This window comes from Lepisosteus oculatus, chromosome 5 (genome assembly GCF_040954835.1).
Source record: "Lepisosteus oculatus isolate fLepOcu1 chromosome 5, fLepOcu1.hap2, whole genome shotgun sequence".
Classification (NCBI taxonomy): Eukaryota; Metazoa; Chordata; class Actinopteri; order Semionotiformes; family Lepisosteidae; genus Lepisosteus; species Lepisosteus oculatus.
In genome coordinates, this window is record NC_090700.1 from 36,024,659 (window position 1) to 36,462,265 (window position 437,607).

Below are 437,607 nucleotides of genomic sequence, written 5' to 3' on the forward strand. Positions count from 1 at the left end.
TACCTGCATTCGTAGCACGTATTTCTATGCATTCCTGTGTTTACAACGTTGGCATTGTTGCAAAATCACGCACATTCTCCTTTCTCCCTATTTGCTGGAGATACAGTAGCTTTTTTAAAATACAATTGGTCACTTGCATCCATAGCATGCATTCCTATAGAGTGGCATAGAATTACAGAGTGTCTCTTGTGTCCACTGAAGTATTAGCGCACAATGTATCGTAGCACGTAGGCTGCGTATTCGACACGTATTAAAATAGAAAATATGAAAACCCGTCCCAATTTTTCAACGCACATGACACAGTTCCAGGGTCATTTGGCGTACCACCTGGCGGCACTCCACGTACTACTGCCGGTATGCGTACCACAGTTTGAGAACCACTTCTGTAGCAGAACTGTGTCTTCTTCTTTTACTGAGGCAGACAAATCTTTTTGACTAATAGTTTTTGACTAATTTCCTGAATGACGGCTTTAATTTCTAGATATGCCTGATGTTTACGTTCAGAAGGGATGAAGGCAAAGAGATCCCCTTACCCAGGTGTTTATCTTTCGTCCTTTAGATGTTACCTGCATACTTTTATCTCCAAGTAGGTGGCTGCGTCAGCATGCGTAGGCTGCAAAGGAACATTTAAAGCATGGTTTATTCCATGCTGAAAAGAGAAGAAAGGAAACACAAAAAGAAGGCTCCACGGCCAAAACGTAGTGTTTCCTTTCTTCTCTTTTCAGCATGGAATAAACCTATTACATGTTACTTTTATCTCCAGTCATGCAGTGCTTTCATCCACAGTTGTGCAGTTTGAGGGGCTCCAACCCTCTTTGAGGTCGTTAAAAGAGGGTGCTTGTTGTTTTTCTGTTGTAGCTGCCCGAGGAGCATTGCACTCCTCCTGCGTGAAAACAGGCGCCTGACGCTCGGTCTGCTGAACTGCCCAGCCGGAGCAACGGCCTTCCGGCAGGGAGCGCGCCCAGCAGCGCTGTCAGTTCAGCGAAGAGTCCTGCGTGTTCCAGCTCGCAGCCCCACAGACCGTCGCGGCTCGCATCGCCTGCAGGTCCGCTCTTTAGCAAATACTAAAGCACTGGCAGAGGGGTAACAGCTTTTACTTATACACATGCCAGCCTAGGCAAACAATTAGGCCTTTAATCGGATCGTCCTTTTCTGGGAATGTTTTTAAAAATGCCCGTGCTGTTCATAACCCTTGCTTTCAGCAATCGTTCAAGGGAAAAACCTGCACAGTCTCTTTTTCAAAATCTCTTCAATATGGTATTTACAAGCATGGGTAAGTAATGTGTAGATCATCAACCCCTCTAAACCTCGCATGGAGCACCTTTGATCAGGTACAGTCATAAATGCACTGGGAGAAGACTAAACACACAATTCTTTCCTTATAAAATGCTACAAAAAACAGCTGTGATTCCCTTTTCCCCAGCTGCTGTAAAACTACCGACTGGAAAAACTTACATGTTGTTTCCGGCTAAAGAAAACATCTGAGTTCTGAAAGCTTTATTTAAACGTAATTACAACATAACAACGACATGCTTTTAAAACAGTCTAGACAGGAACAAGTGTCATAGCGCTAAGAAGGTAAGATGCTGTTTTATTATCGTTGTTTCTCGTATAGGGAACTCATGATTTTGTAAGCGAGTTTTTTTTTCTTCAGTTGCTGTCTTCGAGGCTGCCGGAAGTCTTCTTCGCGTTGGGGTCCACGCAGATTCCAAAATTGCTGTTGGTGATTGATCCGCCGATGTTGAAGTTCACGTCACACTTCAGCCCGCTTTCACACGTGCACCGGTAGTAGGTTCCGTACAAGGACTGTGAAAGAAATTCCCGAGTGCCCTTGTAATTAAAACTCCTTTACGTTTTAATGAATACATTTAATATTTAGCTTAAATGTTAAAATAATTTAGGAGTAAAACTCTAAGCCCGGTGATGCATGCTTTCTAAGGTTTAATTAAAGAGGTGGTTTAACTAACCTCTCTTTGCCAGCAGGCATATCACCCTGCAACTCACAACTGGAACCCATTAAAGCTAAGCAGCTGTGAGCCTGGTCAGTACCTGGATGGGAGACCTCCTAGGAAAAACTAAGGTTGCTGCTGGAAGAGGTGTTAGTGGGGCCAGCAGGGGGCGCTCACCCTGCAGTCCATATGGGTCCTAATGCCCCAGTATAGTGACGGGGACACTATACTGTAAACAGGCGCTGTCCTTCGGATGAGACGAAAACCGAGATCCTGCCTCTCTGTGGTCATTAAAAATCCCAGGGCGTTTCTCGAAAAGACCAGGGGTTTAACCCTAGTGTCCTGCCCAGGTGGGGCTGCACATTGGTAGTGGTAGAGGGGAGTCCCCATTACCTGTAGCTTTGAGTGGAGTGTCCAGAAAAAGTGCTATATAAGTGTAAGCAATTATTATTAATATCTGAAACTTCTCCATGCTTTGCCCACCTAAATAGTGTTATTTAATACCAGCCACTGGGTGGCAGTGTTGTCTGTAACACGTGGTTTTCGCACCTCCGCTGAAGATATTGCTGCTTTGGATAAAATTATTGTGGGGGTGGGAGATTTTTTAAGATCCTTAGTTATTTTAACGATGCAGTTTGATGAACTTTACATATTTTGCTACCAACAGCAGAAATGCTGCTATAACATCAACCTCATAATGATTATCAGCACAGATTTCATTGCTAGCTCTAGTACCTCTCTCTGCTGGTGATATTTAAAATACCAACAGAATAAACCCAAGTAGCAAAGCGATCACATATTCAAGTGACCCAATTTTCCTAATACTAATGGCTCCTGATCAAACACTGCGTTTTACAGCCTTTTGATTGCGCAATGTGAGATTTACTTTAGCTGACTCACATGAAGTATTTAACTGCCCTTAACATGAGGCAGAACCAATTACAGAGTACTGCTGCTCTTATCTCCTGGTAACACCTATCAAACCTGCTCTGTGTGTTTTTCATCGCCTCTAACAGGACTGCAGGTTATCTACTGGGACAGCAGATAGAAGCTCAGCTGCTTGGCTGTCTCTTGTTTCACACGGCTCACTGTGAGAGGAGTGTTGATTAGTGGCACCTCTTCTTAACGGAGCTGGAGTGGCACACTGCTTTCTCCTCACCTCAGCCCTAATTTGGAGCTAAAGAGTTGTGGCAAAAAAAAGTTTTGCGGCATCCATAGCAAAGTGAGAGACAGAAGGAAAGTTAAAGATGAATACAGACCCTCTGCTTCAGGCAGCTGGTTGGGTATTATTGCTATTATTTTTAATCCGGTCATGCATTTCCTAACAAACTTTATCCAATATAGGGCTGCAGGGAAGCCAGACCCTGTCCCAGCAAGCAACGGGCACCCAGACGCATGCAAATCAGGTCATTGCAAATTTCCCCAGAAGCTAATTATCCTACCAGGTTGTCTTCGGACTGTGGGGGGAAAACCCACTGGAACACGGAGCGAATATACAAACAGATATCACCCCAGGTCCAGAACTGATCCCTGGCCCCCAGCTATGTGAGGCAACAGTGCTAACTCCTGCTCCACCGTGCTGTCCTGTTTTAATCCCAACCTCTTGAAGATGTTTTGGAATGTGCATTTGAGAATAGACCATGCTGTTTTTCTTATGTGTATTTTGTTCTTAACGTTTTGCCACCTGTCCGGCCCCATGGTAATGGTGGTACTGCCCCAGCGAAGGCGGTTCTGTAAGTGGGACCTACCTTTGGGGAGCACTCATCGTTCTCAGCCGCCCGGGGGGCACAGCGCGCCAGACTCAGCCCGTCACGGCGGTGACAGCAGGAGCTCTTGCACTGCATGCTGATGAAGCACAGCTCGTTATTGTCCTGGGGCAGGAACACAGCCACAGGTATGCAGAGGGGAAGGGAGAGAGAGGACAGAGACACGCTGTTAATGCCAAATCAAAGCCCCCAAAACTCCATCAGCTGTCCCATTAGCCCCGAAGTATTAGCAAACGCTGAGAAGAAATGCCAGCTTGTTTTAAAGAGAAGTTGTATGAAAGCTGAAAGCTGCAAGAAAATGAGGAGCAAATCAAATTTTAAAGACAATCTAATAATATTTTTGCACCAGGTTTGTGATCAGCCCCTTTCCCTGTGGGGGTGCTGCCAGTGCCACTGATAGCACACACACGCCAATCAGCAGCAGGGTCCTCATCCTGGCTCTCCGATACACTCTTCTGCGCTGGCACCCAGGGCCCAGCGGCACTGTCTTATATAGCCTCACTGCACCCTATTACACAACATCACTCCCTTATCACAAGAACTCCCCCTTCACAGAGGAAACAGAACAGCACTCCAGACAGTACAGCTCACACCAGCCGCACCTGCTCCAGTCTCACAGCAAGAACGCACCTGTTTCACTGGTTAGGAAAGTCACAGTGCATGTGTCTCAGTGCGTTCACCAGTTCCTAGATTTTTTGCCTGAACTACCTCCTTTCGCCGTAGTGTAAAAGTCCCAACCTGTACTAACCTTTGTATGTTTTTCAACCCCAACCACAGAGGACACTTGTTTTAGAAAGTGGCCCTTGAAAAATGCTTGTTTTTCTTCACAATTGTATTTGCTATGGGCATATAATATTTAACCGCAGGGATAGGAAAGACTCCTGTTTGGAGAAACACTTCCCACAAACAACATTTTTTTTTGCCTTAAGGAAAACAGATCCATTCCATATCATCTGCTTCCTGACCTGCAGTATTAATACTGCACACCAGTACTTTTTGCTAGTGGACGAGTAGAAAGCACTCTTTGCACTGGAGAAGAATTTCCAAACCAATTTCCAACAAGGTAACAGGGAACATTGTATAGCAGAGAGTGTCATCCTTTGAGTGACGTTTTAGAGGTCTTGATTAAAATAATCATCAAAGATCCCTCTTTGTGAGAATAGGAGATTTAACCCCAGTGTTCTGACTAAGCCCGTCTACAGGCCCACACACTGAGGCTTCCCTACACGTCCCCCTTCATTCAGACAGCAAAGCACTTCTCCACCTGATCTACTGTGCTGGTGCACAATGGTTAGCAGCTGTCACCAGTGTGGTTGCTCCATTCCAGTTTTAAAAGTGATATACAGATGTTATTCTTATTATTAATAGTGTGCACTCATTAATTTCAGAATTAGAAGGCAGTGCACAAGATCATTCTTTCTTCCAAAAATATACTTGTATCAATGAGATGTTACAATATAGAACATGTAATTTATTGCATTACTTGGGATAATTAGGAATTTTTCTAAATTCATTGGAAATCCTGCAGTGCTGAATGTTTCTTTTATGTGATGGTGAATGAATAGCTAAGCTAAAAGCACTTACTAAGCTAAGCATGTTCACCATCACTTGCAGTGTTTCCTAGAAGAATGAGATCATATTCAGTGGTAATTATAATTCATAGGTATGGTTACCATTGATTATGTATTTTTTGTAAAGGAGTCCGTTAACTCTGATAGGATTCTAGTACATTTCTAAAGTCAGATACCACCACCACGGCAGACAGACGGACACAGTATTAACTGTGACTGTATCTGTTCATGTCCATTTAATACACTACTTACCTGTTCATACACGTGTAAGTCTGTGCTTACAACACACTAGATTGATAGGCTTCCTTTTCACCGAGAATGTACTGTCTACAGTGTGCACACGTGTCTGGAAAGATGCGAAGACAGCCAGTTCCTGGCCTTGCCCAAACGTTCGAGTACAAGCGCCACGTCACGAAGACGTCAGCAGCCCGGGGAAAGAGCTGTCCGCGGTGCTGAATCCCTGGGCAGCTCGTTGACAGGAGCCGAGAGGAGGGGCAGAGCCGCAAGAGTAACAGCACGCCAGCAACAGATGGCCTCCGGTATTACCAAAGTGGATAAGGCGGCGTGCATAGCCTGCTTCTGTCAGCTTCGAGTAAAAGGAAGTAGCGTCTTCGGTGTCTATGCATAGGCACTGTGCAAACTGTTGTCGGAACGATGAAATGAAGAACGGACAGTCGGGTTGGAATAAAAGGCTATTTTTTTTACTGTTCTTGAAGACCCGCAAGACTAATGAGAGAGAGAGGGAAACAAAAGAGTGACGGATCAAACAAGCAGAGCCAAGATAATTCAAATCTTGCACCGATCTGCCGTAATAAAATCTGCCTTCACCTTCTTGCATTTGTAGCGTACAGACCGGCGGGTGGGTAGCTCAGGGACTCGACACCACAGAAGAAGAAATAGCGAGTCACTCTCGACCACCTGGGCGCGCTGTGTTCGCTTTTGTGAAGGGGTTGGGGGAGTTAATTGTGCGTACTTGTGTGTATTTCTTTCTTGTCTCCAACTGTGTCTGAGCCCCCGCTTCCCCAAGGTGCCGAGATGGAGAAAATGCTACCTGCCCAAGAAGCTGCCAAAATCTACCACACTAACTATGTCAGGAACTCTCGGGCGATCGGAGTGCTGTGGGCGATCTTCACGATCTGCTTTGCCATTATCACTGTGGTCTGTTTCATCCAGCCCTACTGGATTGGGGACAGCGTGAACACACCACAAGCAGGGTACTTCGGGCTGTTCCATTACTGCATCGGCAACGCCCTAACATCCGAGCTCACCTGCAAGGGGAGCGCTCTGGACTTCGGCTCCATCCCGTCGGGGGCTTTCAAGACAGCAATGTTCTTCGTAGGGATCTCGATGCTGCTGATCGTGGGCTGCATCGTCTGCTTCTCCCTCTTCTTCTTCTGCAACGCCGCGACAGTGTATAAGATATGCGCCTGGATGCAGCTCGCATCAGGTAAGTAACTTTGCGTCTTTCAGCCTTACGACGACCCCAACGGCACATGCGGAATTGAAACGATTCTTAATTCGCATTCGAAAGTTCAGCCTGAGGTTTCTCAGAAACGCGTTGGGAGAGTGCTGTCGTAATTTGAGACGATGGCAGAGGTTAAATAAATTATTCGCTCATTTATAATGCATCCTTATCTTGAACTTCGTTTTAAGTTCCAGAAGTTACCCGAGTAAATGTGTTCCAAAACACTGAAAAACGTTCTCACTGTGGCTGATGCGTTTTGTTTTTAGTCACTCATATAATAATGTTCTAAAAGTACACGTTGTAGACAGACACTGCGCACAGAACAGCGTTCTTAATTCTCCTTTATTGCAGTGCGTCGTGCTTCTTCCCAGAACACTTTAATACTCGTGTCATCAATATGCTTGTGCATTTCAACAGCACAGAGATGACTAGCAGGATCAGACAACAGCGAGAACAGCATCCGAGTCTTACATGAGGTCCTGCAGGGCCCAACACGGGAACCAGAAAACTAGGGACGATCAGAGCGCATTCCCAACAACATTGGGAAATACGGTTTGATAAGCAAGAGGCCACTATTATTTTATAAAGGTAATTCACCACTAACAAAATTTGTACACTTTGAAAACTCAAACCTCACCATCTCACGTCTTGACTAATATTCAACTAACAAAATGCTGAAAACTAACATATGTTACTATGCTCTATCATATTAAAATGATTTGCCTTGTTAGAGACCATTTCTGTGGGGCACAACACAAAGCACAAAATGGAGCACACACACTGGTTATATGCTATTTTTTCCTTTGAACCGTATATAGAGCATTCGAGCGGGTTGATATTTAGGGGTCACTGAATTATTTGTAAAAATAAACAGTTGCGCAATGGTATATGCAATTTTCTCTTTAGGATGTCAAAACATGTAACGTGTCTGCACACTAGTTTCTCCACTTAGAACACTTAACTGTTTGATTTGGCATATTCAAAAGCATTATTTTCTTCAGAATAAGATTATCTTGTTTATGGATGACCATGTGTGTACCTTTCAAGCTTGTATTTGCCACACTGTTCAGTTTGGGTTCCATTCAGTCTGCAATCCACACACACCAAGCCTAATCTTCTCACACCTCTAAAAGCAGCTTGCTCTCTTAACTGCCAGGTCAAAGAGTTCAGCATTATGACACTGAAAATATGCACGAGTGAACGATAAAAATGTAGGTAGTAGGCACAGTATATCGATATGATACAAGCGTAAAACACATGCACACACACTGACTGTTCTATGTCCACTGCCCACAAAAGCAATCCACTGTGTAACAGCATTTTTATAGCAAGACCATGGTCAAATTCTCCTCTATGTGCACTTCATGGCTTGTATTTTAAATTATTTATCAACTGACTATGCCTTTGTAAATCTTCTTAGCTATACAAGGATACACTGTCTTTATTAATATTCCACTTCAAAGCACAGAAGACATCATCAAAGCTCCCAATTAGCTGTACTGTTTTTTGGTCTGCTTTGTTCCAAAACTGAGAATTAATTACACTTCCCCCTCTGTTAGACAAAAAAGAGAGATATGAAAGAAGCCTAAAAACGCAGGCTGCATGAGAACTGTTGTTAGCAAAAATGAGGGGTAGGCACACAAAGACTGTTGTACACTGGAGTTCGGGAAGATGGGTGTAGATACAGACGCAGATAGATTGGGAAACAATTGTTTTGGGAAAAATGATTTCATCTGCAGCTCTGGGATATATGCCCATTAGCTCGGTTGGTAGCGCATGAGATTCACAATCTCAGGATAGTGGGCTTGTGTCCCACGTCGGGTGCCAGATCCTCCATGTTGGAGTTTGGGCACAAGGCTAACAACCCTGTCCTGAAAAAAACAATTGGAAAAAACAGGATGTTGCTGCCCCTACATGCTGAAAGGCATAACAGACAAACACCCATCAATCTGGGATATATTACATCTTTTAAATATTGAGAACTGTGAGCCTTAGATGTTTCTATCTTAAGAATGGTTACAAAGGACCAAAATGACTGTTTGATCCATCTAGCTCTTTTGGTTTTTTAGTAGTTTATTTATGAAGGGGTACCATCCTGATGTTTTCTGAAAGAAGCCAGGGTATCAGCTTCAACAGCATAGCTGGGCAGGTTATTCTATATACTTACAACTCTTTGTGTAAAGATAGTTGTACACAGTTTAAATGTACTTGAGTAGTCTCCACTCATGTCGTCCGATTCCTGTTTGAATGATGATTTTGAAGAAATACACTGCCAATAAATAATAATAATAATAATAATTGCTTACACTTATATAGCGCTTTTCTGGACACTCCACTCAAAGCGCTTTACAGGTAATGGGGACTCCCCTCCACCACCACCAATGTGCAGCATCCAAGATTCTGAATCAGCTGCCCTCAGAGTCTTCTCAGGTATGAGACAAAAAATGTTCAGCTATTCTGGCCTGGCAGAGCAGGCCATTCCTACAAGCACTGTAATGTATCTAGTTACTCTTCTCTGGACTGATTCCAGTGCTGTACTATGCTTTATTGTTACATGGTGACCAAAATTGTACCCAATATTGTAAATGACATTTTACTAGTACATTACACAATTTGAACTTAACACCCTTTGATTTAAATTCTGTGCTTTTAACTTTACATCCTTCCATTCTGTTTGCCTATTTTATTGCTTTGCCACATAATTTAGAAAATGAATATAATGTTCTCAAATAGCCTCTTGAAATTCTCATATGCAAGTACAGTATATATTAGACTGAGCTACCAAGACTTAAATATTTGATGGCCTTATAGAGTTTTTACTGTGCTAATTCAGGTTTAACATACATAAATTGTTCTAAAAGCACAGTGAAAGATAAAAAAGGATAAGGGGATAAGAAAGCACCACGGTGGTTAGATGTTTTGACAAGAATAAAGTCATAAAATAAGTATGGAGTGCAGTGAAAAGACCAAGTACATTCAGTGCAGTACTGTACACTCACACACGTACAGAAACAGCACACCAATACTCAAGCACCGAACTGCATTGCACTGATCAAAATCTAACCTGTGTGCCTAGCATTGACAGCCAGCTGCAGCAAACCTTTGGGAATGTGAAGGTGGCCATAGTGTTAATTAGGTCCCGAAATGTGTCACCTGGCTGTCTGGAAGAGTGTGCTGAGACATCCAGGAACTGGTCTCTGGGCACGCCTGGGTGTAATCGCTGGTTACGAGGTTTTAATTAAAGGCGATGAGCTGCTCCATTAAAGTGCTGTGAGAAATTCATGGTCCATGATGGGAAACAGAAGGGTTTCAGTTCAAAGGTATTGGGCTGAAAGTTCACAATTTGTAAAGATTTTAGAAAGAAATTATTCACCTATGGTGGGATGTGTGAACCCTTTTTAAGGATAATCTTGAGGGAGATGTACTGTACCTGTAAAAGGAATATCTGCACGTATATACATTTTTATATTTTGTGGTTGTTTTAAGTGCCGGTCACAATGTTATCCTAAGAGGTTGAGTTTAAACTCCCAGTGTGGTGACTTAAGGGGTTTTATAAAAAATCTTTTTATAGGGTGAAAAGATGTAGTGCAGATGGAGCAGTTGGGACTCTGACGGTGATATTTTTCATTCTCATACCTGACATACCCTGTGTGGCTGTGATTTCAATACCTGTAAGAACAGCTGTGAACATACAGTACTGTATTTTGTATAGTTCACACAACACACAAAAATGCTTTAAGTGCAAATGTCCTTATGGGACCAATATGTGTGTGATCATGTAAAATCTCATCTGACAACATCCATATTTGAAGGTAGGCTATAGTCCTTTCAAAGAAATTATTAATAAAGGCGGACTTGTGTCAGGCCCAGGGTGTAGTTCGGCCTTGAAACCTCTTCTTTCTTATGCTATCTTCACCAATTCAGAGAGATGGAAATTTCGTTTCGTTTTTAACACTTGTCATAGAAAAGACAATCCATAAAAAGTGTTCAAAGACTTCTTCGCATTCGGACACTACATGTAACAATAGTCACAGTGGAACATGCAAGATGATATCCTCTAGGGAGGCCTAATTTAATGGACTTCAGAATCCTCCTCACTCCACACACTGCTCTAACAACACAAAGAGAAACTGTGTCAGAAAGCTAACTCCTCTGAGAGCCTAACTCTGCAGAAGGAAGACACCATTTTCCGCTTTGAATTGCTCAATTAATTATTTAACCTCGGAGCTTATCATGGAGATGACAGCCTTCTTACTAGACCATCCCACTGTTACCTAATGCCTTTGGAAGGAATTGTAAGTTCTAACTTCTAAGAATTTCAGAAGACAATGTTGAGCCTCTGTGACTATTATTCTGCACATCTCAGTTGGTAAAAGCCTGCAGAATGATTATAGACAAATAATATATAAGAATGTCAGCAGCAGATTTAAGATTAAATGGATTATCTACATCTAGATCGCACAAATTCATTCTTTTAGAACCATGCTTTTCCAATTATTCTGAAATTAAACAATAATTCAAAGCTCTGGTGTGAGCATAATAGCACTGTAATTAAGTTTATAGTAAGTGAAGGCCCCAATTATAATTCCAGGTAAAGAATTAACATTACGCACTGTGCAAAGTAATTCCACAGTGGAAACCTTGCTCAGTTTATGTGATGTCTTGGTCAGAATCATAATAGAAATAGGATGTCTGACAGTGCAGACAGCTCTGTGTGAATGGGTTTCAGATGGTGAATGAGAATTGTCTCTCTGGGAGGTTTGCCACCTGTTAATTAACACTAAATGCCTTCCCAAGTGGCTAATCGTCCTGTCATAATGCCTAAAAGCAATTTAATACTTTTAAAAGCACATATGGCAAATAATTACATTCTCAGAAGACTTCATCTGAAAATGTAGATGCCTCTATGGAAATCTAATGGAACTTGTAAAATTTACAGATGGTGAATGAAAGAACCTTTTATTTCAAGCTCAGCTACAAGTGGGTGGGGTCTATAGGGAAAAATATATAACAATCAATACAATAATCAATGCCCTGGATGGTAACTGTGGTGAAAAACTCTGCTTTTAAAACTTTGTTCTGTATTTAACATGTTTCTGGCACCTGAGGAGTAAGAATGGAGGATTATCCTCTCTCTCTTCATATTTACATACTCACCTAACCTCTCTCTTTCTCTAAAAGCTCCCTGTTTGCATATATAAAGTTAGTTCGCCGATTCAAACAGCTGTCATTAAAACGTCTCGCTGAGGGACAGCGATATTTTCTGCAAATTCAAATGAGACCCTGTGGGGATATGTTACTCCTTCACAGCCACAGTATACGCCATTAAGGAAATATTGACTCTAGCTAGTTAGTCTGTGATGGCTAACATGTATTGTCTGGTTTCTGGATTCCAGTAACATTAGAGGCCTCTGGTGTGCCCTATTGTCACACTGTCATTTATACACACACCAAATGTGCAGATCACTGGTTACAGATGTGACCAGTTTTGAATAGACAAAATGCCTAACTTTGTAAGATAAGATAACTTTATTGTCCATATACAATTTCTTGTATGAGGAATTTGTCTTTTTGCATACCCCAGCTTGCTCTCCATGAGACACACAGACAGGGAGAGAAGCTTGGGGTCAGAGCGCAGGGTCAGCCATTGTACAGTGCCCCTGGAGCAGCTGGGGCCTTGCTCAGGGACCCAACAGAGTAGGATTCCTCTGCCGGCCGCAGGATACGAACTGGCAACCTTCCAGCCACAGGCACAGATCCTTAGCCACAGAGCCACTGTTTGGAGGAAAAGTGTTTTATTTAAAATAAAATCCTAGTTCCTTTGAAACTGGTTACTTTTGTAAACATTTGGAACAAGATGGCACTATTAATTCCATGACTGAACACTAGATATGTTTATCACAGGAGTGTTCCAGGACTATTTTTCTTTTCTATTCATTGCCACCGGTGCTTGTGACCAACCTCTTACAGTGAGAGCAAGGAGTGTATTCACCTTCCCTATAAAACAAGATCATGCACAAATAAAAGCCCCTTGAAGTTGGACATTCTTCAATGAATTCCAATCTCTTCTTGCAGGGGTGTCCAACCCTAAACCTGGTCCAGGTTTTCTAAGTCTCTTCAAAGTTACTGTCTTACAGAAATCCCACCTGAATTATGCAACAGCAGCCAGAGTACACCAGTATGCTCACCACACATCAGCCATCGGTGGGAAGGAGAACATGGTAATGAAGCCAGTTCATAGATGGGGATTATTAGGCCATTAGAGTTAGGACCTGTTTTACATCTTATCCAAAGGACAACGCCTTTTTACAGCATACTGTCCCCATCACTATACTATAGCACTAGGACTCACACAGACTGCAGGGTGAGCACCCCCCTACTGGTTCCACTAACACCTCCTCCAGCAGCAACCTTAGTTTTTCCCAAGAGTTCTCCCATTCAGGTATTGACCAGGCTCACACATGCTTAGCTTCAGTGGGTGCCAGTTGTGAGTTACAGGGTGATATGGCTGCTGGCAAAAGGTAAAGTAGTAACACCTGAACCCAGAGGAGCTGTTACATGTGTCCAGTTAAGCCATTAACAATGTTTAACTTGTTAACAGTTGAGTTAGAATGAAAAACTGCACACACTGGACCTCCAGGACCAAATCTGGACACAGCTGGCATGAATATTCATTTCTTTTCACATAGCAATAAACCAGTTGCACGTTCCTTTTGCGCAGCAGTGTTTAACAGCCAGCCTTATCGAGTGAAAAGAGACTTGAAATAAAGCGTCTTAATCTGTGGGAAGCCAGTCACCTGTCTGTTGCAGCGGAGATGTTTTCATTAAAAAGCTGTGTCAACAGGAGTGGCGTAGCCGGGGGGTTGGGGGGGAGACTTTGTTTTTATTGCAACAACACAAGAGTATCTGGGAGGGAACTGTTAGCCAGCTGCGCTCTTCCCACAGTTCCCTGCTCCGCGCGTCCAACTACAATCCGTTAATGACCAGGGAGACTGAGCGGCCAACGGAGCAACAGCTTAGAAACCTAAGTGGGACTCTGCCCTCTCAGGCCCCTCTAATTACAGAGAAGATCAGCAGCGCTAGAAGCGGTTGCCTGGCAACCACAGCCTTCAGTGAGACGGGGTTTTGCATAGTTTCGCTGTGCTGGAACGAGATGAAACCCATCCCTTATGCACCCGGGAGTTTCCTCTGTCGGCCTCTGGAAGCGCAGGGAATAACTCCAGAACAAACCCGAGAAGTCGACTGGTTCCCAATTTGAATTTTAGCTAGAAGGTTCAGATTTAAGTTGTTTGTATGCAATTGAATGTGGGTCCACATTCATATAGATTTTATTTGTAATTGCCTTGTTTGCTAAAACGCATTTTCACCAGAGTGTATGAACATAAACATCCTTTTCCTACTTCTATTCGCTCTGATCCTGTTACTGCCCAGCTAGGTTTTACGTACAACACAGTACAAAGGCTTGCCATATAAAAATAGAAACCTTGGCACAGATCAAGACGCAGCTGACACGTCATCAGACATAAAACGGAACACATTCAAACACTGCTGACTTCTTAGCAGCTTTCCTCGTGCACCACAAAGTGCTTAACAAGATTTATACAAGTGGAAGTGATTCCGGAAATCCTTTCCGAGTTGACATTTGCTGTACGTTTGGGAACTTCTAATATCATAGGGTGCTGTACAATTTCCTCAAAAACAGACTCCAAACACCAGCATATATCAACACGTCTACTTAAATCCCCTAAGCGAGGTTAAATGACGTTAAGGAAGCAGCTGACAAAACGAAATCTGGATGTCATGTTTTTTTAATTACCCATTAAGATCAAAACAGTGCGTCTTTAAGAGTGTTGCCCGGGAAAAGTCGGCGTGAGATTTAGTGTCTGGGGTTTCCGTGGGCAGCCCTGCTGTGAGGAACTAATGATACCCGTGCTTCTGGAGCAAACCCATCCGCAGAACAGGACGACACGTCTGTTCGCTGCTCCGCACTGGCTCGGAGAGGGGATTCGAGCGAGCGCGGTGCGTGTTAAAAAAAAAACCGCTTCACCAGTCTCGAATGAAAGCGGTCCCCAGCGAACGGCTTGGTTTGTAGCTGAAATGTAAAACGTTAACCAGCTGGATTATCGTGCCGGCTAATTCAGTTAAAAAGATATAAGTGTCCATCAGGATAATTGCTCCCAATTTCCACGCCGGGGGAATCACGCGGTGTGCATAATAGAACAACAAATTGCCATTATGAAAAGCCTGGAGCTTTCTAGTCAAATAAGTAGCAGTTGTTAATAATGACTTGCCATCGAATGGCTAATATACTTGAAAATCACTGCGGCCCCCAACTTGGTGAATTAGCAGCGCTGCCGCCATTTGAGTAAATAACTGTTCTCCGGGATAAAACTTGGATATCAGGCAAAGGTGGTGAGGAGTTGCGAGTTGTCATGGAAACAAATCGTGTTTCTCCTCGAGGCTTGTCAAAGATGTCCATATATTTTTTTTCACTTTAAAATTTGGAAAAAAAGTGAACACTCATCACGGATAGTTCTCGTTATGAGGAGCGCGCAAGCGCACAGCAGCAAGACAGGAATTAGTAAATGACGACGCAAACGCTTTTTTCATTTTCAGCTCTCCTCTTAAAAGAAGTTTCGGCATCTCCTCGAAATGCTTTAATTATCTTATGTTCCTGGGGATACAGGGTTATGTTACAAACCTGTTGGGTTTAGACAACGAAGGAAAGAGTAGAAGAAATAAGAATACAGTAACGTATTCAGAGGAAGTGGGGAAAAGCGCAGACAGCAAGAAGTTATCATTATGTTTTCTTCAGGTTGGTCTGGGTGTAGGAAGTTAATTACTTTCGTGATCTTGTGGTGCTGAAATTGAGATACATCAGCTAATGGGTCTTACTGAACGCATCACCGCGCACCGTGGTATCTCCTTTGTAAACTGACCTTCTGTGTGCAATTCAACTTCATCTGAAAGGCAACATAATACTTCCAAACAATTTAGATTAATGTCACTGAATCGCGCTGCGCATTAAAGGTTTTCCCATACGAGGTTCTGAAGAGAAGGGCAGTTTATCAAGGTGTAAAAATAAAGATGGCGAGTTTAGTAAGGAGTATTTTTAAGAAAGTGACAGCAAAGTGGTAATAAAAAGGCACTTGCGACTTGAGGTATTCCACCGCGAATTGTATGCAGCGTCAGTCGCTGTGGATTTGCCCCACAAATTGAGTAAGGGGGACGCCACAGTAATACGGTATGCAAGGAAGACTCGAATGCACACTAACCGAAGGGTTGTGCTTGCCTCCGTATGTCCCCAGCAGCTGGGCTGGTGATGGGCTGCATGATCTACCCGGACGGCTGGGACTCGGCCGAAGTGAAGCGGATGTGCGGCGACAAGACGGACAAGTACACCCTGGGCGCCTGCACCGTGCGCTGGGCCTACATCCTGGCCATTATCGCCATCCTGGACGCCCTCATCCTCTCCTTCTTGGCCTTCGTGCTGGGCAACCGACAGGACAGCCTGCTCCCGGAAGACTTCCAGGTGGAGAGCAAAGGTAAGACGAGTCCCCGGGGAAGGCGTTGTCACAGTGCTGCGGTGTGCCGGGGCTGGGAGCCCGAGTGCTCTATGCTGGCCGGAAGCTACAGTCTGTCCCTATCCACGCTGAGCTGCACCGCTTGTAATGCACAGACTTCAAGCTCTGATTTAGATTGAAGATGAAGTCTCGCTACGCAAGGCAAACATTTTCAACAAAGTAATTACAAAGCCAGGGCACTACGAAAGCAAGAGAAAAACACCCAAGAGCAAATTCACATCGTATGGCCAAGCCATCCCCGGTGACACGGCGATCGAGACGGACAAGATTGACGCCACGTTGGCGTCAGTCCGTCATCTTCATTAGCTCAACGCAGCAGTGTCTCGGAGATTACGGGCATGTTCCTAATGAGACTGTATGCTAACTTCAAAAGACTGCCGCTATAAAAATAAATCACAGTAAAAAAAAAAAGAATAAAGAGGATGAAATGAAAGCGGCCAGGACCTTGAAGTGACGCAAGTTTAATTATTGAACTCGGGCTAGTGTTCCCTCGGCAATGAAAAATGTAAGAGCAGGAAAGGGAATGGGTGGAAAGTACAGTCAAGCCGGGTAATTACTCCCTGCCAGGTCATGTGGAAATACGTGGCCTTAGAAATAAAAGCGGTCATTACCGTGCGCTTGTTTCTTCCCGTCAGCTATAGAGGGAGCTGTAAGATTAAGATATAAAGTAAACAATAGAGGAGAGTTCCACTCGAGCCCCGCAGGCATGGTAGTTGCGGTGAACCAGGCAAGAACCCCCAGAGGTGAAAACTATGTGCATTTGTACATAAACCCCAACCAGGTGTTGTCAGCATAATTTAAATAAATTCAGCTCATTACATGAAAAAGATCAAACTACGGCGGAATGGACGCTATTCTTAAACCTGTAAATATGTCTACAAAACTGGCACGTAAGAACATTTAAAAATGTTAAATATTATTCGAGGTTCCAGTGATTGCTGCCCTTGGTTACCATTTACTGTACTTATTCAGTATCAGTAGGAGTACATGGTGTAGCCAGGAAAAGACGCCCTCTAGTGGCCACTGCAATCCCATCACTAAGAACACGAAGGCAGCGAGAGCTCAGGCTGGCTCTTTTGTCCATCTGTTCATCTACGAACTGCTTTTCCCAGTTCAGGGCTGTGGGGGAGCTGGAGCTTATCTCGGCAAGAAAGGGGTGCAAGGTGGGGTACCCCCTTGGATGGGATGCACACGCCAGAGCCAGTTTTCCCAGTCGACATCTAACAGCACCCCAGGTGTGGCGCTCAACCCAGGGCCCCAGCACTGCGAGGCAGGAATGCTTACCACTGCATCACCCCGCCTCTCAGCCCATTTATCATTACTGTAAATCTAGTGTCATTACACTAAGTTAACCCATTTAATGGGCTGCACCGATTCTTGGAATCCAAATCCCCCGGCTGTTATAAATGTACCCAGTGGTGTACAATAGCAATCGCACAGTGAACTGTGTAACAATGACATCATGGTAAAAAATAAAGATGTATGATGAAGCACAGCAAATTGTGTGGAACCATGACGATGTAAGTATGCTGCATAAACAAGGTAACACCACAGGGCAAACTGCAATGATACAGTGCACATTTACTGCAATAACGTTTCCTAAAGGCCTTGCCCAGAGATTAGCTCAGCTAAGCAGTTATGTTACTTGGGGAGTGTTTTTCTAATATACAGTAGTAAAGTAATTTCAAGTATTTAATCCTCATCGTGTCCAGCAGTTAAAATTCAGTTCTACGCCCAGTCTGTCTCATGACATAGAGCGACAACACTACAGGAAAATGGTACCTCTGGTATAGAAATCTCTTTGTTGGTGGAACAGGTGTGACTTCACCAGAAGAACAGCAAAAAGAAATCAGTCAGAACTGACATTAGGTGGTGGATATGAACAGAGGTCACTAGACAACAGTACATGTACTGTACATCAGGTTCTTTACTAACTGCTTATTGTTACAGAAAATGTAAGATTAAATGTCTTTTTAAAATTATTTACAGCTATTAAAGATTATACTAATTCATTTTTTTTTTTTACAGAGGGAGGGCACGCTTAAGTTTGGAAAGCTCTGCGACTTTGTAGCACTTGTCTCCAGCAATATGACCCTGAATCTTGGGCTCAGCTGCAGGGTGCAAATCTTTGAACTGTTTTTATTCACTGCAGGGTGAAAGGTTGTTTTTCATTTTAAGGGTAATTTTAGTTACAAGAACAAAGACCCCAAAACCCCCTCAAAAAAGGTCAGTTTAGAAGATAAATACATTTTTCAAGATCACCAAGACAGCGCAGTGACTGGAGGATTCGTAATTCCTGGAGACTGCATCAAAGCATCCTGGGAGTATTTCACAAAACTGCTTTTATGGCTAAGAAGGTCCCAGAATAGGGTGATCTGACAACCGGAATGAACCCTTTAAAAATTCAAAAGACTCCACCTTGCTGCACACTTCCACACAGAGACAGAAGGGGGGAACAGGGCAATAGCTCTGAACTTCAACCTCAAAACTTCCCATCTAAAAGCAAGACATGAAAACTGCAGTTGTCACCTTCAGAATTTGCTGTTGTGAAGAAAAAATAATGGACAAGATCCTGAAAACATTCAACGTGTTTATACTTGGAACCTCTTTATTTAATGTGAAGGGGTCAGTGGAAATGATAAAAGGTTTGGTTTTGTGCCTGCCTGGGTGCCCGGGCTACAGGGAGAGTCCACCACCTATACATAGCAGGAACTTAATCAGAACTTCTAAACCAGTGTTCAGTTGTGTGAGCGGGGATGCTGAAGGAGGCGTCATCCTTCAGATGGAATCTTAAACTGAGGTCCTGACTCCTTGATCATGAACAATTCCTAAAACACCCTTTATAAGAGTAGTGGTGTTAACTTACTCAATTCCCTTCTGGGCTTGTACTGTCTGGCCTTTGTAAAGCTTCTTCTTAATTTAGCCGGTGAAGTAATTTTTCACTTCTCCCCTTGATGTGCGGTGGAGTGGGGCAACTGTAGCAGAACAAGAGCCACATGTGCCCCAGGTGGGTACTGTAACTTAGTGGTTCCTCTCCTAACCCACTTAAATTTCTAGTGTGTAAACACTGTGATTATAAGGCTTATACTGTAGCTCGGGAGTCTTTAGTTCCAGTTCTGGTGTGTGCTGGTTTTCTAAGCCTCTTCAAAACACATCTAGAACTGGAAAACATTGTTTAATTAGTTCAATCAAACAAATTACAAGATAATGTAAGCCCTTGAGAATGGATTAGGAGTGAAAATCTGGGCTGAGACTGGAATTCCAATTGAGGAGAATAGATGCTCCTTATTATTTTAGAATATTTATCCACAGTTTTTAAACATTTTAGTAGACTCAGTTTCTGTTAGTCCTTGCATTATTAAAATGACTGTGTGTTACTAATTTGACTTTTCCAGCTGTGATATTGTTATATTGATCCTCTAATCCCAACCAATAGTCTATTTTCAGTAAAGGCTCAGATGCAATAACACACTTGAGATCAGGAAATATGTATATTTTCTCCAGTCAAGCAAACCAAACTATTCAAACAGGTTGAGGCTTGAGGTTGTGGGTTCAAGGCTGCTAACTGTGAGCAGATCTGCCAAGCAGCAGTTGTCAACAGCTGGATGTGACCGAGCTACAGCATCTTTGTACGACTGGGCCTGCGACTTCAGGCTCACTCTGAACACCCCTGCTTGAGGGAAACAAAGCTGTTTGCCTGCACCTGTCAAGATGCACAAAACTGGCTCCATATTGAAGAGGCCATTGGGTCCTTAGAATGCAAATGTCCAGCAAATGTGCTAACCACTGCCTTTACTGGCCATCCTTGGCATGAAATAGTACAGACTATTATGATTTGATCCACAGAAAATTTAGAATATATTACATTTGTGCATAATTTACTGGAAATTGTGTAAAATACCATGTCCCACATTGTACAACTTAAGGTTAGCACTGCCAGATGTTACAAACGAGTAGTAGACACTTGTACTTGTATTGTAGACTCATAACATTGATCATATTTGCTTACCTTTGTAAATTAATCATTAACATTAAATTTAATAAACACTTTTCAAAATTGCAGCCTTTGATGCCGAAGCCCACTCAACACTTGACCTAGATCAGGCTGCTCACTATTCCTACACAGCATCATAAAAAAAGGATCAAACCCTTGTTATACTTAAATGTTCACGCTGGTTTGATTAAACTGTATAAACACAAAGCTACAATCTCACGTGTTACATCATTAAAATTCAGTTGCTCTCCAAGTTTTAAGTTACCGGTAATCCTGCCAATGAAAGAACCCCTGGCATTCAGCTGTTACTCACCAGGTCTGCCATAGGACTGACTGAACTTCATCCGTTGCGCTTAATGTCTGGACTGGGACACGGAAACCAGGTGCTCTCCATGTGGAAAAAATAAACCAATGCCATTTCAGGTAACATGACGAAAACCATAACTGTATACACGCTCACTGCAGAAACATGCTGCACTCTGGACTTTGCTTATTCGGAGGGAAACGCAACGCCTCCATATCTGAAAAATAAAGTCGCACGAACCTTTGAAACAAAAATGAAATTGAGGCAAGTATGTTTGTCGTCTTCACTCCCTTCTTTAGTGTCTAAACTGTTCCTTACTTGCTTTCCCAGAAGTCAAACATTTTTAAGTAGCAGCCTTTTTTTGCAATGATCAAACAAGAGCTCCAAAAATGACAGCAGCACTCTGGGTTCCTGGATCCAGATACCACGAGCTCCAGAGTGGAAACTGCTCACTGGGGTCAGTGCCGTCAGTGGTACGGCTCCGTCTCACACCTGTCACTCCTTGAGCGGGCAGCAGAGATCGCAGTGCATTACAAAGCAAATGGCTCGATGGGAAGTCCCCTCTGGGAAGAGGATTCGTTGCCGTGGGACAACTCATACAGCCACACCTGGCAGTTTCAAACGGGCTGTGTACAAACACAACTGCAGATTACGCAAAAGTACATTTCTAAAGACAAACTGAGGCAAAGTAAACAGAACACTAAAGCTCCAGACTCAGCCAGCTTTTCATCTCAAAATCCTCTTTATTATTTGGGAATAAAGGAAAAGTAATTTCTATCATTTAGATTAGCAGTGAACAATCAAACGCATGAAGAGAGACCGAGCGCGCTGCTGCAGACGAAAAGATGTGCACACTGAAAAGGCTGTCAAGTGCAGACGTCTTCGCCAGAGGAACAAGAAAGAGCTCCATTGAGATTCATAGCATGATCACAACCTGCTCCTTGTTTCTTTTTCTCAGTTTTCCTTTCATTCTGACACCTACCGAACTGTAAGCAACTGCATCGGTGTGAAGAAATCTTCAAAAGCAACTAGACAGGTAGCTGACAGATCCACAAGGCATTTTCAGATTAAAACAAACCACTATCCAGCTAAATATTTTAGCTAATACATACCAAATGTGGAATTTCTTACTGTACATGGCTGTAATATACAGAACAAGGCCAACTCTTTGGTACGAGTATATATATGTATACATCTCTATACATTTTCACTTTTTTTTACTTTGTCTCATCGATTCTGACAGGCGCCCGCTTAAATACGATCACTTTTTCCCCACAGCAAAACAGAACATACTCAGTCAACAATGTTTTATACTCGCACCCAGGCAATACAATGAAACACAGAAACGTCACAGGAATAAAAGATCTTGACAGATTTAAATGTGGTTCTTTATCAGGAGCCTATGTACTGCAGGACAGAGGACAGTCAATGAACGGGCTGTCAATATCACCCAAGATATTTCCAAAGACGAACAATGTGGAACCTGTGCTGAGGGGGACTTGATGTTTGTGAAGGATCTGAAGCTGCTTCCAGATGGAGACACTTTCCAGAACAACTAGCTTTCAGAGAGGCACTGAGAAGCAGTAGCCGCACGCAAGAGTCTTTGGCTACTGACAAAAAATCTGGTCATCCCTCTTTTCCAGAGGTGGGAGATAACATGCCACCCAACCCAAAACTGACCCAAAAGTAACTGCTAATTTTCTTCAGCACAGCTGCAAAAGTATTTAAGACAAAACAAACAAACAGAACAAAATTATTTGGGGGAAATCACATCACCCCACAGCCCTCCTCCAAGATAAAACAATGGTTTAAAAAATCTTGCAATAGTGTTCTTAAATACCTTTTACTTGTGCAGCAGCAACAACGACCCCACACACCCCAGTAGTCCGGTGAACCAACCAGACAATATACAAAACGTATGGAATTCATATTACAAAGATATTAAGAGAGATCCTTTCAATGTGGAACTGGAAGGTTTTGAGTAAACTGGATGTGTCCTCCTTTCCCCTCTCCCCATTCGTTTGGGCCCACAAGATCAGAAAACGAGCACGGAGGCCTTCAAGCAGGAGACCTGACCAAATCCGCAAATCCTTCTGACACTACGCTATTTCAGCGGAAAGGAAATCTAATGGAAAAAAAAGTCAAGTAACATCCAGTAAGTAAAATAAAAAAAGAAATAAATAGGTGGTAAATCAGCTAGATTGGACCGCGGTTTCTCCTCCTGTGCCGTCTCCAGCATGCTCCGGGCCTGGACAGCGGCGCCAGGTGCTGCGCGGGGTCGAGTCCTGTCGCTCGGGGCGCCTGGTCTGAAGGGGCCTGTGGTGAGGTGCGGATGGTGGTGGGGGCGGAGGTGGGGGCGTGGGACGGCGCGCCCCGTCAGGGGCTGAGCCAGGCGTGGCGCAGGCACTCTGCCGCTGTGGCCCTCTTCTCCGGGATGAGGTCCAGCATGGGCAGCAGGAAGTCCGCGAAGCTCTGCGCCTCCTCGCGGGGCCACTCGTACTTCTCCACCAGCACCTCCAGCAGGCCCCAGGGCTTCAGTTTGGTGATGTGTCGCAGGTCCCCTGCAGGGCCACAGCACAGGTGTGGGCAGTCAGGAGGGGGCAGGGGAGAGCAGGGAGGCTCAGCCAGAGAGGCAGAACTACAGAAACTCAGCCTCGCCTGTCAGCACTAGGCTACTGAAAGCCACAGGAACAATATGCAGAGCTGGAAGCTGTGCACGTTAACAGTCAGCAGAATAGCAGTTCATCTGAACTACCAAACGACCTGCTATGAGACAGCGGTGCTCTAAACACTGATTTTGACCAAAATATTTAGTTTATCAACTCTCTGCACAGAGAATGAAAAATGTCAGATTTTTTATCAGTTGTGCTCCCCCCAGTAAAAAAATCTATTTGCCTCAGATATGAAGTAAGAGGGATTATGATCTACACAGTAACAATTTCACAATAAAAAAGACAGCAACTGTGAGCTTCTAAGGTTTCCAGAGTGTCAGGAAATCTTCCATTCAATCTTCAGAGCTACTGCAACAGTTTTAAGAACAGAGACATCTGACTCATCAAAGTTTTGTTTAGAGCTACATCTTCAGCTGTAAAACTGCAGGGATCAAATTAATCCCGGGTTGCACCACACACAATAATGATGATTTCCATGTTTTTTTTAGTCCTAGCAATAATAAACTATACTGCATGAACGTCTACCAAGTCTACCAAGATTTAAACAGGTTTTTAATCTGAAGTTTAGAAGTCAAATTACATTTTCATCTTGGCAAAACTACCAAAAAAAACCTTAAACTCTTTACCTTTCTTGGTGAAAAACTCCTTGGAGTATTTGCCAGCAGCAATGAGCTTGCGTGGTACTTTCCCGAGCAATTCAATGATCAACGCAATGTGATCTGTACGTTAAAGACACCCAGAGAAAGGGGAGGGCAGGGGAGGTGGGCGACAGGAGAGGAGAAAAGACAAGACAGACAACAATTTCATCAACACAACAAAGCCAGGAGAAACAGCACCGCCCTGCTGGCCAGGCCAGCAGCAGAGAGACACGAAGAGCTGGCTGAGAGAGCAGGACATGGCAGCTGCCTGCTGGAGGCAGGATCTGACCCCAAATGGGTATAAAAAATGCTTTTTTCACTTCCATTACTAAGGCCAAATTGTAAAGCACATTCAATTCAGGGGTGTCACCTCATGAAACTTCGTGAAGTTATAGGATTGGGTGACTCCCCCTCCCCTCCATAATGTTCGTTCTACTTTCAGAAATGCACAGGGGGAGGATGTGAAATTAGACCTATGTCACCACATTCTGTTTGTGGATTCATGTGGGCTGACAAAATGCAATAATGTTCAGTGTCAAGCCAGGTGCTGCTGCACTGAGCTCTATGAAATCTGTATGAGATCAGATTCCAGGGGCGGCAGCCCAGCACACCAGAGAACAAACCTCCAGCACTCCTCCTCGTTTTCAATTCCCAAATGAGACAGACCTGGTGGACAACATTTATCAATTCATCGTATGACATGGGAGGAACCCCACCATGAGAGTATAATCCCAGCACCTTTTCTATTCATAGGCTGGAGAGGTTGATCTACTTTCTATTTTCTCTTACTTTAATTCTCTTCTCCTCTCTACAATCTATTTCTGTCTCCTTTCCATCCTACATGTGATGCAGCCCAAAATCAGATAATCTGCTGAAAAAAAGGCATGTATTAGTTCCTTGCACCAAATGTACAGAACAGCACCACACTTCTATAAACAGTCCTTATGTTCTGTGGGCCCAAGATTGGACAGACTACAGATTTTGCCTACAGGGAAGTGGTATTTCAGAAGTGCCCTGGGTGTGTGTGTGTGGGGGGGGGAGGGGTGGCCTCTTTACTGCAGGTCTTCAAGCACTCCCATGTGCTGCTGGGAGCGAACCTTCAGCTCCAGTGTGTGCGGCTCTTCTTAAGGCCCAGCTTGTGTCAATCTCTGCTGCCTGCTGTCTCAATGCCAGGTCGGGGCTTGGCAATAGGCACCAGTACTGTACCTCTACGCGTGAAGTATTCCTGTGAGTATTTCCCACACAGAGCAAGGTGTCTGGGGATTTTGCCCATGAGTTCTATAATGAGAGCGAGGTGGTCTGGAGAATGGAGGGGTCAGAGAGATGGAGAGAGAGAAATATAGGCAAAGCACTGAAGTGAGTGAAAGATTGATGTACCAGCAGTATCTGAAATCCTTAATCAATCAAAATAATCCTTAATCTGAAGACTGAATACAAGCCCCTAGACGACTACAGTCTAGCTCTGAAGTCTTATTACTTGCATCCATGTTGAGCTGACTAAAAACCAAACTGTGTTTCCAGAAAGGACACATTCAAAGCAAGTTAGGCTACAACAAAGCCTCGCAGCTAAGGAAATGGAAACCTGTCCATCTGATTTGGGTGTTTTCTGAAAACCTTTTGCTTTTGAAAAAATAAAATCCCCCGTCTCGCAATAATGCTTTCTTAACCTACAATCCTGGAAGTCATAAGGCCCTGTGAAGCACAAAACTAATAATAAAAGCTGCAGGATCCAAACCCCAAAAGAAAAATGAATACTGAAAGGTTAGCAGCAAACCTTAGGGAAAATAATTAGAAAAGCACACCAAAGTTACTTGGGCTCATGCACTTTTAAATGGCACCTTGCCTGGTTAGTAACCCAGGTGAATAAATCAGACTGTATCCAACTGTTACTGGAGCAAAACTAGTCAATCCACACAAGCACAGCTCATACTGGATGGTGTGCATTGGCGGTGTTGTGCAACCCAGAGCTTTTGCTCTTTCACGCCAGGACCTCTGAAGCTTCTCTATGATTGAGACAAATCAGATGTGGGGCTCAGGTGGCAGAGAGTTGAAAGCACCATGGCATTCTGGAAGCTATAATTTCATCTCCATTCGCAGCACAACCCTAACCTTTACAAATACAACTGCTGCAGTCATAGTAATCTGCAGCCTGAAATATCATTGGGTACTTTTACCGAACTTTCTCTTTATTATATGGCCAGTTTGCACAATCCTATAAGTGGAGACTAACAGAATTTGTTTAAAACTGTCTAGGTTAAGAGAAGCTTCCAGAAGTGTGACTGTTTTTTTGGTCAAGGTGCTATTAATCACACTTCTAGTCCCTGAATAAGAATAGCGTCAAAACTGACAAGCTCAAGTAATAGCAGTTATCATTCTGAAATAACCAAGTTGCTTTGCACACCTTGACACAAACTCCAACATTAATGTATCTGGTACTGTAATAATTCCAAGAGTGTGCAATTGGATGACAGTCCTCTGGCATGCACTTTTAAAAGGGCCTAATTAGCACAAATGGACAGCTTGGGTCAGGTCCAGAGTCATAAGCTTATCAAGCCAGGCTTCCAGTGGCGACGGGCTGAGATAAGGATCTCATTTTATCAGAGGGAGGGATAAAATGTCTGTTTAGTCTATCCTGAGTTAAAGAAGAAGCAGGTCAGCTAAAAAGCAGCCATGATGGAGAAATAGAACGGGTACAGTTGCTTTAGAGCAATAGCACGAAGTAAAGAGGGGGTTGATGTTTTAGTTCTACTCAAATACAAAAATATGCATAACCTGTGAACTCCTGTACTTACAAGAGACCTATGAGAGAAAGCCTAGATTTCCCCGCTAGACAACAGACCCCACAGGGAGGAGGGAACTCTGTGAGCTTCAGGTCGATTCAACCCTTATAAAAACAGCCAGCTCTGAGAAAGGCCACACAGCAGGTCGAGCAGGAAAGCAGCTGGGATCAGTGAAACATGGCTGGAAAAGTGAAGGAAGGCTGGGGGAGGTGTGTGAAGACAGTGTAGTTTCAGTGGAGCTGTAGAGAGATTTGTTTGCTGTTTAAGGAAATGAATTATCCAAGGTTGGGGAAATACACACAGGAACAGAGAGTGTGAAATACTGGGTAAATGTTACTGTACATGACATTCGAATGGAGCAGTACACCACAGAAACACAGGCCTCAGTGTTGTCATCAAATATTAACAGCTCAGAGAGGTAATGAAGTAGGGCCAAGCTTTCCCGTAGATTAATATTTATCAAGTTCAAATATACATATGGAATAGTGAAGGGAAGCATTTACATAACTAGGGTGGAAAGACAGTTTTCCCACAGAGTCAGAATCCAGGTCTTCGTCTGATGCACTGTTTGTAAAGCCTGTGTATCGGTGATCTAGTACAACAAGCTCCACGTTTTAAAAACATACTAAAGAACACAGACTGCCCCAAAAGGGACACTTTTGAGTCTATATTTATCAATTTCAAATCTGAATAAGGACTGACAGTCTGTATTTTACTTTATTTTCTACCCCACCAGCTTAAGCCTTCTGTCCACTGAAGCAAGAGTAAAATATCACATTCTTTAAAATCGCTCATGACCCACACTCAAAGACCTTGGAAACGTCCACAGTCTTGGTTGTCTCTGCAATACTTTAAATTCAGCTGGAGCAAACCAAGTGGACTGCCCAACATGAGACTTGCAGAAGGCATTTTTGACATTTGGCACAATATCGATACCTCCCAGGCTAACTGTAGTCCTCTTTTGAGTTGATAAGATTACAAAGACCTCCAAGACAGCCTTTCAATACTGCTTTAAGCAAAACAGAACTTAAGTTCAGCTTCCATACACTAGAGAAGGTGCGTAACAGGCAGAGGCCCTCCCTACCTTCATCTCTTGAGTAATCTTCTCCAGAATGTGGTTCAAACAAGTAATCACCCGTCGCCAGTTCAAATGCCTGAAACGATACAAGACCCACACACCCCCCAATCAGTGTACCACAGCCACAACCCTTGACCATCAATCAATATGACGAGCCATCAATTTCCCTTCGGGATCAATAAAGTCTTATCTATCTATCTTGACCCCAACATTTTACAGTGTGCCAATATGACAAGTGTCATGGTTTCGGGGTATGGGGTCAGAGGATGCTTGGGTCAACCTCAAACCCACCCACATGCCTGACCTACTGCGTGCAGCCCCAGCTGGACCACTGGTCACAGGTGGATAATGATGGATCCAAACCTGCAACATATTCTCTCTGTGACAGAGGAAAGCCTTTTCCAGGAAGGGCAACTCTGGAGCCTCTTACTTTAGCTGATACTTTCATTTGATCTGGAACTTTCATTTTAAGTTCAAGCTCCAGTTTATTGTCATTAAGGTATATGGTATAACGAAATGCTATTTAGCTAGCTCTCAGACGATAAGTAGAACAAAAAAAAACAATACAACTGTATGATAAAAGAAAGACAGAGACAACAGGCTGTTCAAAACAACAACAGATGTGCAAAAACATGCATCAACAGAATGAAATAAAGGATAGAAAATTATGGGGAGTGAGCTTTTTCACCTGTAAGGTAGAGGTAGATTTCAATGTGTGTTTGAGTTTTTGGTAAGAAAGAAGGCACGGTGTTAAGTGAAAGTACTCAAAGTTAATCAAGTAAGGCAGAAATTCTACACCTTTCTTCTGGTCCTCTTATCAATCATTAAAAAAAAAATTTAGATACTTGATGTCTTTATAAAGATTTGGAGACATGCATTGAATAGAGAAACAGCGCATTGAATCTTCACCTTTTCATGCTTACTGTTAATCAGTGTTTGGGGAGAAGGGAGTTGCTTTTTGATCTGCTGGACAGGTTGGGCTTGGTAAAGATTGTCCATATAGGTTATGTATTAGGAAAAGATCACAGTTACTAAACCCAAACAAAGAAACCAAACCGATTAGGGTAATTCCTGAGTGATGGTCTGTTGGAAGTACTGCAGTCTATTGCCTTGTCAACACTCCATGACTGATCTTGAAAACCACACTTGGAAACACATGTCCACAGTGGAGTACTAGATCCATCTAGTGGCTTACTTTGTGCAAAGTAGGATCATGCGAAGGCTGCAGTTCACATTGGTGCAAAGATGTTGAGATTGAGTACAATGGTGTATGTACGTTCATCATTACAGCCCTGCAAATATCGAGTCAATTTAAAAGGAAGATGTAGGACTAATAGGCCTATTTCAGGAAAAACAAGACCACTTGAGAAACTAGGAATACAATTGCAAAATCCCACATCAGCAATTTCACTGATCCATTTACTGGTGACGGGCATGACTGCCATCTGACCACCCTGCTTCTCAAAGCCCCACCACTTAGGCCTTCAAATTGTGAACAGAAAGAGAAGCTGAATTCATAAGAGATGACCATCAATATTTTCACATATTGGTAACAAACCAAGTGTACAATATGGTATAAGCAGCACTTGGAAATGTAAGAGTATACACTCAAGGATCCCAGCTGGACTCAGTCTGTCTCTCCAGGCCATCTAATGCCTGGTTCTTTACCTTAATACAGTTTTAAATCTGGTCATGAACCACAATTGACGCCTTCAGACCAGTTCTAAGACCATTTTGAGACTTAAAAGTGTAAAGGCCTAGTGTGGACAGGACCTACAATACACAGTGCAAGGCACCAGCAGTTTAGCTCTGGCTCTTACCATGCATGCTGTACTCCAAATGTCCGCAGGAGTGCTGTACCCAGCCCCGATCAGCACCTCCAGCGATCGATACTGTCTCGTCTGGATATCTTCTGTGAAATGCTTGTGCTAGTATAAGGAAAAAAGAGATTAAAAAGCCTTTAAGCAACTACAGCTGTGATTCACTGACTCAGGGGTATTTCAGGATCAGAAAGAGAAAGTTGACTAAAAGCAAGACAGCATTTCCTATTCTCTGTTAGACTGTCTGCAACAGAAACAGGTGAGGGGGGGAGTCCCACTAAGTCAGAGAAGGCCTACAATCACAGGGTGGGGGAATGAACAAGTAGAACGCATCAAAATCTGAGCTTAAAAAGCCATTCCGTAAGAGAACACAAAAAGGACAGCATGCAGTGCAATCTAAGGTGCTCAAAGACAATAATTCACTTACAAGAAAAAACATTTAAGCTGTGCTGTGTGACCATGGCACAGTCCTAACTGGAGGGCACACCAGTTCCTACTCACCACCCAGCAGGCGTTCCCCAAGTCAGCGATCTTCACTTTCATCTTGTCGGCGTTCAGGGGCTCTAGGGGATTCACCAGGAGATTGCCTGCTGCTATCTTGGCTGCAACATTTCAGTAAAATGAAAAAAAAACAAACTACTCAGCTTGGTTTTTAAAATAAAACATACAGAGCAGCAGGAGTAGAAAACCACTCAACTCTAAACATGGTTTGATTCGCTCCTTCTGGTTTGATTGAGGACGACTGCTCAAAAGCAGGAAGACCATCTCCATTACTCTTCCAGAAAGGATTGCTGCACTGCGGTGGTCTGACAGCCAGTTTACAGGAGGTACATTTCACACAGAATGGCAGTCCTTTTATTACCACTACTGACTGTTAAAGGTAAATTTGAATAAAAATTGAATGCACACAAACTGCGCACAAATGTATGACTCAATCACACTTTGAAAACCAATGTACCTGAACTCTAATACCCCAATACAAGAAAGGCCCGATATGAGAGGTCATTTACAACAACAGCCCGGAGACCTATTTATAAAGCAGGGCATTTAATGACACACTTAGAGTAAAGCATCTTGCTCAACAGCAGAGACGTTTATCCTGCATGTCACAGGGAGTGTGGGAAAAAACTGAAGAACCAACAAAACCTACATAAAAGTGGGGAGACCGTGCAAGCTCCACACAGACTGGATCCCTGGAGTTGGGATGCAGTTGTGCTAGCCAGTGTACCACTTTGTTAACCCCATTGTGTTTCCCCACATTTAGCAAAAAGCAAACAGGTGCTTAAGTAAGGCTAGTTAAGTAAGCAGAGGGGGGAAATGATGAAAAACGAAACATATCCAACCCGATTTCTCTTGGGAACGAAAAGGTTGTGGAACTGACCGTTCCTCAGGTTGTTCTCTATTCTGATCTGGCTGTCGGGGCTGTCTTGCGCTCGGCCCATGTCCTCCTGCGGCCCCCTGCCGGCTCGCCCGTCAGGCTGCAAGCTACAGGCCTCAGCCTGAGGCTCGCCTCTAACGCAAGGTCCATTGCCATCGGGGCCCGCAGCCTCCTCGCCCTGCGCCGTGCCGTTGCATGACTGGTAAGCGGAGTTCAGGAGCAGCATCTGGTTCTGAGGGTACAGGTCCCTGGGCACACAGTCGTTGGCGTTGTGGTGGTCTTCCTCCTTCCTCATGGTTCTCCTCTCTTCGTCTTCCTCCTCCGTGGTGAGGCCCTCTCGAACGTGTCCGTTACAGTTTAGCTCCATCCCGTCTCTCTGCCCCAGAATGACCTCCTGGTGTCTGTCCTGTCTGCCGTTGCCCTCTGCATGGCACATAATCAGATGTGGGTGACCATCAGATGCAAAACAAGGGTTTTTATTGTTGAAAATCTATGTACTTTGTCTAACTGGGCTGAACTGGCCCCCTCTTTGTTCTCGCACAACTACAAGCTACATTCAAACCGTCACATTTGTAAAAAGAATGATCCAGACAGACCAGATCCTTTCTTCCATCACTTAGCCAAAGGTGAACTTAAACCACATGACTGACAAAATAAAGCTAAGGTCACTCTGCTGCTCAAAGACCTTTTCCTAATTAAAAAAAATCAATAAAGAAAAAGTGTCCTGTGCTGCAAGACACAAACACTCAAGTTATCTTTACAATGGGAAGTCAGCAGCAGATTGTTTTATCTCCTTTAGGTTTTGTGACCTGAAGATTCATATAAAAAAGTTTTTTTATAACAGTCATAACAGCAGAACAGCATTTAGTTAGCAGCTACATCACCCTGCAACTCACAAACTGGTAAACCACCGAAGGTCAGCAGGTGTGAGTCTGGCCAGTACCTGGACAGGAGACCTCCTGGGAAAACTAAGGTTGCTGCTGGAAGAGGTGTTAGTGGGACCAGCAGGGGGCGCTCATCCTGCAGTCTTTCAGGGTCTTTATGCCCATTATAGAGATGGGGACACTGTACTATTGTCATTTCGATGAGATGTAAAACTGAGGCCCTGACTCTCTGTGGTCATTAAAAATCCCAGGACATTTCTCTTAAAGACCCTGGGGTCTTAGCCAAATTTCCAATTGGCCGTTACCAATCATGGCCTCCTAATAATCCCCATCTATGAATTGGCTTCATTACTCTGCTCTCCTCCCCACTAATAGCTGATGAGTGGTGAGCGCACTGGCGCACTATGGCCGCCGTCACATCATCCAGGTGGGGGGCTACACATTGGTGGTGGTAGAGGGGATCCTCAAGTTCTTTGAGTGGAGTGTCCAGAGAACTGCTATATAAGTGTAAGAATATTATCTTGACATGCCAATTTACTCAAGACAAACCATAAAGTAGAGATGTATATCGAATATAGTAGAATTTCCACTACAGGCTAAGGGGTACTACTGGAGACCAAGCAGCAAGTAAAAACTGAAACAGATCTAAATGCCGCTCAACTGGAGTCTCATCTATAACCCTCCATGACGCAGACCAGCCCGGCCACTCCAGTCACATGACCTCACCAGCTTCCTGCTCGTCTGCCATGTCCTGCAATGTGGCTTCTTTGAGAGGCACGCAAACGGGAGCCTCAGGGGTGTCCGGCTCCTGGCCTTCCTCCTCCTCGTCCTCCTCACCCCCCTCGGGGCCACGCTCCAGCTCCTCCAGCTCCATGATGCGGCGCTCCAGCAGCTCTGCCTGGCGCTTCTGCTTCTTCTTCAGCTTCTTCTTCTTGTTCTTGGACATTTTCACCATCTTAAGGGGGACAGGCAGGTGGGGTCAGACCAGAGCAGACGCACACCACAGAAGGGGAGCCCAGCTCCTATCCTGGTAGGCCCCAGTGTCTGCAGGTTTTCACCACAGCTCAGCTCTTAGCTGTCTAATGTCTCCGATAAAAATCTTTCCCCAGTTCTTGCAGGTGTATGTAAATAATGAGGAGCTCTGGGACTGGATTAGTGCACCCCTGCGCTACGGCCACACCCCTCTCAAGAAACACACACCCCTATACAATATACAAGAGGTCTGCAGAGCACAACAACGCCCAGTATCCACTGCATGGGCAGCAGGTATTTAAAAACAGAGGGAATGTTAAAAAAATCTTACCGGTTTTGGCTGTGGGGCTGTGCTCACTGTGAAGAGAGATAGCAGAGGTCAGTCTCAATTCCTGTGTAAACTAAAACCCTCAGCAGGTTTTAGGCAGCAGTGCTGACTAAAAATGGAAGTGAGCAATGGTGGTGATCAGAAGAACCAACATGCAGGTGTGTATAACGGCTTCACATATGGCCTGTGCCATTTCTGTATCTTAAGTGCTAAAGCTTGTCTTAAAACTGTGAAGGAGCGCTAATCAAGCAGAGCAACAGCTTTTTTTTTAAGCCCATGAGCAGGATGTGCTTCTATTATTAAAATTCTAAAAACAATTAGGTAGAATGCTTACATTAATTATGACAGCTTTTTGCTTAAGAGCTGCTTTGAGGTAGAAACTGTAGATGTTTACAGATGTTCAAAAAGGAGCAAACCCAACAAGCAGCAATGCAGGTCAAACAAAAAAAACCCAGAATACCTAGTCTCAGTGAATACAGCAGGGGTTTATATGTAAAAAGGAAAGTGGAACATTATGGAAACAGACAAAAACTATAAAAGAAATCAACTGGGTACTATTTAGCATATGGTAAATTAATAAAATGGTGAAAGATCACAAGGTAAAATTGAATCGTGGGAGCCTATGACTTGCACTTCCAGAAATCTAATAAATTCATATCCAACGTGAGGTGGAGCCACTGATCAGTAATCACTCATTTCTACCGGAGCATACGCTGATATTCCGCTACAATCATGTCAGGATGACAGCTTTCGTGAACCTCTTTCCAATCTGAGAGATTACATAAATAGATCAGACGGAGAAATAAACACTGCAGAAAAAAAACTACAAGTGAAGAGGTGTGTTGGTTGCAAAGGAATAAGCAAAATTTCATTCCACACTGAAAAGCAGAAGAAACGCCATGCTTGATTGCTGCCGACGAAGACCCTGCAGCTGAAACGTTGCTGTTCTTCTTTCACCGTGTTTCAGTGTGGAATGAACTTTTGCAGAACAGAACGACACACGTTCTCAGAACGGATCAAGAAGATCAAGGATCGATCCCATCTCCTCACTTCACAAGGGCCACACTGCCACAGGCCACCAGCCAGGGCTTACCTGCAGAGCCGGAGGGGGGGGGCGCCCCAGCTTTCTGCCACTCCGTGGCCTCAGCGGCCAGGCGCCGCACATAGGGCTCATTCACACACATTAGGATATTCTCCGGCTTGATGTCCGTGTGAATGATCTTACACTTGGTGTGCAGGTAATCCAGGCCTTGAAGAACCTACAAGAGAACACATGGAAATCAAAGACTCTTCAAACAAAACTGAACATAAATTGAGGGGTAAAAAAACACGTGGTTCAGGGAACCAGAAAATGGGGGGAAAAGCATTAAGGTACTTAGAACACCCAAAACAAATTTTAAACATAAAAGGTCACTGCTGTTACACTTTTAGAAAGCTTTGTAAAATGGAAGAACAGAAGTGCAATATTGGTTTTAACATTTGTTTTAATTGCTTTCCATTTTCTGGAAGCAAAACTTTATTACATGGTCACTTCCCAATAGCTACTGTCTGGCTCATTTGCAAGGGATGTTTGTATAAGGGACCCATGTGATCTCGGCTGTCCCTGGGTACCTGTCTGATGATGCTCTTGACACAGGGCAGGGGCAGGCCCTGGTAGTTGGACTTGATGATCCACTTGAGAAGGTGGTGCCCCAGGACTTCAAACACCATGCACACATCTTAGAAGAAAACGGGTCAAGGACCGAGAACACAGGACAATCTGGGTAGTGCCCCCATCCACACAGATAGCCTCAAAATGAAGTCTTTCAGGAGTTTAAACAATGCTTTTACTTACGACAAAACATTAAATAACAGAAGAACTGGACAATAAGGACTGCAGCAGCAAACCCAATATATAAGGCTGCTGATTTTACACATTACTAGACTCTAGATGAAGTAAGCTCCTGGACATGTTCAGCACTATTGCTTGTGTCCAAAGTAGACACAGAGGATTGGAGGAACCTGTCTGCCCTTCCACTTTCTCCTCCCACCTCATGTGGGTACAGACATTACTACTGTGAGCCCAGGTGAAACAAAATCTAAATTGGGTAGAAAAAAGTAAAAGGCAATACTACATGTACTGACATAACAGGTTCAAATATACAGTACCAGTATATTTACTGAGAAACAGCCACAGAGTAATAGGGGCAAGAAAGCTAAACTTAGAAATAGAATAAGAAATAAGAATAGTTACACTCAGAAATAAACAAGAGGGTCATCTCTATGGGATGAAGATTCCAAGAGAATTTCAACATTTATTTATAAAAAGTGGGTACAATTTAGCATATGGTAAATAAATAAAAGGGTGAAAGATCATAAGGTAAAATTGAATCATGGGACCTGCAATTCCAAAAGTCAATTGGATATGGGAATAAGATTCCAAGAGCATTTCAAAATGTATTTAGAAAAAGTAGGTCTTGTTTAACTTACTAGAGATCTTTGGACATGAGCGAACAAAACGTGATAACATGCATTTACATTTTTAGAAGACAAATATAAAGTTCTTCAAAGACTGTAAATTGTGGTTACAGGGTATTCAAGTTAATGCATGCACTAGGAAGAAACAATGCTTAATGGACAGGACATGGGTTCAGACAAGGGTGGACTGCTGAAATTGGAGTAATTAGTGGTGTACCACAGGGATCTGAATTAGGACCATTTCTCTTCCCAATTTATATCAATGATCTAAATTATGGTATAGCTAGTAAACAAGTCTGCTTCACATATCACACTAAACTGGGAGAATTAACAAAACTGTAGAAGGTACAAAAGAAAATCAAAAAGGTTTGGATCAAATTCAAGTCTAGCGAGCAAATTACCTGGCAGGTGACATTTAATGTAAAGGAACAAGTAAAGGTTTATTCCATGCTGAAAAGAGACAACGTTTTGGCTGTGGAGCTTTCTTCGGATGTCACACGCTTCATTGTCTCTGTTTTCTTCTATTTTCAGCATGGAATAAAACCTTTACGTGTTCCTTTGCAGTCTATGCATGCTGACGCAGCTACCTACTTGAACTACTTCAGACGTTTAATGAAGAGTTAAATTAAGGTAACAAAAAATGATAACACTGAGCTTAAAGAGGCTACTATTGAGAGATATTTATGTTTATATCATCAGTGGTAAAATAACAAGAAAGGCAAACTGTTCTAGGAATAAAAGGTTAGAGTATAATTCAAGTCAAGGGATGTTAAAATTATACAATCCACAATAAAGATCTTGTTTTGAACAATGAGCACTTTTTTGTTGTAAACCAAAAATTAATCATTTTGAAGACAATGCATTAAATAGTATATTCAAAACTGAAACCGGGATGCACTCCTTCACTTAACGGTTTATGGAAATATGGAGCAAACATCTCAACCATGTTGTTGAAACCAATACCCTAGCTTCTTTTAAGAACCAAATCTATTCCAGCAATGGCATTTGATCAAATTGTTACTAAAGAAATGACACAGATGAGCCGATTGGGCCCCTTTCATTTGGTTGTGCTGAGATGGCTGCTCGCACACTGTGCCCCACAAAGACCACATTCCAGGCTGGTAAACAAGAGCTGCTGCTGCAGAGGGCACCAGGACCCAGAAAGGATACGGGTCCCATTCACACCACAGATCTTAAAGTCATCCAGCAGCTGGACGACCATCTCTCTGTTGGGATCATTGGGGTCAGTGTTTCTAACCTGTCACAAAGACAAAAACAGAAGGCAATCGATTAAATTTAAAGCACAGCTCCCACCCCAGGCCAACCTAAAAAAACTAGCAGGCATGCTGAAAAGCTGGATCTCACCTTGAAGCAGTACTGCTAATCTACAAGCCCCTACCAGCTACTCCATCCAGATTTTCCAAATTGTTACGAATGGGCTTGGTGCCTCAAACATTTTTGACATGCTGCATCCTTGCAATTAATAACCATTCTGTTCCCTGTTTAAAGGTACGGCTAGCACAGAAACTTGGCCGAGCCTCTGGACTTCGAAACAACAGTTTAAGTCCACGCTGCACACACTGCTATTGTACCGTGAAGGAGGTTCTTCACCCCAGATGCATTCGCCCACCCAGCTGCATAAGTAAAGACCAGGTTTGCTAGGAGGTAGTCACTGTGATGGACCAGCATGCTGTTAGGGCAGAGGGAAGCCCATGCTCTCAGTCCACTTAATGCTACTGTAACCAGGATGTAAATGTAACTGTGTGAAATTACAGTAGTAATTAGTAACTAGTAAGTAGTAACTATAACAAAGATTACCTTCAAAACCATTTACCAGGCTTTGGTAGACCTCGGATGACCAGATCATTAAATGCAAGATACAAAAATGTGTATGTATGGCCAAATCTTAACTTCATGTGCAACAGGATTTTTTTTTTTAGGAGCAGGCAGGACATTACTAGGTCTAGTTAGCCCTGCCCCTTTAAAGACACATACAGTGACAAAAGAGAGACAACCACTCACAGATCTGAGCAGCTTGATCTCGTCCAGGGCCGTCTCGGTGTAGTGCTCTGCACTCTTGACAACCTTCATGGCGACGAACCGTTTCCCCCTGTGAGCACACAAGCACAGCTGAGGACAGGGCCTGGGCAGTCTGCACTATTCCAGCCACCTCCACACTACATGGAATTCAGCTGCAGGATCCCGATGTTGGATGAGTGGACTTCAACTCCCTCCATTCTCCGAAAACTGCCCCACATCCCACCCGACCAGCCAATGAACACTAAATTTTGTTGCATGTATCCTTATCACCGGTAGCTGCACTACCATTAGCTACTATACAACATTAGTATCAGTCAACAAAGGCACACGTCTTATGTAGTAAGAGTCAGAGTCCAAGGCTGGAACCCCTGATGAACTCAAATCTGATATTAAGCAGCAGGTGCTGACTTTGACAGTCAGCCCCGTAGAAAACAGGTTGGGAAACCTTTACAACTGCTGTGATTAACAGTTCCACCCCTTGGAAAGGCAACTCTCTTTGTACAGAATGTTAGAACATTTGCTTTATTTTCACCCCCCTTTTCCTCTTCATCCAGATGAATGAAAAGGAAATGTAAGATAAGATAAAATAAGATAACTTTATTAGCCATATACAGTATCTTGCATTAGGAATTTGTCTTCTTCACATACCCCAGCTTGCTCTCCATGAGACACACACACACAGACAGAGAGAAGCTGGGGGTCAGAGTGCAGGGTCAGCCATTGCACAGTGGCCCTGGAGCAGTTGGGGTTAAGGGTCTTGCTCAGGGGCCCAACGGAGTAGGATTCCGCTGCCGGCCACAGGATTTGAACTGGCAACCTTCCAGCCACAGGCGCAGATCCTTAGCCACAGTGCCATGAATACAAAGACAAGCGGCTACATCTGAGTAAGTCAGACGACACCTTTCTTTCCAAATAAGAACAACTGATCCCAACTGTGATACACGCCAGAGAAGATGCTCAGAGGATAGTGCTTACTGGATATCCCAAGCCAACCAGACAGTGGAGAAGTGCCCCCAGCCCAGCTTCCGAATGACATGATACCGCCCATTGAACAGGTCTCCAATCTTCACATGATGGTAGCCACCTGCGAATTGAGAAGAGGGAAGAGTTAAACTAAAATCATTTCATTACTCACCATTCATTTGCAAAAACAACAGAAGGGGGAAGGGAATTCTTAAACCTTCCTCGTAAACTTAGACTTTGGAAAAAAACGCAGTGGAGTATTCTGTTCTGAACACAAAATTAAAACGAGTCTAACCTTTTTAAACCTAGCTTATGTCATAAAATTGCACACCATGACAAAATGACAAAGCTATCTGAATTCTGTGTCTCTGTGGAAAATCGTTTACTCTGCATTGTCATGCTATAATCTGAGGGTGACCAATCCCTGTCCTGGAGAGCCACTGTTAATGCAGTATTTATTTCAAATCTGCTCTTTACAACTTGTTGCCTTAACTGGTACCGTCAATGTCCCACAGCTGTACAGATGCTATTGAAAGAAACCTGCAGACAGCATCCTTATAAGATCAGGATTACACACCCATACACAAGCAACAAAACATTTTTTTCCAAAAATATTCTTGTTTTATTATCAGCTTGCACAATGGCTCACAATACGGAAAACATCTGAATACTCTTATTTTGATGTAACCCAATACCAGGTTTCCAACAATTGTTTTCAGAACTGCTTATTGAGATTGATTTGAAATTTCACTGTGGTCAGTATTGTTGTTGAGTGTAATAGTAACAAGTATGCTCAGCACACACTAGCTATGTGTGTTAGGAGGAGAACAGAGTAATGAAGCCACAATAAGGATAATTAGGTGGCCATGATTAGTAAAGGCTGGGGAAAATTTGGCTGGACACCAGGTGACACCCCTACCCTTTTTGAGAATTGCTACCACCGAGTTAGGACCTTGGTATTACATCTCATCCAAAAATAGGACATACTTGCTTCTTAAGAATGCAAGAAAGGTTAGAAACAAGATGAGAACATCTGGCTGATCCGTAGCTGGTACAGTAGTGCAAAGGCAGCAACATGAATAAACACATGGAAGGTTTTTTTTTTGTGACCACATCTGAAAAAATGACAATTTTGACCTCCTACCAGTTTGTAAAATTATATAAGATTTTAACTGTATAGTACATTAACTACATTAAGCATTAAGAAATAAGAACACACACGCAGTGATCAGAAAACAAATCCAGATGACATGACTTTCTAAGGCTGTGATAATGATATACGGGACAGGATCTACAAGCCTGTGCTAAATAGTTCCCAATATGTAGCCACTGCCCTTCAAAGCAGGCTGCTATACATTTGAGCATGTGCCTTTTATATCAAGATCTAAATAGAGCTCAAGCTCTGCTGGAGCAGGGATTCCTAACCCTGCTCCTGGAAACCCTCACACACCTGCTGGCTTTCACTCCAGCCTGGCTTACTTACCTCATGGACGCCTTAGCTGAACTCACACGCTGCTTGACTCGAACTTCTGCACGTTTTTTTTTTCTCTACTCAAACGTTCAGGATTTTACAAAACTTAAGAAATATACAAAAAGTCAAGCATTTTCAAATGAATACGACTACTTCAACAACTGGGTTTCAATGGTGCAGCCAAGAGCTCGCTTGGAATAAAAACCAGCAGCTGTGGGGCCTCCGGGACCAGGATGGGGCACCCCTCTGTGCAGGAGCATGTGATTCAATGCTAGTGGTGGCAATACCTCTCGCTGAGGTTGTTTTAAGTACGCCCTCTCTATAGACCCTTCCTTAGACACCTCCCTTGACCAGCGCATGATGTAACTTTGCCCAGGTGGAGACCGTGAGGGGAGAGCTGGGGTCTGAGCCCTCACTCACCCTTGCAGTAGTCGTTCGGGTCCTCCTGCTCTTCGTCATCAGATCCCAGGATCTCCTCCTCCTGCTCGGGGTGCTGGGACTCTGACAGCTGGGAGGGACCCCTGGGGTGAGACTCCGGCCTGAGGAAAGATGACGACACGATGGAAGAGCAGAGCCAGGACCCAGAAGAACGTGCCAGCGGAGCGACTCCAGATATGACAAACCACAAGTGGTAACAGCTCCCTCTCTTGTGCAGGCGAAACACTCCACCTGCTGGTGCAGCCAGGCTCTCCTCTAATTAACCGTCTCTTCTAATCACTCCACTCAAGCAAGGCACTAATCTCACTCACACCTGACAACGGCACAGTATCAGAACCACACAGATATGGGACGGAAACAAATCTTTTTCTACAAAGGAGCACTGAGACTGAGAGCAGGGCGATTTCAACAGTCCTCCTCCCACCTCCCTAAACATCTGCCTTGGTGCATGCATTTCCCAGCCACACGAACCCGAGATGAGAGAACCGATTCCCCACAGCTTGGGACTGAACAGCTGGGAACGTCAGAGCTGCTTACAAAACACACTAAGTCGACACACAGGCACACAGCCAAAAATAGAGCAAGAAAGAGCCGATACTATTTTCCACCAGACTTCCATGTCTCTTTGTGGTAGCACTTCACAACGGAAGGCATTGGTGCCCCCACCAGAGACATCACACACATAAGTCATGTCCTCTCCCACTCAAAGCAGAGGTGCTATATGGGTCAGAGAGGGCTTTAAACTCGGCGACTGAGAGAACACTTTTCACTCTTTACTCCACTTAGATGAGTAAGAAGTGGGTCAGGGTAACGTCCTCATTTTCAAAGTTTAAGGAAGCAAGGTGAGTTCCTGCTCCTTTTTCCGGTGTTGTTAAATGATTCTTACTCAGGCGTCCCTGATGGACCGGGGAAACCTGCAGCTTGACCAGAGAGCTGGGTGTCCTTTCCGGATCTTACCATGAGGCAAGACAGAAAACAGAAAGCCTGTTGATCACATTCTCAGTGCTGCCTTGTAAAAATGATACCTCCTGCACAGCGACTTTCATCCAGAAGGATGTGAAAAGTCTTATAGGAAGAAACTCAAATTCGTCCTCCACCGAAGTAGAACAGTGCTAAGTGGCTGCCATTTTGAACCAGTTCACTGTGTTGCCAGTGAAGAACCCAGGAAGATCTTCACCAGGAGACTGGAGTTAGAACCTCTGCTCATACCGAGCGCTAGGAGACCTTTAACGTTTGCACTCAATCAAGCGATAGTATTATTTGAAGCACAGTGTACCTCTTAACTGTAGCTATAATATTCTTACATTTATATAGAGCTTTTCTGGAAACTCCGCTCAAAGCGCTTTACAGGTAGTGGGCACACCCCTCCACCACAACCAATGTGTAGCCCCCCACCTGGGTCAGGTAATGAAGATCAGCTGGAATGAAAGCCAACAATTATGTGGGCCTCCATTGAATCAGCCATTGTATGAAACCCAAAGGCTTCAGGGCTGTATTCCAAATAGGTTTTGTTTTTTACTAGGTCAACACAACCCTTATAGTAAATATTACGTGCTTTACTCAGTTCTAATGATGAGTTTCTAGAATATATCAACAGAGTTTGTCCGGTGGGTGGGGTAAGAGGGAAGGTGGCTTGGCTGCTTCTCAAGGTCACACACAGCAAGCTACTCACAGAGACTGGAACAAGGCAACACCCTGCCTAATTCTTCAAATCTACTTTGTGTCCTGTCCTGTCCTTCCGCTAAATTTCCCCCTGTGAATTCTTTTCACAAATGGAATGCTGGAATGTGCTAGTCTTTCCAAACATGGAGCGGCAAAACCACAGACGCACTCAGACATCAAGGAGAACCCTTTGACAAATTCTAAAAGATCGGCTATTTTTTTTAATTCACATCATTCTTGGAACACACAGAAGACCATTTGCAAGAATGGAGGACTGGATAGCTCTCTAAAACTTTAGCTAATTAAATATTAAAAGCAGAAAATAAATTCGTACTTGACTGCGGACAGCAGCAACAACAACACAAACATCATCCATTCTTCAGGCAGAGCACAGCCCCAGGCAGAAGAACATCTAATTTCCGAGATCGATGCCATCCATACTGAAAATCTTCAAACTGATGCATGCACGCACGCACACACATTCGGGTCAGTCAGGGAGAATATCACAAAAGGCTGGTTTCACACAAATCCAGTTTCTTCTTTTCCTTTAAAACGATTACAAACACCTACTTGATCACACTTTCCTGAAGCACAAATGGTTAGGAGTGTGCTTTGGAACAGAAACGGGAATTCGTTTTGGAAATTCACTTGTTTTCTCAGGATTTTGCAAAAACAAAAACAAACCGAACATTTACATCATACATCTGGGTATGTTTGAAAGTGGCAGTGCTTGTAATGATTTGTCTGTGTTTTTCTGACATTGCACAGTGCATTTTTATTTTGCATGTATTTGAAGATTTTAAAAAATCACATTTAGTCAGTGGAAAGAGAAAATATTGCACCTGTGTGTGATTTCTAAGGTTTCATGAGAATTGCAGTACCTGTTTCTAAAGTTTCATTAGAATTGCAACAACCTGTGTATAGACAGACATCGCTGTCTGTAGCGTTCGTGTAAATCTTGTACAACCTCTCTGGGAAATAGAACTTCCTGAGGTGACTCAACTGAACAGTCCATTTCCTGTTTGTAAAATAACCAAGTCCCTCCCTTGTTCATGCTGAAGTTCAGGAGAGGTGAACTCTTTCTGTTTACCAACCCAGACCACGGCAGTTTGTTTTATTACCCATTCAAGCTTGGGTAATGCAAGCTGGGCCGTGCACAACACTTTAGCAGCCAATAAATGTAGACTAAGAGTGAAAAGAGAAAAGGGGCCTAAGACTCTCGGAACATGGGGGACACTTCATTCTCCGATGGCTTCTTTCCTTGGGAAAAACAGATGGGGAGGTGCTGTAAAGGAAAGCTGGGGTGTTGGCTGGAAAATGCTGCAGTACGAGTCTGCCATACAGTGCAAAACCCTGCAAACACTCAGGCTGCAATCTTCAGGATTTACTGGCGGCAAGTTGTTTTATTGCTGTGCTGTGTGTAGCACTCAAAACCCTAGCAGAAAACAAATGACCTAAAGCAACCTAAACTGAACACCCGTGTCCCAGTGCCTCAGCAAAAACGAAAGTCTTGCAATGGTGTGCGTAGAAGCTCTTGGTTGCACCAGCCTGCGGCATTTATATCCTTCTGGTAAACAACTACGCTGTGATTCATGAGATCTGAGCAAGCTCTGCCGAACAGTCCCTATTTATGGAAAACACAGATTGCCAATACAATCAACCAGACAAAGTCAAAACTAATTACAGCAATTTGTTTCCAGAGATCAGCTTGCTCACTATGGCCACAGTCATGCCAGATCAGGAATCAGCCCCAGCTATACAGTACAGGGGAACAAGTGCCCGAGACCCCCTAGCTAGCCTGCAGCAGGGCAGAAGCCACGTTTGTTACAGAGCTTCTGGCAGGACAGATTAAAAGAGAGTGGGAGTATTTGTTTCCTTATCCAGCGCTTAACGTACAACCATATGGTTTACAGTGAAGTAACTGCCATATGCTGGTTTCAAATATAAAGAGCTTGTCATCATGCAAGACTATCCAATTATATAAGCAGTCTGCATGAGCTCACTGTTGATGATCACCTGGTAGCCATTTCATTACACTTTCTCAAATACAGTACATTCCTGAACTTCAGTATTCTGTTTATGCATCTTCTGTCAGATATAATTCTAGTACTGTTGGCTTGCCTGACTGATTAGTACCCCATCCCATTTTCCCCAACAGTACTGCCAATATACCATATTATAATCCAGGGGACTAACTGTACATAGTCTACTCCAGAGGTCAGTGGTTCTGGAGGCATGGTATGTCTGCAAGTTTTCAGTCCAGTTAGGACTGCACACAAACTGGATTTGAAGACATAGGCAGGGCGTTGCCGTGTTCCAGTCTCAGAAATTAGCTTGCCGTGTCTGATTCTGAGAAGCATCCAAGCCACCAATCATCTTATTGTCAGCTGAACTGGACCAGTCCTTCAGATTCTGCCAGCTCTTCAGGTGCTTCTGCGTTAAAGAGGCCCTCTAGGGAATCCTGATCTACCTAAAAATGTCTGTCCTCTAATGATCCTTCCTTGCTCAGGGGAAAGTGGTGCGCATCGAAAAAAGCATAAGCCGCCACACTAAATGCAAAATTAATTCAACGTAAGGCAAAACATATCTTGACACCACTGTGAGGGCTTCTAATGAGGTGAGCACAGACCCAGTAACTGAAATGTTTTAAAGCAGTCAAACTGCCATCCTACTGCGGATCCCTTCTCAAAGCAACAGTTAGTCTACTTTTTCTTTTGCATTCTAATTTTTCGTTTCCTATGGTTCCTACAGACTGTTCAGGCCATTGTTTTACTTGCCAAAGGCTGCCCTGAGCGGAGCGGAACAGAACCTTCAGGAAAACGAGGAGAACAGAGCAGTGCAGCAGCTGACTGATCAGCACAGCCCGCTTCTCAGCTGCAAGAAGGCTTCAGCTTGCACTGGAAGATTCCAAGTCGGCGCTGGGGTGAGGTTTCATCGTTACCCCAGATTGGCAGAGCAAACCCTCCCCCCCCAACACACACACAAAAAAGAGCTGTTCTCCCCAAGAGTGATGCAAATAGCACCGTGCATCTATATCACCACACATGGCTCTATTCAGACTGACTCCCCAAATACTGCCCCTGCCCTCTCCCCTCAACCAACAGGTGGCTCCTGGGCTCAGCTAGTTATGGTGCCATTGCCGGGATGCAAAATCAGCCCCCCTGAACTGACCTGGCATTCAAGACACCCCGCTTCTCGCGTGAATGTGGGGGCGATCTCACTTTCAGACCCTTTCACATGCCCTGTGCGGCAGGAGGAGAAAAAAAACAAGTCGCTCCAGCACAGTCATGACTGTCATTCATTCAAAATCGCTTCTTTTACTTAGATGCTGGTGAACATGTGGGGCTGGCGGTCACTGCTAACCGAATGTTTTTACATTTTATTTCAAATCGGAAAACCTTCAAACGATACGATCAACACCACCGCAATTCCTTCCTGCCCGTCGTCGATTCGGAGCTAATCAGCTTTTGAATGCCAAAACAACACAACCCTCCCCTTCCCCATTTCTGCCAGCAGGCTCTGTGATTGTGAACGTCTGGGAACCGACGACAACCTGCCTCTGCTTCTTCAACACACCTCAGCAGCCTCTACGGCACACCTGACCTGATGAGAAGGAAAAGAAAGCCAGCTGTCAAAAGACTCGCCGGCACAGCCACTGAGTGGGCCACCAGCAAGTAGGCGAGAGTTCACAGGAACACATACAAGAAGATGAGGGGGGGGGGGGGGGGGGAACTATGAGAGAGGAAATCAGAATCCAAATTTCCATTTCAATTAAAGGCTGCCCGTGCACCTGCTGTTCCAATCCCCTTTCCCTGCGCCGCCCACTCCCTCAGTCATCTCTCCGATTGCCCTGTCTGAAGCCCGGCACCCAAGCCCCTCAAAGCACAAGCTCGTCCTTTTTTGTGCGTTTTGTTTTGCCAGCTATCGCAAACTGCGCAGGATGCATGAATCACTTCATCAGAGTGCACAGAACGCCTCACCTCCCCTCGTACCCTCCCACCACCCTCCTGGCCCAAGATTTCAGTCCCTTTCTAATGCAAGTCTACTGCCAGCCTGCACAACAAACACCTGCCAGATAAACCGCATCTGCTCCAAAAGGCAGGTGAAATCAAGAGCTATCACAGGAAAAAGCGGGGAGACCGTCCCTGGGCACACAAAACACACGAAAAGGCAACTCCTAGAAAAAACACAAGCACACCCAGCACAACATAATATTAATAAACACGCAGTGTTACCCTGCGCACAGCTATTCACTACAGCACACAGATCCTGTCTGCTCCACACTCAGTTTTCAGTCCTGAAGGCTGGATTCAACAGCACAGGCAACAGGAGCAGGAGAAGGAGGAGAGCACTGGTGCTGAATCAGAAACAGTTTTCAAGGAAAAGCACACTCCTCGCACACAGAGACCGAGAGGGAAGGAGAGAGAGGGAGAGAGGAAGGGAGAGCAGCTAAGCTTCTTTCTCACTTTACCTGCAGGAAGCGCGAATACCCATTGCAGACAGCAGACCGGGAGAGAGCTCGCAGCTTTTGGATGAAGCCATCTAAGAGCATTTGGGGTACCAGCGCCCCTCCGGCAGCGCGAGAGGCTGGAGTGTTAGGAGCTGACGACGCTCTGACAGCCCTGACTGTCGTCAGACGAGAGAACAGCCCACCCCCCTCAGTGCTGAGCAGCCACTGGCTGGGGGAGCTCAGCACTGCATTGCAGGTAAAAGCTGAAGGGCTGGGGGGCTGCACAGCTCATTTCACAACAACGCAACATGTTTACACACGCTCACTCCAGCCGGAAGTGATGATAAAAAAGACCTTATCTGCGTCAAGCTCTTATTGGGATACAGTATGCATCTGCCCCTTTTCTTTGATTTCAATCATGTTCACGTACTGCAATTTTTCTCTGTTCTTTTGCCTATTTGTATTCAATTTGGATCATCCGTACCCTACTCTATGTCTTCAAGCCCCAAACTAGGTTCACTAAAGCCACAAGTAACTAATCCTCAAGCTTCTGGTCTTCCCAAAACTCCTTCTCCATTTTCACCCAAATCTGTGGCGCCTCTTCATCTTGAAGGTTGATTTTTAATCTTACCTATAATCTAGAGTAATATTCAGTTACATAATCAGTATCATTTAACAGATTTTCATGCAACAAAATATTAGTCTGTTAGGATGGTTCAAAGTTGTTTTTCAGCATTTTTCACAAATGTCAGTGTTCTTGTTTTCAGTAAAACAGTGGGAAAAGATATTCATATTTCAGTAATACATATAAAGACTGTGGTTGCTGTTCACTGATGCTCGCACCAGACATTGTGTACTGGGAATGATTTGACTCTGATTGGAGAAACAAAAAAGTGACTCTGCAAGCAGCACTTCCCGAATTAACGAAAAACTGTCTGTAAACATTAAGTAGTGCTTACAATGTAAAACACATTAATATACTAAAAATGTAAAATACATCAATATAAGCTTCTAACGACATGAAAACATTAGCATAATTCTTGTACAGACGAAAAACAAGAACATTGCTGGAAAGTGTGTGGTTATATAAATGCTGGGAATGCAGCCAGGTAATGGTGTATCAGAATATTTCTTTTAAGTGAGGGACAAATGACAACAAAGCCATTTTAACCAACAAAAGGGGAAAGTGGCAGGGAAGAAGGCCTACTCCATATCCTGCTTCCATGCTTTTGGCTAGAAAACGTCCCTATACTGCAGAGAGCAAGATAATGTCCCGATTGAAAAATCAGCATGGAAATATTGTTTTTTTTAAATAAACAACTCCTTTCTGTAGTACAATCTCTGTTCTAGCCAAGTTGCTTTAAAATTCAGCCTCTGTCACTTTGCACAGAAGCAACACAAACGCCCTTCACTGCGAGTGGGGGTTCAGCTCCTTCTTACCATTCTAAAGCCAGCACGTTTGCATTCCTCTGGACAAGAGCAGACTACAGGAGGAGGAGCAGACTTTTAATTAAAAAAGAATTGTTTTCTGTCGGTGCTTAGTTGTTTAGCTAGATGAAAGTGCAGTGCAGAGTTTTAATAGTGTTAAATTAAAAGGGCAGGCCTGAGGGGTGGTGGACTGATAACTGTGCTAGGAAGAGAAAGAATATGCACAATGTCACATGACAAAATTGCAAAAGAACAATATCAACCTACCAAAATAAGTTCTACAGTCTGTGCAGCACACACCCCACCCCCTTTAGAAGCGAACAATAATATGGTTCCAAGGGATAAAAGTCAGACCCTGACGCTAGCTTGCTAAGCTAATGATAATTACTATAAAAGACTGACAACAATTACACCCCTACAGTCACATGGTTTCTTGGATTCTCCGGAACAGCTGGACAACACACTAGATAAACATCTAATGGATTTTCTATTTGTACATCCCAAAAACTGCACTAACCGTTCATGATAATAACTAACATTGTAGTTCATAGAACACCCATCCCTAACAACCATCATGCGTGGAACAACCCTAATTTGTCCATCAAAATAATTAACCTCATTTTATTATACTTTGATGTGGCCCCATCCTTCTTCACTGTCAATAAGAATGTTCTTTCTAGTGGCCTTTCTGGTTTAAGAAAGTTTGGCTCAAGTGACACAACCATATGTCTCAAATTATCAAGATCAACTTTTCCTCCTGGAAATACTTGGCAAATTATGGCAGTGCAGCTGGAAGAGACAAGCAGGTGTGTCTGGTGCATGATTTAACCAGACAAAAAAGGGAAAGAAATAATTACATGACAATAAAAATGTTTTGAATGTATTTGGTGTTAATAAAGTATCACATCCTGTATCGTACTGTATGTCAAGAATAGCACTCCTGTTGTCATGTCTCTGTAGAAGAACAGTTGACTTCCTAAAAATACCTGCACATTGATGCACTATACAGGAAACAAGCATATTTACAACTAGAAAAAAACACAAAACACAATCAAAACCATCAAAAGCCAAAGATTCCAATAGGTAACTGGGAAATTAAAATAAAAACTCACAGCTTTTTCCTGGAAAGACTTCTATCCTTTGGGGCCATAGACAAATCTATAAGAAATTGATCTTTCAAAGCTACTTAGGGATCATTTGTCCAACACCCCAAAGTTTAATCATCATGCTCCAAGGGTTTATTTCTTTTTTAAAACTTGCTTCTCCAAAGATTGAGCTCAGATTAACAGATGTCACAGTGCTACCGTAGAGTCATCAGCGGATGTAAATATTTCCCACTAGATCTTGAATGACTAACCATGTCTACAAGGGATCTCGAACAAACTCTCAACTGACGCACTTCACAAACTCACATCGCCCCCATCCCGGGTGTTCAGAAGAGACACCATCAAAGACTTAAGTTCTGGCATTCTTCCGGGCAGCACAGGGAGGATCCCCAGTTCAGTCTAAAGACCTGGACTTGTTTCAGCCCAAGATTGACAGGGCATCAATTCAACAGCGCCATTGAATCAATTCCAAAGCCCTGACTGCAAATAGTTAGGGAACTGCTGAACTCCAGTATTGTTTTCATCATTTCATTCTCTGCCCTTTTAGATTTCTGCAACAGCTATTCTTATGGAATGTATATTCCACAAAGTTATATCTCCGTATAATGAAAATAATCTTTGCCATACTCATCAGAACTTTGGAAAATGGCAGATGTAAAGATCTTGTGGGCTTCAGAGATTTAGAGCCCCAAGTGTGAATGTCTTCTGCAGACCACTTCTAGAGCAGAAGAAAACTAACTGTATTCTCCCAAAACTGACCAAGAAGCATACAGCCACCCAGGAAAGTACTGGACGAATTTTTAACTTATCAGTTTAATTTTTACTGGAGAATTTAAAAAACAATACTCTTGGGCCTCCATTATTTTAACAATATTCCATCAGTCTTCAACATTAGCTCATTAATAATGAAACTGCTGTAAAGTCTTTTTTACCCAGAATCAACAGTCACAGTTAAATTCTGAAGGCTGGAAAACTAGGTGCCCTTACAAGATTAACTGTTTAACTGGATGTTTTTTTTTTCACCTAGACCAAATTGAACAAGGATACAGACTCTAAACAGAGCATGTTCTGTAAGGAGAAAATGAAACAATTCTAGTTAAAACTCAGAGCCAAAGGGCACATGGCTCTTTGCATGACTCCCAGACGGAACGCTGTACCTGCTGTCGCGCATGAGGTTAGTACTTAGCATCACACCTGCGCCCAATGCTGGGATACAGCTGTCTTCTCGTTATGGCTAATTATTTCAATGACTTTTTTTAATTTAACCAACGGGCTGAATGCAGCACTAAGACACCCATCGCAAGAGGGTCTGACAGTCATTCCCTCCTGTGTCTGCACATGATTAATGTGTAGACAATAAGAGCTGTATCGAAAGTGACATGAGAGAGAATTTTAAACCAAATGAAATCAACTGGCCTAACTATATTTCTTGAAAATGGCACACAAAGCAGAGTCGCAAGGGTGCGAAAAAATGACGGCCAAGTAAAACTACAGCAATGCATCAGTCTACCAATACATAGGATTGTCTGAACATAATCCCTGCATTAGGACACTGCATCCGAGCCAGAGATCCCCAATCCTGGCCCTGGGAACCCACACATCTGAGACTTTTCATTCAAGCTGAGCCTTTAATTTAACAGAAACCTTAACTGAATCAACAAACTGCTTGGGTTAGAAACTTTGTAAGTTTTTCTACTAAAGGATTGGAGTTTTTAAGATGTTTAATGCAATCGTTAAAGGGCAACATGTTACATGTATAGGATCTGGAAACAATTTAAGAATTCAAATGAAACCTATAAAGGTTCAATTATTTCAACCGAGTGCAGGCGGAACAGAAACCCACAGGTCTCCAGGACCAGGATGGGGTGATCAGAACACAGAGCTTGCATGCTCTCTGACTCAATGACTCTGTGTGCAACCATGAGCATTTTCACTGTTTTAGCTGGTGTCATATAGCATACAAATCAGCCGGCAGAATTTAATCTACTTCATTACTTAAGGTGTGTGCCAGTTGCTCAGCACCGTGATAACTGGCTCCACAAGCGCTGTGATTTTTGTTACACTTCTATAACATTAATTAAATCAATGCAATTACTTCTTTGGAACTCCATCGTCCTGGCTTTGCTTCAACCTTAAAAAAAAAAAAACAGGAAGCCAATCGTGTATACAATACAAGCTGGTTGTCCTGAGCTGTGTTGGCAACAAATGACATCAACACGGTAGTAGATTCACGGTACACTTCATTTTGTGCTGCACAATGAATCTTGCACACTGTCGTGTATCAGCCATCAAAGGTGAATCCATCTCTCTCAGGTCACCGGCGCAAGACGCTTAGTTTCTGAGGAACTGAGCAGTGCTGCACAAGAATGGCTGTGTACAAAGTCACTGACTGATGTCATGCCTCCGGATAGCAGCGTTTGTTTAGGAGTGTGAAAAGCACAGCAGAGGCTCGGTCTCAGCCAGAGAAGCCCAGGGGGCGATGGTCAGATGCAGAGAGACGCGGCTGTGCTGACGCCAATCACCCACACTCACCCCCCCTGCACCCCCAGGCGATAAGGAGCTCACGCTGGGAGCGCACCTCAGCCGCGCTCTGGGGGAGCAGGCTCAAGTACAGCAGCACACAGCACGCAAACCAAAAAGGGAGAGCTGGAGGGTCACTGCACAGGCCTTAAAAAGCACAACCGCAGAATGGGCCCCTCTTGACAACTCCTGCTGTGCTTTACAATCTTCCAGCACCGCAGCAGGACTGCTTCCGCAAGAGGCTTGTCACGCAAAGGGTGCAGGGGCTGAGCAAGCCATTTCAGGAGGGAAAGGCAAGAACAACCCTTCGCCATGACACCAGTAACTGTTAAAACCATCCCACTGCACCAGGCATCAGCACAGCTGTCTCACACTAGGAACCCCCTGGACACTACAGCTACAGAAAACACGAGCGATGCTCACAATACACTTCTTCTATTCGGCTTTGGTATGCATGCAGACAGCTGCAGCCCAGCACCATGGCTGTCCGGACAAGAAGTGCTTTCGGTCTATCTGGTTAATTTAGAGCAAAACTGGAACCTATTAAATAAGAGACTGTCTGCATTTAAACAACACCGCAGCTGTGAAGAGACACGTCTCCGGCATAACAACCAAGAACTCGCTTTTCAGATGAAAGAAGCCCAGTACTGGACCAAGTCAAATGCACAATCAAAGCAAGGAGAGGACAGAAGATTCAATTACACTGTCTGAAAGTCAAAATGCAGGCTTGGTTAATCAGGCATTAATCAAGGCACAGCGAGTAGGAGGAAGAGGGAGGAAGACTGCTCCCCGTTAACTGCCATCTCTAGGGGAAAATAACACTGAAGGGCTGCTCCACTTCAGGACAACATGCGCAGCAACACTGCTAGCAGAGGGAACAAAAATTAAATAAACCTGCTTATTAAAAAAAGAAAAATTCACATATCAGTAAATAAGCAGTGTCCTTTGGCAACAAAAAAAAAAACACAGCAGAGGGTGCTATACATACATTTAAAACTACAAACACTGCATGACTATAGCTGTAAATGCCAACTGCAGCTCTGCTCAGAAACCAGTGCCATTCTCGCCGAACCCCGCTCCCAGGCTGAACCCACTCTGTCGCTCGCTTGCCTTATTGAAAATGAATCAATCCAGCACTACACCTCCTGCCCACCGCCTGGCCCTCACTCACTTGCACCTCAAACCGCTGGCGAGCTTCACCACCGCCGAGTTCAGCGAGACGATCCAGTCTAGCAACCACATGCCAGCTCCGCACAGCACAGCCCCAGCGCTGGAGCGTGCACTCTCTCCTCCGAGCGCTGCTGTGCTGTGCCTTAAAAACTACAGAGGGAGGAGGGGAGAGAGAGGAAGGGAGGGGGGGGGGGTTATTAGATGAATAGTCCACGGGCTGGATCACTGGCAGGCAGTGGTGTCGTGGGACAGCAAGAAAGGTACGCAGGTGCAGGGTTAGAGCAGGGAAGCCAGCAAACACTTTCAAAAACAACATCTATATATATATCTATGCTCTCCTAATTTATGCGCACATCTCAGCAGGAACGCTTCTGTTTGTGTAGAGAGAGAGAGATCTGCAGATACAGCACACAGGTTCTGCTTACTCAATATCCCCAAAAGGCAAAACAATACTTTACAACCTCACCAGCGCTTCAGCAACAGCCTGAGCAAAGACGCTCTGGGGTACTGTGCCCAGCAATACATTTCAGGGGTGAGACGAAGGGAGGACTGGAGACAGGAGAGATCAAGCGGCATCAAATGCCATCTTCTATTAGGCCCCTTGGCCTGTGGGCAGGCTTATGTAACTCCCACAGGAGCAGTGCTCAGCCAAGCAGACAAAACGGAGAGCAAAAGAAATACACATTTCAGCTGGAATGAGGTCTATTTGGCTTGGGCTGAAGGGACGGCACTTATTATCAGTGCCCAGTGCAGAGACCCCGCAGCCTGCCCATAGCCCTACCCCCCTTATTCCCCACACGCAGAGAGCACGCTTTCGACCTCATCAGAACAGACACTCAAAGACTGCTAGCAATGCTCACTGGACCTGGAACACCGCGAGCCCTCTTGAACCTCGGAAAGCAGGGACGAGCTTGAGCCCCTGGGAATGATTCCTGCAGAGCAAAAACATTCCAGATTCCCTGCCACAAAAATAAATTTGGAGCATGACCTCCAAATGCAATGGGATTTAGCATTCTCTTCAAGCTACAAGCCTTTTATACTGCACCACACGCATGCATGAGGGATATTTTAAAATTTACAGAAGGTAAAGAGCAAGAACTAAGAAAAGGGTACCATTTTTTTTTTTACTGCTCCCACTTTATCCTCCTGTGACATTTACTTATGACCTCACGTGTTCCCAGGACGGACGTGTTTCTCAGCCCTGTCCAGGTAGAAGGGTTGCGATTGCCACACCTGCCGGAGCTCATGAGCACTGGCAAACCTGCAGCCAGAGAACGCCCACCTGCGCCCAGAGAGTGAAAAACAGGACGGGCGAGGACTTGCTGCAGCACGACCATACAAGACGCACAACGCTTGCGTAGCCGCGGCCACCGCGGACAGACCGCACCTCGGGCCTCGACCACCACCCTCCCGCCAGGGCCAGGTCTCGTGCCTTTCAAGCCCGCGATGCTGGAAAAACCCTGAAAAAGGGTCCCTGAGGTCAAAGGTTCGTCAACGAAATTTCAACAGCTTTGGGATTCATAATTCAACGGTGAAATTTGTCTTCCCATTTGTACAACAGCCAGCTGGCCATTATGTCCGTAGTTGTAGCTAGTGAGGGAACACACGCCCCTGATATTTGGGAGGTGCGCCATGCTTGTACACAGCAGGTTTCTAGGAAAAATCCTTCTTTGCCTCCAACAGAGATGGGAGGTTGGAAACTAGTTTAGATGCATTGTTGCTTCAGTTCTTGAGCTCCGCAGTCCAACATCAGCAGTGCTCTTCTTGACCTCTTTATATGCAAACTGGCCCAGTTAATTCAATAATGAAGTACAAATGGTAGCTCAGGTATAATGAAAGTGTGCAGGTACAGTGGCCCTCCAGGCCACGCGATGTGGACCCCTGATGTACAGTAACATTGGCATACATCAGACTTCCAAGGCTGTAAATAACCGGGCCCTGTCATGCTTCTCCGTACTCCCCCAGTAGGCTGCTTTCCATTCAGGCTGCTCCTTTGCTCACTGTGCCCTCCACTATACCACAGACTTTTCTCTCCCTGTCCTATTCTTATGAAATGCCCTATTCTTTGAGAGACAAATTCTTTGACTCTCTTTAAACCTTAACTTAAAACTCACCTTCTAGGAGCCTATATCTGATTACTTACAGTTTATCCTGCATGTTTTTGTTTCATTTTACTTACTTTCTGTTCTTTTTTTTCTCTTTATCACCATGTATAGCACCTTTGGGTTAGGAAAGGCACTTTACAAATAAAAGGTATTACATAAAGCACATACACAGGAATAATGTTACACAGGGACAGGCAAATAAATAAAAATATACTCTATGATCAAATGTGCTAAGCGCGTCTTTAGATCAAATCTTCCCCCCCAAAAAAAACAACCTAGAATACATGGTCTCAGCTCACTGAGTCCTTTACCAAGTTGTAGCACTAATGTAAAGCCCATGTGCAAAGTGTTCTCTGACAATCCAGTCTGTTCTGAACTTCATCTGGGCATGTATTTATCCCTCACAGCCAGTGAAACGGATGCTGTGTTTATAAGTCATGCAAGCGATTTGCTGTCCAGCTAGACAATAATGTAGCACAATACATTTGATTGGTGGTGATCTTGATCTCCCGGACAGTTAGAAAACAAATACCAGGACATAAAGCACGAGATGGACAGGTGGGATCAAAGATAACAGCGAGGAAGTGTTCTAAAATGTTCATAACATGATTTCAGCTTGAAATGGGTTTTCACATTTTGTATGGGAGCTTTACAGCTGAAAAGGGGCATTGAGTTTTCTGAAGAGCTGTATAGACCGACAGTCACTGAGGTGATTAGCACTAATGAATACGGAACAGCTGCAGCTGCAAGAACTGATATTGACTAGGGAGTCCCCAGGAGTAATAAACAAAAGACTGTCTCAACACTTGGTCACATATACCTGTGCCTTAAAGCTTTATTTTGCTTGTTGACCTCAGTCAATCAAAACAGCTTTGAATTATTTAGCATGGTATTTTCCAGTGGATTTTAAAATATAACTTATATATACTTTATAATTATAAAGTAATCCAAACAGCAGCAGTGTGGGACAGAGGAGAGGACTCTAGGCCAGGAGGGTTGAGACTTTATGCAGTAGACATATTTTAAGAAAAAGAAAATGAATAAATTGTAAGAGGGCAAACTCTTAATAGCCTATTTTTAACTCTTCTTTGCAAACTAAATCAGAACAGACTAATCGATTTCAGCTGCTCTAATAAACAGAACCCCAGAACGAGGCAAAACAGCTCAGCACCTATGGGAGCAACAATGTTTACCAAGGATTTGCAACTTTTTTTTTTCTTACAGGGCTAGTCCCGCCTTGGAGACAAACCTGAACATCGATTCAAATTTTTTAACCAATAAAAACAAGCCAGTTCACAGGACAGGAATGTCGGACAGCACCCCAGTTAATACATGAGCTAACATATTTCCACAATGTTACTTTATACGACCATCATCAATAATTAAGACTGTTTCTGCTGCCAGGCGGCCTGTCCCTATGTGTTCAGCCTCGATGCCACAGGCCTGAGCAAGCTCTCAGCAGCATGGGCTCAACTTACAGTGGCAAACGTACTATTCCAACTCATAGATGAAAAGGAGGGACAATTTGTGCCATAAGGAAAAAATGCTACATACAGCGAGGCTGGGTCTCGTCATAACCTGGTTATGAGCACCCAGCACTACACCAACACACGAGTCAAGCCTTTGCTAGCAAGGAGATAACTTTTTTTCCCTCCAACCCCTTCACAGACATAACTTTTTTTTTCACTTCCGTGCGCAACAAAAGTCGCTGGGGATGGTAGGCGTTAAAAGAGAGCGAGCAGGCACAGCTCAGCCACAATCTGAAACGCCTCTACTATTGTCTCTTGCAAAGCCACAGTGCTGAGCTGTGTGGAATCAGACGGCAGCCTTGCGCAGACTGAAAACATCTAAAAAGCTCACTGCAGTTACAACCCTCGTCATCCCAGAACCTCAGATATGGCACTGACAATGGTTCCCACAGTCCCTCGAGACCATGTCTAAGGCCACCCCAACAAGCACATTTATGGGACCTGAGAGACGTGTTTCTGGACTCAACACTTAGTGGCACGTCTCTACAACATGCTGCAAAAGCATGGATTTCAATTTCATCCCAATTGTCCTGGAATTTATGTTTAATACATTTTATCAAAGAATTAGAAACTGATTTGTAAGATCAAAGCTTTTGGTCAGAGAAATACCTAAAGCTCAAGCAAGGCAATTGTAGCTGCACATAAGAGTATATAATCCTAAATCTAAATTTGCACAGATCTACTAAGGCACTAAAACCAAGGCAATTCTCTGCAAAATCCCACATTATTCTGTACTGACTAGTCTAAAATGGGACTCACATATTCAGTTAAAACTGAATAAAGAGTAATCCAGAAAGGCTAAAAGAATAAGTTTTTCTTTCACAGATCTTTGTTTTCTAAATTGTAAATAGCTCCCATGTCAGTCTCAAGCAGGGAAAGTACATTTCATTTGTTGTTTTTTTAGCTTACAATACACTACACACACCAAAGACTGAAATAGTGTTTTACCCAGTAAAATGCAGATTGCATGCATTAAACAGGTGATCTTCTCAAGCTTCAAATAAAGGAAAAGAATCTACTCATAATCAATAAGCCACTATGGTAGTTTGTTTTGCAAAGTTATCTGTCCTCAAAACTGTAAACAGGCACTTCCTGGACTGACAAAGCCCCATGATCAGGAGCAAACACAAAACAGGGCTGTGAAACTAGATTAACGCCAAAAAAACACACACGAGTGGCTAGGACAAAAAACTAGATCATCTGTGGAGCAAAACTAATTCTGGGTATTTAAATTAAGAAGCCAATCTCCTTTATGTGAAACGGAAAAAAGGTTTAAATGAATTCAGGGACCTGCTCTCCCTAGTGTAGCACTTTTAAAAGTGCTCAAGTGGACCAGATCAACAGAAGGAAATGGAATAAGGAATACAGCAAAGTGCAAAAAAAATCCTGCCACTGCCATTAGACCTTTAGTACTTGCTGTTTTCATCACCGAGAGATTGGGCTATTGGGTGCTTAAGGGGGTAGCTCCAACACCAAATAATAAGGTGCAAATAAGCCCAACCTTTTTCTGTACAACATTCACCATTATCAAGTAGTCAAAATGACTCAAGAAGAACAGTAAGAGTGCTTATTACTAAATAAAAATAAGTTAAATAAAACCAAGACAGAACCTGCAGGAAAACTTATTTGAAAGCATTATATATATAAACTTGATCAAAACGCGTGCTGCCTAAATTAGCTCTATTTACATGCTCAACACACTCAGCCTCCCCGTTCTGGGAGACACAAGCCCAGTGTTCGCTAGTTGGAGTAGTTGCTCCCTCACAGCTGGCCCACAAGCATGCCAGCATCACCCATCCCCATGGCTACTAGATCAGCACCTCAGAATTCAATATCTGGACAAGTTTCATAGGCAATTACAGCACCTTGGGAACTGCATTCCCACCGTTACAAGCAGTCTGTTTAAATGAAAAAAGAACCTTTTGAAATGATTCAGTCAAGCAGGTTATTTGTTGGGGTTTTTTATCCAGAATGCCCATGCACATTTATAAAACAGGGCACTGTGGCAGTTACCACTACTGTCTTTCCAAATTTCATACTACAAAACACAGCTTTCAGAATGCCATGTAAAAAATCTGACCCAGCTACTTAAACGTATCTGCCTGCACTCCAACTCGAAGTAACGAACTGTATTTCTCCTATATAATTACGAAGGGGCAGGAACTATCACGATGAATAAAATGCCTTCGTATGTAGAAGTCAGTCTTAACGACAGCCACGTCCCACGCTTGTGAAACTCATGCGAAAGCTGCAATAGCAGGGCCAGAGTGCACAGGATGGAGAAGGGGGGGCTATTTCGGACAATTATACAACTCGAAACCTTATCTTTTCATTACTCGACACCTCAACCTGCCACAGCTGTAGGAAAACACGAACAGCCACCACAAAAAACGAGTCGTCTGTCTCAGTTATATAGGATAAAGCCTTGTTTTGCTTCATTTGTGTACCTGTAACAGCAAGCAAGCACAGCACATGCGCGCGTTGAAAGCACATTTGGGAGTAACCTATTAGAAAATAAACAACAATACAAATTTAAGATTATATGAAATGTCTCACGGCTCTTATCCTGACCTCAGCCTTTTTAAGCAAGTAAGACATTTTCAAAGTTTCCTAAATGGAGATGCACTACGAAGTTGTAGCTAAGTCGCGGTTTTATCGACAGCACGTCACGCTTCTGTCAAACGACGATGCCCAACACTGATGGGAAATAAACTGAGAATCATCGCTGTTTGGAGTAAAGTCGAAAATACAAGAAAAATACGATTTTAATCCGAACGCCAAACTGATAATGCAGTCTTGGATCAAATGCATCAATCGGGAGCAGTTCCAGGTCTTAAGGCAGCGCACATGTGTGAGCGGCCTAGTCACACCGCGCTCGATTAGACCGGCCAGCCGGGGACAGACGCGCACACTCCGGCCAACACGATACTCACTTCTTGTTGGATTTCTTCGCTTTGGTCCTTTTCTTCCTCGCCTGCAGCGCTAGGACTGTCAGCATGAGAAGTGTGGGGGAGAAAAAATTTAGAATTAGCTAAATTTACTTGGATAACCACTGATTTCGAGTTATTAGGAAACTTCCGTAATCAAAAGAGCTTTGTCTCATCAACAGGCACACGCAACATGGACAATTAGTTCTCGGTTTTTGCAGAAATATGCTTTCTTAATTTTATACACTGCGCTACTGTTATAACCTCCCTCCTCTCATTTCACACAAAAATAAAATATTAGAATCCAACTAGTAACAGAACAGTTTGCCATTGTTACTGCGAGCTATCCTGCCATTTGCGATAAAAAACTTTAAACGAACAAGAGACCTTTTGTCTTCACATATATTTTTTAAAGACTGTCACGACGGAGCAAGAAACAATAATCGTACGGTAACAATAATAACAATCGCACTTTATTGAAATTATGTACAAACGGGGAAATAATATTGGAAAATCAATTATTTTTGCCAAGCTATTAACAGACGATGCACAATGCCTGCGTTTTATAAGCAATCAGACAGAATGAACAAACTCTGCTATTTTTACATACATAACCTATTTACGGTAGCAATCCTAATCCTATTGCCTTCACACACAGACTGTATTGATATTTTTTCTTGCATTTAATCATTGATCGGATTACCTTTTCTCTCCATGTTGGACCGGCAACTCTGGGGATAGCCGCTGAGCTCCAGTTGGTCCTGCGCAGGCGCACTTCAGGAAACTTCCACAAACAAAACTTACTGTTAACCACACCCCTCCAGTCGTGACCCCGCCCCCTTCGCATTTGGCCACACCCCGCTCAACCTAGCATAGTGTTAGCAGTACAGTACTATTTTCTTCACCCATACATCAGACAGCGGCTCTTCCAGGATGAGGGTCACAACAACCCAGAGCTTATCTAGGAAAAGAGACGCCGGGCTAACCAGCGGGCACATAAACAAGCTCAATTTAGAGCCACCACGTAACCTAGGCAGCCCCGTCTTCGAGAGATGGAAAGAGACCCAAGAAACCCCACGGAGACAAGGGGAAGAACAAGCAGACACCGAAAGTTCAAGCGCGGCGGAGCAGTCGATTCCAGGATTGAGAAGAACTATGAGGTAGCAGCTCCTCTGTGCCATTCGACTTCAAGTAAATTAAAGCAACGTATGGAATATGCTTTGCATTTCACAACCATTTCACAAGCGGAAGCAATGTCTCAGATATGCCGCTCACATGCAGCTGAAATCCACAATTAAAGACATTCGAATCAAGGTGTAAGCCCTTCTGCCTTTTCCTGCTGATGAAGATGAAAGGGCGACTAGGGGATGTACTAAAGACTGAAATCTGCTAAGACGCAACGTCAGCATCTCAGCACCTCAAAATGTCTGTTACAGATACTTTCTTGTGCCCTGTCAAAGCCGATTACCGTCTTCATATGCATACAAAGCCTTAGCTGTGTATAGGTTTGTGGCTGAAATCACATAAACACTTCATATGTTTGTGTTCGGATCAATCGTTCATATACCGCCTGGCCCTGATTTTTCGAAAGGCTCCAAGATTAAAACTCCGGAGTCGTTGTGCTTTTTGTAGCGGTGGAATGGAGCAACTTCACTGAGCAATTGTGGTAGTTTTAGACGTGATGACGGTAGAAATATTACACTTCTAATAACTGAGAGCTTTTAGAAAAGACATTTCGATACCAGAACTTAAGGAAAATGCATAGGTTTAAGAGGAATGTCCATTTACATTCACATCGTAACTATTTATTTTAAATGTTACCGGCTCTAAAGAACAGAGGAATTTACTATTTGTAGCAAGTGGGCTATTTAGGCTTTTAAGAAAGTACCTGCGTTGGTCAGGCCCACTTTTTCTTATGCAACCAATATTAATAATGTAACGCATACGGCCATCAGGGTGTGTAAGAGCCGGCTTACCAGAGTGGTGACGTCGCCGCCCTTCCCTGTGATAGCAGGACTACAGCTACTGGGCTGTAGAGAGATCTCTCTTTAGTTCACCGGGCTGGGTCCACCCTGTTGAGTGACGCGGGAGTCCCGGGTTGCGGGGCCGACCTAATGCGGCAAGGGCGCCCTTCTTACGTAAGACGTAAGATTCTACACATAAGAAAAGCTAGACAAAGAGTTACCTTTAACTACAGTATAAGTAAACTTCAGTTTTTAGGTAGGTGCAGGCGAACATTAATTAAACATCCTTATAACGTCAGACGGGATCCTTTATGTAAGACTCGAACTTCAAGAGTTGCAAGTAAAACAACGAGAGGAGGGCGCATGTCGAGGTGTTATAGTGAAAACAAGTGTATACAATCTCAACACCATACCTACCACCAACCCAGACGCCAACAGGCCAATAACAAACTGTGAAATAGCCCGAGCGCGGATTCCCTAAGGTTATGGACGTGTTGAGGAAACACGTCTTTTGTATTGTTTTAGTGGTTAGAATATTAGAATATCATGTTATATCACATAAATTAGTGTACATCTGGTTTGAAGTTGCTGGACCGTCGTAACCTAACAGCACCAGGAGACGTTTAATTTACTCTTTCACTGTATTATCATTACTAGGAGATTAGAGACGATTTCTCAACGTATTGTTAGCCTTTAAGAGAATACGTTCTTTTATTTCCAAAATTATTTTGTTTTTGAAATTACTGTCTTTGCATTGTCGTAATTGTTGTAAGGGGCGGAGCTGTAGCTCTGTGGTTCGTATCCCGCGGCCAGCAGAGGAATCCTACTCCATTGGGCCCCTGAGCAAGGCCCTTAACCACAACTGCCCCAAGGGCGCCGCGTAAATGGCTGACCCTGCGCTCTGACCCCAAGCTTCTCTCCCTGGATGCGTGTCTCATACAGAGCAGGTTGGGGTATGCGAAAAGATAAATTCCTAATGCAAGCAATTGTATATGGCTAATAAAGTGATCTTATTAGCATTACTGTCATACATCAACAATGCACAGTGTGCAGCTTTGCTGTAATTTAGTTATCTATTAATGTTTCGCATCCCTTTTCAAACAAGACACAATTGGTTATGCCAGTTGTATTTAACTCCCTGAGACATCGTCATTTCAACGCTTTAACAACTCTTTATGTTCTTTTGCCTCCATCTAGCGGGCATTCTACAAACCTGCACTAAAAGCAGAGTAAAATAAAAATCTACTCTTTAATAGACAGATGAGATAGATAGGACTTAATTGATCCCAAGGGGAAATTGATGTGTTACAGCAGTCCAGCCCCAGACAAGCAAAAAAAAAAAACAGACATCGGAATATATGAAAAATTAAAATATGTACAGCAATACAAAATAAATAAATACATAGGTGTGTACAAAATATGCTCATAGTCACTCTTAAAAACAATAAAATATGTGCAAAATGTGCATAGGTATATACAGATTGAGTGTCCAAAACAAAGCACAATGCATTCATGCTTATTTCTTAAACATTTAGTTTTAAAGTACTATAAGCTGCTCATTTAGGTTTTGGTGCAGAGGTTTCCAAGCCACAGAAGGTATTTGCCTCCAGCGGTTATCAGTAATTGCTAACTGTACAGTGTTTTCACTTTCACCTTTAGTTTGCCAATTGCACTTGTAATGCACTTTATAAAGTGATAAAAAAAAGGTCTGGTAAAAGAGAAAAATGAATTGCAGGCACAGGCACAAAAGGATATTAGTAAGGTCAAGAGAGAGATAGGAATATTGTCTTATTATGTCTTTATGATGTAAGCTATATATTCACAATGACAACAGCAAGGAACAGTAAAGGGTGATGTTAAATGTCTCCATGATAGTAAAAGCAAACTTCTATATGATGTAATTTGCATTGAAGCTTTCTTGCTTTATGATGAATCATGAAGTGCAAGAAACGTGTTTGGTTTGTTAACACCGTGCCACTTAATCAGGGGATGTTATGTTAAAATTGTTCTATGTACTTGTAAGAACACATTTAGCATATTGTTTGGAACTTTGGATACCACTTTATAAAAAGATATTGCTGCTCTGTGGTCAGTCCAGACAACAGCAACCAGATACATTCCCAGGTTTAAAACAAAATTTATCTTTGTGAGGCCTGAATAAATGACTCTCTTAATCTTCAACAGAAATTACACCAATGGGGGCTGATTCACAATCAGAGGAGGCACCATTTACACAAAGAGTTGTGGGAGTCTGGAACAAGGCACCCAGTCACACAGTTTAAGATAATACCCTGAAAATGCCCTGGCTTCCTTGACTGGATGTAAGCTTTGTGTCAATTAGCTACTAACAATCAAATAAGGTAGATAGACTGAATGATTCTTCATGTGTATCCTTTGTAATTCAGTTCATTTGTTGGTTTACTATATCTACTAATGCTGGTTCTGCTGCTACAGTCAAGGGAAGTCATCAACCACCCTGGTCCTGGAAAAGTCTCGGTATTTCTCATTTTATGCGTATTTCAAGTCTAAAGCTTGTTTAAAACTTGATTAATTAAGTTAGTAATTGGTCCAATGAAATTATAATAAGTTGCCTGTATATCTCCAGGACCATTGCGGGAGACCCCTGACATAGGTTAATCTCTCTCCAGCGCCTCAAAGAGCGGGCTCAGTTATCTCTGCTGCTGGGATGACGAATCGTGTGTGTGAGGGTTCAGGTGGCAGAGTGTTACATGTTTTGTATTAAACTCCCATAAGGATAATATAAATTAACGGTCTTCACGTCAACAGAATAATACAGCGAACCCGGGGGAGCGCAGAACTCAATCAATAACGCCTCGCCTGTCCCATTGAACTGCGTTCATATTGAACTGTGTTCATTTGTTCATTTGATAAAGTCCCCCCAGACACGCGTAGCGGGATAAGGTGACAGTACCATCTGTTTCGACAAGAAGCTATTCTGCATAAAGAATGATGTGGTTACGAGGACACATTAAATAGATACAAAGTGTTTTCTTAAAAAAAACAGTAAAATATGCATGAAAAAGATCCCATCTTTTTATCTTCCATATTTTTCTAAGAAGATTCCATCTTCTTATATATTTTCAATACTAATATTACACCACAGTGTTTAAGCGTTGCCGAGCTATTTTGTAGCCTTCCGGAGGGCAAGCTTACAATAACTGCACATGTTATACAATGGCACATTTACTTGTATTAAGGAAATGTGACTTTGTAACGGGAAAAGAGTCTTTTTTCTTTCGGGTAACATAGATAACCATCGATGTAGTAGCAATAATTTGTTGATAATGGTAATGAATATCAGTATTAGCCCTCGAACTAGGACGGAGACTCGCTTCATTTGTGGATGAAATGGAGGTCTGGACTAGACTCCAGTGAGACGGAACATGTCTGCTTCGCAGAGAGAGCTCTCCGGCACCAAACTGTTGTCTCTCGAGAATTAAGAATATTGTGACGACGTGGACAGGAGAAAGCGCTAGCAGAGGTCTGTCAGACGGGGATACTTTTAACTGCATTTCGTACTTTCTGAGGTATCTAATATTCCATAGTGTCTGAGGGGTTTTAAAATAGCTCTTCCAAATGACAATATCGCATTTTCAATTGTCAGAGCGATCAGCTTCTTGGCTGGTTTAAATAATCGACTTACACCTTTAAAAACGTCCAAGTGATGATTCAGAATAAGCGTAGCGAGTTAGGATAAGTCAGATGTTGTTTTCTATCATGGCAAGGTTACATTTACAAGTAGGTCACAGTTTTCCTTGGTTGTTAAAAACAATGTATTCTAAACTTTCACTTCCCATCACTTGACAACAAGGCGTTGATTGTAAATGCCAAAAAAGGTGTCAGTGAGGCGCTGTAAAAATACGGACTTTATTTTTGCTGTAAGTTTGACTATGATAGTTTGCACATTTTGTAAAATGAGTAAAATGAGCTTGAGCATATGCTTGACAGGATAATGTGGTGTCAAGCACTTTCCGAAGATTTTCTTGTCAGACGTCTCTCTGATTCGAAAGGTGGAATCTTCTCCTGCTTTATATATTTTTAAACTAAAATATGGCTATTAAACTTCCTTTACATGTGTACCACTTGGGAGACACTTCGCTTGTTATATTTTATCTTGTTTTTGAGAGACATCGATCCAAAAAATAAAATGTTTTCCTTAAAGACTCCCTATTTTAAAGTGAAATAGTTCATAAAAGGATGCCTGTTACACAAATGTTCCCTAATTTTAGAATCGATATCTAAAAGTTAAGCGACCCACGTGTCAGGCTTCGTGCCACAGAGACCTGTTACGCCCACACTAGCGGCTCGGGGAGTGATAAATGCAGCCAGTCCCATTCACTACAGTTCGTTAACACCAGTCTTCCTGGCGATGCAGAGCGAGCATTCTGGCAAGTACTGGAGGAGCTGCGGTTTTGACAAAGGCAGAATTGTGCCGATTTGTTAAAGGGGCACTGCAGTGAATCTGAATCTAGCTCCCCCCCCATCAGATACCCCAAGGATCATCACGTCAGCACTGATTGCACTGGGGGCCTCACTCTTCACTCCCTCTTTAAAGTCTGAGAACGACATTTATTAAACCGATTAGCTAAATGTGACTTAACTCACATTATTGTGCCGCTGGAGACTAAATCGAGTCCAAGACCACACAAGCCTCTCTGCTTTTAATTAAGTCTTGAAAAGCCTGATATTGTAATGACCCTTTCGTTTTATCACTTCCCGTTTTGTTAACTGACTGACATTTATTGTTGTGCTGCATTTTATTATGCATATCTTCACCGAACACAAAGCTGTTGTTTTCTTTAATGGCCCAGCACTGCTAAATGCAGGCTCTTTTCCGCAGATTACAATAACGGCACACATAGATGGAGAGAGTCTAACCCGGGGCCATTCTCTAAAAAGCATGGCTTAATCAAAATCCAATCTTACTCTCTGCTGTGGAGAATCTGTCTAATAATACAGTTGATATAGGACAGAGGTGACTCCAAGGGACTATGGAGGACATCAGTCAGACCCAGAAGCGTCTGCTGTGCTCTTGAAATCTGGGGAACAGGCAAGCAGTCTGTTCTTACAGTATCTTTGAAAAACCAGCCTCAATAAGAGATGAGCTGTTTCACCAAGGCTGTTCTCCCCAGCATCCTTCTTTGGGCCCGTTTCCATGGAAACAAGGGGATGGCTGAATTTGTAAGAAGAGAAACAGGCTTCCTGAGGTAGGAGGGTTCACACGTGTCAGAGCTGACATCTGATGCGCTGTCTGCCTGTCTAACGTCTCTGCTTGTGCTCTTGTCTGCATTGTTTGGTCCCATTGTCACTCTGCTGCTTACAAATACCAGCTTGCTTATGTACTGCAAGGTGTCATTGTTCCCCTTTTTAACAATCAATACATATACAGGCGTGTCCAGTATTACTGCAGCTCATGGCATGCTCAGCTCTTAACTGATTACTGTAAACTCTCAGACTAACGGACTAATTGAGGGGAAGGGGTGTCATTTATTGCTGAATGTCTGTTAAATCAGGCAAAAAAGGCCCAGAGAAAAAAAATTATATATGCTTTCTGGATCTTTTCCTTTATATATTTAACAACTGCAATCAAGACAGTTGGTGAAAACTGGTCCTGTGCCTTATTTTATCAGACATACACAAGCTCTTTATTTCATGTATCATACATACTGTATACTGTGAAAAAAGTGTTAAAGCATACAAAGTACAAACAACACCCATCGTAAGCAACTGACCTCCCCCTTTTAAGGCACCATTGGTATTCTGGAACTCCTATGTAGTATTTATTTTTACCCTGTTTTGTTATTTGTGCCTCTCCCCGTTATGTCAGGTATTTCTGATTTTACAGACAAAATTCTCCCTTAGCAGATTTTGTTTGTTAAATCCAAACTCCGTAGAGGGAGAGTTTACTGCAATGACTTAATTAAAGCAGCTTTTTCCAGTCCTGAATGGACCTGCTGATCGAGACCTAAAGCATTAAAATAAAACCAAAACAAAAAAAAAGCTTAGACTAATGCTTTCTTTCATGGTTTGGAAATGGTTTCTCTAGCATTTGCTGTCACAAGAAATGAAACGAAGATAAATAACATTCATCATGAGCTTTTTAAAAGTTAATGACTATCCTGGCATGACCATAAGATTGTATGCAGTTTGATTCAGAAGCCAAATGCGGTATCAGTGTTTTGTGTATTAGAATTGTCATTGATTACAGACAGCAGTGATAAGACTGGCTTTTCTCATTTTCGATTTGCACAGGCTGGGCCTGTGTTTGCCTGCTCTGGTGGTCTCTGATTCTCTGAGCCCAAGGAGGTGTCCCAGTAAAAGGCCTGTGTTACTCAGCGGGATGTTGTTAAAAGCCACCTGACTGGACTGAAATGCCTTCCGGTATGCCACCCCCTCACCCTCAAGGAGTTCCAGCCTGTGATGCTGCACAGACGTGACCAATAAAAATGCCAGAGGGGCACAGGCATCCCCCTTCATGCCTGCATGCCCTTTTGGGCTCGTGCCTTGTTATATTGAAATCTAGGCCCTATAAAATCCAGGAACATATGTAACAACTGAAACTTAGTGTAGTGACATTCACACTAGGGAATTAGTAACCAGATGAAATCATAGTATTATATCTGAAGCTGTCATAAAGGATTTAACATACATCCTATTAATGATCAATCTACTACACATTTAGGTTTAATACAATGTGAATAAGGCTTCTATAGGTACACAGTGATGTTAATACCAACCCATTCACATTCTACAGAACCTCAGTTGGTGCTAAACTGATTATGAGAATTTGTTCAACCTTCATTTATACAACTTCATCTAAAGGATGACTAAAACAGCTTGTTTTTGCACTGTTTGTGTTTAAGGCCGAGGAATTTAAAACGATCATGTTGGATTGGAGCAATATTTTTATGCTCAAAATCTGATCCCAGTTTGCACTTTGGGGGCAACACAGATCTCTTCCAGACTGACTCCACACCGGCTGTGAGAGGTTTGTGGTCACACAGACAGCAGTGAAGGAGAGGTTAGAATGTGTGTGTGTGTGTGTGTGTGTGTGTGTGTGTGTGTGTGTGTGTGTGTGTGGAAGAGGGCGCTCAGTATCATCTGTGTGGTTTCTCCCAACCCGCCCCAAGGCCCCAGACTGAGGAGTCTGACCTAGATGAAGTCAGGACCAGCTGACTCTGAGGCTCTCAGATCTCACTCCGTCTCTGTTCAGTGGAGAGAGGGTTGAACAAAACAGCCCCCCACTCATCCCCCCCTTCCTCCTCCAACATGTGACACACACAGCGGTCACACAGCTCTCCTGGCAGTACGAGAGTGCCTTTGTCTGCCCCATGCATAAATCAGGGGAGACTCTCAGGAGTGTCCATCCAGCAGAGAGGAAGGAGGAGAAGAGTTTATTTACCACCTAATAAACCTAGGAAGATTAAGAGAGGCTTTGGAAAAGCCTGTTGGTAAGGGAGCCCCAGTCAAGAGAGACACATGAAAAAGCAGTGGCCGAGCTTCCACCTATTCATCAATTTTTGAAATCACCTATCAAGTACAGGGTTCTGGGGGGAGCCAGAGTGTATCCCAGCATGCATCGTGTGCAAGGCAGGGTACAGCCTGGATGGGACACCAGTCCACCGCAGGGCAGACTCACACAGACATACAAACTCACACCAGGGCCAGTTTTCCAGAAGCCAATTGACCTACCAGTGTACAGTATATCATCAACCTCTGGGAGGGAACTGGAGCACCAGGAGGCAAGCCATGCAAAGCCAGGGAGAACATACAGACTCCACACAGACAGCACCCCAGGAAGTGAAGCCAGGATCCTAGCACTGGACAGCTGCAATGCCAATCAGGCACGCCTTTTCAAATTTGTTTCTGAAGACGAACAAGGAAAAAAAAACAGCAATTGAAGCAAGATGTTCCAAAAACACTTTATAACCACCCCCTCCCCTTCACCACCTCCCACCCCAGCAGCAGTGAGTCACCTCTTCGCTGCTGATACACCTAATTGAAGGCAACACTACTTTTTGACATTACATCTCAGAGCAAAAACATCTCGTTCATCTTAGGATTTCAGTGGAAAACTGATTGGTAAGAGTATTTTTATTTTCGACATAAGAACAGTAACAATGGAGAGGAGGCCTTTCAGCCCATCTAGCCTAGTTGGTAATTAGTAGATGATTAATCCAAAGATCTCATCCAGCTGCATCTTGAAAGAAGCCAGGGTGTCAGCTTCAACCACATGAATGGGTAGCTTCTTCCCCACTCCCCCAGCTCTTCAGAGCTCATCTGTACAATACATAAGGTGACCATATGACTCTGCGCTTACCAGGATACATTGAGACAGGATGGGATTTTTAAAACTGGAATTACATTAACTTTTAAGAAGCTTCAAGGTTTACACCTTTACTAAAATGAGTAATGTACCCTAATTAACCCTCAGAGAATTAAAGGTTAATGGAAAAACGTGGTATACTTATATTGCGAACGTTTATGTGTAACACTTGTTTTCTTGCTGCTTTTCTGCCAGTTACTAATTTGGTTACAAATAGTGTTTACTATTTACAACTTTTAAGCCAATTTAATATTTACAAATATCAAGCCTAAACGACGATGACTTTCCCTAACCAATCAGTATAATTGAACACTTGTGTGCTCAGTCTGTTCGATGGCAGTCACTTGACCAACTTTCAGTGTAATCAGATTCCAGAGACTTTTTTAAATTAACAAGAAGCTGGGAAATGGCCTTTCAGAGGTTATGCCTTATATTTGTATGATAACTGCGCAGACACTACCCCACTCACTGCAACCTGATGTATTACAATTTTCTGAACAATTATTTCGTTGATTTTTTCAGAAACCGTCTTGAGCAAAATCAGAAGACACAGTAGTGCTCCAAGTAAAGTATGAGAAATATTGTTGTAAGCGAGCAGTTTACTGCAGTATAGAGCCGTGTGTACTGAAACATGTCATTTGTCAGTAACACAATCACACAGCGTTAGGATCAGGATTTTCACGTATCTGGAGTTATGCAACATTGCAGATTTACGCAGCAGGAGCTGCTTACTTATTATAGTTCAATACTTCAGAGAGGATTGAGGCTTATCCGTTTTACAGCAGAATATTAATCTGTCCAGGAATCTAGTGCGTGCATGAGAATGCGCGCCTCTGAGCTTCTCACAGGACATTGCAAAAATAACACTTTCAGCCTTTGCTGATGATACAAGAGAATTTAGGACATTTAAAGATGTTTTTCAGAGATAAGAGGGAGTGGCACTACCACAATAATGCTGTTTCATTATCTTACACTAAGACACTGAGTTTGCAGAAAGATGTTGGATTTCGACAGGAAGACTTAGGACTCTTTGGAATCCCAACTAAAGCGAACCAGCCTTACAACCACTGTACATAAAAACAGCCAAACATTACAACTTCGGAACTGTAGGCTTCATTTACCGCAGCGAAAAGCTGTTTTTCGTTGGCCTTCGACCCCGCGGGTGTTAAAACCCTGCCCTCCCGACCTTTTGTGGAGACCCTGGGAAACATCCCCCCCTTTATGACCGTTTAATGCGTCTCAGATGCTGTCGCTCATTAAAACTCGGTAGCTCCTGAATTGACATGGGGGGTGTCCATCCTGACCCCGACTCTTCTCCTCTCAGCACCTTCATGAACGGTGGGACCGTCAAAGGCCACGATTGGTTTGGGGTTTTGTCAAGGGGCGGGATCCTCAGGTTTGTATGGCTAAAGTGGCTGTCAATCGAGTGCAACACCGCCCCTTTATGCTTAGCAGCGTAGCAGTAATACTCGATGCCTGTGAGCGAGAGAGGTAGAATGAATGCTTTTGTGGCCGCTAGCTGATAAGTGCTGATGCATTTTAACAGGATGTAGCTGCGTGAGAGAGAAAAAAGACAGTCTCGTAACACAGCTACCAACAACATGACAGTTTCCACAGCTAGGGCCAAAAGGAAGACTTTTTTTTGCAGGCTGTATTATGGCTGTAATGATGCCCGCTTTTAACGCGACCGGTATTTGCTAATCTGCGCTGTTTTAAAAGCATCTCTAGAGTATTTTTTAAAATAAAACATACAGTGGCAGCCACTGTAATTAACAACATTAATCACAGAGATTAATTCTTGAAAGACGCAGGAATGGCGACTCAAAACGACTGCTGTGTGAAGGTCTCTTTAAGGTAAGACAGACGTGTGTTTCTGAATGGACGTTGTAAAATGACCCAGTGTGCTATAAAAACCTGTACAGCGCGGAATCGACCTTTGCAGTGGCATAATGCGGCTGTCGCCAATAATTGTGCCCTGGGTAATATCGTACAATAGTTTTATTTTATTACATTTCTAATATTAGCACTGGGTGGTACGAAGGCGCACTCTTTCCGCCTTTTCTCGCAATTTGACAGCTGCAAACACGCCGTGAGTCGGTTTATTCACAGCGATATAATATTGTATAGTAATCTAACGCAGTTTAACTCTTAATAGTCCCACTCCTTACTCTCATTGTTCTCAGCGGCACGATTTTTTTTGTGTTTAAACTTGCATCTTCATAGCTGCAGCACAGGTGCGGTAGGCGCCGATAGCTGCTCACAAATTTCTTTCTCCACCTTTCTATAACATCTCCTTACATTTTCTCCCTCCCGTTGGCAAAAAGAGAGAAGGAGTGTCATGCACGGATTGCTACACGGACACTTCTTTCTCTAGGGTGTAATCTCACTTCAGTATTTTTGCGTGTTCTCCATTTTAGTTCTTAAAAAAGATTGTTACAAAATATCAGGCGTTGCAGCATTTACCGTACGTGTCACACAAAGAGAGCTGCGTTTACGGCAAAGCACAGAAATGGAATATTTATCCTTTATTTAAAACAGGTGCAGGAATAGTCAATAAAAGTAGGCTGCTGTTGAATAGCAGGGGATATGTATTGTTGATGATAAATACAGGAACCGAACACAACGCTTTACGTTGTAAAGCGTATAGACCAATGTAGGGTATCATGAAAAATGTTATTGTCTTTCTGATTGGCATGTAAGAGTTATCAATAATGGCGGTTGTTCTGGTATTACTGTTTATTTTGTAATTGTAAGACAGTAATGGCAAAGCGGCGTTTTGTCTTTATCCCAGCGTGAGTCGGTATGTTGCGAATTGTTTTAAGGTGTCAGCAGTCAAATTGGGGTGGAGAATTAAACCCCTTTTTTAAAATTCGATAGGATAATTTAGCTGCTCTAGCCGCGTCTCCAGTTAGACTGTGATCTCGTAATTGCCTCGGTGCCTTCAGGTTAGACCCCTGTACTCTGCAGTGGAATATTAACTCTGAGACTGTGGACATTACTGAGTCCCGCCTTTGTCTGGAGTTGCAGTGCTAAAAATGGAGTGCACTATGCATTAACACGTATAAATGTATAAAAATCGATTGGTAACTGTTGCCAAGTCACAGCCACTTTATATTGGTTTCATTTTTAAAGCTCACCAAATTTAGATGTTCCTGAACTTGACGTTAGTGAATTGTAAGGTGAATTGGAGAAGGTTGTAGGCGTATTAAAATACGCTAAATAAATCTCTTGGTTCCTAAAACCATACAGTGCCGATAGATACTGTGCAGTAGGAAAGGTTGTCCTTTGAATGAGGTTTGCAAACCGAGGTCATTAAAGATCACGTCTTTTCGAAAGAGTAATGGTGTTAACCTCAGTGTTAAATTCTAGTGTAGGCTTGCACAGTCTGGCCTCCCTAAAGTTCTTCCTTGATTAAAATGGTGAGGTAATTTCTTCACCTGACTGCTTGTGCTCCTGATCTGCAGTGTAGCGGGGCTGCTGGCGCAGAATGGCAGGCAGGCGTCACCCAGGTGGGACAGTCTTCAAGTGGATCCATTCCTCTTTCAGCATTTTGGGGATCATTTTAAATGAACAGCGCTTTACAAATGCAACAATTATCTACAGTTACATTTGGTTAAATGGATCCCCCCCCTTGACCCCCACCCTCTCCCTCCCCCTCCCTCCTCCTACGCCCTGTTTAGACAGTTCCAGCTGAAAAACGCTCCTGTCTCAATTACTGACAGGATGTGAAATACACAACAGGCAGAACACTGATTGGGACACAAATCTGCAACCCATGGGCCTTTGGGAGTGAAGCCATTTTCATGGGAAATCCTAAGATATGGGATTTTGCAAAAAAAAAAAATTGCTTTCAGATTGAAAGGCTTTTGCCGCTGTCTACAGCCGATGAATCCTGTCCACAGTACAGTGTGTGATACTGCAAACCGACCGGGACGGCCACTTGTACCAGTATGCTCCTGTTTGTCTGCCCTCCTGCCTCCCTTTTCTCTCCTGCTGCCCTTTCTCTCTGTGGTACAAAATTCAGCGATGGCAACTCTGTATCCCATGAGCCCTTGGGGACCACAAGAATGTGAGCATTTGATGTTTTTAAAATTGATATTCTTGCTTGTCTAATTCAGTGTTGATTAATCTAAGCAAGCCTGCAGGGCTTTTCCTACATTAATGATGGACAGTCCAAGATTAATGGTAATCGGTGACCTTTGACCTCTTGTGCCTTCTTGTGCTGCTTCTCTTTGATAGCAGTTTAGCTTCCAAGGAGGGTTATGGAGTGGAGATGCAAAAGTGCCATTTGTTTGTTAATGACATTTATTTTCATTATGCGTTTGTGTTTTTGTGGGATGGAGTCGGGGCAGTGAATATTGTAGGTTAACGGGTGAATGTTTAATTTTCAGCTGCAAGAGCTGCGCTCAGACCCTGAGGGGCTGATTGGGAAACTGAGTGTGATGAGGGCTAACCTGACTGCAATGCGTTTAGACTGCCTTATAAACAGACAAAAAGGAATGAATACATTTGCCTGAAATAACTGCATATTTTAGACTGAGATAGTGGTGGTTATCTTTAGCCTGATTTGTGCTTTCTATTTTTTAATGTATGTTTCTGACATGAATCCCCTGAAGAGATGAGATAACAAGGATTTTGCTGCCTCTGTGGAAATTACAGTCGTTTACAGAGACTCGCAATGAAATGGCCTGGCCTGGTGCTATTTGCAGCTGGGGGTGCTTATTAACATTGAGGTATTTTACCTCCTAAAAAAAAGAACAGATCAAATGCTCGTGCAGTGGAAGAAGGTAAAAGTCAGATCTGAGCAGGACCCATGTCTAGAAATTAAGTGTCACTCGTGAGCTTCTTATTTTGCTTTTGTCAAAAATTGAAGACATCGCCTTGCAAGAGGATGAGAAAGATGACCCAGATTCTGGTTTCAGGATGAGAGGCATTCTAAAACTGATTTTGGTTGGGCTTACATGTGGGCACAAAGGGCATTGTGTGAAACTGCAGGAAGACGGAGTTTAAGTGATGTGATCTGGGAGGTAATTAGTTCAGCTGAGGCTTAAAACTGTCTGCGCAAGACTGCCTCAGGAATGCTCGGCTGACTGTGAGCCCTTCTCTGTCAGCCCGTCGTCTGTCCACGATTACAGGAAGTAGAGGTCAGGATGCCCACAATAGGGGTTCATGTGAAAACGTGAAACATGGAGAAACGAAAAATCTTACTGTGAATTTGTTACATAATTGTTCTTGGAATTATCCTAGAAATGTTGTGCCTAATGGATGTTGAATTATTGCCAGTCATTTGGCTGAGATACTGTTCGTTGAGTGCAAGTCCACAGCACCCATGGGGATAATGTGGAAGAAAAGCTAGGTGACTTTACAGTTTCAGTGACTTATTTGCTAATAATAGATATTGATTTTTAGCATTATGTAGTGGAATAATTTTTGTGGACCTTCTATATTGTGAATATATGAGAGCACCTGGAAGTTTTTTGACATTAGTGTCATGCGTGTGGAAATTAGAAGGTGCCCCTACTAGAGGTTATTGGCACTTTAAACATATAAAGTCCTTTGCAGCCGGGCGCTCGTGATCCCAACTCAACAGCTTTTTACCTTGTCTTTCCACCCTGATAGCCCTCTCAGATGAGGCTGAAACAGAGGGTGGATTGGCTCGTGGTGAATTGCAGGAGAAAAAATAAATCTTAGAGGCTCACCAGCTGTACTGATGGAGCAGTAAAGCAGTATATTCAGTGTTATTTCAACTGCGTATTGCTGTTTTCCTAAAACATTAAAAAGCTTGAGTTGACCCACGCGGTGGTGCTGGACCTGCTGTGAATCAAGCCGTGACCAAGCAGAAAGTCTCGTTTGGTTTCCTGCTCGGCGTGAGCTTGATGAGTCTCAGCTCCTAATGTCTTCCCCCTCTTGGTTTGCTGATGAGTTTGTTCTGGAGGGATTTTCGTGCCTCCAATCTGTGCGTTGCCACTCGATTGCTTCCTCTCGGCCACGTGGGCCGGGCGGCTCCTCCCAGCTGCCTCCTGCCGTCGCTGGGCGGGGCGCCGATGGCTCGAAGACTCTCCAGGAAGCGGCACTGGCAGGAAGGATGTGGACATGGCTCCTGTGTTGTTTTACGGCCCCTGCTCAGCCCTGCTTTTTGCTCAACTTTCCACTACGGCTTCTCACTGATGGTTGCTATGCCCATGTGCTGCGCTTAGTTGTCCAGTGTTTTTTTTTTTCTTTAACCTTTCCCTCATTTAGCGTTAAATGTAATCCGCGAAGGTGCGTTGTGTTGTGTGAGTGTGCAGATGCCTCCAAACAATGGCTCCAGTGCATGTTTGTGCAGGAAGAAGCAAATGACAACAGGGTGCAATGCCCCCATTGCAGACAGAAATACAGACGTTTCAGAAAGGATACAAGATGCACATTTGTACAAATGCTTGGATGTTATATGCATTTTCTGATTATTAAGCGCAGTTTTGCCTACAATCCCTGATTTCCCTTTAAATTCTGGCACTTACAGGGCCCCATTGCACATATTGGGCACCCCTGTATATACTGTATTTGTAGGAGAGTGCCTTCTGTATGTTCCTTTTTTATCATGCTTTTCCTTCGGAGAAAAGCATGCTCTGGCTTGTGAGCAGAGTTAGACTCCTGGCTGGTCTCTGAAGGTTGGTGGGGGGGAATTTGAACTGAAAAGAGCCAATTGACGCTGTCCGGTAAGCAAATCAATTCTCCGCTTGCTGCTGTTTTGGACGGAGATCAGATAAGGATAAAGGACCAGTTGTGCTTTAGAGAAAAAGAGGAAGAGATGGGGTGGGAGGAAGGGGGGGGGGGGTTGAGCAGGAAGTGTCCCCTTCTGTTTTAGTGTCAAAAGGCTGCTGTAGAAAATAAACATGAGCTCTCAGAGGGCCCAACAAAGACATGCATTTATTAACTATTAACATGTCGCCAAGGATTACGGGGTTGAAGGGCCTGCAGCTGCGTCCCTTTTAAAACGTGGAGGCAAAGGAGGTTGTTATCCAGAAACATCATCTAAAAGATGCAGAGCAAGAACCAGAGCCAGCACTGTTGCCCTAGCTACTGCTCTGACTTCAGGTGTCCTGGCAGCACAACAGTTATTCTGCATGGCACTCTTTCCACCCATCTCATAAAGACCTCTCTGTGGCTGTTGGATTGCTGTCTAAGGTCCTGAAGGCATGAAGTTTGGAAGCATCGTTTCCTTCAGCTTGTCAGCGTTAGATCTACTATTCTGACTCATTCTGGGGGTTAAAGGGAATTGGGATACTTGTGTTGGTCTTCTTAAAAAGAGTGAGGGTGTAGTTGTTTTTTAAAAAGACTCCATCCTAGGCTCCTTGTTCAGTGTTAGTGCAGACTGCCAGCAGGATGAACTTTGCATTAATTTCATCTGACTTTCACAGTCATTTCTTTCCTATGTTTAAGTCTAAAATGTGGTGCGGTTGTTTGTCTCCAACTTCCCAGCTGTATTCATGTTGGGGAACTAGTTATTGCATTTCATACTGTATGAAAGAAAGCGATCTTGTTCTATTTTTCTGATCTTTTCATCAGGTCTGATGATGGGTTTTGCTTGTAGGAAGCTAGAGGAAAAATGAATAAAAAGCTTTTAAAAGCCTGACCTCAAAGCACACATCCTTAGGAACATGAGGATGGCATTTAAAGTGTTAACGGGCCCTTTCTCACATTATTGAAAAGCAGCTTTGGATAAAACACACTCTGCAGAGAAATATAGTGCCTTAAGAAAATACTTTTTGTCTTTGTATGTTCGACTTCTCCCCCATCTCCCTTTTTTGCTCTCTCTGTCACCATCTTCTCACTGCTGTCAGAGTCTCACGTGAATAATGAATAAACCAGTCGTTCTGTTAAACTGATACAAAAGCTGTTCTGCTGTGTGTTTCATTAAGAGCTCATGCCGACTATGGGATAGAATGATAAATAATGATGGGCATCTCATTTATCTCATTTTATATATGGAAATATGAAGTCTGTTTGACAGCTTCAGGCATGTCGAGAATTCGTTTGCTGTCTCTTGCCTGTTAGGAGTGTAGCGGTTTGCATACAGTAGCCCAAGAAGGAGGCGGCTCCTTCTGTTAAGAGCTGCTTGAATGGAACTCCAGCTGGCAATTAAGCATCTTCTGTAGTAAGCGGATTAAGAGGTTGAAGTTGATGCATTGTCTCTAGTCTCCGAGAGGCAATAGTCAGTAGCACAATCCTACAGCCAAGGAATGGATTGTTAGACGTTTGCGGATTGCAAATTTGACAATAACAGCTCTCCCTGCTCTTGCTGGGATTCTTTCCCGGTCATTTGCGATCTCTGGGCATTCACAGCGCCACTTCATAAACAGTGGACAACTGCACCATGTGACTGCAGAGTCTTGCACTGTCTAGAATTCAGAGCGGGGATGGCATCCCTTCTGTGACTCCCTCAGCTCACTGTTACACAGAAACGCCCCAGGAAATTTCTGAACACAGAGAACAGAATAGGCGTTGGTGGTTTTACTGGGCAGGGGACCTTATTATTTCAGTCAGAACCCCCCCACCCCCCTTGAGGCTTCTATAACCTGCATGAGTGGGAATGCCTGTCCCTGTTAGTGCCTCATGCATGTTTGTTGCTTCCAGAAAACAATTCTGTCTGTGCAGAATCAATATATTATGCTTCTGGCTAAAAGGCACACATTAATAATGAATTTGTTTTCCATCTCTGCCACAACAGGAAGCTCACAAGTTTGCACAGGGGATTGTACAAAATAGTCATGAGGACTAAAAAAAAAATACATTCAAATAATTGGTGCCCTTTCTAACAAGGGCTGTTGTGTTTTGAAGAGTGGCACTTCGGGGGGACGAGAGGGATTTTATTAGCTCTCGAGCAGGGAGGGTGTTAGCAGCTCTGCGTCCGCACCACGTGACTCGTAAAATCGAGAGGACAAATGGGTAAAGCAGAGGCTGTAACGCGCATCGCTTGCTTGAGCGGAGGGCATCTCTGTTTTACCACTTCACAGTGCAGGGCCCCAGTTCAGGCAGTCCTGCAGAATGCTCATATTTTATCTTCTTGGTTTACAGCAGGACTGCCAGCCTCACTCTTGAAGCCCCCTTCTGGTTAGTCCTCGAGGCCGCCTGTAGACGTTTTCCCCACCCTTTGGAGTTACTGAGGGATTAATCAGGGAATTTGCTCAATTAAGAAATCGCTAGTCTTTGATGGCTGAAAGGTATTTTTAATTTTGGTCCCACCTGATTTTTCCTGAACAGCTCCTGGTTTTGTCTACAGCTCAGTAGATCTAAGTGTTTAGAACTTGCTGATTCTAAAGTCTTAGGGTCCCCAGGATGGGTTTTGAGATATTGTGGAGAAATTCTGCCGTTTTCGATGGGCCTTTATTTGAATGTACCTGGCTGTATCTGTACCTGCATGCTGCATTTTAAATGGTTGCAGTGGTGCTCAAAATCGGCTCCTCAGAGGCCACAGTGATCTTTTTTCCTGTTTCAGCCTGGAGATCTCTAGCTACTGAGTCGAGCTGCTGATCACTGTTCTGTTCCCAGGCATTTTGGCCTGGTGACGGAATAAATAGGCGTGCAAATCCTCTGGAGATCCAGTCCTCCCCCACTGGAACTTGGGTGCCCCTCAGCTATTGAAATATCTGGGTAAAGCACACTGTTCAGCTGAACTGGCGGTTCACTGATCTTCAACTCCGGCATTCAGCAGAATGGCGGCCCGGCTCAGATTTCCCAGCCTCACCTTGTCTGGGTCCTGCGGGAGAAAGAACACCTCGCAGAGGACACTGTAACCTTGTGTGTCGCGGGTTTCCTGTTCAGAGCTCTTGTTTCAAGAGATGCGGGGCTTCGCTGGCGTGGCGATTAATGACCTTCGTGTTCGTTTAGAACTTTGTTTCTGCAGTTTAACACTTGATTTTTCCATATTGAATTCGATGCGTTTCCGATAAAGGTGGTGGCGGGGGAGAAAAGAAGGTGCAATTGATGAAAATGTGCATTGTTTCTTTTCTCAGCATCAAGTTTAATATAGGGGGCAAACGTCAAACCTGAGTCACGATCTCTGATGCTTAGCTTGCGTAAGCCTCCTTTTCCTCTGCAAAAGAGCCCTTCCTTAGTTTATCTTTCCATAGGTTTGTAAATTCTAAGAGATATTCACTGTATACATACATTGATGTGAAAAAAAAGTACACCCCTTTCTGTGGTTTTACATATTAAGACATATCTGACCTTCATCTAGTCCTCACCCAATCCTAACAGCAGACAAAATCTACCCTCATGTGACAGATGACACACGCACATTTTACACTTCATTTATTAAACACAAAATCATCCAACATTCTGTAGCCTTGTGTGAAAAAGTAAGCACACCCTGTGATTCAGTAACCTGTGTTTTTTCACCTGTGAAGTTTTCAGTGAAGTAAAGAGGACATACTGGAAATCCAGTTTGTGTTAAAATTATTTTGTTCTTGACTTTTTGATCCGTCGAATGCCATGATGTGTGCAATCTCTGCAGGGGCTTTGTTTTTGTCATTGTGTTGTCTTGATCCCTGATATACTGACACAAACCCGGGGTTTAAATGGAGTGTGATTGTGGCTGAAAGGGGGGTCAGGTGGCCCCAGTGTTTCCCAGTGTTTCAGAATGGGGCTGGCTGTCTTGTTAGTCCCCTGGCTTTTCACAGCCGAGCTGAAAGGATGCCAGTGGGACTTGAGCTCTCTGACTGAGCTGCTGTGTGGGGGGTGTGAATGAACTCACTAGCTCCCCTATTCCTCTCAGCTCTTTGAGTCAGGGGAGCGCCATGCGTACACTTGCTTTTTGTACAAGGGCAGATACTGAAGCGATTGACTGTGGATGAAGTGGCACGTGTTGGGCCACGCTGGCGCCTAACTGATGCGGAGACGTGCCAGTGTGTGCAGGCGGAGGCATTTTTCTCATGTGGGACGCCCTTGTCTCAAAAAGGACTTCCCAGTGGATCACAGGATTGACAGGAGTCTCCCACCCTTGTCCTGGAGAAGCCCAGTCCAGTGGGTTTTGTAGGTCACTCTTAAGTCGTCACTTTCTAAGGACATGCAGCAATTGCTCTGTGTTGTTGAATTAAGTCATTCAGCGAACAGTAAATACTGACTTCTCTTCAGCCCTCGAGGATCAAATTCTCTTTGAATCTGTTCAATCTCTTAATTGAACAGATTATTTGTTTAATTACTCAGTGGCATATTGCTGTTGTCAATCTTTTACAAACCTAGTGACCTGTAACCTGTAAGATTAACAGGACTGGGGCTCTCCAGGACCAGGGTAGGAGATCCCTGAACCATTCCCCAGGGAACGGAACATTAAATAACTACTCCTGGTGCTATGAAGGTCTGTAAATGACCTATTATGTGCATCATAAAGTAGAGATTTTTGTACAGATATTTAATGTTAAAGACAGAGTTTTAGTGTTTGGCAATCCTATCCTTAATTGCATGACAGTTTTATTCCTTCTCATTGTGTTGGTCTGGAGAAGGGTTATTGAAGATATTAAGAGAGGCTTCTAGATTCCCCATTGTGAACTGTATCCGTGTAGCGTAGCTTAATGCCTGTTTCTGCCTGTAGAGGCTGTTTTACAGCTGTATAATGTCTTTAAACTACTGCAGTGAAATGAAAAAGAGCTGCTGCCTGCACTTACAAATCACGGGAATGGCACTCTGCAGGCACGCATGTGAAATGCAATTTCCCCCCACTATAATCAATTCAAATAATGTTTCCTCAGGTTTTCTGTTAGAACGTTTGCTGGAAAATTAGATTTACACCAGCAGTTCTTGCTATGGCTCTTGAATGAGTTGATTCCACCTGGGTAGAGATCTTTGTTTTGGTGATGTTGATTTTTTCTATTTTGGTTTCTAGGTTTTGTTCAAAGCTGCTCTTTTGTCTGTCCCCTGCCCACCGCTATATTAGTTGTCACCTCTGCATTGTGTGCAAATCTTCCTTTAGTTGTCTGCAATCACTAGAAACCCTATCCTCAACGGCCCCCCTGTCAGAATCGAGTTCTCAATGCCTGTGTGGGATTCTCGAGGGTCATTGTTGAGAATAGATGCTGAACTGATACTATAATGACAGTTCCAGCTGCATTGAGAACAGCGATGGTATTACGTCAGATCTGTCAAGTGCACCGAATGGCCAGGCTCGCCTCCATGCCTACATGGACTGCCTGCATGTTTCACTCAAGTCCTGCATGACCTGAGGCAGCAGGCACCGCAGCGGAGGGCAGAAGGTGTGCACTTGGGTGCAGTCAAACCTTTAATATACAGTAGGTCCTATCTCCAGGGTTGGTATGCAGACAGTGTGGTCAGGGGACCCTGATAGCTTCGGTGTCGAAACTGAAATGGAGTGGGTTGTATAAAGAAATTCTTGCATCATGGGTCACTCCAGGTGCATAGGCAATTCTGCAGGCTAATAATGTTATTATTCGATAAGATCAGAATTGAAGTAGGAAAGAGCCCACTAAGATCTTTTTGCTTGATTGTTTGCAGTCGACCTATCCAAGGATCTCATCGAGTTCTGTGTGGCCGCACAGGATCTGCTTCAACACTATGGCTTGGATTGTTTCAGACCCTGCACAGCACAGGCAGAATAGAGTGCCCGCTGCATCCGGCTTGTCCACATGGCTTAGTTTCCTCAAGGTCTGGTTACACTGGTGAATGACTTTGGAGTTATTGAGGGATTAATCAGAGAATTTGTTCAATTCAGAAATCGCTAGTCTTTGATGGCTGAAAGGTATTTTAATTTTGGCCCTGAGGTAGTGCTCTGGCCTTTGCCAGGACCGTTGCATGAAATCCTCCCACCCAAGTAGTCTCTTCTGTTCAAGACTAAAGAGATTTAGTTGCGTTATCCTATAATTGCAAATCATTACTTTTCAATGAGGAATTAACCGTGTTGCCTTAGAATTGTTTTCAGATTTGTTTAAGAATGGAATTATAATAGTGAGGATTCCAAAAGGCACAATTCTGGGCATCTGAGTACTTACTGCTCATCGAGACAAACTGACAAAGCAGGATTAGACGGACAGGAAATCTCAATATATAATTGTTTTATTTATAAATTCATTAGGGGAAGGTCACTCAACTTGCAGTCTTTACTTTATCTGTTTCATTTTGATACGTAAGCCAGCTCCTTACTTGTTATATTGATCCTGTTAATTATTAAGTAATTAAGGAGCTGGTAGACTCGTAGGTACAAGTCTAGTGGAGAGGAAGGAGCCGGACGCAAGTCGAGGAGTCCTGTATTGGAGTAATCCTGACCAGGGGGCGGGAGAAGGGATGGTAATGGAGGAACTCAGTGTTCCAGTTGGATAGATGGGAATGAAGTGACGCAGCAGGGATTCGTCTCGTGTAGCAGATGTGAGGCAGGATTTGGGCTGTGATGATCTGCCTTCTGTGTGCTTTGGCCTGGCTCTGGCGAGACTCGGATGAGGACCTGGCAGCAGGCTCTGGCAGCTCGGTACCCAGGTCGCTGGCAGAGTGCGTCGGAGATGAGAGAAAGGAAAGAAGAGTGGCAGGTGATCCGGCGATGTCCCTGTGCTCACCAGCTGTCCCTTTCGATCTAGAACTGCATCCCCACTTTATTGAGACGTCTTGTGCAGTTGGCTGACAGTTCAGTGGTAGGAAATTCTTCCAACCACAGATGCAGTAAAATGGGCAGAGAGACCAGTCAGACAGTTTTGCGTTGAGACAAGACAAGGGCTTGATTGAGTAGTTTTGTTCGTTACTTAATCTCTAGTACAGTGATTACAAGGCAGCCATTGGCCTTTACACATGCACACTTAAAATTTTGCCTGGGTAGCTTAAATGAGGAATTGCCAGATGACCATCCTTAATTTATATTGATTTTCCCAATAGTTAATTTCTTAATCCATACCCTGTTTTTGCCCACTGAGATGTTTTTGACTGCTCCTTAAGACCCATTGTATTCATGCTGACTTTACGTCCTCATTGCAGTTACAATGTCCTATTTTGACTGCATTGTAATTAAACATTAATGATCGCTCTAATGCACTGAGGCTGAAATAAAGTTAGTGGTGATTAGGAATGATTCCTAATGGAATTAAGTTCCTTTTGTTGGATCTGCATTTCTTCACTGTAATCAATATCTTAAAAAGCAGAACGAAGGGGTTCGCTCTAATTTCTTTAATGGGGTGCCCTTAGCTGTGCTGCATGGTATTTGCTACTTTTCTTCTCGGCTACTTCTCTGGAACAGCCTTACTGTACCATTATCGCTCACTGTCGAAAAGCAATCAATATGATCGTTAAAACATGCCACAGTCCTGGAGGATTGGAGGATATGGCCCTAACCTAAATGGTAAACAAAAGTCTGCTTTCATTAAGTCAGCCATCCCCTCCCCCCACCCTCTCAACAATTTCAGAAGAAGCCTTATCTCCACTGTCCACTCAGGTGGTAAAAGTTCTCCTTGTCCATGACATTCTGTAGGAGGCTTTCAATTAAAGACATGGCCCTGCTTAAAGTCTGAAGTTTATAAATCAGGCAGGAGTCTTTCTTTGCTGTTAATGTAAAGTCTTGTAATGTGACCTTAAGCTCGGACCATTCTGTCCTCCTCTGCCACAGCAGTTGATGCTCTTGGCTTGCTGTGCTCTGTGTTGAACACTTGTTAAGGCATTGCCTCGACACACAGAGCACACAGCCCTTTCAGTGGGCTTCAGAATCATCAGAGCTGTGAAGCTCCAAACTGGTCTGAACTGGGTTACTGTATCTCCGATTTAACAGGATACCATCAAATACCACCTGTGGTATATTATTAAAATAATGTAATTTAAGTCCTTCTGCAAAGGGAAGAAGGAACAGAAACAGTGTTTCTCTGCCTGTTCTGTCACTGATAGAAATCAATAGGCACGCCGGACGCAAGGCGTACAGTGTCAGACTAGGCTTTGAAGAGTGTGTGCATTCAAGTCATGCAGAAAACAGCTGAGCTACCCTTTAAATGATGAGCGATGAACAAAGAAGCGTATCAGGCTTCTTTTTATAATTGAGTTGGAGTAGGTAGCTGCGTCAGAATGTGTAGGCTGCAAGGGAACAGGTAGAGGTACTTTCCATGCTGTAGCGTAAAGAAACAACGTTCCATCTGACACTCAAAGAAGATTCCATAGCCAAAACTCCATGCTTTATTTCTTTTCCTTTCAGTATGGAATGGAGCTTTATAAAATGAACAGCTAATGAACTTTCCACCCATGACACCTGAGTGACATCACCAGACACCTGCGAGTGGGTTAACTCAAAGTGGCAGAGCATCACCAGGGGTAGGGCTGAGACCAGTGAGCCTGACCTCATACCCATGATGGGTGCACTGCTCCTCTCCTGGAGCAAACACTACTGTCAGGCACCATGGTGGGGGGTTTGCATAGCATCAGATGGCCCTGAAGGTAGGATTGTCAGAGGAGCAGCTTACCTGTTAGATTTTCTGCCCAACAACTGTGTTAGTTGTTACTGGAGAGCCAAGTCTTGAAACCGGCTTCTGATTTCTCATTCATTGAATACATAATAAAAATAATGACACGTCAAAAAAAGGTGTGCAGCAAATATACTCTTTAATGTAGAATTGTGTAATTTGTATGGGTAGTGGTGCTTTGTACCCTAAGCTTTTATATTTAAAACTGGTGCCTGCTAACTGGTTGATAAAAAAATCTTTAAAGTCATTTATCTCAAAGCTCACACCTGCCTAAAATGCATGCTGTTCCTGAAAGCCTGTAGCCTCTATTTGGTTCCAAGCATTGCTGCATTTCAATATTAATAATAATGAACTCCTTACACTTATATAGTGCTTTTCAGCTCCTTTCTGCCCTCCTCTATCATCAATGTGTAGCCCCCACCTGGATGATGCAATGGCAGCCAAAGTGCACCAGTACTCTCATCACACACCAGCCATCAGTGGGGAGAACAAAGTGATGAAGCCAGTTCATAGATGTGGATTTTTAGGAGGCCGTGACTTGTAAAGGAAAGGGTGAAATTTGGCCAGGACACTGGGGTAACACCCTTACTCTTTTGAAAAAACACCCTGGGTTTTTAATGACCACAGAGAGTCAGGTCCTTTGTTTTACATCTCATCTGAAGGACAGCATCTTTATTACAGCATAGTGTCCTCATTACTGTACTGCTCAGGGTATAGTGGACTGCATAGAAGGAGTGCAGGGTGATCGCTCCTTACTGGTCCCATTAACACCAATCCCAGCAGCAACCCTAGCTTTCCCAGGAACTTTCCCAGGTCCTGGCTAGGCTCAACCCTGCTTTTAGCTTCGGTGGGTTGCCCGTTGTGAGCTGCAGGATGATATAGCTGCCATTTTAGCCCTTTTAAAGTCATTGTTATCCCGCAAGTCATGAACTTGCAAGATCTGCCTGCGTTGTCACTCGCAATAAACCTGCCTGAGCTCTGCTGATTCTTCTAAAGCGTGGCTGAGCTCCAAATGCAAAGATCAATAGTAAGCACAGCCACCTCCACTCTTGGCTCCTCTCCCTTGGCAAGGTTTATAGCAGACAGTTTGTGATGGTTAAAAACATTATTGTATTCCCTGCAAGCATGTGCCAAGAAAAGGGTGATTGTTCCAAGGGAGGAGAGGGGAGGGGAAGATTGACCTGATTTTGATGAGCTTAGAGGCACTGAGCATGTTACAAATGTATGTCACCCCTTTGATCCCCAGACAGTGCCGAGTTCTCCTGCTCTGTATGTGCTCTGAGCCCAAGAGCCACTGCAGTCTAATCCTGACAGCAGTGGAGCTGCGCTGCACCCATCACAGGGGTTGTGCACATCTGTACACGAGATCCAGCCATTCAAACCATCTCCCTCTTTTCTGTAGGAAGGTGCTGCATGCTTCCCGTGCAAGAACACATTGCTGATATACCTCCTGAGGTCTGCCCAGTCGCATGCTTTTGAAGTGGCTATTGAGCCTTTAGAGTGTTTAAATGGTGCTCTTTTTTTGATGAAGCCTGACCTGTCATACTGCCTAGTGTTGGCTGGAAAGCGTGCACGTTAATGATATTGGCGACATTGTGTTTGAGTGGCTGCTGCCGGATCAGGTGCAGGTGTACTGGACAGCTGGTGTTCCGATTTGTTGCAAACGCTACTAATCCTAATCATGCTGCTCTCCTTCCTGTGGGTATCACTGTAATGTCATGGGCCACGACACTCCATAACGTCTTGGTTACTGACAGTGCTGGGTCTGCCTTACACTGGCATTAAGACATCGCTCAAGTCACAAGAGAGGGTTGTGCAATAATTTGGTGGCAAATTGACTGTTGAAGTTTACTGTGGAAAAGTGCATTTTTCACTTATTAAATGAAAGACGTTGACAACAGTCAATTCAAATTCGAGGTTTATAAAAAAAAAACATTGAGTATCGTCTTGCTTGACAATTTAAGTTCAAGTTTACGTTCCCTGCGCAGTAGAGCATCAGCCTGTGCAGACACTGTTTTAACCCTGATTACGCTTTGGATTCTGAGTCTGCACATTGGGCCCCGCCAAAATTCAGACTGCACGATTGAAGAGGACATCGGCCAGAGTCTGGCTTCCAAAGTCAGATGTGAATTGTGTGTCACTAAAAAAAAATAATTGTTGGCACATTCCAGGTGCACACTTTGAAAGGTTTTCCTTTGTGGGGATAGGGAAAATACTGCCTTTTTATTGAACGTTTGAATTATTGTAGCTAAATCATTATTCTGTGACGGTATCTCACTTATCCTTGAAAGATGAATAAAATGGATAATATCATACATTTAATAAAGCAATGTGGAAATTGGAACACATTGCATAAACCAATCATCAGTCAACTTAATAATCAGAATGTTAAATATGGGTATAGTCAAGAGAAGTGCAGAAAGACCTATCAGGACGCTGCCTTTAAATATTGTTGTACAACATCGTCCGCTTTAATTATTTTTATATCAAAGGAAGCATTCCTGCAATACATGCACACCTCTTGATATTCTTTTACACACGACCAAATTCAGGCAATGAAGGGTTAAAAGAAGAAACTATGAAAAAGGGGAACTGCCGAACTGTTTACGACACCTTAAAAATGTGTCCTGACAAAAAAAAACTACCGTTTCTTTAAAAAAAACATGAATACGGAAAAGTAGAAAATGAGTGTTGTTGAACAAGGGAGTGGATGTAGCTTGCTTTCTCGCAGCAAGCACGCAGTGAAATCGTGGTGCTTTGATAATGGGACGATAACTGGGAGCACAGAGCGACTTCGGGTCTAAATGAAAAAACAGCGCGACCACGGCCACACTGGGCCTGTGTCGTAGCCCAGAAAAAAAACAGGCTGCTGTCAAAGCGAATCCTTTCTTACCGGCGCAGAAGCAAACATTCCCCCTGCTGTGGCGTTACACCAAAGGCACAAAGCCTGATCTGTCACATGGTCTCCGAGCTTCGTTCTTCCGGTGTTTACCGAAGCCCCTGCGCGGCGGAAAAAGAAAAATAAGCAGTCAAAGGGTCTGCCTCTGTCGCTGTCCTGCCCACTGGGACAGGGCAGGAAACAGACTGGCAGACGAAGAAAGAATTGTGTGGGTTTGATCTATTGTTCTTGCTTTTGCCTTTTTTATTCTCTCCCGCTCAGTGAAGGGATGGTCGGCGTATGTGGCGCTGCGCAATCGTCCCGGTTGTACCAAGGCGCAGACCCAATGCAAACATTAATGTGCATGGATGAAATACAGTGAAGCACGTTGTAAGCAGAAGTGCGAGTTGGCTCGGTAGAAGAATCCCGCTAATACAAATTTCCCACTATTTCGGAAGACAAAATACATTGTACCATCCCCCCCAAACTCGGCTCTCAACACGCTGTGAAGTGTCTATGACGGGGCGAAAGCCATGTGAATCTGTAAGAGGCTTGGGGGAAGTTGGGGTTAATACTGGATGGAGTGAAGCGAGATTTGCTGCTAAAATTTATCAGCTCAATTCTGTGCTCGGCTCTCCTCCGGCGGTTTTCTAGAGACCGCCCACTTTCACCAGCAGAAGTCTTTTGTTTCTGTGTGTTAAATGACGTGAGAGGAATCAACAGCTCGATTGCTACAACAATGTTGCAAGGCGTTTATGACGGAAGAACTCCTTGTTCTTGAAAACAAAGCACTAGAATATAGAATGAAGGTGAATTTTGCAGATGTCCTCCCTCTCTGCTCCCTCTCAAAGTGTCCTGTGGCCCTCTTCCTTAGAAGGACATGTCCAGGTGGTTTTCTAGGACCATGGTGGTTTAGAGTGTTAACAGACGAGCATGCAAAGCTGATCTTCTGTATACAGGATGGAAATCATGCAAATACAGGAGGTGAAGCTGCTGGGAAAGACAGTAGTATATGGAAAATATTGTAGGCTTCTGTAATCAAAAGCCAAACAGGGAAACACTGTTCTCACCTATGATTAACTTCACTAAGCAGATAAGTGTCGGCAGGCTAGTTGAGACAAGTCATGCTCATCAACTGTGACTTGTTAGACCACCACTCCCACCCTTCCCCCTTGTTCTCTGAGGCAGTGGGCAGTGCCCAGGCCTTTTGAGAGAGAGAGGGTCATGCCACTTAGTGATCATTGTTTGAGAGAATCTTTGCCTTTGCTCTGGGATGTGCTGGAGCTTTACCAGCCACATTTGGCAAAAAAACCCAAGATAAAGAGCACAACAGTGCAGCATCTCCCATCATCAAGCACGTTCCTTCAAATACTACTGTTAAATGGCCTCCTGCTGCCCTGGTTTGTCTTTGGAGTCAATGGAGATCCCAGAGAAATGAATGTGTGCCTTGGTTTCTGATTCGTTTTAATGCAGGCAGATGTATATCTTTATTATCCAGAGGGTTGTGGCAGTATGGTCCAAGCTTTTCAGTCCTGCTGTTGGAGCTGTCAGTTTGGCGTCTTTCAAGAAGAGGCATGAACGATATCCTGGGATCAAAAGGGGTCTAACTATCCGAGGTGTCACTTGGGTCAAATGGCCTCCTCTCGTTTGTCAGCGTTTCTTACCCTCTGTAGCGCGGTCTGAAGGAAAGCCTGGATTTTTCCACTGGCTTTTCACACTTCTCTTCCTTGGCCATGGGGGTGGGAGACAGGGGGCGCCGTGGCTGGCCAGCTGTCCTGCAGTATTAGCCTCTTGGGGTGAGTAAGGGAGGGAGGAGAGATGAAGTGTCTGGGACCGTCTTGTGCTTTACGAGCCTGGGCCAACGTGGGCTGAAGAAAGTCTGTCAAGAGACACATAAAATGAACAGCCTTGCTTTGCTCAAGTACATACGCTTGTGTCCTGTTTTGCCATGTGAATACTCCATTGAAATGATAGAATCTGCCCTGATTTTTGGGCTCAGCTGGCTAGACGTATTGTGTAAAAATGAATTGATTCCTATTTTTCTCGCAGGCATTGTCAAATGAAAGGTCGACTTTCCTTTCGTTTTTTTCCACTGTGTTGCCATTTAGTCCCAAGGTTTAAAATGTGTTTCGTGACCCTCAGATCTTGAGTTATGTGCAGTCTTGGAGATGGCTGCCTGTTTTCCTAATGTGCCAACTGAAGGCTTGAATGCAAAACAGTCAGAGGAAGTGCCTTGCAGAGTCTGCTATCTCTTGGAGGGGAAATAGACTGAGTCTATTTCCTTTGCAGTTCCAGTGACCCAGTACATTGTTAGTTCAGATGTCAGCAGTCAGACTGAGTACGAAAAAAAATACTAGACATGCAGTAACTGTTTTGGTTAAAATGGATCTCCATTTAAATTTGTTCAAGAAGAGTCTGTTAGGACCAGCATTTCCTTTTAGCTTTTGGCTGACTATTTTATCAAAGGTGCTAAAAGTACTGCATACAAATACATGCATGACTTTTTCCAGAATGGAGAGGAGTGTGTCCATTTGCAGTGCTTTTTTCACATGTAGGAGGAATCTTGTTAAAAGGCCGTGACCTAGGTTAGAGGGAATCGGGAATCATCAAATTCAGTCTTGGTCCATTTGCCACGCTAAAGACTTTTGCGATAACGCAGGAACATCTTCTCTGCAAGATAAGATTCCACAAGTGAGATCCATTCAGGACAGTGTGTTGCAGGTTTCATTTGTGAAAGTTGATGTCATGTTGTTAAGTCACATTTTTGACCCTCGTCACTTGCCAGTTCTGTTTTTTGACAGCCCCTGCAGTGTAAGGAAATTGTTCAGTCGAGTTTGCACAAGAAAAAATCGCTTGCAGTTTCGATAGCAAAAAAGCCATGTGGAATGAGCTTGCGTTTCCTACCAAGAAATGAGAAGGCAATCTGTTTGAGTAAAAATGTTGCACTTTTGAATGTGTAGCCCATCCTCCCTCAGTAAGACCCAGTGTCGTGACCTGAGATGGATCAGAGCTGCCCAGCTTTCAGTGCGGTCAAGCCCCAGAGGAAGTCCAGTTTTTACTTCTATTTCAGTTTTCAGTGACAGGCAGGTGACAGTGCTGAGTGACGCCACAGGTCTCGAGGACATTACACCGGTCCAGGCCCTCTGTCGAGCAGCAGAGATTTAATCTCTGAGGTCTAGTTTCAAGCAAATGTAGCCCTTGGAGCCAGTCCCAGTTGAGATCTCCTCTTTAAATGTTGGCTTGTAATTGCCCAGCCTCACAACTAAACCATTGTCCTTTCCGCCAGCATGGGGATACAGCACGAGAGGAGACATTTCCATAAACAAGACTGTGTGACTGGGGCTGTTTCGGATTATTAGTTTGCATGTTTCTGTGGCTGGATGTGTTGCTATGGATATCTGCGTTTCCGACCTCTGACTGTAGTGAGCAGAGTTCTGGCAGCAAGAAGACAGGCATACGTTTCAAGACGATGATCCCCCAAATTAAAAAAAAAAGTTAGTTTAAAAGCACAGTGCCTCCTGGAGGCTCACGTGCTGTTTGTTTGTCTTCCGTCTCCATGTAAGGCACGAGAGCTCTGCCTCCTGACATTGTGTAGTCGACCCATGATGCACTGCGTCTGGTTGGTCTCACAGGCCCTTCAGGAGTGCCTTCAGGTTTTCTAGGTCTTGAGAGCTGGGAGAAGTTGGTAAATTGGTTCATTTAGCCCAATAATCTGTTGATTTCAGTCATTAAGAGCAGAAATGTAATGAAGTGCAGGAAACACAAATACTGCTAGGATTAAAATTGGGCCACCCTGCATTCCACCAGTCTACCTGGTCCTACTGTGCTAGTGACTTGTGCATGTTGTTCTTGTTTGTTGATTTGCTTAACTTGGTCACATGCATAAGCTACTAAATTTAATGTAGCAGAGGTCAGTAAGGGGCTAATTACAGCCTGTCTCTCTCAGAGGCTAATTTCCTCTGCTTTGAGAGTTTGTCTGTTCCCTGATAGCAGTTTTATCCCAATAGTAAGAGGTTGTCATAAGACAGACAGAGAAAGGAGGCCACAGTGTTTTTTTTATGCGCTTGCAGACGCTGAAGTTCCACTGATTACTAATAACTGTTAAGAGATGTGGTTTCCACTGGAGCGCGACCTCCTCAAGACGTCTGCGGTGAGAGGAGTGTGGGTAACAGTCCCCTGAACCTACTCATAGCCCACAGAGAAACGAAGACATTGGTGGAGGATGGTTTTTAATCATAGTGCATTATATGTTTCACTTGCATGTGAATTGAAATACTTTTTGCCGCCTCCTGCTTACAGCATCTTTACCAGGATAACAGTCTTAGCTTGTTCTGTTACTTGATATTGGCTCTACTGGTCTTGGATGTGAATGGAATTATGCATGCTTTTGGCGCTTCTGTGAAAACTAGTTACTATATGGTTTAGACAGCTGTGTACTTATTTCACTGGTAGGATGATTTGAAACCGTGGAGGTGAAAGGTGTAAGAGTGCTGCATGCAGCACTTGTCCCTCTACTGCGGTCTTTTTTAATGCTCCTTTTCATAGCTTGTCATTCCACATTCCCTCAAAGCTTTACAGTACTTCAGCAGTTCTATCCATGTCTTTTCGTTGTCTTACCTTAGTTATTTTCTCCTTCTTTAAGTGCTCTAATGTCCAAGGCATGCAGTAGTTGTCTTTCTTCAGCTAATCAATCCTATAGATTTGGTTGTGTAGCAGCTAGCAGTGATTTAAAAATAGCAGCTGAGCCTGCTGTCCCAGGAGCACAGTGAACTGAATGCAGATCAGCAGGCAGCAGTGGTACTGGAGAGATTGCTGGCAAAGATATCCGATTAGCTTTCTTTGGTGCTTTCAGGCTTTCTCAGAATCCCTGTGCTGATCTGTCACGATCAGATCCTAAAGCAGGACGCTTCAGTCCTGGGTCTGCTGAGCCGGGTGTGTTCACCAGTTTAACTTCCCTGAGCTCCACCTCCTCAGGCTCTTGTGCTTTAAAGAGACCTGAAAGCTATACCAGCCCAGACAGGGTCAGTGAAAGCCTTTCTAGGCTTTTTTAAAGGAATTGCAAATTATTCTTTTAGTGTTCTAACAAATTTGGAATCTTCCAGTTGCTAAGGATGTGGTAGGACTGGTGTCCGGAAGGGTGGGGGGCTGGGGTGCCTCAGTGTATGAACCTGAAGTGTAATACTCCAGCAATCACTCTGCGTGAAGAAATGCACTAGGAAAACCAGAAATTAAAAAAAAAATCTTGAGGAATATACACTAGGTATAAAAAGGTCCAAAAGTTCCAAAATAAATTCCCTCATACACTTGAGACACTTTTCATCGCCCTCCAATCTGGAGATGCTGGTTGTTAGTAGACTCTGTTTTCCCCTGACAAGCTCACTTCTCTGAGATGGCTGCCATCTCCCTGCTGCAGTGATGTGGCTCACCCAGGTAGCACCGTGGCGACACCCAGCCCAGATGGTGTTTGGTCAGCTGTGCATCAGCTGGGAGCCTCGAACCCGAGCCAGGGGTGTGGCTGCACTTCCCAAGCTTTTACATCGCAGTGGTGCCACACAATCAGAAAAGACTGCATTTCAAAAGTGTGAGGGCCTGTTCTGTGAAAGTAGCTCCCATTTCACATGATAATTCACATTACATATTTCTCATTGTATTTCTAAACTGTTCCAGTTTACACAGATCACTTAAGTTATTGGAGCTGTTTTTTAAAAGTAATTTGCTGTGCAGTGAAAAGTTTGGGTATATTAAGAATGTGCCGCGAGTTGAAAAAGATTAGAAAATGCTGCTGTAGATTAGAGAGTTTCTTGGGAGTATTTTATCTTTTATTAGCAGCAAAAAATGGAGAGCTCAGTTTTTTTCTAAGTATGGCTGTTACTCGGACAGAAGCTGCAGCAGTTCAAATGCAGTCAGGATGGTCACAGCCCCTCTGTGGATGTTTTCTGCAGGATCCGGCCACAGATGGCGAAGGAGAAGATTGAGGGCTGTCACGTCTGCACGCTGGTGACGCCTGGGGAGCCCCAGGTGCTGCTGGGAAAGGACAAGGCCTTCACCTACGATTTTGTATTCGACATGGATGCTCAGCAGCACCAGATCTACTCCAACTGTGTGCACAAGCTGATCGAGGGCTGCTTTGATGGCTACAATGCCACCGTCTTCGCTTACGGTCAGGTGAGTCCCTGCATCCTGTGTCTAACGAGTGCATATACATATGCTCCAAGAAATGTGTATATTAACAATATTGGAAATAATTATGCAAACAGGGAATATAATGCAAATCACACCCTATCGATAGCTTTTCTGTAAAAATGAAATGTAACCTAATACTGTAGCATGTCAATATTATAGTGTATGACTGTTTGTTGGGTAGACATCAGTAAGTGCACACTGTCTCATGGCCTAGATAAGTGTAAGCACTGATACCATTATAGAGTGTAAAAAATATCAAAAATCATTCCATCTTGGAAGAGCTGCAACAACTTGTGGGACATGAATTACCCAATTGATTTTTGATGTATTTATAGATAATGCTGTTTTTGAGTATCTTGTTCAATGTTAGCCATGTTTATTACATCTAAATGAAGAGGAACAGCTATAACCAAGAAATGTGTATAATCTTTACATGCAAGTGGTTTGTCAGTGGGCTACAAAGGTGCTGCCGACCCTCTGATTTCTTTTTGTTGTTGTTTAGGAAAGCTGACGGGAATGTGTCCCTTCAAAACTGGGACACATTTCAAATATGTGCATTTATGCACCCCTTCCTCCCCCACACACACACTTTACTTATTCCTCACTGAGCATAAAGGGGAACCGCAGCCTCAATTTCTCAGACAGGTTATTAAACCTCTATGACAAAATAAATTAAATGAGGGAATAGAACATTTTTATGAATTTCAAATTAAGCACAAATTTGTGAACTTTGTGAAAGTACTGTATGGTCACCATTGTTGTCATAATCCCCTGGTCTCATCAAGGGCCAGAACAATAGCTCATGCGAACTGCGATTCGTAAGCCTGCTTGCTGACAACTTTTGTTGCCTCTTTCTGAATTGCAGAATGTGGCGCTGCACATACCTGGAGATTTGCTCTATTTTGTGGTGTAAACTGCAGGTTTGACAAGTTACTGTGTACATTTTGCTGTCATTGTGGGTTGAAATGCACTCATCAATTCTGAATTTATTAATAACCCCAAATCTAAAAATAGTGTTGCAGTTTCCCTTTAAGGGTGTTTTTTTAGTTCCCCTTTGGCCATTTTTCACACTTCACGATCAACTGCCATGGTGTACAAGCAAACCTGCATCTTGAAGCTGAGATGACTCAAATCAGTCTTGACGCCAGGAGTGTGCAGGTCCACAGAGGCTCTTTACGACGTGAGAGCAGCGGCAGATAGCATAGTTCTGAGGGCAGCAAAACACCATAACAGGAGCAGAAGCACTTGGGGGAAAACAACTGAGATGATGGGGTGCACATACATTCTGCAGTCCCTCCTAGACCCATCAGCAGCTGACCTTTACAGCGGAACAGAGGACTAACGCTAAAGCACTGTGCCGACCTCAGTGCGCCTCTGTGCATTTAACCATGAACACTCAACCAGGGGGTTCCTAGGGATCGAGAAAGCACTTGAAAGAAGCTTTGATTCCTTGCTGTATGCCCAGCGAGGCAGTGTCTCCGCGCCCTAAAAGCAGTAACGAGTGAGAAGTTTTGATTCCTGTTTGACCTGGGCGTCCATGTTCTCTTCGCAGACGGGTTCTGGGAAGACGTACACTATGGGGACTGGGTTTGACTTGAGTGTCTCTGAAGAGGAGCAGGGCATTATTCCGAGGGCTGTCCGACACTTCTTCCAGGGCATCGAACAGCGCAGGAGGGAGGCCCAGGAGAGCAACACCCAGCCCCCGGAGTTCAAAGTCAGTGCCCAGTTCTTGGAGGTGAGGATCTCTTCTCTTCATCCCAGCAGAAACGATGTAATAACTGTGGGGTGCTGCAGAGCGACAGTGTGGCAGACTGGGAAGAAAGGGGCTGAGGGTTTTTTACATTCTTGGACATTAAAGGTTTCTTTATAAACTTCTTTTTTTTATGTACCGTGTTCCTGTTTTTCTACCCTTCCAAATGTGGGGGTTCACATTGCAGGTACTGCCCTCCCAACATACACTTGTGCTGTTTTTCATTCCACGAGTCTTGCTACACCTTAAAGGAGATGCCATTACCTGACTGACTAACCCTAACTGAATCAAGCCCATCCATCCTCCAGGGCCCCTGTGCCAATGATGGGCCTCCACTTGAGGATCCCCAAACCCCCATTTTAATGAGTGGCGTCAGGAGTAAAGGATTTGGGCTGCAAGAACCACATGCTAGCCCCTTCATGGTGTGCACCTAAAGACAGAAATTGTCTGCTGCTGTATTATAACTGCCTTTTCAGGGTGTGTGATCACCTCAAGACCATAATCGCAGATCTGATATCTACTCTGAAGAACAATAAATCTTAAAGAAAGGGATGGACAAGCTCCTGTTTTTTTACACTGTCCATCAAGGCAGTGTTATTAGCACAGGTGTGTGTTTACGTGTGTGTCTGAGCCTGGCATCTGAACTGCAATATCTGTCTGCAATGCCCTAGCTGTCTATTGGGCTACCACCCTCATTAATTTACTTAACTTCTGTTTCTGCAGAAATACAATCTGAAAAAATAGAATTAGGGGAAAAAACTAATTGTCCACTTAAGAGCCAGACTGCAGCACTCCAGGAGGAGCGTGTCCAGTAGGATTCACTTGAGACTGTTGGCATAAAGAGGGGAATAATTGAGTTTAATTTTGACAAGCTGGGCAGTCACTGCTTCGCAGTGCCCTCTGGGAGCAAACTAATATCTTCTTATTGTCGGCTGTTCACACTGGATGTGGTGTTCAGCCTACATCTGTGGAATTGATCAAACTCATTTACCTTGTCTCTCTGCCTTTAGTCTTACACCAACTATAACATTTCATGTACTGTCTTCTCGGATAAATGTCTAATTTAATTGCAGCACTGCAAGAAGGGTGGTTTTAGTTTCAGTGATGCTTATTGCTATTTGTAAGACCTTTACGCTCTTTAGACTATCAAATATCACATTCCAGGCATATGATCAGATTGTTACTGGGCATTTCATAACACTGCTGGATCCTGCATCTATCTTAGGGCCTCATGTTGTTCAGTAGCCTTAGATGGGTTATTTCTGACTGTGAGATTAGAAATTCTTCAGCCAAACTTGTAATAATTTTTCATTAAATGTTGTAAGATTAATATCAAGCCTTCAATTATTATGCTTCTGTGCATGTGCTCATTAGCTTTCAGTATGTCCGTATGTTGTTTGTTTGCACCCTATATTAGTTGCTTGTTAAATTTTAGGGTTTTTAGGTAGTAGATGGACAAAAAACCTTTATATTCTGTTTTTTGTCCACTGCTGTTACTCTTATTTTTCTCCAGGCATTGTCCATAGTATTATAACTGTTTGAGCTAGGATTATGGTAAAGCAGTTCAGGCTCCTTGCTGGTGATGAAAGGCGATGCAGACCTATGTGTTGTTGTAGTCATTCTCTGCAGTGAGTCTGCTTGTTTTTCCTGCTTTCAGCTGTACAACGAGGAGATACTGGACCTGTTTGACAGCACGCGTGATCTTGACGCTCGGGGCAGGAAGTCCAATATTAAAATCCACGAGGACAGCAATGGGGGAATCTACACCACGGGGGTCACTTCTCGGTTGGTCAGCTCAGAGGAAGAGGTGAGTAGGGAGGCAGTGCGACAGGTGATGTTCCCCTCTGGGGTCTTCTCTCCACTGACATCTTTGTCATCTTGTACCCGATGGGATATTCTTCTGCTGGTTCTCTTCAATCTGATTTCTTGTCTTCGGGCAAGACTCAAAGCTGCATTTAGGACTAATTTCCCCGTCTTTTTCTTCGTCCTATTCAGCTGCTGCAGTGCCTGAAGCTGGGAGCCTTATCCCGCACCACAGCCAGCACGCAGATGAACGCCCAGAGCTCCCGGTCGCATGCCATTTTCACAATCCACCTCTGCCAGATGAGGGTGTGCAAGCAGCCGGAGATGGTCAGTCATTTGCTCTGTGCCGCAAACCCCAAAAACGCAGACACCAACATGTCTATATACACTATATACAGTAGTTCATACGTAAGATCAAGGAATGTCCACCAGCTCTAAGAACTGTTAGTGTAGCTTGTTCCAGCCTCCCGTAACTGTAAAAGAGTGCCTCCTCTGTTTTATATGCACATCCATGTAGATTTAGTTTGTGTCCTAATGAATGTCACATGTATTGAGCATGGATGTGAAAATGTAAAGAATATGTATAACTGCATAGTAATTTCATTATTTACCCCAGACTAGGATTTTACTCTTTCGGTACACGTTTCGGTACTGTTAAGTACACTTAACTACTTAAGACGAAGCAAGTTGCTAAACTGTTCTTGTTTAAGCTGGGAATGAGTTTGATTGATCCAAAAAAACGAGGGGGGCTCTGTTTCAGGCAGAGCAACACTTATGTCTGAGAGGCATTTGCTTTCTTCTCCTGCTGTGATGTCGGTCTGATTTTCCGTGCTGGGGTGTTTTTCAGATGAACGGAGAGGTGAACGGTTTGTCCAATGGGCCCATCGCGCAGCCCGAGTACGAGACGCTGATGGCCAAGTTCCACTTTGTGGACCTGGCAGGATCTGAACGGCTGAAACGCACGGGCGCCACGGGCGAGCGTGCCAGGGAGGGCATCTCCATCAACTGTGGCCTGGTAGGACCCCCTTCCTCTGCCCTCCCCGATGAACTGTGTAGGAATAACACACCAGGGCAGGGAGTTAGAGGTCCTGATTCTGTGTCTGACTCTGTGCACCTGTGCCTTGCAGCTGGCCCTAGGTAACGTCATCAGCGCTCTCGGGGACCAGAGCAAGAAGGGAGGCCATGTGCCATACAGGGACTCCAAACTGACCAGGCTGCTGCAGGACTCCCTGGGAGGAAACAGGTACTGCACATTTAAGAAACACACAGGCTGTGGGGCCTCTTGGTTGCCATGACTGAGTGCAGGCTGAGCTCTAAGAATGTGGGTTCAGGTCTAGGAGCCTGGGGCTTGTTACTACCCGACTGTGACTGGGATTTGTTCAATTGGGTTTATGCCACCCGGGGTAGGGTGAGGAGCCATTGGGCAAGAACTCTCTTAGCAGCACAGTAACCCCTGCAGCCTGATAGGCACGAGAAACGTACGGTTGTGGGGGGAGGGGTCTGAGGGCTTCAGCGACCTGTTCTAGGTCGACCTGTGCTGTCTGTGAGGGTTGGGCCTCTCCTCCAGACACCGCTGAGCCTTCTCACTGGGTGTGTGTTGCCTGTCTCAGCCGCACTGTGATGATCGCCTGCGTGAGCCCCTCGGACCGGGACTTCATGGAGACACTCAACACTCTGAAGTACGCCAACCGCGCCAGGAACATCAAGAACAAGGTGGTGGTGAACCAGGACAAGACGAGCCAGCAGATAAGCGCCCTGCGGGCCGAGATCGCAAGGCTGCAGACAGAGATCATGGAGTACAAGACGGTGAGGGGTGAAACATTGCCATAGTGTTGGTGATAGTGTGCTTCTTATCATCTTCACTTATTGAATTTGCATGCTGCCTGTTTGCTCCCGTTAATGCTTTTAGTTTTTAATTTAAAAAACTTTTGATTTAAGTTAATGAACCTGTAATTGTTTAACTGTAATAATAATTAATAATTGCTTACACTTATATAGCGCTTTTCTGGCCACACCACACCACAGGTAATGGGGACTCCCCTACACCACCACCAATGTGTAGCATCCACCTGGCAGCCATAGTGCGCCAGAACGCTCACCACACATCAGCTCTCAGTTGGGAGGTGAGCAGAGTAATGAAGCCAATTCATAGATGGGGATTATTAGGAGGCCATGATTGGTAAGGGCCAATGGGGAAATTTGGCCAGGATGCCGGGGTTACACCCCTACTCTTTTCGAGAAACGCCCTGGGATTTTTAATGACCACAGGGAGTCAGGACCTCGGTTTTACGTCTCATCCGAAGGACGGCGCCCGTTTACAGTATAGTGTCCCCGTCACTATACTGGGGGCATTCGGACCCACACAGACCGCAGGGTGAGCGCCCCCTGCTGGCCCCACTAACATCTCTTCCAGCAGCAACCTTAGTTTTTCCCAGGAGGGCTCCCATCCATGTACTGACCAGGCTCACACCTGCTTAGCTTCAGTGGGTTTCCAGTTGTGAGTTGCAGGGTGATATGGCTGCTGGCTGTAGTGGTCTAACTGTAGTGGTGGAGAGGTGGTTAACTGTAGATTCGTGAAAAGTTTTTATTTTACATGTATACCTGGCTTTGTTTTTCAGTTAGGATGTTTCAAGTGATCACGAGTTAGTGAAGAATGCTGTGCATAAAAATATTAATATAAATTGCCTGTTCTTCCCTCCCCCCTGCACTTTAGGGGAAACGTGTGGTCGGAGAGGATGGGTCTGAGGGCTTCAGCGACCTGTTCCAGGAGAACTCCATGCTACAGAAGGAGAACGACACTCTACGGATGAGAGTAAAAGCCATGCAGGAGACCATTGATGCACTCAACAACCGCGTCACGCAGCTGCTCTCCAATGAGGTCAACCTCCTCTTGGCCAAGACTGGTGAGCGCCCCCTGCAGCCCAGTAAACCACATTACAACAATCTGAGCTGTTGCTGGTGTGCCGCTGTGGCTAATGTCCCTTGAAATCACTCCAGGCTCACCGAATTAGACTAGATGTGTTGCTCCTGTTCTCTGTGAAGACCCCAGTATACAAAACTTGAGTTTGTAATGTTTTTACCTCTTCAAAAAATCATTTTAATTCCTGTTCATAGCAAAACTTAACATTGAAATAACTCCTACCTTCAGGCGCTTTAAGAGATTCACAGTAGAATGGTCACGTCAAAACCTTTTCTTAATGATATATTCTGTGCATGACAATTACTGGTGTATCGTCTGATCCCTGTCCCTATATTCTGGAATAGTGTCGGATAGTAGTTGTGGCGCAGGCACACTAATTTTCCTTCACTTCCTTAAGAAAACAGACCAGGATCCTTTCATCACAAATCTGAAAGAGAAAAGGGTGCCCCAACAGGGGCAGTGGGAAAACACCTTTCTGCTAAATGGTGCTAAAAGTTTTATAAATTCACGAGCTGTCTCCTTTCGTCTTCAGGGGATGGAAATGAAGAGATTGGAGCCCTCATCCAGAATTACATCCGAGAGATCGAGGAGCTCAGGTAAGTCTGTTCTAAAAGATTTATTTGAGCTGTTATAATTCCTTATATTTTTTGGTGAGGGGGTAGAACTCACAAAATAGCACAAAAGTATCAGTCTCTACCTTGCCCTGTCACATGCGTGAAAGTAACTTACCCTGTGAAGTTCTATCGCTTTTGAAAAATCATGAAGAAGAGAAGGTGCCGGGTGCCCAGTTTGTTGAAAACCTGTTGTGAAAGGCAGCCATGTCCCACAGTGCCAGCTGATGGAGGCTCTCTCTGTCTCCGTGCGTCTCTCTCTGACAGGTCCAAGCTCCTGGAAAGCGAGGCCATGAACGAGTCTCTGCGCCGCAATGTGTCGCGCCTCTCGGCCCGCTCGCCCTACCCTTCCTCGCAGGGGGCCACCCCCGGCCTGCCCGCAGGCAGCTCGCCCTGCGTCTCCATGGAGACGGAAGTGTCCGATGTCATCCGCCGGGCGAAGCAGGACATCGAGAGGCTGAAGAAGAAAGAGCGAAAACAGAGGAGGAAGAGGTATGGAGCCCTGAACTGCAGTGGAAGATGTTAGGGAATTGGGGTCCCCAGACTCTCTACTGGGGTACCTCTTTGTCAAAACTGACAACCAATGAAATAACTTTACATACACCTTGACACAACCCAAACATCACTGTATCACCCCTGCAGAGTCCCAGATTTTCAGTTAATGACTTTTCCATGAGAGAGGACCGATGATAGATTTTCCTGTTTTTGGGGGGCTTTGTTGGTTGGCCTTTTAAGAACCTAATTACTGTTTCCAGTTTTGGTCACCAGAATATTTAACTGCCAAAAGCATTAGTGAAATACAGAATGACTCTCTTTCGAGTGGGGTTAAAAAGGAACCCTCTAAAATGTGTGCTTCTGTAAGCACAAATCTAAGCAGGGGAGTGTATGGTGAGTGTAAGTCTGCCAATTCAAACTTTAAGTTGGAATCATTATACCTGGCCTGATGTGCGAACAGCATCATAAGGGATGCAATCTGAGTTCACTAAATGTACAGGGCGTGTTCAATATCTTGAGCATTTTTCTGTGACAATATGATGGAGCACAGGCAGCCCATTAGAAAAACAAAGGAGTATCATTAAATTCTGAACTCAATGCACTGCTCCTGACTCGGCAATACATTTAGTCATTAACAGTTCCCAGACATCACCCCCTGTCTGATGTGTGAGTTTTATGATGAGGCGTAATGTCAGAGCGCATAAACCTGTCTCTGCTCCAAAAGATTAATAAGAATGACTGTACCCATCATGCTTTAAAAGTGCATTTGCGAGTCTGGCTTATGTGCAAATGGTGCACTGTAAATCTGCACCGTCCCTTAAAGTATCGTTGAAAGGTGGTAGATTACAGATCGTTTAAGTGTAATTAATTCTGCTGTTATTGCGAGAGGGCAACCTACCGAGTAGGGGGTGCTGGGAAATTAGCCTGCAGAAGCTTAGATTGTGCAAAATCACTTATACACTTAAACACCCTTCCAAAGTCAAACTTGCAAGCTCAGTACAGAATAGCACTGCAGTTAGTCAGGCAAGCTGATATAAAGTGTCATACTGCACTGATTTAAAGATCAGAAATGTTCCCTATGTTCTATAAGAAAATGAAGAGGAAGATGATAAAAATCAGAATATCTCCTACATAGGCAATGGGATAACAGTGCATGGGCTGTGTGTATTGTCTTTTTGTCTCTTATGATTTGAACAGCATGGAGACGGGCTGCTCCAAATGGGTATAACAGGGGTGGAATAGTATGGTAAACAAGCATTGACATTTGTGCACACTGTGCATTTGTGTTAACATTTACCTTGATTATTCTGTGGTAGTTTAGTGCCCACAAGTGCTGTGTCTGGTCAGTCAGTAAACCAGCCCTGTTCTGCTGTCCCCAGTCCAGAGAAGGAAGGGCTGAAGAAGAGAGCCAAGCTGCAGCCACAGGAAAACGGGGAGGTGGACTCAGATGACAACGACCTGGAGGTCAGTGCACTGGTGATGGAGACAAGGAGAATTTCATTCAGTTTTAATCCAGGCTAGAAGAACACAGTTGATTGATATTGCTTTGGGTGGCGGAAGTGAAGAGTGTGTGCGACTGTGGAGGCATCATTCGTGTGTGCTGTATCTGCCCCCCGCCAGGAGGAGCAGGAGGAGAGTGGCTGCGACGAGGAAGAGGAGGAAGAAGAGGGCCGGGAGGACGAAGAGTTTGAGAGCGAGGAGAGCCTGGAGGACTCAGATTCCGACTCTGACGAGAAAGGTCAGCCATGGGGGACGCCTACTGAGGGGGATGAAACAGAGGGAGTGGGGGGGGTGTCTGCTCCTTCTCCACCTTTGCTCATTAAATTCACAACTACCGTCACTGCAGTCGAATTTGCCCATTTTCGACATTCTCCAACATCTTCCCCTGCCTGGTGTTTTGGGATTTTAGATGTAATTGATCTATGCACTGAACACCTGGTCAGAAACGAAACCTGATGTTCTGATAAGCGTTATTATAGACATGCATTTAGTAAAATACACCCCATCTGTGAACCATGCAGGGTTGCTGTTGCCCTCCACACCTTCCTATGTTTAGCACTTAGTGATATAGGAACGACAGACTGTGTATTAGGTTCTGTTTTGTCCCAGCCTGCTGTGAACAAATGATTTAACCAAATATTCTCTCTCGTTGGGGTTTCAGCGAATTTCCAGGCGGATCTGGCAGAGCTGACCTGTGAGATCGAGATCAAGCAGAAGCTGATCGACGAGCTGGAGAACAGCCAGCGCCGCCTGCTGACACTGAAGCTGCAGTATGAGGAGAAGCTGATCCAGCTGCAGAACAAGATCCGCGACACCCAGCTGGAGAGAGACCGCGTCCTGCACAACCTGAGTAAGGGCCACGGGATAGGGACCAGGGTCCAGGACCATGTCGGAGAAACAGCATTGCAAGGGAAGGGCAAAAGAGAAGACGCATCCCATATATGAAAAAATAACACAGTCTGAGCTCCATGATCATAGCTTTAAGGCAGGGTTGTGACACTAATCGACTGTGACTGGGATTGCCCTAGCAGTAAGAGTGCTGACAAGTGTAGGGTGGAATTAGTTTGCCAGAGCTCTTGGGTCTTTGTGACCCCTGTGGCTTTCTAGGTGATTTCAGGCATGCGGTGCCGTTGGTGAGGGACGCATTCCTTTGATTGACAATAAACCTTGGTGCTGTGTTGCCTGTAACGTGTTCAGTTGACTTAAAGCAAGTTGGAGGAGTCTGCCTACACTTCCTCCTTTTCCCGTGTGCGGTTGCAGGGTTTGTAGCCCAGAGTTGAGATGTCAAAAACACTCCACTGGCAATTGCAGCAATTTTCATTTTTAGATACAAGAACTTAGTGTAAGGGATAGGGAAAGTACGCGTCTTGTTCACAGACAATCGTTTATGCAAATAAATAATGAATAATGCAAAGGTTAAGTTCCCAACACACTTTGTGGAGGCTACTGCATAGTGATTCAGCATGCAGCTCAGCTCCAGACGGCATCTGTTACTTACAGTTTGGTCTGGTGGGAAGCTCTGATTGGGACTCTAGTTGTAATTGCACGCCTCTGCCTTCCTTCTCTTGCAGTGTCTATGGAGAACTTCACAGAGGATAAGGCCAACAAGGTGAAGTCGGAGTATGAGAAGCGCCTGAAGGAGATGAACAGGGACCTACAGAAGCTGCAGGCCGCCCAGAAGGAGCACGCCCGGCTGCTGAAGAACCAGAGCCGCTACGAGCGCGAGCTGAAGAAGCTGCAGGGAGAGGTGGCCGAGATGAAAAAGGCCAAGGTGAGGGAGGCCAAGGCAGCAGCAGGTCATTCTCTCATACAGAAATGGGTATATGGCAGAGACCATTTTCCCATTGGAACTGTATCTGATTTGCCAGACTTGCAGTGTTATAATTGTACACGAGTCCCCTGCAGTCCAGAGCACACTACTTCAGCTGCCCCCTTCGAATTCCACCAATCCAAGAGGTGGTATTTTCCACTGAGATATTTTAGTTGGCTACTGCAAAGCTATAATCTGCCGTGTCCAAGTCGAAACAGGGAATACATAAGTCAGAGGTAATGTGTTTCAACTGTCCTTTTTTTGTTGGTATTTCTGTGCATAACCATAATGCATTCAGTCAAAGCCAGTACTCCAGGCCTGAAATGTGAGGGTGATTTAATGCGTGGGGGAAAAACAATTCCCTGGTACATTATCTGTGACTCAGCCCCCAGAAGCAAAAGCAGCTGTATCTCTTGAGAGCAGGAAAATTGTCCAGTCTTCCCACAGCACTTCCATCACTATCTGTGCAGATATCAGGTGTGGTGCTCAGTCACCAGATACAGCTCTTTCTTTTCTGCTCTATCTTGACTTGTTGCGGTTATTTTGATTGTATATTATTGAACTGTGGCATTGTGTAGTCAGGGTTGTCCTCCGCATGAAAAGCTTGCCCTGCCAGACTTGGAAGTGGTAGCATGTGTGGAGATGTCTGCCATGTTGATGGGTTATTCCACACGGTCCTCCACCCACAGGTGGCGCTGATGAAGCAGATGAAAGAGGAGCAGCAGAGGCGGCGGATGATCGAGGCCAAGAGGAACCGCGAGATTGCACAGCTGAAGAAAGAACAGCGCCGCCAGGAGGTGAGCTCTGATACTGAATATGCATCTCCCCAAAATGCATGGGGGTTATTGTCATTTCAGACAATATTAGTCCATGTAACCCCTTGACACTTTTTTCAGGCCACAATTTGGAGTTTTAACTGTTGGACCTTTCACCTAAGGTGGAGTGATGCTGCTTTACAGTAAGGAGCTAGAAATCGTTGCTCTGTCCTGATGTGTATCTTTTATACATTTATAGTATCAAATTCGGGCCCTGGAGTCACAGAAGAGGCAGCAGGAAATAGTGCTGAGGAGAAAAACGCAGGAGGTATGTTGGAACTACAGCTGACCTGTAGTATTCCATATTTTCTGTACTTGTTGTACTTCAAAAAGACAATTAGCAGCCATTGTGACTTAATAAATCCTAATGTAACAACTAGGGTGTAATACGTTCTTTATCGTTATTCACCATAACTAAATCATTTTTTAAACTAAATCATTTTTAGTATTATAATTTATAATATAATTACATTCATGTCCAGTCTGCTGAAAAGAATATTGTGTCTTTCAACTGTTAGTGAAATGCTCTGTCATATGTCAGACTTGCACACACATCGGTAAACTGCAGCCCAGAAATGCAAGTTAAACAGGCTCGGGGATTAGTGATTAGCATCACCTGTGAGCTCTGCTTGAGGGATTGACGAGGGAAAACAAAAGCTGTTGCTTGTAGTCTGGATTTGGTGTTTTCAGCAGGGAACTGTAAGGGGTCAGAGTTTTGAGGGATATCACATGACTTCAGGTAAACCCCGATAACACAGAGCTTGAGTGATCTCATAGCCCCGCCGTCCCCCTGTCCCTCGCTCAGGTGACGGCCCTGCGGCGCCTGGCCAAGCCCATGTCGGAGCGCGTGGCCGGGCGGGTCCCCCGGCGCCTCCAGCCCCTGGACTCGGGCGCGGAGCTGTCGGCCAGCACCACCTCCTCCGAGCCAGAGTCGGCCCGCTCCGTCTCCAGCATCGTGCGGCAGTGGAACAACAAGATCAATGGCTTCCTGGGCGAGAGCGAGCCGGCTGTCAATGGAGCACGCACGCCCAGGTCAGACGGCCAGCCCAGTGTGTGTATGTGCCTGCGGCTAATGTCTGTGTGCCTCCAGTTGCGTTATTATACCCACGGCAGTTTCTTTCCTTGCGTCTTGAGTTCAGTGCCCAGGTTTCCAGTGCCTGTATTGGGTGTACTAACAGTTAAGGACAATACTTAGTCACCAAGTCTGTAAATCAATGGTATTAATAAACAGAATTACTTGAAAATGTGAAAAGGAGCCATTTAAAGTAATTGCTTATAAAAAAGAATGAAGTTTGAGAAGTCTCGGCTTATTTACAAGAAAATATTTTGTGAAATGTGTGGGTGCTGGTGTCTTCCGTTGGAGTCGGAGGCTGTAGAGCTTGTGCCCTAGCAGCGATCCGGGTGGGGTGTGACCGATCGTTCTCTCCGCCTGTCGGCTCGCAGGAAGAAATTCCAGAGGAAGGGGGTGGCCGGCAGCTTCTCCAAGACGGCTCGTCAGAAGTGGCAGGCCCTGGAGCGCAGGATCATGGACATCGTCATGCAGAGGATGACCGTCATCAACATGGAGGCTGACATGGACCGCCTCATCAAGGTACCGGCCCTCTGGCGGCTGTCTGTCTCCTGGCTGGGAACGTCAATGTGCCCTTTCCTGCTTCTGCCCTGCATACATTCACCTCTAGGCGTCCCTGATCATGAAGCTGTTAGTCACATTAGCACCCATTTTTGAGGTTTTATACTTTTAAGTTATTATCTATTATCTATTATCTATTATCTATTATCATTATTATTATTATTATCCATTACACTTATATAGCACTCTTCTGGAAACTCCAGTCAAAGCGCTTTACAGGTAATGGGGACTCCCCTCCACCACCACCAATGTGTAGCCCCACCTGCATGATGTGACGGCAGCCATAGTGCGCCAGTACACTCACCACACACCAGCTCTCAGTGGGGAGGAGAACAGGGTGATGAAGCCAGTTTATAGTTGTAAGAAACATTAATATCTGCTGGACAGATTGGTACAGTGCATTAAGTATGCAAAAAGCTCATAATGATGAAATAAGTTAAAAGCTGGCTCGAGTCCTCCTGTGTGTGATCTTGCTGGAGTGCTCTTTGTATTGGGAATCTTCACTGTTATTGTCTGTTATTTTTACACAGAGATTGTCAAAATGGCTGTTTGGCACGATGCGATTGCAATTCTGAGAACCCGCCCTGGGTCCCGCTGACGTTGTTTCGTTCTTGGGCGCTTCCTCCTCCCTAGAAACGCGAGGAGCTGTCTGTCCAGCAGGAGGCGCTGCTGCGGAAGCGGGAGAGGCTGCTGAGCGACTCCCCGGAGGAGGAGGAGAGGCTGCTGCAGGAGATGAACGAGGAGATCGAGGTGCTCAACGCCAACGTCGACTACATCAATGACAGCTTGTCCGACTGCCAGGCCACCATCATGCAGATCGAGGAGACCAAGGCAAGGGCAGCGCTGGTTCCCCTGTAGCAGCCCGACTGCAGCTCTTCTCACAGTATGCATGAGCCCTGTCCTGCTTAACTGCTTAACTTCAGCAAGTGCACAGTCTCATTTCTTCTCTGTGGAGTCTTTATTAGTTTATTTGTTAGTTGCAAATCTGCCCTTTTTCTGGGGACAAAATATGAGCTAGCAGGCTCTTACTGTCTTATAGACTCGACTCTACATCTGGGTAAAGTGTAATGTCAGGAGAATCTTCCAGCATGCTTGTTTGAAAGACTCTGCAGGCTTTTTTTCATTCTGGTCTCTTAAAATGAAGAGGGAGACTTTGAAGGGAAAAAAAGTGGGAAATTTAGTAAAGCCAAAAATTTGCGGAGAGAATGTGCGGGCTGGGTGTCGGTTGACTTCTGTGGAGGTGCTGGGTTGAAGGTCACCAGGCGCCGTCTCAGTGCCGTGCTCTCCTACAGGATGAACTGGACTCTGTCGATACGTCCGTAGTCATCAGTTCCTGCTCCCTGGCTGAAGCCCGCCACCTGCTGGACCATTTTCTGAAGGCCTCAATTGACAAGGTGAGCAGACAGGAGACGCCGGGTATGTTCAGACTAGGACAGGCACTAGGATCCAGTGTTCATAGGTGTGCGATACATTCTGCAGTATAAAAGATACCGAATGTCTTTTGGAATGCTTCCCTTTAGCATCTCAAAAGGTGAGGAAATGTTTATTGGTGTAAATACAGTAAGGGCATATTCTTATAACTAGAGGAGAGAATTCCTAGGTGGCACTGCATGGCCAAGTACTGCCAGGACATAGTCCAAAATTATTTCAACTTTTCAGAAAAAATAATAAAATATGCACTTAGCTAAGGTTTTCCCCCTTGTGGTGTGTGCAGGGACTGCAGGTGGCTCAGAAGGAAGCCCAGATCCGGCTGCTGGAGGGGCAGCTGAGACAGACGGATGTGATTGGCTCATCTCACAACCACGTGATTCTGGATGCTCTCAGAGAGAAGGCTGAGTGCAACCCTGAGCTGCAGGCTCTCATTCACAACGTCCAGCAGGGTCCGTCTTCTCAACCCCTTCAGCTTGCTTTTCTGCTCTCTACCAGATCTCCTCTTCTACTCTTTTAATTCTCTTTTTCTACCCCTCCTCCACTCAAAAATGCTAGATGCAGTATGTATTTTGGAGCCTACTGATGCAGGCTATACTGTTATGCCTTTGTTTTAAGCTGATCTGGATACCAGGAGATTTGAGGAAGCAAGTCCAAGGCAACTTAGTTCAATACTTGATTGCTGTTACAATCAGTTGCATGGAATATGGTTTGATACAATTAAATACATCCAATACAAAAATACAACATGTGCTTTTAAATTCCTTGTGGGCACTCACGCCCAAGCAGTTTTGTCTGTGTATTACAGTGAAAGCCACTTGGAAACCCTGCAGAGCGATTTACTGCCAGTGAGACAGGAGTCTATCACCATCTAGTGGTCAGCTTTGAGAGTATGTGTGAGAGAAAGTAGACACTCAGGGAGTGTTTGTGTCTCTCCACAGAAAATGGCTATGCCAGTACCGATGAGGAAGTGTCAGAATTCAGCCAGGCGTCCGAGGGCAGGTGAGCAATAAGAGATTGTTTTAGGAAATCGGATGGTGATGTTTAAAATTCTTAAAGGGATCACCAAAGTGAAGTCAGACCTTCTCTTCAAACCCAGGGTGGAGACCAGGACTACAGAGTGTTAACAAAGATTTAGTGCCTTTACAAGGTTTTTTAATGTGTTCCTGTATAATGGACAGCACCTTTCTGACCAGGTGTCATTTAATGAGTGACCACCAGCACTTTCTCTGTTGTCTAAAGTGCAAAGAGTTAAATGGAAAGAACTGAATACAGCGTACAGAGATTGCTGTTTCTGTTTAATAGTATATTAATTTTTGAATTGAATTGACTTGACTGAATAAACATGGAGCTGATTCTTGATTCTCTAATCAAGAGTTCTCAGTATAGTTTTGAACTATATTTCGAATTTATTTGACATCATTCGCTCTCAAATTACCAACGTCTTTTAACTTTCTGATTAAATGTATGGAAGAGATTACCGATGTGTCATAGTCAGCCTTTTGGAACGGTCATGAAGGCTTCTGACATTCTTGAAAACAGTTTCTTTGTCAAGCAAGGGCTTGATTGGAAATAGCTCATCAACACAATATCCAGCGATGGCTCAGCTTCCATCCTGGGAAAGAGCTCTGGATTTTCCTCCCTGGTGCATCACTGTCTCACTGCTTCTCATACTGTCATGACTCTGGAAGATGTCAAGTAGTCAACTTTATTCCTGCCAGAGCCCTGAACCCATCAAACCATTATACAATTCTTTATGGTTGTTTTGTCTTGGTTTGAGGAAATGCAATGCAATCAAAATGCAATGTGTTATAAATACCTGTTTTTACATATTATATTGATATTATGTAAAAACGGTTTAGCATAAATTACGAGAATATAATGCTTTGCTGTAAGGGGTGCAGGACCTCTAAAAGGTTAAAAATCTGTGCTCTAGACTGCTGTTTCAGTAAAGTGTGTTTGGGGGTGTAGAGGTGGATTTTTGAGCCTTTCTCTTTTTCAGTTTCTCACAGTCATACCAAATGAAGGTTTCAGCCAGTCAAGATGACTTCAAGCAGAAGGTAAGTGCTTCAGGCCCTTCCAGTTTGAAGATGTTTGGCCTGTCTGGGCTCCCGTGGTATTTCTTTGTGATTCTTGTCTTGTTTTCTCACACCCTTATGAGGGTGCGCCGAATTAGTTGCCGCTGCTTCAGCTTTTCCATCAGGAAATTCCCACTTGATGTGATTGTTGTGTTCCTCCCTGTCTTGGCTTGGCTGTCCCTTCACTCCAGCAGTTTTCTCTGACCGCTGTCCCCCATACTCCGCAGGGGGAGCCCCGGCTCTCTGCCCAGATGAAGGCGGTGTCGGCGGAATACTTAGGCCCTTCCCTGGACATATCCACCAAGAACATCACCAAGTCCCTGGCCTCGCTGACCGAGATCCGGGAGAACGGCATGGGCTTCTCCCTCCGGGACCCCTACTATCGGGACAAGGTGTCGCGCACGATCAGCCTCCCCACTCGAGGAAATACCTTGTGAGTGAACAACCTGTCTGCACAGAGAAAGGCAGCTGTGGTATGGCAACAAGCACAGGACAGAGCACAAAACGGACCACCTCCAACACTTGACAATGTCTGCACATTGCAGGTGTATGAATATGTGTACTGTGTAAAGACTTGTGCTGTTGCAAGAGGATGGGGATGAGCTGCCATTGGAATTTTTCTCATATTGTGGTATACAAAAGCTATTTCATGCTCTTTAAGCAGGACTGTTTCAATCATTGACTTCTAATTCTACCAAAAGCTCTACAGAACAATACCACCCCCTCTCTCCCCCTGCGCTCTACATTGGGCCAGCAGTCTGTGTGATGTCCTGAGCTCACTGTCTTCTACCTGTGTGTCAGTCCCAGGCAGTCCAGGGGCTCTGACACGTCTCCGCTGATGCGAAGGAAGTCGTACGATCGTGGACAGCCCTACAGGTAACCGTCAAACCCCATCAGTCCCATCTGCTCTTTGTGAACAAAGTGTTCCATTCTCTCCCCTTGACACTCAGCGGTTAGTAGCATCTACACCCTGGGCTGCTCCAGATGTCAACACTCACTTCAAAATGTTTTCTTATGAGGTGGGGTGGAAACTAAGGGACTCTTAGATCCCACTCGGTTCCATTCATTTGCCAGCATTTTTCTTCTAGACAGAAGCACAGCTACAGTATATTATGCTTTACTGGTGCAAAAATACCCACAGTATGGACAGATGACTTCTTTCAGTCTAAAATGTTGTTCAGTTGTCTCTTCCTTTCACTGCTCATTCTTCTGTAATGTGGGAGTTCCCATTCCTTGTACCTGTTGGATTTTATATGTGGCAACACATTTATTCTTGAACAACTAATAGCAGCTGAACCAAATTGTTACTGTATATAAGCATTAATCATTGAATTACCCAGTTAATGCCATCTTCATGTCTGAAAGGCTCTTAACGTGCTTTCAATTCAGATAATTGTGAAGCCTTGGGAAGTGTTCATATTAAGCATTTTCCCTTCCATTTGGGCAAGATGTTCATTCAATTTTAAGTAAATTAGATGGCCTGGAATTTGCCCAGAGGGAATATTGGGCTCTAAGCATTTATGGATGTTTACCAATATAATTCTTCTTAGGATTATCTATCAGACACTCTTTAATTTTCTGGTATTTTGTACTACTTTTTCTGAGCACATATGTTTTAACTGTGCGTTTTAGACTCGCTGGGAGCAGAATCTTTTTTTTTTTTTTGCACGGACCATTAATGCTGTCAGACATGATTACATCAGTGTCTCGAGTTCCCAGACCTCCGGCTGATTATGACTCCTCAGCTTTTGCCTCCTCGAGGCTCCGCTCACTTCCTGCTCCTCCTCCTCCTCTGCTCCTCAGGCCTGCTGACGTGGGGTACACCCCTCCTTCCTCCCCACCTCTGAGACCCCGAAATGACCGCAATGTCTTCTCCCGCCTCACCAGTAACCAGAGCCAGGGCTCGGCGCTGGACAAGTGAGTTTGTGCGGCCTCCTCTCCCCGCTCCTGCTCTGACGCGCGCGCCTAGGAGTGCCCTTTGTGTGACGCGCAGTAAACCGCAGCGGTAGCCCATGCCAGTATGACTTCTGTCACCTTTGTTTTTCCAGGTACCAAAGCAGTGGGGGGGGGGGAATTGTTTTATTGCTGAAGCGACTTCCTAGCGAATGCAGGAATTGAAGTTATTTAAGCAGACTTGTCATGAAGGGCCCATGTCTCCAATCATTAGTTTGCCATGCTTGAGGCCATATCAATAGATCTCCTTAGAAGTGGATTTTTTTTAAATGCATTTGCTGACCATCCAGTCATGCATTTAATTTTTTTTTGGCTTTGCCTACTCGTTCATTCTTTTTCCTCCTTTCCCTCACTCACAGTTGCCTACCAGATGATGGAGTTTGGTGCTGTTTAAACGGGTGGGCCAGCAACATGTCTGGGTTTCTCTTGTCTCAGAGATGCTGGGGTTAGGAAGAGGCAGATGATCTAGTTGTGGGTGGAGAGTATTATACCAGCTACGTGACATGGTTACATTTAAGACAAAGTCTCTTCAATTTCACCCTTTTTTATTTTATTTAATTTACTTTTAAGTTTTCTTCCATCGCTCAGTTTTGCATTTATGAGGGTTTGCTACAGTGGGCACTGGATCTTGTTGAACAAAGGGTTCAGGAGCTTGCGGTTGTGATAAACAAGTTGGCGCTGCTAAGTTGATTAGGAACTGTTGGTTTGGTGTCTTGGTGTCTTTCTTGCATTGTAATTGTGGATTAACTGAAAGGGAACAAGAGTGTCTCTCTTCATATTTTCCCTTTTCTATCTTGACTTTTGTTTAAATAACCTAAAGGGGTTGGGTGTCTGTTAGATAAAATGCTTGTTGGAGACTCAGTTGTTGGGAACTTGGAATCTTTTTATTTGTTGTCCTTTAAGGTAAGTGGCAATAATATGGAGGCTAGTCAGTTCTGTGGCTAAGGTAATTGCTTTTAGCTTTTTGTATCTCACCTTGTACAAATTATTCACCACCTTGTGTTGTCTTCTTGAGGTGAGATGTGAAACCTGAGTTCCTATTGGAAGCGCACCTGTAGCAGTTCTTTTGATATGTTGTTTTTGTTCTCGTCTCTGTAAGCATTTTTAGATCAATGCTGGTTTATGATTTGTGTGTTAACACTGCATTTTATATTGAAAATTAATACTAAGCGACATGAGCAAGGGCAGTGATTTATCATATGAAGGTACAGTCACGTGGTGTTGTAGTCGAACAGGGATGTTAAATTAAAAACAAAATGCTTTCTCGTTCTTGCATGTTATTGGGAAGCATTTCTTCCTTCATGTGTTCATACTGTATGTCTGTCCATTGATTTCCCTGAGTAACCAAAATAAGTGCTTCGTCTCTTGGGTATGCCAAGGCAGAATCTTTATTCAAGACCCAGGAGATATAGTTTGCGTGTGTGATATAGCAACAGTTCATACCAATTTCAGATTCTTCTCTGCACTGTAACATTTTGGTTTTGCTCAGCTTAACATTATTGCACATAGAGACACGTCATGCCCTCTGTTCTAGACTGGAATGCAAAGATCATGTTTGAAAGACATCAAAGACCCAGCAGAGTGACATCCTGTAGATTTCTCTTATCTATGCAAATTTCCCGTTGGATCAAAGATTAGAGCTAGAAAAATTAAGGCGATGACTGAAATGTGGTTTGAATGTATTAAGAGTGTCACAGTCTTTTCTTATCTATTAATCAACCAGAAAAAGGCTATTCATTACCCTAATGTGACTTAAGACCGATTGCACTGTTGCATTTCCACTTGAACCAATCAAAAGTCAATATTGTTTCCCACAATACTGTACATGACTCATTATGGGGACTGTGTGTGATCATAATTTATTTTAAGGTACTAAGTTCAGCAGTACTGAATAGTCACTTTAATTTACATCAAGCATGCCTGCCATTAAATATTCTAAATTAGTCACTAAGCGGCGAAACACACAGCAGCAGTAATGGTGTCACCAAGGTCCCCAAGGAAGAAAAGGACATTATAAGTATTGTGGCAGCTGAATCAAAGTGATGGCTTTTGAACCATGAAATAGGTGTGCAAAAATTCCTAATTTGAAAACGGCTGCATGTGACTAATTCTCTTTTCATGCTTGATGAACGGAGGTTTTGACTGAATCTGTATAAGAGAAGGGTGCTCATATAAATTTCCTGTTGCCTTTTTATATGACAAAATCTCCAGGAATGTTTTGCAGAAGTTTCTGATGAATTCAGACTTGAATTCCCTGCTGCCAGTTACAGGAGGACTGTTGGAATACTCTTTTGCAAGGGGAACCACTTGTGCTCATGTGTTTCCTGCAATGATAATGGTCACTATTTGGACTCCAGATGTTATTAAATACGTTTATTTTTTTTCCCTATTTAAGCGTTTCTGGAGCAAATCGTACAATATCACAAAAGGTTTTGCAGCTCCTCCTGTGATTGGTCAGGGTGATCCACTGGTGACCTGTAATAACCTTCCTGATCTTGGCATACCTCCTTCCTGCTAACCCAACCCCTGTCTGCTTGCTTCCCAGACGCCTTTCCCTGTCCATCCTGTTTCCGATCTCCCCTAATCCTGCTGCTGTTCTGTCCCTAGGTCTGATGACAGCGACTCCTCTGTCTCGGAGGTGCTCAGGTATAGATCTCTCTCTGTCTGTCTCCAGTACTCCAGCCTGTGTTGTCAGCCTGCCCCTCGCTCTGGGTCTGAGCTGCTATATGCTGTCTGCATGCCTACCTGAGTGTTTCCCCTCCCCAGCTTCTTTCTCTTCTCTGAGTTCTCTTTTCTCCCCGTCTCAAATAATAACTGAATGAACCTTATAGTTTAAGAATCCTGGTCAGGTAGAGATCAACAATAGGATGCCACATTTAACAGAGAATGGTTTTAGGAGTAGCAGAAAGCATGACCTTCCTTTTTAAGCCAAAAAAAGAAAACATTTTATCCAAAACCACCCTGCATGAATTCCCCCCATGGACAAGTTGCAGATTTTTTTTCCCCATATGTTTTATCCAAAGTTTGTATCAAAATACGCTGGGACAGGCACGCTGATCCAAGTATCTGTTGTTTTAAAACAAATGCCATTTTTTTTTTCCCCCCAATGAAAAATAAACACACTGAAAAATAAAGTCAAGATTATTGTCCGGATTTGCAAAGAAAATTGAAGCTTGAAATTCGCAAGTGTTTTCGTTTAAGAAAAACTCTTAAACGAAAGAGTTTCTCCGGGAAGCCATTTTGTTTGCAGAAAAACTTTTTTAGATTATCAAGCACTAAGGCAGCCACTACTGGTTTCGTCTGCTGGCTCTTGCCTGTTGTAAAACGCACCAGCATCCCATGTTTGATTTTCAACTTCCTATCTTGTTGTGTTACAGATTGCACTGAAGTCCTAATGGACTTCATTACCTTTATTACCTGTATTAGGCGGCAGATGAGGCCATCAGTGGGACACATGCAGTTTGAGGATACAGAGGGAGGTTTCACTTTTGGAAAGAAGCATCTTCAGCACTGGTCCATTGGAGTCCTGGTCTGACAGGATGTCTGGGTTTCCTTAAGTGCTCATTGAAGGACTGTGCAAAGGATTGATGATTTAAAGAGAACAGACCAGGCTACTGGAATGTGGCCCTTGAAAAGCTATAGTGGAGTCACTTGATTTACTGTGGTTGAAAGATGCTCCCTTGTGACTAAAGACAATGTCTTTTATCCCACTCCTTGATGCTTCTTGTTCCGGAAGCATACAAATAAAAACACCCACTGCGTTGCAATTTGAGCCATTTCACACTGGCCCTTCTACTTAAGGCAGAAACCTGGGTGGAGGATATTTTATGTTTCTTTGCTTATTTTCAATTAATGTGGATAGACAAAATGCAGTTAAAATAAACTTGTGCAGTTAAAGAGGCACAAGTGAGAGGAATCTGTTAACGGTTCGTTCTGTCTCATTTTAGTCCCTCTTGATAGTACTTGGAACAAACCCCAATCCAGAAAGGAACAGCAGGGCTCCAGACTAAAAAAAATACTTGGCAGCCACTGGTTCCTAAAATGAAATATTTAGGTGCCAAACGACTTTTTTTAGTCGTCAAATTACAGATTCAAAATAGTTCGTCTGCAATGCACCCAATAAACATGGCACATGCGGTGTTGTTATCATACGTCTTTGATACATTCATTAGCAAGATTTGGGAGGCATATTTTGTGAACAGTAATTCCTCGCGTGCGGTCATGTAGACTGCATTAAATTTCATTTTCAGTTCTTGAAAGTCTTTGTCACAATCGCGAGACACACAGCCCGGGCTGAAGGTGTCGGCCTTCGGGCACACTTCGAAATTCCACAATCGCGAGCTTCAGTGTTCTATAATGTACGGAACTGATCTTATCAAATGCAGTATGCTTCTGACTCCCGTGTCTTTTTGTCGTTTCTTTTTTTAAATGGTTCATCCTTTGAAAAACTCAGTTTTCCCTTTTCTGACCGGTTTTAGAACATAAGTCACAATATATCATTTGTTTAACTTTATCATACCTAAGCCAAGCAAATTCCTGAAGCCACGAAGTTCTGAAACGTCGATCAGGCCTGTTGACGCATTAATCTTACTCTAAAATGTCCCAAGTCTGTTTTCAAACTGCGTTCATGTGGAACGCTTGCAGTAGCCTGTGTTCTAGTGCTTGGCTTCTTAGCTTGATACCTCTTAACCAAGTCACTGCCGTGTGCTGTGATGAAGGGACGGAAAGGCGTGCACTCTAAAAATGTAATTAAGTAACACCTCATTACTGTGTGAAATTTGATCACATATCGACACAAAATAACGGAGTTTTGGGGTCTGTCGCTAATGGCGACTAAATTTTAAATTATTGTCGCAAATTCTTTTTTTGTCGCATTTGTGAGCATTTCAGTCGCAGTCTGGAGCCCTGAACAGTTTAATGCAGATACGGATACCCAACCTTACACCAGTTTACTACTTTATTTTGTGTGAATTTCATTACTCAAGAGCACAACAGCAGTGTCTTGACTGAGATTTAAACCTACAACCTACTACTCAACAGTCCAGAACCTTAACCACTGTTTCACATTGCTGCCCTGCAGGCAATATGCGGGTTGAGGAAAGGGAAAACCCACTATAACAAAAAGGACAGGTGAGCACCCCAAATGCATGCACCCCAGTTCTCAGGGGGCAATAGTGCTGACCGCCATGTCACTACACCCCTGCAATCTGGAACAAAATTTGGCAGCTTATAAAGTCTGAACAGGATCAAACTGGTAAATATAGAGAGAAAGCAGAAAATCTTTTTGCAGTAACTGATGCAGTAGCATCAGATTTTCACCAGATGTCATAAGCATCACGTGAATCGCTTCTAAAACTCTTCTTTCTGCTTTAATGTGCCTCTTACATTAATTGGTGTGTTTTTCAGAATAATTAATTCATCCCCATCACTGCAGAAAACCTTCAGACCACTTTTTTTACAGCCTAAAAAATCCTTTTGTATTTACTGGAAAGATTCCCTTTGTTCAGCTGGTAACAATGACCATGTTAACATAGACAAAGTTTGTTTTTGTTTTTACAATGAAAAAGTTAATTTTTCTATATGCAAAAGGTCAGACGATAATAAATGAAGAACACAACGATTATAAATCATAATCATACCGTTATATTCCCTGTAGCCATAAGGCTCAATCCAGATGCCTCCTTGTACTTCATATTTCACAATCTAATGGAATTGCAATAGTGTTAGCTAAATTACTGAGCTCATGCATCTAGCCTTTCACATTTCTTGGACACATTTGTTCCAGTTTTGGTTTTTACTTTTTAATATGTGTCACATTGATTTCATTATCTGAAGATTGCTTCAAAGGAAAGAAATATAAAGGGTTTTTTATTGGCTTTTTTCCTGTACTTTGCCTCAGTAGGGAACATATGAACAGAGCAGTATCCCTCACCTTTTGTCCAGCATGACAAAATGAGAGAGTAGACAGTCTTTTTTGGTGTTTTGTTGAAAAAGCAGGTTTTTAATTGCACAATCAGTCATTTCGTGGGTTGTGAAGTAGGTAGGCATTGTCTATAAAGTTACCGTCCTTGCTCAGCGGGGTTTGCCATCACTGCAGTGCGGTAACAGAACGCTGCTTCATTTCTGCAACAGAATAAAAATGTAGCACTTGAACTATCTCCCAGGATGCTCTCCTGCTTAAAACCCGTCTCCTTCCAATCCGTTTAATTGCTGCCAGTGCTGTCATCCCAGAACTCCAGAAACATGCACATGGGAAAAAACCCAAGGAAAATTAGGAAAAAAGCATGCTGTTTTCCCTCCTAACTGTGGGGATCTTCAGTGGGAGAGCAGTCTGAGACCGACCAGGCTTGGGAACACCTCCGATTTTTGCCTTACATGGGGCAGACCATAGTCTGTATGAAGGTCTTTAAAACAGCATGATAAGGTTCATTCAGAACACTTCCCAATTTTTTTTCTTTAAGTTGCTTAGTGTAGTCCCTGTAACCCTGTAAAAGTTGAATCATCTCAGTTTTTTTCTTAGTTTTCCACATCCAGATTTAGGAGACCACCTTAGGCCAAGTCTGTGTGTTGGCACTGGAGATCTTGACTGAGCCCTGTAGTCGCACACACCTGGGAACGCCATGGACCACCATAGCGATCTGAACAAATATTGCATGTTGACGTTTTTTTCTGTACTGTCTCTTGTTTTAGCTCTGTGTGTCTTTACAAAGCTTTATCTATAGTCTGTGCTGTTCTGGGTTTGGCTGATGTGATTTTTTTTTTCCGGTTTGGCTTACTTGCATGTAGCTTTCCTCCATATTGTTTTGGGGAGCTTGGGGGTGTTGTATCTGAGTCTCCACAAAGCCATGGTGCCGATCTGCGGACTGTGGGTTGAACAGTCCACGTTCTATGGTTGTATTTTGACAGTACAGGAGCACACCTGCTGCGGGTAAGTCAGATTCCTGTGGGGCTTGTGGAACGCTAAATAAAGTCATTCTTCTGCTACATTTAAACTCTCTGTTAAGTTCTCTGTTTCCCTTGTTAGCATATTAAATACTTTAGGTTTCCTTTCCTGTGGTGTTCAGATGTTCTGACTGGTTTGTTGTATCCCTCTATAGACTGGGCATTTAATTTTTTTGCCTTGTGATTGATTATGTATTAACCTAAGGAATGTCCATGCTAATAATAGCTTGTCTTTGGTAAGAGCAATTGGAGCAAAAATTATTGGCATGACCACAGAGTGAATGATGGTAAGGAACAAGTGCTAGGAGACACACTGGGTTTTTAAGGACAAGGAAAGCCAAAGCACCAATTACAGCAAGATGGTCAAGATGTCAATAGAGAAGTTATGATCTTCTGTGCCTCACTGCTACACATTTAGCTTAGTAAGTAGATATTAAATGGTTTACGTTAAACACATTTAAAAACAATTAAAAACATTCTGGAACATGTTGAAAAATGTAGCAAGATTTGGCCTTTACAAACCGCTCCGAAGGCTGACTGCCCACACCCCGCAGGAGAGCCTACTTGAGAGTCCCAATGAGCATTGTCCATATTGCACCCTATCCCACTCCCCAGAAGCCTTGATGACTGATGGTGGGGACAGAGATCCCACGAATAACACCAATGTAACATTGGTGGTCAGTAATGGAAATTGATCTGCTGATTTCACGCTCATACAAACAATGAAGAAGCTCACTGTGCCAAAAGCCGGCCCTCCCTCCAAACATGAATGCACTTTGGGTGTCCTTAAGAGTGCTTTCCACTGTGAGATCTATTACAGAAAAAAAAAGAAGTATAGCAAAATGTGTATCCGTAATGAAATTGTTCAACAGGTTTGTTCTTGTTTCTGTATGCTGGAGATAATTTACATTGTGTGCTTGTAAGTTATCTCCTTAAATGTTCAAGGTTTGTCCATTTAATTAAAACTGTGACAGAACAGCCATTTTAGTTTTTCCTTACAGTTTTAAATCCTGTGCATATTGGAATGCTTTGGAAGATAAAGCTTGCACCTGTCTTGACCCTTGCTATGTCCTCATTTAGGGGGCTCTTGTTGCACAAGCCCAGACCGTTCCCTGCAGTATCCGTGGTGATTGTCAGTGTTTCAGAGCTAGACCAGTTTTGTCTTTCATCCTGTGCTCTGTTGAGTTCCCACGGCATGCTCTTCTGTCAGAGGAACCACTGTTCAGAGTGAAGGCAAAAAACCTTCAGCTGTTTCTGGGGTGGAAAATGAGTTATAATACCTAGGGAAAAGTGTCTGGCGAAACCTCATGGAGATCTGATATTCTAAATAAAAAGCATACACACATCATTTCAATGTCAAGCAGTCTTAGTTGATAGAATGTGTCCTGTACTGACTAGTATGACAATTTCTTTCCTTTAGAATCAGAGCTGTGGTTCACTTTCCCAGCTTCTCAGTTGTCTTTGTACAGTTCCCCAGCAGGGGGAGCCATAGGGACAGGAGTCAGACATGGGAGGCTGCATTTCTCCACAAGCATTCAATTTCTTTGTATGTCATTTTTAGCAGACAGAGGTGGTGGCAAAAGTCGCAGAAAGATCGGCAAAATAAGAGCAATAGGTTTTGCTTTGAGCTTTTGTTTTGGTGTTAGTCCCATGGCGAGCTTTGCAATTTGAAAAAAGGAAAAAAAAATCTTTAAAAACACACTTGTTTTACATTGTGTTATGTCAGAGCCTGAAGGCAAAATTACAGAACATTAATAAAACAACCCGCCGAAAAAAAACTAATCTCAGGCAGAGGTTTTGCACAGAGGAGGATATTTTTTTTTTTGTCGTCTATAAATACAGCATCTGAGATCAAGGATTATATGTAAATATCTTCGATCTTCCCTCTTGCATCTGTGTGTCACAGATTCTCCTTACGCGACACTTCTGAGCATTAAGTCCCGCACAACATTTTTTGCCGAGGCTGTTTGAAGTGCCTTTGGGGAGCTGGGTACTGAAGCTCTTTGGTGTTTAATTGGGAAGATCTCTCTTCCCATTAGGCAGACCCCGGCACAGGGATCTCGTCAAGTGAAACAACTCTGCCTGCCTGACTGTGCCTGTGTTTGAATATTTATCAGGGAAAAAACAGCCAGCCAGTCAGCCTCATTCTCTTCTCCAGCAGCTTTTATGCTGTGAAAAATTGCAGCACTTTGGTTTATATATTTATTTATTGCAGTTTTTAAAAAGTAGGACACACACACACACTTCCCATCCCCACACACACTCCTCTTACTTCCTTAGTCCCAGAAATAAGCAGAATATTTTTTGTGCCATTTTTTTAATGTTGGATTTTAACTTTTTTTAAATGTGTCCTATTGGAACTAAGTGTCAACGATGGAGATATTTGTCAGTCACTAAAATTGATATTATTGTGACTGTTGTAGAACTTGTGTGCTTTATTACTATAACGCTTATTTGTAAGTAGGTCTGACTCTCTTGAGCCCTTCAGTACATTGTTATAGATGTAAATGTGAGCCCTGGTGTTTAACCAAGTTACGCCAGTAGTGAAGATGGGCTGACTCTTCAATGGGGTGTGGACACAGCCTTGTTCCTTTGGCACAGCTGCAGACAGGCTGGCGATGAGCGCACGCCCATGCTGGGGTCTTATCGATTGATTGTGTGTATTTCTGACAGGGGAGTGATCAGCCCTGTGGGCGGGGTAAAGGGAGGCAGAACTGCACCCCTGCAGTGCGTCTCTGTGGCGGAGGGCCACTCCAAACCTGTGCTGTGTCTGGACGCCACAGACGAGCTCCTCTTCACTGGATCCAAAGGTACGGTATGGCCGCTCCGCTCACTCTTCAGTTAGGTGAGAGCTTTGGCCATTGTATATTATTATTTGCTTCACTGAGAAAGCCTTCTCCACGGAGATTTACATATTTAATTGAATCATCTGCACCAAGAGACTGAAATAAGAGAAATGCAGCAGTATGCACAGAGCAGACACTCACACAACAGCATCTGGTAAGTTGGTCTTATGCAGAGCATGCTGCAGACAATCGTGCACAAGTCTGGAGTTATTTTGATACGGCCAGCAGCCATATCACCCTGCAACTCACAACTGGCAGCCCACTGAAGCTAAGCAGGTGTGAGCCTGGTCAGTACCTGGATGGGAGACCTCCTGGGAAAAACTAAGGTTGCTGCTGGAAGAGGTGTTAGTGGCGCCAGCAGGGGGCGCTCACCCTGCGGTCCATCTGGGTCTTAATGCCCCACTATAGTGATGGGGACACTTTACTGTAAACAGGCGCCGTCCTTCGGATGAGACATAAAACTGAGGTCCTGACTCTCTGTGGTCATTAAAAATCCCAGGATGCTTCTCGAAAAGAGTAGGGGTGTAACCCCGGTGTCCTGGCCAAATTTCCAATTGGCCCTTACCAATCATGGCCTCCTAATAATCCCACTCTATGAATTGGCTACATTACTCTGCTCTCCTCCCCACTGATGGCTGATGTGTGGTGAGAGGACTAGAGCACTATGGCTGCCGTCGCATCATCCAGGTGGATGCTGCACATTGGTGGTGGAGGGGAGTCCCCATTACCTGTAAAGCGCTTTGAGTGGAGTGTCCAGAAAAGCGCTATATAAGTGTAAGCAATTATTATAATTATAATTATTTTATTTTTTTAAATTTAAAATGTAGCACTTCCAAAAACATTTTTTGAGTAGCACACCCACCCATTGCAATAGCCAGCTGTTTTTCACATTTCTGGTCACGACTACAAATCTTGCAGCCGCACACGGGAAAAGGAGGCAGTGTAGGCAGACCCCTCTGTCCTGCCCACCTTTAAGCCACTGGTCTTTTACCACATTGCAGTACCTCAGGATCAGTGCTCATGGGAGGAGAGGAGTGTCCCTCAGCGTTCATGCTGTGAGCTTGCAAGTATAGGGGGAATTCAGAGCCGAGACCCTGGCTGACCAATTCCACCTTGCCCTCGGAGGTGCTCAATTGTACACCACTGCTTGGGAAATCCTGTCACAGCTGGTTACTGACCCAGCCTGGGATCGTGAAGCTCAAGCTGTGCTCAGGCTTGAGCCTTTACTGATATGAAATTTATGCCATATGGATGAAAGCGTTTTTTGGCAAACCTTTCAGTTTGACTATGTTTTGAGGTAGTTATTTTATTAAAACATGACTCTGTGATTATAAAAGGATTTCATAAATATTAAATTTTTATCAGCGTATGTGATGTTTGTACCTTTAATTTATATTTTTAATTAGGTTGGCAAAATCTAATCTTAAACATATTCTGTAAGCTCGTATATGATTAGTCAAAAGTTTGAATGGCAAAACTAGCAAGACAAAATATGCACTGATGAAGCAAATGTCTATTAGCAGTGAACAATAATAAAAATGCTCGTAGAAAATAATAAAATTAACAGCTTGAGGGGCATCTTAATTTGAGCCTCTTTAAGAGCAGTTGGAAAATGTATCACTTGAGAGAAAAGAAATGGTTGAGAAAAATATGAGAGGAGACCATTTGGCCCATTAAGCCTGTTTGTCTGCTAGTAGAGAACTAATCCAAGAGTCTCATCCAGACCTGTCTTGAGAGAAGCCAGGGTATTGGCTTCTACAGCGTGGCTGGTTTAAGCCCACAGTCTTTTGTAGAAGAAATGCCCCCTGTTCTAAGTAGTTGTTCTGAGAACATAGTTTCCACCTGTGCGCACTGCTGAGTCTGAAGAAGTCTGCTGGCTTGCCTTTCACAATCCCCTAAGGCACTGTTGATAATTGGAAGAGGACCCTGTGCACTCTTCTCTGTTCAAGACTAAAAAGATTCCATTCTGTTCCATGTAGAACATTCACTTACGCTGCAGATCTTATCTGGCTGCTCTTTTCTGGACTGATTCTAGAACAGCAATGTTATTGTTGCAATATTGTGGCCAACATTTTACCTATATTCTGTAGAAGCTCTTATTAGTAGAGGGGAAAATGGAGAACTTCACTGAGAGGAGAAGAAGAGGATGAATAAGTTAAAACCATCCAGAGACACAGTAGAACATCGTATCTCCATCCTTTTGACCAAAAACCTTACAAGCTCTCTCCAGCTTAGCTACCTTTTGAGGTGGGTTTCCTTCCCCTTCTGTGGCTCCTGCTATAAATAAGTCTGGAATAAATTTGAAGTCAAGTGGAGATGGATATATGAAAGGTGACCTTCTGCCTTCAGTGCTTGATCAAGCAATATACCACAGTCCTGGTCACCGGGGATGGGGTTGTGACATTTTATTAACTTGGTCTTGAGCAGCTCTGGGTTTGCAGCCTGAACGAGCACCAACTGAATCATTCCCCACAGAGAGAACGTGAAGACTGATTAAAACTGAAAGGTCACTAACAGCTCCTGAAGAGACCTTTTTTCGTTTAGTGTTCTGCTTTTCGGGCCTGTCTGCTGTCAGTTTGGGAGGAGAAAAACAAGACTGCGACCACGGCAATTTCGTTTTTTTAACAATTGTTTCCAATTCCGTTGGTTATATTTACCCACCTGATTTGGGACTGCCAGCTGGTGTGTCTACACAGCTTCGAGCCCCACAGCCACACATGCGGAGAGTGAGCCGCTGTAAACGGACGCCTCCGATTTGTCCTTTATTCAGCCACCTGGCGCTATAGAATTTCTGAAAGGAAATAGAACCCCTGCTTGAACACATTGACTCCAAGCACCAAGTGAAAGGTACCTCTATTCCCAGTGGCTACAGTAAAGCAGACACAAGAGGAGTGTAAAGACTGCACTGTAAGAGTGGAAGTGTCATAATAGCGAGAGCCCTCATGAGCAGCTCTAGTCTTATAGTGCAGCATCTACACTACTCTTTTGGCTTCTTCACTGCAGATCGTTACCTTTCTGTTTACCACTGAACAATGTCTGGGTCAACAGGGAATGGTTCTGTGTGCAGGTATTCAGACAATTTCCCATGGTCAGACATTCACAGCAAGTCAGTGTTGAGGAATGAGTGACAGCCCTGTTGGTTTAGGATGAGGAGGGGAGCTGAATTACAATTCTCTTCTGCGTGTGTCGACAGTACCCCCGGCTGGACATGTCTGTAACGTGCTTCAGCACTGTAGATGGAGCTCAGTAATGACTTCTCTCCAATCTCTTTTTTTTTTTTTGCTCCCTGTGCGCTATAGACCGCACGTGTAAGATGTGGAACCTGGTGACAGGGCAGGAGATTGTCACCCTGAAGGGTCACCCCAACAACGTGGTGTCGGTAAAATACTGCAGCAGCTCCTGCTTGGTCTTCACCGTCTCTACCTCCTTCATCAAAGTGTGGGACATCCGTGACTCCGCGAAGTGTGTGCGCACCCTCACGTAAGGTTTTCCTCTCGCCTTATTCCCTTGCAGAGATATCCCTCAAGGAGTGACTGCTTAAATTCCCGCATGCTGCATGTTTTTCACTGGGATGAACGTGTCCCGTAGTTCAGAGGGAAACTTTGCGGTTGGATGCTGAAAATCAGTAGTCGCACATGTGTAGCGAGCGCAGCCGTCCATTTTCTCCTGAATCTGACCCACGTGCTGCACGGGAGGTTGATGGCATTTTGGTCATGATCCGGCCCTCTTATTTCGCCCCAACCCTCAGGTCCTCTGGTCAGGTTATCTCAGGGGATGCCTGTGCCGCCACCACAACCCGCACCATCACCACAGCGCAAGGGGAGTACCAGATCAACCAGATCGCTCTGAACCCCTCTGGCTCGGTGCTGTACGCCGCCGCTGGCAACACCGTGAGGACCTGGGATCTGAACAGGTGAGGGGGGGTTGGGGGGGCTTCCCGGCTGTCACCCACACTCTCCTGTCACGCCAGTCACGCAGTCTCAGATCCTTCACCGTGCCCCGATGAGACCTGCCACGCGCTTTTGTGCCAAAGCTGATGTCATCGCTGGCCCCTTATTACACATTCTTCATGCATTACCGTCAGTAAGAAGAAAACTCCTGAGGTGGTTTACTGATGCTTTTTGATGAGATTAAATTAAAATTCTGTTGGTTGGCTAAGAAAATCAAGTGGACGTGGAAGGCTCAGTTTTTTTTATAATAAATGATGGCTACCAGACCATCCCTGTGCCTGCCGCCTACTGTAACTCACCTCCTCACCCTGAGGAGGTCGCTGTGCCTCCCTGTGCTAAGTCACTTGGATGAGACAGGAAATTGGGGCCGCAGCAGGTCACTGTGTAGTAACTTAAAGTCCTTTGTAGCTAAAGTCATCTGTTAAATCACTTATTATGGGGTGGTGGAGATTTTTTTATATATATATGTCTGGGTCGTTAATTTGACCATTTAAGGGGGGCTTGTTGGACTCGGTTCTGGGAGGACCTTTTTTTCCAGCCTGAGCTCCATTACAGTCTGGGTCTAATTAATTAATTAACTGCCTTGGTGCAACTATTGTAACTTTGCTCCGAGGTGTTTTTTTTAAGTAACTGTTTTTGTAGTCAGCGTTTTGAGTAATGATGACTGTTGTTTGTAAAAGACCTTAAGGTACACTCTGTATATATTTAATTAAGAAAATTAGCGAAATAAATGATTGGTTAATAATTAACTAGCAGCTCGATCACCCTGCAAATCACAGCTGACAGCCCACTGAAGCTCAGCAGGTCTGATCTTGGATGGGAGACCTCCTGAGAAAGCTAAGGTTGCTGCTGGAAGAGGTGTTAGTGGGGCCAGCAGGATATGGTCACCCTGCAGTCTGTGTGGGTCCTAATGCCCCAGTATAGTGACGGGGACACTATACTGTAAAAGGAAAAAGTGCTATCCTTAAGATGTGACTGAAAACCAGACAAGTGCTATTTAAGAGTAAGAGATTATTATTATTTTTATTAATGGTTTTAATTCACGTCTCAGGTTGGAGGAAAACCCAACGGACACAAAGTTTGAATCCCCCGATTTAAAGAGTAAAGACACCAAGTCCGTTTGAATTCAGGTCTCTGTGTGGAAGTCCTCTTTTTATTTGAGGGTCCTTCTGTTTCCTCTGTATTCGGGTTTGGAATGACCTGCTGCATGCCCAGTGTTGGATTAACACACTCTGCGGTCCATGTTTTAGGATGCAGGCCATCGGGAAGCTGACTGGTCACATCGGCTCGGTGATGTGCCTCACTGTGGGTCAGTCCAGTGGCTGCAGGGACCAGGTCATCACTGGCTCCAAGGACCACTACGTCAAGGTACAGCACTGCCGTAACCCCAGGCCTCGGTCAGAGTACCTGCTTCTGTCCCGCTTCTGTGCCGTTTTCTCTGCTTGTTTCTCATCTGTGTGCAACAGCCTGAAGTTTGTAAATGTTTTGCTAATTATCACTTGGGCATCACTGTAACTCATCAATTATCCCAGTTAAGATCTTTGCAGTTTTATATTTACAACTGCAGGTGAACATGCAGTTGTACGTATGGCTGCCCTGTATCTGAAACAAGGCTATTCAGTCATTTATTTAATAAGTATGGCTTATTCAACGGTCCTCATTTTTTTCAGTGATGACTCCTCTTAAATGAGCATCTTCTCATTCACCCTGCCTGATGTCACAGGAAGATGTTCCATTAAGGTGATGTAAGAAAATGGGTGCTGATATTTGTCAATGGTGCTGCAGGTGTTTGACGTTGCTGAAGGTACGGTGGGAAATGTGGGTCCAGCCCATAACTTTGAGCCGCCGCACTATGATGGCATCGAATGTCTGGCCATCAACGGGGACATCCTGTTCAGTGGCTCCAGAGACAACGGCATCAAGAAGTGGGACCTCGAGCAGCAGGAGCTCATCCAGGTACAGTGGATGTACCGATCACTGACTGCGCAGTCAGCCATGTCCACACAGCGCCCCGCCTTTGTGCTTTTTCTCATGCCTGTTCCTCCCTTGTTGCTTCCCGCTGTCCTGGAAGTGTCAAAAAGACTTCATTTGCAGCAGGGTTATGTGCTGCAAACACTGTAGTGAAATAACATTACTTAACTACAGTATATAATGGGGAAACAGTGTACAGTACAGCATGGAACTCGCAGAATTTCATTGCCTCACAGGACCAATCTGCCTATAGCTTCCACTGAGCTGATGCGATTGCTGTGTCTATATCTATATATGTCTAGGTATGATATGGATTGTATCTATTTCTCTCACAGCACTGAGCTAATGGGACTACAGCGCCTATAGTTCCTACTGAGCTGACAGAACTGCGGTGCCTATAGCTCCCACTGAGCCCCCACAGTACAGCACCGAGCTAACGGTACCACAGTGCCTATACTGAATTTCTCACTGAGCTGATGGGACTGCAGTGTCTATACAGCAGCTCTTATATCACAGCTCTGATTTCACTCTATGCTACTGCCTTAACACATTCCAGGTCCAGAGCACAAGAAATGCAAAACTAAACTTAAGAGTGTTCTGGAAATGCCAAAGTACAATATTCTGAAGGATGTTTCTTTTTAGTTTATGTACCTGAATGAACACGCACATTATATATTTTAATATAAAAACAATAAACAGCTCTTTGCACTGTTTCATTTGCCATGGCGCCTGGGGATATGAAATGACTCAGACAGCTAATTTGATTTTTTGTCTTCTGAGCTGTTTGAAGGAAGAAAAGGATAAATAATAAGCACAGTCTGGTGCTGTCGATAGAGCTTGCACCAGCCCTCAAATGATTTCTGACATTTTGCCATTAATTGCCTTTTTCAGCTAAAATGCAACTGCTGTGCCTTTGTGGATGAGCATTCTGCCGGCAAACACTGGGGTTATAAGAACCCGAGCGTCAGCTTCACACATTGTGATGTTCATCAAGAAGAGAGCAAGCAATCACTCAATGATCACAAGGGGTGTCTGCTAGTCATTCAGAAGAGCAGGGGCTTATTTTAAAAGAAATTTCTGCAGAATTAGTGGAAGAAGTGCCATATGAAAGCTGGAAGGGTCATTCTTTTGCAAATCAGACCGGTGCAAGTTGGGACTTGTTAAGCAGGTTGCAGAGAGTGAATGCTGTATTGCTCAGAAAAAGAATTTGCTGTGTTGATGATATTTAATAATGAGAAGCACTTTGATGGACAGACGACATTAATTTCGATTTGTAGTTGATAGCTCATAACTCTGGGTTCTTATCAGTTTAATTCACTCCCCTGAAAATCCAGGCCAATTTCTAACTCGATGCTCATTGAAATTGTACAGTTATTGATGCTGCGGAGTGCTTTTTGTATTTTCACAATTCCTCATGTCTAGGTATGATATTTCAGCTAGCTGATTAATATTCTGAGTTAAATTGGCAGACTCTCACAATGGTAGGCATTGTGTGATTGAGTTAAGGAACATAAGACGCACTTCTTCCACTTCCCCGAGGCTAAATCATATCCATCCATCCATTTTTCTAAACATTTTATTCAGTACTGGGTTGTGGGGGCGCTGGAGCCGATCCCAGCAAGCAGCAGGCACAAGGCAGGATACACGCTGCGCGTCCCAGTCCATCACAGGGCAGACGTGCACACACTCACACCAGGGCCAGGTTTTCCTGAAGCCAATTAATTTACATGTATGTCTTTGGACTGTGGAAAAAAACCCACACAAACCTGGGGAGAACATACAAACTCCATGCAGATAGAGACCAGAAATTGAAGCCCTAAGGCCCCACATTGCTATGAGCCTGAAATGCTAACCACTGTGTCACTGGGCACCCCACAAAATATTTATTTTGTAAAGTGGAAAAAACTCTTGAAACATACAGCTCAGTCCCACACTGCATTGTGCCTTGTCACAAACAGTCCCGTTGGAAAGATGGAGTTGGACTGGGCTGCGAATGTTTCATATTATTTTAGATTCTTTTCCACACCCAAGCTTTTCAGACCTGGGACAAACATAGCGCTGTTATTTTTTGAAATAGTTTAAATGTTTCAGTATTTCTTCATAGTTAACATTATCATCACATATGAATGTTATTTCAGAATATTTAACTGTGAGCAAAAGCTTAAAAATAACAGTGAAAAAATATTCACCATCAACGGCAACAGGATGATCCTCTTGATAATCTGCAGTTCTTTTTCCACCTTTTAACTTGCTCTGAATTCATGATGATAAGGAGAGTTGAAGTACTGTTACAGTTTCACATCAGACCATAAGTGAGAATGTCAACATTTTATTTGTATCTGTCTCCCATTTGGAGGGGGCAGAGGTAATATGTTTGGAAGAGACTTATTTAATGGCTCTAATATACTGTAGGATTGTCTGAGCTATATTATTGCCCTGTATAGGAGAAAATGCTCCAGATTGCTTACAAGAAGTAGTCACCTTTCACACTTAGGAGGACTGAAGGCTTTCTGAAAAGATTAACTAGACACAGGGGCGTGTATGGCATGCTTCATGACCCATGATCTTAGCAACTCTTCAGTGGGTGGCAGAATGCAAATGGGGACATTGAAGTATTTTTTGAGAAGACAAGGTCACTTTAAGGTGTATGTCTATACAGTACATTCGTTTGCAAGCTTTGCATTTCTCTGACAAATGTGAGGAAGAAAAACGGGAAGGAGACTGGGAGGTGGTTTTTGATAGTTAATTTGCCAGTGTCTTGAGCTGATGGATTTCGAGACTTGGCACATGCTGGGGGCCCCTGCATTAGCTGTGCCCCCTGGGCATTTGAGCTGTGTGAAGGAGCCTGGTATCAGTGACATAAGGCCAGCCAGGGCAGTAATCATTCATGTCCATGCACCCAGGGCCAGATTTGTACAGCACAGCCCCTGCTGGGCCTGGTCTGAGCTTGTCCTAAATGGAAAAACACAAAATAATTGGAAACGCACCGATGCATTAATGCACTGGATACTGATAGTGAGCTCTTTCTTGCACTTACACTGCAGAATAGTCACTCACCTGTACCATCATACTGTACTTAAAGGGGAACCACAGTTCCAATTTCTCAGACCAGTTATTAAATCTCAATAATGAAACAAATTAATTGACGGTATAGAACATTTTAAAAATGTCAAATTAAGCACAAAATCATGAATTTTCTGAAAGTACTGGAAGTCGCCATGTTGTTACAAACACCTGGTCTTTCCACAGGCGAGAGTGAGAGTTCATGCCAATTGTGACTTGAAGTGAACCCTTCCTGCTCACTAGTTACTGTAAAAACTAATGTGTTGGAATGTACGAGCGAATTAGTGCAGGTTGTGCAGCAGACATTTCACTGCAGAAATGATCCAATGTGATCTGCATGTAGAGTTAACAAGAAGTATTTGTCAGCAAGACCGTCTCAAAGTTGAGAGTAATATCTCTATTGGATTAAAAGAGATGTACTCGCAAGCCAACTTGTTTACAATGTAATAAGGCTCTAACACGTCACCTGAAGATTGTTCTGAATTGCAGGATATGGGGAAACTGTTTTGTCATGTAAATGTGTGGTTTTACAAGTTACTCTGTACATTTTTCTTTTATTGTGGTTCGAAATTCACTCATCAATGCTGATTCTTTCTAGCCCTGAAATTAAAAAGTAGAGTTGCACTTCCCCTTTGTTTCTCCAAAGGCAGCTGATAAAAAGAAAAAAGGGTTTGATGTATTTTAAAGCAATGGGGCAATCAGCAGTTTTGATCTTTTGCACCTGTTGCCTGCCCTTCCACTTACAGTATATTGCTTTTGCACTCAAAACTATGGATTTGAACCCCCATCCCAGTGGTCTCACTCCAATTGCCCAAGCAAGAGCAGCTATGCCAGATTTATACCTGGTATTCCTGTTGGGAATTGGAGTGCCCTTCTTGCCCTTGAGGATCTAGGTCTGATTGGACACTGTGAGCACTGTTAAACTTTCCACCTCTGAACTCCTGAGTAACCTTTGAAAGAATGAAAGGCTCTTGGAAGAGGAGGAGAGTGATGACTGTGCTGCAGCCTCACTGTGTTCTGTGAGCCCCATTACGTACACAGTAGAGACCTGTTATTTTGTAATGAACTGACAAGCTTGAAAAACATGAGCACTTATGTGTAATGTGACTGGTTACTTCTTCAAGGTGGCAAGTATGTCAGTTCTTCGTAAAGGTCCCTCTTCTTTGTAAAGAGGAATCTCTCTGCTCCTGTCTCTTGGTGGTCTGTGTGTTGCAACACAAAGGAAGTCTGGGAGGATTGTTTTTTTTTGTGGATAAGACTTACCCCAGGGAATACGGAGCCTGGTAACCTTTCAATTTTAGTATACCTCTGCAATGTGCAAAGTAACAGAGCTCATTTGGCACACCTTTGCTTGTTTGCCTGCCAGTAGCTTATTGATTTGAGAAGCTCATCTGGCTGTTTCTTGAAGTCGTAGGGATCTCTGCTTAAAAGCATGACTAGCAGTATCTTCCAGACACCCACAATGTCTCCTTTTCATTTCTGAATGCCAACCCTTGTTTCACTAGCATACTGTATATGCAGTAGTTCCCTCTTTAAGAAGAGGTCCAGAAGAAGGATTTGTAATTACTTGTACATCTCCTTATAGTCTCCTTCAAGACTTAAAGAAATTCATTTTCTTTAATTTGCCTGTTTATGGTATTCTTTTAAGGCAAATGCCCTTTTTTGTAATATGGTGACCCTGAATTGAACATAATGCTACAGATGAGGTTGTTCTAATGCATGGTATGCTTTTAACATAACATTCCTTGGCTTGATTCCCTAATTGAAAATCTTCTCAAAGACTGTAGGTCCAATGGCTTTCATATTTAATGGGATGACTTGTATAATTCAAATGATTACTTCATTAAAGGGCTTAGATGGGATGTATACTGGAAGACCTGAGGGATTGAAGCTGAGGATTTTTTTTTTCTTTCCCCTAATGGGAGTTTTGCAGAATAATGTCAGTGCCCTGGTTTTGAACTAATGTGTGGTTGATTGTTGTCTTCCTTTTCCCAGCAAATCCCCAATGCCCACAAAGACTGGGTATGTGCCCTGGCCTATGTGCCTGGGAAGCCCATGCTGCTCAGTGGCTGCAGAGGAGGCATGCTCAAGGTCTGGAATGTGGACAACTTCACCCCCATTGGAGAGATCAAAGGTCACGACAGCCCCATCAACGCCATCTGCACCAACTCCAAACAGATCTTCACTGCATCCAGGTACTATGCGTGCTGGAGAGAGGGAGACAAACAAGCATGCGTAGGTGGTATAGCATATAGGAAAACACAGGTGGGAAGAGGGAGATAGAGGGTGTAGGGAGAGAGAGTGAGTTGCTGAGAAACAGGAGAGAAAAGATTGAGAAAAAAGGTGGGATACTTGGACTGAATGACATGGCTGTAGAGTCCCCCCAGATTAAAGATCATAACTGAGCATCAGTACTGAAATCGGTCAAGAAAGAAACAGGGAGGACAGCAGGGACACAGATAATAACCCTAGATAATGAGAAGGGGAATTTTACATGCAGAGATTTAATGCGTTAGACACTCTGCCACCTAAAAAGAGCACTGAAGTCGGAGCCAGATTTGCTCGTTTGGGATGGGCTGGAAGAGCAACGTACTGCACAAAGCTAATTGATGCAGGCAGGTTTCTGGCTACAGGGTTTGAGGTGGAACACGGCGACATTACTGCAGATCAGTGAATCACAATGAAGCTCATAAGAACTGTCACTCTCTGTACATCACAAAGACTTGCTCTGGACCTCATTGTTGTACAAAATCCGTGGGAGGAGAAAACGGGCAGATAGTTGAACATTAATAGAAGTCAATCCCTCTGATTCTTCAGCTAGAATTCTCCAGTTGCACTGAGACTTTGGTTCGGTAGAACTGTGTAGGAAATACTTTTTTAAGAATTAGCTCCTGAATTGTGTTCAAATGTTTAAACTCTCTGTATATGGGTGACTCAGACAGGGGACTAGTAATACTGTGAAATACATAACACAGGTGTCTCACTCAGAGACAATTCCTTTATCAGTATGGATGTATATGTTACAAGGTTCTTCTGAAGTTGCCCTGTCTGAAAACATGCATTTTGAAAACTGCACTGCAGTACAATCAAATTTATTACACTTACAATTGGCAGCACAGGGACATGTTTTTTTGAAAATCTGCACTAGAGGGCATTGACAACATCTATCCAGGAGATTAGATAAAAAGACTGCAGCATTGCCACTGCGTGGTCTCATCTCAGAAGCTAGGCAAGGATCTGGGCAGTACTGGGATGGGCGACCCCTCAGGAAAACCAGTTTACTGCTGTAAGTGCAGATGTGGAACCAGTAGGTGACCCTAAATTGGGAGTGCAAACCAACTCCCCAGTATGGTGATCAGGGATACTGAGCTACTGAAGGTGCTTTTCTTTTAGATGAGATGCCAAACTGTGGTCCTGAATACTTGGTCATTAACGCTCCCTTGGCACGGTTTGTAAGATGAAGGGTGTTAATCCCAGTGTCCTGAATAGATTCTTCTCTGGGCTGATGCATTGTGTCCTACATATCCCTCCCCCCTTAATTCAACAGGTGAAGCGAGGTTTTCTGCACCTGATCTGTGCTTTAGGATCCTTTAAAAATGAAGAGTGCAGATTATTTTTTGTTAATAACTGTTAGAAAGTCACCAGCACACATGCTAGCTTTCAGCACATGGTGCACAGCTGATTGATTCCCTTCTTGGGGTGTTGTGTCGTCTTTCGCTACAGACATTTGAGTGTCAGACCACTAATTTTATCAACACCCAGTGTTGCCACAAGTCTGGTGGAGGAGAATGATAAACAGCAGCAGTAGTGTGGCGTTGTCACCTCAGGCTGCCGCGTTTGCGCGCTCGAGCCTTCTTCCGTTTCTGCTGCGGGCTCGCTCCATGTGCGCGTGAGGAGGCCGTTCCGATTCTCTGGGTCTCCACTAACACGTCTGTCTTCTCTTCCCCGCATCCCGCCACCCCCCCTTTCTGTCTCACCTGCTTGGCCGGTGCCGCAGTGACTGCCGGGTGAAGCTGTGGAATTATGTTCCAGGCCTCACGCCCTGCCTGCCTCGCCGCGTCCTGGCCATCAAGGGTCGGGCCACTAGCCTGCCCTGAGCCTCTGCTAACCACCTCCTGCTATTCTACCGCCCTCCTCCGGTACAGTCCGTCTCTTTCTCTCTTTCTCTCTGCTCGTTTTTCTCCTTTTACTTTTCCTCTCTCCTCCCTTTCCCCTCCAGCCCCGTCTTCTCTAGTAACCCAGCTCAGCCCCAGTTTATACCAGTGACCACTGGGTAAAGCCCAGGTGTTTTCTGGTGAACCTCCTGCATGGTGTGAAACACTGATTTCAGAACTGTTTCGATTATTTGCAGTATAAACTCGCTTACTGGTAAAAGTGTAAGGTCTCCTGGGTAGATGGCTTTAGTATGTGACCCATGAGCTTAATACTTTTGTGAATGAAAACAAGGGGTAGTCTGATGGAATAATTGGCAGTGTGAGTGTTATAGTAAATATTCATGTTTTCCCTGGGAGAGTTTTTTAGCCACAGAAGTGTAGGAATCGATTAAATTGCAGCCTAGGATTACCTTGTGTGTAATATGGACTATTTGTTTGCGAACTGCCTAATTCCCCTCTGCCCCTGATTAGGTTTGATGTTTTTCTATACAGATTACTAAAAGTAAAAATATAAATGAGCTTTTTATAATCCTGCATGCCCAAATCCTTTAACTGGAACAGCATCATGAGGTTTGGTATGTGACTTGCAGTAGTTAAATTTTTAATGTGTAACAAAATGACATTGACTTGGAAAGTGTCAAGTCAGTTCTTTGCTGATGCTTGTCGTGAGTCGTGTTGTCGCAGGTTTCCGTTCTGGTGGCTGAAGTGGAGGTGGGCGGGGCCCTCTGGGTGTCGTGGTGAGGTGTTTGACTGACAGCTGTCTTTGTCTCTCTCTGTCTCCCCCTGTCTCTAGTGACATGTCGGTGAAGATCTGGCTGGCGAAGAAGGCTAGGGTGAGGTGATGTGGAGATCAGTGGGTCTCTGTGGAAGTTCTTGGGGTCTCATCTTTGGATCTGCAGCTGAGTGGCAAGGGGCAGGTCTCTCCTTGGCCTCCTGCGCTGCTTTGGGGTCGCAGTGCAGCCATCGGTTGGACGTTTCCTGAGCCTGACCAGCAGCCCATTGAATGATTCACAGCTCCATGTGGTCTCACCTGGTGGGCTCAGCTCTGGAATCAAAGGCCCCACTTCTGTCTTCATCACAAGGAATGTGGAGAGGGAGGAGCAGTGGGAGGGCGTCTGTGTAATGTCTTATCTCTTCATCTGACCGATCATCTCTTACTGAAACTGTTACTGTGGAGGAAAATTGCCTTTGCACTATTGCGTTGCAGCAAATACCTTACAGCGGCACTAGGTCGGAGCACAATGTTTCTGGAAATGAAACCGGGCAAACGGAGAAATTAAGGGGTTGGCTAAGGCAGTTTTTTTTATGCTTTTCTAACTCACAAGTGCCATCCTATTTTGACTCCTCTCGGGCAATAGAATGATGACACTGAAGAACTCGGTGGTCACCTTCATGCTATAGGGAGTAAATCCCAGAAGACTTCATCTGTAATGTCTGATGTAATGACCCGTGTCCTCTACAAGCCCCGTTAATGACTGGAAGTGCCTTTCCCTAGTTTGACATGGATATTGATGTAACACCTCCAGCCACAGCTGTTGCACTACTGCTGCTCTTCATTCTTCTGTTTTTGGAAGGGACAACCTCCCCTTTCCAGATTCGCACCATAGCAAAGCTTCTGGCCAGGGAAAGGCACATCTCAAACAGCTCGTCATGCTCCCAGCCCTGCCTCTGACAGACAGTCCCTCCCTTTTCCTCCCTGCCTGGAATTTTCCAGGGGTTTTTGAAGACCCTGACTGGGCAGCATAAACTTGAGGCAAGGTTGGTCTTTTGTTTTATCCTCTCTCCCGATCTGGGTTCACCCGTGTATTTTTGGACTTTGGATCTGTATTTGAAAGTCTGAATCCAGTTTTGGTACTGTAGCTGTGAAGGCCGGAGTCATGCCGTTGAATATTGAATGATCTCTCCTTCACCCAGGGTTGGGACAGAGGAAAACAGATTTAACCTACCTTTAATATCATCTTCTGACCGCTTTTGAGACATTGTAATGCACTAATGGAGCCAAGAAAGTCGGTGCGCTTCACGTGTGTTCTTGGGGACAAAAAGCACAAACGCGCACAAAACAAAATCGCCCTCCTTCCTGCTGACCAACTTTTTTTTCTGCACATTTTTTTTTGCTTTCTTGTCAAATTCATTTGTTAGCTACCTCAAGCAGAGAAAAAAGCCTAAGGTACTCCTAATACTTGACAGTTTAGTTAGTTGTTATACCATGTCTGATTTCAGGCTCTTTCTTGTCTCAGTCAGGATTAAGGACATTGAGCCTTTTCTTTATGGTTTTTCTCTCCTGACTAGTCTTGCTACTACAGCTTCTTCATTTCATTATATAACCAAGATGGAATCGGTAACAAAATCAAGCTTGCCCAGCTGAACTAACTCTGCTTTGCTATGAAGTGTGAGTTGTGCAAAAATAGCCAGTGATCACGTATCGGTTTGGGCTGCTTTTAATGTGCTGGTCGAGGTGAAACTTTGGACTGTTTTGCTGTTATCTTGTTGCCAAGCATTAAAGGTTTGTTTTTCCTGTTTTTCCAGCTTTGCATTTAAGGTCATTGAAGCAAGCCACTCAGTCATAGAACATTCGGGAAGAGTATGTTCTCTGGTCGAAAGCATCTGGAGGCAGGCATTCAGTGCTTCCTAGTGGGTAAAATTGCGACCCTAACCGTGCAAGGACCCAATGCTCTTTGTGTTCACTGAAAATGAATAGTTAAGTCATCGGGAGATACAAAACTAAAAACAGTCGGCGATGGACAGTTCAGACTTGGATATAAATAATATATTTGCTGGCATATCCTGCTGCACACAGCTTTTTCTCACAAATGGGACTGGTTCTTCGGAAATTGGGTTCTTTGAAGTTAAATCCCAGGATCAGGTTTTTGTTATAGGTTAATGTCCTCTGGCACATATCCTGACTTTGTATCCATATGTGGCCTAGCATAGGCTACAGGCAAATGTGCCAAAGACATATTTTTTGCTTCCTGAAACACACTATTCCAGAGGTACAGTTCAGGAAGTAATGTGGAGAATTAACCCTAGGGAACCTGGTTTTGGAGAAGTCTGAGAAAAACATATGCTTTGTGAAACAGTGTTGCAGAATGTGTGACCAAGGAATTGATTCACAGTCTAGACTGATGTCTATTTTATTCATTTAGAAACCATTTGATATAATACAAGGACATTATACTTCAGAAGTGTGTTTCCAGTTTGTTGATGGATGAGGATTTGGATGGCTTATTCTTGTGCTCAATTTAATGAAACATTTTTATGGCCGATGCAGCTGAGATGTTGTAGTTGTTCCTCAGCAGGTTTGTGCATTTTTGACATACAACTTGAAGAGTAGAACAAATGATTCTATTTCCCATTATCATGGGAAAAAAATAAAAATCAACTAAAATAGACATCTTATTTTGTAGGACCTTATAGAATTTTAAAGGGTACTTTAATGTTTTAATAAAGAGGTGTTTGTTTCATTGCCTGCTGTGAAGAGAAATTTGCAGGATTGTAGATGAAATTCTTTGGTTCTTTAATTGGATTGTATCTCAAACAAATTGTCAGTAGGTTATCGAGACACTTTTAACAGCTTCCTATTTCAATATTGCACTAATGTTTGCAATTGTTGGGGTGTATTTTGGGACTTTGGGTATTTGGAAAGTGTGACTGACCAGGCAAGGCAGAAACAGATCCTTGGTCATGCCTGATCCTTGGTGTGCCGATCTCTCATAGTTCCAGTGACTGGTTGGGCCAGGGATTGATTTAACAGACTTGTTACCAGGACAGTCTGTGCCCCAGCTCTGCCTCTGTCTCGGCACAATCTGAAACGGCGCTGCTTGCTCTCGGTGATGCGCAACATCTCGTCTCTGCGGGTTACTTTGAATGAAAGGCTGCTAAGTAACAGATTGATTTTGAACTAATTCTCATGGAGCTGCAGCCCCTGCCTTTTGACTTGTTGTTCAAAGTGACCAGAAATATGTGCGTCACTAGAAAATGCTTTTGTTTTTAACCCAGGAATCTACTTGATCTGGCTTGATAGCCATTTTTTTTCATCTGTTGATGAGGACGGTGTGTATTCAGCACTGCGCAGGTGTGCAATTTTAGGATTTTGGTCTTGATTGATTCCTTAAATCAGACTAAAGAATTGCTACTGGTGCTAAAATGACAGGAGCATCTGCTTTGCCAGATTCAAGGATGGATGGAATTTGCTCTCGGGACTGTCTTAAATGGGAAATCCCACGTCTGTTGCTTGTGCCTGAGATGCTGAGATACACTTTGACAGCAAAGCTTAGACAACTCATTTATCTCACTGTAAGAACTAGTTTAAGACAGTATCCTCCACAGGCAATGGCAGACAGATGCTAGAATGGGTTGAATAAGTGGTCTATAACCTAAATGCCTACTTTTATAGCCGTGCCAATAAAATACCTGTAGGTGCTTTAAAAATACAGCATTTGAAACACTTGAATTTTATTTTATTTAATTAGAATTCTTACTGTTTTTTAGCCTGTGATCCATTTGTACTGTAGAGGAAGCTAGCCAGAAGCTTTCTGAAAACAGCAAGTTTAAATGTAACCTAGCTATAAAATAAATCTATGTACATGTGTACTGTATTACTGTCAAATATGTATGTAATTGTTTATGTACCTGTTGTTTCTGAGCCAGAGGGAAGAGGATGGAGTTTTTCTGAATGACAGCAATGCTACTCACAATAAAGGGGAAAATAGTCCTGATAAAGGAGAAGCTAAAAGGCCTGAGAACACTTTCAGGTGATTGCCGTATCCCAGATTATTTTGCACATGAAAAAATACACGAATCTTGCTTTTGCCTGGGACGCAGTTAGCCTACACACTGCTGAAAATCCTGAAAACAACATCGGGATCCTAAGAAGATTTTTAACTGAGGCCATGCAAGGCCAAGTCCTCCAGGATGAATCTCATTCTGAGAAGATTGCACTAGGAGCTCCGGCAAAACCAACCAAAAACAGAATCAATATTGATCAAATAAATATTATCTAAATTGAAAATGTCAAATTAGGCTCAATATCATAGCCAACTGATTATAGCTGTCAAAACATGATTGTTTCTTCTGGGAAAAAGTTCCCATTTTATGTTTGTCAACAAAGGGCAGATTAATGTAGGGACACACTGTCACTGTAAACCGACCCCTTGATCTCTCTTGGGTATGATCCGACTGTTGCCGTCCCTCATTTCCACTATGAATACATAGTTCTAATTATCATTGCTTACACTTACTGTATATAGCGCTTTTCTGGACACTCCACTCAAAGCGCTTTACGGGTAATAGGGACTCCCCTCCACCACCACCAATGTGCAGCATCCATCTGCACATTGGTGGTAATGGAGGGGAGTCCCCATTACCTGTAATACATGGTCTCAGTGCATCTCAATGTTGGTACTGCTTTGTCTCCAGGTCACAGGAGCAATGTGGAATGATTGTGGCTTGCAGGGCTTGGGTGGATCACCCTGAAGTGTGCTGTAATCTGTTGCAGAGAAAGCCGGTTGAGGGAAGCTAGCTGAGGGAGAGGACAGCAGTGAGAGGGAGCCTCCATTGTTTAGAGGTCTCCCGATGTACTGGGGTCAGCCAGTGATTAGGTGGTTCAAGTAGAACCATCATTAGAAGGGTTGATGCATAATCAGGTGTTGTTGAAATCTGAGGTTGTACCCTCCAATAAGTCCTGCTTTTGATGTTTTTTTTTAACATAAAAAAACATGATAAATGCTGCTCAGCGGGAGTTTAGTGAGAAAGATGCTCCCTGCACTGCATGCACTCTGTGTTTACTGTACTGTAGTCAAGTAAAAGAGCCCCCCCAAAAAACATTTAAAGGGTTTAAGTGAAAATAAATGAAGCTGGGACAAACCTCATTAAACACCGTGTTTTAATGTTAATTAGACAAATGAATGTGACTCTTGTGCTTAGGTAACCCCTAAGCATAAGAAAAAACATGTTTGAGTGTAGATTTTTCTGGATTAGGTTTCCCTCCTGAACTTCAAAACCTCAGTTAGTTGCATTTCTTAACTTTGGTGTCTTATTTTTGTTTTACGTTTTCGATTTGCAGTGTTTTTATTCAGATCGCGACATGTTTGATTTTAATTTTGACTGGCTTCGGGGAGTAGCTGGGAGAGTTTCACACACAGGGGCGTGGCACCGATGGGTGGCGCTCCTGTGGAGCGCTTTGACAGTGTGAGGTGCAGCGCTGCGTGCCGAAAACCACGTTGGGCTCTCGAAGGCGAGGGGTGTTCTGTGAAACGGGCAGCTACAGCGCGGGCAGTGCCAAGGTTTGTTGGCCATGCTGGTGTTTTACAGTGGCAGTGAGGAGTTCCACTGCCCCAGTGCCATTTTGGAGAGTATATGTGCCATCCCAATCTCCCCCTCACCGCCCTCTTATCTCCTTGTAGGAAGAGTAGCATTTGCTGAGAAAACTAAGTGCTGTGCACTGGTTATGTCACATGGTCAATGGTGCCTTTTATAGCACAGAATTGTTTAAGGAATGTAAATGTTTGTATAGATTTTTTTTTTAGGAACCATGCGTGTGACCAAACTGTATGTAGCATATTTGGTCTGTAAATATTGTAAGAAAGTTTTATTTAAAAATAAAAAGTACTTCCTGTTTTTTTAAATGGTCATTGTCCCTGCTGTGAAATAAAAACTTCAAAAGAAATAGCGAATGGATTGGGTGTTCTTTTGTTTTAAAAAGAATAGGAAGGTTACTGTACTGATGCAATCTTTTGAGTTTCAGATGAGATATTTCTTATTTTAAGGTAGAATACCTTAAAATAAGCATGTTGTGCAGTCTGAGTGGGTTTGTCACTGGAACTGTATTGGCCTTCTTGCTGTGGAGCCCTTAAGCCTTTCAAAAGGTAAGTGTTTGCTGGGGAAGGTTTCGTTCCTGTCTTTCTACATTTGTCTGGTGTCTGACAGGCTCCGACTTTTTTGGAAGGGCACTGTAATTTATGTTCGCTCAATGTGACGTGTGCTGTTTATAGTGGATGCTTACAGAATTCCAGCCTTGGGTTTAGGCACAACAGAAGGCAGGCAATAAGGACTGTGGAAATCCCAATGGGCAAATATTGGAATTCTCCATTTATATGGGGAAAATGATTTGCAGTTCGAGACCAGGAAGCAATGAGTGTCAGCCCTGCTTCAACACTGTCCATTCTGCTTCTGAAGGCCTTTCACGAACTTGCACACTGCACACCTGTGATCTAACCTCTCTTCCTTGATAAAGTGAGGGTGGGGGGTGGGGGGTGGGGGGGTCACGTGCCAGTGAGCGTGACACTGTGAGCACATTGATTTTCGGGGACGGCAGCATTACTGAACTGTGAACCTTGCTCTCCTGTGCGATCTGTGAATCCGCTCACACACATCCAGCCACGTTTTCACACTAATCGCTTTTGTTTTCGCCCTGAGCAAAGCTCGTGAAAAAGGTGTGGAGCTGAGAGAATTGTCATATTACAAGACTCGGTGCCGGTGGTATTGCGCAGCTCTGTGATTTGTTTTGCTCAGATACCTTTAGAGTCTGCTTATTTTGTCATAGATCTCTTAAGTAGTGTGAGAATTAAACAATAGCTGTATTTTAATAGGCTGTTTTTGTCCCTGCAGCACTGGAAGTTCAGTAATATTCAATCTCTGTGATTTAAAGTGAACAAAAGTTTCCGACTTTGGCTCAACCATCTTTAGAAGAGCAGATTTTCTTGTTACTTGTGTTTCAAATATTCTTAATTTACTGAATGCTCCAGGATCACCATGGACTGCTGTTTTCTCTCTCTCATTTTTTCCAAAAGGCTACATTTAAGTACCAAGACCCAATTAGATAAGCCCTGAAAGTAATAAAAAAATGCTTAGAAATCTGACTTTCGGGAGATATGAAGAATGTTTTCCCTTTTCAATGACAATGTACAGAAAAAAAGTTATGGACCACATTATAAACTGCATGCTCAGTTATTTCCTGGAGAAAGCAGGCAGGAGTGTTCTGGCGTCTCTTTGAAAACCAGCAGTAATTCTCTGCATGGTGCAACTCACTGCCTTCTTCTGACGGTAATCTTAAAAGCAATGTAGCTTTTTTTACTTTCAAGCTGTTTTTGCCTACCTTTTCCTAGTTTTATTTTATTTATTTAATAATTTTTCCTTCACCTGTCTGTCAAAGCACTGTGATCTAAGTTACTCTACGCTGCATATGAATGCAGGGGTTGAGAAAATACCTTTATTCTTTCATACAGAAAGAAGAAACGAATAGGTAGCCCAGCACTTTTATAAATATTTAAAACAAACCTTTGTGTTCAAATTTTAAAAATCTACTCCCTGTGATGTAATGCACATTTATAGATATTGTGCACTTTTTGTCCTGCAGATTCCTGGCTTATTAAATGCATCCTCAGATCAGAAATTGTTAATTTTGCATACAGGTTTTCTCTTCCGATGATAGGAATAACTTCTGCTGGATCATCTTAGTCTGGCTCTGCATGAAACTTAAGACTGCACTGCAAGCTAAAGACAAAGGCAGCTTGTTTTTCAATAGCAGTCCTCTGTTCCTTTTCATTTCTGCTTTGGATGGTATTCTGCAAGCTGGGGAAAAAACCTACAAAGAACAGATTTTTTTATTTGCTTTTGCTATTTTCCACTGAGCTCCCTTTTCATTTACATTTTCTCTCATTACCTCTTCCTAGCAGTTTGTTTTCTGAACCTTCTATCTGTTCCACAGACTGTAAGCACACTAGCATTATGGTAACAGAGTCTGTGATGCAGCTGGAAGATGAATTGGTCAGCCGTTGAGCTGGATTGAGGTTCCTGATTTTATTTAGAAGTGGTGGAGTCCATATTCTGATCTTGCACCCCTGTCACTTCTCTGAACAGCGGGATGCCTGCTGTTCTTTACGTGTCTGAGCCTTTCATGCTTTTTAGTCCTGTTTGCATGCAGAATGCCTGACAGCCCCCCCCCTCACACACACCCTTCCACCCTAGAGACCGCAAGAACACAGCAGAACAACACTGTCGGGCTTGTTAGCTCCGTAATGGAGATTTATTGACTCGGATTAGAAGGGCTTTGCAGGAAAAGATAATATGAAGATAGCAGCAGGGATAGCAGGGGGGCTAGAGGAAAAAGCCCCAATCAAGAACCTCTTAAAAAATGACCACTCTCTCCTAAACACCAAAAGCATCTCAAGTCCAAAATCAGAAGCCTCCCAAATGGGTTAGTTATTGCTGAGATCAACAAAGAATTCCATTCTTTTAACTCCAATGTGAGCCACTGCTGCCTGGGGTCAAACACAAGAGCTACATTTCCTGGCAGCATTAAAGAAAGGTCAGCATGGGCACTGCGGGGATAACCGCACACAAAGCTTTGCCTCAGGCTGTGGAGTGGTGCTGGTGTCAGTCTATTTGTACTGGAGCTATTCCTGGTGGGCCGCTTTCACTCATAATTGGTACAAGATTGCCTCAGCTGTGCGGTACTGTGTGTTCAACAGCACAGCACAGGTCTCCCACGCTGTTTTCTGTCTGGTTGTGGTGTCCGTGAGGCGGCCCAGCCCTTGTGCTTTCAGAGTTTTAGATACAGGGACAAGACGCCACATTTTCGAGCTGGATTTGATTCAGGGTTATTCGCAGTCCTGAGTTTTGCCTCTGGTCCACTGCAATGCATCTCAGCTGACAACTAAAACAGAGATGAAAAATGATGTTCATGCATGTTTTCAATGATATAAAAGTCTTCCCATGCCCAAGAAAAGCACAGATATAGCAGAAGTTAACCAGTAGAGTCTCCCCGTGTGAGAACTGTGAAGAAAATCCTTCAGCTTCTTAGCATAGGTGTCAAGCAAGAAATCAGAGAGCAAGCAGGGAACCTAAAGTCTGTCAGCCATTGAGCAAGGAATGTTTTGTGCCTTAGAATATTTCAATTTTCCATCTCCTCTTTTACCAGGGCTTTTTGAATCTATTCTTGCAACATCGTACCTGTTAATCCTGTCAGTCTGTCTTTTTATTCTTCTTGGAAGATCCTTGGGGTTTCCTCACCTCACGCTCGGCCTTGTCGGGATTCTTCCAGGGCAGGAAGTTGTAAGAGACCAGGGCGGTTAGCAGGTAAGTGGCCATGCCAGTGTAGCCACCCAGTATCAGGCAGAGAGTCTGGCCGAAGACGAACAGACAGAATACATTGATGGAGGCGCTGTTGTCCAGCAACAGTTTGTTCTCTTGACTGGCTCGGAAAACTGCAAAAAAATAAATCAGAGCCACAGCTGGGTAAAAAGCCAATTCGGCCATGGTGTCTTAATCCACTTGGAGAGGAAGAGCTGACGTGCTTCTGCAGAGCAATCCGTCTCGGTCTGAGAGCGCGAGAGAGAGACTGGCCTCGACCTTTCATCTCCCAGGTAAAATATCGCCTGGTGTTTTTTTAACAAGGTGCAGAGTGTCACAGTCTTGATGGTGGCTTAGCTGCACACTGCTGAAAGCGAGCAACCTTTGGTCTTTACCTGCTGGTTGCAAGTACACTCCAGTGTGAAAAAGCAAATAAATGACGTATTCCTGATTCCATTTCCTTAGTTTTCTTAGAGTCTAGTATGGGGTGGCGGACGGGATGTATGATGGAGGGGGAGCCTGTCATTTGAGAGGGGAGGGGATTTTTCCTTTACTGGATTTTTGCTTTCTTAGAAAGACTGAACTGTGAGGACTGGTATGGGGCTTCTCACTTAAACTGGAGGAAGGTTACACCCTCAAGCTGTAAAGCATAACTTCTTGTAGTGAGTGGAGATTAAAACTCACAGATCACCTGTGCTTGTGAAGCCTCTCGTTTTCTAGCTATGAGCCTGTGAACTGCCCACGCTTCAGCCAGCTGTCACCTGTGGAGTCAGAACTGTGGAGGACAATTCTGGCAGCCCCTAACCCTTCTTACTGTATCTCGGGATCCCCGAAGACATCCCTCTCCCTTGTATACTTGCTGGATTCACTACTCCTGGCCTGTTACTACCCCCTCCTGAGGGAGTCCAGTGCACCCGTGCACAGTGGCCACTCTTGTGTGACCACTGCTCCTCCAGCTGGATTTAGCTGGGCCTTTTTTTTTACAGATATTAAAGTTTAATCTTTAATTCAAAGGTCCGGGTGGAATAGAAAAGCAGCTCTAACTATGTTAGCATAACCATATAATTAACGGTATTATACTTTGTAACTACCTGTACACCAGCTGGCTTAGCTCCTTTTAGATTCTATTTTTCAGGCGGTTCATAAATCTTAAGTCTCTGCATCCTGCAGGATTTTGGCTGAGCTACTGCAAAGCCCTTTTCAACCAACCATTTGGTGGCAATTGTGCAAACCCCAATGGCACCATTCTTTAGTGATGTGCCCTAGCAGGTCTGCATATCATCGATCATGAAGCTCCCTGAAGGCACGTCTGTGAATCTTCTGAAATGAAAAATAATTAAAAGTAACAGCAATATTTAAAACTCTAGTAACTGTCATGGCAAACTCTCTTGCTGTTGGTGTGTTTTTGAGGTCCGTCTCCTTTTCCAGACTGCTGGATGGGCTGTATGGTTGCATAGGCGAACTCTTCCCCTCTCTCTCAGCATGTGCTGCTTCACTGCGTGCCGTGCGCAGAGGGTCAAGTGCCAGGGGCACAGGGAGAGAGCATGTTGTGTCGCTTGGCAACAGTGGGTCAAGAAGGTTAAATGAAAGCCATATATCTTTCTTTTTTTTGTCAGGGGGACTGCCAAGCTTTATCTCTGCTCAAATCGGCGCTGTGCTTCAAATTTGAATGATTACAGCAGCCCACCAGCAGCCACAGGGCTTGTCGGAGATGATATGATGATATTAATTCGGGGTCCGTTAGGCCTTCGTACTCCTTGAATGAGGTGATGTTGACTCTGGTGGTGGTGGTTGCTCTAAGGTGCTGTCAGCTATGAGTGATTTAAATCCCTGGTGCAAATTGATTTCCAAAACCTTTTTTTTTTTACAACAAATGATACACCTTGCCTGAACGCAAAGTGTGGATAAACAACAAAAAAAATGAAGTCACTCTGCATCTGTGAGGATACTGTCTCGGGGGGCTTTCAGTGTGAGCACAAGTAAGACTGATCCAAAATCTCCTCTGTGCCACACACAAACCTCATGCGCAGCCTGTAGAGAAGGTCCTGTGTGTGTGCAGAATAATCACGTGTCTTGTAGTCAAGGACAGGACCAGGAACAATCAGGTGTGGCTGATTAAGCTGACGGTTTATGACGTGTTTACCTACTCAGACAGCTGTATTTTGAAAATCGTAGATGGCAGAGTGATGACACTTGGTACGCTTTTTGATGGAATCATGGGAAAACAGACAGAGGGTGTGGTCCACTTGGATAGCTGTGCATCATGCCTGCCTGGACAAAACTGGGGGGTCACACTGGACCAATGTAGAAAGACTATTCTGCACAGGGCTCGTTGTGAAATTGTCCTCCCGAAGCCCCAAATTTGTATGATTTGTTTGCACGTTTTTCAAGACACTCTGGTCTGAACAGGCCATTTATCCAAGTAAGTCCCCTCCACTTGAGCACAGGTCTTGATAGCATGCAGGCAGACAAAACCACTTTGACATTTTTACAGATGTATTTATTCTCTTAATGTGACACTTCCTCTCTGGACAGGGGGGTTGGCGTATTGCTCAAACTGTGCCTCTTGTCTTTCGAAAGAGGAGGGCACGCTGCGGTGGGAGAAAAACTTTGTGGAGGCAGTGCGATGTGTGAGGCGACACGTCTGTACCCACCAGTGCCTGCTCTCTTTGCTGAGCTGAATGGTGTGATGAAGAGGTGGGAAAAGCAGGGAAGAAATGGAATGTGGGAGGGCAGGAGAGAAGTGGGATTGATCAAGGATGTTACAATAAAAAAGCCACTCTCGCTTCCAAAGTGAAAAAGCAACTAAACTAATGCCAGCTGTATGCCAAAAACAACAGAAGGGAAGTCATTTTCAATGCTCAGAGGGCTTATGGTCTGATTTTAGTTTCTTTGCTAAGCAGGTTTTCCTGTTAGGAGAAATTTGGTAAGTCCTGCAATTGGGGAGGGTGGGAGTGTGTTACAGTTCTACTTTACTGTGGTAAAGATGTTGTATTGTAGAAGAGTGTGTCTGTGTGGGACCACTGTCTTTTACCAGATGTCTTGGTAAGTATTGTAAGCTTACTGGCTTTTTCCTTTCCAGTGAAACTGTGATGAATTTAGTGGTAATGATTTTTTAATGAAACCACTGTTCTGTTTTTCAACTGGATCTGTCTGAATTGTTTAGCAGTTTTGTACCTCGATTTTGTGCCTCAGAAGGAATATTAAGAGAGACTAATTAAGAGAGCTTTTGTCCAAAACAATTTACCCCTGAGCCCATTCAAGCCACTGGGTATTTTACTTTATTTGACATTCATACAGAATGGTATTTTAATCTATGGGAAGGGTACAACAGCTGGGATTTGAACCCACAGCCTTCCTGGTCATTCAGCGTCAGGGGGCTGTGATTGTTATGTTTTGTACTGCAGTAGGACTTTTTAATTTAAGAATGAGGAGCTGTGACCACTCACAGAGGTCATGAATATTCAGAAGGGATATTTCATGTCTTTTATAACAATGGCAGGGTGGTTAGTAAGTGAATGCTGGGTTTGAATCCTGGCTTGGGCATCTTCCTGTGGAGTTTGGATGTTCTCCCTGGGTTCTCATGGATTTTCCCCAAGGATCTCTGGTTCCCCCACCCCACCCCCTTCCAAAAGACATTCTGGGAAGGTTTATTGGTTGCTTTCACTTGCCTACTCCAGGAAGATGAGAAAAGGGAGACCTGCCTCATTGCTCCAGCCCATCAGGTGTGGTTCTGATTACCTCCATGATTCTTTCCTCCATGATGCACATTCTATCCACTGAAATAAGGATGTATTTGTCTGGACATCTTTCATTATTCTCATCTTATTTTAGGACTTTAGATACTGTACCTGTTGTCCATCTGGTTTGCAGAAGGCCTAGCTGTGATGGTTATAATACCACTAGAGGCTAACAGGAGAGGGCGCTGCAGAGCTGCATACAATTTTTGTGTGTTTCTCCATCCATCCATTTTCACTTATGCCATTCCACTCATCTCATTTGTTTTGGTGCTCATAAGATCTGGAAATCTCATCCAGCTGTTTCTTGGAAGAATTGGATTCAACAGCATGGCTGGGGAGCTTGTTCCAGACCTCCACAGCCCTTTAGGGAAAAAAAAAACTGCTTCTTATTCTCAGTTTAAGATGCACTACCAAGTAGTTTTCATTGATGTCCTCAAGAGTGCATTTGGTTGCTGTTTGTTTTTATGGAATCCAGAGCAGCAATCAGTGTTCTGCAATTTATCAAAAGCGTACATTATATTTCATATAAAATGCTAGTGTATTGTGCAGTTTCAACATAACATTTCTTGATTTAAATTTTACACTGCAACTATGTATTCTGATATTCTTTTTGCTTTATTTTTCACATGTTTTGATGAGAGCCATGACATCAGTGTATTTCTAAATAATAAGAACATACATAGCACCGGCATGCAGAGGAACTGTTAAAAACAGTTTATGATTTTACCTTCGTTACCTAGTTGCTCTTATTAATATAAAGTTGAAGCCTTTTTCTGTACTTAAGAAGCTGGGATTTTAAAGAGAGCTACAAACCCTGTTGGACAGTCCTGGGATGGTAACTTGTACCCAGCCCTCTTGTGTATATAAGCATTTTACAGGTCATGTTTGAGTTCAAGAGATTTTCATTTCAGTTTCAGCTCTTTTTAAATAATTTAGTAAAGGAAATTGTGCAGGTCCTGCAAAATCATGTGATCTGTGTGTTAAACTGAACCTACCAGATCATTTCTGGAGCACAGAAATTGCATTTCCTTAGCACTGGCTGCACGTTCGTATGAGTCAAATTAACCCAGCAAGTGTGCATATTACAGGCGGTAAAGGAGATCATTCTAATAATAATATAACTGAGTGCACAGTTGCTGCTGCTGTGTTCTCCTCCTCCTCACTCTTCCTCAGCGCATGCTTCTTCGAAAAGCCCTTTCTGAAACTTGGCAAAACCCAGCAAGCTTCTTCTTCTGCATCTGTTAGATTACAAAGTTTCTTCTTCAAAAGCTCCTCTTCACTTTTGGACAGGCTGCTCTTCCCAGGAATGTTTCCCTATGGGACTTGTAATGCAGGCCTCAACCATCTCTGCTAAATTACATCTCCCTTCCCTTGCAGCCTGTCATCCATCAGGCAGGGCTGAGTGATCGTACTCATCTGCGATTCTTCACACGATGTGGCAGTTTGCCTGTCCGCAAGCTCTGATTAGGTAGATATGAGATCTTAAGTGTTGGAGAGAGGTGTGGGATGATTATTACAGTAGTCCTGCTGATAACATTCTGATGGAATGGAGCTCTTGGCAACATTTGATTATGAAGAAGTGGCATCAGTCAGATTGTAGTTCTATTGTGCTTTGAAAAAGGAAATAACCAAACTTAGCCCTCCTTCATGTTGCCAAACAGAGGGGAAAAAAAGAACTGAGTGGATTGAATGTTGCAGAAAGATCAAAGCACTAGCAGAGAAATTTGAGCCGGAATGAATCTCACTTGTGAAACAGAAGCTGTTTGATTTTAAAATCTCCTCCATGCCAGCAGTACCTTCTCAGGATCTTGCCTTGCACGATAGTCCCCACAGAGATTTCAGCGCCTGAAAAATCTCTGCCTATTCACACCACAGCTCAATTAAGATCTTAATTTGCTTGACAAGACTTAGTGCTGATTTTTTTTTGTAGTTGAACACAATTATAAGAGTCTCGCAAACGTAATCCCTCCCACCAAATGCGTCAATTAGATATTTTAGTTAAGGAAACAGTCCTGTAAATGAAAAACTCTAGACCAGTAAACCTAACACTCATTCCCAGACAGCCATGCAGTCTCTTGAGTTTTTCCTTCTGCTCAAGCTCTGGATGACTCAATTGAATTACATATTGACTTGATTGGTCTTAACTAAACACGTGGAAACAGTTGTTAATTATTTAGGCATTCAAGTTCCCTATAAAACCTCCCTGTTTCTATGTCTACAAATGTCAGCCAACTCAGGTAAAGCAAACACAGGTCCTGTAGAGGTCTAGGGCTCTCTGGGTTACTTCACTGGACTAATTACTGTCTTAATTAGTCAAGGTGAATGTTATCCTTGTAAGTGAAAATACCTTTGGGGACCATTGGAATGTAATTGTGTATTTTAGAAATGTTTAGGAACAAATATCTGAATGCCCCTTTCCCTTAAGAACTATCCATTATCAGAAATTCACTTATTCCTGGCAAGGGTCACAACTAGGGACATGCCCCAAAAGCACAGGGAGCAAAGCAACACATGAAAACCTTCAGCCTCAGCACAATGTTAGGAAGATAGTTAGAAATGTGAAACATGCAAACTCCACACAGAAGGTGGCCAGGTTTGGAGTTGCACCCATGTCACTGCAGCTGTGAGACTCTAGTGCTGACCCACATACCACTGAGCTGCTCCTTCAAGGTTGAGAGTTGCTTAAACTAAACATATGGCTTTTTGATTTGTTCAGGAACAACAATATCGCATTCCTTAGGAATAGGCAGTTTGAGGTGACTTCCTCTTCTGCTCTTTAGCTGCTAAGACAGACACTGAAAGTTGAGTATATATTATCACTGTTATGCGTTACAACAGATTTTGATCTGTATGCAATTTATTTCTTTTGCTTCCTTATATCTTTTGTAAATCTTCAGCTAACATTAAAATTGCAATTGAAGAAGTAGCGTCCCGGCTGATTTTAATTACGCTTTTGCGTTATTTCCACAATGTGTTACTTCATATTTAATACATATAGACGTGGCAGTGTTGGTGACGTTTTTTCTAAAACGAGCATGACTATATCGAGTGTACTGTATGTCGGTATATTTACAAAGGCCCTGTGATCGGTAGGCGAAAGTGTCTCCACTTAACAGAAATAAGTGTGGTTTGAACCTAGCCCAGCTTAAAGCGTGGGAAGAATGGAAATATAGCAGTTCTTGATGCTCGAATAACCGACTAAATGCGATCTTTATACAAGATTAGTAAAAAAAATCCCGGGATTTATCATATGAATGCGATCTGGCTGCGAGCTGTCCAGCGAGGTGGTGCTGAAAGAGTCGCTGTTGCTTCTGGTTTGCTTTAACACATCGCAGGTTTTCCTTATTTTTGAACAGCTCTCCCCTGATTCTCCAGTTTTAACACTTAATACTTGGGCTTTAGCCCCAGATAAACTGCTAGAATAATTGTAGTCAGACACCACAACGGATTACACTGTATCCTACTCCCCCATCTTGCATTTGCGATAGAAAACAATCCCTGTCAATAACAGTTCTTTTTATTAAAAGATGCGGTTATTAAATTTCGAAGTAAAATGTTTAGTTATCTATATTTTACACAGATGAACAACAGGGCGGCTTCCCGCTGCTTACACAGTAGGTGAGCATGTTTTCTGGCAGGTTCGTAAGGAACACCTGTCTTGCCTTTGTCACTGCACACTGAAATGCTGTCAAAAAGAAAGAAAAAAGTAACAGAAATTCCAAGCTTGGGACGGCACCGGGAGGGCGCTTCCCTCCGCTGTACTCGATAAGCAGAATGGTTTATCAAATGTAAATTCACGTCAAGCACGGCTGGAACGGAAGAGAAGTTGGACCCCAAACAGATTGATTGTAAAGCGTGACAACAAGTGCACAGCTGTCCTAACTGGCGAGACTCCACAGCATTTAGCAGTATGCGCGAAAGGGCGGAGTTCCCCAGTTTTTAGTCCCTGGGCTGTTGGTTACTGGAAGAAAGCTCGCCTCGGAAGAAGACGGTGAAGTACTTGGCGCCGAGAGAGCGGGTTACTGATCCCACGCAGTAAACAGTTGCTCGCAGTCGACAAAGGCACAGTGCTCACTTCGTTTCTTGGGCGCCCCATATCATTTCACACGCCACCCAATTTTGACAAGGACCACAGCGGCTATTCTGGGGGGTGGGCTGGGGGTGCGTTATCTCTTTCTCTTTTTCGGTAAAGAAAGAAGGCTGACGTGCTTTTTTGTGACATTTTTGTGGACCTGGTTGTGGGAGTACTAGGGGACGAGGCTGTGCGAATCACGGAGCTGCCCTGAACCCCAGGCGCTCATGGAGGGAGACGTTATGGACAAACTGGGGGACATGGCTTCGATGAGTGAATTCGACCCCATTACGGGCAACATCCCCGCCACCAAAGTGGAGATCACGGTATCCTGTAGGTAAGTAGTGAGCGTAATCTTGTTTATTCCCTTACTAGGATTATCTTCCAGCTGTATGAATGGCACTTCATTCCTATTTAATTTTTACGCCTCAGCAGGCGACTGACTCTGATGCTATCGCATTCCTGCAGTCTGTATACTTTCTGCCTTCAAAAGACATTCAAGATCTTCTTTTTGCATCTTCTGTAACGAAGAAATATCTTATGTTCTCTCACCACTGTCCTGGTATGCATCGTAGTCTAGTACTAGACTTTTGTACATGTGCAATTGAATGCACTATACACGTATAAGGGTGAAGACTATAACTGTACAAATGTGTCATTAAATTGGCGAATAGGCATTTTGTATACTGTAGCTGCTTCTCCGCAACCTACACCCTTCTGTCTATACCTTAGTCAAAACGATGCAGGTTTCGAAGTTTGAACACAGCACCATGTGAAACAGAGCATCAACCGCTTGATTTTGGTTAAGAATATCTGCGATTCATCATTGTTCCTTTTCTTGTTACGTTGTTTTATTTCCTAATAGAAAATCTATAGACCAAAGCCACACAGAATGGATATTAGCTCTGCAAATGTGCACCTGGTGTTTTCAATGCCAGTTTCACAGGATTATCATTCGATTTGCCATCCTTTGGGTAGGTCCCCGGAAGACACTGATCTTACTGTATGTCTCATGCGCTTTGTTATTTAACACGTGGAGTATCAAAGTCAACAATCACATATTGCAACATCGCTCCGATTGCCTGTGTGTGTTTCATGGATTTACTTTATAAGATTAGAAGCGCTAGTATTGGGGACAATGTTCAACAGTCTGCGCATAAAATAGGTGGCTCGTTACACATCTATGGTCAGTAAGAAAAATTGCCAAAGAAATATAGAAATTCTTTTACAATTCGCGTGATATGTAATGTTATTTCTTATTGTTCCTTTGTTTTTGACCGTGAGTACAGCAGAGACTCGGAAGGGAATTCCTCACTAGTGGGCTGTGGAGAGCTTCGCAAGCAGTGGCTCAGCACACAGAGAAATGCCGTATAGAGTCTCGCACCTAGAGGGAGGCACAGACCTAGAGCGAGCAGGGCCGATTCGCTGTTTAAGTCTCTTCCTAAAAATCTCTTTTAGGAAGGAGCTGCTTCTTTCAATAGATGTTCAGTACATTCACAGAAAAGATGATGTTTGCGAGATTTCTTAACAAAATATTCTGTGCCATATGCTATGTTCTCTATGTATGCAGTAGAGCAGTCTAGTCAGACACCAGCTTTTGACAAGCCCTCCTAGAGTCATTGTTAATTGTCCCAGCCTTTGCATTCATGACCCAGTGGCTCCTTCAACACTGAAGGTCTACAATGAAAGGGTCAGCAGAGAATTAAATAAAGATCCAGGTTAGTGTAGTCATTTTTATAAAAAGCGCTGTGCTGTCGGTCTATTCTGTGTGTGAAGTCCATCCATGCTGAGTTTCTAATCATGGATTGATTGGCTTATTCAAAAAGGTATTCTTTGAAAGTTCAGGGAAGAGTGAATTAAATACATTTTTTTTTGACAGGACCATAGTCATCTCCCTTGCTTCCACCCATTAAAAATATGTTAACAGACCTGGCCAGACCTGACTGTAAAGCCACCCCAGTATTACAGTAGATTTCCTTTTACAAAATGTTGGAAAGATGCTACCAAGTCATATTCTTCTCTGTCTCTTCAGCTGTTTCCATGGATTCCTTCAAGAATTCGCTCTCCAAGATTCCCAGCTCAATAAGATACGCACAATCGGCTGATTAGGGAGGGATGAACAGCTTTGTTTCATCTATGTTGTTGTGCTCTTGCAGTATATTCATACAATAAGAGGATTAGCCGGGCTGTCCCAGTGACCCAGTCATTTTCACTAGGACAAATGTCAGCCAAGAGGAAGAGTAGTAGGAATTAAATAGAAAGTATTGTCAAGGCACCAACAGGTTACTAAAAACCTCTTGTGAAAGAGGTGCACTTTCAATCTGAGGTATTAGGACAAAGCTTCAAATAAAACATATCTTTTCACATAGAGTGAACCTGAATATTGGTTTGTAGATAGCTGCAATGTCCGGCTAAGGGTTGAAGAGTGGCGTGCCGGATTACTGTATCACATGAGAGCACCAGAGCAGCAGCTCCTCCTTGCACAGTTACCCGTTTATCAGAATATCCACCCAGCCAGGAGACGGAGAAACAGCAGCTTCATCCAGCCAATGTGTTTGCAGTGAGACCATTGAGCTGGGCTGTGATCCGTGTGAGGTTAGACAACTGGAATGGGCCGGGTGGTACCTGCTGCAACTCCAGGTGGTTGAGTGGCTCAGGAGGTACCATCCAGCAGGTACCACCTGGCCCATTCCTTGTCATTCCACGCACAGTAGGTACCACCCTCCCTCTTTTACATAGTCTGATCATAAAGAGATCGGGTGCTTTTTCTCTGAAAAAGGAACACTCTCAGGAGCACTTCTGCTGGGCTTCCATTTATTTAGCTGTTTATTTCAGACATAAAGCCTTGTATCAGTGCGAAGATTGTGGTGAATGGTGTTTTATTAGAAGCCTTGAAAGAAATCTAAGTCATATAGTGCCATCTTCCAGCAAATTATTCCCCATGGTCCTGAAATCAATGGGCTTGCTATTGATGTTTGACCCCAATCATCTCCAGAGGAAAAGGCTCATACAAACGTAAATTGCCTTCTATTAATTCCTTATTTCAAAGCAGCACCAGAAGCTCACTTAAATGACCGCCCTCCATTTTATTAACCTAAATTTCAGCAGTCTCACTTGTCAGACCACTTTCTTTCTATGAAACGTGGCAATTTATGAGATGAATGGCTCATTTTCATTTTTGTTCACAAGCTGAATAATTCTGTGTAAATGCAAAATGTATCTCCCAAAACACCACCCCAGCCATACCCAACACTCCCATCAGTCTGGGCAAAGAAACCTCTGTTTGTATTTATAATCTAATTTGTTAAGTTGTTTGCAAATTAGAAGATAATGCTGAACGTGTCAAGTAAGAAAGGACAAAAAGACAAAATGTCAAACGCTGTTCACATACATTTTAACATATTTATCTGTTTTTCCCCTTTGAAGGAACATCTTGACAATCAGATTTTCCATCTCACTTTGTTTTCCATTGCCTCCCATTGTTTTGTTTCTGCTAAGAATGAGTCTATCAGATGAAGAGTGAGGATTGTTCTGTTGTTGTTAGCTGTGACTGAATATCTGTGTGCCTGTCTCAACACATGTCCTTTACTAAGGCTAGTCAGGTAGATTGCTGAAGCAGGTGCAGTAATTTTTCTTATTGTTATCAATTTACTGGGGTCTGTCCTTGCTGTGTTGCTTGTATAAATACTGTAATTCTCCTACTGCCCCCCAACTCCTGTAACGCTGGTACATTGAGGGAATCTATTGTCTGCTGCTTGCCTTCATCTTTTTCTATTATTTGCTCCTGCCTCCTCACTGTTATGGAGGTCTCCTCCTTCACTGAATTTCTATAAAAAAAAATTCAATTCATCGCCTCCAGAAACACCCTGTCTTAGAAGATCAATTTTCTTGACAGTCTCAGCAGAGGAGGATGGAAATATATAAAAAAGAATGATTATTTTTAATTCACAGAGAAACAATAGCCATCTAGATTGTTAGGCACTGCTATCCTGCTCCAGCTCTCTTCCTTGCCTTTTTCACTTACTGTATGAAGTTCATGAGAATTGTGGAGGTGGGAGGCCAAGACAGTCGGATTGAATTTGAACCTGATGTGTGAATCCTGTGCTCAATATAGAGAAGCACGGATTTTAAAGTTCACTGCCTTGTTCATTCTGTTGCACTGCATAAACCAGTTTGTCTCCTTTTCTTTTTCTGTTTGAAAAAGCACTACTTGATAAAATTTAATAACTTGAACATCTGTCAGACCTCAGTAGAGCTGTGTGTGAAACCTATTACATGTTGGCATTTACTATCCTTTTTTTGTTGCCAGCCTATTACTAAAAACAAAGCATGAAGGTAGAGTCTGACAGAGCATGGGCAATGTTTCTGATTAGTTCTATAATGCACAGATGCATTTAGCTCGCATCTAAGAGTTGTGTTCCTGTAGATTATTCCCCGACTTTCACAGATTAAACTGTTGGACTGCCCTGCTGCCTGCACACTGATGTTACTTAACTAAGCCATATCACCCTGCAACTCACAACTGGCAGCCCACTGAAGCTAAGCAGGTGTGAGCCTGGTCAGTACCTGGATGGGAGACCTCCTGGGAAAAATTAAGGTTGCTGCTGGAAGAGGTGTTAGTGGGGCCAGCAGGGGGCACTCACCCTGCGGTCCATGTGGGTCCTAATGCCCCAGTATAGTGACGGGGACACTATACTGTAAACAGGTGCCGTCCTTCGGATGAGACGTAAAACCGAGGTCCTGACTCTCTGTGGTCATTAAAAATCCCAGGGCGTTTCTCGTAAAGTGTAGGGGTGTAACCCCGGCGTCCTGGCCAAATTTCCCATTGGCCCTTACCAATCATGGCCTCCTAATAATCCCCATCTATGAATAGGCTTCATTACTCTGCTCTCCTCCCCACTGATAGCTGATGTGTGGTGAGCGTTCTGGCGCACTATGGCTGCCGTTGCATCATCCAGTTTTGGAGGGGAGTCCCCATTACAAGGGTTTTGAGTGGAGTGTCCGGAAAAGCGCTATATAAATGTAAGCTATTATTATTATTATTATTATTATTAACCTGTGGTGACTGTCCGAAAAGAATCTCTGTCCATGGTCCTGAATTTCAATCTCTGCAGACCATCAGTCATCAGTGAAAATAGTGACTTGTGTATTTCCAGTGGTCAGAGCAATGAGGACCAGAGATCTCTCCCAGCCAATAGTCCACTGCCGAATAAGATTACACTGGCCTTTTCTGTACCAGAAAAGACAAATTAATCCCTAACCCAGGCTCACACATGCCCATAGCATTCAATGATAAGCAAGTCTTTCTACTTTCATCATTCAGCAATTCAGGTTTCTGCCTTCCACACTTTCCCTAGAATTATCAGTTCAGGTTTCACCTCTTTAGCCTGATTTTCACCTCTCTATACCCAGATTCACATTTTAATTCTTTCCTCTACCCTTTCCTTCTATTTCTGTTTTCTCTATCTTTACTTTACACACCTGAAAAGGCTTCTTTTAAATCTGTTAAGGCAGCTAAAGTAATAATTCACCTCTATGAGGTTGCTGCAGATTAAGAATGACTTTTATTATTTTCTCTTGAGCACTATGAGAGCCTGTGGAATGACCACAAAGCTGTGGAGCAAAACAAGGCTGCCTGTATACAAGATGTTGAGTGTGTTCCCAGCTGAAGCTAATTGCAATATAAAGTCTTGAATGAATTATTTTTTAATTAAACTCATTAGTGCTCTGTGCTTTTTGGAAAGCCAAATGCATCCCACACTCTGTGATTTCCTACAAAGTTAGGAAAATATGCCCTAAGCTAGCCTGTTCCAGTTGGGGTGAGCTGTGGATGACAGTCATGCTTGCTTGAATATCTTTTTCTGCACTCCTCTGATATTGGAGTAATAACATTCCAGACTGTGTGGCAGTGGTCTGGGCAGTGGATCCACAGACTTCTTTCTTGGCAGCAGCTAGTGTGTTTAATTAAAGTGCAGTGGGGCCTCAGAGGTAGACACAGTCTTGTCCTGTGAAGGTGGCAGTTTATAGAAATGCACGGGCCAGAAGGAAAAACCAATTATATCATGACCAGGACTCCAGTGCCTCCTTCGTTTGCTGTGAATGAATGATGCCTTTTCTCAGAAATGGCAGTGACAGCAGAATAGACTTCAATCTGGCAGACGGTGGAGGTATCTCCGCTCCAGATAAGATTCCATCCTCGTCACTCACAGATGAGCCCCTTCTGTCTGTATGACATGTAGAAGAAATCACTCTTTGCAACAGTTGCAAATATTTCTGGGAGACCACTTCTTTGAATGAAAAGGCACAAAGGTTTTTTCTGGTAGTGCCATACAGCACTTAAGGAAGCCTCAAGTGTCAGAACATGTTTCTTCCTTTTAAATATGAACATACAATTAACCTTATCTTCTTGTTTTGCACCCAAATACACTGATGTGGCACCCCAAGCATTAGTTTACTAACCTACACCCATAGTTTAATTCTGAATCATGTTATTCTATGAAACAGCTGGTATGATGCTAAATCAGCTCCGTGATGTTGGCCCCCCTACAAACAGCACAAATGATGAAACCCGCTGCAATCATTAATGCTGCATTTGTGCCGTTGAAAGTAGCGTTTTGTTTCCAAGATATGGCGCCTTGTTTTTTCAGGTAATCACGTGACTATCTACAAGGAAGTTTAGAGGTACCAACACAGTCAGTACTTTAATTACTGGATGTAATGGAAACAACGGGAGCAATTTGTTTTCTGAGACTGTCTGGTTGGGTTGCGTGGCTGTTTTACATTTCAATATACTCTGTGATGTCGGCACAATACAAAAACATCACGTTCATGACCACCAGATCTGTCAATTGTGATCTTTTAATCAGTTGACCCCAGCCTTTGCAATTGAACTGATTTGTGATCTGTTATCTGATGTCACAGTTCTGTACATTCAGAAGCACACCCTGTATTCAAGCTGAGACTTAGAAATCTGCAGATGCAAACAAAATATAGCCTTCATTTGTTTTTACATCAGTATTATTCATTGACTTTTATTTGTTTACTATGGAATACTAATGTAAGCACATGTATTTTATTAGGATAGTATTTCAAAGCTTTTGTTTTCTCCTTATGACTAAGTGGGTAATAGTGAAGGTTCCTTCAATAATTAACTAAACTCAGGGACTGTCTGCGCCAGCTATGGACTGAACAGCGAAATGTGACTCCTATTGGAAATCAAGCTTTCTATTGATTTACTGGATGTCAAATATCCATTCTTCTGAAATTCTCTGCAATACACAGGACGTTCCCAACACATACTGTATAACATTTTCAATATATTGATTCATGGGCTGTTTGATTGCATTGAAACCTGGCAGTGTCCATGGTATTTCAACTCCTGGGTGTGCTCTGAAGTAGTTAATATACACCATGTGAGTTTGCAGATGTCACACAAAAAATGGAGAAGGCCCCCCCACACACCCCCAAACACATCCCCACAGGCCTGGAATACTGTATAAATATACAACATAAATGAAAAAACTTTCACTGAGCTATATGGAATATGCATGAGGATTTTCTATCTGAGGAAAATCCATTTGGGGAAATTCCTATTGTGTCATTGATTGAAGCACTGGGGATGTGCTGAACAAAGCTTTATCACAAGATGCACAGAAAGGTTAACAAAAGCAAAAGTAAAATTTGAATTCTGTGACATGCCTGTGAAAAATCAATACGTTTCTTTCTTCTTCAGATGTTTTGTTCTATTTCTTTTTTTTAGTTCAGACAACTGCTGCACAATATGTTTTGGAAATTGATTCCCATACAATGAGGTTCCACAGGTTAAGACTCCAAGGATTAAATAAGCATTTTAACAGCGCAAAATAAAGCGCAAACATTTTTTTTTCTCATGTGAAGCCTTTCTTTTCCTTAAAAAAACGAATAGCATTAAAAGAAACAAAAACAGAGCAGAAGCTGTTCTTATGAAAATAAGAATACAGTAAATTATCAAACCACAGGAGACAATTCCAAGCAAATTGAAGATAAGACCTTGAAGAGCAACCAGAGATAAAGGACTTCTTTTTCTAGTAGTGCTTTGTCCTCTATCTGAGACAAATGGAGCTGAATTTGAAGTTTCTTGTTATGACTGAATGAAGTTGTGCAGCCAATGTTCAGCAAAAGTTCCTCAGGTATAAAGAACAAATAGGAATGTATTTGCAGACTTTGTTGTGCAAAGTAGAGTGACCAGTTGCAGACAGACTTGTGCTTTCTTTTGTTGTATCAGCTCCCAAGATCCAAAGGGTTAATTCTGAGCTCAAAGCAAAACAAGCGTCAGCTGCTGCACTCTGGCTTTTGGCTGTCTGGTGCCAGTGAGGGTGTGAATTTCAGCTCCGACACCGAGAAGAGTATGTCACACTGCACCTTTCCTGGGGAACACAGTTTCTCCGACAGCCAATTTGTGTTTTTTGTGTGACACTTTTACACAGAATGATTCACTTTGTAGAAAGAAAAACTGATGCTCTATTATATCTAATTACAGTAATTTAGCGGCAATTACTGTACTCTTCATTAAATCCCAGTCAGTCTGATAAGGGATCAGAATCCAGTCAATACTGTGCCAAGGGACCTCTCTTCTTTAAACATATCATTATCCCACTGTGGAAGAAAGGGGGAGAGACAAACAAAAAATGGAAAAGGATTAAAGATAATGCCTTTACGATTTCTGCACAGTGCTGTGTGCCTCGGGGGTCTCCTTCATGAAAGATTTAGAATGTAACTTTAGATTTAGAAGTCAAACAGGTTACCACAGTCCACTTCAGAGGATGATTAGTTCAATCAATAATGCAGGTCATGGAATGAATGGGACCTAGGGAACTCTCTGGCGAGGGGTCAGATGTCTCAGATCTTTTGATTTAATGATACTAATCTAATATCAAAGCTATTCCTCAATAAAAACATTACATTTCTAAGGCTTTTTTGTCATGGTTTTCCTATAACTGTAATAGGTGCCTGTAAGAATTATTGATTAGGGGCTCAGTACTCCTGAGCTATATCCAGCTGGGACATTACTGCTGTGTATTTGAGCAATATTCCTTGCCCAGACGGGCACCCGCAAACTACATCAATGGACACTATTTGTATCCGGTATATGTAATTATAGTTTTGAATAAGGGATTCATCTAAATAGCAATAATATTTCACTATGCTATACCAAGTTTCACCATTAAGTCTCTGTGTTTTACTACTCATTACAGTACTTTTACCATGATATGCAAAAGATGCATTATGTATATGTTGGCTATCCAATGTGTTTAAGGAGGGAAATGTTTGATTCTAGCCTCGCTTTACTTAGGAAAGTCTTTGTCTCATTTTCTGACTCAGTGCCTGAGGTGTTATGTTGTATGATTTTTTATAATTCTTGATGTCCAGATCGATAATTTATATAGTTATTCCATTTCATCTGAAGATTTGAAATGCTGGTTTAATGCAGGTGTCACCTGTCTTCATTCAGGAAAGCCACGGATCAGTAGGCTTAAGAGACCCCCCTTTAAATTGTCAGTTTGGTATTTCCCTCTTTGTCAGGCTGTTTTTTTAGTAAAGGAATTAATTGGTCCTTTGAAATAATAACATGAAATACCCTGCGGCCACTCATACTGCAGTCTACCATCCCTGATTTTATTGAACAAATTGCTTGTTATATTAATCAAAAAATGTTTGAAGGTTTTGGAAACTGATGACAGATAGCCACAGAATTTCTCAATCAGGATGGCCTGTCCCTGTTTTATCTTCTTTTTTTCTCATCTATCCATTTTTATGAATTTAGAGACTCTGGAAGTGAAGAGGTACTGGACGCTGCGAGGTCCAGCATGGGTTGTTGCAGTGTTTTCTCTAAGCAATCACCACCAGTTCTTGTTGATGCTAGAAACCTGTGAAGTGTTGTGGTGAGGAACAATACTGTGAACCGCAGCATATATTGCTCTGTGACACTCATCTCCTTCTCAGTGAGGTTGGTGCCAGTGCCTGTCCTTCCACGGGGAGAGATCCTCTGCACAGTCCAGCCATAGGCATCAGCTGCAGTCACGAGTGTGAGGAGTGGATTTCCGTTACACTTCTTAAATCCAGGGATTAGCCTCACAATCTGGGAAGAGTTGTGGACAAAGACTTCTGAAGTGCATGTGGAACCTCTCAAAAATAATGGGAGTTCTACTTTGGGCAGTTTTGGTAACAGTATCTGACCGTGTCACTGTTCCACACTTTACAAAGATTATAGGAGATTATTCATACCTATGTGTAATTGACTCAGTTGACATCCTCGTCCAAGACATCCTTCAAGGTTTACACTGAGAAAAATCATATGCATGGTAAACACTGTTGAGAATCCATGACTGTGAGGGTAGTTTTGATGAGCTGTGGCTATCTGGGATTTTAAAAGAGCACCTCTTTGGGTCAAACATGAAGTGGAGGGGCAGCTGCACTCATCCTTCACTGCAGAACTGTAGTCAGATGGCCACACAGAGAGTAGACCTTTGCAACACATGTGATGTGCCCTTATTTCAACACAATAATAGAGATTGTCAAAGATCAAATTAAAGACTATCAAAAGGCTATAATCCCTTCCATGCCTAGTCTCATTTACTGCGGGGATGATTGAAGATGCAGGTTTACTGCTGCAAACATCTGCAACTTAAGTTCATCACAGTCCTGTTACATTGCTCTTATTGAAGCAATGACAAGGCAGAGTATAATGGCCCACTGGTGTCTGCTGAATGTTGGGTCATTTTGCTATTAAACACCCATGTGGGGGTACAAAAATGCATCGCTCCATCTAACAAAATTGTAGGTTCGGTGAACAACATATACTATAGTCATGCCCGCATAAGCCAATGTGACCTGAACTGTAACCACATCACATTGCTTTGCTGATGCTTTCATGATGGTCAACACGAACTGAAGCAGGTTCAGTTCCACTGAATGTGACTGATGGGGTGAGACTGTTTTATGTAACAGCTAATGAAGCTGCAGAGGTCTGAGGTTTTGCATATTTTCCTCCATTTTCCATTTATCTTCTCTCTCCCTTCCATTCTGTTATTATTTTGCCAAAGTCAAAGGCAGATTATCCCAGTGTGGATTTTCTCTCTTCTTCTTTCAGTACTTCATCACTGCTTGGTGATGGGCCAGGATCTGGCCAGGTGTGTACAGCACTTGTGAAATTCTGTCATAGCTGTGCTGGAATATCTTAAGTTGGATCTGTCCCGCTTGTCCTCATTAATTCTCATATCTATCATGCCCACGGAAAATGGGGAAAAATCTGATCAAAATCAACATGCCCATTTTGTGATATTGGCATGAATACCATCTGAAAAGTGACTTCTTGGATGCATTGTGTGGGAAGCAGGTGAGAAAAGATTGGTGCTTTGTGCAGTTTTTTTTTACAATGGACACCATAATTTAGAGCAATAATAATTTGCCCCCTGCCTGTATTTCCTTGTCAAGCAGTGCCTTGTGTTCTGTAATGACCATGCAGATTTGCCAAAAGATGCAAACTGTATCCCAGAAGGCCAGAGATCAAAGATCTTCCAGACTGCAGGATTAACCTCTTTCACCTTCGATTCCTTCAGGGTCAGCTTTGCATTTTTACAGTGCTTCTGTCCTTTCTTCTCCTTAGGGCCTCTTTGACTGTTAGCGTTCCTACACGCTGCACTTGACAGATATCAGATTCCACGTGTCATGCCTGTGGTCTCAGGAGAGCACAGCTTGGCACACGGCTGTAGCCTCTTTAAGATTCAGTGAAGGTGTTTTGACACGCTCCACGCTGAGGTGGCAGGCTCACTCATCAGCAGACTCTGCACTCCACCGGCTCTCCAGGTTTGGTCAGTAGACCCTGGAGAAGATATTGACATTATGCCAGCAGCAATTACTTCTGCCTTTCCTTGAATTTCTAAGATATTGACATCTTAGTTCTCATGTTAGTTTTATTTTGTTTTCTTTGACTTTTGAGCTCCGAATGTTCTTTAAAAGAAAAAACGTTCAAGCTAAGCATTGGTATGACGATCGTGATGACCTGGCAAACTGAATGATTGATTTTGAATAGGAGAGGTTTTAGGTAACACTGTTTTATTGGAGTTTAACTATTAATCTGGCTTTTCACTGAGTGCAGCTTAGAAAAAATGGCTTATCTATAGAAACGCATTCTTATATAAACCGGTGGACATGTAGTAACTACATATCACCCTCCTCCGGCTGAGCTGCAGGCTTGAATGTAATGATCCCAGGAAAATCTCTGAATTTTGGAAATTGCTGCTCCACAGGTGTTGCAATTACAGTGCAGTTTCTGAACAAAAGACAACAGGTCAAAACTTCAGGAGTCATTAATAGGTCCTGAATTTAAAGAATTACCGGAGGAAATGACTCTCTTAATGAAGGCATGCACCACGTGAATCCCATGTTCCACCGAAGAGGCACGTCATGCCGGCAGTCTAATTGTCTTTCCTGTGCTGAGACAAATTACAGCCAATAGTTTCACTGTCCTAAAATAAATCCCCGTTCCCTGCGACTTCAGTCTGGTTGCTGCAGGCTGCTGATAACCAGAGAGCTGCTGTAAATTAAAAAAAATAGCAGTGCGTGGAAAATGGCTTTTTGATATTGTCCTGTTATGCGCTCGACTCCCTTCTGACAGAATTACTATCCCTTTCATACTCCCTTTGCGCCGCAGTTGGAGATTTCTCATTGGCGGTAATTTCAGAAATGGCATTCTTTTGTCTGATCGGATATCATGGGCGTTTAAGGGGCCGAGCTGGCATGGGGGTCAGGGAAGTGTCAGTGAAGATGCATAGCGATGGGGGGAGGTGGTGGAGGGGATGGATGATATTGCTGTTAATGGGAATTTAAAGACAAAGCCCCATTTAAGAGGGAGGCGGAAATTAAAATAAAACTTGCCTATTTACTGCGCCACAGGTATAATTCACTGCTGTTAGGCCTGATGTGATCTGTAATTGGCACCATCACAGGCTACTCAAAGAGATCTGTAATTCCTTTAGAATGCTTTTAAGCTTCCAAGTGAGGAATGGTGGTTGAGTTAATGTCCCAATCCTCCCATGAGCACAGTACCTAGACAGTAGCAGAAAATGGGACCAGTTCTCTGAGGTTTCTGCAGAACAATGTGATGTTTTGTTCAGAAATGAGGCAAAGCGTAACATGTAATGCTGCTCTGGAATACATTCAGAAAATAGGAACAAGATGCATTCCAGGGCAGGAAGGAAAGTCTGATACTGACAGGCTGAAGGAACTAACCTTTTCAGTCTTGAGCAGAGAAGACTACGAGGGAGCCTGACACAAGCATTCAAAATCCTCAAAGGTATCAATAAAGTCAGCCCAGTGGCAGTCTCTGGAATTAGCAGTGAAACATGAGCCAGGGCACACAACTGGAGACTACGTGTAAAAGCATGTGAAACACAACGGTTTTGAAACATTGTGAAATCTGTAAATAGTTGTTATTTTATGCTACTATTCGTATTTCATGAGTACATTTGGAGGGTTCTGTAAATGTGAATAAAAGATCCTCTTATTTTTATTTTTTGATAACTAAACTGTGATATTTTCTGACTGATATGCAACTCTAGGGTTATTCCAGTGCTGTAGGTACAATGTGGAGGTTGCATGCTTTTTCTCATGCTCACCTGGGGTTTTGCCAGATGCTCTGGTTCCCTTCTACCTGTAGGGTAGGTCACCTACATTAAACATTGTCTGTATAAGAGTTCAGTCCCTGTCTGGTCCTCAACAGGACAGGTGCTGGTCCCCCCATTTCATTACTCTGCCCCTTCAACACTACTCCTGGTCCCTTCACTGCCAAGAAGCAGGTACAAGGATTCATGAGTTAGAGAGTTATGGCTGTGTTTGTAAACACTCAGGAGGTGTCCTGTCCTTGGGACAAGGTTTTAGCTGGCTCACTGCATTTTCAAAAGTGATTTTCACATAAGCTAAGCAACTCAAACCAGTCTAGTTTGCAGGAACAGCCAATGCTTCATTAATATATGGTACAATGTGCCTACTGGAAACTGTTCTGGGATTTCAAGTGTAGTTAAGGTGCAATAATTCAATTCAGCTTGAAGCAAACTACTGCAACACCAGAGGGACAGGGCAAGTTATGCTGTGCATTAGGAACAAGGTCTAAGAGCTAATTAGAGCACAACTAATTCAATTAACCTGACACCTCAGGTGGATCTGAGGGCTCTATTCTTGCAGAATTGCGCTGAGTTCACACTGCACAGTCAAATCCGACTCACCAACAGGTTGCTTGTCTCAGTCGCATATAATTGCTCTTTAATAAAGCAAATTGTGCGTCTGTAGAGCTGTCAGCTGGAGGGATACACTGCTTCTGCAACAAAAGCATTCTGCCTTGGCTATTACTGTCACACAAAGAGCAGAACTCGATTATCTTTAGAGAACAAGACACTGTTCACTGGCTTGAATGCTTTTTTTACCAAATGTGGATAGGATAAAAAACGGCTAATTATAATCATTACAGTGAACGTAACATAGCAGAAAAAATTGATATGATATGCTGCATTTCTGCTTTGCTAAAAGTCGGATGGATGTGTGTGAAGGAACCTTAAATGTTAAAATTCACATGTTGGCCACTCTTGATGTATGTGATTACAGGCTTTCCCCAGAAAGGCATGAAATACAGACCAGATTCCATAGCTAACTCTGGTCTCAAGCCTTCTGTCTCTAGCAGAAAAGCCAGGTTAGGGTTTGTATCAGAAATACCAACCATCTGCAAGAATATCAGAGGTCCAGAGATACATTTTTGCAGTTTTAACATGTTTAGCCTGAGTGGCTCAATTAAAGAAAAGTGTTTGCTCGGAGCCCTTGAGTATAACACTAATCCACTGTGACTGAGTTTTTCCAGGTGGCACACCACTGGCTGTGCTGCTGGGGTTGGGCGAGGGTCAGCTGATCAGGGCTTCTAATGCACCAGCTGGCACCCAGTTAGCCATAGGAGGCTCTGGTTTGCAGAGACATCAGTGAGAGATGTGCTTTCTCCTTCTACAGCTGTGGAATTTGACATGACCAGTGGCTTTGAAGGTATCTAAGCATCACTTCAGCATGCCTCATGCTAGGGTTCCTCTGCCAGCCATGGGATTTGAACCAGTAACCTTCCAGTCACAGGCGCAGATCCTTAGCCACAGAGCCATCGCTCCATCCCCTAAGTATTAAAACTACCGTCATTTTCCCATTGAGTAGGAATTAAAACACCTGAAAGAAGTTAAATAATATTCTAAATATATATATACACCACACTGCTACTATTGACATGCAAGTGGGGGGAGTGGGGTGACCTATTACCTGACACCTTTAGCCAAGGCAACTTCCGTTCCAAATGATCAACGAACTGTAACACAACTGTAACTCTAAATGTACACATGAGAGTTACTGGTGAAAGATAAATTAATACAAGGTGGAAAATTGGCGGTATAAATCATGCAGTATGAAGTAGGTGGCAGAAGATGGCCAGAGATGGCGCAGTGCAGTTGTGTCTGAATGTGCAGAATAGATGGGGCTTGGAGGAGATCCCTTTTTCTTCTCACCTCTCTAGCTTTGCTGTGAGCTGGTGATAAACACGATTTTCACAAACATGAGATGAGCTCCCCACCCTGATGACCAGGGTCTCGGTGGAGAAGGGATGTCTTGGTGAGCATCGCCTTGGGGGGGAAAACAGAAGGCGCAGATGGAAATGCCCCTTGGGCTACCCATGAAAACCGATGCTAGAGGAAAGTCTGTGGGATACAGGTTTGTGAACTTCTGGAGATTCATCTTTGCATTTACTATGGCAGCTGTTTAGGTTGGTCTCATTCCACAGTAGCTTCTGGCTGTTGCCTGGTCTTGAATGTAATTTGCAGTTTATTTTTTCCTTCTTGGATATTTGCACTGCAAACGGCAAATGATGTCCAATAAGCTGTGAATTTAAGGGGAGATTTTCATTTGAGTGCACTAATATCAGCTTGCTAATTTGCTTATATCGCCATTTCTCTTTGTGAATGCACAGTTTATCCTGGTGGTGTTTTATACTGTATGGTATCCCTACACAATCAAGACATTTGAAAACCATTGATTAGTAGAATAATTAAGAAGTCAGTGGGAAGTGCTTCTATCACAGGAATTCATTTTGAGAATTACAGATAAGGCAGCATCTGATCTCTGTACAGATATCACAGGCTTCTTGTATTTGCGCCAAGAGATAAAAAACGAGAAGTCTTATCTACTTAAAGACCACCTCATTGTGTAATTTTATTGATCTTACTGATCTCTGAGCCTTTTGTAAGACTAAAATAAAGCTGAGTGAAGCATTTTGTAAAGACTGGTACCAAGCAAGTCTTCCTGTCTATTGCCATAGTGATTGATATATTTATGCTGTATCTGTGTAATAGGGATAGAAAGTCAGGTAAACATTCATAAAGGATGATTCATGAAATTGGAATGAACCAGGTTCTGAAATAGAACACAACTGTGGTTGATTTTTGACTGTATAATATAATGCATAATTATTTACATATAAAACATATATGTACTGTACACATACTGTGTATTTAATTAATATTGTAAATATAAGGATTATAAAAACAAAGCAACAAATTCTTAGACTTGTTTTTAATTTCTGCTAGAGAACAAATTGTTCATTTTGTGATCCTGTGACCAACAGAACTTCAACAAGTTCAGTAAGCAGAAATTAGTCTTACTGTGCTGTCTGGAGTGCTCTGTCAGGCTAATGAAGCAGATTAATCTGAAAATCTGAGAAGGTGTTGTAGTGACAGCAATGTAGTTTCAACATCATCTGTCATTTTTTTAAAGTGAAAATCAGGTGACGGGACACCTTAGCTCCTGGTGCCATGGCTCATATAAAGTGTTTCCTGACTCTAGAAACACTCCTGTCATCACTTTTGACTTGAATCTCTGCCATATACAGCGAGTGAACAGAGTGCACAAGAGGAAAGTCAAGTGAATAGCAGTATGCTCTTAATACGGTGGAGACTAAACTCTTTTTAAGGGTTCCCACTCTACTGACACTGCATCTATGTTCAGTGAATCTTAAGTCTGTGAACCAAAAAAGATTTTAAATCTTTCAAAGTCTAATGATCAGTCTTTATGATCAATACATCAGTTGGAATAAAAAAAAAAACCAGAAGAAACAGCACCAGGAATGAGAACTGTGATTTAAGATGCTGTTGTAGCAAATGAGTGAAACCATGGCAGCAGTGAAGATGGGTGCATTATGGAGGGAATTAAGACCCCTTGATATTAATATCCTGTCTGTAAGACAGGAGAGTAAGAGAGTGAGTGCTTTGTGTCATGTGGGACTATAATTGGATCGATTTGGATTGAACTTTGTCAGGACACACCGACAGGTAGAGAACTCAGACGTGTGTTGGAGACTCGACACTCTCCCTGCTCTCATTTACGAAAGACTGTCTTTGCATAAATAATTAATTGCCACACTGTTTGAAGTTACAGCTGCGAGGCGGCTTTTTACACTGCCTTCATTCTGCTCTTACTCTCTTGCCTTGAATGTGCTGTTTATCACCATAGTCCCGGGGGCAAAAACACCAGAGCTACAGTTAAGCTGGTTTTAACAATTTTAAGGTGTCAGTGAAAACAGAGACATTTAGAAAAAGATTTGTGTTTTGGTATCATTGGGAACATGTACCTACTTAGAAAGAAAGGGAGAACCTAAGAAGGTCGGGTGTGGTGAAGGATCCTAGTAGGTTGCATCATTTCAAAGCACAGATAGTGAAGAACAGTCTGTCTGATTGTATGGAGAATATATAGCATAGTACAGAATATCAGATGCAATCCAGAACAGTGTGTAGCATGGCAAAGATCCAGAATGTCAGAGAATGAGCTAGAATGATATACAGTATGGAGCGAGAGAGATGACACAGAGCATGAGTGGGTGAGGCACAACCTAGAAAAGGGAAGCAGAGGAGATGGCATCTAGAACGTTCTATGGACACCAGAGACAATCTAAAACTGCGTGTGAGATAGGACAGACTCGAGAGCGCTTCATGAAATGGGAGACTGTGTACAAGATATGATGATATGAAAGGTGCAATCTACAATGTTTCAGGAACAATCAGATTCTGTAAAGGATATACTGCACAGTATTGCTTCTTTTAATAGAATTACAAGGTCAGTTGAGTATCTACAGTAATACTTGAGGGTGTTGAAAACCTTTACCACAAGCTTCCAGGATGGCTTATTATAGCCAACCATTTGCATGGGAAGCCTGATGCATTTTGTTCCAAATGTGGGGATAAAAAAAACAACACTTAAAACAAATGGTTTAATGGAAACTGCTGATTATGATGCAAACACCTCCTCCTGTATTTAAGAGCTTTTCAAAGTGCTGACTAAATGCAATCCCTTGTAATTCGAAATAACAGCCCAGGGAAAGAAGCGCTCATTACCTGGGCGTTTGTCCTGTGTGCAGCTGTGGTGAGGGCGGTGATTACAGACATCTGCAGCCTCTGCTGCACAGGACCCCCGAGGGACAGTGTGTTCCCCAAGAGGGAGACGGACAGAGAAAGTGGAACTAAAAGGACAAAAAGAGACGCTGTTCAACTTGGATCTCATGTTTTATTCTATTTTTTTAGAAAAAATGCAGAATAACTGTAAGGTGGCCATATTGTGATGACTGCTCCCTTAGGCACAAGCTGGGTGGGTAGGTACTGTGGCTTCAGACCCCAGCAAAGCACAGAGAAACGTGCAGGTGTGATGGATTGTGGGAAACTGTAGTGAAGCTCAGTAATGTTATGAATGTTATTGCTGTGGTAAAACCAGGGGAAAATTAGTGTACATCACTAACGTGTTAAATGTGCGTGCAAAAACAGCCCTTATTCTGACTGAGCACTCTCGTGAGAATTGGGTTTCCTATTCACCTTCAAGACAGAGGGGCTGCCACTAATGTACACTAAGAGGAGGAGATTTGGCTAGGCTATTTATCAGGCATGGATAGATCTGTTGGTCATGATCTGTAACCTGAAGAGGGTCAGGGGGTGACAATGCTGTTGTACCCTTAAGCATGGTTCTTTACTCTCATTGCGCCAGTGCAATCTCCTGCACCTAACTGTATAAAAGGGTAATGCTACTGTATAACCAGCATCCAGTGCAGGGAAGAGTCATGCACTCTCAGTGCTCTTGGTGCTGCAGAAATCACTAGGCTTGAGCTCAGCCTTTACTGGTGATTTTTGATACAAAAATGAAACTCAGGCAGCTGTACGGTACAAACCTTTCTCTCACAAAGCTGGTTTTGTACAAATGTCTGGGTCTCACTTGCTACTGTTGAAGGAATTTTCCAATGCTTCCCCTTAGAAGACAGACAGGAGTCCGTCTCAAGTTAAAAAAAGTTTTTATTTCATGCGCATGGGAGTGAAACATATGCGTGGCATATTTTTCTCAAGGTAATTTAACTAGAACAGTCCATAAATATTTTTTTGTTATCTATCATGCTTCCATGTGCTTATAAGATTGGCGGTGTTCCAAAATCACACACATCTTTCTACCTCCCTATTTGCTAAAGATCACTTTTTTTAATACAATTGGTAACTTAAGTTAACACGCATTCCTATATAACGGTATAGAATTACATAGTAGCCCTAGTGTCCATCATTCTTCCAATCCTGTTCAAACCAGTTCTGAATGTCCACCTTAGAAAATATTGCATCTTCTGCAGGAAAAATGTGTACAAAGTTCACAGGGACCCTCTCAACACTACAAGTGCTAGATTAGCTCTGCTGTGTGACTGGCACTAGATCTTTGAGTGCAGAGGATAACCTGTCCTGGTTTAGATATCTCCAAATCTCAGTGGAGTGGTGTTGGTGAGGAAGAGGGATCCTAAGAAAACCTGCAAAGGAGCAAAAGTCAATGTCGAACCACGACATTCCATGCTTATTCCTCACTGCCAGGAATATTTAGGAACAAAATGTGACTTTTCAGGCGGGTGATTACTTTTAAAAAAAAAGTAAATACGTCAGCCATAATCCCTCAGAAAGAAAAGGAAAAAGTAAGAAACTTACAGATCAGTCAGACCTTTGCAGCTGCGTATCTGAGCTGTCTGTGTCTCTCTACAGAAATATGTTCTCAGCAGCATTCCGCCTTTTTTCTGGTAGTCTGGCTGCAGCCTTTAACTAACTTCCTCACAAAAAGGATCTAAATTAAACCTTAAATGTATCATATTCAGATGTAGGTTGCATAGTTGTGAAATATATCCCAGATCTTCTTGGGCAAAGTCCAATCTTACTTGCAACAGGTGGTATTCTATGTATGTGAGAGAAATAAAAATAGCCAAATGTTTTATGTTTACAAGTGAGCTAAGGTATTTTTTGCTTTGTTTTCAGTGTCACAGGATGCAACAAAAATACAATCCATTTTCCCTGACGTTTCTGTTTTTGGCATTTGACTAAACCCCTAGCAGATGATGGTTATCGATTATACTATTCACTCAGATAAAACAACAGCCAGAAAATGTTCCAGCATCCTCAGGACAGTCGATTATCGTTGAATCCCTGTTGTTTTTCCCTAACCTTTAGTGAAAGTCTCTCGGTGTGACGTGGAGTGTTTCGTTCTTCCACGAGGCCATTAATTCACAGCTGAACGGAGCTGGAGAGATCAAAGCTACCCAGTACAGGATTTGACATGCGGAGACTGGGGAGGAGATAGAGATCTAAAAAAAAACAATACTGTGTGGATTGATATGGTAAAATATTTATATTTTAACGGGAACATCCTTAGATAGGCCTCCTCTTGTTTTTCTGAGGAGAGGATGGTACTGTACATACCAAGCTAGGAGATGAAACGGAGAAAGGCAGATTCTACTGTATATAAATAGACTCTGAAATACATGACTTTGCCTGCATTAATTCACTGTTAATGCAAGCTAAAATTATACAGTACCTGTGTAGTACATTTGTAGAAAATAGTTCTATTTGTCTGTCTGCAAGTCTCCCTTTTGATCGGTCTGTCTATGGTTGGATTGTACTTCGATTATATTTTGGAATGCATAGAATTCCTCCTATTTATTCCACCAGTATTTAAAGATGCTCACATGTAATGTAGCTTGTAAACACAGCTGACATAGTAGATAAACAAATCTCACGAAAGCTTATATTGTGGAACGTCTTCTATTCCAGCTTCTGATTCCAATCCCTGCACATTACAGCACTGTAAAAATTTAAAGTAATATAATTCATTTATTGATGTATGTTGCAGGGTCATTTTTGATACCTTTAATTAACTAAAGTAGGCAATGTGGATTTTGAGGGATAATTAGGCAGAATTATGCTGGTTTGCTCTGCTCAGGAGAGACTAACTGCACCTCTTATTTCTATATTTATCTGAGCCAGAATCTCTCAATAACTGTAATTAATGTTTTTCTTAGTTTCCTTAACTGTTTCCTTCCTAGATGTCTCTAAAAAGTGAGATACTGCATTTCTCCCAGAGTGACAATTTCTGGTTGAAATGTGTTTAATGGGTTCTTATTGTACTTTACCCTTATGGTTACAAAATACAGGAGCTAATCAAGTTAAATGATTGCAATGGTCCTTAAATTGGAATTGTTGGCATGGTTTTTCCAGTTGACTTTTATAGAGTAACTTAATAGCTTCAAATGAAGAAAGAGATTTTTATTGTTACTTAGGTTCAGCAAGCCATTAATTTCTGATTAATTTCTGGATTTTTTTAAACACCCACAACTATGATATAGACTTTGCAAAGCATCTGTGCTGAATTGGATACAATGTACTCTATTTCTTGGAGAACACAGATTTTTCGTTCTATCACACAGTGAACCCACTGTTTTTCCTAATATTTCAGAAATTGAGACGAAAGTATTGCTAAAGCTCTAAAATAATTACTTTTAGTACAAAGTCTGTAATATTGCATGGATCTCACAGAGAGACCAATATGGTGTGGTAATTGTATACTTTTTTATGAACTGCCGACTCCTGTACAAATTGCACTGGAGAAATACAGTATGTTGTAAATATACAGTAGCTTCTGTGTGCACATTTGAAATACAAATCTTGGGGCTCATGAGTACATCACCCCTTGGTAGGTAGACCTCCATGGTCCAAGCGTTGTGTATCCTTTTTGCTAAATGAGAGCCGTTGGGATTCTCTGGGCGGTGGCACACAGTTGGCTGAGCACCTCTGGACGAAAGGCTAGGATTCGTTGTCCAGGACCCTCTCAACTGTCCACTCAGCAGTGACTCCTGCGACTCGTGTCAGAGGAGCACGCCTGCCCTTCCTCGTTCTGGCCAGGCAGCACAGAAGTAGTCGAGTCGAGACATTAAGAAAGAGTTTACTGGTTCCAGCCTGGGATGGTATAATACTGTGAAATAAGAAACTGGCATTACTCAGCACCTTGGATTTAGGTTAAAAAAAGGGCAGTTACCTAAGGATAGCTTGCTACTGTACACACTATGCAATGAGAATCTTCCCTTTTCCTCTATTTTGTGCATAAATGCTCCCTAAATCAGAAGTGACAACTGAAGAAATCTATTTGATTTCATGCTTTGAAATGTGACCCATTTCTGTGATTTCCAATCTTTTATGGTGACGCAGTAGTCTTGTGTGCTACAGTTTTCGGCACTTAGATATCCTGAGTGCACATTGAATGGGAAATGTCACTTCATTTTAATGTGATGTGCTACTATTTAGCATCTGTGTTTTTACTCTTCTTTTATACAGTTTTTTTTGGGCTTTCATTTGTGGGAGTATCACTAGTTTGTCTCCGTGCTGCATGCTGGACTCTCCAGTGCCCTAGAGATAAAAGTGAGAGATACAGGATTTGGTGACTACCTTGTACTCTGACCCACCTTTCCTGTGCTTATACAGTAGCTGGCAAGTGTAAGACGCAGGGAATGACGCAAGATGCCCAGAGGCACACCTGTAGGTTACTGAAAATCCGCGTTCCGCAGGAGAAAGATCATGGTGAAGGAGGGGAGGGGGCAGATTGTATCGGAGATGTCATGTCATCAGTCAGAGATTTGGAAAAGGTCAAGGCGCTATCACATTCACAGCTCTCTAACTATCTCTTCCTGAGTATGGTAGTGAAAACACTGATTGAAGAGGTCCTGCAGGCAACGCAAGAAGAAACAGACTCCTGTAACAGCTGTGGGCTACTTCCGCGCCTCAGTCAGAACGTTGTTCACACCACCCTGCAGTCAGCCTGACCGGCTGTTTTGCCTGAATTTGCATATTGACAGCAAAACAAGCAACTGTTAATTTTCAGAAGCGTCTGTGACATTAGACAGCAAGCAAAAGAGGCGGAGGTAGGAAGGAAATAATTACAGAGGTGCAAGGGAGCAGAAAAGCGGGTGCATCGAAGAGTCATAAGTAAATAGTTGTGCGTGCAACCAACAATCAGGCTAGTATTGTTTACTGAAACGCCAACAATGCACAGTAATGGTACTCCTTATCAAAATTCGCTTAACAGGAAGGATTGCGACGAGTTCTTCATTGCTGATGCCTGTGACATTTTCCAAATTGAAACCTGATTACTCACAGTTAGGAGCCCCATCTCATTAAAGGCCAGCAGCCTGTCTTGCTCTGTCTGAGCCTCTCTCTCTCCCCCAGCCAGCACTGATATTGGAAATAGCGGGGCATTAGCGTGCCACTACCACGATTCCTAGGCATCATTACCCTCAACCGGCCGAATGGTTTTCAAAGGCTGCAGGTGTCAAAAAAGCTGAAAAGAAAAGGGAAGTTCTAAGATCTTTGCCGAGCACGGTATTTGGACTGCGGGTGAGAGCAAATGGCTATTGCTAGAAAAGCAGGGAAGCTGTACAACCTGGCTTCTTGAAATTAAAAGTTGCCCAATCATCACCTGGCCAGTCTGCTCTCTCTTACCTATAGTACACATCCAAATGGAATTTCTCCCGTTTCAGCAGCGCCCTGGGACTGGACATTATGTATCATTGAGAGAACCTTTACAATTGAGAATCTAGAATGATTTGGCCAAACCCTCCCCGGGCACTCACAGTCACTCAGGGACTCTGCACAACCCACATCACCTGCTGCTAACCTGGGAGCAGATGTGCACAGGTTTGTGTCCAGGTATTGAGTGGGAAAAGTGGGAGCCCTAGCACAAACAGAACTGCATTTCTTCTATCAGGTATCTTGGCTTCTCCTTATAATCCCTGCAGTTTCCACTTGGTCTGCTCTTGTCTGTTACCAACTCCATTGACCTGTGTCACGCCTCAGCTTCTGAAAGATGCATCAGGTTGTACGAAGAAGCTTGTGATAAATTGCCTGTTGATCGGAGCCCTAACAACGTTGACTTCTCCTAAAACAAAACAATTTTCTGTAGGCCCTCCATAGCACGCACAGTAGATCAGACTTGTGCACAGCATGCAGGCTATCAGACGCTGCTGCGTTTGTGTGCTCTGCTGTCAGCTTGCTGCTGTGCCACGGCTCTGTCTTCTCCTCAGGGGTGCACTGGTGACTTCCCCTTAACCTGGGGATTGTGATGTCAGATTATGTGTAGCCACAGCTTGATTCCATGGTGTCAATTTGACATTTATTCAGTGCACTTGCTGGTGAACAAGCACTGATTGTGGCCTTTGATCTTGGTGTGGAAGTGCCTTAATAGCGACCGCTGCACATTTCTGTCTGGCTAGCCAGTGATAGTCTTTTGTTTTCTGGCAGTTAGGAGACTAATCTTAAGGCATGGCTTAGAGAAGCCACTACTCCTGCATTGTTTGTTTCGGCACTGTATTGATCCTACTGCGTGGGAAAGAAAAAGGGATTAAATGCCTTGCAAGGGTGAGAAACATACAGTATAGTTCTAGAGCTGCTTTTTGATTGCTTATAGTTATTTATCAAATAAGGTGTAGCTCCCTTTGGTGATTCACTTGCTCCTTTATGGTAACATAATGACTCTGAAATAGGTTATGATTAGGGAAGAGTGCACTATAAATTCGAAAAGAGTTGAAAACCTTTCAGTCTCTTCGGATTCTTCGTCACGGCTCAAAGATGCCTGGAGAGAAGGACTCATTGTGGTTCTCCATGTTAGACATGCTGATCGAGACATCTTGTTCCTATGCAAATGATTGCTATAATTCTTCAACGCAAGATTAACATTTTTAAGTCTCTTAAAAAACACACACAGCTCCAAGCGTTTGCTGCCCAGCTGGAACCCCCATTCAGATCAAAGATCAGCTTGACTGCCTGAACAGATGCTGCAGCAGTTGATCTCTAGATCAGCACTCATTGTTCTTTTCTTTGTGTTTTTTTTTCCAGGAATCTGTTAGATAAAGACACCTTCTCCAAATCCGACCCACGTGAGTAAAAAATAAAAACTTTTTCCTTTCCCCTGCATAAAATGAAAAGGTCTGAAATCAAGCAGTGCAGCGAATGCTTTTCAGATAAGGTGATTTTCCCCACATGTGCCATTGTCAATGTTTAAAAATAATGTGGGGGGCATGTACTGTAGAATTTGACTGAATAAAATATATTTAAATTAAATAAATTTAAATGTATTGTTATAAACGAATCATGAAAAAGTATGCTTGTGGGGCTTTTTCATATCTTAATTGTTATTGTTTTTTGCTGCCTTACCTGCTTGTGTGCTGTATTTGTCATGTATTCCACTGGATTGACATTCATTAGGCATGCTTTTCATCTTGGCTCTTCTTTACTACAGTATGCCTGTCTAGATATTACCATGCTTTTGAATGTGATTTTGACACACTATCACTTATGTGTATTTTTCAGCACAGTCATATACCGTACTGTATGACATGCAGTTCAGGTACTGTTTTTGTACTGTTGAATTTCCTTGTGGACTTTTCAACAGTTTCCATGTGCATGTAGGCTTTCTCCCTTCTCTTCCTAGTTCCACTGTTCCTTCAGGAAAGTGAAAACTTTTATGCTAAGAACATGTTACCTCAGATCACCGAAAGTGCTGTGTCTGGCAGAACTTCTCTGCTTATGATGAAGTCTTGCAGCTTCGGTTTAGAAAACAGAGAGTGAAATCCGCAGAGGATTTCAGTCATCCAGCCCGGGTTCCTTCGACAGCGATTTTAAAAACACAAGCACAGCTCCGTTTGAGAACATGATGATGAGACACCGAAACAGGAATGGCTCTTTGGAGGCCTGAGGTTTTCAAGCTCTTTCAGCATTTCTTATTCCTGCTGCTGCACAATAGTAGTAACCTTATGTAAGACTTTTACAGCAGCCCCACTCGCTTTGGCCTCAGGTTCAGCTTTTATTTTTGCAATCTCTTTAATGTCTGTTTTGAACATGGAGCTTGAGGTTTTCTCCCTTGAGGCTGTGCGGATCATAGCCAGATTCCTACTGTTGTATAAATTCGGTCCTACCAAGATACCAGGCTAGATAATGCTTGCCCTCAGATATGTGGCTTACCTCTCTCAAACAATGTTAACCCCAGCATCTTGGCTAAATTTCACTCCAGGCTCACATGGCCTTCTTAAAGGCTTCCTTATTTCAATTGAGATGGGTGCTGCACTCCAGTGGTGGGTGAAGTCAGACTCCTGTTATATAAGTGAAGTGCTTTGTGATTTGTTTTGGATGAAAAGTGCTGTTTAAACACAAGGAATTAATACTGTCTGAGCCAGTGTAGCAGAGAGAGCTCCACCTACTGTGCACACCAGTGAGCCAAAGCTTGATCAAAAGCCTCACTGTCTTTTGGGTTTTTCTCACTATTCTTCTGTCTGAACTCAAAATCACTTAATTGGACCTCTAAATACACATGTCATTAAATTACGCTTTCAAATTACTTTAAAAAGTATCTAGAAATGTCCACATCTGTAAAACCTGGAACCAACCAAACAAAAAGGTTTACTCTGGTGCAAAATGATTTAAAACCTTCTATGAAGCCAAGGGTAGCCAAACACTAGACCCTCCAGTATATTGCAGTGCATAGCTTTCATACTACCAGCTGTTTATGCAGTCCATTATTTATTTTCTTGTGTTGATTTCTTCAAATTAAAAAAAAACACAAAGCCTTTAATGTGTTAAGCACTGATGTTCAGGAGGTTTCAGAAAAGACCCCACAATATAAGGTTTCACTTATTCCTCATCCTTTTTGAATTAGCATTTTTTATTTAATGAAAGAATATTAAAGCAATATCATGTATGGCTTCATGTATACAGTATCTCTGACCCTAACCCTGCACTGATCATCTCTGACTCTTTGGATTGTTTCTTTTCCTCCTCCAGTGTGTGTCCTGTACATTCAAGGAATTGAAACCAAACAATGGAGAGAGGTAAGTGAAAGACTCAAGAAAGTTTCTCGACACAAAAAGTAAGCTGTTACTGTAAACTCAGCTTTGACCGAAGATTAATTCAGTAGGCTCTGTTGGCTAGAGAACACTTCCGCAGAGAGAAAATCAGTTTTGTACTGGTGATTAATGACATTTTAAAAAAGCAAATTAAGAAATGATTGCACATACTGTATAACAATATGAACTCTATTCCACTCGCATTGTGTTCCCCATTGGCAGTAGTATTCATAAATCCCTATTGAAGTATGTGCTGGACAACTGCAAGAATAGCCTTAACAGGCTCTGGCATGAGTTCTCCAGGATCATGAAAGACTTATAGCCCAGTCCCATTTCATCTTTGTAGCAGGATCATCTTTGTCTTCTGGGGGTGCGATGGGTTTAATGGTGTTTGGGGTTGAGCTGGATGTTCCAGACGTTTTCCGTTAAAATTTCTTTAGGCCAAGGAACATGATGGGATATAGTCTTATGCAACTCAAAGCGCCCACAAGTTGTCTGCCAGCAGGTACTATGAACAGTGGGGTTCTAAGAGCACTTGCTGCTTCCTGCATTGGGACAGTGTATGACTACTCTGACTTTGACCTGTTGGAGGCTTTTCATCTATTTAACAAAAAGATTCCAGATTACCAGTCTTGACAAGTTGATTCCTGAGGATCTTCGAAGAAGCTGAGAATCACAGTCATTTGTTTTTTAAATTATTTTATCGGGTTCTTAATGTGGTGCAGCAAGGTGGTGTGGAGGATAGTGATGCTGTCTTACAGCTCATGTGTCTAGGGTTTAGTCCTGGGCTGGGACATATTGTGCAGAGACAGCGCATTCTCTCCATGTTTGTATGGTTTATTTCCAGGTTCTAACACACACTGCCTAGTATAACTGTCATCTGTTCCCATTTTCGTGTGTGCGTGTGTGTGCGTGTGTGTGCGTGTGTGTGCGTGTGTGTGCGTGTGTGTGCGTGTGTGTGCGTGTGTGTGCGTGTGTGTGTGTGTGTGCCCTGTGATGGACTGTTGTCTTGTCCAGTGTCTAGTCCAGCCTTGTGCTCTGTACTTCTGGGATTGACTCCAAGTTTGTGCAACCCTCACCAGTAATCAGCAGCTTTCTGATAATGACAAATGGCTTTAATATGTGTTAATTTGAAATCGATATGCAGACCTCGAGATGAAAGGCACAGAACTGTGTTTTACTAATAACATTTGATTAAATTTTGATTGATTTAAATCACATTAAAAAAATAAACAAGATCTGCAATAAGGAGATTCGTTTCCTCTTTTGGTCGTCTGTGTGTGGAAAAATAGCTAGATTTCATGTCAAATGTCTGTTTGGTTTTAATTGGTGGAGTTAAACAAAAATGCTACCATTCGTGACATACTGTAGTGAGTCCTGAGTGGTGCTATTATGTTTAGAATTAAGGAAAACACTTTGTAGATTATTTGTAATCATCTCCAGTAAGAAACAATAACTGCTAGTTTATGCCTGTGGTTATTTTCTGGTACAATCCCCATAAATAAGGATTGGTTAACTGTATCATCAGACCCAGCCATCTTAATGGCAAAGCAATTCCATTAAAAATGTGTTTCTGGTCTGTTTAAATCAGGACTCAATCTGCCAATTTCTGAGCAGGCATTCCCTTTCTTCTTGGACACAGACTGAGATTTGAAACTCTTTCTTGTCACATTTTCCAAAATATTGAATCCTCTTGTGTATGATTTGTCCACATGCTCCAAGCTGTGGGCTCAATTCATTTCCTGTTTTGTGAAATTCTGGATGAGCAGCTCTTTCCGGCAACAACAGCTCTCTCTCTCTCCCTCAATCTCTGTGTGCTGTTGGAAGTGGGGCACTGGCTTGAGGGCAGAGCTTTGGCTTTTGTCTGCCTTTTGAATCTCGCTGGAACAAGCGACAGAAGAACGGCAGGCAGTGTGACACTTCGTTATGTGGCCGCGAAGTAGCTGTCTTCTTCTTTTTTGAAAGGATGTTTCATTTTTCTCACCTAGTCAAAATGACGTGCAAGGGGTGAGAGATCTCCAGTGGTTCAGCCTGCAGAAGCGCTGGTTCAAATCAAGCTCTACGGCAACAGTTGTCAAAAACCTGAGTCTGTGTTGGGGCTTGGCCGGGATTCTTCCTTTGGAGTGGATTTGCCAAAGATCTTCGATCCACTGCTGTGAGCCGTGGCATAACAAACAATTCTTGATTTCAAATAAGGTGCCAAAATAAAAATATGCACCATATCAAAGATGATCTATAGAGGAGAACAATCGACAAGTAGCCTTCATGGGCTTGCTGTTAGCATGCATGATTGTTTTTCGAGCCTCCAACAAAAACAGTGCCATTTATATCTCTGGTAATAAATATTCACTCATGTCTGTGAAATAGCACAGTCTGTGCTTCTGAGTGAGGTGTCATCACATGGGAAAAACATCAAACCCAGGACACAGCTCTGCCAAGATCTTCTTAGACTTCTGCATGTCACGAGGAAAACTGAAAACTGCATCACAGAAGCGACTCAAGCTGGGCTAAAATGGTCTTGTTTTTGTTCTCCATGTTTCAGATGGTATCACATCCTTTCTTTAAGTGATAAGATCCAACCTCGTCTCAAAGCACCATAACAACTGTAGTCCAATTATTTTCCAGCTGTGGCTCTTGACAGAACTGAGAGATATCTACCAGTAGTAGGTGTTTTTTATTTAGTTCCTTTCCATTAAGTTGTCCAAGGGATCTGATATTTAACACTTAAATGTTTAGTTATGAAACACAGGACAAATTTACACAAATATCAGCAGTCAGCCTTCTGAGCTCCTTCTATTATTCAAATGCAGAATATGGAAAACATATAATACTGTGCATAGAATACAGAACTTTTGCTGTTCTAAAATACAGTAGATGAAAGAAGTACATTCTATTCACTGTATTCACTTCAATAAAACTTCTACTGTAATATTTGGCCAATCTACTGTATATTGTATTACTGGTTCACTGCAGTGTTTTGGGTTATTTAACTTTTTATCTACTTTTACCACACAAAAGCCATGCCTGTATAAGTTAACCTTCCTAATAGGGTTTCTGGAAAGATCCTCATAAATGGGTGTCCCCAGAGAGCTCACCTCTTTATGTAATCTGCACTTAGATACAACCAAAACAGCAATAATTCATGAACAACATCCTTCCAAAACATGGAGTAGGGGATGTCAACAGAAAAAAACGAACCAGAGGATACAAGCGGAGACTTCATGGGAGTTCAGTTAAAACTATGAACTTTACTCAATGGTTGTGGGACTTTGAAACAAGCTGCTTGGCCATGTTGATGCAGCTGGATAAGATCCTTGAATCGGTTACTGTAGCTACTAACTACTAACTACATACAAAATGGACTAGATACTCTGAATGGCAGTACTGTATGCAAATTAAAACCACTAGGAAACCCCCTTTAACGTTTTAGATAAGCAAGACCCGTTTTTTCTCAGTTTTCATATTATAAAAGGCTATGGGCTTTCCTCTCTGTTTTTGGCGTACTAAAATCAGCACAAGAAGTACTTTTTTCTAGACAAAAGTGTTGATGTTCTGGCTTCAGATCAAATCGAAGCCTCCAGCCATGCCAGATAGAGATGATAACCGTGCAATGTTTTGTGGCTATATAGGAACCTTAATGACGCAGGTTACTTATAGGGTAGGAGATGTTTTTTTACATTTTTCTGCACAAGGAGCCCAAGAACACTGTCCGTAGGTTTGCACAGTCATTTGACAGAACTGTGAATCTGAACTGCATTTTGAGGCCTTGTTTACCTAGTATCTCTGCCCTAAAGCTTAATTTCTAATTTCATGTTATTTGTCCTCATAACTTAAGCTGAAGTCAATAAAGAGCTGCCTTCCCTACTGTGGTTTCCTGTTTTTGTCCTTGAAAGATGTATTTATTTCATGTTTTGAAAGCCCGGGGCCTTAGTCATCATCCATGCAAGTGGCACTACGAGAACGCCGACTGTGCAACCTGTTTTGACTCAAACAGAGAGCTGTAATGTGTGGCTGCCACACAAAGAGCTTCGAAATTTTAATAAAAATAAATTGATCTGCAAAATCACAGTATGTGCACCTCTTAGCAGAGGAAACAAATCCATTCTGCCCGGCAACGCTTTTGTTTCAAGACAACTTCCAGAGGAGCCCGGGCAATCTGAAGTCTGTCACTGTGATGTGAAGTGGACGTAAGCTCCACTGAGAGCCATTCTGGCATCACCTTTAATGAGATTCAGACTCAGAAAATCAAAAGCAAAAGGTCTGGAAAGCTGCCACCTCCAAGAGAATATTATAGCACCTGGATATAGTAACGGCACAAATTGGAGAAAACACAAACACTTCAATGCTTGGCCTTGACTATCAGGCAGGGACTAATGCTGACAGGAATTCAAAAAGTTCATGCAGTATTTAAACCGTGGGTGTAAAAGTAGGCTGTAATAACTCAGTTACATGCCTGTTACTGCCATGCATACTGTACACAGTACTCTGGATTTCCTGTACCTGACTATTTACAGTATGTGTATGCTGTGCTGTAGTCCTAAGCTTTCCTTGAGCCATCGTTCTTTATTAGTGTCCTCACTGCTGCTCCGTTTCCACAGCTTGGCAGGTATTGTCTTCATCTGATGAAACAAAGCGACAGTCGCTGAACTGGGCTTGGGGCTGGCAGCTGAGCTCTGTGCTGCCTCTCAGCAGTGGGTGGTGCACGGAGCTAGCTTGGAGATTGGAAACCATACTCACTTCTCATTAGGCTGCTCTGCTGTGCTGAAGGTGCTTCATCAAGTCCCGATTTCATTTAATTGCTCTCTCTATTTTTTTCTAATTTGCTCTAAAGATGTTTATAACCTTTCAACTGCAATTAACACTGCCACACAGTCTGCAAAATTAATTATGGTACCTTATCTTCATTTATTTACCACACACGCCCACCCCCCCTGAACGCTCTGCAGTTTTAAAATCAGTGATGCTAACATTGTTCATCTAACTTTGTGCTGATTTTAGTGGTCAATATCGATTGTCTGTGTAAGAGCATTTAGGGAAAGAGTAATTTGAATTAGTAGAAACATGATACATGCATGCGTTTAATGTATACTGTATACTCAGTACTGTATACTCTCTCTCTCTCTTTCCTAGCGTTAATCCCGCATCAGCAGGGTCCGCTTGTCGGCACACCCGTCTCCATTTGGTGGTTTGAACCAAATCTTTGAGCTGACGTTGCCATTAACTGCGACCGGGAAATACTCCAACGGGCACGTCGCTCCGCCTGCCGTCGGAGTGGGAGGGGGGGGGGAGGAGAACAAAGTAATGTAGCCAATTCATAGAGGGGGATTATTAGGAGGCACGGGAAATTTGGCCAGGGGAAATTCCGGGGTTACACCCCTACTCTTTTCGAGAAACACCCTGGGATTTTTAATGACCACAGAGAGTCAGGACCTCGGTTTTACGTCTCATCCGAAGGACGGCACTTATTTACAGTATAGTGTCCCCGTCACTATACTGGGGCATTAGGACCCCAGTACCCCCTCCTGGCTCCACTAACACCTCTTCCAGCAGCAACCTTCCCAGGAGGTCTCCCATCCTGGTACTGACCAGGCTCATACCTGCTTAGCTTCAGTGGGTTGCCAATTGTGAGTTTCAGGGTGATATGGCTGCTAGCCTCTACTGTATACTCTATACTCTATATAATATACATGGTACAAACTGAAAGGAATCAGTCAGGAGTCATTGTCTTATGCTACCTCTGAAGATGAAACCCCAAAAAATCACACATTTCCTGGTATGCTAAAATTCACAACTGACTCCTATGGCTATATGAAACATACTGAAGTCCTAAACTAAACGGCCAGGTTTGAAACTATCAGAATTAATGGTAGATAATTTGTGTTTGCTTTTGAAAATGCCGCTCTATAAATCATTTGGAAAAATGTACATGACATAAAACAACCAAAGCTGTCCCACAGTTCATAATTGCAAAAGAACGGAAAATGATCATATCGCAAAACACATTTTGACAGTGAGATGTAACATTCTGATAACAAATTTAGTCTGCTACTAGACAGCTCATTTGTGCAAAAACAGAAGATGCTTTTTAAATGCAGTTAGTTAAAAATATATATTTTTATTTTATGATGACTAGAATAAAAATGAGAAATCACAAGCCTTCATATTATGTGCAAGGGTGTTAAAGATAATTATGCACACAGGAATGCAGGAACCATTTCCCTTCTAAAACATAGTAATCCTGCTGTTTTATTTCCTCATTAAGGAAGATGTGCTGTATTATTGAGTCACAGTTGCAATTAATAATAACACTTTTTTCTGGGAGCCATCATCTGCTCAAATGATTAAAGTGCATGATCGACAGTTGCTAATTTTGCGTACATTTCACAATGCGCAGAACACAGAGTGTGTCAGTAAGCATGGCTAAAACCGCTGTATATACTGTAAGAACACCTCAGTGGTGTACTTGTGTTGTGTTTACTTTGTTCTATGTTTTAAATCCTAATTAATTGTAAATGTAAGTGTGAAATCTACAGCTGCACCAGCTGAAGGTCTCAGGATTACATCATTCACAGTCTTATCATGGAACGCAAACACTGCTTTCAATAGAACTTTTGTAATTTTGTAAGCTGAAGAGGGGAGGCTATAACAAGGACATGTGCTAGATGTGTTGCTGCAAGACTCATAACCTTTTCTGAAGAAAACGTCATTAACAGCAAATTAAGACTGTAGTGCAAAAGGGGGATAAGATCTCTTGTAATCTGGAGTGTAACAATATTCAATAGTCATAAGAAAAATAAATTACATCAATTGTAAGTTGTGTACACCACACACTTGATCAAAAACAAAACTGGCTTTTCCATTTAAATATCAGAAATTAAATATATTCATACTTAATTTACTCCCTAAACCAGTTTTTTAATATTATGATAGTTTACTGTGGCAAGGGTTATAATTCTAATTCAACAAGAAAGAAATGTAAAACACAAAGAAAATTCTGCCACAGAAATTCTGAAAGCATACTGTTGTCAGTTTTAAGACGTCTTCTATTTAGTTCAGAAAACAATATTAGTTTAATAAATGCGACTCCAAAAGAACCGAGACAGCAAAGTCAAAACTGTTATTTTTGCTTTATAGACACATTATTTCATTGTTGGGTAATGACAAATTTGATCATATTGGAACAAAAACATATATATTCTGTTTAACTCATTGGTTAACTGATTGGTTTGAAATCAGATTGAGATTGGCACTGGCTGTATGTTTTTACTGTATGTCATGCTGCATCGTGAAGCAGACAAAACAATTCTCTAAACTGCATACAGTAATTCACCCTTCTGCTGCGTTCACTAGTTATTTTATCAGTAAAGATGACTGAGCCGTTTCCAGAAGTGTCTTGACATTGCCTCCACCATGCTTCCCAGTTGAGTGTTTGTGGAGCCTTTGCAGAATCTTTCTTCTTCCAGTTCTTACCCTTCCATTACTTCAGTAAAGGCTCAAACACAACAGCAAGGATTGAGGAAGGAATCAGGGGTTGGGGGCTGCTGTGGGGGGATTGGACATATCCATTACAGCTGTGGGGTATTAATTCAGTCATGTTAGGTGTTGGGTTTGTCCATGCTGTTGTATGGCTGCTCTCAGCTGAATTGTTCATGAATGAGCTGTGATTACTGGCCTGTCCTTTGCTGGTGTTTTCAACCCAGAGTGGAGAAAGTATCACAGAAAATTGACATCTTCTGGCTAGGGAAATAATGAATTAACTGTACCTTATATGCTGGAGATTGATATCTTGCAGTGCTGAGAGTTGTGAATAGAGGTGCATACACAAATATGAATGTTATTTTGTTTGCTACTGTCAGTGAACAGTATCTCCACTTTTTAACAAAAGGAAAAAAAATACACTACCGAGTTTCATTTCCCTATCTCTCTCCCTAGTTTGGAAGAACAGAAGTGATTGACAACACGTTAAACCCCGACTTTGTCAGAAAATACATCCTTGACTACTTCTTTGAGGAAAAGCAGAATCTGCGCTTCGACTTGTGAGTTATCGCTTTTTCCCTTGAGGAAGCTGAGCTCATATATGGTGGCCCTCTCCTGTTTGGCCCTGGCCCTGTTTTACAGAAACCAATGTGGCCTTTTTCATTATTGTTTCCAGAAATGTCCTCTAGGGTTTTTCTGCTGTTTTGTAAGCATAAATATTTCATTCAACTGTTGTTTCCTCTTTGTTCCACCCTGCTTCTTTTTTTTTCCTGTATGTGGCTCTGTTTGGAAGCATAAACCCATCTTTTATTGCTGAGGTCCAATAAAGAGGATATCTTTATAATATTTGCTTTAACATTGTGCTTTTGAATCCATTTTCTTGGTGAGACAGTCAACAGTTCTATACAGTGCAAATTAGGCTTAATTTTCACCACTGTTTTGTAGATGAATACCATATGTACCGTGAAAGCCAGAACTCATTGCAAAGGCTGGGAGTGTTAATTATTAAAGCTCCTTTGTAATATGGGACAGGGCTTCCTCTTTCATGTCTACGGCTGTTCTCCAATATGAAAGGAAGACTGAAGCTTGACAATGGATTACCGAGCTGTCACTGGCTGTGGCTGTGCAATTTCTGCTTTATGTGGGTTTTGTTTTGTATGAAAGCACAAAAGTGTGCAGCCCTCAGTACTCTCCGCCTCTCAGTTCAGCATCTTCTAGATTTAACTGACTCGACAAGGGCTCATGTATGCCTGGTAAGCCAAGTGAAGAGATAAAAAGGGAAAAATGGAGAAGGGGAGAAATACTGAAAAATACAGAACTGTTTGTTAACATGTTATAAGTCAGATTTCAAGTACCTCAGCCAGCAGTAGGGAAACTAAGGCCGAGATGTTGTACAGTAGTATCGGGTCACTAGTCAGCTGTGACCAGATGGCCATGATCAAGCGTGTGGGACATCATTGGCAGCACACTGTGGCCGGACCCAAGAAAACAGCGACTGCTGCCTCTCTCTGGGCACCCGCGGCCTTGTCGCGATGTCAGCCCTCTCTGGAGAGGGTACAGTAGAAGTTGGAAAACAGCTGGTGATTCATAATTGAGTGCTTAAATAATATGAAAAAATAATTTGCAGTTCCAAACAAACATTGCTGCAGGGCATCTGTCCATGTAGTCCCATCAGCAGAAGTGGCGGTAGAGGGAGAGAAACACGAAAGTCACTCTGCTCACGGTTACGCAATAAAGAGGGGAGCACTCCTGCCTTTTTTATGGGGTGTAACTGCGGAGGGGCATAATCTGAAGCAGGCAATCTCACTTCATGTGCGGGTCTTGGAGATAAAACAGGAGTACCAGAGGAAAAGCCACAGGAGCAGGTGACTAAGATGGGAATTGTACCCAGGAGCTGGAGGCATGAGCTCCAGCAAAAAACCTAATCCTTCTGCTGTAGTGCAGCCCTCTAGATGGGTCACTCTCTGTCAAGGCTACCCTGCACAAAATAGTGCTTTGCATAACTGTGCACTGACTGTCTTCCACCTGCGTCTGACCAGTCTTTCTCACCTGGACTGAAGGAAGCCCACATGCATTCTGTTTTTTACCTTCTGCTTGGCCACGTCCCTTCCCATAATTCCACCATCCAAAATAGAGACTTGTCAGTCCTTGCAACCAGAAGATGAGATATCTAGGAATTATGAATTGTTGTTCAGCATAATGACTCAGGATTTTAAAGGTGTATTTTCTTGTGGTTGCAGGTATGATGTGGATTCCAAAAGCCCTGATCTGTCTAAGCATGTGAGTAAAAGCACTTATCCACTTCCTTGACATCTAGAATTCACTAAAATGTTCACACACTGTGCATGCAGCCCCTCCCATGTAATGGGCACCATTGTTATAGCACACAGATGATATTCTGGTACTATGTAAATTAAAAATGTAAAAAAATCCAAATATATTTTTTGGTCCCAGTACAGTCTATGTATGCTGTTTCCTAAAAATAATATTTTAGTATATCAGATTAAAAGTTTTTATGTAGACTAATATTTCTGTCTGTCTGCAGTACTGATTGTGCCATTTATTATAGCTAAATATACAATAACTAGCAAAACATTAAATTTTTTTGAGAATTTCACTCATGTTATTACGCATATTTATGAAACATTTTTTGAAGCAGCGCATATTTTTTCTTCCACCTTTTGGAAATCAATTTTGATCTTGATATTTTTCATATTATATCAAGACACTGATGAAAATTGTCCGCCATCATGGTGCTTTGCATTTTGAGGGTCACCGAAGGGTTTGATAAAGAAAGTTTCTATCTAACATAATCGGTAACACGATTATTAAAATATATTTGGATGAAAAAGATTTGCATTTTTCTAGAATATCATGAAAAGTAAATGAAAGGACTTTTCTTGGGTATATTAAGATTACTTTCCGTTCATATGGGCTTGGAGTCACTAACAATAGATATAGTTCCTACTCTTTGACTCTTCTGTCTGTACCTGTTCCTGTTCTGTTTTATTGCTGTCTGGTATCTGTGTCTTGTGCTTTCTGTTACATGATATGTTCTGTTGTATTAACGCTGCTGCCTGCCTACCCTCCTGGAAGCCTTCTGAATTCAACGTACGTCTCTACCTTCATAAACTTTATTACTGTATAAAGTGCTGCCGCTGCGTGATTTGTCTCTCACTCTCTGTCTCTGGCCTTCTCTCCCTTCTTCAATCCATTTTTCACTCTTCTGTTACTGCCCCTCTCTGGATCTCCCCCTCTCTATGGCTTGTCTTCCTTTCGCTTTTTCACCCTCTCTTTTCCTCTCCTCCACTCATTCACTCTCTCCCTCCCCTCTCCATCCCACGTTTTCCATCTCCACCTTGTCCTCTGCCCCTCTCTGTCTCTGCCCTCTCCCGGTGTCCTGCACCTCCTTGCCCCCTCCCTCTCTCCCTCTGCCTTCTCCTTCTCGCTCTTTTTCAACCCCTCTCTCTGCCTCCCGTCCCTCTGCCCCGTATCCCCCCCTCAGGACTTCCTCGGCCAGGCCTTCTGCACGCTCGGAGAGATTGTAGGATCTCCTGGCAGCCGGCTGGAGAAGCCACTGAGGTGAGTAAACAAGCATGCGTTTTTCTTCCCCCTCATTAGCGCAGAGAGTAGGAACGCAATCAATTTTGCATCTTCGGATCTCCTGTGACCTCTTGTACAGTGCGCTGAATAACATGCCACACATCTGCTGTGCTTTCCCACACAGGCTTTGCTGTTTGCTAACTCGCTTTGTTCATTTACTTTAAAAAACTTCCAGCTCATTTGCATAGAAGATATGCTTAAGAGTTCCTAAGTCTCCAAGGTGTTTTCTCATCTAGTTAGAAATGGCAAAAAAAACAACTTTCGGGCCTTTGAAACAGCTTTCTACTGTCTTCATTTACTGCAGGCAGGATTTTCTGAGGGTGGAGTAACCCATACCGAGGGAATTTCTATATCCTGTCAATAACTAGGCTTTATCTGGCATTAGCAGTGTTGTGTGAAATACAATACAATGTGGAGGAGATGTAGCAGAGACTGTATATGTTATTAATAGGGCCGCTGTTAATTGGTGAGCTTCTCTGATGGTAGAAATATACTTCCGCGAGAGAAAAGGCAAGCTTCTTGCTTGTGTGCATCAGTATTCTGAAAATGAGCTACTGTATTTATGGCTTTTCTTTCAACTTCAGATCATTCAAACCCATTTTATTTCACTTCATGATGACATTTGTATGGGATTTTATATTATATACTGTATATATTTATACTGTATATAAGCAGACAAGTACTGGAACCCAACATCTTAGTTATTATTTATTATTAATTAGTTAATATCTGTGTGTTCAGTAAAGAGAAAAGAGATATAATTGACACATACAGTAAGTCTGCTTTAACAAACTATTTATTGCACATACTACATCACAGTAATCCTTTTCTAGATACAGAGTGAAGGTATTTATGCCTGCAGCTCTGGATATGCATAGCAATGATTCTCTATGGATTGAGAAGTACTATCAAGTGATTAATTCACTTGGCTCAAAGTGCACCTCAGCTTGGAGCACCAGGTCTGTTGGCAGCAATTAAATTCACTTAATGGCCCGCAAGGCACAGTGGAGCAGAGAGAATGGGGGTACTAATAAAAGACTCACTGGAAAGCCATCAGCAGCCTGTTATTTGTCATTGTGTGAAGAGTCAGATCAATGGGTGCGCCCGCTGGTCAGTTTATTACTTTCTTTTTCACAACAAAGGCATCTCCAGGGTTTCTATTTGTAATCTCATTCAAGCATTAGCAGCGCCCACTTCGCAGGAAAGGGGGGCCCAATCACCCTCTGCTGTGCAGGAATGGCGTATTAAAAAAAAAAGGAATAATTTGATTTTTGGGATTTCCACGCCCACCCACGATAGGAATCACCAACTGTTTCAGACTTGGCTCCTCTGACCGGACTCCTGCACCCACGCAAGGGAGAAAGGGAGATGCCGACCTGTGGACCTGCCTCTCGAACATGCTTTCAGCTCCACAGAGAGCTGGGGCTGACTGCGTGAGCTCACTTTGTCTCTTGCTGACGGCACTAGAAGCCTGCATGGCCCCCGCCTGGCTGCAGGAGTCTCTCCCGTGAGATCGGTCTCCTGCTACTCCTCGTCCTGCCCACTAAGTGGCGCTCTGCCAGTTTTGCGCCTCTTCTCACATTTACATGACTCAGGCTGGATCGTAGTGCTCAGCCTGCGAAGGGACTGAGTGCAACTGCACTAAGCATCTCAGCTTGCTGAGTATGGTTTTCGGCTCATCAAGGTCCTTGAGAGCTCCCCACAGGAAGCCTTTTTGAATTCATTAGCAAGAATCTAAGAATGACTAAAAATAAGAGTGGACCCTTTGACCCATCGATGCACACTTATGCACCACAGCGTTCAAGAGGTTCCTGGCGTGAAACTGATTCATGAGGGACCCCAATGTGGATGGATTTAAGAGCTCACTTGAGAAACCATTTTAATGAGCCATTTCTCCCTGCTTTCTCTCTTTCCCCTCTCTCTTTTTCACTTCCTTTCTCCATTTCTCCACCTTTTTCTCTGAGAAAGAAAACTTGAGTTGGTACTTAATCAAACATTTTGTTTTTTCATTTAGGACCCTCATTTAGAAATTCTGAACCAAGATTTTTTAAAATATTTTTTCCCAGGACAGACTTCCAGGCCCTTTATCATACCAGAGTAGTTAATTACTTATTTTGATCTGCTCTAATTAAGCAATTTAGAAGACCGGAAGAGCTGAAATATGAAAAAGATGTGAAACAGTACCAAAAGCGCTCCACCGTATTATAACCTGTTTTCTAGGCATGTCCTCAATATGTCATAGATTATGGAGATTTAAGGTTTCCTGTGCTGTAGTGTGCTGTCGGCTCCTGTTCTGTTTCATAAACGCTTGTTTCTAGTGGTTCGCCACATGAATTCTCATAAGTGTGAGAATGACTAGGTGGAGTTGCTCTCCTGATAATCAATACCACCGTGGCACTGTCCCCTGTGGGCTGCACAAGGCTCAGTTCTCGCCCAATCAGACGCACTGCATCCAGAAGAGTTTGCATAATTAATAGTGTATTTGTGTTCAGTCTCAGTTCAGAAAATGATTTTCATCACTTTAAGCTCCAGTGTGCGTGCTGTGCAGCCCATAAGTCTAGAGAGAATAATAAATACGAAGAGAGAGAATTTTTTTTAGTTTAATTTATATCCATTAGAGAATGGTATCAACTGCAGTTCACAGCTGGTAAATCTTGCACACTCTATTACTTCTCTAGGAAAACATTCCTTCTTAAAAGAAACAAAACAGCTGTTGCATGCTGATTACTGACCCTTTTAGGTTGCACCTCTTTGTGTAACGTTTTATTGCCCCAGCTTCACAAAATATCCTCATGCCAAGTGCATGCACAGTCTTCAGCTGGCAGTCTCTAACCTGTGTCAATCACATGGAATCTGAAGCACTGTGGCCTTAAGAAAACTGGACTGACAGGTGTCGCCATCCTCTCAGTGCAATTGAGGACATTTTCAGAAGCACTATTATGCCTGTGAAAGAAGATGTGCTCCTGTCTCGATGAAATGGGGAAACGGGCGGTTTCTCACAGCCTGGCTCCCATGATAATCCCCTGACAGTGTTATCTGAGCAGTCGCCACAGCATAGGGCACTCATACTGTATTATATGGTCTGTTTGTATAATTATTTTCTCGGATGGAGCAAATCCAAACTGAAGACAGGATCAATGGGTAGAAGACTGCAGAATTGATTTATTTTGCCAATGTGTTGCTTTATCCAGCCTGAACGCCAAGGTTTGCGCTCTTAAGGTGCCAATCTGCTATGCTGCTGGCTAAGCTTAAAATCCTGATCCTTCTCAGTGCAGTACGTGGTCCACTGTTGACCACAGTACAAAATAAAAGTAGAGAACATATACAGTAGACCATTCTACATCCTCTGATGTAGAAACTCCAGAATACATTTCAGTATTGCTTGGCATTTCTGCGTCTATCTGTTTGTGCAAAACAGAAACAGAGCAACACTTGCGAGACCAGGACTCTGCTATTTAAAACCTTTAAAAGTCTTCTACAGCATCCAAGGCTGCAATGTGAACTTTTAGCTGCAGCAATTACAGTACAGTAGAACATTCTGGGGGTACTGTTTTTAACCTTAACAGTTTATTGAAGCTTTAATATAACACTTAATAACTTTAATAACACTTTGTCTTTTTTACCTTGCTGTGCTTAGATACATTCCTTTGAAGCAGGGCACTGTTTTTTTACCCATCATTGTAATTACTGTTTTAATTGCAAGGTAATTTAAATTAATTGCTGCCTCTGCTGAGAAAACAAAAACAACGCAAGAAGTTTGTTGATATGCCTGTTCAGAAGTAACTTCTGTTTCCACCATTGAAATGGCTGTGACCTATAAGTCCTTGCTAAGTTGTTCTTGCAACAAGATTCAAATTAGCCTGTTCCAAAAAAAAAAGGTATTTATGGCAGATCTTGATTAGAAAGCGGCTTGGACACCTAGGGCATTTACTGTCCAATTAAACATACTGTATACAATCCAGGAATTCCAATATTGTGAACAGATTTGCCTGCTTTGCAAGAGCCATATCTTTGGAAATAATTACGTAACAGCTACAGTACATGAAATTACACCATGGTCAACTTTAATAATGCTGTAATCACACTGTTATGGTGTCATAACGTCTGTGTAATGCAGCATATCATTTATGACAGAGGACAAAAAGACTGCAGCTTAAAGGGCTTCTGCCTCCCCGAGCCACCCAGAATAGTGCAGTAAGATTTAAATTAAGATTAGTGGCAGAAACGTTTAAGTAGGTCAGGGAGCTGTTGACCTTCTGTAATTCGGTTTTCACCAGGAGTTTGAAATGGGATTTTTAATGCTATGCGATAAAACGATGTACAGTCCAACACCTGAAGTACCAACACAAAGGACTGCAATAAATTAGGGAGCAGTCCTGCTTAGTCCTTACCAAGGAGATCATACAGAATTCTCAGTGATAGAGAGCAACAGAAGACAGGTGAGTCTTCAATCTAGTGTCAAGAGCAGAGGCTACAAAATGAGCACAAATGCATTGAAGATGAAGTCCCAGTATATCTTTCAAGAAGATCTTGAAGCTGTGGAGCTGAAAGTTAATGTCTAGAAGTGCAGACGTCCCAATGCTAGTGGCTTCCCTTTGCTGTCGTTTCTGCGTAATCCACACATGTGCAAGTAAGTTAGGCAAAAATAGGAATGACATGAACAAGGTGTCATGCCATATGAGAGGAGGCCATTTGGCACTTTTTGTCCAATTGGTTGTATGTAGTTTAAATGTGTTATGACCAGCACAAGGCACACGCCTTCAGGGGGTTTTCTTCAAAGACCACCCAGGCATGCTCTGCCAGAGCAGTCTCCTGAAATACAATCTTCTGGAAAAACTCCTGGATCCGGTCAGGATGGACTTCTCAGGAGCCACCTGGACTGGGTAGAAGGTGTCACCTGCTGACGATGGGTCTGAAGTAGAGTCCCGTCCTCTGGTCCCCTTTCGGGACACTGAATCCTCAGGACAGCACAACTGTGAGCAGAGCTGCCAGGCAAAGCCCAGGAGAGCAGAAACGCATGAAGAGGAAGGGCTCTGCTGGAATGCTGGAAGGTGGCTCAGGAGATGAAGCGTTGCAATGTCAATGCCGGATCGCTGAGGAGAGACAGAGCAGGTTTCAAATATGCCAGAGCACCTGCTGCCATGGGAATTCTTATAACAGACAGGTGTTCTGCATATGCTGTGTCCACAGCAGAGGAGATGCATGGCTGCCAGCCACTGCAACTACAACACGTGCTGCTGCATCACAGTGGGGCTAGTAACAAAATGGTTCTTCATTTTACATTTACATTTACATTTTACATTTTACATTTACTCTAATGATCTAAATATTCCACTTCACAGCCATTTTCTATTTCCTCTGTATGTCTTAGAAGAACTACCTGAACGTCTGTGCACTGGCACGTCTATTTGAAGAGATGTACAAGTCCAGTCCAGTAGGACCATAATCCAGCAAATCGTACTGGTTTCTATCTCTAATCAGTCCAATTAAGCCAATCGTTAGTGTAATTAGGTAGTTAAAAACTCAGGGTGCAATGAAAGCCATCAGACACTGCAGCCTTCCAAGACCAGAATGTTGTATTCTATGCTTTTAATGAATTGATTCTTTTAAATCATTTCACTGATTGTCAGTTTTTCCACTGTCAATCACTTAAATGATTTAACAGAACTGTGCTATCCCACACCAGCTGCCTTGGTTTTAGATAGAAAAGTTTGGTGAGTAGTTCAGCTCCCTGATACGGATTCAAAGCACACAGATGTTGACAATGAACACCTTTAAAGTGGAGAGAAACCTATTAAGCCAAAATATTTCAAAAAGAGGATAAAAGAGATTGTAGCAACACTTGCTTATCATCTGTGCTGCGTGGAGGCATGTGGTTTTGTACTTCATAGTGAAGTGGTTGATATCTGAGCAGAGTCCCACTACACACAGATATCAAGACTGATTGAGCAGTCCCATTCTCAGTCTCTTAAGGGTGTTCACATTTCACACATGGTTCAGAAGCTAGAATAGGATCTTCGTTTAGAGTGAGATTACTTTCATGCCTAGATTTTCCATCTTTAAAACCATGTCTTGTTTAAAGATAACTCTGGATTGGTCTGGCAGTAATTTTTAGTTGCTGCTCCGACTGTGCTATAACAGCCAGAGGAATCATTCTTTTCCGTTGAGGGATCCAGGGAGTAGAATCTCTCAAGTGAGCTATGGTTTCCAAGCCAGCTTTCAACAATAATAATCATAATCAGAAGCCATCTTCCACTATATTGGGAGGTCAAGAAACACACTAGACGTTTTATTGACATATGTTTACCTCTGTAGGAACCACTGGGCATAAATTTGCCTCTGACTCTTTCTCTCAGTAATTAAATTGAAGAGGCTGTCTGTTAAAGGCCTGTGCTGGGAGAGAAAGATGAGTCCTATAGTCCAGACATTGCCAGATTGACTTGGACTATGCCTGACAGCCAGCTGAGAGAGCACATCTGGCCAAATTGTGCTAGTGGTCAGGTGGGCTTGAATCAGTGGTGGTAGTCCCCTGTTAGAACACAACAGCGCCCTCTGGGCTTTTCAGGCTGTGTTGGTCATCAGTGCTCCAGATGGTACTCTTTCTCACGTGTACGAGCCGACAGACATAGAGAATTAAAATTTGTAGTGGCCTTCGCCAATTTTTTAGAGAAAAAGGTCATGATCCCTTACCTCATCTACTGGTTTGGAGGGTCATGATGATGAACAGAGTTAATTGGCATTTGGGAATTCCAGAACTGAAATGGTACAATAATAAGAAGTAAATAAACAAAATGAACCTCCTTTTTAAGGCTGCTTTTGAGGTCCATTGCTTTAAGGTGAGGTGTGTCGAATTGTATTGCCAATGGTTATTCTTCCCACAACCCAGCGTTCTTGGAAGTGTGTCCCTCAGACTGGGAGAAACCCTTTTCTCTTAACAAAACCATGAGAGCTTCAGACCTGGCCTGCTCAAAGAGAGATTTACAGACTCCACCTGACCTCACACATTTTATTTATTTTCCCAGGCCTGTATCTCATGCTTGCAGTTTGATCACAGGAGACAAGTTTTTGCTTTTCCCCCTGATATCTGTACTTTGTCCTAAATCACCAATGTTCCCAGCACTGCAAGGTGCAACGTGGGATCTTATTGTTACCGAGCGCACGTCCTACACAATGCGAGGCCCAAGATCAAACTATTACCGCTATCCCATAAAAAGGAAACGATTACAGTGACTGAATTTCAGGATGTACTCAAATGAGCTTCCTCACTGTGGCTGTCAGACTGAATAGTCGTTGCTCAAACCACTTCATACTGTTCTTCAGGTCAGTGGGAGAACTGGAAATGTTCCTAGACAATTTATTAAAGAGGAATGTAGAGGTAATAAGAAAAAAACCTTTCTCAGAACAGCAGAATCATTTTCTATCACATTCTGGAATAGTTTTACAGCTATCCAGACCTTTTTAGATTAGATAGCTTTGTACCACATGAGAAAAAAACAAAATTATTTTTTTCCACACATAGTGTGAACATTCTAAGGATATTGATTCCCTGTTTTGCGTAGCTCACTCCTATTAAAAAAGCCTTGTAATGATGATGATGATGATGATTATTATTAATATTATTATTATTATTATTATTATTACCACCATGTTAGTTGCACACTATGAGCGAGGCGCTGGGGATATATCTTACTATCTTACATACAACAGGACTGCCTTCGTTTGGCTTCTGTCAAGAATAAACGGGGGTGAGCAGAGCGTGGCGGTTCTGTGGAGCCAGCAGGAGCCTGAGAAGGCAGATGAGCGCAGACCGGAAACTTCAGTGGGCTTCTGATGAAGTCAAAGCTGACATGCCTGGCAGGCAGCTCCATGCTCCAACCCTGTAATTTGCCTTTCACAAAGGGCTCTCCGCTGTGCCTCCACTGGGGTGGGTCATTATCTGTCACTATCTCTCTCTCACCGTACCTGGTGGTCTGTGCGGGCTCTTTAGCATGACTGCTTGGGAAGATCCTTGGCACAGGAGGGGCTGTGCCACCCACTGAGCCATTAAGTGCCACTTTCAGCATCTTCTTCTGATGGACGCGGAGCCTTGTTTGCCGATGTCCTCTCTCCTTTCTCCTGTGCACCAACAATATATCGCATTGTTGGTATGGATACAGGCTTTTTTCCAAACGCCAGGCAGTCCTCAGTGATTTCCCATTATTTTTCCTATAGTATGAAGCCACACGAATGCCCTGGAACAGATAAACCATAATAGGTTCTTGTTGTGAGCTCCCTGAGTGCTTCTTCGGAAGCTGGCATTTGTGAAAGTATCTTATTTTTAGCTACCAGAAAAACTGTCTTTTCCTGTGTCTTCGCAAAGGTTGTCTGTTTTTAACACAACCCACACTGTTCTTTGAAGAATGTATCCAGTATTAGAAATAATTATGCAAACAAGTGGATATATTTTGAAATAATACATTATGAATGAATAGCCTTTGTGTAAATCATGAAATGTAACCAAATACAATATTTTACTGACATGCTACAATGTCACTCTTTGCCAGACAGCCCATCAGAAAGTCCTCCACCACCTCAAGGTCCACATCAGTGAAGTGAGGAGTTTTCAATTAGCTGTGCACACTGTGACTCCCAGGGAGGAACTCTCACATGATTGGAACATATAAATCAAATTTTTAGCAATTCTCATGGCCACATCACATACCTTTCAACCAGTGATTAATAAATGACTTAAGGGGGTTGTGAAACTGGTGCTGTTGACTATTGAAGAGTCTGAGGAAGAAAAAAAAACTCTGAAACTGATGTCAAGTTCCTCAGTGTAAATTATCTGCGTGACATGTGATGATCTTGAGAATAACCTTTTTTCCTTGTCTTTTTAAATACTATATTTCTTCGAGAACAGTTAGATATTATTAATATTAGCACAAAATCATCTTGAAGGACATGTACTGTAGCTGCTTTTAAATCTTTGCTTTCATCATTTAATCTCTTCAGCAATGGCAATGTGACAGACCTGGAAGAGAGACACTCACCCCATACAGTGTCTGGAATAGTCTGTATCATCCTGCAAAACACAGAACCATTTTACATTTGTAATAATGTTGAGCACTGTTTATATCTGTGTGCAGCTGTAAGATTTAAATTCGATCTCGGCTGTCTGTGCAGTACAAGGGGTTCAGAAATACAAACTAAATCCTTTGCAATTGTTTTTGTGGATTAATGCGCTCATCATCCTTCTCTTTGAACTCTCAAAACGCACAGACAAAGGGGAGAAATCAAATGGAAACATACCTCATTTTTTATAAAGCAGCTTCACGCAGAAGCTCCTCTTCTTCGACACATGTTAGAGTAACAACTCCCATGGCTGGTTGCACACACAAATGATGAGCCGGCTGAGCTTTGCTGCTCAGTTAATAATTTAAGCAGACCCCTGCAGAGCGTTGATGCTCAATGGTTTCAGCCAGCAGACTCCCAAATCCCTTTGGCCTTGCCGCCAAACATAAGCAGGCTGAAAGGTTAGACAGTTTTCTTGAGTCAAATTAGATGTATGAATTCCATCAGACAGGCCATGAGAGAGATGCCCAGTGATTCAGTAGTAGTGGTCTTGTAGGGCTACTTGTTAAGTATCATCAGCTGAATGCAACTTAGAGTGCTTTCTTTTCCACGGCAGTTTAAAGTCATCACCTTGACCTGGCCATGTTTTTCCACAGGTTGTATTTGTGCTTTGTGATGTGCCACTGTGCTTCACCATGCGTTTCTGTAATTGTACCTTTTTACTACCCATTGTTGTGCTCTTACCGTGGTACCTCCCTGCAAACCTTTCAATGGATGTACTGTATTTATTGGATCATAGCTTCTCTACCTTTTACACGATGTATGCTTCCTTGTCTACTTTTGCAGAGCTTTCTGTCCTTTCAAAGGCCTTAGGGCCTTCGCATGAATGAGTCTTGTGAATGAGGCCTTTCAGAGTGCAAAAAGCTACCTTCTGTGTCAATGCTGCAAACCCACGTGGTCCAGGTTTGCTCTAAATATTTGCTGCATGAGTTAGTGTGCCTTGTTGACAGTGTATGAGTAACACAGTTGTTCAAGGCCTCTTTTGCTGCCAAGAAGTCAAGAGTAAAAAAAGGCAAGAGAGATAAAGCTGGAAAACTGAAATAAGTATCCAACATTTCCAGCTGGACAGTTGTCCAGGTGTACAGCTGTGGCAAAGCAATTCAATGCATTTGGCCATTGGTATATAGGTGCCATATGTGCACAGGTGGCATAGATATCTGCAGGGTCCAAAAGAGAGTGGTGAAACATCTTTTGGGCAAATAATCCATCCATTTTCTAACCGCTTTGTCTAATTCTGGGTCATGAGTGAGCCATAGCTTATTCCAGCAAGCAATGGACACAAAGCATGGCACACCCTGAACAGGATGCCAATCCATTGCAAGGCACACACAGCAAACCAATTAACCTGCAGTACCGGCATGTTTTTGGGCTGTTGAAGGAAACCAGAGCACCTGGAGGAAACATACAGTGTTAACTCCATGCAGATAACACTTCAGGTTCTGAACTGAACTCAGGGCTGCTGTGCTGTGAGACAGTAATGCTAACCACTGTGCCACCAACCTGCCCCTTTGCAAATAAGAAATGACAAAAATTAAAGGAGGGAGATTTGTTTTAGCGTCCCAAAATAAGCCTTAACTGAGGTATACAAGAATCATTTGGGATACGCTATTTTCCAGTTCCATGAAAGGTACATGAGATAACAGAGATCATCATGAGATATATCATGAGAGTAATTCAGTTTTACCAAATAAAAAACAAAACCTTTAACAGCATCTCATTGTAATTACAGTAGTATAAAATAACTCTGTAATTTCTTTGCTCTTTTGGTACTTAATGTTATGGTAACTTCACTAGTAAGTGCTATTAATTTTGGTATTATTTCATTGTAATTACAGTCACAATAATAGAGCACCATATAATTAATGACGTTAAGGATGATTTCTACATCCTCCAGTTAACAATGGCAAGATCCCAAGTTCTGCCTAAGAGCTCCTTCATGTAAGAGGCAGAGCTCTGTCCTTCCAAGCTTCTGGTCCGCTGGGTTTGACTGTGAAAAGCTATGAGCAGGTGCTGTGGCTGGAGCTCCAGGCAATATATTGCTCTGGTCAGGACACATGAATGAAGCTGCAGAGATTCACTCAGAGTGCTTTTAAAACCTGGAAATAAAATGAAGAAAGTGTTTATGGGAGGCAGATGGCAGAGTGCAATTTTCCTCAGGCGTGCAGCAGCATAAATTGCCCTGCGTCTGGTAATAAGAAGATTCACAAAGAAAGAAAAAGAGGGAAAAAAAGGTATTGAATGCAAGACTAATAAACAAAGCGTTTACCAGCTTAAAAAATGTAGAATTGCTTATTAATTTGTATTCCTAGTCTGTTTTTAACCAGGATATTTCTGGTAGAAATGCAGAGATGTACTGTATACAAAGCACTTTTGATATCAAAAGATTTTCTTCAACTTGCTTGTTTGCTTGCTAAAGGAAGCAAGGCACCACTGTAGTAATGAACAGAAAATAATTTGAGGAATGGACGGATGGATTTAAGTTGAAATACAAAACAAGCAACATTAAGGTGGTGTGAAAGCAGGAGGCATGGAAATGCAGATCTAGTTGCACTTTGAGGAGCAGTTTGACTTCTGTCCCTCTCACTGCTTCCTTGTACAAAGGTGTTGAGCCCTGATCCTGAAATACCAGTGAACCTGAGTCTGTCTGCTGATGTTCAGTCAGTTCATTAATCAAACCCTTAACTGAAGTAATAATTTGCATGATTTGGCCTTTATAGCATTTGTTAGCTGCTGACATGCAGATTTCAATTTCCTCTCGTTCCTTGAAATCTCTACCCATTTAACAAATGAAAAATGACTTAATTGTTCCAATTAATCACATTTTGCGTTCAATCAAGAGTTCAGCGAATTAGCTGAGAGCTCAGCTGAAACGAGGACCAGCTGACTCGGTGGCCCTCTGAGACCAGATTCGAAAGCCCCTGTCTTAGGGGACTGAATGCCTGAATGAAAGCAGCTGTCATGATTCCACAGTCGCATTGTCCCACAGTCCCAGCACAGTCAGTGCAGCATGCCCCCACATACTGAACACCAGCCCGCTCAGCTGCATAGCTTGCTCACCTTGACATGGGAAAGCATTACTGTCAGACTTTTGCTTAAGAGTCTCGACAGTAGTTCTGTGGAAGGGTAACTTTGTAGATGTGATTTACAGAGCAGTTGCATTTGGAGGCCATCCAAATTCAGATTCTCTTATGAACTCATTTAATTTGCTTCTTGCTTTGTAGATGAGGGCAGTATGGGATTGTGGGTGAAGGCGGGTTTCTCACCCTGAAAACGAAAGGTCATTTTTTAGAAATGAGCTGGATTGACCCCCTATTACATAAAAGAAAAATGAAGACTTGGTTTTAACCTGTAGAAATCTCACTTTTACACCATCACTTCCTTACAGCATTTCCTTTTTTCAGAATTGCTCACAATAATTTCTAAATCCCATATGGCAGAACTCAATAGGTATGCATGTTAAAAAATCTGTTTTTGGTGAAGTTCCCAACTAAGGGAGTTGTGGGTTCTGTCACATTGGAATCCGAGGATACGCCATTGAAATCCTCGGTCCAGAACCGCAAGGTCTTCCAATATTCCCCAGGGAACATTCCATAGGGATATGACATAAAGTAGGTTGTCAACCTGTTCAACCTGTGCTCTACCCAAGTGCTTAAGCTAATTGATGGGCTTGGAAACCCTCTAATACTTCTTTCAGAATAGAAATGATAAGTGGTTCTGGGGAGAAAGACCAATGAAGTGCATAACAAAGAGAAAAGGTGTTCAGCCATTATCAGAAAATCAATTATTTCCTGATAAGGGTTATGACACATGGGTTCCAGGTGAGACTGCTCTCCATCAAGAATGCCAGTCCTGCACAGGGCTCGCACACATAAGCACACAGGGACAGTGTAGTGACAAAGATTAACCTAGCCAGTATGTCTCTGGGAGTTGGAGGTGGACCCAGGGAAAACCACACACAGAAGGTGCTACAGTGTAGCAGCTAAACGTTTGAGGCAGCTGACCTAATGGCCACACCCTGTGCCATCTAGAAGAGAGATGCATGTTCAAATAAGGATCTATTAGAACTGAATGAAAGAGTGTAAGAAACCTTGATTACTTTTTCTCCCTTTGCCAATTAAGCTGTGCTTTACAACTCACCTCCCCTGATGTTAACTTCCCTGAAACACGAGTCTGTGTTCATTTTCATTCAGTGTCTTTCCTAAGGGAGGAATGATCTACCAAGCAGCCATCAAAACCCAAGCTGGGTGTAAAGTTATTAAAAGAATTCAGTAGCTCTGAACTATTGTACAGAGGAGTATAATATGACTTTGAGATCCCATAAATGTTCCTGTTTAGATAGGGATTTCATCTTAATCACTAAACAAAAGCAACAGACATCTGCATTGTCCTGCTCTTTATCTTCACCTCATAAATGAGGAATAAATGGCTTCAGGTTGCCGAGTTTAAGCATGAACTGCTTGTCTTATAAACAGCAGATCTCAGTACTTTACTTCTATTGCTTGGTGCACTTCTTTTTGAGAGTGGAACCTATGGTTAGGTTTTTGGTTTTTATTCATGCACCCAGATGGAACAGAGCATTGCACAGCTGAATTGTGCAGTTGATTGACTTAAAGTTCTTCACTTTGAGCATAAATGTTGTTTCTATTGCAACCAGGCACTTGTCATTTGAAGCTCATATCCCATTTTCAATAAGCCAACAAATGAGAAAATAAAGTATTTGTTTGACTTTTTTTTTACCCCTTCAGCTGTTGCGTAAGAGCAATGAATTTCCATCTTCTGAGTGGCAACCTGAGTAACAGACAGAGGCTCAAGATTTCTTCGGAAACTCAGTAAAGCCATTAAATGCAGTGGTTGAAATCAGATGGCTTGGGTATTTAGCAAAGGCAGTTTTTTGTCCAAAGACCAAGATTTACAGTGCTGCTTCGAAGAAGAAATGAGGACTCATTAAGAGCAACACAGATAGACACTATGGGCTACATGAATATTAATTTATTCTGATTTAGTTTAACTTCAGCTTAAAAACATTACAGCCTTGAAGGGGTCTCTTATTAGACAGTTGGATAGATAAGTATGTGTTTTCGGAATGAACACGAATTGTACCATTCAACTGTAACACAAATAAGTGCATATCTTAAGTGATGTCCAGTTTAAAATATAGTTGGTAACAATTGTTATTAAAACAAAATTGCTTTATAGTAGTGATACAGACAGTAACTATGCATGATACTGAATCTCCCATTATTTGACTTCTACCTTGTAGTCTCCTAAGAGTTCCACAATAAAATTGAGTCTCAGATGAATTAGGCTTTAGGTATCAGTTGCTCTATACAATTCAAATAGCAGAATCAGAACGGCTGCGATGTTCCTCCTGGAGATTTTTCAGATGCCCTGCAGCATCAGTCATGCCTTTGTGCAATTTAAGAAGAGTATTGTTGGTACTAGGTTGTGCTTTTAGCCCTGATTCTGACTTGTTTACTCTATCAAAGTATTTTTGCCACCATGATTTTGCTATAGAGAGTTTTAAACTTGGAATCACTCATTATATTCAGCCGACAGTTTTGACCTTTGCACCTTTGCATGGAGCAAAGGAGCATGCATCCTTTTGCCTGAAATGTGCACTTTCAGTGCCATCCATCTTATCTCACAGTAGCCACAGCAGCTGGGGGAACAACACAGATCTCACTGACTGTTATCGTAGCCCACGCTCCCAGGCTCCCTGCATTCACGAGGGTCACAATGTCCAGTCCTGCAGCCCAGGCTGAGGACACCCTAGCCAATTCCAGCATGCCAGCGCACAGCTAGTTTTGCAATGCCCTGGGGCATGTCAGCCACTGACAGCTGGGATGTCGTAGTCCATATCTGGACTACAAGACCCAACCTACACTCTGACAGAGAACCTTAACTTGGGCTGCTCAGAAACCAGGTTACTGAAAGAACTGATATCCTGTTGAACTGGTCCTCTTGTGAAGTTTGGTGATTGGATCCAGATCATCTTTAATTGCAACATAACAGCATCTACAGGACAATCCTGAGATGGAGGCTAACTCCTATGACTGTGGAATCGACCCACAGAGTCTCAGGCTAGCAGGCAAATGTGAATTTAAACAGCTTCTGTTTGTTTTGGGGAGAGAGGTTGTTTGCTTTGCTGCTTTTTTAAAATGTACTTACAAGTGGGCAAATCAAGCGGAAGTCAATTGCAACGACCTTCTAAATTCTGTTTTTCTTGCTGAAGGAAGACCATATGGAGCCCATATCACCTTTAAACACATAAACAACTCCCATTCTGTCTTCCACCTTTATTGACTGAATAGGCTGAACCTTTCCTACTGTACAGAGAAAAATTCTCCATACTAGTCACTTTACATAGGACAGCTGAGTTCATTCATTGAGTTATAAATGAGAACTACATTTCAGTGCAAGACTAGTGAAGACACATGGCTTTTTAACTTCATGATGCCATCTTGTGTCTCCTGGCAGAACTAATGCACGATTACCCTGTTTCAAAACAGCTTGCGCTGCGATGTTACAATATCTTTTAAAGAAAGAAACAAAAAGTAATCCTCGCTCTTCTCCTCCCTGGAGTTTACTCATTGGTTAGCTTTAAAACTAACCCATGAATAAAAAGTCGGTTCACCATTACCTGGAAATCAATTTGATTGGCAGGCCTTTTTGTCTCTCAGAGTTTGACTCAGAAACATCTCTCAGAATGCAATTCTTCACAATCAAGCCTTTTCAAAGCTTTTTTGTCCTATATCATGCACTAGTTATTGATCACACAGTAGCTGATATAGATATGTGAATGATTTTTAAAAGACATTCCTCATTTTTGTTTTTGAACATTGCTTTTGTAAGAGAGCAAAAATAGCATTATTATATGAGGTTGTCATGGTAACATATACAGAACGTAATTTTAGCAACACTGAATGAAGTGAAAATGCGCTGATTGGAGAACACGTGTTGTCCTCTCGGACGTTGTACACAGATGTGTAACTATAGAAGAGATTGTCTTTAGCAAAGGCAGCTCATTTATGAAAGCTGACTTAGTCCCCATAGATCGCTGTGATTCATGAAAGAGGTAGAAAGTCACTTGTTTGAGTTATCCTTTTGAGGAAAATAATGGTGAACATATGGTTATTCAGTGCAGGCAGGAGGATTGTTTGTTGGCGTTTCATGAGAGTGTGAAGCTGTTCTGATAGATAGCTTTTCTCTAAGGGTAGGTCTTTACCTGCAGGGCTAAATGTGAAGCCATTTGTTTTCCAGACCTGCGTTTAAAGAAAATGGAGCAAAGCCTGAGGGAAGAAAAGCTTAGAATCCATTTGAGGCACCAATATTTTTTATTATTTACCCACTCAATTTGGAGCCACCAGCTGTTGTCAGGGCCTTGACTCAAATTAGGACATATTAGGGGAGAGTGTGGACCTGTGGACGTGCTCCTTTGAGCTGGGTTCGACTGGAGGATCGGTGAGCCGCTTACTGGCATTGCCAAAAATTTTAAGTTACCTAAAAATTCATAGGAGGCGCTATTGATCAAAAGGTGAGAGGACACTTAGTGTTGACAGATGCTCACCCTTTCTAGGTAGCACTGAGGTTAGGGTTATGTTTGGAAAGACTCTTTTGCGTGTTTCCTGTGAACTTCAAGGGGTTCTCAAGAAGTCAGGGGCTCTGCTCAACACGATCAGCTTTGTGAGTTTACTCCTGCTGCTGGTTTTCATGGGATGGTGAGGAGGATTCTGGTGCTGTGTGTGTGTGTGTTTTTGAGTTTTATTGTACATCTGAAATAACAGCACCCCAAGGTTCTGGAAATAGTGCACTGTTGTGTTGCTGTAGGTTTGGTAATGCACTTAAAATCCATAATCTTTTAGATTCTGATTAATTAATTCTTCACCAGTGATCTCAGCATGGTCCACTAGTAGTAGGATCTCATTGATCTCAGGGTAACAATGTGACAACATGCTGTTATGTGTAATAAAAATGCCTTTTCTCCCTGCCAAATTCATAAACAATCCAAGTTCCCATGCTGGAGTCCTCATGCATGTGTACTGCTGTAGACTTTGACGGTAAATGTTGTTTTGCATTTGAAGAATAATAATTGCAGATTATTTAAGATAAATTATTCTCATTAATTGTTCTCTTTGTACGAATGGTAAGATAATACCTGCGGAGTTTGAAGTGAGTGGTAGTTTTTGAGTTGTGAAACTGACAAAGATGAAAGAAGGAATCTGGTCTGAGTATGTATTGCTTTTTGACAATGTGTGCTGCCAGTTGAAGGATTTAGCAAAAGTTTGCATTACACCAGTGGAAAAAGCTATTTAGTGTCATTAAGGCTGAAGGTATAAAGGCCCTTGGCAGAATAATCCAATCAGTATCAAGCGCATCCATGCAGACAGTGCAGTTAACCCCTGTGAAATGGAGAGCTCACAAATTGGTTTCTGTATGGAGGAAGCAGATGTATCTTAGAAGCCATCAAGATAATCCCTTCTGATTGCCAATCATTTTTATCAAACGGGTGCAAACAGGAACTCATCAATGTTCTTTTTTAAAAAAAAAAAAACTTTTTTCTTTTAATGGGATATCTGAAGTCCAGCTTTTCTATTTTATTTGTTAATACACATTTTATTACATAATCACTTTGGGTTTCAAGCATCTGTTAGCAAGTTAATTCCTGACCGTGCAGCATGGAATCATCCTCACAGTCGTTTATTTTGGTCGTTTTATTTTGACTGGTTTCAGCATACTAAATTACGCTATATATAATCACACTTGCGTAGTAAAAAATAATAGCTGTAAGAAAATCATAAAACTATATTCAGTTTACACTGCAAAAGCATGCATTATCACAGAATTGACTGTACATTACATACAGATTTGAATTTGCAACAAAGGGTTATAGGAATCTGGACTACTGTATATTACCCTGAGACTTGGAAATTACTCAACAACAGTCAGGCTGAACTTTTAGAATCAATGAATTACAAGCAGTCAGTCAAACAAACATGGTGGTACGTGGCTTTGTTTTGCCTATAATCTCCCTTGTGTTGGTATGTTTTTGATAGATTTATACCAGTGAAAATCTAAGAATCAGATTTGACAGTGATGTCCCCCTGTACAGCGAGACTTTCAGCAGCAGTCCAGGAATATCAGCCCATCACTAATCAATACCTCCTGTTATCAGTCTTTATCCACTGTGACAGACACCTGTTATTGATTATTGCCATCTTTCCCCACCGAAGCTGACAGCAGGCTGCCTCAGCTTTTGTAACAGCAAAATTCCATCCATCTCATTTTCCACACACTGCTGCACGCTGCTCTTGGCACAATGCTACCTTGTCGAATCTTGGCAGGCATTTTTCATCTCAGCTAACAAACTCAAAAGGCTCTAGGTAGCTGAATTTAGACCCGTCATTTTCACATTAGCCAGATGTTACCCTCACTTCTGCATTCCTTCTCTTTCTGTGTTAGAATCTCTCAGAGGAGACAAAGTACAGCATTAAAAATCACTTAATTTGATAGACTGAGTATATGACTGTGAGCCTCTCCATGGATGTGTAGAACTAGAAGGGTGAAGTGCTACAGAAGCCTGTGACCCACTGTCTGAAGCTTAGACTGTCCTTTAGGTCTTTTGTTCTAAACACAGATATACACTTTCTTACACCCAAAGAATGACACTGGTTCAGGCAATGCCAACAAACCAATGGTATGCACAGGTGAATCGAGAGTACATGACTCTGCTTGGACAGTATGTAGTTCAGAGGTAGGCATTACTCCAATCTATAGTGGACATACAATAATATGGAAAACAAGAGTTTTGCCATAGGTAGAATATCCACAGTATGACATGTTCCAGTGAGATGTTTTTATCTTGTCCATATTAATATTTTGTCCTCTGGCAACTACGTATATAAATAAATCATTTTGTTTCATCATGCATATCCACCACTGTGGACATGGGTATCCCCTGCCACAGATATGCAAGTGTATTTACAGACTAGAAATACTGTCCCCCAATTCCTCAGCTGGACTACAGACAGGAGCACTGTTATTAAAATGTATTTCCTTAGAAAATGGCTTTGTATATGGCAACTCATACAGCTCACTTATTTTCATAGTTTCACATTATCTGTTGGTACAAAAAATACTCTTAAAAAAAGAGTACAATAAAAAGACCAATTACATATTGCTGCACAAAAACAAAGCAATGAAGCACTGAGTGCAAGTATTACTGAAGAACAGGTAGGTTTCATCTCCCATTTGAAGGAGGGGAGCCAGCGAAAGAGTAGGCAGTATGTTGTTCTGGAATAAAGAACTGCAAGGAATAGCGATTGTCAATGGCTCATTTATAACAGGGCTGCCCAGTCCTGGTCCCAGAGGGCTAATGAGTCTGCAGCTATTCATTCCAACTCATCTCTTAATGAGCTAAACCAGTTGGTTACTGCTTTAACTGGACCAGTTCAATATCGTATCCCTGCTGCTTTAAAGAGACATACTGTAGGAGCCTGCAAACACACCAGCCCCTTGAGAGCACAGAGATTCAGAGGGGAATGTACTGTAATATTAGATGCAGCAAGTACACTATATCTCATTTTCCCCACCATAATCCGATATGTAAAGGATTTCTCTTGTGTGTATCTCTATGCTAGAATGATTCTTTTTCATCTGTTTGTTTATCTTTAAAGTGTTTGCTAATGTTCAAGGTATTTCTGGCATATAACTGAGGAGACATTGTGTGGGTTTTAATCCTGCTGTGGGAAGAAGGCAACTGAGGTTTGAGGAGGGATTGGTTCTCATTAATGCTTTTACTGGAAGTGAACTGATTTGAAATGGTCTACCGAGGGTCATTCCCATGCCCAGCTACAGGCCTCACCACTTTCCCTCAATTTCACAAGTATGATAAAAAAACAGCTACAGTATTTTGAGAAAGACATCCTGGAGACGATGCCGTTAAAGTTAATGTAACCCATCCTTTAAACAGTAGCAATTTCATCACAGAACAGTGCCTGGTCTTATTATTACTTTTTAAATTTTCATTACATGGTCCGCTGAAAGCAGTGTAGTTCAGAATGAAAAATAAACTGCTGAGGTGCCAGAACTTTTGGGTCTGGCTTTTGCACATAAAGACCTAACCTGTCTGTATTCTTACACAAGTGTGTAATTCCAGAATTGTACTGACAACTACTGTACTTCCCCCAAACATTGAGCCTTGTTATCAGCACATACAAAAGTGATCAGAAAATAACTAAAAAAAAGTGATATTTCGCAGTTAACAGCACACACATTATTGCTTAGGTGTAATTCAGTAAAACTAAATGTCTGATGCGGAAGTACTCTATACTCTATCTATGTAATGTCTGAGCTGGTATGAACAATTTCATGTCCAAAGATATATAAAAGATTTACCAAAAATATAAGATATATATATTGATCTGCTGCATGCTTTTGCCATGTGAGACTGATCAGCCATTCTACTGTATATATGCTTCCTGTTTGTTTTTATTTGCCTCCACGAGAGCCAGCAAACCTAAACCCTCTTCCAGACCCGTACAGGGTGAAAATCTCACACCTTTCACAATTCTTGACAGGGATAAAAGGCCATCGGTCTCCTTTCAGCATTCACCTCTGTCCTGACTCCTCAGGCACTCCAGATCTGGCACAGCGCCTCCTTTCCTTTCCTCCAAACCCGGGGACTAGGGGGGTGTGGTGGGGTTGGCATTATCGCCACCATCCGCGATCACATCTCTTAATGCAGCTTACAAAGTGCCAGCCGCCAGCAACGAGCAGGCAGCTCCTCTTTGTTCTCCTCCACTAATGCGCCACAGCTAAGGGTAAAGAGCACAGAAAAACGGTCAGAGACTCCCAGCAAGATTCATTACTGCTTCACCAGGCTTTTAAGCAGCCTAAGCAAAGATTAACTTTATCTCTCCTGGCAGGAGTTCATGCACAGACACAAACGCATAGACAGGCGCAGACATACAGGCTCTTGAATCTCAGTACTGGCCACTTTATCTGTCACAGGCAGTGTCTTGATTTCCCAGTAATTAATCTGGTCATTTTCTCTGGAATAGTCCATCCACAGCTTCGAAAGTGTGTCTTGGCTTCTTGTTTTTCCTTTTGTTTACGTGTCTGCTGAATCCAGCTTCTCCCCAGTTCTGTGGTGTAACGAGCCTCTGCAATCCACAGAGACTTGAGCTTGAACAGTTAATGGAAGGGGTGAACTTCTTTTTCCTTGGACCCTTAAGAAAAATAAACTTTAATGATGTTTTACGTGCAGGTTTCAAGAAGCAGGCCTAATTATGCCTTCAAAGTTATATAACACCCATTGAAGTGAGTTGAGATGAGTTAAAGTCAGCAGATGTTGTGGGTGTGTTGTAGAAGTGGAATACTGTACTGTAGGTATGCAGACTTTCTGTATGTTCTAGCTGTTTAGTCACCAGTGTCCATGAAGGAACAAGCCCTACAGACCAGTACTCTCATATCTCTCTGTTTTCACTGCCTTTCAAGGCATCCTGATGGAGATGGTATACTAGAAAAAATCGAATTGCAGTAATATTTCTTACTTTATAATAATGACTATTTTCTTATTTTCCAATAATTCTTATTTTTGGTAAATTGTTGGTAACTTTATTACCATTATAAAGGTAATAATGTGTATTTTTACAAAGCCAGAATTACAATCTGATACTCCAAAAACAGTAACTCAACATGTCTTAAAGAAGAAAAGTACAGTACTTCATTTTAAACATCTTGTACTGTAAGTTTAACAGAAGTCATTTAAGTTTTTTTTTGTCAAAAATCTGAAAAACACAGTGACAGGCTGAGTGACAATCTGAGAAATGTCTCAGCCATGCTTTTCACTCTTTTTTTTGTTGCCGTAAGTTGAACCTGGAACAGAGGATAAGTTGGTTTCCATCTTTATGGTTTGTTCGTGATGATGGTTCTGCTTCTCCACGCCCTGCTGGAGACAAAGTGTTGTTTCAGTAGATATGTTCATGGCTTACTAAAGTATTTAGAAAATTCTAGATTTCCATCAGCCCTTTGGCAGGTAAACATATTTAAATTATGCTGGAAACTGCTAGATTTTTTGGCCTTTTAAGATGTTAATTTTTTTGGAATGTGTGCTTGATTTGAGAACTATCATCATGAGGGGCTGAAGTTTTTCTCCTGGTGCTGATGATTCACCGTATAGTGTTCGTGATTCCAAAGTGGCTCTGTGCTGCCTGAAAAAGAGCCTTATGTGTGAGTGGGCAATTTTTCAAACAGACAGCCTGTTTATTTCTTTTTTTGTCTGTTTGCTGATTTGGCTCGACAAACATGCTAATTGCTGCTAACTGTTAGTCTCTTCACCTGTTCACCTGCACAAATGTGTTATTGGTAATGAAAATAATCTCTCTGGTGCACCCATGCACTCCAAACTAATTCCCCAGCCTTTGAAAATCGACATATGTCATCTCAATAGCAGATCTGGTTCTTTACTGATTGAGGGTTACCAGATTAAGTGGAGAGAGATTAATCATTTATACCCAGCTCACAACCCCCCTGCCCCTCTGAGCGGTACCATTATTTCTTATCGAATAACGGTAAAAGAATGTCTCTGCTCATAAGCGGAAATCTGCCTTGGATGGAGGAGCTGGGGTGCTGATGTTGTTTGTGCTGCACTGGGTCAATTCCAGACAATCGCTGATTTCAGCAAAGCAGGAGAAGGGTAGACATCTGACCTGTGAGTGCTTCGATCACCTGGCAGTGAGACTCCCATCGATTCCTGGCTGGGGGCCCAGGAGTGTTCCTGGGCAATGCAAGCCATCACCCTCCCCACTCTACCTCAGGTCCTCCGGGGAAGTATAGTGCAGGAAATCCCTGGTGATCCTAGTGGACAGCAGAGAGAGGCACAGAAAACAGCAGCATCACCTACCTGCAAGACCTGAGCAGCGGAGCACAGCATCCAATAGCCGAATTTTCCAGGAAGCCAAGGAAAGCTTCTGTTTCTCTGTTGTATTTTTGTATCACTTCTGCATCAGTTATTTAGCTGATGCTTTTATCCAAACTGACTTCCAGGGGCTAGGGGCTGAATTATGTCATCGGCAGCTGCTGCTGCACAAAGTTTTACAATAGGACCTCATTCTGATGTTTCAGTATGCCCGGGGAGACATACAGCGAGTTGATGACAGCTAGCCAGGGCTTGGAACTGGGAAGGAATCTTTTATGTTGGCTTCTGGATCAGCGAGTTTTTAAAATATTTTTATGGGCATTTGTTTGCTTTTGCAACTTGAATTAAAGCATAAGGCTCAGCTGAAGTGCCACTGAGTTCAGAGTATTGAAACAGGAAGAAAACTTATGATAAATAAAACGCTAGGGAAGACATGATTGCCTGCTGAGGTCTCACTTTCTGCAGTTTGTCTAAGGGCAGAGAGATTTGACTTGATTTTGGGCCTCACATAGTTTATCAGCACTTCTCAGTCCTCGAACATGTGCCATGACCTGTCCAATCCACAAGGGTTTTCGAACTCCATATTTAAGCTGTGGCTGTAAAATTACTAAAGAAAAAAAAGCTGTGGATCTATTAAATATCTCTTTTTGTTAATTATACAGATGCATAGAAAGCATAATTAAAAGCTTAAAACCTTAAAACTGCACAATACATAAATAAGACCTCATTTTGAATGTAGTGTACAGTTTTTGCAGCCACATTACATTGCAAATATTAAATAGCTGATGTGAAATTAGTACAACTAAGAATGACCAGGTACTGTATATTCCCTGAAAGGCTAAAACAAATATGTCTGTATGATTAGAGAAGACAACGAGGTGACCTAAGTCAAGTATTCAAAATCCTCAAAGATACTCATACAAGTTATACAGGTTAGAAATGAACCCATGCAGCTGGACATTGAAATCAACATTAATTACAAAAAAGTATAACCTGCCTGGATATGAAATGCAGAAAACCATGAAAAAGCAAGGTGAATGCTTACGATAAACAAGAGATCTACATAAACTGCAGCTACTATGACAATTTCCTGCAGTAGATTTTCTTAAGGGTAGTAAAACACAACCCGTTTGAACAGTTTCCCATCTGATTACCTTTTCCTGCACTTTATTAGTACTCAGCGGCTGTATACGGTGTTTTTCTCCTGCTTTGGTCATTTATATGTGAAACATACTGCAGATTTGGCACTGGAACACTGCATTTTGACAGGAGACTGTCCTTTTGTTTTTTTTTCTTTTTCTCTCATTAAACTGACAGCAACCTGTGGCTCTTAGCAGAATTCTAAAGAAAATTCTAAAGCTGTCAAAAAATTCTGACAAGCATCCTCCTGCCTCCCCCCTTTCATGGGTGAATCAGGATTCCTTCCGCTGTCCATTCGAAACCTCAGTGACAGCCTATGGCGGGGAAGCGGAACGGACAGGCGGTGGGTGTCCTGAGGGACAGGGAAGCTTTCCCTTCCTTGTCCCAAGGCCTTCTGGGTGCCAGCAGCTACCCCTGACTCTGACAAGCCTGTATCTGCTCTGACATGGAGCCTGACGTTGGAAGAAGTTAGGGGTGAGGCTGGTGAGGCAGACAGGCTGTGAGTCACGAGTCTGCTGTTGGGCAGTCAAACACCAACAGATTTCCTTCAGTTCCTCTCACACTTGGGACCAGCAATGTGAATGAACAAAGTGTTAATTGCGAAGTGCATGTAAGCTGATAAGCGATCAAGCCCATGTTGGCTGTGCAAATTAATGGCTGCAATATCTTGAACCAGGCTGAAAGAGGGGGCACTTGTGTTGTCTTGCTTTCGTTAGACCGAGAGAGTGAGGACTTGTGCACACTCTCTTGCACCAGTGTTAAGGAGAGTGGGGACTTGTGCACACTCTCTTGCACCAGGCACTGGTGGAACTGTGCATTCTCCTTTGCACTGGGCTGGGGAGACAAGCTTAAGACCTGAGTTAACTAGTTCAGTTAAGGCTTCACTGACCCAGCATTTAAGGAAATAAGAAAAATATTTGCAGTTAATGATACTGGTATTGCACAAGCAATAAGAAAAATCAGCAGCCAAGTGAACTGCTTCTAATTTATTCACATTGGTTCAGATGAACTTAATTGGTGACCCAAGGTTAAATCCTCTAGTTAACTGATACTTTACATCCATTTCATTTTTTTTTCTTGAATCACCTCCAACAACATTAGTCATCAGAACAGAGGTACACATGCTGTTTTAGTTACCCACCCAGGAGGCGAGTTGTCATCCAGAGGGGAGAGGCCTAAGGAGTCTTTGTGAAGGCTTGGCGGGATATTTGCTCTCTCTCCTTCCCAGCTGAGGCCTGAACAAGAATCTTCTAAAACTCCATGAAAAGTCCCTGCCTTTCTTGTTGGTTACGGGGCACAGTAGCAGAGACAGGAGGACCATTAATGTAGAAACATTAGCGATGGCTATGGATCAGCACCTCACAGCTGATTACATCTTTAGCCATTGGCTCTCTGTTTGCCCGACTTCCATGTGTATTTCACTCCATCTACTGTATAAACATCTGTCAAAGGTTGCTTCTTTTGAAGGAACTTGTGAGAGGCAGAATTAAAAGTCTTTTTAGATAGCTCTGTCTCCAATCTGGAACAGTCATTATGATTTAATTTATTTATTTCCTGCAATTCACAGTAATATCTATCCATGTAAAGATTAACAATGTGTGTGAATTATTAATTGCCGTAGCTTTGAACTATCTGTTAAAAGTAACAGTTTCTCATCATTCATTTCAGTGGAATTCCTGGAAAGAAGTGTGGCATCATCATTTTATCTGCTGAAGAACTGGGAAACTGCAGAGTAAGTACAGTGTTTCTTCGGGTTCTACTGAGTGAAGGATGTGACCACTCTTTCTCATGTTTGCAGTGCAGAGCCTAGTGAGTGCCATGCCTTTCTTAGCTGCGAGTCATTATGTTGCAATAAGGCACTCCAGATGAGACTGTCATTAGTGAAGGGTTGTCCTTTGCTCCTTTGACATTGCACCTGTTAACCACATGACATTGTGTGCACTACAGCCAGGAAAGAACCAAGTAGCAGCACATAAAGATGCTTGTCACATGGTAACAAGAAAACATGAAATGAAAACAAAACTGAGTGAATCAAAAATCAACCAGTCGATAATAATTTGAATTGACAAAGGGCCTTTTTTGGCTATCACGCCAAAGCCCTTTGGAATAAAAAGCATGTACGTGGCCCCCTGTGTGGCACAATCGCACAGAGCTCTATGGCTCAAACATCACTGATTCAAACTTGGAACATATCACTAGCGAATTATACCAGGCAGCATTCTGCTAATTGTGCAGGGTTGGCTTTAGATAGCCAGAACTGATAGCCCAATGTCACAGGCTGTTCTCTGTGTCTGGCAGAGAACCAGTGACACAGAGCAATGGCATTAGCGAGAGATATGTCACTATTGCAATTGCCACTAACTCTCCAAAAGGTGAGGGGTTGTGCCAGGTGGGCATGTCAGGTGGACATCTCTACAGATCCTCCTCCTCCCTCTGCAGTTACAGAAGTCTTTGCCAGAAAAGCCACATCTTACACTGCTGGTGATTCAATTTATCAGGAAAATAACAAGAACATGTATCACACAAGCATGTGGAAAATCTGAAATCACTCCATGAATTAAATGCCAAAATATATAATGCATGGCACACAAAACTCATGATACAGTGGAAGAACTAAAGTTTTCAGAATTGTTTAATGCAATGTCCAGTAAACTGCCATGTAGATGTACAGTATGTACCCAGGTAATGGAGAAAAGTGTCCAGATATCTGGATCACTGTTATAAGAGTTTCTCTGGGCTGTGTCTGTGTGCTAGTGAGAGGTATAGAAGATGACTTGGGAATAGGGTGATATCTGTGTGCCTCTTCACTGTTAGCTTGTCATTTCTATGCTCCATTTGCTTTTTTACTGCACAAGTTCTAAGTGATATTTGCGCTAGGCTTACTCTAATTAATGTTAAACATTGCCCGCGCTTCCTATTCTTTAATTATGGGTGCAATTGTGTTTGTCTTTTATGTTTTAATAACCTCCCAAAACGAAAATAAGCAAGTAAAGAATTACACTACTTAGGATGGCTCAATATTTACAACATTAATGATAACTAAAAAATGAAGGGCAAACGATGTACGCTGGATATATCAGTGAAAAGGCAAACAACAACAAAACAAAATAACTCAAGCTCGATGTGAACAGCATGGGATGAGTGGTGCTTTTCTGAAATGTTTAGTAGTGTCAGATACTGATGCTTTCAGACAAAATTCGGCATGATAGGATAGTGTCTGGTCTTGTCTCCTCATGGCACCAAGTAGGAGCTTTTAGAGAGCAGAAGGGTTTACATTATGCTAACTTGTGATAAAGAGTGAACTTGGAGGGAGTTTACTGAAAACCTCACAGCTGCCGTTTGCTGTTGAACAGATGTAATGGACTGTTCAATCATGGTCTCCTTGTAAAAGAGATTTACGTTTCTTTTTTGAAAGCAGTTCTTATAATCAAATGTTATAATGATATTTTTTTTTAATTTAATGAATTTCTTACTGTTGCATACCAATAAGCAGTATACAGTTCCTTTGCCTTTCAGTGTACATTAAAATAGCTGTCATACACTTGAACCTTCTTGTTAGCAGATTTCACTTAGGAAGTATTAGTCATACAGCATCTGACTGTAAGACTCATTAATATGTTCTGCCATGCTCTTTAGAAAGCCTGGACGCTTGCAAATAGCTTTAGTTGGTAACAGAAGGTTGACAGAATTGAAGATATCATACCATATCAGAACTTAAATAGACAAACAATAACAACTCCCACTCTCCAGTCTTCAGCCTTTTTAATTAAAAAAGTAAGAATAAGAAGCTCTGTAGAACAGTAGCTAATACACAAGTTATTAACAGAAAAAAGTTTCACTGTACAAAAGTTTAGTTGCACAAATGTGTCTAAATTGGATTGTATGATGTTTTTGTCATGTAAATGCTATTAAAACCGAAAAGCATCCAAATTACTGCAAGCCGCGGCTTGATTGTGAAACACGTGAATTCACACAAAAAAGTGTGACATTATCAATTTGCTTTTGCTATTGCTGAAAGTAGGGATAACTTTAAACTCAAATTTAATCTCATCATATGTACAGTATATATACTTTTACACCTGTTATAACTATCCATTCATCTGTTTGCCAACCTACATGATTGTACACAATCATGTTCATCTATCTTTCTGACACAGACAGTCCTTTAGAGTCAGCAGCTACAGTATATTAACCTGCAACTCACAACTAGCAACCCCCTGAAGCTCAGCAGGTTTGAGCCTGGCCAATACCTGGATGGGAGACCTCAAGGGAAAGCCAAGGTTGGTGTTGGAAGAGGTGTTAGTGGGACCTGTAGGGGGTGCTCACCCTGCCAAAATGCATGGGTCCTAATGTTCCAGTAGTGATAGGGAGACTGTACTGCAAAAAAGGTGCTGTCCTTCAGATAAGATGTAAAACCAAGGTCCTGATTCTCAGTTCTTAAAAATCTGGGTGTTTCTCGAAGAGAAGGGGTGTTAACCCTGGTGTACTGGCCAAATTTCCTCTTGGCCTGTGCCCATCATGCCCTCCTAATAATCCCCATCTATGAATTAGCTTCACCACTCTATTCTCCTCCCCACTGATAGCTGATGTGTGGTGAGTGTACTGGTGCACTATGGCTGATGTTGCATCATGCAGGTGGGGCTACACATTGGTGGTGGTGGAGGGGAGTCCCCATTACCTATAAATCGGTTTGAGTGGCATGTCCAGAAAATTTTCTATATAAGCGTAAGGATAAATAGAACCTTTACAGGTATTTTCAGCTTAACAGATGGTCAAGACATAATGGTGATTTGACTTCTTATCCAAATAAAAAAATTCAATTTACTATTTTGGGTCAGAGGAAATGAAATTTTTTCTCATCAATACTGTGAGAAACTTTAAAAGGCACAGCTGCAAAGATGCACTCCTGGAGAGGCAGAATTCCAAGAGTAAATTGTGAAGATTCTGCAGAACATATCCAAGTCATGAAGTTGGTGACACCATACAGTAGCATAAGACAAAATTTCCAGCCTTGATGTTGCTTGGATTGCTGAGTGGTTTGTCAAGGATATCAAATGGTTCTTGCCTGCCGGGTTCTTTTGTTTTTTGGTGTTTTTTAGATTTCTTTAATGACTTATTATCTCATATAATATACAGAATAAATAAAACATTTGTGATACCACCCCTTCTTACACACACAATAAGGTTTAAGACAGGATGCACAGCAAACATAAAAATACAGAAAGCCTGGGAAAATGCTTTTCAGCTTTTCCTTTCAATTATTTTGAAAATGTCAGATAAAATCAACAGTATTGCAGCAGTGAGTGATAGGAAAGCCTGGAAATGGGAATAATTACTTTAGGAATTTATTGTGCTTTTCAAATAAGGAATGGTTCACAACCACTGGGGGCCCACTTCACCCACCACTGAAGTGCACCTCTATCTGGGTGACGCAGTGCAGGTCAGGTAGAGAAATTGTGCCACCTGTTGAGTTAAGGAAAAACATGAGCGAGGTGACCTTGTACAGTACCAGCCCAGAGTGGAATTTAACCAAGATGCCTGGGTCAAGATGCCTACTCTTAGGAACATTGCCTGGGATTTTGAGGGCTAGATCATGCACAAATCCAAAACAGACCTTTGATTTAGCATGTCATCCAAAGGACTGCTCATCTGCAGCATGTTCCCCTTAACTGGAACATTTGCAGCCTTTCCAAAAGTTTTGGAGGATGTGGATCAACGTAGAGCCATGCAAGGAGCACAATGGGAGCAGGACATCATGTATTAGGAGAACCTTGCAGTGGAGCTCTAATTATACTTTTAAATTCTTGTGCACACTGATCAATAGGAGACATAATACTTTGCTTCATTTCTGTTTGACCATCCTTTACACACAAAGGGATCCAGAACCTTTAATCTGCACATCGTAGCATATTGAGCAGGGATTCAAAGCATCAATCGCATTGTAAACTGTTTCCCAGCTGCCTTTGTCCTCTGTCTCTGAGTCTCGGGTCTAATTGCACAGACGCCTACTCTTCCTTGATGTGTGACCATTAATCTTTCTGTTCTCCCCCCACATTAAAGTGGCAGGTGTGAGCTTTTCCATGCTGAGAGAGACCTCCCTGAGCGCAGATTTCATTATCTAATTTAGTCTCAGGAGTTTTTTTTACTTTAGTTTCCTAGTTTGGTTTACCTTAGACACCGGATCCCTTCCCCCCACCCCAGCACAGACTTTCTATTTCTCCAATGTGAATAATAAAATCATCCCTAATGAGCTCTCCATTCGTTTTATAGTTGCTGAAGTGCCTTTACATACTTGTGATAAGGGTAGCATGCCTGGTGTTTAAAGTGAAGTATTAAGCTTCACAACATGGAAACTGTGTTTATTAAAAAAGTCTTATAACTGCTTTTGTATGCTGCATCTTGTCACGTGCTAATGTCTGTTAACTGGATATTATTTATCATTACATATACAATATGTTCTTACATGCTAAAAATTGTCTGATGTTTATAGATGGTGGTAATTGTACCCTCGTTCTTTGCATATTGTTTTATTTGTGGATATTACATTGGATTCCTAATGTAAAACATAAATATTTGGGAGATAAGCTCACTAAAGCTTAAGATGGGAAACTCTATCAGAAAAAAGATATGAGGTTCATTTCAGCAAAGATTTCTCTGACACATTTGAAAGCTATTGCACTTACAGAGATAATGACACATCTGGGTTTTGAACAGTTTCCAAAAAACACATTAAACTATAGATCCCTTTAAAAGGCAGCTGCCAATAGTTTCATGTGAAGAATGTAGAGAGGCTGAGACAAGGGACAGTGTGGTAGGATGCTACACAGGTGCTTGTTATAACCTTTGTTTTCTTAAAGATTTAGTTGTCAGTCTTCTTGGATTTAGAATCTGAAAATTATCTGGAACACTCCAGCTTTGTGTTCAAGTGGTATTTCCTGCCTGCTGCAGGCATTGACAATTAGATTTTGGATACAGTGAAAATTAAACTTATGTTAAAAAAAATTAAAAATAAGGAAAAATGGTGGAATCAGCTCTTCCCAATGAAACACCTACTCATCTGCATGACCATGCATGCACTCTGTTTGTATCCACTCAGTTTTGTCATGGTGTTGTGAAAAACATGTGATCGCTGTATTATCATAATACAGTATTGCTTTCAATTTTTCTTTGGTTTGTTCTCAGTAGGCACTAAGAAAAGGACACAGTCTAAAGGGCATTACACATATTGACTGTAGCTTTGCAAAAGCATTAGGTGAAAGCAGACAATTTCATGTACAAGTGGCTGAGGATTCTTTAGCTTTAATATTGCACATAAAGATTCTGAACTAGCTCGGAAAATCCGGAATCCTCAATCAGAAGGTCTTCTTAGAAGATCAAAGTGCTTCCCTTGGTTCTATTATCTTGGCTTGTCTGAAGTGCTGACTGATGGTAACGCTGAAGCTCAGTACCTCCTGTCACAGGCAATCAAGGCTTCTTTGCGGTGAGCTTTCCGTCTTCTGAGCTAATGATCATCTAGGAGAGCCCTTTCCCTCTTTTGCTGTGTCTGTGGAACTTCAAACTTGTTTATTTTTTGCAAACCAATTTTTTTTTATTTTCTCAAGCACAATAACACAGAGTTAAAAAATAAACATTCCTAACTCTCCACATGAGCCCCTTGAATGTGATCAGTTACAGTTGAGTTTCCAATCAATACAGCCTTTGACTACATCAGTATATTTTGGTAATAATGGGTACATTCTGGTACATTCGGATTCATTCAGGAACATTTGGGTACATTTGGATACTTTTGGGACATTCAGGAACATGCGGGTACATTGTTGTACATTTGGGTAAATTTGAATACGTTAGGGTACTTATGGATACCTTCAGGTACTGTACATTGGGTACATTGGCATATTTGGGTACATTCTGGCTCATTGGGTACATTCGGGTAAACTGGGTACAGTCAGGTATATTTGGGTACATTTGGATACCTATGAGTACTTATGGGTATACTCCGGTACATTCAGGAATATTAGGCACATTTGGGTCCATTCGAGTACATTGGGTACATTTGGGTCCATTGGGCATATTCAAGTACGTTTCAGTAGATTTGGGTACTTTTTTGACATTATGGCCCATTTGGATACATCTGGGTAGATCTCGATACTTTCGGGTACATTTGGGTTCATTTGTGTACATTTGTGTATATTTAGGTAAATTTGGGTGCTTATGGGAACATTCGGATACATTGGGTACATTGGGTACCTTCAGGTAAATTTGGTACATATGGGTACATACAGTTTGGGTACTTTAGGGTACATTTGGGTACTGCACATCTCGGTACATTTGGATACTTTTTTAACATTCTGGTCCATTTGGGTACATCTGTGTACTGTACATCTCAGGACGTTCGGGTACATTTGGGTACATTTTGGTACATCGGGAACATTCAGGTACATTGGACATATTCGGGTACTTTTGGGTACATTGTGTACATTTGGGTAAGTTTGAATACATTTGGGTACATTCTGGTAAATTTGGGTACGTTCCGGTATATTCCAGTACATTTGGATACATTTGGGTACCTTTGGGTTCATCTGGGTACATTTACAGTAGGTACATTCGGGTACATTGGGTTACCTTTGGGTTCTTCTGGGTACATTTGGGTAAATGGGGCATATTTGGGTACATTCGGGTACATTTGGTTACTTTTGGGTATATTGAGTATGTTTGGGTACATCTTCGTACATCTGGGAATATTTGAGTACTTTCGGGAATATTGGGTACATTTTTAAGACATTCAGGACTTTAGGGTTGTTTGGGACATTGGGGTACATTTGGGCACATTTGGGTTCATTTGGGTACATTCCAGTAAATTTGGGTACATTTGGGATATTTGCATATCTTTGGGTACATTTGTGTACTTTTAGGAACATTGGATACATCACCTTACTTTGACTTTGCTAATTTATGAAAGATGCTTTTTAAACTGTTCAATGGAATGATTTTTGGCCACTCCTCCTGTTTGCACTCATGTGATATGCTGTTTTTAGTTAATACAATAAATATTCTGTTAGACATTATAGTAACCAATCAAAGCATTCATTTATATGCTCTTTTAACATTGTGTTATTGTTATCCTGTTGTGGCCAGTTTTTGAGTTTCATGACTGTATATTCAGTTCTAACTAGAACACCAGGACCACAAGATGAACACCAGAACTAAAACGGAACAAATCCATTTGTGTTTGAAAGAGCTTTGTCTTTCTGTGCTAGTCGTACTCCTGGTAAGACAGTCCAAAAACTCAACTTGTGCTTCAGCTGGCAACATCATGTGGTTCTATTTGACATGGGAGCTACTTTTATTAGGCAGATTAATGTCTTAAAGTTGCAATGGAACTCTGGCACAGTTACTGCCAGAGTTTTACCAGATTCCCACTCTTGCCCTTTGGTTTATGTTATTCTCCCACATGTTTTCTAACCACATGTTTAAACAAGACATATCAAACATTATCATACTAGTGGCAGAAACCATCTCATTATCTTGATGATGGACGGCACAGTCGAAGCTGGAATGTCCTTCAAATTGTTTTAAAGCTATCAGGAATGATGTTGGAGGGCTAATAATGTGATACTTTATTGAGACTGACTTTCCCTGTGATGTATTCAGCATCTTTATACATCCAGAGGGTTACTTCCAGAATCGTCTGTAAATGTTGTAAGCCTTTGTGAAACTACCAGACATAAAAACATTACTGGGTTACGTTTACTTGTATTTTAAAATACATTACAGCTTGTATTTTAAATACTAGTACAGTATAGGAATATATTTTTATCACATTTTAATTCCTAAAATGACAAATCCTGTTGTTCAGCTGAAGTTACAGTATCTGCAGGTGTAGCTGTGAAGTTATCTGCCCTATTCCAACCACTCTATTGTGAAATATGTTACTCAAGAACCAGTCACTATTTCGATCTGTTTGGCTCCTTGTGATTTGCAAAGAGAAGCTTTACAAGGGAGCAGTTCGCCTCCCACAGCCTAATACATTGAATGCCATCTGCTGTGGTGTGAGACAGCGGGTCAGTAAAGGGAGGTTGTGGATGGCTTGAGCTGGACTGCTATTGCACTGGGCTAGTCCGATAGAGGCCAGAGCCCAGGCAATTGGCAGCTGTGCTTTAATGGGGACGGATTGTTTTTGTGAGGCAACTTGAGCCTGCTGCTTCAGGGGTTTCCTGATACACTTTTCCAAAGCACAGGATTATCCTCCTGCAAGTGTCCTCAAGCCAGTTAGTGCTACATTCTCTTTACACATCAAATTACTTTGTAACTCTCGATGCATAAATAAGATATTACTGGACGCAGACATTATTGTGCACACATTATCAGTCCTCATTAGTGGCTGTTTCAGTATCGATTGTTGTTAATGATACCTGTAGTTGTATTTATTTTTCTCCATGTAGCTTCTTTACTAAAGGTCTCACAGAGATTTTTAAAACATTGTCAGGTTGTTATAATAACAGAGTAAATTTGTTCTGAAGACACTGTTTTTGTCTTTTCAGATGTATTAGGAATTTCAAACACTGGATTTCTAATGGCCATGTCACAGAGATGCTCTTCTCATGTATTAATATCTAATGCTCTCTGTGCTCATTTGGAATTGTCATTATCCACATCTCATCCCCGCCATTTTCTGGAATAAATAATGTCCCTGGTGCACACTGCCACCTCCATACTGCCGTGCGGTCGAGATTTCTCTTTCGTATCTGTAACACTTTAAAGCACCGCCTGATGCATTGCAGAATAATGCGTTATTTATGTTTATCAGAAGGCATTTGTGTCAGGCTGATCCACTGAGATTACAGAATGCAGCAGTAAAAGGATATAGAGGAATTATTTGCAATGCAAGAGGATTGGAATTGCTCACAAGGCAAGAAAGAGGTGCAGGCTTCCAAGAGAGGGTTTTATCGACATGGAGTGAGATCAATAAGAGGCATCAGGCTTAGCCTAGTAGTCTGTCTACCACTTGCCCTCTGTTAGAGATAAGCAAAATTTGCAGAGATATTTTACACAGAGAAATCCTGGTTTGAGATCTCCACATTTCCGGGGTTTCCTAAAAAACAGCCCTGCCTAAATGAGAACTTCAAAAATAGCTGGGTTTTGTACCTTAGAGGGAACAGGGCCATGACATGTTGACAGCAAAATGTTCCAGCGGTGATTCCTCTATGCATGGTCTCAGATATTATTTAACTTGACAGCATGCTTTTCTTAAACACAACGACACAAATGAGTGCTGTGTGAACACAGTATGGTACGCCACCAGGAAATCAGCCCACTGTGGGGGTTGTCAGAGTGCCCAAGGCAAAGTACAAAAAGGTTTGAGAATGCTATCTGTTATGGGCAAAGTTGTTTGGAGTGCGTTGCTGGTCCTCTGAATACTGGAGCCTGTTGCTCTTAGAGGGAAGCAAGTACTGTAATTACAGTGAGAAGCAGGGGCTGTCAGCGTGCGATGATGAGGCAGCAGCCCCCTCAGTGACTTACTCAGGGCTATTAAAACTCCATTAGCATGTTCTTAACAGTTTTGAGTCACCCTGATTTAACAGCCATGCTTAAGAGATGTCAGGGAATAATCGTTACACAGGTTGCACAGTTCACCTGCCTGGCAACTGAAGAGATAATAAAACACAACAATATGGACAAGGTTCTCTCAAACTCTTGGCTTTCCTCCTCCTCCTCTACTTCCCCTTACCTCCATCCTCTTTTTCCTGTCTTCTCCTTGAGATCGAAGAGAAGTAGACAGTGTGTCATCAGCACCGTTCCACTTTACCTTATGGAATGAAACTTGCAGGAGAGAGCTGCCAAATCAGTCAGTGTTGGAGGGCCCCTCATCGTGGGAGTGCTGCTGGGCTCAGTTAACTCACTGGGCACTGGCGGGCTGACAGGGGTCTGTACCTGAGCTCAGGCAGGTCCGCTCTGAGTCATGGGGCCACTTCCTCTCTCACGCTGCTGGAATCACACTTTCCTGTGGGATTTCTCTTGTTTTGTGTCAACAGAATAGCCATGAACCAATTTCTCATCTCTGACTCCAGCCATCTCTCCAGTGGGCACAGTACCTGTACATTCAAGACGGGGCCAGTGTGAGGCCAAACTATTTAAACTCTTCAAGAGGTGCCAGCCTAATGACCCATTAATGCAGCTGTGGTCAAAATCAGGATATGTCACTCATTGTTGATGCGTGCTTCCTAGTGAATTTTGACAACAGGCTACCAGCTCTGCAACAGGCTTGGGATACTTTGCACAAGTGCAGAGAGAGATTGCAGCTAAAAAAAACATTTCTTCCACCTGAGAGAAGATTTTTCTCTCCATTTTAGGATTGTAGCTTTGTAAATAAACTATTTTGTCTTGTTGCAGCCTATCAGTGTTTCAGTTGTAATAAGAGCTGTAAACTCTGCACTTTAAACCTGTAATTTCTTTAAAAAACATTTATTTTGATTTTCAGCAGATCTGTTTTTTTTTTCTGGTTGCCTAGCACTGGTGTACCTTAATCTGATTCTGCAGCTGTTGTACTGTATGGCGGATGTTATAAAAAGACTTCATTGCAAACACTGTTGGACATTTCAGGGATCATTTCAACTGTGAAACAGAGGCATCTCTCATGAAATGTTCTTTGTGCCTTTTTAAATACTGTATGTTTTATCATTGGTTGTGAAGAATAAAGTCTAAACTTCCTGTGTCATGCATACCACTGAACTAAAACAGCTAGGACCTTCATACTGTATAGAACAGATTTAGAAAGGGTAACGGACGAGCAACAGGCGGGTTAGTGCCCTCGAAAAGCATACCCCTCCCGAAATAGAAAACATCAGAGTTTTACAGACAAGATAGGACTTCTTAAAAATTTCCAGAAATCCTTTCATGTAGTTATTTAATGTAATCTCAATAGCATTGCACAGACCAAAGTCACATTTATACTATGCAAATCTATTATGATAACAGTATTAATGTACATTACTAAAAATGTTTAAGTGAGACACATTATCCAATTTGTAACTTATTCTGCTGTGTGATTTTTTTTAACCAATTTCAACATTCTATATAGACAGATGGATATCAAGTAGAACTAGAAGTCTTATTAAAAGGATGTGAATTTTAACACTGTGAAAAGCTAATTCTAATTTAATAACTGAGCTCATTAATATTCACATCCCCATAATTCATAACATCATTACGTTTACATGAACGAAACTAACAGGTGTTCCCTGAAAGATTTATACTGTACACTGTCTATATCTATCTGTTTCACTGGCGTATTTTTCACTGTCCATTTTACAAAGTTAGGTTTCCAGTGTTTCAAGGAAAGGAGCAGTGCAGTTTAAAAAAAATGTTCAGGTAGGAGCAAACAAGCATCCCAGTACAGCTATAATTTTAAAATTGATTCCAGAAATATAGACATTGTTTAAATTACCCACCTGTGTACAAGGCTTCTGCTAGTCTATTGATCATTTGCAACTCTCTAAACTTAACCATTGACCAGTAGAAACGCTGACAGTTCAGCCTGATCCTGTTGCCTATTGATTAAAGAAATAACAAACACCAGTTACCATGAGCCATGGTTTCATGGGAGTTGTCTGTTTTTTGGGTCTGTGCAGATTAAAATGGGCCTATTGTACTAAGACATCCGGCACACTAATCAGGTGGAAATCTACCTACAAAAAAACAGACAGATGTTCCAATGACTGTGCCTCAGATTAAACCCTTTTCGCTATATGCTTCTCCCCGCCCTTTGACCCTGTAACAAGCAGATAGTGCCCTTAAGTCACGCTCACTTTGAGATGGCATGGTAAAGGGGCACGGAAAAATTTCAGTACCGCATGGGGCAGAATAGTGAAGCATGTTAGCAAAGTCATTACGTGATCAAAGTATCGTGAAAACGGATGATGGACAACAATGGAAGTTTAGACGTTCGCCATGTGAAGATTTTTTTGCAGGAAGCATAAAATTGAACCAACACAGCGATTTCTCTATTTCTGGAAAGTACCCACAGCTGGGATTCTTCCTAACAGGGTGCAGTGGAGGATCCTGAATGGCTGAGCTAGGAAAGCTCAGGCTTGGCTCTGTGATCCAGGTGCTGTGATCTTAACCCTGTGTCATGGCCAGGATTCCCAAAGCTGCATCTTTGTGAACTGAGAGCTATCGCTACAGAATCCCGGTTACCTCTAGCTAGGGGAGTGTCTCAACTTCTGCTGAAACAGCCTCTCCAGAGACTTGCCATGTGATCTGCAGGCTTGTAGAGGCATCTGTTAGAGAACCACAGCTCCTCTGCATGAAGTTTATTTCCTCTTGTTACTCATTCAGCCACCAGAGGTGGAAATAAAGCCCACAAATGAACCAATTCACTGCGGCACCCCCTTCATTGTTTGGAAAACTACTATTCGAGATACATCCTACAGAGGCAAAACTTATTGTTTACTTTACTTGTAGTTTCTCCTGCTTGAATGGTAATATTTGCTTGTGTGTCAGACTGCTCCGCGAGACAGCACGTATTTATGAGTAACACATAAAAATGGCCTTTTTTCGAAATGCACTCAGGCGCTACATAGAGAACATTACTTCAGATAACTGGTATTTTGAGGTATTAGAAATGTGGAAGAAAAAAAAAGCTAAATGAAAAGAGGACCTTCGCAAGAGGAGTCCAAATCAGATGAACATCCTATGCTTGAGCTATCAAGGCACAATTAGTGTTTAAATGATTGACCTGCTGCTTTCCTCAGTTCTAAGCACGCAGTGCCCTGGGTTCAAGCAGCAGCAGCTAAAACTCTCTCATTGTCCAATCTGCAGGAGGCCTGTTTATCCCCCTAATTTTTGCCTGATGCCAGATTACACTAGTTCAAACAAGACGGAGGCAACCAGTGGCGTATTATGCCATCGGAGTTATTAAACTGCAATATTCATGAAAATGAAGTTGTCGGGGATGTTTTTTTAAGATTAAATAAACATGGCAGGATCAATGGATTTATTTTCTCTCTCTCCAGTCTGATTCGGGCATGCAATTGGTCAGGCTAGCAGCTTTTTTATTGCCTGCTTTAAAGCTTTTGTTTTTTTCTTCTACCAGCAGATACACAAGATATTTGCCAGCAGGATATACAGTATGGAGATGAGAGGCAATATCTGTCCCTCTTGGCTAAGCCGTCCTGAGCCAGGGCTGCTAAGAACACACATCCCCTCTTTCCCGATAAGCAGACAGAATGTCAGCCTGCTGAGCAACATGCTTAACTGCAGACGACCCCAAACAACTGGCTTCAAAAGCTCTGATTGGCATATTTTTGCCTTTTTTGGCACGTGGGGAATGTGCACTTTTAAAGCAGGCTGAGGGTCAGTCCAGTCACGCTCAGCATGTGGTTCCAACATATTCCAACAAGAACCAAATTATTTTGATGTTCAAGAAGCTGGTTGTAGGAAATTCCTGCAAAGGAGTGGACTGAAAGAGTCTCATGTAGCCCTCATAAAAACACTTTGTGCAGAAGCGTGAATTGGTCCAATTAAAGGCTGATGAATGTGAGTGAAAAAGAACTTGGCATTGATAGTGTGTTGGGAATCCTGGCTCAGGTCTTAGAGTAGCAGAACTGTAAAATAGCATTTCATTGCCAATGTGTTTAAGAGTCCCATTAACAACACACTGTAGCTCTGTTCCGCTTCTGTATTCCAAGAGAGTCAAAAAGGACACAATCAAAGTGCTGGTTCATTATCAGGGGATTAGACAATGCCATTCCATTCATGTTTTTTATTTGAATACCAGTGGTTCATCAATCCCTTCAATCAAAATCTAATCATCCGTATCTTACTGTACAGTATGTGGCTGCTATAATGAAGGGATGCTGTAGTGTGAACTTCACTGTCCTGTTTGAATGACTTACAGTACCTGTCCCACCTAATTTTAGTTCTAGGTGATTGTTATGTCCCTGCATCCTTGCTTCATTGTTGAGATTGCAGTGGTACTTTAAATTGACCTTATTGACACCTTTTAGGAATTTAGAGTGTAAGAATCACCTCACCCACCACCCCCACAACATACGCGGACATACCATTCAGAAAGTCACCTTCCTTTCTAAAGAGATTCATCTCATCGAGCCCGTCTCTCGTGTCCTTTCCCATTTAGGTAATTTTAGGTGTGTTTTAGGTGTGTTGAACAACTGCATTTGTCATTAAAAGGGTTCTGTCTGTTTGAAAAGCTCTGGACTGTATTAGACTGCATTTTGAACTGTGAATATCAGTTAATAAATAATCCTGACTGTAAAGCTAAGATATAATGTGAAAATCCAATCAGACTGAATCTAAGTCCCATAGCCCTTAATAATGTAAGTAAATGCCGGTATATTCACACATACTGTATAATGGCAGTTAGCAAATGGTTAAAAAGGCTTTCAAATCAGTGTAGCCACTTCTGAGTACCAAAGCCAGAGACTTAAGTGAACTCCAGAAATTTGCTGACTGTGGACAGAGCAGTGGAGCTCAGTGTTTGGTCTTACCCCATCACCACACAACCGTTCATTGTCAATCTCTTCTCGACATGTTGAATGTACTGATGGTGTCACACCAGACTCTGACAGCTTAATGGCACAGGATCTTCATTTTTACCAGAGTAAGGAGAAGTATAGTCCTCGTACCAATCTGTCCAGCATTGCTTATTGTACATAGTGCCTATTTAGTGTGAGCACCAACTGCAAACACTTTACAAGGCATTCACACAATATAGTAAATGAAGAAATGATATAATGCAAGGGGACTTAGTAGTCCAGTGGTAAAGGTGAAAAAATTTTACCAGGAGGTTTTCTGTTTTATGCCTGGTTCTGCCACTGAGTTAGACTGAGCAATTTGCTTAACGGCTTTATGCACAGTGCTTTGACAGTAAGATAGCTATTGTATTATGTACAATTATAAAACAAATTGTAAGTACAACAGATAATAAAGCTGCATTAATCTTATCTTTTTGTATAAAATGTTTACATTATACTTTTTAAAACACATAAGATAAGTAACTTGTACAGTATATATAAAAACATCCACTTTAAGAACTTGTATGTCATTTGGGGTGCCTTGTAAGACTTCCTGGATTAGGGCTATCCAGTACCAGGACACTCCCGCATATAAGAATTTGAAATCATTCTTTGTCCTCAGAGCTCTCCCCTGACATTCGACAGCAGCAGACCAAAATGAAAACCCCTGGAGCTCTGTGAATATTAAGTGCAGTATCAACCCCTCCATGTTAGCAGCTCTGTGAATATGAAGTGTGGTATGAACCCCATACCCTGTGAATAAACAAGAAAACTGAAGAGATCTTTCTTGAAGCTCTTATTAAAGACCCTGTGTGTTGTGCTTTAGTTCTAACAACCACAGTCACACAGATTCAAGTTAAGGCTTTTAAGAGCCTCCTGCCCACAATGGGCTGTGCTAGACATTCAGTGTTTGCAAAAACAATTGCTAGACTGGGACTCAAGCAAGTGCAAGATAATTTAACCCAAGTATCAGGCAAAGGCACTTGTGGTCGTTTATTACTCTGCAGTTTCTTTGTAAAGCATTTGTTTCTTGCATTTAACGTGCTGTGCGGGTGATTGTGAGGGTAATCTAGCACCAGATCGAAGGACATTTCCTAATGCTCCTGGTCTTGAAAGCAATGAAGGAATAATAGACTGCAGCTAGCAACTACAGTACCTTATAAATGTGCTGCAATTAATATACCTGTATTTGACGCATCCCAGAAACAAGTCTAGGTCATAGGGATGCACTGGAGAATAGAGGAGATCTGTATATGTATTTGATCTGTTTATTTGCAAAAGTAATTCTTAACTTACTTTGATAAATTTTTAATGTTCCCTCACCTCATTTCTGCTAGACTCTGCTCCTTTCAACTGTGCAATTATGAAATAACATTGTGCAGAAGATGAAACAAAGATTTCTTTTTTAATATCATCATTCTCTGCACTGGGACTAAGAATTCCCAGGCCCATAACTGTACTCTTCCCTCAAGTGAGACTTATTTGAATTTTCCACTTTGTTTTTTTTATTTTAATATACTCACAGTGTGTGGCAGGGGAAATGCTGACTTTGCAACCAGAAAAAGCACTGTAATCCAAGGAGATTTTCTTAGACTTCTGTCTTGCCCACAGGATAGTGCCACTATGCAGTTCTGCGCCAACAAACTGGACAAGAAGGACTTCTTTGGCAAATCAGACCCTTTCATGGTGTTTTACAGAAGCAACGAAGATGGAACGTGAGTTTTTTCACTTGTCTTTCACAGGGAAAAGCATTGGCATCTTGGGGCTTCAGTACTTTGCTATACAGTAGTTGCAAAGATAAGAACAACCTGCTGTTTCAGAGGAGTTAGAGAAGATATTTCCTGAGGTGTGAACTGCACATTTGAAGCTTCATGGCAAGAGTGGTCCTCTTTGTCTCTCAAATATAAAATGTAAAATACATTCATGAAATACAGCTTTCATTTGTGAGCCATGTCTTCACAAGGAATTACACACATGAAATTTTAACTTTGTAGTACAGATCTGCCACCACTATTTCCAACATTGCACAATCTTGTGTTAGTGTATACATTTTACAGTAGGTTTGATTACACCTGCTGTGTTATAACATATAACAAAGTATGAAATTCTCATTCACAAGAATGCACAATTGGATAGTAATCTACTGCCCTTTTCTAGTTGAAACCGAAATTGATGTCAGAAATGTCCTAAATATGGGCCATGTTTTACTGATCGCACTTCCCACTACCACATGCTAATACTCCCAATTATATCCTCTGTTTAGTATGCGTGTTGCTCAGTGTGTATTACACCATAGCAGGAAAAAATTAGTCACTGTGGTGAAAAAATGTTTCTGGCCTGGAGGTGGTGATTTTCTTCACGTTTAACCTGAGGGTGTGAGAATAATGAGTGTCGTTAAACTCCACAGTCAGATTTGGGTGTGTCTCTCCTTGTAAGGATCCGATTGGCATATGGTGGGACAGAGGATAATAACCAAATGGGGATTTTATAGCTTTTATATCCATTTTATAGCTGTAGCAGAAATGTGTGTAGATCTGAACTGTGTATTCTGTATGGAGAGCTCAGCTTCTCTCTGGTTTACCAGAGAATACAGAATACCATAAGCCCTTAAATGATATGTTTAAAAATATTAAACAAGTATATCTATTCCTTTATGGAAGTAAGAAGAGAAACAGCATACTGTGTGCATGATACAACAATTTAATGAGCTAATTTGGGACTACTATCTGTAATAGAACACATATGGCATCTTAATTATCTGGTGGTGAATTAAATGAGTGTATATTCATGCCCCTGGAAGTCAACGACATTAGGAATATATATCTGCAGGTTCTAAACCCCTCTGGAAACACAGTAATCTAGTCTGAATTCTTTTCACAATATGAAAGAGTGATACAAGTGCAAACTGTTGTTCTACTTTAACTGACTTTTTATTGAGCATTGATTTTTTACCCCTGGATTAATAATTTGCACGAATGTCAGTACTTTTTTTCTTACAATCATATTGTTTATAGAATAAACTGATTTGATTGTTTATAGAATAAACTGTTTATACTGTAGATCTGTCCTCATGCACCAAGCCTGTAAATTAAATGAATTAAATGATTAAATGTACAAAGTCAGAGTCATTCTGTGACACAATGTGTAGTGTTTCTCACATTCACCATATCTCTCAGCTCTTGAAGAGGACTTCTTAGAAGTGCTGAGCTGCAAGAGTACAAATTATTTTGAGTATCTTCCTTAGAAAAGCTATTCAGGGAAATAAAAAAGGAAATTGATTTAACTAATATTTGTTGACGTCAGACATCTAGAAGGAAACAGACCACAAAATCAGCAAAATTAACTTTTGGAAACTAATCAAATTAACCATTGATACCCCTCAATATCTTCTATCAAATAAGTACAAACTAAAAAACAGAACCTTATTTAGAGCAAGCACAGCTTCTTATGAAATGGTCATCTTTCATCAAAAATGTAGACTTTTAAAATAAGAAGTTCAAAACATGCCCACTAAGAATGATTCCCCCTGGATAATGTGTTTGTTGTTGTAAATTTCGACACAGTAGTTTACCACTGTAATAGCTGACAATTGTGGTGTTAGCTTCCGAAATCTGAGCGACTGTCAATCAGAGCCTGGCTGTCTATGAGATGGGCTCCTTGTGTGTCAGAGCAGAGGAATGAAGCTCCCAGCAGCCTGTATCTGGCTCAGGGTGCTAGAACAGATGTTTCAACATCTGGTACACTCCTATGTCACCTACACTGACATATTTTCTTCCTTCCCCCTGTTTTTCTCATGCAGTCTGTAAAGAGAGGTAACAGAGATTCCCTTGGCAACAAGATTTCAAGTTTTTTTTTTCTCTTTTAAAAGCCAGGCACAGCTAAGAAGAGCAAAATTTGTCCATATCAAAATGGCCTGATCTGAGGCCTGGCACTTCTGTTTTTGAGAGTGAAATGAACACTGGGACTGGGATATGGATGCATCCAATTTTATTTATTACCTTTCATGAGCAGACTGCTTTGGACATGGACATGGTGACGGTATCGGCATTAGACTAAGTAACCGGCAGCCGTCTGGCCATGTGACTAAGATGGCACTCTGTCTGTTTCTCTCTGCTTGTGTCTGAAAGGTTTACAATCTGTCACAAAACGGAGGTGGTGAAAAACACACTGAATCCTGTTTGGCAGGCGTTCTCCATCCCTGTCCGAGCACTGTGCAATGGGGACTATGACAGGTAAGGTGTCACTTATCCTTCAAGGCATTATGAGACATTCCCTGAGGCCTGTGATGTTAAAATGTCTTGACACAACGACAGTGCAACAGCATCAGATCACCAAGCACAAAAGGGATGGGACACAAACACATGAGTATCTGATAGCCTTGCCTTAGGAATCATACAAAGGTCTCCAATGGTATGGTAGTACGTACCAGTGGGGGAAGCTGGATCCACACACTGCTTTTATGGATTAGCTTTTAAATGAAGCCTAGCTATAAAAGAATGCATTGTGCCCTTGCTGTTATCAGGCAGCTGTTCTCCATACCAAGCCTCTAGTAAGGCATTGATGGGAAACAGATGTTTGAAGGCAGATATACTCCCTAATCTTAACAGATCATTGTTTCCGATTCACCTGTATCTGGATTAGCAAAGTGTCTGAGTGCTGAGTGATAAGTCGTGAGGTTTGGGTGAGTGGAGAAGGGGGCGAGGGGAGAAGGAGAGAAATTCTGTCCGGAAGTCACAGGATGTGAGCTGGTGGGAGATTAGGTGGTCACCTTCTGAGAGAACCATGGCTTACAGAACACCAGATGGAAGAGATGATAGGAAAGAATAGTGAAGAAATACAGAATCCGAGTGAAAGGAGGAGACAAAAGGACCGTGCCAGTATCAGGCAAGGAAATGCTTTTACGGTATGTTAACGAAGAAACTCTTCTGCGAGCCAGCAGCTGCTCCGTGGTGGAGTTAGCCTCTCCCTCACAAATCAGAGGAAGTGAGGATCATCTCCCTGTCAGCTTCAATCACGACGACGAGGACAGGGGAAATGTCAGGGTGAATTTAATCCTTAGCGGTTTGTGCTTTAACCCTCCAGCTCTCTGGCTTTGTGAGGGTAATGCTTTGTGACAACTTCAGAGTCAAGACAACACCAGAGGACGCTCCAGACACCAGAGACCTGGTGTGTGAGAACGAGGGCCATCACAGGTTAAGCCCTGACCAGAGGGCAGGATTGTACATGTAGTGCTTGCCTGTGTCCGATTCGAATTTCTGTTGAGCAGTGTCATTATAACACTTATGACAATATTGACCTCTGCAGTGATCCATGGCTCATACCAATGCTGATGGTGTTGAGTGATATTTCCCAAAAGAATTGTCTGTGATCTGTGATCTGTATGTACTAATGGGTATAATTAGCTTCAGGAAAAGAAAGGATACTAATGAAAGGAATGCATTGGCCCACACAACCTGTCTGTTTAGCTAATTGATCCAAGTACAGTACCTCATCTGGTCATTTCCCAAAAGAAGCAAGGTATGGACTTTAACAACACTGGCAACTTGTTTTATGCTCCCACTTTCCTTTGTGTAAAGACATGCTTCCTATTCTCGTTTTTATCCAAGTCTCCTCTCCTCTTCAGACAAAAAACACAACCACCTCTGTGCCTGAGTGATATACAGCTGCAGAGCTGTGCTGCCCTGACTGATAGCTAAATAGCGGTTGCTAAATCCAGCTCTTCCTGAGAGGGTGTTTGGAAGAACTTGCCAGGCCTGCCACCTCATTTGCTCACACAATGAAAATTATAGGTCAGGGGATCACCATAGTACCAATCAAGATTGTCGACATTTCTAGTCCTGATTAGAAAGAAAATAGGACCCCCAGGAACTTTGTAACAGAACCCATTTATGTATTTAACTCTTAGTCTCCCTCCCGAGGCACAGATTCTCATCCTCACTCCTTCTCCAACTCCACACTGCTTCTCCTTCGACAGTGGCTGGGTTTGGTCTCCTTGGTTACGGAGGGCCTGGACTTGTTTGTGTCACCCCTTGTTTATCGAGTGAAGGGACACCTCGTCGTCATCTCCAGGCTGTGCTCCTCCTGCCTGTGTCCTTTTGCTTATATTCCTTCAAACCTATTCATGAATGTTTTCAAAAAGCTGTGGCAATCTAAAATAATGCTTTTGAACTGTTTTTCCCCTGACAAAGTGGGAGTAGAATGCGTCTCCAAGAACTTATTTTTCTCTTTGGGCAACTGCTCCCTCTGTTGTAAATGATTTGAAAGGAAAGTTTATCTACAGGCAAAATATCCAGTTTATTTTGTATTGTGGTGGTGATTTTATCATGGTTTTTACTTTTATGTATACTTTCCCATTTTTATGATGATACATATTTTTTATTGGTAGTTTTGATCATTTCTAGAACTTATTCATCAGCGTTGCAGCCAAGGTGTTGGTAATAATTATTTTACTCAGTTTACGTTTCTCAGTCCTTTTAAGAGTAGTCATTCCCCACAGTGCACCTGTCCTTCTATTGTGGTCCGCTTCTGACATTACAGTTTACATTAAAGTGCTTCCAAGGATTTTTTAAATTTATCTTTCCATTTCTATGTGTCCCTTGAAAAAGGTGCTGTTTTTGCAGACCATAGGCACAGACACAGGGGGTTAGGATAGAAGAACCACAAAAAAAATGTCATATTTCCATCTTAATCTTCACTCGGCTACAGAAACAGATGTTAATTAGAGGAGCTGCTGGCTGTGTTTGATCACAGGGCAGTGCAGGGAATTCAGTGCCATGCAGCGCACTCTTACTCCAAACACGTCTGCTGCTGCCAGTTCCCTGAGGCCCGGTGCCCCTGCTGTGCGTGGGGGTGAGTGTGGCACCATGCCTGCGTCTATTTTTAATCCACGGCTCGGAGAGATGAGATGAGCGACAGCAGTGCCAGGGCACATTTTTGATCTCTCCTCCTCGGTGCCAACCACAAGATCTCCATTTCCTCAGACTACATGCTGAAGTTATACCCCTCAGAGCTGACGCTGGGAATGACTCCTACACAAACAAACCTCTAAAAGTGTGGGATAGTCCAGTTTTCCATAAAAATGTCATATATAAATCCTCTGTCTCATAAAATAGGTGCTATACCGTGCAGATAAAGGTGTGTTTCTGTCAGTTCCATTTTGTGCCTGGTGTTTTACCCCCATTATATTATCACCGCATCTAACCCTGAGATTTGAGCCTTTTTTCAGTGCTTTTGTAAAAAATATGTAATTTGTAATTTTGCATACACATATTTAAAATACATCTAATTTTATAAATGCATAACATAATTTATAATTTTGTCATACTGTGTATAACTTAACTTCTCAGGAAGTAAAAAAAGTAACTTGAGAGCACTACAAATATAATTGTTTTGATTTTTAATTTACTTCTTGAATGGGAAAGCAATCTAACAGATTTTATTTTTTATTCTTATCCAGTTCCAGCTTTTTTTGAAAACACTGTTGAGTTCCTGTGATGGCAGGGATCACATTTAGCTTTAAAACTGATCAAACGCTTATTCTAGCTTTTTAACAGTACACAGATAACATTCTTTTTCATGTATATTAATGTGGATTGGTTTTAATGTCTTGTGATTTCCTGAAGTCCTACAGTATATTACATTTTGCAAAGTGATGATAACAGTATAGAGATCTCTTAACATTTTTTCAGAACAATCAAGGTGGAGGTGTACGACTGGGACAGGGATGGCAGGTGAGTCAGGGGTGTGTGCAGTATGTGTGATTGTTTTTGGGCAGGAGTTCAGATGTGGAATGGTGACAGAAATGACTAAGGAATGGGTATCTTCCATTGTAATTTTTCTAGCATAAGCATAATTATGTCTGTATTTATTTGTATGCCTTTAATACAGTTATCTGTATGGGTGGGCTTTAGGAACAGGTTACAAACTGGTGGATCTTGTTTGTAGTAACTGCATATGGGACAGCATGCAAACTCCACACAGACAGTATCCTAATCTGGACCCTGAAACATGGCTCTCCCTTCCATGCCACCTCACATGTATGGATGTTTCTTGTAAAGATTTAGTGGTATACCACAATCACAGCAGTATACATCTGCAGTACTAACCATGGAAGAGGCCCAAACTTTTAGGAAAGCTGCACAAATGCATTCTTATATTACCATGATAAAGTCTCACTAGGCATGTTCTCAAATGGCTGATCTGTTTCAAATCAACTGACAGCTCAGACACAATTTAGAATATTAACAGTCTGTCATTAATGGAGGTCATAAAGGAACACTGTGGGCATATTTAATATGCATGACATCCACTGTTCTGTAACACACATAGCCAACCTAATGGACACTATCAATTACACTCAGGTCCTCGCAGTTAGCACGTGATTTATACGCACTAATGAGAATGATAAAGAAATCGAGAATTTTCAGTCTAGCTCTTTCCAAAGGACTGAACCTAGGTTGGATTCGTTTTGTAACTACATTTACTAAGCCACAGTAAGCTTCTTTATTATTGTCTCTACTCAACATCTTAAGATTTATAGTATTAAAGCAGCGGTATAGTAAGACGTGGTTAGGTGGCTAAGGTATAGGACTCATTTTTTGGAGGGTCCTAGTTAAAACCATTATGTGTCATTCTAAACAATTTACTGAATCTTCCTGTTCTCCATTCTTCAAAGAAGACATACTCCTATTCTACATACTGTAAGGTACACTGATTCAAGGCATCATCTGAATGACTATATACAGCATAGTATAATTACATCAGGATTTCTCTCAGTACGTTCATCCTTGTTCAGTGTCACAGTGATGAGTTTTCTCATAGTAACACAATCTGATGAGGTTGAAGCTGATCTGATCTTTGTTTTGCTTGTTTCCAATACAGCCACGACTTCATTGGGGAATTCACCACCAGCTACCGAGAACTGGCCCGGGGACAGAGCCAGTTCAATGTCTACGAGGTGAGTGTCTCACTCCACATGCTGCTTGGGCAGCTTCAGCATGGGCCCTAACTCTGGGGCCTAACCAGCTGTGATCAGTTAAGCTGGAGATTTGTTCAATTAAGGAATTTAGAGTTTCTTGTGAAAAAAAAATTTGATGACCCTTCAGCCTTTGAAAAGCACGATTTAGGCTAGATCAAATTACTTGCTTATTGATCGGTAACTTACATTTACACCCAATGGTTATACAGTAATAAGACAGTGAGGAATGAAACACACAGAATGGAGAATAAAGTACAGGAAGCATGCGGTCAACACCTGCACTGATCCCATCATTAAGTAAGGAACTAATAGAAGATTATTTAAAAACTTTTAGCGGGATTAAATATTATTACATATTTTTGTATCATACCCAGGAGGACTCTCCGGTTATTATAGGCTTTCTGCTGTGAGAACTCAGCTTAGCATTTGGTTTGACTTGCTTATTAAAAACCTGCCATGTTGAATTAGGCAGAGAATTAGTCAGCTTGTTATTATTGGATCAGCACATCAAGAGGAACAGCGGACATAAGGGAGTGGGCAATGGGAAATATCCTTTTATTTTTGTTGACTGCAGGAAGCCGGGCTCGTTTCTAAGCTTTGAATATGTGTGTTTTTAGATCATCAGAGTGTGGGGAGTAGGAGGGAAGGCTGGGGGGAGTAACCTGCTTCAGCCCCACCCTAATATCTTCACAGGAGATCTGCAGAAAAAAGAGCTTGTGTCTAGGCCAGGACTGGAAAAAAAAAACAATTAACAATCAACTATGCAATTAAACCCAATGCACTTGGTGGTTTTAAGTGGGAAGTAAGAATGTAAGAAATGAAAGGAGCCTGTTCAGCCCATCTAGCCTGTTTGGAAATCAGAAGTTGATTCATCCAAAGATCTCATCCAGCTGTTTCCAATTGAAACCAGAGTACTGGCTTTAGCTACATGCCTGAGCAGGCGTCTCTACTCTCTCAACCCTTTGCATAAAGAGATGTCTCAGGGTCTTGGTGTTAATGCACCTCCACATAGTTTCCATGTGTGTCTGCTATTCATGTTACTCTATTGATTCTGAAGAAGGCTGACTCTGTCGATGCCTTTGAGGATTTGGAATACTTGCATCAGGTGCCTTTTGTTCACCTCTCTGTTCAAGACTAAAAAGGTTCCATTACTTCAGTCCATCAGTGTCAGGCATTCCCTTGAGCCCCAAAATAAAGAGCGATAGTGAGCTGTTAAAAGGTCAGTTCTGAGAGTGAAGCTTCTTAAAGCAATCAGCTCCATTTTCAGGTCTGTTAGTCTGTCAGTTTAGGACATCCCATTAAACCCAGAAACGTACTGCTTCTCTTCTCTGGACTGATTCTAGAACAGCAAAATCTTTTCTGGAAGATAGTGACCAAAATTGTACTAAATGTGTTCTTACTAGCGCATTGAACAATTTTAACATAACATCGCTGATTAAGTAGCACAGTGTTTACATCATGTGTCTAGCTGGGTTATGAATGGGCTCTGATGGATTGAACTGCCTATCACCAATCTTAGATCTTGTGTTTCCCTTTTGTTCTTTTTATTAGCTTTGTAGTTTAGCTTTGCAGGCACATCAGTGAATATTACGGAATCTGATGTTTGCACTTTATGAATCATCATAAAATAAGAACACTTCAGTGCATATTATGGGGCTGTAGACCTTCAGTAAGTTGACCCAAATATAAAGCACACCAGGTCCTCAATTAAAAAACAGGATGGAGAGTCACCAGAAAGTGATCTGGGCTCTAAGTGGTTCTCTAAGGAGACAGATCACATCTAGTGCTCATAGCTGTCCAGAGTGCTGGAAAAAGTCATTCTAAGGCAAACATTCAGTTGCTGATTTTCAAAACTCCCAAGCTCCTGTTGTAAAACAACAGGAATTGACAGCAGCTTACATAGACATTTTTGTGAAGGAGAAGGGTACAGTATAACGGGGTGGGTGAGTGTGTAGTTATTTGTATGTCACGAGACTAGGGAGGTTTTTCCAGCAACACTTTTACTTGAATGGGGTTAAAATAAACACTTCACAATGTGATATGCTGTAACAACATGCATTGTCATTCATACACTATTGTGCTAATAACATTACTGACCTGCAATTATTGTAATGGATCATAGTGAGACGTAGTTTCAGCCAAAAGCTAAGAGCAGAACTCCAGTTAGGGAGGAGTCGGGTGGAAACAATGCAAAAACTAGAGAGCTGTTAAGAATATTATGCCCAGTAACAGCTGTCCTGGTATGTTCATGTGAAATTTTTCACATGAATTTTTTTTTCATGCATGTTATTATCTTGCTATTTAAGTGTACTGTATATAAACAGTATACCTAGTAAACATACCAATTCCAGTCAAGATCATACTTAAAAACTGGCAAAAGGGAGGATAGTGTATTAAAGGGCTAGTATTAAGAGAGATAACTGTGAAAATGGTCAAGAAAAAATTGTGTTAGAAGATGGGACTATTAATTGAACCACCTGGGGTCTCTTCCTCCCCATCTGTAGTTACAATGTTTTAAATATTTAAATGTGTATTATTTTAAATATTGTGGGTGCCTCCCCCCCCAAAAAATAGAAATACACAGTATTGAGCCATTGCACCTCTGTGTTTATATTTTCAAAATGTCTGAGAATGTTTGCATAAGAGTGTGCGCACGAAAAGTAGACAATTTGCTAAGAAACACCTGCATGCATTTCATGGCTGGTCAGCTTTGCAGAATTGGAGTAGAAATGTATGTACAGTAGAGCCTGATTGATGCTCAAAGTGGAATTTGTGGTAACAACATGAAAAAGCTGTCAGCTCTCCCTGCTGCGCTGCTGCCTGCATTTTATCTCCATCTCCGTGTGTTTAGACTCATCATTTTAGCTCTTTTGTTTAAAAGCGATTTCGTTAACCGCAGCAAATCTTTCTGCTCACAGTCACGTCTGCACCCTAATGGCTTACCTTCATGTGGGAAGTTTTATTTTTCTCAGTACCAAAGAACACAGGAGGTTCTGTCCCTCCCCCCAGTTAGAAGAAAAATTGCCCCTCCCTTAAGAGAAAGCCAACCAATTTGGAACACTTTTGCACCCATTGCTTATCCTTACTCAGAAAGCGGAAAACAGGAAATCGTTCTCTCCCCCACCCCCCACACCACCACCACGCCTTCAATACTGTTATTCCTGGGACGTTTTTGCGGAGAAGCTCCAGGAGATTTATAAATCTTCATCAAGATATGTTGTTGCACATGGTACCTGGGAGATTCGTAATCGTAGAGGGAAAGATTACAGCTATCAGTTAAATCCTGCCTGCTGGGTAAATCATTTTAACCCTTGTTCTTTTTTTCTTCACCTACCTCACGCTTCAAGTGTGATAATTGTTGCTACCTGTCGCTGGCTTGGTGATGTGGACTGTCTGTGCAAAGGGGTATTTTCCTGCCCGATCCAACTGACCCAAATAGTCAGTGTTCAGGAATGCTCAGCATACTGTATGTGTAGCCAATTGACTTCTGCACATTTGTCCTGACATATCTAGGTCATTGCAAGGGCAGTGGCATAAAGGAAAACCATTAATGTTTTTCACCGTGTCCCCCGTACGCATTTTCAAGTGTACATTAATATCGCTGAGTGGGGTTTTCAAGCGTCATCGATGTACTGTTTGCAGTTTTCTTAATAATTTAATGTGGTAGAAGTGTTTCATCTTTCCTCCCCACTGTGGCTTAATTAGTGATGAGTCTCTTCACATGAATGTCAGTTTTATCTGTTTCCTTAAGTATTAGTCAGGTTGTTTGCAGCTGCAGTTGTTTGGGAAGGCTAAATTGGATTCAGGGGAGCGACTGACCAGTCAGGGCAGGAAAGCAACAGAGGTGACATTTTTGTGGTTGAGGGGTTTCTGAGGGTAAGGCAAGGTTATCTGTTACTAGGGAGATTTGGCCTATATGACCCTTGTGCTCAGACTTGGGTGGGGGAGTCAAGTGTAAGGGAACTTACACTTATGTGTAAGTTATGTGTACTGTACGTGTACAGTAGGTTGGATGTTAGGACTCTGGACTCATAAGCAGAATGTGGGGGACTGATATTGTATCCCTTATCAATGAGCTTCAACTGAATTTTTCCTGTTAAATGTCCACATGTATAAATGAGTGCAAATTTATATTGCTTTGGATAAAAGTAGCAGAGTAATAAATGATTCTCAATTTGTCTCATGATACAATACACTTCATTGATCCCCAAGGGATTAATGATTTGCATGATTTACACAGTTCATCAACATAAAAGATCATAAGAACTCTATGCAGACTTGCCAGTTACTCCAAAAACAGTCATAAAGCATGGTACGTTGACACAATTAATCAAACTATGCAGTTTACTACTCTTAAAACAAGAACAGTAGAAATAGTAAAAGTCCAAAATCTTAAAATCCAGATCCACTTTTGTACTTAGTCCTCCACAGGCTCCAGCTGTGTCCCTATAATGGCATTAATAAGAATAATAATAATAAGAAGAATATTTGTTCCTTTGTGATTGTGATTAAGATGTATGTTCAAAATTGGGATTCCATGTGTCTCTCAAACCTTGTTCACACTAACCACTGTGCACGGCTGGCTCATCTGCTGCATGAAGAGTGTCTGACCACACACTGCCTAGCTGTCAGCTTCTTAAAACTTGCTTTAAAAACTGTTACAAAGCTGCATCTGTTCTGTCTTTCCCAGCCACATGTTTTTGGGCTTGAACAGAATGTTCCTGTCAAGAGTTTTCGGATCTCTAGCTACGATGATCTAAGTATAAATACTATAAGTTCCATGTATGCCTGACGAAGCTCAGATTGTAAGCTTGGCGTTGTGTGCAAGCCTGCAGTTTTTCTTAGAACGTCAGGCTTTGCTTTCTGTGTATTTTAACACATTCTCCTGGAATTTTGCTGACTTGCTCTGACTCAAGCAGAGAGGTAGTGTAAGAGAGAACGAGATAAGGAAATCGACAGAGAGCGATTATTACAAGAGTGAGTTGTGCTTGCTCAGATTACTAGAGCTCACGGTTCTATCTTTATATTTGTATTTCTCCGTCCCAGTAAGTTTTTAAGCATTTGTCAGGTGTCTCGCTCTGTGGTTTTGGCTCCTGTGGTTGGTTTTCAGGGCTGTGGCTCAGCTATATCCTCTGGATATAAAGTGAATGTTTGTTCTCCAGCAGGTGAAAACTCTAGAACATAAAGAAGCTTGCAAAAGAGAGGAGGCCATGTGGTAGTAAGCAACTAATTAATCTGAAGATTTTATCCAACCGTTTTTTTGAAACACGTCTCGGTATTAGCTTCAACATTATGGAAGGCAGCTTGTTCCAAACCCCCACAATCCTTTGAGTAAAGAAATGTCTCCTGTTCTTGGTTTTACAAATTCACTTAGTTTTCACTTTCACTTGTTTCCTGTTGTTCATTGTTAATTAGTTTAAACTTGTCTTCTTTTAATTATTTACTCACACTTACTCTAGTAAGTGAAGATCTCTGGACCAGTCAGAGAGAGTAGGAGAATGTCTCTTGCTCTGTTACCTGTTGAATTTACTTTCTAACATGTCATTTGTGAAGTACCCAGCAGTCCACATATTTTATTAGTGTCATAAAAAGATGTGTTTCTAATGCAGGATGTACAGTATTGAATCTAGGTATCTATTTTTAAGTCCACGGCAAAGAGTGCATGGTACTCATGGACTTTAGACTGCAATATAGAACCTCTTTGTATGTTTTTTTTATATTTCAGGTGGTGAATCCCAAAAAGAAAATGAAGAAAAAGAAATACATTAATTCAGGAACGGTGAGTGCATCACCAATGGTCACATTTCAATGCTTTTCTTTATTTTAATGCATTTTATTTCATTATTGAAATGCCTTTCTCCCTGATCAGTATTTGTAATGCAAAAACAAAAAACATTTGAGTAAATCGGAGTTCCTTAAGATTAAAATGAATAAACATTCTACTCAGCCTGTAGACTAATAAAAATAGCATTTTTAGGAAAAACATAAGCAAAAGGTTTCTTACACCATGAGCTTTTAAATGCAGCCTTATGTGAAACATGCTGTCCGCACGAATCTCAAAATAGCTGCAATTGCCGACTGTGGGTCTGTCGGAACAGGAAACTGTTATTAAGTGTAATCAGTGCAGATGGCAGGGCAGAGCGGAGGTGAAGAATGTAAGAAAAATCGACATGTCCTTCTCCGTATTTAGCATGTGAGTAACAGGAGAGGTCAAGACTTGGGGGGAGTGAAAGAATGTAGAAATACAGTGCACCCAGGAAGAAAGCTTTTCAAACGCGCCCATTACTGTTCCGAATTAAATTACCCACAACCAAGGCAGAACTCCAGCAGAGGTTCACAGTCTATACACGGATATGCTCTAAGTACTGTTTCAGTAGCTCAGTCAGATCCTAATAAATGTGATATAGGGTTGAAATGGATTAGAGGTTGTTTGGCGGAATTCGCTGGCTGAGGGAACAGAACTCTGGCCATAAGGATGAGACTGACAGATCCTCCCCCTCAATTTCTGGAGGAATGAGCCAGGGAGCTGCTCAAAGGGTGTGGATAGGGTATGTGAGAGATGTGAGATGTATAGCATATACTTAGGAAAGCAGACAGTAGGTACAGTACATGAGATTAGGATCTGAACTTCCTCCTGAATTTCAGTTAAAAGTTCCATTTCTTTTTGCTAATTGTCTGTCTCACTTCACTTTGTTAAGTTATAGACTTTTTGTTATAGTACTATTTTTATCTAGCAGTACTGTATGTAGCATTATTCATTGTTACAGTTCAACAATTCTTTGAAGCCCTTGGATAAAAGGATGAGATAAATCCTTAAATGCAGCAGCAACTGCAAGAATTGTACTTTTATAGGAGTTTTATCTCTACAATGAGCTATACTGTCAATTTTCTTTTTAGTAAATGTATTAATTAAAGTTATTTCACCTACCTAGTTCTGCGTAAGCATATCTTTGTCTATAAAGCCTTCCCAAACAACTGCTCATCCACTTCAGAACAAATATCCCCTTTTCTAAAGAAAAGATGCCGTTTCCAACAGATCCCGAGTTGCTGTGCAGCAGACAGTTCATCTTGCTATTGTGCAAGCGTTTCCTTCGTTCCCACAATGACTGAAGAGTAGGACCAATAATCCGCTGTATTTCTTAATACAATTCATTTACCGCTAAATGTGCAGGGCTGTAGTATTATATGGCACACAATGGAAAGGTTCCTCCAGACAATTTAACCACATAATTTAAATGTTAATGAAGCAATCAGTAATGCCATCACAGTTAAATAAAAGGTTTATCCCTCTTGTAATATTAATATGAATTTTTTTTTAATTCACACTTAATTCCCATATAAAGTTGGTTTATCTACCTTGAACAGGTGTTTTTGTGGGTGTCATGGTGTTTCAGCAATTGGCACTGCTTTAATTGTTTAATTAATGTATAATTTCCATTATGCTGTATTCTCCCATGTCCTGAAGGCATGGTGATGGGCTTAACTGATGTTTCTAAATGGTCCCAGTGACTATGTATGCTCTCCCTGAACCCAGAACCCTCAACCATAAGGAACTAGGCAGATTTCTGATAAAGAATAGTTGTTGATATTTGGCTTAGCACTGCTAAGGGTGTGTCTCCGCTAAGACGTTTTGTGGTGGTTAACCAGTTCCTATTATGTTCTTGTCCCAAGGTTACACTGCTGTCATTCACGGTGGAATCTGAATACACCTTCCTCGATTACATTAAAGGAGGGTAAGTGCACAAAGTGAGGGAGAGAGGCTTTGAGAAAGAAGCGTATTCAGTTTGTATGTGCTATCTTCTCGTTCTTAGCTACAGACTTTGCTTGTCTCATTCTAATGAAGCATTGATGTCATATGATTCTGGTTTATTACCCTTCGTGTTCACTGTACGGCTCCATGGGGAATATGTAGAATGTCTTTTTAAGATGATACATGTCATTAGGGCCTTAACCCAGTCTGCAGCAGTGAGTGTGTGATGTGTCCCTGCTACCTCTCAGAATCCTTCACCATTGCACCACAGGGAGAGGAGGACTTTTGTGATGCCATCCCTTGCTTGCCAGGCTCGTCCTGAACACTGTGCCCTTCTCGAAAAATGCTGCTGAGATTGCCAGTTGAGTTTTTTAAAAAGATATCTGCAAAGTGAAGGCTGCACATAGTGAAGGGCTAATTCAGGGTGCAGGCAAAAGGATCAGCCATGACTGAACAACTTGCTTTTTAACAGTTAGGGGATATGTTGCATTCAGGCATTCGGAGATCAATAGTTAATAATCAAATTACCTTGAAAAGCAAACTCAAATCTTTCTAAATGGATCACTTAAGGGTGACCTAATCCTGCCATCTCTGTTTCAGACCACAAAGCCCTTGTTTCTAGTCCTAGATGCCTCAATCCAGCAGGTTTTTAATGGCCCTATTGAAAAGAGTTAAATTATTTCAGTTAAGCTAATAATTGTTCCAAATAGCCAAAAAGTTATTAGCTCAGGCTGTATAAACACCCAGAAGACGCTGCCCTTCTCAAGGGCTGGAGCCTGAGCAGCTGTGCTGATGGTCACACAACACTATGAAGGGGAGAAACAAGATGGCACTGCTGCTAGCAGGAGCTGTATCAGAATATAAGCTTGTCAAAGAAGCGGGCTTCTCTGGACGCACAGCTGCTGGTAGTGATGAGAGGAGTGCTGCACACCCCTGCGTGGTTCTCTCTCGTTGTCTCCAGCTCCAAGAAACAACTTGGTAAATGAAGACGCTGTGCCCTCTTGTTCTTTTCACAAAAGGATGCGGAGTGCCTTTAATCCTGTAAGAACGAGCTGCTCAGCGCTTTTTCACTGACGCGGATGCACATGGCAATGAGCTTCCAACCAGGCACTAACATGAATCAGAGAGGGGGCGTACCGGAGGTGGGGGAGGTGGAGGCTGTTGAGGCTTGATGCTGATGTTGAGTAATAGCAAGGATCCGGCAGTTTCCCGGAGCGACTGCCCATGGGATGCAGGCTCCTGGCACAGGAGCAGTGGTGGGGATGGGAATGAGCCATTGGAATCCTGGGAATCAGTGCGAGTCAGGTAATAGCCTACAGGACGACCTGCTGTAGAATGCATCATGGCTTCAGCCAGCAGGTGTCACTGTGGAGTTATTTTTATGCCAGTGCCACTGTTCATGGGCAGAGCTTCATAAAATAATTCAAGAATATGATGTGATATTTGCAGCAATGTAACTAAGGAAGAATACAGAGAACTGCAGCATTTCCTGTGTAAATATGTCTTCTGTTTATTTTACAAATGCTCTTTTTATACATTTCTGTGGTACTGATAAATAAAAGTATAAGCAGTCTTATCTTATGATCAATGCCCTTCCTGATTATGTTGGGAGTTAAGCAGCAGGGAGCAGTAGTCACAATGTGTTATGGGTATGAATATTAATTTGCTCTTCGTCTGATTTCAGCACTACTAGACACAGAATGAAAAGTCACAAGACAGTTCCATCACCTATAGTACTTTCTGTCCACCTGTTTACAAGTTAACTACCTTCTAGTTATTTCTGAACCCCTTAAAAAGAAAACCGATGTGAAACACAAAGTCCAGCTGACATCTTTGCTGTGGCAAGAAAAGAATAAGTGGGGTAAATATAACACTCAAGAGGAGCTTCTATTAGAGTACTGCCTTGGAGTACATGTAGGTTGGAAAAGCAGAAGGTTGAGTTGGCCTGCGTTGATATGCAGTTTAAAGAAACCTGAACTCTCCTCCAACCTGCATTCTGATGGAAGTTTCATTCCCACCTTTTGCATTCAGAGGAATATGAGTATCTGTTCCATTGACATGGAACAGTAAAGAGAGAATCCCTGCTCCAGGCGCTTTCCGTTTCTCCTGTGAGCGGATCTCCAGCAGCTGCTAGGCAAGAATCGTGCATATTGGTCCCATGTTTTGATGACTGGGCTTTCCAGTAATTCAGTCATCATAACAAGAGTGCACTCTGTAGCTTGAAAAATAGAGTTTATGGAGTGAGTGTACCAACAGTCCTGGACCAATGAATCTGGCTAACCTTCAAGGTTGATTTCTGTAACATCTAGGCACAATCCCTGATTATATTCATGGCTACAGGGCCTATTAAAATCATGAGGAATAATGTGTAATAACATGTCTCGTAGTGTAAGATGACATTGTTACATTGATGTCACTTTCAGGATGCCAAACAACACACAAAGCCTCTGTACAGAAGGGCTGGCCTTATTGCCAAGGCTTGTCTGCTGCTTGCGTGGGCTGCGCATGTCAGGAGCAGGGAGATGTGACAGAGAGACAGAACTTGAACTGTGGGCCGGGGTAAATCATATGCACTATATGCTGATATTCTTATCATGCATATTATACTGCACATCATGTATTTTTCTTGGTGTAAAATGCAATAACAATTTTTGTCAAAAAAGACAAGGGATTTAGTATTGAATGGAAATTTTCTGTTTCAATAAATACTTTTTTTTCCTCAGTTCAGACAATAGTTCCAGCTGGATTACCAGATCAGAGCAGCATGTTTCAAAATATCACTCCTCTAATAATACAACTGGACCACCAAGCTTCCAAAGCACACCTTATGTCTTTTATCTCTTTTATCTTTTATGTCTCTGTCTGAGAAATGTGCTCTCAATTTTTGACCTCTTCTTGGTGGTTCAAGTCAAAATGAGCCCCCACCCCACAGAGATTAGCTCAGTGCACACTGATTAAGCTTTGACTTTTACCTTTGCGGTGCTTGTGTCAGATTGACAGGCCCCCTGTGGTAACCTTTACTGTATCCTGGAGCCATGCAGCTGAGAGATGTTCTGGTATTTATGTAAGGAAGGGTACGTGCTCACTGGGATCAAATCCAGTTCCAAACACAACTTTTTATTGATACATTTGATGTTACTGGAAAAGAAACAGCTACTGAAAGCTCCCCTGAGGTTCCTGCGAGAAAAAAAAAGACGAAGTCTTCTCCAAAGGCTTCTCCAAATGGCTTGTGCTGCCTGTGTGAGAACTGCAAATCCTGTATAATAATTACATCCACAAATTCCCGCTATGAAAGCAGCAACTGATACTTCAATAACAGGGATTAGTTTGGATCTTGCAAATGAGTGCATTTAAATAGTGCAAAAGTCTGAAAGCTTTTGTAAAAGATACTATTAAAGATGACTCATAACCATGGTTTTCTGATCCCCATCTGGTAACTGAGCCAAGAAGGTTGGGATTTCGTACTTTCTCTTGAGTGATTTTAAGTGAATAATTCTGACCCGCCGAACCTATATACAGTAGCTGTCCTCTCTGTAGCTCGGGAAATGAAAAACGCAGGAAATGCTGTGTTGTTCTCTGAACGCTCTGTGATGAATGAAAAGCAGATTTTTTGAGACAGTAGGTTCCCCACTGATCGATAGGTGGCCAGCGCTTTTTCCCTCCCTGGCAGCCGTATACCAGCTCCCACCCCCGTTCATAAGCCGTTTGAGTTCAGCTGTAACCATCAAGGAGGTTAACGCTGAACTTGTAAAATAAGGCACTACCCTGATAAAACTGACCCTTGCTGATGCTAGAGCCTCTTACTTTGCAGGGCTGGCTCTTCTGCAGAGTCCCTTCAGCAGATGAGGAACAGCTTCCAAACATCAGTCACTGTCAGATTAGAAAGAGGGAGGAAACATCAGTATGTACATCCTTGGTTCTATACAGTACATTAGTTCAGTCTGTGTGGACAATCTGCTTTCAGGGCTGTTTCAGTTTTAACACTGTTCCAGTAACAGATTTGCAATCCTTTTAAACACACAGTGATAGTCTTTTTGATTGCCAGTTGTTAATCAATTCTGCTTCACTGCGACATCAGATAGTGTGCTTTTAGAGAAGGCAGACATTTTCCGTTGATGGTAGTGGGGAATGATATTCCTTTTTCGTTTTGCTCTGCAAGAAACAATGGAATGAATGAAGCATTTACAGAAACATGCAAAGAGTGGCATCTGTTTGCAAGTGTCTAGCGCATTGCAGAAAAAGGAAAATAAATTTGAAAGTGACAATATAAATTGACTACAGAGAGTCGGAGTCAATGAAAAGTCTGATAATGGGGGTGGTGTGAGGCACCCAGGGTTTCAAGGTCATCTCACTGCCTGCCTCACTACTAGTATCAGATGGAGGAGTGAAGCATCTCTCTCTGACCACTCTGCTAGATCACAGACACCACAGTGAGTCACAAGGATTTAACAGCGTTGGGCTGTAAAGGACCAAGGGCACTCAGCACCTGGCCACAGCTGGCCAATGGCATAGCTCAGACTTGGAGCCAGTGATGGACTACACCCTTTCTTGTTGATCCACTCCAAAGCCCAGCAAATACAGTTCATTATTATGTGGTTCCAATCTGAGACCTGTGCCAGAGGTGAAAATGCCATGAAGGCCAATCTGCTTCGGTGTCTGACCTAATTTACAGAAACACAGTGTGCTGCACCCACTTGCAGGCACGCTTTGTCAAGCACAGCAGAAAAAGAAAAGACATCAAATTCCTTGATCTTTTTCCGGGCGCCCTTTTCTTTTAATTTCTCTTCTCAAGTGCGGGCTCAGTCTAATAGCTTTTGGAAAAAATGGCTTTTTAATGAATTTTGAAAGGCGGGTACTGTAATGTGGGGCCCTGGCAAGGGGCAAATGTCACATTTTCCATTAATTGAAAAGGTTAATTCAAAATTTACCACCTTTTTATGAAGATTTATTGAATATTTTTTCTAATTGAATTTTGGCTGAAAGCTGCCCTGGGCCAGGTGCCGTCACAGTGTGCTGTGTGTGCCTGATTAATGCTGCCTGTAAGGAATGCTTCGGAACTGTGACAAAATGAGACAATGGCTAATTTAAAAGAAACCATCTTCATTAAATATAACCTATTGACTCTTTGCTTTCATTAATACCAAAATCGCTTTCAAAATCACTAAAAAACCATTGATAGTGACTATACTAATAATATGGTATAGTGCTGTTGGAGAATTAGTTCATTATGGCCCCTAGCTAGAACCTCCTTGTTATTATTTCTGTTTTTCTCATCGATCCACTGAAAGGTCCTAGTGAGGATAGTAAAGAAATTCTAATGGCCGTCAACATGCCATAATGACCTGGGAATATTTCCAACACAAGCTGTAGTTGCTGTAGTTCCAACACAAGCTGTAGTTTCTGTGCTAATTATTATTATTGTTATAAAAAATAGTAGGAAAAATAATTGTGGTTTTATCCTGGAAATCCTGTTGTAGTAGCAATTACTGTAATAAAAAGTCTCAGTGCCCTGTGGGGCACCTCTTGACCAGATGGCACTTTTGCAGTTCAATGTGTAACAGGGCTCATATTGCATTTTAAACCTGTTATGGCCACGTTACTCTCAATGATTCCCAAGAGGGTTAAGTGTCAGGGGACTGAGTGTCTGATTTTGTATTGATGTACATGATGAAAATTATGTTATTTTTCTAGCACAGAAACTTTCAACCTTACTTGTGAACAAATTTGTCTCATTGTCATGACTTTTGACCATCATACATAGAGACCTGTTGTGTTCTTTCATGCATAAACTTGTGCTTGTTGGAACACTCACCATTTCGTTCCAGTGTTTTTATACAGGAGAGTTAGGAAAGACTGGAGCCGGGATGTATTACTTACTGAGAACAGTGCGACCTTGTTCCTGGTACTCAAGTCCAGTGGACCCCAGAAAAACCACCACTTCCTGGAGAATCTTGTTCAGTCAGCTGATATCACAGCTTGTGTTTTAAACTGGTGACATTTAACCTTTGGGTTCAACCTGTGCATCGTGCCTCATTGAGCCACTCCTTGTCTCAGTGAGTCCAGTCAGTGTAGTTCAGGGACTCAGTGTATAAAGCAGAGGAGGTCATTCAGATGATCTTTCTTGTTTGGTTGCTACTAACATAGGGGCCCTCCTCAGCTGTTCCATGAAGGATCCCAGGGAATCTGCTTTAATAACATTCCATGTTATTCCCATGATCCAGGCACCCACAGACCTCCTTGTAATGGAGTGCTTTTTAATTTCAGTCTGCAGTGTGCTTCTTCTTAGTTTTTTCATTTGTGTCATCAGGTCCTTGTTTCACCGGTGATGCTAAAGTAATCCTTTGGGATGAGCCCAGATATAGTCTCCTATGTGGTATTTAAGACTAAAGAGAACCAGTTTGTTTAGCCTGTCTGTATAATATTCATTTAGACCAGGAATTTATTTTTTTACCCCCTTTGAACCAAATTGTGGAGCAAACAGCAGTTTAAATCTGGGGTCTGGAAGGATCATAAACTACACAATTCAAAAGTAACTAGGTCAGAGCCTCCTTGGCTTTTTGATTTTTATTTTTGGCTCCATCTGCTGTATGTGTGACATTTCGTGTGACATTCAGTGCTTTGCAAGCAAAATATCGTCACACACTTTCAATATGCTTTCCCTCCTTTTGAAAGTAATGGTTAACGATGATAGAACGTCAATAGATAGACGTAAAAACCCCAATTCCAAATACAGCTCATCAGCAGCATGGCTCTTGCTGAAATACAGTATGAGTCACTCGCTACAGTAATTGGCCACCATCACATCTTCGCAACAGGCTTGCAGAAAACTGCAAGAAGTGATTTAGCAAGAAATAATAGCAATGATTATTGTAATAACAGTATGCATATCACTGCAAAGTATTTTGCAGAACACACCAAAGTGTGTGCTAAACACAGGGAGAGATGAATGCTTGAACTAATCAAGGGAATATCCATACTTAAATCTTAATGGCTCATCAAGCCACAAATGATCCTGGCTTCAGTAGCGCTAACCAGACACAATAACACATCTGTCCTCCCCTCCCTTGCCTATATAAATGCTAGTACTGATTTTAAAGTGGGTGAACAGGAGCAATCAGTGTAAAATGCCTCTGATTGAGGATATGACAGTAGTGTCCATATGGAAATCTAGTACCCACAACCTTCCCATTATTGTTCCAGAGCGAACGACTGCCCACTACTTGGTCCTTCAGAGAGGCAGAGATCAAATCAGTCTTCATCTCTCCCGCCAGTCTCTGAGACAGAAGCAAGAAGCAGGATGTAGTCTGGTGTTTAATAATCGATGAAGTCCTCTAGGTCAGCATTAGGTTAAAATAAATAAAAAAGTTGTCATCGTGGAGGTCTGGCCTTTTGTCCATCTGGAGTCTGCAACCTGGGCCAGGCTTTTAATTTAAAAGTCTCCTGAGGGCAGGAAGCAGGCTGACATGTGTGACTGCTTCTGGGGAACTAGCCTCGCGAATTGAGAAGAGAATGACTGTTTTGTCAACTACTGTAGATGTTCACGTGGCTTTCCCACTCAGTGAACCCGAATTCGATCTCAATCCACGGATTCCCAGGAACAAACCCCAAACAGAACCAGGCATTTTCAGTGGTGATGCCTGGCGGCCCAAAACACACGCTACTTGCTATACTCTGAGAACACCAAACTGGTTTCCTGTCAGAAGCCCCAGTGTGCAGAAGAGGTGATACACATCAGGCAAGGACAAATATTTGAGAAATACAAAACATCCAAAATATATTCATACATTATTTTCCTATTGTAACAGGAGTGCATCAGGATTTGACGGTAATAATGGAAATGGAAATGACTTCTTAGTTGCACTGATATTGTTGTGTGCTCTTGCTTCAAAATCTTATTTATATAGTGCCTGTCATACCACAAGTAAATGCAACAAGCATTATAAAACCAAGGCCGGTTTGTAAGAATAATCAAGATTGGAGATGTGCGACTATGAGAACCAGACACAACACAACAATAATATTAAGAGCTGCTAGAACACAGTGATTGAAGTGACTCTAGTGAAACACCTTTCATTACAGTACAGCTGCACACTGAGCTGAACAATTGGAATAACAGGAAAGAAAAACAAGTTTATTCTGCGTCTTGTCAAGGTCTTCAACCGTCAGCCTTGGAATTCTCATGAATAAAACATGACTGGAGTCTTTCATTAAGAGCTGCGTGATGCTGTTTGCAGATTACAGATATCTCTAATGGAAAATTATAATTATTAACGAACAGAAAAAAATGTGCAGTCAAAGTGATATTGATTCGGTGCTTCACACAATTATCGGCTCTGAATTTAAATAACCACGACGACACCGGATACATTGTTTGTGCAAGGGATTGTTCTGAGTAATTACATGCGGACGTCAAGATTGCCTCTTTATCTCATTAGGGCTGCCTTTTTAAAGATTGTGTTGCTCAAAGCAAGTGCAGGGTAGCTTCCAAGTGACTGTGTGTGTTAGGTAGTGCCATGCACCTACTTAGGGTGAACGCAGGTGACACTACCAGCCCTGGCGAGAGTGCACGTGGAGTAAATTATTTTCATGACGCTGTGACGCATCCCTGTGTCATACCAGGGCTGTAATCACTTATCAAGGCAATTCGTCCTTCCCTGGGCATTTATCTCCTCATTCTGACTTTCCAGCAGTGGGCTACTTTAGTTAACACCCATCCTGCTCGCTCTGGCTTGGGGCGGGCAGGCACCAGCTCTCAGGCAGTGCTGTGGTCTTAAATCTAATTTCGATATCAGATGAGGAGTGGATTTAAGACTTCATAACACTCACCTGGTTTGGGAATCATTGGACCAGAAGAGATTGCCTGCCTTTATTTAGTTTACCATTGTAAATGCCTATGGTCATTTTTTTTAACCATGACTGCCTTTGACATTTAACATTTATTTTGGCAATCATTAACGTTTCACCATATTTCGCTGTGTAGATAATGCCATGATCAACTACGCTCACTATAGTAAATCAAAGAGTATTGTTTAGGCTGGAAAGGAAATGCACAGTGAAAAAAAATATTTCTAATGTAGACATAAAGCCTTGCAGAAGTGTAGAATTGATCATGGTAAACCTACTGTACGTGAGGGGTGACAGAGAGACCACTTGGAGGGAGAGTTTAAGCGCAGACTTCCAGAAGTAATTTCTTTCTACAGGTGGATGGAAGCTTTTGGGCAGCTAGAGATTTGACAGCAATTAGAGTGACTGCTGAGGGTTTTAACCGAGCAATGATAAAGGGCAATGGCAGCTTTTTAAAATCCTACCAAAACAATGTTTAAATGATTGTATTGGCTTTGGCAGAGGTATGTTTTAAATATTTAAAAATGCAGGGGACAAGCACTAACTACACACTTTACTGGTAACAAACAATTATTGCCGATAATGCGGTCATCAAGGAGGGAAACTAGTCAGTGCTTGTTCCCCAGGCAGATAAGAAAAATCGTGGTTTCTGAGCATTGCAAGAGGGGTCAATATAAAATGTCCCACCAGGCACGGGCAGCCCAATTGAGGGAATGTGTGGGTGTTCCGTCAGCCTGCCCTCTCTGTTAATACCAGCGCAATCTAATCGCTTCCTCCATTTATCCTAATTAGACGATGCAGCCGCAGACGAAGCATTCAAATCAAACCAAAGCCTTCGACGCAAGCACCCAGCGGCTGGCACTGCAAACCTGATTTTTCTTTCCTTCTCTCCCCAGAACTCAGATCAATTTTACCGTGGCCATTGACTTCACCGCCTCCAATGGTAAGTGTGGTTTAATGTGCTGTAAGGCCAGGGATGACAACACTGCGACCCTGTCACTCGACTCGCACTAGGGTGCCCCCGGGCGATCTGCAGCTTAGATTACACACTCGACCGGCTCTCCCCTTGACAAAGAAAATCATCTTCACAGCATCAGCATTCCTGGACATGGAAGCAGATTGTTTACCTGGATCAGCAGGTTTTATAGGTCACAGCTGACTAGTCAGATGAGTAATTTGATCAACAAGGTATAAATACACAAATGCTAATGAATGGGCCTTTTCAGTATCAGTGCAAACACAAACCAGAGCTTTTGTAAAATTTTTATGTTATAAAATCTCACTTTTGTCCTCTAAAGTTGTACTTTTTTGCAGCTTTCAACCCATAGTTGCTCATTTTTTCTAGGCACACGTGTGGCTCTGTTATTGGTATAAAGTAAACAAAATACTTCCTCAAGCTGCTACAAGTAACTGGCTGAGCATCGTAGGATTAGTCGGCCAGGGTTAACTTGGTTCTTGGAAAAACTTAAACTCCCGGGCCTTCCTGAGCACCTGCAGGCTTACTGTGACATCAGTGAGAGAAAGGCTGTTCCAATTGACACTAACTCAGCTGCAAGGCACTGTGGAGCTCAGAGCTTACCAAAACAACTGGATGGGTGGTCCCTGAACTCCTGTGCTCCATGTATCCTAAACATATGATAGGTGAAAACTGTTCAATATCCAAGCTATCCAAGTATTTCCTAAAATTAAAGAAAATATTGACTATATAAATCCTGATACAGTATGTAAAAGTTATATCAAACATACTGTATATAAAACAGGAGTGCTCCAGGCCGAAACATAAGGAAACACTCGGCATTTCCTAATTGGGTGGGTAAGAAAGAAAACGTCACTGCAATACAGGGAATCTCTCATACTGCCCCTGTGCTCTGCTGCTCCCCTCAGGTAACCCTTCTCAGTCCACCTCGCTGCACTACATGAATCCCTACCAGATGAACGCCTACGCTATGGCCCTGAAAGCAGTGGGGGAGATCATCCAGGACTACGACAGCGACAAGATGTTCCCCGCGCTGGGCTTCGGCGCCAAACTTCCTCCTGACGGACGGGTGTCTCACGAGTTCCCCCTGGTGATTAGACATCGCCCCTCTTCGCCCCTCTGGTCCTGCTTCCTTGGGTCCCTTCTGACACTTCTGATAGTCCTAGAGCATTTTACAGTGTGGTGGAGAATCATGGCACATCGTGAAATCATGGCCATGCATGGAGAGTTATCATGATAACAGCGCAGACCACTGGCCACCCATGGCAAAGCAAAGTAAATGTGTGGCACAATCATTGCAAAGTCATGGGAAAAACTGAAACTGCCATGTACGGTTACCACAATAAAGTTTCCTAAGGGACAACCTTCCCAGTTTAATTCCTTTTATTCTGTCTTCCTTTCCACACAGATTGCACAATAACATGCTTTAGACTCTTGAATTGTTTGGAAAGAACCAATCAGCAAATAAACTAAACTTTTCCCTTACTTTTTCCTGTGCACTGTGCTTAAAGATCACTTCAATGTGTTTTTGTGCTTGGAAGAGAGTGTCGATTTATTTAGGAGGAATAAACTGGTAAACGTACGATAGATGATACTTTTGCATTGCATTTTTGACTGTGCCTGGCTCATACTGTATATTCTTAGTTTGTTTGCTGAACTAGACTTCAAAGCCATGCTGACAGGCTCATAGTCAAATCTCTTCATGCCAGCTGGAAAAGAGTCTGAATTCTTTCAATTAAACTAACGAGCAGATGAAGCATTGTACCAGCGTTCTTCGTTGGCATTTTCACCTGCTTTAAACAGCTGCAGTCTGCAAGTTGAAACGCCTGCTGTTATTTATTTAATGTTTGTGCAATGTTCACCTCAAGGTGTGTTTGAAAACTAGTTGATGCTAAAGCACTCAGCACTTAGTCTGGCAATGTTCTTTTGTGTCTGCAGTGCTGAAAAACTATGGATTGTGTGCAAACACAGCTATTAAAGTTTCCTGAGAATGATTTCCATATTAAATGCTGTTCTGCATAAGTGTTCCATAAATGTGGCAAGCTTACAGACATTTTCCAAATTGTGAAAATTCCCCTAGGGTAGGATAATAACTTTACAAAGTAATATAGAATCAATTAATTGTATAAGTCTGCATTCTTATTATTATAATCATTCTTCTTATTATGTAGAAAACAGTAGTAAAATATACTAAAGGTCAAATATTGATCTTAATTCCTAACAGATTTCTTTTTTCCAGAATGGCAACATTGAAAACCCATATTGTAATGGAATAGAAGGGATATTAGAAGCTTATCACCAGAGTCTGAAAACTGTTCAGCTCTATGGACCGACCAACTTTGCACCTGTTGTCAATCACGTGGCAAGGTAGGAGTGCCAGAGCTGAAATTTGCTTTGGAATTGCGAAGATGTACAGTAATCATCTGCCAGGAAATAGGCAGATGGTGAAAAATCAGAAAAGGCGCTTGGTGATTTGTAAATTGCTCATAATTGCACAGAAAATGTTTGTTTTTAGTTAAATGATGCATTGTCTTCCCAGCTCTCCAACAGAACTCTGCAGAACAAAATGCAGTCTTGGAGTGCTGTTCAGAATTTTATTTAATGGTTTCCTTCTGTGAGTAATAAGCAGTCATCAGTTTAGTGAATACAAATGTAGGGTTTGACATGAAGGTGTCTTCATTGTATATTAGAAGAACATGGGGTTTGTTGATGAGGCTGTGCTTGAATCTGTGTGAATTAATGACCTGACAGCATTGTGCAAATTGAGTAAACAAGAAACTTGATCAAGCTCAGACAGGCCCGAGTAAAAGCAGTCATTTTTTACCATGTCCTGGTATAGATCCTTATAGAAGAGTGTGATAAATTGTATTGAATTGGCTTATGACGGGTATCTCATTTGTAATTAAAAAGGTAATCTCAATAGATCAAGATGAGACTTGTTAAACTGGGACATGGTGTGATTGCAGGATTTATAGGCTCTGTTTCTTTCAAGACAGGGGGAGGAACTTGTGGAGCTTCACCTCTGGATTCTCTCTGATACATTCTTATTGAAATATAGCACCCATTGAAATTATTAGTCATCACTGGAGTGACACATTTTCTTCTGCAAAATAACTTAAAAAGATTAAACGTCAATTTAATAAGGGTACATTGATTATGTCATGTGTTCTGTTCATGTGTGAAACACAAGTTTACATACAATGCACAGTTTCCGAGCATTTTGTTTTTAAAAGGTGCATGATTTTATCAGAAAATATCTAGACACTTCAAGGTAAAAGAGTTGCTAAAATAATAGTTTAGTGGTAGGAGCAGTTATAGATATCCCATCCCATATCACTGCACCACCTGTGTGTGTCCTCTGCTACTTGTAACCTTGTGTGCTTTTAAAAACAATTTGGACTCTCATTAAATTTCAAAAATGCACTTACAGCATTATATATCCAATTCCTCTTGTTCAAGCCAAGAAAATACATAAAAACATCTAAAAATGAAATGGAGTGTGAGGTGGAGGGCGAGAGCTGAGTATAAATTGTCTGTTTCCGTACATCTGTTCTTGTGTACGAGGTCCTGTATTGAGGTTTGAAGCAGGGATTGTGAGTAACAATTAATAATGGCTGCGGTGTCAAATTAATATCAGCCCAATGCTTGTGTTGTTGCCAGATATGCAGCTGCAGTGCAGGATGGATCGCAGTACTTTGTGCTCCTAATTATCACGGATGGCGTCATATCAGATATGGCTCAAACAAAGGAAGCCATTGTTAACGTGAGTACTGCGAGTGGGCGTGGGGAATCGGGCACTGACTGCTGATCTCTGTCCTCTTCCTTCTCCCCTCTTCTTATCTGCTACCTTTGTGGGCTCCTTCCTCTTCCTTCTCCACTCTGTGAATGAGCTTCTTTTAACTCGATGCTTGCGACCAAAGTATTTCATGCTAACACTGTGCTGTCAAGGTTAAGAAACTTATCAGTACTGCAAAACTGCTCGAACTGCCAATATCAAGCAAAGGGTAATTTCTCAGTTTCACAAATTTCCCGATTCTAAAGTACTGCAAATTATATATGGATTTTTTAAAATTAATTACACATCCGCTGTTTTCTCTTTCTAGCTCTCTGTATATGTACTTTCTTATGTTTATCTCATTTTTTCTATGTAAATCAAATACACCTGAACGTTTGGAATGTCTTTGATTATCCCCTCTGCTTTTGAAAATCAGAAATGTAATGCTGTATCTGTTCCAGAGACAGGGTGTTGTGAGTGTTTGCAGACTGGCAGTACTGTGCATGTGGTTGACTGTGAGTCTCTAACACGACAGTGTGGCCACTCCCCACAAACAGTGACCAATGCCTTTGAAAGCAGATGTCACAGGAGCTGTCTTCAAAAGTGGCAAAAGGAGTTCGTCTGCAGCTGGCAGGGCCGTGACATCCCAGCAGACTGGATTTAAAGGGAATTTGCGACTGTTGGTAAAACCATTAGGACAGCCACACCTTCCTTTTAAGATCTTGTCTGCTGCTCTATCGTGCCCTGTTCTGATTCTGCCTGAGAAACCAGCGGGGACCGAGTCTCTCTGCTCTCCCTCTGTGTTTGTAACTGTCTTCTAGCTGGATCTCAATACTGGGTAAAAATGTGATATCATTTATTAATTTCTGCATATTTTTTCATTTCTTTTGCTGTAAATATATAAATATGTAAAGATCCTTTCAATGCTGTTTTGTTAGGTGAGTTAAATAGATTTCCTGCTTGTGCAAACCCAAAATACATACAGTACATGAATAAATTAGCAAGGGGATTTCTGGTTTTATTGCTCTGCTCCTGTGTTTCCGTGTTTTTTTTTCAGTGTTAGAGAAAGCTACAGGGTGCCTAGGGTTTTCAAATGTATGGAAATAGAACCAAAACAACTCGTTGAATTTCTTTTCCACACATGCTCTCTTCAGCAATGTGGCTTTAAATTAAAATAACAGCATCACAAATTTCATACATTTCTAACCTGAGCACTTTACATTCATGGCCACATAACATGTTCTGGTGTAGAAACATTGTGAACGTTCCTCTGAATTATGATGCAACATCTGGTTCTTTCTTGTTAACCAGAGGTGATTTAGTGATTTGGAAAAACTTTGTAAATAGAGTCTAGAGTGGGTTTATAGAGAGAGAGAATTGTACCTGTGTCTTTTACTCCCCACAGGAACAAAGCAACCCTTTTGAAAGCTGACTGCAGTAAACTTGGTATTTTTGTACAGTTTGCATCTTGTCTTGCTCATATTGTACCATGCACCACCCCTTAACACAATCTTCTACATTTTGCAATAAGCACAGAAGAAAGAAATTAATTATCTGGGATCTGTCCAAAGAAGAGTGACCAGGAACATTACCTTCATTGGAAAAATATCCCACACTGAGAGGTTAAAATAACTGAATCTCTTTACCTTTTAATACCTTTGAACAGAAAATAATATGGGGGACTTTGTTCAGGTATTCAAAACTTTCAAGAGCAACCAATTTAACTCCTTCTGGGTGAACAGGCAGATATTATCCAAACAGCAAAAATGGAAACTACAGGAGACAATCAGGGGACTCTTCTTTATGCAGAGTTGTGGAAGTCTGAAACAAGTTGCCCATCAATATTGTTGAATGATAACTTCTCCTTCGAAAATGGTTGGATTAGAACCCTCCAAGCATTAGCTACTAGCAATCAAAGGAGACAGATGGACTGAATGACCTCTTCTTCCTTGTTTTTGTGTAGAAAATTGTGAGTTTGTGCTATACCAGAGTCAGTGCTTTTTGTGTTAATTTACTCTTTAATCTCCTTTACCAAGATCCACAGTAAACATACAGTATCAAAAGGACCATCTGCGTGACAGGTCATCATGTACCTTATCCTTGCTTAAATGGTCTCTTACTGTATTTATTCCCTTAAACATTTCCCATTATCTACTCAAAAAGGAGAGAAAGATTGGTTCTTTGAACAGGTTTATTTGTCATATCCCTGCAGAACTTGTTTATCAGGAGTCCAGAACAGGTGCACAATCATCCAATGTGTTTTCCAGGCATTATGGTCTGTTTTCTTTTTTCCTTGGGGAACTTCGTCAGGAACACTGACCTACTTTACGCTTCAGAATGCCTGTTTATGAAAGCCATTTCCAAAGCCAAAGTATCTACCATTTATTAATTTTGCATGCAAACTCTCCGACAGCTGTGGATAAATCAACTGCTTGTGCCAGGTTCTCTAAGCTTTGGGTTTTTATTACTCTGTCATGGTGAAATTCCCTCACTGCGCTATGGCTATTTTCCCATTAGATCGGAGGGAGAGGTTTTTGTGTGCTGTGGAATCTAAAATGTCTTCCCTCCTGCTTTCGAATCCTGCAGTTTCACCTCACATGTCATGCATCCTGTATCTATTAAATTCAGTCACGAATTCTAAAGCTTGGTCTACAGTTTATTTCAATCACCACTTTAAGAATTCTAGATACGTGGAAAACTGGGGACATGTAGGAACCTTTGGTTTAATTTTAAACCTAAATTCATTACTCTTGTTTTGCCCTTGCAGCAGAGGTACTGCAAGAGTGATGAACGTTCAGTGCATGGTATTAAAGATGCAGAGTTTAAAGCTATGGCTTTCTCATTAGAATTTCATTACTCTGAAGGATGTTTGGTTATGTGGTGAAATGAGAGGAAAGCCAGCATCCAGAAAAGTAACACTGAAAAATAATATGAGTAGCATAGTGCGCCTGTACACTTTGACAAGGGGTGGTGTAGCATAGTGGGGAAACCTTGTACTCATGGCTGTCAGGTTGCAGGTTCGAGTACCTGCCACAGTCACTACAGGTGTATCTTGAGTGAGGTACTGTATCTCCAGTGCTCCTGTCCACCCAGCTGTATAAACTGATTGGATTAGAACCCCCCAAGCATTAACCTGTATAAATGGAGACCAGCATTGGTGGTGGTGGATTGTGGTGGACTGGCTTGGAGTCCTGTGCTTTCTAGTCTACAGAAACCAGGATGGGTTCTGGCCTGATGAGCCACCGTGGCTCTGGTATGGACCTGATCACAGCTGCCCCGCTGTCAGGATGTGTCACAACAGGTAGATCTCAAGTAACTGAGCTGGAGTTGGCCTGATGGCCCCATGGTGACTTTAGTGTAACTCTTAATTTGAAAAGTTCACAGGCCAGACTTGCAGTCTTTTAAGAACCTAAGAATTGTTAATATCCAGAGGAAATCATTCTGTCCTGCGTGTTTATGTTGGCTATTGAGCACAAAACTTCACCCAGCCCCTGGAATGTCAGCTTCACCCCCCACAGCTGGGCAGGAGACCCCTCCCTAGAAGCTTTGAAGGCAATGCTTCCTCTTTTCAACCCCAGTCCAGCAGTCAGGTGGCGCCGATGTCTGTTGACGTTTTTTGAGCCGGGAATAATCCCTCGGTTCAGCTTCATGGGTACCTTTGAGGTCTTAAAAAATGTTTCCCATATGGCTTTGCTTAATTATAATGCAAAGAAGATAACACAGTGGGACCTGAAAACCCATTGTCAGGTGGAGCCTTGTGATTGTGGATCAGCCCTGCAAGCTTGTTTGAAGTTGTTACACAGCACAAACTGGACTGTGCTTTTTGTATGCACAGCAACACAAAGTGGAGTAGATGATGCAAACCATAGTTGCAGTATCCTGCACATCTTTAATACTTCAGTTCTGCTCCCTTTCCTTTTTCCAGCTCAGCTCACATCACAGCAGCTTCAGAAAGACATTTTATCTTTTTCTACCTTTTTTATTTGAACCCATTACTCTCGCTTCAGTTTTTTTTTCCGTTAGAGGAAATGGCTCGTTTTTTACATCTGCCACCTTTGTCATTGGTATTCTGTGTGGTCTCCCCCCTGCATGAATCCCTCCTACTCATTTAATTGAAACAGGGTAACCAGGACAGGAGACAGAGCAAACAATGCTGACAGTGACAGGTTTATGACTTTCCTAAGACCCCTGGAAGGAATATTTAATTTGATATTTAGTGTTAACTTTACATGTAAGCAAGAGATCATCTCCTGCAAGGTGTATACAGTGGGTGTCTTTGACATTTGGTCAGGAATGCCAAGGGGCTGCACTGCTCCTAATCAGAGTCTGATGTCTGATGGTTCTAGCATGATTGTAGCCGAAACGCCCTGTGGGGAAGCATCTACACTGCATCACCCCATTTACCTTGAAGAAATGTCTGACACCTTGAAATGTGACACTGCAGTACAAGCACTAACATGCCCGCAGAATTCAAAACTCCTCTGATTACATTGACTTTGTTTAAAGTCCCTAGACTGACCAATGATAAGAATGTTATATTAATTTTAGGATGCACCCCCCACACACACATGCCTCTATAGAATTCTCAGCCTCAGAAAAACTAATTTCAACTTCTCAAATGAGCTGTTCACATGGTAATTCTATTTGATTGTGTTTCTGTCCATGAGTAACTACAATCTGAGGAACTAACCCAGATACTTCACAATTGAGAGTTAAGTCCACCTAGAGGATTGCTGCCTGCTGTATCCAGCTGGGCCTTCAGACAAACACTCCATTGCATTGTGGAATGGCATAATTCTGCTAATGTGCTCCAACACAGCGCTGGCAGTTTGCATCTTTCTCCCTAGCGACTGTTTATAACATACGTGAAAGGTTAATTAGACGGAGAGGGAGAAAGAAAAGTGTGTGAGAGATCTCTAACTGCAGGGATTTAATTATGTACTTTAAGGTTCTCTTCTGTGAAGGGCAGCTCAGCATTGTATTTTAATGGGGAAATTATCTATTTGTCAGCCCTTCATTCCCTTATTAAAGTGCCAACAACTAGATCCCTGAGACCATACAGTATTACAATTACCAATGCAACAAGTGAATCTGAAAGCTGTTTTCATAACTGGAAGCTCTAATAAAGACAGAGTGTTAAGCTTCCTGAGTGACTGAGGCAAATGTTGAAATTCTTAGTGAAAGGATTTTATTTAGTGTTTTTGGTTCCGAAGTCCTACAACTCTAGACAACCTTATGATCTTGTAAGACACGCTAGTTACCTTTTTAACTTAAGTCATGTTGTTAAAATTGCATCTAATCTAAAATAAAATGAGCAATATCTTTGGGATTCAAATACAATTCAGCATTATAAAAGCATAGTAAACCTTTTATTTAAACATTAAAGATGGAACAAATTATCTTCTGTAAATACCTCAAGGTTAGGGAATAGGGGTATGGTTCAGGCTTAGAATTTGGGAATTTTTACTAACATACAATTGATTTATAGCAGAGGCTGGTTATTAACACGTTCGTAGTTTGTCATTAATTTTTGTGCAAACAATGACCATGGCAGACAATTAAAAATAAAAGCCATTTTGCAATTTTATATTATTTGAATCCTTACTTTCTCTTTTTGCAGTCACGGCACTGTTGTTTTCTGTACATTAATTCAGTCCTAATATTCTGACTGCCTGTTTACAGGAGTTGATCAGTGCCAGTGTTTGTTGGCCAAAAACAAAACAATCTAATGAATTAATCATGTTCAATTTAAGAGTTAATTTTTTTCTGTTCAGAGGTAATTAAAAACTAGCAGAAACACAGAGCACTCTAGGGCAACTGATGGCAAGAGCATGTTTTTTAGTATTTGTCTAAACAGGAAATGGCCTTGAGCTCTACCTCTTATTTCTAGAGGCAGCCTTCAGCTGGGTGCTCGCTACACTGTGTAAAATCTCACTGAAGAATGTGAACTTCCAGGTAAACCTAACGGTAGGCAGACAGTGTTTAAGTGATGTTCAAATGGTTTTAGTGTTGTTCCTTTAAAAACCTTTTTTAATGCTCCATTCAAAACACAGTCCTGGTCTCTTCTGTGACAAAAGGGGGACCTTAGTGTTGTTTTTTTGTGATGTTAAGTATTTTGGGGGAAAGTATTCAAAGCCAAAATCCTGCAACCGGTTCGCCAGTGACCTCTGCTGGAGTCACTCGAGTGTTTTCAAGTGGAAACTGAGTCAGAAGATGCTGGTTTTGGCATCACCCCTCCTTCTAGTGACATTACCTTCTAATTCTGCAACCCACTCGCTTAACTGGCTTGAATCATTTTTCATGATAAATGCAAGTGCAAAACAAAACTTTAAAGTCACTGCAGATGATTTATGACCCCGTTCGTGTTAATTGCATCACTGCTGAATGATAACATGACTGGCGTATTGATTGTGGTGTGGTTCTGTAGTGTGGGGTCTCCTTGGTTCGTGTGGCAGGGCTCATTGATAACAGAAATGCGCTTCTCTGATAATGGAGAGACAGAGCTGCCAGTCACACTGGAAGGAAACAATAGCGTGAGTCTATCTCACTGATGAGCACTGCCTGAATCATTTTGAAAATGCTGTCTGTGGTGCAATAATAACAATACAAATAAAAACAATAAGCCATTATGAACTTCATTATGAACCACAAATCATGTGTCAGCACAGATGGGAACAGAATGCAAATTTCCTTTCACCCCGATGTTAACAAACGTCCTCTTGCACAGTCGACTGTCTTGAAACCTGATACACAGAGGGACATCATGACAAATCGAAACATTTGTAGTATACAAGATGGGTAGATGCAGATGTATGTTATGTAGGTCAAAGGCAAATAAATTAAATCCTAGATACATGTATAAAAGTGGCAGCCCTAAAGCCCTAATTCTTCAATTAGTTTCACTAGAACAAGTTAACTAAAGCATAGCAGGATGAATCGATATTCAGTAAATTAATAAAAGGTATCGGTGGCCAGTAAGCACAGTTACTTAGACTGTTATAGTAATTAATAAATTAGGAAATAATCGTGTTATACATAAAAATCTTAGGACTTAGGACAAACCTAAAACGTCAGAATGGGTAAAAACAAAAGGTCATTCAGCTCAACTAGCTTGTTTGGTAATTAGTAGATAATGATCCGGGGATTTTACCCAGCTGTTTCTTGAAGAAAACAAAGGTATTTGGCTTCAACGCCATGGATGGGGAGCTTGTTCCTTATTTCCACAGCTCCAATTTCTCCTCCCACTCACGTCGGGTCCACGCAGGTGTGCTGCCAGCTGAAAGGGAGCAACATGTTGTCTTGTCCGTAGCGATCACGCTCACAGGCCGCCCGCGCTGGCCTTCAGGCAGGCCGCCCCAGCTGCCTGTGGAGCCCACGCTGCTGACGAAGCCTCTGGCTACAGGCGCCGGGCTCCGCGGCTTTCCTGCAGCAACGCGACTCCCACCTCCTCGGCGGGGCCTGGGAGATTTCGGATCGACCTTTTGTCCCAGCACCTCGCTGCTGTTGTGGAGCGCGCATTTCCACTCCTGCTCAGAATGACAGCTCTGCTGGTCAGGACAGAGATCACCTGGTTTGGAGAATCTCCAATCTGCTCCCTGACGGCTCGAGCCGTGATAAGATGCTGTGGAAACAGCAATAACAGGAACGAGAAAACAAAACGCTAGCATCTCACCTCGGGGCCTAATCTGCTGGAGCTGGTAGCCAATGGGTGACTATCCTGCTGGCCTCCTAGTTCCTGTGTATTCAAAACTTCACAGTCTGTTCCATCCACACAGATAATGAAGAAGCCTGTAACAAGCTTATGTTACAGCGCTGGGAAGTCTTTCTTCTGTGGTTTCTTGAGGACCCAGTGTTCTGGTGATGGAAAAAGAGCATCTGTTAAAGAGGGAATGCACACCTAAAATTCATGTTTTGTATTATACCATTCACACTGTAAGGTGTCATGACTTTTGACTCCACTATCTATACTATACTGTACATCCAAGCCTATTAAGTTACTCCAAGTTTTATTTTTATTTGTTTTAATTGCCTTTTAGCAAGAAAAGACCTTGTTAAATATGCCCTTTTTTCTTTGGCACTCTACTTCTTAACAAACTATTTTCTGAAGGATTGTTTTCTACGTCCAATGCTTTTTTTTTGCCTTTCTTTCTGCAATGTCTTTATGCCAGTGCAGTATCGGAGAGCTTTGGTATTTAAGAATGAGTTCTTCCTCCAGATTGGTGTTGGAGTAAATGGTAATGCACTGAAAAGCTCCGGTGCAGGACCCTGTGGTGCTCATGGTGGGCTGTGAATAAGCAGGTCTCTCTTTGTGTGTAGCAGTTTCAGCATGGGTGAGGGTAGAACTGTAAAAATGTAATCTAAAACACAAAACGCTTAATTAGACATTGAAGTTTAATTTAAAGGAAATAATATTTTGATCTGGTTTCATAAAGAGCACACCATAATCTTACTGTTGTTTTTCAATGTTAAGAATACCTGAGCTACAGTATGTGATAATTGTGACATACAGTATACTTCAAGTTGTGAGCTAGTTTTATCTTAATATTATACAGTATGCTACTGTACGTGCTATGTTAAAGAAAATACCTAGAACTACAACATTAGCTTGCAGGGCAGAGGAAAACCATGTGGAGTGTTCACTAAATATGTTCATATGTTTCCTTTAGGCTGCTAAACTTCCAATGTCTATCATTATTGTTGGAGTGGGACAGGCTGAGTTTGATGGTAAGGAAAAATGAACTGTTTTGATTTCTGCTTTGACCACTCTCCCTCTGTCTGCTGTCTGATTTAGTCAGCACTTCATATTTGAGTCTACTGATAGCCCTCCTCATCGCTTCCAATGATAAGGTGTTGTACAGTATTGAGACAATGGCCTGTGCTTTCTGTCTCTGTGCTGGCAGACCACTTGGCCTCTGGATTCACTGGGAAGCTTGGAGACAGCAGGATATGATAGATCCCCATATCCTGAAAGATATTAAGGAGTGACATAGCCATTACACCTTTAATAGATTCATGTTGTTGCTTAATTACTGTTCAGAGCAGAAAGGTAATTCTAACCAGCTGTCTATTGTTCCTGATGCCAGTCAGCCTGAATGGACAGCTGATCTGTGTTATAACTACTTTTCATGGTAGTTAAGCGATGTGGTAATGAAACCATATAAAAAGTAAAGTCACAAGTAATAGGTTTATTCCATGCTGAAAAAAGAAGAAAGAAAACACAACGTTTCGGCCGTGGAGCCTTCTTCAGGTGTGAGAGAGACAGGGCAGTAGGCAAAGGTAAAGTAGCGGGAGAACAAAGGTTGGGAGGGAGGAGGAGTGAGAGGCGGGAGCAGGGGACAGAAAGAGAGGCCAATCAAGAGGTGTGAAGTCAGAATGGGTGCAGAGAGGTGTGAAATGAAACTTCTAATGAATGGAGAAAATTTAAAAGAACAGTAATCTGTCGTTAAGGGAAGGGAGAATGTGTGATCCTAACTGCAGAATAATTTTAGTTTCGGTGGTCACCACCAGCAGTGGTGCTAAAGAAATCCCAATTAAGACAAGGAAAGTCTGTTAGAAATGGGATTATTTGTTTCAGGAGCTACTTCCTCCTTCAGAGGTTTCAGTGAACCAGGGTCCACCTTAGCAGGCACAGGTGCAAGGCAATTTCACAACCTGGCAGGACACTAACCTGTCCCAGGGCATTGCACTAATCAGCAGAAGTAAATAAATATAGTTTGGGTGACTTTCTGTAAATGCCCCTTGTACTGTTGTGCTCCGCATACTGATTAAATGACAGTTTGGAGGTCAATTCAGCAAAGTCATAACACTTGATTGGCTTTTTTTCCCCCATGTGCTGGCAACTTAAAAATACCGGCCTGTCTCAGTATTACGTTAAACACTGGACCAAAATCAAAAGAAAAAAATCTGGCTCTGTCAACCAAAACGAAATACTGCCACACTAAGTTCACATGTGTTTTTTTCCCCCAGTAATATAGCAACACAATGAAACTTTGAGTGTCAGAGGCCTTCTTTTTTAAGAATTCCTTTCTTCCTCTGTAATGATGGGGGATATTTCTTTATCCTTTCCTTTACAAACCGCTGCCTAAAAACTTCAAATGCCAGAACATTTTATCTGATCTTGTCCTGTAGTATTACACAGTCTTTAGGATTTTGTCTGCATGGATTTCACATTCATGTCATCGTCAATTAAAGATGAAAGTGGTCAGATTCAGGCTTTTAAATAGAAGCTGTTGCTGGTGCACGCTGCAGGTCAGGATTGGCTTGTACCTACAGTAACAGCAGCTCAGGCAGGAGACGGAGAAAGCTCTGGGATTGTGCCAGTACTTGTCACAGCATCTCTGCTGTCTTCCCTGTTTTTTCCAGCCATGGTGGAGCTGGATGGGGATGACATCCGAATATCTTCCCGAGGGAAACTGGCTGAGCGTGATATCGTTCAGGTGAGCCCTCCATTGCCTCTCCCAAGCTCCAATCATCTAATAGCCGCCTGCCAGCCAGGAAAGCTTTTAAACATGTATATATCCATCTACCCACTTCTTCCAACTCATCCTGGAAAAGCAAGGTAGGGTACACGCTGGACAGGACACTAGTCCGTCACAGGACACACGTTCACACCAGTTTTCCCAGAAGCCAAATAACGATATCTTCTTTGGACTGTGGGAGGCAAACAGACTATTTGGAAGAAACCCATACTAACATGGGGTGAACATACAAACTCCACACAGATAGTACCCCAGGATTTGAACCCAGAGCCCCAGCACTGCAAGGCAGCAATGCTAACCACTGTGCTACTGTGCCACCCAGACTGTTAAATATTTTATATACATGTATTTATTTTATGTGCTTATAAAATATCTCTCTAAAACAGGGTTGGTCTAAACACACAGAGGGAAATGATAATAATACATTCACCCATTTGCTAATTTTACAGCTTTTCTCTCTTAGCCTTGAAATATGTTGCAAGACTGCTCCAGGACCCCAATATCAGAATATCTTCTATTGTTTCATTTGTAACCTTAGCAGTACTTTTTTGGCACATTTTTATAAAACATGGCTCAGAAAGCTCATTATGTATTTATCAGTTGGGCATATCCTATGGAATACCAGGTGTAATGCAAGGAATCATAACAACGTTATCCATTAATAATTGATTACATTGTATGAATTGTCATTAAGAATTCAGTTCTCTTGGCAAAATTTGGTATTTTTATAGATCAGTAGTGGTTTACATCTGCTCTTTATTTTTTCATTATAATTCTATATATTTCAAAAGTGTACTAACATCATTTAATAATAATGAGTTTAATAAAGTTAAATTGCTTATTCAAGCACATCATCCATGGGATACAGAGGCAACTACTGAATGGTCACTAAATGGATATATCATGGCAAGCAGTGTTATGAAACACCTTTTTATGGCTGTAAACACTTATTAATTTCATCCATCATGTGTAACCTGAGCCTATTTGCTATTTAGGATTATCTAACAAGAGATGGGGAAAAATGGCATTTTGACAATTAATATATTGCATCAAGTTCTTTTCGTATTAGAGGTGGTGGTTTATGTTTCCCTGGGGATCTTGATTAAATCAGTTGTGTGGATTTTGAGGATTTGAAACATTTGAATTAATGTCTCTCTCGTAGATCTTTCTGTTCAGGATTAAAAAGATGAATCTCTTCCAGCCTGTCCATGTAAGACATTCCTTTAAAACTCTGTTGGAAAACAAAAATACTTAGATATCATGTAAAAACAATAAAGGGGTTTAGCGGTGGAGGAAAAGACAATCAAGGTCACTTTCCTCCTGCATAGTGTGTAGCAAAAATTCCATGCGAATTTCCAGTCAATATAATCAATGTTCCCCGACCTAACAGCAGCAACCTTGTCTCAATCCTGCTGCTCGGTCTCTTGGCAATCAGGGTACTTAATCACTGCTCTTCGAGATGAGAGACGTACTGTATCTGAATGTGCTTGGCTCATGCCTACCGGCATCCCTCTGCTTCCAGCATGTAAATATTCTAGTTTGCCAACACAGGCAGGAACACAAACGAATGAATTACCCCACCAGTTTTAAGACCACAGTCTTGTTCGTCCCAAGTAAGCTCGGCCTCCGCTGTTTCCTGAAAAGGGGTGAAATGCCGTATTAAAGTGACACTTCTCTAGCTTCACTCTGAAGGCTTTAGTGGGCTGGGCTCGTTTTGCAAATTTGCCCTCCCCCCTTCCTACTTCAGGGCCGGGCTCACGAAGAGGTGACATGGTGACCCCGCCACGTCTTTTTCTTCGCACTCCCTTAGCGCCCGTCAGCCCTCTGCTCCTTCCCGAAGTGGCGTTTTGACGCTCTTCCCAGGCGCTGTTTTCCCATTATTACAGAGGACAGCAGGGGAGGAGGAGGAGAAGCAGCTTTTTTTGGCCCCTTCATAATGAAACAGAAAGAGCTGCCACACGACCTGTCACTACGACAGAACTGCCACTTCTGTCCAGCTGTGCGGGAAGACAGCACAGTCAGATGCCATCTTCTAAAGGGCATCACTGCACTAATTACATCAGGGTATGAAGTCAGTGTACATCTGCTCTCAGGCCATATGCCTCAACAGTTGATTTTGTCCTGCTTATTTAGGTGATGAGGTCCAAGTTTTGTGTTAAAATCATGTTGCATCATGCTGATGGACAAGGGTTCCGGTCTTAAATCAGCTCAAGAATGACTTGAGTGTTTCAAAAAGAGTGCAAGCTGTAGCTTCTGATGTGAACGAAAGGTGAAATGCACTGCAAGTCAGATCTATAAAACTTGCACAGCCACAATAAAATGTAACAGCGCAATTGTGTTCTTGTCCTTGAGTCAATGGCATCCGTCACTTTAACGGAGCTGTATCGCCAAAGTGCAAATGTCCACGATCTGTTTTGGAATGTGATTTGCACCTGAATTGAACTGAATGGAAAATTCAATTCTCCTTCGGGTAGGTGCCGTAGTGAGGACTGGTATACTGTCATTACTTACAGTGCTGGATTTCCCATTAGGCACTGTAGGCACAGTGCCTATGGCCTAGGAAGTTTTTAGGGCCTACGAAGGAGGGAAACGCTAGTGACTAACAAAAAACGAGCTGAAACAACATGCTTCCGATCGACTAGGTGCTCCAAAGCAATCATCATACGCTATCTAGAGGCTGTTCTAGAAACTAGAAGTATCGAAGCGATGGTCGCTCGACTCACTCCATCGATCACGTGGTTTAGCATTAGAATAGTTTACAGTGCATCATGTCAATTGACGTAAAAGTGCCTAGGGCCCACGAACACCAAAACCCGGCCCTGATTACTTAACAGTGGTTAATAGGGGTTGTTAATGGGCAGGATTAATTTCTGATTCTTAAACGATTTGCCTCTTCCCCTTGCAGTTTGTTCCGTTTCGAGACTACATGGACCGGACCGGGAATCACGTGCTCAGCATGGCACGACTGGCAAAAGATGTACTGGCTGAGATCCCAGATCAGTTCATCTCCTACATGAAGTCGCGAGGCATCAAGCCCAACCCAGCCCCACCTCCCTACACGCCCCCCGGACACACCCTTCACACCCAGATCTGATTGGAGCACCAGCGGAAGGGGAGGGGCTGTAGGGAGGAGTGGGGTGTCATTGAAGTCCAGAGCTCCGGGAGCATCCAGGAAAGTTCCGTACGACTTGCCAGTGGAATTCCCGAGAAAGTAGGAAGCACATTGCTTGCGGTTTTGTTTTTTGGCGATAAGAAACAAAAAGACTTCTTACCTTGGATGAACGGAACATTCTGGAAAAACAACAGGACACAGGGGTTTTCTTTTTTCCTTTTAGAAGCTGTGAAAGGGGTCAGAGAAGGAAATCACAGAGAGATGGGTATTTTTTTTTTCCAGCAGAGAGTATGGAGGCGAGAGTGAGGAGAGCAGGAAAGACAGTGTCAACAGTGTAAAATTCGTGCCTGTCTGAAATTGTGGTTGTCTAACTAACTGTTCTGGACAGTCCGCATTGTTTTTTGCTTGTCAGAAGTGCTCACCTATAGCAGAGTAGAGTCTGGGCACATGGGTGTGACGTTTGTAAATACCTTTCTGAATGGCGTACTTCGGTTTATGACGTTTCCACAAAATAATTTATAGAGTTTTAACTATTTATACAGGGGGAAAGGTGTAACATCCTTGTAGTTACCTCTTTTAGTTAATGGTTTGTTTTGTAAGGTTATTCATCCACTAGTGACTTTCCTTATAAAATGCATGGTCATGGGGTACAATTACACAACTAGGAAATACTGCATTACAAGAAGATTTACCCATCTCCCCTTCTCATGTAATAAATAACACAAATATTCTCAAATAAAGCCTAGCCTTTGTTTTCAAAGGGAAGTAAAAGCACAGGTCGATAATAATAAATAGCATCAAAGCTTATAAAAAAATACATTTTACAAAACTGGTTTGTAACAAAACTCTTCCAAGCAGAGAATTTCTCCCCTTTAATTGAAGTACAGTACATTCCTGCAGCAGTTATTCTCTGTGCCTGTGACAGGATTTTTACTCCCTGTGCTCTTTCAGTGTATAGCTACCCTGCTGGAAAAAGATCAAAGGAATCTGTAGGTACACAGGCACCATTTTTCCTCTCACCCGCTGGCCTGTCGCTGCAGATACCTGAGCACAATTTGTTTCACCTTTTCCAATGATTAGAAGTCGCTCTCTCGGAGTCTCTACAGTCACTTTCACCCTTTAAGGCTCCCAGTCTTGTGTAAGGCTGTCACACTGCGCCCTCACTGGAGCAGATATACAATTCCCTTAACCTTCCCATGAATGAGCATTCTGTGTTGAACAAGCAGCACATCGAAAACTGACAAATGGGACAGGAGGAGGGTCTGAGTATCAAAATTCATCTGCAAAGGAAAGAAAAAACGTTACTCAGGGTTTCATAGGGAGTGAGGGGATCTTTTCAATAAGCTAAATTAGTTCTCGAGATAAGCCATGATCAACTCCAGACCTTTTGTGTCACACTGGAAATTCACTGGACGACTCAGTAAAGCCAGGTGGAGATACAGGAAAGTGTCTTTCTCTTGGTCACCAGTCAGTCTGTCTCTCCCTATCTCCTCTTATTTATCAACCCTGCCGGGCATAGCATTTTATTGTCACTTTCAGAAATCAATTAAACAGCCGCGCTCCTTCGAACATCAGCCGTTTCTCATGCCTGTGAATCAGAGTGTAAAAGAAAACAGCAGATGGATATGTTCCTTCTTGGCACATTTTTTTCTTCTGTTTTGGTAATTAATTGATTTTATTTTCTAATTCAACTCAACACTTATTTTTAATGCATTGAGTTATTAAGGTGTGATTATTACCACAAAATAAATATGGCTAAATGCAGTGAGACAGCCTTCTGGCCGCTGATTAAGGGTTCATAGTCAAGTCTTGCTGCTGTTGTTTCTTGTCTGCTAATTGTGCTTTAACCCAGTAAAGTGAATTAAAGCCTTGTGAAATCACTGGAAAGCTCATACAGGTATGCTGAACCACAGTAAAACCTGGCAAAACCTGAACCTTCACAGAAACCTGATGGAAGTATATTAAAGCTGCAGAAATCCTGTTTTAATTTGTCATGGTAGACTGAAGTCATGAAGGGCACTGCCAAATAGGGGTCACAGAATTTTGCTTGTTACATCACTTACTGTACCATTGAAATGCTGTGTACTGAGTAATGTAGGGTGAGAGAACAGTGTTATAAGGGCAGTGCTGTACAAGTCGTCAGGTTGTGCAAACACCACAAGCAGATCGCCTTTTTTAAATAGCAGTTACCACTATAATATGTTATTTTCATAGAACATGATTCTTTAACACTAATAAACCGTCCTGTATACGTATAATGGTTCACATGCTGTATTGCAAATCCAGCCCCTGCACTACTTTTCTGCCGAGATTCCTTCCAGCTGAGACGCACTGCTGAAGCAGGAATGTGCAGTTGCTCATTATTCTTTCTAGAACACTTACAAACCTGATGCAGCCTTTGAAGAGCAAAGGCCTCCTGTTGAGCTGTGTTTGTCACTGCGAGCTCTCAGGCACTGCCTGAAGTGTCAGTACCCCCTACCACCAATGTGAAAAAAGCTTAACGCTGGCAAAATATCTGATGGAAACAGGCCTGTTGGTGATGGACTGTAAAGACAGAAATTATCCTCACTTTGTTGTGGATTTATCCAGATGACATGGGAGCAAACTGATTCCCATACACAGTCAGAAAACGACTTAAAATTAGTCTCGGATACATCAAAATAACTGGATGGAAACAAGCTCAGGACTTTTTTGTGTTTGTTCTTCATAGTATTAATGCATAGGATTAAAAGAACACTCATAGTGTTCAGTATTACAGATTTTAATCAGAGGTGATGGTCTAAGGGCTGGACTTTGTGACACACTGGTGCTGCATTAGTGAGGAATGGTGGTGTGCTTTACTGCCTGGAGGGCTGACAGGCAGAATGTTTTGCAAGACCCTTCTATAAAAATACCATTTTATTTCAAAAGCCAGACCTACCAATGCAGGGCCTGAGCTGCCTTCTATAGTAGTTGAGTAGTTGACACAATCCCATGCAGAAACAGGAGCAGGCATGAACACCACAGGCCTTGTGCATGACAGAAGATCTGAATGCAGATTCCAACCATGTAATTGGCAGTAGCCATATATCTCCTTATATCTATCTTAATCCATATATCTATCTTAATAAGATTTGCTTATTAAATGCTTTGGCTGACACTTTACCCAAAGCAACATACAAAGGTTGCAAGTATGTTGTTTATTTACGTATTTGCATACTAATTCATCCAGACAGATTGGCAGAAACAATTTAGGACAGTGCCTTGCTCAAGAGTACAGCATCAATGTCCCCATCAGGGATAGGAACCCATTTGCTGCTGAGCAGGAGGTCAGAGTACTCAGTCTGTTTCCAGGCGACTCATTGGAAATCAGGTATAGGAGAATCACTGGACACTTAAATCTATACAGCATGTTGTATCACACATCTCCTTTCATCAGCATCAACCATAACGATTTTGGAAGTTATCATGTGCAGCAGCTAGAGATGCCAACTCCATGGGTGCTATCATTTCGTCAAACTATTCTTATAGCAGGGATGAATGCATTTTTTACTTTGTTTTTGAGACATTACCAAGTAATACCTAGCCAAATAACTATTATATTTTGTCTGAAACCCGGTAGTAAATTTAACTGCTTGTAAGTGCATTATGATTCACTTAGTTAATTGAATTTGCTAGTTTGTAATGACCTGTCATAATTAAATCAGAAGGAACTGATGATTCCCCTGTCTGCACAGGGTTGGCTCTGCCAGCGAGTATACTTAAAATGAAATGTTTCTTTCCCAAATGGATACATTCCCATCTGCACTTTAATGGACTCCTGATAGTATCTTGCAATCGTTTCGTTCTGTACCGGAGCAAAACCTAAGAAAGGTCGGACATTTCATCAAAAGCGGACATCACCATTGAGGTGGCTCACCTTTAATGATGAGTAGGAAAACATTTTTTGCGAAAATTATGTTGCAAAAGGTAGAAAGTTAAAGTTTTTCAATGAAGGTGGAATGTGTGTTTATGGAGAATGGATTTGAGGGATGGTATCATGATAGAAAGATTTCAGAAGTGTGATCTGCCACCAGGAGCCTTCTATTGGAAAATGATGAACTCGCTAAACAAGTATAATTTGGTGCCTGTGACTGCAGTAATATGACACCTACACATATACAGTCCCCACATCTTAGCAACATGACACACCCCTTCTAGAAATCCCTTTATTCTTTGAAACAGGTGTGATTTACATAGTAAGATCAGATCACTTTATTAGCCATATTAAATTTCTTGCATTAGGAATTCATCTTTTCACATACCCCAGCTTGCTCTCCATGAGACACACAGACACGGAGACAACCTTGGGGTCAGAGCTCAGGGTCAGCCATTGTCCAGCACCCCTGGAGCAGTTGGGGTTAAGGGCCTTGCTCAGGGGCCCAGTGGAGTAGCATTCCTCTGCCAGCCAAGGGATTTAAACCAGTAACCTTCCAGCCACAGGCACAGATCCTTAGCCAAAGAGCCACCGCTCCGCCCCAACAGATACTTGCAAACCATATCCGAGAGTTAAAAGCGATGCAATGTTAAAATGATGGGATAAGGCACAGTATTTAGTATCTGTAGACCACCGTGCAGAACACAATATCTTGATTTGAATAGTGGGCTTATACCGATTTACGCATTCATCCGTAGTCTTGATTTGATAGAGTATCCAGTTAAAGCATTAGCATTTTAAAATGTAGGATATCTACAGGTCTAGCAGAGGCAGACTAGTACTATATGGTTTTATTTACAGTGTTACATCAGAGGTCAGCATTCTTTTTTCAGCACAATACAAAAGCACATTTTTTTAAGTGTTGTGCCGGAAGATCAAATGATGTAAGTTTTCTTGACTTAAAATTATGATTTTTTACTTTAAAAGGCAAAATTAGCCATTTAATACTGTATACCCAGTACCATGCAGCTCCAATGAGTGAATCTAGAAGAAATGAACATCATACTGACAGATTGTTTTTTGTTTGTTTGTTTCGTAACAAAAGTTATGGCTTACACTTCTGATATAAAATTATTGATAATGAACCATCCTCACATGCTCTTACTTATGTTGTAGTCCTCTTTGCTTCTTAATGAGGCAAAATCATTTAATGTAATAACATCTTGATATGGTTTCAGATGCTCTTCATTGCTAACATATGATTAGGGACTGAATTACACACACAGCCAAACATATATCTTATGTGATCTAATTAGCAAAAGCTGTCATTTAGGGGGAAAAAGCGTGCTATAATTCAAGATTATACCGTGCACGTATTCTAATCTTCTTATCAATTTCAATGTAATTGTCTACCCTTTGCCCTGTGCATTTGTTAAACGTGCTCTGACTACCCATCACACAACAGAACAGGTTTCCCTTGGTTTTTAATGAAAAGTACAAAAAGAAACTACACATGCTGTCAAGTGCACACAAAATTGCAATCAAGCAAATCAGATGCAGGATATTATTCCTTCAAATCCCCCTGTCCCAGAATACGTTTTTACAGCTAAACGTTTGCCCTTCTCTACCATAAGCAACTATTGATTCTCCTTAATGAGAGATTGATAAGCATGAATAGACAGCAAAAACTAAAAATCATTAGAAACCCCAAAGCATTTTTATAAGAAGGAACCTGAGGTGGCCACTAGCCACTTGATGATATCATTTTTTGTATTTTCCTAATTTTCAGTGTTTTACAGGTTCTACAACATTGTGACGCACATTTTTACATGTAAAAAATACCTTCCCTTTGATGTCATTGTAGTGATTCAGTCTCAAGAAAGAAAGATCCCGATTTGTTGGTAAAAAACTGAAGATTTTTCTGTTTGCTGTATGTTGGATTAAAAAAACAAGGTGATGCATCCTGAATGCACAGAAGCCTTTTCCAGCATCTCTCCTATTCCCAGCTAAGGCCAGGCTTTCCCAGCCCTTCCAACACCCTGTGACATGTGGTTGTGTGAACTAAAATCTGCTGGTTGTGAGGAGGGTCCTAGTTCTTCAGTGCCAATGTCTGTGACACAGTAATACAGTCCGCTCGGACAATGTGCATGTTAGTGCCAAAACGGCAGCAAGTTCTGTGGACTGTTTTCTCTTTTCTTTTTCTGCCCAGCAGTTACAGTTTTTTTATGATGTAATGGACTTGTTTCTAATGAGATTATTCTAATGGAGTTCTGTAGCCATCCAGCATGTTTGCAGTAATTGTTTTTTTTTTAATGATTACTATTATTATTTTTTTATTTTCGACTCGGTCGTGAACCTCTCTTGGTCTCTGATTTGCATGGTGAATTTTTTCAAACCGAACATTGTTGTACACTCTCGTTGTCATACAGTGAATTGTGATATGCTTTGTATTGGATTGCTTTACAAGAAAAAAACAATAAAAACCGACTACTTTTACAAAAGATACAATGCTAGTTTTATATTGGACTACAAAATCCTTTATATACTATGAGGCTTTAAAAATGTAACAAATTAGAAAACCATCAACATTTGTTGCATTTTTGATGCCTTTCCTTACATTTTACTTATCTATTTAAATTAGTAAAATTTTATATTATTGCTTTCAAACAAACCAGTAGTCATACAGTACTGGTCGAAAATCTACTATACGTTTGCATGTCCAAGTACACGGAAAATTCCACTTAGAAGCATACCGTACGCCTTCTTCTGGGATGACTTACATTCAAAGCAATTACTGAGCTGTAAAAATAGAAGAAAAGGTCAAAAAGTTAAATACTGTTATGTGGTTTATCTAGTATGACAAAAGACAGAGCACAGGTAGAGAATTTATGTGTAGTAGGAGCTCCAGGTGCAGTCTGACCAGGTCTGCGCCTGATGTCTTTAGGAGGTACAATAAGATTCCTCTACTGTGTCCAGGTACATTTTCAGGTTTGTTTTCTTAAATATATCGCATATAATATGACATATAATACAACTGGGTCTGCTGGCAGAAATGGCCAGGTTGAAATGAAGGACAGTAGTACTGTCTCCATCATCGAATCTGAATCCTGCCCCCCAATACAATGGGACTTTTCTGTTTTGTGCAGAATCTTTGTGAAATACACCACTGAGGGCATGGCTCTACTAAGAAACTGCAATAAATGACTAGAACAAATTCTTTTAGCAGTGTGGGACTTTATCTTTCATAATTACCATTAAGCAGATGCTTGTCTCCACTCTGCACTGACAAATGTTGTGATACAGACACATGCAGTGGGGCCTTAGTTTTATATTTCACCCAGAGGACAGAGCACAATGAGTTAAGTCACTTTAGAACAGTGAATTATTTGCAGATCTGGGGCTCGAAGGAGGCATGTCTGGCCTATTTAGTCTCCACATCTTAGCGGCAGGTTAATGTAACAAAAGAGAAGGACCCGAACTAGTCATCACAAATAACTCTGCTAGCTGCTGTTCACAAATGTCATGCAAATATGACTGTCAGGTGCATCTACAAACTTTGAACCCAAGTCATTTCAATTTGTGACTGCCAGTGACTGGAGCAGGCGGCCCTTGGCACCTGAGGGCCCTTTCAGCTCTATGATTAAGAGTTTTACTTGCACTTCTTAACATCCATCCGTTTTCTCACTACTTTATCCAATCCAGGGTCACAGTGGAAGTGGAATCTATCCCAGCAAGTAACAGGAGCAAGGTCAGGTTCACCCTGGAAGGGATGCCAGTCCACCACAGGGCACACAATTTTTCCAGAAGCCAATTCACCTACCAGTATATCTCTGGACTGTGGAATGAAACCAGAGCACCCAGAGGAAATCCACATGAGCACAGGGAGAACATACAAGCTCTGTGCAGATTGCAGCCCAAAAATTAAACCCTGAATCTCAGAACTGTGAGGCAGTAATGCTAACCACTGCGCTACTGTGCCACTGAACATTTGGTAACTTGTTCTTTCACTGTTTTGACTTGTGTTGAACCTATGGGCTGAGCCTCTCGATCAGGTCGTTATTGGAAATGAGAATTTATTCTCAGCTGACTGGCTAAGTATAGGATTATTGCTATTATTGTAAATCTGCAAGTCACGCCACTTTGAGCTTGCCTGGCGTCAGTCCCTGTCCCCAGTGTGTTGTCTTTTGGGCTCAACAGTGTCACACTTTGCATTATCGCACACAGCACCTCCCTGACAAAGCGAGAAGAGGGGATAACAAGAGCTTCCTGAGAAGGGCAGGTGAAGAATAAGTAGTGAGCTCATGGGGGTGCCTGTGTCAGTAGTTACCGCTGCGCTGTAGAGAAGTCTGTCTTGTTAAAGCGTGTGTGTGAGCAGAGCCCTTGTCATGTTTCAATGAACATGCTTGACAGTGAGATAACTTGCCACACAGCTCCAAGCTTAAAAGTGGGCTGACATAAATAAGCCTGGATGCTCATCTTGGTCCTTTACTTCATACAGGGTCTGACACAGACACTGAGGAAGAAGGATAACATGGAAATATTAGGGGAACACTGGACACCAAGTCCTTCCAAGTTCGAATGTGCTGATTAAAAACAGCAAGGTCCTGTTTGCATGCTTACAAGTCAGCATGGGCTATTGGAAGTTTTTATCCCCCATTTTTTAGATTTTGAAATGACTAATTATTTTTCATTTTATACCCCTCTCTGGACAAGCATGACATGGTCGAGCGTCACTCATTTCTACTTTCAGTTATGACCACCCTGCTTACCTGGGACAGATACTGGCACAGAAATGTACACTGTTGAGCCCCAAAACTGATTTCCTAATGTTAAAATACAGTTAGCCACCAATGCAGATGCAAGCTCTGTTGTGCCTAACAAGCCACAGGTGATGCCTCTGCTCTCCAGCATGGTGAAAATTTCTCTCTCACGCACTTAGGTCTCTTAACCAGCCTTAACCCCATGTCTTTCATACTAGCTCAGCTCTCCATTGCATAATTGAACTCTTAATTAATTTAGACCCCTTTTCAGAGCTGAACAAAGTTAAGATTCACAGCTTCGGAGTAGGAATAAAGCACAGGTTCCAGTCATGCCTGTTGAGATTCAGTTAAGTAGAGAACTTGGCTGGAATGAAAACCAGTGAGTGGGTGGTCTACCCAGGGCCAGGGAGGCTAAGCCATACTAATGTCATAGTCCAGATGGCAGCCAGCAGTGTTGGGCTACAGGGTTTAACCTGGCACTCGTAGAGCTGCCAGCTGCCAACTGACCACCATGCTTCTTTTGTTTAACTTTTTCATCTTTGTCGAGTATATTTTTAGTCCGCCACTAAAGCCTTTGTGCGTACACTTTGCAAAGATCCTGGACTTACAACAGTTGTCCATGTTTTTTCTCTTTATTTTCTCTTGTTTTGAATTTGCTCTTTCAGCCTGCTACCATAAAACGTGACTGTTAATCTCTGAAAATTGGCCTGAAATGGCCAGCATCTGTCCTATGCTAATCTGGCAACAGTGTATATGTCATGATTATAGACTCTGTTCTGTCTGGACATTCATTCTCGAATACCTACAGTGACACAGAAAGAATAAAAGAGGGAGCAGGAAGGTGTTCTTTCCAGACTGAACCAGTAGACCAATAGGCAGAGTTCTCCACAGCTCTCAAAGAGCATTAAGCAGAAGACATGCACCTGCGCTGTGATTCACTCCGATCTCAGGAAGCCTGTCTGCAGAGGTGAACACAAATCAAAAGGACTTAGCAGGAATCCATTTTCATAAATTTTCAATGTTGCTATTTTAATAAATACAGCGTGTGTGTGTGTGTTTTATGTGAAGGGTTAGAAATGAAAGATATGACAGTTGCCCCAGGCTGGGGAAAGTAATGAGCAGAGAGCTCTGTCTTCCTTGGCTGAGTGTGTGGAGTGGATGCAATCCAGCAGACAGACATGCTTCAGGAAAAGATGCCTGAAGAATCAAACTGCAACAGGTGAGAACTGGAAAGGAGTTTTCCCAGGGGAACCACAACAAAGTCTAATGCATCTCATCTTGGAGAACTGGGATTGCATGCAATTAAGATAAAACCGTGCATTGATTTTTTTTTAATTTAGTTAATTATTCTCTTTATCTGAAGCAATTCTGAGAAATCCAATGGCCAGAAACATTAATCTTTCATGAGCATGTCTGACAGTCACCTGCTGCACAGCCAACAACTACTGTACTTTACATCGATGTATTTTGTGTAATCAATTGATCACTTCAGTGAACCAGTTGGGTCAACTGGGAACATTTCACTTATTTTCAGAAAAAACACACAGATGCTGCAGTTGACAATAATGTTAGTAAAAACATGCAGAGGAGTAACATCAATTATCATTAAAATACTTTGTATCAAAGTCAGTGATAGCAGTTGAAATGCCAATAAATACAGAGCATGAATTGAAATCTTTTTAGAAAGTCTGGGGTGCAGTGTAACTATTCTAGACATAACCTGGGCAGATGAGTGTGAGCCAGTTCCTCTGCCAAGTTTCGAGTATCCCTTGCCTGATCTCTCGACAAGACAATGAGATGTCTGCAGAACAACATTCTGGCTCACTTTTTTTGCATGGACAAGTGTTGTTTCTCAGAAATGATTTAATTCAACATCTTCGTGTGGTTTTGCTATTTAAAGATCAGAACAAATGCAATATGCTGATGCCTTTCAGAGCATTGAATGAATGCAGACAGACCTCCAAGCAGAAGGGATTTTAAAGGCCAAGGTAAGAAAATGACACACAGCACACCTTGAATTTAATTGTCTTCACTGACAATGCCACAATTAAAATTCTCCCTCAAATTTTCTACTCTGAACTAGCATTGTTTTGCCATTGTCCTGTCATCTTGTTTTCATCCACTATGAAAAGTTTGTTAATGTTATCGAAACAGTCTGTCACTTTATGTCATGTTTTCTGGCATACAAAAAAAACATTTTAAATATATCTTATTTAAAAAAATGGGCCATGGTGAATGTTCTGAATTAACAAAACATATATTTAATCATTCAAACATACTGTATGACTGTCCTGTAGTTGTTCCACTGATATTATTGTATCACAGGAAGTAGCTATAAAGGGAAGAACCATATATTTGGTGGCAAAAGAAGATATAAATTCATTTTTCAAGACACCCTTTTTAGAATCATTTTAAGAGGCCTTAGAAAGAGGAGCCAATTAGAAGTCTTCAATTGCTATTGAGGATAAAACATTGAGCAAAACAAGGAATAAACTGATAGACAAATTTTGTTCATGGATCCTCCCAATAATGATTAATTTCTTAGTGTGATTCTTAAGAAATGCCATTACTCAGGCAATAATGTGATTATTAAAGCGGGCTGATTCTGAAAGTCCAATAAATTGTGGATGCGCATCGCTGTTTACCCTATCAAATGTCTCTGGACAATGAGCTATTATATAAGGGTGGTTGGTTCCCCAAAGGCATGTTGTTGACGAAGGTGCAGGAATCTTGACCATTTGATGGAAGGCTGCTGTTGCCAATGCCATCCTCAATGCCACTGTGTAGATCTCAGTGGAAGAACTCTTTGATTAAGGCTTATACACACGACTACAGTTATTGAACAAGGGATGAATGAAGGACGTATGTATCGCCTGTTACTCTACTTCCTTGTAACCTTGTCAATAAAGTCTTATATCACAGGAGGATCTATAGCTTGGGTCAAAATAAAACAAAAGCTATGATTTATAGTGATGTATACAAAGGGTGTCTGAAAAATGTTCTTGTCAATACCTTTGAGGCCTCTACAGAATACAAAGAACAATGAAGGAACAAGCTGTTCAAATAGGAACTTTAGCCAAGCAGATGTAGATTTAGAGAGCCACACAGCAGCCAATCATCTGTAGAGACTCCCATTCCAGCCAATAAGCCGTAGAGAGTCCTTCTCCATCCAATAAGCTGTTATACAGCCCCATTCAACCAATCAACAAAAGCTACCAAACCACAATGTCCTGCATTCATTTAAGTGAACTCATGCAGCGCCGTTGTGTCTTGACTCTGTTTAATTAGATAGTCTGCAGACAACTTTGCAGTTAATTCTGCCACCTGGGAGACTTATACAGCTGTTGCTGCAATAAATCATGTACACAGTGCACTTTGCCACTGTCACTCTCTATGCAAGGAAACAATTAAAGGCCTGGAGCAGAGCAAGTAATAAAATCCACAAAGCTCTCAGAGGGATGTTATGAAGGTACTGTATGCTCTGTGGAGCAGGGAATCTGTTCCACATTTATAGCAGGTGGAAGCAGATTTCATATTGGATAAGAAAATACCTATAAAAGGACTGAAAAGTGTTTTGTTTTTTTCAGATCTTAGGCCTGTGCAAAATAAATGCAGATCTATATGGTTGCTTCTTTAATAGCAGACACATTTCTTTGAAAGTCAAACCATAGCTGCATATCTCATATGGAGGCTGAAATATAAGATTCAGTAACTTGTGGAGGGCTACAAATGGTTAGTCACCAGCAGATCCAGGAAACAAGGGCTCTCCTGGTAACACATCCATTTATACTAGCCACTGGACATAATATTCAATTCATTAAGATACAGCACAATAGGTCAATTAAACCTCTAATACTTGCAATTAAGTGTTCAAATCCTCAAGCTCCTATGTGCAATGTATGAAATTCCCTCATTGATGAAGTAAGATAAAACAGAAAAGGGGAGAGAAAAGTTATCTTGACATGCAGCCAAACTCTCAAATCTACTGTGCCGGTAGTCTTGCTGTATTCTTTGGTTGCTATCTCTCAATTAAAGCGAGTTGCAGTGGCAGGAGTTGATTGAAAGCAGTGAGAGCTCCACCGTGCTGCTGGAAAACACACATTGCTGCTGGTGATTTGTTGTGATCAATATTTCACAGCACACATTCCTGTGGCTCCTGGGATTCTGAGCACTCCGCTGGCTGCAAGCTGTTGTGTTAAGCAGAGTGGTGGGAACTGGGGAAAAGAGTCACGGAGGGGGGTGAACAGGCAATGAACAGGGTCTTGTTTCTTTCCTCCTATCTGCTTGCCAATTACCTACCTGCTTGTGTTGGACATCTACAGTATCTGCAAAGCCCAGTCATACTAAAGGAAGCAACACTGATACAGCAAAACCTAAAGAACTGCAGCATTATGCAGATCATAAAAGGTATCAGAGAGCCCAGTATCCAGTAGTTTAAGCAGCCTGACACAGACAGGCATGCACGATGCTGATATTTATACTACAGGCATGGTCATATTGTGGGAAAGGGAAATTCCATTATTTAGGGAAAAGGACAATCATTGTATTCTGTGCTCTATATCTCACACTCTGTATGTCCATCGGCACTCCAGTCCGTCTTTACTTCTTGACATGTAAGTCAGAAACTTCCTTGACGACTCATCTGGAGGCCAGTGACAGCTGGGGACTCAGAATCACAATTTAACAACTGGTGTGTCACAACTGAATCAAAAAACCTGAGAGAAGCTATTGTTTTAGAACTGCAACTGTAATTTCATGCTGGAAATAATAATGACACCAAAAAAAGACTCATAAAAGAGGAATGACAAAGGAGACTAAAAAAAAACAAGAAAAAGTTTAACAATAATCCAAACCGTGTTTCTTAAGCACCCTGTCATTCAAGCAGTGTCTTGGGGCATATCAGCCTGCGTTTCCTGGAAATGCAAATATCCTGACAATGGGTGATTCAAAACAAAACCCAGTCCCTGAAACATAAAGAGTGTTATTGTTTTATTATGCTGATGCTATGCATTTTGCTAGCTTTGTCATGGCTTTGTATGGTTTCTCTTAAGAACCTAAGAAAGGTTACAAACAAGAGGGTACTATTTAACCCATCTAATTTATTTGGTTTCTAGTAAGTAGGATCTGAACTATCAATTTTTTTTTAAGACAGCAAGGGCTTCAACAGAAACTCCCACAATGCTTCAGGTTAAAACGCTGTTTTCCTCTTCTCATTTTAAAATATACTTCCACATAGTTTTTGCTTGTGTTCACTGGTGATTCTGAAGATTCTGATTTCTTTAGCCTTTAAGTGTAGGACATTCTTTTAAGCCTCTGGATATAACTAGGTGCTTTTCTTGACTGATTGCAGCAATATCCATCCATCCATTTTCACTCTGCTTTGCCTGGTGAGGGTCATGGTTGCAGCAATATCTTACAGGAAAATAATGACAAAACTGTATAGAATATAATCTTTGTGACATTCCTTTACAGGTTCTGTAGTGTTTGCCAATTCTTTTATTTTTGAATTTTTTGCAAACTATCGTGTCTCTTTGTGCTTTACACTTCTATTATTCAGTTAAGGAATAAAAGGAGGGTAAAGCAGAGTAAACCATGGTAGAAGCAGTGAGTTCACTGCTTTAACCATAGTACAATTATGCATCCCTCTCGAAGAAAAACATGTTGTTGTCTTCTTCTTAATTAGAGGTGGTAAAAGAAGACAAATCTTTAACATTGCTTGAAACATAGCAATCCTTTCCTTCACCCCTGTCTTTTTCACATCTTTTAAATGTACGGCTTTTAACTTGTAAGGCCATTCAAACTGAAGAAAAGAAAATTGGCCATCTTGGTAATTCTAGTGTTCCTGAGTGGAAAAGGGAGCTCTATATTCAGTTCAGGAAATAAAGGCAATTATTGCCTCTGGGAGTGGTGTTTGGAGAGCCAGGCTAGCATTAAGCAGTATCAGGACCCTGGACAGCTACATCCTGGAAAGTAAAGCTAATGGATGCACTTAACATGCTAAGGAAACTGCAAAACACAATGTGTGTAAAACTCTAAGTCAATCCACTGCATAAATTCTGCACAAATTTAGAGTCCTCAGATTAAACCCTGGACAAAAACATTGGTATCACTAGACATTGTAAACACTGTTTCTTTAAAACATGGGTCTAAATTCTGGGTACAGGGAAATGTCTCTATGGTTATTCTATGATTGAAGACAAGCCCTCGGGCATTGCTAGAGTCATTGGTTGACAATACGTTTCATACATTTAAAAAGAAATTGAATAGTTTACTCTGAATCTATTACTTTGCAGTGCAGATGGTATAATTAGTTTTGGACTGATTGTTGTCCATCAGATCTAGTAGGTCCTCTTTTTGATTCAGGTGCCTAGAAGGATGAGATTTAAAGATTTCTAAAAATAGTCTTTTACAATCCAAGTCAAATACCCAAGCTATGTTTGAATTGGGGAAAAAAACATCCCACGTTATTTTCACACAGATATTACCTCTTTTAAAGTTTAAAATTCCTTTGTAAGAATGAGGGAAAATCGGAGACAAGTTTGGCTTGCGGGTTTTTTTAATAATCACTTATTTTATCAAGTTTATGAACAAATAAACAGGAATAGGAAAGAAAGTCATGCAAAACTAGCTTCATTCAGAAGGTATCTGTTCCGTGAGGGATGTCCAATATTTCTACCTTTTTGTAGAAATAAGAGGTGTGTTTGAGGATGCAGCTGACGGTTGCCACCAAACAAACTGTTCTGTAAATGAATCCATTTTATCTGGAGACACAAAAACTGTAATCTCAGATCTAATCTTCTCCCGTCAATTGGATTAATTTAAGGTGAAGATTAGATTTCTCTCATCTGATATAAAATGTATTAAGAGTAAAAGAGAAAACAGAAAAGTGTGCGAGTGGTAATGACTTCGGCTTAAGAACAGCAGATGACAAGCGGAGCGCACAAATAAGAACACAAAATAATGGGGTGAATAAACCACCCCTCTAATATATATGCTGTTCATCTTTTACTAAGATACTATTTGAATTTTATAAACAGGTTGTCAATATGCCTTATCACTGTACAATGTTACTTATTTTATTTTTATTTCAATTGAATTTTAGACTGTACTGTAGCTGTTTAAAGACCTTTCAAAATGCGTCACATAGGCCTTCAAAATAATGAACCCTATCATTAATCTATTTTGAAGGGAATGCCATGACGTAACATTATCTTCTATCTCTCTTGTTATTACTGAGCAGTTAAAGCACAAAACATCACAGTACAATACATTTGTGTCATCGTCATTGACATGCTTATCCATAAGATGTAAACAATTCGTATTTTGCTGGCTGCTCATTGTATCTGTGAAAACCCATTTCCAACAAGAATTCTCCAGAAGGTTTCTGGAAGGACACCAGCGAGGCCTGATAAATGGGTCTGTAACATAGTATCTTCACATTGATTATTTGTGTTTTACCATCTTAACATTACACTGGGGACTTGTGTTTTTACCCATCTGCATGCAAATTGGCTGCAGTAAAGATCAGAGTGTTGATGGGATTTTTTGTCCATAAAAACACTGTTTCATACCAAAGAAAGGCCTAAAATATTATATTATGTTATACAGTGTCTTCTGTGTGTCTTACTTACAGGGGCCATATTAATAAATGGTTAACTATGGGCTACATTGACACTTTTTATTCCTACTAAAAAGAAATTAAGCATGCTGGATGCTTTGTGAATATGGGCAGTGGCTAGCACAGTATCTGACTAGCCAGCACTGACGCCAGTGTAACTGGGTTTTTTAATGACTTGGAATGGGATGTACTGTACAGTAATAGGTGATGTTTCATAGCGGTGTATTAGGCTCATAGAGGCAGAAATTACTTGTCCCCACCAGGCTGGAGTAATTCTTCAGTGCTGGAATCCGAAATGAAGGCAAAATAATCCCAAATTATTGTCACGATGCCGTGATTGTGACAGTCTTCAAGAAAGAAGACACATCCAGCTGTGGACATTCCAAAACTTAACCTCTCTGCTGCCCATTGCAGGCAACATCATTTCAAGTATTTTCCCAAAACATTTCATTCGTCTTGTGGAAGAGCCTCTGCTCTTGATTGATCAGTTCTAGGGAGTTTATGCCCTTGACTGAGGCAGATGCAGAGATGATATACTGTATGGGAATACTGTAAGCCCACTTTCAGACACAAAGGTATCAAAACAAGACGCTGCAGAATAAGAGTATCTGCGACAGCTCAACATGGCTGTACTGTCCATGCACAACCTAACCTCTCACAATAAACAATTGATCAACCCACCAGAGAGTGTGCTGATTGATCCCATAATAGTCTGACAGTTAACTTAGGCTTCATGGAAGACACCCACATTTGTGAGAGATAGCCAATGAGTGAATGTAGTGGCATGGCTAACAAACTGGCCATTAGTTTTTTGAGGGGGAATTTTACTGAAGATGCAAAAGGCCATGACATGTAGAAAACATGCAAAATTAGTCTTTCTAAACTAATCACTATTAAGTTTTATTTGCAAAGTGTTATTACAGGAAATTTTCCTCCTGCAAATTCTTCAAGTTCATGGTCAATACTTTATTGCCATAACAACTAGTTGCATGGAATTTGATTTGGTGAGCTCAATACAATACAAATTTATAACATAAAGCCAATAACAGAATGCATCCACCAAACGCATTCACACACCATCCTAAAACTCAGCAGTAATAAAATAAATAACAGTGAAAAACACTAAATAACTTTGGGGCCTGGAGGACTAACAAACGAGCCATGCAAAAAGATCAAAGGTTAAAGTGCAGAGTTAATGCCACATCACAGCTTCCAAGTACAGGTAGGTGCCATTACAGGACCCAGCAGACCTTGTCTTAATAGACCTAGACTGCCTACCAGAGGGGAGGAAAGTAAACACAGGTTGGCAGGGTGGGAAAGGTTGGTGAGGATCTTTCTAGAGGATTAAACTAGAGAGATAGAGTGAGTCCACTTAGGGAAGGTGGCATCCTGCAATCCTGGAGGCTCTATACACTTCTGTCTCTAGCTGCTTCTTGTCCTGGACAGAAGTGTTGCCATACCAAACAGTGATGGAGAAGGTCAAAACACTCTCAATGACAGATCTGTTGAAAAGGGTCATTGCTTCCTGTGACACTCCAAGCCCCTTTAACTGTCTCAGAAAGAACAGCCTCTGATGAGCTTTCTTGACCATGATGGATGAGTTGACCTCCCATTTTAGAGTGTTGGAGGTGGAGGTGCCCAGGAACTTAAAATTCTCCACCACCTCTACAGCCTGACCATTCATGAATATTGGTGAGAGTGCTCCTTTGCTTTGTCTAAAGTCCATCACAAGTTCTTTTGTTTTTCAGACGTTTAGTTCTAGGTTGTTTAGGCTTCACCATTTATCTAAGTCATCTATTTCATTCCTGTTTGCTGACTTGTAATTCGTTGTTTGTGATGAGCCCTATGAGAGTAGTGCCATTGGCGAACTTTTTGACTGGATCTGAATCTGAAATCGGAGATCAATCTGAAATCTGATTAATACTGTACCATCTCCGCCAGCTTATCAAAAAATGTGACAGGGATGATCATGGTAAAGGCAGAACTGAAGCTTTTTAAATTATTTTAGAAACGTGACCATAAAATTCATCAAATTACAGTCATTACTGACCAGAAAAATATTTTTTTCTCACAAAAGAAAAACATGGTATCCAACCTTTAGAAATAATTGTCTTTTCTCATTGAAGCCGTTTTTTTGCTGGCTTTCATGTGTTTCATTAAGGTTTTTTTCTCAACACCTTTTTTGTAGCAAATAAAAGCAGCATTAAATGACTCTTCTGGAATAAAAACCATTGCAAAAATCCTCTCTCAATATCCGTGAAATGCTCATTGAAGCTATATAACCAAACTCAATTAACATTCACCGGTCACATTATCATCAGATTGGCAAGGAATTAGCTCTGGCGCAGTCGAGAATTAGTGAGTCTCTAGTGTGTACTGCGTCTCTCAGCAAACTCAGAAAAGGGAGCCAAGTATTATCTTCAATTCTTTTATCTGCAGAATTTGTGTCCTTGACAGAAATAGATTTATCTACTGGGCATGAGCTCAAAAGAAGCACTGTTTTTTTCAATTTGATTTGAAAGCCAAGAGAGCATTAAGACAGCCATCTTCCACAAGACCAGTTATGAATTTCCTAAAGTGCTATTCTTCAAAAACGTTTCACCCTGCTTCTGCTTTTTAGTTTGTTCAAATTTTGGGCATTTTGTTGTTTTCAAAGCAATCTTTGCCCTGCATATTTAGTTCAGCAATGAACTATGAGCCCCTTCAGTTACCCATCTTGTTATAACTGTGATCTGTAGTATGTGGGCCACAATATCGGTTCCAATATTAATTTGTTGACTATTTTATTGCCTGTCCATGTTATCTATTTAGAAATGTAAAACCAAAGAATAGAGGTTAGGTTTCTCATTTATTTAAAACTAATTAAAAATTGACCATATTTTTTCTGATATCATCCAGTTTTTCCCAGACAGGCAACCATTGTGCACTGATCTCTTAGTGAGACCTGAATCAGCTACGCACTGCTCCTATGTAGTGGACTCAGTCTGGTCAGTATTTATTTGCATATCTTTTCAAATGCGTTTTCACTTTTAAACTCCTTTAACAAAGTTGTTGGTCTCCTACTGCCCTCACACCATCTTTAAAATCAGAATACATTTAAATCTGTCAAGACAGCATAGACAGCCAATGGGTTTCAGAAGTTCAAAGTAGCATCTACCGAATACAAAATAATATTTCTGTCAGCTTTTGCTGTGCGGCTACATTTCTTCTTGTTTAAGACAATGTACAAATTGATTTTCTGAGTCACACACTGACAAATGCCATTTTCAACAGAAATAAGGATGGAAGTATTTTCTCCTACTGAAGCACACAAAATGCTTCTGTAAACTTCACAATTCACTCTGCTGTTGTCATCAGTAGTTACATCATCAATGAAGATGAGTCAGCCAGTTCCAGGATATACTGTATACAATGTGAAAGAATGACCAAAGGAGACAGGATAAAGAGACTCGCCTCCACCACATTTCCCAGAAGGAACAGCCTGCTGCCCTTTGTCACCTGACCAGTCAGAGAAAAATGATTGGTCAGGTGATGATTTAAAGCCAGGATGCAGCCAGCAGGTCTAAAGCAATGGATTGCAAAAGGGTGTGAAGGAGCTGAGTGAGCAGCAAGCAAACATTCTGTAATACACAGGATGATGATGTGGAAAATGGTAAGTGCTGATAAGCAGCGTTGTTTCCCGGTTGTGCATTTCATTAGGAATTGAAGACGAGTCCACTTAGTGCTCTGGGTAAGCTAACCTTTATTTCTGTTGGTTTGGAATTGTGTTTAAATAAGTGCAGCCCTGAACCAGTGTTAAAATGTCTACATTGCATCATGGTGCTTCTTGTGGGCTGGAGGACAGTGCAGATGTTTCCTGCAATCTCCTACAGCTGGACTGCCATATTTATTCTTATAAAATTTACTCTCACCAGCTTCTCCAGAGGAACAAACAGTTCCAGAACAGTGTGTTGCACAACCAAACATCAGTGTATATCAGGAGTTTACCTCCCTGATGAACAGAAGGGGATTCTGTGTTGTTTAAGGTCTTTGAGTTGAAGGGTTGATAGTGAAGCGGGTTATGCAGAGGTCAGTAGTCCCAGTTTTTTATTTCAGGTCCTAAAAAGCTGTGCAGTAAATGAGCTGTAGCCAAGCTATCCTCAATAGCTGCAGAGCTACTGCATTTGATAAAAAGGAATGCAGGAGCAAGTTTCAGAATGCCCTCATAAATTGTAAAGACGTTCTTTTAGCAGAATTTTACATATCCTAATGATCATGAAAATGGTCTCAAGGGCCAAAAGAAACTAATCGAAGGAAGTAATCAAGACCTTTATTATAATTACAGAAGACAGTGATTTTTTTCATGCTTATTTAAAATAGTTATATTCACGTCTGCTACTTTATTCCTAGGTACAAATATAGATAGACCTGTCAAAATGTATTTTTCCCATCATATTCTTTTTTTATACCTAAGCAATTGCTGGATGAGTTATGATTTTTTAAAGATAATTTGAGGCATCACCTTATTTTACCTGGAGTAAAGTCTTCACAAAGCTGCCTGGAAGATTTTTTGGTTTAAATAATCTCTCTGAATGTCAGGTAAAATGGTAGCAGTAACTTAAGACAACAGGGGGAATAAAGTTCCCTGGCAGTTCTCCAGTACAACTCCTACATAAGCATTTTCTAAAGTAAGCAAATGGTAATGAAGTGGAGGACAAGGTGCCTCCTGCAGTCTGTGACCCTTGCTGTATAATGTGAATGGATAGCAGGAGGTCAGGACTTTCAGAGTACGACTGTTCGACTGAAGAACGATGGTGTTTATATGCCAGTTATTGGATAATAGAGTGTGACAAGATTTGTGCACCTACTTAGCAAGAAGATCATGACTCACAGTCACAGAAGCCAGGCTAGGGAAGGTAATTGTTTGACTACAGGATGTGTGACATTGTCATTTTCAGCTGCCACAGTACAGGAGCCAGAACTCCCCCACCAGCATGAGGGAAGACCCCATCAATCTGTTACTGCCCCCTACAACTGAGAGCTTTAGCCCTGGGCAAGCTGCTTTTCCCTGTCAGTAGGGATGCTTCATTATTCTATAATGGCCATGCAGGCACATTCCTCTAAATGGGCAGTGCTCCTCTGCCTTGTTTTTTTAATTAGTTTCTCCATGCAATGCCTGTGGATAGTGTAGGCAATTAAAGAAGAGAAATAAATAGGCACAGATGTTTTACAAAAGGCAGGCGTCAACGTTAATCTAAGTGTGCATGCATTATTTTAAGATTCACCATAGTTCTTAGAAGCCAGATCAAGCTGGTCAAGATCAGAGGTGTCATGAGAGGCCTACTTTGGGTGAAATATATGGATATCGTGTTTGTTCCAGACTCCTACCACCCTCTGTGTAAAGCCATGTTCTCTGACTTGGGTCCATGAAATCAATCAAGTCCATCGTTGCCTTTTTTTATTCCTCCTTGCCTCATCCAAAACACTGCAATTGTTTTTTTCCTGCAAATCTACATGCCTGCCTCTTGCGGATAAAAAGAAGTAACTGCATTGCTTTTTATAGTTTGTGGATGCTGGATTCTTCTTACACATGTTCCTGTTTTACTACAGGTAGATGTGTGGGCTGACCTTTTTGATGTAACGGAAAATCCTGCACGAGTGAGAGTCTTGACCGTTGTGGTTTCTCTGATCAGCTAATTTCACACTAAGGAAGCTACGTAAAACCTGCCTAACATGCCCTGAAAGCTCTGTGATCTGAAATGCTGTCAGAATATTGGTCATTATTATTCTAGTACCTGGAATGACCACTCCAATCCCCCATCCCCCATCCATCTCCAAGCTCATAAACTTGGATGCAATCAGAATATTGATGTAACCTGCTGCTCAAGGGGATAGATCTCATCAGGTCTCATTTCCAATTACAACCATTTAATATGGTTGTGTAGGGAAAGGGCTAATGCCAACCAAATTATTCCTCATTTATCTGTGTGCGCGTCAGTAAGAAACTACAGTATGCATCAGTGAGCAGATGAATTTGGGTGAAGCTGTGTGCTCCTCTATCTCAGGGTTAGAAAAGCCTGTTAATCTATACCTCTTTCTTCCTGTCCGGATTAAAAGTCAGGGAAAATACTTGTGCAAGGGCGGGTTAAAGTAAATATATTTGCCTATAAAAGAGAAACAGACCTGGCAGATTTTACATTCTTTGACCTGTTGGCGACTCTGTCAGAGCAACATACTTTCTACCCCTTACAAAGTCCCAATTAAATGCTGGTTTCAAATTATTCAGCGGCAGCTGTCTTGAAGTTTTGATTTTAGCTTGGTCTTATTCTCCCTTTTTTTAGTATTGCATGCACAGAGAATTTCTCTACTTCCTTTTTGTAAAAGAAATGTATCAGTGTCACTTTCTTCCCAAGTGTCACGCACACGGACTGAAATCTGTGTCAGATCTTGTAGAAGACCCTATGCGATGCGGTAAGAGCTGGAGAAAACAGGAGGCGAGGTAAAAGGGAACACACAGGGGTTTAATAGTGCGCAAAATAATAGTGACAATCCGTGAGACAGTGAACGGGGAAGACAAAACGGCATCCAAATCCAAACGGGTCCAAGGCCAGGTCAAAGCACAGTCCGAGAGTCCATCAACAAGAAATCCATCCTGGGACGCAACAAAGTTAAAATCCCCGGGAGGGGGGAGCACACGGACAGACGAGACATGGAGGTCCAAGGGTGACGGGGCGAGATCCTCCAGACCCCGGGCTCAGGAAACGGGAGGTGTCGGGGATGAGGCCTATGCCCTCAGGAGACGGATGTAGGGTTTCCTGGTGCTAGGCGGGCCTCGCGACATCTTACCCTAATGATGAGCCCCGAGGACTGGAGGAGCTGGTCTTTAAATAATAATGCTAAAAGGGTACACCTGGAGAGCTTAATCACACGAACAATTATGAGAGCAGTGGAGCACCCTCTAGGGAGGGATGTCGGGCGTGACACCAAGAACTTTAATGTCAAGCTAGTACTTCCTAAGAGACCATGGTTGTAGGGGTTAATTTCATGCTCTTAATGATATGTAAAATAAATCATAGATCTGATCTTTCCCCATTCAAGCAGGGATTCTCCACCTTGAATTTCCATACAAATAAAAACATTACACATTTTGGACAAATAATACAGTACATCTGCTTATTTTTCCTTTCGCTTTTGTGTATCAGCACACAGGCCATAGACACCACAGATGTGCATGTTTATTAGCGGCAGTTGTCTCTTCAAGCACACTGCAGCCGACTGTAAGTTTTTCCTGTACATCTGGAGAGAAGATAAATGATGTTACACCAACTCCTGTACTGAGGGCCATTCATCACGTCCAGCCCCAAGCTGTAAAGCTTACAGGAAGCCAAAGAAAACCCTGCTTCACTCCGACTTCATCACAATCATGCTGAAAGAAAACTGAGCCGGAGGAGAGCCAAGTGAAGCGATTCTTCAAGTCTTTAGGTTTTAGAGGAGATTACAGTGATGCCTAGCTGACAAGACCTATGTGTAAAACTGAAAACTCATAATCCTGCATATTGAAGAGATGAAAGAAACTCATTCTCCTAGAGTCCTCGGATGTGTATTTTGTTTTTGGTTTCCAGTTTACGCAAGCCTCTTGTTAATTATAATGGTCATTTCTCACTTGCTTAATTGGAACAATCTGACATCTCATAAATGGGAAGGAACATCAATGTGTATATTGTCCCTAATTAATTTCGTTTCCCTTCTAGTTAATTGAATCTGAATGCCGTAATCGTAAAAATCATTGTTTGCAGCTCCTGACCCAGAAATCTGTTTCCAGCTTCCTTCTGCTCGCCACAGATGTTATGATTAAGATAAGGAGGCTGTACGAAAGCAAACGGCTGATGTAATCTTCTCAGTTTTCAATTTTGTCAATGTGGATTTGGTCATTGTAAATTGATTTAATGCTAGGACCGTGGTACTAGCACAGGATGAGTAAGGACTGTGCACACTTGCACTGCTTTTTCCGCTGTGATATCTATTGCACCCACAGCAGTCATGATATTTGTTGGAGGAGTGATGTAGCTCTCTCTGAGAGCCCTATAATACTTACCGCCACAAGGGATGCTGAGGCACAGCATGTAGAGGACACCTACTGTACATGACAGCCAGGATGTGGACCAGATGTGTCTGGACTATAGGTCTCACTGGCCGTTTACATTGTCTCCTTTGCGCACTTGCTCCAGGGACTTTATTGTTGGGTTCAGTTCATTTATACTGGCAGCTTTTGTGTCTTTTAGAAGAATGTGTTGTGGTTTTATAGTTGATTAAATCACAAGAAATGCTTCTCTGTGGCTTTTGCTTCAAAGAAGATTAGAAAAGCCTTGATCTGGAAAATGGACAACATTCCCTCAGATTGCTAATGAGCTATTCCAACACTTGTTAAGATTGAATTTTTGTAGTCGAAGATGTAAATTTTGATCTCTCGCATCCTGCTTGCATTGCTTATGCTGAATGTCTTCCAAATTCTTTTCTTGTTTGATCACACAGACCGCAGTAAAAGCAGGCAGCTGATTACAGCAGGGAGTCCCTTTTTCCAGAAGCAAGCACAATCTTACCTGCTCTGCTCCTTTCTGCACCTTTGCGCTTTGCTAACACCAGGTCATTATAAGCAAGAGTTTTATATGGCTCCAAAAGTCTCAGGTGCATGTAAGGAATATTCTTTGGTGTAAAACATCACTGTCTGTACAGAACTGGCTGGTTAAGTGGTTGGTGCAGCTGCCACAGTTCTGGAGTCCGGGGTGTGTTTGTGGGCTGTGGACTGCATGTTTTCCTCATGTAGCATGGGCTTTATATGTCATGATGCTGGAGCACTGCAGGTCAAGCTAGCATTGCCACGGCAACCGGCCACACTCCTCCACTCCTGTCATCTGTGCCAGTTGGCATGGATATACAAACAGACAGAAAGCTTGATTCACCTGTGCACTATCTGGCCATCTCAGGTGAATCAAGCTATTTAAGGGCGGCTTTGTCAGTGCACTGGGCTCTGTTGTAGAGTGTTTACTCAGAGCCACCCGAGACTCAAGTGATTTATATGAATTGGGCAGCCTGTGACCCAGCAGTGCATTTGTGTTCTCTGCAGATAAGGCTGCTCTGCAAGCAGGTGTTCCCCTGCCTTTGGATCATCTGTCCTGCTTCAGCTTGGCTTAATCTCCTGGCTTCCCTCTTGGTGTTTTGTAAGGTTATTCCCCAGGCTTTGAACCCACTACTTTTTGAATTACTTCTCTGGGCTGTTTTTCTGTATGTCCGCTTGCCTATCTACTGCCTGACTGTGAATCCTGCTACTGTATGTTCTCGAACCATGACCCTGAAGAGTCTTTTCAACTTTTCTCTTGCACACCTGTTTCCGGTGCTGACCTTCTCCACGCTCTGCTTGTGTCCCTTGCCTGCAACCACACCATGCTGTCTGCCATTTCTGTGTTTTGTTTTTCTCTCTCACCCTGCACACAGGTTCCTCTTATGACACACAGACAGCTGATTCGTTCCACCTTGAGAAGCAATGCTTGGCTATGCTAAAGTGCCCATTTCCATGGGGACCAGCAGTTTGTTTTGCAATGTCAACCTGGAATACCACTATTGTTCTGTTATTGGAAAATGTTTATTTGCTTTCCATTCTAGGTATTGGAATATTCTAGAACATTGTGTAAAGACATTCAAGAAGGAACTTGTTAATCATTGTACAAGTCCTGAAGGACAAGGGTTCCCAATCCTGGTCCTGGAGGAGAACACATCTGCTGGTGTTTATTCACCACACACAGGGCTTATTTATCAACTGAAGCCATAATTCAACAAACAAGTTGCGTGATTCTAATATTTGCTATTTTTCAACTCAAAATTCAAAACATCCTATCGATGAAATACAATAGCTAAATGACAACTTCCAACATATTTAAGAGTTGAAGACAAACAGTTCAAATTAATCTTACTAATAAGTCAATTACACATTCAGTTACACAATTGTGTAACTGAGAGCCCAGATGGAACAAAAAACAGCAGGTATATGGGTCTTCATCTCCAGGTTTAAGAACACTTGCCACAGACACTTTTTTCAACATATACTATGCACAGCCAGTTAGTTAAGGGGGATCAGGAGCCAAATTCTAGGAAGTCATTCAGCAATAGCCAATAAAATGTAATCTCCATCTTCTTGAGAAATGGGAGTAAAAACCAAGCTTTTGACAAAAAGCAATCCCAGAAAAAGACTCAGAACCTAGGGTCTGTGAGGTAGCAGTAAGAACCACCATACCACTGGAGGGAGCAAACTGAAGGGCAGTGCCAGGCTCTTCTGGAAGCCTGCTCAAGCTTCTTGATAGTAGAGAAGCCATTTGTTCTCGGTTCAGTACTGATGGTATTTGCGATTGGGCCAGCTCTGGCATTGTTGGAAGATCGGGCACGAGAGAAACCAAGGCCAGATTCTCAGTAGAGATAAAGGAGCACTTGAAGTAAATCTGGGACTCCAATCCTGAAAAAGTACAAAAATGGCTATGTAACAATAAAAATAAATCATGCATACAGAATTTGATCAGTACTGTACATTCAAAGGCTGTTTCAGAAACAGAGACAGAGGTTTCCAGCTTTCAGGTTCTATCCCTGTGCAAGGCATCCCCTTGGTGTAATCTCTCAGACTCACATAGGGGGTTTGATGATCTGTAATTATGCTTTTAATGTCATAAAGAATGCACGTTATTTACAATAATTTCATATTTGCATTTGACTTTTTTATATTTGGGAGTCCCGATTGAGAGGGTATTTTACAAAAGGACCTTCTTGCAGGACAATTTTGAAAAACCCTGCCTTATTCCTTAAAAAATAGCTTTATGTTTATTTTATGTTGTAGCTTTTGTATTTGTGAAGAAAAGAATAATATGTTCAATCCTGGCATGATGAAGTCTTCCACCCCTGCATCTCAAAATGAAATGAAATGACTGACTCAGTTCCACGTCTAAAAACATACAGTAGTCGCTGAAATATTTGCGGTTGTGTTTCTTTTGCTTTGTAGCACATTCCCTGAGTGCATAGCTGTACCTGCTTTGTACACTTGAAACCACATGAACTCAATATCTGTGCTTGGGGCTGGGACTGTTCTGATATACAAGAAGTAGCCAGCCTGCAACCAGCAGTGTATTTGTGTTCTCTGCAGATAAGGCCAGGGCACTGGTGGCAGCCTTGCAAGCAGGAGTGCCAACTGGCTGTGCCACTTGCCACACAGTGTGCAGCTGTGATTTGCAGTACCCTGTAAAAATGCAATCAGAGCTGCCGCATGAAGAACCTCATCTATAGGCTTAATCTAGTAAATTCAGACCTCTGTACCCCAGAAATATAAAGCCCTGACATACTTAAGTGAGAGGCTAAAAGGGAATGCAGAGGAGATGACCTGAAACACAGACCCACTGCTCTCCCTGTGTGTCATGTAGAGTCTGACATGGACACTCGGGATCAAGGCTGCTGAATATGCCACAGGCAAGTGTCACGACCGCCAGCCAGCAGAGACCAACTCTTAAGCGATCTAATCAGCAACAGCAGCGGGTTATTATTAACAAGTGATATTTACACCATCCTAACCTGCTTCCCGTTGCTCGTTATTGAGTCTACTCCTTGAGAGCTCTACCTGTCGTTTATTCTGGATTCTGGACTCCCCTTCTGCCTTTTTGACTTTGGACCTCGCCTCTCGTCTCGGACTGTTTGCCTCCTGTGTTCTCCCCGGATTACGACTTACTGTACCTTACCCCTTTTGACCACGACCTTGTCTCTGGCTTCGGATTGTTTGCTTCTATCACCCTTCCTGGTTTCTGATACACCCTTTTCCTTTGGACACCGTACTCGCCTGTCGTATTGGATTGTTCGCCTGCCTGGTCAACTACTCACTCCTGCGTCTGCGCAGGATCCTCGTATCTATCCAGCAGGGATTCCTAACAGCAAGGACATGCTGCTGGAAATTGGCAGTTCTCATTTTAATGTGGCCAGGCTTTGTAGGATCAGTGGGCCTTCTACAAAGACGCGTGCTGTTTCAACCCCCTTTTTTTAAAATTCCATTTGAAATTGAGTTCATCACTTGAGCTGGCAGGTCACTGAACCTGAAAGGAGTCAATGCGCAGATAATGAGAAGAGTCATTTGTTGTTAAAACAGAAGCTGCCTTTTAACACTAAGCCATGGAAGCATTGCACCCAAATTCAGATGTAAATTAATCTGTATTATTTGTCACTGGACAGGTAAAGTCAGAAATGCAAGTACATAGTAGAAACAGAAAAGTAATAACTCCATACAAAGCTAATGTGTTTACACAGGGCAGTAGCTCACAGCAGTAACAGACAAAAGCCACGCCAATCAAAGCAGAATTTGGGATGAAGAACCTGAGAAGGGGAAAGCGAAAACAAAGTGCTTAGGAAAACATAAGCTGATCTCTTTAAGCAGTTTTTCAATTATTACCTCCAAACAAATGTGTATTTGCAACAAACCTATAAGCAGTCACAGCTACTGTACAATTCAAAGAGTCATAATAATTGTCCTCGAAAGCTTGTTGGATGAGTAAAGAAGCTATTGATTTTTTTCTGTAGAACAACTGATTCTTCAATAGTTAGCTTGTTTGCCATTATTTCTGACTGAACAGCTTTTACAAGTTGACCAATTCACGATGAACAGACACAGGTGGAATTGACACAGAGGGTTCCTTCTACAGAGATCCCATTTGTTAGATTTCAGGCAACACACCTGCATGTGGGCAGTTATGAAACTCGGAAATTGGTACAGGGACGATACCAATTACAAATTCCATTTGACTCTTTAAGAGCTTAATTTACAAATACGCTCCAGACAGAAACCTGAATTGATTTCACATTAGCCTGTGATTGAGAACTTGAAGCAAAAGCCAGAAGACAGTGTTCCTGTAGGAACAGGTTTAGAAGCCACTGATCTGGAATGTTAAATGAAACTCCAGTACAGCATAAGGAAGAAATGGACAAGTAATACTGTAGGTTTATTCCATGCTGAAAAGAGAAGAAAGAAAACATAACGTTTCGGCTGTGAAGCCTTCTTCAGGTGCCCACATGTTGTGTTTTCTCTCTTCTCTTTTCAGCATGATATAAACCTATTACTTGTTCCTTTGCAGCCTACACATGCTGACGCAGCTACCCACCTGAACTATAAGGAAAAAATGCTGTATTGGGTGTTACTAAGTAAGAAAAAATTGCCTGTGACTTATATTCAGAATATATTCACAATGTATTGAATTATGTAAAGAGGCATTGTCTTACTTTAGGGTTATTTCAGATATTTTTTATAGTTACAACCTGGTGTTTCTATAGGTAATTCTATATTTAAATTACAGTACAGTTTTTGGTACATATACAGTATGATACATGCTTAATTAACTACTCATTATTTTTGTTTAGGCCTTTACTATGGATTTGTTTCCACCTCGCAACTTAAAGAGTATTTTGAGATATGATACTAACAAAACAGACTGTAAAACAGTTGAGTGCATATTGATTACATGCCTGCAGAAGAACTGGGCATTGTGAAGGTTTTTTTGTTTATGCTAAAAGTGATTCCATTTTCGCTCCTTTGTGTTTGTTAAGTTGCTCAATACAGTTGAGGACTGTCGCTCTGCAAAATATTTTTGAATCCACTTCTCTTTATGATTTCTCACCCCGAATCTACCTCTCTCTAACTCACATGGTGTCATTAAGACATCACGAGTAGTGTATGTGTTCTGGATTTAAAAACCCACGTCACCCTGTGCTGACAAGACTCAGCCTCCTCTATCTTGCTATTTCAGGGCCTCCAGGTATTGACAGAGGAATTTTCTTCCCCTTCAGCACATAGTTGTTGAGTGTGCATTTTTATAATCCCTTTACATATTTATTTTCTTTTTGATAATCTATTAAATCACCTTAAACTGTGCTAATGCCCAAAACAGATTTGATACATCTGTAACCCCCCTAGTCCCCAAATGCAGGATTTTTTTCTTCAGCTTAATCCCCGCTCAAGTAAATTCTGCAGAATCCTGTTAGGAGGTGCTTGAGCATTTTGCTGCGTTAGTGCAGTGGCTGACAGCAGGCAGTAAATGATTATGCGGTTCAAAGGTTGCACCCTCATTATTACTCAGTGTGCTGGCAGGCTGAGATAGGTTGAGCTGCTTCACGATTTTAATTGTTGTTGATTGCTGAGATATTACTGATGGAAAATTAATGTGCACGCGGTAGGCAATTGATTTATTGGCCACAATGTCCGCACAGTACCTGGGAGTCATCCTGAAACTCGCAGTCCTAAATACTCCAGGGCTCAGCTGCATTAACAGGATCCTGATCGGCTTTGCACAACACCTGCTCAATGCAGCTCCAGTGATCCTGGCTTCAATCCTTATTTTTTATCCCATTAACTCAATCAGCCACGGGCTGTAAACGTATAGTACTAGAGAACATGAGGTATTAAACAGGTCAAAATAGCAGAAATAAAGTTGGTTGGTGAAATCGGCTTGTTCTGTAGGCAAAGTTTAAGAACCTTAATTACACAGAAAAGATTTTCATTAACTATAAGGTCCCACAGCATTTAATTAAGGCTGCTTTTACAGTCTTTCCAGCTGCTCATTTCAATCGGGACTCTATTTTATCTATTACTGTTTTTTTTTTTCCATCAACACAGCTTTGTTTACACAGCTGCGTGCTGATATGTTGAAGATGGACTGTGGACACATGTACACATTCTTGGCAGAGGTGCGCTCATGTCTGCCTTCAGCTGGTTATCACATGTAGTGAAACGTACAGAATTGTGTGTGCTTTCTCCTACAGTCTGGCAGGGGTTTCTTCTAAGATCTCTGGTTTCTCCCCTCTCCTGCAGGTTGGATTTGATTGGCTGTTCTACTGGCCTTGCGATGGACCAGTATTCAATTCATGGGATGAGCAGCTCCACAATCTCAATCCAGATTTCCACCCTAGACGTCTGGAGACACTTATTAGGATAAAAGCCTTTTCTGATGATGGGTGGAATCCCACTGCTTAAAAGAGATGAAGTGATGCAGCTCTCACTGACAACACTGGTGGCTCACACATCAAAGTTCAAAGGGTGTTGGGGCTCTGTTGAGCAATGGGCTGAGAATACCCTGGTTGACAGCCTACGCAAACAAAGTGACATGGTTGGGCCATCACAGTGAGCCTAGGATAATGTCCAGACCTGAACCGGTTGATGTATCAATATATAGACTGTATACCTCTACTCGCTGAGACACTCAAGAATTCCTTTCTTTTAATCATTTTTTATAAATTATGTACATACAACTTTATCTGATTTTGAATGAGCCTCTCTTCAAGATACAATCCCCTGGAGTTAACACTGATTAGAACAAAGCACACATATGCTAAAGTACATCTCCATTTCTGCAGAAATCATATCTTTGAAATATAAATCAGTGTCTTTTCTTCTTTAATAATAATGCCTTAGCCTTGGGAATAACCTGCTTTAACTCGCAGGGCTGCAGAGACAGCAGACCCATTTACAGCTGTAAAGAAATGAAGTGTGTAGAGAGACGAAGCATCCACAGTGTTGCAGCCCTGCAGGCTGTGTTCCGTGTCGACAACTCCTTGTACATTTGAGTTCCTGTTGTGTACTGTATCTGACTTGTGCAGGCACGCTTAGTCTGTATTTTTAATTGGTGGAGGTTGTGTTCCAGAGTGTATGTCACCTTAACAATGTTTTCAAGCTTGCTTCATTAGAGTGCTGATTGTAAGACAAGAAAATAATAACATCATGTATATTAATTCTGAGCCTAAGGACTTCATCTCACATTCACAAAAGAAATATTGTAAAAGGACTACATTTGTCTGGGGCTTATTCACTATGCAGTGTTTCTTCTCTTTAGGAGTGCTCAACCCTTTTCTGTCCTGAAACTCCCATATTGTCAAGGATGTCGGAAAGGCAAGCCATGGAATGACAAGGAGAGCAGTAGAGACCCTATGCGTAGCAGTAAAAGGGGCAACACGGGGGTTAGCCCAGGCTCAGGGGGTCAGGCGATGTTGGTTAAGAAACCAATGCCCTCAGGCCACGGACAGGAGTGACCTGGTTGATCTGTACCCTCAATGCTGAGCCAGGAGCAGAGCAGACACAGGAAGTAAATAGCCTACACAACAAGACACACCGGAAAGACATGAATAATCACAGAGAACTAGGAACAGGACAGAAGTAGAGTGCCCTCTAGGTGTACAGGGTGTGACACATATCTTTTGTTTTCTCCCTCGAAATCCAGCCTCCCTGTAATGAATTATAAGCAAAGGGGCCTTCATTCAGGGAGCCCAGAACACTAAAGATCATGGGCTCAAATGGGAATATGCCAGGGCACCTGGCTGAGTGGCTCAGCCAGTAAAGACACTCTCTCTCTCAGAACAGGCTGGCAGTCCTGAGCACACTGTGATTGGTATCCTCCCAGTAGTGACACGCAGCTGGCAGCCAGTGTCGCGTGAGTAGGCTAGGGATTAGCTGGTCAGGACTTCCTTGGGATTCCAGCAACCAGTGATTCATGCTGCTTCCCTGCAGACCTGCAGCAACATGAGTGAAGGATTCGCTGCTTCTCTAACCAGCACACTATCCCTCCCACGGGACACCATGGAGCCCGCACCACTGATGGGACAGAGGAGCATGCCGCACTCCCTCTTTCTCTCCGGGCGGAATGGGAATTGCTAGCTGGTTTGGAAGCAAACAAGTTGAGCCCCCACGTCGGTTGGGTGCAGTATGAAAAATGCCAAGAAAAAGATGGGTTGTGCAGTGAAGTGCTTGGGACTGAGCCCTGCCTGGGTGGCTGGGGTTTAACACTGTACAATGGCTGTGGCCCAGAGCAACAAAATGCTCCTCACTCCCCCCTCAGTCCCCGTCTCATTCTAGTGATGCTCCTGGGGATTACTCGGGTTATTGCGCGTAATAGAAGCACTCCTGTTTTTTTTGCTCTTTTTCCCCAGGCAGGATCATCAGCATTCTTCGGGCGCAGGCTCACAAGCAGTGGGGTGGGGGCAGGGGAGCCGGCTGCTGAATGCTAATCAAGGCCAAGTCACGTTTCCCACGCTGAGGGCTCCTCCATGAAAATCGATGATTAAAAGCCCGAGTCCTTGTCCTGGCGCCCCCGCCTGAATAAAACATTGCCTGTTTGTCCTGTGGTGTCACTGGCACACTGACTGCTGGATAGATGGGGCAGAAACAGGTAAAGGGGTCCTACCAGGTGGGGGGGGGTTCATTCTCTGAGATGGGCTGCTCCTCACTGTTCCCTAGATGGGTCTTTTGCTTACTCTGTGGATCTCCCTCCCACCACACACACACAGAAAGCAAAACACACAAACCTTTCGAGGCTTCTTTCTGAAAACGTAAGTAGAACACACGTATCCAATCGATTTGAGTAATAGGCATGGAACGGTTTCATTAAACATTTACCAACCCGATAAAACAGGCTGAGCTGCAGGAGGACACCAGAGGTGCTGCAGGAGCTGCAAATCAGCCCCCAGCCTTCTCCTCCTCTCCGTTTGCAAGAATTCCCCGATGACAAATTCCCTTCACCTCGCCCTAGATTTGCGACTCCCACGCCTATGGTATCTCCACAGCCCGTGGGCTCCTTTCAGAATCCATCACGCACATGTGCAGGCAGTAACCAAATCAGAACATATCAAACTATTTTGGCTGTCACGAAAAGCACTGGAGAACAGCACTCCAGATCCAAAACAAATCAAATTGCAATATTAGCCTAAAAAAAAACAAGCAGGGGCATGAAATCACACAAGCTCAAAACTCATCCTGCAGTGTGTTAGATGCTCAATTTTCTATTCATGAAATTCTCAGTTTATGCGTCCTAATTTCATTTTCTTATTTTTAAGGTATTTTCACAGTTTGAAATCACTGCACACCACATACAGTACAATACGAGTGAAAGACTGTTTTTCAAAGTTTATAGACTCTATGAAAATGGGAGCTTTCAATTTTTTTTCAGCTCTCCTGTACACAGTCCCTGAATCACCAGACTGCAGCTCAAAATGAGTGTGTTAGGTTGATCTTCCAGGAAATTTAAACACAAATATTTTGGGGGGGATTCTAGAGAGCTTTGGAGGAAATCCTTTATTTCCCACTTCGGGAAAGCTGCTAATACCCACCCCTGGACACTTTGGTCAATCCAGGAGGACTCCTGGAGGATTCCTCAGCTCTTTAATATGCACTACGAGCTTGCAGAATGGCTTCCAGTGGGAATGATCTGTGATCTGTTCAAAACATGACAAGGGCACCACCCAAGTCCCTCTGGAACGGCACTTGGCAATCTCATTGGCAGGCATCCAGCCAGAGTTTTCATTCACACCTGTACAGTATGTATACAATGACTAAGCTGTACATTCATGCTCCTTTAAATGTTATGACAAACAATGCAGCATGTATTTATAAAGACACCTAAGGGAAGAACACCTTCACTCTGCATCACAAACACTGCAGATATCTGCACTGCACAAACAGCTGCTCTACTAGGTCACAGACATGAGAAGTGTCCTGTATTTTCAGTAAACCTAAATATTTAGTTTTGAAGAACTAGCTTTTCATAGGTGGAATAAGCCCTAAGCTGCTGAGAAGAGGTATCATTCTCAAGTAAGTGGAGCGTAGCAAAAAAGTCATAAATTAGTAAATAACCTTGTTTCAGATACAGAGTGACCTTACAAAGGTCCTTAACTATACACTTTAGGGTGTAAAACACTACATTAATGCAATTATTTATAATTATTCTAGACTTCCAGATTGGAGCACGTTGTATAATCATGGGGAACTTCGAATAAGCCCTGGATTTGCAATGTTTCAGGCTTATTGAGTTCATATTCCATTTTAATTGACCATAACATCCCCGCAGCTGAGTTTTAAACCCCTTGAGTGTTTTATAAAAATTTATCCAAAAGCAATTTGGGGCTGAATGTTAGCCTTAGAATTAAAAACAAGAGATAAGGCTTGCAGGAAGCTTGCAGGAGCACCTTGCCTTCAGTGTGCTGCGGGTGTGTAGGAGAGGAGACCGTGTGCTGTCCAAGCTGTTCCCCAGCCCCTGAGTGACTGGCTGCAGCTTTGTGTTTCTCCTGCCTGCTGCTGAGAGACAGAGCCCAGGGTGGGCTATTGCCATGGAAGCTAATTTAAGCAAGACCTGGCGCAGTATGAAATGCACTTAATTTGAATCTAAATCGGTCTGTGAGAGATTATTATTTTTGTAGCTCATACAAAATGAAGAAATTTAATGACGCAAATGCCCCGTGTATTTTCAGTGTTCAGGAAGTGAAGCTTTTCTGTTGTTTTTTTTTTAGTTTTGTTGAATTTCTTTAACACATATTAATTCAAACTGAGAAACACCCATGTGGTTTATTCACATTCATTTCCATGTCCACGGCTAAAACACAGTTTTATTTTTTTTTAAATACTTCTTTTGGGCCCCTCAAGCTGAAACTTGCAATCAAAGAGTTAAAATCCGAGAGGTAGTCAGTTTTTCCACATTGCTCATTTGGTAATTATACTGTAGCTGATTAATCTGGAGATTTTATGCAGAGGATGGTAAGAATACCGATGAATAATCAACAGAATTTTGCTAGCTAGTTTGACTCCAGGCTTCTTTATCCATATCTGGGGTAAAACTGTCACTGCCTATTGCTGTCCACCAATGCTACATTACAATGGGGTGGGGGTGTTAGGGGCAATGGCTGGACTCTGCAGGTTGGGTTGGGGATTTGCGGGTGCCTGACATATTGATTCAAGTCCAGGGACACTCCACAGCATCTGCCCTGGTGCTGTGATTGACATCAGTGCCTATCTGTCAGTGTGTTGGCAGGGGGAGTGGAAAGTGTACAAGTATGGACAATGCAAAAACCAATTGCACAAACGCAATCCAAACATTCACGTCTTGAGTGGCAGGCGACTGGTGTGCCGGAGTAGTGAGTCGGACATCTGGGCGGGCAGTATGAGCTGGGCACTCGCAGGAGAGCGACAAAGCACTTCGTGTTTGGTCTTGTCTGTAAGAAGACAAGAGCTGCCTTAAATAAATGTGACACCTCTGGGAGGACTTGACATTAGTGGACAGCCTTATTCATCTACAAGTGCTCAAGGACGGGGTTGATCAAGTTTACAGATGCCGTAATCAGGCCAGGTGATAACGCTGGACTCAGCACAAGTGGCAACTCTCATTTCACTCATCGTTTTCTTCCTTGGGTCACTTTGATCTTGCATGTTCAAAGCCGTTTCCAACATCATCCGCAGCTGTTTTGAGTTTGCTGTGACAGGTAGAAAAACTAGACCAAAGCCGCGCACTCAAAGCAATTTCCTTTCAGTGAAACTAGTGCTTGGCTTGTGGCCTGGTTGCAATAACAGACTGCACAAAGTTAAACGCAGCTAGGGATTGACAACTGGTCCTTTCGTTTCTATTTTTAAACTTCTGAAGTACGAATTAATTGCTTTGAATCACCATGAAAAATTGAGTTAATTACTGAATCACTGAATCACCTCCTTTACAGCCTTATCTTTGTTTTTGTTTGGCGTAACAGCCAACAGGCAGTTCACTTTTCACATAGCTGACTGGGGTGCCGTCTTTAATTGATCGGGCAAGCTGACATCAAGATGAATGATATGCTAATGAGCACAATTTATCCCATGCAGGCTTAATTACAATGCAAGTCTATATACAGGTAACTTAGAAAAAACACATTATACTATAATATTGGAGTATATTTTGAAGACACTTATTAATCAGCATGTGACTGAATCATTTGCCCTTTATCCCATGCAGGTTTAATTACAATGCAAGTCTATGCTAGAAAAACACATTAAACTAAAATATTGGATTATATTTTGAAGATGTTTATTAATCAGCATGTAACTGAATGGCTTTTTCGGGTATTTTATTTTGATAGAATATTCCAGAACGGGGCAGTGCAGTGGTTAGCATTGCTGCTAACCAATGCTGGGGCCCTGGGTTCAATTATAGATGTGGGTTGCTATGTGTGTAGTGTGAAAGTTTGCCTGGTGTTTGTGTGGGCTTTTGCTGGGTTCACTGGTTTCCTCCCACAGTCCAAAAACATACTGGTAGGCTCTGGCTCCCCTGCAACCCTGAATTGAATGAAGCAGTTAAAAATGAATGGATTTAGAACAGGTAATCCTCAAGCTGTTTGCCCTCCAAATGCCCCAAAATGCTCACATTTCCAATCAGTAGTAGTATCTCTGTTATGGATTAACTCCTACAGACCTGGAACAGCAGTGTAGAACTGTGGCTCTTCCTTAAAAGATTTTCTTCTGTTCATTTCAGTAATTCAGTTAAATCCTGATAAATTCAAGAGAGGGATGAGGTATGCAGACTGTATTTGGCCTAGCTCATCCGGCTGAGGGTACTGACAGAAGGGTGTCCTGACCACCTCTCAGTATTGTGAGGATTGAGCGCGTAGCTGCAGGGGTGTAGCTGAAGTGGTGGGAGGCGTACGAGACTTACAAACATAGCCTAGCAGAAGCGTGCAAGATAAGGATCTAACCTTCCTCCTGGATTTCTATCATAATCTCCGTTATACAGTAATTCCACATTGTGCTTTTCATTTCAAAGGATTCCAAAGAGCTTCAAATATAAGAGAGGACCCACCTTATGTAACACGGAAGCGCTGTCCCATCTGTGATACGTGAAAGCCATTCCGCACCAGCAGTCCTATTACAAATCTAATCAGGTGGAGAAATGAGAAATCACTTCAGCGATTTATTAAAGGGGGAAATGTAGGGAGGCCATGTTATAGAAGTCCGGAGTGGAGTTAAGCCGAGAAACTGGGGTTAGCAGCCCTCTTCTTAAAAGGTGTCCCATGGGATGGATTGTAGCTTTAGAATTTTTACATTATAATCAATTAATACTATTTTTACATTTTTTCTTTACAGTCCCCAGACAGCCCCAAACTATTTTCCCAATCAGAATGAAAGTGGTTTTGTAGATACAGCAGTTTTTCTTATGGCTGAGACTTTTAAACTTGTATCACCTCAATACTTCAAAATGACTAGATATGAATAAGAATAAACATATTGAAATGAGCCCTGTAAATATGGATTAAGCTTCCAAGCAAAATCTGTTTTATTTCTATACATTCAGACACACTAAGAATCCCCCAAACTCTGTTTAGGTGATATAATCTGTTATTGAAGCCAAAAAATCTGATTACCTTCTTAACACAAACAGCCCTTGTGCGACAGGAGTGAAATGATCACCTGATAATGCTGTTGTCTTTTCACTCCACACTATTCAGCGAGACGAAATTGCAGGAAGGAGGAGAAAGAAAAATTGTGCATCTTGACTCTGCTGCAGGTTGGTTCCTGTCATACAGATTGCAGCTGCCACCTGGTGGAATAGTTCCACCACTTATACAGTCTCTGTCCTCAAACCCTCCTTTATTCATCCCTGTTGCTGTGTAGAAAAAAATCAAATCTCCATTCGTCATTACATGTTACAGCACATGAAGCATAGGAGGCATAGGACCGGACACAGTGACACACATTGCCAGAAATCACTGCAGCTCCCCTATCCGTGTAGCACAGGACCTGGACCTGGTGAGGCTGGCCTCCAGCGACCGACAGCGGGATCGGTTCACAAAACAGACAGATGTCAGCTTTCTGACCACACCTGGAGTCGTCTGTCACTCCAGCAAGTGTGGAGATGAAGGGCAGTGTCAGCATATATTCCAGTATGAAGCACTTTTAAAATAAATTACGCAGAAAAAACTTCTTGACAGCAGTCTGTTAGAGACTCATACACAACCAAGAAGAATACATGAGTTGAGACATTCATTGCCAGATGACGTCTTCTGCCTGTCTGCTTCATTAGATCCCTTCATCTCCTTCATTTCTCTGTACATGGCACAAGCATCATCCAAAGAGACATGCAAAGATTTATGGGTTCAAACAGAGTGGAGTCCTTGTTAATAACTTGCAGATAGGAAACCAATGAATAAAAGCAGTAGCAAGCAATATGTAAATATCTCAGCTACTGAAAAATGCCCAAATAGCTATGCAATCTAAGAAATGAAAAATTAATAAATGAGCTGTACAATACACTACAGAATTGGTATGTTGATTGCTACTGTATACCAGGACATCATTGCATTACATATCTACTCATAAAATGAAATCCTTGTGCTGCAACTCCAGCAAGTCAGTTGTTTTTAATCACCATGTTAAATTGAGCGTTAATTGCTGTTGCAATCTATTTTAAAGCTTTGTCTTAAGATTTTGTTGGCAGTAATTCTGTCGTTAGCTCATTTTTAATTGATCAGGCAAGAATTCTGCAGGCTGGAAGAGATATCGCTATATACAGATTGTGTAGCACAAAATTAAAATGCGAGTCCATTTCGGTAAAAAAAAAACAGCTGTGGAAATTGAAATATTGCTCTGCATTTGATAAATGCTTATTAAAAAGGATTATTGCCAATTATAGTTGTTTATGACTACATTATGCATACGATATGTCTATTGTGGGTCTTTATTCTTGTTAATTAACCAGATGAAAGTACGACCACGATGCCTACTACTAATAATAGAATAATTGTCCATTATCCATAGACGGAAATCGATGCCGGCAGCCTGAACTTATACCAACCTTGGAATCCAAATTTCAAGCAGCCGTTGAAATATCAAAATGAAAAAATAACCAGGCCACTGCAGCCCTCCCAGCCGTACAAACGCAGAACTGCAGCCGGCCGATAAATGTCATCTCCGCAAAAAGCGCGCACAGACCCAGAGTGACGCGTGGATCAATCAGACTGACGGCTGCCCCGCGTCTCTCTCTCGGAGGAGAGGGGGCCGGGCGGGGCGGCTTGGAGCGGACCAAGCATGGAGAATGCTACAATCGACCGGAGAAAATACAGAAGTGCATCTAGTGAGGGGCTCGAGATAAATAACACATCCACGGGATAAACCCATTGAAAACTGTATGTTTCACTCTATTTGCAGGTCCAAAATGTCAAGTGGATTAGTTCAGTAGAGAATTCACTTTTTCAAATTATTTCGTGTATTTCACAGTTGTGTATTTAAAGTTCCCACTCAGATTAAAATGTAGTGAAGCAGACTTGTGAGATGTTTGAGAACTGTTTTGTGCTTACAGTAGCCAATAAGTATGTACTATTATCTGTATTATTCCATAGTTTTAACTTGGAATTAATTGACTTTCAGTTGGATTCTGCAGTTTTTGTTATCACAGTGAAAATGTGTTGTCTCTTCACTAAGTGCTTCACGTAATTTCTTGTTTTTTTTCTTCTGAAGGCTATGAAAGTCCACCCTGGCTGTAAAATCACTGAAGAATGACTTGACTTGCACCATCAAAAACACCATGAGCGCTGTAACATGAGGTATGAGAGAACGTCCACAGAGCCCCTTGTTCGATATGAGTCTTCAAGACACAAATTGCAATTTACAGGCTTCTCACAAGTCTGTAAAGGCAAGTATATTTTATCTTGAAAGGTATTTATAACCCTTAAAACGTATCATGGATCCTCAAAAGGTCTGGAAAATATTCCCCAGAATAACTGTTCTAACACTTGACAATTTATATAGTGGTTTTCATCTTGCAATATCCCAGACTTTTACCTATGGGGGGACCTCATGCAGCCCTCACCTGGGTGAGCAAAGGCAGCCATTCTGAACCTGCTACACAGCCAATCAGATGGTGATCTCCCCCGATGGAGAGTGAAAAACTGAGACATTGCTCCAATAACACAAGAAGTAGCCAGAATACCAGAATTCACACCCCTGTTCTTATGAACAGCCAAGGAATCTTTAATTTAGTCAGGACTGTTGCTTGATATCTCATCTGAGGGACCAAACCTCCTCCTCAACACAGCACAGTGCCCACAGTCACCATCTGGGCGACAGGTTTTGAAACTCTGGTCCAGAGGGAAGACCGCCTCCTACTGGTCTACCAACACCACCTACAGCAGCAATCAGGTTTTCCTTAGAGGCCTCCGTCTCGCTGCTGTCCAGGATCCGGCTGGCTTAGCATTTGAGATCAGGCTACAAGGTGGTAGCTCTCCCATTTAAGTTTACCAAAAAATCTTATCATGATTAAGTAAGCATTAATTTAAAGGAAAACTTATATAATGTTAAAACACTACTGTCCCATTTATGATGTATTTAGCTGTGCAGTTGGGTTTATAAATAGTAGAGAACTACGCATGTTTTATAAGCGTATGTTTTATTCCTCTTCCTGTACGAGCATACAGAATGCAGTAGTAAACCTGTAGAGAGAGCTGGAGCTCCCTCCTGTGGTTGATTCATTCTAAAAATGTAGGTAATTTATCTTGTTCAATAGCAAAGTTATCACGAAAATTAAAAAACAAAATTGCACTTGTAGGTGTAGGTAGTTTCAAATGTGTCCATTACAGGATTCAGTATTTCTTTCTCTTGCTATATGCATATACACTACATACAGTATGTATATAGAGAAATGCACACGTATTATACAGAGCCCTCCAAATGTACTAAGACCACAAAATCAAAAGTATTATTTTTCACCCACAGTCTGGTGTTCTATAGTAGGTGATGACTGGACCTGGAATAAAAGCTGAGAAAAAAAGGGGGAAAGGAAAACAGTACACCACATTGTCTATTGACATACTAGAGTCATAGTCCTGAGTCACTATAATATTAATGATGTGATTTCCATGCAGTCATATGGCTATGCTTATCCCCATTACACACAAGGGTTCAACTCACACCATCTCCAATCATTCTTTCAGTTTAAAGTTCCTCCAATGGACAAAACGGTAACCATCAGTCAGAACTTCCTTTGTTCCTCCATTATACTGTATGTGCTGGGAGCTGTAAAATAACCACTGCTGCAGGTGTATTTTAATACGTTGGAAGCAAAAAATAAAAAACTTTTTTAGATCATTAGTTCGAAGATTTATTGTCTGCATAGTTAAGAAAAGCTTTTATACATCTAAGATTTACCTCCTGAAGGAAACACAAATACACATAGGACTCTTTGGAAGTAGGTTTATTGTTTATTTAGTACAGAGTAATTTTATTTTACTACACCTCAGGAACTGAACTTTGCAAACACATGTAAAGTTTAATTTACCTTCTCAAAACATTCTTCCGGACTTCAGGTGGAGTTTGCAAGTACATTAGTGTCCAGATCTGTGTAGATCTATTCCAAGTGCTCTAGTTACTTACTACCTTCCAAAGAGGTGTGTGTTTGTGTGTGTGTCCTGTGATGTGCTGATATCACTTCCAGGTGTACTCCTGCCTTGTGCCTCTGTGCTTCTGGGATACATTCTGAGTTTCTTGTAATGAGCAGCTTACATAGATGACTACATTATCTAAGTCACATTGCAAATATTTCCAAATAGGCCTTGTTCAAGGTTAAAAATGGAGCTACAAAGATATTGACTGTGTTACAAGCACACTTTGAAGATAAGTGTTCTGCTACCAAGGTGTGTCTTTGACCATTTTTACCTGTTTCAAGCTTTACAAAGACCATAAAGCAAAACAGATTTCGTTGTAGATGGAGTTCCTGTGCTAATACTTTATACTCATACTAATATTTTTTACTCAGAATGAAAAGAAACTTTTCACTGTATTAATCTATGTTTTCAGATACTAGCATTGGATATTACCCAGGTGTTTTTTATTGGTGTCATTTTGATCTGCGATATTTTTAATGCTAATGTTCACGCATTTTTCTCTCCTTTTTAGATTAATTAAGATCTTCCAGCAGAAATCTTAGGTAGAGCATTTTGCATATACTGAAAAGTTGAATTCCCTTTGCGGCAATGAGACTTTTATATCCAAGAAATTACAGTATGTGTGTGATGAAATGCACTCTCAAAACTACAGTTAATAAGTTAAAATCGATTTTAATTAGAGCTTTTTATTGTTAAACGTTCATACGTGAGTCATTCTGTGGGATTCAAGATTTGCCCTGTGCCCTGTCGAACTGTTCGTCTGAAAGGTTGCAAGTTCTGACTTTTATCCTATGCGCTACTGTTTTTTTAACCACCTTTAGACTTACAGTATTTAGAACCCCACACACCAAACCACAGCTCTTCGTGAGCCTCTTCTGACTGCCACGCCAAACCACTCGGAGAAATTCGCTGCATCTTTCCTTATTAAGCTGTGAAGTTGTTTACAACTTATGGAGATTCGCTCCTCCCAGACGCACATCGAATGCAACCAAACCCATATAGCTATATAGCACCTGAAGAAGGCTCCACGGCCGAAACGTTGTGTTCTCTTTCTTCTTTTTTTCAGCATGGAATAAACCTATTACTTGTTCCTTTGCAGCCTACGCATGCTGACGCAGCTACCCACCTGAACTAGCTATATAGCAGCTCCCCTTCGCTCTTATTCAGTCACAGGCTCTTAAAATCAGCTTTCTTCTTTTGAAATATCCTACTCTTAGTAGTCTAGGCTGTGATTGGGCCACATTTCCTCTGAAACCAGTCACGCAACTTTCACAGAAAGCAGAGCAGGTTCGGTTTGGAGTGGGAGTTAGTGTGTCGTTACATACTGGCAGCTTTTATCAACAGAGCGAGTGCAAGATGACCATGGTACTAGCTTATTGGGATATCAGAGGGGTAAGAGAAACACTTATTGTCTGCCTCAGATACCCTGTGCGAATGCACAATTCGAACAAGAGCTTCTTTTGTTTTATCTGAGCTCTTTAGGCCCGCGATTGTCCACAACTTTCTCCCATTTTCTAACCTTTTCTACGACAGGTTAGCGGGGGAGCCGGAGTCTGACCCGATGTCGTATCCAATTCATTATCCCTTGGAAATCTACAAGCATGTTTTTTCCAAATACCGTCTTGTTGATTTACAGTAGTACGACATTAAATCGGGGAGAATTTTGAAAATCTGCACCGCCGAAACGGACCGGCGGTGGTCGTGTGTGAGATAATGACATTCTAAAAACCAAAATGGGCAGAACGAATACTGACTGCTGTATTTACTACTGTATCTTTACCGACTACAGGAAAACTGAGCGTGTTTTTAAATGTACGGTAGTATAATAATTGATTCTGGTATATTCTTTAGGTTCAATTATCTGTTTTCTGTATTTGTTATGTATTACGTTCACGGTTACAAAACACTTCAGTACTGTTTGTAATCGTTGTACTTTTTGGTTTGCAGATAGTCGATCATCTAATGTATAATACCCTTTTAAGGGTTTGAGACCCAAAGAGTAGAATTAACCGTGCACACCATCTGATTTTTATATAGGTTGTAAGGTCCGCTTGTAAAAGCCTTACTTTACGTATGATTCCGCTGAAGTACTGTAGGTAATGTGTCAAGAAAGCCGTTGAACGTTTGTTACGGAACGTTTCAGAAACTGTATAGATACAAAATATCTGATTGATAGATAACTTTGGATGATTACTTTAACTGGCCAGGCTTGACATGCTCCTATGGTCTACAGTCAAGGTAGACGAACAGCTGATTCAAGCTGAAAATCTAAAATGGGGACTTAGCACACAGTACGAAGACTCGCAGCCAAGAGAAACTGAAAAACGTGTCGAGTCGAGTGCCTTATCGCATCACTTTGATTAAAATACCGTTGGGGTGTGCAAAAAAAAAAAAACTATCGTTCGCCTTTTAAAAAAATCGAAGTATTTTTACACATGTGATCAATAGCTAATAAAGGTTTTTTTTAACATAACCAGCTACTAAGTTGGAAAAACATCTGAAAACAGTTAATATATCCTGCTATATGTGGGTGCTATACAGTATCTGCTTATCAACTGCCCTTAGCCACTGCTTTAGTAGACCAATTGTATCCAAGCATGAATTCCTCGTAGGTTCGGGATTATTTTAGTTCAAGGTGCCCCGCGTTCCCCCTCACACCCCAGGGTGTTTGAACTGTCCTCTGCCCATCTGAAGAGCTTTTACTTTCTGCTGCTACCTAGGCTGTAGGGGCAGGATAGTTAACCTACCCCATGTCGAACAAAAATAAGTTTCAGCGAAGTTGTAGGTCTTTTTTCCTGACAAATTGAATCTGAAGCTTAGAGGGGTTCGATGCAGAAAGCTGCCCAGCTAGCCTGGTGGTTGAAGCTGATACTTTGGCTTCATTCGAGAAACAGCTGGATTAACTGCTAACAAACGAACAGGCCAGGTGGGCCCAGTGGCCTCTTCTCGTCTGTCAGCTTTCTTGTGTTCCAGTTCTCTTGCATGGTTTGAAGAAAAAGCCAGGGGAATGAATAAATTAGGTGCTTGAGGGTCCTCCCTGTAACACCTGTATTGGTAAAAGTGTATTTATTTAGGAGGTGTTTTCACTGCTCTGTATTTCATTCTCGCAGCTGGCTCAGCCCATTCGCCTCCTGCTGGAGTACACTGGCACCAAATATGAAGAGAAGTTCTACTCCTGTGGACAAGGTTATCTCATCCAGCAGGATTCTTTTAAAATATTGTTTCCCCCTTTTTTTGCATTGCGTAAGGTATGAAAGGGGAAGCTGGAAAGAAATTATTTTTTAAAATGTTTGTTTGAGAGATGATTTTATGCGTAGCAGCTGAGGGAGTGAACGTCACATTGGCAGAAGTTTGAAGTGGGCCGTGCACAGGAGGGACCAGTGACCTGCTTACACAGTGCGGCAGTGGTGTTACTGGAATCCTCCTGGTAATAAGAGCTTCACCTTAACCCAGGGGATCTGAAACACAGCCCCTGGGGGAGCCCAGTGTCTTCTGGGTTTTGTTCCACCTCTCTCAGTTGAATTGCTGGTCTAATTTGTTAATTACCAGCCCAAATAATGTCTAGCCAGGCCTAAAGATGCTTTATAGGTATATGCACATTTACGGAAATGCATTTTGTTCATAATGAACAAGACCCTTAAGAAATATCCAATATATTTAATATAATTAGGTTAATTGTTTAATGTCTACTCTAAGGTTGGACCAAAAACCAGAAGAGACAAGGGCCAGCAGGAGTTGAGTTTGATACCTCTGCCTTAGCCACAGAGACCATGAGCAAGCTAGAGAAGCTGGTGTTTTCTTCAGCACTGTGGGGGGAAAGCAGAGATGCGAAGATCAGGTGAAACGTGCAGGGACAGCACCACTGCTCGGGCTGAGCCTGCTGGCTCGTTTACAGAACACTTGTTAGTGCACATTGGCTGAGGGTGTGAGGAGAGGCACCTCTGCACAAGGAAATATTTTAACTACCTCTCTGCCCTTCCTCTGCTTCTCAGCTCCTGACTATGACAAGAGCTGCTGGTTTGGGGAGAAGGAGAAGCTGGGAATGGACTTCCCTAATGTAAGTAGTCCTGTATGCATGTTTTCACATACGCATATCTGCCTTGAGTTTCTTCGATTTAGTGAGAGCTGTAGCAGTGTGGTATATCTAGGAATCGTTATTGAGGCAGATTCTGTCAGTTCTATCAGGAAAACAGATGATTGAGATCCTCAGATTAATTGACTTCTAGTAATCAATTGCACAGGCTGGCCTGAATGGCCTCCTTTTGTTTTTATAAACATGTTATAATTCTCTCTTTCTGTGCCTTCTTGCTCAGCTCCCTTACCTGATTGATGGCGACAGGAAGATCACGCAGAGCAATGCCATCATTAGGTACATCGCCCGCAAGCACAATCTGTGTAAGTACCTCTCCCCCTGGCAGGTACTGTAGCGATCTCTGCAAGCGGTTGTGTGAGGTGACTGGTGGAGGAAGGCTGTCTTTCTCGCACCATGCTGTTTGATTCCATGTGCGTCTACAAAATGAAAGTGAACCTAGAGCTGTGATTGTGAGTTACGTGTCATAAATGAATGTCCCCGAAATGAAGAAGCAAATAAGTCTTAATGTTAAAACAAAGAATTTATTGCACTGCGTGTATTGTCGTAACCTGGCCAGATATTGCAAGCCTGGATTTGTTAGAGTTTTAAATCTTAACATCAGTATTGCTTAATAATAGCAGTACAGGTCAGTAGCATCCATGTTTGATACACGTTAGCTCATTGAGCCAGAGCTTGTCCTGGTTTCCATTATGTTAAACATCTGACACCCCACTGGATGGGAAGCCAGATTACCCCCAGCTGGTCCCCATTGGGACTGGGGCAACTGGGGTAAAGTACCTTGCTGAAGGTACAACAGCAGTATCAGCAGCAGCATCAACTTGAAGCCACGACCTTTCAGTTATGAGATATGCCCTCAACACTACGTTGCCTCCAAACCACAGCAGCTAAGGATACCTAAACCACACTTGCAGGTCGATGTATGCTACCTGCCTGCACCCTGGCTTTTAAGACCACCCGCGCGTGTGGTTTGGATACAGGGTACCATGAATTCTGCACTGAGAGCTGTGTCTCTGCTTCGGCTTTCAGGTGGTGAGAAAGAAGACGAGATAGTTCGAGTGGACATTCTGGAAAACCAGGCAATGGACTTCCGCAACGGCTTTGTCAACCTCTGCTACAGAGACTATGTGAGTAACGGTGATAAGTGCTCACGTAGCACCGTAGCGGTGATAAGTGATTTACTGCTACTTTAATAGTTTCAGTATTAAAGTAGCAGTAAATTTCACCAGGCTTTAACCTGCAACTGCAACATTTGGCCCATAATCTAAAGACTGGAGGCATGTCCACCAAGCATCAAACATATAACCTTAATTATAACTTCTGGGCTCTAGGCTCCTGATGGGAGGGATAGGGGTTCAAATGCCAGGTGGGACACTGCTGTTATACCTTGAGGGAAAGGTACTTTGATAAGAAAAGTAACCATAACTTCTGTGTTGCTTTGGTCAACCAAATCATGTCCTGACGCAGAGCTGCCCCTGTAATGTAAGGCTGAATGCAGAATGTCACAAAGCATCACGCACATGCTGAGATGTAAGAGAAGTTCAGGAGGAAGGTTTGATCCTAATCTCGCTCGCTGGTGTACAGTATATAGGATTCACAACTGAGACTTCCGTAGTGCATCTCTCTCATGCCCCTCCTGCCACCACATCTGTACACCTGCAGCACCCTGGCTCAGTCCTCAGAGTAATGAAGGGGGGTGGCTGGGCAGCCTCACTCTTCTTTCAGTGCTGCCAGTACCTTCAGCCAGGTGAGCTACTCCAAATACAGGCTGTATATCTCGTCTCTCTTGCATCTGTTAGGTTCTAGCCAAACTGCGGATATAATCATTATAACTGGTCATTGAGACCAACGAGTCATTAATGTTTTTTATCCCCTGATGCCTCAGATTAGTGTGACTCAGGCAGAGGGTTGTGAATGTCCACTTTCTCCTTGTGCGTGGCAAACATTGCTGAACAAGCTTCTTCTTTTTGCTAATTGAACTCTTGCAGGATAACCAGAAGTCTGCATACCTGGAGAAGCTCCCAAGTGTCCTGAAGCAGTTCTCCAACTTCATGGAAGAGAGGAAGGTGTTTGCAGGAGATAAGGTTGGGGAAAAATGAATTCTGAAAATGGACAGATACTGTGGGCTACTTATAACTGATCTTAATGTGGACATGGGTAACCAGACTTACTTGTTCTGTTTGATACCACAGAGAGTAAATTGTAGTCTAATTCTTTTTTCCTTCTATGGTGACATTTGTTGTGTTCCTGCCCAAGTGGTTTTAGAAGTGAATAGACAACTGATATGCAATTGTGTGGGTCAGCAGATTTTCATCTATAATACCTCCTTGAGATAGAATCCAGCTCTCTTTTCTGACAAGCTATACAAACGTTATTTAAAAAAAAGTTGAATGCTGCTCCTACACAATGCTAGATTGTCATATGAAGCACTAAATGCAAACTATGAGTGAAACCTTAGCTGTTCTCTCTCTGATAGATCACTTTTGTTGACTTCATCATGTACGAGCTGTTGGACCAGCACCGAATGTTTGAACCCAAGTGTCTCGATGATTTCAAGAATCTGAAGGAGTTCCTTGACAGGTTTGAGGTGAGTGTCTGTTCTTTTGTTCCCTGGTGAATCAGTGGAAAGAAAAGGTGGCTTTTTGTTTGGGTGAAAAGAAGCGTGTTAAAATGTTAAATGTCTGCAATGCCAGCATACTGCATTATTTTATTGTGTAAATGTCCCATTTTTCTGAAACTCTAGGACATGACATTTTGTAAAACAGATTATTGTTAATCACTGAACAGTACTGTTAATCCATCCAGGCTTGCATGTTCTCTACTGAGATCTTGTTTACTTGCCCCATTCTTGAATCTTGCAGTTCAGCCATTAGTAAATGGGTATTAACAGATCTGATGTTTTAATTAAAATACCTCTTGAAATTTAGTTTTATATTGAACAGCATTTTCTAGCTGGCGTGTCAACACAGAGATGTGCCATCAGTAATAAACAGGTCAGACAAGAAGAGATCAAATGAAACTTCTCTAATCTGAGTGCCAAAAACCAAACCGTGTTCTGTCCTGGTGCTCTTCCCCAACATCTCACTATCTTGAGACTGAGCTAGGTTAGTGGCAGAGTACTGCCAGAGGAAAGCTTGGAATTAGTTGCTCCTGTGACTTAATGGGAGCCCGCATGCTTGCAGTGACATCAGTGAGCTGCACTGACTCCTGTCCTGAGACTGAGGTATTTGACTTAGGTACTTTTAAGCATGGAATTAATCTTGTTATTTTGCAGCCAATTCAAAGTGCTGACCCATTCAAAGCTCTTCCAGCTCATTACAATATGGGCAAGGCTACCTCCTGCTAACAGGTTTGTGTGCTTCTCTGGCAGGCGCTGGAGAAGATTGGGGCCTACATGAAATCAAAGAATTTCATCAAGACCCCCGTAAATAGCAAGATGGCAAAGTGGGGAAACAAGAAGGAATGAAGTAAAGGATTTGTGGAAATCTAATACAGGAAAATATAGCACTTCAAAATATTTTTGGAAACATGTGTCTTAGAACAAGGAGAATTGTCAGTTTAAATTTTTTCTAACTGACCTAACAAAAACTAGGACTGAGTTGTGATAACCACCTGTGTTTTCTAAAATAAAGGCAACTGTTAAAAGTTAAGGGTGTGATTGCTTTATTGCTCTATAAATACATGCGATTAATAAGTTAGAACTTTGTAAAATTTTTACATTTCTAGGCAGGGTAGTTAACAGCTCTGAATTACAGGAAGGATGCATGCAGATTATTTTTCCAATTTAAATATAATAATTTATCTTTGCAGTTGGTATAGCAATGTAGCGCTCTTGTCAGTAATTAAACCTGTGTAAGTTTTAAAAAGTGTGATCACAGTGAAGGGCTTTTTTATTGGAGTTGATTAATGGTTCATCTTCACAACACTTTTAATAAATGACAAACTCGTTTTGTAAGAATGCCATTTTTTCCAGAAAGGGCAATTTATGTACATTGTTTATGCATTTGGTTTATATAAACATGTTGTTACAGTTTTTAAATTTGTTACAGTAATTAAATTACTGAATTTTTCATGCCATTGATATATTAGTATCACTAAGTCCTTAACAAGAGAAATGTGTTTTCAGAGCAGATTCTACATACCACTCTAATCAGAAGTGCACTGGTATATCATGCAAAAATACACCACTTCAACTTTATATTTGTCTTCTCATTTAACACAAACTCCTTCTTTATTGTTGTATATGTGTTCCCAGACATTTCTAACTGAGATCCACATGTACATCAATGAGTCCAACATGTAGAAGAGAAGCTAGTGGGCCCACTGGGTTATAATGCAGTGCAGAACTACCAGCACTACCAATGAACCAGTTTTACAAAAATGACTTTTAGTTTTTGAAGGGGACGGGGGACTTTGATGGTAACAAACAGGATTGTGAGTGCACAGACAACCTGTCTCTAAGAGTTTCACAGCTCAGCTGTAGTCTCTCCATGCTCAGCGATAGTATGGGTCTTGTCCACTTTCACTGGTAAGCTATGAAAACAAAATACAATTAAGCCATTACAGGGTTGACATGAAATCCATATTATTGGCTCCTTTCATTCAGTGCCGAGAAGTGTCGGGAGTTTGCAGTGACCATAACTGATTATAGTTATGGAACTTCATTGTTTAAGATTTTTGTATGTTTTTTCATAAAGTTCATTTTTTTCTTTTCTGAATGCTGAAGGATTCATGAATTTGTGGCCTTTTAATTTAAATTCCTAACAGAGCACAGTGCCCACAGTCACCATCTGGGCGACAGGTTTTGAAACTCTGGTCAAGAGGGAAGACCGCCTCCTACTGGTCTACCAACACCACCTACAGCAGCAATCAGGTTTTCCTTAGAGGCCTCCATCTCGCTGCTGTCCAGGATCCGGCTGGCTTAGCATTTGAGATCAGGCTACAAGGTGGTAGCTCTGCCATTTAAGTTTACCAAAAAATCTTATCATGATTAAGTAAGCATTAATTTAAAGGAAAACTTATATAATGTTAAAACACTAGTGTCCCATTTATGATGTATTTAGCTGTGCAGTTGGGTTTATAAATAGTAGAGAACTACGCATGTTTTATAAGCGTATGTTTTATTCCTCTTCCTGTACGAGCATACAGAATGCAGTAGTAAACCTGTAGAGAGAGCTGGAGCTCCCTCCTGTGGTTGATTCATTCTAAAAATGTAGGTAATTTATCTTGTTCAATAGCAAAGTTATCACGAAAATTAAAAAACAAAATTGCACTTGTAGGTGTAGGTAGTTTCAAATGTGTCCATTACAGGATTCAGTATTTCTTTCTCTTGCTATATGCATATACATTACATACAGTATGTATATAGAGAAATGCACACGTTTTATACAGAGCCCTCCAAATGTACTAAGACCACAAAATCAAAAGTATTATTTTTCATCCACAGTCTGGTGTTCTATAGTAGGTGATGACTGGACCTGGAATAAAAGCTGAGAAAAAAAGGGGGAAAGGAAAAAAGTACACCACATTGTCTATTGACATACTAGAGTCATAGTCCTGAGTCACTATAATATTAATGATGTGATTTCCATGCAGTCATATGGCTATGCTTATCCCCATTACACACAAGGGTTCAACTCACACCATCTCCAATCATTCTTTCAGTTTAAAGTTCCTCCAATGGACAAAACGGTAACCATCAGTCAGAACTTCCTTTGTTCCTCCATTATACTGTATGTGCTGGGAGCTGTAAAATAACCACTGCTGCAGGTGTATTTTAATATGTTGGAAGCAAAAAATAAAAAAACCTTTTTTAGATCATTAGTTCGAAGATTTATTGTCTGCATAGTTAATAAAAGCTTTTATACATCTAAGATTTACCTCCTGAAGGAAACACAAATACACATAGGACTCTTTGGAAGTAGGTTTATTGTTTATTTAGTACAGAGTAATTTTATTTTACTACACCTCAGGAACTGAACTTTGCAAACACATGTAAAGTTTAATTTACCTTCTCAAAACATTCTTCCGGACTTCAGGTGGAGTTTGCAAGTACATTAGTGTCCAGATCTGTGTAGATCTATTCCAAGTGCTCTAGTTACTTACTACCTTCCAAAGAGGTGTGTGTTTGTGTGTGTGTCCTGTGATGTGCTGATATCACTTCCAGGTGTACTCCTGCCTTGTGCCTCTGTGCTTCTGGGATACATTCTGAGTTTCTTGTAATGAGCAGCTTACATAGATGACTAAATTATCTAAGTCACATTGCAAATATTTCTAAATAGGCCTTGTTCAAGGTTAAAAATGGAGCTACAAAGATATTGACTGTGTTACAAGCACACTTTGAAGATAAGTGTTCTGCTACCAAGGTGTGTCTTTGACCATTTTTACCTGTTTCAAGCTTTACAAAGACCATAAAGCAAAACAGATTTCGTTGTAGATGGAGTTCCTGTGCTAATACTTTATACTCATACTAATATTTTTTACTCAGAATGAAAAGAAACTTTTCACTGTATTAATATGTTTTCAGATACTAGTATTGGATATTACCCAGGTGTTTTTTATTGGTGTCATTTTGATCTGCGATATTTTTAATGCTAATATTCACGCATTTTTCTCTCCTTTTAGATTAATTAAGATCTTCCAGCAGAAATCTTAGGTAGAGCATTTTGCATATACTGAAAAGTTGAATTCCCTTTGCGGCAATGAGACTTTTATATCCAAGAGATTACAGTATGTGTGTGATGAAATGCACTCTCAAAACTACAGTTAATAAGTTAAAATCGATTTTAAATAGAGCTTTTTATTGTTAAACGTTCATACGTGAGTCGTTCTGTGGGATTCAAGATTTGCCCTGTGCCCTGTCGAACTGTTCGTCTGAAAGGTTGCAAGTTCTGACTTTTATCCTGTGCGCTACTGTTTTTTTAACCACTTTTAGACTTAGAGTATTTAGAACCCCACACACCAAACCACAGCTCTTCGTGAGCCTCTTCTGACTGCCACGCCAAATCACTCGGAGAAATTCGCTGCATCTTTCCTTATTAAGCTGTGAAGTTGTTTACAACTTATGGAGATTCGCTCCTCCCAGACGCACATCGAATGCAACCAAACCCATATAGCTATATAGCAGCTCCCCTTCGCTCTTATTCAGTCACAGGCTCTTAAAATCAGCTTTCTTGTTTTGAAATATCCTACTCTTAGTAGTCTAGGCTGTGATTGGGCCACATTTCCTCTGAGACCAGTCACGCAACTTTCACAGAAAGCAGAGCAGGTTCGGTTTGGAGTGGGAGTTAGTGTGTCGTTACATACTGGCAGCTTTTATCAACAGAGCGAGTGCAAGATGTCCATGGTACTAGCTTATTGGGATATCAGAGGGGTAAGAGAAACACTTATTGTCTTCTTGTTATCGTTAAATGCATGCTAGAAGTGTATTATTTCGCACTTTCTGCCTCAGATACCCTGTGCGATTGCACAATTCGAACAAGAGCTTCTTTTGTTTTATCTGAGCTCTTTAGGCCCGCGATTGTCCACAACTTTCTCCCATTTTCTAACCTTTTCTACGATAGGTTAGCGGGGGAGCCGGAGTCTGACCCGATGTCGTATCCAATTCATTATCCCCTGGAAATCTACAAGCATGTTTTTTCCAAATACCGTCTTGTTGATTTACAGTAGTACGACATTAAATCGGGGGAGAATTTTGAAAATCTGCACCGCCGAAACGGACCGGCGGTGGTCGTGTGTGAGATAATGAAATTTTAAAAACCAAAATGGGCAGAACGAATACTGACTGCTGTATTTACTACTGTATCTTTACCGACTACAGGAGAACTGAGCGTGTTTTTAAATGTACGGTAGTATAATAATTGATTCTTTAGGTTCAATTATCTGTTTTCTGTATTTGTTATGTATTACGTTCACGGTTACAAAACACTTCAGTACTGTTTGTAATCGTTGTACTTTTTGGTTTGCAGATAGTCGATCATCTAATGTATAATACCCTTTTAAGGGTTTGAGACCCAAAGAGTAGAATTAACCGTGCACACCATCTGATTTTTATACAGGTTGTAATGTCCGCTTGTAAAAGCCTTACTTTACGTATGATTCCGCTGAAGTACTGTAGGTAATGTTGTCAAGAAAGCCGTTGAACGTTTGTTACGGAACGTTTCAGAAACTGTATAGATACAAAAGATCAGATTGATAGATTACTTTGGATGATTACTTTAACTGGCCAGGCTTGACATGCTCCTATGGTCTACAGTCAAGGTAGACGAACAGCTGATTCAAGCTGAAAATCTAAAATGGGGACTTAGCACACAGTACGAAGGTCTCGCAGCCAAGAGAAACTGAAAACGTGTCGAGTCGAGTGCCTTATCGCATCACTTTGATTAAAATACCGTTGCCGTGTGCATGGTCCAATCTAAAAAAAAAAAAACTATCGTTCGCCTTTTAAAAAAATCGAAGTATTTTTACACATGTGATCAATAGCTAATAAAGGTTTTTTTTAACATAACCAGCTACTAAGTTGGAAAAACATCTGAAAACAGTTAATATATCCTGCTATATGTGCGTGCTATACAGTATCTGCTTATCAACTGTCCTTAGCCACTGCTTTAGTAGACCAATTGTATCCAAGCATGAATTTCTCCTAGGTTCGGGATTATTTTAGTTCAAGGTGCCCCGCGTTCCCCTTCACACCCCAGGGTGTTTGAACTGTCCTCTGCCCATCTGAAGAGCTTTTACTTTCTGCTGCTACCTAGGCTGTAGGGGCAGGATAGTTAAGCTACCCCATGTCGAACAAAAATAAGTTTCAACGAAGTTGTAGGTCTTTTTTCCTGACAAATTGAATCTGAAGCTTAGAGGGGTTCGATGCAGAAAGCTGCCCAGCTAGCCTGGTGGTTGAAGCTGATACTTTGGCTTCATTCGAGAAACAGCTGGATTAACTGCTAACAAACGAACAGGCCAGGTGGGCCCAGTGGCCTCTTCTCGTCTGTCAGCTTTCTTGTGTTCCAGTTCTCTTGCATGGTTTGAAGAAAAAGCCAGGGGAATGAATAAATTAGGTGCTTGAGGGTCCTCCCTGTAACACCTGTATTGGTAAAAGTGTATTTATTTAGGAGGTGTTTTCACTGCTCTGTATTTCATTCTCGCAGCTGGCTCAGCCCATTCGCCTCCTGCTGGAGTACACTGGCACCAAATATGAAGAGAAGTTCTACTCCTGTGGACAAGGTTATCTCATCCAGCAGGATTCTTTTAAAATATTGTTTCCCCTTTTTTTTTTGCATTGTGTAAGGTATGAAAGGGGAAGCTGGAAAGAAATTATTTTTTAAAATGTTTGTTTGAGAGATGATTTTATGCGTAGCAGCTGAGGGAGTGAACGTCACATTGGCAGGAGTTCGAAGTGGGCCGTGATTTTGCCTGTCTTTCACAGGACGGTGCACAGGAGGGACCAGTGACCTGCTTACACAGTGCGGCACTGGTGTTACTGGAATCCTCCTGGTAATAAGAGCTTCACCTTAACCCAGGGGATCTGAAACACAGCCCCTGGGGGAGCCCAGTGTCTTCTGGGTTTTGTTCCACCTCTCTCAGTTGAATTGCTGGTCTAATTTGTTAATTACCAGCCCAAATAATGTCTAGCCAGGCCTAAAGATGCTTTATAGGTATATGCACATTTACGGAAATGCATTTTGTTCATAATGAACAAGACCCTTAAGAAATATCCAATATATTTAATATAATTAGGTTAATTGTTTAATGTCTACTCTAAGGTTGGACCAAAAACCAGAAGAGACAAGGGCCAGCAGGAGTTGAGTTTGATACCTCTGCCTTAGCCACAGAGACCATGAGCAAGCTAGAGAAGCTGGTGTTTTCTTCAGCACTGTGGGGGGAAAGCAGAGATGCGAAGATCAGGTGAAACGTGCAGGGACAGCACCACTGCTCGGGCTGAGCCTGCTGGCTCGTTTACAGAACACTTGTTAGTGCACATTGGCTGAGGGTGTGAGGAGAGGCACCTGTGCACAAGGAAATATTTTAAATACCTCTCTGCCCTTCCTCTGCTTCTCAGCTCCTGACTATGACAAGAGCTGCTGGTTTGGGGAGAAGGAGAAGCTGGGAATGGACTTCCCTAATGTAAGTAGTCCTGTATGCATGTTTTCACATGCGTATATCTGCCTTGAGTTTCTTCGATTTAGTGAGAGCTGTAGCAGTATGGTATATCTAGGAATCGTTATTGAGGCAGATTCTGTCAGTTCTATCAGGAAAACAGATGATTGAGATCCTCAGATTAATTGGCTTCTAGTAATCAATTGCACAGGCTGGTCTGAATGGCCTCCTTTTGTTTTTATTAACATGTTATAATTCTCTCTTTCTGTGCCTTCTTCCTCAGCTCCCTTACCTGATTGATGGCGACAGGAAGATCACGCAGAGCAATGCCATCATTAGGTACATCGCCCGCAAGCACAATCTGTGTAAGTACCTCTCCCCCTGGCGGGTACTGTAGCGATCTCTGCAAGCGGTTGTGTGAGGTGACTGGTGGAGGAAGGCTGTCTTTCTCGCACCATGCTGTTTGATTCCATGTGCGTCTACAAAATGAAAGTGAACCTAGAGCTGTGATTGTGAGTTACGTGTCATAAATGAATGTCCCCGAAATGAAGAAGCAAATAAGTCTTAATGTTAAAACAAAGAATTTATTGCACTGCGTGTATTGTCGTAACCTGGCCAGATATTGCAAGCCTGGATTTGTTAGAGTTTTAAATCTTAACATCAGTATTGCTTAATAATAGCAGTACAGGTCAGTAGCATCCATGTTTGATACACGTTAGCTCATTGAGCCAGAGCTTGTCCTGGTTTCCATTATGTTAAACATCTGACTCCCCACTGGATGGGAAGCCAGATTACCCCCAGCTGGTCCCCATTGGGACTGGGGCAACTGGGGTAAAGTACCTTGCTGAAGGTACAACAGCAGTATCAGCAGCAGCATCAACTTGAAGCCACGACCTTTCAGTTATGAGATATGCCCTCAACACTACGTTGCCTCCAAACCACAGCAGCTAAGGATACCTAAACCACACTTGCAGGTCGATGTATGCTACCTGCCTGCACCCTGGCTTTTAAGACCACCCACGTGTGTGGTTTGGATACAGGGCACCATGAATTCTGCACTGAGAGCTGTGTCTCTGCTTCGGCTTTCAGGTGGTGAGAAAGAAGACGAGATAGTTCGAGTGGACATTCTGGAAAACCAGGCGATGGACTTCCGCAACGGCTTTGTCATCCTCTGCTACAGAGACTACGTGAGTAACGGTGATAAGTGCTCACGTAGCACCGTAGCGGTGATAAGTGATTTACTGCTACTTTAATAGTTTCAGTATTAAAGTAGCAGTAAATTTCACCAGGCTTTAACCTGCAACTGCAACATTTGGCCCATAATCTAAAGACTGGAGGCATGTCCACCAAGCATCAAACATATGACCTTAATTATAACTTCTGGGCTCTAGGCTCCTGATGGGAGGGATAGGGGTTCAAATGCCAGGTGGGACACTGCTGTTATACCTTGAGGGAAAGGTACTTTGATAAGAAAGGTAACCATAACTTCTGTGTTGCTTTGGTCAACCAAATCATGTCCTGACGCAGAGCTGCCCCTGTAATGTAAGGCTGAATGCAGAATGTCACAAAGCATCACGCACATGACGGAGATGTAAGAGAAGTTCAGGAGGAAGGTTTGATCCTAATCTCGCTCGCTGGTGTACAGTATATAGGATTCACAACTGAGACTTCCGTAGTGCATCTCTCTCATGCCCCTCCTGCCACCACATCTGTACACCTGCAGCACCCTGGCTCAGTCCTCAGAGTAATGAAGGGGGGTGGCTGGGCAGCCTCACTCTTCTTTCAGTGCTGCCAGTACCTTCAGCCAGGTGTACTTCTCCAAATACAGGCTGTATATCTCGTCTCTCTTGCATCTGTTAGGTTCTAGCCAAACTGCGGATATAATCATTATAACTGGTCATTGAGACCAACGAGTCATTAATGTTTTTTATCCCCTGATGCCTCAGATTAGTGTGACTCAGGCAGAGGGTTGTGAATGTCCACTTTCTCCTTGTGCGTGGCAAACATTGCTGAACAAGCTTCTTCTTTTTGCTAATTGAACTCTTGCAGGATAACCAGAAGTCTGCATACCTGGAGAAGCTCCCAAGTGTCCTGAAGCAGTTCTCCAACTTCATGGGAGAGAGGAAGTGGTTTGCAGGAGATAAGGTTGGGGAAAAATGAATTCTGAAAATGGACAGATACTGTGGGCTACTTATAACTGATCTTAATGTGGACATGGGTAACCAGACTTACTTCATCTATAATACCTCCTTGAGATAGAATCCAGCTCGCTTTTCTGACAAGCTATAAAAACTTTATTTAAAAAAAAGTTGAATGCTGCTTCTACACAATGCTAGATTGTCATATGAAGCATTAAATGCAAACTATGAGTGAAACCTTAACTGTTCTCTCTCTGATAGATCACTTTTGTTGACTTCATCATGTACGAGCTGTTGGACCAGCACCGAATGTTTGAACCCAAGTGTCTCGATGATTTCAAGAATCTGAAGGAGTTCCTTGACAGGTTTGAGGTGAGTGTCTGTTTTTTTTGTTCCCTGGTGAATCAGTGGAAAGGAAAGGTGGCTTTTTGTTTGGGTGAAAAGCAGCGTGTTAAAATGTTAAATGTCTGCAATGCCAGCATACTGCATTATTTTATTGTGTAAATGTCCCATTTTTCTGAAACTCTAGGACATGACATTTTGTAAAACAGATTATTGTTAATCACTGAACAGTACTGTTAATCCATCCAGGCTTGCATGTTCTCTATTGAGATTTTGTTTACTTGCCCCATTCTTGAATCTTGCAGTTCAGCCATTAGTAAATGGGTATTAACAGATCTGTTGTTTTAATTAAAATACCTCTTGAAATTTAGTTTTATATTGAACAGCATTTTCTAGCTGGCGTGTCAACACAGGGATGTGCCTGAGTAAGGTTCTACAGCTGACATTGTTTCTCCTTTTTACTTTTAAGCATGGAATTAATGTTGTTATTTTGCAGCCAATTCAAAGTGCTGACCCATTCAAAGCTCTTCCAGCTCATTACAATATGGGCAAGGCTACCTCCTGCTAACAGGTTTGTGTGCTTCTCTGGCAGGCGCTGGAGAAGATTGGGGCCTACATGAAATCAAAGAATTTCATCAAGACCCCCGTAAATAACAAGATGGCAAAGTGGGGAAACAAGAAGGAATGAAGTAAAGGATTTGTGGAAATCCAATACAGGAAAATACAGCAGTTCAAAATATTTTTGGAAACATGTGTCTTAGAACAAGGAGAATTGTCAAATTTGTTAAATTTTCTCTAACTGACCTAACAAAAACTAGGACTGAGTTGTGATAACCACCTCTGTTTTCTAAAATAAAGGCAACTGTTAAAAGTTAAGGGTGTGATTGCTTTATTGCTCTATAAATACATGCGATTAATAAGTTAGAACTTTGTAAAATTTTTACATTTCTAGGCAGGGTAGTTAACAGCTCTGAATTACAGGAAGGATGCATGCAGATTATTTTTCCAATTTAAATATAATAATTTATCTTTGCAGTTGGTATAGCAATGTAGCGCTCTTGTCAATTAGTAATTAAACCTGTGTAAGTTTTTAAAAGTGTGATCACAGTGAAGGGCTTTTTTATTGGAATTGATTAATGGTTTATCTTCACAACACTTTTAATAAATGACAAACTCATTTTGTAAGAATGCCATTTTTTCAGAAAGGGCAATTTATGTACATTGTTTATGCATTTGGTTTATATAAACATGTTGTTACAGTTTTAAAATTTGTTACAGTAATTAAATTACTGAATTTTTCATGCCATTGATATATTAGTATCACTAAGTCATTAACAAGAGAAATGTGTTTTCAGAGCAGATTCTACATACCACTCTAATCAGAAGTGCACTGGTATATCATGCAAAAATACACCACTTCAACTTTATATTTGTCTTCTCATTTAACACAAACTCCTTCTTTATTGTTGTATATGTGTTCTCAGAGATTTCTAACTGAGATCCACATGTACATCAATGAGTCCAACATGTAGAAGAGAAGCTAGTGGGCCCACTGGGTTATAATGCAGTGCAGAACTACCAGCACTACCAATGAACCAGTTTTACAAAAATGACTTTTAGTTTTTGAAGGGGACGGGGGACTTTGATGGTAACAAACAGGATTGTGAGTGCACAGACAACCTGTCTCTTAAGAGTTTCACAGCTCAGCTGTAGTCTCTCCATGCTCAGCGATAGTATGGGTCTTGTCCACTTTCACTGGCAAGCTATGAAAACAAAATACAATTAAGCCATTACAGAGTTGACATGAAATCCATATTAAAGGCTCCTTTCATTCAGTGCCGAGAAGTGTCGGGTTTACGGTGACCATAACTGATTATAGTTATGGAACTTCATTGTTTAAGATTTTTGTATGTTTTTTCATAAAGTTCATTTTTTCTTTTCTGAATGCTGAAGGATTCATGTATTTGTGGCCTTTTAATTTAAATTCCTGACAGATTAAACAGTCAGGGTTGCAGTGTGCCACTGTGCTGGAGACCTCCAATTCATTAAATCAAACCCTGAATGGTGTGGACTTTGTACAGTGATGAGTGTAGCTCTCACTGGCCCACAGTGGTGTGTGTGTTGGGGGATTGTTTAAGGAACTCACTGCTAGTGAAGACTTGACAGCCTGCAGCTGGAAGAAGACCCTTCCACCTTCCTCTGGACAAACCGACTTCAGCTCGTCACGCGTCATTCCCAGGAGCAGAGACCCACTGAGCACGCCCAGACAGCGTACTGTTCTGCAGACACACACAGCTTTCTGGTGAGAAACTGTACCACCTTCTTCTTGTTCATTGTGGCATACTGAAACTCAAGTAGACGGTTGGATTTTGTCATTAGCTCTGCCTGAAAACATATGATGCACTTCTTCCACATCTTGCATGGAATATTTTATTTCACTGAATAAAACATCTTCAGTGAGCATTCATGTAGCTAAATTTATCTTAGCTGAGAAAATACATTTGAATGAGATTAATGGTGATGGCATTTACTGAAAGGAATTATTAGTTTCAATACATTTAATTCTTGCACGCAACTGTTAGACATAAGGTATGCATGGTTTGTTAACAATTACACCAGAAACAGTCACAACATAGAAGCAAGAATCCATGAACTGAGCAGGGGTATATATCTACTAGGCCTTACATTTTGGAAAAGCCCTTGTATTCCAACCAGGCTTTCACTTCCTGAGGCTTGGAAGTCTTGTTCAGACTTGGAGGATTCAGCACATCCTAGGAAAGGAAGAAGGGGGTGCGGGGGCGGTGTTGAAGACATTAAACTTTCAGTTAGCATGCTTCCCTGCCTTTGCGATAAGCTTCACTGTCGCCATGCCCTCCACCCACCCTTATCTCTGAAGACTGCCCCACTCTAGAGTCCAGATGAAGAGTGCTGATGCCCAACAGTGAGAATGACATGCAAATCCACAAAGCTATACACAGCTGGAGAGATGGTTTGTGAGCTGCACTAATATAAACTAGTGATTCGCCTTTGAGGTACTTTCTGAACAATGGTTAAAGACCTGGAGCAGAAAGAAATGCTTATTTTAGTCAATGTGTAACTTTGAGACCAGGGATGATGAAACCAGAAAGCTCTGTCTCAGTCATTGGTTATCAATAGAGCATATGCAATTGAACTGGAAATATTGAAAATCTCACATTAAGCCTTCAGCTTGCTGTAACAAAATATATTATTTTGCATTTAGGAAGGAAGGAAAGGGAAAGCGCCCTCTACAGTACCTCATGCAGACAATATGTGAAAGTGTGCAGTCCAGTACAAGGTTGGTACATTTTTATAAAGTTTACTTTATCACAAGGTCATATTTTTATTTTTAAAATGTAATGTGCTATTCTATGGTTAAAGCAGAGTAAAGTATAGTAAAGTACATCAATCCCAATGTCATACATGGTGTACCATACCTCTGTCATACAGAGCCTTGGGAAAGTGTAGAAAAATGCAGAAACGTAACATAACCATAGCAAAGCCAGGAAAATACCATGTAACTCTGGGGAAGTATTCTGACACATCTCACCTGGTACTCGGCCTGCGGATTCTCCTCCATGGACTCCAGAACGTTGTGTGGCACAAAGCCTTCTTCCTCACGGATATTGCGCACCCTCCACCACTGCCTGGAGTCATCCAGAACCTGCACGCACCAGAGACAGACACACCCAGCCCCCCAACACAGATGTCAGACAGATCCTTCACAAAAACACACAGACCCCCAACAAAGATGTCAGACAGACAGATCCTCATACAAATACACACGCGGACATGAAAACACAAGACAAATATGTGGACCCATAGATGGATGTCAAACAGCCAGAGACACAGAGGTATACAAACACACCAGATAGACTCACACAAATGCATAGAGGCACCAAAGAAATAGGCACACATGCAAGCAATTCAGTGAATCAGTGCATGCCGACAAGATGGACTAATGAACTTGTGTACAGACTGATCAGTGCACATGTACACATACACAAGAAGGGTTAGTGCACACACATACAGCACAGATAGATCAGTGTAGGTGCACACATACACAACATGGATTATGCATGCACATGCAGACAGATTTGCGCACTAGTACACATACACAAGATGGGTTAGTGCACATATTGACAAGATTTTGGCACACCTGCACTATATCCCCTTTCATGATGCTCAGCTCCTGGTTGTTCCTGGCCATGAAATCATACATCACACGCATGTAACGAGGGTTCTCATTGGAGCTGTGACAGAGAAACAGACATTGTAAAGACATTTACATTGGAAATATTAAACTTAGCAATGCACAGACAGACTGCAGGAAACCTCTCATGACTTTAAGCAAAAGCTTTAGGATGTTGCAATGAACAGGCTCTTTAACACAGAACAGAGAAGAGACATTTTGACATCAAACAGACTGGTGCAGGATGCCAAAGTCTCACAAGTGATAACCTCTGAAAAGTAATTTGATATAAGAAACAGTAAAAATAGACATTTTGGAAAATCTTTTGAAACAGACAGATACATATGATCTGTACAAAGATCAGGAAGACACTGATGAAGTATGCAAAGTAACAAGTAATAGGTTTATTCCATGCTGAAAAAAAGAAGAAAGAGAACACAGCGTTTCAGCCGTGGAGCCTTCTTCAGGTGTGAGAGAGACACTCTTTACAGCTACCCACCTGAACTGATGAAGTATTACATCTATGAACTGTATGTGCTTATTTTGTATTTGATAGAAGACATATTTCTGATAAATCTGACAATTAAGTATTATCATATCATATTTCTCCCTCAAACACTAATACAATTAGTTTTGAAACAGTTACATCAGAGTTCCTCAATCCAGTTCCCTGAGAGACATAAACCGGTTTCCCGGTCCTGGTCTTTGACCCTTCCTCTATTTTCTGGTTTTCATTCCAACCCTGCAAACTTTGCTAGTTTAGATCATCAAGCCCTTATATCAAACTGTTTGCTTGTGATTTTTGAAACAGTTTCTGCTCTTAAATAGAAGAATAAGGTTAGAAATTAGCTCCTGGTTTCACCTCCCCTGTCTCTCAGGTTTATTGTTTCAGAGATCTTTAAACATTGTTTTATTTATAAAAAGGTCAAATTGCAAGCTCTGTTGGATTGAAAAGGAAAACAGTCAGGAAAGAACTGTGTTCTTCCAAGAACAAAGAAGCAGGTTTCTGCTTTAAGTGGTGGACCAGAAGATGGTGTGCCTGCATGAAGCAGCCAGAACTTCCAAACTGTTGCCCAGGTATGGTGACTGGGGACACTGTGCTGTAGGAGATGCTGTCATTCAGGTCCTGACCACTTAGTCATTAAAGATCCCAGGGCACAGTTAATGGCTAAACTCCACTCTGGGTTGACTTGCACAATCTGGCCTCCCGAACATTTTCTCCGTCATCTATTTGCTGAAGCCATTTCTCACTTCTCCATCGGATCTGCTGCACACTGAGCACAGTTGGGCAGCTGGGGGAGAATGGCTGCTGTGTGTCACCCAGGTGTGGGAGAGTGGGGTGAAGTGGATGCAAAGTTGTTTCTCAAGACAATTTGGTACAATCTGAACATAAAAAAAACAAAGCTTGTAAGGCTCGTAATTAATCTGTATGACATACTGTATACACATGTGGCCACTGACCAGGGTTTTGAAAGAGTGCATAAAAGATAGTTTTAGTTTTATATTTGTTGCTGGTTTTACATTACCGTGTCTGGGGACTGCTCCAGGGATCTGGATTCTACAGGGGGGAAACACAAAAAAGGAATACTGTCATTACATATACATTATAAATACATAGATATAGATTCACAGATGTGTGTTTATCCAAAGTGATTTACAATGCTAGTCCAGTTTACATGCAAAAATGCTGTAACTGTAGCATAAAATACTAATAAAACCACAGAAGACAGTAACAGTTAACAGTTAACAGTGTTAAATAGTTGCGCAATACTAAGGAGTTTCAGTATTGCGTGACAGACAGGATGTTCTAACATGACAGCATGGTCAGTAACTGAGGGTTAGTTTTGGGTCTCTAGAAAAAAGTATATTCTGAACTTTTATGTTTTTTGTTATTTTTATGTCGGCGTTTCTGAAAAGTGTGTAAAAATAACAGTGAATGACAAGATAGGACAGACTTTTCTGAAAATGTAAAAGCTTTTGAAAAGATATTAACTATGGCCTTATCTTTACGGTATCAGACGGCTTTATTTCCGTGGCTGTCGCATGTCTACCTGTTCAGGCGTGAACATATTCTCCCTCTCTGGGACGTCACGGCGACCCTCCCGCCTCATGCTGGCGTGGTTTGCAGTGGGTGGTATCACTGGAGTTGGTGGCTGCCAGCCATCAGAGAACTCGGGGATATAGGGAGGGATGTTATTGCCGTCTGGCCACTGTGATCTGAAATAAAGGGGCAGATACGATCCCTTGTTAGCATTAGACAACGATGGCATAACACCCTCCTCCATCCCAGTACAGCCCAGGTCCAGCCTTGCTGTTGTGTTTTCTTTCTGCACACTGTTGTTAATATCACTTTTGGGAGAGGCTCAGATGGCATATATAGAGACAGGTGCTTAAATCCTTATAGATCTCAATGGAGTGTTTTTGAAATTGGGACCATAGGGAAGGGAGTCTCTGAAAACACTGTTTTCTTCCAAAGCATCTACTGATGTAACATAGGTGATGCCACACTGGGGACAGTATGTCTTGACCACAACAGCCCCCAAACCATGCTTGTTTTAAGAGCTGAGACCCTAACCTCCCCACCCCCCATGCTGAAACTGCACAGGAACACGATCACAGAAGCAAGTAGTGCAAGGTGCTCCACTGGCACACTTCAACAAAAAGCTGAGACACAACAGTTCGGACAAGGAATGCAAAAAGCGCTTCACCTGGGCACATTCCAGGCATCACCCAGCGAGCACCACAGCTGGTCCTCCTCGGGACTGACCTCCTGCCTCAACAGCTGGATGGCTGGTGGCGTGAGCAGGGGGGTGAGGACTGAAGGCGGAAGGTCTCTCCAGGGGCAATTAGATGTAAGCTGAGAAGGTGGGGAGAGAGCAGATAGTCCACCGGTCTGGGTACCTCCACATGCTTGAAGTCCCATAATGATTAAGCTGTCTTTTCTTTATTATATCTAATTACTCTGGACTTAATGAAAATCTGATCAAAGTGCACTTGATAGACGGAAAGCAGCCATCACAATTTAACAATGCAAACATCTGTGAACCTACTGTGTCCTCTGTGGTTGTACAAACAAATAAATTCTCATAAAATGTCCCATCAAACTGCTTAGTAACCCCAAGGTTCTGCTAGAATATGCCCCTCTCTCATGAGCCTTAATACATCTCTGAAAAGACGTCTCATACACGTAACAAGGAGAGGGGGGGGGGTTTCCCTAATCCAGATGTTTCGTGAAGGAAACGAGGGTTTTCAGCTTCAACAAGTTATCTGGGTAGCATGTTCCAGACTCCCACAGCCCATTATTCTAAAAAAAAACCTGCCGCTGCTTCTTCATTTTTAATGCTCTTCCCCTTTCGTGGAGAAATGACATTAGGCACACATACAGTAAGCACACAAATAGGAACCATAACCGGACCTGCAGCACTTTCTCCTGAGCAGAAATAGGTGAGAACATGAGAGCGATACTCACAAAACCCAAAGCTGAGAAGAGGATATGGACAAAGTCAGGTGCACTGGGATTGTGGATCTTGCCATTCAGCTTCCCCTATAGGCAGAGAAGGGCAGATGGGTTTTAATTAGCAGAATATTCCTGCAATGTATTATGAAAGGAGCACATAGGATGAAACGGTTTCATCTGCAAGGGATTACAGTTCATCTTCCTTTTCTCTGAAGACAAAAGTCTGCCCTTTACAGGCTGAGTACGACACTGTGCATCATTACAGTTACAATAAACCACTGATGAAATCCAAATGATCCCATTGCCTCTTGCAATACAGTTAACAAATCATGAGCAGACGCATGGTATGCTGTTGAGAGTGATGTTAGTAGAATGCTTACACAACATTTTCTAATAGTTCACACTGCATTATTATAGATCACACTTAAAACGCTTAAACTGGAAGTTGTGCTCTAAATTTTAAATGCAAACAATGGTGCATTTTTGGACTACCACAATTTATATTGATTCTCAACAGCCCTTACCAGCTGAAAGTTTGACAGTAAATACACATGGTATTCATTTTTGCACTTTCCCATTCTTGCTTTCCTTCACTGTGCTTAACAAGGTTTCATATTATACATCATAAGGCACAAGATAACAGATGTTGATTTATACTGTACCAGGAGATTGAATCCATATTTGATTTTCTGCATACAGGAGACGAACTCCCCTGTCGATGGTAATCCCTGTACAGGAGCATCTGCAGAGAGCGAACACGCAGAGTCTCCACTGAATGTCTCATACAGTTTGGGACAAGTGCTGTTATACTGCTTTTTCCCAGGTTGATTAAGTGGAATTTACTTACTGAAAAACCTTTGTAGATTCGGAAAAGCTCCACAGCCAGGCTAGTGAAATCTTAGACTAATCTTCGAGTGAAGATTGAAAGATTTTATAAACATCGAGGCAGCAGCGTAGGGTAGTTGTTAGGGTTCTGGAGTTTTTAAACTGGATACTGCTGAGTTCAAACAAACATTGTTGTACTCTCGAGCAACTTACTTCTCTCAGACTGCTCAAATGTACAAACGGGTCTTCATTCTTACTGCTCGTACGTCAGAATGGTTCTCAGTTAACTTACCTTGTCAATTTTTCCTTGTGAAATTAGTATTTTATTAAAAAAAGAGATCAAAAGATCCAGAATACACTAAGTTTACTTTGTGATAAAAATGCCTATTTGCCAATTGTGATGAAAATGAACACTAATATGCAATTATATATTCTCTTTTACAGATAAGTAGGTTGGACATTTGAAACTTTGTACAGCAATATAAGGACATAAATAGAATAAATCATATTTGGGCAGCAGACATCTTTTATAAAAGAAAAATAAAGTGCAGGGAAACAATTTCATGGTTCATCTTTTTTTAGACTCACTTTTTTTACTTTTATTTTTTTTGCTCTTCTTTTCCTTCTCCTTCCCTGGGGTCTGTGCCACCACTGCCCCCACTTGGCCAATAAAGAGTTCCACATCGTTCAGCACGTGGTTCAGGATCTCCTAGACATGCACACACACGCATGAAGCCCAGACTTTTTATTTTCTCTGTACACACCCCTGTCTAGGGAGAGACGGCAGTAGATTCAGTTTGTGGCCGCCTCATAGGTGCACTTTTGTATTTCTGCTACAATCACTAAGACAGTTTGCTGAAATCTGGTAGAAGTGCACCAAGCATTTTAGGGAATATGACAGAGACGGACAGTATCCTCTCCATTTTCGTGTAGGATGAACACTAGAATATACAGTAACAAGCCTTAATGAAGCAGAAAATGGACCATTTAACTCACATTCATTTTCTCAAGCACAAAGAACAGTAATTCTCTGAAAGCATCTAGCTTTGTTTTGAAAGATCATGCTGTCCCTAGTCACACAATGTGGTTACAGTAGCCTTCAGATGAACTTGCTGTTTGCTGTTTTATTCACAATTGTGAAAGCTCTTTTTAAGGCAATCAAGGAATACAAGAACCTCGCACTCTTTTTATCTACTTTTTTGCACCAATTTTCCAGTCACTCCACTTTATCATCTGTTGATGTATTTCCTATGCTTTTGACGAGACAGTGCTTTAAAATATATATCTATTTTTTTATTTATTGTTAGCAGCAGGGGATGATGGGCCAATTGGCTTCCTCTAATCGTTACAGTGTGAGTACTGACCACGTTCCTCTCTAGCTCAGCTTTCTGCAGGTCTGGGGGCTCCTCTGGCATATACTGGGGTTCCTCCTGGGGCGTGAATTGTTGGGAGTGGTTGTCCTCCTCTGAGAGAGACACAGAGAATTGAAGCAATCACTCCGTATCTCTCACACAGTCAGTGACGCACAAGTCATCACATTGTACTTGCACACTTACACACAAACACAACCAAAACGTCTGCAGCGTTTCCCCATATATTGTGCAATTTCAGTCACTCCACAAAATGCAAAACAAAGCCTTGTTGTTTAAATTGTAACAACTATTCCACTTTCTTTTCCTCCCTAGAATTTAATTCCAGCTACTTTGGGGTTCGGTTTTGTCGCAGTGCTACTCCAGACAGGGCAAGTTCGTGATAAAAGAGCCCCACCCCTACAAAACCCATACATAGAGGGCACTCCAGTGCAGAACTGAACCAGAACCCATGAAGTTACAGCACCACTCATCAGTCACTGTTAAGGTGTTACACATACTGATTAGTAAATACTAGTTTTCATTTGTCGATGCCTCTTACTCTTAGGAAATGTTTATGAGTTTTAAGCCTCAATTTTCCATATTGTCAAACTGCCTGTATATGTCATTTCCTAAGAGTACAGCAGTTGGCCCACTGGTTTGCCAATGATAAAGATATTGATGTCCATCATGTTCATCTGCTGAACACCCAGAATGGGTAAAGTGGAACAATCAGGTTCATCTTATGTTATCCTTTCTTGTGGTCTGGGTTTCACAGCTCTGTGGATCCTCCCGTAGAAAGGTCCTAATCTGCCTGCCATTACTTCAAACAGTGATTAGACTGGGAGTCATTTAGACAGACCCACCATAATCTGGAGTGGTCCACTGTGACGAGTGTGGTTCTGGTCCAGACCACCTGTCCATGGGAGGCAGCAGGGGAGGCGGCTTGTTGCGTTGTTGCCTCGGGCCCTGCTGGCCAATGATGTTCTCCAGATTGTCCCTGAGAGAGATGAGAGGGCAGAGGTAGACACTGAAAACAGCACTGACCAGTGAAAGACCTTCCAAGCTCATATGATGGGCTACTTTACTTACATGAAGGAGATTTTTCCCTGAGGAAAATTCCCATAATCTTCAGCATTTGCCCAACAAGTTAAAAAATTGTATTCATTGGATTTCTTCTTTCCATAACTGTGCAGTATTGTATACTAACATGGGTACTTTCAGAATAATGCCTGTGCATTTATTTCTGCAACAGAAAGCTCTTACATATCTTGCTGTGTGTGCAGTTCCTGTCATCACAGTGCATACACTGAAAGGCAGAATTTGTTTCTGGACACAGTGTGGCCTTCTCAGCCTTACCGGATATTGTCCTGGTTCCCTGTTTCCTCTCTCCTCTGGTTAATAGCCTTGTCCAAGTCTGCCCTGACATGCTCTGCCTGCAGGGGACACACAGTGAGAAACGGAGCAGAGAGAGCTCTGTATGTTGCACAGAGTTCTGCCTTGACAAAGGGACAGAGCACCCAGGTTTAGGTCTCAATGTCCAGAAGGCATCCTCACCCCCATTTCCTCGCACTGGAAGAGGAAGACGCTGGTCCGACTCTTGTTGCGCTCCTGCACGGTGATGGTCAGGATGGAGTCGTACACACAGCTGTGCAGCACGGCCTTCACCTCCACTATGGCACGGAGGGGGAAGGACTCCAGCTCCTCCTGGAGCAGACAAAGAGGGGAAAAGAGGCTGACATTCAACCAAAGCAGTGGCTCAAAGGTGAAATTCATTTCTAACCCACAGTACCATATGATCCATGTAAGTGGAGGAAGCTCAGCTCTGGTTCATCTGGGAGAAGCACCAGTTATACCTTCCCAGTTGCTCAGGCCTGGCCACTGCACAGGTGCACTAGACATCAGTGACCATGAGGGCAGGGACACCTCGAACAGCCAGAAACCAGCAGAATGACCTCCCTGGCCCCTCTCCTCACCTTGGTCTCGATGTCGGTGAGCTGCAGGCTGCTCCCCTGCACCTCCAGGAGCATGTCCTGACCCCAGACCCGCCCCTGGGCGTCCAGCTGCTTGAGCTGGGAGATGCAGTCGTCGACGGTGTGCACCTCCCTGTTGTCCAGCTCGCTTGTGAACAGGTGCTGCAGGAGGAGGGAAAGAGGGGGGCCTGAGCTCTTGGAGGACCCAGCGGGCAGACTGGCAAACCAGCACAGGAGGACACGAAACAAGCAGGAGAATATCCAGCTAACCATATAGCATGTGGTCTGTCTAAGAGAGTGGTGAGGAAACATCTGTTTTTCAGCCCATTATAGGAAGAACACATTTGTGCAGGACAGAAAGAGGTAAAAATGTTTGGCTTTTTTTCTCTCACACATCTGTTATAAACGAGGGCCTCAATTTTCCATTTGAAGCAACAAGTGTTAGAGAGAGTCCTCCTCTCATCTGTGTAACCGTCTGAATGCCTGAAGACGTCTTGTGATTCATGCTACTTCTTTGCTGTTTTTTGCGCTTTGAGAAGGTTCTCAGCATGAGTAATGCCTCCATTATCAGAAAGCCGGGAATTCCTATCCCTGACGCACAGTTTTTCAGTCCATCATTGGGCACACACAAAGGAACAATTTAGAGATACCAGATAACCTAAACATCAGGTCTTTGGGACATGGGAAGAAAATGGAACTCCCAAAGAATACACACATGAGCATGTGTATAGAAGGACACACAAACTCCACACAGATGCCCCAATCTGCAATCAAACTCAGTATCCAAGAGCTATGAAATAGAAGCAGTTAACACCTTGCTACTATTCCACCTCTTTTCATTCTATGTAAATTCACAGCATTTGAAGATTTTGCTGTGCTTTTTTGTCTTCAGACCTGATTGTGAGAGATTTTTGTAACATGAATTGAAATTAAATAGCTCTGAATCTGGAAGTATTTTCTTCCACATGGGATGGGCTAGTGAAGCTGCTTTTCAGACTGTACCTCCACCCGGAACTGGAAGTTGTCTGGTTGTCTGGTTATTGACTCTGCATACTCCTTCCTCTGCTCTGTAAGCAAAAGAGAAGAAGACCTGATCTACAAAGCCCAGGTTTTTCGATACGACGTCTCTTTGATATGAAACTTGCCTTGACAGGTAAGAGGAATGAGCCCAAGAATTATTAACTTTAGATCTCCTGCAGCTAGAACTCAGTGAGTACCATAAACCAAGATTACAACAAAAACAACCTTGTCCGACCCAATTCCACTATTCTAGGAACAGACCTTCATGATTCGTGAAATACTGGTGACAAATGACACCAGGACAAAATAACTCAAATTAACTGCATGTTCAAGGCCTGTCACCCCAATTCAGTTGTGAAAAAGCCTAATTGTTTTCTGTAAAAATAGGAGCAAATGCCTTGTAGAGACCTTGCTGGAAAGAACTGCCCATAAAAACGAGGCTATCCTCGCTGCCTGGTCCCTCAATAAATGAATTTGCTCGGCTACAGGGTGTAATTGGTCTGCATTATCAACTACTCTAGGTATATACTGCATCTATGATATCTTCAGGACAACGGCTCTATGGATGTGACTGCCATTTCAGCCTCAGAATATTCTGGAACACAATGTGTATTTACAATACAGACGAAAAAAGCTTAAATCTAGCATTAGAGTTTCTCTTGTGAGTACTGGGATGATTTTTGAACATTTCCACCCTGATTCACGAAGTGCACGAGCAGAAGCCGGCTGTACTCACTGTAAATGGCCTTGGCACTGGGGCGTGACAGGCTGGACCTCTCTGACGAGGGCTCATCACGAAGGAACCCACTGCGGAGCACAGACACAGCTAGGTCAGTGACCTGCGTGTGGAGATTAGCCACGTGCCCGCTACTTGGTGAATTGTCAATCAAGAGATTATCAGTAAACAACTCCACAACAGAGGAGAAGGTAGAGGGGTACAGGCAGCACAGTCGGGTAGTAGCTCCGACAGGAGTAGAGGTGTGTCCCTCATTGACAGCATCGCAGTGCAAGTGTCCGGGAGGTCACAGGAGTCACCCAGGTGAGCTCTGGCCATCCAGTCCCACCCGACCTTTGGCTGAGAGCTATCACTTGGAGAATCCCAATCCCAATCTAATAGCATTATGATCCAGGCTTGAACTCATGACTGTAGACTTGAACCTGTGCTCAAGCAAGAAGCTTTCCAGGTTGAGCCAGTCAGGAGGCACCACAGTGCATTTTCATGGGAATTTTTGTTCTAGAAATTTGCACAGTGTTCTGGGATGCCCTGGCATGAAAGGTATTTTGCAAGGCATTACATTACATTTTTATAGAGTTGTTCATCTCCAGCAAAGCCATTACAGTTGGGGTTTCTACACAGCCTGTCCACTACACAGGGGGCTGGCCAGTTGTAGTCTGTGGGGACCTGATAAATTATCAGGTCAAGTTTTGGAGTAGGGAAATCTGCAACCTGTTTATTCATCTGTGCCAAATATGTCATTTAAATCAGGAGAGGCTAGATCATGTACTGTATTTGATGGTCATACTGTTGGTTGCTTAGTGTGGATTTTCTGTACCAGAGTGAATAAAACAACATTTTTCATGTGTTTAGAAACTGATGATCCAATGGTCAAACACAAACAGGTCCAGAACTGCCCCTTTCCACTCCCCACAAGCACTGCACCAACACCACACCCTTGACTTACTTGGACAGGAAAGGCCCCTCATAGTCCCTGGAGTCAAACAGGCTGTTGTTTCTGTACATCCTGAGGTGTGAGCAGCAGGGATCTGAAACATGGGAAACAGCTGATTTACTCAGGGAATTGAGAAACACACCTGTAAGAACGGTTACATTCGAGAGGCATTTGGGCCCATCTAGATGGTTTGGTAGTGATCTGAGGTTCTCATCTAGCTTGTTTTTGAAAGAAGCCAGAGTGTGGGCTTCAACAACATGGCTGAGTAGCTTGTTCCAGACCTTTACCCCCCTTTGTGACTTCTGTCCTGATTGCAGGATCTCATCCAGATGTTCTTTAAGTGAGACCTGGGCACTGGTTTGATCCCCAAAACCCACAACCCAAGAAACTAGACAAAGCACAGTGACAGAACATTCTGCAGAGAGGTACTGCAGGTGCTGTAGGCCTTTTCATTCCCCATGAATATAATGAATTTCTGACAATTTTGCCAGAGTTGAGGCAGGATACACCCACACCCTCCACATCCACATCTGTCCCCTGGATTCTTCAGAAGTGAACAAGCGAAATATAAAAAGGATTTACAATGCTGAAATATTCTTAAAGGTTTAAACCTTTTGACTGTGGCACACAGAAATATTACTATAATAATATGTTTATTTCGTAGATGTTTATGTTCATATATATTAATGCTACTGTCTGTCTTTTTAGACAACACTATTTGCTTCACAGAATTTAGGCAATAAATACGATAGCAAAAGATCTCTGGCAGCGGTTGAACTGTAGGATGCAGTCATGTTGATCAACTCACTTTGTTACTTTAATTGGCTAATGGAGAGCATAACTAATGTGAATCTAATTTGATCCTGCAGCCTTAGGATTATTTTCCATCTCAAACATTAGTTGACAGAAAGGGCACTGATTGAATGGCATTTCAGCCCATGTTCAATTGATAAAGTTAGCTAAATATTTATTATGTGTGGTGCCCAACTTTCTCTTCAGCCAAAGTAAATATTTCCTCAACTATCTCCCAGTCCTGAGCACAGCAAGTAAACATTATTGGAACCCTACAACTACTTTAAATAAAAGAAAATCTTTATCTATCCATTATCAGAAAGCTGTTTATTCCCGGTAAAGGTATAGAGTTTTCTAACAACAGATAATTTCTAAAAAATAAATGACCAGAGGGGAGTTTAACTGTTCCACAAAGTGAGTTTATATAAGATTAAGCCTCACTGGCCCTTATTCCTTTATCAGAACGTCAATATATCTTGATCAATGAAGCATATGAAACAATGAACTTGAGACAGAAACAGGGAGAATATCATTAATAAGACAGATCAGAATATCTAAGCAAAAGAAAATCAGAATCTTTTCTCCATTCTGTTTTTGGCTGGTAAAAGGAAAAGCCATCACATTGATACAGTAACACGCTGTTACTCATTACACCCCAGTCATTAGTTAATCTTTCATTTCTACATTATCGCAGACAGCAAAGCCCTGAAGATGATCACAGATAAACAGACTGGAGGCAACACCTGACTCATCTATACAGCCTGTACAGATATACAGATTGAATTAGTTTTGCCCCCACTTTCATTCTAGTGTACAAAAATAATATGAATGGGAAAAATAATGTCAAACCCAAAAGGATTTTTAAAAACAATGCCTAAAAATTCAATAATTGATCATCTGGAAAACAAAATGGCAATGACATTTTACTTACCTTTCAGGAATTATAGACACTGACCATTCCTAGAGGATATTCCTAGAGGACATTTTGAAGTGAAGTTGACTTTACATTACAAATACCCAATATTAAAAAACGTACTGATTGAAAAATCTCGAACATGCTTTCTAAAGTAAATCACGCATACGCAATCATGTGAAACACCCGATTTAAAATTCATCTACACATTAACTACAAGCAATGCTGTGTTAGAGGAACTACAGAACCACAGACAAGATTTTTTGATTTATTACTTCTAATCTCGGACTTCCAACAGGACAAAACTTCAGGCTACTTATCTTTGTCATCTCACAAGCCATCCATCCATTTTCTTTATCCAATACAGAGTGGAGCCAGAGCCTATCCTGATAAGCAATGGGGATAAGACAGGATACACCCTGGATGGGATGCCACTCCATGACTGGGCACACACAGACATGCACACACTCACAGCTGGGCCAGTGTTCCCAAAAGCCAATCAACCTACTAATACTGTATGTCTTTGGACTGTGGGAGGACACCAGAGCACCTGGAAGAAACCCACATGAACATGGGGAGAACGAACAAACCGTACACAGATTGAATCCTGGGAGACCCTAGTGCTGAGAAGCAGCAATGCTAGCCACTGCGCCACCATGCTGCCCCAGTTCACAATCTCACTAGCTAACTTATTTTACGTAGAAAAACCAGGCCATTTGCAAACCAGCAGTGAGCATCATCTGCTGGCTGAAGTTTTGATTTGGACCCAGTCAAAATGGTTTTCCTCAAGTTGTCACTAAACTAACACAAGTACATTATGCCTAGACCCTCCGACTTTAGTTGCATTCCAGATTTTTAAAGTCAACTATTATTTTCTTGTCGTTTTTAGCGTCTAGGTAGATATTCTAGATAATTAGAATGTTAATGAAGGCAATGTATTAATTGAAGTTTAGTCTCTGTGGGATGTGTGGAACAGATCTGTATTGCATTATGACTTCATATGCGTTAATACAGTGTTAGATTGCAATGCACATACACAAAGGATAGTACTGCAGAAAGTTAAAACATCTTGAATTTTAAAGATGTTAATTTAGTTAAAACAAAATGTTAGCAATTACACTTCATGCTCTGTTTAACCTCTGTATATCACAGTAGCAGATCCCTGAATGCTGCCCTATATCCTTCAGGTCATAAAAAGGCTAGATTCTTTCCACGAAGGAATACAGGACATAACATTTTGAATGAAACTACACTCATACAATCAGAAGTAATGACTCACAAACATCTGGAAAGAAATGCTGCACACAATCATTGGGTGTGCCCACCCCCTAACCCCTATAGAAGATGGCTAGATAAGACAGTTTCTGAGAATCCCTCAAGATTGCTATGCCAAACTCGGGCAAAAATCTCACCTACAGTATCAGGATTCTTGATTACGTCCATGGAACTTACCTTAATTAAGGAATAGCCTGACATCACAAACTATAAATGCCGTTCTGATTCTTTTCAGAATAATTGATAGTGTCAAAAATTCTTGGATATTAAGTCACTAACATCAAATTATCATATTTGACAACATAGATTTTGGAAGTCAACAAATTTCACAAAAGATGAATAAAGGATGTTCTTTCAGGCTTTTAGCTGCTAGAGCTTCGAACTCAAATATTTATGTTCATGATCACAAGATACGGTTAGTTAGACATTAAAGTCACTATGTTATTTCCTGGTGCTGATCGGTGCAAAAAGATTACCGTACTTAAACCTCATTTAAAACTCCTATTTAGAAAATTCACTATCATTTACTGAAAGCTCTAAAGGCAATTTTTTCTATTTTTACCAGCTTAAGGTGTTATGTAACATTTTATACACACATCTGTATGTGTATACAATCATATATAATTCTCTCCTTTCTTTTATGGTCTGAAGACAAAGATACTCTTAATACTAAAGAAGTCTCATTTCAAAGTATTTACAGTACACATAACTGATTCCTTCATATATTGAATTTACACATCAGTCACAATTTCTACCACATAACATATAGTCTCCCATTTCTCATGATTAATAATTGTGGTATTTCCTTGTTGAACTAATTGCACAGCTGACCTCTTAATCTTTTACTTTACTCCAGATCAACACACTCCCACCCTATACGAAAACATTACCCTTTTTCTTCTTTGTTTTTTCCCTTTTGTCTCACTTGGCAGTTTTCAAATCCACAACGTTCCCCGTGTGTGTAATCCAGACATCGTAAGGTTTTTCTTTGCATTAAACACAGCTACCAGGAGAAAGACTTTCTGCTCACAATGCTGGGTTAAAGTCCACTTCCTGGAAAATCCATGCCCTCTCTCAAGACGTTTCGTAATTTTAATATTCTGCATCAGCAAATGGACACAGGACCCCGGGGCTTGCTCCTGGAACATATGAGCAAGGGAGTGGCTAACACTCTGCCTGGGCTCAAAGGTTGTAAACACTTTTAGAGGATAACCCTCGAGAATGACCGAAAAAAGCCATGCCTAGTTTTTTATAGCAGGCTGTAGAGATTACACAGAAGCTCTTGCAAAATACACAAAGCATTTAACAGCAGATGATTGCAGCAGTTACTGCTGATTTTTTTTATGCAAGGTGTGGAATACTTAAAATCTAACACTAGGCATTTAAATGTTGCTCCCCACAGGACACTATAGCGCTTTCAAAAGGTAGGAGAGTCCCAATCTTACCCACCTCAGAATAAAACGTCAGAAAAGACTACCCATCGGTCAGAAAAAACAAATGGCTTTTTACTCTTAGGGTATACATCAAATTATTTCAATATTTAATATTTAATTAAATGTGTTAATGTAATAAAAGTGTGTTAAGAGCATAGGATAGGACATCCATCTTCCTCATGTGTTGAGAAAATCACATTCAATATACAATTGAACCATGATATTAATACTGTAAGAGGTGTATGAATCCCGACATTGTAAGGCTCATATACTTTAACAAAATTCCGTAAATTGAAAGGAACAAGAGTTCAACAATAGATAGCAAATGATGCAACACAGCTTAGTCTTTACCTATCTTCTGTGTGCAAATACTGGCATTCACCTGAAATGCGTCTGACTTCATAAGGAAACAAAAGCCTTTCATTTTTAAGACACTATCAAAATCAAATGAATACCAAAAGTTTGGTGTTCCATTGAATAAACTGAGTATGGACTCAATTTCTACTTCAGAGCACACATACTGCATCTTGCTGAAGTGTCCATCTACAATGTTCACAGAGCTAATCTAAGCATCACCTGTCTTTCATATGATTTCTCAACATTCCCACTACAGAGAATGAGAACACACAAATGTCCTCAAACCCTCAAAATAAACATCTTCTGGGACATTGGAAAAATACTAAATGACACTCTTTCATATTCATTCATTCACAAGAACATATAAAAATGCTTCCTTATGCTAAACCTTACTGCTTAGGAAAATGTTTTATCAAATTTACATTTGCAGGCGGCAATCTAAATTTTTAATAAACTGCAAAATCAGATAAGAAAAAAAAACAAACGATCTTTTAGAGGAAACAATTTATTTATAATTAAGCGCAGTGGATATCTGATCAGACACATAGGAGAGCAGGTGGTTTCCAAGGTCTCCCATAAGAATGAAGTGCTGTGTTAGACAGTTGCTCGGGCCTGAGTTGCCTTGGCCAGCAATTTCAGATCAGTGATACATTTCGCAATGCTCTCTTTCTCCTGTAACAAAAAGAATTAAGAAGAATCAATGTGTTGTTTCACCTTTTCCAATGTATCATACACTGCCTAGAAAAATAAAACTGGTTTTATGAACAAATAAGACAGGAAGTGAAACAGAATATCTAGGATCACAGCTTATTTCTTTCTCCTTTCAGCATTAGCTGAACAAGCCTTTTTTTACGATAGTGGATAGGTATTAAAAAAGAAAAAACTAATTTCCTTTTTCAAGCAACACACCTGAATGACAAGTTCTGAAAGTTAGAAATTGGTAAAAAAAATGGTAGAAATTATTAATCCCTTTTGACATTTAAGAGCCTAGAGCAAAACATTTCCCTTTTCAACACAAAAAAGAAAAAAGTGAAATCATATTTATATCCTAGTGCTGTTTTGCTGACTCTTAAGTCTTTAAATGGTTAATGAACACTCCCTTTTCTATACTAGCTTAAAGACTTTTCCAGGTTTTACAAAGAAGACCATACCAAAACGGCTGGCAAAAAAAACTGCTCGATGAATACAAAATCCCACAGCATGCCCACAGAGGTGGTGCGAGGTGTCTCACAGGGGGGTCCTGTACCTGCTGGGGGGTGATGCTCTGAATCACACTCTTCTCCACCCAGTTGATCATGTGCTCCTGCTCCATGCGTCTCTGCAGGCTCTGGACGTCGATCTGGTAGTCCAGGCGCTTCTTCACCTCGTTGGTAACCATGTGCAGCCTCTCCCTGTAGTTGGTCTCCAGCAACATGGCAACGTTGTTCTAGATGGGATTGGGGGATAGAGGAACATTACATGACACATCAATATGGAAACTCAGGAAGAGGAATTAGGACTTTCTTTGGTTCCCACAGAGTACACTGCTGCATGTCAATAGGAAATTCTGCAGCTCCCGGGGAATGGAGGTGTAGACCCCTCCAACACACTCTTTAATGAATGAGGCTGGAAGAGGAAGTTAGGGCCCCAGCAACCCACTCCCTCCATCATTTCACTCACCCTCTTGGCATCAAAGAGCATGTGCCTCCCATTAGCTCTCCACTGTTCCTTCTTCTCGCTCTCGATGGCCTGCTGCAGGCTACTCATGGCCAGCTCCTTCACTTCGTGTGCTTTCGCCACCTTCTCCTGCAATCACACAGCCCCCCGAGCGCGGGGCAGTTCGTGATGAGCCCATAGCGAGGTGCGAGATGACAAAGAAGCCATACAGCCATCTCCCTTACCAATCAGCTTTTTAATGACTCAGTACACCTGGGATAAAGTCTGCTTCTCTTTAATGATTAAGTCAGCTCTTTACCACCACCTGGCTTTCTGTAACATCATAAGCAACGTAATGTATGTGAATAAAAAAGCCATGCAGATAAATTTGGTGATTTTCTAAAAGATGTGCTTGATTACCAAAACAACCTGTGCTGTAACTGAAAAAGGCGTGATCTCATTCCTTGTCTTAATCTTAAATGAAATATTGAAGACGGCCCGACTCCGTAGCACCTTGCACTACAAACCTCAAATCAGCAAAAAGCGTACCCACAAAAAACATAGCTTTCTAAATATCTGCAAGTTTCATTCTTGTCATTACTTTCACTTCACCTGGCATCCATGGTCTATAGTCAAGTCACTGTATAAAGCAGCATATGAAAGGTCAGCAAGGGAAATTACCTCATTCAGTTTGTCAGCGAAGGCTGCCACTGTAGGACCAAACTTCTTCACGCCATAAACAATTACAATACCAATAGAGGCGGCAGCGAATGTCTCATGGTTAATAACGTAGATCTCTTTAGACAGCAGGTACAACAGGAGACCCGTCCCTAGCATGTAGGGGCCTAAAGAGTGACAAAGAAAAAAGACAAAAGGAATCTAATCTACCTATTAATCTATGTTAAAAAAAAACTAAATGTATTTGCACCATGATAGTGATAAACAGGTCATATGCAATATCTGTCACATGTCTACTCAGCTCATTCAGCTGGTAAGCAGAGAAACTAACCCCCATAATTGCTAACCCATCACAGATCAGTCCCCAACAACGCTGCTCCCCAAGTATAAATGTAGGTGGAACGGTACAACAGGGCTGAAGTAACTTCCATTACTAGTGTCCACACACTGAGGACTTAAACCCATAACCAGACAGGAAGATGAACAGAGCCCTAGCTACTACTTCTTACCAACCCAAAATACATGAGATAGTGTACAGAGAAACCTGCAGCTTACCGAAGCAGAAATATGGAGACTATTATTGAATAGATTCCAAGGGTGCTGCTGACCTGTGACCCCAGTCTTGGGGTAGAGAAACTGGAAGAACTCCTCAGGGATGAGCCCATAGCGCACTTTGCCTCCCTTCTCCGGCAGCGGCGGCACCGGAGCCAGACACTGCGGGGCTGTGTGGAAGGAGCGGGATGCCTGCACTAGACTGGAGAGGAAGACACACCGCCACATAAGTGGGGGGAAACACAATCAGAGAAAACTATATGGAAGTGCATTACAAACCAACATCAGGAGGCCCTTTACCCAAAGGGTTGTGGGAGTATGGAACAAGCTGCTCACCCATAACCTGGAGAACACACTCAAACACTGAAAAACTTGCATGGCATGACATGCATAATGGGACCCAGCATTCAAGGGTGTGTTGCAGAAGGTGACACCACACCACTGAACCCTAGACAGTGTAGACATTACCCATGATGAAGGACCTGATCTAGCGACATAGTGATATTTTCCACTATGGGGCGGGATGGGGAGCTGAGGCACTGTGTGTGTGCCCCGAGCCCCCTGAGGAACTGATCAAATCCCAGCAGGGGCGACAGAGGCAGAACCCAGCCTGTAGTGAGCTCACTGTGTAAGAGGATGCAAGACCGAGTTCTCTGCTACAGAACTCTACACTCAAATGTCAAGGGGCTAACATCACCCCGTGTAACTGGCTCCATCAGATGTACAGAATCTCACAGTCTAGTTCCTGCCCAAACAGGCTGATCTGTGATGGAAGAGTGCAAAAAGCAGAAGGAAGAAGGGAGAGCTCTTCAGCTTCACCACCTACGTTTGTGTCTCAAAGTAAACAGACCTCTATTAAGAAAAACACAACCCTTCTTTTTACAGCATCCCCTTCCCAACCCAAAGCAAAATGATCCAGACATGTTGAAGTCAGTTCAAGAATAACATTGGAAAATACTACAATACGTAATTTGATTTACAAATATCTTGAAGGTTCATAGGGACTTACCCAGCACCAAGAGGCGCACTGCTTTTCAGGGCAGAGGCTAGAAGAAAAAACAAACAGCAATATATTTAAAATGTGAAATAAATCTAGATTGCAGCAATAATTTGATCTGGAATGTCGACAGAAGAATCGGAGTCTAATCATAAAATTAAAACACGACATTCACACTTCATCATACTGAAAAGTTAATTTCTAAGTGAAAGAATAAGACTGAGCATAAAAAGAAAAGAGCTTTAGCTCTCTCCATTTGGATTCGTTTTTCATAACCTTCAGAGTTTCTCTAGCTTCTCTTAAAATGGATTCAAAGAACTGCTTCTAAACCTCAAGAAACCTGTCTATTGGCTGATATGATTCTCGCAAATGACATTATAGATTTTATGCTAAAGTAAAAAAATGAACTACATACATTGTAGTGCTTTATTATGGACTATAAACTTCTATCTCAAAACCAGGGACACTTCCCAGGCGCTCACCATTATCGTATTAATTAAAAAAACACACATAAGCAGTAATGACTAAAAAGGCAGTGATCTGCATGTACATGATCTAACTTTAGATTTAAGAGACAGAACTTTTACACTACAATAGCACGCTTCACGTGGATATAACCAAATAAATGTTTGAAGAGCACAACTTTCAGGTGATATTTGAACCTCTTCTTCCAGACCTGTGCACACCAGAGCCCAGCAGACTTTGACTTAAATGTCACTCTGTTTTTATTCCGGTACATTACCAATTCGCCCACAGTATATTTCCATTTAAAACTAAATAATGATTTTTATTTACAAGAGATTGTAAAGAAAGTACCGGTATATCTGCTTTGACCGCCCAGAATATATAGAGGCCTGACGTCACCTTACCCTTCAATTTCACTCAACCGGCTTACCTACTGGGTCAAACAGACAAAGGTCTTATACTGTATTTACCTGACACCAGCACCAGTCTTGACAACATGGCTACTGTCCTACTGTTGGTACGGAGTTTTAGCAAGACCGGTCTCTTTTTAATTCATGCAATACTCCTTTCCCCGCTGTCGGCCTCTCCGTGCCCTTCTGCAATGGAAAGGGACAACGATGGCGGAGATCTCACGCTGCGAAAGATCGCGAGAATACAACTGGCACTTAAAGTCACTTTCATATCCGGGGTGTTACCATAGAGACGAATAGTCATTAACGTTAGCAGTATGATTCCATATTGGTAAGGGAAATAAGCATTAAGATTTAGGCTAGAAACATGCCTGTCTCTAAGTCTAAGTGAAATACCTACCATAGTTTACAATCCCAAGACATAAGAAATATATTTTATTATAATAATTCAAAGAAAAGTACAGTTCCATGGGCAATATACATTAATACAACTTTTTATTTCAAATTAGCAATAAAAGATATTTTGAAACTTATAAAAAAAACTTACAGATAAACCTAATATGTGTGTAACCGTTCTCTTGGAGAAAAATACATGTGTAGGAAACATCCCCATTATTCTAAGAGTCTTCCTGGCTAATTACTTGATTTAGGGAGGATTTCTATCTTGTCACTTTTGAGAGCAGGCCTGGAGCAAGGTGCTCAGATTGTACATTTGAGTGGAGTACTTCATTTTGATTAGCTCTGTTACAATCCCTAGCTATATGAATGTATACAGGTGAAAGTAACTTTGCCTAAAAGTGTGATCCACCTTTGCAACAGTTCTGCTCACAGGAAGGGAGCTGCCAGTAGGAGTGCAAAGTGAGGTTTAAGGAGTAAAGTGTGTGTTTGCATGGGATGACATCTATAAGCAAAATGGGGAAGATGGTTGTTTGTCTTGTGTGTTACCACGAAGGCCTGCAGATGGTAGTCTCGCACAGCGTGGGATTTTTCTTTTCTTCTTTAGTCAGAAGATAAGCATCTGTAACTGACACTCCTAATTATGTATCAGGTGCCCTTACCTCTGTAACTGACTCCCCTACTTCGGTAAAATGTGCTCCTATTTCTGTTCCCCTGTAATTCTGTACTCTACTACTGTTTTCACTTCATTGCTAAAACATGATATAAAGTAAAGCTTAATTTGTCTCTCATAGATGAAGAAAAAAATATTAGAGGGAAAAAAATCTGCATTACAGAAAGAAAAGAGCTAACAAGACTTCTCCCTAGTGCTTTTTTTTTAAAGGCTACAGTTTTATCATCACTTCCTTCATTCATTTTTTTGTGTTCCGTGTTCTGCCTTAACGTGCTGTAGGATTTCTCACCACGCTTGTTTTTCTGGAATTCATGAAGCATGCTTAGCACTGGAGAAGTAACAAACAAGAGGGAAATTGATTGTTATCAGTGTAGACAGCAGAGAAGAAAACCTCATTGCCAGCTTGAAAACAACTGCAATTTGAGCTCATCAGAAGATGTCCACACCAAAAGCAAAAGGTGATGAGTGTCTGTCACAGGCTGCCCAAAGAGTCAGTTTATTAGACAGAAACGGCAGACATTTTCAAAAGGCCTAAAGCACTGAGAGAGCAGGCCTGAAAGCCATCAATAGATAGAATGATACTTGCAGACATGTTCAACCAGTGCTGTTTACCTGGGCAACAGTACAGAAATATCCAGAATTCTAGCCTACTATGCAATAGTGGTGCCAAAGATGGTTCTTCGCTGTACACATTACCATACTTATTCTGGTTAAATTCTGATCTATGGCTTTCACACTTAACTGAAGTCCTGGTTCATCACTACAGCTTTCCCTCCTGTCAGAGGACTCAAGAATAGTCAAGACAAAGGTCAAAGGGTACGGTTTCAATCACCATTCAACAAGCACACAGAGTCCTTCTTTCTTCAAATGTGTGGTCAATACTAATCATCACAGCTTACAATCATGCATAGAGTTATCAAAGCTGAAAACTGGGACAAAGGTGAATGCTAATTGGGGTCTGGTGACAGGTCATCCTCACAACATTTGGCTCTCCAGGTGGGTGAAGTTTGTTAGGTGCATACCTTTGTCTGTATTTTCACCTTCCTTCTGGCAAATAAGATGACATGGAAAAACCACCTGTCCCTATGTCTAAGTGAATTACAGCTGTAGTATTTTACAAAATATTTTCCTAATTACTCAATATTACATATTTGTATTAATATGTAAAATAACTGGGTTAATTTTACATTTATACTGTTTCTGACTGGGAAATTATGCTAAAACTCTTCAAAACTGGCACATGGCACAGCTCTTCTGCTACAAACAAGTGTTACAGAAGATCAGGGATGGATCACTTACATTACTAGAACCAGGACCTTTCAAATGCACATTCTGTTGCCTTGTAGCAATGCTCCATCCATTATTCATGGGTGGCAGTGGTTCTGCCTTTCCTTTAAAACTTTCAGGGCTGAGCAACACTGGAACGGAAGACAGTAAACTAATATAAACTTCCCAAAACTCCATGCCCTACACTGTCTTTCCCACCAACAGACAACACGACCAGTAACCACTACTGGATCGTAGTGCTGCTACGACCGGGTGCAGCCTTAATCTAGGAAGACCATCTGCAAGCAGGCACATGCTGCTAGCAGGTTGCCGGACGAGATAGAGGAACACGGGTTGAAGTGGTGTGGTTTCTGTCTCATTTCCCGTAAAAAAAACACAGCAATAGCACAGCGGCTATGACACTTCACTGTGCAAGCGTCAGAGCCTAGTAAAAGAGCTCAGGCAACACAATGGAGGATCCCCTTAGCGTCTTCTTTCTGTTGTTTTAATTTTTCAAACAGGCATCTGGTGTGTTCACATCACCTTAGCAGAATATCTTGCAGGACTGGGAGAAGGTAACTCAATTAAAGGTCTTTTCTTAAACTACATGTTTTTTATCCGCCTGTCAAACACAAGTCTTCGGGTGTGGGTGTCAATAGGCAGCTTTATTCATGCAGAAACTCCCGCCCTAGAAAAAGGGCTCTTCTTACTTAACTATCAAGAATGCAAGAAGACTTCTTTTCGATTACTATACTCACGGCTGTGTAAGCATAGTTAAAATTTGCTGTTCAAATTTACTGGTCGAAAACAGATTAAATTAGAATGTCGGAAGAAGCAAAACTATCCAGTGGTTTCAAAGATATTCATGTGTGCAATAATGTATTAATGTAGGATTCCTGTGATGTGGTGCTGTTCTGGGCTTCTGTAAAAGGACCCACTTAAATGTTACACTGTTGCATCTTGAAACAATTCTGGACTCATTATTTGAGTTGCTGCGTAAATTTCCATTCTGCAAGAAAAAAGACCGTTCAAACTATTGCTGCTTTTCAGAGCAGATTAGTGTGGTGGGAACCACACCAACTCGTTCCTGTGAGTTTCTAATTGTGCAAATAGCTCTGAAGCACATCCTGTACTTCATATACTGTACATTTATGATAACAACGCATTACTTTGTGAAGAATTGCTAAAGACTTTCTTAGTTTCTACTGGAAGTAAAATAAATTAATGGTTTGATAGAGGCAGAGAAGTAATGAATAGCTCTTGACCCAGATCTGAAGAGAGTAAAGATTGAAGTTCTTATCAATGAAATATTATGACTAGACTACATCTGTCTGAGCAACAGAATATTTCAGACAAACTGTAACGCAGGAGGCCCTGTTCCTGACACCTCGTAAGTGAATTTTGAATGAAAGTATGTACAGTAGTAATGTATTCAAAATGAAAAGAGTAATTAATCATTTTATTGTTATTCTTTCATCCTGTAAAGCTGAGGTTTTATAAAATAGTGGGAAGACTACATTTTTTTCCAGTTACTGTCTGTTACGAACTCAGTTTACTCAATAATCATTATAGAATCAAATAATCTATCATCTCTATGAAAACCTCAAACAGCTTGTTCTTTTTTATAATCCTTAAATTGAATGTCCAAGAAACAAACTTTACAATAATATTTTATTCTTAATGATAATGTATTGTTTTTTTTAAGTTACTTTAGCAAATGCAGTAGAACAACCTGCTTTTGAACGCCTTCATTTTTCATGGCAAAATAGAAAAAATACTAAAGACGTTTTTAGTCTATGAAAAAAAAGAAAACGCACATCGTTTATTGAAATTGTTTTCAATATATCTATTGGTATTATAAACCAAATCATTAACTAACACAAATGATAAAATTATATACTGTAACAGCATGATAATGTTAATAAGTGATTTTGGGTATGATTACAGGATACAGCTGAAATGTATACTGATTATTGTCTCATTTGTAATTCCATTGCTTTTTCAAGCTGATGTTTATGTGGTGAATTTGCACAAATTTAAATGGCTGTGTGTCCCACACAACAAAGGTATTTGGTTTTGGTTTTATTCCAGACATTCCCAGTTCTGCTTGTAAAGTTGTAGACTAAAGTTGTAAAAATCTTTTCACCTGGGAGGAGAATGAAATTGAATATGGAAATCAAGTTATCCCTTCTCTGGGTAGAGGAAGAGCCTTTTTTAACAGCACAAGTAATTAAACAATTACAGTTGTTTAATTGCTCAAATGATATGTCTGTTTTTCAGGATCTCTTCAAAACCGAAGGGCAGAGTCCCTTCAGAATTTTCGGAAGAAAGGGGCCGTGTGCTGTGGTTAAGATTGAATTTTGAGTGAAAATAAGATGGAAAGCGGCAGCACAATGCAGAAGCCGATGAAACGGAGCTGGCGGCAGGCCGAGAGCTACGACCAGAAAGTGGACATCAGGGTGTCCAAGCGCGAGTGTCTCCGGGAGCGCTTCAACAGCACCACGTGCCGGAGTGGCGGGAAAGAACGGAACACCGACTGGAAGAATGAACAGCAGAGCAAGAGGCAGAGGGAATTTTTAAGGAGGAGGCAAATTGACCATGGGGTGTCAAATGGAGAAGAAGAGAAACCACGGGTGCCCAAAGTTGTCCTGCGGTCTAACGTCTGCAGGCCGGCCCTCCTGAACAGACGGTCACTGGTGATGTCACAGGAGCTTGGAATAACATGGCCAGATCTGAAGACCATTGAGCAGGTAACTTATAGTGATCTGGCGCCACTTCCTCTGAGCTCCACCCACCATGTTGAGGATTTTCAAACTCACACAAGTACCGGGAGGCTATTGTTCTAGTGGAGAAAAAAATAGGATAATCTGAAATGCCACACAATGTTCTGCACCAACTAGATGTTGAAGAAGTGCTGCTGAAATATTTACACCTACATTTACTTAGGCCAACATATTTTAATCAGGTTCTGTTAGGAAGGTAGGCTGCAAATATGGTTGATGAAGACATGATGCAACACCTTTGAAAACAAGGCAGGCTGTGACCTAAAGTGGTACTGAACCAGCCTGCAATACTTAGGAAGGCTTTAAACTGAGTGGCCGAAGTCCAGTCCCAAACGGCTTCTGTGTCTGCCTGTTTGCATGCCAACTCAGCTCTTAATGACCCAAATGAGCTCATTATTGGCTTGACTGTAACAATTTACCAGCTCTCCCCAGCTCTTCAGATGCTTTAAGGAAAGCTAGAAAACCTGCAGATTCACAGGCCCTCCGGTACTAGAGCAGGACCACCCTGCTTTAAAATGAAACAGATTGACTGGATTGTTTTAGTCAAATATTCCAAAGCAAACAGCACTTTACCCAATGTACAGTACATGAAACAGGGACTACAATGGGTCTTCCTCCTTGTGCTGATGCAGGCTCTGCCAACGGGAACAGCTTCCTGCCTCTCAGTGCCCCCACAGGATGAACCCCTGAAAGAGGAGAGAGTGGCCCCGAAAAGAGAACGAGGTGGGAATACGCCCGGCACTGTTCTACGGCACTAGATCGGTTTCCCTGAACTGAGCTTGTTCCCTCTGAAACTCTGTGCACATCCTGGAGTTTGAACTACATTTGGTCTTTTTTTGCAGCCAAATCAACAATGACTCAGTAGTTCCATATAATTTGAGATTTTCTCCAACTGTAATCAAGCAAATTAAGCGAATGAAAAATAACTGGTCAGTCTTGCCCCTTAAACTCATGTATAATTCAATAAACCCTTTTTATATCAAGGCTAAACAACACCTCTCTTTTCTGTGGCCCATGTGTCCAGGAGTTCAGACTGAAGTGGAAGGGTTGGTCAGCAGCCAATACCTTCAGCGAGAGTCCAGCACGCAGACAGAGTAAGTGTGGTTTAGTGTTTTTAAGGCAGGGGTGCAGGGGTATCACTGCGGTGAGCAGCAAAGTCCTGAAGACCAGAACTCCTGCAGGGTGTATTGTTATTTTTATGTCACAAAAGAGTTAAGACCCAGAAGCAGTGGTGATGTTTGCCCATTGTGTAACTAAAGGGATACAAGACTTCATGGGGGACTTCATGGGGGTCAAGTTTTTCCAATACATCACAAGCATATGTACATTGGGAATAACACATAGATCAGGGTCAGATGGGTAATTAATGCATGAAGTGAGTGCTATTTTGAGAACAGAAAAGAAGGTGTTCCCCGAGTCAAGGAGTGGATGCAGGAGATTATTAGACTGCTGATCCCTGGAAGAGGGTGATCAGGGCTTGGCGCTCCAAACTGGAAGACTTTCACTCTGTGCACACTGCTGCTGTACCCTACGAACTTAATCCAGATTGCTCCAATGAACCCAGCCTCCAAAAAACATTCAGGAGCATTGGTGGGGTAGCTGTCACATCACATCCAGGGGGGAGTCCTAACCTCACTTCACTCTGATAAGCTGCAGTCAGCTGAGCCTCTGGGCTCAATTACAAAGTTTCTTTTTAATCATTGGATGAACAAGGCGACCCAAAGAAGAGGCCTCCCCTCACTTGTTGCCTTTAAAACTTCAGCCCTGTGACCCTGATCAAAGGAAGTATATCCTGCAGCATGACCATGAGGAAAACTTCACTATCTAATGGCTTAAATGTTGAGAACCCCCCCTTCCCTCTGAAGTAACGGAATTCCTCTTCCTTCTTTGTTTTTGCAGGAGTGGAGTTGTAACTGCGAGTGAAACAGTAAGCACCTGACGCCTGTTATATCAAACACAGAGGATTCCGTCTTTCATTCTTGCCTTCCTCTCTGTCTTTAACATCACCTCTCAAAGCTGCAGGAGTCCATGTACGGTTTCATTTTTAAATCCTGAAGGTGTTGCAGCGGCCTTTTCTGACACACTTGTGTTAAAGTAAAAGAAATGGTTTAGGAAATGGTGCAAGACAGCAAAGTACAGCCAGTCACAGTGACAAGGGATTATACATACTACTAGATGCTCAAACATAGCAGAGAAAGCTTTGTGGACTGTGTGCTCATCAAATCCCTCCCTTCTGCCAACATTGGAAGAAGTTGATTGAAATCTGGCCAGAAACCTGAGCTTGCTGGTTTTGTTTAGCTTGTTTCAGTGCATTATATAAGTGCCTTATTATCGGCTGTCAGAATCTAAGAGGAAGAACGATGTTCCCTCCCCTCCTTCCTCTGCAGTGCTTGCTGTAGTGAGCAGCTGGAGACTAGGTGCTGTGACAGAGGTGTCAGGGCACAGTGCAGACTTGTCAAGACTAGCCTTTCATCTCCTCTTTCTCTGTCTCTCTGCAGGCGATTCTTGAGCTTTCGGACTACTTACAGGTACTGTACATCTTTCCTCACCCTTAGCTGAAAAGCGCTGAATGGTGCAGAGTTAAGTCTCTGTGGAAAGTTGGTTATTTACTTGTGAACTTTTAGTTAATTAGTCCTTCCTGTTTGCTTGTAAAAATCATTTTCAAAGTGATTTTATGTTTCCATCTATGCACAGCAAAACTGAAATGTCTAGTCATTCCTGAATGCTTAAATATTTAAAATACAAATCCACATTTAAAATCTAAATCTAAGATCATCATTGCTTTTTCCTTATCGTAATATAATAATCATATAATACATGACTGTAGTGTTACAGTAGTAAATGTGCCCCCTCTCTACAGATAATGAAGCAGCTCTCATTACTTTAATAAAAAAAAAACATTTTTTTCATATTAAACTAAAAGCATTAAAGCATGAAACAATGTAAATGAAGGTGAAGAGTCAGAAAAAAACGATGGGACATAAAGGTCAGATTGGAAAGGATGGAAAGAGGCCATTGAAACAGAAGGAAAAGTCGCCAGACCAAAGAAGACATCTGAGCTGACCCTCAAACAGCAAGCTTAATGTTTGCATGTTTAAGGCATGGCTGGACCTCCTTGACTCACTGCCTGTGAGGTGGCAGAGCTACAGATATCTAGTTAAGTAACATCAGAGAGCAAAAGCAACACAGAGGTATTAGCAGTGCATCTAGACTGATTGTTTTGGATTGTTCAGCCACACAGTATACCAAACAGAATGCTGAGAGGAATAGGTTCAATATGTTCACTCCACATCTGAGAACAGGTTAAAAACAGATATCCACAAAGGGCTAGGCTTTGTACGAGATGCTGGTGTTTGCATTTGCGCGTGCCAAAAGTTCCTGATGGCTGTTCCTTGAAATTAATCTTCTCTCCATTGCAGGAGGCCCTGCATCGAGAAGCTGCTCTTAAACAGAAGCTATCCATCCTGCAGCACATCGCCTCTACCCTACTGCTCTCCTCTGAGAAACTGTGGACGGTAAGGAGAACGCTTAGGCTGTGCAGGTCTGCGACCATGAAGGACCTGATATGACCATATTGTGTTTCTGCATGATGATGAACTTACAATCTGTCATGATCTGATCTTTTTTCTAGTGGTGTTATAAAACATCAACCCCTAGCAAGAACTGTTGAGAACGCACAGCTCAAGCTACTGTAGTTCAACTGCAAATATGAGTACTATAAGTGTGCAGGGCTGAGGGAATCTTCGTACATCAGTGGTTTTGAATAAATCTCCCTTCTGAACTCTTTCAGGTGTAATTTCTATCAGCGGGTTGTAAATTTACCCATCCATTTTCTTACCACTTCTTAGACTAATTCAGGACAGGATGTAAATCCATTACAGGGCAAACACAGACACTAACACACACACACACACACAACACACACACACACCACGGCCAAGTTTCCCAGATGTCAATTACCCTACCAGGGGAAGCCCACACAAACCGGGAGAACATATAAACTCCACACAGATAGCACCCCAGGTCCGGAATGGAACCCAGGGCCCCAGTGCTGCACAGCAACAATTTTAATCACTACCACCATGCCTCCCTTTTTAAATACAGTACATTTCCATCATCAAAGTCATTTAAAGGGACCACTATACAAAACACCACAATAGTTTTTACACCACAGGTTTTATAGCAGGCACCTGTGCTGTAATTTAAGGGAGTGTGTCAATTATTTCTTCCTTTCTCAATGCTAGAACTGTCCATTTCCTTTCAGAGGATCAGAAATTTGTGCAAGAGCTGTGTACTGTAGAATTTGGAAGGTCACAGGGGCTGGTGTGAAAACCTCAGCGTTACACTTTCTGAGATCAGTCTACTGTGAGCACAAGTATCTTCAGTGATCCCATGAACACATGAACAGTACCTGACTGTTTAACAAAAATGCACATCCTCTCTAAGGATAGTAGCACCAAAATGGAAATAGCATGTTGGGGAGAGATAACCACAACCTGTGTTTTTTATTGGTGTATTGTATTTTTGAAAGTATCTATTTTGGTTAGGATAGTGGTACCAGGGCCAAATGCCTTTCTAAACAAGACTATATTGTATTTGAATACACTGAAAATAAAGAACACTCCCTGCCTGCACGTTAGAAAATCCACCTGTCACTCGCATCACTGCCTGTGGTTTTAGTTACAGACGTTGAAATCTGCCTCCTCCGCTATTATAAATCTTATGTGGCTTTATTCACATCCTGTTAGTGCTTTAGCTTAGGCTGAAGCTTGTGGAAGGTGCAGCATTTTCTCACTGGCAATATTAACTGTATTCTTGAATTGAGTCCTTAATTGCAAAGCAGCATCCTGATTTAATTTAAGGAACAAGCAGTTATGATGTATTCCCATACAAATGGCCCTGACTGTAAGAAAACACACAGCAGACCACTGACCAAACTTCACAATGATATTGCAACAGATGAGTCTGGTTCTTTGGCAAACGTGGTTCTGCTGATGTATTGATGTGTGGAACAAAATGGCTTCCTCCTATCACAAAAGGCTCCTGCACTAGAGTGCAGAAATGTTGTTTACCTTGTCATCCTAGTGATCTACCTTAGCTCGGCGACATCAAAGCTCTGTGTTAATACAGCCCTGTTTCTTGAGTGTCCCGGGGTAAGGTGGCTTTAAAACTCTGTCACATCTGGTCTCACCTGTTTTCATCAAGAGTTCTGCAAGTTCAGAAACATCCGTGAGGCGACAGTTAGAGTTCTGCGGTCTGTCACTTCCTCTTGCGTGGAGACAAGCAGCTCTCTTCAGCAAGCACACTTGAGAAAGCACAAATCTCACAGGAAGGGTGGGAGCAGAGCTATGCACTCCTGTTAGGGTTAGTCTGTCAGAGTCCTTCATTTGTGTCACTGTCCTTCTGCAAGGGATTTACAAAAGAGGGCATCAGGTTAGTATCTGGGGAGGTGGTGGCAGAGAAAAGTTCTAAAAAAACAGCGATGATGCTGGACTCACCAAATCGAATGGGAGTGGAAATTTTCACATTTAATTCCATTACGATTTTCAGTGTCATGCATTTAGCTGGTTGAGTTGTCTTCTTTGAGATTCAGTAGCAGTGAATGTTTAGGATACAATTCATTTTTGTGATTTGTTTTATTTCGAAAGCTAATGCCACTATTACAGCTCATAAAAATGCAAATAGTTGCTTCAATCCATTCCAGACTGGGTGAAAACCCTCGTTAATGTTCTACCAGGCATGGGGTTTGGTTTCAATTTTAAAAATGCCGTTGAACTGTATTTCTGCAATTGGTTTGTACTCTTCAATGCAAAGGGGAGAAGTTTAGAAATCTGCACCTCCTGACTTTGCTAAAAGATAACAGTGTATGACAGTGGAATGTTTAACTGTCTCCACAGGTTCAGTATAATGAAGATCTTATGAAATGCAAGATAGTCTCTCTGGAATCACAGCTGCAAGTGTGCATGCAGGTAAGAGAACAGCCATACTGTTCAGAGGTAAACAGAAAAAGCAGAAATGAAATGAACAAAATTCAAAGAGTGTAAAATGGATCAAATGGATTTAATCTTTTAAGACATATTCGCGGGATGGTGTGAAGAAGAAGATGCTGAAGATGGAAGAGCAGAAGCTGAAGTATGAAGAAAAGGCCAAGGCGATGATGCAGAAATCTATCCTGGACAAGCAGGCAGTGGAGGAGAAAGTGCAGAGCTTGGAGGTGAGTGGTGGCTGGGAGCAGGGTGACGAGAGCACAAAGACACTGCAGGCCAACCTGGACACAGGCAGAGACTATCAGTCTCTGTCTTCAGTCTTCCGATTTTCTATGGTTACTATTGTTAACATGAGAACAGTGACATTGAAGCCTAACTGGAGTTCAAAAATAAAACATTAGCAATGGAAACAATCATATTACAAGTCAAATTTCCTACCTGAGAATCAACAAAGTCTCTTTTCTCAGCAGCAGCGTTGTTCACCCAGCAATATTGCCACCTTCTCGTGTGAGATTAATAGATCTCTGAACCTAAGCAAAGCTAGGCCTGGTCAGTACTGAGAAATAAACCCTATAAGGAAAACCGGTTGCTACTGTAGATGGTGTTTAGTTGACCAATAGGTGGCGATCTTTTGCTCTTGACAAGAATTTCCCAAAAAACTGTATGACACATTGCTCTGGGTCAATGTCAATGAGACATTAAACCAAGTGACCTGGATATTTGACCATTAAACCAAGGTCAATTAGTCACCTGGCTACTTGGTCACTATGATCCCATAGATCTCTTTGTAAGAGCAGGGGTGTCCGAGCTAAAGTCCACTCTCATGCTGTAGAATTTGTCTTCTGAAGCAATTCCCCATCTTCATCTGCTGCTTAGAGGGCCTGGTGGTACAGAATGGCTGCTGTGAGTCACCCAGGCGCCTCAGGGTGGTGAATGAAGTGTGTCTCCTCCTGTATGTAGATCTCTCCAGGATCCTTTGGGATGAGCAGCGCTGTATATGTGCAAGCTATTATGTTTAACATGTGTTTCCCCCAGGACGCCCTCCGGGCTGCCCAGCAGGAGGCTGAACACTGGAGGGGCCTGTACGAGGACATGAAAGAGAGCTGTGCAGCCCTCAGGTGGAGCCATGAGCAAAACACTGACCAGCTTCACGTCCTACAGAGCAAGCTGGAGGTAAGGAGAGCTGCTGAAAGGATCTGTTTCACGGCTGAGGAAAACAGCCCACAAGGTCAACCCTATACTTAACAAGCATTATGTTATTTATGTATTTATGTTATTTCATATATACATTTACTGCTGCACAATTGCATGTATTTATCAATCCCTATACAATATACTGTATATTAATCAGCTGCAACAAAGCACTCACAACAAAACGCTGATTCTTGCTAGAATTCTATCACCCACAGCACAAGCTAACTGGAAGTACTTCTTGTGCCTGAGCTGTCAGCATGCCTTCTCCCCCCCAGTCTGTGTGCCACCACAGAGAGCTCTTTTCTCACTGGTGGTCAACTAGTCTCTGTTGCCCCTCTCCCTCAGCGAGCGGGGGGTCAGGAGGCAGCCCTGCGGTCTCAGCTGGATACTATGCAGCAGAACGAGGAGGACCTACTCTCCAGGATTGCTGTGCTCCAGGAGGACAACCAGCTGAAGAGGGACCAGCTGGACAACCTGAGAGGTACTGTGCTGCAGCTCCTTGCAGTAGCGCCCAAACCTCTTGGTTTAAAGAAAGGTTCTTTCTCATAGATAGCCATAACACTACTGAACAGCACCTCTGAATCCTTTTTCCCACACTTTATGTCCCACTGCTTTGGTACTAACTCACAATACTGTTAGTACTTGGTCTTTATATATTGTGCTATTTGAATGCTGCTGAAGATTACAGTTGTTATCCATTTTAATGTAACTGCAGCTACTGTATTCTGTATGAATCTTTTGTATAGTGCTGCTACTTTCCACTCTGTAGTTGGCACACATGCTATTGTCTTATGTTCTTATCTCCAACAATTTGTGTTGCCATTCGTTATGTGAGGAAACAGGTAAGTAAGCATTTCATTGTGTTCAGGCAGATATGACAATGAGCTTGAAACTTGAAACGTGTGACGTTTGTTGTTGCTGCATCTTGATGCATCAGCTGTAGTAAATCACAGTACTGACACAGGGAAAATAAGGCAAAGGCAAGAGCAGAACACCAGGTTAAACATGCAGGAAATGAATAGTAAATTGAACCTTTGAAAATCTGACCAAACTTTCCTAAGGATGGTCCACCTCAGTCACTCAGGAGCTGAAGATTGTATGTGGCAAAGAATCAATAGTGACTTGTTCAGGTTTTTGATTTTGCATGGAAATTGTCTTGTTTGAAAACATTAGGAAAATGTATTTGTCATGCATCCTGTAGTCGTCAACACAATCCTAAAACAATTACTGTCTCGAATGGTGTTTATATTCATATTTTCCCTATGAAGTAACACAGCACAGTCATAGTCAATGTGATCTTCAGATTAGCTCAAACTGGCTTTGGAGGAAAAGCAAGGCATCACACTCCACTCTGCCACACACTCACTCAATATAAGGCTTTGAAGAGTGTGCCGTCCTTCTTACCTTACTTTCTTATTGGTTTCAGAGAAACTGAAGAGCTCTGAAGATCAGAAATCAACAGCAAGCCATGTGCAGAGTAAGCAAATTACTCAAATTTAGATACCTCAGAAAAGTAATGACCACAAATTTGGAAATGCTAGGTTAATTTTTGCCTGTCACAAAGAAGAGTTAGATAGAAACCAACTGAGTAAAATCAGATGAGAGTATTACTACAGAACAAGACTATCTACTATGGAAGATCCCCAGTCTCAGAACAGCCGTTTAGAGATCTTCACATGTTAACCACTCCAACAAGGAAATTCAATTAAAAGGTCCAGGCTTGTTCTTTTACTTTTAAGGTTTAAACTGAAATGAAACAAAACAGACTGCTAAAAACTCTAACAAATCCTAGCTCAGCCAAGCTGTCACTAGACCTGCATCTACAAGCTTGGCAGCCAAACTGTTTCCCCACCACAAAAACACAAAGTATTAAACTAATGTAGCCACCACCTGTTTCCCTGGTCTTCTGACAAAGAAAAAGACACACACATCATATACACATTCCAATTAACTAACAATCTTGCAATTTGAAACAATTAACATCCAAACATACAGTATCTCTGTGACCGTCTCAAGTGGTAGCTCTGTGGTCATTACAACTTTGTAATCCATCACACTACAAAAAATGAAATGCGTTCATTTTCATGATGCATTCTAGGCTGCTTTTTTCCCTAAGAAGAATGGAAAACGCAAGTTCACAAACGTGACCCAAACATTCTATGAATCTGCACATACTCATTTAACTTTTTTATTTTTTTGATTTTACAGCATCAAGCTCTGGAATATGGAATTCCAATCCCCAGTCTAGTCACCTGGGGCGAGTGGGGACGAACGAGTGTGCACTGGAAGAAGTAGAACACCAACTGCAAGAAACACAGCACAAGCTGAAGACAAAAGAAAAGGAAGTAAGGCAATGCTTTTTGGAGCCCAAACCTATTTAGATACTGTACCTAGGAATCACACAGTGATTCACACAAAAAGCAGATACAGTTCCAGTGGTACTAATTTATATAGGAATCTAAGCTACCTGTTTTACAAACACCAAAGGACAGCTTGTCTGTAGTGACACATGATAATAAGGAACTCATTTTTGTCTGTCAGGCATGTAGAGTCGTCATATTAAAGTTAGTTGCACAAAAAGAGGGTATAGATCTGTGCTAAAATGACAAGGATGCAGCAACACAAGGACTCTGAGACAGGATGGGAATTAAATGAACTTAATTTAATGATGCAACACTATGCAACACATTGCATAGTTTAGTGGAATAGTGTTGCTAAATTATCTTGCAGAGAATGTTTGTGAACTTTATTTTTGCTGTGAACAAACATCAATATTTTGTGTATGGAATGATGAATTAGCCATGTTGTTGAAGCCAAAACCCTTGCTTCATGGCTGGATGTGTTTCTTGGTTTACTTAGCTTCTAACTACCAGACAGGCTGGATGGGTCAAGCAGCCTTTCTCGTTCCTAACGTCTTATTTATTACGTGGCTGTTTTTATGGTTACTAATGTGCTAAAGTTTACAATTAAACATACATTCAACTTCATTTGCAATGACTTGTGTTCAGCTGTGAATAGCTGATTTATATGTTATAGGTTTATTGCAGTCAATAAGCAATGAAAGAGAAGGCAAAACACCTGATGATATTTAAATCAGCTCTATAGTTGCACCACAAAATCAGAAGAACTGTACAGTCAATGGAGTAAACCAGTGTTGTGTTGGTTGCTTTCTAAATATACTTATTAAATGTGAACTTGCAATAAGCTGATTTTTTAAACTAGAAAGTTGCACTATGTCTTTTAAAACTTAATACTAATTTACAAACATTTTCAGTGCAATGTTAATGATCACACCTTTGATAGCAATCTGTCATTAATGTTGTTTTATCTTGCCACTCAAACCAAAGCAACAGTCTGTTCTGTATTTTGTACTACGTTACAAAGTTGCTGTATGTTTGAAGAAATACAATAGACATTCCTCAGCTCATGAGTGACTTTTAATATCTTTAAGAGTGTTGTGATTTTTGTAAATATAGATGCTATAATGATGAATAATTATGGTAATGGTACAAAAAAACACCCTGACTATTTATACAGTGTGGACTTCATGATGAAAATTGCAAAAATACATTTCACTCTAACTCAGGGGTCTTGAACCCTGATCCTGGGGAGCTCCAATATAATTTTGTCTTATAGGGTATCCTAAATCATCTTTTGTAACACTACAGACATGGTAGATTTTGATAAATTAAGCGTGCCGTTTGCTCAGTTAATGGAAGCCAAGGTCAATCCTCCTGGAATAGACCCTTTAATAGGTTCAATTATTTTGGAAAGTATACACAGTACAGGCCTGGTTAGGGTCTTGAATTAAAGAGAACCCCCTGGACATCCTATCTTAACCCTAAGAGGCTGGAGGGTCTTTAGGGTGTTTGTTTTAAATGCAAATTAAATTACATTGCAAAAATCACCAGTTTAACTGATCACAGTCTTTAGTATTTAATGGCCTTCTATAAGCTGGACAGTGGCTCTCTAGGAACAGGAATGGAGACCTGTGCCCTAAGCCATACAATGTGAATTATTCTGTAACTGTGATCCAAACTATAAACCTTGTGTTTCTTTTCATATTAAACTTTGTTGAAGAAAACTGATGCCTGTGATTTTTTTTTAAACCAAATTGATAAAAAAAGTGCCCAGAACACTTGTAGCACAAAGCAGGAAACCCACGATGCTTTGTAACTGCTGACATGGGCAAAATTAGTCAAATTCACCTATCAGTTGAATTTGTTTCCTGACAGCCAGCAATCTGCATTCTCTTTGCAGGTGTGTGCAATGCTTCCCTCAGTTTACCTTAATAAAGCGAAACAGAAACACTGCTGAATCCTGTCCCCCATACCATTCATCAGGCTGCAACAAAAGAAAACACTTCAACTAATCAAGTAGCCGTGAATCTTGATGCCAGACTTTTTAGAATCAGCAGGGCATTGTGCCTCAATTATTCAGCTTGAAATTAACTACAGAAGTTAAAATCAGCTAGTTTGAAAACTACTTACCGTTGTAACTCAGTTTTCAGTCTTAAACCCAGATTTACCAAGAAATCATTTTTTCAATACTAGGAAAGTAGAGTCACACCCACACTTAGCCCTGTGTCTCCTATCGGTGCAGTACCATTCGGAGTTTGAAGGACAGAGCACTTGCTCCTCCTCAGTGTGGGGCTGGGTTTCAGCTCCTGCAGACTGCACCCCGTGCGGCAGGGAGCAGGGCTGGGTGGTAACCGGCCTGTGGTCTTGTCCCCTCAGTGCGTGGAGCTGCGGCTGGAGCTGGAGGCAGTGGAGCACGAGTACCAGTCCTGTCAGTCAAAGCTGAAGCAGTGCAGGGAGGAGCTCAAGCTTCTGCAGGGCCGGAAGAGACCGGTGAGGTCCAGCACAGTGTCACTTGGACAGCACACACGCACTAGCACACTGCAGGGCCACTCACACACACATACCCACACACCGCAGTGCCACTCATACAAGCACACACACTGCAGGATCACTCATACACACATACCCACACACCGCAGTGCCACTCATACAAGCACACACACTGCAGGATCACTCATACACACATACCCACACACCGCAGTGCCACTCATACAAGCACACACACTGCAGGATCACTCATACAGCTTTTTCAACAGCAGCTACAGTAACTCAGCTAGTAAAACCAGAAGAGCTTTCTTGACAACCTCCTGCAAACCACTGGATGTAGGCAGCAAGATTCTTCCAAGTTGGAAACAGCAGAGCTGCTGATCTCTATGTTACAGCACCTGGATTTAAGTGGAGGGACGACTGTGATATACCATGTATCACAGCAGCAGCACGAGATGTATAAAAAGACTGGGGAAGGGTTAGCTTATCTCTTTTTCAGTCTAAGATGAGATACTGTATGTAATCCCTTAGTATGTGGAAATATGGAAATATGTGCCTGCCCGTGTGCCCTGCGTGTGGAAATATGTAATGGAGTGTTTAAGGCTATGAAGAAAACTGAAATATGAATATTGTTAATACAGAGAAAACTATTCCAACAATAACACCGCAAAAAGGACAATGCCGGCAGTGAGTGCATGTGGTAACAGATCTCTTCTCTGGCTTTCAGAGGCGCTGCAGCACGTGGCTCTGTCTCTCCCTGCTGGTCGTGATGGTAGCGGTTCTAGTGGCCACCTTCCACCCTCCCATTTACGAGCATCTTGCGGCCCTGTATTCAGTACTGAGGACGCACGCTGACCAGTTCTTCCGAAGATTCAGCTCACTGGAGTGGGGTAACAGCGACAGACCTCAAAGTCCCCTTTCGTGAAACAGTGGGAGAGACAGCGAGAGACACCCCTCTCTCATCCTTAGCGTACAAACATTCCCAAAACCTCGCACGCCTCCTCATACAGGTGAAGCTGGAAGTGAAACGATCTTATACTACACAATGATGTACACATTTGTGGGAAAAAAAGGCTGATAGAGGTCATCTGTTTTTTTAGCAGTGAGGCATGCTATCTTGATGTGAAAAAACGGGAAGTCTTAAAAATCGAGTCGTTTTGCAGATGCTTTTATGTTAAAGTGACTTTCAGAGACCTATGTTCAGCATAACTTCTGAACACACCACGGTTTTAAGTGCATCTCAGCTAAAAGGCAGAGCACAGGAAAGTGGTCTAACTGGGGCCTGAAGCAGTCTAGAACAAGATGGTAAAAAGCCCTTTGCCTTAACCACTGCACTGCCTGGCCTCTGTACAAACCCCACCGTTTACAAGGACTTTAACTTCCAAACTCAGGTATTTCAAGACTGACATTAAAAATGGTTTTGAAAAGTAAGGATGGAATTTACTTTAGCCTGTAAGGTTCTGAAACCAGCTTTACATTTTGTACTACAAAATGCATGTATTTTATTTTTTATTTTTATTATGGATAAAATAAAGTGCAATTGATGTTTGTACCATGTTTTCACAGTTTGGGGAAGAAAATAATATTGTACCTCACGAGAATAAAACAAAATGACAAATACTCAGCGGTGGTCCCTTGCTTTTTTGATGGGCTCAGCGTTTTGAGCTTGACCATGCACTCCTTCTGTAGCCCAGCAAACTTTATTGCTACAAACATAGTCGCACATTAACCCTTTTTCCTTACAGGAATTCATGAGTGACAATCAGCTTTCAACCCCACAGAGCACCTTGGTGTGGATTTGTGCCACACAGGGCTGGAAGGTGTGTAACCAACAAGTCCGGCCCCCAGTGACAGTAGTCCAGCACATTTTTTTAGTTCTCTCCAGATCAACCTCACAAGACTTTGGGAAGAGGGTTAAATTGGATCAATTAAAGCTGAGCTGGACTACTGTGACCATTCTGCAAAGACTGAATGCTTCTATTTAAGTAAAGAGATCTAAATCACCTGTTGATATGAAGCTCAATGAAACCAAAAGGCTAGGATACTTCAGACACTTAAACACTTAAGAAGACAATTTACCAACAAAAGGTGTGCGCCCCCATACATCCCAGGAAATGAATCATTCAATTATACAAAAGCCCATAAATCAGTTGCTAAACGCCTAGAGCAAACAATAGTTTTTGGCAATTTGGCTCAGTAACTGTTTGCACACGCAAGGTTTGACGGCTATTTGCTCCTGTAGTGAAGCACATCCCGGGACAGGTTTAATCCTTGAGCTGAGTAAGAGGCAGTTTGATTATATTATCACCTGGTGTGCAGCTTAGTGCAACAGGACTCTGGAAAATATGCCACTAATCAAGTCCTTTCATCGGTCGATTAGGGGCCTGTATTACCCAAAAACCTTCAAGACTCTGCAGCTTTTCGAGACCTAAGCTGGCCCCCCACTGCGTGATTACACAGCGTGCTCTCTCCTAGAGTGTGACTGATGGCAAGCTGACTGTCTTGCTAGAGATAAGGAGGTCTGTAAAAGCAGTCTGCCGGCTGAACCGGTCCAGCATCTTGCCAGTCCAGTTGTCCATCTCGGCCCGAGTGGCTGACGTAAGGATTTCCGGGATGCTGAAGGAGCAGAGCTGGACTCTGAAGTCCTTGGCTATCGCTCGGCACCGAGCACAGACCGTGGTGACCCGCAACGGGGTCATACTCAGGCAGTTCTCAAAGCTTCTCTCTTGGTCGAACCAGTAGGTGGCCGGGAAGCCCAGAAGGACTCCGAAAAGGGTGCAGAAGTTCCAAGGGGAATGTGCCCATTCGACCAGTGTGCCCACTTTGAAATCATCTACCACCGTCTGTGTTAACTCCCTCACCCTGCTTTCAGGACCAGCTAAGGCAGGCCGGGCCCGGGACTGGGACACATCTATGACAGCGACGGTGTTTTTCAATAGCAGCTCCTCCATGTGCAGGACTGTCAGGTCTACATTGACAATCACAACGTTCCCATCGACCGCCAGGACGTTCAACACGTGGCTTAAAAACCCAGCTTCGCGCAGCTTGCGCAGGTAAAGTCGAAGCTGCTCGGGTCCCGCTGTGTTGGCATCGTAAAGGAAAGAGGGTCTCAACCCAACGTCCACCGCCAGGACCTGCGCAGCGAGGCTGAGGCATGCAGAGGGACGTAAACGCTGTTTCTTTCTCGTACCGGAACCGAGGCACTGTTGAGCCACTTCAATAAGGAATTCGGGGGCGACTCTCGCTGACATCACCGGCGGAGATGTGAAACCCCTGCAGTCTGACACCACCGCTAGTCCCTTAACAGAAAAGATCGACCTGTTCCGTTTCCGTTCTTTTTTTAATCTATCTGTTTCATTCCTCGTAATCCGCAGGTCTTCTTCGGCGGCAGGAAGAATACTGAGGATGACAGAAAAATAGTCTGTAACTTTAGTAATAACGTACAGTATGTATAACCTTCGAAAAATCTGCAGGCATCAGTTCTACAAAGCGCAGGCAGAACACGGGCATAACTGTGCAGGGTTTCGCCTTGCTCAGCAAGGGATGCACCATCAGAAAACAGACCGATATCAGTGAAGAGCTTCACTGAGAGGCAGCAGCGAGCCCATGGTCATAATTTTACTAGGAGCTCCCAAGAACTATTCGCGAGGCAATAAGACTGAATGAAGCACTTGAATTCCTTAAACATTCCATAATCATAAAATTATGCCTCAATTTTGAATTATTGCCAGGTTTAAATTAATATTTAAAACCTATTTCGGAAACGTGTTCTTTTTAGTTATATTTCTACCCTGCTAAAGTACATATATATAGCTAATTATACATCTCTAAATAACGTTTTAAAAAGTACTTTATGATCTGATTTTTGTACAGAACTTCATGCCCCAAGTATGATTATTGCCTTTTTAAAACCTTTACTACCTTCTTTACCTGACAGCGTACAGCCAAACGCCAAGGAAAATATTTCAGCGACGACTCAGAACGACGCAACTATGCTTGCATAGATCTACTCCGCCGCCTAGTGGAGCGGATGTCTTACCGCATATTTAAAGATGTCCTTAAACTGAAGGCAAAAATAGACATTCTTCTAAATTGTAAATATAAAACTAAATATATAATATACAAAGAAATCCTGTAAAAATAATCTAACCGTTGAAATGTACAATTAATTGTAATGCTTTTACATTATTGTGATTAATTGTATTGTAATAACATCCCTAAGGATCTTCATTCACTACTGAAGTGAAGCACCCAGCTGAGTAAAATACTACACCAGCAGCCCCACTACACAAAAAATCCAGATGGGACGTGAAAAATTGCTTTACACCCTCAGTTAAGGAGGGTTTTAAGAAGGCTGATTGTGCAGAGTGGAATTCAGCCAGGACACTGTGGTTGACATCCTTGCTCTTACGAACAGTGCCTGGACTGATCACCAAGCAACCGAGACCTTATTTTAACATCTCATCTACAGCAGTGTTACCAATCACCATACTGGAGCAGAAATACTGGTGCTGGGGGAAGGGCACCACCTCCTGTTCAACCAATATCAATTACAACAGCAACCTGGTTTTTCCCTGGATGTCTCCTGCCTCACTATTGACCAAGTACAGCCTTTCTTAGCTCGTGAGATCAGACAAGATCGGTCAGGAAGATGGAAACTCTGTTGTCCTTCATGTTCCTATACATTAATATGATGTATTTCAGATTACTAACCACACCACAGAGCTGGACGTACTCATTTTGTGCATTACTTTTAAACATGCATTTGGAGAACATAAGCAGGACGCAAATGAAAGCAGCAGATTTGGTCCACGTAGTCTGGGGTCGGGTATCCAATTCATCCAAGAATCTCTTCCATCTTTTTTGTGAGCATATCAATATACAGTATACAGGAAGGTCTATCTGATGAAGCTGTAGTTTCTGTGAACAATAAAATGATTCTGAGATCAACACTAACATTCCAAACACCTCCATTGTGCCACACATGGCACTGAGTGGGTGGATTAGAAGCCGAAGACCTATGAAATATAAGGTCATAAGAACTTTTGTATGAATCCTAGAAATGACGAATCCATTACAACTAGTTAAAATTTTTATTGAAGAGTTTCTCTTAACTTTAAAAAAAGGTCTGCTCATATATATTACATCACATACCACAAAAAAGAAAGAATGAAACAGGCTGACAGAGTCAAGGTCACAGCAGCATGCTATAGTATGATTAATCCCCAGAGAAAAACATTTCACATCCTTGTCTTTGTCTACAATGGCAACTACTGACAGAATTGACAGCGTTATTGTGAAACATTTTTATGACGCGGATGGAAATGTTATTAAAATCAGTAAATAAAAACCACCAGAAGGCTCCCCCTCCCGCAGATTCACATCATAAACATTGGTTGGGTGACGGTTTAAAAAAAACTCTAAGGAGGAGAATTAGGTTAAACTTGCTCTATGTTGACTTACCCTTGCCTAGCGAGTGAAAAGAAGCTGACTATTCCCCTTGCTCAGGGGGAAAGCTGCACACAAAGCTACATCTTACAAGTTAAGCACATTTTTTAAAAGCTAAAGCAAGAAGACCCCCCCCATCTTAGATGTCGTGTCATGAAGATGGCTAAATGTTCAACACAGTCCCTTTTGGGTTTCACATTGGGAACGAGAAACTCTCCTGAACCAGCTTTTAAAAGAATCAATTTAAATGTTTCTTGAAAAACGGATCCTTCTAAATATCGGAAGTCCAACGTCTCATGGAAACTGTCTGTGTAACGGTCTGTCAGTCCGCGTGCAGTCAGAAGCCCGAGTTCCTAATGTGGGCTCTGTTTGTGGACAGAGACAGCAGTCCGGAGCACAGGAATCTTCCCAAGCAGTGCGTGGCTCCAGGAAAGCTGTCGGCCAGCGCAGACGGGCCGTCCGAACGGCTGCACGCTAGCAGGTCCGTCTCTTTGTGTTGGAAGGAGGTGACCTACACGACCGGGGGTCCGCCCGCAGGTTACTGTGCCTGTAGTGCTTGGGGGAGGTGCAGACTGCCGCCGGGCTGGAGGAGCCAGGCTTCGTGGCCCTGGTGCGTCTGCAGGAGACGGTACAGCTGCTTCAGGTGCGTCACGATGTTGTCCTTGATGTCGGGGGTGGAGATCTGCAGACGCACGCTGCCGCTGTCGAAAGAGCGGGTGAAGTCCCCCGAGAACATCTCGTAGATCATCCTGGCCACCACAGGAATCACCTGTGGAGCAGCACAGCGCAGTCAGGCCCTGCAGCCACTACAGCTTTACTGCAGCCAGCACAGCTTCTTACCAAAAATCATCAACACAGCTCAGTTCTTTAAACACAAGATACATCTTAACTTAAGTATAAAAAGGATAGAAATATATTTATTTTCATTTTTTAGTAAAATTAGGCAATACTGAGATAACTATTTTTTCTGATTAATTCCCAAGAAATGATTTTACCTCTAAAATGCCAAGGTTTTAAAAAAAAAAGTACACTCGTACCTCCTTTTATGAACGCAATTTGTTCCCAGAAACCCCTTTCCAAAAGGACAGTTACAATCCCTAAAATGTCACCCCTACTTTTACTTTTTTACCACAAAATGATAAGAAAATAAACAATAATAACTAACATTCATACTTTGGTTTATGTTTTTAGTAATAAAAAACACTGCTTAACTACTTAGACATCATTAATCAAACCTGAGTATTATATGATTATAGTATATACTGTAACCACTTCATTTGCTTTTTGTGCAATTACACACACATTCACAGTTTTCATTTACTTAATGCCTTTGAAGTTCGAGGATAGTCTAAACCACCAATTTTCTGACACAAAAAGAAAGAACTCGTACAACGGCAAACAACGCAAGACCCGGTGAACTGTATCACACACTCCCTAGGCTCTGTGCGAGCTCTCATCCATACTAGCTAGTGGAATGTGCTGCAAAAACAAGAAATTATGTCTTCCTCTTCACCCTCTACCTTTTTGCATAGGTTTTAAATTTTTCTTCACATTGCTTTGTCATAGTTTCGAAGTTGGCTTTCATTATTCGAAACGTGGGGAGAAAATCACGCGCTTCGCAGTATCGAATTCTCATAAAAAGAACATTAGTTAAAAGAGGTACAGGTGTAGCGGTACTTATGTGCCTATACTGTACTTGTGTTTTCAACAATTTTCCTTCCAAACACACCTAGGACATCTCACACCCCTTGGGAGTGTGTGCACCCCAGGATAAGAACTACTGCTCTAGACAAACAGGGGGTGCAATTTCATTAAGAAAGAATAGATTCCTGACTACCCTCAATGTAAAACAACAGGTAGTCAGTTGATATTCTACTGATATGTACCACGGAAGTCACTGGGAGATTAAACCCATTCTCTCAAATACATACAGACGGTAAATGAGACAGTGCCCAATGGTCTGAGAGAATGTAACGACAGAAGGCTATCGGTTAAATACATCAATTTTTTATTGTATCGGAAATGCAGACTTACTTCTGAGAGAAGGAGAAAGAGTCTAGCTAGCGACATTTCATCTCAGCAGGGCTACAGATTAGCTTAAAATCAGATCTTTGATCCAGTGTGTGTACTGAACCTCCATGCCATGGCAAAACTGAAGACACAGGCAGTAGAATCCACACTGAAAGACATCTCCCTACATTAATGGAGGTAAAAGATGCCCCCTACTCTATCCCCCTCCAGGTCTACCTCACAAAAGGCATCTCAAGCAGAGTGAGACTTCCTTGTTAGATAAAGATTAGTTGCAAGCAAAGTGCTAACAAAGGAATGAAACCCAGAGAAAGAAGTTTACAATCATCCCTTGTTCACTATGCAAAGCATGCAGGTAGTGCAGCTGAATAACAGTGAAAGCATTCACTTTCAGTTAAGTTCACCTCAAGCTGTAGAAGTCCCTCCTCACCTACCTGCACCATAATGAGCTTCCTCTCCCGAGGCCTGCCATCTGGCCATTCCTCCCCGAAACACAGGTGGATCTCAAACTGTGGGGGCCGGTCTGCCTGGCCCTTCTGATGGGCGATCACGCCTGCAAACACAGCCAGCTTTCAGACTCTCCACCCTGCCACAGCTGCAGACTTACTGAGCAAGGGAAGGAGACAAAGCGCAGCCAGAGACTAGACCTGAAAGTGGGGCAGCGAGTCAGAAGAAAGAGCAGTCAGAGCACAAGAGACAGAGAGAGACTGACAGAGGCAAACACACAGAAAGACCCAGAGCCCGCAGCAGGAAGATCTTTTGTCCTTTAAACGCCACAAATGGTGTTATTTGTTTTTATCTTAAGGTCTTCCTTTCATCTTAAATTAACTTGTGCACAACAACAAAAGTTACAAACATGAAAAGGCCATTGAGCCCACATAGTTCGTTCTGATCCTAGTAGATGATAGATCCAAGCAAACAAATCTCCCCATAGTTTCTACTTTCCACATAGAACTTCTACTTCTCAGATTACTATTTCATTGTTGTTTCTGAGAAGTCCGCTGGGTAGACTTTGTCAATGCCTTGAAGGACTCTGAACGCTTCAGTCAGGTCCCCTCATAGTCTTCTTAGTTAGACTTAATTCCTTTCAGCTGCCTGTGAGGCATTCATTTAAGGCCCGAGAATTAACTTTGTTGCCATCCTTTGGACTAGTATCTGAGCAGCAATGTCCTTGGAAATCTGCTTGGAAGCAATGCCAAGCCACCTGCAGACAGATGCAGGCAGAAAGCAGTCACAGAAAGTGGGGAGCTGGGGATGCCCAGAACAACAGACCGGCTGACAAACAGGAAAAAGGGAATGGACGTGGAGAGTGGGGACAAAGTCGCACACTGAGAGACAGGGAGGTGCCTCCTTACCGCTGAGGAAAGTCTCCAAGCAGAACAGTTTAACCTTCCTCTGCCTCTCGATGAGGTTGGGCGTGGTGGGGCTGCTGGCGCAAGGTCCCGACCAGTAGACCTTGCACTGGCACAGCCGCACGGCGTAGATGTCGTGTCCGCTGACCTCCAGGATGAGGCCGCGGTCCATGACGTCCAGCAGGCGGTTGGTGAAGAGCCGCTGCTTCTCGTTGGTGATGTTCTCGGTGGAGGGGAAACGCACTTGCTCCAGGCTGATTGGCCCAAACAGCTCCTCCTGGTTCACCATGGGGCCGAGGTCACCATAGAACAACCGGCAGCCTTGGGGGTTACTGACCGTCATAGGTGGACAAACCTCCTTACCGCGGTACTGGAACTGAACCTCCAGATCTGTCACTGCAGGAGTGCACATGACACAGAAGAGTTAGTGGGTTAATGCAGCCAATCAGAACGCTAGCTTTTTACATCAACTATAAACTCTTCCGTTTAAATCCCAATCAGAATATTCAAAAGGAGAGCTGAAGTGTCATCAGAGTCTGGCTTCTTACATTATCCTTCCCAGTTCACACCTCAAGACCTTTACAAACTTTCTAAAAGGGCTTCGACAGACAGCCCTGATTTCACATCTTCATCCAAGTTCTAAATATTTACAACTGTACAAAAACATGATGGCTGTAATCCAAGCCCAAATTGAATCCCTACATTCACAGAATCTTAGGACAACTGTTGGCACACCTCTCTGTACTCTTCAATATGTCCATTTTCGCAGTCTAAGTAGTAGATGCAATACTTCAGAGCCAAAAAAGGAACTGAAGCCAAAACCCAAGAGTCTCTACATGCGTTTTCTGATTTCGTGTGGGAGTCATACAAATGTTTGTTCCAAGGCAAGCTGGCTAGACTGAGTGCTGTTTTCCTCCACCAAGAGGGCCGCAGCTCAACCTTTACACAGCGGAGGGCAGTGCTAGGCTCAGACAGCTCTGACCCTCTGTGGAGTCGGATAGACGCTGGGCACAGGTCCAGCAGCTCAGATAGGCAAATGAGAAGGGCAATGATCTTCCTATATCCTCATCACAACTGCTAAGCGAAACAAAATAAAAGTCAGGCCAAGCACAACAGAAAAACCTATTATAGGAGACCGATTTTGTTTTCAGCACCATCTCAGATGGTATTTTTTTTATCATTCCACCTTTTTCCTTTAACATAACCAAGAGTAATCTGTTGCTCTTCTACTTGCTGTATCTTGCTCACACCATCACAAGCAGAAAGATAAGCGTCTCTGTCTTGCCTTCTCACTCTCTGCGCTGACTGAGGGGTAAGGCAGAAGGTGCAAAGGGTCAGCGCTAACCCAGCCAGCATGAAGACCCGCAATGCCATACTCACTGGGCAAGGAGCTGATCCACATTTCTGGCGATGTGAACATGGTTTCAGGGAGCGGAGAGGCACGCATCTCGAAGTCAGTGGGCTCCTCCTTGGGCCACACCTCAGGAGCAGGAGGAGGGCAGCTGGGGGGCTGGATAGGGGAGACGGATCCTGGAAGAGGGAGAAAATTACTCTGTTTCGCTTAAAACACAAGACCAGATCTGTGAAGTAAATGTTGCTCTGTTGCCGAGTCATCCAGCATTTTTAAAGATCTAATTCTTTCATGACGCAAAGGCTATACAATTTTTAGCAAAAAAAAACTAAGAGAACAGCAAATGGACAGAAACAAAACTTAAGGATCGAAAGAAGTGAGTTCAGGGAATCAAAGTGAAAGTGCTTATAATAAAATTATAATCTTCATTAATGCACCTATAAATTAGATCCGATCAAGAATATGGTAGAGGCTTCTTTTACAGTGACATAACAGTGCCTTTTACTAAAACATACACGCAGATTTGAGTTAGCAGGATCATGACGTTATTAGCACACGGTTGTGCTAATTTTCCTAACCAAAACTCCTTATCTTAATCACCCAATTGGATGCTTGTCTAGATTTTTGTACTCTACATTTGAACAAGCTCGCCTTACTCGGTCATTGCACGATTCTATGGAGTGGCTGGAGGTCTAATTCAGAATATTGTGCGAAAGTGAGTGATGCCAACGCTAATGAAGCTGGGCAGTGGAGGTTAAGAGTGGGCCTTTGGTCTCTCACCGTTCATCTGGAGATAAGGAATGGGCTCCAGAGATTCCTCCTCGTCTTCCTCAGGCTCACCATCATTCTCCTCCCAGGGAACGGAGCCTGTCGACCCTGCAACACCCACGCATGCTCAAAACTCACAGTAACCCGACTTTGTGGCGGAAGCAATCAGGACCTATTGAAATATGCTTAATAACCTCTTCCTAAATTTCCTCTATACTGAGGAAGAAAGAAAGTGATATACTTACGTGAAACAGATGCATAACTTATGTTTAAGAAGCTAATTCTGGATGTTGAATTAACAGTGTTGTCTATGAAAACATTTTCTTTTAAGACCTTAAACTCAGCATTATAAACTAAAATAATGTTTCAATTATCGTATGAGATGGGAGGACCATCACCCTGACAACGATGTTTAAAGATTGTCTCTTAATGTGCAACCCCATTGCATTCCTACTTTCTGCTGTTTTAAATACTATACTTGTCAGTAGCATCCTTTCCCAAACTCCTAGATCAGGGAATACCAACTCCCAGCCTCAGTGTTAAAAATCAAGTAGGATTTATAAGTTTCCTACAGTTATAAACAAGCATACCTCTTCAACAAGGATTAAACTGACCCAGTTAAAGATTAACTAGTCTAATGTACCCTGTCTCCAGCCTTACACTGTTTAAAGATTTCAAGTGTTTTTTTTTGCACAGAACATCTGTTGGGTTCCAGTCCCTGAGGATGGCAGCTGGGAATCCCTGCCCTATCTCTTTAGATGCAGGCCTCCTCAGCCTGCCTGCAGTTCCAATCAAGACAGTAGGAAGAGCAGAACCCTCACCTTTGGGCTTTCAGTCTAACAAAATACCCCATTACAGAGATGCCAACCAGAGATGTTTGAAAAGGCCACTAGTGGCTCAATAACTCCACTGTGTCATATTCACAGTAGTCTTAGCGATGAAGGTGGGACATGGCAGGAACATGGTAATGGCTAAGCCCATCCATTTAGGAGTTAAAATAGGAGGTGCTTATTTACACACAGAGTTGCAGGTTTCCGTAAAAAAATGGATGTTGCTGAAGCCTATTTCCTTGTGATCACCTTGGGAAACAGCTGGAAGAGGTCCTAGAATCAGATCGCTAGCAACTTTAGCAAATTAGCTAAATGCGACTTTTTTGACCTTTGTTATCCTCTGATGTCAGGCTCTAAATGAGGACAGTTCACATACGTGTCCCCCAGCGCCACGTGTGCGATTGAGCACGCACCTGGGTTGCTGAGGGGCTGGGGGATGTCACACACGTCGTAGATCTTGAGCGGGTTCATGGGCACCTCCTTGGTGCCGTCATAGATAAGGTTGAACTCGCGACTCTTGTTGAGGGCGCAGCGCAGCTGGGCTTTCCACTTGGCGGGGTCGGGCTCGTCGACCCCCTCCTGGAACTTCCCCGTCTCCACAGCCCACGCCTGATTATTTCACAATCGATACAATTATCAGCCATTATCATGTAACAATCATAGAAGCTAGACTTTTTGCTGTGCCCAAAATAATGTAAGAAAGCCCTCACCTTCTCAAGTAGAATGTTTCGGTTAAGCTGACCATAACACCAGAGAACTGGCTTTCTAGTCTGATCGTAAGAGAGGATTTCCATTTAAAGTGCTAACTATTAATTAGCTGTTTAGTTTGTACGTGCATGTGCATGTGTGTGAATTAATTTGTCAGAGCATTTAAAACTTAGAACAGGAGGCATGTCTTTACCCAGAGGGTTGTGGGGGTGTGGAACAAGCTACCCAAACACGGATCAATCCAACAGTTTGTCAGCTACTCACAGACAACTGGGCTAAATGGGTCGAATGGCCTCCTGTCATTTGTAATCTAACCTAAAGTATGCTCTTATGATCTTATCAGTTTTAAAAGATAAAGAACATGCTTTAAACTGCTATTTGGTTAAACCTTTTGTAGTGTTAAACAAGTTTAAACAAGCAAAAATATTACAACCTACTATATTGCAAGGCTGGTATTTTATTATGGAAATTTGATCACTGTCAATTTATAAAAATGGAAAAACAGCTTGCCTAACTAGCATCACATCAGAGTCTGGAATGGAGAACTGAGCCCTGTTTACAGCACAAAAAGCCAGGAAAATAGCTTTAAAACTTAGCGTGTGTCAGAGAAACACAATTTTGAAACTTGAATACACAAACAAAACCAGTCCCAGGAAGAATTCATCAAGTCGGCCTCACTTTAGGTAAAGTTATCCTCCTTATGCAATTATTCAAAATGATCCCAGCAGTCTTCCATGAAAATAATAATTTTGTTTTCCCATGAAAACGAGAAAAATGCAGGAGATTAAATTGGGATTGCTTTATTTAAAATTTCTAGCACAAAAGAACTGTGCTTTAGGAGTGTCCGAGTCAGAGGCAGAGGCCGCGATACCTTGAAGATGGTGTTCTCCTCCTCGTGCTGGGGCGAGTGGCGCGTGGCATGTTTCCAGGGGATCTGAAAGCGTTTGGCCTCCCTGTCCAGCCACACCAGGCCCGGGTATTTCCCGCTGTCCACTTGGGACACCAGCCACGGCTTCAACCGGACACGCCGGGGGTGTGCCGCCATGACCTGTGGCACATAAAGAAAACCGAGCCTCAGATTAGCTCCCCATCTTCAGATAACCCAAGATGTAACGGTGTTTATAACAAAAATTTGAGAGGGACCAATCAGACCAAGCTACCAGCAATCTGCAATCAATCCTGAAGTCATTTCTTCATCTAAACATTATGAATACTGTATATTACCTTTTTCTCATCCTCACATATATCGTTTTGCATCCCATCTCCACCTCTGCAACAACCTATTGGTAACTCCTGCTTCTGGATGGGGGTCCCAGCCAATGTTTCCTCTCATTTTTAATGGCTGGTGTGCGCAAAAATTTCAAGTTGTCCACATTTTTTCCCCAAGTGAAAAAAACTTAGATTGAGTTTATGTAAAATTTTCAACCTGAAATTATTTTTTGTTAATATAGTCATTCTCATAGAAGCATAGAGATCCAAAAGACCGGGACAGCCATTCAACGAGCCCTGTCATAGAGACTGAGTGTCGAGCGAGTATGAGCAGTGAGGTACGAGACTACGAGAGCATAGATGTAGATTATCTAGCGGCAATAATAATGCACACAGCCAAGTTGGGCCTCACACAGCCAGTCTCGTGATCAAATTAGCATTTTTCAATTGACGACTGTGTTTGTTTTATTATTATCATTTTTTTTAATTGAATTTTTTGTGCGCAGTTCAATTTCCTAACCACAGTTTAGAGGGAACAATAGTTCCAGCCTCCTCATCCTGTGGCCAGGAGGTCAGCCCTCAGCCAAGCGGGTTGAGCCAAATATTGCCTAAAACACTTTCCTTATCCTTTCATTACACTTCATTCTTGGGTGTTGTTTTTCCTAGTGAATTTCATTTAATCCACCCATTAAAGGAGAACATGATGTTGAGCTTGTGCTTGGTTAATCTGGAATCTGATACTTCACTTGTTTATATAAATACGGTCTATTTGTGATTATATAACGAGCATCAAAAGTAACTAAATAAAAGTGGATATATGTGGCTCATTAGTTCCGTTCTGTGTTTTTCTCTCTGGATTACTAACAGACATGACAGTCAAGAGACTAAATCAACTCATCATCCATGTCCAATCAACTCTCTTCACTAATTAGGTAAAAGAGAGATTTTGTAACAGCCACTTGAGCATATTACAGTCATGAACGATCGGCTTATCAAAATGATTGGCTAAACAAAACCTTTTAATTGATATTGAAAACTGTATGCTTCTAAAAACATATAAGCATAATTGAATGAGAAATTTGATTGGGTGATCAGCGTTCTGAAGTCCTTTTCTTTTAATGCCCTTCACATCACACCACAAGCACACTTTTTATATTTGTTTCTGGTCAGAGGTGCCCAGTGCAAACACACCAGCAGATCCCCCACCTGAACTCAGGAGGAGATATAAGACATCCTGGTGTTATTAGATTGGTGTTAACACTCAGACAGACCCTCTTCCAGCTGCCATGCTGGCCAGACATGAAATGGCCTTTTACCATAATGGTTGTGCTGGGTTTGCCCCTCTCTTGCTAGTGTATGAGTAGGAGCCCTGGCATTTTAGAGGATTAACAGCTTCAACTGGTGCAAATACTAAGCATGATCCCCTTTCTGACTGCTTAATAGGTGGACACTTCCCGTTTGCGACACAAGTCTCGGTCTCAAGTCTGGGTCTCAGCCAAGTCCTGTCAGTTCACACGGCGTGGACTCAAACAGGCGACCGCCCTCAAATCTCCGACACATTTCGCACTCATGACAAAACCACAAGTGAAAGGGTCCCTTTCTTCCTGCCGAGTTGCAGTGTTATGAATGTGCCACACCTGCAATAACCAGACAAGCCCTGCAAATACAATGGTAGGCAACCTAAAATGCATGCACACTTCACATAGGAATACAATTTGAAAGTACTTCTTTACACCAAGGGTCGTGGGTGTCTGGAACAAAGAACTTCAACATTAGTTAAAGCTGATTCTCTCATCTCTCACTTAGGAACTTTTATTTTTTGTGGAGTAGAGGGGATTGGGCCTAGCACTTTCCTTAAATTCTGATCGGGTCCCCCTGGCATCCTTATAGTATATAGTGGGAGATGCTGTTTGCAACCTTTCTTATTTTCTAAAGAGGAATTATCAATCCATCCCATTTCTAACCACTCTTTCCAATCCGGGGTCGGGCGCTGCCAAAGCCTATCCCGAGAAACAGCAGACACAAGGCAGGGTACACCCTGGACAGGGACGCCAGTCCATGCAGGGCAGACACTCAGACACGCACACACTCACGCCTAGGGCCAGTTTTCCCAGGAGCCAATAAACCTGCCGATGCTCTTGGACTGCGGGAAGACTAAAGAAGAATTATAATTGTTTCAAAACTTTGTCACACATATATTCACACAAGTAAGAACACCACAGAATTAAGAACCCAAGAGGATGTTTTTCCAACTGCTCATCACCTCTGACAAATTCAGCCTTATTTTTAGAAGCCACAAGTCAACTCAAGTGCATTAATTTTTACTGATGTGTTTTTGAGGGCAAACAAATATCCATTTCATCACTACTCCTCCTACTTCAGTTCAGTGTCGGTAGTTCTAAATCAGCACCACTAAACCCTTACAGCTCAGTCAGAAGCCCAAGGTGCAACATTTCATTTGCCCTTGAGCAAAAGCTGTGCAAACATTTCAGCAAAGTGTCCTGGAAATTATTAATTCTATGTCTTCCAGGCTAAAAATATAAATGTAATGTTTGACCTGGGCAACAGAGACAGCTTATCTTTTAAAGCCCAGTAGGTCCTGTTGAAAACAGCTCTGACCTTGAGTTACATAACCTAACACTGTTTCATATTCCTGGAACAGGATATCACGAATTAGGTCAAACACTACTCATCTCCAGCAAGGTGATTCTCAAATTTACTCTTGTATCTCTGAAAATCCATAGCTTTCTTACCTTACTACCTGGCAGCGATGAAAATAAATAGTATTTAATGCAACAAATGCATTGGATATGCAGGAAGAATTAATGTAAACTACCCTGTGATCAAAAAGGTGTTATTACTGGCAGAATATGGTAACCCCATACTCCAAAGCTGACAGACCAGTTTCAGGTCACAAAAAGGCAGAATTTAACTTATGTTCCGGAACTACGACTGTTTTTAATAAACATGCTGATTCGCAGCAGTGTGTCTGTCGTGTTTGAGGCCTTTAACTCTATTGCCCTATTGCAGTACCCCATTGCAGTGCAGTAATAACTTTTTTCTGCTAACAGTATGTATGTCTCAAACATATTTAGTAGAAGTACGTTAAAAATAGCAAACAATCCTCATTTTGTGTTTATTTTACTATTAAGGTTTGAATAAATTGGCAGTGAATGTATTATTATTATTTATTTCGGGATGTCTAGAGTTCATTTCTCTTTAAACAAGTTTAGAAAAGAAAATAAGATTCAAGCTCACAGAACTTCATCACTAAAATCCATTAGGTTATACCCTTTCCGTACTCATCCAAGTTTTGAATAGCTCATAAAAGCGAAGCTTTTAAGTTAAACAAATAAAACTGATTCCGCGACTGGCCAAAAAGGTCAAACTAAGTTAAAAGGGTTATTTTTCGCAGCAAAACGCGATTTAGACCGTAACGATACTGTACGTGCGGTGTTTATACGACCCTGGACAGCCCTGAGCCCTGTGGGTTTGTCGTGTTTGGTCTCACCTGCCGTCACAAGCGAGCTGAAAGCTGTTTCCTCGTATCGAAAAGTGGGCCGAATTCAGACCTCTGAATCCCTGCAGAATTTTCTCTTCTTCCTCACTTTTCCAGCAATAACAAAACAAATCGCCAGTTGATCCTAAGTATTTCTACTCGATCTAAGTTCCTATTTTAAAAGGCAGTTTCACTGTTATTGTTTTTTTTCCCCTCTAACTTTACTTCAGTCAGTCCGCCCCTTCTACGGGTAACTCAGGTATGTCAGTGACGTCACCTCAGTTCCAGTCAGACACACCTTATTGAGTAAAAGGACACAGACACGGACCTTGGACTCATTGATTTCTGTGCTCGTTTTCCAGTCTCGATCAGGGTGTTATACAGAAACTAGTTTGTCATCACGAATATTCACCTCCGGCTGTTTTTGTTCTTGGTTTTTTTAATACGAGTCTTCTGTCTTTCAACGCTCTGGAGCATTATTTTTTCTATAAAGTTACCGAATTCAAAACAAATAATAATAATGGCTTATACATAATTTATTATTGTTTTTGTTTCTGCTGCTGTGCATATTGCTTCTCCAAATAAAATGTCCAAAATCTATATAATGTATAGACGTAGTTATGACGACGTTTATTGTGTGTCACTATATGTATTTACGGATTACTCATCGTTTGGAATTAGATGACTAATTTTATGAGATTTGTTTACATGAGGGTTTACAGATTTCAGGCATTTGCCCGTTTACCATACCGACATTTCTGTAACAATATTAAAAAATGTCCCTGTATAATATAAAACCTACAAATTATTTATCGACGGGACTGGAATAATACCTCCGTGCCTCCCACACAATACTTCACAAATAGAAACAAAACCAGACTGTGCTGCTCCTCGTGACCTCACTTTCTTTAAGTCAGAGTACTGTCAGAGCTTCCGGTTTCTGTGAACCTGAGTTGCACATTTTTTTTTTGTTCAGATACCTGAATCTGCTAACGCCCCGCCCTGAAACTGCCCGAGGTTAAGCTCTGGTGAACCTTTGCCAAGACAAGATCCATGGCTTTGCAAATTACCTATGAGCTTCTAAATAGTACAGTAGATAGCTCATCGTCTCATCGTATGTTTAGCCAATACGGAGCCTACTAGAAGCTATCTGGGGCCTTCCGATATACTGTATTAAGCAGATCACTGGCCCGTGCTTTATATTAGTAGTATTAGTATTTGTTACTATCACCTGAACGCAATTATTAAAAACACAGGCATCTGTCAGATGGCTCCAACAGCAATTTGCAACCAGTTTATAAAGGTCTGAACTTGTATTTTGTTGGTATGAACTGGTTTAAACTGCTCACTGGTTAATTTCTGCTAGTAGTCCAATGATTCTCAGTAGAGTGTGCACTGTCTCGTTAGAAGCTGTAATAAACTGGTTTGTAATGGCTACTGAATTGTTATGAACTGAATAGTACTGGTCACACCTAGGTAGCAATGGAACCTTTTCTACACAAAATTGGTTATAGTTTGATGCCTCCAACTAGTGTATGTAATGACAAGCATATGATTTGCAGTTTGTTATAAATTATCGTGCTGTTTATCTTTGTCTATTTACTTCATCGTTCTCTTCATCTGTATAAATGTATAAACAATATTAATGAGCTGCATGCAATCAGAATAACCAACCTTTATTAGGACCTCACTGTTCAGAATGCCAAATAATGCCTTTCAAGAAAAATAATTGGTACCTTAAATGTCTCCTGGTACTGGGATTGATTTTTCTATTCCAGCCATGTATTTATAGTCCTGAAAGCAGGTAACACTGGATTTGTGTTTCACAATTATCAGTTTGTTTGATTAATATGTTTCTAGTGCTTTGTGCCATCAGGCTCTTACGTGCCGAAGGATGGGTAATGAAGAAACCCTGATTCATGCCCTCATCACATCTCGGATTGATTACTGTAATAGTCTTTACAGTGATCTCTCCCTGCTCCCTCCCTAAACAAACTCCAAATGGTTCAAAACTCAACTGCTTGACTTCTAGCACATTCAGGGCTCCATGACCAAAAAAACCCAATCCTGACACACTTCATGGACTCCCTAGGCTCAAGACATATCTGTTTTGTCAGGCTTTCAATTAGTGCCCTCCTTTTCTCCCTTTACCACTTTTTTATTTGTTTCTTTTTTTCTGTTTAATGTTTTCTTTAAATTTTATTTTCCTCTTTTTGTGTGTTTTTGCCTGGTAAATTGCACCAAACACTGTTTGGTGTACTGAAATGATTAAATAAATCCTTGTGATCCTTGTTATGAAAACATTGTTTCTCTCTAACTCCTTGGAATTTTTTTTTCTTTCTGCGTAGTGTCTGAGATTGTAATGATCCTGTGATCAGTATATCTGGAACCTTCTCATATTCCCTGTTACAAACAAAAAAGGCCTGCAGCAATTTCCCGATGACGCAAGATGTTTTTGGTCAGATGATACAGCCTTGTTTAGAGAGGTGGCAGAGTAAAAACTAGGTCACAAAGAGATTTGCAAAATGCAGAGATAAGAAGTAAAGGTTTGCTTGCACATATGCATCCTCCTCACCTGTGGAGCTGTAATAGAAGACATTCAAGCTCAGTTCAGGTTATAACTCCCATTTACAATGTAGGTATCAATACAGGTCCATAGATCTTCATTTTCAGGGATATACAGTCTCCTGAAAGCTATTAATATACAGAAAAGAAAGTGTGTAGCTGGCCTCTGAATAATGCACTTCACCTGTATCCAGTTCACCCCTGACCCTTGACCCGCATCTCCATGACCTTTGACCAACTCTTCCAGCCACTGCACTCATTATAGGGAAAATAAATACATACCAATCATTCAAAGAGTTTCTAGAAACGATTTTGTGCGCACAGCTGTTCAACATTTGAGTTATTGAAATAAAATTGGTTTACATACATAAATCTCACTTTAGGATGGTTTTGTGCATAGTTCTTGTTATGCTGATAACAGGTGAAGAGTAGTTCAGGTGAAACATTTAGTGAGTTTGATGGAGAAAGCCATACAAGGTATAAGGTTTTCTGGCAGTTCAGCTGAATCACTTTCTCACTCTTCTGTTGAGTTGGCTTGACAGAGGCAGAAGGAGAAGGAAAACACAGAGGTGAATCAAAGGGCACCTGCATGACAAGCTTGATGATATAGTACTGCTGATATAGGTACATCGAAGCTGCAAGTGAGTATGAGATGCTGAGAGATCTTCTACATGCTCCTGTATTTCGTGTTACATTAGATTGGGCTTGATTTATCATTGTTTTAATTTGTTATTTTGGTAAAAGCAAAAAAAGGAAAGGAAAGTCTCTCAGTGCTGCAACTCCAATATAACACAAATGAGACCTGACACTTCTGGGCTAAGAGAATTAATTGGCTTGTCATTGTTGTCAGCAATCAGTGTCAATCTGCAGAAGAACAGAGGTAGGCACCCACTGTTTGGAGCACAGGGTGGACCATGGAGGGTCTTCTAGCTCTCATTCCACCCTGGAGTCTTGGTGACTTGCTTTGAGAAGTTATTCATATACTTGGTGGGTTTCCAGGTCTTAAGTCATTGATGATAATACATTAACCATAAAACAGGGTGGACTGTAGTTCTCCTGAAGCAGGACAGAATCACTGATCTAGAACATCACTGGACAGCAGCACATTGCCATGCCTTCTCAATGAGAGCAATAGGCACGTTTTACAGTTCATCACAACAATTAGGTGAATTGCTTGTCCACCTTCTCAACTACAGTCCACCCTGTTTTATGCTTCCATTTTTATGCTGACGATACTCAAATATACATCCATACCAAACCTGACACTGATGTGGCTGTCTCTATTCTATCTAAAAATTTGGATGACTCAAAATTTCCTTCATCTTAACTGCGACAAGACTGAAGTCATGCTTATTGGTATCTCCCATCAACTTCATAAAGCCAGTCCTGTAACCCTATATGTAGATGGCTCTGTACTTGAGCTTCAATCAAAATTGAAAAACCTTGGGGTTATATTCGATTCTGGCTTAACATTCGACCCACACGTGCAGCATACTGTCAAAACATCTTTTTTCACTTTGGAAATATTGCAAGACTACGCCCTATGCTATCATTAACTGTGGCTGAAAAGCTGATAAACATATTTGTATTCTCTCGAATTGACTACTGCAATGCTCTGCTCGCTGGGGTATCTAAATCTACTCTGAACAAACTGCAGTATGTCCAAAATTCACCAGCCAGAATCCTGACCAGGTCTAGTGCAAGTGTTCACATTACTCCTATCCTGGAGTCCTTTCACTGGCTTCTGGTCAAATTCCGTGTAGACTTTAAAATCCTAATGCTCACCTACAGTATAAGGCTCTGCATGGCTTGGCACCTCAATACCTGTCTGAACTATTATCGCCCTACTCCCCACCTCGCAACCTCGGCTCTTCAAATTCTGCCCTCCTTGCTGTCCCCCAAGCCCGTCTACATTGTATGGATGACAGAGCCTTCTCCTGCTATGCCCCACAATTGTAATTGTGTCTTATCTTGTGTATTCTTCTTATTTATTGTTGTATTCTTCTTATTTATTGTTATATTCATCCTGTAAAGCGCTTTGAGAAGCCACCTTTAAAGGCGCTATATAAATTAAAGTTAATTATTATTATTATTATTATTATTATTATTATTATTATTATTATTATTATAATTGTGCGCTTACAAAATGTGTCACATCTAATTCTGACATGCAGCAGGAGTGATTGTTAGGGGCAAGCTTCTAAAAATCCCAACCTTGCCATTCATTAGATGTTATTGTTTATTAACTTACTGTTAACTATCAATTGCATTCTTTCAGGAGTGGGATGGTGCCGTGACATCATGAGAGAATACTAACTGATATGTGTGTGCAATAAAACTTCAGTTTTGGCTTTTGTTTCCTGATTATGTTGCTCTTTCTGCAAGCTCCGCTAAGGGCCTCTTGTTTTTCAGGTGGCCTGTAATGTTTTAAAAACCCCAGCATTGCAGACCCTCACACACAACCTCTCATCATCTATTTCTTAGAGATGATTTCATCCTGTCAATCACACCTGCATTACCGTAAGTGCTCTCCTCTAAGCGTTTCTAACCTGATCACCTTACAGGCGAAATCCTCCCCAGCCAAGAGTACAGGTTGGCTTTTTATAGCCTGATCACATGCTCTGTGACAAAGTCATAGTTATTTAGGATTATAATTAGTTGGTGGGTGACACACTGTGAGGTGGTCGTCAGTTCTGCTACCTTACAGCTCTTGGGTCCTGGGTTCTGTTCTGGACCAGGATACCTTCCGTGTGTGGAGTTTTGATGTATTCCACATGTTTCTGGGGAAACTGTTGCAGGGCACTACAGATTCCAGCCACCTACCAAAGACCTACTGGCTGGGTTTATCTGCTGTTTCTAAATTCTCTCTGTGAGCTTGTATGACTGAGTGCCCAGTGATAGACTGGCACCTTATGCATGGGATAGTCTCTGCTTGTGCCCTGTGCTTCTGGGATAGTCTTCAGGACTAACTTTCCTTACCAGGAATAAGCAGCTTTTTGTGATGAATGGATGGCTAATTAGCCAGGAAAAACAGCCTGTAGAATGGATACTCAGATTGTTACAAAGGAAAAAGGATTGGTTTTCGCCTCTGCAATATGTCTAATCGCCTAGGAAAAGTCAGGAGTTTACATTCACTCAGAATGGGACTCATCAGTACAGTTTAGCCACATCCTGAGTTCCTCTCACATCTACGTGAAAGTACATTTAAAACTGAGATCAGGAAAACTTTATCCAAAGTGTTGTGGCAGTATAGGACAAGCTTCCCAGCCATGTTATTGAGGGCAATACCCTGACTCCTTTCAAGAAACAGCTGGGTGAGATCCTGGAATCAATTAGCTACTAAAGTAAAATAAAAAAGGCTGGATGGGCCTCCTTTTATATATGATCTTTCTTATGTTTGTATGTTTTTATGTGCGTGTTTCAATTCATCAGGGTTTGATGTGCAATTCAAGCCTCTGGGTATCTCTGTCCTTAGCAACACCTGGAACCCCCCTCAAAGTAAAACTGATTTGTGGTTTGTAAATGTCTTAAATGATTGTTCTACTGTATATGTACAGTATGTACCACGGTATATAGAATAGATGTAAGTCAGCCGTAAGATAGACTGCCCGTCCCATCCAGGACGAGAGTATATACTTCAGGCCCTGGTTTTCCTCCTGTGCGTCCTTATAAGGCTTCAAGTCATTGCTGCCCAAACAAGTATTTTGAATAGATCTTCCAGTGTGGTAAAGAGGAAACATTTTTTTTCTCTTTTGAGACACTTTTTTCTTACTTCCCTACATTGGGTATTTCCCTTGTGCCAAAACTCTTCCCTGGTACAAAGACCAAGTTACGGTCTGTCAGAGCTTCAGCTGTTATGAGATATAATTCTAAGTGCACTTCAAGTCTGGAATTTTTCTTTAAAACAAAGGATTACATTTTTCAAAAGATCTTTTGTTTTTTTCTCTTGGTTTCCTAGCACTGGTGTGCCTTAATTCGGGTTCTGCGGCTGCTGCACTTTACGTTCGATGTTTTAAGAATGGTTTTGTATTTCACTATGAACAGTGTGGGGCACTTATTGTTGTTTCACCAAGGAAACAGAGGCCTCTGTCATTAAATGTTCTTTGTGTTTTATTTGAATAGATTTTATATTTGATGATGGAGAGCAAAGTCCAAGCTTTCAGTATCATGAAAGCCACAAAACTAGAATGCACATATGTGACTGAATCGAATAGGTTTTTTTTAAATCTTGTAAACTTTGGATGCAATCCTTCATTTTCTTTTTCAGTCACATGTTTTGGGCACAGCAGTTTAACCACATTTATCCAGTATTATCCCCTAGACTGAATGATGAAGATTACCTACTTGCTATTTGTGAAAATGAAGCCAGTTTGCCAGTTTGACAAGATGCCCTAAAGAACAAAGCGGTGTGCTTCAGACTAGGCCAGAGACACCTACTGTAGCTGCCCCTGCCACTTGTGCACAGACACTTGGGGAAACAATGCTCACAGGTGGCCAATGGCTTAGCCTCAACTCACAGCAGTGATGTCTGGGTCAAAGGCGCTTGGCCTGAACCTAACAGAAAGCTCCATATTTGTGATATTTACGTTCAGAAGCCTCACCCATCCAAATCTGGATGATACAAGTCACTCATGGCAGTATTTTGTTTGTTTTTAAGCTTGGTGAGTCATGTCAATATCCTAGAAATGTGTTCTTGAAACTCCAGTGAGAAAACGCTTGCTTTGGGCTGCGTTTGTTTAGCCAAACAAAAAGCCTTTGAATAAACAGAGCTAATGAGTAATGGTTGCAAGCCTCCACTGTTTGTCCATAAGCAACAAGCACAACAACACCAGGTCTACAGTGTTTGCCTGTCTCATATCACCTGTGTGTTTGCCACACATGCTTTCTCCTCTGGGTTTAAGCTGACATTATTTATAATAAAATCCGACTATATATAGAAATCCACTGGGAGATTAAAGACTGAGAAGGATTATAACTATATGATTCAGCGGATTTGGGATACAAAGAGAAGGTTGCAGGTGCCTCTATTTACTGTCCTGGAGTTCTACACTGTCCAGAATTCACTGACATGTACTGTGCTTAAAAAGTTATTTTAGTGATATAGCTTCACTGACTGGCTTCTCTGTGCTTTTGTGACAGTCTCTCGCTGGCTTTTAGCAGGATGTGCTGTTGATGCCAATCATTCTGATAACAACTCATGTCTGTTCCTGTTTTACATGTTTAGTTTCATTCAGGTGGACATCCATGTCATTACTGTAAAACAACGAGAATTGGTTGAATAAATAAATCAGCAAATGTAAACAATAAATTTAACCCTCAATTGGTTAAATAAATAAATCAAGAAATCGATCATCTGATTTATTTTGATGTCTTTCACCGGCTGTTTTCCATTGACATTTTTTATTTAAAGCACAATGTTTCCCAAAAAGTAATGCGATGTGAAATATTTTATCTTTGAGGAAAATGCTTACTTAAATCCACCACACTTATACTATGATATAGCCTGTATTTTCATAGTGAAAGATAAACTGATGGTGACTGCTGCAGAAGTAAACCATGGTGCACATACTCTGACCAACAGGCAGACTCATGAAAAACATGAGCTTTCTAACTTAGCAGCCTGACAGCAAGTGCAGAAGCTATGAAAAATCCCCCTCTGGAAATATTTTAGCAGAAACAGAGCAGCATATATTGCCCAAACAACTAAATATTAAGGAAGTCACAGAATGAATTATGACAGATTAATTACATGGGATTTCACCATGTTGGAACTGTTTTCAGGTGAGATCGGCTTTGGAGGAGATTGATGGCAAACTGGCCCAATGGTTAAGGTAGCAACTTTTGGGTCCAGGATGGGACCTGAACGCTGAACCTCCTTGTAGTCTGACCAACAGACAAGATGTAAGATATAGTATTTCAAAGTCAAAACAGTTTACTGAGGTGCAATGACTCCCTGTCCACCAGAGTGAAGCATAAAAGTGTGACTAGTGATGGTGATAATCTGGAGAGTTTCAGCTCTACACAATGAAATTGTGCTCCCCAGGAAATAAACTGGTTCTGAGTTTTCTGTTGAACATTTCAACAAAGGGAGGAGATCCTAATCCGGTTCCTTAGATGTTATTTTTTTCTGATCACATGACGCAACACACTGCAGCAGCCTTTCTCCGTAGCACCCTACCTTCTCCTGTAACACCACTTGCATCTCATTCTTGGAAGTCATGTGTCCCTGCACCTCTGAATCTCCTGTTGCTCTGTTTCTGCTGCACTAGCGGGTGTATTAAATACATTGGTCATATTGTTAAGCTCAGAGACCCAATCAGAACAAATCTGTGGTGTAGGCCACTGTGTCTCACTTGGTGATGCGCAGACTTCCAGGAACAAAGAAAGAGCAAAGACTAAGTAGACAAGTCACATTAAAACTATAGTGGGATTTGTGCCGTCCCTGTCAAAGAAAATTCCTTCCCACCTCTTACTGTCACTGCAGAGGAGGGCAAAGGACTCTTTAGTGCCATCAATCCCAGTGATCTATTTGGTTTGGCATTAGAAGACACCAGGAATAGGGCTGAAAGGGCAAGTCTTCTATGCAAGGTCTCTGTGATGCATTAGAGGGAATTTCCTATTGAACGTACTGCCTGCTAATTGACTTTGACAGGAGCTGACGCTTCAAATCCCTGGAGCGATCTTAGACAAAACCGATGCCAGGGGCTGGCCGCAGTGCAAGCATTCTAGAGCTGGAGGCAGGACACTCCATTTCAGTTGCTTGTCTTCCGCCCTCCTCACAAATTAAGCACAAAAAAAAAACTGCCACCACATATTATTGACTTAAAAAACCAAAATCAAACAGCCATCAAAACTTCAAATAAAACCCAGTATTGTAGGAGGTGAAGACAAGGAGGCAGATTCTCTTTTCCTTTGCCCGTCAGTCCTGTGGGGGAAGCAATGTCAAGTGAGGAGTAGCTGATTGCGTACGGACAGGGAACAGAAGACAGCAGAGAGCAGGTAAGGGCCTGAGACACAGAGACACAGTCTCAGGACCATGGGACAGCAGCTGAGCGAAGAGAACGACAAGGTGGAGATCGACGTGGCGGAGCTGCAGGAGTGGTACAAGAAGTTTGTGGTGGAATGCCCCAGCGGCACGCTCTTCATGCACGAGTTCAAGGGATTCTTTGGGGTGACAGACAACCAGGAAGCATCAGAATACATCGAGAACATGTTCCGGGCTTTCGACAAGAACGGGGTAAGAAACAGTGGCCATTCCTTCACATAAACCACTTGACCCCTCTGCTGTTCTTTCATGGAGAGTAATTCAATTTGTGGGGATATTATGCATTATAGCAGTGTAAAAAGAAGGCAGCAATGATTATATCACTCATAAAATGCATGTTTGCTTGATTATTTTGTATTAAAAATTAAATAGCTTATATATGACTGTATATATTACTGATGATTGTATAAACATGTGTTGAGATGGTAGCTGGGCATTGATTGAGTTTATTTAGAAAATAAGTACTGCTTGACTATGCAAATATTTCATTTATTGTGCTTAATAATAGATAAGATTAATTTTTTTAATATATGATAAAATTCCTTTGAACTGAAAAGGAGCATCAACAGAATCCATATAATGAAACAAAGACAATTGAACAGAAGCTCTAACCAACAATGTGCCATCCAAGGTCCCAGTGCTCAGTGCTATCATGACTTAATATTTTGTTCTCAATTTATTCCCTTTGGATATTCTAGGAAACTGCATAAGTTACTAGTAACTAATCAAAAAACTCCCTGACAACGGTCTGAGTGCTTTCACTTATTTAAAAGCAGACAAGTAGAACAGGGTATCTTTGAGACATTTTAATCATCCAGTTTAATATCACAATTACTTGGAAATCAGACATAAAACATTTTACTTCCAGTGTAGTGTAATCTCCTGGCAAGTGGTTGTCTATATGTGCACAAGATAAAATCTAAACTTTGTCATCTGACCAGAAAAGTAGCAACTTTTTATTTCCTTTGTACAGGCAGCATAACTTTGGCATAAAGTTGCAATGAGCCTTGATCCCCTGTGTTTTAACTGAGTTCATGGACAAAAAAAATGAACATCTTTTGCAAGGATTGATCAGTGTTTAGGGCTTATAGTGGCATAGAGGTTTGCTCCCACAGTCCAAAAACATACTGGTAGGATAATCGGAATCTGAGAAAACTGGCCTAGTTGTGTGTGTGTCTGTGTTTGTGTCTGTGTGTGTCCTGCTAGGGACTGGAATCCTGTCCAGGATGAACCCTGCCTTGTGCCAGTTACTTGCTGGGATAGACTCCTGCTCCCCCTTAACCCCAGATTGGAAGTACAAAAACGCTTTGGACTAGAATGGGCAACTCAGCGATGCCAAATAAAACTCCCAGTATGTCTCTAGGAGGCGGCTGGACACCCGAGTACCTGCAATGTGCAAGAATGTGAAACCTCCGCACAGAAAGCCCAGACAGCCCAGCCCATAACGAAATCAGGGACCCGAGAGCTGAGAGTCAGCAGCGTTGACCATCATGCGACTGCTCAAGAACCCCCACACACTTCATGAACAATTTAGTGAATAATCTGGTTTCGGATTCAGGACACCAGTGCTTGAACCTGCAATCATACATATTCTGTAAGTGGAGGTAGTGGATCGAGAGCTGCTGGGAGTCTTTTAAAAAAAATGTAATCAAACCCCCCTGTTGATATGCTGTAACTACAGTACCTTAGGACTTCAGTCTGGGTGCTCATGTTTCATTTGTTCATTTCTTCTTCACTGACCAGGACAACACGATTGACTTCCTGGAATATGTGGCGGCATTAAACCTGGTTCTGCGCGGCAAGCTGGAGCACAAACTGAAATGGACCTTTAAAATGTACGACAAAGACGGGAACGGCTGCATCGACAAGACCGAGCTCCTCGAAATCGTGGAGGTGAGCGGAAATATTCAGACTCTTCAAAAAAAAAAACAGTGCAAAGAATTCTCCTAAAGGCTTTTAGAAAGACAGTTCACAGCATGAGCATTAACAGACTGTGTGCAACCGGGACACCTCCCCTGAATAACGTCCTTGATTGGGCTGTCTGATGGAGTGTGCTACAGTAAGAAAGAAATTGTGAAGTCCATGCTCAAGCCTCAGGGCTAATCTGTCCAACCAGTCTGTCCTGGTTTCTGTAGCATTGGGTAAATTTAGAGTTCCTGATTCCCCTTGGGTATGTCCCTGGCTCATTTCTGGCTTACCCAAATAATACCCAGTAATAATGATATCCACTTCTGGAGCACGCTGGGCATACCTCTCTCAAGGGTATAGCAGCTGGCACACAGTGGGGACACATTATTTTCCCATCACAGTCCAGGTTCCTAACCATCACCGTGCAAACCCCCTGTTCATACAGAGAAGTTTTCAAAGATGTAACAGTGTTTGTCAGCCTTAATCCCTACTGGAAGAATTCTAGAAACAAACAAGCATTATGTTACCATTGGAGACCATAGTCCTTACTCAAAGCACTCTCAATATCAGAGCTCTTCAACAGTTCCTCTACATGAATGTATTAAACTAAATTACCACTGTTTCCAAGGGGAGGGAAGGGTGGTTCTTAGGGGTATAGTGCTAATTAAGTGCCTTTAGGTATTTCCTCTCAAGTAACAAGACCGTTTCAGCCTCAGCTCAATAGCTGTATTGCTCCAGACAGTGCTACAAGGTCACCTTAAGCAGGTAAACCAATTGAGAGCTAAAGACTTAGTGGCAACGAGAGCTCAGGATGATGGTAGAAACTGAAATCGCAGTGTCTCTGTAAAAGCTGCATCAATGAGTCACAACATCTGGGGATGAGGCATCTAGTGTCTGTCCTTCCAAAGGCCAAAAGCCAAAGGTCCATTTCTGAAGAGATCAGATATCTGTGAGGTGGTGTGTTCTCTCTCTTTACTCCTTGCGCTGTCTGCCAACCTGAGAAAAAGTCCATTAGCATGTTCTTCCACCCTGGCATGCATCCCCTTGTTCCTTTACCAGCAGGCAGTCACCCAAGCTAGGCTGGGTCTGTATTAGCGCACTAAGCAGGGACAGAAATAGACAGGGGGCACATGAAGAAGACACATGATTTCTTCAGACTGTGTGTGTAGTTTTTGAGGAAACATTATGAAAATAATAAAATAATTTGGGGCTTTCTGAAATACACTTTCAGTTATCAAGACATTGTGATTTTTAAAATTTCCAAAGGAGATAATTAGGAGCAGTATGAGCTATTTAAGAAGTCTAGCCTCAAGACATGAAATACAGAGTTTTTTTAGACTTTTGTTTGTTTTTCTCCTTGCTGTTTAAGAAACAAGCAGGCCACCTGTTGTAACTCTATGGAGGTGAAAGATTTGTTACATAAACTGAGCAGACCTCTGAGGAATCTCATTATATCTTTTTTCTGATATGTCATCATATTTTTATACTAACACAGAAGGTTATTCCTTGTTTTCCTTAAAGCAGAAAAGAATTAATTTTTGTGGAAACAGACTATACTCACCAGAGAGTCATTGTAATAATATTTTTCCGAACTTCTCAAACTGCGCCCCTATGTTTTGCATCCTTTAAAAACATAATAGTAACATGAAGCTTAGAAATCTGATGTCATGCACATACAGTATATTCATTTCATCAAATGTTTTTATGATTTTATTTGCTTAAAGGACAATGTCTTTGTTGTTGTCAGACAACAATATATTCCAAGTCAGAAATGTTACAAGATGATATAGTAATCCGTTACGACCTACACATTTCGAGCTCTAAAGCACTATGCTGGTACAGTATGTTATGTCTTGTACTGTGAAGGTCTATGTTGTTTTTCAGTCCATATACCGGCTGAAGAAGGCATGCCATGGGGACACAGATGAGACATGTCACCTCCTCACTCCAGATCAAGTTGTGGACAGGATATTCCAGCTGGTCGATGAGAATGGCGATGGTAAGCATTTTATAGAACTTGTAACGACAAATCAGGAGGGTTGACAACAACCAACAACAACCAACAACCACAGACTCAGCTGTCAGTAATAAGCAATCACTCCTGATATAATTTCCTCTACTAAACCACTACAAATAGGGGATCCCCTTCCCACCCTCGTATACATCTTTTTGCATTCCACCTCCACACCATCTCCACCTCAGCCCTTTGGTCACTCCTCACTCTGCATGGGGGTCCCAGCCTCCTTGCCCTCAGCCAAATGGGGTAAGCCAAATTTTCACTAAACACATCATAATCCTTCCAGTACACTTATTTCTTGGTGTTGTTATTCTCGGTCAACTGATTATGCCTACTGATTACAGGCACTTCTGCATGTCGCCTGAATAGCTAAGTCGATGCACTAAATTAACCCAACACTCAGCTCAAACGGATTCAATCAAATGTTTTAATCATAGATATCAAACAAAATCCTGAAAAATTAGTGAACAAAAGTATGGATCAGTCCATCCCAAAATGGTTTCAGTGAAAGACATTAAAAAGTTGGTATCATATACAGTATGACCCCCCCGGCACATTAACATTAATGCAGTCCTGGCAGCCATGGTACCTGCTGGACAGATGCCTTTGAGAGGTTCCTCCTCACTTCCTGTGCAGCTACAGATGATCAGCAAAAGCTGGCCTCTTGCAGTTGTCACCCATGTCTCTAGTGAGTTGGTCCCACAGGTCATGAGAAAAGGCTGACCATAGCAAAACTGCAAGATTGTTTTCAGTTGCCATTGTAATCCTGGCACTTTATTTCTCTCACTGTCATACTGGAAACACGGCACTCCTAGATTGGCTTATAGCAATGAAAAAATTGCCCAAGTTCTTTGCCAAGGTGTTGTTGATCAGTAAACACAATTTTCTCAAAGTTGTGGCTCTGTAGAGTTGTGTGGTTTTGCATCATCATGATGGAAACACAGCAAGATCTAGTTTCTCTTACATGAAAGGAAAAGCTTTTGGTTGAAGAGCTGTGAAGCTGCCTTCATTCTGCACCAAATATGTCCTTAAAAGAGATTCCTTCTCCCTCCTCACTCTTCCAGGCCAGCACTTGCTCTATTTAGCCTACACAAAAAGAATAACCTAAAAGATAGTGCAGATAATTACAGTAAATGCCCCGTATGTGAAATGTTAAAGTATATTATATAGTATAAATATAATAATCTAATCTTTAATTGTACATGTTTAATGAGGAACAATAAATGATGTAACTGATGCAATAGAAATGGTCAAAATTAGTATCAAAATTAATAAGTAATAAAATACATCTTGAACAGAACAGGCCTGGTTATTAAAAACATTGCCAGCAGTGTAAAATAAAGTGGGACAGTTAGCATTTCCACCCACATTTCCTCGCTGAGAGCGTTAAACCGTTCCAGCGAGGCAGGGAGAGTTTGCAGCACGTGGCTGCCCTGCCCCTCGAGGTGTTAACAGGGCCCTGGTCTCCGCAGGCCAGCTGTCTCTGGATGAGTTCATCGATGGGGCGCGGAGAGACAAGTGGGTGATGAAGATGCTGCAGATGGACGTCAATCCCGGCTGCTGGATCAGCGAGCAGCGCAGGAAGAGTGCCCTGTTCTAGCGTGGCGCAGGCGCTCCAAAACAGGATCTCTCCCGCGATTCAGAGACCTCTCAGCCATCACTCCTAAACCTTACGGTCTTCCACTCTTTTTTCCGTTTTCCTTTTTTGTAAAAAGAGGTTTCGGCTGCACTACTCTGCTCTGATGGAGGCGTTCTGTGTAGAAGAGCTTGAAAGGCTCGAAAGGTTTTCTAGTCGATATGAGTTATGTCTTTGTGTGGTATCCTCCTGTCCCTGTATTGGGAATTCCTGTGATGTGAAATGGAGTTCCAAGAGAGGAGTGATAGACATGGAGGGACAACCTAGTTCATGCATCTCTTGGCACCAAATGGAAAAAACCCTATTTTCCACTGGATTGGGCTGCTGCACAATCCCTACATGCATCTGAACATTCTAGAATGCAAGCCAACAAACTGGGCATCATTGTCACCAGCAAACAGCATCGTTTCAAACCTTATAGTCCGCTGACACTATTAATCCGGAATGCTTTAGGAGCATCTTCCTAGGCTGTAATTCATTCTTATGTAAGAAACAATGGGTCAAAGTGCTTTTTTCCTGATGTTCTTAAGGTCTTAGGAGATTGGATGAGAGCAGCTACTGCCCACACTGTTCTCAGTGAAGGAAAGCACTCAACAGCTCATTACAGGATTACAAGGCTCTTAAAACTTCACTTACAGGCTTGTAACATCTGAGTGCTCTAAGTTGATGCCTCTGCACTCTCAGCTCTGTGAGGGGATACCTCCTTATCAAGGCCTGAGGGAGCCTTTTTATTCCAAATTTTAAAAAATCATTTTGTCCAGATTTCATTCATTGATCGCCACGTATATATCTCTCTCCAGCACAAATTAGGATTTAAATGTTTTAAACTGTTAACCCAACCTACATCAAACACACTCAGATGCTTAGGGAGCTCTCGGTACTGCAAATGGTGTTTATAACAAATCCTAATCTCATAACTTCCGCTCTCCTACACATATACTGTAAGTTTCGCACCCGGGTCTTCACTTATATACCTATCACCCAATCCACACTTTTGCTGCAGCTCCCTATCTCTTTCCTCACAAAATTTAGGAGGGGAGTGTGGGCAGGCCCATCCTCACAGATAGGCTGCTATTCCCTCTGCTAGTTGAATCACGCAAAATACTCTCTACATTTGCTCTCTAAATTTCACTTTATAGGCCGTTTCCCAATATGCACACTTGCGGTCTTATTCCCTTCATGTGCGTGTTACTGAAGTCCGAATCGGAAAGGACTTCGCTGAAGGGAATTACCCCTAATTCCTCACAGAATCATGTTCTATAGCGAAGAGATGTTGCCAAGGAGAATAATATATTCAGGTGGCAGTAGATTTAACTTTTTTTCAGTTTTAAAACGTGTAATATTTTTATGTAAAAACAGAATTTCATTGGACTAATTTAGATTGATACTGTATGTATTCTAGGTACAAAGTTTTGACATAAAGCTTTTATTTAATTTCCCCATTTCGACCGACAAATACTCGTTTGCCTGAGGGGTATTTTGCACTAGGAATGACGAAGTATTTAATACTATAAAGCTCTGAGGTATTGCAAAGTTTACCTTATTTCGTTTACTTTAAATTGACGTGAATGAACGCATTATGTTGCTCGTACTGTATTGTCATTTTTATACTGGGACAGACGAGATGAAATGTACTGTCTTTGGTAGTACAAAGCTGTGAATAAACAGCGGTATTGCAAAGTTGTTCCTAGATAACTTCACCTGTTTTGATTCAAGCCTGCTCAATATGAATGAACAAGACCTGTCACTACTTCTGTGCAGGTTTAGACAAGACCAAATTTAATTTCATCAAACTCCAAGTGGAGAAGGAAATATTATTTTAGAAAAATATCTACAATATCTAAAAAAACATGCACTTAGCCACTGGAAAACAAGCATCAACAACAGGAAAACATTTTTACTCTGAGTTGCGTAACCAACACTTTTATAATGCTACACCCTTGAATGATCATGAACTTTAAATCCCAACTTCAGTGGAGTAGGACTTAGGGTTTTGGGCTACAGCTGGGACAAGACCACTCTCTGCTCTCTATATTTTTTCCCTTTATCGCATTCTTTGGAACCGAACTGAACTACTGAAAAGCAAGACAGACCAAGTGCTTGTAGAAATGCTACTGTACCAGGACAGTGTTAGAGTTGCTAAGCAAAGCCACTAGTCCTGACAACTAGTTACAACTGATAGCCAATCTTCTGACAACAAGTTTCTGTCTGAAACAGAGATGCTTTGATGTGGTTGTTTTTCCTCTCTGTCTCTCTCCGATGGTAGTGTTCTTAGAAATCCCAGTTGTGTGATGGCCTGTCAGATTTTTCTCTCCACCTTTTGTTTGTCTTTGCATGCTTCGTGACTTGTTGCCACTTTACTGTATGTAAACCTTTTCAGTGAGATTTGCTTTCTCTCTACCAAAGGATCTCCTTGAAAACACCAGAGGAGCAGGGATGTCTGATTCAGCAATCAGTGCTGCTAAAGCATACTGCTAAATCTGTGCTTAAACTGCTGAATAAGCACTATAATGTCTTCCTGTCAGAATTTCAGTTGCACCCCCTCATCTCTACACTCATTTAGGTACAACCCCTATGACCCGCAGACAGAATTCATTTAACGAATGTAATGAACTTGGGATAGGGAAGGGGGAGGTTGTGAAACCCCCCAAAAGTTTCACACCCCTGTCCTGACATACACGTGGCCTTTTTGTTTTGTGAAACAGTCTCTGCAGTCCATACAGCTTGAAATCTTCTCAGTCAGCTCAGGTTTGCTTTCAAAGCCCATTTCTAACATCATGCTTTCAGTCTTGGTTTGTTCTCATCATTTGTGCATTATTAAACATTTCCTAGCCTGTGACCCAGCTCAGAACCTAACAAACCATGTTGCTTTTATTCAAAACCATGCTCCTGAAAGGAACGTCCTTCTAGATGTTCAGGAAAAGGTGGTCAGAATTATGAGAACATTTTGGGTGGGTTTCATGAAAATACAATTAGATAACATCAATAAAACAGGAGACTAGAGACAGCCAATGATACCAGCGCTCACTGGTTTTGGCTACTTATGGTTTTTCCATTGTCTGGGAAACACAGTGTCCTATTCAGGCAGTGCTATATTCTCACTATGCTGCAGTGAATGGATGTGAAGATTGTACATACTTATCTGGATTTAGCACATTTTTAGGCAATACAGAAAAAAACTTTGTGCTTTTAATCACTGAGACAGAAACACATAAGCAAGACCAATAAGCAAAAGCTGCTATAAACTTTGTATATATGATTGCAATAGATTTTCCACTTTCTGGACAAAAAGGTAATCCTGCTTGAATGTCTAGGATTTGTTGAATTAATGCTGTATCAGTTTAGACCAACACTGAAACCTGGTTTAAAAAAGGAGCTTCAGTGCAGATTACTGTATGTTGACTGGACAGCATTTTGTACTGTATGTATGACTGTAAATAAAGAATGTTTTATTTATAAAAGCCAAGACTGTGATGTTCTTTTAGGAAAATGCTGTGCTATAAGAGGCAGGAAAGTGCAAAGCTAATTACACTCTCTCAAAAGGCCTCAACCCTATGTGCCTGCTGCTTGATATACCTAATAATCATATACTGTGGTATATTTGTAAGGTATTTTCAGGTTTCCCATGTAAACTCTAAACTATCCATTCATGATGCTGTGACAAAGGATCCCACAGACAATTTCTCTACTCTCTAGGAATTTCCATTTAATTGGTAGTACTTATTTTACAAAAGCAATGTTTTGAATAACTAAATTCCTCTTTATTTCAGGTTTTCAGATTTTTATTATTCTTCGGAAGTCATTACAAAGTCTTAACATAGGTATAGCAAACTATTGTCAAAATGACAACCACAGAGGAGAGCAGCATCTGGTCACATAGCCTCATGCAGGGCCTGATGCAGACCGTCACTGAGCATTTCTTTTATTTCCACAGTGGATTCAAAGCAGTGCTTGTACTTTCACTTTGTGGAAAACACACCCTGTCCTGGTGAAGCTTTTAGTGTTGCCCACAGAGGCCCAAAACATTGCTAACTATGATTCTTGACACTGGAGAGCTGAATCAGTGTCTGTTGGCTGCAAAGAAACGACATGAAAATGCTGAAAATCCATGCTGAATCCCATGCTGAAATCCCAATCCCATGCTGAAAAGTAGAAAGTAAAAACACAAAAAACGTGTCAATTTGAACTTCTATTTTTTTTTGCATATTTTGGTAAGTGAGTGTACAATAGCTTCCAAGTATAAAGAAACCCTTTCAGGTCTGGTTCAGGTTTCATTGCATATCTGCCCTTTGCACACTTTTGTGGTTCCAAATCTCACTTTAAAGCTATGGTGGTGAAGGTATTTGTGGTGCACTAATAGTGAGGGTTAATACACCCGGACTACTGGAGTCTTGAGGATTGTAATCCACAGATCACCTAGCCTGAGTATTGACATCATTCCTGATGGGAAAAGTCTATTCTTGACTCACTGGTTCCACGTCAATTGGATTTCCATGAGCCAATTTGCTGTACTCCTGCATTAAGTCTGGCTCTTAAGATCATGAGGCTCTAACAGGAATGTTGTCTGATCACAGAGGCAATAGGTCTTGTTATTTCCACAGCCCATTGGCAAGAATTTCTGGGTCATGCCACACAAGTCTTATGGGTAATAGATATTTTTTAAACAATGAGAGTGACAATGGAATGATCCTTCAGGGGAATTATTCAGACTAGGAGTCTAGAACCTAGCATTCCACTTTTATTGTTCGCATTCTTCATTAGCTTACCATCTTGATCAGCCAGACTTCACCACTTTTTTGATTGACAGGAAAAACAAACACCTTTTGCCTTTTTTGAAAACTTGTAGATCAACGTAGGCTGTAGACATTCAGGTCTAGTGTAAAAAAAAATATTTATGGTGAAATATTCACTTGCAACTTAAAACATTAGAAAGGAGTTAATAAAGAGGAGTCCTTTTAGCCTACGTCACTCATTATCTGCAATCACATGATCAGTGCTGGCCAATCAACATAACCTGCTTGTCTTTGAGAGGAAACTAGAGCACCTGCAGAAAACACACACAAACAGGGAAAACATACTGTAAACACTCTAAAAAGACGGCAACTCAGTCTGGAAGTCTGGAAACTCAAGACCCAAAAGCTGTGAGTCAGGGATGCTAATTACTATGCCATACTAATTTCATCTCCTCCGTCAAGAAGCACAGAGGAGGAAGGCCAGGAGATCCTCTGAGAGATGTGAAGTGAATTACTGTACAATTGGAAGTCTTCTAATTATCTTACCTACAATTATTAGATTTTACATTTTTTTTATCTAGGCCACTGAACATGTACCATCATCAAACAATGGTAATTGACTTCAGTTAATTGACTGTATTTTATGCCATGTCTACAGTCAATGTAAGTTTATGAATCACAGCTAGATTAAACACATAGATTCTTCCAACAAATAAATTAAACATAAATTGCAGCTGATGTGATATTAACCACAGATCTGGAAATTTATGAAATAGAACCAAATCCCAAATTATTATTGTTTGACATTATTACAGTTATACGTGATTAGGAATGTCTCTAAGAGTTTACATAAAGTGTGCGACTCCTGGCAGTGTAAATGCTTCCAGCATCAAAACAGAGGGGATGTTTGCTGAGAAGTTTACCTTGGTGTAGCTATTTAATTAATTTGTGGGTAGATGATTGTCAGGGAGCAGTCCAGATACACACCATATAAGATTATATTAAGACCACAGAGAGGGAAGAGAGAAGAAGGACAAGAGGCGAGGGAAAGGATAGTAAGGAAGGTCAGACCAGAAAAGAGAGGAGTCAGGAGAAGTTGGAACATGAAGCTTGCACTGGGTGAGAGCCCCTACTTCATGATCACCCAAACAATACCTGATTGGAGCTCAGTATTTGAACCCTGCTAGAGAGTGCTTGCTATTCTGTGTTTTTAGGGAATGTGGGCCTCCTGGGTAAAAGATACCTCAGTTAGAAACATCTTTTTCTGCTTGTAGGTGAATTTTTAGAATAGGGAGATAGGCTCCCATTTATTTTGTGGCATCCGGATTTGCAGAGAAAGAGATTTAACTGAAGGTTGAGTTGCATTTATTAAGAAGGCAGCTTATCTCTTATTGTGGCCTCTGTGGACCTTATTTAAGAGTTAAATGTTTAGCAGCCATATCTCCCTGCAACTCCCAACTGGCAACCCACTAAAGCTAAGCAGGTGTGAGCCTGGTCAGTACCTGGATGGAGACCTCCTGGGAAAGCTAATTTGTTGCTGGAAGAGGTGTTAGTGGGGCCAGCAGGGGGTGCTCATCCTGCAGCCTATGTGGGTCCTAATGCCCCAGTATAGTGATGGGGACACTATACTGTAAAAAGGCGCTGACCTTCGGATGAGATGTAAACCCAATGTCCTGACTCTCTGTGGTAATTAAAAATCCCAGGGTGTTTCTCTAAAAGAGTAGGGGTGTAACCCCAGCATCCTGGCCAAATTTCCCATTGGCCCTTACCAATCATGGCCTCCTAATAATCACCCTCTATGAATTGGCTTCATTTCTCTGTTCTCCTCCCCACTGATACCTGATGTGCAGTGAGCATTCTGGCACACTATGGCTGCCATCGCTTCATCCAGATGGATGCTGCACATTGGTGGTGGTGGAGGGGAGTCCCCATTACCTGTAAAGCGCTTTGAGTGGAGTGTCCAGAAAACTGCTATATAAGTGTAAGCAATTATAATTATTATTAGTCTGAGGTTTTCTGGGTGATTGGGAAGTAAGGCCTCTGAAATGCCTTGTTTGTACATTTTGTAAATATAGTAACTTGTGTGTATAGATTTACAAGTTACATATACAACATATATTTATGTGTGCATGTTTTGTTGTGTGTAGTGTAGTGTTTGTCTTGTCCTTGATAATAATAAATAAATAATAAACATTTGTTTAAACAAGTGTGTCTGGAATATTATCCTTTTCACCAAAGTTGTGCCAGAGAATAAAGAATTCACATGCCTCTAATTATATTATAATTAACCATTTATAATGCTTGGGTATATTCTGCAGAAATCACTTACAAGTTGGGGGTTATGAATAATTATTGTACTTATTGACTCCAGTCAATTCCTGAAATTCACCATTTTCATAGCTCCCCATTTGTAACTATTGTACTGTATGTTTCACTTTAAGGTAATACTCAGAAAACGTCTAAGTCACAGATCCCACATGTCACATTATACATAACAAACACTTATTGCATAGATTTATATTTGTACTGCTTTTACAATGTCACCTGGCAACTGCGCAGGAGAAAAATAAATAAATTAAAGGTGCCACCTGTCTCATACACTGCCACTGCCAATCGCTACAACCAAGTCAAATAAGGTTTGAAAAGTGGAAGTAATGAACTCTTAGCTTCTTACTTTCAGAGTTAGTCACAATCCACCCAGGGAAGCAAAACACAAGAGACGATTAGACGTTAAACTCTGACACAACAACTTTGGACAGCAGCTAAATTAAGTCAGTTCAAGCCAACACCATAGACATTTCTGTCGGCTCCTCTGCCCCTCAGACCTGTCTTTCTGAGTTTCCTGATTTGATATAATCTACCTACGATGGACTAGTCACCTGTCCAGGCTCTACCCTACTTTGTGCCCATTGCTTGCCAGGATAGGTTCTGGCTCCTACACAACCCTGAAGAGGTTAGAAAATGGAAGGATGGATGGATTTAATATAAAAATCCAAACTTTTTTTCCAACATTTTAGTTGCGAACACCTTTTCTCCATAGCTTTCCCAGGACATTCTTTTTCCCCATCTTCTCAGGAGCGTAGACTTTGAAATTTCCCAGATTTTCCGAGGATATGTGGGCTAGCTGAGACCGACTGTACACAAGGCAGGACCGAGGTCTGTGACTTAACAAACTGGGAGCCAAGTCGAGGGGTTTAACTATTATGAATCTTTATTTCAGGAAGAGGTGAGAACAGAGCACTTTTTTACAAGATAGACGTTTAAGATTTACAGACAGGAACTGTAGACCAGGCCGTCAATGTGGTCTGAATGTGGTGTGAATTTCAACCACTCTGTTCAGTAGAAAGATCCATCCATTTTCTAACTTCTTCTTCCAGTTCAGGGTAGCAGGGGGGAGCGGAGCCCATCCTGGCTCTGGGCACAAGGCAGCATACACTCCGGACTGGATGCCAGTGCATCGCAGGGTTCCCACAGACACACACAAACTCCCGGCAGATGGCACCCCAGGTCCAGAAGTGAGCAATGCTAACCATTGTACCACGGTCTCATTACACCAACAATGCATCTTGTTGATTAATCACTTAGAAAATGGATATAAGGATGGTTTTGTTTCCCTACTCATTGCAACTGAAACAATTAGCTTTTAAAATAATAAACAAAGATTATGCATTTGAAATATTGTTTGAATGTGAACATTTTATTAAATTTTGTATCCTTACAACACAGAGTCAGAGAAAGGGACCTGTATACACACTGTTTTGTGCCATTTATCAGTGTAATTTATAATATTGTGAACAGCAGGGACAAAGCCTGCTACTGTACATCAGGGCTATATAAGGTAGTTGTATGCATTTCATCAACAACCTTAAGGATCATGCTTCTTTGACAAAGCCAAACCTTGAGCAAAAATGAATAAAAATCAATATTGAACATCTAAAAGCCTTAACAGGTAGCAGGAGAGGATGTATACATAAAATATCAACACTAATTATACAATAATAAAAGCCTAAAATGTACTGTGTACAGCTTTTGAACATCACAGAAAGTATGACACAAGAAAACCTGACAAGAATAAAATCATAATTGCCTCCGCGGCCTCAAAGATGTAACTCAGCTGAGCTTTCTTTGCATAATATAACTGAGTTACAGTTTCACCATCACCTGGTATACGTCACACATAACCAGAAAAGGCACTTTTCATAACTGCAGCTGTGTCAAAGCCAATCACAGGGCAGTGTGGACAAAGGTTTTAAAAAATTTAATTCTTTTGTTTGTTTTAGGACAGGGGTCTCAGACTCAATTCCCGGAAAAAAATTATAGAACAATTCTAAATATGTCTGATATAGAAAAAATAGGTTAATAGTTTAATTTCCTCCTCAGGCTTGAACAAAACCAGAAGACACAAGGCCCTCCAGGATCTGTGTTTAGGACCCCTGCCTTAGGGATTATCTGACATCAATCACCGCCATCAAGTGTAGGCAACCTTGTCAGTTCCAGTGCATTGTCATTGCAACACTGTCATGTTGATCCCATCAGACCTTTAACTGCATAAGATCCGATTGACCCTGCTGCAGCCAATGACATACATACTGTATCTGAAAGATCAACCAGGATAAAGATCTGGAATGGAACAGAAAAATCAAGATTTCTGATGCCTGACTAGTGTTTCTGCAATTCTGCAGCCGGACATCCTTGAGTCACTGCTTGTGTTTTAGCACCCGTCGTTGATAGTTCAGACACAGAATGTTTAAATAGCAGAAGTCGCTTCCTTTAAAAAACTAGTGTTGATCTCAAGTCCTGGAAGGCTAAAATGTATTTGGGTTTTTGTTCCTCCTCTATTATTAAAAACCTAATTGAGCTACAGTACTTATCATCTTAATTGAACCAATTCTGAAGCTTCGAGAACTTCTTCAAGAACTGGATACTTTTCAAAGTACTTCAGCTACTGATGATTTAAGAAGACCTGTAAAACCTGCTGGATGCTGGCTCACCCTGGAGGACTGCCCCTGTGCACTTATGTTCAATAGCAGGAGAGTCCATCCTGATCCTGAAGGGCTGGCCTGGATTTCTGGGTCTTGTTAAAACATTTTTAATTGGTTCAATCAAGCCAATGATGAGCTGATTTAGGTTTCTAAGAGCTGGGTTTGCAATGAAAATCTAAAGATTAACCTAAAGAAAACCTCCAGCCTTCCTAGAGGAGGGTTGGAAAACCCTGTTATCTAAAAAAAAACCTGACAATAGTCTTCATGAGGTCTCACCCAACAGTCAACATCATCAGACTGTTATCAGCTCTAAAGGAATAATTTGAGAACAAAATGCAGGTCCAGTATTGTAGATGTCAAAACACTACTCCTGCAATGGTCAAGTGTTTAGATTTACACTCAACCTTTTGCAACTCCAACGGATATTTTCTGGTTAAACTGGGTGGAGTACCAGAAGCCTCTTTGGTGAACGGTAGAGATCCACCGATCACTGTCAATGTGATAGGTGGAGCCTCAAACTGTGCAGTGCAGTCTGATTCCTTAGTCAGGACAGTCAGGACGGGGTCGCCTGCTCCTCGTCACCCCCTTCGCCCTGGATCATCTCCATGATGTGCGTGAGGTCAAGGCTCTGGGTCAAGACATCGAGCAGCATGTCGTCGTTCTGGACCCCTTCCATGAACTCCTCCAGCGACAGCTCGCCTGAAACAGACACACCTCTCGTTTAAGCCAGCACCTCCCGCTGTTTGCAGGCTCTCCCAGCGATCTCACAAATAATTGTGAGATCGCTGGGATCAACTCTGCAACACTAAAGGGGAATGTGAACATACACACACCTTTTCTAAATAAATCACTAATGCATCCACTGCCTCTGCAGATTCTATGTTCTTGTGTGTTTTTTCACATTCTGATACTTACATTCAGATGACTTTTAAATCTAAAAGTGTTTGTCTTTCTCAAGAGCATCGGACAAAGTACAAGACGGACTCTGATTCCAAGCTCTCTGACCTTTGCAAGCTGTGTAAGAAGGATACCTTATCCCATCCCTTATCAGAAAGCAGCTTAATTTGGTGAGGGCTGTGATAAACCAGAGACTATTCTGGCAGCCACAGGTGCTGACGGGACTGTGAGCACATGTCCTCTCTCGTACCCAGACCTGATACATGTCCATTGCGAGCCCCAGAGAAAGGGATTGTAAACAAGCACTCAGACCTGGCCAATCAAATCTAAGAGGTGGGATGTTGTTCTCCCAGCACACTCTAAAAAGATGTGTGTCTGATACTCTGATTCGAACCCACAACCCATCAGCTTGCATTCTAGAGCCCTAATCACTACTCAGTGCAGCTGCCTTGTGTTATCTTACATTTTTTGATTCAACAAGTTACACTCTATTCCCAGTTGCACAGTGTATCTTACCTGTGACACTAGATAAAATGTACGTTTTTATGGAAGACATATAATGCTAAAAATGTGGCCAGCTAAGAAAATCATCTGGAAAGCACCATTCATAATGAGAACAAAAACATCTTAAAATCTGTTGAGACAGATTGTACTGTGCATCAGAAAATATGTTTACAGTTTCCTGGGAACCAATGACATACAGTAAGTTCAAATGATGGTGTATTTTATTAAAACAATGCAAGAGGAAGGTATTGCGATTGTTTCTGCAAACCAATATGCTTTTAGTCCCACATGGAATTTCACATTGTTTCTCTGTGTTCTTACCATCGCCATTGATGTCAATCTTGTCAAACACCATGTTGGTAAAGTCCTCCGCTGTCATTTCATGCTTGCAGCCGTTGATCGCTCTGATCGCCTATGGAAGTGAGAGAAAGGAAAAGAATAACACTCTCAAGGGTTGGAACCCCATCAGAAAAGATTGCGTGGTTTGAACAAGGTGTAATGAGTGCACAGCTGCTAGCTTTCACCCCTAACATTACAATCCTGATTCCTGAAACACAAGTTAAAAGTGAACTGAAGTCAAGGTTAAGTGTAGGACAGCATACTGTAGCATTACGACAGCATAGAGCAGCATGATTCAAATCATGCAGATGGGAAGCCATGGAACAGCAACTTCAATGGAGATTGAGGGCATGGATAAGTGCAAGAGACAACTGCAGTTACTGTGTTCCATATCCATTAATGCTACATGGTGCTGTAATTATTTAATAACCACTGAGACTCTATAAATACAACACAAGCTCATATTTACAGAGGTGTTAACATTAATTCCCTGTTACACTTGAGCTTAAAGGAGCAAATTCTAAACCAGCATTAAACCACACGTACCCTGATGATGTTCAGCAGCTCTCCCCTGTCGATACAGCCATTTCCATCCACATCATAGAGCTTGAAGTACCAGCGCAGCTTCTGCTCCACTTTCCCCTTCAGGACCAGACTCAGTGCGGCGACATACTCCATGAAGTCAATATACCCATCCTGCCAAATACACACACCACAGGTCATAGGTCAAGGCTCAAGGTTCAACACAGGCAGAAATAAATTCAACCAACAAGCCTGCACAACCAAAACCAAATAAGCCACACCTTTCAGCGAATTTGCTTCTTTCTTTTCCTCAAGGACTTAATCTTGATAGAGATATCAAATAAAAAACACTTAAAATAAGATGTATGTTATTTTTAAAGCCCAGACCCTGCTTCCCTTTATCAGTTCCTACTTATTTTAATAATAACTGTAGTCTTTTATTGTGTTTTATTACTGAAAAAGGATGTAGGTACTGTTATTATTAATACCAAAATAATTAATAGCACTGTAATAACATTTCAGCCTTTGTTAATCTACATGTTTGTAGCTTGTATTCTGTTATTAAACTTCAGAAAATTAAAGGGGAAAATGAGCACAATGCAGTACGGATGGTAATGAAAGTAAATTAAAATGAAATAAATGAAATGTTTTGATATAATGATAGACACATGTATCAAACCTCCCAGTTTCCTAATAGTGAAAGAGATGCAGAGATGTGTATTTCACTCATTTGGTTGCTAGGACCTTGTGAATAAAAGAAAACAGAAATCGGACTGTGCCATTTATTATTTTTCTTTTTGTCCACCAAGTGTCATTCCCTCGCCTCTCAGATCCATGTATGCACTGATGCCAGTACCTTTTCTTTTCCTGAGATGTTCAGATATAAACTATGCAACTACACAGGTTTTAATTTCCTGATTCCAGGGAAAACAAAAAGGGATTTTCAGAAAAACATAAAAAACACCAGAGAATAGGACCAGATGTCTGTCTGGTGACCTTAATGTTTCAGTGTGTAATAATAAAAAAATAAAGGAATACCAGAGTGCCTGAGTGACAATGGAAAAAAGAGTCATCTCATTCATAAACCGGATTTCCCTGGTATGCTTTCTGGATTGCGACCCCTGATCTTCCTGATCTTCCTGATCAGGCTCTCATCCCACTCCTGAGCTCTTAATACCAATTTAAACCAAAATAGCCGAGCTCAGACAACGGGATTTAACTGTCAAGGGGAAGGGAGCAGGACCAGTGCTCCTTACTGGCAGATCAGTTCTCTGCAAGGCATGCTTTTCCCTGAGGAACACTGCCTCTGGATTGCGGATGCCTTTAGGATTGTGTTTTCAACCTCAATGTCACTCCTGACATGTCTAGCTGACAGACCTGAAACTGGTATGAAAAAGAAATATCAGAAATGATGGTCAAAGACACAAGGCACTTAAGTTCACAAGTAATAAAGACTCCCACAGCCAGTCTGTTCAAAATATGACTCTACTTCTTTCTCAACTCTGGTTCTGACGGGATACACTCTGGCTGCTTGTCTAGGGTGGTTCGGCTCAAACTCTCCCAATCGAACTAATAATCATGCATAAGTTCTTATCTTAGGTGACACTTTCACATCACAGGGCCAGTGTTGCCATACTTTGAAGGATGCAAAAGACAGTCCACACAAAATACTATGGAGTGCACAGCTCTTGGTCTGTGTCTACTGTATGTAAATGCATTTTCATTAAAAAGGGCACATAACTCTGCTTTAAAAAAAGTCTAGTTAAGGAAACAGAAAATTGTTTTACAGAAATCAGCCCCCCATCTTACACATCTTGGCCTCCTGAGATCCAGTAGTACCACAGAATCCATAGACTTCAATTTATGGATTCAGTCACTGGATACAAGTGGATACAACCCAAAGGAGTGAACATAAATCATATATACTGTAACGCTTACGGCCGACAGGCACTGTGCAAGAGCCGGCGTACCAGAGCAGGTGACGTCACCGCCCTTCCCTGTGATAGCAGGACTACAGCTACTGGGCTGTGGAGAGATCTCTCTTTAGCTCACGGGGCTGGGTCACTGCAGAGTGACGCGGGAGTCCCGGGTTCGAGCCCCTGACGGTGGGGGGCCGACCTAATGCGGCAAGGGCGCCCACCTGAGCCCCCGTTGTGTTACAATACTATATGCATGTAAAGTTAATGAACAGAAAACAACAGAAGTTAAGTCTGATAAAGTCATTCTTTTAACCATTTTTGGAAAGTTTTTCAAAGTGGTTGAAGGCAGATTAGGTCTTTGATAACCCACAATAAATTCTAGTTATGTTTGCCCTCAAGGGTTTAAGAAAATCCCTAAGGATTTACTGTATATAAAATATTACTGATTAATTATTACTACTAAATAGTCATTATTATGTACTAATTATATGATATATCATGATATATTATTTTAAAACCAAGGCCTGCTTACCACAAGCATTTCTAAGCAATCATACAGTACATAGGGTTTAAGAATACAGAAAGCCATTAGATACAGTACAAGACTTGCATTGACCTTTTCTATCAAGATACCTGTATAATTTGAAGTTTCTTTGGAGAAGCGCTTGATTATCCATAGACAGGCACTATACACAACATTCTCCGAGTGTAAGGATAGAAACACGAGAAATCTAATGAGACTGGACCAGGGCGGACTGTTCTTAAAGTTTCCTTCTGTGAAAAACAGAAGCCCGCTGAACTTGTTACAATGACTTTGGACTGAGCTGTACTTGAGGGATTAAGGGTACGTCGATCAATTTAGCACTTGAACTACAATTTTTTAAGCATTACATCTGAACAACCTAAGCAGCAATTTTAACTAAATATGAGTGTAACCTTCTGATCACAAGAGGGCGATAACCATCGTGCTAATACAAAGGTCTAGTTCACTACTGGAAAACTGTACCACCACTGGTATCTTCACAATCGATATTAATAATGCGCTACACTACAGTGATCTATCGCTGTATCTATTACGCACCGAGAACTGCGTTTTTTTTATCGAGTCCAATTGCACAACACCAAACGGTTATCATGCTGACACTCTAAAACAGCCGAAATACCAGTAAGCCGGGGTGTGTAAAGAATTTTTCAACGCTTTTGTAAGACTGCATTTTTTCCAGACTTAAAAGGAGACAGAAAGTGATGACTATCTCATAGTATTAGTAATAGCATTTTTTGTCATTAGTGCTTTCTTTAATAAACGTTTACATTACATCACCTACACTTACAAACGTAGCGTCCCTGCAGCCGCTTTTTCTTCTAAGACAAACTGGCGCAGAGAATTCTCAAGCTCCCAGCTGCGCTCCGAACGCTTTCGTTAGCTGCTAAAACTACAATGATTGGGTTAGCTTCTCATCTAACAACGTTGCGGGGTCTGTCTTACAGGTATCAGGACATACAGTATGTACTGCTGAAAGAATAATAACAAAAAGTTCCTTACGCCATTCATATCGAACGTGTCAAACATTTGTTCAACGTAGGCATTGGAAGAGGCAGAGAGATTCTTCAATCCGAAGAACTGCTTGAATTCGTAAAGCGTCAGCTGTCCGGAAGGGCACTCGATCATGAACTTCTTGTACCACTGGTGTATCTCACAGGCGGTCAGCTCCTCTACCGATGTGCCGCTGTTTGCATTCCCCATAGCCTTGTCTCGTGGTCTTACAGCGCAGGACGGCGAAACGTTTAGACGTCAATACAAAATCAGTCAAATTAAGACTCTACACCCAAATCCGTCGTTATATTCTCCAGCTCACTCCCCTCTCAAAACCACCAGTATTTGGTCTTGAGGTATTACTAAATGTCTAAATGTGTAACAATAGGTTATTGTTAAGGTGCTTTGTCTCAGCACTGTGTCTGTACCACTGCAGTCGGTTCTGTGTTCTTCAGAGCACTTTGAGCTAAGACGCGCTGCCAGAAAGATGCAAAGCAATTAAGAAGGATTTAGAAGTCCTCTTATTCTCCCATGACCAATCAAAGGCCTGTGCGACTACTGAACTATCTTTAGCAATAAACTGGGCAAAATCGGAAACTTGGCCGCGATTAGCAAGGGACAACCAACCACGGATTTACACACTGATTAATCCTCAAATCCAGTCACAGGCTTTCTAACGCAGTTTTGTTTTTAAATGAGGGTAAACCGTCATTACAGGTAGATGCAGCGCTTAATGGAAAGAAAGACTCTCTTGTTCTCTAACAAAGAAAGCAAAGCATATGTTGAGAAATGGAGAACATGAAGAAATCGGCACTCCACAGTAACAATAAAAATAAGTGTAATGCATTCAAATTAAAGTACAAAATGGAAGCATCCCTGATTTATATTCTGGGCTCAGCACAGTGGTAGAGTGGTATTTTGGGTTTCGTTTTTCGTGATTTACCTTAGGCTCCATGTGAGTCACTCTCACCAGGAATACGCAGCTTCCTGGTGATGGATAACGGATGGATGTCAGGTGAATCTGAAACCATATTACTTCTCAGGCCACTTATTTGCCCTGGAGCTTCTTGTACTCCATTGACGTGAGCATCTCTAAGATCATGAGAGCAACCGGTGTGTGTGGAACACTGCTGCACATTTTTTATGAATCAGTGGTGGCAGCGGCCATCTTCTACGCTGTTGTGTGCCTGGGGCAGCAGCATCATGGCAAGAGATGTAAATAGACTCAATAATCTCCTCAAGAAGGCTGGCTCTGTGTTGGGGCTGAGCCTTGACCCCCTGGAGGTGGTGGCTGAGAGGAGAATGCTGACCAAGCTCACAGTCATCATTAACAACACCTCTCATCCACTACATGGGACTGTTACTAGACAGCGGAGCACTTTTAGTAACAGACTGCTCCAGCTACGGTGTTCAAGGGAACGTTTCCGCAGGTCCTTCCTCCCAGCGGCTGTCAGGGTGTGTAACACTGCCCTAGGCTAGGCCTGTTATCTCTTTTGGTCATCTATGGACAGCATGTTGCACTCATGTACATTTGGACATTGCATTCATATATTGTTCTTACTGTGGTATTTTCAATTTGTACATACCTACTGTATGTGCTTTTTGCACATCTTTTATTGTTTTACAGTGACTATTAGCATATTTCGCACACATCTATTTTGCTAACTATTTAATTTAGTATTCTATATACTTATTTTATCACTCTAATGTTGTGTTTATTTTTAATTTTAGCCTTTCTCGATGTCTGTCTTGTCTTTCTTGTGCTGGGCTGCTGTAACGCCTCACTTTCCCTTCAGGATTAATAAAGTCTTACCTTATCTCATCTAACAGAAAGATACCAACGCAGCAAAATGTCTGTTGGCCACATCCTGCGCTAAATCCATCTCTGCGTTTTCTTACCACCTCTTCCAATTCAGGAGCCGGAGCCTCTCCTGCCAAGCAGCTGGCACAAGGGAGGACACATCCTGGACACGACACCAGCCCATCACAGGCACAAACATGCACACACTCGCAACTAGGGCCAATCTTCCCAGAAGCCCATTTACCTAGCAGTATGTTTTTGGATTCTGGGAGGAAACCATAAAAAAACACAGGAAGAAAATACAACCTCCACAGAGGTAGCACCCCAGGAATACACAGGGGCCGGTTCACTCATCCCTGGGCAACCTTCCCTCTCCACACCCTAGAACAGTCCAGGTCCAATTCTATGTCATAACTTAAGCGAGTCCCTGTTAGCATCGTGTGTATTGCCGTGGTGCCCCTCCAGAGCAAATCAATTCAATAAGCTGTGATAAAATAAAACAGCACAGAATATTCAAAATATTTGGCGACAGGAACCTATGCAAAATGTGTTTGTTGTAGCAGGAGTCTCAATTTATTCTTGTTCAATGTTTCTGGGCGGAATCCCTGTGCGCCTCTTCTTGTGAGTCCAGCGGGAGGCGCTCTCTCTCCTTGGGGGTGTTCAGCACTCCCTGTGCTCTGGTCTGGGGTTCGCAGGGGGAGTGGGGGTGAGATAACGCCTATCCAAGACCGTAGCCTTTCCTGAGTCACTCCTCTGCCTCCTGGCCCAGGAGAAAATGAGAAGGTCTATCTGTTTGTCCACCACCTTGTTCCTGCTGGCGTTGACCGGGGCGATTGTTTTCACTGGGTTCCTCCACACCTGAGGACAAAAGAGAAGCTGCACTAAGTTGTTACAGCTTCACCAGCTACACTTGTTCAATACTCATCAACAATAAAAGTTGCAAAAACGCAGGCAGGGATCAATCTGTGGTTTGCCTATACATACTGTACAATAGCTTGCTGTATTTACCTTGCTGTTTTAACACCCTTTTTACTCCCTTCTCGGTTTAGCAAACTGCAACAGAATCTTTAAAGTGTGTCTGTGCATGTTAGTGAACTAGCATGCTACACAGAATGTCTTAGACATTTTGCTCCTCTCTTTTTACTGGTTTTTCCTTCTTTATGGGGAAACAGTTCTATTGTGAAGGAACAAGTAAATGCTTAACCCATGCTGAAAAGAAAAGAAAGGAAACATTTGGTAGCACAACTACGGAAGCTTATTAGTGCCACGGAAAAAAAAAATAATTCTTTTATATGAGATAGTATCTCGTTTATACGAGAAACGTATTGCATTTATACGATAAAAATCTATCGTTTATATGATTATGTTTTCCGTTTAAACACAATAGTTAATTTAACGTAGGTTTGGAAAGCCATGTGATGTAGACTTGTCATAGAAACGGCGAAAACAGTGCATGTTTAACCTGGGAATGCTCACTGACATGGTGTTGTACTTCATGTATACAAAAAAAAAAACAGAACAGGCGCTTCTTTTTTTCCCCAAAAGAGGAGTGTGAGGATTCTACTGCAGTTAAAGTCAATGCTACCATGTACGGAACAATATTATTGCATATACAGTACAATGCAATATACAGTATTAATATACAGTAGTAGGCAACATTGTTCACAAATTGAAAAACTGAGTTTAAACTGAATAATTTTCTCGTATAAACGAAATACTTTTTGGTATAAACACAATAATTTTCTTATATAAATGAGATACTCTTCTCATATAAACGAGACTCTATCTCGTATAAACGAGTTCATGTTCATGTTTTTTTATCCGTGGTGCTAATAAACTTCCGTACACAACACTAGTTTGCCTTGATTTACTGTGATCGAAATTCTACAGATACTTGACAAAGATTAAAGATTATTAAATGACAAACTTGGTTTCTTAAACTATTGATAACAATCAGAGTTGTTAAAATGTTAATGGTGACTTACAGTAAATTAATCATGTTCATAATTATCATATTTTAACTCCTGGCTATGATTAAGATACTGTATCTCAAGCTTTTGCACAATAGTGTATCTGATCAGCTGTATCAATCATTCGTGATCCTGGCCCTGTAGTAATCTACCCCAGTGTCTACTGCTTTTTGTTCCAACTGGGCTCTTAATTACCCGTGCTAATTTATTTCTATCCGAAACATTTTTGGAATTGTTCTCTCAGCTGTTAAAAAGCTGAATTGGATTTGTGATCAGTATGAACCCTGTGCCTTGTGGTGAGTTCCAGGGCTGCCCTCCTTCAGGTGTACTGTAATAGCTGAAATATAACCCACTGGAAGGATGAGCTCTGACTTCACTGTGGGAGTGTGTGATACAGGGTCAATCCCCCCTGTGTCTGCTCATTATTCGTCAATCACCTATTGAGAGCTGTTTAGTCAGAAATTAGGGTTTTAATTCAAAAAGTGTTTAAGAGTTACAGCATAAGATTGTCTGTGCAGACATTGTTGGAAATAACATACATTAGGCCTGATTGTTGCCACAATGTCCTGCAAGATAAAGACATGAAGCACATGGAGGTGAAAAGGTGCTTTACATAACTTTTGACTTCAGAGAGAGCAATTTAATCTTTGGCATTCGGCATACAGTATGTCTCGGTCACAGCAGTTTAATGGGAGATGTCTTTCAACCTAAATCCCTTTCCAGTGAATCCTTTATTCCTGGGAAAACATCACCTTATATTAACCTTAAATGCCTGTGTGGCTCTCCTCTAATCCTCTTGTTAAAAACATTATGATGTCATACCTGGCTGTTCCTCATTGTAGCTCCGCCTCTTGTCATCAGCATTATGGTGATCTAAGCAATGGGGAAAGACCCCCTCCTCCCCTTTTGAACTTAACGACTTATACGCTTAAAGGTCTTTCTCACTTCAGAAACAAATCTCTCTTGCTCTGTCCCTCTGTGCTCCAGCCTCTCTCTCCTACAGTGCTTGGGACATCACGTACTTAGTGACATCACAAAGAGACATGACATCGCACTGTATGACATAATCCATTTTCCACCCCAGCTGCACTGACAGCAAGGACCCTCTGTACTTTAAAAGCAGCCTATTTAAAAGGCAGCTAGCTTATCAGAAAATACCAAATTAAAAAGCATAAAAAGATGCATTTTGGTGATCACTTTCCTCTTAAACCACTCTAATATATATTAAAGCTATATATTTAAAAGTACTGGATATCACCCCATATGCACTAAGCACAATGCTGCTTTACATAAGAGAAGTCTTGTTATCTTTCCATTGATTCTCACTGTATATCTTACACACTGAATTGAAACTGTCTAACCTGATTCTCAGACCTGACAAGACAAATGTCTAACTTCTTCATTCTCTGCAGTCTGTCCCTTCACGTTCAGTTACATTCATGCTCACATCTAATAAAATTAGAGATATAAAACTGGCTTTTGTATTCAAGACTTTATTTTATTGGCTTTAATGAGTTATTGTTTGACTGACAATGTGGAGTGGCAAAGAAAGAGTAATCTGTCAATTAATGTATAAATAAGAAAAGAAAATGAGCAAGCATCTGAACTTGCTGAGAATAAGTAAAATACACATCCTCATGCCTTTTATCACACTATTGTGCCACAATCTGCAAAAAGACCTGACTTTTTGCCATTAAAAACTTTCAGAATTGGGAGCTATACATGCCACAGCTGCTTGTCCTGCAAAAAACAAAAAGGAGTGAGTCTTAGTTTTGTTGCACACCTGTTTTCAACTTGGGGAAATCTACAGACATCTGGAGTAGAATCAAAACAGGCAGAAAATTTTCTAATTGCCAATATTACTTAAAATACCACCATATGTCTATAGAAAGTCAATGAAACTGATTTCAGATTTATTCATCTGGTGGTCGGTTTGTTAAAATAGTGTCCCAGGAATAGCAAAAGCCTAATATCTTGATCCTGTTTGAAAGAAAATATCTCTAAACCCACTTCTGTTTGAATATCTTACAGATAAATTAAATAAATAGCATTGCATTCATAGGGCTTTTTGTATTTGGCTTTTCAAATAACACAATACAGGGATCATGATAAGCAGGAGATACCATATTTTATCCCATATTGTCATTGCCAAATATTAGTGAATTAGAATTCACTTCTCACTAATAACTGGAGTGCAAATACTGTTTTTTTTATTTTTTTAAGGCCTACCATTTCCATTTTCTTCATGTTCTATCTTGTTGCATCTGCAAATGAGAAGGGCTGTAACTAAACCAATCAAACATATTCAGCACAAGCTGAACACACAATCAAACACATATTCAGCACATATTCAGCCAAACTTCTGAAAAAGACTACCTTTACACAAAACAAAAAGACCAAGCAAAAACAAAAACAAAAACCAATGTGAACAGAGTAATCTGATCATCTTTTCGTAGTTGACTTTTTACTCTCAGTTTAAGAAGCAGTACAAAATCATTAATTCATTGCAGCACCATGACCAACTCAAAGACGTTCAGACAATATATTTTCTCACATTGCACAGCTGAATGTGTTAAATTAAATGAGTCTACACAGGCTTTACACAGCTTTTCAAACATGAAAATGGTTTGGGGAAAAGATTCCTGAGAAGCAAAAGCAAAATGCGTCAGGATGTACAGTATTGCTTCTTTCAAAAACAGTAGGTAACAAATTGATCCTAAGTAAACACAGACTGGAGCTGGCAGTGATACATGACCTCGCCCAGACAAAGACTTCCTCTTTGGAGGAACAATCATGTGTGCACAGGCGCTAAAACAAAAACGCATTTAAACAAGGAAACAGGCAAGGAGTGAAGAGATTGCAGCATAACGGCCTTCTGAAGGAACACCTCCAGGGTGCAGCAGCTCAGTGGAGTGAGTAAATACTTCCACCCTTGCTTCAAATCCAAAATGAAGAGCTTCCGGACAGAGGTGAAAAGAACGTAGAAACCTCAACCACAATACAGACAGCCTCAAAATAGACTCATCACTGTTTTATGCACATTAAAGTATGTGTATTTTGGGTATTGATTAAATGCTTAAATAAATGAGTGTTGATGATTGAATGTGATTCTGTAATGAACTGATTCAGTGTTCATGCTACAACCTAAGTCACTTGAGTGTGTTTGTGTTTGTTGATCTATGTGTAAAAAATCAATAAAAATGGAGATTACAAACATTCTACATACAATGTACTACTTCTACTACCTTGTACTACTTCTAATGGTGAACACAGATGCAACTAACCTGCAGCCTTCCCAGTTGATCCTCTGCCAATCAAACAAATGTCAGTGCACCTTCTGCAGAAAGATTGTTATTTGTCTGTTTTGAATTCTTTGTAAATGCTTTCTTTTGATTCTCAGTATACTATTAATTAGCAATTATAATAAATCTCTTCAAAGTGAATAACTAAAAAGGAAATAATGATTTTGCCAAAATACAGCAAGTTTTGAGATATATAATTTCACTGTTTGTTTTTTGAACAACCACAACAATTTCTACAATGCAGCCAATGTAACCTGGGAGTCCTGTGTGAGGTGTACATTCTAGACATGCTTCTTACTGCAGTTTGAAGAACAGGAACAGTAGGTCTGAATTCCATCTCCAAGGAGACAAGGGAGGGCTTTGTTTTTTTTTCTCTTCACAAATCAAGAAAAAAAGAGAATGCCTGTCATTCTTTCGTTATGTCAGCACAAAGGGAGGGGTATTGCTGATCTAGTCTGAAGGCGAGAGAGTCATGATACTGTATGAGATTGCTGGTGCTTCAGGTACATCTAGAAAGCCAGAAGGAGAACAGAGTAACCTCCATAATATTGGAATTACTGTTAAGTAAGACTGAGAAGTTGGTCATTATGATGGACTATAGCCCAGTCCCAACAGAGCCTTTAGGAACCTAGTAACACCATGTAAAACTGAATTCAGTACTACTAGTTTTGGTGGCAATATTAAACTGTGGTTGTTTACTGATTATGGTTCATTACTAGAAATCAAACATACTGTAGTCCTGAGGTAAAATGGTAGCAGCCTTGTGGTTTATAAGGCTGAACCTTCTTCTTGGTTATGTTTTTCAAGAATTCGAAAACGCAAGTCATTACTTGCCAACTTTTCTGGTTTGGCCCTGCTTTTCTTTTAGGGCAGATTTCAGTGACAAATGCCAGATTGCTGGCTACATGTGTCAAGAAGAAGAAAATAAAGTGACGGAGTGACAGACAGGTCATTCTTTACAGCTCTCGCATTACATTATCCCAGAAGCCATTAAGGGAATGGAAAACTTCCCTGCTCTTGTGTGTCAGTGAACTATGGAAAAAAGCACCTATTTATCCCAAAAGCTAATCCTTAAGAACACGGACGACATAGGCCATTACTGCTGTCTGCTTTCTATATCCTCTGAAAGTAGGATTGAAGTGTATAAGAAGCCGATAAGCTGCTCTATTATAAGCTCTTCCTCTTTTGTCGCCCACTCTCCTTCTTTTCCTCCTTCTATCTAATTTGTCCTCCTCATTCCTTACTGTCTTTGTGCCCTTTTGACCTTAGCAAATGCCATTTAATTTAATCATTTCATCCTTCTGCTCTTTTTCATCTTTGTCAGCCTGTGTCATTCCATTGATTTGACAGCTCTCCCCTGGCATTAAGCTCTGCCAAATGTGCTCTGATGCCTACAGTATGTCCAGCTAGTGCAAAGGTGTGCACAGACACGGTTTGAATTGGACTGCACCATTCTAGAAATAAATAATTGCTCAACTATGAATATTATGTTACATGAACATATATATATATTTTACCATTGGAATTCTAGCTCCAAACAAAAGCTGTTGCCGACGTTTTTATACATCATATAACTGTTAAAGGCCTATGTGAAAAGTCTGCCCACATGCAATCCTAATTTAACAGGACCATACAGTGCTTGCACTACTGCAGTGATATGAGAGAAGGGCCCGAGGCCTAAAAGGCTAACCACCCGAACCTGGATAAGTCCTTATTTTTAGAAGTAGTTTGAATTAGTTTCTTTAAAAAAGATAAGAAGGTGTGATATTGCCATAATTAGTAACCTATAAACTCATATGGCAGCTGACTGAGTGTAGTAGTCTCAACACAATTTCTGTTCTGCAGTTTTTGAACTATTTCCTACTGGGACTGATCTACGATAGCTATTTGAATACATAGTAGTGAATAATATCACAACAAATATAAGCTGTTCCATTTTTCACACTTTATTCCTTTCTTTTTTTACTTTTAAGTGCTGTTCCTTAATTATTCTGGACAATTTGGCATTTCACTGTTGAATTTTTAGAGAACATAAGCAAGTTATTTACAAAAATACTGCTTTAATAAAAATTGAAATGTCTCAGAAGAATTGTGTTCCCCTACTAGGTCCCTTTAAATGTTTCCCCATAGTAGAGGTTAAATGGCAACTGCAGCTCGTTCTCAGACCGGATGGGGCAAGGCAGAAGTGTCTGTAAATTTTCTATATCTCGATCACCTTAGCAGCTGAGGGAGAAAGCAGCTGGTTTAGTTTGTTAAAAGTTGGACTGAAAACTTGCATACTCACCAGCCCTTCAGGATCAGGACTGGTGACCCCTAGTACAAGGCCACAGCTTATAAATTACAAGTCCAAGGACCTCACAGATCCTGGTTTTCAATCCAGCTCAGTGCTCGGTTGTTTAAGCATGTTATTAGTTCAATGAAGTGGTTAACTCTCTCAAGGTTCCCATCTACTCAATTGGAGACTAAGTGACTTAAAAATATAATAGTAGGAAACCTTTCACACATATGAGAGCTGTGAATTATAATTCCCTTATCAGTTCAATTAAAGATTCACATCCATTATGAAAAGCAGCAGATGTGAGGGTTTAAAGACTGAAATTGGGAGCCCCTGTTCTGTACAGTATTGAGGGGAACAGAGCTAAGCATGATTTGACTGGAATCTTTAAAGTCTGCTGTGGTTTGGGAGAGGAATGCATCCCTGGCAATGCTCTGGTGTGAAGTGGGAATGAAGAACAAAGTTAATGTGCTCCTCTAGACAATAGGCATCAGTCAGGAATTCAGCTCTCAGTGACCTCTAGTGCATACTTATTTCTATCTAGTGATCCACAGCCCAGGCCTCTCATGTTTCACCAGATTGCACTTTCAGTTCTTTTTTTACCAAAAAGGAAACCTGACTCTGGCCCCTGCCAAGTGGCACAATGATTTTAGACAACTGTTTAAATTCAACAACCGGCACTCACTTCTCACATAACTGGATGGACAATAGGAGGCTTGTGTAGAACTGCAAAGACCGCGTCTTCACCTGAAACATGGCAAAGCACCTGGAATCCCCAGCATGGGTGCCACAGAATTATATCTTTGATGTCCCATCAGGAATGTCAAAAACCTATTCCTGGAGGGCCCAGTGCCAGCTGGTTTCTGTTCTTTATGAGCCTTCAGTTGGTCTGATTATGTAATTAACTGCTTAACTAATATGTCTAACCAGACGCTGAGGCTGTTGGGTTTTATGGATACAGTTTGTACCTTTAATGGAGTGAATATTTTGTGTAATCAATTGCAAAAGAGCTTCAGAAATCCACTAGTTAAGCTAATGTTTCCGATGAAAATAACTGGGTTAATTGTTTCATAGATTACTAGGGTTAGAACAAAAAACAGGGGCGAGGCCTCCAGGAACTGAAATTGACACTCCTGGTCTAAATGGTCATTTCATAGGTTGCTTGGAGCAACTACACACGACAAAGGATATCTTGTTCTCATACATAGCTTCAAGGAGATTCTCCCAGTTTCTTATATGTTATTTGGGAGGGTGAGGGAAGCATGCCTAGTTAATAAAATTCCACATTGGTTACAATGGCATTCCAGTGTGACTTGCAAAACATACAAAAAGGGATGTTACTTTTAAACATGCATTTCACCTACCATAATAAACATCATATAATCTGCTGCTTTGAACACTGTTGAACCCACCATCAAAAGTATTCTACAACCTAAGTTTAAAAAAGAGGAATTCAAGCAAACACACAACATCAACATGGATCAGTGTAAGAAAAGGGAAGAAGCATATTAATCTTTCAATTATTTCATGTCAAACCTTCAGTGCTAAATGCAACATATCATCTTGGGGTGATCCTAAGATTCAAACAATGAAATACTGTATATGGAGGATGTTGTTTCTGCTTCAAAATGATGCTCACCTCCAGTCTCCTTTATGTGAGCGCACATTCATTGCCTGCGATTCTTTGTGGGTCTGTCGTCATGCTTTCTGGAAAGCAGCGGTTAATTATGTGTGCCAATTAAACCAATCATTCTGGTAACTACTAAGTGTATATTGTAAGACGTGGAGTAAGGTAGAAACTGAAAACAACCAAGGAGCATCCAAAATGTGTATACATTTTAATCATAACTAATGCAGGAAAAACCCAGAACTGAAAGGGGAATTGGCAAGCCGCAATAGAAGCAGATTATTCCCCTGCATTGCTTTGTGGACTGCTGTCAGCAGCGTGCTTCAGAAACCTGAAGTGGTGCTAAAACCTATGGTAACATCACACAAAATATAACTGAACAAAGAACAATGGGGTCTTGTAGTGCACGAGGCTATGTCCAGACTTATTTTAGATAATGCAAGGCCAAAATGACATCATGCCATTTAATCAAAAACCATTTCAAGCACATTAGACTTCATCTGAGGCATGTGCGCCTCATCCTCTATCAGATATCAAATATTGCTGCCAAATGGCTGCACGCCTGGGAGGCAGGGTGGTGCTGTGGTTACAAGTGCTGCCTTGCAGTCCTGGGGTGCTGGGTTCAAGTCCTGGGGTGCAGTTTGTCAAATCTGCCTGGAGTTTGTATGCTCTCCCTGTGTCTGTGTGGGTTTTCTCCCACAGTCCAAAAACATATTGGTTGGTTAATTGGCTTCTGAGAAAACTGGCCCTGGCATGAGTGTGTGTGTGCTGGTGTCTGTGTGCCTCATGATAGCCTGGCATCCCATCCAGGGCGTGCCCCTCCTTGCACTGTAGCTCCCTGCCACCATGAAGTGGTTAAAAGAAGGCTTTTAAAAGACATCAGTGGACATCATGGTTTCTGAAAGCTACAGAGGTTGCACACTGGACACTTCTCTGTTCCTGCTTATATATACGGAGGCTATAATCATAATTGCTTACACTTATATAGCACTTTTCTGGAGGCACCACTCAAATCGCTTTACAGGTAATGGGGACTCTCCTCTACCACCACCAATGTGCAGTCCCACCTGGATGATGCGACGGCAGCCATAGTGCGCCAGAACACTCACCACACATCAGCTATCAGTGGGGAGGAGAGCAGAGTAATGAAGCCAATTAATAGATGGGGATTATTAGGAGACCATGATTGGTAAGGGCCAATGGGAAATTTTTGCCAGGACGTCGGGGTTACACCCCTACTCTTTTCAAGAAACGCCCTGGGATTTTTAATGACCACAGAAAGTCAGGACCTCGGTTTAATGTCTCATCCAAAGGACGGCGCCTGTTTACAGTATAGTGTCCCTATCACTATACTGGGGCATTAGGACCCAGATGGACCGCAGGGTGAGCGCCCCCTGCTGGCCCCACTAACACCTCTTCCAGTAGCAACCTTAGTTTTTCCCAGGAAGTCTCCCATCCAGGTTCTGACCAGGCTCACACCTGCTTAGCTTCAGTGGGTTGCCAGTTGTGAGTTCCAGGGTGATATGGCATAAGAGAAATGAAGCCAAGCAAGTGCCGAAGCCCAAATCAGAATGATATGCCCAGCAGACACACAGGTGTCAACCACAGCTCTCTTTTCCAAATTTTACACAGCTCTTTAACTCCACTGCGTAAAATGGTAAATGTGCCATCTGGACTGTCTTGAAAATGCCCACAAACTGTAATTCTTCACTACTAGTGCCTGTATTGATCACTTTTCCACA

The 437,607-nt window shown here is 42.0% G+C and overlaps 14 protein-coding genes and 4 long non-coding RNA genes across 27 annotated transcripts; 8 read left to right on the plus strand and 10 right to left on the minus strand.

Annotated features, from left to right (window-relative positions):
• Positions 1-1,482: 1,482 nt before the first annotated feature.
• On the minus strand, positions 1,483-4,167 carry LOC102696371 (colipase). Its single transcript, XM_006628500.3, has 3 exons — positions 4,062-4,167; positions 3,698-3,820; positions 1,483-1,806 (listed from the first exon to the last, which is right to left on the minus strand). The coding sequence occupies exons 1-3, from the start codon at positions 4,146-4,148 to the stop codon at positions 1,651-1,653; spliced, it is 366 nt and encodes a 121-aa protein (XP_006628563.2). The 5' UTR covers positions 4,149-4,167; the 3' UTR covers positions 1,483-1,650.
• A 1,485-nt stretch (positions 4,168-5,652) lies between these two features.
• On the plus strand, positions 5,653-20,993 carry LOC102696561 (LHFPL tetraspan subfamily member 5). The gene is made up of 3 exons (XM_015342424.2): positions 5,653-6,733; positions 16,060-16,296; positions 18,364-20,993. Exons 1-3 carry the CDS (start codon positions 6,322-6,324, stop codon positions 18,378-18,380), a joined length of 666 nt encoding a protein of 221 aa, XP_015197910.1. The 5' UTR covers positions 5,653-6,321; the 3' UTR covers positions 18,381-20,993.
• Positions 20,994-21,356: 363 nt separating this feature from the next.
• On the minus strand, positions 21,357-60,235 carry LOC102696756 (SRSF protein kinase 1). 3 transcript variants are annotated; one of them, XM_015342645.2, is made up of 16 exons: positions 60,153-60,235; positions 59,456-59,510; positions 40,535-40,653; positions 38,656-38,764; positions 37,663-37,750; positions 36,811-36,898; positions 34,795-34,901; positions 34,277-34,442; positions 33,187-33,212; positions 32,610-32,838; positions 31,003-31,422; positions 30,123-30,223; positions 29,622-29,729; positions 27,808-27,877; positions 23,932-24,024; positions 21,357-23,194 (listed from the first exon to the last, which is right to left on the minus strand). In XM_015342645.2, the coding sequence occupies exons 1-16, from the start codon at positions 60,163-60,165 to the stop codon at positions 23,010-23,012; spliced, it is 1,977 nt and encodes a 658-aa protein (XP_015198131.1). In that variant the 5' UTR covers positions 60,166-60,235; the 3' UTR covers positions 21,357-23,009. The 3 variants fall into 3 exon arrangements, with proteins under 3 accessions (XP_015198131.1, XP_015198130.2, XP_015198129.1); XM_015342644.2 differs by lacking the exons at positions 59,456-59,510; positions 60,153-60,235 and adding an exon at positions 52,890-53,008; XM_015342643.2 differs by lacking the exons at positions 59,456-59,510; positions 60,153-60,235 and adding an exon at positions 46,686-46,896.
• A 10,741-nt stretch (positions 60,236-70,976) lies between these two features.
• On the plus strand, positions 70,977-142,622 carry kif21b (kinesin family member 21B). 3 transcript variants are annotated; one of them, XM_015342641.2, is made up of 36 exons: positions 71,243-71,614; positions 93,997-94,219; positions 95,790-95,972; positions 97,645-97,794; positions 97,983-98,117; positions 98,638-98,805; positions 98,918-99,033; positions 99,401-99,596; positions 100,504-100,693; positions 101,243-101,306; positions 101,589-101,813; positions 103,196-103,280; positions 103,437-103,554; positions 103,978-104,166; positions 104,888-105,087; positions 105,816-105,923; positions 106,141-106,209; positions 106,747-106,973; positions 107,385-107,532; positions 108,205-108,402; positions 108,864-108,965; positions 109,286-109,451; positions 109,941-110,001; positions 111,002-111,059; positions 111,305-111,510; positions 111,879-111,953; positions 112,881-112,994; positions 115,638-115,676; positions 122,646-122,782; positions 126,118-126,298; positions 126,567-126,731; positions 128,019-128,136; positions 128,554-128,724; positions 133,798-133,997; positions 135,800-135,941; positions 136,750-142,622. In XM_015342641.2, the coding sequence occupies exons 1-35, from the start codon at positions 71,574-71,576 to the stop codon at positions 135,897-135,899; spliced, it is 4,926 nt and encodes a 1,641-aa protein (XP_015198127.2). In that variant the 5' UTR covers positions 71,243-71,573; the 3' UTR covers positions 135,900-135,941; positions 136,750-142,622. The 3 variants fall into 3 exon arrangements, with proteins under 3 accessions (XP_015198126.2, XP_015198128.2, XP_015198127.2); XM_015342640.2 differs by lacking the exons at positions 71,243-71,614; positions 135,800-135,941 and adding an exon at positions 70,977-71,156; XM_015342642.2 differs by lacking the exons at positions 71,243-71,614; positions 115,638-115,676; positions 135,800-135,941 and adding an exon at positions 70,977-71,156.
• A 2,328-nt stretch (positions 142,623-144,950) lies between these two features.
• LOC107076848 (uncharacterized) lies at positions 144,951-146,323 on the minus strand. The gene is made up of 2 exons (XR_001477970.2): positions 145,905-146,323; positions 144,951-145,608 (listed from the first exon to the last, which is right to left on the minus strand). It is a non-coding gene; the product is annotated as an uncharacterized lncRNA (long non-coding RNA).
• Positions 146,324-153,502: 7,179 nt separating this feature from the next.
• On the plus strand, positions 153,503-283,198 carry LOC102699074 (copine-5). Of its 2 annotated transcripts, XM_015342844.2 has the most exons (21): positions 153,503-154,173; positions 179,108-179,148; positions 181,049-181,095; positions 189,043-189,146; positions 190,827-190,866; positions 191,683-191,697; positions 192,092-192,168; positions 218,027-218,090; positions 234,502-234,605; positions 237,018-237,122; positions 240,579-240,620; positions 241,771-241,846; positions 247,593-247,646; positions 249,539-249,600; positions 259,358-259,404; positions 260,346-260,527; positions 261,677-261,804; positions 263,098-263,200; positions 271,879-271,936; positions 273,575-273,648; positions 276,596-283,198. In XM_015342844.2, the coding sequence occupies exons 1-21, from the start codon at positions 154,064-154,066 to the stop codon at positions 276,782-276,784; spliced, it is 1,722 nt and encodes a 573-aa protein (XP_015198330.1). In that variant the 5' UTR covers positions 153,503-154,063; the 3' UTR covers positions 276,785-283,198. The 2 variants fall into 2 exon arrangements, with proteins under 2 accessions (XP_015198330.1, XP_006628489.1); XM_006628426.3 differs by lacking the exon at positions 191,683-191,697 and having other exon boundaries at positions 153,504-154,173.
• A 13,390-nt stretch (positions 283,199-296,588) lies between these two features.
• Positions 296,589-316,517, plus strand: LOC107076816 (uncharacterized). Its single transcript, XR_001477947.2, has 3 exons — positions 296,589-296,727; positions 307,933-310,279; positions 315,348-316,517. It is a non-coding gene; the product is annotated as an uncharacterized lncRNA (long non-coding RNA).
• Positions 316,518-320,434: 3,917 nt separating this feature from the next.
• LOC138239203 (glutathione S-transferase Mu 3-like) lies at positions 320,435-327,017 on the plus strand. The gene is made up of 8 exons (XM_069190326.1): positions 320,435-320,669; positions 322,388-322,463; positions 323,270-323,334; positions 323,591-323,672; positions 324,397-324,494; positions 325,356-325,451; positions 325,844-325,954; positions 326,738-327,017. Exons 1-8 carry the CDS (start codon positions 320,634-320,636, stop codon positions 326,831-326,833), a joined length of 660 nt encoding a protein of 219 aa, XP_069046427.1. The 5' UTR covers positions 320,435-320,633; the 3' UTR covers positions 326,834-327,017.
• Positions 327,018-330,503: 3,486 nt separating this feature from the next.
• On the plus strand, positions 330,504-336,815 carry LOC138239204 (glutathione S-transferase Mu 3-like). The gene is made up of 8 exons (XM_069190329.1): positions 330,504-330,739; positions 332,511-332,586; positions 333,422-333,486; positions 333,743-333,824; positions 334,549-334,646; positions 335,509-335,604; positions 335,859-335,969; positions 336,532-336,815. Exons 1-8 carry the CDS (start codon positions 330,704-330,706, stop codon positions 336,625-336,627), a joined length of 660 nt encoding a protein of 219 aa, XP_069046430.1. The 5' UTR covers positions 330,504-330,703; the 3' UTR covers positions 336,628-336,815.
• eps8l3b (EPS8 signaling adaptor L3b) lies at positions 336,805-354,570 on the minus strand. Its single transcript, XM_069190328.1, has 20 exons — positions 354,314-354,570; positions 350,456-350,537; positions 349,510-349,580; positions 348,756-348,820; positions 347,757-347,915; positions 347,338-347,487; positions 347,140-347,216; positions 346,647-346,780; positions 345,796-345,896; positions 345,020-345,140; positions 344,269-344,348; positions 343,619-343,693; positions 342,858-343,006; positions 342,201-342,366; positions 341,676-341,707; positions 340,117-340,210; positions 339,508-339,621; positions 338,625-338,710; positions 338,086-338,218; positions 336,805-337,702 (listed from the first exon to the last, which is right to left on the minus strand). Exons 2-20 carry the CDS (start codon positions 350,512-350,514, stop codon positions 337,664-337,666), a joined length of 1,905 nt encoding a protein of 634 aa, XP_069046429.1. The 5' UTR covers positions 350,515-350,537; positions 354,314-354,570; the 3' UTR covers positions 336,805-337,663.
• A 1,132-nt stretch (positions 354,571-355,702) lies between these two features.
• Positions 355,703-360,185, minus strand: atp5pb (ATP synthase peripheral stalk-membrane subunit b). The gene is made up of 7 exons (XM_006628427.3): positions 360,011-360,185; positions 359,088-359,124; positions 358,135-358,280; positions 357,530-357,693; positions 356,873-356,998; positions 356,460-356,639; positions 355,703-355,885 (listed from the first exon to the last, which is right to left on the minus strand). The coding sequence occupies exons 1-7, from the start codon at positions 360,036-360,038 to the stop codon at positions 355,808-355,810; spliced, it is 759 nt and encodes a 252-aa protein (XP_006628490.1). The 5' UTR covers positions 360,039-360,185; the 3' UTR covers positions 355,703-355,807.
• A 2,528-nt stretch (positions 360,186-362,713) lies between these two features.
• Positions 362,714-378,716, plus strand: traf3ip3 (TRAF3 interacting protein 3). 3 transcript variants are annotated; one of them, XM_015342794.2, is made up of 15 exons: positions 362,714-362,860; positions 364,566-365,035; positions 365,701-365,791; positions 366,093-366,162; positions 366,968-366,995; positions 367,567-367,596; positions 368,488-368,583; positions 370,966-371,037; positions 371,142-371,282; positions 372,091-372,228; positions 372,595-372,730; positions 373,676-373,726; positions 374,458-374,594; positions 376,986-377,099; positions 377,824-378,716. In XM_015342794.2, exons 2-15 carry the CDS (start codon positions 364,661-364,663, stop codon positions 378,019-378,021), a joined length of 1,677 nt encoding a protein of 558 aa, XP_015198280.2. In that variant the 5' UTR covers positions 362,714-362,860; positions 364,566-364,660; the 3' UTR covers positions 378,022-378,716. The 3 variants fall into 3 exon arrangements, with proteins under 3 accessions (XP_015198280.2, XP_015198282.2, XP_015198281.2); XM_015342795.2 differs by lacking the exon at positions 362,714-362,860 and adding an exon at positions 363,448-363,675; XM_015342796.2 differs by lacking the exon at positions 373,676-373,726.
• An 11-nt stretch (positions 378,717-378,727) lies between these two features.
• Positions 378,728-381,074, minus strand: c5h1orf74 (chromosome 5 C1orf74 homolog). 3 transcript variants are annotated; one of them, XM_015342798.2, is made up of 2 exons: positions 381,027-381,074; positions 378,728-380,495 (listed from the first exon to the last, which is right to left on the minus strand). In XM_015342798.2, exon 2 carries the CDS (start codon positions 380,345-380,347, stop codon positions 379,568-379,570), a length of 780 nt encoding a protein of 259 aa, XP_015198284.2. In that variant the 5' UTR covers positions 380,348-380,495; positions 381,027-381,074; the 3' UTR covers positions 378,728-379,567. The 3 variants fall into 3 exon arrangements, with proteins under 3 accessions (XP_015198284.2, XP_015198285.2, XP_015198283.2); XM_015342799.2 differs by having other exon boundaries at positions 381,018-381,040; XM_015342797.2 differs by lacking the exon at positions 381,027-381,074 and adding an exon at positions 380,980-381,000.
• Positions 381,075-382,175: 1,101 nt separating this feature from the next.
• On the minus strand, positions 382,176-394,574 carry irf6 (interferon regulatory factor 6). Its single transcript, XM_006628428.3, has 8 exons — positions 394,302-394,574; positions 390,453-390,629; positions 389,287-389,482; positions 388,056-388,151; positions 387,305-387,454; positions 385,928-386,320; positions 385,007-385,125; positions 382,176-383,313 (listed from the first exon to the last, which is right to left on the minus strand). Exons 2-8 carry the CDS (start codon positions 390,624-390,626, stop codon positions 383,083-383,085), a joined length of 1,359 nt encoding a protein of 452 aa, XP_006628491.1. The 5' UTR covers positions 390,627-390,629; positions 394,302-394,574; the 3' UTR covers positions 382,176-383,082.
• Positions 394,575-403,565: 8,991 nt separating this feature from the next.
• Positions 403,566-414,734, plus strand: LOC102682558 (guanylyl cyclase-activating protein 2). The gene is made up of 4 exons (XM_006628429.3): positions 403,566-404,091; positions 405,643-405,792; positions 407,692-407,806; positions 409,297-414,734. Exons 1-4 carry the CDS (start codon positions 403,891-403,893, stop codon positions 409,422-409,424), a joined length of 594 nt encoding a protein of 197 aa, XP_006628492.1. The 5' UTR covers positions 403,566-403,890; the 3' UTR covers positions 409,425-414,734.
• Positions 414,735-417,387: 2,653 nt separating this feature from the next.
• LOC102697729 (guanylyl cyclase-activating protein 1) lies at positions 417,388-425,394 on the minus strand. Its single transcript, XM_006628507.3, has 4 exons — positions 424,900-425,394; positions 421,462-421,611; positions 420,898-420,988; positions 417,388-419,874 (listed from the first exon to the last, which is right to left on the minus strand). Exons 1-4 carry the CDS (start codon positions 425,098-425,100, stop codon positions 419,729-419,731), a joined length of 588 nt encoding a protein of 195 aa, XP_006628570.1. The 5' UTR covers positions 425,101-425,394; the 3' UTR covers positions 417,388-419,728.
• A 1,847-nt stretch (positions 425,395-427,241) lies between these two features.
• On the minus strand, positions 427,242-429,659 carry LOC138239205 (uncharacterized). Its single transcript, XR_011189662.1, has 2 exons — positions 429,484-429,659; positions 427,242-427,549 (listed from the first exon to the last, which is right to left on the minus strand). It is a non-coding gene; the product is annotated as an uncharacterized lncRNA (long non-coding RNA).
• Positions 429,660-430,211: 552 nt separating this feature from the next.
• Positions 430,212-432,117, minus strand: LOC107076851 (uncharacterized). Its single transcript, XR_001477973.1, has 3 exons — positions 431,946-432,117; positions 430,891-430,925; positions 430,212-430,401 (listed from the first exon to the last, which is right to left on the minus strand). It is a non-coding gene; the product is annotated as an uncharacterized lncRNA (long non-coding RNA).
• Positions 432,118-437,607: the final 5,490 nt, after the last annotated feature.

Excerpts from the sequence above, each read along its gene's own strand:
- LOC102696371 (XM_006628500.3), bottom strand. The coding sequence starts at position 4,148 with ATGAGGACCCTGCTGCTGATTGGCGTGTGTGTGCTATCAGTGGCACTG. Across the intron at positions 3,821-4,061 it reads AGGGGCTGATCACAAACCTG|GACAATAACGAGCTGTGCTT; the intron begins GTGCAAAAATAT and ends TTCCTGCCCCAG. Across the intron at positions 1,807-3,697 it reads ACGATGAGTGCTCCCCAAAG|TCCTTGTACGGAACCTACTA; the intron begins GTAGGTCCCACT and ends TTTCTTTCACAG.
- LOC102696561 (XM_015342424.2), top strand. The coding sequence starts at position 6,322 with ATGGAGAAAATGCTACCTGCCCAAGAAGCTGCCAAAATCTACCACACT. Across the intron at positions 6,734-16,059 it reads CTGGATGCAGCTCGCATCAG|CAGCTGGGCTGGTGATGGGC; the intron begins GTAAGTAACTTT and ends GTATGTCCCCAG.
- LOC102696756 (XM_015342644.2), bottom strand. The coding sequence starts at position 52,960 with ATGTGGTTGCTAGACTGGATCGTCTCGCTGAACTCGGCGGTGGTGAAG. Across the intron at positions 34,902-36,810 it reads CTGTGGTGTGAATGGGACCC|ATGTGTGCATGGTGTTTGAA; the intron begins GTATCCTTTCTG and ends TTTTCTTCTAAG. Across the intron at positions 34,443-34,794 it reads TCAAGAGCATCATCAGACAG|GTTCTTCAAGGCCTGGATTA; the intron begins GTACCCAGGGAC and ends GTTCTCTTGTAG.
- kif21b (XM_015342640.2), top strand. The coding sequence starts at position 71,044 with ATGGGGGGTGTCCATCCTGACCCCGACTCTTCTCCTCTCAGCACCTTC. Across the intron at positions 94,220-95,789 it reads CCGTCTTCGCTTACGGTCAG|ACGGGTTCTGGGAAGACGTA; the intron begins GTGAGTCCCTGC and ends TTCTCTTCGCAG. Across the intron at positions 97,795-97,982 it reads TGGTCAGCTCAGAGGAAGAG|CTGCTGCAGTGCCTGAAGCT; the intron begins GTGAGTAGGGAG and ends CGTCCTATTCAG.
- LOC102699074 (XM_015342844.2), top strand. The coding sequence starts at position 154,064 with ATGGAGGGAGACGTTATGGACAAACTGGGGGACATGGCTTCGATGAGT. Across the intron at positions 179,149-181,048 it reads CTTCTCCAAATCCGACCCAC|TGTGTGTCCTGTACATTCAA; the intron begins GTGAGTAAAAAA and ends TTCCTCCTCCAG. Across the intron at positions 234,606-237,017 it reads AGAAGCAACGAAGATGGAAC|GTTTACAATCTGTCACAAAA; the intron begins GTGAGTTTTTTC and ends TGTGTCTGAAAG.
- LOC138239203 (XM_069190326.1), top strand. The coding sequence starts at position 320,634 with ATGACCATGGTACTAGCTTATTGGGATATCAGAGGG. Across the intron at positions 324,495-325,355 it reads ACCTCTGCTACAGAGACTAT|GATAACCAGAAGTCTGCATA; the intron begins GTGAGTAACGGT and ends GAACTCTTGCAG. Across the intron at positions 325,452-325,843 it reads AGGTGTTTGCAGGAGATAAG|ATCACTTTTGTTGACTTCAT; the intron begins GTTGGGGAAAAA and ends TCTCTCTGATAG.
- LOC138239204 (XM_069190329.1), top strand. The coding sequence starts at position 330,704 with ATGTCCATGGTACTAGCTTATTGGGATATCAGAGGG. Across the intron at positions 330,740-332,510 it reads CTTATTGGGATATCAGAGGG|CTGGCTCAGCCCATTCGCCT; the intron begins GTAAGAGAAACA and ends TCATTCTCGCAG. Across the intron at positions 335,605-335,858 it reads AGTGGTTTGCAGGAGATAAG|ATCACTTTTGTTGACTTCAT; the intron begins GTTGGGGAAAAA and ends TCTCTCTGATAG.
- eps8l3b (XM_069190328.1), bottom strand. The coding sequence starts at position 350,514 with ATGTACAGAAACAACAGCCTGTTTGACTCCAGGGACTATGAGGGGCCT. Across the intron at positions 347,916-348,755 it reads ACTTCCAGTTCCGGGTGGAG|CACCTGTTCACAAGCGAGCT; the intron begins GTACAGTCTGAA and ends CTCCTCCTGCAG. Across the intron at positions 338,219-338,624 it reads TACAAGGGCTTTTCCAAAAT|AACAGTACGCTGTCTGGGCG; the intron begins GTAAGGCCTAGT and ends GTGTGTCTGCAG.
- atp5pb (XM_006628427.3), bottom strand. The coding sequence starts at position 360,038 with ATGTTGTCAAGACTGGTGCTGGTGTCAG. Across the intron at positions 358,281-359,087 it reads AGTGCGCCTCTTGGTGCTGG|TCTAGTGCAGGCATCCCGCT; the intron begins GTAAGTCCCTAT and ends CTTCCTCTCCAG. Across the intron at positions 356,640-356,872 it reads TGCTCTTTGATGCCAAGAGG|AACAACGTTGCCATGTTGCT; the intron begins GTGAGTGAAATG and ends AATCCCATCTAG.
- traf3ip3 (XM_015342794.2), top strand. The coding sequence starts at position 364,661 with ATGGAAAGCGGCAGCACAATGCAGAAGCCGATGAAACGGAGCTGGCGG. Across the intron at positions 372,731-373,675 it reads CCAGCTGGACAACCTGAGAG|AGAAACTGAAGAGCTCTGAA; the intron begins GTACTGTGCTGC and ends TATTGGTTTCAG. Across the intron at positions 373,727-374,457 it reads AACAGCAAGCCATGTGCAGA|CATCAAGCTCTGGAATATGG; the intron begins GTAAGCAAATTA and ends TTGATTTTACAG.
- c5h1orf74 (XM_015342798.2), bottom strand. The coding sequence starts at position 380,347 with ATGTCAGCGAGAGTCGCCCCCGAATTCCTTATTGAAGTGGCTCAACAG.
- irf6 (XM_006628428.3), bottom strand. The coding sequence starts at position 390,626 with ATGGCGGCACACCCCCGGCGTGTCCGGTTGAAGCCGTGGCTGGTGTCC. Across the intron at positions 385,126-385,927 it reads CTTGGAGACTTTCCTCAGCG|GCGTGATCGCCCATCAGAAG; the intron begins GTAAGGAGGCAC and ends CTGTGTTTGCAG. Across the intron at positions 383,314-385,006 it reads GGAAGCTCATTATGGTGCAG|GTGATTCCTGTGGTGGCCAG; the intron begins GTAGGTGAGGAG and ends GCTGCTCCACAG.
- LOC102682558 (XM_006628429.3), top strand. The coding sequence starts at position 403,891 with ATGGGACAGCAGCTGAGCGAAGAGAACGACAAGGTGGAGATCGACGTG. Across the intron at positions 404,092-405,642 it reads GGGCTTTCGACAAGAACGGG|GACAACACGATTGACTTCCT; the intron begins GTAAGAAACAGT and ends TTCACTGACCAG. Across the intron at positions 405,793-407,691 it reads AGCTCCTCGAAATCGTGGAG|TCCATATACCGGCTGAAGAA; the intron begins GTGAGCGGAAAT and ends GTTGTTTTTCAG.
- LOC102697729 (XM_006628507.3), bottom strand. The coding sequence starts at position 425,100 with ATGGGGAATGCAAACAGCGGCACATCGGTAGAGGAGCTGACCGCCTGT. Across the intron at positions 421,612-424,899 it reads ACACGTTCGATATGAATGGC|GATGGGTATATTGACTTCAT; the intron begins GTAAGGAACTTT and ends TGTATTTGGCAG. Across the intron at positions 420,989-421,461 it reads AGCTGCTGAACATCATCAGG|GCGATCAGAGCGATCAACGG; the intron begins GTACGTGTGGTT and ends TCACTTCCATAG.